This window comes from Choloepus didactylus, chromosome 4 (assembly GCF_015220235.1).
Source record: "Choloepus didactylus isolate mChoDid1 chromosome 4, mChoDid1.pri, whole genome shotgun sequence".
In the NCBI taxonomy this organism is placed as follows: domain Eukaryota; kingdom Metazoa; phylum Chordata; class Mammalia; order Pilosa; family Megalonychidae; genus Choloepus; species Choloepus didactylus.
Genome location: NC_051310.1, coordinates 115,362,530 through 115,909,987, shown reverse-complemented (window position 1 = coordinate 115,909,987; position 547,458 = coordinate 115,362,530). Strand labels below are relative to the sequence as shown.

Sequence of the window (547,458 nt, the reverse complement as noted above, 5' to 3'; positions counted from 1 at the left end):
TTCTCCTCAAATGTGCACCTCTAAGTGTTTTCCAGGGATCTCCAGAGATGGGGAGGCTTAAAAAAAAGAGCAGGGAGGGGTTGGATTTAATAGAACAGTAAGACTAGATTGTGAACTGTGGTTGATGAAGAGAAAGGAGAGGGTTGAGGTGTTTACTGCAGGTCTAGATTGGACAGTTGGTTAATCAGTAAAGAATGGATAGCAATTAAAGGGAATTGAGGGTATAAACTGAGACCCAATTGGCATAAGTGCTTTGAGTAGATTTGTTTTTTTTTAATCTTAGGGGATCAGATTTTAAAAAAACAAACAGAAATGAATGGAATGACCAAACTTCAGAAGAATAGTATACAAGCTGAATGTCAAGCAATCCCCCAGCACAAACCCTACCAGCTTAAGTTCCCAGCTCCAGGGATCTTTCCCTGCCAGATGCTTCCTGAGGCTTGTGTGGTTAACCGGTAAGGACTTGCTTTACCATCATCCTATGGGGCTGTTCTCAGCCATTATGTAACCCATTACTCTGAGTTAGGGTGGAAGGTGGAGCTTCCCCTCTCAAAATGTGGCAGCTGCCGCTGAATGGCACACCCAGGCCAAAAGCTCCAGGGAGCTGTGCCCTCTAAAATGTCACATCCAAATACACATGAGGACAAAGTTGATGAGTCAAGGGGCAGAGGAGTTGAGGGAAGGAGCACACGATTTGCTATCAGGAAGTCCAGATTGATATGCCTGCCCCACCACTTATAGAATGACCTTGACAGTGACTCAACCATCCTGAACTTCAGTTCCCTCATCTGTAAAGCAGAGGTGGTAATCCCAGCCCCTGGAATATTAACGGAATTGACCCATGGCTGCAATGAGTGGAAACATTTTCCTTCATTTGTTCATTTACCCAATAAATAGTCACTGGGCACCCTCTATGTTTCAGCTACATGCTCGCCTAGTGCTGGCCTTTAAAAAGTGCGTAAACCTAAAACAATCTCAGAAATAGCTACACATAATTATATATAATTATAAAATTATAATTGCAATAAGTACAATGGAAGGTTGATGTGCATCAGCGAGGGAAAACATCTTCAGCCCTAGGAATGCACTGCATAAGGATTACATTCTGTGACTTTATGAAACCTTTGAAATGCATAGCTAATTCCAAGTTCTTCTTTCCCAAAGCTGGAGTCATTTGGCCATATTTGCCTCTTAACCTAGTCTAATCAAAGGCCTTGCAGGCGTAAGGCTTAGGGTGTAGAGAATTCTATTTCTTAAGGTAAGAACTAACTCTTAATGGTATCACTCAATTGGGAATGTACTTTTGTATGAAGCTAAAGAAAGGGCTGCTGGGAGGAGAATGAGCACTTATTGAGCACCTACTATTTGCCTGGCGCTGTGCTTGGCCCTTTACCCTTACAATAACCTTGTGGTGACTGTGTCAGGATTGCTGTTTTACACGAGGAATCTGGGGCTTGGAAACATTAAATCCCTTTCTTGCCGGGATTCATGAGGCTGTCAAGTGGTGGGGACTGAATTCTCAGCCTAGATGATTCTTTGTGTCCAAGGCCCAGGCAGGCTCTTTCCACAGCTGCCCTAACAAATGCCTCCAAATGTGGACATTTTATTTCTGGATTCCTCTGAGGTGTGGCTTCTCCTATTTTTTAGAGGCTGTGCTTGTTCATTTGTTGATCGAAGTACAGTGTGCCAATTCTGGCAGTCAAATAATTCTCAGCATGGGACTTGGCTGTGTCCTTCTCTCCAAGGCACATGGGGTTACCAAGGGACCCTGCTCTCCAGTCAATTCATACAGCACCGGCCAAAATATGATACAAGGAATTTGACACTGCAGAGTTTTGATTCCACACAGTTCTCCAGCAAAGGAGAAGAACATGAACCCAACTAGATCTTTGTTATATTAATGAGCTCTGTTTTGACCAAGGAAAGGGGAGTGGGGAGGGAAGCAGAGAGAGAGACAGAGAGACAGACACAGGGAGGGAAGGAGACAGGGAGGGAGGGAAGGAAGGAAGAGAGGGAGGGAGAGAGAGAGGGGGTGGGGGGGGAGCGGGGGAAAGGCCATGGGGTATCCTCTGACTGGGCAGTAACTGAGGGAACCTCTAGGCCGAAACCCACATGGACCCATTCATTCTGGTGCGGTTGTCCAGGACTTTGAGAATATAGGCAGTTTTCTAGCGTTATTCGTATCTGCTTCTTTACCTTCTGCAGCTGTGGCTTGGAGTCATAAACTCTGCGTGAACCCCAGCTACCCTGCTCAGTTTCAGGCAGGATCAGTTGGAGGGCAGCATGACTCCAGAGAAAGAATGCTGGACTCGTGGCTCTGCCAGTAGCTGGCTCCAGGTCCTTACGCAAATCCTTTGGCCAGTGGATGCCTCGGACATTCCGGGCAAATGAAAGTCGGAATGAGAACGTCTAACCCCACAGGGCTCTTGGTGTGGAGTGAGGTCATTTATGTGCAAGTACTTTGAGAAAAAAAAAAAAAAGCATTCAATATACATAAGATACTATGTCTAAGAGTGGGTTGAAGCAAAAGAAAGGAAGTTGGTTTGTCCTCAGCCTTGGTTTTCTGCTCTGGGAAAATGAAAACTGGATTCCTAAAAGGGACCCTAAATTCGAACCCAGCCCCTGCCAGTGTGACTCTGGTCTCCTGAATCGTTCCTTGGCTTCTGTCCAGTGGGGAATATTGGCTCTTCACCAGGACCTTTATAAAGTATTCTGTGCATGATCATGATTAATTATTCAATGATCATACTTCTCTGCAAGGGGAAAGTTGGTATTTTAAGTGAAAGTGAACCTTGTGCAATATGTTGTTTTACTTCTTTCCAGGTAAACTATTCTGTAACTATAGTTAGCTGACACCAAGACAGCTTAGGAGATACTATTAAACTTTGTAAAATAGCTTAAGGTTTCTTGCATCCATCTCTCCTTATGTACCCACTGGTAGGATCTACTCTCTTCTCAGGGATTTGCTGCAGATCTTGTTCTTGTTCTCGGTCTAAAGCATTGTCCTTCTTGACCTCTGCCTTTTAAATCAAAGTGCAGTCAGAGACTACATTTCAGCAAGGTGCCAACCTCAAGTGAACAGTCCTAATAGCAGCTCTGACAACTTCCACCTAGGCTATAAAGGAAAGAGCTTTGGCATTGCATGAATCTGGGTTTTGAAACTCAGCCCCACCGCTCTACTTGCATGATCTCAGACGAATCACTTAACCTCTCTAAGCCTCAGTTTCCCCCTGATTAAAGAGATGAGGGCCGCAAAGTCTACCTCAATGGGCAGTAGGGGGAATAAATGTAAGAAGCTGGAACGTGAAGAGCTTAGCACAGTAGCGCATAATAAGAACGGCGTAAATGGTAGCTCTCTGCTGTAGAAGGGTCCTGACTGGCTGAAGGTGACCTGTTTTGTTCCACATTTCCAACAGTGGTTGGGGCAACCCTACCAACTTCCATGAACTTTAGGAGAGAATGAGTGAACATACGTAGATGCCACTTTTCCCCATAAACTACATATCAGCCTCTCAGAGAATGGAGTTTTGGTCATATCAAACCTATCTCCCTACCGAAGTAATGATGCTTTCTAAACCAGTAGACTCAGGACCACTTTATCCCAGGAAATGCCTTTCTGGTGAGAAAAGTTTTGAAGCTGAACTCAGAGATGCCACAAACGTTTGGAATAGGTTGGTAATTTCCTCTTGCTTGCACACCTGGCTCTCTATAATTGCAAGAATTTATGTGCTGCCCCTCATTTCAGGTGCCTTCAAAGAAAACTGGCAAGCAACCACCAGTCACTTGCATTTCAGTATGCACTAGTCTCCACTAGATATAGGGTATTTGGAACATGCAGTAGGATTCTTCTGCTTCTCTGGCAGCTGGAGTTTGTACCCTGACCTGGGCCACCTTGTTTAGGCTCCAGTTCCTGATAAAGAGTTTGATAAGCTGGAGGCTTGGTGCAGTTGACATTGCTATCTTCCTGGCATAGACAGGTAAAAGCTAACAAGGTTCCCAACAGACCCATCAAGTTGCCTCTCTGGCCAAAGGCCAGTCCTGGCAGCCATCCTGAAAAAGGGACAGGTGTGTCCATTGGCCTGCAGAGCAGGTAGGCAGCCCAGGCCAGGTCATCCTCCTACGCAGGGCAACACAGCCTGAGAACTAGAGCCATCTCCCTGAAGAGAGTCTGCACAGTGTGCCCACTGAGATGGGCAAAAAGAATTCTTAACTACAGAGCTAACTTCTGTGTGCCCACCCCATGCCCATGCCCCATCTTTGAAATAAGAGTTTGGGGCTCACGTTGCACTGGAATAAGTTGTAACTGGATTGTTTAAGTCCACGTCTCAACTGTTTAACAGTGATATACAAAGCTTGTGTTTGATATTACTTGCCTCTGTTTTCTTTACTATACAGAATTTTGTGGGTGGTAGAAATGACGGCAAGATACAGTTGAGTCCTTAAAGAATGTTCGAAGTATCCGAAAATTAGAAGCCCAGAAACATGAATTCTATTTTCTTTGGAGGGAATTGGGAAGGAGAAACACCTCAATTACTCCATTTTTATGAGAGGAACTGTGCCACTGAATTGCAGTGAGAATTTGTAAAATTCTTTTGAGGTATTTAGGAAGGACACCATACCCCATAATTACAAAGTTTATTAATCCCTGTAACTATAGAGTTGTTTGTTTTTAATGGAGGCACCAGACTTGCCTGTGATAAGGAGCCCTGGGCTCATTTTACCTCTGACCAAACCAAACCAAACAGAAAACAAACAAAACAAAACAAAACAAAACAAAAAAATACAAAAAACCCCGCAAGTTAACACAGGTCTGGTTCATAGGAAAGAAATCAGTTTGGAGACAGGGAATGGGCGAAATCCCATTGTAATAGGCCTTACATAACTAGCCGTCAGCAGATCGAAATGGTAAGAAATGGGGAAGAGGGCAAAGAAAAGTTACTGCAAGATCAGTGCTAATTTGTAGCCATTGTCCAGACAAAAGGGGAGGTGAGGGAGAGGAAAAGATAACTCTGCAGTTTTCCACCTGAGGGATGAGTAGCACCATCCTTTTGTGAAGAGTCAACACAGAGAATATGATGCTGGACAAAGTATGCCTGCCCGAGACCGGAAACAGAACTTGGAGCTCTAAACCGGAACAGGGAAACATGGCTGCTTTTAAAGAAAAAAAAAGTGCACAATAATCCATCCCACCTGACACAGTAACTCTTTATCCTTGCATGTTCCTTTCTTGTTGTTGTCTGTGTCAACAAGGATATTTACATAGTCACCTTCAGAGTAAATATGCCACATATTTTGTATACCACTTTTCTTTTTTTTTTTTTTAAACCAACAGTGGATCATAGGCATTCTCCCACATTTCTACATCATCTTATCATTTTAACATTGACAAAATCTTAAGATAAGTTTAAAGATGACACGATGCCTGGGAAAATTAGCAATTTTAAAAAGGGAGTCGTTTCTTGAGTGACTTCCTCAAGAAGGTCAGGAACCCTCTTAAAAGGGTAGCGAAGATAAGTATACCAATGGGTGGGTTGTCCATAAGTCAGTGGCTTGATCGCTTTGGGGACAATGAGAAGTATGTGCATGTGTGGTGATGACCACATGGGGATGCCAACCTCATAGGATGGTTAAAAGTCCACAGTCAAGGAGCAGAGGTGGCCACGGTGCATGTCAAACAAGTCTTCATTCTAAACTCACATGCTAAACAGGGTTTCATCAGTAGGTCCGGCAAACAAGCTTCTGAGCCTCACATCTCCAAAAATAGCTCCAGAGCCATGACTGAGAACCAAGGACCCTCCACTGAAAGGAAAGACTGGAGGAGTCAGTGGAGCTGGAATCCATAATTCCTTGTCCCACTCCCAGGAAGTGGCCAACAGTCTTCTTTCCACTCGCTGTCTCATTCTTCTTTCTCTCTTTTCTATTTAATTTGCTCTTCTCCATCCTCCAGCTGAAGAATCAATGGGCTGTGGTCTTCCAGTTCCATCCAGTAAGTGCTGTTCTTGGGAACCTAAGGCAGAGAGAGGTCAGAGAAGGAATTAACTCAGACCTCAAAGAGACATTAGCTAGAGCAATAGGTGGTAAATGATAAAGACAGAGCCTCAGGAAACAAGGTGACCATTTTACTTGTTATACTTCTGTATTGTTTGGGTTTTGTTTTTCTTTTAGTGCCGTTTTCATTTAATAAGCCAGTAGTTTAGCAACCTGAAGACCTTGGCTGTGATCCCACTAGGTTGTATCTACGGAATTGCTGCAGGAAAGCACGACTGGCTGCTGGCATCCTCTGGGTCACTGTACTAAACAGGCTGCTCCAGCACCAATTTCTTGGAGAGAATTAAGGTTAGGGAGTGTAGTGGAAGTATCACTCATGACATGAGAGCTCTTTGGTGAAGACTCCATTAGGGGAAAGTTTTTTGCCTTCTTCAGGGATGATTGGAAAGACCATCACACTCTTTGTCCTTCCAGTCAACCAGGGTTGGAACCTTCTTTTCTGCTGTCAGCTGGAGAGAGAGAGAACTGCTCTGAGAATCTCATCTAAGTTCCTTCCAGTGGTAGCTGGATAGAGACAGCTTCCATTTCTTATCAAGACCAAAAATAAACACACGAGCCGTCACAGGCATTCCCTGTTCGAACTTCTCGACTGGGTCCAGCAAGTTCAACAGGATGGCAAGGTCCGGATTCTTATCATCGATAATGCGAAAAGGTAACATTTCTGTGGGGGCATCACTGTTGTCTGCACTGATATCTTGCTCCAGGCAAGGCGGTCCTCAACCCTGTCTATTGAAAGGGCAATCATCTTAATTTTCCTCTTGGCAAATTCAGGTGCCAGCTTTGCAGCTTTGCCAGGCTCCTTGGTGCACACTGGGGTAAGGTCCTAAGGATGGGAGAAGAGAATGCTCCATGCGCCTCCCAGATAGTCATGGAAACTAAGGTAGCCGATGGTGGTATTGGGCTCAAAGCCAGGGGCCTCGTCCCGGAGAAGCAGACCACTGGGCATGGTGGCAGCGGTAACGCAGGAGGGTGAGGAGCTGGGTAGCTCTGGCAAAGAAGGTCTTGTCTGGGTTTTGAAACAATAAATACATTACAAATTAAAACTGTCACACAAACTAAATTTTTAAAAATTGAAAGCAACAAGTTTTTTGTTTTGTTTTGTTTTGTTTTAAAGAAAGAAGAGACAAACCCCCTAAGGAAGTGAGGGCCAATGATGCCACAAAAAGCAACAGAAAGATCACAAATTGTGCATGCAGAGAAAAAGGCATCCTTAGAAGCTGCAGAGAAATCTGTTTCTGCAGACTTCAGTGAACAGAAACTAGAGTAAGCCGTGGAAAAGAATGTGGAGAGGAGAGAAATGGTTGTTGAATTATAAGAGATGAGTCCTTTAAAAACCCCTAGCTGAGGACAAGGAGAGAGGGCAAAAGCAGAAGGAACCCCTAAGGTTTGGAAAACTGCAGGCACATAAGGAGAATAAGGGGAACCGCTGTTTCTGAAGCCAGGAGGAAATGTTCCAAACAATGAGAACTGGAAAATAAGGGGAACAAGAAGAGAGAGCAGAGAGTGGGTAGGGGGCACTGTAGAGAAAACGGTTTGAATTTTTAAACATACATTTTATTATGGAAAACTTCCAAACACATATTAAAATAGAGGGTATAGTATAATAAACCTCTATGTAGCCACCACCCAGCTTCAAAACTTATCAACTTACAGCCGATCTCATTTCACATATACCCCCACCAACCCATCATCCCTTCCCCAGATTATTTCAATGCAAATTCAAGACATCACATTATTATAGTGGTTCTCAAACTTTAGCAGGCATCAGAATCATCTGGAGGGCTTGTTAAAACACAGGTTACTGAGCTCCTCTGGCAGTTTCTGATTCGTTAGGTCTGAAATGGGTCCAAGAATTTGTATTTCCAAGAAGTTTCCAGATGATGCTTGTCCAGGGACCACACCTTTGGGAACCACTGTATTCTTTCATCCATACATATTTCAGTATGTGTCTCTAAAGAAAAGGTCTCCTCTATTTAAACATAATCATAACATTACCACCATATACAAAAAGCAATAATTCCTTATGGTCATGTTTTCCCAGTTTACCTCTAAGTGATGTATTAACCATTTGCTTGAAGTGGGACCCAAACAAGTTCTATATATTGCAATTGGTTAATATTTCTTTGTAGAATCTTTTAATCTCTAGACAAAGTTTGAATTAGTAGCATGAGAAATAATTCAACCAATAGTACAGGGAGACGTGCGGTTGTCTGTGGTGAGAAAATCACAGACTTGGGTGTTCAAATCCCAGCTCTTCCATTTACCCTCTCCCATTTACCAGCCAAGAGATGTTATCTAAGTACTCTGAGCTTCAGTTTCCTCATTTGTAAAATGAAGAAAATGAGGATAATAAGGCTTTATCATGAAATATTTATGGCAAATTGTATGAAAAATAGGCCCATGGAATGGTATCTGGTAGGACTACAGAATTGGAATATGTGGGGTTTTATATCCAGCTCTACCACTTAGAAGTTGTGTGACCTTGGGAAAGAACTAACTTTTCCAAGCGTCAATTATTTTATCACTATTTTATTTTAGCAATAAAATAGTGATAAAATAGGGTTGTAAATGAGCTAATGGGTGTAAAGATCTTAAGCACAGTATCTAACAAGTAATAAATTTTTCATTGTGAAAATAACCATTATTATCAGGAACATGATAAGTTGCCCCTTCTCTTCCCCCGAGTAGGCAATGGGCTGGAAGATGCTGGGCCATGAAGGTGCGTCTATGTGTTTGTTTCCTATCTTATTTTCAATTAATGGCACCATCACCCTTCCAGTTGTCCAAATTAGACACTTTGTTAACCTGGATTGTGCCCTTTCCCTTCACTCACCCCCACCATTCACTGTGCCACTGGGATCCATTTCCGGTCAGAGTGAAAGACCCCAGTGGTGCCTGGCACTTGTTAGGTCAACACTGAGCCGTGATCAACACTGAGTGTTTGTATTTCCATTGCCTCTGCTCTAGTCCTGACGACCATCAGCTCCCACCTGCACTGCCCCAGTCACCTCTTAACTGGCCTCTCCCATCCTAGCCTCCCCTTCTTCATCCACCCTGTTGCAGGGATGCATGTTCTCTCTGTTTCCCACCCCCTCCCTCTCCATCGCCCTTTCGATCGCCCTCTCTTCCTCTCATCCACTTACTCAGCATTAGTCTTATAAGGTGCTGCTCTTATTTTATTTCATTTTTCCCTCTCCATCCCTGATCCTCACTTCCATTCCCCTCCTGTTCTGGTTTGCTGGGCTGCTGAAAGTAGATACCGTAAAATATAGATAAGAAGAATAAATTAAATAAATTTGCAGCAACAGACCCTCAATTTGTTCACACCTCCCTGTGTCCATGACTTCCCACTTGGCCATGTATGTTGCTTTGGCCAATATGACCAGAAACTTGAAAAACATGTTCATGTTGGAGCTTTTCCCCTCTTGCTGCTCTTTGGTACCTTGAAACCACCTTGGCGAGTCCATCATATGAAGCCCAGGATACCATGCTGGAGGAAGACAGACCACGTGGAACAGAGACAAGCCATCCCAGCTGAGTCCGCCTAGACCCACCAGCCTGTCAATCTCCAGGAATATGAGTGAGGCCAACCAACCCCAGCTGAGCCATCTGCAGGCATCAGAGATCCACCACACCAGCCTAGATCAGCCCAAATGACTCACAGAATAATGAGGAATAATAAGTATTTGTTGTTTGGGGCCAGTAGGTTTTGGGGTGGTTTGTTACACAGCCAAACTTAACTGATACATTCCCCCAAGAAAGTCAAGCTAGAATCCAGGGTGCCCAGGCTCATGTTTAATTGCTGCTACTCCTCTTCTAGTCAGAGTTCAGGTTTAGATATGCAAAACTTAAGGATATTATTTTGGATCTTAGGGGTGATCAAGCCTCTTCTTGAATTCCTTAAGGCCAAGGGCCATGACTTGATTTTTTCCAACAGGTTAAGTATACTACTTTATTCATAGGATAAGCTCAGTGAGGGGTATTACTTTTCTGAAAATAAAAACCCCTGAACTTTAGTTCTTATGAGGATGGAAGGGATAGCTAATTTGGTATGTATAACTCTCAAAATTTATACAGCATACAGATATTTATAGTTACAAAGAAGGTTTTGGAACTAACAGTCTTTCCTCAGAGGGAGTACGAAGAGGAAAGAAAAAGTAGGCAACGAGTCTTGCTTGCGATTTCTGTCCCCATGGCCCAGACTGGGATCTTGCAGAGCCCCTGAGCTGCACAACTCCAGAGCACCTTTCATCTTATGCCGCTTAGCATGGGGTCCCTGCTTGGCACATAGATGCTTAATGAATGAACGTTCACACACACAAATTTTTATTTGTGGTATTTAGCAGTCTTAACTGCAAAGAAAAAGAAACTAAATTTGAATGAGTGTCCCTGCTGGGAGGGCTCCCATAATACACACCACTTTACTTTTGGTGTGAAAAAGTAAGTAAATAGCAAAATAAATTGTGTATCTCAGATATGGACTCAAAAGAAACTTTTGCCGAAGTTTGCAGTTTAAAAAATAAAAGCTCGTTTTGGTTAATGGTGACACCTAGTGGTGTATCAAGACCGGGTTTTCCTTGGGGTACATGTTAGTTATTTTACACGTTAGGGTGGCAGAGTCCTAGGGATTGTGGAGTCTCGCCCCCTTTGTAGATAAGGTAGGTGAGGTTTGCAGACCTCCCAAGGTCAGCGGGTGGGATATTGCTCCAGAAGGGAGCCCTTTTCCTCAGGTCACTCCCCGCACGGCTGCTGCAGACGCCCTCTGACATGCCAGCTGGTGGTCTAGGTAGTGATCGCTGCCAATGATATCAGGGTCACTCATTGCCACTTAAAAAACAGTTCTTAGCTTTTCACCTTGCATCTTATTCTCTTCCCATCTCCTCTTGTTTCTTCTATTGGTGCATTTCTTTTATTATCTTCCTTTTCCTGTGGCAAAGCCCAATGGCTTCTCTTTCTTCTTAACTCTTTTCCTCTCACCTTCCCTTCCTTCTTTCCTTTTCTGCTTTTACTTTCCCCTCATCTATTCCCTCCCCTTTTCTGTTCTCCTCGCTCGTTGCTTATTGATGCCTCCCACAGACACTGCAAATCCTGGGACCTGCACTGTCCAGGATGGTAGCCACAGACCCCACGTGGCTATTTGAATTAAAATGAGATAAATTAAAAAATTCACTCTCTCAGTCACACTAGCCACATTCCAAGTGCTCCGTAGCCACATGGGGCCAGTGTGGCTGGACAGCACAGAACATGATCATTTCTGTCATTGCCAAAAATCCTATTGGATTTTGCCTCCCCACCTCTCCAGACTTTCCTTGCCCTCCCTTCTCAGCACCTCTTTTCTCAGTGGCAGTTCCAGAGTCTGCTTTCTGCTCCTCCCTCCATTCCTGCTCACTCCAGTTTACTGCGTGGCTTTCTGTTTTCTGTATATTATTATGCAAACTTGTTAAGGTGACCTTGCCACAGTGAACACAAAAAAATACATAATCATATTGGACAATTTATTCAGGACAGTCGGTGATTTATGGCATCTTGTTTTCCATGTGTTGGAACACGTCAAAATATTTTTAAACTCAATGCATCAACACATCATTTAAAACAATTATACCCCAGTCCTCTTTTTTTTCTTTTTTTGGCTTTTAGTCCATGAGTTTCTACCTTTTCACCTTGTCTTGAGTTAAAGTCGATTTAAAATTAAACAGTACATCTTTTGTTTTTCAATGCCTGAAAATATGTGTTTTATGCATAGAATAGCTCTGAAACGACACAGAAAACTGGCTACAAATTGGCATTTGGCTGGGCTGGGCTGGATACTTGCTTTTTATTGGATACTTTTATAATATTTGGATGTTTACTATATATATATAAAACTTTAAAAATTAAATTTAAATTACTTTTTTAATTAAAAATAATATCAGAAAATAAATGTTACAACTCTGAGAGGATCAAACCAGAGTCCTTCCCCAGAAAATGAGCTCTCAGGAGAAGGTATTTCTGTGATGAGCCTGCATGGTTTGGGTGGCAATGTCTCTTTAAAGAGATAAAGCAGGTAGATGTAGCACAGCATTAACTTTAGATTATGCCTTGACAAATGGCCCCTCCTGACTGCTGATACTTACATTGGAAAGAGAGCCTTCCTTTTGCTCCTCACCCATAATTAAAGAACAGAGACAACTTAGAGCCTGTCCCTTCGGTGCCCACCTCAAAAGGAACCCTGGAAAATGCTAAAAACTGAGCAGATCCTCCCTTGCAGGGGTACACTGGGTCACCTCTCTTTTTAACAAGGGATTGATGAATAAAGCAAGATACCTTTCCCTTCCTTTTCCTTGGCTTCTCAGGCGAGTCATAACCACTTTTCCTCTGTGGAACCACTAGCTCTTCAAGGAAGAAGAAGATGGAGCCTGAGATCTCACCTGACATTAAAGCTGATTTCAACTCAAAGGCTCTTCCAACCTGGGATTTATGTAGCATTTACAGGAAAGGCTCGTGATTCTTTAAAAAGGGATTTGGGGCCAGAATCCAACCATCATATTTACAAGATAAGCAATATTTATATTGCCAATTTGAGAAAAAGGGAAATTGAGTCAGGGCGCAGTAAATATGCTGTGAGCTGGGATTTGTAGTCAGAGCTCTTGACTTTCCATAAGGCTACATGGCATCAAAACCGTATAATCATATGCCCAGACTGAACTGTAGCATCTCTGTGTGGATTCGTCTAAATAAAACGCTGCCTGGACTGTGCCACGCAGGGAAGTTGGTTTGTGATTCATTCCACCGGACTTTTCTGGTGCCAGCCTGGCCTTGGGCAGTAATCATGGTCCTCCTAAAAGAACCAAAGGTTTGCATTTAGGCTCCTTGGGACACACAAGAGGCAGTTTCTAATGAAAGGCTCTCTGGTGCTCTGTGTTGGAAAGACAAACAGCCACACAGCCCCTCGGCAGAGGACTGGCCCCTGTTCTTAACTCCAAGGCAGGCCAAACACAGAAGACAGAGGGGGCAGGATCACCGAGGTCACAAGAGCCTTTAAAATGCTTCTGGTCCACCCTTGCATTTTATATAGAGAGAGACTGAGCTCCAAGGAGGTGAGGAGGCTAAGTGACCTTGCAGAGGGGATGACAGTGTTGGCGCTGCTTCCAGCAGCCCGGAAGTCCCCTGTGCAAAGAGTCTTTTTTCTACTCTCATGGAAAGATACAAACCCCTTCACACTGCTCATTTATTAAAAGACTGAAAATCCAAGGATTGCTCAGTGTGTGTTTTCAGGTCAGATTTTAAAGAGAACATCCATGGTGTCTAATATAGTAGCTGCTAGCCACATGTGGCTATTGAGTTCTTGAAATGTGACTAGTCCAAATCAGCGTGTGCTAAAAAATGTAAAATACACATTGGATTTTGAAGACTAGGTATGAAAAAAAATGTAAACTGTCTCAATAGTCTTTATATCAACTACATGTTGAAATGATAAATTTTAGATCTACCGGGTTGAATAAAAAATATTATTAAAATTAATTTATCTTCATCTTTTTGCTTTTTAAAATGTGATTACATTCTAGAAAATTTAAAGTTACATAGGTGGCTCACATTACATTTCCACTGGACAGTGATGAGGCCTTCTGCCTTGTGATCTAAGACATGGATATGGTGGAATCACCTGTGTACACACGTTTAACGTACTTGCACTGGAGTGAGAGAGCTAGAGAACAATGCAAGCAGGGCGGGTGATTTTGTGTCTGCCTTGGCATGAGTGTGAAATGGGGGTGAGTCCACCATCCCCTTAGATCCTGATTCCTGGACTCGCACAGGATAAGCAGCTCACTTTTCCAAGAGTACAGTCCAGTGTTTTTCTACCTGTACCAACATGGATAAGCCTCAAATACCTGGTAGTGAACAAAGAAAGCAAGTTGCAGAAAGGTGCAAACAGATGATTCACTTTACACAAAACTACAAAACCAGAAAGTTATATATTAAATTTAGACGTGCATGGGAATGATAAACACCAATTAGGGACAGTGGTTTCCTCTTGGAAAGGAGAGAGGAGACTGTGATTGGGGAGGGGCTTTAATTGTATCTATAATCTTTCTTTAGCTAAGTGGTAGCTTGCAGTTGTTTGATATATTATTTTCTATCCTTTGTGTATGCTTGAAATATTTCATAATAAAAATGTTTAAGATGCATACTTTTCACACACTGGTGCCCACAAACCCATGCTGGCAACTTCATCTGGAACTCAACTCAGACACACTGCTGTGTTTTGAGGCTGAATAATCTGCCGTGTTGGAGGTTTTGAGAGATGAGATATCCATCTTCAACAAAATACCTCCGTGAGAAATTTTCTAGGGTAATTTTGACTCTGTTCCAGTTTTCTCTTTATGCTGACTAGCCCCCGAATCAAATGTGGCTTCACTGAATTATGACCACCATCATCACTGTCATCACAATCTTCTTCTTCTTCATCATCATCATCATCACCACACTCACTGCCAAATGTCAAACATTTATGTGACACTGCTTGAGTTATTTATTCAAATAGCGTTAAAAGAAATTATCAGTAAATGTCTCCAGGGTTCTCCAGGTGCCAGCCCTCCCTCCCTCCCTGTTCCTTATCCTTTACAATCTCAACCACCATCTTTACTCGAGGACACTTCACTTGGAAACAACTTTCTTCCATCTCTAAGCCTCTGCATATGCCAATCCCCCTACCTGTTCCCTTCAAAAATGCTCTTTCTCTTTCAACTGTTCACTGACCCTTCCATATTTCTTTGCAAATTGATCCAATCCAACTCATTACAATACTCATCCCAGCAGTCTCCTAGCCCTACACATAAACTCAACTTCAATGATCACTCAGCCATGCAACAAAATATGATATACTTATTTTGTGACAGGCGCTGGTTAGGTACCAAGAAAGGCAGTAATATCATGTGTGCATATTTTTGATGTGTGTGTGCATGTTTTAATTACCTAATTTTGCTATTGCAAATTCATAGACTGTCCATTATGTATTTCCTTTAAAAGTCCATTGTAAATCTGCACCCTGAACGTGGGGGACATCCGAAAAAAGCTATTGCCTTCTTTAAGCAATAAGCAACCACTTTTTCTTTAAAAATGTACGTATATGGACACACACACACACACACACACACACACACACACACACACAGTGACTTAGAGGTGCCACATTGTTTCACTTTCCATGTCTTGTATCTCACCATATTGTGGGCTGGCTGGGTGTTGTTCTGCTGGGCTCCTGCATGCAGCTTTATTCAGCTGGAGCTCAGGTGAGCTGGAAGGTCCAAGGTGGTCTCACTCACATGTCTGACAGTTGGTGCAGGCTGGCAGCGGGGGTGCCTCAGTTTTCCTCCATGTGGTCGCTCATCCTCCAGTAGGCTGGACCACCTTCCTTACATGGCTGTCTCGGGACAGGGTTCCAAATAACCAAAGGCAGAAGCTGCCAGGTCTCTTGAGATCTACACCCAGGAACTTGGCAGCATGTCAGTTCCGCCACATTTTATTGGTCACATGAAGGATAGGAAAATAGGAGCTGCAAAGAATGAGTGGCCACATTTAATCTACCACACACATATGTTAAAATATAAATTTAATCTTTTGAAATGTATTTAATATACAGCAAACTTAGAAATCATAGTCACAATTTCCAAAATCAATTTCCCCGATTGGTTTAAAAAAAAAAACATATCACTAAAATATCCATCCTCAAATGCAGAAGTTTTAATTCTCTTTAAACCTAGATAATGTTCTTGTTTTAAAATGTAAGAATAGAAGAATAAAAAATTCTGCCTTTTAGAGGGAATGATGAAAGGTAGGCCTAGAAATTGAGTCCCCCGCAGGAAGCATCTGCGACCATTTAATGTTTAACTGTGTAAGCCCCGCACAATGAGCATAGGCAAAATTTTGTAGATTGGGTCTTATTAACCGCTACCCATTTTCTAAACTAGTGTTTAGTTAATGTGGAATTTTGTGGTTTAGGAGAACAATTTGATGAGTACAAAATAGAACCAAACAATATTGGTGAGCAAAAGGGGCGGTAGCTTTGGCAAAACAGCAGATGGAGAGATATTCTGCCTCTGTGTGATTATAGGCTGCGTATTAATTAAATGTTATTATTACTTGCATTAAGAGAAACCAAAAAAAAAAAAAGTCAGTTTTGCATGACAGACAAAACGCATGGAAGAAAAGGAGGGGAGACAGATGTAGGAGAATATTAAATTTAAAAGTGCAGTTTGTGAAAAAGCTTTACTTACAAAAAAAAGGAAAATTAGTATAATAAACTGTTCTGCAATAGCTGCTGTTTTAATCCCCAAACCCTATCCTCAATATGTGACACTGTATTCAGTGGAAAAAAAAAAAAAAAGATAGCCTAAAAATGATATATATTTGCAGGCAGCAGGAAAGATCCCTGATAAAAGGGAGTATGTGATTTTCTTGAGGCAAAAATGGCCGATGACCACAGCAGATTCAAAGATCATGGAGGAGAATCAGGGCTCGGTGACCCGGGCTGCTAAGAAGAGGGAAATGTAAGACAGGGACAAACAATCTGAGTTGCAAGCCTCAGGAAAGGAAGTTAGCGATACATGCAAGAATCTCCCACTATGATCTTGGAAAAACGTTGACTGACCTTCTAACAATGAGAAAGGAAAAGGAAAAAACTAAAGGAAGACTCTGAAACTTCATCCTCCCAGACAAATGACCAAAATGGAGCTGTTTACAGTGAGTTAAAGGCACATTGGGTCCCTGTGGCAACTTCAGGGACCACTCACTAGTTATTTGTCCTCGAAGGAGTCACAAATCTCCCTGAACTTGAGGTTTTTAGCTGTAAAATGGGAGTAGGACATGTGTTGATGAGGACAGAGTGCCTGGTGTGCAATAAGTACTCAAAAATAGTTCCGCATTATTGCATTCCCTATATTCGCTTTGGGAGGGATAAGCTCGTTCCGTTTTATTACATTTCCTGTCTCTTCACCAGCCCTAGGGTTTAAGCTCATAAAAGATAGGCCCTAACAGCAGTTTCGGAGCTCCCAGATCAAAGGTGAATAGTTTCCCTACGGCAGGGGTCCGTTGGCCTCGAGTGGCAAACCTCAGCATGGCTTCAACTTTTAAACATCTTGTTGCCTTAAGAGGCAAAGTTAAGTAAATCCCAAGAGCCTCCGTAGATTTCCAAGCTGTTGCCTGCATTGCTGCATCTATTGTCCCTCCAGATGTAAAACCTTAAACTCGTTTGGAATGTGTGATTTCCTTTCCAGGAAGCCTTTAAAAATAATATAGATAGCTATTCATCTGAGTGCTTTTTGCCAGGAGGCAAGAAAATAGAGACAGTGATCTGCTGAGTTGGATTTTTTAAAGCATAATATAATCTTTAACTTATTATTGAACATTTACTACGTGCCAGGCAAATATAAGTGCTGCAGGTGAGACAAAGAAAAGTAAACTGCAGTCCTTGCCCTTGAAGAGTTTATGGTCCAAAGGGAGCTAAAACTAGTATACACATAATTCCGCTCAAGGAATAACATAATAAAAACCACAAACCAGGTGGGAACAAAGCAATCAGGGGTTCTGAAGAAAGGGTAGCATTTTCCCTAGGAGATATTTATTCCAGCAACAACATTCTAATAAAAATAAGACCCTAATAGTCATTTTCCTTTCTCTGTGTACTCTTATATATCCTTATCCATATATTTATGTGAATTTTACGGTTCTGGCCACAGTACAGATACAACTTTGTGCTCTACTAAGCATTATAAGCATTATAAACATTTCCTTTTTTTTTAATTTTAATTTTATTTTATTTTAAATTCAGCTTTATTGAGATATATTCACATACCATACAGTCATCCATGGTGTACAATCAGCTGTTCACAGTACCACCACACAGTTGTGCATTCATCATCCCAATCTATTTTTGAACATTTTCCTTATACCAGAAAGAATCAGAATAAGAATAAAAAATAAAAATAAAGAAGAACACCCAAATTATCCCCCCAGTCCCACCCTATTTTTCGTTTAGTTTTTGTCCCCATTTATCTACTCATCCATCCAAACACTGGATAAAGGGAGTGTGATCCCAAGGTTTTCACAATCACACTGTCACACCGTGTAAGCTACATTGTTATATAATCATCTGCAAGAATCAAGGCTACTGAGTTGGAGTTTGATAGTTTCAGGTATTTATTTCTAGCTATTCCAGTACAATAAAACCTAAAAAGTGTTATCTATATAGTGTGTAAGAATGTCCACCAGAGTGACCTCTCGACTCCATTTGAAATCTCTCAGCCACTGAAGCTTTACTTTGTTTCATTTCTCATCCCCCTTTTGGTCAAGAGGATGTTCTCAATCCCGCGATGCCAGGTCCAGATTCATCCCTGGGAGTCATATCCTGTGTTATAAGCATTTCCTTTTGCTCTGAGTTTTTATCATCCTAACTTCCTATTGTTGGTGAGTGTAATTCCCTTAACAGTCCCATGTTGTGGGATATTTGAACCATTTCCAGTTTTTCGCTGTTAAAAATTACGATGTAAAGGGTGCCTTTATGCACCTAGCTTTTTCCTTTTTTATTATCATTTTATTTGGATCAACTTTCCAGAGTAGGATTGGGCTTTCCATAGTAGGAGCATGAATATCTCTATCTCTCTTGAAACATGTTGCTCCACTGTTTCCCCAAAAGAGTGGACCCATTCACAGGGTCCCAGCAATAAATGAACCTGTTTCACTAAAACAATGTCCACATTGGGTTTTTTTTTTTTTTTTGATTTGCTGATTTCATAGGTATGAAATGATATGGTGTTGTTACTTAATTTTCATTTCTTTGATAACTGTTTTTCCATTTCCTTCCTCATTGTACTTCTTACAGGACTTGTTTGTTCAGGTTGGATGACCAGGATTTCCACAGGCAGAAAGCCAGTGAATGGGCACTTCAGGGAGAGGAAATGGCTTAATCAGGCATGGAGGTAGGATAAAGTGCAGTATGTTAAGGAAAACACAGACCTTTATGGTGGAAATGTAAGGCACACAAAAAAGAGAACCGTTGGAGTTGAGGCTGGAAAGGAAGATGGAGGCCGGAGTGGACAAAGTTTGTGTTTAATCCTATAGGCTTTTTTTCCCAGTTTAATTTGTACAATATGCCTTATAGGAGTGAGCAGTTGGGATGGCCTGTCGCTCTCTTTTAACTGCAATGAATATGCAGGACCAGCAAATGGAAACAGCCCATTCCACGTGCCCCTGTCACCTCCAGCCAAAGTCTGGTACCCCTTGTTCATCTCTACCTGGAGCCTGCTGAGTCTATGGCTCCTGCCTGCCTGCCTTCCCTCCACCTGCAGTTTTAAACTGTTTCCCTGAGGGTAGCATGGGATGGGCTGTAATCCTGGGCTCCTCTTCTCCTCGAAGGTAGTGGGCTGAATAGAGCCCTCTCCTCCCCCTCAAATTCACATCTGCCTGGAACCTCAGAATGTGACCTTATTTGGAATTAGGGTCTTTGCAGGTATAATTAAGGATCTTGAGGTGAAATCATCCTAGATTTAGGGTGGCTCTAGGTCAAATGACTGGTATCTTTACAGGGGAAAGGGAAGGGAGAGTTGGACAAAGAGGCACAAGGAGAAACAACGAGAAGAAGGAGGCAGAGATTGGAGTGATGCAGCTACAAACCAGCTACAAAGCAAGGAATGCCAAGGTTGCCAGCAAACAGCGGAAGCTAGGAAGAGGCAACAGAGGATTCTTCCCTAGGGCAATTGGAGGCGCATGGCCCTGCCAACATCTTGATTTCAGACTTCTGGGCTCCGAAACGGTGAGAGAATATCTTCCGGTTGTTTCAGACCACTGTTTGTGGTTTGGTAGGGCATCCCTGACACAGATGCTAGCCCACACTTGCTCTTGGGATGCATGGCCCAGGCCCAGCCTTGATCCCAAACACTGGGCCTCAGGTTCTGCACCCCTCCTGGGCCCATGCTGGCCCTCTCGGATGTGTTCCCTCATCTTCCAGGAGGGTTAAAAACCTCCAGGGCCGGGAAGGAGGCAGAGGAGAGGGGTGTACTATCCTTTGAGAAAACACCTAGACCTTGGTTCCTGAGACCTGCTGAGCCCTGAGTTTTTCCTGCCTCAAAATGCTGACAGAAAAGTCTTCAGGAGAATCTTTTTCCTTCATGTCCCCAGCCAAGCGCCATGTGCAGCTATAAGAGGCAAAAGCTGACAGATAGCATGGGGCGCTTTCCCAGGCTCGGTCTTGTTAACCACGACGGGCCTCCGGAAGGCATGGAGAAGGCCCTGGAACAGGAGACCCAGCTGTGGGAGTGAGCTCATGCCAGGCTGGCGCAGAGCCCATGGGGGCCTGGAGGCAAGGAGTGACTGGTGTTACAAGGGTGAGTTTTGCAGAATCTTATGTGATGGTGTCTACAAGTAGGGAAATCCCAGATGGGAAATGAGACTCCCTAGATGATGCCCTGGGAGCACCCTCTGACCCCAGGGTTGTACTTCTGACTTTCTAAAAAGCCCTTGGTTCTACCACTTCCAGCTGCATGCCTTTGGGTAAAGCTCGTCACCACTCTAAGCCTCAGTTTTCTCATCTGTGAAATGGGAATAATAAAAGCCAATGCAAGGGGTTGTGAGGATTAAATGAGATGATGTATATAGAGTACTTAGGACTGGCGTGGAGACATTCTGCAAATGGTAGTTGTGATAACGTGGGTTCATTTGGCTGGCTGCCTGCCTCTTCTAAGTGCACCAGCCAGAACACCCACGATGAGGTTGTTGAGCCCGCGGCTGCAAGCTCTCAGAGGTACCCATGTGCCCAGGGCCCTCCAACCAGATCTGCAGATCAGAGCTCCCTTTCAGACACCTGTGGCCCCAAACGCAGGTTCCCTGATGCCCACCCATGTGAGAAGCAGCTCTTTCTCCAGGACAGGCAGGGGAGAGATAAAACCCCTTATCCTTGGAGCACAAGCATGACAGCCTCCCTGTTGTCTGGGCCTTGATGGGAGAGGCAGCACGCAGGTGTCCTATGTCACGGCTGGGGTGGAGGGTTGGCCGGACTTTTTTGACCCAAAGTCATCCGTGGCTTCCACTCTTGTTAGGGGTCCTCAGAGGGCGGCTCTGCTGAATCCTGCAGCCACTGATGTGCTACTTACTGGGAGCACAGTGCCCTACTAAACCCACAAAGCCAGTGTCATTCTCCCCAAGTGCTCTTAAAATGGGAGCTTGGGGGATGCTTGGTTCCGTGTCTGGGCGTGCTGCGTGGACAAGCACTGCTCTGTCTCCGTGAGAAGATGATGTAAAGTCATGTCTGTGCCATCCCTTTGGAAACAACAAAATGCTACACATGTGTAAGGGATGATAACTATGATTTCTAGCGCAAGCCATATCCCCTGTGGCATTTGAAGACTCTGCTAGTAATGTGTTTTGATATTTAGGTGGATTGCATGGCTTAGTGTGGTTTTTCAGCCCTTCCTTTCTTTTCAGACAAGACTGAGATTAAATCACATTCTCATTAAACTGGATAGCTGAGGTCTGGCCTGGGCTGTGACAATGATGTCATTAGGATTCTACGCTTGTCCTTGCACTTACCTAGTGTACACCCCTTAGGGAATTCTGGAAGCTCCAAAAAATGGCTTTTGTTCTTGTACTACAGTTTGCTCTGATATCGTGGGAGAGAAATTATTAACTTGTCTTAACTTGTACTTAAAAACATCTTGGTATTTGTTTTTTATTAACTATGTCCCACCTGACAGTGCAAGACAAGTGAAGGAAAAAGTGAAACTTTGAACATTATCTGAGGGACCAGCTGCAGGAAATAGAGAACAATCATAATATGTTTTAAGTGTTTCCCTCCACCAGGTACTGCACACATTCTCATTTTATCCTTATAATTACGTAAGGACTGTTATTATCACTATTTTAAAAACAAGTGAATCTGTTATTGGCATAATCATATTTTATCTAATTTTTTTAAATGAAAAAAATAAACTAAGTTTTGTGTCCAGGTTTATCAATGCAATGGCTTTGGGGACACTTCCCTCCCCACCTAAACAGAAAGCTCTGGTAAATGTGTTGGTTTCATGATTCTTGTTTTTTCTCTGGATGGTTCCCATCTATTCTTCCTTGAGCAGGCCCACCCTTAACATTTGCAGGGCCAGGGTTTAAATGGGGCTCCTGGCCCACAGCTGATGCCACTTCTCTTTGCACCCCCTATTCTGATCATCCAGAGGTTCTTGCATACATGTGTGCAAACAACCCCATCCAAGCTTCATCATGCACTCCCACAGGTGACCTTGGCCAGGTAGACACATCAGTTCTGCTGCCCATCCTTGGAAGGATGGACTTGGGAAAGAGTTCCTCAAGGGTCCTGCAAGAAAGCTTGGGGTCATTCCAGCAGAGAATTCTGGGGCCTGATCTTGAAGCAGCTGGGGAAGGGACAAATGACCTTGTGGCTAGATGTCCCTATTCTCTACCCCTTCCCCAGCCCACGAGGCCTCACTCCCTAGGTAAGGCAAAACAATAACTGCTGTGTGCAAATGCATGGCAGACTCTGGGTCTTGAATATCTAAGTTCTGAATGGACAAATCAGAGTCTTGGATTTATAAGGGCCAGACTTTCCTAGAGAAAATAAGCCATTACATTATCAGGAGAACCAATGTGCAGACATGGCAGGAAGCTAGAGTTTGTAAATCAATCACCTTATCTACACACCCTCAAAGCAGTGAGCCAAGTCTGTCCATGGGGAGAAATGAGGATGGGGTTTTAAAGAGAGGTTGAGAACTCAAACTGGCCATAGGCAATCATATATGACGTTGACTATGAGGTGTTCAAGAAGGCTGTGCATTCATGCTAATCAAGAGAAAAGTACTTAAATCAGGGCTTCTTGATGTTTTCTATTGAAGTGCCCCTAATGAAAGAACCCAGAGGACTTGTACCCAGGAGACTGGAGCCACTGTCCAAAGCTACCCAGAGCAAATGTAAAATTTCTTTGAAATATACAAATTGTGCATTTCACTTCCATTAAAATCCTCATTTATTTAGTGAAAGGCTCTAAAGTGTCTAGTAGAAGGTTGGGAAGTCCTTTGGGTCATCAGTGTGAAGCTTCTACTTCTCGATGAAGATCTGAAGCAAGTAAGTCTTTCAAATTCAAGTATCTCTAACCAGAGGCTATGACAAGGCAGCCGATGCACATGGAGACAGTGATGGCTGATGTCTGGTGTTAAGGTTTCTATTTTGAGTTGTAATTCTCTTTTGTTTGCCTCTAGCCTCAGCCAGGTCTAGTACACCTGTTGGCCTTGCCTGAATAGAAAGTTGGGGTCAAGAGAGAAGCCTGAGTCTGCCTTTGTGGGAATACTTGCAGGCCATCCTGGGAAAGGGCTCTTAAAGGCCAAATTATGCTCTTTGGGTTGGGGTAGGAGGGACAGGAAAAGAGAAGAGGAAGAGGAGAAATAGAGGGAAAGAAGTGAATTGCACCCCTACCCATCTCTGTTCCCCTCCTTGGCAAAGGGCCTCTTGTCCCTCTCCCTTCAACACAATCTGATCTGGGTGTTTCTTCCACTCAACCCTAATTCCTGGCAACCCAGTGTTTTAGGAACCTGATATGAGAAGGCCCAGGTTGACAGATTGTATAACTCCCCTCGGATTAGGTCATGGTTTCATACAACAGGATGTCTGTTATTACCAGAGAGCCAAGGGTCCCCAAGGGACAGGGGTGGTTTGAGTGTGTCTTGGTGGCATTTTCTTCTGAAAGGAAATGAGGCCTCAGTTACTCCTGAAAAGGACAAAGGATCACGGAGCCACAGGTGAAGCTGCCCCTCAGGGTGTTAATGACTATTTACTGTATGAATGAGTGGATAGATGGCTGATGGATGAAGGATGAATAATGGTGGAATGAATAAATAGAGGGATGACAAATGGTGAATGGATGGATGGATGATGGGTGGACGATGGGTAGATTGTCTCTTTAGTAGCTCTACCCAGTCTCCATCATCCTCCAAGTATGGTGGCTTACATCATTTCCTTACATTTCAGGCTTCTAGGCTTCGACACTACTCAAAGATACATCTGGTACTGGCCTGGAAAGCAAATCTCCCTGTCATGCACTGTTCTCTCCATTTGACTTCATAAAATTCAAAGGATTCTGCTCCAGACTGGTTATTGTTGCTCCATATTGAGCGACAGCATTCCTGTGGCAAAGTTTTGTAGATTATTTATACAAAAATAAAACATATGACTGAGTCTAGGGAAATTGGAAATCTTTTGACCTAATTATGGTTGGTATTAGGATATCTTCATGTTTGCTAAACATTTCCTTTCCCTTGGCCCCCAGAGTTACTGAGTTCATCTTCCCTGTTTTGATGTTTTGGTTTATTATCTGGCCCCAGGACAGTTAACTGGCTTCTCCTCACTCCTATAATGCACCTTCCATTCCAGTTGAACTGAACCACTTGCTCTCCTCCATGTGTACATAAGAATTCCTACTTCTGTGCCTCTGCTCTTTCCTGTTTCTCTCCCTGGACTACCCTGCCCTGCTCTAACCCTCCACCAATTTCCTGGCCCTTCCAAGCTTCCAAAGCCCAATTCATATGTTATCTACTTTCATATGGAGCCTTTCCTGATCCCCCTAACTGGAAATCCTTTGTCCCTTTGAATTCTTTCTGTGCTTCCCTTTAATCAAATACATAGTTCTACTCAGCATTATAGATTCTGTGTACATTCACCAATCCTTGCTGCACACTAAATCCCCTTGACAGGCGCTGGATCTAACTCATCTCTGTGTCCCCCAGCACCCAGCAGAGGTGCAGTGAGTGAGCAGAGAAATGAGTGAATGAAGGCCTGATGAATAAATTAATTAATACTGAATATTACATGGAAAAGTTGGGGCTCCACGTTTATTAAGGAAAGCACACAATGAAACTTGAGGAGAAAGAAAGAGCTTGTAGGATGGGGTTCCTAGGCTCCCAATGTTTACAGGCATCACAAGAGCCAGGTTCCTTTACCTCTTCACCACTGATGGAATCAGATATGCCGGATCCCCAGATGGTACTTGGCAGAATTTTAATAAGATAAAACTTCACTCCTGCAAAACCACTCTGGTCTGTATCTTTCCTCAGGAAAAAGTGAGGAGTAACCTAGAATTAACTCTACTCCAAAAACTCACCAGTGATTTTTCTACCTAGTAGTATAATCTCCATGTCCTCTAATACCGTAATGCTTTAGCCCACAGGCCCTTCCCCTCTGTTAGGCCATCTCTTTTCAATCTATTCTGATAACAATGGGCTAAGAGATTCATGGCTCCTTTGCTTGGATCCTCTGATATCCCCCTAATCAGCCTCTGTCTCTAGAGCCTACTACTCAAAGTGGACCACATGGATGAGCAGCAAGCAACATCTGAGAACTTAGAAATGCACATAACTCCAGGTGCTATCCCAGACCTACTGAATCAGAACCTACAATTGAGCAAGATTTCCAGGATGTTTGTGTGTATGTTAAAGTCTGAGAAGCTCTGATACAGAGAGAAATTCTGAGGGTTTGGCTGCAATGAAGTCCACCTGGACAGATCTTTTAAATATGAGGCTGTCTCCCTAATATATCCATTCTCTCAATATTGACCTCAGCTACAGGGACTGGTCCAACTCCCAGCTTTAGAAAACCAACCTGTGGCATTAATGGGCAGTCAGGGCAGACCAAGCAGAACCCAGAATACTAAAGCCGGCTATTAATAACCAGATTATTAATTTAGCAGGACCAGCTCTTGCCAAGTGTGGAGGGATGTACTGAGCAATAAGAAACCCAGAATGTCTTGGCCAGGCTCCTCCAGAAATCCTCTGAGGGCATCTTAAGTCACCTTCCCACAGGACTGCTTTCTTGAGGCTGATGATACAAGTTGGGATGGTGAGGCAGGAACCAATGTTTGTCGTAAAGAGCCAGACACTGCAGCCAGAGCTTCTCTATGCTTTATGTCACTTGGTGTTGTGGCTACTTGTCATGCAAAGTTAGCCAACCATGAGATCTCCCTGCCAAGAGACAGCATCATCATGAATGACTGGTGGATAACCCAGGAGTTTCAGAGTACATGGTTTTCCATCAAGAGATCAGGGAGTGGCTTATGTTGGTATCCAGTATGAATATTTATTCATCCCCCAAATAGTCATTCAGCAAAAATGTATTAAGTGCATCCTTGAGGCCCAGCACTGTACAAGGACTGGGGCCTCAGAATGAAAGACCCAGTCACTGTCCTCCAGGAACTCACAGGGCAGTGAAGGCGACAGACAATTACAGTATGCACCAAACTATTAACGGAAGTTACTTCTAGGTAGAGCAGTTGTGTTAGAGAGGAAAGAGTGGCTTTTTCTTTTTGCATTATTTATTTCTGCATTTCTTCTGTTTTCAAAAGGTAGACTGTGTTCTGTGTTAGCAGTACAGTATAAAAGAAATATTAAAAGATCCCTCTGGGAGACTTACAGAGGACAGATTGAAGGTGGTGACAATAATTCAGGCAAGAAACTAAGATAGGGGAAATTGTTCTGTTTATGGTACAGATTATGGGGAAAGAGAAGGAGAAGGTGAAACTGAAAGGAGACATATAATGGGTTCTATATGCAAAGTTAAAGAACTTCTACTTTATGCTAAATTCTATGAAGGGTCTTTGAAAAAAATTAGGAGATTAATTAACATGAGCAGGCTTGTGTTTTAGAATTGTAATTTAGGTGTCAGCTGGGACCACTCTGCCTCTTAATATCTGATACAAGTTTCTCTGATCTCCCCTTCCCTACTTGAGGGAGAACCATTGCCTGTCTCAAGAATTCTGTGAGTTTTTGGGGTGCTTCTGTTCTCATGGTCACCCCCAAAGCTCTGTGTTCCTTCTTCTAGATGTGGATTCAGCCCCTTTCCTTGGTTTCCACCAAAGGAGGAAACCACTCACACAGACCGTTGGCTGTAGAGCTGACTTGACTAGGTTTAAGGGAACAGATGGGTTCATCACAGCAAACCCCTTCCGTTTTAGTTGTAGACTTCCTGGTTCTTAAAATATCTGTCTGTCTTTTCTTCAAGCTTGGGCTCCAGTCAAGTGGCAAGGCTCTCCTTTCCTCTTTTCCTCCCTCTTCCTTTCTTCTCTGCTATTTCCACTGGCCCAAATTTCCAGTATTTCTGCTGCAGAGTAGTTTAGCTGTCTGAAGTATTCCCTGGCCCCCTGCCACCCATCCACAATTAGTTTATCAAAACATTTAGCTAAGTGAAAATATAAAACTTAGTTTCATCCCTAAGAGGAATTCTGTTGTCAGAAATATCATCCTGGTGACCAGGGCAGTGGTATTGAGCTACCCCAGGAGGGCACCATTCACAAGAAAACCTTGTAAATAAGGCCACCGAGAGCAAAATATTGCATTCCTGGTGAATGTTGCTCCCTGGAATTAAGCATTGTGTTGGCCCTGCTGGTTAACAATATAAAAAATAAATGGCAGGGAATGGTGATCAGCCTAGAAGTAAGAGGCTGGGGTATTCCTGATCTGAGGATAACAGCAGTGGTTTTAGTGATCGTTTTGTGCTTAGCATCCTTTTTAGTTTCCTATCGCTGCTGTAACAAATTATCACAAATTTACTGGCTCAAAACCACACAAATTTATTATTTTATACATTGGAGGTCAGAAGTCCTAAAATCAAAGTGTCTTGGGGCCACGTTCCTTCTGGAGGCTCTAGGAGAGTTTCTGTTCCCTTGCTTTTTACAGCTTCTAGAGTCTGCCTGTGCAGCTGGGTTTATGGCCCCTTCCCCTACCTTCAAGGCCAGCAGCAGGTAGCGGCTTCACCTGTCTCTGACCACTACTTGTCTATTGTCCTACTGCCATCTCTCTCTGCTTCTGACATCACATCACCTTCCCCAACTCTGACCCTCCTGCCTCCCTCTTCTAAGGGCCCTTGTGGTTACACTGGACCTACCTGGATAATCCAGGATAATCTCCCCATCACGGGATCAGTAGCTGATTCACATTTGCAAGGTTCCTCTCACACTATAAGGTACCACAGTCACAGGTTCCTGGGAGTAGGATATGGACATCTTCAGGGGACCATTATTCTGTCTACAAGTCCATTCCCTATGACTCTTGAGGGATAACGAATTGGCACCCCGAGGCCCTATTACCCTAGGTAGCCAACATCATGATATGACCTGTCAGTGGTTAAAAAAAAAAAAAGTGGTTGTGTCCACTGTCTTGGCTAACCCAGTCTCAGAAGTCTGTGACAGTTTAAAGTCCCTGAGAGCAAACTCATGTTGTCAAGCCAGTCCCCTGGGATGCCTTCATCCAGCAAACAACAGAGATACCTAGTGGTAGAAACCGTGAGGGAGAAATAGTAATTTTTTAAGGCCACCAAAGTTCTGAGTGTTCCTACATTTCAAGTTATTTAAGACAAGTACTTTGGAGAGCAATTTGGCAATCGCTAGTAGAGCAGGAGACAGGCATATCCTGTGACCCAGGAACTCTGCTCTGTCTCTAGGTATTCATCTGAAAACTCCAACACATGTGCACAAGGAGAGTTGTACAAGAATGCTCATTGCAGCATAGTTTGCAAATAAATTCCAAAAAATTGGAAACAGTCTGGATGCCCATTAATAGGAGAATGGATAAATAAATAAATTGCGGTATAGTCATTGTCTTAGTTTGAGTTCCCCCAAAGGCAGATCCTGAGACAAAAACACAGTGCAAGTAGTTTATTTGGAAGGCTATCCCAAATGTGTGACAGGGAAGTGTGATGTGGGAAGGAAGGGATCTGAAAGAGGCAAATGATGGTGGTAGATACGGAGTGTGCCACCCAGGCCCCCCTCCAAGGAGGGACTCGCTGCCCAGCTGCAGAGGATGCCATCAGCAGGAGGCCTCCAGCCCTCAGCTCCCTCAGGGTCTGCCCCAGCTGTGGAGAGCTGCCTCACCTGAGGTCACGACCTCCCGTGGCCCTCTGGTCAGTAAGTGATGGGGGTGTTTAAAGGCCTAGTTATTTCAGCCTAACACAGGACAACTCTGACAGGAAGTACTTGACCCAGAGCCTCTGCCAGGTTGGGGAAACTTTGCTGGGCCAGCATCACAGTTCTACTCCTCCCTCTGTGTAAACCTGCTTTCTCCCCCTTCCTTTCACAGTGTTGATCCTTCATAAACATCTCATACCCCTAAGGCCTGCTCAGCATCTGCTTCCAGGGAACCCAGCCTGAGACAATTATTAAATAAGTTACCACTGTGAGCAATTAACTGGCGCTTAATCCGGGGAGACTAGGAAATAGGTGTAGAGCGTTTTCCTCAGAGCTATCCCACCTGAGGAGAAAGAGAGCCAGGGTGTTTATCCACCAACTCCCATCGGTCACTGGTGAGGGCAGCCCCTGGGGCTAAGTCCCAGCCCTTTGGGTCGGTCCGAATGGCCACAGAGCAGGCTCCTGTCACCAGAATCACGATGGCAGTGCTGGGAGTGTGAAGCCAGGCCTGTCTGCACAGAAACGTAAGTGCTGAGAGGATGTGGGTGAGACACAAACGGGGCTGCCAGATTCATACAAAAGAATATTAAGGCACTATTTATATCAACATGGATACATCTCATAAAAATAATATTTGGTGAAATGAGCAAGTTGCAGAAGGATACATACAGTATAAGTATAATTTATGGAGATTTTAAAAACATTCAAAACAATAGTAAATATTTTTGAGAGTCATGTATGTAAAGTAAAAACAGACAAATATGCTAAACAACAAATTCAGGAGAGGCCCACCGAAAGGGAAGGCAGATGGAAACGGCTTAGAAGTGTACATAGGAGGCCTCAGCTGTAATTTAAATGTTTCATTTTTTATGCTGGGTACATATATGACATTGTCTGAAAAACTTACATATATGACATTGTCTGAAAAACTTACCTAATAAAAAATACTAATAACCAAAGTAAAATCTTACTAAAAGAACCCAAGTGGTCTGAAAGAAATGGACATTAACCATTGTGAAGAAACTGGCTTGTTTTGTTTTTAACTAAAAATAGCATTAAAGATCTTTTTCAATTAAAACTCACTCCTGAAAAGGGAACAAGGAAATGCATCAGGAGCTACCCTTGGAGAGTTGAAATACTTTCACACCTTCTTAATTGTTTGGATGTCTTTAACATGATCAGGTACTGCTCTTTTGAAAAATAAAAGTGTCTCGTAATTCCACCAAGCTAACACTACTGTTTCATTTTCATTAATTCCTTTCCAACCCTGCTCACATATGTACCTACTTTGTTTGGTTGTATTCATATTGCACATGTATTTCATACTCGGCTTTTCTCACTTAGTCTTGTATGAAATGTCCATAAATGTTGCTCTGTTTCTATGTAGTCTAAATAATCATTTTAATGGCTGCATAAAGTTCCATCATGTTGATGCATAGCAGTTCACCAACCGTTTCCTTATTTTGGATATTTATATTGCTTCTAAATTTTAGCTATTGCAGTAACTATGATAAATATACTTGTGGAGGTTTTTATGTTAAATATAGCCTGAGCAGAAATCCCATGGGTACAATTACTAAGTCAGAGGGTGTGGCTGTCTGCCCGGCCTTTACTATGGAGCATGGAGAGCCTTCCCTTTGACAATAGCTGTTTACTTCAAGCCCTGGGACCTCCCAAACAACCAGGAATCTTCATTTTAACAAATAATCTGTTGTTTCTTTGCTTTTTGTTTTCCTGGGCTGGAGGGAGGACAAAGAGGACAGCTAGAAGTACATGGGCAAACCCTTGCTTGCCCAAAGAAATGTCTATCTTCTAAGGGGCAGGAAGAATTTACAAACAAGGCAGAGCTAACATCTAATCCTGACTTGGCTACTGTTGATTTGTGTGACATGAAGAAAGTGCCTGGCCCTTTCTGTGACTCAGTTTCTTCCTTTCTGAAAAGGAAATATCAACTGTATCTACTTCATGGGTTCCGTAGTGCTCTGAGCATAAAATGCTCCCCAGACAGAAGCTAATCGTAAGATCAAATGCTCCACCCACAGACAGACATGGGCCGCAAGAGCTCAGCCTGGCTGAGGAAAAGGATGTGGAAGCTGACCCCATGCTGCTTCCTGGTGACAAAGTAGATTCCTGGATGGGGAGCTTGAGGTGTTGCCTTCCAGCCAATATTTTCAATGACTCTAATGTTCATGAGAAGGAAACAATTGAAAAGAAGGGGAGGGAGAGAAGGAATGGAAAGAATGGTCTTTTGAATGGGCAGCTTGTATTATCTGTTTTAGTGCACACAAAAATGAGAGGGAATTAATGTTAATTGAACAATTATTATATCCAAGGAGCACAGTCTGGCCTGCATGCATTTTCTCCCTCGGGCCTCCCTGCAGTGCTGGGGGGAGGCTGCCGAGGAAGAGGAAAGAGACCTTGGAGTCAGCTAAGTAACCTGTTTGAATTTTAGCCCTGCCACCTACTAGCGGCAGAACTGCCCTGGGTCTGTTTTCCATCTGTAGAATGAGTATGATTATTGGGTTGGAAAGAAATCATTTCTATGAAGTGGCTGGCAGATGGTAAGCACTGGGGGGAGGAGGGCTAAGCTATATTTAGTAACTTGCCCAAGGTCACCTGGGAGCTCTGAGGTTGGGGCCAAGTCTCCTGCCTCTGAAGCCCGCGTTCTTTCTACATCACAACACTTACTTCTATGCAAACACCCATGGCCCACGTGATAAGAAAAATACTCAAGAAATCGTTTTATAGTGATCCAACTAAAGGATTCTTCTTGGCTTTTTGGCTGTTTGTATCATGTTCAGATGGTTCTGTAAGCATGCAATTTATCTCTTTAGACTCTTCTGAAAGTTCCTTTATCAGAAGCTTAGAAAAGATGATGGAGGGGCTACACAAAATCCTGCATATGAATGTTTATAACAGTTTTACTTATAATTGCCAAAAATTGGAGGCAACCAAGATGCCCTTCAATAGGATGAATGAATAAACAAACTGTGGTATATCCATTTAATGGAATATTATTCAGCAATAAAAAGAAATGAGCTGTTAAGCCATAAAAAGACATAGAGGAAACTGAAATGCAATTGCTTTTAAAGGCATATTGCTAAGTGAAAGAAGCCAGTTTGAAAAGGCTACATACTGTATGATTCCAACTATATGACATTCTGGCAAAGGTGAAATTATAGAGACAACAAAAAGATTAGTGGTTGCCAGGAGTTCTGGAGATGAATAGGTGAAGCACAGGGCTTTTTTCGACAGTATGGATACATGACATCACACATTTGTGCAACACAAAGCGTGAACTCTAATGAAACTATGCACTTTAGTTAGCAGTAAAATATCAATTTTGGCTCATGAATTGTAATAAATGTATTACACTAATGCAAGATGTCAATAATAGGAGAAACTGGAGGTGGTATGGTAAGTGGGAACTCACTCTACTTTCTGTGCAATTTTTTTTGTAAACCCAAAACTGCTCTTAAAAAATAAATATTTTTTGTAAAAGGATGGAGGCTCAAAAATATAGAAGGGTTGTGATCACTTCTGCAGCACATACACTAATTGGAACGATACAGAGAAGATTAGCATGGCCCCTGTGTAAGGATGACATGCAAATTCGTGAAACAGTCCGTTCTTTTTTTCAGATAGTTTATTCGAAATTCTGCATGTAGGAGAAATTATATATATATATATGTGTGTGTGTGTATATATATATATATATGAATGTTTATACATGCTTTAATAACGTTTCATTGTACAACTTGCATTCTGTGTAACAGTACAATAAAACCAACAAAAGAAAATGATTCAGTCAGCACTTAAATAATTTATTGTATAAAAAGTAAACTATGAGTAAACTATGATGTCCTACAAGATATATCTCTATAATTCTTCCACGACTTTGAACTATTGTGCATCAGTCATCTATTTCAATAGGTGTCTAAACACCAAGATGTCTACACCTCTGTTATTCATGATGGGAAAACCATTATGACCTCAGGATAAAATGTGTTCTTTTTGGTTAAATTTGTTGGGCAAGGTAGGCAACTCTGTAACTTTTATCTCTTTCCCCCTCTATTACTTCCATAGTTTCAAATAAAAATATTAATTTAAAATATATATATATATATATATGTATATATAGAAGGGTTTATTCCGGATCAAAGCAGTGAGGCAGGGACAGAAGTCCTGATGCCCTCACCCAGAACTCTCCCCCTTCTGCTTGACGTAACAACCATCCCCAGAATTACCGGGCAGTCACACAAGAGGCAAATTCAGAGTAAAGCAAAGCCTCATTTTAGAGCCTCAAGGATATTCGCCGCACCTTGTATCACCTGTTTTTTGGTTAACAGATGAGGAAACTGAGGCCCAGTCAGTCCTGTTGGTCATGATCGCTCCTCACCTTCACGTCTGAAACACAATTACTTACCATCCTCCTTTTTCTGGTAAACAGCTTTTGTGGTTTAGCATCAATATGAGTGAGGTATATGGGGATGTCTCTGGCTATGCAGTTAAATTACCACCTTTCTAAGGTAATCTCGGCCTGAAATATGTTGTGGCTGGAGCAGTGACTGCACATGAAATGACCGTGGGCTCCACGGGCACACAGAGGTCTGTGAGAGGAGATTTTCCACTTGTCGGGAGGGAAGGATGATCCATGTATTTCATCTTTCTGGAACCAGACTGTCCTCATTTCCTAGGACTGCTGTTCCAAATTACCACAAAGTGGGTGGCTTAAAACAGCAAAAACTTATTGTCCCCCAGTCTTGGAGGCTACAAGTCTGAAATCGAGGTGTCGGCAGGGCCATGCGGTTGGTAGGGAAGAATCTGTTCCGCGCCTCTCTCCTGGTTTCTGGTGGTGGCTTGCTGGGAATCCACGGCCTTCTCTGCCTCCAGTGTCACACGGCGTCCTCCCCTCTGTGTCTTCTCCCCCCTGCTTATAAGGGCACCAGTCACGTTGGAGGAGGGACTACCCTACTCCGGTATGACCTCATTTTAACTTGCCTGATTCCATCCGTAACAACCCTATTTCCAAATAAGGTACTGGAGATTAGGATTTCAATTTATCTTTTTTGGGGCATGGTTCAACCCATAACACAGACTTCACACAGGGCCTGCTGCTGGCAAGTAATTCTTCTTTTCAGTGCTCCTTATATGAGGGTCTTGATCTACCACACTAGGTTATTTTCAACGTGGTGAAGCAGAGAAGTGCTGGATTTAGTAGTAGAAAACCAGGCTTAAAGGACTGACTCTGCCTATGGTAGGCAACGTGTTGCATTGTTCTGAGCCTGTTTCCTTATCTAGAAAATGGATGCAGTAAATATTCCTGCATCCAGTCCTATGGCTTTAAATACAGTCTGTACGACTGTATAACAATGTAGCTTACAGGGTGTGTGTGTGTGTGTGAGTGTCTGTGACAGTGTGATTGTGAAAACCTTGTGGATCACACTCCGTTTACCCAGTGTATGGATGGATGAGTAAAAAAATGGGGACAAAACCTAGATGGAAGGTAGGGTGGGATGGGGGGTGATTTAGATGTTCTTTTTTTATTTTTATTTTTATTTTTCATTCTTATTCTGATTCTTTCTGGTGTAAGGAAAATGTTCAAAAATAGATTGGGGTGACGAATGCACAGCTATAAGATGGTACTGTGAACAATTGATTGTACACCACGGATGATTTATGGTATGTGAATATATCTCAATAAAACTGAATTTTAAAAAAAGTACAGTCTATAGACTTATGCTTCCCATTTTCCAATCTCCATCCCCAGTCCCTCTCCTGAGCTCTAGATTTGTGTGTATTATGGCCAACTGGACATCTGCTCTTGGATGTCCAATAATCAGCATGCCCCAGATGGAACTTTTCATTTCCTGCCCCAGCCCCCCAGCCTGCTCCTACCGTCGTCTGCCTCTGCTCCATAACAGTCTTAGTTTTCATTTCCCTGCTTGGGCCAAAAACTCCTTCTCTTCCACTCCACACTTAATTCATCAGCCAGTTCTGCCAGCTTTACCTGCAAAATACACCCAGAACCTGACCATCTCTCACCACATAAACTATTTCCACTTAGCCCCAGCACCTTTTCTTGCCAGGAACCTATAGACCTATGAACATTATCAGAATAATATTTAAAAATACATATAATAAAATACCTAAGACTACCAAGGAAACCAATGATAATGAAATATAGTGACTAAGACATTTTTAAGACTAAATTTGTGTTACATTAATGTATGTGCTTCTTTATTACCACATTAAATAAAAAGATCTGGTGGCAAGTCTAATAACTATTACAATTTCAAAATAGTGATAAGTATAAACCAATCCCTGCAAGAACTGAATGTAATCTGATATAAAAACGTCTGTGATTTCTAGTAGTGACAAAGTCATAGCTACTGCTCATTTTTCTGTGGACTATTGCCTACATTTATCATTGAAAGGAATGCTAAAATTTAGTTAGGGGTTAATAAAACTAATAGATAACGTGTATACATATAAAATACGTATATATTTTCCATCTAGGTGCATGAACATCCTGAATTCTAGTTGATAACACCGGCCTGTCCACACGGCCAGCATCTCTGGCCTGTAGCCTCCTGACACATCCCCTGGCTCCTGAGCTGGCCTCGCGCAGTCCAGTCTCTATGGTGGAGTCCCGGGGATCCCTTCCATACACACTTCATATTATCTCACAGCCCTGCTTCACACCCCCAACAACGTTCCATCGTCATCCATAAAACCTGAAGTCCTTGCCGTGGCCCATGAGGCCTGGTGTGATCCAGGCCCACCTGCCTGCCATCCTCATTTCCGCCTCCCTCCTCTTGCTCGGTCCAGTGAGTCTGCGTTTGCCCAGCCATGCTCCTCTCCCCGATGGCCACAAGGTTCATCCACTTTCTTTGTTGCTTCCTCAGAGAGGCCTTCCCTAGTCCTCTGTCTGAAAAAGCTGCTCCCTTCAGTCACCTGCTGTCCCCAGGCCTTGCTTTATGTTCTTTACATCACTTGTCCCTCCCTGAAATGTGTTACAGATGCATCTGTTTGTTTCTTTCTTGTCTGTCTAGCCCATGAGACTAGAGGGCCTTTGTGGTGGTTGGAAGCTGTGTGTGCCCCAGAGAAACATGTCCTTAAATTTAGGTAGGACCTTTAGATGAGGCTACTTCAGTTAAGCTGTGGCCTACCTTAGTCAGGATGGCTCTTAATCCTATTACTGGGGTCCTTAATAGGCAGAATGAAATTCAGACAGGGAGAGAGAAAGCCACGGGAGGCTGGAAGCTGAAACAGGAACCTAGAGGAGAAGGGCAAGGCCAGGAGATGCCGCTATGTGCCTTGCCACATGACAAGCAAAGGACCAAGGATCTCTGGCAGCCAGCCCTAGAATGCCACAGCCTTCAGGAAGAAAGCATCACCTTGATGATGCCTTGATTTGGACTTTTTCCCAGACTCCAACTGTGAGTGAATTAATTTCCATTGTTTAACCCGACCCATCTCATGGTATTTGCTTGAGCAGCCCAGGAAACTGAAACAGCCTATTCACCAAAAACAGTGCCTGCCACATTGAAGGGCTTGGTACGCTTCTGTAGACTGAATGAACGGGGAAAGACGAGGTCCAGACTCATCAGCCAGGAGAGTTCTGGGGAGAGAGAGGACAGTCGGGGAAGATTTTGGAGGAGCTGGAACTTGAGCAGTACCTCTGCCAGTGGAAGTTTGTCCTCTGCTCTGCCACCTCACACCGTATACTCTAGTCCCCACGTCACTGATGTTGCCCTCAGACTCCCTGTCTCAGAACTTGCAGACAGCCCAAAAGACAACCGAGCACAAAGCAGAAGAAAGTCCTACAATACTTGCGCCCAGCGCCTCAGAAGGCATTGCATGGACTCTGCCACCACCCGACGTGGTTCTTGGGGTCTCCTGTTCCCAACCCAGACTGAGGTCCCCTTCCGGTGCCCCACAGTGTTCCCAAGAGAGGACTGTTCCACCCAGCGCCTGGCAGGCCCTCCTGGACTCTGGTATGGGTTTTGCAGGCCTCATTTTGAGTCTTGCCCTGGACCTCGCTCCCCTCCCTCCAGAGCCAGCCCATCTGATCTCTCAGTGTCAGGTTCTGGCAGAGCCCCAACAACCCTCAACCACCTCCAACCACGGTGATGTCCGTGGCCCAGGCCTCCCGTGGGGCTGCCCCAAGAGCCATCCTGCCTGCCACAGAAGAAACCAGCAGTCCCCTTTAATGGTCTCTCAACATTTTGAAACGAAGAAACAAACAAAGGCAATGGCCTAGCTTAAGTTCCAGGCTGCCTTTGGCTCCCTCTGGGCCAAGGGTAATCACAGCAGCACTGCAGTCTGCCCTTGGCAGGAAGAGCTTGAGGAAGAGGCCACACTGCCCTGGAAGCAGGCTTGGGATGCTTGGGCAGGGAATTTGGGGATTCAAATGGTCTACAAGAGAGGTATGGGCTCTTGGGGGGCACAGCCACTTGGCCCCATGAACTCTTGGGGAAGAGTGGGGCCGAGGACAGCCAGAGCAGAGCCCCAGAGCCCCGTAAAGCACAGGCATAGGGCAAGTGTCCCGCATGCACGAGTCTCAGGACAGGTTTTGGGGGGTGGAGCCTAGGGAGCCAAAGCACTGGGAAATGGAGGTAAACCCTTCTCAGAAGATGCTAAGGACAGAGCCTTTCAGCTGCGGAGGCAGATCCAACACGTTTTTGATATTTCTAAAAGTCTTTCCTCAAAGGAAGATTTTTCTTTCATTGAGGAGGTGAAAAAGAATCCTCTGCAAGCAGTTCCAAAAAACATTCTGTTATAAAAATTCTAACATGTTGGTTAAAAAATGAGCTTTGTTGTTGGATGGTTTCACCATTCATAAAATTCTATCCATCTGATTTAAAAATAAGAACAGGGTATTTAAAACTCTTCCAATGAACATACGTAACTGACAGCTAGATAAGCCTCAAGGAACTCGCATGCAGTAGCCTTACCTGTCAGAGCTTAATAGAAACATGCTGGATGAAAAAATGAATACTAGATGGATGGACAGATGGCAGGATGGAAGGACAGAGGAATAGAATGAATGGAACTAAGGAATCAGTGCTCTGTCATCAGTGTTTCCACAGATGGAGGGTTCTGGTTACATTTGTTTCTCTGAATTCCCGTTTTTCTGTTTTGAATAGTGGACTCTGCCTTTAACCAAACTTTTTTTATTACTTTTAATCGAAGTGGGCATTTAATAAGAACAGCCAAACTCTAGTGAAGAAACTCCCTCAATACAGCTGCTTGGAAGAAGTTGCCTGACTTCTCATCTCCTCCCCCTCACCCGCCTACACCACCAACCCATAGAGCCCAGCCCACTTCCCAAGAGTGCCTTTATGGTCATCTCTGCAGAATCCTTGTCACCTGGAAGGTCACGCCTGACTTTGAAGTTCTGCAAGCATTGGGATGGGGAACCCACCACCCCAAACCCACATCTAAACCTTTGCTTGATTTGATCCAGCTCTTGAAAAAAATTTACAAAAATATTGACCTGTGACTTGATTGTGCTGGGCTTTTGTTGTTTCATTCTAAGAGTTCTCTTGTCCATGAGGCAGAGAATAGTCAGAAAACCAAGGTTCTACTCTTAGGTGAGAAATTTAAACCCTTTGAATCTGAGCTTCTTGTTAGTGATTCTCTGCCTTTTGCAGTATTGTTTTAGGAATCAAATGCAAATTAGATGACGCATCTGACAGTTCTTACAAATGTAAAACTGCTAGTAATATTTGAATGCCTGCTTGAAGCTTGTCATCAGTCAACTAATTTAATCTATATAACAACACTGTGAGGTGGGTACTGTTATCCTTACCTCTAGATGAGGAAATCAAGGTGTCAGCCCAAGACCACTTGACCAGAACAATACTCACATACGAATCCAGGTAGTCTGGCCACAGAGCCTGCACAGTAATCACCACTCATGCTTCTGATTGTCACCACCATCATTATGGTCTTAATTGTAACTTATCAAACCCATCAATGTCAGCATGGCTGGCTGGGTGGTATTGTCACTGACATAGCTATCAAAGGCTGATTTCAAAATTTATACAAGGCCCTCCATTATTGCTTGTATCTGTCTGAAGCCCTTGATAGAAATTTTTCTATAGATCGGTGGTCCCTGGGATTGTCAAGGAACTGGAAACTGAGGCTCAAAGGGGTGAAGAGCCTTTGATAAAGGTTCCCCAGCCAAGAAGCAGCATGGGTGGGATTTGAACCCAAGTCCTCAGAGCCCACACATCTGCCCCAGCCCCAGGCCACCTCTCCTTCCACTTAGATCCTGAGTCCCAGCAGGACACTGGGCCAAAGCGGGGAATATATTTTCTTTTGCTACTGGGGGTTCTACATGAATAAAAAGCAATAGTTCAAAGAGATGAGTATGGCAAGGTGAAGAGATCATTTTGGAACATAAGGTGCTGTCTGGGAAAGGAGGGCATGGACAAGACATGGTGGTGGGGTCCTGGAGGGTCAGGGGGATGGGGAGTGCAGTGTTCAGACAGCAGAACAGGATGCCAAAACACACCGGGGACATATTTAATTTGTCCTGTTCCACAATCTTCTCTCACCCCAGATTGGTGGTGAGAAGGGTTTGAAACAAACTTCTTAACCTCACTGTATCAGTTTCCTCTGGCTGCCATAATGAACTACCAAAAACTGGTGGTTTAAAACAAGAGAAATTTAATCTCCTGCAGTTCTGGGGAAATCCAAAATTAAGGTGTCAGCTGGATCAGTTCCTTCTGGAGTCTCTGAGGAAGAATCCATTCCATGCCTCTCTCCTAGCTTCTGGTGGCTGTGGCAATGCTTGACGTTCCTTGGCTTGTAGACACAGCACTCCAACCTCTGCCTCTATCTTCACATGTCCTTCTCACCTCTGTCTGTCTCTGCCTTCTTCCTTTCAGTCTCTTAAAGGACACGTCATTGAATTTAGGGCCCACCATAATCCAGTATGATCTAATCTCAATCTATACCTGTGATGGTTGGGTTCATGTGTCAACTTGGCCCAGTTGTCTGGTCAAGCAAGCACTGGCCTAACCATTACAGTATGGACATTTCATGGCTGGTTAATAAACCAGAAGGCTGGTTTATTAAATCATCAGTCAATTGATTGCCTCTGTAGCTGATTACATCTACAATCAACTCAGGGAGTGTCTTCCACAATGAGAGAATACAATCAGTTGGATTTAATCCGATCAGTTGAAGACTTTTAAGGGAGAAGAGAGAACTTTCACTCCTATTTCAGCCAGCCAACCTCTCCTGGGGAGTTCATTGAAGACCTTCATCAGAGTTGCTAGCTCACAGCCTGCTCTACAGAATTTGGACTCACACGTGACACACTTTTATAAATCTCATATTTACAGATATCTCCTGTTGGTTCTGTTTCCCTAGAAAACCCTAATACAATACCTTAATTACAAACCTTTCAGATAAGGTCCTATTCTGAGGTTCTGGGTGGACATGAATTTGGGGGACACTATTCAACCCACCACACCCACTCATGGCTCCTTTCCCCAAGGGAGTGTGTCCCTGGCGTACAAAGCACATGTGGTTCCCCAGGTGGGATCTGGTCTCTGAACTCACTATGGTATGTCCGCAAGTTCTGTACCATCTGCTTTGGAGGGGTAAAAACACACTTTTCTTTGACCTGGCAAACCTGCCCCCACCCATACTGTTTAAAAATAAGAGTGGGCAAATACAGTGAGCTGGACTCCCAAAGACCAGTGTTTTTATACTGGCCCAAAACACCAGGGGGTGATTTATTTCCAGAAGCCCTTTTAGTATGTAAACATGGTGTGTCCATTTCACACTACCTAAAGATGTGGTTCAGAATAGCTCCAGACAGGAGCCCAGTGCAATTTGGGCAACTTGGGAACTCAACTGAGTCACAGCTTAGACTTTATTTAGGTCAAGACTATTCATCTAAATAAGGCACAAGAGAAGATGGTGTTTTAAGCCATAGTGACAGGATGAAAATAGCTCTGCAGCCTCTCTCCTCCCCAAACACCTGACTTACAGAAGCCACTGGGTCTGTGGTCCAGAATCCCTAATCCAAACTGTGCTTAAAGAAACACCCATCAAAGAAACTCCTCTTTGGACAAGTGAGGCCTGGCATCTGGTTGCTGGGCTCTGGCTTGGCGCTTCAAACCCCCCAAACCTCTGAGATATGAAAGGCTGCGTGTGTAGGGTCTGACCACCAGCCCCATGAGGGCACCAGCTGGGAAAACCTAATGAGGTATCAGAGCCTTGGGCTTGGGGGACCCTGGATCAGGCTGAGAAGCAAAAGCAGCTGCCCTATTCTGGTGTGTGTCCCCAATAGGATTTTACACATGGGTGAGATGCAGCATCAAGGTCAAGTTGGAGAGAGCAACCACACTTAGCAGAAGAACAAAGTGGAGATGGAGAGCGACTGCCCGGTCAGGCACTACCACGCTGTGGGCTCCGTGAGAGAGGGAACCACATCTGTCTCAGTCGCTGCTCTTCCTACACCTAAATCAGTGCCAGGCTCATAGTAGGCTTTCGGTCAGTCTTTCGTGACTGCGTGGATCTGGTCTCTCATCTTGAGGCAACAGGAATCAGTGTGCTTTCTTGGAAATATCAGATGATTCAGCCCCAGTTCTGCTGACTAACTTGAGCCTACGGTTTCTTTATCTGTAAAATGGGTATAAGGACCCCCTGCCTTTCTCTCTAACACACTGCAATGGATATGGGAAATGATTTGAAAACTGAAGCATCATATAAACTTAAGGGATTATGACTGTTATTGATGGGAGTCTCTTCCAGCCCTCTGGTGCCTGACTTTGAAAGCTGTCAGAAACTGAACATGTATGGAAGATGAGAATTGTTCCTATTGATCATGAAAGATGGTGTCTCGAAATTGAAGGGATTTTCACACCTTCTGCTTGCTGTTTATGGTGCTGAAATGCGGCCACCCATATGAGGCTAGTGCTGGATCAACATCCACTGGAGGGACGTTAGCTGTCAGACAGACCTGGCTTCACTGTGATCTCAATATTCACATCTGGGCAGTGAACAGTGAAGGGGAAATTCTTCACCTTTCCTATGCACATTAAAGTAGAACCGACCGCTGCAGTATCCTCCTTAAAAATAAATATCTTTGAGTCTTTTGTATCATAATGAAGGGCCTGGCATATTGGTGAATACCAACATCAGCTACCATTCAGTGGGTGCCCAACCCCTCCATGGACAGGCACTGGGCCAGGCATTTGACCGACATAGGTTCATTTGCTCTTTTCTACAATGCTACGAGGTTAGCATTAATTTCTGTTTTACAGATGAGGAAACCAAAGCTTGGAGACATTCAGTAATTGACCCAAGAGCACCAGCAAACACTTGGATTTCTCCAGTAGGAAAAATGAAGAGGCAAAGAGAGGCACACTTGGGACCAACCAGTAGAATGACAGGAAGACTGTTTTTGTTACAAGCTCACTCATTCCTCCTCTCTACCTCAAGGCATGCAACAGGCTGGAGATGTGTAGGAAGCAAACTTCCAGAACTGTTGAACCATGGTGCAAAGTCTGGCTGCTCCTTAATCATATCAGATCCAAGAAATGCCCTTCTGTTGGGGGAAAGGGGGAACTATAATGGCAATAAGGTGGTGAAATGGATAGTGTTGAGCAACCACACTGGAACTTACCTTCCAAATCGGTGCTGTCCTTTTGAAATCACCCTGGGAGCCTCTGCTTATTCCATGACATTGCCGTCCCTTCTACCAACAGTTTTTGGCCTTGGCACATTGGACTTGGGGAGCTTTAAAGTATTGATGATGCCTGGTCCAGCCCGCAGGGATTCTGACTGGGCAGGATGGGGCCTGATCATGGGGACTTTTGAAATCTCACCATATGATTCTAATGGGCAGAGGGTTGAGAACCACTTCTCTAAGGCTTTTGAGAACTCTTATAGAAATGTCTTTAAAGTTTGCAGCGCTTTCCTTTGAACTTTTGCAGGGATAACAAATCTTCCTTTAAAGATACATTTGATTTTTGAAAATCAGATAAAAGTAATTCAGAACTGAATCTGCTGATTAAGAGTGAGATAATGTTCTTTGTCCTCAGAAATGAACCTGAGTTCCTTGTGAGGCTCCCAAGCTGGTTTTCAATTCGACTGAACTCAGCAGTTAATTTGCTGGGCCCTACTGGGCCAGGGGCTATGCTGAGGTCGGGACCTCTCAAGGAGCTCACAGCTGGTTAGTTGAGGAGTGGGGACCAGGATTCATGTCTCCTTGAGTTCCCTTCCTCTGGGGCTTCCTTAGAGCAGCATCTATCCAAGGGACTTTGCCAAATGCCCCGTCCCTCTACCTCCACGAGGAGTTTTGGCCTCAAAATATTCCTGGTTTCTGAGACAAAGATGCCCTGTACCCAGCATCTTACCAGGCTGCATTTGGTCCCAAGCTGCAGACTGGTGTTGAGGGTATCAGTCAGGATTCTCCAGAGAAACAGAATCAGTAGGACAAACATACGTCTTCATATAAAAGCCTCTTTATTTCAAGGAATTGGCTTACACAGTTGTGGGATCTGGCAAGTCCAAAATCTGTACGGCAGGCTGAAAATTCTTGGGCAGGAGCTGATGCAGCAGCCTGCAGGTGGAATTTCTTCTTCCTCAGGGAAACCTCGGTCTTGCTCTCAAGGCCTTTCAACTGATTGAGTGAGGCCCACCTGGCTTATTATGATCATCTCCTTTGCTGTGTCAACTAATTGTAGATGTTCATCACATCTACAATATACCTCCACAGCATCTCCTAGATTAGTGTTTGATTAAAAACTGGGTAGAAAAGCCTAGCCAAGTTGACAAACAAAACTAACCATCTTGTACCCTCCTCTATGCCCACCCACAGATGCCACAGTTCTCATCTCTTGACAGAGGGTTCCCAGAAGTAGGTGCTAGAAAAAGAATGAAGGAATGAAGCTCTGGGACAGAAAAAGGGCAAGGGAGCCCATGATTTAGCCCTTCCTAGGAACACTGTGCTCTGACCACTTACTCACAGTGTAACTTTATCAAGTGTCTGAACAGCTCTAGGTCTCAGTTTCCCCAGGTGTAAATAAAACAAATTCAAATGGGTGCTCTTTAAGGACCTTTCCAATTTCAAAATGTTGAAATTTTAAGATTCAGTGGACCTTAATTTTAAAAATCAAAACTAGATTTTCTCATAAATTCATTGCAACTACTATTTTGCTGCCCAGAGGGAACAACCCTGGATGGGCACAGGCATGGAGCAGCCACTGAGCATGAAAGCCAGAGACAAGTTCGAGTCTGGATGGCCTGTGGTGTTTTCCAAATGTGTCCCATTGGTGATCTTTCCGGAGAAGGCCAGGAATATTCCCATGATGCCAAGAGTGAGAGAAATGCCTTTTCCTTGCTGCCTGGTAAATGCTTACTGTTATGTCTGAGTTGCAATGGGGATTGTGGACATAGGGGAAATCACTCCATGGAAGGATAGCAGGACTTTTGCAAGTACTACCTCTCAGCTTGATTGTTTCGTGAGAGCAAGACTAGCTCATGAATCCTCACATTTATGTAAGCCAGCAGAGGGGTGAAGCTGATAACTTGGGCCTCGTGAAGCAGTGTAGGTTAGTATTGAGAGTGGAATCAGCTAGCTAACTCTGTGTTCAAATCCCAGTCTTGCATTTTACTAGCTGTGTAACTTTGGGCAACTTATTTCACCTCTCTGAGCCTTGGTTTTATCATTAGAGAAGAAATGGGGATAATAGCCACCTTACATGGCATAGGGCAGATTTGATACAACAATGCACATAAAGCACCTGGCACATAGTATGTGATCAATAAATAGTAGCTGACCAAGCACCACAACCTCCTGGTGTTCTGCCAGCCAGACAAATTGAGTACCACCTGCACTACCTCATGATCTACCACACCCCTGGTGGAGCCATGCTTTTACCTGGGAAAGGGAATGATTGCCAAAAAGCAGTCATCTGCTCAAGGGAGGGGAAAGAGATCCTAGGAGCCAAGACTCCTAGATCTTGCTCCTGCTCTTCCTGTCATCCCTTGACAAAGCAAGGAGGACACCCGCTCCCCTTCTCAGGAGGCAGAGGCACCAAATTATAGCCTCTCCAAAAAGCGTGCTGGTGAGAACATAATACAGACACAAGGTTTCATTGTAATTCCCAAGTGCAGATGATTCAACTTTGGGTTCAGGAACAGCCCAGCGTGGACGGGCCTAGCTGAGGATGCCACATGGTCTCCTGGATGCCCCTCCCTGACAGCACAGCATGTGGTCAGGATGACAAGCCTCTGTCTAGCCCCAGGTTAAATGCATAATGTGCTTATTATACATTTAAGTACATTGTTGATGTTTTGAACAGGCAACTTCAACATTTTGGTATATAACTGTCTTGGGAGTTTTTAAAAAATAAGATCCTTTATACTTAGGGCAGAGGGGTGGGGATAGAGAGAAAGGCATCAACGTGATGCTATAATCTGACTATTTTTGCTTTCAAATAATGTCACCTAATGACTTCCACCTAAATACACTCAGGAAACAAATTCACAGCTGCTTACATTTGAGGAATCTGGAAGTCTGGTGTGTCTTGAAATGCCTCCCTCACCACCGTGCCCCAGGCCTACGGTGGCCACCATCAGTTACTCTTGGGGTCATGGTCCCAAAGGGAGAGAAGAGTAAGAAGGGACAGCAGAAGTTAGGTTCAAGTCCCTTAACCTTGGAAACATCTGGGGAGTTTTGTTTTTTTTTTTAAATACTAATGCCTGGGTCCCACCCCTGGAGATTCTCATATAATTGGCCTGGATTGCAGCTTGGATATAGAGATTTTTAAAACGCTTCCCCTGGTGATTCGAATATGCAGCTCAGGTTGGGAAACACTGCCCCCATGCCCTCGGGCCCCCAGGCTCAATACTTACCTCCCTACCTCCTTGCACTCAAGCCCTGGTCAGTGCAGAAAACCCTGTGGCTCAACAGACACGCAACAACAAAATTGTAAGGGAGATATTGTGATCCCCATTTTACAGGTGAAGAAACTGAGACCTGCAGAAGTTAAGTCACACACATAATTAGTTGCAGAAGGGGTCTTGCTGGCTCCAAAATGGTTCCCAGTTCACCAGACTGTCTTGGGGTATTGACTCATTAAGCTATTAATACATCAAAGGAATTAGTTTATAGCTATAATGGCCAATTAGGTTTTTTTGGAGGTGTTACGGTTCACAAAGCACTTTCATGAACATTAACTTATTTATGATACTAAGTATTATTCATCCATTTTAAAGACAAAGACACTGAGGCCCCCAAACATTAACTTACTTGTGATCACACAAGTAGAAGGACCAGAGTTTGAGTCCAAATCTTCACTCTCCTTATTTTAGCTTCCTGGCTGCTAAATCAAATACCATGCAATGAGTTGGCTTAGACAAAGGCAATTTATTGGCTCATGGTTTTGAAGTTAGGAGAAGTCCAAAATCAAGGCATCACCAAGGCAATGCTTTCTCCCAGAAGACTGTGGTGTTCTGGGGCTGGCTGCCAGAGATCGTTTGTCCTTGGCTTCTCTGCACATGGCAGCCTCTCTTGGCTTCTCCCTTCTTTTCCAGATTCCACTGACATTTCGCTTCTGGCCGCTACCTCTGGCTTTCTCTCTGTGGCTTTCTCTACAAGGCCTTTGGTAATAGGATTAAGACCCATCCTGATTCAGTTGGACCACAACTTGACTGATGTAACCTCATCAAAAGATCCTCTTTACAATGGGTTTACACCCACAGGAATGGATTGAGTTTAAGAACATGTTTTTCTGGTGTGCATAGCTCCAAGCTACCACACTCCTAATTCTAAAAAAGGGAGCATATTGAAAGATTGGGTCAGGAGAGAGATTCATTTTTTGGATGTGGAGGAAGTTGGAAAGTTCAGAGCAGGGCAGGCCTGAAGGTTCAGCAAAGGAGGGAACCCAAGGGGCTTCCACACCCAGAAGTTACTAAAGAAAGCAGAAGGCCAAAAAGAGTTCTCCAAAATTTCTGCCGAGCTCAAGGAAGAAAGTGTTGGTGGGTAAAAGTCCACTGATGCCCCTCAGTGTCCTCTCCAGTAAGGAAAAAGAAGGAAGGGAAGGAGGCTTTTTGTCTGGCTCTCTGTCCAACTGCCCCTACATGACCAGTTGAGTTTTATTTTATTTTTCTAAAATACATTCTGTAGCACAAGCAGCACCCAGATCTTGGTTTCTAAATACCACTGTCCACTAAAAGAAACCAAAGCTCCTTGGAAGAATGGCTGATTCCCTGGGGCAGGAAACACAAGGTGAATCTGAAACATCTGTGAGGCCAGAAAGTGAGGAAGTGCTCAAAAATTCATGGAAAATACCTCAATTAATTAAAAAACTAATGAGGACATGTCAAAAAAAAAAAAAAAGCAAACAAAAAACCCCACAGACACCACTGAAAAAATCAGAGACATTTGGGCTTCAAAATAAATAATGGCAGTAATAGATTATAACATATTGACTATAAAAAATCTATTAATCCATACTGATACTTAAAAATACAAACATGCATACATATAGATAAATGACAAGAGAAGGGAAAGCTCTTCTTCATGTCAAATAATAATTGTAGACAAAATAATGGATAATAAAATCATCATTTTGTAATTCTACTAATACATGATTTGGCAAAAAATCACCAATGGGTGAAAATGTATTGGGAAGTAGGATATTTACACAGTCTTAAATCATTCTCCACAAATATATATTAATTACAAAAAGAAAAGCATTCATTTGCAATTAAGAGCTTGGGAGGACACAAACTTAGCCATTATTAAAATTCATATCACCAATAATGAGACAAATGATATCACATTCCTCCTGATGTGATGCACTGAGAAGGACCCATTATTCTGTAGTGTTGCTGCCCAAAATTTGTAAACTGAATTGAGCCATGAGAAAATAGACAAATCCAAATTGATGGACATACTATAACACAACTGACATGTACTCTTCAAAAATGTCAATAACATGAAAATGAAGGCCAAGGAACACTTTGAGATTAAAGAGATATGACAAGAAAATGAAATGTGCGATTCTGAATTAGATACTGGATTGGGAAAACTTGCTTTAAAGGATATTATTGGAAAAAGTGGTGAAGTTTGATTAAAGAACGTGTATTACTATATTGTATTAAGATTAGATTTCCTGAATTTGATCATTGTAAAGTGTTATATAATAGAATATCCTTGTTCTTTCAATTTACATGCTGAGGTATTTAGGGGTGAAGAGTAATGATATCTGCAACTATTCTCAAATGTTTCAGCAGAAAAGAAAATTATGTGTGTGTGTATATGTATGTATGTATATATATATAGAGAGAAGGTGGTAAAATGTTAATAGCTGGTGAATCTTGTTGAAGGTGTACACGTGTTTGTATACTTTTCTGTGCAAGGGAGACTGGAGATGAGCTGAAGGCTGGCAACCTTCAGCTTTCCTGCTTTCCCGTAAACAGATAGGGCAGAAAGGTAGCAAGATGGGTGTTTTGATCCCAAACATGCTTGTTTTAGTGGAGGCAAGACTGTGGCATTTCCAAACCTGAACAGTGGGGTGGGGCCCCAGGGAGGAAGAGTGTTACTTAATGACTCGCTGTATCATCTTCCACCTCCGTGAACACCCTTTGCTAGGGGTTCTCTCTCTGGCCTCCTTATCGCCAAAGCTGCCTTGTTTATATACCCGACACCAGAGGGAAGCTCTGAAGTGTCATAGACTCCTGTGTCCTGATAGTGGAGAAGGTACAGGAGCCAGGTGGAGGGAAAAGTGGCCTTCCATGTCCCTGGGCTCAGCCAGGGCCAATGTGAGTGGCCTTCATAGATCACTTACCTGCCTGAGCCTCAATTTTGTCATTGCCCAAATGAGATCTTTGTAAGTATTTTGGTTACAAAATCCATGTTAATTTCTGTTACCACTCTCTGCCTTAAATAGGTATTAAAAATTTGCGACTCAGTGAAGCTTTTATAAATCATAGACTCACTTAACAGTTACTGTGACTTAGTTAGTACCTTGTTAGGTGTATTTAAAGCCCAGCAACATCAGCATCATCTGGGAGATTTTTAGAAATGCAGGTTGAGAAGTCTTGTCCCTGTCAGTAAACCTACAGAATTTGAGAAGCTAATGTACATCACAAATTGAGAAATACTTACTTAGAAAAGCTTTTGGACCATTGTGTCAAGAGGTTTTCTTGCACTTACTAAGGGGTGCAAGTACCCCAATATTGCATGAGTGACTCTTGAGATCAAGGAAGAAAAGAGAAGGGAAAACTGAAAGCAACTAAATGTTGAGTATCAGGCACTGTACATGCCATCACCTGTGAGACAAACATTATCATCTCTGTTTTACAGATGAAGAAACTGAGGTCGATTAAGGATAAATAACTTGACCAAGGTCATTCATCTGGTTAGTGGAGGAGTGGAGATTCTCAGTAGCATCTGAGGAGCTACTTTCTAAGTCAGGACCTGTTCTACTTTTCTACTCTGCTTTTCAGAGTAGAAGACTTGTTTATAAATGCTCTTTTAAGCTCAAGAATCTAACATAGTCCTTCATAGTATAGCACTTTTCACATTGTGGCTTTCCTCCAATTTTACTTTTCTTAGGTTTTAATCAGAAACCATCTTTTTCTTTTAGACCCAATTCACCTACCATAAAATTTATCCTTTTATAGTGTACAATTTAATGGTTTTTAGTATAATTCACAGAGTTATTTGACCATTATCACTATTTTAAATTCTAGAACATCTCCAACCCAAAAAGAAGCTCCGTGTGCATCAGCTTTTTTTTTTAAATAGTTATTATGAAAAATCCAAAGAAATGGTTGACTGAGAGTTGGGAGAGTCTTCCAATAGCATCAATTAGAAAACATTTCCAGAAGAACAATAATTTTTGCATTTCTATGTGAAAACCCTGCCGTAATGCTGGGAGGTTCTGCAGAAATGGACATCATTTCCCGTTCCTCTCACAACCCAGCTCCTGACAAACGCTAGTCTACTTTCTGTCTCTATGGATTTGCCTATTCTGGACATTTTATATAAATTGACTCATACAATATATAGCTCTTTGTGACTGCCTTCTTTCAGTTACCATAATGTTTTCCAGTCCTTTGTTTTTTGTTATGGCTAAATAATATTCCATTGTATGGATATACCACATTTGTTTATCCATTCACTCACTTGATGGATTTGGGTTGTTTCCACATCCTATTATTGTGAATAATGCTGCTATAAACATCAGTTTGCAAGTATATATTTGAGACCCTGTTTTCACTCTCTTTGGGTATAGACCTAGGAGTGGAATTGCTAAGTCACTTGGTAACTCGAACTCTTTGAGGAACTGCCAAATTGTTATCAGAGACTATTTTGACTGATGTTTTGATACCATATTGAATTTGAAAAGAACAAAATTTAGACAGAGAGACCAAGAGAACCATGAATTTGAGAAGAACAAGAAATAGAACTAATTCAGTGATCTTTAAGCCAAACTACATTTGTGTAGACTCTAAAGAGTAGACAAAACCAAATTTGAACAGAACCCAGGAAAGCAGGGGTCTAAGGGCCTGTGAGTGCTGATGACAGGGCACAAGACCCTGGAGACCTGGGTTCAAGTCCCTACTTGCCACTAACTCACTGTGTGACCTTGGGCCTCTTTCTGGGCCTTAGTTTTCTTATCTGTAAAATGAGAAGTTACCTTGGGATGTGTTCTCACTGCCTATGGTTCTCTGGCCAACCTCTGGCATTCTCAAACCTCTGTGGCTCGCATTTCTACAACAGTGGCGGTCACGTGCTTCTCTGGTGTGGGTGGTCACTCCGGGGCACCAGAAGGCTCAGGGAATTGCCGGAATTACAAAGGCTCCCCAGGACCTTTCAGGAATGATGACAAGTGAGGAGGGTTTCTCCGGTGCTCAGCGGCAGGTGGAGTCTGATACCTCAGGGACGGATAGTGCTCAGCCAGTCTGGACTGACTCTCATGGGCACCCAGTCTGGGATATCCCAAAAATGAGAATGGAGTTCACCTGCATAGAAAAGAGAAAACAGCAGCAACAGCAACCACCGAACTCTGCATGTTTAAGCTTTGCTTTTGGAAAATAGCATTCATTATATTGTATTGATTTTAAAACTATGTGCTCATTGTAGGAAAATTCAAAACACAGAAAAACTTGATGAAAAGAAAAGTGGATTACAATACTACCATCCCAAAATAATCACTATTTACAGTTTGTTGTTTTTCCTTTTAGTCTTAATTTCTTCATGTATTTTTTCTTCACTAAATGGCTATTATACTCTATATAGTTTTCTATTTTTTTCACTTATTCCATGTCATTAAAGAGTCTTCAGAAACTTGATTTTAATGATTATAGAATAGTCTATCATATGGGTACACTATTATTTATTTAACCATTCTCTATGGGGGTGGAGGGGATGGTCCCTAAGCTTTGCTTTGTTTCTGAAAATAAGTTTTCATCTCTATTTTGGAAAACCCAAACACTCTGGCATTCAAAGCCCTCCAGAATTTAACTCCAGCCTGTCTTTCAACCCACAGGAGCCAATTCAGGACAGATGTTTAGCCTACAGCACTGGTAGAGCCATTCTGGTTGTTAAAATATGAAAATATTTTAGTGGTGTGGTGAATAAATAGCTAGGAAGTCACTCCTGACTGCTGTCCTGAGTACCCCACCATACCCCACTGACCCAGCGCCCTGCCTCTACCCAGGCCCTGCCCAGGAACCTCCTCCTAACTCCCAACCCAACAACTGAGGGGTTCTCCGCTGGTTGCTGCCTGTACCTTACATTGCTAACTATTTGAACATTCTACAGTGTGACCTCTTTGCTTATACCACTCCCTCCACCAGGAAAAGAGTCTTCATTGCTCTCCCTCTAACTAAATCTTGCCAATCTCTCAAGGCCTCATTCAAGCCCCACATTCTCTACGAAGCTTCATCCATCTACTCTAGTCTTCCCTGATCTCTTGGTCCTTTGAGCTCTTATAATCTTTAGTTATATTTTGATTATTGTTATTTTCAGAGTAGTGTTGACATAGCACTTACAATTGTGCTTTCTTATTCAACTTTTCATATGTGCTCATCCTTCCCCCAAGTTAGATCAGAAGGTCCTGTGAGGCAGGGGCAACTCTTAAACTTCTTTGTTACTCTGTGATAGCGACGATGCTATACGTTTACCACGCTATTTATCCTTCCTAGTCACTCAGGGAAGTTCCTTTTCCTAGTCTCCCTTGCTATTAGGTTAGGGGTATTTGAGTTCTAACCAATAAAATGTAGCAGAAGTAAAGTAGCCCTTAAAAACATCTGAAGCAAGACTTAAATACTGTCTTCTTTCACAGCAACCGTGATGGCTTAGACGGCGGCTTGGCAAGATGGCGGCAGCCCGAGTCCCTGAGTTACCGCGTAGGGGTGAGCTGCTCAGGTGAGCCACCAACCTGCACTGGACGGTGATGTGAGCATGAATGAATCTTTACTGTGTCAATCCACTTAGAGTGGGATTTTGTTACTGTAGCATAGACTAACCTGTAGGGCCCCCAGCCTATTTTTCATACAGCCTGCAAGCGAAGAATGGTTTTTTCTTTCCAGAGAAATCCTGTGTGTCTCTATAACCAGCTGAAATTTCTTGTGACGCTATGGCCAGCTCAGCGATGGGCCACATAGCATTTGCTGTCTCTTTAGCCCTGCATCACTTCCCTTTGTCTGCTCATCTTGCTTCCCTGAGAATTTGCAGTCCTTAAAGCATTAGTGCATAAACTAATAGACTCTATCTTCTGGGGAATCCAAGCTAAAACAAAGGGAAACTATTATCTGTGGATTCCTATTATGTGCCCAGCATTGTAAACCTTACATGTGTTATCTCACTTAATCCATACAAAACTATAAAGCAGTGATTATTAACTCAGCCTCATGGATAAGAAAACTGAGGTAAGAGGAAATCATTAACCCTGCTATTAACTGGTGGAGCTGAAAAGGTAGGACAAAATCCGACATCAAAAGGCACCTGCCACAGCCTAACCTTTCATTCTTCTTGTGGCTCCCCAAGTGTTTTGATCTTTTGAGGAAGGAGCCTGTAGCTCTAAGCTGCGGTAGTTTGGAGTAGGCTTGAGCCATAGTAGCATCTGGTCCAATAAAAGATTGTTGTGGAGGAGCACCCCCAGAAGGCAATAAACAATCAGGAGGATTCAAAGAAAGAAAACAGGGCAAGAGGTGGGAGGACAGATTTGAAAGCAGAGCTGAATAGGAAGCTTTCATGTGGTTCCTTCAAGAACAGGCAGGGAGTCCCTGTCCCCTGCAGCTCCGACCCAGGGAGGGCGTCGGCGAGGGCAGAGGTGCTGGCCCTGTGGCCTGCAGGAGGCAAGGGTGGCCTGGGCAGGAGCTGAGCACGGAGTTGCCAGGATGGGCTCCACCTCTGAGCCCTGGCGGCCCATGCAGGGAGCCCCACGTCTGGTTTGAATGTGCCCCCTTGGGGTGTGAGACTTCAGAAGAGCCCAGGACCCAGGGCCCAGCCTCCCACCCACCCTCTCCAGGAAGGGGGGTCTTTCTCATCACACCTGTCAGAATTCAAAGCCCTCTGTGCTGAGAGGAGGTGGCTGGACTAGAATTAACCTCAGGCTTCCACAACCATTTGTAGAAAGATTCAGGAACTCAGGACAGAAGAATCCTAAGGAAGACATTTGGAATAATGAGAGATTATCTTTATGACCTCAGGTAAAAAAACAATTTCTTAAGATACAAAAAGTGAAAAACATGAAGGAAAAGATTAAGGTCAACTGCAGTAAAATTAAGAACTTCTATTCATCAAAAATATCAGAGAGTGAGAAGGCAAGCCAGAGACCAGGAGAAGATAATTGTAACACATATAACTGGCAAAGAATTTAATGTCCAGAATTTTTAAAAAGCTACTACAAATCAATAAGACAAGAATGGACAACTTAATTTTTTTAAATGGGCAGAAGAAATGAATAGCCATTTCAAAAACAACGAAACACAAATGGGCCGTAAGCATATGAAAAGATGCTCAAACTCCTTTGTAATAAGGGAAATGCAAACTAAAACTGAAATGAGATTCTATTCCATGGCCACCAGATTAGCAAAAATTTAAAAATTCTCATATATTGTTGGTGAGAGTGCTAACTAGTACAGCCATTTGAAACAGTTTAGCCTTTTCTGATAAGATTAAAGACACACATAGCATACAACACAGCAATTCTACTTCTAGATTATATTTTGGAGAAAGGCATGTGCAAAGGAGTCATATACAGTCATTATTTATAATTATCCCAAACTGAAACAGCCCAGATGTCCATTCACAGTAGAAGGGGTAAGTAAATTATAGTACATTCCTACTATGGAATACTACACAGCAGTAAAGATGAATAAACCACAGCTGTACCCATCAACACAGATAGATCACAGATGCAAAAAGCAAGTTATAGAAGAATAATTACAATATGATTCCCTTTATAAAATTTCACTGACAGGCAAAAGCTAAATATTATATTGCTTAGGGATAATACATGTTTGGTAAAGGTGTTTTTAGAAAGCAAGAGAGATGTTTTAGTTACTCCTCCAGGAAAGTAGGTAGAAAGCCAGGAACTGCATGGACTGGACACCACAGAGCAATCTGACTTTGGGCATACTTCATACAACACTCATGAAAACGTGGAACTGCTGAGATCAGCGAAATCTGTAAGTTTTTGCGGCCAGGGGACCCGCGCCCCTCCCTGCCAGGCTCAGTCCCGTGGGAGGAGGGGCTGTCAGCTCCGGGAAGGAGAAGGGAGAACTGCAGTGGCAGCCCTTATCGGAAACTCATTCTACTGATCCAAACTCCAACCATAGATAGACTGAGACCAGACACCAGAGAATCTGAGAGCAGCCAGCCCAGCAGAGAGGAGACAGGCATAGAAAAAAAACAACACGAAAAACTCCAAAATAAAAGCGGAGGATTTTTGGAGTTCTGGTGAACATAGAAAGGGGAAGGGCAGAGCTCAGGCCCTGAGGCTCATATGCAAATCCCGAAGAAAAGCTGATCTCTCTGCCCTGTGGACCTTTCCTTAATGGCCCTGGTTGCTTTGTCTCTTAGCATTTCAATAATCCATTAGATCTCTGAGGAGGGCCCCCTTTTTTTTTTAATCCTTTTTTCTTTTTCTAAAACAATTACTCTAAGAAGCCCAATACAGAAAGCTTCAAAGACTTGCAGTTTGGGCAGGTCAAGTCAAGAGCAGAACTAAGAGAGCTCTGAGACAAAAGGCAATAATCCAGTGGCTGAGAAAATTCACTAAACACCACAACTTCCCAAGAAAAGGGGGGTGTCCGCTCACAGCCATCATCCTGGTGGACAGGAAACACTCCTGCCCATCGCCAGCCCCATAGCCCAGAGCTGCCCCAGACAACCCAGTGTGACGGAAGCGCTTCAAATAACAGGCACACACCACAAAACTGGGCGTGGACATTAGCCTTCCCTGCAACCTCAGCTGATTGTTCCAGAGTTGGGAAGGTGGAGCAGTGTGAATTAACAAAGCCCCATTCAGCCATCATTTCAGCAGACTGGGAGCCTCCCTACACAGCCCAGCAGCCCAGAACCGCCCTGAGGGGACGGCACTCACCTGTGACATAGCACAGTAATCCCTCAACAGAGGACCCAGGGTGCACAGCCTGGAAGAGGGGCCCACTTGCAAGTCTCAGGAGCCATACGCCAATACCAAGGACTTGTGGGTCAGTGGCAGAGACAAACTGTGGCAGGACTGAACTGAAGGATTAGACTATTGCAGCAGCTTTAAAACTCTAGGATTACCAGGGAGATTTGATTGTTAGGGCCACACCCCCTCCCTGACTGCCCAGAAACACGCCCCATATACAGGGCACGCAACACCAACTACACATGCAAGCTTGGTACACCAATTGGACCCCACAAGACTCACTCCACCACTCACCAAAAAGGCTAAGCAGGGGAGAACTGGCTTGTGGAGAAAGGTGGCTCGTGGACGCCACCTGCTGGTTAGTTAGAGAAAGTGTACTCCACGAAGCTGTAGATCTGAAAAATTAGAGATAAGGACTTCAATTGGTCTACAAATCCTAAAAGAACCCTATCAAGTTAAGCAAATGCCACGAGGCCAAAAACAACAGAAAATTATAAAGCATATGAAAAAAACCAGACGATATGGATAACCCAAGCCCAAGCACCCAAATCAAAAGATCAGAAGAGACACAGCACCTAGAGCAGCTACTCAAACAACTAAAGATGAACAATGAGACCATAGTACGGGATACAAAGGAAATCAAGAAGACCCTAGAAGAGCATAAAGAAGACATTGCAAGACTAAATAAAAAAATGGATGCTCTTATGGAAATTAAAGAAATTGTTGACCAAATTAAAAAGATTCTGGACACTCATAGTACAAGACTAGAGGAAGTTGAACAACGAATCAGTGACCTGGAAGATGACAGAATGGAAAATGAAAGCATAAAAGAAAGAATGGGGAAAAAAATTGAAAAAATCGAAATGGACCTCAGGGATATGATAGATAATATGAAACGTCTGAATATAAGACTCATTGGTGTCCCAGAAGGGGAAGAAAAGGGTAAAGGTCTAGGAAGAGTATTCAAAGAAATTGTTGGGGAAAACTTCCCAAATCTTCTAAACAACATAAATACACAAATCATAAATGCTCAGCGAACCCCAAATAGAATAAATCCAAATAAACCCACTCCGAGACATATACTGATCACACTGTCAAACACAGAAGAGAAGGAGCAAGTTCTGAAAGCAGCAAGAGAAAAGCAATTCACCACATACAAAGGAAACAGCATAAGACTAAGTAGTGACTACTCAGCAGCCACCATGGAGGCAAGAAGGCAGTGGCACGATATATTTAAAATTCTGAGTGAGAAAAATTTCCAGCCAAGAATACTTTATCCAGCAAAGCTCTCCTTCAAATTTGAGGGAGAGCTTAAATTTTTCACAGACAAACAAATGCTGAGAGAATTTGCTAACAAGAGAACTGCCCTACTGGAGATACTAAAGGGAGCCCTACAGACAGGGAAACAAAGACAGGACAGAGAGACTTGGAGAAAGGTTCAGTACTAAAGAGATTCGGTATGGGTACAATAAAGGATATTAATAGAGAGAGGGGAAAAATATGGCAAACATAAACCAAAGGATAAGATGGCTGATTCAAGAAATGCCTTCATGGTTATAACGTTGAATGTAAATGGATTAAACTCCCCAATTAAAAGATATAGATTCTCAGAATGGATCAAAAAAAATGAACCATCAATATGTTGCATACAAGAGACTCATCTTAGACACAGGGACACAAAGAAACTGAAAGTGAAAGGATGGAAAAAAATATTTCATGCAAGCCACAGCCAAAAGAAAGCAGGTGTAGCAATATTAATCTCAGATAAAATAGACTTCAAATGCAGGGATGTTTTGAGAGACAAAGAAGGCCACTACATACTAATAAAAGGGGCAATTCAGCAAGAAGAAATAACAATCGTAAATGTCTATGCACCCAATCAAGGTGCCACAAAATACATGAGAGAAACACTGGCAAAACTAAAGGAAGCAATTGATGTTTCCACAATAATTGTGGGAGACTTCAACACATCACTGTCTCCTATAGATAGATCAACCAGACAGAAGACCAATAAGGAAATTGAAAACCTAAACAATCTGATAAATGAATTAGATTTAACAGACATATACAGGACATTACATCCCAAATCACCAGGATACACATACTTTTCTAGTGCTCACGGAACTTTCTCCAGAATAGATCATATGCTGGGACATAAAACAAGCCTCAATAAATTTAAAAAGATTGAAATTATTCAAAGCACATTCTCTGACCACAATGGAATACAATTAGAAGTCAATAACCATCAGAGACTTAGAAAATTCACAAATACCTGGAGGTTAAACAACACACTCCTAAACAATCAGTGGGTTAAAGAAGAAATAGCAAGAGAAATTGCTAAATATATAGAGACGAATGAAAATGAGAACACAACATACCAAAACCTATGGGATGCAGCAAAAGCAGTGCTAAGGGGGAAATTTATAGCACTAAACGCATATATTAAAAAGGAAGAAAGAGCCAAAATCAAAGAACTAATGGATCAACTGAAGAAGCTAGAAAATGAACAAGAAACCAATCCTAAACCAAGTACAAGAAAAGAGATAACAAGGATTAAAGCAGAAATAAATGACATAGAGAACAAAAAAACAATAGAGAGGATAAATATCACCAAAAGTTGGTTCTTTGAGAAGATCAACAAGATTGACAAGCTCCTAGCTAGACTGACAAAATCAAAAAGAGAGAAGACCCATATAAACAAAATAATGAATGAAAAAGGTGACATAACTGCAGATCCTGAAAAAATTAAAAAAATTATAAGAGGATATTATGAACAACTGTATGGCAACAAACTGGATAATGTAGAAGAAATGGACAATTTCCTGGAAACATATGAACAACCTAGACTGACCAGAGAAGAAATAGAAGACCTCAACCAACACATCACAAGCAAAGAGATCCAATCAGTCATCAAAAATCTTCCCACAAATAAATGCCCAGGGCCAGATGGCTTCACAGGGGAATTCTACCAAACTTTCCAGAAAGAACTGACACCAATCTTACTCAAACTCTTCCAAAACATTGAAGAAAATGGAACACTACCTAACTCATTTTATGAAGCTGACATCAATCTAATACCAAAACCAGGCAAAGATGCTACAAAAAAGGAATACTACCGGCCAATCTCCCTAATGAATATAGATGCAAAAATCCTCAACAAAATACTTGCAAATTGAATTCAAAGACACGTTAAAAAAATCATACACCATGACCAAGTGGGGTTCATTCCAGGCATGCAAGGATGGTTCAACATAAGAAAATCAATCAATATATTACAACACATTAACAAGTCAAAAGGGAAAAATCAATTGATCATCTCAATAGATGCTGAAAAAGCATTTGACATAATCCAACATCCCTTTTTGATAAAAACACTTGAAAAGGTAGGAATTGAAGGAAACTTCCTCAACATGATAAAGAGCATATATGAAAAACCCACAGCCAGAATAGTACTCAATGGTGAGAGACTGAAAGCCTTCCCTCTAAGATCAGGAACAAGACAAGGATGCCCGCTGTCACCACTGTTATTCAACATTGTGCTGGAAGTGCTAGCCAGGGCAATCTGGCAAGACAAAGAAATAAAAGGCATCCAAATTGGAAAAGAAGAAGTAAAACTGTCATTGTTTGCAGATGATATGATTTTATATCTAGAAAACCCTGACAAATCGACGATACAGCTACTAGAGCTAATAAACAAATTTAGCAAAGTAGCGGGATACAAGATTAATGCACATAAGTCAGTAATGTTTCTATATGCTAGAAATGAACAAAGTGAAGAGACACTCAAGAAAAAGATACCATTTTCAATAGCAACTAAAAAAATCAAGTACCTAGGAATAAACTTAACGAAAGATGTAAAAGGCCTATACAAAGAAAACTACATAACTCCACTAAAAGAAATAGAAGGGGACCTTAAAAGATGGAAAAATATTCCATGTTCATGGATAGGAAGGCTAAATGTCATTAAGATGTCAATTCTACCCAAACTCATCTACAGATTCAATGCAATCCCAATCAAAATTCCAACAACCTACTTTGCAGACTTGGAAAAGCTAGTTATCAAATTTATTTGGAAAGGGAAGATGCCTCGAATTGCTAAAGACACTCTAAAAAAGAAAAACGAAGTGGGAGGACTTACACTCCCTGACTTTGAAGCTTATTATAAAGCCACAGTTGCCAAAACAGCATGGTACTGGCACAAAGATAGACATATAGATCAATGGAATCGAATTGAGAATTCAGAGATAGACCCTCAGATCTATGGCCGACTGATCTTTGATAAGGCCCCCAAAGTCACTGAACTGAGCCATAATGGTCTTTTCAACAAATGGGGCTGGGAGAGTTGGATATCCATATCCAAAAGAATGAAAGAGGACCCCTACCTCACCCCGTACACAAAAATTAACTCAAAATGGACCAAAGATCTCAATATAAAAGAAAGTACCATAAAACTCCTAGAAGATAATGTAGGAAAACATCTTCAAGACCTTGTATTAGGCGGCCACTTCCTAGACTTTACACCAAAAGCACAAGCAACAAAAGAGAAAATAGATAAATGGGAACTCCTCAAGCTTAGAAGTTTCTGCACCTCAAAGGAATTTCTCAAAAAGGTAAAGAGGCAGCCAACTCAATGGGAAAAAATTTTTGGAAACCATGTATCTGACAAAAGACTGATATCTTGCATATACAAAGAAATCCTACAACTCAATGACAATAGTACAGACAGCCCAATTATAAAATGGGCAAAAGATATGAAAAGACAGTTCTCTGAAGAGGAAATACAAATGGCCAAGAAACACATGAAAAAATGTTCAGCTTCACTAGCTATTAGAGAGATGCAAATTAAAACCACAATGTGATACCATCTAACACCGGTTAGAATGGCTGCCATTAAACAAACAGGAAACTACAAATGCTGGAGGGGATGTGGAGAAATTGGAACTCTTATTCATTGTTGGTGGGACTGTATAATGGTTCAGCCACTCTGGAAGTCAGTCTGGCAGTTCCTTAGAAAACTAGATATAGAGTTACCGTTCGATCCAGCGATTGCACTTCTCGGTATATACCCGGAAGATCGGAAAGCAGTGACACGAACAGATATCTGCACGCCAATGTTCATAGCAGCATTATTCACAATTGCCAAGAGATGGAAACAACCCAAATGTCTTTCAACAGATGAGTGGATAAATAAAATGTGGTATATACACACGATGGAATACTACGCGGCAGTAAGAAGGAACGATCTCGTGAAACATATGACAACATGGATGAACCTTGAAGACATAATGCTGAGCGAAATAAGCCAGGCACAAAAAGAGAAATATTATATGCTACCACTAATGTGAACTTTGAAAAATGTAAAACAAATGGTTTATAATGTAGAATGTAGGGGAACTAGCAATAGAGAGCAATTATGGAAGGGGGAACAATAATCCAAGAAGAACAGATAAGCTATTTAACGTTCTGGGGATGCCCAGGAATGACTATGGTCTGTTAATTTCTGATGGATATAGTAGGAACAAGTTGACAGAAATATTGCTATATTATGTAACTTTCTTGGGGTAAAGTAGGAACATGTTGGAAGTTAAGCAGTTATCTTAGGTTAGTTGTCTTTTTCTTACTCCCTTGTTATGGTCTCTTTGAAATGTTCTTTTATTGTATGTTTGTTTTCTTTTTAACTTTTTTTTCATACAGTTGATTTAAAAAAGAAGGGAAAGTTAAAAAAAAAAAAAATAGAAAAACAAGGAAAAAAAAAGATGTAGTGCCCCCTTGAGGAGCTTGTGGAGAATGCAGGGGTATTGGCCTACCCCACCTCCAGGGTTGCTAACATGACTGCAGACATAGGGGACTGGTGGTTTGATGGGTTGAGCCCTCTACCATAGGTTTTACCCTTGGGAAGACGGTTGCTGCAAAGGAGAGGCTAGGCCTCCCTATGATTGTGCCTAAGAGTCTCCTCCCGAATGCCTCTTTGTTGCTCAGATGTGGCCCTCTCTCTCTGGCTAAGCTAACTTGAACGGTGAAATCACTGCCCTCCCCCCTACGTGGGATCAGACACCCAGAGGAGTGAATCTCCCTGGCAACGTGGAATATGATTCCCGGGGAGGAATGTAGACCTGGCATCGTGGGACGGAGAACATCTTCTTGACCAAAAGGGGGATGTGAAAGGAAATGAAATAAGCTTCAGTGGCAGAGAGATTCCAAAACGAGCCGAGAGATCACTCTGGTGGGCACTCTTACGCACACTTTAGACAACCTTTTTTAGGTTCTAAAGAATTGGGGTAGCTGGTGATGGATACCTGAAACTATTAAACTACAACCCAGAACCCATGAATCTCGAAGACAGTTGTATAAAAATGTAGCTTATGAGGGGTGACAGTGGGATTGGGAATGCCATAAGGACCAAACTCCACTTTGTCTAGTTTATGGATCGATGTGTAGAAAAGTAGGGGAAGCAAACAAACAGACAAAGGTACCTAGTGTTCTTTTTTACTTCAATTGCTCTTTTTCACTCTAATTATTATTCTTGTTATTTTTGTGTGTGTGCTAATGAAGGTGTCAGGGATTGATTTAGGTGATGAATGTACAACTATGTAATGGTACTGTAAACAATCGAAAGTACAATTTGTTTTGTATGACTGCGTGGTATGTGAATATATCTCAATAAAATGATGATTAAAAAAAAAAAAAAAAAAAAAAGAAAGGAAATGAAATAAGCTTCAGTGGCAGAGAGATTCCAAAAGGAGCCGAGAGGTCACTCTGGTGGGCACTCTTACGCACACTTTAGACAACCCTTTTTAGGTTCTAAAGAATTGGGGTAGCTGGTGGTGGATACCTGAAACTATCAAACTACAACCCAGAACCCATGAATCTCGAAGACAGTTGTATAAAAATGTAGCTTATGAGGGGTGACAATGGGATTGGGAAAGCCATAAGGACCACACTCCACTTTGTCTAGTTTATGGATGGATGAGTAGAAAAATAGGGGAAGGAAACAAACAGACAAAGGTACCCAGTGTTCTTTCTTACTTCAATTGCTCTTTTTCACTCTAAGTATTATTCTTGTTATTTTTGTGTGTGTGCTAATGAAGGTGTCAGGGATTGATTTAGGTGATGAATGTACAACTATGTAATGGTACTGTAAACAATCGAAAGTACGATTTGTTTTGTATGACTGCGTGGTATGTGAATATATCTCAATAAAATGAAGATAAAAAAAAGCAAGAGAAAGATTAATTCATAATTGAGAATTGTAGTGTGAAGGGAAAGCAGCAGGAAGGGACAAGTAGGGGCTCTGCAGATACTGGTAATAATTTTTTCTTAAGCTGAATATGTGGGTCTGTTTTATTATTCTTTAAATTGTACTTAAACATTATATATACACTTGTATAAGTAAACTTTTCACCAAAAGCTTTTTTTTAAAAAAAATGGAAGCTAGATTTTTAAAGGGGCAGTCAGACCACTATCAGAGGGTGTTTTCTGTATAACGGAAATCCATAGTAGTTGGGCTGAGGTTATAAGAACATCGGGCAAAGGAAGTGGGGGTGGGGAGACACTAACACAGGGGCTTACTGTGCCATGTTTTTATGTGCAAAATCTTAATAGGCATCAAAGCTGCGTTGTCAATAAAATACAGCCAAGAACTAACTGAGCAGTTAAATTCTGAATAATAACAAATTACAACTTGTTGTATCTAGTCGTCCCTCTGTAACATTTGGGTAATGTTTCACTATTTATAAAACACTTTCATAAGACACTGTTAGTTCCCATAATCTCCCTAAGTGGTAGCCAGAGAAGATTAAATGTATGCTTATTTTAAAGTGAAAGAAACCAGGTCACAGAGAGGGGATGTGACGTATCTGACACAGAGCCAGGACTCCCAGTCCAGTGCTCCTCCCACCACTGGTGCTGCCTCTCTTTTCTGAATGTGGTGGACAGAGGTTCTGCCACAGGGCTCCCCCTCCTAAATCCTACAAAGCACCCCCTCCCCCCATATACTGCGTCCTTCCTGGGGCCAGTTCACCCCCATCATCCTCCCACTCACCTGTCTCTTCCTTTCTTACATCTCTTCTTTGGTCTTCAGTTATGTGCCTCTGTGTCTCAATCCTTAGGATTCCTGTATTGCTTCTTCCCTAAGAATTGTTCAGCTGCTCCGTTTCCTTGGCTTTGCATTAATTTCTGTCTCTTACTATAACTCACCAGTGTGTTGGCATTTGCCAGGTTAGGACATCCGTGGGGTGGCATCCTGGTACACAAACCTAAAGATAGGATGGCAAAGTGCAGATGTTCTCAATGGGAAGCATGCATGAATATTTTGAAAAAGCTCCTGGGTGACTGATGGGCCATTCCAGGTCTCCTTGCCCTGTTCAAGAACCAATGGGATAGTAGGTTCTTAGCTACAGCATCTTGATCAAGTTACTTAACCTCTCTGAGTTTCTATTTCCAAATCTGCTACTTCTCAGGAGTTTTTTGAAAAATTAAACGAGATAATGCCTAGCATATTGTATGTGTTAACCAAATGTTAGTTCCCTTCTTCATCTAATCATCCCAGTGAGATATTAAACCAAAAAAGCTTTCCTGACAGAAGCAAGCTCTCTCACCTTCACACAGGCCCAGTGTCTAATATTTGCAGTCTTCTTTTAGGAGAAAAGGACTTGTGCTCTGGCAAAATATTTTAGCTACTGCATGGGACCCTAGGTGGTACAGTACTGTGAGCCACCAGAGAGGAAAGACCCAGAGTTTGTTTTGGAGGGTATGTAGGAAAAGGAAACCATCTCCCAACACAGAAAGTTTTCCCAGAGTTGTGCTCTATCTAGCAGTCATCCAGTCTGGGAAGAGGCTGGCCATCTCTGCCCAGTGGAGAGGAGTGAGGGGGTGACCCAAGAAGGAGAGAATCACAGGCGCATTCATATTCAGGACAGATGAAAGATGAGTGGGAATCAGGAGCCGGGGGTTCTAGTTAGTTCCTCTAGAGTGCTGTGTGAACCTGGGCAAGACACTTCATTTCCGTGAGCTAACAGTTTGGGTCACATCAGAAGGACCCTTTCAACTCTAATACCCAAGGACACTCTGTATTCTTTAGAGTCACAGGAAACAAATTAACTTTCCAATCACAAAATCTCCATTTGCATTATTGTTACATAGGCTGGGGTCCAACTGGTTTTCATGAACACTGGAAAATAATGTCATTTCCACCAAGCACGGCCAAGGGTGTTACAGAATTGCTTCTCTCATATAGCAGTTCTGGGCAGCAGAAGAGGCTTGCACTCTAGATACTGGGGACAGCTGAGCTTTCTTTGGAAGATTCCAGAAATAGTTATTAACTCAATAAATAACACATATGTACCATTCTAACCCCCAGAGCTGCAATACTGCAATCTGCTGTTGCTTTTCTCTCTTCTAAAGAAAGACATCAAACAAGGAACTCATTCAAATATTTAACCACATTATGAACAGACATTCTCACAAAAGCAATTATAAGTAGTACATCTAAAAAAGTACCTGCCCATTAGTATCCAAATTTGGGAATGCATGTAAAAATATTAATTCTCAAAATAATGCTGAAGTAAAAATATTCAGTGTATCTATGGTTTCAATAAAATTGGTTCGCTTATAATGTTGGTGGCGTTATAAATTAGTCAGTTATTTCGGGAAACAACAACAATCATATTCATGATTATTGAGAAGTCACACAATAAAAAATCTGCATAAAGAAGTTAACATTAATAATATCAAATATAGCAAAAAAAATCTGTATGTTTGAGCTTAAAGGAATTGCTACATAGATTTTGATACAGCCACACATTTTTCTCTGTATAGCTATAAAGATAATTATGAAGACTAAATAGCAACATAAAAATGTGTATTATGAGTGAAATATAACAAACTTCAAATGATACATACACTATGACTGCAGCTTTGTAAAAATGTGCATGCAAATGTTAAGGATTGGAAGGTATTGAAATAAAAATAGCTGTCATGTTTGGGAGGTGGAACATGGTGTTTTAAATTAATTTTAATTCTCTGTTTAGATGTCATGTTGTCTTTTCAATTAAATAAATAAAAGAAAGTATGTGAATTTAGAAAGAATTAATCTTATCAGCAAACCTCCCTGCTAGACACTGAGAGCAGGACTCCTGACATGCCACTCAACTTTGTTTGCAAAGCAAGTGCCTGCATATGGCAGGTGCTCCTTAAGTATCTGTGGATTGATTGGCTGGCTCGGCACTGCTGCCAGCCTTTCTGGTCAGGGTTTAATAAATCACCGATGAAGTTCTTCTGCATTTGCAAAGATGCTTTTCGTCAGCATCTTCACAGTCTCCAAAACCAAAAACCACCTTCATTTACAATCAGGTTTTCAAAATCCAGCATCATCCTCTCTCCCAGAGTTTCACTGGTAGGAGGACAGCACCTTAAAGCTTCCACTGACACCGGGGCCAGTCTAGGCTGGGAAAATTTGCCCTTCCTCCCCTAGCTCCACCCTTGGGACAGATCCTCACGGTGACACAAGGGGGAGCAGCTTGATCCCAAAAGTCATCTGGACACTCACTCTTCACATCAGAAGGTGGCAGTCTAGACACTTCTTGCAATGCAGAGCCAGCTTCTTCCATGACACTTTGATGGTTAATCCTTCAAGTCCTGCTAGCCAGCCCACCCTCCACAAAGGTGGACCAAGCTTAGGGTGTGACTAGGGTCTCCAGGGCCTCAGGCCAAGTCAGGAACAGATGACGTTAGTGGATGCCTACAGCTCCTGGTGCTGTGAAAGATGGTCTCACCCTCATTCTGCAGCTGGGGGAAACCAAGCTTCCAAGAGGGTAAGAGACTGCTAAGTCCCCAACCACTAGGCAAATAGAATTGTCCAGACCTGTACCCAGCTCTTCTTATGCCAATGCCCACCCTCTTTCCACTACATTATGCTGCCTTCCAGCTCCCAGCAACAGTTGTTTATAAAAAAAAATGGACAAGGATGTTTCTGAACCCCTGGTTAAATGCTTTTTAAATTGCCATGTCAAATAAAATTGATCATACCCTTGGAACACCACTTTGAGAGATGTGTTCCAAGGAAACAAATTAATTAAAATATGAAATATTTAAAAATACATAGGCATATATAAATATATATACTTACAGAATATTCTTTAAAAACAGAAAAGCAAAGGCACATACAAGAGATGGTTAGAACTGAGCTTAATGTTGCAGTTATAACTAGAGGCATCATACTTTGAAAGTTATCACCTTTTTATATCAGTATTTCACAATAAAGAAATAACTGAAATTGTGGAACTACGGCCCATAACAGTTTTTGAAATTTGCTCTCTAATTACTTGTTAAATTGTACTTTGTAAGTTATCACTGTTCTGTATATATGTTATATTTCACAGTAAAAAATGTAAATTAAAAAAAAGGAAAACTGGAGGCAGCCCAAATATCCGACCATAGGGCAGAGCCTGGGAAGACTGTGCTGTGGTTATTATACTGACACTGAGAATGGTTGTTGTGAACGCCTGGAGCTTACGTCCAGCCTGTCACATGGGTAGTGTTATGCTGGTTGTTAAATGTGGAAATAAATACTTCCATACCAGCTGGTAAATGAGTGTTCCCCTAGCCTCTCTGGCCCCTCTACCAGGATTCTCCTGGACCTCCCCAATCCAGCAACTAAATGGTTAATGCCTGGCCCAGCAGGACCCTCCAGGACCTGCCTTGTGTGCTGGTACCAGTCATTAAATATTTTTTAAACCACCCCTGGCTAAGATTCCTTACATTTATGGAAAGGAGACCTTATTTTGGAAGGAGACAAGAGATAGAGAGATAGAGAAAGAGATATTATGTGACTTAGCAGAAAGTAGAACTTGTAATGAATATAAGGAATAGCAATGAGGGAAATTCATATTTGCATAAACAAGAGTTTCTAGGAAGACACAGAGCCTGTAAATACCTGGTCAATTATTGGATGGGTGATTTGATAGATATCATCAGTTGCCTACTCAACGCCTTTTCCCTCCTTCTTTCTTAAAAGAAAATTGTGATTTTTTTTCACCCTCCTGCTAGTCTCCTGAGTCCCAGGTGCTTCAGTGGGGGCTGAGCTTGGTGGTGATCTGGGTGGTGAGGGCGTGGGTCTGGGTTGCCTGAACCAGGCATTTATGGATCAAGGCAGGAGCCAGTGGCCGTGGTTCTGGCCAATGAGGAGGAAGGAAAGCCCCCTGGGAGGACTCCAGCCAGACTTTCTTAGCTGATATAAAGGGACCTTGACAGGAAGGTCCCCTTTGTTTCCCTTAAGGATGTCTTGCCTAAAACCAAGGCAGCCGTCTTGCAGTCCCAAAGGGAAAGCTAAGAGAAGCTCAGAGAACCACTCTCTGAGCCCCTAAATTAATCAATCCCGGAGCTGCCCGACCTCTAGCCTTCTCACTGTTGTTTAAGCCACTTTAGTTGGACTTTCTGGTATTTGCAATACTAGAATGTAAGCTGTTTGTTTACTACTATTACCTGTAACAGTGCCTAGTACATAGTAGGGCCACAATAAATATTTGCTGAAGGTTTAAATGAATAAAAGATATCCTCACTAATGCAAGTGGGTGTTAAGTTTTTTGGGTGGTTTTGTGGATAGATTTTTCTGCTAATTTTTTTTAACATCCATTCAAAGCAATGAATATTGTTGAGTGTTTATTGGCTCCAGGACAGTAGAGTTATGGGAAATGGCAGACAGATCTGGATTTGAATCTGAATCTGCTACTTACCAGTCAAGTCCTTAGGCAAATTACTCAAGCCACTGAGCAACACCTGTAAAATGAGCCTAGCAATTTCTAAATTACAGGGTGGCTATGAGGTTTAACTGAGAAGCAGCCATGGGAGGGGTTCAGTTAGTGTTTGTTCCACCCCTCCCTGAATCCCCGCCTCCTCTGGTACTGGGGACACCAGGATGAATCAGACTGAGTCCCTTCGTGACCTTGAGAAGGGCCTCGTGGGCCAGGGGAGGAGTTGGACATATTAACAAATCAGCCAAGTGGTCAAAGTTAACATTGCCAAAAATGGGACAAACTGACATCATGTGTCTCCTGATATGACACACTGAGAAGAACGCAGCATCACCTCTGAGATATTTCTGCCAAATTTGTGCAATATGAACTCAGCACGAGGAAACTGGCCTACATGCTTCAAAAATGTCAATTGCATTGAAAGACAAAAAAGACTAAGGAATTGTTCTAGATCAAAGGATACTAAAGAGACATGACAACTAAATGAAATGCATGATCTGGGACTTTTGCCATAAAGGACTTTACTGAGACAACTTGAAAAATATGAAGATCTGTAGATTAGATAATAGTTGATATCAACATTAATATCCTGATTTTGATAATTGTTCTATAATTACATAAGAGAATGTCCTTGTTTTTAGGAGAAAAACCACATACACTAAAGGGACGGAAGGGTACAATGTCTTCAACTAACTCATAAACAGTTCAGAAAAAAATAAAATTATACACCCACCAAGATAGAGACAGAGAGAAGGTTAAGGCAAATGTGGCAAAACATTAATCTTTAGGGAACCTAAGTGCAAGATACATAAGAATTCTTTGTACTATTCTTGCAACTTTCCTGTAAGTCTGAGATTGTGTCAAAATACTTTAAAAGAATTTTTAAAAGGTGATGGCCAAGGCAAGTCCTGAAGGGGACAAGAAATTTGTGGGTTGGAAAAGGAGGAAAAAGGAAAAGGGAATTCCACCACAATAAAGACAGAAGAAAGCATTCAGGAAGCTGCAAGGGGCTGGTGGTCCATTTCACAGAGAACCACATTTGAGCAGGTTCTGGGAGGAGGTGCAGGGATTCTCCAGGCAGAAAACAGGAGCGAGGGCCTTCTGGGCCGTGGGCAGGAAACATGAAAGAGAGGCGCCAGCAGGCAGGAGTTAGGCGGGGCCCAGGCACTGCTGTGGGCAGGAAGCTGGAAATGTAGGTTAGGGCCAGACTGCAAAGGGCTTTGAAAGCCCTGCAGAGGCATGAGGACTTTATCCTGTAAGCAGCAGGTGGGCAGTGACCGGATGAGATGTACGCTATAGAAAGAGTCCTCAAAGTGGGCAGGAGAGTGGAGAAGAGCAGGGCGGGAGTCCGGGAGACCCACAAGGTGATTCCTCAGGCATCCAAGGGTGAAAAAAAGTGCTGAAGGCTGGAATGAGGGCCTTGTTGCCCCAACTAGAAAGGCAATATTGACTCTATCTCCACAGGAGACCAACCGGCTGGCTGCTTTGGGTGCTCTGATTGCAGTCTGCTCTGTGTGGCAGAGGCCACTGGACAACTGACTCACCAGAGGGGCAAACCTCCTTGAGGTTTGGAGGGTGGAGGAGACGGGGATGGGTGTACAGCTGAGATGGAGACACCACTGGCCATCGTACTGTGAAGGGCCTTGGCTGTATTCAGAAAACAGCCTACGTTACCTGTCTACACCTACTTGGTCTGTTACAGCCCTCTGGTGCTGGATTTCCCAAGGCTTCAGCGTGTTACCCATATGGTTTGGTGACTGGGCCTGCCACGTTTCTGCCCCAGGAAGCTAGATGCCTGGTCATGCATTTAGACCTTTTTATTGCATGATAGCCAGGCATTTGACAGCCAAATGGAGCCAATCCATTCATCCAATACTCAACAGATATTTGTCCAGTGCTACTGTGTACCTAAGGAACTTATCTAAAAGGGAAATGGAAAGGGGGCTGGGTGGGAAAATGTCTAGGTTATATTGTAATGAGGCTGGATTTTCTTGTTGGGATTTCATGTGCTATAGCTACAATAGATAGGGACTTGTTTCCTATCAAATCTGAAAAGTAAATTTTATCTTTAAGTCATTCCTAGCTTAATGAGGATGTAATCAGGTGAAAAGTGGCATAAAGTCACCTTTTAAGCAGCATATGAAACACTCCTGAAGCAAGTATATGTGATCCGATGCAGCCTGATGTTTTTCCCTACGTGCATCCACAGTTCCCACCCACCCAGGGGCTTCCTCACTCTCACTGATGATGGTGATGATGATGATGACCATGATGATGATGATGATGATGATGATGACGACGACCACTTACTATGTGCCAAGCGCTCCGTACATTCTCTAATCCTCACTGCAACCCCTCAAGGTAGATATCTTACAGTTGAGGAAATAGGGGTTTGGAGAGATGAAGGGATTTGCCCAAGGCTACCCAGCCAGGACTTCCTGTCTCTAAAACCTGTCATTGCACTGGGCTGCACCAACTCCCACCATTTCTAAATGGGAAGGACATTTAAGGTAAATGAACAAAAGCATCTGCCAGATCAGTGGCTCTCATACTTGAATGTACATAAAAATAACCCAGAGGACTTATTAGAATGTAGATTGCAGGGTCCCACTTGCGGAGTTTGATTCCATCCTTCTGGGGTGCGGCCTGCTAATCTGCATTTCTGACAAATCCGCAGGTGGTGCTAATGCTGCTTGTCTGGGGCCCTCACTCTGAAAGCCACTGCCCTCCTCTGGCTCCCCCTGCTCGCTGTGTTCAGTTTGGCATCTTCTAAGTCTACCCTGAGGAAGGCAGCCAGGGTAAATGATGCCCCCTCTGTTCTCCCCGAGTCTGTGTTAGACACTGCAGCCTCCATCCTGACCCAGTTCAGAGGTCTTTACAGACTTGTCTCCCCTAAGGACTCTGCTCTCCCTCTGCGCCCTGGGCCTAGAACTCCAGACCCACGGGTCATTCCCAGCCTTCCCTGGGTTTTCCTCACTCCCTGCTTCTCTGTGTTGAGCATGCTTTGATCTGCTTTGTCAAGTGTGGTTTGGGAAATCAGATCAACTACCACACCCTCTTCCTTATCTGCCGGACTTTGGACTGGGAATGTTATTCTGATCAGGGTAACATGGGACCCAGAGATGGTCTCTGTCGCCTGGGATCCTCGTTCCTCTTAGGAAGATAAACTTTCCAGCAGTGCAGTGACCTTCCCAAGTTATAGTTTAACAAGGGAACATGTATTTCAAAGACTCAGAAATGTTCAGACTTGGAAGAGATCTCTGCTGAAAAGGGAAAAGGAAGGAAATGAACACTTATTGAGAACCTGCCATGTATCAGACACAAAGTCAGAAGACTAATATGTGTCTTAGTATTTACCCTTCACAGTAACCCTATGAGGTAGGGATTTTTCATCCTCATGCATGGATGAGAAAACAGATTCTAGGCAAGTGAGCAGCTGGTCACGGTGACACAGCTAATGAGTGGCTGGGGTAGGACTTGAACACGGGTCTGCCTGTGCTCTTTCCACTACTGCTAGCCCAACAGTTTACAGCATTGATGATCTCCTTAAATCATACCTTTCTTGAGCTTTGGGCCACACATTTGACCCAAACCTGGGTCAGCCATGCAATGATCAGTGCTGGGGAAGCAATGGCAGGTCCAGTTTGAAAAGCTGGCAGGGAGGTGCTAGAGGAGAAGGAGGGTGCTGAGGAAAGAGGCCGTAGGCACATGCTGGGGGAGCAGATGGGAGGTGCCGAGAGTTGGGTGGAGTTGGGAGCAAGAGCCACAGGTCAAGGCAGGCAGGATCGCAGGAGTCTCAAAGGGAAGATGTTGCAGCCACCTGCGAGCTTGACTCAGGCAAAGCTGGGTGGCTCTATAGGGTCTGGTGCCTTTTTCCTGTGGGCTGGCATAAAGGCAGCATTCCCTGTGCCTCCTTTTGTGCCCAGCATTGTGCTAGGTGTAAGGCTACAAAAAAAAAAAAAAAAAAAAAAAAAAACCTTAAAAAGAAATAATAATAATAAAGCATCCCTGGCTTCAAAGAGCTCACAGTTGAGGTACAATCAACTAATTTAACAAAGCTCTAAGCTTTGTAGCTTAGAGCACCTGTTCACATGTGCACATGCGCGGTGACCTACACAGGGACATTACTGAGAGGAGGGAGGGAGGGCACAGTGCTGGCTTTTGCCTTCCACATTTGACAGCTTATGGGCCTCGGCACAACCCCATGGGAGCACAGAGGAGAGTGTCCTAACTTCTCCTGGGGGGTGGGTGGTGAGGGTGGGCAAGGCTTCCCGGAGGCGTGGCAGCTGAGCTGGGCTTGAAAGAATGGGTAGGAGTTCTTCCAGTAGCAAAGGGGAAGGGGAGGTTATTGCAGGTGGAGAGAATTCTGCCATTTCTTACATCATGATTTCAGTATATAGGCACTTCTAGCTTTAGCTGGGGGGCCTTGAGGCCAGCCCCCTAGCCTCCCCCATTCCAGACTGAAAAGGCCTAACTTTTTACATCTGTCTTCATGTAGTAGCTCCACCAAGAAGAGCCAGAATGCCTAAAGTGCAGCCAAGGGGGCCTGACGGCGTGCTTTCAGCTGACAAGGGCTGGCTTGGGGACAAAAGTTAAGATTTCTTTTTCCTCTTCTTCTGCCATTCTTTTTCCCTCAGTGACAATGTACTAGAGTCCATCATGCGGTCACCGTGACAGGCCAGGGACAAATGGGCAGGAGCCATAAACCACATGGGTCATGTGACCTCGTTGAGTCAGTGAAAGAAAATGTCAACCTGGAATCAATGAAAACCTGAGCATGAAGCCACAGGGGCAGGGCACTTAAATGTGTCTCTTAAGTAGTGGTGAGTGAGAGAGCATAATCTGGATTGGAATTCAGCAGACTGGCTTCACCCTACATGGCTGGGGGAGCAGGAGCAGGGAAGATTTGGGAGAGGACCCTCAACAGGAAGCAGAGGCGTTAGCTGGGGAGGCGGGAAGAGGGCAACGAGATCCTTCAGGCTGCCTGGGTGGTCACTCAGCTGAGCATCCAGGCCCATCAGACACGGATGTGGCTGCCCCTCTGGGGTCCCGAGGAAACCTTGTACAGCACCCACATTGAGATTGCCTCTTCAGAGGGCCCCTGCCTGAAGCAGGCGGAGAACCTGCCGTCCCTCTCCCCAGCAGCACCTGGATAAGGCTGTGTCTAGGAGCCAGACTGGTGAGACTATCAGCCGGAGAGGCCCCAGGAGGGTTACCCTGAACCAGCTTTGCAGTCTTCCACTGCCATCAACAGGTCATCCCTACCTCCTCCCAACCCCACCCCCAAGGACCCCGAGCAGCAGGGCACAGGCCCACCCTGTGGAGAAGCAGAGGGACCAGGAGGAGAAAGGGTTCTAAGAGTATAAACCTCAAGTGACTGAGATTTTAATAACCAGGTTGAACTACGTAATCGTTGGATGGACAAGACTGGAAACCCTTAAACAGACCCAAATAAGCTGCTTGCTTTAAGCCTATGGAGGGATCTAGGTCAAGAAGGGGTTAATGCAATTATGAGAATAAAGCTAGTTTCACACACAATGAGGGGTGACTATTTAAATGAATCTGCCAGACTCATTTAATCCTCACAACCATCCTTGGTTTGTTTTGGTTTTTTTTTTAATTCATTTTCATTGAGATATATTCACATACCATGCAGTCATACAAAACGTACATTCAATTGTTCACAGTACCATTATATAGTTGTGCATCATCACCAAAATTAATTTTTGAACATTTTCATTACCACACATACAAAAATAATAAGAATAAAAATTAAAGTGAAAAAGAACAATTAAAGTCAAAGAGAACACTGGGTGCCTTTTTTTTTTCTTTTTTGCCCCCATTTTTATACTCGTTCATCCATACACTGGACAAAGGGGAGTGTGGTCCTTATGGCTTTCCCAATCACATTGTCACCCCTCATAAGCTGCATTTTTATACAATCATCTTCAAGATTCATGGGTTCTGGGTTGTAGTTTCACCCTTGGTTTTTGTTTTTTATTGGCAAATTTCATATAACATAAAATTAACCTTTTTAATGTGTACGATTTGGTGACATTTAGTACCTTCTCAATGTTGTGCAACCACCACCTCTGTCAAGTTCCAAAACATTTTCATCCCGGCTTGGGGTTGTATTTATGTCCATGTTATCAATGAGATATTGAGCCTCGGGAAAGTGAAGTGACTGTTTCAAGTTCAATCAGCGGTAGAGGCAGGACTTGAACCCAGATTCTCTAACTCCCGTGGAAAGAGAGAACATTTGTCTTGAGCTCCCCAGTGACCAGACTGTTAATAGCCTCTGAACTGACTTCCTGACCTCTTGTCTCCCCACCTCCTGTTGTCTTACACACAACTGGATCTATCTTCCTATAGCTCTGACAGCATCAGTCCCTGCCTCAAGCTCCCAGTGGGTTCTCATGATAGAGGAAATAAAGTCCGAACTCCTTTACCTGCTGTTTCCTATGTTGACATGATCACAAAGCAACTTGTTTCTCTTGAGAGTGTGGCCCGCAGGCAACACTCCCCATCCTTTGCCCTGACAAAGTTGGGAGTGGAGGCTAATCCCAACACAGCCCTCTCTCCTTTAACTTGTCCATCAGCTGCCGGCCAGCCTAGACTTGCCCTTCAGCTTTCTTAGGTGGGATCCAATACCAACCTTGGCCCTGCCAATTGCAAGAAACACATATCAAGTTCTCTGAGTGTTGCCATTGGAGCCTCCTTTCACTTGACTTGAGAGGAGGGGAAGGGACGCCCATCTCTCCGCCTGGGTTGGCTAAATTTTGTAGGTTCAACTAATAGATGCAATGCAGATATTAAATATGTTGATGTCAATATGTATCTATTAGCTTAACAGAAGCTCATGGTGTATTGTTAGACACCAAAAAATAAAATCCCTAATAGCATATAATTCTGTTCCAGAAAAAAAAAAAATATAAATGTACCTAGAGAGAGCACATTTATGTTTTGAATCCATGCATATATTTGCATAAGAGAAGCCTGAAAATATATACTCTGAAATGTTCATGGTGGGTCTCTCTGAGTGGTGTGATTTAGAGTAATTTAAATGCTTCCTTTTGCTTATTTTCATATTTAAGTTTTTTTCTATAAAAATGTAACATATATAAGAAAAAGAAAAATAAGAAAGAAAAAAGGTCCTGTAGTGCTTTGTTTATACACCTCGACATGGCCTTATACCCCAACTAATTGTGTAAATGACTTCTCTGCTTTCTCCTCACCCGCGGGACGTGGATCTTAACTTACTCATTTTTGCCTTCTCCATGACATCCTCATGGAATGCTCAAGGATTAATCAGCTAACAAACGCGTGGCCCCCAGGTTCTTCTCTGCTGACCCCTCCTGAGTGATAGGGCTGTGCCAAGGGGGGCTCTCCAGGAGGTGAAGCTCCTGGCGCTTCCCTGGGTTCCTGAGGTTTCCTTCCAGGCAGTGGTGCCAACAGTAAAGCAGGCACAAGCAACAGCCTAATTTGTTTCCTACACTGACGTGGCCAAAGTCGGAGAGAGAGGCAAGTCTGTAACCCCAGCAGCTGTCTTGTGCTTGTGAGTTTCTTCTCGACATGATTTCATTTCTGTAAGGCAGATGTTTCATTCCCAGGGCAACCAGGAGTGGGATAGGAACCCAGCAGCCTCCGCTTTGACTTTAATTCTATTTTGTTAAACTCCCACTGGGTCCTGAGCTCACTTCACATTTGCGGTTGCAAGAATGTAAACGTTCTTCAATTCTGCTGGGTTTTTTGTTTTGTTTTGTTTTGTGACGCCGCCCCCACCCCCTTCGTTTTGTTTTGTCTCTCTTTATAAGGTCTGGCTGACATGTATAGTTTCTCTGCAATTTGCTAGTTTAACGAGTTTTATTTGTACCGGCTGATCTTGACACCTTCTGCCCCTCCTGTACTCTTTTGTAATCAGTATTGCTCACTCACAATAGGCAAATTTGTATTTTCGGTGTGTTAAAAACTAACCTGAATTCCAGAATTGGGAATTTCCAGTTGAGAGAATATGGGGTGGGGGGGGTACTTTAACTATGTTTGTTTTATCTCTCTTGATTTGCTTTTTTCCCTTGGTTTTCCTGTTCCGGCTCCATAGCCACACCCAAGTACACATGGTTTTATACCATCCTGAGGGACAGCTCTCTGTGGGCAGGCCTGTTTGCTATGAGATGCTGCATTCTCCCTCTCCCTGGTGTGGCTCAGGAGTCTCCACATGGTGGGCAGAAAACTGGATTCCTCAGCAATGACAAAACTCACATAGGCTCCAGGTCCCTCTCAGTTAAAATAATTGTATATAGGGAATTATGTCACTAACAGGGAGCCTTTTGCTTTGCCCAGCACTTGGTGCTTAATTGTCAAAAGAAATACAATCTAAATGAATAGAATCAAATCAAATCAAACTGAGCTGGCAGGCTGTATACCAGCCTTGCAAATAAGGGCTATCAGCTCTTAAATACAGCCCCACTGCACTCACAGTTCCCTGTGTCTGAGAGGAGGGGAGGCACAGAGTCAGGGCTCTGTTCTGGTAATTCTTATTAGCTCTTTGCTCTGTGGGTCCATTCTGATTTCTAACAGTCGCTGTCAGCAGTAAATGGCTGGCTTTTGAACCAAATCAAGAGTGTGAGTCTTTGACTAGAATCTGAGCATGAGCTCAGCCTCAGGGTGAATAAGCATCAACGGGGTAGTGGATGGGCTCTCCCAGGTTCTCAGGGAGAAAAAAAGAAGTAACTATCAAGAACATGACAGAATTAATGTTTTGTAGTGAGCTGTGTAACTTGCGACACATAAGTCATGGTCTTTCCTTCTCTGGGTAGATCTGAAAGTAGCTGGAAACAGCCAAATCCAGAGAGGTGCAGCCTGATCTTGCACTGGGACCTGGAGGAAAGGGAAGGACAAAATCAACCGCCATGCTAGGTTATGCAATTAGTTCTCATGATACATCAGTGATGTAGTTACTATTCCCAGGAAAATAAGGGCAAAATGAGGCCCAGGGGGTTAAGCAGTATAATGGAACAGACATCACCTTTGGAGACAGGCAGAACTGGGTTCTAATATCACAGGTGCAATCCCCTATCGCCAAGTAACTTGGGTACTTTCCCTCCCTGACCCTCAAATTCCTTATCTGTAAATTAGAGATTGTTGTTGAGTCTGAAGGCCATGAAAATGTCCAAATTAAGGCATCAATACGTGTATTCCTTCACCAAAGGAAGGCCAATGGTGTCCGGAAAACCTCTGTTAGCTGGGAAGGCACGTGGCTGGCGTCGGCTGATTCCTGGTTGTGTTCCAGCTCCTCTCTCAGCTCCTGTGTGTTCTTCAAAATGTTGCTCTTAGAGCATTTGTAGCTTCTTTGGAGCAAACTCTGGGCTCCAAAATGTCTCTCTGACCTCCTGCGCATTCTTGATTCTTTCTCCCAGGACGTTTCTCACTAAGTGCCTGGGGGTCCTGTTTTAGCATATCCCGGGGCATGCTCTCTTAGCTTAACATCTCCAAACATCCTTCTCTCTGCATCTCCAAGTGTCTCCAAGTGTCAGCGTCAGCTCTTAGCTTCTCTCCAAAATGTCCCTCTCAGCTGCTCTGTGCTCCTTCTGTTTGTGAGCTCTTTTATAGGACTCCAGTGATGAAATTAAGACCCACCCTGAATGGGCAGGGCCCATATCTCCATGGATAATTTAATCAAACATTTCACCCATAGTTGATTGAGTCACATCTCCATGGAAACACTCAATCAAAAGATTCCAACCTAATCAACACTAATATGTCTGCCCCCACAAGACTGCGTTAAAGAATATGGCTTTTTCTAGAGGACATAAAATATCCAAACTGGCACACCTTCCATGTGCTTGCCTTCCTGGTGACACTCCCTTAGGGTCCAGAGAAGGGCTTTTCTTCTGGTGCTCACAGAAGCTCCAACTCAGACCTCAGCCCCCTGACCATCTTACTACTTCATCCTCTGTGTTGATACTCACTGTTTCCCACTGCTAGCCCAGATCCCACCCATCTTTCACTCAGAGCTGAAATGTTTGTGGCCTCCTCCAGGAAGCCTTCCATCACACTGTTAGGTATACTACTTACTTGCTCTTGGCCCTCTTATAACATTTGCTGCTTCCTGCTTTGTATCCCAATGGTTTGGTGTGCTTCACTGAGGGTATGGAAGCCAGAGGTTTATTTCCCTCTCTCCTGTTTCCTCAGAGGGAAGGGGTCTTTTCCATTCCACTCCCCCAGAAGGAAGATTTCCTCTCTCCTTCTCCTTTCGGTGGCTTCTTTCCTGGTCTGTCCTGCTTGCAGGGAGCACACCAGGTGGGCCCTGCTATCTGGGGAGAGGTCATCAGGGGACCTGCTGTTTTGCATCTGACTGGCTGAATCAGGTGGGAAGGGAGGAGAAAACCATTTGGCCTCCACATTCTCGAATCCAATTTTGTGAACATTAAAGCCAGTAAGTTCAGCCCTCTCTACTGAGTCAATTTCTCAATTGGTTGGAACTCAGAAGTGAGAGAATGTGATTACCACTTAGACCTCAGCAGCAGACTAGGCACCTCTAGAGAGCGGAAATGCTTTCTTTTTTATTTTTTAGTATATTAGAAATATATATATATATAAATATTTAATACATATAAAAGAAAAATGCAGCATATATGTAAGTTATAAAGCACAATAATAAACACTCAATCTAAGAACTACTCTAACTTATCCCTTCCCCATCCTATGGTAAATTTCATATTCAGTGGTTGTGAAATTTACCATGTAAAGATGAACATGACTCAGCAATTCCACTCCTAGGTATTTGCTCTATTTCAGTGGTTCCCAACCTTTTTGGTTTCAGAACTCTTTTATGCTCTAGAAGATTATTGAAGAGCCCAAAGAGCTTTTGTTTATGTGGGTTGTGTCTATCAATATTTACTATACTGTAAATTAAAATATGTGTTAACATTTCACTTTAAAATATTTTTCCAATAGAAAAAAAAAAAAACTGGAAAAAACCCAAATGCCCATCATCATGAGAATGAATAAATGAATTGTAGTTCATTCATGCTGCAGAATATTTTACAGCAGTGAATTTTTTTTTTTTTTTTTTTTTTTTTTTTTTTTTTTTTTTTTGTTACTCTCAAATTTCCTTGGGGTATAAGGCCATGTCGAATTGTATAAACAAAGCACTACAGGAACTTTTTTCTTTCTCATTTTTCTTTTTCTTGTATATATCATATTTTTATAGAACTCAATATCATCTGCTCAGGAGTAGGTGGGTGCTGAAGGATTGCTGGTACACAGTGGAATAGACAAATAGCCCAAGCTTTTTCTTTCATTTTTATTTTAAAATCAGGCATTTACAAACAAGGAAGCATACATTAATTACATAAAAATAGTTTTCGGATAGTAGAGTAAGTCTGTCATCTTCAATGGCAGCAGCCTCTTTTCCCCATCTTTGTTTATGGAAAGTCAAATGAAATAGCAGAGCCCTTGCAGTTTGGCTGAGTAGCTCATTTGATTGGTATAGACTAGGGTGTTAAATGAGACCAACACAAAGTAGATATTTAAGAGATGGACAAATGAATGGACTTTCCAAAAGCTGAGAGTGGAGAGGCAAAGCCAGGGTCACCTGACTTCCTGCTGTGACTTTTTGTCACGTTAACTTCTCCTCAGCTGAAGCCTTTGCATTTTCTGAGGCACTTGACTTCAGATTTAATGATTAAAAGCTAACTTCCTGTTTCAAAATGTTTATGTCACCACAAAACACTTTGGAAGCAGCGGAACTTAATAAACACAAACTTACACAGAATTCAGTAAATTTACAAAAGCTCTCTTCCTTTTAATATTTGGGAGCACAGAGCAATAACAAGTACATTTTGTGTTTAAAACTGAGCCTTCTTGCTGGAATAAAAACATTTCAAGACAAAACCTTCCCCCACCTCAGACCCCCAGTTAGAAGGGAGGAGGAAAGTTTGGGAGCTTTACAGAGACCAAATGGGTTGCTAGAATCATCCCCATTAACACATCATCCTCTAGGTGGTAGGGAAGTGGGCAATGACCCATGATTCCTATGAATGGAATCTGACAACAACCCCAACACACACACACACACACACACACACACACACACACACACACGGGTGCACACGTGTACATGTATGCAAGTTCTGTACCACATATTCTTTCAGAATATAGGTGCGAGTGGTAGCTTTACAGTGGCCAAAGATGGCTGTTCTGAGAAAGGTGCGTTAAAGGATATGTTCTACATCTGCCGAATACTCATATTAGTAGTTATTAATACAGTGATATTGCATGTATTCATAGGCCTTTCACCAGCAAACTTCCTGTTCTTGAACATAGATTTTCCACCTAATCGTACTTTAATGCTATTTGATCTCAAATATCAAAACTTTTTCCAGAAGAATGTCCCATTTTATAGTGTCCTTGTGTCGTCAGTGCCCCCTTCCTTCCACCTTCTTCCCTTGCTTAACCACCAGGGTGTAGACAGCCAGATACGTACCCACTAGGCAGGAGATACTTGCCCGAGAGAAAAGACTTGAAAGAGTGACAACTGAAGGTCACCTAACTAAACAGTAGGATTTCTTCTTAATCATCCTACTTTGAAGATTTCTCTCTTCTCTCTCCGCCTCTCTTGCTATCACTGTCACTTTCTCCACACACACACACACACACACACACACACACACACACGCACATGCACACACACACACACGCACAGTTTCCAATCAGCTTTTTGAGGTTTCTCTCTTAAATAAGGACAAATAACCAAGAATCACATAGCTGAGGAAAGTCTCTAATTTAAAAGATAACAACTCAAACAAAACAATGAACTCAGAGGAAATAGAGATGTACAGGGAAGAGGAGAAAAAAGAAATAGTCTTTAGTTAAAATCCTCAAGAAGAGAAGAGAAAATATTGTATCTGTGAAACTAGAACAGGATGCTATAAAAATGAGAATTCGGAAAACACTAAAGAGCTCTTAAAATTTAAAAATATGATATGAAAACAGAATGACAGCTCAACAGAAAGATTGGAGGATAAAATTGAGGAAATCTCCCAGAAAGTAGCAAAGCCAAAAAAGATAATTATTAACTCTGGTGACTAAAAATATACAAGAAGGAAAAATAATAATTGCATACCATGTGGTTTAAAAATGACTAGGATATACAAAGGCATAATAATGTACACATTAAACTTTATTGTTCTAACCAAACTGTAAGGATGCGAGGAAAGGGAAGTACGGATTGAAGGAGATACAGTGAGGAGTGAAAAGAGCTAAATTCTTGGGCAGTAGATAATGCCTAAACCTGAGAAATCAAGACAAAGAAATAAAGGCCTGTTATTTGTCAGTATAGAAGTATGTACCAAAATAAGCTGTTAATAAGGCTGAAATGTGCCTTTAAAGAGTGGAAATGGGGAAGCTTTTGTTTTTCATAACAAGCTTTTTAGAAGTCTAAATTGTGGGCATATATAACTTTGATTAATAAATAAAAACAAAATTTAAAAATAATTATAAAACCAAAGTAACATTTTCTGCACACAAAAATGGCCCTCAAAGCCTTAAAAAAAAACCACTTTGCAAACATTATTCATGAAGTTATAATAATGTAAACACTAAAAATTGATTTCACTAAAAAGTCGTGATCTAGCTATACTTGAAAGACAGTATACTTGACAAGTGTGAGTGTACGTTGGCGTGACCACCCATGCCAGCAGGCTCTGATCTGAGGAGTTTCCCAGGATGTGGACTTTCAGTGTTAAAACTGGGACAGTCTTGGTTGGTCATCTTGGCTGTATGGTGAATGTATGTGTGTGATGGGGGTGGGGTGGGGGCAATGTAACAAAGCTAAACTTTTATCTTTTGTAGTCAATAATTAAAGTCTAAAATTGATTAATCAAGAAACAGCAATATAAAGCATATTGTTCAATAATATGGGGATAAATACCATAAGAAACAGCTAAATAATTGGTTGTTAGGGTAAAGGATTTGAAGGTAGGAAAGGATAGGACAGGAGACTTTCAAAACTATGTTTATGTATTAATTTGATTAAACAGTGTTTTTAAAAGAAAACACCGAAGACTGAGGCCATTTGGGGTGAGACAAATAATTCAACTTCTCAATAGCTTCTAAGTACATCAGTGAAGTACATCCTGTATTAGACATAAAAGGATAGACTGCCGGAAATAAACAAACCTTGAGATCTCAGTAGCATCACACAATCAAGGTTTCTCATTCACACAAAGTCCAGTGCTAATTTGGAAGGGGGCTTCTTCCATTTTATAGCCATGCCATCTGGAATAAGTGTTTCTAAGGTTACCACAAATGGGGAGAGAACAGGGAATCATGAAGGGGTGGCTTTAAGGTGAGAAGTGGAAGTGACATGGATTCTTTCTGCCCACTGTCCCCTGGCTCTATCATATGGGCCCAACCTAACTGTAAGGCAGGCTGGCAAGTGGAGTCTACTTGTGTGTCCAGGAAGAGAAAATGCTGTGTGAACACATAACATTATCTGTGCCACAGATGGTATGATAATTAATTTTCATCGTGATGACCTTGAGTGGCTAGAAAAACTTAAGTTATGCACCATATACAACTCAGTTTAAGATGGCATGAAAGTTCATTCAAAATGGAATGAATATCTGTGTGTGTGTGTTAGTGCTTGAAGGAACAAACTTTATTCCATAAAGCAATCACTTACATGGTGCCCCTCATTTCCTAATGATTATAGCAACCAAATGAAACACACTTGCAGTAGGTTGAGATTTCAGAAAATGAGAGCAAATAAGGTCAATTCCAGAGAGGAAAAAGAGGTAGGAGCACTGAACCAAAGAGATAGGAGAACTGACTTCTGGTCCCATCTCTGTCTCTTTGTGTATGTTCCTTTCACTATCTATGGAAGGCTGATGGCATTTCCTTAAAAAACATGAGCAGACACCGTAGCGACGCGTGAGTGGGCCGGGCGGGCGGCCGAGTTTTTCAAGAAATAACTTCACCAAGATGTCCAGTGATAGGCAAAGGTCTGATGATGAGAGTCCCAGCACCAGCAGTGCTAGTTCAGATGCGGAGCAGCGAGATCCAGCCGCTCCAGATCCTGAAGAACAGGAAGAAAGAAAACCTTCTGCCACCCAGCAGAAGAAAAACACCAAACTCTCTAGCAAAACCACTGCTAAGTTATCCACTAGTGCTAAAAGAATACAGAAGGAGTTAGCCGAAATAACCCTTGATACTCCTCCTAACTGCAGTGCTGGGCCTAAAGGAGATAACATTTATGAATGGAGATCAACTATACTTTATCCACCAGGTTCTGTATATGAAGGTGGTGTTTTTTTTTCTGGATATCACATTTTCATCAGATTATCCATTTAAGCTACCAAAGGTTACTTTTCGCACCAGAATCTATCACTGCAACATCAACAGTCAGGGAGTCATCTGTCTGGACATTCTTAAAGACAACTGGAGTCCCGCTTTGACTATCTCAAAGGTTTTGCTGTCTATTTGTTCCCTCTTGACAGATTGTGACCCTGCGGATCCTCTGGTTGGAAGTATAGCCACTCAGTATTTGACCAACAGAGCAGAACATGACAGGATGGCCAGAGTGGACCAAGAAATACACAACATAATTCACATAATTTCTACACAGTGTGGAGGAGCAGAAGGCATCTTCTCACTGTGCTGCAAATCTTTATGGCCTTTACAATACAGACTTCTGTGTATATGTTATACTGACTCTACTCTCTGCTTTTATCCTTTGGAGACTGGGAGACTCCCCAGAAAGGTAAATGCTATCAAGAGTAGAACTTTGTAGCTGTAGATTAGTTATGTTTAAAATGCCTACTTGCAAGTCTTGCTTCTTTGGGATATCAAAATGTATTTTGAGATGTACTAAGGATACAGGTCCTGAAGTCTACCAAATATTATAGTGCATTTTAGCATAATTCATTATCTGTATGAAGTTTTAAAGTAGCTGTAGGTGACTAGGAATTATGTCATTTGTATTAAACCCAGATCTACTTCTGAGTATGTGGTACATGCTGTTGTGAAAAATGTTTTACCTTTGCCTTTGTCAGTTTGTAATGAGAGGATTTCCTTTTACCCTTTGTAGCTCAGAGAGCACCTGATGTATCATCTCAAACACAATAAACATGCCCCTGAAGGCAAAAAAAAACAAAAAAAAACAAACCAAAAAACCATGAGCAAAGTATATTGAAGTTCCTACTGAGGTAATCACTGATAGGTCTATAACCCTTGGCCACTAATATTCAAGTTAGCTGCTAAAATGGAGAGAATTACTCAGTGTTTTGAGTTCCTGGTTTCAGTATTTTCATAAATATACAATCTGTGAGAAATGCAAGGAAACAAATATCTAAGTTGAACACAAAAAATAGGTTCAGACTTTGATGTTTTCATTTAGGCAAAAGACAACAGAAGATAACTTGGTTGAAATCAGACATTTAAGATTCATTTGTTTTGTTGACCAAAAATTATTCAGGTGGCCTTGGTTTAGGAAATCAATTTTACAATATTTTCTCCTGAATAAAAATCTGGCTTCTCAGACATGAAGGGACTCCACCCACCCTTTCCTGTGTTTTGACTTCCAAGAACACTTACTTCAACTTTTAGAGGGATTGATTATGGATAAGCCTATAAGTTGAGTGCTGACTTCTGCTTAACATAGTACAGCTGGCTGAGAAATAAATAGATCAAGAGAAGAGAATAAATAACTCAGAAACACACCAAGTATATAAGAGAATGTAATACTTAATAATGTTGGTATTTCAAATCAAAGGAGGAAAGAAGGGCTATTCAATAATTGTCTCAATTGAAACAGTTGGCTAAACACGATTTTCCATTTTGGATAACCATTTAAATTATATTGCTACCTCACTCTTTACTCCAAAATAAAATTCCAGATAAATAAAAACTAAATGTAAAACATGAAACCATAAAAGTACAGGAAGAAAATATAGGTGAATATGTTTATAATCTTGGAATGAAGAAGCATGCTATGAACTGGAGAAACTGTAAAAGCAAACATCGATAAATTTAGTAAAAAAAAAAACTTTTTAAATTTCTGAACAAGAATAAACATCTAAACAAAGGCAAAAGCAAACTAATAAAAATAATTGCAACATATATTACAGAAAATTGGCTAATTTCCTTAATATACAAAGAGTTCTTACAAATCAATAAGAAAAAACTCCACCTAATTGTGTCGGTCAATGTCAGTCAGGAGAACAGAAACCATGCTAGGTAATTCAAATGGGAATTTAATGAAGGGAAATTGTTATATAGATGTTGGAAGGCTGAGAGGGCAAAACAGTAACACTGAAGTAACACAGATAAGTAGCTACCACTCTTAGTGCTGGTGAGGCAAAATGTTAGAGGTATGGTTACAAGAACCCAGGAGTGCAGAGGAGGTCCCCCAGGATACTGATGCTTGGCTCTCAGTCTCTGGGGAGTTGTGTTAAAGAGTTGGTGTCAGGAGTGCCTAAAGAAGCTGGAGGCTGAAGCATATGCTCTCCTCTGTTGTTGGAAGAACACTGAAAGGAACAGGAAACAGGAATGAAATCTCTTCTTCCCCCCTCCCTCCCACTTTCTATTCCCCACCAGTGCCTCCCATTCACAGAACCTAACATGAAACCAGCCCTTAAGGAGCCCTAGTATCACAGAGCAAAATATAAAAGGCTGGGCTTGACACTGAAAGACAATAAGAAAATAGCCAACAAACCAATAAAAGAGTCAAAAACCATTAGCAAGCATCTGTATCCAACCCCTTCTTTTATAGATAAACAAGCTGAGTTCCAGAGAGAATGTCACTTGTCCAAGACTCACATCTAGTTGTGGATGTAGCTAAGTGGAGAAGTCAGTTCTTTTCCACAATTTACTAAATTCTATTATATCCCAAAACATCCCTCCATGCTAGTTGCTGATATACTCTAAAGTAGTCATAGCAATTCTATGTTTGTGACTGTAGAAGAATCAGGCACCATTAAGCAAATTGCAAATGTCATTTCCTCTGGCATGAAATGACATAAAAATGAAAACAATTCCAAAGGCCAAAATGATGGCACTGGGTAAATTGGTGGTGGTGCCAGCATTTTCCCATGCCTTGTCTAAAGGCCCTTTGTTATCTCTCTTAGGAGGGAGGACAAATTGGCCTCAAAATCTCCCTCTGCTCACATGGCTTGATATTGGCAATGGAAGAATGTGGAAAGCGTTGAAAAACTCAAAGTTTTCCTTTTACTCACCTTAAGTACATGGTTCCAGGCATCTGCTGGGACAGGCTTTGGCGCATTCTGTAGGTTTATTAGCTTTCTATTGCTACTGTAACAAATTATCATAAACTTAATAACTTAAAATAATGCCAATTTATTATCTTAGAGTTCTATAAGTCAAAAGATTGACACCGTTCTCACCGGGTTAAGATCAAGGTGTTGACAGAGCTGCTTTTCCCTTCTGGAAGTTCTAGAGGAGAATCCATTTCCTTGTCTTTTCCAGATTCTAGAGTGTACCTGCATTCCTTGGTTTGTGACCCCCTTCCTCCATCTTCAAGGACAGCGATGTTGCATCTCTCTGACCATTATTCCATAGTCACATCTCCCGACTATCTTTTGCCTCCTCCCTCTTCCACTTTTAAGGACACATGTGATTCTATTGGGCTTACATGGATAATCAAGGATAATCTCCTTATCTTGAGACCAACTGATTAGCAAATTTAATTCCATCTGCAATTTAATTCCTCTTTGCGATATGCACAGGTTCCAGGATTAGTACATGGACATCTTTGGAGGCCATTATTCTGCCTACCACAACAGGTAACAAAGTCAAACCAAGAAGACATTGTTTACCCAAGTCTTGCACACATTCTCCAAGGACCTCTTGACCTTTCTGCAGGCTGAAAAGGCAGTTTTCTGCAGTCCATCACAAGAATTTTCAATTAACTAATGCTGATGCTTGGCCCTCCACTCAAATGTCAATATCTGATCCAAAAAAGCATAAGAACAAGTACTTCACAGGAAAAGAAATATAATAGCCAGTAAATACAAGAAAAAAATTTTAATACTCAAACTCACTAGAAGTCAACAACAATGACGTACAGTTTTTCACTTAGAAATTGGCAAAGATTTAAAATGAAATCACCCTCAATGCTGGCAAGGAGGCACTGAGGTGTATACTCTCATATACTGCTGGAGGAAGCATCATCGGGGATGACTTTTCTGGAAAATAATTAATGTGTATTAAGAGCCTTAAGAGAGTTCATACTCTTCCTCCAAGAAATTCTAATTTCTAGGAAATTAACCGAAGAAAATAATCAGAAATCCCTAACCAGTTTATAATTAAAGACATTCAGAACTATGTCATTTATTGAAGTAAAAGATTGGGAACAAGTGTCCAATAGTAAATAATCAAATAAATTAGGGTGTATATTACAATAAAATCTTAAGCAATCATTAAAAACCATATTTTTCAAGAATACTTAATGACATGGAGAAACACAATAAAACATTAAAGAAAAGAAAGCAGTTACAAAACTGCTTTTACAACTCAATCCCATTTTATTTTATGTAATACATCTATGTGTTTATATTTAAAACATGGTGCTGGATGGATGCTTGCCAGTTGTCTCAGAATTTTAACTGAAACCAGTAGGTTTCAGATCCCATGTCCTAAGGAGAGATGCTAGACATATCAGGAGGGACTTACTACAAGATAGTGAGAAAGTCCTTTGACCTTCAGCTTCCCCACCCCATCAACACTTTAAAGTAGAAAATAGGAAGTCAGAGTAAGTAACTGAGATAGAAAGTGTGGTCATAAAGAAGAGTGTTCTGCCTCTCCTTCTCTGTAGGGGAAGGGAGAGGGTGTGCCCACGTACGTGCAGACCCAGCGAGGGATGCTCCATGAGAACCCCTTGTGGATTCCTGGAGTTCCTGCAAGGAGGGAGAACTGGCATCTCTCCATCCAGCCAGAGGCCTGCTGTGCTGCAGAGTGTATTTTAGCAGAAAACCAGGAGTTTTTAGGTGAGCTTTACACATGACCCTGGAGGTTGGGGGCATGTGTGAACCTGGCAACTGGGTCCTGATGAATTTGGAGAGCAGAAGTCTGCTGGAGCAGCCCTGGTGGCAAGGAGAGGAGAGAGGGCAGCAGTGGGAGAAGACTGCTGTTCACCAAAGAACTCCCATCTGTGCCCCCTAGAGAAAAGCCCGCCACAATGGGGACACTGAACACCACAGGAGAACCATAAGCAGCACAAGTAAGTAACAAGACTTGAGTCACTTTCCTCACATTCCTCCTCCTTCCTCCCCAAGCCTGCAGGAGCCAGAAGTTGCAGAGGGAATAGGGAAAAGTAGTAGAAGAATATACCTTTCCCACCTTCCTCTTTTCTGCTGTCCCTGGTTCTTTTTCCTGGCCATAGGACAGGACCAAGATGGAGAGATGGGAGAAACTTTGAACTGGATGTGAGAATGAAGTTTTAATTTCAACTAGTTTTAGATTCTAAAATCTACAAAGAAATGTATCACCTAAATCCCTATAAAAATGCCACAGCATCTATTTTTGGAACTAGACCAGCAGATTCTATAAGTTAAATGGAAAAATAAATCAGCAAGAATATCCAGGAAAATTCTGAAAAAGAAAAGTAATATTGGTGTGTGTGTGTTGGGGAGGGGGGGAAGGTGGATTAACATCACCAAATATCAAAATGTGTCATAAAACTACATTACTAAAATAGTATGGTACTGTCATGGGAAAAGACAAAGAGATCAAGAGAACAGAAATAAAACTCCAGAAATAATCCCAAGAGCATATAATTTATTATATAATAGTGATCACATTTCCATATGGTAGAGAAAAATAGATAATTCAACAAATAGGAAAAAAATATTTTTTCACATATATGCCAGAATAAATTCTGAATGAACCAAATAATTGTCAAAATTGAAAACATAAAAGTGAAAGAAGAAAACATGGAATTTTTATTATCTTGCAGAAGGGAATTATGTTTAAATATCCTTAGGATCCAGAAACTATAGAACAAAAGATTAATAAATTCAACTACATAAAAATAATGAATATATGCATAGAAAAAAAATACTACAAAGTCAAGACAGTTGGGGAAAATATTTGCAATTCATATTATAGACTGAGAGGTAATAATGGTAATTTATAAAGAGCACCTACAAACAAAAGAAAATACAAAGTACTCTTAAACACATGAAAAGATGCTTAATGTCATTCATAAGAAGATAAAATTAAAACTATAATGAGATACTATTTTTCACTTATGATTTTGGAAGTATCAAAGAATTGAAAGCCTCCTATGTTCAGAGTGTTCAGAAGCAAGCTCTCCTCTTCATCACTAATGGGAGTGAAAATTGGTACAACTCTTCAAAAGGCAATTTAGCAATTTCTATTAATATGTAAAATGCACATACTCTTTGATTTAGCAATTCCACTTCTGGGAATTTATCCTCCTAACACTTTTTGCCCATGTGTCAAATGATGTGTGTCCTAGGGTACTATTGAAGACTATGTAGCCATTTAAAAGAATGTGTACTGATCTGGAACCATCCAAAATATTTTGTGAAGTGGAAAAAGCAAGTTGCAGAACAGTGTGACCATTTTGTGTACAAAAAAAGGGAGAAAAGAAATATATAGTATATTTACACAATATATAACATACGCACAATAAGGTAAACACTACACACACACACACACACACACACACACACACACACAGTAAAAGTCTCTGCAAGGATAGAGAGGAATGCTAATAGTTGTTTCCTTCAAGGTGAGGAGCTGGGTGACTGGGGACAGGAGGGAGGCTTAATTATTATTAATAACCCTTTAGTGGCTTTTGAATGTTGTATCATGTGTATATATTATCTGCCCAAAATGGATTATTTTAATGAATATAACTAAGTGAATGCAAATATATTATTTTATAATCACATCAAAGTTTGGTAGCCCTGCAAAATCAGAACTGGTTTCAAAAGGACTAACAGAAACTGAGGTGTAAAAAGTAAAAATATAATCCAATTTTAAAATATGACTCATAGATCCAGTAGTTCATCAGGCTATAAATGCTCTGGTCATTAAATGTTCCAGTAGCATTGCCCTGGTTAGCGTGGGAAGGGCTATGAAAACGTTTTGCAGATGCATTTAAAAAAAAAAAGTAAAGCCAGGGATGTGAGAGTTGCATGGACACTTCCGGGAGCCCTGGCTCCTGCAGAACCACCAGTGTCCTCTAGGGGGCAAGCCCAGGGGAGGCCTGAGAACCCAGTGGAGAGCTGCCCACGGGTGGCAAATGAGAATTCGTCCAACTGAGGCTTTACAAAGGAAATACTGAGGGAAAGCTGGAAGGAAACTTGAGAAACATCCTTCAACAAACACTTTATTTTTTATGAATGAGGAGACCAAGACCCAGAGTGGCTAGTGATGGTCACACAGGCTTTAAGCACCAAGTCTGGAAACCTCTGCCATGTTGCATTGTACATGGTGGGGAGAACTGACTTTGTGAGACTGTTAGATCTGGGTTTGGAGCCCTTCATCCCTCCCCTCCCTGCTCCATGCTCTGGCCACTTACGCTTACATAGATGTGTGACCCTGGGCCAGTCACTTAACCCTTCTGAGCCTGTTTCGTTATCTATATAATAGAAACAAAACGTCCACTTAAGGCTGATGCGAAGAAGAAATGAAATCATGTATGTATAGGACTGTGCTTATGCTTGGTGCATAGTAGATTCTCAATAAATATTTGTGTGAATATGCCCCTCCTCTAGCCCTCCCAAATGCATCTTTGTTGGTAACGTTTTAGGCTGTATCTTTGTCGGCTTCCTTACATCTAGAAGGCTGACCCTGATAGGGGAAGGAGAGTTTGGGGGTGTTAGTGCCACTCCTGTTGGGGTGAAAAGCCAGTTTGTGCTCCTTTTCCTATCCTCCCAACTTGTTTGTGAAGCCTGGGCAGCCCCGGTTACTGCCTGCTCTGCCCAGGTTGTGACATTCTCTGCCAGCAGGGGGAGTGAGGGCGGGTGGTCCCTGGGTTATGGATTCAGATGACTCTCCAGGCCAACAGAGCCACCTTCCCCTTCTCCCCTCCCTCAGCGCTCCAACAAAGGCCCAGGTTGGCTGTTCCAAGCAATAAAGTATACTTAATCACAGTGTTTTATGAGAACTGTTGTTTACGCCTGGCTACACAGTGATCATGCATGCCATCAAACACATCTGAGTAACATGGTAGTAAATTTTATTTTGTTGCATTACAAAATTCAGTTCATGTTTTCTCAGTCTTCATAATTTATACTTTACATGGCACAAGACTTTAAAAAATTAGGTTGTAAGTTATAATTCTTACAATTTTTCTTTTGGAGGGAGCCAAGATGAGGATGTAGCTAAAATATGTATTTTTTCATTACAAAATAAATATACAGTATACAAAATAGGAAAAATAGAGAAAAGAAAGAAAAATCTTCTATAATGTCATTCTACCACTGTTGAATACTCAGTCCTGGGCAGGTTGATCAAGTCAACACCCTCACAGATTGGACTTACCCCAACTCTCCTCCAAGATTCTAACAGAGTGTGAATTCTAGACGTCATTTGTGCAAGTCCTCCCCCTTTGTCTCCAGGAATGAGAAGCTACAAATCAGACAGGGCATGAGTTTGGGCTCCAACCTGAGATTAGAGGAAGTAGGAGTCACAATTGCTAGTCAAATCCAGATTCATCCTTTTCAACCATGTGGTGCTGCCTGCATGATACCACACCAAGATGTCTTTATGGGGCTGTCATAGAGAAACAAGGATTAAAAACTCTGGATTGGGGATGAGGAGACCTGACTTAGCCTCTTAGTTCTCAGTTTCCTCATCTGTACTGTAAAAGAGTGGATTGGACTAGATGATCTCCAAAATTCATTCAAGTGCCAAGGTCCTACCCCAGGATCATATTTCCAAAGGAAATGCTGCCACATGGCATTCAAAATCTTCCTACAGAGACTACCCTGCCCCTAGTATCAATCCCTCCCTCCTGTCCCACAGCACTTCTCCATCACAGGACCTAGATTTTGGACAGGCTGATGTGGATGTGGGTGGAGGGAAGTAGATCAGTTTATTCAAGGAAGCTCAGCCTTGAGAAAAGTTGGTGGCCCTGCCCAATCTCTCAAGAGACCAAAATGTCTCAAAGCAACCATTTAATAACTTGCACTGAGAACCACAGCTGCCTAACAGAGGATCTTGCTCTGCCTCCACCCCTTCTCAACCCTACAACTCTGCCCACCTCCCCTGCCCCTTTCCAGGTTGGCTGCTCCCAGAAAACCAAGGTAAGATGAGAAGACTGGCAAGAGTGTCCTGATGATGGGAGGCACCCCCAGTGCCAGAGACATGCTGGCCAGGTTCCTTTTGAAAATTCCCTTTCTTTATGCTCCAAGCTGCCTTTTTGTTCTTGGATTACTCAGGCTCACCTTAAAATAGGGAGACAGCTTTGGGAGGGTCTCTAGTTGGTGCTAATCTCTAACTTGGAAACTGGAGGAGCTAATCTCCCAGGCAGCATCTGGGGAAGGTGTTGCCCCACTTCCTGCAGGTCCTGGGGCTGCTAACTTTGTGTTTCCCTCTTTCCTCCAGAATTCCTTCGGTCTTTGCCACCCCTTCTGTAACCAGGCCCAGGTTTGCATGGACATCATCTGTGGCTTCTAATATGAATATTTTAGTACTTTCTCTCCAGATACCCACTCCAGGAGGTGCAGGGTAAAGTAAAAGCTCCCAAGTATCAGTAGGATGAAGTTGGGAGGGTGGAGAAGGTGACTCATGTTTATCAGGCACCTACTTTATGAATGGTAGGAGCTGAGAGTTTACATGTTATCTTATTTAATCCGCACCACCCCATGGGGAAGGCACTATTATAACCCCTATTTTTATAGGTTTTAGACAAAGGAGGTTCAGAGAGGGTAGGTCACTTGTCCAAGGTCACATACTTATTAAGAGGCAAAGGTGCACTCAAAGTCAGTTCTGTGCATTGCCAAAGCCAAGGCTCTGTCCATCAAGTCACTGCATTCAAGTGCCAGATATTTATTGAGAACCTACTACGTGCAAAGGCTTAGGGCCTGTATTATGATAAATATGCAGATGAACGAGGAATGGGTAGCTCTTGCATTTCAAGGGTTCAGTTTCTAACCTGGGATGTAGTGTGAACATGAAGAACTCTACTCCAAAGTAGCCCAGATGAGTGCAGAATCCCATAGGAACATGGATGAAGCAGAGAGATTAACCCACACTCTGGGTAAGAGTGTTTATAGAAAAAAATGCACGTGTAAAAGTTTGTTTATGCTTGGTGTTCATATTTGCATGTGTGTGAGAGAGAAAGGAGGAAGGGGAGAAAGAATATGAATGTGATTGGTTCTAGGAAGACTTTTTCAAGAAGAAGGGCTTTGTTCTGGGCCTTGATGGACTGGAGGACTTCCACAGGTTGCAATGACACAGGCAGGGGAAACTGAGAGAGGAGCCAGGGAGAGAGCATTTGGGATCTGCTCAGCAACCAGGGCTCTGTGCAGAGAAGAAAGGCTAGCAGGTCTGTCAGGATCAAATGTGGAGAGTCTCAAGGCCAGGGAAGGGTCTGGGCTTGTTTCTGGGAGCAGTGGGTTGCTGCTGAAAGCTCGTGATAGAGCACTGGCAGGAAGAGATGATGCGAGTTTTCACTGATTATTGGCAGTGGGAGGTGTGGATTAGGTCTTTGCATGGTTTCTCCTTTCCTTGGGCACTGCCAGCTGCCAGGCTAGACACTCAGGCAAGACATAAAGGGGAGAGTTGGTTCGAAGTGCTCCCTACCTGAGCAGAAGCTGAGCATAAAGGCCACATCAAGGCCTGTGGGAGGGGCTCAGAGGAGGGAGTGGCCTGCTGTTTCCTGGGAGCCTGCAGAGAACAGCCAGGGTCCTGAGGTAGGAGGGCAGCAACAGGGGAAAGGGAAAGGAGACACATTTGTGACATGGTGAAGAAGAGTCTTTTCAGCTCGGCCAAAGAAAAATAATCGTACTCACCCCTTACAAATTCATCTCCATTTTGACTTCGAAAATCTCTTTTTTTTAGGAAGTGCAGATGAAATTTTTTTCCCAAGTGCAGTAAAAACTCAATGAAATTGAGAAATTGGTTACCCAGGACATTCAATTCACTGGAAATGTTATCTGAATCAATTGTAAGAAAAAGAGGTAAATGATCAGAGACAAGTTAATGTCAGGATGTCAACCATAAAAATACCTCCTATGGAAAGCCACAGACAGATCCGTGATGCAAGCAGAAGGCTACTCAGCCCAGAGCCCATTTGAGGGGTGGGGAGAAGAAACTCTGCCTAAAACTTTGCTCCACCCTGTAAATGTTTTTACAGGCCCTAAATTCCGAAGAACTCATGGTATCCTCCTTCAATATATGATTCAAATTTTTAAAAATAATAAATTGTAAAACAGAAAGCTTACTTGTATGCTACAATTCAACTACTTTCTCTCTTTATGCAAAATTCTCAACTTCATTAGAACTAAACTTCTCCCTTGTTTTTTACCTGCTCTGCTGATTCTCCAACCAGCACAGCCCTAATTAGCCTATCACTGTATCCAACAGACTTTTAGAGAGATATTTTTTGGATCTTATAAATGTTTGCATTTTTAAGAATTCCTTATTGAAAAGGGAACAATGCTAACTTCGTGAGGCAGCAGAGTGGAGGTAGGAAGAGCTGGACTTGGGAAGTAGCCTGCCTGGCTGTGAGACCCTAAGTGAGTTCCTTAGCTTCTCTAGGTCTTGATTTCCTCACCTGTAAAATGGGGAGGATAAGAATAGAATCCCTCTGGAATGGTTGTCCTGAGGATGAAATGAGTCAATACACAGAGAGCATTCAGAAGAATGCCCGGCATATAGTGAGCCGCTGTAAATGTTGATATGTTATCACATTTCACCTTCATCACAACCCAATGGAGGATCATTATCTCCAGTGGTTAGGCTCAGAGAAGCTAGGTTTTGGGACACACAGCTAGGAAGTAGCTGGACTGCCGGGAGTCCTAAACCCACATATAAACTTTTAAAAAATCTTATTTATTTAAAAAATAATATAATTAATGGTACAAAATGCACAAGGAATAAAAGGGTATACAATGAAAAGTAAACATCCCTCCCTTCTTTCCCTTCTCCCACCCTGTCTCCCTCCCAGGTCCAATAACTGGTACCAGATTTCATGCCTGTCCTTCCAGAGATTTTCAAAGCCCCTCTTTGCAGTAAGCTTTCCACTGCTTAATGTGCTTTTATTTACTAGATAAATGTAGTTCCCTGAGCACTTAATATAGGCCAGGCACATTACTGTGAGGCTACCACTACCTTCAAGGGCTCACTGGCTTGAGCCTGGAGGTTATTTATGAGGGGACCTGCTCTCTGATTGCTGCATTCATTGCTTTTCCCTCTGCAGCTATCTCTTTCCCCAGTAGAGCCAGTTTGTGTAACCTGCACACAGGGAAAGGTGCAGGGAAACCTCTCCTCCCATTTGGCTTTGCACAGAAGCAGGCAAGTGAAGACCACTACGGTGTCAGGGCAGACCAGAGGACCTGTGCTGCTGGACCAGTTTCCTCCTGCGTGAAACTCCTAACCCTTCAAGCTCTCGTCGTTCTGCTGTAAGTGCTCGTGTAAGGGCAATCTTGTCTGCAATAAAACACGAGCTGTAGGACAGGTAACTGAGAGAGGCCAAAAGGGCTCTAAGGCCCTGTCCTTACTTTTCCACCATTGTTCTTTTATGGTAATAATTTAAATACCATTTCTTCCCTTTGCTTTTGCAAATGTATACCCAGGTCAGCCTCCATGGAAATTTCCTGATGATTTAATTATAAAATATGTTTCTAATCTTTTGGTGTGACTCCATAAATACATAAATTATGTAGGTTGGCAACCTTAAAAAATGGTTCTGATTGGAAAATGTGAATCTTATTCTTTCTTTCCAAACATTAAGTACGGTTAAGGAAAACAGGGGAAGTGAGCATTTTGGAAGCAACTATTATTATCCCCAGTTCATAAACGGAGGCTCAGGAGAGGTTAGGGTGCAGGCCTAAGGTTACACAGCAGGTAGGAGGTAGAGGAGAGACCCCAGCTTGATTGGTTCCAAAAACTTTGTTCTTTTCAATGCATTGGGGGTTTCATGAAAGGGTCTGGGATTGTGAAAATCTGGATTTTCATAAAATTTGTTTTCTGGTTAACTGAATATTTTGTGTGGCTGAACTGTCAGGTCAGATTAAGATTAGGAGAGAAGGGGGGAGGGCAGAGATGAAGGTTTCTTCCTCTATCACAGTTGTGCTTCTTAAAGTATATGAGTCTTTCCCTCTCAGTGGGCTGTAAATTCCTCAAGGGCAGAGACTTGGGGATCAGGTCATGATTAGGGTAGGGGAAGTCATGTCTGCATTCAAATCCCTGCCTATTTGTTTCTAGCTACGTATGCACTGTGGTTTTAATTTGCATTTCCCAGATGACTAATGAAGTTGAACATCTTACAAATGTTTAATAATTGTTAGTTACTTTCTTTACCCAGTGTTATCTGTCCTTTCTTTCTGCATCTTTGCACTCTTACCCACTCTCCCAGGCCCTGGCAAATTGCAATGCTGAAAGATGCCAGAGTCCTGGGGCCCCAGATTTCTGTGTTGGCAGCTCTCTGTTACAGACTTTTAGCAGCTCTTTAACATCTCTCTTCTGCCTCCCTTGCCAGCCTCATCTCTCATGACTTTCTAGCCAGATTGGCAGTCCCAGAACTTCCTGGGCCTCTGAGCCTTTGCAGATACTGTTCCCTCTGCCTGGAAACCCATGCCCACCTCACCCACTTTACCTGACTAACTTCTATGTATCAATCAAGTCTTAGGTTATTTGTCACTTCTTCCAGGAAGCTTTGCCTGATTATTACCCCACCCCCAGCCCACTCACTAGCCTGGTTTTGCTACCCCTTGTTTGTGGCTAAGCAATATCCTGTACTTCCCCTTCTAGCATTTATCACACTGTGTTGCAATTGCCTGTTTGCTGGTCTGTTTCTCTTGCTCCTTCCCTCATCTCTTTGAGGATGATACTGTGTGTTATTCACTTTTGTATCCCAATCATCAGTGATATCTGTTGAATGAATGATCTGGCCCAGATCCCCTTAAAAGGACAAAAACAAACAAAGAAAACCCACAAAAAACTAACCTTCTATTCCAGCTATATTAGAATCAGTGATTTCAGGCTGTCACTCCCCAATGTCCACAGCCCACATCAGCCTTCCTATCTGTCAGTGTCTCAACAACACAGACATTTATTGATAGCCTACTGTACACCAAACACCAGGCTTGGCCCTTTAAATATATAATGTCATTTTCACAATTAAAAGGCTTAAAGCCCCTGGCCTAGACAACACTTTGACTCAGAGGCCCTGATGTCCATTCAGGCAACCAGTGAACAAGGGAAAATTAGTGAAATCACAAAGCTTTCTGTCTTGACAGTGCAGGAGAGATGTCAACAGAGGAAGACCCCATTAGTACTAAGCTGTAAGTCCCCATATCTTCAGTATCTGGCACATGGGAGGAACTCAACAAGATTTGTTGAATGAGCTAATGAATGGTTGAAGAGGGAAAACCAAAAGGGCAGACTAGAACCCTAGAAGACCCACATTTCTTTCTGGACCTGACCTAATATATTTCCCCCATTTCTTCCATGTGTTGATAAACAGAACTGAACATTGAAATATTTTTGTCATGAGCAGCTGTCCACAGTGCCAGCCAAAGCTGATCCTTATGATTTCATCTCAGATGCCACTAACTAAAACATGACCATGCCTAACTACAAGGGAAGTGGAGAAGTTTCTATAGTTGTGAACCCAAGAAAAAAGGAAACAGATTTGAAGTGAACAGTTAGCAGTCTCTGCCACAGGATACAAGAATGGTCTTGTCTCTGGTCATGTCACTGGGTGGCCATGAGCTAATCACAGGATCACTGGATGGTCACTCTGGAAAGGCCTTTGGTGACCAGTTAGTCTAACTTCTGAATTTTCCTGATAGGGAGACTGAGGCCCAGAGACAGAAGTGACTTGTTTACTGTCAAAGAGTTGTTTGGTGTCAAAACAGAACCACGCTGCTATGCTTAATCTGCCAGTGCTTTATCTGCAATGTGGGTCTTTAAAAGAGAAAAACTTCTTCTCTGCTTCATAACAGTACTGTGAAATTCATATTTCAATAATAAAGATGAAAGTGCTAAAATCATTAATACAGATAAAGATGATGATATAATAATTATTAAAATGGCATTGAACATAAGTAATTCTTTCTTTAGTTACTCAGAAAACTTTTCCATGTCCTGTGGTGCCAGTGTCTTCATTATTAGGAACTTTGGCTACCCCCATTTTATACTGCAAAATCATTCAAGTGACCATGTACATGAGGGATGAAACTCTACCTCCTTTGATAAGAAAGCAATCACTAAATGTGTAACTTATGCAATTATTTAACCTTCTCTCAGCTTTAGTTCTCTTATCAGTAAAATGGAGATGATAATACCTACCTCCCAGGTTTGTTGGGAGGATTAAAGAAGAAATGAAAACCACTTGACATCGTATCTGGCACCTAATCAGGATCCAATAAACGTAAGTTTCCATTCTTAAGTATTTAAAGTCCTTGCTCTGAAAACCCAGCAGAACATTACATGTAATCATTGACATAATCAGTCTCAAAAGGGGCACTTCCCAACAACATTCAACCAACAAATATATTTTTTTGATTATCTGCTATTGCTGAACTAAGTGCTGAAGATCCATGGATGCAAAGAACAGTACCTGCACCCAAGGGAGACTGACATGTAAATAGATGAAAACTACACCATGTGACAAGCCACAGGGACCAAATGTGTGTGGGGGTTGGGGGCAGGGGAGGCTTAGAAGTGAGTGGGTGGGTGTTGATGGGGAAGGAGCAGAGCTGGCCAGGTGGAGCAGAAACAGATGGGGGAGGACACAGGCGTGAAGAGGCACAGTTTCCATAATGAGGGAACTACTTTAGGTGCTGCTGGAACAGTAAAAAAAGACAAGAAAAGCTTTAGTAACAGGGAGAGGACAGGTGAGTGTGATGGCTTTCATGTGCTGGGCAATGGCTTCCCGTTTTATCCTGCCAGGGATGGGGAACCCCTGAAGAATTTTGGACTGGGAGATTATGTGAAGGGGTAAATGAAAAAAAGTGGGGAGAATGACTCAGCCAGCATTCTGCTTGGGGAAAGGAGGGCTGGTGGGATGAAGCTTACCTTCACCCCCTCTTCATTTATTTACCAATTTAACAAATAGTTTCTGAGGGCCTGCCATGTACGAAGCTATATTCCAGGAGCTGGAAATTACACAATGAAAAGGCTGGCACGGTCGCTGTGACTACAATAAACAAGTAAACAGGCAAGGAAATATCTGATTAAGTGCTCTTGGGAAAATTAAACCATGTGATAGAAGAGTCCCCGAGCCGCTGCTGCCCACCCCCCTCTTCTGAATACTCACCAAACCTCCTTTTGATCTGACTTTGGTTTCCCAAAAACTTTGGTTTCCCAAGGAGGCTTTGCTTAGAAAAACGTCTATGGTAAATGATTAAACTAGCTTTCTGGGTGTTTCCAGTGAATCTTGCCTGCGTGGGGGTACCCAGAGCTAGTTTTCTCCAGAGTCTTGTCAGTCTTGCTTAAGGACCACCGATTCTGCCAGAAGCCTCAGGTCTAAGGCCACAGGAAGGTGGCAACAACCTTGAGACCTTCCCTGATCATGGTTCCCATGGCAACGTTTGGCTTCCCACACTCCTCCCCCACCCCCAATATACAAATAAATAGATATAAATATATTAATATATATGTCGTTTAGAAGAGAACCATTTGATAGCATTGTTGAAATTGTGCATTTCTCCTCTCTGAAAAGTGCAAAATTTAAAACACCGCCGCCTCTTCTGGCAGATTTTACACCCGCCCGTCTCTGGCTTCCGCGCCCTGGACGCGCTGCCGGCCTCGTCCCCAGAGGGCTGAGTCGGGGAATCCCGGCCGCCGTGCGTGCCTCGGCTCGGGAGCTGGCGGTCGCTCCGAACCACCAGGGTTCACTGGTATGTCGGAGCTCCTCAGTACCAAGGGGATGCGGGCCAAGAGCAAAAAAGTGAACGTTGTATTAAATGCAGCTGAAGAAGCGAGGGACTGAAAGAGCAGATTTCCCAGCGTGCCCTGTGGTCTTCCCCGCTTGGCACATTTACCCGATACGTTTTTTTTTTTTTTTCCTCGCCATTTTTTTTTTCTATGAAAACTTTCTAAGACACAGGAAAGTTCGTTGTGTTTTGGGGAATCTAGCGTAAGCCCGTGGAGGGCTGCTTTGATTTTGCTCAACTTCTCTGGACTGCCTGCTAGTCATAGTTTGCGCTCTCAGGGACTATCACAGTCAGAGATGACTAAATCGGGGCACCTGCTCTGAGGTGAGGGGTTTTTATTCTAATTGGGAAGAGAAGGCACTAATAAACACTTTTTTTTTTTTTAAAAGCAGTTGACACCTTACAAGTTGCTTTCACATTCTTGATCCCGTTAAAACCATCATCTCCTAGCTGAAAGAAAATTTAGAGATTTGCCGGGGTGGGAGAGGGGGTTGGGGATGTGGTGGTGGTGGTGGTGGTGGTGGTGGTGCAAACACCTGGCATATACTGAGCCACTTCCTAAGTTCCTGCCCTTGGTAGACATTGCTAATTGATACTCACTCACTCCTTAATTTATTGAACAGTTATTTATTGGACACACCTCATGTTCTACATGTTATGTTAGGAATACAGAAGGAAACCAGACATGCTTGTTTGTTACCCAAATGGACCTCCAAGGGGAGAACAGACATTAAACAAATAATTAAAAGTATGATGAGTGTTTTTAAAAAGGCAGGATGTGGGGCAGACAAGGGCATCACAGATCTGGAGGGGGTGGAGCAGGGTCAGAAAAGGCCTCTCTGAAGAAGTGATGTTTTGAGGTCTAAAGGATAGGAAAACTGAGTCTCAGAGAGGGTGAAAAAAGAAACATTACATATCATTATGAAAGGCAGCATGAGTAAGGGCATGCTTCAGAGCCAAATGAGGGCTTATGGATACTAAGTGGGGTAGGTGTCAGAGGAAAAGTGGAAGACGTCAGGCTGGAGCCAGGACTTGAAAGAAGAATGGGTTGATAGGAGAGGGGTGGAAGAGCTTGAGCAAAGGTAAAAATTTATTCTGTTTAAACTTCCCTTCCTAGGGAATTATTCCATATTAATTTTATTTTAAAAAATAAATATAAAAATAAAAAAATTTATTGGCCACCTACTAACTGGGGAACCATTGCCATGAGTTCTCACATCTTCCTAGGGAGGCAAACATTATTTTTCCTGTTTTGCAGGTGAAGAAAAAGTCTTGGGAGGACTAAAGACATTTGCTAAGGTTAGCCATCTATTAGGCAGCTGAGGTAGGATTTGAACCCATGTTTGCCCGGCTTCCAAGGCAGGTGCTCTTTCGATAACTCCTCACTGCCATAAAATTCTAGGACTGAGGCTTGCTGTTAAGGCAATCAAATAAAACTTGGAAAGCGACAGAGGCACTTTGAGGAATCGGAAAACCAAAAGAGGAAAGGATTGGCAGTGTAGCCCCAGATGGGTGGATACCATTAGGCTGAGAAGAGCGCAGAAGAAACCAAGTCATGGCAAGGGGGGGTGGGGGATGTGAGTGTAGGGACTGAGAAGGGACCAAAGGGCCGTCCCTAGCTCCAGTGTGCTCCAGGGAGGTGCCCTGCTCTAACCACTATCCGGCCCTGCCCGGTTAATCATTTCCTGACCTTCTTTCCTCTCCTCGCCCTGCCCGCAGGATTGCCACAATAGTCTCCCCCTCCCTGCTAGCCTCCCGAACCGGCTGCTCCTTCGCCGGGTTTTACAAGGAGCCCCAACTTGAAGGCAATATTTGTAATAGCCCCGGACGCTTTTATTGCCATGCTCCAGAGTTCTCTGGCTTGCTCGGGTTTAACGCCGGCCCAAGCAGCCCCTTGAGGCTTGCCCTTTTCCCCCTAACTCCTTTTCACAGAGAGGACAGGAGCTAGGGATCCGACCTTGGCAGTGATTACACAAGTTAGAGACTCGGTATAAGAGTGAGGATAGTAGCTGGGAAGGCTTGGCGAAGCTTAAATGGGATATTGTAAGTAAAATGCGTGGCTGGTAGATAGTAGTAGGTGTTTAACAAGGGTTAGATCCCTTCAGTTTTTGTCACTTCTAACGGGAACCTAACGCTCAACGAACTCCGGTTGGGTTTCTCTCTCTTAAACTTCCAACAGTGAGAGGGATGAAATTCCAACCACGTCCTAGAGTTAACGCAGATGGTGAGTCACAGAGACAAGGTTTGAACCCAGGTTCTCGGGCATTGTTGCGGGCACAGCCACTCAGGCTCTACGTGACTGGCCAAGGCCATGTGTTCAGAACCTAGAACCGGGTCAGTATCGCACCTGCCGTAGAAAGCAGAACATTCGATCAGGATTGCGCTGGGACCTACGCAGCCCACTGGACCACCCGAGGGCAGGCCTTAACCTCTCTGATCCTGTTTCTTCGTGTATAAAATGGGGGTTAAAGTGCTTGTCTGCCCGAGTGGTTTTTATTTTCTTCTTCGCACTTTCCTATGCAACCAGAGTTACTACAGCGAAGCTACGGTGCCGTCAGACCACCTCACACTATCCAAGATCAGTCCTTTCTGCCTGGGAGCGCTCTCCCGGTAGCGGTAATCGCAGCCGACCGGCTCTGCGTGCCCTGGCTCGGCGCCCCGCCCTTCCCGTGGCTAGGGGTAGCAAAAGCCGCCTAGGGCAGCGGAGTTGAAAAAGTCACTTCCGAGCGCGGCCCAACTCAGCGGTCCGCAGACGCGCGCCGAGTCTACGCTCCGCAAGAGCGGGAGTGGGCGGGGCCTGCCCTGGGGGCGGGGCTTGCCCGAGGCGGGGCCTGCCTGCGAAGGAGGAAGCCGATAGCCTAGAGGTGGCCGTAGAACCCGGATCTCGGAGTTTCACATTTTCCGGAGCTGGGCTCCAGGAGGCGGCGGGTGGGAAAACCCGGCGCCCGGAAGACCTTGCTTTTTTTGACGCAAGGGCTCGGGACGCAGCCGCCGTCGGCCGAGAGCCGGACGGGGAGCTAACGCAGAGTGAGTCTCCGGAGTCCCTCCGCCCCCACTTCGCCGGGTCCCAGAGCCTCGGCCCTCCCCGCCGCACTCCTCGTGGTCATGGAGTGTCCGCACCTCAGCTTCAGCGTCTGCATCTCTCCGGACTCAGCCAAGTTTCCCAACGGCTCCCCGTCGTCCTGGTGCTGCAGCGGTGAGTGCGGCTCCGGGCCGGCCCGGCCGTGCACCCGAGGCCCCGGCTCCACTGGGCCTGCCGTCTAGGGACCGCGGGCGGCTAGCGCGCGGACTCGGGGAGGGGTGAGGGCGAGCCGGGCCCGGTCATCTGGGGAGGGGGAACACGGTGAGGTGAGTGGGAGCTACGGAGGCCGCGGCTCCTTTGTTTCCTGCGGCTCGACGGCCCGGCCGGCGAAGCAGAGGACCGCGAGGGACCGCCAGGGGTGGGAGCCCGCCGGGGCCTCGAGCGCGTGGGGCAGCCACGGACAGGGGACCCTGGCCCGTGGCGCGCGCCCCCTGCCCCTCCCTGCCGGGGCTGTCTTCTCCAGGTTTCAGGATCGGGGGCTGTGTGTGTGTGGGGGGGTCGGGTGTCCGGTCCTCGCACGGCGGCCGCACGTGTGGCGGGGGCCGGAGCTGCGTCCCCTCCTCCGACGCGGCAGGAAAAGAGCCTCTCTTCTGGCGCAGCTTTGTTTGGGCTGTGGGGCTCTCCAGGCCGTTCGCTGCCGCCTGCCTCGGCCCCGCTTCCTTTCCCTTCCCCGTAGGCTGGAGCAATTCAGTCCACTCCGGGAGGAGGCTCCGAGCCTCGAGAGGCTCTAGGAGGCTTGGGCGGACGAAGTCGGAGTCTTTCATCAGCCAGGGCGGGTGAAGTTTGAAAACAGGCTGCTGGCTAAAAAACACCGAGGACAGACAACAGCTGTTTTGGAGGGGTGGCTCGAGTTTGCCTTTGAGATCTTTTGGGTTGTCTGAAATTGCTTTGGGATTCCCAAGTTCACGGGCTGTAGAGCAGTTATTAGATTTATGTAATGCTTGTGCGTAGCTTAGGCATTTTAACTCCTTTTGCCCGTCCCCTTGGAAGCCCCAGTGCACTCTCATTGTCTGCTCTAGTGACTTCTTAGGATCGCACCACCGGCAACACTGCTTTGATTACTTCCTGGTAGGGCCCTGATGCTGCCGCTAGTCTTTATTAGCTTTGAGATGATCAGTGGTAGCTTGAGTTGTAATGTCAAATTTGAATTGTGCATTTCACAAATCTTAAGTTCATTTGAAGAAATCGGGAAGAGCAGCAGTGAAACGGTTTAGCTTTGTGACATTTCTCATTGTGGACTGGAGCTGGGAAGATAGTTTAGAGACTACCTAAACACTTTTAACAGGTTACTTCTTACATGATGATTATGTACTCGGAGAAAAACATAACAGCACAAAGAAAAAGGTACTCTAGGATAAGGAATAGAAATAATTGCAATTTCCTGGAGCCCTAAAGTTTGGTGCTTTTGCTTGCTTTTGTAAAATCATATCTTTTTCTGCCAAAGCCAAACAAACAAGAAAACCATAAAACCTTTAAAGGTTAACCCGATTAATTGGTTTTGCCATGCAGTATTGCGATTCTTTTGTGAGGGCACAGAAACTTGTATAAATTAGCTCTTATCCATAAATGTAGCTTCAAGAGTGAGTGGTTGAGTATGGAACAACAAATAAGGTGTAACAAATTGTTTTACAGATTGGCTGGTGGTGCATTAGCTATATATAACTACCTACAGCTGTGGTGGTATACTTTTACCCCCCCCCCATAAAAAGAGATTTTTTTTTTCTTTTTTTAAAGACTAAAGTAAACACTAGGAAAACCACACCTTAGAGGAATGCTAATCTGCAGTAAACTGCAGGAATACAAAGTGGACAGTTACCACACTGCTGGCTTTTTTTTCTCCCCTAGGTAAAATCACATCACACTTAAAAATGGCTTCACTGGGCACATGCATCTAAAAAGAGCAATGAATGATGCAAGCCAGGGAGTCCACTTGACTGTGGAAAAGATCTGTGTAGAAAACTGAGCATCTCTTGAGGAACTTATGTAAACCAAAATGGAGGATAACTTAGAGACTTGTGTTGAAAACAAGAGACTAGTATGTTTATCCCTAAGGGAGGGATGATTTCTGTCCAAGGGGTAGAATGGAATTTTTGCATCTTGCAACAAGGTTTGCCTCTGACATTGCTTTGCAAAGGTGGTTCTAGTCATTTGCTTGGATCTGTAGAACCAATAAAGCTAGTTTCGCAACACTATGTGGGTTTTTTTCTTGTCCACCCTCTGTGAAATGGAGCTGTTTCATGCGGGCCTTCCATTTTAACCTGTTGGCATCCATTCATTGATATAATCTATGTTATTATATTGAGCTTGATCTTGTTCTTGCCTGCTTGTTTTTTCAGTGATCAAATGATTAGTAAATCTGTGAGTCCTTAACTAACTCATCATTTTGGAGTGTTAGGTATTCTGTAATTTATTCTCCAACATTCTTGAATTTCATTGGTATTATTATTTTGGTAGGGGACCAAAAGGGTAGCCAGTGTTTTTGCATAATGCTGTGATTGGGTATTGAGTCTGATTATGTTCTTATTAAGGAGGGGAAAATCCCTATTTTGGCACTGGGACAATAAAAGTAATGCCCTCCCCTTGTTTTCTTTGGGAGCTTTCAATTACACCACAGTGACACAGGCTTAAGAGAGCTAAGTAAATTGCAAAAGACTGACATCCTAGGCTCTACTAGCTAACAATAAATCCTTGGACAAGTTCTGATTTGAAACAATCTTCAGTTTCATTATGTTATCTGTTAAAACAGGCTAAATAACATTTACTTCATAGGTTGCTGTTAGGATGGACTGAACATTTTTATAAAGAGGACTCTGCTCTTAAATGGGGCCTAGGAAGATTCACTTTACGCTGAATTATGCTTTATAGGGAGATATATTACTCAACAAAATTAGCGGGTGTAAGAAGTAATTACACTTCAGAATTAACTTGATCTTCTTATCTATGGAAGGCACTATATATTAGGTTATATAAATGTGTACTATAGCAGTTTTCAACCTTTTGGTTCTCAGTACTCCTTTACATCCTTAAAAAATTCTTGGGAACCTAGAGAGCTTTAGTTTGTGTGGTTTATATCTATTGATATTTGCTGTATTCGAAATTAAAACTTTTTAAAACATTTATTATTTACAAATAACAACAATGGATCTTTTACCTGTTAACATAAATAAGTTTATATAAGGTAACTATATTTTCCAAAACAAGAAGAGTTGGTGAGAAGAGTGATATTATTTTACATTTTTGCAACTAATTTTTTTTGTCTATCTTTATAGAAGACAGCTAGATTTACATATCTGGTTCTGCATTCAGTCTGTTGAGATATCTCTCATGTAGCCTTTGGAAAAATCTTGCATGCATGTGAAGAATGAGAGTAAACAATAATAGTAACATCTTAGTGTTAATTCTGAAAATATTTTTGACTTCATAGACCCCCTGAAAGTTCTTGGAAGCTATCAGAGGTCCAGGACCATTGTTTGAGAATGTACCGGTATAAAAATATAGTAACAGTTAAGGATACCTGTTCTTATCAGAATAGCTTTTAAAAATTAGAGAAATCCTCAAGGGTTTAAGGCTAGCAATATTTATGTCTTTGTGGAGACTTGCAAAAACTTTTTTGAAATGTACTAGCTGGAAAGTAGATAGTCCAATAATCTCTTGCTCTCAAAAAAGTTACAATGTAATCTAGTTGGGGGGAGACAGGAAGCTAAGTGGTTAGGAGATAAATCCATGTTATGGTTTAAGGTAAATGTTGAAAATAGCAATCTCCTAATAAGGTACAAGCTGATATATATTTAATCTTTGGCAAAGGCATTCTTGTTTTAAATAAAAACTAGGACATTCTCTCATTTTCTCTTATGTGCACGTACAGGCTTGGGCATACCTTATTTTTGTGTGTAAGAGAGTTGAACCAGTGGCAAAATACAGGGGGAAAAACACAGATTACTTAAGAAGAGGGTCTGAACACAGCCGTTTTAATAATAAAAGAAAGACCTGATGTTTTCATGCCAAGCATTTGGATTTCAGGGGTTTGGGTTATGTGGCCAGTTAAATTGGAGATATTTTAATAGCATAGGAATGAGAATTTTTCCCTGATTAATTTTTCAGAGTTGAGAGAGGTTCTTTAATTTTCCAATACACATCTGTCTTCCCATTACTCTAACTATGAAAAGTAAATGTAGATCAAGTAAACGTTCTGCAAGTTTTTGTGGATGTTGGATGCTCTTTTTAAAGATCCGTTCAGTAGAATGAGAAGCTGATTATTGGTTCTTTGTCAGTGGTAACAAATTTGTGATGGTCTGTGATAAAGTTGAGAAATCACCGTGATGGAATGATGGGTTCTTTCCTGTCATTTTTCACTCCCAGCCTATACCCAGAGAAGACTTGTTTGCCCAGAAGGCTAAATTTTCTAGATAGGACCAGTCATTTGTTCATCGTTAGGTCAGATGAATTTACTGCTTTTTACTAACACTATGAAGTATTTATTAAGTGTCTTGCACTTAATAGGGCACTCTGTAAATATTTGCTTAATGCTATTTAGATCCTGCCCGGAATGGTTATTAACTTTATGTTATGAAATAAATGCTGAATAAGTGTGCTTCCCTTCCAAATGCTTTCACCAGTTTTCACTTCCAGTATTTTTGTTGTAAAGTAAACTTTGGCTGGACTGTTAGCAAATGACCATCTGCAGTGTTACCACAATGAGTTGGTATTCTTTTGACATTCATTGTTTATAAATGGGCAGGTGGACATTTTAAAATGTACTAAACTTGGATGGGGCAATTAAAAATGGTGAGCAGTTGATAATTTTTTCATATTCTGAAGATTAATATTTGAATTTTATATACCTTTCTGAATAATTTAAGCTTTTTTGTAAAATTTGTAAGCTGAAGTAAAATGTAATCATCTTTCTAGTCTTTCAGGTAGTATTTCCTTTCTCCTTCCCCCAGAACCTTAAAGCGGCTTCAGACTGTTTCTTTTCAAAGTCTCTAAATAATTGTTAGTGGGTTTGTAAGACCTGGAATTTAGTATGTGCTCCAAGTGTTGTTTGAAGAGGCTGCTGTCCAGGGATTCAACCTAGCATTTTGCTGTTGTGAAGAAGTTGTGACACATTGATCAGAAGTTATTTTCCAAATAGTACATTTCGTAGTATACAAAGAACATCCTTCATGGCCTAAGCAGAAGAACGGGTGGACATTGGAGGGAGAATATGGACTCTTGATTCTATTTCCCATTCTTCACTTATCCTCGGAATAATTCCTCTCTTCATTCTTTGCTTTTACAGCATTAGCCTTAGGCTCTTGTAACATCCTGCATTTTCTGCATTGAAATTTATGCAATTTCATTCTCTACTGGAATATGATAGATTAATTTTGCAGCCTTCAAAGTAGATTCAGAAATCCCTGTTTTTATAGTGTTTATAGCTCAGTAAGCAGACTAGTGAGAAATTTAGTTGGTAGCTCAGTGAGTAATTTAAATTCCTGTTTTAAAATTTGAGTCCCTCTTCCATCAGGGAATAATTTGCATGTACATTTCCCCTTAACCTGCTTTTTTTTTTTTTTTTTCCCCTTTTTGAGCTTTTTTTCTCCTTCTTGAGCTTATTTTCTATATTTTTCCTTTTTTTTAAAAAAAACAAAACATTATCTTCTTTGATTAAACTGTAGTTTATGACCTACCTACACATAGGTCTTATGTTTAAATAGATTTCAAATAGTTCAAATAGCATGTGTTTGAAATAGATGTTTGAAGTGGAAAATATAACATATTTTGGTGTTTTATGTTTATTCATACCCTCTTTAGACATGAGAGTAACTGCATTCTAGGTGTTTTAATAGAAGCCTTCCTGGACAGATGGCTTAGAGGAAGTACTTTGATAGGTTCTCAGCAGGGGCTAGTACTTTTTGGAGGGTGTATTTGTGATGATGCTTACCCTGATTGACAGTTTAGAATGCTGAGAATAGCATTAATAATACTGACAGCTCGTTCACCTTACCTAGAATTGTCGGTGTGCCAAGATCCCTCAAGATGCCCTGAGATTTGTGTGTAATAGTCTGTTTTGAGAACGTAGGTAAGAATAGGTTTCTTTCAGACTGGAAGGAAATTTACCTAAAAGTTGTTCATTGCAATTGTGTCTTGAAATCTTCTGGGGCTGTTGAATGAACTTTGGCTTACAAACTTGTAAATACAGATCATCTTTTGACTGCAGTATATCTGCAGATGTTAGTATTTATAGTAATTCCAGATGTTTTCTCATCCATTAGTTTACTGAGTAGGAGAATTGAGAACAACATAATGTAACTTCAAAGCAGTTTGCTAACATTTAATCCTAATTTAATTACAACCCATCCTTGTAGTTTTTCCTGTTTTACAGATTGTGAAACTGAGAAAGAGAGAGTTGCTTAAGTTGCTGCGGTTGATAGAAATAGCCCAAAGTTTAAACTCCAGTGCCATTTAATTTGAATACCATTCAAATCATACTTTTATTATACCTTTTTAAAAAGCAGTGTCATTATTTTGTCATCTAGTAATTTACTGCTTGATAATTTAAAGGATTAAATTGATTGGAAACATACTTGAAATAAGTAATTTTGAAGACCTTTGACATGAAAATAAGTTTTAAGTTTCACATTTTGAAAATTTTCTATTTTTAAATTCTGTATTTGATTACCTACTCCTCCCCGTGTCCTCAATTTCCACCCCCCCACTGTATTTTTTTTTTTTTTTTTTTTGGCTTTTATAAAGGGGATTTATTTGGTTACAAAGTTATAGTCTTAAGACCATGAAAGTGTCCAAGCTAAGGCATCAGCAGTAGGGTGCCTTCACTGGAGAAAGACCATTGGCATCCAGAAAACCTGCCCCCACTGTATTTTTGGAGGAGATTCTTCTTGGAGATGGTTGGTTGTGGGGTGGGGGAGGGATAGAATTCTTAAGGTAAAAATATTGTTTTGCCTCTTGGTGTCTCAGAGTTTATATGAATCTTTGCTTTAAAGCAACATACTTTTTGATTCCGTTTAGTTGTATTTTAAGATTTTCCGGTTGTATTTCCCATAAAAGTTAATTGTAGTCTTGGGACTGCAGAGCTTAAAACAAGTTTCCCCCTTAAGAAGTGTATCTTAAGTGTATCTTAAGAAGATACACTCAAAAGAGTACATATATATGTGCTATTTATATATGTCTAAAATCCTGAGGCATATAGGAAAGCTATTTCAGGTTTTGAAAACTATTGTTGAAATTAAACGTGGACATTGAAGAATGCTGTTTTCAGTTGTCTTAAGTGTTTGTGTTAGCCAAATGCTTCACAATTAATAAATGTTAGCTAATTAAATTTCACAGAGCCACTTTGAGTAGAGAATTGAATGTTTATTTTTTAAGATGAACTAGCTTGTATCTTTTAAAAGACATTATAACCAGTTGGATTTTATCTGGAGACTTTGGCTCTGCTTTAGGATTGCATAGCTCTATCAGTGGGCTGTTTTCCTTCTTGAGTAGACATTCTGTCCTGATATTTTTTCTTTGTCTGTTCTGGGTTTGACAGCCTTGTAGAAATCTGCTTGTCTGTTTATCCTTGACCTGCCCTGAAGAATCTTTTTATGAACTGTAATTGTACTATTTCATTATCAGGAAAAACAAGGTAGCAGTTTACTGTCATATCCCTGCAGGTTTATTTATTTTAAATGATTATAAGATCGTACACTTGTTGTTTTAGCTTCTTTAAATTTTTTTCCTTCCTGCCCTTATTTCTTTTTTGAATAATAGATTAACCTCTCCACCTTTACTTTGAGCATTTGTTGCACAATATTGGGATGATAATATTTTGATCAAAATTTTCGAAGATCATATTGAATTTCTAGGAAACAAGTTTCTGTGATGGAAGGTTTCCCTGGAATGATCGATAGATGATATGTTAGAGAGATGTTGTAATATTAAACATCCTAAAGTAAGAACTTCTATATAATTCAGAGAATGGGCTGACGGTTATGTTATTGATTGACTGTAATTTTTTATTTTAGTTTAACGCAGTTATTGTCCTTTGACATAAGATTAACTGCTTTTTTTCCTTCTGAATTATTTTGAATGTCAATAGTGAGATACTCTAGCATTGGAGAAGTTGCTTCGCAACAGTTAAAGGGCTCAAGCTTTACCTTTATGTTGAGCTGCCACAGCTCAACATTCATGTTATGAGAATTTTTATTCTAAGATCTTAACTACATTGGTTTCATTTTAGTCATTTTGAGGTTTTGTTTGTGTATAGTCTTTTTAAATCTTCATTTAAAAATATATTTTCAGACTTGTGTTGCATATTTGTTTTGCTTTGTTTTGCTTTGAATAATTTGCAGAGATTTTTGAAAAAATGCGGGTCAGATTTGAAAATTGTGCCTGTTGGTTGTAAAAACATTATAACTCTTGATTTCCGTTAAAAAATAAGAAACAAGCTATTTAAAAAAAATAGTTAACATATTTGGAGTTTGCAGGTGCCTATTTTCTGGAATGTTGAGTGTCTAACTCTTTAAGCAGAGTGTAAGTATATGTCCAGTTTATATTGTTGCCTTTACATTTCTTCATAAACAGTGCCATTGATTATAAAATAATAGAGTTTTCTACTACACCAGTAAATACCACAAGTGTGGTAATTTTTTCCACTTTTGCTTTATTTATTGTGATTGTGATTTATTACATAATCACAAAAACTAGGAAGAGAATTATACGACGTACATATTAAACCTATTATTCTATGTCTTTTATGGGTTCCTAAGCTTCATAATTATTTTATTTATTCAGGGGAGGGAGGACTTCCTTTATATATATATAAAATCTTTTCTTATATTGCCTACATTTGCTATTGTATAGTAATTGTACAATAATAATTGTATGGTATTTATATTTATGACTTCATATCTTTTGAAGATGCTGCTACTGTTTAACATGGATTTACTTGTTTACGTTGTTGGCAAAAACCTGAAATTGCATCAGATTTTGTTAAGTTAAATAAATGGAAATATTAGATAGAATTTTTCTTAAGCGATTCATGGTTTTTGTGTTCCTTCTCCATTCTATCAAATATCTTCAGATATATTTTGATATGAGATAATCAGCTTCATAGGGAAAGTTATTTTTGAAACAGTATAAACTCCTGGTAATTTTTATGTAGCTTTTATGCCTGGTCTTCCAAAGGCAAAAATGGCCCATTTTGTCTCTGATTTGGTAATATACTTTGGTTTTTGATCCTTCACCTACTCTTTCCCCTCATTTGGGAGATAGGGGCGTGGTTCCAGTATTTAGGTGAAAACTGGTAAACTATAATTGTTTCACTAGGTGTTTTTCACTAAAGTAGATCTGAACAAGTCTGAGTTTGTGATAGAAGGAATAATAGCAAATTTCTTTAGTGCATTAATGTTTTTGAGACTGTTTTCCACATATGTTGTTTCAACATGTTGTTTCCATTTATATGGAAAAACTGTTTTCAGAAATCCATTTCAAAATAGAGTGAAATGCTTAAGCTGGGGGGGACCAGCCTTATGGATTAGAATTTGCCTCCATGTGGGAAATCAGCAGGGCCAGATGCCCTCTCCTTTCTGGCTCTGTAGGTATCTGGATCTGTTAACATATAGATGACAAATTTTGGCCAGCTTTTAAATTACGTTTAGCAGAGGACACGTACCATTAGCTCTGCAAATTAGTCTCACAGTATATAGAGAATTTGGTAGGTGCCTGGATCCAAATGATAAACTGCGATTGTAATTTTTATGCCGTGTAACAGATTTTAGATATACTTTTTTTAAAAAAAAAAGAGTAAAAAATGGTTTGAGCAGTTTCATGAATTGATATGTCTGTTATATCAATTTACCTTTGAAAGATTAATTCATGTTTTCAGAAAAGTAATACATACATAGTTGAGTCACATAGTACAAAATGGCTTAAGGTAAAACAGCAGTCTCCCTCCACCCTCAACCCTGCTGTTCAGAGAAAACCACTTTAAGTTTATTTGGCTTTCTCTCCCATATTTACCTGCACACTTCTATTTCTTAATTTACCAATTTTAGACATTATCCATTGATACTTTGCTATGGCATATAATAACTTAGTGCTTGCACCACCCCTCCTCTCTGCTCCTCTATTCATTGCCAGTATTATTAGATCACAAATTTTGTTTAATATGGTGATTACTTTTTCTTTCTTGCCACCATTTGGTTTTTCCTTGAGTTAATAATTACCTCTTTTTAAAATCACTTAGTTTATCATCTATGCATTTTCTCTGAAATGTGCCGATAAATGGTTTTGTCAAACATCTGTGAATATTATTTTCTAAGCACCTACACAAACTAAATGTTCTCTTAATATCAGTTTTTTTCTGAACACCTCCTTCCCAGAGCCCTCTGTTCTCTTCTATTTGAAATAATTGTTCTCTAGGCATACTAGACAGTTGTTATCCTGTGATTCACTTTGCTGTTTTCTTGAATTAGATCTCCCGTTTCCTGGATGCTATGTTTTTCTCTTTATTGGTTTATTCCATTGTTAAGCTGGAGTACATCATCTAGCTCACTTTCATGTGATGTAAATTTTTTAAAAAATATTCTTTTTTGGAGTGGTTGTAGGTTTACGGAAACATCACACAGGAAGTACAGAGTTCCCATTTATCCATCACTCATGCAAAAAAGTTTTCTCTGTTATTAACATTTTGCAGCATTAGTGTGGAACCTTTGTTCCAATTCATGAAACAATATTATTATAATTATGCTATTAACTTTAGTTTGTTGTTTACATTGCACTTCACTCTTTGTGCAGTACAGTTCTTTGGGTTTTTGTGTGTGGTGTGTGGTAAGTTTTATACAACCTGAAATTTCCCTTTTTCCTCCTTTTTGAGTATATAGTTCATTGGTGTTAATTACGTACATAAAGTCTGGCCTCCATCCCTATAATCTATTGCCAAAACTTTTCCCTCTCTCTAAACAGAAACTCCATACCAATTAAATGTTAACTCCTTATTACTTCCCCCACACAACCTCAGGTAACCCATATTCTAGTTTCTGACTTTATGAATGTGCATATTCTGCTTATTTCATGTAAGTGAGATCATACGGTATTTGTCCTTTTGTGTCTGGCTTATTTCATTCAACGTGATGTCTTCAAGATTCATTCATGTTGTGGCATGCATAAGAACTTCATTCCTTTTTATGGCCAAATACTATTCCATAGTGTGTGTGTGTGTGTGTGTGTGTGTGTATCATGTTTTATTTATCCATTTATCTGTTGATGGACACTTGGGTTGCTTTCACCTTTTGGCAATTGTGAATAATGCTGCTATGAACATCGGCTTGCAAATATCTTTTGAGTCTCTGCTTTCGATTCTTTTGGTTTTATATCTAGAAGTGAGATTGCCAGAGCATATGGTAATTTTATCTCCTCTTTTCTGAGGAATCTCCAAACTGTTAACCAAGTGGCTGCACCATTTTACATTCCCAACAATGCCCAAGTGTTCCTGTTTCTTGACATTCTTGCTAATGCTTGTTTTTCCGTTTTTTAAATAGTAATCACTCTAGTGAGTGTGAAATGATATCTCTTTGTGGTTTTGATTTGCATTTTCCTGATGATTAATGACTTTGAACAACTTTTCACATGCTTATTGGTCATTTGTATATCTTCTTTGAAGAAATGTCTATTCAAATCTTTTCCTGTTTTTTTATTTGTGTCTTTTTGTTGTTGAGTTGTAGAAGTTCTTTACGTCTCCTAGATATTAAACCCTTATTGGATATATTGTTTCCAAATATTTTCTCCCATTCTGTAGGTTGTCTTTTTACTTTCATGTCCTTTGGACAAAAGTTTTTAATTTTGACAAGGTCTCGTGCATCTTTTTTCTTTTACTGTTTGTGCTTCTGGAGTAAGGTCAAGAAACCACCACGTAATACCAGGTCCTGAAGATGTTCCCTTGTGTTTTCTTCTAGGAATTTTATAGTTTTAGTTCTTATATTTAGATCTTTGATTCATTTTGAGTTAACTTTTGTATTTGGTGTGAGGTAGGAATCCACCTTCATTCTTTTGTGTGTGAATATCTAGTTTTCTCAACATCATTTTTGAAGAGACTGCTGTTTCCCCACTGAATGGAGTCAGAACCTTTGTCAAAGATCAGTTGGCCAAAGGTGTGAGGGTTTATTTTTAAACTCTCAATTCTATTCCAGTGGTCTATATCTTTCATTTTGCCAGTACCCACACTGTTTTGACTACTGTAGTTTTTTAATAAGTTTTAAAATCAAGAAGTATGAGTCCTCCCACTTTGTTCTTTTCATGTGGTTCCTCCCTTATAAATTTGATGGTTGGTTTTTCCATTTCTGTGAAAAAGTCTGTTGGAATTTTGATTGAAATTGCTTTGAGTCCGTTGTTTTGGGTAGTATTGTCTTGTTAATATTTAGTCTCCCAATCCATGACTGTGGAATCACATGAGATAAATTTTTGACTCCTTGGAAATCTCATGCTTTTATTCTACTTTTATATTTGATTGGTTAAATATAGAATACTAAGTAGAAAATAATTTTCCCTTAGAATTATGAAGGCATTGCTCCTTTGTTTTCTGGCTCCCAGAGTTGCTGTTGAGAAATCTGATGCCTTTCTGATTTCTGTTCCTTCATATATGTCCTTTTATTTTTTTTCCTGGAAGCTTCTAGGATATTTCTTTCGTGCTTTGAAATGTCAAAATGATACATCTTGGCATGGGTATTCTTTATTTTATTGTGATGGTTAGTCAGGGAATCTTGCAAGCTAGAGGCTTATGTCCTCAAGTTAACATCCTTAACAATCCTTATGTTAAAAATTTTTGCATTATAAATTTGATAGTACCCTCTTCCCCCATACTTATCCCTTAATTGGTTCTGCTTTCTTTCTGAAAGTACTTTTCTTTGAATGTTGGACATTGTGGGTAAAACTTCCAGTTTTTCTTATCTTTTTATTTCATTGCTTTTGGATCTACTTTCTGGGATATTTTATTTTTCTCTTCCACACATTTTGTTGATTTTTTTTTCCTCATGTTTTTAATTTCCAAGAGCTCTTTCTCATTTTATGACCATTTCTTTTTCATACATGCTATTTTTCCCTTCCAACCTACCCACTCTGGATCCAATCCAGGATCATGTGTTGCGTTTAGTTATCGTATATTTTGAGTTCCCTTTAATCTGGAATACTTTCTCAGCCTTTACCTTTCATGATCTTGACATTTTTGAAGAATCCAGTTATTTTATAGAATGTCCCTCAGTTTGAGGTTTTCTGGTGTTTCCTCATGATTAGATTCAGGATATGTATTTTATTTTTTGGTAGGACTACCACAGAATTAGTGTGTGTCCTTCTCAGGGCATCATAACAAGAGGTATATGATGTTGGTTTTTCCATTTTTGGTAATGTTAACTTTGATTGCTTTATTAAGCTAATATTTGCTAGAGTAATCCACTGTAAAGTTACTATTTTCCTTTTGTTATTAATAAGTAATTTGTGGGAGATACTTTGATATTATGTATATTTCCTGTTCCTCACCAATCTTTTGCAGAATAGTTTAACATCCGTTCATAATTCTTAACTGAATCAGTTATTACCCTGATACCCTGATGTTTGCAAAGTGGTGATTTTTAAATTCTTATTCCTTTGGCATATATTAGTTGGTATTCTCCTGTAGGAAAGAACCTTACTTTCTCCCCCATTTGTTTACTTATTCATTTATTTACTTAAATTAGTAAAACTTACAGATTTTTGTTTTATTTTGATATTCTGTTTTTATAGTTTATTTTGATGCTCAAATTTTCTCAGATTTGGCCAGTGGGAGCCCCTGTAAGTTGTGATTTTGACACGTCCCCCTCATGTTTTGAACCTTTTCTTAACTTCTTGGTGCAACAGGATGTTCCAGGCTCCTTTAGTACTTGCAGGCTCCTCTAGTACTCAGCTTACTCCAGCCTTGGCATCAACTGTCTCCAAGTAGCTGTTGTTTCTTTTGGTTGGGAATAATATTTGTAAACTAGGATCTCTCAGCAGATAAGAGCCAAGAAATATAAACATACATAGACAGATACATATATATTTGTGTCTTCTTTGTTTATTTATGTATATGTGTCCCATAAATTCATATTGATACTTCCAGTTCCAATTTAACACCACAGCTCTAGTCTTCCCCATTTCCATATTTTTAACCCCCTTCTCTAACAGGGAGAATCTGGTTCCTATTATCTTTAACATTTTTACTTTTTTGCTCAATTCTATAATCAGAGAAAGTTCTGGAATTGCTAACTGATACCACTGCAAAAAACAAACAAAAACCAAAAACCAACAGTTATAATTAGAGTTCAGTATTTGTGTACATTCTTTTTTGTCTTTTTGTCTATATACTAACAGTATATAAAGAATTATGTTCCAGAGTTATTTGGGTTAGTCCCGTCCCCCTATTACTGTACTTATTTATTTAACATATAGTTAGGTTCATTTGTTTGTGTTTGATATCCATTTTATTTTTTCACCTCATCCTTGTTGATTTCACTTTAATTTTTGAGAATATAAAAATATGGTTCCCAAGGTTCAAAGTATATGAAAAGTGTCACCACCCCATCCCTTCTGTTCATTCCCACCCACCCTCTGTAGATAACCAAACCCATCAATTTCGAATTTATCCTTCCTTGTTTCTTTTTGTAAAAATAAGCAGACGCATTAGTATTTTTTTCTATTTTTCCCTTCTTTCATTCACAAAAGATAGCAATCTATGTATACTCTCCTTTAACACCTTATCCTGGATATCACTCCATATGTTTGTGGAGATTTTCCTCCTCCTTCTTTTTCTTTTCTTTTCTTTTTTTTTTATTAACAGCTTTGTAGTATTCCATTTGTGGATGTGCCACTGTGAAATCAATCAATCTCCTATGTGTGGGCATTTAGGAGGTTTCCAGTATTTTGCAATTATAAACAATGCTGCACTGAATAGCTTTTTACAAATACAGTTTTGTATTATTGGAATCTTCAGGGAAGAAAAGAGTTTTAACTTCTTTTTACTGTGTGTTCTAGTTTGCTAATGCTGCCAGAATGCAAAACACCAGAAATGGGTTGGCTTTTATAAAAGGGGGTTTATTTGGTTACATAGTTACAGTCTTAAGGCCATCAAGTGTCCAAGGTAATGGATCAGCAATCGGGTACCTTCACTGGAGGATGGCCAATGGTGTCCGGAAAACCTCTGTTAACTGGGAAGGCACGTGGCTGGCGTCTGCTCCAAAGTTCTGGTTTCAAAATGGCTTTCTCCCAGAGCATTCCTCTCTAGGCCACAGCTCCTCTTCAAAATGTCACTCTCAGTTGCTCTTGGGGTATTTGTCCTCTCTTAGCTTCTCTGGAGCAAGAGTCTGCTTTCGACGGCTGTCTTTAAAATGTCTCTCATCTGCAGCTCCTGTGCTTTCTTCAAGTGTCTCTTGTGGCTGTAGCTCTTCTTCAAACATTACTCACAGCTGCACTGAGTTCCCTCTGCCCATCAGCTCATTTATATGGCTCCACTGATCAAGGCCCACCCAGTGAGTGGGCCAACACTCCATGGAAATTATCCAGTTAGAGTCATCACCCACAGCTGGGTGGGGCACATTCTAAAGAAACAGTCAAAGAATTACAATCTAATCAACACTGATAACGTCTGCCCACATAAGATTACATCAAAGATAATGGCATTTGGGGGACACAATATATTCAAACTGGCACACTGTGTGAACAGTAATGTGTAAGTGTTGCCTTCTTGCTCCTATCTTCCTGTCTATTCTGGTATTACAAATGTGTTTCAAGGCTGTTGAACTTAAATACTTTTTGTAATTGTTTTTCTGCCTGGAAAACCTTGAAATCAGAGAGCTGGAAGTGGCCTTAGTAACATTTTTAGTCAAGTAGTAGGTAATCGTATGTTCTGGGTCAGGGTTTATTTTAAGAAGTTGACTCTTGCTTTTATATCCTCCTCAGTACTGCTTTACCACCTGAGTGCTAGGACCCAGCTGCTTCTGGTACTGCTTTCTTACTTTTAATTTAATTCACATTAGGTTCTTTCATGTAGTACTGTTGACTAACTGGTCCCTGGGGTTATAGCAGTAGGACAAGATAATTATACACAGGAAAGAAATAGAGATTTGGGCATCCATTTTTTCTGATAGATCCCAGAGCATTTATAAACCATAGATCCTTAGAGGAATGGCATCTTGGATTCCAGATAATGCTTCTGACCACTTGGTGATTGATGACTATTAGTCTCTTGCTCTTAGCAGTGGAGTGGAAGGAAACCTCCTGCATTGCTAGATAACTATATAAAAGATTGGCTAACATGTCTTTCCATCTGAGGTGTCATAAATGGATTATATAGTTTTGAGATAAAGAGCTCTTCTACCTAGGTGGTTCTGCAGCCCCAAGCAGATAATCTCCAGTCCTGAGCAGCCCCTTCATTTTATGTGCATGTGCCGCATAAATGTTATCATTTTCTGTGTATGCCCTTATGTGGAAAAGGTAGGCTAGGACATACCCTCGAAATTAGCCTGTAAGAGCCAAGACATTGACCTTTAAAGAGAATCAGGTGATAAGATAGCTGAAGAAGGACTGAATTATTTAAGGTAGGAAGTATCTTGAATCTGGTGTGATTTGAAGTCATTCTTGTTTACTTCTTTGGTAAAACAGAAGTTAAAAATTAAAATGTTTAAAAATGACTTTACCTGTAACCCCATTGTATTGAATATTGGAAAATGGAACAGTTCATGTGAAGAATTTATCAACTTACTTTCTTAATTTGAATTTTGACATTTTACTTCATTGTTATAAGGATAATGTACTGGCAGTGCACCGAATTTTGATTGATTAGATTGGTGAACCAAGATTTCATCTCTCTTCTGAATACCTTCAAGTTTGATAGATTTTAATGCTATTTGATACCAGATCTTTTTATTTAAATGTTTCATCTGAGTAACATAAGTTGTCTGCACCTCCTTGCATATCTCTCAAAATGTGCTTCTAAAGTGCATTTTGCTTCTTGAAGTATTTGTTTTACATTAGATAAATAAAATGTAATGATTCTGCTATTAAAATAGTTATAGTAGTTATCTCAGTTATGAGATATATATTAAAATTGAGTATTTTATCTCATTCATTTGATGTTTTGAATATAATTAAATTTTAGGTTAGGTATAGGAGGAGTTTTCGAGGGATTTTTGCTGAGTTTAATGTGACATGTATTTGGAATTTTTTTGTGAAAAGAAATTGTAGGCTGCAGGTCCTTTTTTTTTTTTTTTTTTTTTTTTTTTATCTGTCTTATTACTTTTTTTTTTTTTTTTAATCATCATTTTATTGAGATATATTCACATACCACGCAGTCATACAAAACAAATTGTACTTTCGATTGTTTACAGTACCATTACATAGTTGTACATTCATCACCTAAATCAATCCCTGACACCTTCATTAGCACACACACAAAAATAACAAGAATAATAATTAGAGTGAAAAAGAGCAATTGAAGTAAAAAAGAACACTAGGTACCTTTGTCTGTTTGTTTGCTTCCCCTACTTTTCTACACATCGATCCATAAACTAGACAAAGTGGAGTTTGGTCCTTATGGCATTCCCAATCCCACTGTCACCCCTCATAAGCTACATTTTTATACAACTGTCTTCGAGATTCATGGGTTCTGGGTTGTAGTTTAATAGTTTCAGGTATCCACCACCAGCTACCCCAATTCTTTAGAACCTAAAAAAGGTTGTCTAAAGTGTGCGTAAGAGTGCCCACCAGAGTGATCTCTCGGCTCGTTTTGGAATCTCTCTGCCACTGAAGCTTATTTCATTTCCTTTCACATCCCCCTTTTGGTCAAGAAGATGTTCTCCATCCCACGATGCCGGGTCTACATTCCTCCCCGGGAGTCATATTCCACGTTGCCAGGGAGATTCACTTCCCTGGGTGTCTGATCCCACGTAGGGGGGAGGGCAGTGATTTCACCTTTCAAGTTGGCTTAGCCAGAGAGAGAGGGCCACATCTGAGCAACAAAGAGGCATTCGGGAGGAGACTCTTAGGCACAAATACAGGGAGGCCTAGCCTCTCCTTTGCAGCAACCGTCTTCCCAAGGGTAAAACTTATGGTAGAGGGCTCAACCCATCAAACCACCAGTCCCCTATGTCTGTGGTCATGTTAGCAACCATGGTGGTGGGGTAGGCGAATACCCCTGCATTCTCCACAGGCTCCTCAAGGGGGCACTACATCTTTTTTTTTTTTTTTTTTTTTTTTTTTTCCCTTGTTTGTCTTTTTTCTTTTTTTTTTTTTTTACTTTCCCTTCTTTTTTCAAATCAACTGTATGAAAAAAAAAAGTTAAAAAGAAAACAAAAAAAAACAAACATACAATAAAAGAACATTTCAAAGAGACCATAGCAAGGGAGTAAGAAAAAGACAACTAACCTAAGATAACTGCTTAACTTCCAACATGTTCCTACTTTACCCCAAGAAAGTTACATACTATAGCAACATTTCAGTGAACTTGTTCCTACTACATCCATCAGAAATTAACAGACCATAGTCATTTCTGGGCATCCCCAGAACGTTAAATAGCTTATCTGTTCTTCTTGGATTATTGTTCCCCCTTCCTTAATTGCTCTCTACTGCTAGTTCCCCTACATTCTACATTATAAACCATTTGTTTTACATTTTTCAAAGTTCACATTAGTGGTAGCATATAATATTTCTCTTTTTGTGCCTGGCTTATTTCGCTCAGCATTATGTCTTCAAGGTTCATCCATGTTGTCATATGTTTCACCAGATCATTCCTTCTTACTGCCGCGTAGTATTCCATCGTGTGTATATACCACATTTTATTTATCCACTCATCTGTTGATGGACATTTGGGTTGTTTCCATCTCTTGGCAATTGTGAATAATGCTGCTATGAACATTGGCGTGCAGATATCTGTTCGTGTCACTGCTTTCCGATCTTCCGGGTATATCCCGAGAAGTGCAATCGCTGGATCGAATGGTAGCTCTATCTCTAGTTTTCTAAGGAACTGCCAGACTGACTTCCAGAGTGGCTGAACCATTATACAGTCCCACCAACAATGAATAAGAGTTCCAATTTCTCCACATCCCCTCCAGCATTTGTAGTTTCCTGTTTGTTTAATGGCAGCCATTCTAACCGGTGTTAGATGGTATCTCATTGTGGTCTTAATTTGCATCTCTCTAATAGCTAGTGAAGCTGAACATTTTTTCATGTGTTTCTTGGCCATTTGTATTTCCTCTTCAGAGAACTGTCTTTTCATATCTTTTGCCCATTTTATAATTGGGCCGACTGTACTATTGTCATTGAGTTGTAGGATTTCTTTGTATATGCAAGATATCAGTCTTTTGTCAGATACATGGTTTCCAAAAATTTTTTCCCATTGAGTTGGCTGCCTCTTTACCTTTTTGAGAAATTCCTTTGAGGTGCAGAAACTTCTAAGCTTGAGGAGTTCCCATTTATCTATTTTCTCTTTTGTTGCTTGTGCTTTGGGTGTAAAGTCTAGGAAGTGGCCTCCTAATACAAGGTCTTGAAGATGTTTTCCTACATTATCTTCTAGGAGTTTTATGGTACTTTCTTTTATATTGAGATCTTTGGTCCATTTTGAGTTAATTTTTGTGTAGGGGGTGAGGTAGGGGTCCTCTTTCATTCTTTTGGATATGGATATCCAACTCTCCCAGCCCCATTTGTTGAAAAGACCATTATGGCTCAGTTCGGTGACTTTGGGGGCCTTATCAAAGATCAGTCGGCCATAGATCTGAGGGTCTATCTCTGAATTCTCAATTCGATTCCATTGATCTATATGTCTATCTTTGTGCCAGTACCATGCTGTTTTGGCAACTGTGGCTTTATAATAAGCTTCAAAGTCAGGGAGTGTAAGTCCTCCCACTTCGTTTTTCTTTTTTAAAGTGTCTTTAGCAATTCGAGGCATCTTCCCTTTCCAAATAAATTTGATAACTAGCTTTTCCAAGTCTGCAAAGTAGGTTGTTGGAATTTTGATTGGGATTGCATTGAATCTGTAGATGAGTTTGGGTAGAATTGACATCTTAATGACATTTAGCCTTCCTATCCATGAACATGGGATATTTTTCCATCTTTTAAGGTCCCCTTCTATTTCTTTTAGTAGAGTTATGTAGTTTTCTTTGTATAGGTCTTTTACATCTTTGGTTAAGTTTATTCCTAGGTACTTGATTTTTTTAGTTGCTATTGAAAATGGTATCTTTTTCTTGAGTGTCTCTTCAGTTTGTTCATTTCTAGCATATAGAAACATTACTGACTTATGTGCATTAATCTTGTATCCCGCTACTTTGCTAAATTTGTTTATTAGCTCTAGTAGCTGTATCGTCGATTTCTCAGGGTTTTCTAGATATAAGATCATGTCATCTGCAAACAATGACAGTTTTACTTCTTCTTTTCCAATTTGGATGCCTTTTATTTCTTTGTCTTGCCGGATTGCCCTGGCTAGCACTTCCAGCACAATGTTGAATAACAGTGGTGACAGCGGGCATCCTTGTCTTGTTCCTGATCTTAGAGGGAAGGCTTTCAGTCTCTCACCATTGAGTACTATGCTGGCTGTGGGTTTTTCATATATGCTCTTTATCATGTTGAGGAAGTTTCCTTCAATTCCTACCTTTTGAAGTGTTTTTATCAAAAAGGGATGTTGGATTTTGTCAAATGCTTTTTCAGCATCTATTGAGATGATCAATTGATTTTTCCCTTTCGAGTTTTTAATGTGTTGTAATACATTGATTGTTTTTCTTATGTTGAACCATCCTTGCATGCCTGGAATGAACCCCACTTGGTCATGGTGTATGATTTTTTTAATGTGTCTTTGGATTCGATTTGCAAGTATTTTGTTGAGGATTTTTGCATCTATATTCATTAGGGAGATTGGCCGGTAGTTTTCCTTTTTTGTAGCATCTTTGCCTGGTTTTGGTATTAGATTGATGTTAGCTTCATAAAATGAATTAGGTAGTGTTCCATTTTTTTCAATGTTTTGAAAGAGTTTGAGTAAGATTGGTGTCAGTTCTTTCTGGAAAGTTTGGTAGAATTCCCCTGTGAAGCCATCTGGCCCTGGGCATTTATTTGTGGGAAGATTTTTGATGACTGATTGGATCTCTTTGCTTGTGATGGGTTGGTTGAGGTCTTCTATTTCTTCTCTGGTCAGTCTAGGTTGTTCATATGTTTCCAGGAAATTGTCCATTTCTTCTACATTATCTAGTTTGTTGCCATACAGTTGTTCATAATATCCTCTTATAATTTTTTTAATTTCTTCAGGATCTGCAGTTATGTCACCTTTTTCATTCATTATTTTGTTTATATGGGTCTTCTCTCTTTTTGATTTTGTCAGTCTAGCTAGGGGCTTGTCAATCTTGTTGATCTTCTCAAAGAACCAACTTTTGGTGATATTTATCCTTTCTATTGTTTTTTTGTTCTCTATGTCATTTATTTCTGCTTTAATCCTTGTTATTTCTTTTCTTGTACTTGGTTTAGGATTGGTTTGCTGTTCATTTTCTAGCTTCTTCAGTTGATCCATTAGTTCTTTGATTTTGGCTCTTTCTTCCTTTTTAATATATGCGTTTAGTGCTATAAATTTCCTCCTTAGCACTGCTTTTGCTGCATCCCATAGGTTTTGGTATGTTGTGTTCTCATTTTCATTTGTCTCTATATATTTAGCAATTTCTCTTGCTATTTCTTCTTTAACCCACTGATTGTTTAGGAGTGTGTTGTTTAACCTCCAGGTATTTGTGAATTTTCTAAGTCTCTGATGGTTATTGACTTCTAATTGTATTCCATTGTGGTCAGAGAATGTGCTTTGAATAATTTCAATCTTTTTAAATTTATTGAGGCTTGTTTTATGTCCCAGCATATGATCTATTCTGGAGAAAGTTCCGTGAGCACTAGAAAAGTATGTGTATCCTGTTGATTTGGGATGTAATGTCCTGTATATGTCTGTTAAATCTAATTCATTTATCAGATTGTTTAGGTTTTCAATTTCCTTATTGGTCTTCTGTCTGGTTGATCTATCTATAGGAGAGAGTGTTGTGTTGAAGTCTCCCACAATTATTGTGGAAACATCAATTGCTTCCTTTAGTTTTGCCAATGTTTCTCTCATGTATTTTGTGGCACCTTGATTGGGTGCATAGACATTTACGATTGTTATTTCTTCTTGCTGAATTGCCCCTTTTATTAGTATGTGGTGGCCTTCTTTGTCTCTCAAAACATCCCTGCATTTGAAGTCTATTTTATCTGAGATTAATATTGCTACACCTGCTTTCTTTTGGCTGTAGCTTGCATGAAATATTTTTTTCCATCCTTTCACTTTCAGTTTCTTTGTGTCCCTGTGTCTAAGATGAGTCTCTTGTATGCAACATATTGATGGTTCATTTTTTTTGATCCATTCTGCGAATCTATATCTTTTAATTGGGGAGTTTAATCCATTTACATTCAACGTTAAAACCGTGAAGGCATTTCTTGAATCGGCCATCTTATCCTTTGGATTATGTTTGCCATATTTTTCCCTCTCTCTATTAATATCCTTTATTGTACCCATACCGAATCTCTTTAGTACTGAACCTTTCTCCAAGTCTCTCTGTCCTGTCTTTGTTTCTCTGTCTGTAGGGCTCCCTTTAGTATCTCCAGTAGGGCAGGTCTCTTGTTAGCAAATCCTCTCAGCATTTGTTTGTCTGTGAAAAATTTAAGCTCTCCCTGAAATTTGAAGGAGAGCTTTGCTGGATAAAGTATTCTTGGCTGGAAATTCCTCTCACTCAGAATTTTAAATATATCGTGCCACTGCCTTCTCGCCTCCATGGTGGCTGCTGAGTAGTCACTACTTAGTCTTATGCTGTTTCCTTTGTATGTGGTGAATTGCTTTTCTCTTGCTGCTTTCAGAACTTGCTCCTTCTCTTCTATGTTTGACAGTGTGATCAGTATATGTCTCGGAGTGGGTTTTTTTGGATTTATTCTATTTGGAGTTCGCTGAGCATTTATGATTTGTGTATTTATGTTGTTTAGAAGATTTGGGAAGTTTTCCCCAACAATTTCTTTGAATACTCTTCCTAGACCTTTACCCTTTTCTTCCCCTTCTGGGACACCAATGAGTCTTATATTCGGACGTTTCATATTATCTATCATATCCCTGAGGTCCATTTCGAGTTTTTCAATTTTTTTCCCCATTCTTTCTTTTATGTTTTCATTTTCCATTCTGTCATCTTCCAGGTCACTGATTCGTTGTTCAACTTCCTCTAGTCTTGTACTATGAGTGTCCAGAATCTTTTTAATTTGGTCAACAGTTTCTTTAATTTCCATAAGATCATCCATTTTTTTATTTAGTCTTGCAATGTCTTCTTTATGCTCTTCTAGGGTCTTCTTGATTTCCTTCATATCCCGTACTAGGGTCTCATTGTTCATCTTTAGTTCTTTGAGTAGCTGCTCTAGGTGTGTCTCTTCTGGTCTTTTGATTTGGGTGCTTGGGCTTGGGTTATCCATATCGTCTGGTTTTTTCATATGCTTTATAATTTTCTGTTGTTTTTGGCCTCGTGGCATTTGCTGACCTTGATAGGGTTCTTTTAGGGTTTGTAGACCAGTTGAAGTCCTTATCTCTAATTTATCAGATCTACAGCTTCGTGGAGTACACTTTCTCTAACTAACCAGCAGGTGGCGTCCACGAGCCACCTGTTCTCCACAAGCCAGATCTCCCCTGCTTAGCCTTTTTGGTGAGTGGGGGAGTGAGTCTTGTGGGGCCCAATTGGTGTCCTAAGCTTGCGTGTGTAGTTGGTGTTGCCTGCCCTGTATGTGGGACGTGTTTCTGGGCAGTCGGGGAGGGGGGGTGGCCCTAACAATCAAATCTCCCTGATGATCCTAGAGTTTTAAAGCTACTGCAATAGTCTAATCCTTCAGTTCAGTCCTGCCACAGTTTGTCTCTGCCACTGACCCACAAGTCTTTGGTATTGGCGTATGGCTCCTGAGACTTGCAAGTGGGCCCCTCTTCCAGGCTGTGCACCCCGGGTCCTCTGTTGAGGGATGACTGTGCTATGTCGCAGGTGAGTGCCGTCCCCCCAGGGCAGTTCTGGGCTGCTGGGCTGTGTTGGGAGGCTCCCAGTCTGCTCAAATGATGGCTGAATGGGGCTCTGTTAATTCACACTGCTCCCCCTTCCCAGCTCTGGGACATTCAGCTGAGGTTGCAGGGAAGGCTAATGTCCACGCCCAGTTTTGTGGTGTGTGCCTGTTATTTGAAGCACTTCCGTCACACTGGGTTGTCTGGGGCAGCTCTGGGCTATGGGGCTGGCGATGGGCAGGAGTGTTTCCTGTCCACCAGGATGGTGGCTGTGAGCGGACACCCCCCTTTTCTTGGGAAGTTGTGTTGTTTAGTGAATTTTCTCAGCCACTGGATTATTGCCTTTTGTCTCAGAGCTCTCTTAGTTCTGCTCTTGACTTGACGTGCCCAAATTTCAATTCTTTGAAGCTTTCTGTATTGAGCTTCTTAGAGTAATTGTTTTAGAAAAAGCAAAAAGGATTTAAAAAAAAAAAAAAAAAAAAAAAAAAAAACGGCCCTCCTCAGAGATCTAATGGGTTATTGAAATGCTAATAGACAAAGCAACCAGGGCCATTAAGGAAAAGTGCCCAGGGCAGAGAGATCAGCCTTGCTTCGGGATTTGCATATGCGCCTCAAGGCCTGATCTCCGCCCTTCCCCTTTCTGTGTTCACCAGAACTCCAAAAATCCTCTGCTTTTATTTTGGAGTTTTTCGTGTTGTTTTTTTTCTATGCCTGTCTCCTCTCTGCTGGGCTGGCTGCTCTCAGAGTCTCTGGTGTCTGGCCTCAGTCTATCTATGGTTGGAGTTTGAATCAGTAGAATGAGTTTCCGGTAAGAGCAGCCACTGCAATTCTCCCTTCTCCTTCCTGGAGCTGACAGCCCCTCCTCCCCCGGGACTGAGCCTGGCAGGGAGGGGCGCGGGTCCCCTGGCCGCAAAAACTTACAGATTTCGCTGATCTCAGCAGTTCCACGTTTTCATGAGTGTTGTATGAAGTATGCCCAAAGACAGATTGCTCTGTGGTGTCCAGTCCACGCAGTTCCTGGCTTTTTACCTACTTTCCTGGAGGAGTAACTAAAACATACAGCTCACCAGTCTACCATCTTGCCCCGCCTCCGGCTGCAGGTCCTTTTAAAGAGTATAAACTAAAAACAACCAAAATTCTGAAAATTAGTAGTCATGGTATTTGTAGATATATGTTAACTGAAATGTATGTCATAGCTGCCACCAGAATTAACTTCTGGTAACTATTTTACTCTTTTCAATATATTTTTTTAAGGGAAAGAAACTGACATTCACTGGATTCATGCTATTAGGCCTTGTGCCGTGCACCTTATATAGTTTGTCTCATTAAATCCTAAAATAATTACGTAAGGTAGAGGCGATATGTGTCCCAATTTACAGATGAGGAAGCTGGCTCTAGAACCAACCATTAGCTTAAGGTCATAGAGTAAAAGAATGCTGGAGCTAGAATGTAAACTTGAGAATGTTGGTTCTGGAGCCCCTGCTCAGTTCATTCTATTGCATGACCTCTAATATGTTTGAGTCTACAATAGTATGAGTTAAATTCCAGGCAGTCCAGGTTGTTTGGTACATTTTTGTATAAAAGAAGGAAGTTACAGAAATAAAAGCAAGAGTATGGAAGGATATATGTAGATGACTTTTTTTGCAGCATTTTTCTTTTTAAATTTCTTTTCTTTAAATTTAATTTTATTGAGATTGTTCACATACCATACAATTATCCAAAGATCCAAAGTGCACAGTCAGTTGTCCACAGTACCATCATACAACTGTACATCCATCACCACAATCAATTGTTTTTTCAATTTTTAGAACATTTTCATTACTCCGTGTACTGGTGTGTATATATTATGTCCCCCAGAAAAAGCCATGTTCTTTGATGCAGTCTTGTAGGGGCAGACATATTAGGTGGGGATTAAGTTCAAATGTTTGGATTAGGGTGTTTCCTTGGAGATACACCCCACCCAACTGTGGGTAATAACTCTGATTGGATAATTTCCATGGAGGTGTTACCCCACCCATTCAGGGTGGGTCTAAATTAAATCACTGGAGCCATATAAATGAGCTGACAAACAGAAGGAACTCAGTGCAGTGCAGCTGAGAGTGACATTTTGAAGAGGAGCTACAGCCAAGAGGGACACTTTGAAGAAAGCACAGGAGCTGCAGATGAGAGACAGTTTGAAGATGGCCATTGAAAGCAGACTCTTGCTCCGGAGAAACTAAGAGAGGACAAATACCCCAAGTGCAACTAAAAGTGACGTTTTTGAGGAACTGCAGCCTCGAGAGGAACATCCTGGGAGAAAGCTATTTTGAAACCAGAACTTTGGAGCAGACACCAGCCACATTCTTTCCCAGCTAACAGAGGTTTTCCGGACACCACTGGCCATCCTCCAGTGAAGGTACCCGATTGCTGATGTGTTACCTTGGACACTTAATGGCCTTAAGACTGTAACTGTGTAACCAAATATACCCCCTTTTATAAAAGCCAATCCATTTCTGGTGTTTTGCATTCCGGCAGCATTAGCAAACCAGTACACTCCAGAAAAGAAATAAAGACAAAAAAAAGAAAAGTCAAATCCTCTCATACCCCTAACTACCTCCCCTCCATTATTGATTCATAGTATTGGTATAGTACATTTGTTACTGTTGATGAAAGAATGTTAAAATAGTACTAACTGTAGTACATGGTTTGCATTAGGTATATTTTTCCCCTATGTACCCCTCTATTATTAACTTCTGGTTATAGTATCATACATTTGTTCTTGTTCATGAAAGAGATTTCTAATATTTGTACAGTTAGTCACTGACATTGCCCACCACAAGATTCACTGTTTTATACATTCCCATCTTTTAATCTCCAACTTTCTTTCTGGTTACATAGGTGAGTCTAAGCTTCCCCTTTCCACCACATTCACACACCATTCAGCACTGTTAGTTATTCTCACGATAATGTGCTACAGTCACTTCTGTCCATTTCCAAATACTTAAGTTCAACCTAGTTGAACATTCTGCTCATAGTAAGCAACTGATCCCCATTCTTTAGCCTTGTTCCATATCGTGATGACTTATATTTCATGTCTGTAAGTTTATATAAGTAGTTTATATCAGTGAGACCCTGCAATATTTGTCCTTATGTGTCTGACTTATTTCACTCAACATACTGTCCTCAGGTTCATTCAACTAGTTGTATATCTCGCAGCTTCATTCCTTCTTGTAGCCACTTAATATTCCATTGTACGTATATACCATAGTTCGCCATTCCTGTCATCATTTGATGTACCTTAGGCGACCTCCATCCATTGCAAATCATGAGTATTGCCACCACAAAACCCTCTGTGCAAATATCCATTCGTTTCCTTGCTCTTAGTTTTTTGAAGTATATACTCAGTAACAGGGTTGCAGGACCATATGGCAACCCCATACTTAGCTTCCTGTGGAACCACCACACTGCCCTCCAGATGGGCTGCACCACTCTGCTTTCCCACCAACAGTGATTAGGTACATCCCTCTCTCCACATTTTCTCCAGCACTTGTATCCCTCTGTTTATTTTTTAAACAGTTTTATTTACACACCATGCATTCCTTCCTAAAGGTTCCCCGTGTAATCAGTTACGCATTCGCCACTACAATCTATATGAGGACATTTCCATTTCTTCCACAAAGAAAGAGGAAGATGAGAAAAAAGAAAAGAAGAAGAAAAAAAGATGACTTAAAAGAAAAAATAAAAATGTAAAATACAATAAAAAAGTCAGACAACAGCAGCAATGCCAAGAATCCCATACTTGTCCCTTATATCCCCCTCTTATAGACATTTAGCTTTGGTATATTGCCTTTGTTACAATTAACAGAAGCATATTACAGTGTTACTGTTAACTGTAGACTCTAGTTTGCATTGGTTGTATTTTTTCCCCACTGTCATCCCATTTTCAGCACCTTGCAAAGGTGATATTCATTTATTCTCCCTCATGTAAAAACATTCTTATATTTGTAAATTTAATTAAAATCATTGCCCGCTCTAGGTTTCAGTAGGTTGTACAGTCCCAGTCTTTATCTTCTGTCTTTCTTTCTGGTGTCATACATACCCCTAATCTTCTTTCAGTTGTACTCATAGTCAGATCCTTGTTCATTGTACTTAAAATATTGTGCTACCTTCACTCAGTGTCATACTATCCATTTCTGGATCTATATAGTCAATCCTCTTGAACATTCTATAGTCCTTTAGCATCAAATGCCCGACTTCTGTCCTCTTTCTGTCTCCTGATATCTTCATTTTTACATTCTTCTCCAAACCTCTGTTGCCTGTCTTTTCCTCTCTGTAGCATTCCCTTTAGTGTTTCCTGTAGAGGAGGTCTCCTGTTCATGAACTCTCTCAGTGTCTGTTTATCCATAAATATTCTAAACTCTCCCTCATTTTTGAAGGACAGTTTAGCCAGATATAGGATTCTTGGTTGGCAGTTTTTCTCTTTCAGTATCTTAAATATATTATACCACTGCCTTCTCGCCTCCATGGTTTCTGCTGAGAAATCTGCACTTCGTTTTATCAAGTTTTCCTTGTATGTGATGTATTGATTTTCTCTTGCTGCTTTCAGAATTCTCTCTTTGTCTTCAACATTTGAAAATCTGATTAGTAAGTGTCTTGGAGTAGGTCTGTTTGGAGTGTGATGTGCTTCTTGGACCTGTAATTTTATGTCTTTAGTAAGAGTTGGGAAATCTTCATTGATTATTTTCTCTTATTCTTTCTGTCCCTTTACCCTTCTCCTTCTGGGACACCTATAACACATATATTCATGTACTTCAGGTTGTTGTTCATTTCCCTGAGACCTTGCTCATATTTTTCCTTTCTTTTCTGTATCTGTTCTTTTGCATATAGGATTTCAGGTGTCCTGTCTCCTAGTTCACTGAACCTTTCTTTTCCTCTCCCCGTCTGCTGTTCTATGTCTCCATGTGTTTTTCATCTCTTCTGTTGTGCCTTTCATTCCCGTAAGTTCTGCCATTTGTTTTTTTCAAGCTTACAAATTCTTCCTTATAATCATCCAGAGTCTTCTTTATATCCTTCACCTCTTTTGCCACATTTTCCTTCAGCTCAGTGATTTGATTTAAAAGATTTGTTTGAACATTTTTAATTAGTTGTTTCAACTCCTGAATCTCAGTTGAGGTGTTAGTTTGTTCCTTTGATTGGGTCATATCTTTGTGTTTCCTGGTGTCGCTTGTGTTTTTTTTCTGCCTAGGCATCTGATTTTCTTGATTAGTTTATTCTGGCGGTCGTTTTCTCTCTTTTGCCTAGGGTTTTCTTGTCTCTACGTTTTCTCAGTCTCTTTGTCCCTCACTGACCTGGGCCTTGCAATATGCTCCCCTGTCCCCCAGGTCTTCAAATGGTGGGGCTATGTCTCACTGCTGTGAGAGATTTTATATTCTGTATCCATGGTGGGAGGAGTCCTGTCTGTTGATCCTGTGCCTTTCCCACACTGAGACCAAGTGAGGGGGAGGGGAGAGGACTGGCTGGTCCTGGATGGAAGATTCCTACCTGATATTTTCTCTCTTTCTTCAATTTGGCCTTTGCAGGGTCCTTCTCCAGTCTATATCTTCCTCCAGAGTTTCAAACAGTTCAGAATTGTCCTTTTATTTGTTGAATCTCTGGAGAGAAGTTTTCAGTAGCTATTTACATCACCATGTTGATGATGTTGCCCCCACCCCCCTACTCTTAACACTTTGCGTTAGTGTGGTACTTTTGTTACAATTGATGAAAGAATATTATAATTGTACTATTAACTATAGGCCATGTTTACATTGGGTGTTTTTTTCCCCACATAACACCCTATTATTAACACCATGCATTGGTGTGGTACATTTATTATAATGCATGAATGAACATTTAAATAATTATACTGTTAACTGTAGTCCATCCTGTACAGTGGAGTTCACTGTGTTGTACAGTCTTATGTTTTGTCTTTTAATTTTTATGCTGGTAACATATATATGACCCAAAATTTCCCCTTTTAGCCACATTCACATATATAATTTAGTGCTATTAATTGCACTTATAATGCACTACCATCACTATCATCCATTTTCAAAACTTTACAGTCAACCTAAATAGAAATTCTGTAAAAATTAAGCATTAACTTCCCATTCCCTACCTCTAACCCAGACCCTGGTAACCTGTATTCTAGATTCTAACTCTGTGAGTTTGCGTATTCTGATTATTTCATATCAGTGAGATCATACAGTAATTGTCCTTTTTTTTAAATTTTGAAATAAATTCAAAATTATAGGAACAGTTGCAAAGACAATACTAACCCCATACACAGAATTCCATCATACCCTGACCCCCCTCCCCCGATAGCCCAGTCCACCAACTTTAACATGTTGTCACATTGCTATTTCTTTCCCTCCCTCCCTCCCTCCCTATCATTCATCATCTATTGCTCTGTCTTCTGAACATATGAGAGCTAGCTGCTCATATCCTTGAACAAACACTATAATTCACATATACACTTCCCATGAACGAGAACATTCTTTTATGGAATCCCATTAAGCGCAGCTAAGAAGTACAAGAGATTCAACAATGATACAATGCTTACATTCTATATTTCTTTTTCCTTATGTCTCAACTGTGACCCTTTGAGCTGCCTGTCCTCCATCCTCCAATCCCATCCAGGTTCATCCTTGGCATTCAATTGTCATCTATTTAGACTGTTTTTTTTTTTTTTTTTTTCAGTTATGGAAACATATATGCAGCCTAAATCTTCCCATTCCATCCTCTCCCTAGCCTTCCATTAGTGGGATTAATCACATTTAGAGTGTTGTAATGCTATCACCTTCCCACCATCCATTACTGGAAATTTCCCTTCACCTTAAACAGCAACCCTACACTCATTTCTTAACTCCCCATTGTCCCTTCCTCCATTTCTCTTAACTCATACTCTACTTTTCATCTCTATGGTTATATTCTCTAATAATTTCTTTGTGTTTACTGTGGGGCTTAAAATTAACCTCTTAAATCCATAACAATCTTGTTTTTCTTTGATACCACCTTCACTTCAATAGGACACATAAACTATGTTCCTATACTCCTCCATTCCCCCACCTTTATATAGTTGCCTAAAATTACATATTTTATGTTGAATTCAAAACCACTGATTTGTCATTAAAGTTTATGTATTTTATATCATGTAGGAAGTAAATAGTGGAGTTACAGTTCAAAAATTATTGACTTCTATTTGTATTCCATTGTGGTTGGAGAATGTGCTTTGAGTATATTCAGTTTTTTTTTTTTTTTTCAATTTATTGAGGCTTGTTTTATGTCCCAGCTTATGGTCCCTTCAGGAGAAAGATACGTGATCACTAGAGAAAAATGAGTGTCCTGGTGATTTGGGATGTAAGGTACTATATATGTCTGTTAAAATTCTCTGTATCTCTTTCTCCTTTCTTTGTTTCTCTGTTGGTAAGGCTTCCTTTAGAATCTGAAGTAGGGCAGTTCTTTTATTGGTAAACTCTCTCAGCATTTGTTTGTGAAAAATTTAAGCTCTCCCTCAGATTTGAAGGAGAGTTTTGCTGGATAAAGTATTCTTGGTTGGAAATTTTTCTCTCTCAGAATTTTAAATTTGTCATGCCACTGCCTTTTTGCCTCCATGGTGGCAACTGAGTAGTCACAACTTAGTCTTATGTTGTTTCCTTTGTATGTGGTGAATTGCTTTTCTCTTGCTGCTTTCAGAACTTGCTCCTTCTCTTCAGTATTTGAGAGTCTGATCAGAGTATGTCTCAGAGTGGGTTTATTTGGATTTATTCTATTTGGAGTTTGCTGGGCATTTATGCTTTGTGTATTTATATTGTGTATAAGGTTTGGGAAGTTTTCCCCAGCGATTTCTTTGAATACTCTTTCTAGACCTTTACCCTTCTCTTCCCCTTCTGGGACACCAATGAGTCTTAAGTTTGGACGTTTTATTTTATCTGTCGTATCCCTGAGATCCATTTCGATTTTTTCCATTTTTTTTCTCCATTCTTTCTTTTGTTCTTTCATTTTCTGTTCTGTGGACTTCTAGGACACTGAGACGTTGTTCAGCTTCCTCTAATCTTGTATTGTGAATATCCAGAGTCTTTTTAATTTGGCCAACAGTTTCTTTTATTTTCATAAGATCTTCTATTTTTTTATTTACTCTTGCAATGCTTCTTTATGCTCTTCTAGGGTCTTCTTTATGTTGCTTATATCCTGGGCCGTGGTCTTCTTGATGTCCTTTAAATCCCTTGCCATGTTTTCATTCCTCCATTGTAGTTCTTTGATTAATAGTAATTGTCCTTTTTTGTCTGGCTTATTTCACTCAAAATTTTTCTTCAGGGCCCGTCCATCTTTTTGTATGAACCAGAACTTCATTCCTTTTTTGGGGGGAAGGGCAGTATAATAAATCATTTTTAATAAGTTATTTAGCATGTGGTTTTACTTATGTTAAATTTTACTTAGAGGCTTGGAAGCTTTAGAAGTTTATGCCTATTTCCCTTCAAGCATATTTAAGTTTCTTTTTCTATTTTAGTGAGTTATATTCATATACCATCGCGACCATCCAAAGTATATAATCAGTGGCTCACAGTATGATTATAGAGTTGTGCATGCATCACACTGATCAATTTTAGAACATTTTCATTATTCCAGAAAAGAAATAAAAATAAAAAAGAAAACCAAAACCCAATTCCTCCCATATTCCTTATCCACCCCTATTGTTGACCCATAGTATTGGTGTAGTATATTTGTTACTGTTGATGAAATAATACTAAAGTATTACTGTTAACTCTAGTCCATAGTTTGCAATAGGTATATTTTTATTCCCATAAACCCTCTATTATTAACTCCTTGTAGTAAAGAATTGTACGTTTGTCCTAGTTCATGAAAGAACTGTTTTATATTGTACAGTTAATCATAATCATAGTCCACCACAAGATTCACTGTGTTATGGATTCCCATGTTTTCACCTCCAGCTTTCCTTCTGGTGACATACATGACTATAAACTTCCTTTTCCCCCACATTTACACACTTTTCAGTACTATTAATTATTCTCATAGTAATGTGCTACTTTCGCCTCTGTCCATTTCCAAACATCTAAGTTCAACTTAGTTAAAACTTTCTACACATATTAAGCAACCGCTCCGCATTCTTTAGCCTCATTCTATATCCTGGTAACCTATATTCTATATTTTATGTCTGTGAGTTTACATATTATAATTAATTCATATTAGTGAGATCATATAATATTTGTTTTTTTGTGTCTGGCTTATTTCACTTAACATAATGTCCTCAAGGTTCATCTATGTTGTTGAATGCTTCAGGACTTCATTCCTTCTTACTACTGAATAGTATTCCATCATATGTATATTCCACATTTTGCTTATCCATTCATCTGTTGATGGACACTTTGGGTTGTTTTCATCTTTTGGCAGTGGTGAATAATGCCACTGTGAACATCGGTGTGCATATATTTGTTTGAGTCCCTACTTTTAATTCTTTTGGGTATGTACGTAGTAGTGGGATTGCCAGGTCTATACTTACCTTTCTGAGAAACTGAGTAGCTTTGACATTTTGAAGGTTTTAAACCTACTATTTGTTACTGAGTTACTGTTTTTACAATCTCGGGCAATATTATATTGATTTTTGTGTTAAAGAAAGAATTAGTTTGCCTTATGGTAGTGATAGCACTTTTGGGTTTGAAGTGATAAACTATTGACAGGGTACAGAAAGAGCCCATCCACAGGATAGTGGCAGTTTCATTGAAGATGGATTGTCATGTCTTTATTTTCTCACTACCTCTGGTATAGCGGGGATAGTCTTTGGATAGTTTTGATTCCTAATGGCATAGAACCTTTTGAAGTTTCCCATCTTCACTTCTGTGAAACAATGGTGACAGTCATTCCAGTGAGTTGTTTGGCAGGGGTGGGTGATGCTAGTGTCACCAGTGCCTCTCCTTCTACTATTTATCACTGTGTAATAAGCTATTTTATGTCTTTAGTAGCTTAAAACAACCCTTTTATTTGGCTCATGATTTTGTGGGTCAGGAATTCAAGAAGAACTTGGCTGAGGTTTACATCAGCTGTAGGAACTGGGACTGGAGTGTTCTCTTCCAAGATGGCTTTTTAACTCATATGTCTGGTGCCTTTAGGCTCTTGGTGTATCTTTCTCTTCATATGATGTGATGTTCTCCAGGGTCTCTCTGTGTGATTTGAACTTCTCTGAGTATGTTCGTTTCAGAGTGGTCTGATTTCTTACATGGTGGCTGGTTTTCCCCAGAGCAAGCATTCTCAAGTGATAGCAAGGGGAAACTGTCATTTTCTTAAGGCCCCCTCCCAAAATGAACTGCATTTTAGCTGGTGGTAGTGATGGGGAGAGTGGGGAGGACGGACACATCAGACAGTGATTTTGGCTGCACTCAAACTGCTTTGGCATCTTTGGCAGTTGTTTAGGATGGTGTGCCAGTTTGAATGTATTGTGTCCCCCAAACGCCATTATCTTTGATGTAATCTTGTGTGGGCAGACGTTATCAGTGTTGATTAGATTGTAATTCTTTGAGTGTTTCTTTGGAATGTGCCCCACCCAGCTGTGGGTTATGACTCTGGATAATTTCCATGGAGGTGTTGCTCCGCCCATTCAGGGTGGGTCTAAATTGATCAGTGGAGCCATATAAATGAGCTGACATAACAGAAGGAACTCAGTGCAGCTGTGGGTGATGTTTTGAAGAGGAGCTACAGCTAAGAGGGACACTTTGAAGAAAGCACAGGAGCTACAGGTGAGAGACAGTTTGAAGATGGCTGTTGAAAGCAGACTCTTGCTCCGGAGAAGCTGAGAGAGGACAAATATCCCAAGTGCAACTAAGAGAGAGGAACGTCCTGGGAGAAAGCCATTTTGAAACCAGAACTTTGGAGCAGACGCCAGCCACGTGCCTTCCCAGCTAACAGAGGTTTTCCGGATGCCACTGGCCATCATCCAGTGAAGGTATCTGATTGCTGATGTGTTACCTTGGACATTTTATGGGCTTAAGACTGTAACTCTGTAACCAAATAAACCCCCTTTATAAAAGCCAATCCAATTCTGGTGTTTTGCATTCCAGCAGCATTACCAAACTAGAACAGATGGCTTGATTTCTTCTTTTCTAAACTACATTTAGGCCCAGTTCCTGCTCTCTTTTTGTGACTACGACTTCCTTCCACTATCAGTTTCAGGACTCCAGTTGAAGATAGGAAAAACTTCCAAGTCTTTAGCATAGAATAGGCTTGAGAGTATGCAGTTCAAAGACCATTTATGGAATAAAGAAAATATATACCTTGCTCTTAGATTTCTAAGCATATATCATTTGGAGGATAAATTGAGTTACTCCTGGAATATATTTCTACTTATATATACTGGAATATTTATAAAAATTTTATGATGATACTGCCCTGTCTTCCAATCACTATTGATACTTTTATGGAGTGCTGTTTTGAATGACAGCTGCAAAAAAATTTAAGTTTTCATTTACCACCCCCCACCCCTCCCGCTTGTTGCAGTGAGTTGCTGTTAACTGAGGGGCAGTATTGTGGGAATGTGTTTGTCTCTCAGGGGTAATGGGAGGTAGAAAAAAAATGCTGAAAACCATTGGTTTAGAAAATTGTACAGTATTAGCTATGAATTTTTTGAAATAATTTCAAACTTACAGTGAAGTTGTAAAAATATATAAAACTCATACAGAGAACTCCAATATGCCACCTTACGTATATACCCAGATCCTGAAACTTAACATTTTGCCACATTTGCTGTATCATTCTAACCGTTTATTTATTTTCTAAACATTTGAGAGTAGGCTGTATATATCATGCTCCTTGATCGCTTAATACTTCCATGTGTATTTCCTAACAACGAATCGATTTATATTTCCTAAGGACAAGGATAATCACTTATGTAACCACCTTAAGGATAGTTATCGAGTTCCAGAAATTTAACATTGATATAAAGCTTACATTCTATATTCCAGTTTTTTCATATGTCTCATTAATGTCCTTTTGGGCATTTTCTCCTCTAGCAGTGAATCATTTTGTTAAACTTTTAAAACAAATTAGATGGAGAGTGGAGTTGAAAGAATTTTATCTATAGAGGAGGATGGCATGATTGTTTCATCTAATTTTTGCGTGTCCTTATGATCCTCACCTTTCTGGATTCTTGAGAAGATAAAGTGCTTTCTCTTCTAGTTGAAGGAACTGTTCAATAATGGGTACACTATGAATGGCTTACTTGTCAATGCTGTGTGCTTGAACTATTTTGTTTGAAGAAGAGAGCAACTAAATTGTATCATAAACAGTAGTGTATGATGTTTTGAAAAAAACAAAAAAAAGGAAAAGAATTCCAAATCTTAAATGCCAAATGTACTCCTTATTATTAGGATCTATGCAGTGAATACTAAGACGATAATGAAGATCAATGGTAGTATTTATGTATGTAGACAGAACATTATACTCAGTGTGATTGTCCTTTGTCATGTGAACTACTTGTCTTATGAACACAATCTGAAAATATTTTTGTGTAACAGGCTTCTTTAAGCACAGAACTCCCTAGTTTTCTGGGTCCCCCCTCCCCCCCAATCTCTCTCAGTAAAGGGAGCAGACTACTGGAATAGTGGGAAGTAAAATCCACTTTGGTCTGTAGATCACTTAGATGCCTGCCTTCTGCCTCTATGTCTTTTCAGTTGTCACCTCTTGGTTTCCAGGAGAGTAAAAGCTTTTAGGGGACTTAGGAAGAAGACATAAGCCTCTAGATAAAGGAGCTCTCCTGCCAACAGGAAGGGCTTGAGACTGAGGTGAGAGCTGGGATGAAGGGAGGGTCTGAGATCATCATTGAAGGAGGTGGGGAGTGAAGGGAGCCTACTTAGTACCAGCCTCTGGTGTGAGACTTCATGGGGCTGATAGGAGAGACACTGGGGCTGGAGCTGGAAGAAGCCGAGCAAACAGGAGAGATTTGCTAGAGGAGAGAGGATGTTGGTTTGAGGAAATTTTATAATACGAATGAAAGGAAATGAGGCTTATTCCGTTATAAGATTGCAAATGACCCTGCTATGGCATGCTTTCTTTTTCCTCAATACCACCTTGAAGTATAATTAGGTGTAATAAGGAACTCTTAATTTCCCAGACTTATCTTTTTGAACTTCAGTACATTTCCACCCTTATCAACCTTCTTTTTCTCAAGTACCAGCATTTATGATTTAAAAAATAAAATAAAGTTTACTATTTTTGTGTTTTGCTGAATAGCAATATATTCACAGTTTTAAAAGTTTTACTTACTATGTATGGCCTTGCTGTATATAATATATACAATATTTTTCAGCTGTATTATTGTTCATGTGGAGTTTTATAGAATAGATTGGAATCTCTAATGCTATTTCTGTGGGAAGTGTGTTCATCCTAAAGATAAACTTTTGCAACTCAGCTGTCTATAAATTGAGGCTACCTTTTATAATAACGTATTTTCCCCTTAGCATAAGTAAAATAATTGATTTTAAGATTATCTGTAGGATTCTTTTATTCATCCTATGACCTCTTCTATTCTTAATGATAATTGAGAGTTCGTTTAATGATGCCAGTGTTTTAAATTCTATTTTATAATTGTATTAAGTACATTAAAGTTTCTTAATTTGGGTAAGGTTTGTGTAAACAGAGTGAATATTCCCCAAAGCAGTGCAATAAATGGCTTCAAAGTTCCCTGTTATACTTCATTCTTTATAGCTTCCTAGCCTTCACATGTTTTCCGGTGTGAATGTATAAGCTCTCTGAGAGTACTGTCATTTAAATAGCCAAGATCCACTGTCAGATCACACATTATGAGTTAACTTTCTTTAAAAAAAAAACAACAACAACAGTTTTATTGGCATATAATTAAGATACAATACAATCCACTCATTTAAATTGTACATTTCAGTGGTCCCTCAGGCAATATGTCACTTTACTCCTGGGTCTGCCACTTGCATACTGGAGAGGCTTAGCTTCTTTGCTTCACTTTTCTGTGTGAACAGGGGTGATGACAGTAGTACCTTTAGGCTTTTGTGAAGATTAAATGAGATAGTATCAAGTATTTGGAAAAGTACCTGGCACCTAGTAAAGGCCCTGTTAGCTATTTTATCTGCTACTCTGGGCCACAGGTTTTCAACTCCTGCTATAGACACTGCTCAGCATTTTTTTCTCTTCCTTTCCCCTCCCCTCCCCTCTCTTCCCATCATATATGTGATCATTCTTCGAGACCATATATATAGACTTAGCCCATTTTTAAAAATTGAGGTATAACATACATACCGAAGAGTGCAAATCTTGAGGAGCATAATAGTCTTTCATGTTAGAAACCAGTCTCTTATTTTTATTAGTTCATTTTCTTCAGCAGATGTTTGAGTATGTGCTTGTCACTGGTCTAAGTACTGACATACAAGAATGAATAAGTTGTGATTAGACAGATTCACTGTCCAATTCACAAACATTTGTTGAATGTCTTTTAGTATTGTTACTGGGTTTGGTGGTATAAACATGTTGATGCCATTTGCTTTCAGGGAGATGTTTCAGGGAACAAATTCATCTTCACTTCCTCTAACTTCTAAGATTTTGAATCTACTATGTTTATTTCTTAGGTGGTTTGGACTTTTCTTTTTTTCCTGGCAAAGATGATTATGATATGGGAATAAGCAAAACAAAGCAAACTGTGTGAAAAATTTATAGGTCTTTTTATTTTTTTCCCCTCCCCGTCTGTCTTTTAAGTTTTTCTCCATAAATTTAGCTTCAAGTTTTGCAACCTGTCTTTGATGAGAGCTCGGGAAGGGACCAAAACTCTGAAACAGTGTCTGAGAATGAGAGGGAAGGAAATTGCCCAAGATTTCAGAAAAATATGAATATTAAGACTAAAGCTCCAGAAGATTTCAGAAGATACGAATTTTGCACCAATGGTCTGGGCACAAAACTTTTCTTTCCTTTCTCTAGGAAAGCTGTTTTGAAGTTGTCATTGAGAATTAAATTGTACCTATCTGTGTAAAGAACCTATGTAGGGGATTTCTAACTTGCCTTTTTAACGTTTGCTAAACTGATTTACTTAAATCTCTTCTAGAAAGAATTAACCTCCACTCTCTTCTAGAAAGGATTTAAAGTGGTTTCCTCAGAACATTTCACAGAACTATTTTAATAGTTTAAATAGAAGCCCGTCTTGACATTCTACCATATAAATTCACCTCTATTTAAAGAGACTGTTCTTTAACAGCTTTGTGCTAATGCTGCTGAAGGGAGAGAAAGAAATTTTGTTGTTGAGTTATGTGTAACGGATCTAGTTCCAGAGTCTAGACAATGTCTGGACAATGTTTAATATGTTTTGTAAAAATTGATGTTTTTCATTAGAATTGTTTTTTTTTTGTACAAATTGTGTGGGATTTTGTTAAAAAAAAAAAAGGGTCCCCCTCCATTCTTTTCTTTTTCTTTTCCTTCCTTCCTTCTCTTTTTTTTCCTCTCCTCCTCCCTTATCCCCAGCTTCCCCTTCAGCCCCCCTCCCCTTCTTCTGTTTCACTCTATTCCACTCTCTTTATCACTCTGTCCAGAAATGGTGGGGACTTGTAAGGTGATGGGGACATTAAAGTGAAAATGACTTCACGGTAATTCACAATTTGGTGTTTTGGAAGTCTTACCCTATAAGACTTCCAAGAATCATACCGTTCAGTATTGGAAGGGACCTGAGAAGGTGTCCAGGAGAGAATTACGGTCATTATAGCACCTAGTATTTATTGTACATTTATGATGGTACTGAGTGAGCATTTATGTAAATTATTTAATCCAGGCTTGACAGTAACCTTATGAATCAGGTACAGAAGGATGAAGTAACTTCCCCAATATTATACAACCAAGGTAGAATCAGAATTTAAACCTAGGCAGTCTGAGTCCAGCCATTCAGTAGTTATATTCTTGAAACCAACTCAGGTTTACTTTTAGTTAAAGAAATATTTAAGTTATATGCATCTCTAATCCCAAAGAATCACCAGACCAGCTTAAGAAATATAAGGGAGTATGGGCGTGGAAGTTGTTTTTTATCAAATAGCTCCTACTGTTGTTGAGTGAGTTTCCTACTTCCATGTGAGAGCACCTTCTCTTCTGCTTCCCATCCAAGAAGAGATTTAGGACTGGAGAACAAATTTAACTATGGTGTGTGTTAAAAGGGTAAGCCTGGGAATCTAGGCTGCTTAAACATTTTGTTAGTTTAGGTTGGTGACTTAGTTTTCCAGCTGTGGTCACAAATATGACAAAATGGGTTGGCTTAAACCACAGTAATTTATAGGCTCACAGTTTTAAGGCCAGAAGTCCAAAATGGAGGTGTCAGCAAGGTAGTGCTTTCTCCCTGAAGACTGTGGCGTTCTGGGGCCGCCTGCCAGCGATCCTTGGGTCCTTGACTTTTCTGTTACTTGGCAATGCACGTGGTGGCATCTTCTTTCTCTTTCTGGTCCCCCTCTTCCTGGTTCTTGCCTGCCTCACCCCTTTAGTAATACAGAAACTAAAATAATTAATGTTTCAGTTACATTCACAATAATTATGTGCAATTGTCATATTTAGAATGATACTTTATGCAACTGAGACATTAATTTGGGATTGGGAAAATTGGAGTTTGTCTTCCTGATTGTATCCTTAGGTTATTGTCTCTTACTAAATAAACTTGGTGAGTTTTCATTTATAGTGGTATATAGATATGGCAAAAGACATGTGATTAAAAAACTAGACTAAAAGTTCTTAATGGGAAAATACACTACTGACTTGTTGAAGACTGTGGTAAAGGGAATAAGTAATAAAGGAGAAAAGTGTCTGTGTTTAACTTGTGGTTAAGCTATTTGAGCTGAGTCAACAATTAAAATGCGCAGCCATTGTGGACAATGCATTTAAATTCTTTCCACTATAACTTTAGTTAGGCAGCCATTTTGTGTAACTGCACTCACAAAGCAGGGATTTGTGATTTCAGGACACTTAAACAGTCACGATTAATCACAGGACGTGTATTACAGATTAGAGGAGAAATTGGGAAATAACATGATACAACTGGTATATTGTATATTTTTCTTTTTATTAGTGTGCCGGTCCAACAAAAGCCCCTGGGTCTGTTTGACTTGTTCAAGTGTTCACTGTGGAAGGTAGGTGACGGACTTATATAACTTCACTATCCTACTTGCTTTTTAAATATTTGCTTTTAAGCTTTATGTCAGTTTTATTGATTTGTACTTATTTAGTACCATGCTAATCATAGTGCAGAATTCTTTGTGGGGCTACCCTTTCCCTTTGTTCAGTGGGAAAAACTAGGAAAAACTTTCCATGTTGATACTCAAAAGAATTAGTTTAATGGTCAAGATAATCTGAAGATGAAATAAAGGAACTTTGAAATCTGAAATAAAAGTTTATGCTATGATAGTTTTTTAAACCTTTTATTGGGGAAAATTTTAAGTATACACAAAAGTGGAGAAAGAGTATAATTGAACCCCTTGTTTTCATCACCCAGCTTCAACAGTTATCAACACATGGCCAGTCTTGGTTCATCTGTTACCTCTCACCCCCAAACCCTATCCTTTTTGGCTTATTTTGAAGCACATCCCAGGTATGTCATTCTTCTGAAAAACAAAACAAAACAGAAAACTGAATTATGTACAGAAAAAGGAATTCCCTTTGAAAATGATTTCACTGTGGAATTTATTATTAATTTCTGTTTAAGATGTACCAAATATTTTGTTGTTTCATTAAAACATTTTGCTTCCAATTGACTTAAACTCCTCCTCCCCTCAATTTAAGCCTGAGCAGTTCCTCCCAGTTTTTGGCTTCAAAATGATGTTAAATACGTCAGTAGCCCTTTTCTTCTAACACAAACTGAATATCAACCTTTGTATTCTTTTAGCCTGGAAGTAGCACATTCATTTCTACCACTCCTTTAAGTTAGGAAATCCACTTTAGAAGTTAACAGCTTAGCAGCAAGGAAATGGGAAGTCTACTAAGTCACATGGACTGAAATCTATATAAGTATTTATCTAGACTATTTCCCGGTTGTTATTTTTAAACCCTCATTGCATGAAGAAAGCATCTTTTTCAGTTAACTTTTTATTTTTCACATTTTTAGTCCTGGAATTGAGTATTTTTTCCATGTACACTTAAAGAGTACCTTTGGAAAATGTTTAACTGCGTATCTTAATTGTGGCTGTTGTGGTTTTGAAATCTCTAGGATTTGGGAAACCTGAAAACACTTTGTACAGATAACATTTTTTTTTTAAAGAAGAAAAGTAGAAGCACTTAAATTCTGCACTTGAAGAGACAGATTCCTCTCCTAGATTTTGAGAGGTGAGAATTAAAATACAATACAGTTTATATAGTTCTGTTCTCTACTTGTCTCATAGTGCTCTACAGCCTAAATCTTGAAGGTCATAAACCAACAAAAAGACTTGACAAATTCTCAAAAACTGAAGAGATTTATGTTCTTAATAGCAACAACCAACAATTTTTAAAGTAGATTTTGGAAAAATAAATTCAAGTTTTTTCTAGACTCTATGTAAGTGGGTTGTTTCTAATTACAAGCAATCTTAAATTTAGAAATTCTACATAGTTTCAAAGAAATATGGGTAAATAGATTAAACAGACAAGAGTAGCCTGAACTTGGATCTCCAGTTTACATACCTGAGTGGTTAATTTTCTTCTATCACGTAAACCCGTGTCAATTGTTAAGCATTCTACTTTTTTGGTAATTTTAGATCACTTGTCTGCAGAGAGCTCTTAACTTGAATATTGTTTCAGTAAAGAAACCTAGTTTATCAATGATATGTTTAAGTCACATATTCTCTTGCTCTTCATGACACCATCCCCTTTAAGTTATTTTTTGAATTTTTGAGATTGTTGTTAGAAATCTGTGACTTACTATAATGCAGTTTTTCCCCTTGTGCTGTATATCAAAGCGTCTAGTTAAAATCTAAAACTGGATGAGGGAAATATTTATTCTTATGTTTGCTAGCTTATACCAAACTGTTAACTTGTTACTGATTTATTGGTATTAGCCAAATCATTGCTAATTTTAATGTCAATAGTACTCACACTTCTTACTTTATCACTGATATTTTATAGTGACCATTTAAACATCCAGTACATATGGAGACTTCAGTGTTGTGGTTAAATGAACTGTAAATTATACACAGATCACCAGCTTTCAAAGATTAGCAAGTGGTAATGCCCTTTATTATTATTATTATTGTTCAGTATTGCATTTTCTTTGATTCTGATGGTATTCCTTATAAATATTACTATCATTTTTCATAGTACAATACTATAAATATATGTAAGCATAGGAAATTGAGCTAATTAGATATTGAGCCTGTATGATGCCTTGGAGTTCACTTTTTAAATTAAATATCGGGTGTTTCCTGATTTATGCAATAATGTGGTATCACTCGAAATAAATGCTTAATAGGACCACTTCCTAAGCAGTTCTGTTGTTTGGATTCTGAGTAAACAGTAATTAAGCACATAAAGGAAAAAACTAACAAAATAGTTGCTGTCATTCATTTGTTTATTATGTGCCATGGATTATTAATTTAATCACCTAATAATACATGAGATATAGGTACTGTTATCTCCATTTTACAGATGAGGAAACAGAGCATAGAAAGGTTAAGTAACTCACCCAAGTTCACATGGCCAACATGTGACAAAGCTACTTTCGAACCTAGGCAGTCTAGTTTTTGAGCTTATACTCTTAATCATCATTTTATTTTAAAATTCATTTTGGTCTACTTTTGTGGTCTGAGGGCCAGTGTACAACCAAACACTGGTTGTATTTACTACAATGAATATGATGGAAAAAAGAGTATGATCAAATTCTGAGTTGAGGTTAGTAGAGCCTTTAATGCTTTAAGCTTTCCTGGTATGTAGAGGTTGGATTTGAAATAGATTATCCCTACTTGCCACAAGTATTCTACTTTCCCCAAGGTAAGTGTTGCCCCTGGTGCAGTTAAGATGCCTCATGCTGAAAATGACATCTGAAGTCCCCGAGCCTGTTATTTTGGTACCATTTAACCAGCACTTGTTTTAACTGTTGAGTTTTCAAGTACATCTTGCCTTCTACAAATTGGCTTATTTCTGGGAACTGGGAAACTTTTATCTTTTAACATTCTTCACAGTAGTGGTCAGTTGCAACATTGTGCAGCATTTAGGTGAAGGTGAATTTGAGTGCACACCAAGTACATATGAACACTTATTTTTATTTCATTTTGCTTGCTGTAATACAATGATTTATTAAGTCTGAATCGGAAAGTGTTACAAAATTTCTATGAGTATAGTCAACTCTGGATTATCTTTGCCCATGTAGAGACATGTGGAGAAATGGTTTATATTAGCTAAAAATGATTTGTATTTTGTTTGCATTGTTTCTTTACAAACCTGTTTCAGTATGAGTAAAGTTGATTATTCTGGCATTCAAATAAAAGATCTGCAGCCATACTGATGAGAAAGAAATGGAAGATTATCCTATTTTCATATCCAGCTCTCACATTTTATATTAAGCAGCAACTTGAACTGCTTGCTGATGGGAAGTGGTTGAGTATTTTAGTTTAAAAAGCTTGTCTTTGCTAACGGCCTGAGTTGGGGGTTAGTGGTTTGAGAAAAACTTAACGAAAGAAAAAGGCTAGAATAAAAGTATCAGCAAGGGAATTTATAAATGATAACAACAATGGTATTAAAACTGATTTGCATAGATAATGCCTTTCCTTGCCTGGCCTTAGTCTTGTGTATGATTAAGAGTTGACTGTAATAGCTGATTGCAAAAAAAAGGAGCATGTTTTAAGTATTCAGCTTAATAAGTCATTAAAAGATTGAATGCTTTTATAGGACTATTCTTTCTCACTCTGATTTATTAACATCTATTTTATATCCTACTACTTTAACTTCCAAAACAATGTTTAGATTAAAATAAATTTTCATTTGGATTTTGTAAGGTATGTGAATGGCCATGCAAAAAAACATTATGAAGATGCACAAATACCCTTAATCAACCATAAGAAACCAGAAAAGCAAGATAAAGCTCAGCACACAGTCTGTATGGATTGCAGCAGCTACAGTACATACTGGTAAGTTAATATTTTCTGGAAATATTCCTTACTGTACATGTACAAGCATTCTCTTGTCTTCCTCATTGCTCCTCTCTAATTTCTAAGCCATGAGGCCCCCTTTTCAGTTCCGTTAGGAGCCACAGGGAACTGGGGCCATCAGGAATGCCTGTTCTTATTCATTCAGATTTTATTGGCATTTACTTTCAACTTTTAAGCATCCTCTTCTCTCCCACTCCCTGCTCTTTGTCCATCTCAGTAAGCTCCAGAGAAATGATCAAAGTCTGTCTTTGATATTCATTATAATTCTTTTTTTCTTTCTTTTTTTTAAATTGAAGGATATGATAAAACCCATGTTTCTACTGTCCAGCTAACATATTGTTATATAAGCTTTAAAATTTTAACTTTTATTTTAAAAATTATTTTGACAGTTTCCCTTCTCTCAGCACAATTCAACTTCTCTTCTTCTCCTTCTACTAACCTAGGGGTAAATGTCGAGAATTGTGTGCGTAGTGTTTCAGTCTGTTTTTAAAAAACTATCTTTAAAAGAAGGCTGGAGGCTCTGTTTTCTTTCTCTGACTCATAGACGTGACAATAAAGTATCTATTCTTGTGATTACTTAGAACTGGGTTATTTAGGATACAAGTGAGTTTAACACTCCATTTCCATTTGGTATGTTCAAAAAGTCAGTTTATTTTGCATTTTTAACTTTAGTGTGAAGCAGATTTCTTTTTTTTTTTTTTTGAGTAGTAAATTATGATGACTAATTCTTGTTTTAATCAATTTACCCTCAATTCAAAAAGGTATTGACATTGAAGAAAAAATAAAACAAGGTAACAATTTAAAGGGTCTCTTTGGGGATTTTTTTTTTTCTTGCTTTACAGCCCTTAAAAGCCACATGAAGGCAGTGCTGGACAGGGATGGGGATTTAAAGTCCAGATATCATTAAAAAAAAAAAAAATACACGGTTTTATTCACACACTGTAGAATCTATCCAAAGTCTACGAAGTGTCACTATAATTGCAGAGTTGTTGCGTTCATCACCATATTCAATTTGAGAACATTCTCATTGCTTGGAAAAGAAAACTCCGATACTCCTTAAACCCGCCTGTTATTGACACTTATCACTGGTATATAGTACCTTTTTTACAATTTATGAAAGGATATTATAATGTTGTTAACTATAGTCCATAGTTTGTATTAATTACATTTTTCCCCATATGATACCCTAATATTATCACCTTATAATAGTGACATATTTTTGTCATTCTTACAGTTGTACAGTTAACCACAGTCATAGTACACAACAGGGTTCACTGTTATATAGTTCTATGTTTTATCCTCTAGCTTTCCTTCTAGTGACATATAGGACCCTAAACTTCCCCTTTCAACCATAATCACACTCATAATTCAGTGCTATTAATTACACTCACAATAATGTGTTACCATCACCTCTATCCATTTCCAAACATTTACAATCAACTTTATTAAAAATTCTGTACAAATTAAGCATAAGCTCCCTATTCTCTACCCTCATTTTATCTCCTGGTAATCTACTCTATATTTTAACTCCAATAATTTGCTCATTAAATTAGTTCATATTATTGAGACCATAAAATATTTGTCCTTTTGTGTCTGGCTTATTTCACTCAACATAATGTCCTCAAGATTCATCCATGTTGTCATGTGTTTCAGGAATTCATTCCTCCTTTTTTTTTTTTTTTTAATTTTTTTTATTTTGAAATAAATTCAAAGTTATAGGAACAGTTGCAAAAACAATACTAACACCATACACAGAATTCCATCATACTCTGACCCCTCTCCCCCAATAGCCCAATCCACGAACTTTAACATGCTGTCACATCGCTGTTTCCTTCCCTCCCTATCATCCATCATCTATTGCTCTGTCTTCTGAACACATGAGAGCTAGCTGCACACATCCTTGAACAAACACTATAATTCACGTATACACTTCCCATGAACAAGAACATTCTTTTATGCAATCCCATTAAGCGCAGCTAAGAAGTACAAGAGATTCAACAATGATACAAAGCTTACATTCTATATTTCCTTTTCCTTATGTCTCAGCTGTGTCCCTTTGAGCCTCCTGTCCTCCATCCTCCAATCCCATCCAGGTTCGTTTTTGGCATTCAGTTGTCATCTAATTATACGGTCTTTTTTTTTTTTTTTTTTTTTTTTCAATTGTGGAAACATATATACAGCCTAAATCTTCCCATTCCAGCCCCTCCCTAGCCTTCCATTAGTGGGATTAATCACATTTAGAATGTTGTAATGCTGTCACCTTCCCACCATCCATTACTGGAAATTTTCCTTCACTTCAAACAGCAACCCTATACTCATTTCTTAACTCCCCATTGCCCCTTCCCCCATTTCTCTTAACCCATACTCTACTTTTCATCTCTGTGGTCATATTCTCTGATAATTACTTTGTGTTTACTGTGGGGCTTAAAATTAACCTCTTAAATCCATAACAATCTTGTTTTTCTTTGATACCACCTTCATTTCAATAGGACACATAAACTATGTTTCCATACTCCTCCATTCCCCCACCTTTATATAGTTGCCTAAAATTACATATTTTACGTTGAGTTCAAAACCACTGATTTGTCATTAGAGTTTGTGTATTTTATATCATGTAGGAAGTAAATAGTGGAGTTACAATTCAAGAATTATTGATTTCTATTTGTATTCCGTTGTGGTTGAAGAATGTGCTTTGAGTATATTCAATTTTTTTTTTTTTTTTTTAATTTCTTGAGGCTTGTTTTATGTCCTAGCTTATGGTCCCTTCTGGAGAAAGATCTGTGATCACTAGAGAAAAATGAGTGTCCTGGTGATTTGGGATGTAAGGCACTATATATGTCTGTTAAAATTCTCTATATCTCTTTCTCCTTTCTTTGTTTCTCTGTTGGTAGGGCTTCCTTTAGAATCTGAAGTAGGGCAGTTCTTTTATTGGCAAACTCTCTCAGCATTTGTTTGTGAAAAATTTAAGCTCTCCCTCAAATTTGAAGGAGAGTTTTGCTGGATAAAGTATTCTTGGTTGGAAATTTTTCTCTCTCAGAATTTTAAATTTGTCATGCCACTGCCTTTTTGCCTCCATGGTGGCAACTGAGTAGTCACAACTTAGTCTTATGTTGTTTCCTTTGTATGTGGTGAATTGCTTTTCTCTTGCTGCTTTCAGAACTTGCTCCTTCTCTTCAGTATTTGAGAGTCTGATCAGAATATGTCTCAGAGTGGGTTTATTTGGGTTTATTCTATTTGCAGTTCACTGGGCTTTTATGTGTATATTTATATTGTGTATAAGGTTTGGGAAGTTTTCCCCAGCGATTTCTTTGAATACTCTTTCTAGACCTTTACCCTTCTCTTCCCCTTCCGGGACACCAATGAGTCTTAAGTTTGGACATTTTATTTTATCTATCGTATCCCTGAGATCCATTTCGATTTTTTCAATTTTTTTCTCCCTTCTTTCTTTTGTTGTTTCATTTTCTGTTCTGTGGACTTCTAGGACACTGAGACATTGTTCAGCTTCCTCTAGTCTTGTTTTGTGGATATCCAGAGTCTTTTTAATTTGACCAACAGTTTCTTTTATTTTCATAAGATCTTCTATTTTTTTTATTTACTCTTGCAATGTCTTCATTATGCTCTTCTAGGGTCTTCTTTATGTTGCTTATATTCTGGGCCATGGTCTTCTTGATGTCCTTTAAATCCTTTGCCATGTTTTCAGTCCTCGATTGTAGTTCTTTGATTAATTGTGCCAAGTACTGTGTCTCTTCTGATATTTTGATTTGGGTGTTTGCAATTGGATTCTCCATATCGTCTGGTTTTATCATATGCATTAAGATTTTCTGTTGTTTTTGGCCTCTTGGCATTTGCTTTGCTTGATAGGGTTCTTTCAAGTTGTAAAAAAAAAAGATACCAATCTAATTTTTCAGAAACACAGTTTGGTGGCATACACTTTCTCTAACTAACCAGCAGATGGCGTCTGTGAGTACCTATACCCCTCAAGTCTGTTCTCCACCTTGTCCCCATGGTGTGTTGGGAAATGATTCTTGTGGGGTTCAGCTGGAGAACTCAGTTTGGGTGTGTTGCTGGAGTCGTCCGCCCTGAATGTGGGGCATGTGTACAGGTGGCCAGGGAGGAAGGGCAGCTTTAATATTCAAATCCCCGAGGTTCCCAGAGATTCAAGGCCGCCGCAAGAGTCTAAGCCTTCATTTCATTTCAGCCCCAGACCCTCTCTCTCGCGGTCCCACAAACCACCGGACTTGGTGTAGCGTCCCTGGGTTCTCCGAGTGGGCCCCCCCTCCCAGCCGCGATCCTCCAGGACCTCTGCCGAGGGAATGCCATGCTACGTCACCAGTGCACGCCGTCCCTCAAGGGAAGCCCCAGGCTGCTGGGCCGTGCATGGGCGCTCAGCCTGATGCAAAAATGGCCGAATGGGGCATCTCAACCCTCCCCTCCTTGCACAGTTCCTCCTTCCCAGCTCCGGGACAGCTGGCGGGGCTCTGGGCTGTGGGCAAGGCCCCGGGCAGGAGTTTATCCAGCCCTCCGGGGAGCCAGCTGCTAGCTGTGGGGTTTCTTTCTGCTTATGGCTCTCCCCTGTGCTCCCTCGGCCCCAGGGGCATCTGCAGCGGGCTGTCCTCCAGGCCAGACACCGAGAGGCTGGCACAGCCCCCCTCTTGCTGTGTTTTACTGCGTGGTTCCCACTGTCACAACTGCAGCTGCTCCTGCGTTTTTCCTTTTTTTTTGTTTTTGTTTTTGTTTTTGTTTTAAAAGAACCAGTCGGTCTCCAAACGCCAACGCCTGGCTTCCCCACACCGCTGCACGGCTGCGGGTCTTCCAGCCAGCGTACTCACTCGTTTTAGAATGCAGACTCCCGGTTTCACCAAGTATACGGCCCTTATGGTACTGGCAGACCTTGTCCAGCTCGTGCATAGCTGTAACCGGTGTTCTGGGTCACTTTCTGGTTTTTATCTAGTGTTTTTCACAGAGGTGTTTTTTTGCCCTGTCTTGCCTAGCCTCCATCTTAGTTTCTCATTCCTTCTTACTACTGAATAATATCCCATTGTGTATATATATACATTTTGTTTATCCATTCATCTGTTGATAGACACTTGGGTTGCTTCCACATTTTGCAATTGTGAATAAAGCTGCTATGAACATTCTTGTGCAAATGTCTGTTCATGTCCCTGCTTTCAGTTCTTCTGAGTAATATACCTAGTAGCGGGATTGCTGGATCATATGGCAATTCTATACTTAGCTTCCTGAGGAGCTGCCAAACTGTCTCACCAGTGGCTGTACCATTTTACATTTCCACCAGCAGCGAGTGTTCCTATTTCTCCACATCCTCTCCAAACCTTGTAGTTTTCTAGTTGGTATTTTTTGTTTTATGATAGTGGCGATTCTGGTAGGTATGAAACAGTATCTCATTGTGGTTTTGATTTGCATTTTCCTAATAGCTAGTATGTTGAGCATCTTTTCCTGTTCTTTTTAGCCATTCAAAAATTGTCTTTTCAAGACATTTGCCCATTTTGTAATTGGGTTGTCTTTTTATTGTTGAGTTGTACACATAACATTTTTTATTTACTTTTTGATGAAGGGTGCTAACCCTTTCTGCATTGTCTTAAGTTGTTAATAGTATTGCAAAAAGGTGCTCATCAAAAGGAAGGGAAAAAAGGCCAGTGGTTTCCAGGTCTTTTAAATATTTTACATGTGTAACATTATCAGATTTTGGCCATTGAATAAAACATCTTAGGGTTTAGTTATTCTGATTACTACTATTTCAGTGATCTATTGTGTAGAAGAAGGTGTCTAGGCCTATAAGAGAGACAAGCTATGGGTAAATGAAGATTTCAATAAAAACAAAAATCTTCCCAAAATCTTCATTCAGGGACTTGTGTTCGGTTTATGTTATTTGATGTTGTGAAACATTCCTTCCTACAGAAGCCAATTACTAGCCAGAAAGTTTAAAGTATTTTCATTAGTTTTCATCCCTTCCCTCAGGAAGCTTATATACTGAAATGACATAGTTACCTAATTTACAGAACCATGTGTTTCTGTGTACTCATGAGTATTTCCGCTTTAAACAACAGAAATTAAGGTTGTTCTTGAAGTATCTCACAATCGTTGTAGATCATGTCAGATGTTGAGAATACTCATTATCTTGATTTTCAGTTAGCAGTGTGCATGAATTGCTTAATGAGGAAGTTTGGAAATAAAATGAAATCTGTGTGCTATTAAAAGTTTGCAGTGAGTTTTCTTACTGTTGGCAAGATTATGAGGAAATAGTAACTGAGGAAATCTTAAGCATTGTCATAGTGGAGTGGAATTATATTCATAGGGCTGTTTAAATATGTAGATTATATACTCTAATATCTATATACTGCATTTTGAGGTAATACTTTAGTAAAAAGAATTTGGAATTTAATTTGTTTCATATTGATATAGTGTGCTAAAGTAGATGTTATTTCATGGCTGAACTGGAATTAAATAGCAGCTCTTGAACCTTGGGATATGTTGACAATCACAGCTAAGGCTTCTTGGCCTATTGCCAGTTTTTTTCTTTTCCTTTTCCTTTTTTTTTTGTGGCGTTATACAGAGCTGCAAGTGTGCAAACACCCAGAGTTTCTGAAGTGCAGGAAAGGAGCTGCAGCTGGGCACGTGACCGTCTTGTTTTTGGGTTTCAGAACAAACTACCAGGGAATCACCCTTGTAACATTACACTGACAGCCTAAAAGGAATCTGTGATAGTTGCAGACTGATGAAGCTGTAGTTTAAATGAATATTTTTCCATGCCTCACTGTAATTGAAAAATAGACAAAAAGAGATTTCCTCTTTCTGTATGATGTGTATGTTTGTTATTTTACAGGGCACTTTAGTAATTTTGTTTCAGTTCTAAATTTTCCTTGTACATGAACTTATTGTCGTTAGACTGAATGATTTGTTCCAGAGACAAAATACTGGTTATTGGGTTTAACCTATTTAATTATTAATTATTATGCTTGTAGTCATAATGCTTGTAGTCAGTCAAGAGTCCCTGTCCTGTCCTGTCTCTGCATGTTTTTTATGAAGTTACCACTGATCATCACCATGCCCAGCTCCAATTGTAATTTCTCCTGACCTCGTAGTTCTTGGGATACTAGTTATTTCCTGCTGCATGTCAGTTATTTGTAAATGTTCTTGGGGGCTGCAAGAAATCATATTTCAGTCTTTGTATCTTTCATAGTACTCTGTCTTGTGCAGAGTAGGCAATATATGTTTGAAAGACTGAATTTTGTTAACTGTCTTCTGAGAATTGGGAAGGTTACACCAAATCAATAATATTGTGTCCACTGATCATTTTGAAGGACTGAAAAATCAGGGAACATTTTTCCTAGAGAAGACCTAAATCATGGCATAGTTGAACTATTTTATTTCCCTCCCAAGAGGGCACCCTTGCAGAGAAGCTTCCCTCAGTTTACAAATAAGCAGGGCATCCAAAAGAAGCATGTATTAACCAGATAGAATAACATAAAATGGGCTACTTTTCAAAAAGAAAGCAATATCAAAATAATTGTTTTTAAAATGCAATTTTATTGAGATATATTTACATACCAAATAATCCATTCACAGTATACAATCAGTGGCTCACAATATCATCATATGGTTGTGCATTCATCACCACAGTCAATTTTAGAGCATTTTCGTTACTCTAAGAAAAAAATGGAAATAAAGAACACCCAAAACACCCCATACTCCTTATCCCCCCATTATTTATTTATTTATTGTCTTTCGTATATAACTCATCTGCCCATACACTGATTAAAGGGATGTTAATCCCAAGGTTTTCACAATTACACGGTCATATGATAAAAGCTATGGAGTTCTACAATCATTATCAAGAATCCAGTGTACTGTATTACAGTTCAGCAGTTTCATGTATTTCCTTCTAGCTGTTCCAATACACTAGAAACTAAAAAGGAATATCTATATAATGCTTAAGAATAACTTCCAGAATGACCTACTGACTGTATTTGAAGTGTCTTAGCCACTGAAACTTTATTTTGTTTCATTTTTCCCCCTTTTAGTCAGGAAGGCACTCTCAATCCCATGATGCCAGGGCAGGCTCATCCCTGGGAGTCATTTCCCATGTAGGGGGGAAGGTAGTGAGCAGAATGGGCTGAGAGAGAGGCCACATCTGAGCAACAAAAGAGGTTCTCTGGGGGGTGACTCTTAGGCATAGTTTTAAATAGGCTTAGCTTTTCCTTTGCAAGAGTAAGTTTCATAAGGGCAAGCCCCAAGATCAAGGGCTTGACTTATTAAAGTGGGAGTCCCTAATGCTTGCAAAGAGTATCAGGAATTCCCGAGATGGGGAAGTTTAATATTTCCACATTTTTCCCTAGGCCCTTAGAGGACTTTGCAAATAGTTTGTGATTCTGTGCCCAAAATACCCTGGGATGTATGGGGCTATTAACCTGTACATTAATCTGTACAGAATAAGATCTCATTCCCTATTCTAGGTTCCATGTAATTATGTTGTTTAAATAAACTGACCATACAGGTTACATTAGATAATGTACTACAGAAAATATAAATTTTGTACTAAATAAACATCTCTTCCTTTGGAAAAGAAATAATTTTTATTTGATATGAACCATTTCTTTAGGAGATAAATAAGATTGCCATGAAACTGAGCTAGAGGTAAATGAAGGTTTCAATAAAAATGAAAATCTCCCCAAGGTTTTTGCCTGAGGGCTTGTGTTTGGTTTATTGTTTAAGTAGTATTTCCTTCCCTCACCCCCACCCCGCCAACTTCACTCCCCTAACCAACATAAATGGAATTTTATATGATATGTGTTACTGTGGCTGAAGAGAAACAAAGATTAAAATTAGGGAATTTTATTTGATTTCTTATGTAGACAGACATTTAGCACTAATAGATTTAAAATACTGAACAAATAAATTTCTGACTTCTGACATAATCTGGGCAACGTTGGTCCTATCTACGATAGCTGAATTTCTGAGAATGCAAAAGTATATAAGGAATATTGAAACTAAATTACTAGAAGTATTCTTTCCTGGCAGGTAATGTTTTAAAGCATCCCTTCAAACAAAGAAATATCAAACATGAACCAATTCATTTGTCTAGAAAAAAGACTTGTATTTCAGATTTTGAACACTTGTAATAATTAGCAGTTTTAATTAAAATTAATAAAAACAAAGCTCTTATTTGTAGGTTTAATTGATACTGGATCATTTTCAAAGTCAGTTGTGATTAAAAATAAAAGAGAAAAGTCTTTTGTTCCTATCCTTATAAACGATTTGGATACAAATTTTAGGTGTTATTAAAAAATCAGAGAACAGGGAAACTTCTTATTTATTTAAAAATTGTATTTTGAAGTTTAAAAATAAACTTTCTAAGAGAGGTGGTATGAAACCATAAAAGGCTCTTCCTTCATAAACTGGTTTTTGTCTGCTTTTAACAAAAGATTGGGTTTTCTCTGAAGGTGTTCTTCTGATTTTCCATAATTGGCTTATTTAATGACAATACATCAGAATTCAATAAAGAGTAGTTTGGTTTGGGAATATTTTCTTAGTTCTTGAAAAATGTGATGTGGAACCTTATTACTTGGGTAGCTTTAATGAATGACATTGACAACAGGAATGAAAAAAAAACTTAGAATTTAAAAGCTGAGAAATAGGTAGATTTTTTTTCTGTCTTGGATGTGATATACTCAGTGAGGTGGAAACATTTGGGGTGAGAAATAAAAATGGGAGAAATGGGAGCTTTTGGTTTTAGAGACTGTTTATACAAAGTGATCTTAGAATACTCTTAAGAGAAGTTAGTTGATAACTAACATAGTCAAACCATATCATGCTAAAGAAAAGGAAAATAGTAGTCTGGTTATATATTATGAAAATGTATACCTTCATGTGTATACCTCTTTCAATTTTCTATTCTTTAGATGGAAGAAAAATAGTGGTAGAGATAACATAAAAATCTTACTTATTTGACTTTTAGGGGTATTTTTGCATGTATATTTATAATTAGATATGCCTAAAATAAAGCTGTAAACGAAGACCAAAGCTGTGTGATATAAAATAAATACCATTGTCTAAATACTTCATCCTGACTTGGTCTCATTTTATTCTAACTATCCATTTCTGCTTAAATGAAGTGACCTTTCTAAGAGTGAAAGACTACCTTGAACAGAACTGTCATTTCTTTTGAGCTTATTTTCTATCCATTTTTCCCTCTCTAGGGCTTAATGTAGGCATATGCCTTGATTTAAAATACCCTCCTTTTGGTTTCAGTTTTTTATTGGTTATTAATGGAGTTTAAAGCTAAGAATTTTCCTCTTGAGTTCAACTTTAAGTCTTTCCCAAAGCTATTGATACATATTGTTATTGTTATTTCATAGACATTCTGAAGTTTCTTTTTTATTTTTTCTGATTCAAAAGTTGGGAGAGGCTCCATTTCAAAGTGGTTAAGTTTGTTGTATTTTCTACTTTAGTTATTAATTTCCAATTTTATTGTATATGGCCTATACTATTTCTCCTTTGGGGATTTTATGGAGGCTTTCTTTCTAAGGTCTGCTAAATAATCAGTTATTTTAAAGGCTCCACTGGGTACTTGAAAAGAAGATAAACTAAACATTCAGCTCAACAAGTTAGAAAAGAACAGTAAAAGAATCAGAGAAAGCAGAACCAAAGGAACTAATAAAGCCAAAACAGATGTTTAATAAAAAGAAAACAAATTTTAGCATTGATAGATAACCCAAAGAATGGTTTCAATAAAATAAATCACTGTCTAGCCTAACCATAAAAAAAAGGGAGAAAAAATATAAATATGTAAAATTTTAAAATAAGGAGAAGTAACTATAGATATGAAAGAAATTAAAACTAATACTTGGCATAATTTTTCATTATAAATATATGGAAATCTGTATAAAATAAATAACTTTCTTAGAAATATAAATTGTCACAATTTATTCAGCCAGAAAACTTACAGACCAGATGACCTTGGAAGAAATAGAGAGAATTGTCAAGAGTTAATTCTTGCTTCTCATGCTTCAGTCTCAGATTAATCGGTTCACATCTCAGAGAACAGATAGTTCCAACAATTTAAAGTTTCCCACAGCACAGGGAAATTTTTACAAAGCGTTACAGTTACCAGAACTTGAAATAGATAACACAAAACTCATTTCTTATTAAGCTGGTCTGATAATGAGATAGGATTTAAGATATTCTTTTTTATTGCCTTCTGGATTGTAGGCTTTTAAAGTAAGAGCAAAAATTAAGGTATATGTGTAAATTAAGCACAGAAGAGTAATAGTGTTAAAAGCAAGCTCCCAAAAGTTTAGGAGATAAGTAGAGGGAGATGCCAGAGATTTAGAACTTAACTCGTCTTTAGGGAGAGTGAGTGGTGTCTTGGGAAGAGTTTTGGCCCTGAAGTGTAGGACACCTATGTTCTCGTTTTGACACTCCATGAAATATAGGCAGGGGCCAGATCACTAAGGACTGAGTGTTCCTTGTAAGAAGTTTTGGGATTATTCTATAGGCCAGCCATTCACAGACATAAAACACTGAACTAAGGGTTTAGCAAGAGTCTTGGCTCACTCCCCACCAGCCAACTCATCCTCTCAAGACAGCATGTTGCAATGAAAGTGAGACTGATATTATAAGGATGATATTGAACCTGTTTTAATTTGTGCAAGCTGAATGCTCATTCATTTCAGTCAGAATAAAAATATTTTGGATATACTTTAAAATATATGATTTTGTTTCTGTGGTTGGAAACCACAACTATTGATGGTGGATCGTCACTGTCAGCTTTTTTTTTAAATGCAATTTTATTGAGATAATATTCACATAGCATACAATCATCCGAAGTGTACAATCAGTTGTTCACAGTATCGTCATATAGTTATGCATTCATCACCACAATTTTTGAATTTTTAAAAAATAAAAATAAAAAAGAATATCCAAAACATCCCATTCCCTTCCTCCACCCATTGTTCATTTACTTTTTTAAAATACAGTTTTATTGAGATATATTCACACACCCTGCAATGTGAATTCACAGCACCATCATACAGTTGTGTGTTCATCACCAGAATCAATTTTTGAACCTTTTCCTTACCCCAAAGTAAAATTGAAAGAACAAAAGAACACCCAGAACTTCCTGTCCCTTCTGTCCCACCCTATTCTTCATCTAATTTTTGTCCCCATTGTTCCACTCATCTGTCCATACATATTGGATAAAGGGAGTGTGAGCCACGAGGTTTTCACAATCACAGAGTCACACTGTGCAAGCTACATCATCTTCAAGAATCAAGGTCACTAGGTTGCAGTTCAACAGCTTCAGATATTTCCCTCTAGCCATTCCAACACACTAAAAACTAAAAAGTGATACCTATATAGTGCATAAGAATACCCTCTAGAGTGACCTCTCGCCTCCATTTGAAATCTCTCAGCCACTGGAACCTTATTTTGTTTCATCCCTCTTTCCCCTTTTGGTCAAGAAGATTTTCTTAATCCCACGGTGCTGGGTCCAGGCTCATACCCAGGAGTCATTTCCCATGCATTGCCAGGGGGATTCACAGCCCTAGGAGTCGTGTCCCACTTAGGGGGGAGGGTAGTGAGTTCACTTCCCAGTGGGCTTAGAGAGAGAGGAGGGTCGCATCTGAGCAACAAAGAGGCTCTCTAGGGGAGGCTCTTAGGCACAATTAAGTAGGCTCAGCCTCTCCTTTGCAGCAACAAGCTTCACACCCCAAGATCGAGGGCTCATCCTCCCAAACTGTCGGTCCTCAATGTTTGCGAGAATACCAGTAACAACCCAGTTGAGGAAGACCAACATTTCCGTATTTTTCCCCAGTTACCCAGAGGGGCCCTGCAAATATACCCTCATTCTCTGCCCAGATTACTTTGGGATGTATTGGAATTTCTTTCTAATCTGTACACACCTACGAGATCTCACTTCTGAGCTCTCCATCTGGGGGCTTTCCCTAGTGAGGCTTGTTGCTGCAAAGGAGAGGCTAAGCCTACTGACAGCTTCTTAAAGGATGGTCAGATTATTATTTTAGAAAGTTCTTTCTAGTGATTATTAAACATTTATTTTTAAATTGAAATAACTGTACATATACACAGTAAAAAAAAAAGTACGAGACTGTGTAATGAATAGTAATTCTGTCTCTCCAAACTGTTTCTTTTCTTCAGAGATAATTGTTACCAACTGAAATCAAGGAGACTTAACGATTGGGTGAAAATTTGAGGGGAGGATGGGAACCCAAGGATGATTATTCTTCTTGGGCTTTTGAGTGAATATGGTACCATTAGTTTACTGGAGACTTACGGAGGGAAATTATGGTTTTTCAGATAGAAAATGGGAACTTTCTAAGCATGAGGTGCTTAGAAATCAGGAGACAGACACAAAGACCTTACTACTGGGTTCCTAAATAAGAAGTATCAAGAGTAGGCAACAGGAGTATTTTGTTTTAATGTGACTTTTGGCATAAATTGCTCACAGAAAGTGAACAAGAAAAATTTCCTGCATGACTTAATGCAACTTTTCCCAAACCATTCTTTGTGTTTCCTTTTTTAGTATTCAATATCCAAACATCATACTTATGAGGAACAGATTTGTTTAGCCTATTTGTTTCAAAGTAGCAGTTTTAGCAGTGTTGTCCAGTAGAACTATCTGTGATAATGGGCATGTTCTATATTTGTGCTATCCAATACTGTAGCAATGAGAAACTGAATGTTTTGTTTTATTACAATTAATATTAATAGCCACTTATAGCTAATGGCTACTATGTTGTATTGGACAGTGCCTCAAACTATTACAATTTAGCATTAAGTACATTAATGTTATGAAATTTTCAAAACCTGAAGTAAAAAAATCTGATAGAAACTCACAAAAGAAAACCAATTTCACTAATTAAAATAGTTGCAAAAAATTATAACTTAAAGCAAATCTAATATAGTAAGATGTATCAAAAAGAAAAGTATATAATTATCAAGTAGGGTTAATTTCATCTGAATTATGTTAACATATCCATTATTAAATGAAACCCCCAATTGTACCATTAGAAACAAAAAATATATTTGTGAATAAAGAGCCATATCTGATTATTAAAAAAACTAATAATATTGGTATAAAAGGAAATTATTAAAATATGATAGTTTACAAAATGGCAGCAAACATTATATACTAAATGATGAAATGCTAAAGAGTTTCCATTAAAAAAAAAACGACAGAAATACCTCTTATTTACACAGTTGTTACTATTATCAAACATTGTTTTGGCAGTTCTCACCATTGCAATAGGACAGCGTGAAATAATTGGTATAATTATTGAAAAAGAAGAAAAATTGTTTTCAAATTATATTATAGGATGTCTAGAAAACCCAGTGAACTTTAGCAGAAAACAACTAGAATTATAATACAATTTGGAATGGTGATAAATAAACAAAATCTAATAGCTTCTCTTTATTAGCAGTCATCAGTTGAAAATGGAAATGGCACAAAAAAATCCACCATTATGACAAAACTGTAAATGATACCAGGGAATAAATGTATTAAGAAAGATAGAATCAAAGGTATAGATCCTTTACCAATATAAGGTGCTAATAATAGGGTGGTACATGGGAATCCTGTATTTGATGCATGATTGTCCTATATACCCACCACTTCTCTAATTAAAAAAAAAAAAAAAAACTAAGCAGTCCTTCCCCCCCAATTTTTATTTTATCTTCAAAACTTTTACTTGGGATAGTCTAATTTACATGGTAGTCCTGAAATATAATATAAACAACATCCAAAAAAAGTCTGAATAAGGGATCTGTTGCTTTTATTCCATAAATAAATATTCACTGAGAACCTGCTGTGTGCTAGGGTCTTAGTTTATTTTTTTAGTGCAGCAGACTACAAAATAATGCACTGGGGGTGTGGGAAGAAAATGTTATAATTTTATTAAAACTTTACTTTTGAAAAAATTAAACTTCTGTAAATATTTAACGTGCGTGCTGCCAGTGGTGTAGATCAGATGGCCATGTGAACTGCACCCACAGTATCCTGAATTAAAGTTCCGCGTGTATGTCTTCACACTGTGTTCACTTTTAGCATTTTGCCATATATTGCAGTTTTTGTCTGCCTAGTTATATTGATTTACTTAGTTTTAACCAGATCAGCCCTCACTACATAGACATATGTTTTAAAAGATTTTTGTGAAAAAGCTGCAAAATAATACATACATACATACATAACTGAACAAGAGTGAGCCAAGGTAATATACTTTCTTACTCTGAGTTCATCAGGCACATTAAAAGGTAAAAATATTGGTCCAATCAGATCTGATAAGTTAGACAAAAAGTTCAAAAATGATCAGGAAGACTATATGAAGTACAAATTTATATCCTCTGTCATTATGTTGACCCTAATCCAATGTGTATATTGTACTTTGAGAATTAGTTTAATAATAGTTTGAAATACCATGAATAACAAGACATTTTAAAGTAATTTATTTCATTTGTAGTTCATTCTTTAAAACTTTCTCTTTTTTATAATGTACACATAATTTAGAAGTACTTGAATATATAATTTATCAATACAAATACTTGTGCATATTATATATATTGAAGGTATGGGTGCTCAGTTTTATAGTTTATTTTTTGAGTTGATTAGAAGCCTGATAAAAATAGTTTGAAGACCTCTTCTTAATAGTCTGATGTTTTATCTTTTTGAATTAGAGCAGATAGTTGGTATACGGCAAAAAATAGAAGGAAACAAGCATTTCCAAAGTTAGAATTTTTTAAAGGAAGTAAACCCACATTAGATTTCAGGACCACAAAATGGTTGAACATGCTACATGTTTCATTTTTGGAAAATGGGCAAGAAAGTAAGTATGGGGGTGACCAAATGAGGATTTTTTTTTTTTTTGTCATTAAACAATTAAATGATGAGAAATGGAAAATATTGAGGAGGGGTATGAGTTGTTGGTATAAGGAATGAAAGCTTAAATCTGCTAGTAAAGTAGATAACATTAACATAAAAGGGAAGATTAGGGGGAGGACAGGAGAGAAGAAAATTTAGGCAAGGCTAACATTTTGGAGGCTGTCAAATAATATAGCTTAATTTGACTATAAATGCCACAAGGAATAAATGTAATGAAAATATTGGAAGTTTCATTTTTGCTGTTTGAGTAAGCAGAGTGGAAATAAGCTGCAATTTTATTTATTTATTTTTTACCTTCCCAATTATACAATAATATAAATAACTTTTTTTCTTATGAAAATCTACCTTTTACTTGACGTACATTCTTTTAGTTCAAGGTAGTATAAAGAAATATTTTTTCTGTTCCTATCAGCAGGATAAATATAATACTGTAGTGTATAGTTAATTAGGAGTGTATTAAATATATTGGCGTAAAGAAATTTAAAACTACTTTAAGATCATATTTGGCTCAAGGAATTTGGTTTTGAGACCCATCTTTTACTTAACCAAGATGATAATGTAGCTTGGGTCAGGTATTAGAAGAAAGGAAAGATTCCAGTCCACCTCCTACCTTATCTTTTTTTTTTTTTTTTTTTAATAATTTTTTATTAGAGAAGTTGTAAGTTTGCAGGAAAATCAAGCAGAAAATAGAGAGTTCCCATGTACACCCCCTATCATTAACACTTCACATTAGTATGGTACCTTTCTAACAAAAGATGAAAGAATATTGTTAGATTGTGTGATTATCTATAGTCCATAGTTTATGTTTGGCTTACTGTTTGTGTTGTACAGTCGTGTGTGTGTGTGTGTGTGTGTGTGTGTCTGTGTGTGTGTTAAGATTCTAATACCATATATATAACCTAAAATTCCCCCTTATAACCACTTTCAAATGTACAATTCACTGGGTGCCAATCACATTTCACAGTGTTGTGCTCCCATCTCCACCATCCATTATTGACACCTTTCCATCACTGCAAACAGAAATTCTTCACCAATTAAGCATTAACTCTTCGTTCCCCACCCCCATCCCAGCCCCTGCTAACCTATATTCTGGATTTTGGCTTTATGAGTTTGCTTTTCCTAATTATTTCATATCAATGCGGTCATTAAATATTTGTCCTTTTGTATCTGGCTTATTTCACTCAACTTTATGTCTTCAAGTTGTCACGTGTATCAGAATGTCACTCCTTTTTTTGACTGAATAATATTCCATTTCATGCATATGGCATATTGGTTTATCCATTCAACTGTTTATGGACACTTGGGTTGTTTCCATCTTTTGGCAGTTATGAATAATACTGCTCTGAACATCAGTGTGTAAGTATTGGTTCAAGTCCTTGCTTTCAGTTTTTTGAGTTTAAAACTAGATGTGGGATTGCCGGGTCATATGATAGTTTTATATTTTACTTTCCACGGAACCACCGAACTGTTTTCCACAGCAGTTGCTCTATTTTACATTCCCACCAAAAATGAACCAGTGTTCCTGTTTTTCTGCATTCCTCCCCAACACTCGTTATTTTCCTTTTTTTTTTTTTTTTTTTTAAATAGTAACCATTCTAGTGGTCATGAAATGCTGTCTCATTGTTAGATACTATCTCATTCTAGATCCTCCAGTTGTGAGGTTAGGGCTCCGCTTTGAGAGCTTTCTTCTTTTTTAATGTAAGCATTTGCATGTGTAAATTTCCCTCTGAGTACTTCCTTTTCTGCATCCCATAAGTTTGTATATGCTTTGTTTTCATTTTCAATCATCTCAAGATATTTCCTAATTTCCCTTGCGATTTCTTTTTTGACCCATTGGTTGTTTAAGAGTGTGTCATTTAATTTCTACATTTTTGTGAATTTTCCAGTTCTCCCTCTGTTACTGATTTCTAACTTTATTCCATTGTTGTTGGAGAATATATATTGTATTATTTCAGTATTTTAAAATCTGTTAAGATTTGTTTTGTGACTTAACCTGTGGTCTATTCTGGAGAATGACCCATGTGTACCAGAGAAGAATGTATATTCTGCGCCTGTTGGCAGAGTTCTATGTGTGGTGTTAGGTCTAGTTGGGGTATAGAATTGTTCAAGTCTTCTATTTCCTTATTAATCTTTTGTCTAGATATTCAATCCGTTATTGAAAGTGATGCATTGAAGTCGCCAACTAATAACCATCTTTTTCTCGCTACAAATATGACAGTATTTGCTTCATATATTTAGGGCTCTGTCATTAGGTGCATATATATTTATAATTGTCATATGTCAAAAAGACATATACAAGTCTATTTTATTTGGTATTAGTATAGCTACCCCAGCTCTCTTTTGTCTATTCCTTGCATGGTATATTTTTTTCCCATCCTTTCACTTTAAACCTACTTGTGTTTTTAATTTAAGGTGAGTCTCTTGTAAACAACGTGTAGTAGGGTCAAGCTATTTAATTCATTCCGCCTATCTCTGCATTTTGGCTAAAGAGTTTAATACATGTTCATTTAAAGTCATTACTGATAAGCAGGACTTTCTTCTGCCATTTTGCTATTTGATCTTTGTAAATCTTATGCCTTTTTGTCTTTCAGTTCTTCTCTTAATGCCTACTTCCATATTTGATTTTTTGTATTGTACCTTTTTGAGTACCTTCTCATTTCTTTCCGTATATATTTTACATATATTTTCTTTGTGGTTGCCATGGGGCTAAAATTTAACCTCCTTAATCTATAACAATCATATTTGATTTGATACCAACTTAACTTAAATAGTATACACATACATTGTTCCCATACCCCTTAGACTCACCACCTTTTTGTTGTACTTGTTACAAATTATTTCTTTATATACTGTATATCTAAAACCATAGAGTTGTTATTAATTTTTATTGCATTTGCATTTTAGAGCCTGTAAGAAGTTAAAAAGTATTGTTGCAAACAAAAATACCAGTACAGTAGTACTGGCATTTATAATTACCCATAAGACTACTGTTTTCATTAGGCTGCTCCAAGCAAATACCATAAAAAAGGTTGGCTTAAACAATGGGAATTTATTAGCTTACAGTATTGAGGCCATGAAAATGTCCAAATCAAGGCATGATCAAGGCGGTTTTCTTTCCCAGACTGGCTGCCAGCCATCCTTGGCTCCTCTGCCACATGACCAGGCACATGGCACCTTCTCCTCGTTTCTTCCTTCTGTTTTGGGTTCTGTTTCAGCTTTTTGCTTCCTGTGGCTTTTTTTTTTTTTTTTCCTTGCTTTTGTTGATAAAGGACTCCAGTAATAGAATTAAGACCCGTCCTGAATGAGGTGGGTCACACCTAACTGAAGTAGCCTTATGAATAGGTCCCTCTTTTTCTTGTTGTTGTTTAAATGCAATTTTATTGAGATATATTCGCATAATATACTATCCTTCAAATTGTACAATCAGTTGTTCATAGTTGTGCATTCATCACCACAATCAATCCTTGAACATTTTCATTACTCCAAAAAATAAAATAAAAATTAGAATAAAAAAGAACATCCAAAACATTCCATTCCCCTCCTCCTCCATTGTTCATTAACTTTTTTTCATACTCGTTTGTTTTTTTAACTTTATCAAAAAATTAAAAAACAATAAAAAAACCTTTCAAACAAAACCAAAACAAAGGAATAAGAAAAAGCAAATAACCTAAAATAACTACATTGCTTCCAACATGTTCCTACCCTACCCCAAGAAAATAGACTATAACCAAAGTATTGGATAAGAAAAAGAAATAACCTAAAATAACTACATTTCTGTCAACTTGTTCCTACCATAACCCCAGAAATTAACAAACCATAGTCATTCCTGAGCATTCCCAGAACATTGTTTACCCTCCATAACTTATCTGTTCTTATTAGATTATCGTTCCACCTTCACTATTTCCTGTCTATCGCTAGGTCCCCTGCGTTCTACAATATAAATCATTTATTTCACATTTTTCACAGTGTTCACACTAGAGGTAACATATAATATTTCTCTTTTTGTGCCTGGCTTATTTTGCTCAGCATTATGTCTTCAAGATTCATCCATGTTGTCATGTTTCATGACATCGTTACTTCTTACTGCAGCATAATAGTCCATTATGTGTATATATCACCATTTTGTTTATCCATTCATCTGTTGAAGGACATTTGGGTTGTTTCCATCTCTTGGCAGTTGTGAATATTGCTGCTATGAACATTGGCATGCAGATATCTATTTGTGCCACTGCTTTCAGATCTTCTGGGTATGTTCCAAGAAGTGCAATTGCTGGATTGAAGGGTAACTCTGTGTCTAGTTTTCTAAGGAACTGCCAGACTGTCTTCCAGAGTGGCTGAACCATTATACAAACCCACCAACGAGTAAGAATTCTAATTTCTCCACATGCTCTCCAGCATTTGTAGTTTCCTGTTTGTTTAATGGCAGCCAATCTAATTGGTGTGAGATGATATCTCTTTGTGGTCTTGATTTGCATCTCCCTAATACCTAGTGAAGATGAACATTTTTTCATGTGTTTTTTAGGCACTTATGTTTCCTCTTTGGAGAAATGTCTTTTCATATCTTTTGCCCATTGTATAATTGGGCTGTCTGTACTATGTTGAGTTGTAGGATTTCTTTATATATGCAAGATATCAGTCTTTTATCAGATACATGCTTTCCAAATATTTTTTCCCATTGAGTTGGCTGCCTCTTCACCTTTTTGACAAATTCCTTTGAGGTAAGAAGCTTTTAAGTTTGGGGAGTGTACCGGCTTGTATATATATTATGTTCCCCAGAAAAAGCCATGTTCTTTAATGCATTCTTGGAGGGGCAGACATATTAGTGTTGATTAAGTTGGAATCTTTGGATTAGGTTGTGTCTATGGAGATGTGACCCACCCAACTGTAGGTGATACAATATTTCATAATTCAGCATTATTCATAATGCCCAAGAGATGGAAACAACCCAAATGTCCTTCAACAGATGAGTGGATAAATAAAATGTGGTTATATACACACAATGGAATACTATGCAGCAGTAAGAAGGAACAATGTTGTGAAACATATGGCAACTTGGATGAACCTTGAAGACATAATGCTGAGCGAAATAAGCCAGGCACAAAAAGAGAAATATTATATGCTACCACTAATGTGAACATTGCTGGAGGAGAATGCAGGGGTATTGGACTTCCCCACCTTGATGGTTGCTGATGTGCTCACAGACACTGGGGACTGGTGGTTTGATGGGCTGAGCCCTCAATCACAGGACTTGCCCTTGGGGAGACTGTTACTGCAAAGGAAAGGCTAGGGCTGCTTATAATTGTGCCTAAGTGTCTCCTCCTGAATGCCTCTTTGTTGCTCAGATGCGACCCTCTCTCTCTAGCTAAGCCAACTTGGCAGATGAAATAACTGCCCTCCCTGCTACGTGGGATCTGACACCCAGGGGTGTAAATACACGTGGCAACGTGGAATATGACTCCTGGGGAGGAATCTGGACCTGACATTGTGGGATGGAAAACATCTTCTTGACCAAAAGGGGGATGTGAAATAAAATGAAACATGTTGCAGTGGCAAGAGATTCCAAAAGGAGTCAAGAGGTCACTCTGGTGGGCACTCTTAGGCGCAATATTTTAGGTTCTAATGAATTGGAATAGCTAGCAGTAAATACCTGAAACTATCAAACTACAACCCAGAACCCTTGAATCTTGAGGACAATTGTATAAAAATGTAGCTTATGAGGGGTGACAGTTTGATTGGGAAAGCCATGTGGATCACACTTCCCTTTGTCCAGTGTATGAATGGATGAGTAGAAAAACGGGGGCAAAAAAAAAAAAAAAAAAACACCTAGTGTTCTTTTTCACTTTAATTTTTATTCTTATTACTTTTGTGTTTTTGGTAATGAAAATGTTCAAAAATTAATTTTGGGGACGCACAACTATATGGTGGTACTGTGAACAGTTGGTTGTATGCTTTGTATGACTGCATGGTATGTGAATATATCTCAATAAAATTGAATTATTAAAAACAGAAACCTCTGATTAGATAATTTCCATGGAGGCGTGGCCCTGCCCATTCAGCCTGGTCCTTGATTAGTTTCCTGGAGCACTATATAAGCTCAGACAGAAGGCGCGAGCTTGCTACAGCCAAGAGTGACACTTTGAAGAATGCACAAGAGCTGAGGAGCTGCAGATGAGAGAGAGTTTGAAGACAGCCATTGAAAGCAGACTTGTTTTCCGGAGAAGCTAAGAGAGGACAAATGCCCCAAGAGAACTGAGAGTGACATTTGAAGAGCAGCTGCAGCTAAGAGAGGACAAAATGCTCCAAGGGCAACACTTCGGAGAAAGCCATTTTGAAACGCAACCTGGGAGCAAGCAGACGGCAGCCACGTGCCTTCCCAGATAACAGAGGTTTTCTGGAGGCCAATGGCCTTTTTCCAGTTGATGCCTTACCTTGGACACTTTATGGCCTTAAGAGTATAACTTTGGAACCAAATAATTCCCCTTTATAAAAGCCAGTCCATTTCTGGTATTTTGCAAAAGAGCAGCCATTAGCAAACTGGAACAGGGAGTTCCCATTTATGTATTTTTCTTTTGTTGCTTGTGCTTTGGGTGTAAGGTCTAGGAAGTGACCTCCTAATACAAGATCTTAAAGATGTTTCGCTACATTATCTTCTAGGCGTTTTATGGTACTGTCTCTTATATTGAGGTCTTTAATCCATTTTGAGTTAAATTTTGTATAGGGTATGAGGTAGGGGTCCTCTTTCATTCTTCTGTATGTGGATATCCAATTCTCCCAGCCCCATTTGCTGAATAGACTGTTATGTCCCAGTTCAGTGGTTTTGGGGATCTATCTCCGAATTCTCAGTTCAATTCCATTGATCAATATGTCTGTCTTTGTGCCAGTACCATGCTGTTTTGACTACAGTGGCTTTATAATAAGCTTCAAAGTCAGGGAGTATAAGTCCTCCTGCTTCATTTTTCTTTTCTAGAATGCTTTTAGCAATTCAAGGCATCTTCCCCTTCCAAATAAATTTGATAACTAGTTTTTCCAAGTCTGCAAAGTAGGTTATTGGAATTTTTATAGGAATTAAATTGAATCTGTAGATGAGTTTGGATAGAATTGACATCTTAATCACATTTAGCTTACCTTATCCATAACAAGGAATATTTTTCCATCTTTTTAGGTCCCCTTCTATTTCTTTTAGTAAAGTTAAGTAGTTTTCTATGTATAGGTCTTTTACATCCTTGGTTAAGTTTATTCCTAGGTACTTGATTTTTTTAGTTGGTATTGAGAATGGAATCTTTTTCATGAGTATCTCTTCCGTTAAATCATTTCTGGTATAAAGGAACATTACTGACTTATGTGCATTAATCTTGTATCCTGCTACTTTGCTAAATTTGCTTATTAGCTCAAGTAATTGTGTCGTCGATTCAGGGTTTTTCCAGATGTAAGATCATATCATCTGCAAATAATGACAGTTTTACTTTCTTCCTTCAATTTGGATGCCTTTTATTTCTTTGTCTTGCCGGATTGCTCTGGATAGTGCTTCTAGGATGATGTTGAATGACAGTGGTGACAGCGGACATCCTTATCTTGTTCCTTATCTTAGAGGGAAGGCTTTCGGTCTCTCGCCATTGAGTACTGTGTTGGCTGTGGGTTTTTCATATATGTCCTTTGTCATATTGGGGAAGTTTCCTTCAATTCCTACCCTCTGAAATGTTTTATCAAAAAGGATGCTGGATTTGTTGAATGCTTTTTCAGCATCTATTGAGATGATCATTTGATTTTCCCCTTTTGATCTGTTAATGTGTCGTATTACATTGATTGATTTTGTTATGTTGAACCATCCTTGCATGCCTGGAATGAACCCTACTTGGTCATGGTGTATGATTTTTCTAATGTGTCCTTGGATTCGATTTGCAGGTATTTTGTTGAAATTTTTTCTGTCTATATTCATTAGGGAGATTGGCCTGTAGGTTTTTCCTTTTTTGTAGCATCTTTGCCTGGTTTTGGTATTAGAGTGATGTTAGCTTCATAAAATGAGTTGGGTAGTATTCCATTTTCCTCAATGTTTTGAAAGAGTTTAAGTAGGATTGGTGTCCGTTCTTTTTGGAAGTTTGGTAGCATTCCCCTGTGAAGCCATCTGGCCCTGGGCATTTATTTGTGGGAAGTTTTTTGATGACTGATTGGATCTCTTTGCTTGTGATTGGTTGGTTGAGGTCTTCTATTTCTTTCTGGTCAGTCTAGGTGTTATGTGTTTCCAGGAAATTGTCCATTTTCTCTGTGCTGTCCAGTTTATTGGCATACAGTTGTCATAGTATCCTCTTACAATTTTAAAAATTTCTTCAGGATCCATGGTAAAATCGCCCTCTCTCATTATTGTTTTGTTTATCTTCGTCTTCTCTCTTTCTGATTTTGTCAGTCTAGCTAGGGTCTTGTCAATCTTGTTGATCTTCTCAGAGAACCAACTTTTGGTGTTGTTAATTCTCCATTGTTTTTTTGTTCTCTATGTCATTTATTTCTGCTTTAATCCTTGTTATCTTTTTTCTTCTACTTGGTTTAGGATTAGTTTGCTGTTCATGTTCTAGCTTCTTCAGTTCCATTAGTTCTTTGATATTAGTCCTTTCTTCCTTTTTAATGTATGCATTTAGAGCTATAGATCTCCCCCTCAATACCTCTTTTGCTGCATCCTATAAGTTTTGATATGTTGTGTTCTCATTTTCATTCATCTGTATATATTTAGCAATTTCTCTTGCTATTTCTTCTTTAACCCACTGATTGGTTTAGGAGTGTGGTGTTTAACCTCCAGATATTGTGAATTTTCTAATTCTCTGATGGTTATTAACTTCTAATTGTATTCCATTTTGGTCAGAGAATGTGCTTTCAATAATTTCAGTCTTTTTAATTTATTGAGGCTTGTTTTATGGCCCAGCATATGATCTGGAGAAAGTTCCATGAGCACTAGAGAAGAATGTGTATCCTGGTGATTTGGGATGCAATGTTCTATATGTATCTGTTAATTCAAACTCATTTATCAGATTTTTTAGGTTTTCAATTTCCTTATTGGTCCTCTGTCTGGTTAATCTATCTATAGGACAGAGTGATGTATTGAAGTCTCCCACAATTATGTGAAAACATCTGTTGCTTCCTTCAGTTTTGCCAATGTTTGTCACATTTATTTTGGGGCACCTTGATTGGGTGCGTAGACATTTACGATTGTTATTTCTTCTTGTTGAATTGTCCCTTTTATTAGTATATAGTGACCTTCTTTGTCTCTTATAACATCCTTGCTTTTAAAGTCTATTTTATCTGAGATTAATATTGCTACTCCTGCTTTCTTTTGGCTATAGCTTGCATGGAATATTTTTTTCCATCCTTTCACTTTCAATTTCTTTGTGTCTCTTTGTCGAAGATGAGTCTCTTGTAAGCAACATATTGATGATTCATATTTTTTAATCCATTCTGCCAATCTATATCTTTTAATTGGGGAGTTTAATCTATTCACATTCAGTGTCATTACTGTGAAGGCATTTCTTGAAGGAGCCATCCTATCTTTGGTTTTTGTTTGTCAGATATATTTTTTTCTCTCCTTTCCATCTCTCTCTTATTTCCTTTAGCATACCCTTACTAAATCTCTTTAGTTCTGAACCCTTCTCCATTCCTCTCTCTCCTTTCTTTGTTTTCTCTGCAGTAGGGCTCCCTTTAGTATCTCTTGTAGGGCAGGTCTCTTGTTAGCAGATTCTCTCAGCTTTTTGTTTATCTGTGAAGATTTTTAAGCTCTCCCTCAATTTGAAGGAGAGCTTTGCAGAATAAAGAATTCTTGGTTGGCAGTTTTTCTCTTTCAGAATTTTAAATATGTGATTCCATTGCCTTCTTGCCTCCATGGTGACCACTGATTAGTCACTGCTTAGTCTTACGTATTTTCCCTTGTATGTGGTGAATTGCTTCTCTCTTTCTACTTTCAGAATCTCCTCCTTCTCTTCAGCATTTGACAAACTGATCAGAATATGTCTCAGAGTGGGTTTATTTGGATTTATTCTGTTTGGAGTTTGTTGGGTGCCTATGATTTGTGTATTTATGTTGTTTGGAAGGGCTGGGAAGTTTTCCCCAACTATTTCTTTGAATACTCTTCCTAGACCTTTACCCTTCTCTTCCCCTTCTGGAACACCAGTGATTCTTATATTTATGTGCTTTATGTTGTCCATAATATCCCTGAGGTTGATTTAGAATTTTTCGATTTTTTCTCCATTTTGTCTTTTGTACTTTAACTTTCAGGCCTGTACTCTTCCAGTTCGCTTATTCTTTCCTCAGCTTCCTCTAATCTAGTACTGTGTATATCCAGAATCTTTTTAATTTGATCAGCATTTTCTTTTATTTCCATAAGATCGTCTATTTTTAAAATTTATTCTTGAAAATTCTTTTTTATGCTCTTCTAGGGTCTTCTTCTTATCCTTTATATCATGTGTCATGATCTTGTTGTTTGTGATTACTCTTTGATTAATTGCTCCAAGTGCTGTGTCTCCTCTGATGTTTTGATTTGGGTGTTTGGGTTTGGGTTTGGGTTATCCTTATCTTCTGGTTTCTTCATATGCTTTAAATATTTCTGTTGTTTTTGGCCTCTTGCAATTTGCTTATCTTGATAGGGTTCTTTTAGGATATGCAGGCTTACTTGAACAATTATCTATAATTTGTCAGAGCTACAGCTTGATGGAGTGCACTTTCCCTGACTTAACAGCAGATGGCGCCCAATGAGCAGCTATTAACCTCAAGCTAGTTCTCCCCAACTTCGGTCTTTGTGGCAAGTGGAGGTTCGAATCTTGTGGGGGTCCAGTCAGTGCACCAAATTTCCGTGTGCAGTTGGTGCAGGCAGCCCTGAAGGTGGGGGGTGTGCCCTGTGCAGTTAGGGAGAGAAGGCATGTTTAAGACTCAGATCTCCCAACTGTTCCTGGAGACTTACAGCTGTTGCACAAGGTCCAACCCTTTGGCTCAGACTCCCCACAGTCTCTCTCTGCCATGGGTCCCACAAGTCCCTGGGATTGGTTGTAGGGCCTTTGGGACTTCCATGTGGGACCCCACTTCACAGCCATGCACTGTGTGGGCTTCTGCAGAGAAAGACTGCACTATGTCACAGGTGAGGGGAATCCCCAAGGAAGCTCTCAGCTATAGTGCCACACAGGTGCGTTCCCAGCCCACTGAAAAGATGGCTGTGCAGGGCATGGTAATTTCCCACTTCTGTGGACCTCTGCCTTCCTAGCTCCGGGGGCAATTAGCTGTGGGTGTGCAAAAGGCTATCATCCATGCCAGATACTGATGCAGGTGCCCGGGGCGTGGAAAGCACTCCCCACCGTGTTTGACTGCGCAGCTCTTGCTGCCAGATCCACAGCTGCTTTTAGGGTTTTTAAAACTAATCCATCTCCAAAGGCCGACCCTAGGTTTCTCTCCACTGTGGCATGGCTGCTGTTTCCCACAGCAGCCTCACGGCACTCGTTTCCAAACGCAGACTCTTGGTTTCATCAAGTGCACAATCACTGGATGTAGAGGATCTTGTCCAGCTGGTACAACCCTGGAACTGGTATTCTGAAACTCTTTCTGTCTTTTATCTAGTTTTTTTCACAGAAAAGTATTTTGCTCTGTCTCTCCTAGTCCACCATCTTGGATCCTGTCCCAATAGGTTCCTTCTTAAAATGGGTCCACACCTATAGGAATGGATTAAATTTAGGGACATATTTTTATGGGGTACATGCAGCTTCATACCACCATAGTTACTTTACTGAAAGTCTTTATTTCTTTAGGCTTCTTAGAACTACTGTCTAGTGTCCTTTCCTTTCAGTCTGAAGAACCCTATTTAACATTGCTTGTAGAGCAAGTCTAGTGACTTGTTTATCTGGGAATGTCTCACTCTCATCCTCATTTTTAAAGACAGTTTCATTGGATATAAAATTCTTGTTTGGCAATTGTTTTCTTTCAGCACTTTAGATATTTTGTCCCACTGTCTTCTTGTGTCCATGGTATCTGATGAGAAATTGGAACTTAATCATATTGGAACTTCCTTGTACATAAAATGTTGCTTATCTTTGAAGTTTACAGAAGTCTCCTCTTGTCCTTGGCGTTTTGACAGTTAGACTGTCGTATATGTTTCTGTTTGTGTTTATCCTGTATGGTGTTTGTTGGGTTCTTAAATGTGTATATTCATGTCTTTCATTAAATTTGGGAAGTGTTCTGCTATTATTTCTTTGATATTCTCTCTGCCCCTTTCTCTCTTCTTCTAGGACTTCAATAATGCATATAGTGGTATGCTTCATGGTGTCCTACAGGTCTTTTACACTGTTTGCTTTTTTTTCAGTTTTTTTTCTTTCTGCTCCTCATCCTGAATGCTTTCAATTGTTTTGTCTTTGAGTTCACTGATTCTTTCTACTTCCAGCTCCTTTTTGTTCTTGAAACCCCTCTAGGGAATTTTTTTCTTTTCGGTTGTTATAGTCTTCAACTCCAGTAGTTCTGTTTGATTCCTTTTTAAAATTTGTTTATTGAGGGATTCTTATATTATTCATTTATTGTTTACTTGAAATCGTTTAGTTCTTTCTCTGTGTTTTCCTTTATCTCCTTGAGCATATTCAGGATCATTTATATATATATATATATATATATATATATATATATATATACACACACACACACACACACACACACACATATAGTCTTTGTCCTGCATATTCAAAGTCTGGTCTTCTTTGTTTATCTTTTTTGGATTTTAATCTTGTCCCTTTTAATGGGCCGTCATTTCCAGTTTCTTTGTTCATCTTGTAATCTTTTGTTGTACACTGTACATTTTAATATTTTAAATTGCTGACTCTGGGATTTTGTTTCCAGAGTTGTCTACTTCTTAAGTTTGTATCCAGCTAGTGATATGACAAAGATTTCTTTGAGTGCTAGGAGCTAAGAAAAACAAATTAACCAAAACAAAAACATCTCTTACAGTCTTTGCAAAGTGGATCTGCATTGGCTAATGCTCTCCTTCTGAGTTTAGCCCTTCTGTGAGGAAGAGCATCCTGAGGCCAATATAAAGTGTAGGATCCTCTCTGTCTTTTCTGAGCCTAGGTTCTTGTCCTGGTCTTGTACTTGTCCCTGGCCTTAGGAATTCCCCTATTTATAGAAATTTGAGTGTTCCCATTGCTCCCTGTGAAATAGACTTCCTCCCCATCCAGGTATTCTATTGTATAACTTAAAGTAGGCCCTAGGCCACTTGGACTTAATTATTTCTTACACTGCTTTAGCTCTCTGCAAACTGCTTCTGCCTGAAGGACAAGTCATGGGAGGAGAGGAGTTTTCTAGTTCAGTCTTTCATGCTGCTGCCCAACATGTTGGCACGGCCATACATGCATGCCAGAATGTGCATAGCAGTTACTCTGCTGTCTCTGGAACAGGACCAAGGACCCATAATAAGAGCACAGGGAGGCTGTATACTGCAGAGGGAAGAGTTTGTGGAAGGGCTAGCAGGGGGTGCTACAAGCTTCTCCTAATGCTTTTAAAGCTGCATTTTCTTTATTCTTCCCTCACCCAGTTATGCAGCCTTTTTAACTGTTTTCTGAATTTTTGAGGAAGATCATTCTGCCAGTTTTTGCTAGGTGTTCAAAGATTCTATGGGGTATAGCACGCTAGAGCATCTTATGGTATATCATCTTTGTCTACTAGAAGCCCTAACCTTATCTTTTATACACTATTTCCTCCTCTAACAAACATTCTGTAATATGTTGCATAATGATTTCTTAATCTTATTTTTTTCTCTTTAATACTCAGTTAATGTAAACTCTCTTAAATAGTACTTTTTTCCTATTAAATTCAGAAATGAACCTTCTTCCTATTAGAATTAGAAGTAGTAGAGCTCATCTTTACTTGAAGAATTGCCTAAAATCATGAAATGAAAGCTTCTTCAGTATGAATTTCATAGTCTAAAAGTTGGTGAAATCATGTATGCAGTTCCTGATTTTTGTTTGTTTGTTGCATGAAGTCCTGTGTATATGAAGAGATGCTGAACTCTGTATTTCCTTTTCTGGTGAAGCATTAATCAAGTTATCTGTACTCTGCCTAGGATTCTCCTGTCACAGTTTCTCAGTACCAGGAGCATATAAAGAAGAAAAGGTGGAATTAAGTTTTTATAATACTATTTCCACTACCATTTTGGGAAACAAGCATATTTCACCTAGGGCATTTAACCATATTTTATAACATTATTTCAAAATGGGAAAACCAATCCAGGTTTACAGAGGACCAATCTACAACCTTTTGAAACACAATCTATAAGCTATGTACTTTATTGTATTTCATATTCTGGTTATGTTTTCTTAAGGGAAAGTTAAGAGGAGTGGACTGATTTTATTTAGAAGTGTTAGAAGCAACATTATTAAAGCGATAAACAATTCTGACCAAATAGCTTCAATACAGTTGCTGTAAACCGGGAAGAGAGTTTTATAACTTAAGTCTTTCTGCTTTCCTTGGGACACTTGTATAGTAGGTTAAATTTAGACAATACAAATTATATACTGAAAAAATTATATCTAAAAAATAACTATGCCTCTTAGAGCTTGTCAGAGAGCCTAGCATTGGAAACCATGGTTCAAAGGTTTGTCCATTTCATATTTTGATAGATACTACCAAATTGCCTTGCAAAGAGCTTATACCACTTTACAATTCAAAATTAGTGATGAGATTTTCTTTCTTTGCCAATAAGAACAACTTTTGTTATATTCTTAGTCTTAATTATATACACTATTTGTTAAATGGCTTTTAAATTTTTTTTTAAAAAATTCAAATGATAGAGAAGTCTAGAGTGAAAGCTTCTTCATTTAGTCTCTCAAAATCCCACTCTTAAAAAAGTCCTTTTAACTTTTTTGCATGAAAAACCAGTCAGTCAGTCAGACAGGCAGGCATACCAATAAAGGATATATTATCATGTCAACATGTAATGAACATAAAATTACTGTAGTTAGTTTGTATTCTCTTGTTCATACGAAGTCTTCAAACTCCAAATTCACTTACAGCACATCACAATTCAGGTGCTATATTTCATCAGGAATATTTGATCTTATTTAGGTTTGTAAAATTACATTAAAAGTAGATTCACACTATTTCAAACATTATTAAAAGCTTTCCAATAAAAATCTAGTACCAAAAAAACCCCACCCTTTTTCTTTAATATTTGCCTGTATATGATAAAACTTGACTCATTTTTTTTTATAACAGTTGATTTGACTTTGAAGCAAAAGCATCTGATTTTCGTACTGTATTTTGTCCAAGTTAATTAAATTCACTAACTCTTATAACAGCTCAGTATTAACAGTGAATTCTCCTACCATTGCTGGTACTTTGTTCTAGAGGAAGCAGGATGTACAAGGTTGCTTTTGCTATTTGTGGAAATGTTAGGGATTAATCCTGAAAACACAGAGAATATGTTAGAGAAATGTCGTTTGACAGCATAGATAATCAATTAATGGGAGGGAGTGTTAAGTAACATTTTAGTTAAAGTTTTGAAAGCATTCACTTAAAATTTTAATCTCCTCAATAAAAGACACAAGCCACTCTTTCATGTATAATCTTAAAAAAAAAATCACTCCCCCCCCACATTATCATTTTTAAAGGCTGAATTTAGAAATGTAAGAAATGATTTGGATTCTGCTAGATATGACTTAATTTACTAATTGCTTTCCTTTTAAAGTTTTGTTTGCCCAGAACAGCAATGTTATTATCAGTATTCTGCAGTAGTTTATAAGTGGTTTTATACAAAGCCGCATTTTCAAAAGAATATCTTGGTGCCAGCTCCTAAGTGTTTTTGTGAAAATTGGCCTTATCCCAGGAAAAATTGAGTGCCAGTGCACAAGTTAAAGTTTATTACATGTGATTCCTTATACTGTTTTCCTATAGGCTTGATAAAACACACACACACAGTATCAAATTTTTAAAAGCCTTAAACATCTTTCTTCAAAGCAGTTGTCAGTTTCCTAAATGATGTAGCTATGGTTTTATACGTTTGTTTTCTAGCACCTCAGAATGAAAAGATTCATCTGAATTAGATTTAATTAAATCATGCTTAAATGTATAGCTTTATTTTTAGTTTTTTTATTCAGGTATCCCTACAGGTTAATTACCTTGTCCCTATTATTCACTTAAATTTCTCTCCTCCAAAATTTCCCATTAATTTTGGTTGGGAAGTAGCACCTTAAGCGTTAGATTCAATACTTTGTGAATAGAATTGGTGCTTTTATTTCATTTTCCATGTATTATACACCACTTGAAAAGAATGTAACACACATTATCAGCTTATTTCATTTTCGAAGGAGGAATTGAAGAGATTTTGAATAAAAATCTGGAGAGAAGCTAGTGTTCATTGCCTATATTACTTTTTAAGAAGACTCTTAAAAAAAAATCCCATTGTGGATCCAAGTCTTCTTTAAACTTTTACCGACAGTAACTGCCCACAAAGCCCTGTGATCATCTTGGCAGCTGCCGGGGTCTTTTAGTGATTCATTACTGTGGTTCCTTAAGCTCTTTACACGCATTGATTAATATTTTCCTTGCAGTTATCGATGTGATGATTTTGTGGTTAATGACACCAAGCTGGGGCTGGTACAGAAAGTCAGAGAACACTTACAGAACTTGGAAAAGTAAGTAATAGACCTTGAGAAAGAGAAGGAATGGGATAGGGTGGAGGGGTCTTTTAAAAATTTTGCATGGGATTTTTGTTTATGAGCTCCATACCTGTATCACGCTTTTAATATGATTGAAATGCTGATAAAATGAACTTTAGGTTTGGATGTCTGAAACTGTATCCGTAGTTACTAGTTATACTGCTGCATTTTTTCATTTAGTATTCATCATTAACCATATCCAAGGACCCAAGAGCTTATTTTTTTAGTTATTACCCACCAAATTACCAGCTACTGGCTTCATTTGCAGGGGTATTTTTTTGGGGGTGGGGGTGGGGTGAGATGGTACAAGGAAAGGGCAGAAAATGATTTTAAGTCATTTTAGAGTTACTTTTGATATTAGAAAATCCTTTTCGAATGTATCAGGAGGTCTGCTTAGGAACACTAAGATTTATGTCTTATTTTTAAGAGAAATTAGGTTTGATTATCATATTATTGTCCACTTTGTATGATACTGCAGGATCCTAGTTTCTTCTCGTCAGTATATTCCTTGAAGTTACAAGGAGCTATGAAATACTTGGTCATCATTGAGAAATTATTTATGTGAATAGTGGAATCTATGTACTCCAAATCATCAGATGCCATCTAATTTATTTTGGCAGTTGATGTATAAGAAAAGTATTGTGAGAACATGCCGAAGTCATGGGTTCCTTCACAAACTTAAATGTAAAGCCAATAGAATATTTTTAAGTTGTATATGGAGAGGAAAAACATAAAGCCAACTTGTTCAAGTGAAACAGTGTATAGTTTTGGTTAACCAAAGTCTTCATTATGCATGTCTCATTAACTAAATAGCTGATGGGGGAAGAAGAATTGATTTCTTTAAAATCTCAATAATTAAACTGCTTTGTGTTGAAGTACCTTTTGGCTTATTTTTTTATTTTTTTTATTTTTTGGCTGCTTCTTCAAAGTGCTTCTTCCTTTTAATTTGAATTGAGCACCATGAGCTCAATCTAGGATTTGAGACACAGGTACAATACGCAGATCCAAATAGTCTGAAATTGTTCACAATTTACTGTGAAGTAGGAGATTCCTGCAGTAATTTATATAATGTCACTCTTTGGTGTGGTGATGCCATTGTAACCATCCTACTGACTTGTTTCTTTGTTATAGATATTCGTAGCTACCATCAGAATATTTTTGCTGCCACTTAGTTTTCTATGAGAAAAGATTACCATCTCAATTCCAAATAAATTAATCAGAACTAAGACAAAAGGCAAATAATTTAAAAACCCACACATGGTTTTTGCCAATTATCAAATCTTTTGTATTTATTGATCACTTCATCAGGTAAAAGATGTCACAGACTGCCTTGTCTACACTCCTACATGGCCCCATTGAAAAATAAGCTTGCAATCCTTCCTTTGTCGAGAAACATTACGTATGTTTATTTTTATGGTTTTTTTTTTTAAATGTAGGTTTTAGTCCACAGTGAAAGCAGCAGTTTAAAAACTATAATTATGTTTATGTTTTACATAATTTTAGATTATTTTACATGTCACCTAGAGCAGCACTGTCCAGTAGAACTTTCTGCAGTGATGGAAATATTCTAAATCTTTGGTAGCCACTAGACACATGTTGGTTTCAAACACTTGAAAAGTGACTAGTGGACCGATAAACTGAATTTTTTATATTATTTAAGTTTAATTAATTAAAATTTAAGGAGCCACATGTAGCGAGTGGTTCCCATATTAGACTGTGTGGCTCCAGAGGATCCTGCCATTTTGAGAAACACCGAAGGTAAAATTTAATAACTTCTATTTTTAAAAGCTAAATGCTTTGTTTAAGTAGCTTGAACATGAAAGTTAACTATTAGGCATTGTCACCACGTAGTATTATACTGGGCATATTAATTCAACTTCTTCATTTGCAGAATATGTGAATATTTGAATAAATACTGTAGTACGTGGAACTGGTCTTTCCTTACCAAGGAGTCACCAGTACTCAGAAAAACAGATGTTTTCTATGAATATTTTTAGATGTGAAGCAACTGACCATCACTGGATCTGAAGCTCCAAGATGTTATATGTCTCATCTGGAAATTCTGGCAAGAAAAATAATTATATATTTACTTTGGATTAGCCTGGCACTTTTTTTTTGCAGAAGGGAAAGAATTGGCAGACTTTAAAGTCTGTGTTGTTTAACCATAATTTTTATTTCCTTAAGATTACTTCACCTGATATGTAATAATTTTAAAGTGACTTTTTGAGGATACAGATTACTTTCTGATAAAATTTAAACAAAGTGTCTCTTTGATCAAGAAAAATGTTGAATGGTTTTAATTCAGAATTTCTGTGGTAATTAAGATTACTATAGAATACTCATTGCAGCATAGCTGAATCAAATAAATTCATATAATTAGATACCATATACCTATATTTATCAATCCTCAAATCCAGATTATATCATAATCTGTAAGGTAAATGAGCAAAACATTGTAACTATCAACATAAGAAAGACGTAGCGTATTCTTGGAGACTTAATGTAATCTTGAAATAATTGTGTCAGACAAGGATTCCCCTTTTGTTGTGAGGAATGGGTCTTCTCATTTTTGAGACTTCGCAGTTGATTAGGCAGATTGTGTGGCGGTGGAGAGGAGTCTCACATGCTACATCTGTTGGGCCAGATTTGCTGGGAAGCACCTGGTGGTGGCAGCTTCCAGCCGTACTCCCACGACAACTGGCAGAGTAGTGGACTGTACATAAAGCAATGGGGATTTCTAAGGGAAAGTGGAATTCCTCAGTTACTACAAATGCTTGTGGGTCACAGGGGAATCATTTCCATGGCCCTAACGAAGAAGCCAGGGAAGGCTGCATGCCCTGGATGCTTAGGACAGCTCAAATTTATTCTTTAATGTGCTGTTGTACCATGTATTATGTTAAAGTCTTTTGACCATCTATTTGTTTGTTTGTGTTTTAATAGCTCAGCTTTCACAGCTGACAGGCATAAGAAAAGGAAACTTTTGGAAAATTCATCACTAAACAGCAAGTTAGTAAAAGTAAATGTAAGTAATTAAAAGTTATTCAAATATAAAAGTTAAGTGAGATTTAAACACTGTGTTATTTCAACTCTAACAGTTAATGTTGCCGCTTATAAACTTTTCTAAATGGGTGCCTTGGATTTGGAGTAGTTTACAAAATGTTTATTATCTGTGCTTATTCTTGATGTCACTACTTCAGTGGGTGAATGCATCTGTCAATGCTTCCTTCCATCACAATCATGACTGTGCTCCTCTATCTTAGAAAGCAGTTCCTTCTTAACACCTACTCACATACCTATTTACTCCATTTTTGTAGGATTCCATAGATCCTTACTTCCTTCTTTAAAGGTCCCAAAGGCAAATTATATGGGTCTGAAATTTATTTCTTAGGATTTCATTAATACAGTTTCACCATAAAAGAATATGCTTCCTAATCCTGGTAACATCTGTTATAATGGTGTATGAGCCGTCAATGGATTAACAAAATTTAAAGATTATTAAATATTTTCACATAGACCAGTACTTTTGCCCTGCATTTATCCCTTTGCTGTCATACTATGTTTGGACATGCATTTAATTAAAAGTACTATGATTTTGTGGAAGAAAGTACTAAAGTGTTCTCATAGCCATCTGAATTGTGGGTAGAGATGCTTTGGATTGGATTGGTAGATTCATCTCTTAAATGTAGTTGTCATGGTGCATTGTAGAGCTAATCAGAAAACCAAGCCTTAGTCTTTAAAACAAGTTCATGTAGTTTTTCAAGATTCATATCCCATCACTAGGAAAACGTGGCTTGATCATTTAAACATGGCTTAGAGTTAAAAGTTTGGGGATGGAAAACTTGGAGCATATAAATTTATATTTTTATCCATGCCTAATAGTTTTAATAGAGTTTTATAAAGGCATTAAGTCTTTAATTTTATTTCCTATAAAGATTTTCCTGTTTTTTTGCATTGTATACCCCTTGGAACTTATTAATGCCGATTGCCTCACAAGCCCCCGTAAGGTTACTCCCATTTAGAAGAATCCCAGGATCAAAAACAGCCTTCTAAAAATATTCAGACACTTAAACAGAGATGAGAAAAAAGGGTTTGTATGAAATATTCATTAGGCAATAAAGACCAATTCCAAATTGTCTTAGTGCTCACCTTTCAAATATAGGCTGTTGCTTTGCTGTGATTTTTGAAACAACTGGTCTTCTCTTGGCATTCCTAATAGCCTCTTCTGTATCATTTTACAGGGAAGCACCGCTGCCATTTGCGCCACAGGCCTCCGGAATTTGGGGAATACGTGTTTCATGAATGCCATCCTTCAGTCGCTCAGGTAACATTACAGCCAGAGCTTAAGTATCTGAGATTAGTTTCTAATGGAATGGTTAAGAGAAAGGCTCTGATCTTGTTTCTGCCACTTACTCCAGTCATATGGCCTGGAGCAAGTTACCTCACCTCCCAGTGCCTTAGTTTCCTCATCAGTCAAGATGGGGATAATAGTTCTACCTCATAGAGTAGTTGGGAGGATTAAATAATATAGTTTATATAAAGTGCTTAGACATTGCTTAGCAGTAAATATTAGCAGTTATCATTATTATTTCTTTTTTTATTTTTTATCATAATTTTTATTGTAGAATATAACATATATAAAATGTGATAACTTTCTAAGTGTAATTTAACACATAGTTAGAGAGCAAATTTCAAAGAATATTTTAGGTGACAATTCCACAGTTTTCAGCATTATTTCTTATTGTTACTTGAATAGGCTAGAACAGGGATCAACAAACTTTGTAGTAGTAAAAGGCCAGATAGGGAATATTTGAGTCTTTGTGGGCCTTTCTCTGTTACTTTTTTTTAACAACTTTTTTAAAAGGTAAAAACCATTCTTAGCTCACTGGCCAAACAAAATAGCAGGCTGTACAAAAAACAGGCCAAAGGCTAGATTTGGGCCATAGTTCCCAATCCCTGGATTACAGGGAACTCTGTACAGAGAGCTTTGTTCAGTCATTAGTTGAGTCTTAAGTATGGTCGTAAGATCTGCTGTTTAGAAGATCTTCATAATGTAAGAAAAATAGCAAAAATAAAATAGCCAATAAGGTCTACCTAAGTTATGTAAAAAAATTATTTCGAAAGTTAAATATTTCTAGATTTAAATGAGGCATCAAAAGCCAGAATAAATTGTCTTTGCAAGGTCACATTGCTAATTAGGAGCACAAGCTGTGTTTGATCTCTCCTTGATGGTACTGCCTCTCAGCTTTTGCATTCTTGCTCAAAGAATAATTCTTGTTATTACTGAATTCTCATTGTTACTTAGTATACTACCTCAGAATAATATGGCTGGTCTCATAGTTTGATTTACTTGAGGAAATTATTGAATACCTGGAAACAAGTACCTGGAAAGAGAGAAACAGTGACAACCTATGAATTGGAGAAGAAATTAAGGAATTTTTTTGAAAAGAGATTCTAAGTTCTGTGTTCATTTCCACAAAGTACATTTTGTTTTGTCTCGGAGTTGATGAAAGAAACTCAGTGTCAGTGATGCATTGAGTACAATTTAAATGAGACAATTGAAAGGTCACTTTTTTCAAAACCCATAAGTAGATTCCATAGAACTTTCTTTACAGACCTATTAAATTCCTTTTTATATAATTTTCTTCCTTTCCTTTTAAAATAGTAACATTGAACAGTTTGCTGTTATTTCAAAGAACTCGCCTGCTGTGGAGTTAAGAAGAAATGGGAAAACAGCGGGAAGGCGAACTTACCATACCAGGAGCCAAGGGGATAACAATGTGTGAGTTATAAGAATATGTCCTTTCTTGCTTTGAGGTTAGAAAACAAATGTCTCTTACTGGCGATTTTCATTGTGTTATATGAGTTACTAGGCCACAAGTAAATGTGAAAAAACTCTTCTAAAAAATTGTGCTTAAGTATTTAGCTGGTAATCTTAATACTTGTTGGAATTTTTTTTTTTTTTTTTTTTTTTTTTACCACCATAACAGGTAGGATAAATCTAGCACTTTTCTTACTGAGTCTTTGCAGATTTGGTCATTCTAAAATTGAGACATCTATATATGAAATATAGTTCTAGGTATACCAGCATGAATATCATTGGTTCACGTGAATTGATACTTTTTAGGGAATCCTGTCTTGGATGGTAAAATTAATTTGTAGTCAGAAAAATAATTGTGGGACAATGCAGTCAATTTTTAGTTGATGTGGAAAGGAACAAGAAATGGACAAGTGAATATTAAAGACCAACCCTGTATTCATATTCAGTGTGTAGCCAGGCCCTATAACCCGATTCAGCAAGATCTGCCATATTATCGTGATTTTAAGGGACACATATTTCATATCTTAACATTACTGAGTATGACTTACAATCTGTATATATTTAATGTAATGGTTTCCTTGACTGTCCATCCCTGCTCCCACACACTCCCATTCCTACATGTTCTGAAAAGCTGTCTTATAATCTGACACTTTCCTGCCTAGGTGGCTGAGGAATAGGATAGACCATGTTGGAATGGCAGACAATTGGGATAGAGCCACAATACACAGGGTAACTCTAAAGCCAGGCCTTGGAGGAGGGATGGAATGACCCCATCGGAAATGGTATTTTTTTTAAATGCAATTTTATTGAGATATATTCACAGACCAAATAATCCATCCAAAGTATACCTCAGTGGCTCGAAGTATCATCACATAGTTGTGCAGTCATCACCACAATCAATTTTAGAACATTTTCATTACTCCAACAATAATAATAATATAAAATAAAAATATAAAAGAAAACCTAAAATATCCCATACCCCTTAACTCCTCCCCGTTTTAGACCCCTAGTATTGATGTGGTACATTTGTTACTGTTGATGAGAGGATATTAAGATATTACTGTTAATTATAGTCCTTAGTTTGTAATACATACATATGTTCCCAAATACCCCTCTATTATGAACTCTTTGTAATAGTGTTGTACATTTGTTCTAGTTCATAAGAGAACTTTTTAGTATTTGTACTGTGAATCACAGTCATACTCCTCCACAAGATTCACTGTGTTATACATTCCCATGTTTTCACCTCTAGCTTTCCTTCTAGTGACATACATGACTCTAAACTACCCCTTTCAACCACATTCACTCAAAATTCAGCACTTTTATACTTCTAATAATGTGCTACCATCACCTCTATCTGTTTCCAAATGTTTTAAGTTCAACCTAGCTAAACATTCTGAACATATTAAGCAACCACTCCCCATACTCTACCCTCATTCTATCCCCTAGTAACCTATATTTTACATTTTATGTCTGTGAGTTTATGTATTACAATTAGTTCATATTAGTGAGATCATGTAATATTTGTCCTTTTGTGTCTGACTTATTTCACTCAGCATAATGTCTTCAAAGTTCATCCATGTTGTTGGGTGTTTCAGAACTTCATTTCTTCTTACTGTTGAATAATATTCTGTTGTATGTATATACCACATTTTGTGATGGGTGGTATATAACCCATTCATCGGGTGATGGACACTTGGGTTGTTTCCATCTTTTAGCAATTGTGAATATGCCACTTTGAACACTGGTATGCAAATGTCTGTTCGTGTTCCTGCTTTCAGTTCTCCTGGGTATATACCGAGTAGCAGAATTGCCGAATCATAAGGCAACTTGATACTTAGCTTTCTGAGGAACAGCCAGGCTGTCTTCCATAGTGACTATACCATTTTACCTTCTGACCAGCAGTGAATAAGTGTTCCTGTTTCTTCACGTCCTCTCCAACACTTGTAGTTTCGTTTAATAGTGGCCATTCTAGTAGGTGTGAAATGATATCTCATTGTGATTTTTTTTAATTAAATTCAGTTTTATTGAAATACATTCACACACCATACAATCATCCATGATATACAATCCACTGTCCACAGTATGACAACATAGTTACGTGTCCATCACCACAATCCATCTCTGAACATTTTCCTTACATCAGAAAGAACCAGAACAAGAATAAAAAATAAAAGTGAAAAAAAAACACCCAAATCATCCCCCCATTCTCATTGTGATTTTGATTTGCATTTCCCTAATAGCTAGTGAAGCTGAGCATCTTTTCATGTGCTTTTTAGCTGTTTGTATTTCCTCTTTGGAGAAATGTCTGTTCATGTCTTTTGCCTGTTTTTAAATTGGGCTGTTTATCTTTTTATTGTTGAGTTGTAGGATTTCTTTATATATTCTGGATAGCAAATCCTTATCAGATATATGGTTTCCAAATATTTTCTCTTATTGAGTTGGCTGCCATTTCACCCTTTTGACAAAGTCGTTTGAAATACAAAAATATTCAATTTTGAGGAGGTTTCATTTATCTATTTTTTCTTTCATTGCTTTTGCTCTGGGTGTAAGGTCTGGGAAATTACTTCCTTTCACTAGATCTTGAAAATGTTTCCCTATATTTTCTTCTAGTTTTATGGTACTGGCTCTTATATTTAGGTCTTTGGACAATTTTGAATTAATTTTTGTATAGAGTGTAGGATAGGGGTCATCTTTAATTCTTTGGATATTGATATCCAGTTCTCCCAACACCATTTGTTGAAAAACTCTTCTGTCCCAGTTGAGTGGATTTGGGAGCGTTGTCAAAAATCAATTGACCATAGATCTGAGGGTCTATTTCTGAACTGTGAATTCGATTCCATTGATCGTATGTCTGTCTTTATGCGAGTACCATGCTGCTTTGACCCCTGTGGCTTTTTTTTTTTTTTTTTTTTAATTCAGTTTTATTGAAATATATTCACAAACCATACAGTCATCCATGGTATACAATCAACTGTTCACAGTATGATCATATAGTTATGCGTTCATCACCACAATCTATTTCTGAACATTTTCCTTACATCAGAAAGAATCAGAATAAGAATAAAAAATAAAAGTGAAGAGAGAATACCCAAACCATCCCCCCATCCCACCCTATTTGTCATTTAGTTTTTACTCCCATTTTTCTACTGATTTTTTTTCAATTTTTTAACTTTGTTTATCAAAAAATTAAAAACAAACAGGCAAACAACAACCAAAAAAACCCCACAACATTTCAAACAAAGCAATGGATTAAGGAAAACAAATAACCTAAAATAACTACTTTGCTTCCAACATGTTCCTACCATACCCCAAGAGAATTGACAACCCCTAAGAAAACAAAGGAATAAGAGAAAAAAAAAACCTAAAATAACTCTATTGCTTCCAACATGATCTTACTATATCCAAGAAAGTTTACAAACCATAATCATTCCTGAGCATTCCCATAACATTGAGATTACCCTCCATAGTTTATCTGTTCTTATTAGATTATCATTCCCCCTCCACTAATTGGTATCTCTAGGTCCCCTACATTCTACAGTATAAAACATTGTACATTTTTCACAGAATTCACATTAGTGGTAACATACAATATCTCTCTTTTTGTGCCTGGCTTATTTTGCTCAGCATTATGTCTTTTTTTTTTTTTTTTTTTTTTTTTAATCTTCATTTTATTGAGATATATTCATATACCACGCAGTCATACAAAACAAATCGTACTTTCGATTGTTCACAGTACCATTACATAGTTGTACATTCATCACCCAAATCAATCCCTGACACCTTCATTAGCACACACACAAGAATAACAAGAATAATAATTAGAGTGAAAAAGAGCAATTGAAGTAAAAAAGAACACTGGGTACCTTTGTCTGTTTGTTTCCTTCCCCTATTTTTCTACTCATCCATCCATAAACTAGACAAAGTGGAGTGTGGTCCTTATGGCTTTCCCAATCCCCTTGTCACCCCTCATAAGCTACATTTTTATACAACTGTCTTCGAGATTCATGGGTTCTGGGTTGTAGTTTGATAGTTTCAGGTATCCACCACCAGCTACCCCAATTCTTTAGAACCTAAAAAGGGTTGTCTAAAGTGCGTAAGAGTGCCCACCAGAGTGACCTCTCGGCTCCTTTTGGATTCTCTCTGCCACTGAAGCTTATTTCATTTCCTTTCACCTCCCCCTTTTGGTCAAGAAGATGTTCTCCGTCCCACGATGCCAGGTCTACATTCCTCCCCGGGAGTCATATTCCACGTTGCCAGGGAGATTCACTCCCCTGGGTGTCTGGTCCCACGTAGTGGGGAGGGCAGTGATTTCACCTTTCAAGTTGGCTTAGCCAGAGAGAGAGGGCCACATCTGAGCAACAAAGAGGCATTCGGGAGGAGACTCTTAGGCACAACCATAGGGAGGCCTAGCCTCTCCTTTGCAGCAACCGTCTTCCCAAGGGTAAAACCTGTGGTAGAGGGCTCAACCCATCAAACCACCAGTCCCCTATGTCTGTGGTCATGTTAGCAACCATGGAGGTGGGGTAGGCGAATACCCCTGCATTCTCCACAGGCTCCTCAAGGGGGCACTGCATCTTTTTTTTTTTTTTCCTTGTTTGTTTTTTTTTTTTAACTTTCCCTTCTTTTTTAAATCAACTGTATGAAAAAAAAGTTAAAAAGAAAACAAACATACAATAAAAGAACATTTCAAAGAGACCATAACAAGGGAGTAAGAAAAAGACAACTAACCTAAGATAACTGCTTAACTTCCAACATGTTCCTACTTTACCCCAAGAAAGTTACCTAATATAGTAACATTTCTGTGAACTTGCTCCTACTATATCCATCAGAAATTAACAGACCATAGTCATTCCTGGGCATCCCCAGAACGTTAAATAGCTTATCTGTTCTTCTTGATTATTGTTCCCCCTTCCTTAATTGCTCTCTATTGCTAGTTCCCCTACATTCTACATTATAAGCCATTTGTTTTACATTTTTCAAAGTTCACATTAGTGGTAGCATATAATATTTCTCTTTTTGTGCCTGGCTTATTTCACTTAGCATTATGTCTTCAAGGTTCATCCATATTGTCATATGTTTCACGAGATCGTTTCTTCTTACTGCCGCGTAGTATTCCATCGTGTGTATATACCACATTTTATTTATCCACTCATCTGTTGAAGGACATTTGGGTTGTTTCCATCTTTTGGCAATTGTGAATAATGCTGCTATGAACATTGGCGTGCAGATATCTGTTCGTGTCACTGCTTTCCGATCTTCCGGGTATATACCGAGAAGTGCAATCGCTGGATCGAATGGTAACTCTATATCTAGTTTTCTAAGGAACTGCCAGACTGACTTCCAGAGTGGCTGAACCATTATACAGTCCCACCAACAGTGAATAAGAGTTCCAATTTCTCCACATCCCCTCCAGCATTTGTAGTTTCCTGTTTGTTTAATGGCAGCCATTCTAACCGGTGTTAGATGGTATCTCATTGTGGTCTTAATTTGCATCTCTCTAATAGCTAGTGAAGCTGAACATTTTTTCATGTGTTTCTTGGCCATTTGTATTTCCTCTTCAGAGAACTGTCTTTTCATATCTTTTGCCCATTTTATAATTGGGCCGACTGTACTATTGTCATTGAGTTGTAGGATTTCTTTATATATGCAAGATATCAGTCTTTTGTCAGATACATGGTTTCCAAAAATTTTTTCCCATTGAGTTGGCTGCCTCTTTACCTTTTTGAGAAATTCCTTTGAGGTGCAGAAACTTCTAAGCTTGAGGAGTTCCCATTTGTCTATTTTCTCTTTTGTTGCTTGTGCTTTGGGTGTAAAGTCTAGGAAGTGGCCACCTAATACAAGGTCTTGAAGATGTTTTCCTACATTATCTTCTAGGAGTTTTATGGTACTTTCTTTTATACTGAGATCTTTGGTCTATTTTGAGTTAATTTTTGTGTAGGGGGTGAGGTAGGGGTCCTTTTTCATTCTTTTGGATATGGATATCCAACTCTCCCAGCCCCATTTGTTGAAAAGACCATTATGACTCAGTTCAGTGACTTTGGGGGCCTTATCAAAGATCAGTCGGCCATAGATCTGAGGGTCTATCTCCGAATTCTCAATTCGATTCCATTGATCTATATGTCTATCTTTGTGCCAGTACCATGCTGTTTTGGCAACTGTGGCTTTATAATAAGCTTCAAAGTCAGGGAGTGTAAGTCCTCCCACTTCGTTTTTCTTTTTTAGAGTGTCTTTAGCAATTCGAGGCATCTTCCCTTTCCAAATAAATTTGATAACTAGCTTTTCCAAGTCTGCAAAGTAGGTTGTTGGAATTTTGATTGGGATTGCATTGAATCTGTAGATGAGTTTGGGTAGAATTGACATCTTAATGACATTTAGTCTTCCTATCCATGAACATGGAATATTTTTCCATCTTTTAAGGTCCCCTTCTATTTCTTTCAGTAGAGTTATGTAGTTTTCTTTGTATAGGTCTTTTACATCTTTGGTTAAGTTTATTCCTAGGTACTTGATTTTTTTAGTTGCTATTGAAAATGGTATCTTTTTCTTGAGTGTTTCTTCGGTTTGTTCATTTCTAGCATATAGAAACATTACTGACTTATGTGCATTAACCTTGTATCCCGCTACTTTGCTAAATTTGTTTATTAGCTCTAGTAGCTGTATCGTCGATTTCTCAGGGTTTTCTAGATATAAGATCATATCATCTGCAAACAATGACAGTTTTACTTCTTCTTTTCCAATTTGGATGCCTTTTATTTCTTTGTCTTGCCGGATTGCCCTGGCTAGCACTTCCAGCACAATGTTGAATAACAGTGGTGACAGCGGGCATCCTTGTCTTGTTCCTGATCTTAGAGGGAAGGCTTTCAGTCTCTCACCATTGAGTACTGTGCTGGCTGTGGGTTTTTCATATATGCTCTTTATCATGTTGAGGAAGTTTCCTTCAATTCCTACCTTTTGAAGTGTTTTTATCAAAAAGGGATGTTGGATTTTGTCAAATGCTTTTTCAGCATCTATTGAGATGATCAATTGATTTTTCCCTTTCGAGTTTTTAATGTGTTGTAATACATTGATTGTTTTTCTTATGTTGAACCATCCTTGCATGCCTGGAATGAACCCCACTTGGTCATGGTGTATGATTTTTTTAATGTGTCTTTGGATTCGATTTGCAAGTATTTTGTTGAGGATTTTTGCATCTATATTCATTAGGGAGATTGGCCGGTAGTTTTCCTTTTTTGTAGCATCTTTGCCTGGTTTTGGTATTAGATTGATGTTAGCTTCATAAAATGAGTTAGGTAGTGTTCCATTTTCTTCAATGTTTTGAAAGAGTTTGAGTAAGATTGGGGTCAGTTCTTTCTGGAAAGTTTGGTAGAATTCCCCTGTGAAGCCATCTGGCCCTGGGCATTTATTTGTGGGAAGATTTTTGATGACTGATTGGATCTCTTTGCTTGTGATGGGTTGGTTGAGGTCTTCTATTTCTTCTCTGGTCAGTCTAGGTTGTTCATATGTTTCCAGGAAATTGTCCATTTCTTCTACATTCTCCAGTTTGTTGCCATACAGGTGTTCATAGTATCCTCTTATAATTTTTTTAATTTCTTCAGGATCTCCAGTTATGTCACCTTTTTCATTCATTATTTTGTTTATATGGGTCTTCTCTCTTTTTGATTTTGTCAGTCTAGCTAGGGGTTTGTCAATCTTGTTGATCTTCTCAAAGAACCAACTTTTGGTGATATTTATCCTCTCTATTGTTTTTTTGTTCTCTATGTCATTTATTTCTGCTTTAATCCTTGTTATTTCTTTTCTTGTACTTGGTTTAGGATTGGTTTGCTGTTCATTTTCTAGCTTCTTCAGTTGATCCATTAGTTCTTTGATTTTGGCTCTTGCTTCCTTTTTAATATATGCGTTTAGTGCTATAAATTTCCCCCTTAGCACTGCTTTTGCTGCATCCCATAGGTTTTGGTATGTTGTGTTCTCATTTTCATTCATCTCTATATATTTAGCAATTTCTCTTGCTATTTCTTCTTTAACCCACTGATTGTTTAGGAGTGTGTTGTTTAACCTCCAGGTATTTGTGAATTTTCTAAGTCTCTGATGGTTATTGACTTCTAATTGTATTCCATTGTGGTCAGAGAATGTGCTTTGAATAATTTCAATCTTTTTAAATTTATTGAGGCTTGTTTTATGTCCCAGCATATGATCTATTCTGGATAAAGTTCTGTGAGCACTAGAAAAGTATGTGTATCCTGGTGATTTGGGATGTAATGTCCTGTATATGTCTGTTAAATCTAATTCCTTTATCAGATTGTTTAGGTTTTCAATTTCCTTATTGGTCTTCTGTCTGGTTGATCTATCTATAGGAGAGAGTGATGTGTTGAAGTCTCCCACAATTATTGTGGAAACATCAATTGCTTCCTTTAGTTTTGCCAGTGTTTCTCTCATGTATTTTGTGGCACCTTGGTTGGGTGCATAGACATTTACGATTGTTATTTCTTCTTGCTGAATTGCCCCTTTTATTAGTATGTAGTGGCCTTCTTTGTCTCTCATAACATCCCTGCATTTGAAGTCTATTTTATCTGAGATTAATATTGCTACACCTGCTTTCTTTTGGCTGTAGCTTGCATGAAATATTTTTTCCATCCTTTCACTTTCAGTTTCTTTGTGTCCCTGTGTCTAAGATGAGTCTCTTGTATGCAACATATTGATGGTTCATTTTTTTTTATCCATTCTGCGAATCTATATCTTTTAATTGGGGAGTTTAATCCATTTACATTCAACGTTATAACCGTGAAGGCATTTCTTGAATCAGCCATCTTATCCTTTGGTTTATGTTTGTCATATTTTTCCCCTCTGTGTATTAATATCCTTTATTGTACCCATACCGAATCTCTTTAGTACTGAACCTTTCTCCAGGTCTCTCTGTCCTGTCTTTGTTTCTCTGTCTGTAGGGCTCCCTTTAGTATCTCCAGTAGGGCAGGTCTCTTGTTAGCAAATTCTCTCAGCATTTGTTTGTCTGTGAAATTTAAGCTCTCCCTCAAATTTGAAGGAGAGTTTTTCTGGATAAGTATTCTTGGCTGGAAATTTTTCTCTCTCAGAATTTTAAACATGTCCTGCCACTGCCTTCTTGCCTCCATGGTGGCTGCTGAGTAGTCACTACTTAGTCTTATGCTGTTTCCTTTGTATGTGGTGAATTGCTTTTCTCTTGCTGCTTTCAGAACTTGCTCCTTCTCTTCAGTATTTGAGAGTCTGATCAGAATATGTCTCAGAGTGGGTTTATTTGGATTTATTCTATTTGGAGTTCGCTGGGCATTTATGCTTTGTGTATTTATATTGTGTAAAAGGTTGGGGAAGTTTTCCCCAGCAATTTCTTTGACTACTCTTTCTAGACCTTACCCTTCTCTTCCCCTTCTGGGACACCAATGAGTCTTAAGTTTGGGCGTTTTATTTTATCTGTCGTATCCCTGAGATCCAATTCGATTTTTTTGATTTTTTTCTCCATTCTTTCTTTTGTTCGTTCATTTTCTGTTCTGTGGACTTCTAGGACACTGAGACGTTGTTCAGCTTCCTCTAGTTTTGTATTGTGAATGTCCAGAGTCTTTTTAATTTGGCCAACAGTTTCTTTCATTTCCATAAGATCTTCTATTTTTTTATTTACTCTTCCAATGTCTTTTTTTTTTTTTCATTTTTATTGTGATTGTTCAGATAGCATACAATTATCCAAAGATCCAAAGTGTACAGTCACTTGCCCCTGGGTACCCTCATACAGCTGTGCATCCATCACCTTAATTTTTGTTCAATTTTTAGAAACTTTTCATTACTCTAGACAAGAAATAAAGTGAAAGATGAAAAAAGAAAAAAAAGAAAAGGAAACTCTAATCCTCCCCTATCCCTAACCAACCCCCCTCAATTGTTGACTCATAGTATTGATATAGTACATTTGTTACTGTTTATGAAAAAATGTTGAAATACTACTAACTGTAGTATATAGTTTGTAATAGGTATATAGTTCTTCCCTATATGCCCCTCTATTATTAACTTCTAATTGTATTGTCATACATTTGTTCTGGTTTATGGAAGTGATTTCTAGTATTTGTACAGTTGATCATGGACATTGCCCACCATAGGATTCAGTTTTCTACATTCCCATCTTTTGACCTCCAACTTTCCTTCTGGTGACATATATGACTCTGAGCTTCCCCTTTCCATCTCATTCACACACCATTCGGCGCTGTTAGTTATTCTCACATCTTGCTACCAACACCCCTGTTCATTTCCAAACATTTAAGTTCGTCCTAATTGAACATTCTGCCCATACTAAGCAACCACTCCCCATTCTTAAGCCTTGTCCTATATCTTGGTACCTTATGTTTCATGTCTATGAGTTTACATATTATAATTAGTTCCTATCAGTGAGACCCTGCAATAATTGTCCTTATGTGTCTGGCTTATTTCACTCAGTATACTGCCCTCGAGGTTTTGTCATCAACCCATTTTTTTTTAATATGGTTTTGTTCACTCACCATACATTCCATCCCAAGTAAATAATGGATGGTTTTCTGCATGGTCATACATTTATGAGTTCACCACCTTCACCACTATCTATATAAGAGCATCTACATTTCTTCCACAAGGCAGGATGGAGAGTCAAAGAAGGTGGAGAGGCAAAAGAAAGAGGAAAAAAAAAAAATGACAGCTAGGAAGCAGCAAAAGGAAAAATAACCTTAAATCAAAGTAGAATAAAGAATCAGACAATACCACCAATGTCAAGTGTCTAACATGCCTCCCCTATCCCCCTCTCTTATCTGCATTCACCTTGGTATATCACCTTTGTTACATTAAAGAAAGCATAATACAATGATTCTATTAGTTACAGTCTCTAGTTTATGCTGATTACATCCCTCCCCCAATGCCTCCCCATTTTTAACACCTTGCAAGGTTGACATTTGCTTGTTCTCCCTCGTAAAAGAACATATTTGTACATTTTATCACAATTGTTGAATACTCTAGATTTCAGCAAGTTACACAGTCCCAGTCTTTATCTTTCTTCCTTTCTTGTGGTGTCTCACATGCTCCCCACCTTCCTCTCTCAACCATATTCATAGTTACCTTTATTCAGTGTACTTACATTCTTGTGCTACCATCTCCCAAAATTGTGTTCCAAACCACACACTCCTGTCTTCTATGACCGTGTAGTGCTCCCTTTAGTATTTCCTGTAGGACAGGTGTCTTGTTCACAAAGTCTCTCATTGTCTGTTTGTCAGAAACTATTTTGAGCTCTCCCTCATATTTGAAGGACAGCTTTGCTGGATACAGGATTCTTGGTTGGCGGTTTTTCTCTTTCAGTATCTTAAATATATCACACCTCTTCCTTCTTGCCTCCATGGTTTCTGCTGAGAGATCCGCACATAGTCTTATTAAGCTTCCTTTGTATGTAATGGATTGCTTTTCTCTTGCTGCTTTCAGGATTCTCTCTTTGTCTTTGACATTTGATAATCTGATTATTAAGTGTCTTGGCGTAGGCCTATTCATATCTCTTCTGTTTGGAGTACGCTGCGCTTCTTGGATCTGTAATTTTATGTCTTTCATAAAGATGGGAAATTTTCATTAATTATTTCCTCTATTATTGCTTCTGCCCCCTTTCCCTTCTCTTTTCCTCCTGGGACACCAATGATATGTACATTATTGTACTTTGTTTCATCCTTGAGTTCCCGGAGACATTGCTCATATTTTTTCATTCTTTTCTCCATCTGCTCCTTTGCGTGTAGGCTTTCAGGTGTTTTGTTCTCCAGTTCCTGAGTGTTTTCTTCTGCCTCTTGAGATCTGCTGTTGTATGTTTCCATTGTGTCTTTCATCTCTTTTGTTGTGCCTTTCATTTCCATAGATTCTACTAGTTGTTTTTTTGAACTTTTGATTCCTGCCGTATACATGTCCAGTGCTTCCTTTACAGCCTCTATCTCTTTTGCAATATCTTCTCTAAACTTTTTGAATTGATTTAGCATTAGTTGTTTAAAATTCCTGTATCTCAGTTGAAGTGTACGTTTGTTCCTTTGACTGGGCCATAACTTTGTTTTTCTTAGTGTCGATTGTAATTTTCTGTTGTCTAGGCATGGTTTCCTTGGTTATCCAAAGCAGGTTTTCCCAGACCAGAACAGGCTCAGGTCCCAGAGGGAAGAAATATTCAGTATCTGGTTTCCCTGTGGGTGTGTCTTAGAAAATTGGTACACCCTGTGATGCCTCAGGTCACTGTGCTTTTCTGCCCAGCAGGTGACGCCTGTTAGCCCATAATTCTTGACTGGTGTGAGGAGGTATGGCCGTGTTTCCCCACGCTCTGGGGTCTGGTTCTGAATGGAAAGGGCCCCACCCCTTTCCTCCTAGAGAAGACAGAGCCCCCAGGTGGAGGTCATTAGCATTTCAGTGGTCTCGCTCTCTGCTTGTGCTGTCTCCACCCTTCCCAGAGTCACAGCCCTGGAAACTGAAAATGACTGGGGCTTTCTCCTCTGAGCCGAAAAAGAAACAGATAGTCCCCTTCAGACCCAGTCCAAGGCGACCCTCCGGCTCTCCCAGGTCAGTCGTCACCCAAAGCCTCTGTCTGTTTTTTGGGGATGCGTACCTGTAGTGAGCAGTTCACACTCGCTACTTAAAACCCCAGTTGGAGCTCAGCTGAGCTGTATTCGCTTGCTGGGAGAGAGCTTCTCTCTGGCACCACGAGGCTTTGCAGCTTGGGCTATTGGGGAGGGGGTCTCGCGAGTTGGATCCGCAGGTTTTACTTACAGATTTTATGCTGTGTTCTCGGGCATTCCTCCCAATTTAGGTTGGTGTGTGATGAGTGGATGGTCTCCTTTGTCCCCCTGCAGTTACTCTGGATTATTTACTAGTTGTTTCTGGTTTTTTGTAGTTGTTCCAGGGGGACTACTTAGCTTCCACTCCTCTCTATGCCGCCATCTTGCCCGAGCTCCTCCCCAATGTCTTCTTTATGTCCTTTTAGCATCTTCTTTATGTCACTTATATCCTGGGCCATGGTCTTCTTGATGTCCTTTAAATCCTTTGCCATGTTTTTGTTCCTCGATTGTAGTTCTTTGATTAATTTTGCGACGTACTGTGTATCTTCCGATACCTTGATTTGTGTGTTTGGAATTGGATTCTCCATATCGTCTGGTTTTATCATATGCATTAAGATTTTCAGTTGTTTTTGGCCTCTTGGCATTTGTTTTGCTTGATAGGGTTCTTTCAAGTTGTAAAAAAAAAAAAGGATGTCGATCTAATTTTTCAGAAACACAGTTTGGTGATGTACACTTTCTCTACCTAACCAGCAGTTGGCGTCTGTGAGTCACCTATATCCCTCAAGTCAGTTCTCAACCTTGTTCCCACGGTGTGTGGGGAAATGATTCTTGTGGGGTTCAGTTGGAGAACTCAGTTTGGGTGTGTTGCTGGAGCCGTCCGCCCTGAATGTGGGGCATGTGTATGGGTGGCCAGGGAGGAATGGCAGTTTTAATGTTCAAATCCCCCAGGTTCCCAGAGATTCAAGGTTGCCACAAGAGTCTAAGCCTTCATTTCAGTTCAGCCCCGGACCCTCTCTCTCGCTTATCCACAAACCACCGGACTTGGCGTAGCGCCCCTGGGTTCTCCGAGCAGGTCCTCCCTCCCAGCCGTGATCCTCCAGGAGCTCAGCCAAGGGAATGCCGTGCTACGTCACCAGTGTGCACCGTCCCTCAAGGGAAGTCCCGGGCTGCCGGGCTGTGCATGGGCGCTCTCAGCCTGATGCAAAAATGGCCTAACGGGGTGTCTCAGCTCCCTCCTCCTCACACAGTTCCTCCTTCCCAGCTCCCGGGCAACTGGCGGGGCTCTGGGCTGTGGGCACGGCCCTGGGCAGGAGTTTATCCAGCCCTCTGGGGAGCCAGCTGCTAGCTGTGGGGTTTCTTTCTGCTTCCAGCTCTCCCCTCCGTTCCCCCAGCCCCGAGGGTATCTGCAGCGGACTATCCTCCAGGCCAGACACCGAGAGGCTGGCCCAGCCCCCTCTTGCTGTGTTTTGCTGCATGGTTCCCATGATCGCAGCTGCAGCCGCTCCTGGGTTTTTGCCTTTTTTATTTTATTTATTTATTTTTTATTTTAAAAGAGCCAGCCGGTCTCCAAATGCCAAGCCCTGATTTCCTCAGACTGCCGCGCGGCTGCGGGTCTTCCAGCCAGCTTACTCACTTGTTTCAGAATGCAGACTCCTGCTTTCACCAAGTATACGGCCCCTCTGGAGCTAGGAGACCTCATCCAGCTGGCGCATCGCTGTAACCAGTATTCTGGGTCACTTTCTGGTTTTTAGCTAGTGTTTTTCACGGAGGTATTTTTTCGCCCTGTCTTAGCTAGCCACCATCTTAGTTTTTCCTCCTTGTTATTTCTTTTCTGCTTGCTTTAGGGTTAGTTTGCTGATCATTCTCTAGCCTCTTCAGTTCAGTTAGATCTTTGGTTTTAGCTCTTTGTTCCTTTTTGATGTATGCATTTAGGGGTATAAATTTCCCTCTCACCTCTGCCTTTGCTGTATCCTGTAGGTTTTGATATGTTATGTTCTCATTTTCATTCGTCTCTAGATATTTACCAATTTCTCTTGCAGTTTCTTCTTTGATCCACTGATTGTTTATGAGTGTGCTGTTTAACCTCCATGTATTTGTGAAAGGTCTGTTTCTTTGGTGGGTATTGCTTTCTAGTTGCATTCCATTATGGTCAGAGAATGTGCTTTGAATAATTTCAATTTTTTTAAATTTATTGAGACTTGTTTTTTGCCCCAGCATATGATATATCCTGGAGAACATTCTATGAGTGTTAGAGAAGAATGTATGTCCTGGTAATTTGGGATGTAACAATCTATATATGTTTGTTAAGTGTAATTCATCTATCACATTGTTTAGGTTCTCAGTTTCTATATTGGTTCTCTGTCAGGTTGTTCTAGCTATAGAAGAGAGTGGTGTATTGAATTCTTCCACTATTATTGTAAAAATATCTATTGCTCCCTTCAGTTTAGGCAATGTTTGTCTCATGTACTTTGGAGCTCCTTGATTCGGTGCATAAACATTTATGATTGCTATTTCTTCTTGTTAAATTGTCCCTTTTATTAATATATAGTGTCCTTCTTTGTTTCTTATGACATTTAAAGTCTATTTTGCATTTAAAGTCTATTTTGTCCAGTATTAGTATAGCTACCCCTGCTTTCTTTTGGTTGCAGTTTGCGTGGAATATTTTTTTTCTATCCTTTTACTTTCAATCTCTTTGTGTCGCTGAGTGTAAGATGAGTCTCTTGTATACAGTATATTGATGGATCATACTCTTTAATCCATTCTGCCAGTCTGTATCTTTTAATTGGAGAGTTTAATCCATTCACATTTGAAGTTATTACTGTGAACACAGTTCTTGAACCAGCCATCTTATCCTTTGGTTTTTAGTTGTCAGATCTGTTTTTTCCTCCCTTTCTTTTTTTCCATTTAAGTTATTGTTACTAATACTATTCAGTTCTGTGCCCTTCTCCAGATCTCTGTCTCTCCTTTCTTTTCTTTCTTTCTTTCTTTCTTTCTTTTTTCTTTTTTCTTTTTTCTTTTTTTTTTTTTTTGTCAGCTGGTAAAACTCCGTTTAGTATTTTATTTCTTGCTGGGCAGGGCTCTTGTTAACAAATTCTCTCAACATTTTTTTTGTCTGTGAAAATTTTAAAGTCTCCCTCAATTTTGAAGGAGAGTTTTGCTGGATAAAGAATTCTTGGCTGGGAATTTTTCTCTTTCAGAATCTTAACTATATTATACCACTGCCTTCTCTCCTCCATGGTGCCCACAGAGTAGTCACTGCTTAGTCTTACATGGTTTTCCTTGTATGTGGTGAATTGCTTCTCTCTTGCTGCTTTCAGAACTTTCCCTCTTCAGCATTTGACAGATTGATTAGTATATGTCTCAGAGTGGGTCTCTTTGGAATTATTGTATTTGTTGTTCATTGGGCTTCCTTGGTTTGCATTTTTATGTCTTTTATAAGGATTGGGAAGTTTTCCCCAGCTGTGTCCTCAAATACTCTTCCTAGCTCTTTACTCTTCTTTTCTCCTTCTGGGGCACCAGTGATTCTTATACTTTTGTGCTTCATGGTGTCCTTCATTTCCATGAGATCCATTTCAGATTTTTCTATTTTTTCACCATTTGTTCTTTTGTGCGTTCTCATTCAATTGCCATGTCCTCTAATTCAGTTATTCTTCTGCCTCTTCAAATCTGGTGTTGTAGGTCTGTAGTATATTTTTAATTTGATCTACAGTACCTTTTATTTCCATAAGATCTGCCGGGTTTTTTTGTTTGTTGGTTTGTTTACTCTTCCAAATTCTTTATGCTCTTCTGAAGCCTGCTTGATGTCTTCTGTGTCTTTAGCCAACCCATTCAGGTTTTTGCAGATTTGTATATACTTCTTTCATTAATTGCTCTGGATTATGTGTCTCCTCTCCTTTTTTAATTTGGTTGTTTGGCTTGTCTATGTCTACTGGGGGTCTTCATGTGCTTTATGATTTTCTTTTGGCTTTTGACCATTTGTTGTGCTCTCGTTTTCATTCAACTTGAGATATTTGTTGATTTCTCTCGAAATTTCTTCTATGACCCATTGATTAAGAGCATGTTGTTTAGCCTCCATATTTGTGTAATTTCCAGTTCTCTGGTTATCATTGATTTCAAACTTCATTCCATTATGATTGATCAGAGTACTTTGTAAAATTTCAGTTCTTTTAAGTTTATTAAGACCTGTCTTGTACCCCAGCATGTGGTCTCTCCTAGAGAATGTTCCGTGACCACTTTATATCCTGCTGTTTTCGGTTGCAGTGTTCTATATATGTTTGTTAGATCTAGTTCATTTATTATATTATTTAGGCTCTCAGTTCCTTTATTATTCCTCTGTTTAGACATTGTGTTTGTTGGAGACAGTGGTGTGTTCAAGTCTCCCACTACTATTGTAGAGATCTTTATTACTCCCTTCAGTTTTGTCATTATTTGTCTCATGAAATTTGGGACACCTCGATTAGGTGCATAAAATATTTATGATTTTACTTCTTCTTGGTGAATTGTCCCTTTTATTAACACAGTGTCTTTTCTTGTCACTTATAACATTTTTGCATTTAAAGTTGATGTTGTCTGATATTAGTTTAGCTACCCCAGCTTTTTTTATTGTTGTTGTTGCTGCATGCATGGAATATCTTTTTCCATCCTTTCACTTTCAACTTATTTGTATCTTTGGGTCTAAAATGAGTCTTGTAAACAGCATATGGTTGTATCATAGTTTTTTTTTTTTTTAATCCATTCTACCAATCTCTGTCTTTTGATTGGTGAGTTTAATCCATTAACATTCAATGTTATTACTGTAAAAGCTGTCCTTTCTTTCACTATTTTATCCTTTGGCTTTTATTTGTCAGATACATTATTTGTCTCTTTTTATCCTTTCATTTACTCTTACTGATAGATATCACTTCTATACTCTTAGTGCAGGCCTCTCTTTCTTTTTATTTTTTTTTTTTGGCTAGTAGAATTCCCTCTAGTATTTCTTGTAGGTCAGATCTCTTGTTAATATCCTCTTTCAGCTTTTGTTTATCTGTGAATATTGTAAGTTCTCCCCCACTGTTGAAGGACAGCTTTGCTGGAGAAAGTATTCTTGACTCAGAGTAATTTATCTCTTCCAGTATTTTAAATAAATCATACCACTGCCTTCTCACCTCCATGGTGCCCGATGAATAGTTAGCACTCAGCCTTATATGGCATCACTTTTATGTGGTGGATTGCCTTTCTCTTGCTCCTTTCAGGATTCTTTCCTATTCAGCATTGGACATTCTGATTAGTATGTGTTTTGGGGTTGGTCTATTCAGATTTATTCTGTTTGGAGTATGCTGGACTCCTTGGGTTTGCATATTTATGTCTTATGTAAGAGTTGGGAAAATTTCAGCCATTATGTCCTCACATATTCTTCCTGGTCCTTTACTCTTCTCTTTTTCTTCTGGGACACCTGTAATATGTATATTTGTGTGCTTCATTTTGTCAGTCATTTCACTGAGACCCAACTCAAATTTTTCCATTTTTTTCTCCATTTTTTCTTTTACATGTTTATGTACAGTTGATCTCTCCTCTAGCTCTTCAGATCTGTTGTGTGTTTCTAGTATATTTTTAAATATCATCTACATTATCTTTCTGTAAGATCTGCTTTTTTTTTTTTGGTAATCTTTCAAGCTCTTCTTTATGCTCTCCTAGTGTCTCTTTAATATCCTTTATCTCTTCAACCATCTCATTGGAATTATTTAGATTTGTTTGACCATCTTTGTTAGTCGTTCCAAATTCTTTATTTCCTTGGACTTTTAAATGTGATCTTCAGGTTTGGTCATATCTTCTTGTTTCTTAATGTGCCTTGTAAATTTTTTGCTGATTTCTGGGCATCTGGTTATCTTGATATTATTATTTTGAAAGTTGGTTTCCCTCACCTCTAAGATTTTGTTATTGATTAGGTTTGTGTTGAAAGTTACCTTTGGCATATGGTTTGTCAGTATTTCACATCAAAACCAGGGCTGCCATCCCATGCATGGAGGGCAGAACCATACCAAAGGGCCCACAATTTCTCAGTCCTATTTTCTCCATTTTTTCTTCCTGCTCTTCCTTGTATGCTACAGTGGCCCTTCCCAGGTCTCCCAAGCCCCAGAACCACTTCTTTGGATAATTCCTGCCTGTTCTCTAGGTGCTTTTGGTGGAGGAGTGCCTTCTGCTTGTCATTATTCCACCATCTTCCTGGAATTCCTCTCTAGAATTTTACCCCTGAAGCGGTATTCTAAGAGAATTTCCTTTAGTAGGAGCATATGGAAGGAGCTAGAAAGGGCCTGCATTCAAGGAAGCTTCATCCTTTCCAGTCATCAGGCTGAAGGTGATAACAGTAAAATGAGGAAAAAATACATGTGCATAAAAGTTAAGGGAAGAATTTGTGGTACTTGATGTGTTAGTGTCATTTAGGGTTTAGTTACAAACTGTAGAAACTGCCACTGGCCTATTTAGGCAGAAAAGTAATATACTGAAGGTAATCATTGTTGGGTGGGTGGAACATCAGGTCTGGAGTCTAGGCAATCAGTACCACAGTTAGTCTTCCTATGGAACTGTCCTGTAAGGACACTGCTGTCATTGCTGAGCTGTACAATGCCAGTGTTCACATTACCAGGACTACTGGAGATAGGTGTTGGGTGAATGCTGTTACTGCTGCCCTTGGACCCTAGATGAAGCTTTTGCCACCACTACCACTGCCACCAAAGAGTGTTCAGTGCTGTCCCTGCTTCTTTGTGTCACTAACTCCTGTTTCAGATGGGCAGGACCCAGGTCACATACTTGTTTTCTGACCGCAAGAGAGGCTGAGAAAGCAAGTATCTGGCCTTTTCAGCTTCTTTAGTGGGAAGTGAGCTCTCACTCCCACCAAGACTCTTAGGTGAGAAAGTCTCCAAATGTAGGAAGAGAGCATAGGTACTGAGTGGTGAAAAATACGATTTATATTCCAGAGACCTAATGTATAACGGGATGAGAAAGAAGATATTGAGATTCTCTGACAACAGTCAAGTATCCAAGAGTATGGTGGTTATATTGACAGAGTAATTAAAGTTGAGGAGGTATATCAGTTTAGCTACATGCATAGAAAACCAAAATTAGCAATAACTTAAAACATCCGTGGTTTCTTATCTCATGTAAAATTTGGAGGTTATCTATCAAGGATTGTTTCAAAATGTCATGAGGTTCCTTTTAGCTTTCTGGTCCATCAACCCTAGTGTGGGGATATCATCCACATAGTCAACTATGGTGCTGGAGCTCCACCATTACATCCTCTTTCCAGCTAGCAGGAAGAAGGAAGGGATTAATAAGTAGTGTTTCCTTTTAAGGAATTTTCCTGAAGTTGGACACACATTTATTCTGGGAAGACGTGCTCAGCTTTAAAAAAAAAGTTCTATTACTATGGAAAATGAGGAAAATGGATAATGGGAGACAGTATGGAGGATGTGGGGGAGTACAGTGTAGGTACCTGAGCAGCTGAGAATATATTGAGTGCAAAGTGATAAGAGTACATCCAGTAGAGAAGTCCTATTGGAACCTGGAGAAACCCGAATAAAAGTGGTCATGAAAAAATCTAGCCTGGAGGTTTGGGTTTGAGAGTCACTGATGTGGAGTTGCACATTTTTGAAGCATTCTGGCTTGAAGTGTTGATGAGCAGGTGGTCACAGAGTGAGGTGTGGGAAGTGTTCCGAGGGAGGGATAAGAAAGAAAACTGCAGAAGATGGGAAGGGAGATCTTGTTACTTGTTTTAATTTTTTTTAAAAAAACTTGTATTTTGAAATAGTTTCAAACTTATAGGACATTTACAAAAATAATACAGGCCCAAAACACAGAACTGCAGCATACCCCTAACCCCCAGATACCCAGATCCACCAATTTTAACTTTTTGCCATAATTACCTTATCATGCTGTCTGTGCATCCACCTGTCACTGCATCTATTTATATGTCCATCTATCTGTCTGACTATTTATAAGTCAATTTTCTGAACGCTTGAAAGTAAGTCATGTACAGCATGTTCCTGAACACTTAATACTGGTATGTACATTTCCTATGAATAAGGATATTCAGTTTTGTACCCACCCTAAGTGCAGTTATAAAACTCAAGAAATTTAGCATTAATATAAACCTTATATCTATATTCTATAATTTTTCATATGTCCCAATAATATCCCTTTGAGCCTTTTTTCTCCTCCCTTGTTAAATCCCATCCAGGACCACGTATTGAATTTAATTGTCATTGTCTCTTTAGTTGCTCTTTCGCGCATGCGCTCTCTCTCTCTCTCTCTCTCCTTTTTTTTTTTTTTTTGTGGAAACATATGTATAACATAAACTTTCCCATCTCAACTATTCCCAAGCATACTATTCAGTCACATTCACAATGTGATGATACTCTCACCACCTTCCATTACTAAAACTTTCCCATCTCCCCAAACAGAAGAAACCCTACACCCATTATTCATTAACTCCCCATTCTCCCTACCCTCTGCCTCTGGCAATCTGTATTCTAACTTCTGCCTTTATGAGCTTGCATATTTTCTGATATTTTCTTTGTAGTTACCACAGGGATTAAATTTAACATCCTAAATCTGTAAGAGTCTCATTTGCTTTGGTACCAACATAACTTCAGTGGTATCCAGAAACTATGTTACCATAGCCCTTTGACACCCCCCCCACCTTTGTGTAGTTCTCACAAATTGCATGTTTATATATTGTATAGAGTCCCGAACTACTGACATTACAATTTATGCATTTGCCTTTTAGATCCTGTAGGAAGTAAAAAGTGGAGTTACAAACCAAAAATACAATGGTACTGCATTTATATTTACCCATGTTGTTACCCGTACCAAAGATCCTTATTTCTTCATGACTTCATTCTGTTGTTTCATGTTCTTTCCTTTCAACCTAAAGAACTCTCTTTAGCATCTCTTATAGGGCCAGTTTAGTAGAAATGACCTCCCTCAGCTATTGTTTATCTGAGAATGTCTTAATCTCTCCCTCATTTTCCAAAGACACATATAGAATTCTTGGTTGGCAGTTTTTTGCTTTCAGCACTTTAAATATGCCATTCCACTGCTGTCTTGGCTCCACAGTTTCTGATGAGAAATTGATATTTAATTTTATTGAGGCTCCCTTTTACGTGGCACATTGCTTCTTTCTTGCAGCTTTCAGAATTCTCTCTATATCTTTGGCAGTTGACAGTTTGATTATAATTTGTCATCACATCAGTCTAAGTTTATCCTATTTGGAGTTTGTTGAATGTCTTAGATGTATATATATTCATGTCTTTCATTAAATTTAGGAAGTTTTCAGCCTTTATTTCTTTGAATATTCTTTCTTCTCCTTTGTCTCACTCTCCTCCTTATGGGACTCCCACAGTGTGTATATTGGTATGTTTGACGGTGCCCCACAGGTTCCTCAGGCTCTTAACTTTTCTTCATTCTTTCCTCTTTCTCCTCCTCAGACTGAATGATTTAAATGCTCTTATCTTCAAATTCATTGATTCTTTTGCCATCTCCAGTTAGCTCTTGAACTCTTCAGGGAATTCTGACTTTCTTTTACTGTGGTCTGCAACTCTGTTTGGTTCCTTTTCATAATTTCCATCACTATTAATAGTCAATGTTCTTTTGTTTTGTTGATTTCTTTTATTTCATTGTCTATGTTTTCCTTCAACTCTTTGAGTATATTTAGGACCATTTTTTTAAAACCTTTGGTATGTCCCAGGTGTGGACCGCCTCTGTTCCAGTCTGCTAATACTGCCGTTCTGCAAAATACCAGAAATGGATTGGCTTTTGTAAGGGGGGGTTACTTGGCTACAAATTTACAGTTCTACAGCCATAAAAGTGTGCAAACTAAGGCATCAACAAGAGAATACTTTCACTGAAGAAAGGCTAATGGCATCCAGAACACCTCTGTCAGCTGGGAAGGCACGTGGCTGGTACCTGGTGGTCTCGGGTTGTGTTTCAGCTCCTCTGTCAGCTCCTGTGCGTCCTTAGCTTAGCATCTCCAAACATCCTTCTGTCTGCAACTCCAAGCATCTCTGTAAGCTCCCAAGTGTCTCTCCGAAAGTTTCTCTCAGCTGCCCTGAACTCCTGTCTGTGAGCTCTCCTGTAGGACTCCAGTGATTTAATTAAGACCCACCCTGAATGAGCGGGGTCCATATCCTCATGGAAATAATTTAATAAAAGGTCTTACCCACAGATGATTGAGTCACATCTCTAAAGAAACACTCAATCAAAAGATCAATTGTCTGCCCTCACAAGATTGCGTTAAAGAACATGACTTTTGGGGGACATAATATATCCAAATTGGCACATCCTCACTGATGGTTTCTAATGCTTTTAATGCTTTAAACTTCTCCTTTGCTTGGGCCATCATTTTCTGTTTCTTTGTATGTTTTATAATATTCTGTTGAAACCTGGACATTTTGATATTTTAATATGTTATCACTGGAATTTAGACTCTGAGGGGTCTGTTCCTTTAGCTTGTATCCAGTTAGTATTATGACAGAGCTTTCCTTGAATGCCAGGAGCTAACAACAACCAAAAAAAAAGAAAGGAAAAAAAAGAGGAGGAAAAAAGAAAACACCTTTCCCAGTCTTTGCAGATTGACCTGTGGAGTGCTCTCCTTCAGACAGGTTATCCATGTAATGAGTTTGGAGAATAGGTCCAAGCCTAAGCAAATGAGTCTTTTTTAAACAGCATATTGACGGTTTATACTTTTTAATCCACTCTGCCAATCTATAGCTTTTAACTGGGGAGTTTAATCCATTCATATTCATGTTATTACTTTGAGGGCAGTTCTTGAATCAACGATCTTATCCATTGGTTTTTATTTGTCAGATCTGTGACAGATAAACTTGGGCACACTCAAAGTTCACCATAGGGTTAAAAAGCTAGTTTTGACAGCAATTACTGCTATTTATATGGGTTTTTGAGATGATTTTTCTTAACTGTTAAGGATTATTTAACAAATAGACCAACCCCTTGTTATATTTACATTTTTTATTTATCACTTATTCTTTTTTGACAACTGGACATTCTAGGTTGAAATTGTAGCCTCTCAGTAACGCTCAGGTATCTATTCCCTTCCTCTTTTCCAGGTCTTTGGTGGAAGAATTTAGAAAGACACTCTGTGCTTTATGGCAAGGCAGCCAGACTGCATTTAGCCCGGAATCCTTATTTTATGTTGTTTGGAAGATTATGCCGAATTTTAGGTATGTATTATTTAATGAGGGATATTTAAAAACGTTACTATTAATCTTTTCACTTTTCCTGAAACAATTTCCAATGAAATGATATTAATGATAATAAAGAGCTTTTTTTTTTTTTAAAGAAGAGCAGAAGTTGAATGTATCCAATTAAACAAATGTGCTTGTTTAAATAATAGATATTAGAAATGTCTATAACAAATGATAGGGTATTTTGTTGTTATAGAAACAGAGCACTTATAATTAACTTATGTGCTCTAGCAAAACATAGTAGACCTGACTCTTTCAAAATCTTGTAACGAATAATTACCATCATATACTGTCTTGTTAATCCAACTAAAGAGAATCTAAATGTAATCAGTAGAAATCCTATACTCTGTTCGCCACCTGGGTTTCTGAATCTCTTCAAGTACTGTAGTCAGGTCCCTAGGATTCACTTTATAGAAGGTAGCTAAGCCATATCCTAAAGTGGCTATCGATCATGCTCTCTTTCCAGATTCACTTGAGTAGGGAAAGGCCCTTGTGCTGTCAGGGGAGTCCTGCCTCTTCTAGTTTAGTGTCCCAGTGAGGATTTGGGCAATAGTAGATTTGGTACACTGCAGATGTTTGCCTTGCTACCTTCTGATTTTATCTTGATTTTAACCATGAAGTGAGTCATGGTTCTTACCAGTCATGATTTTTAGTGCATAAAGTACATCCTTTTCTTTTAAAACCAGCATGCTGTAGTAAAACTTAACAATATATCTTGCTCTATTGCCTAATAGTGGTTTAGATACGGTCTTAGTGTATAGGACCACTTAAAAAGAAACAACTTCATAGAACTGTAATTTGTTGGGTTGCTAAAGTGTCTAGTTCTGCAGGGTCTGACATAAATGACTATTGTACTCTTGGTCTTTGTTTTGAAGGAAATTTCTGTTTTTGTATCATATCATTTAAATTTCCTGTCAGGAGAAACTAATTTTGTATGGGTCTTAGAGTTTCTTGACTCTTAAGTAGAAAGGTGGAAATGATAAGTTAATTGCTAATCAGTTTTGGCCTTAATATAAAATTTCTAATATAGTCACCTAATTAGACTCTTGATAGGGATTTAATCTTTATGTGTTATTATAATAATAGTTTTCATTTATTGAATGCCTACTGTGTACCAAGCACTCTAGGTATTTTATATCTTAAGAAAACAGAATTCCTGCCAAGAAAGGAAGTTTTACCACATCTTAAAGAAGCCATAACTGAGACGTAGAGAGGAGAAGCAGCTCATTCAGTCTAACACATCTGGGTCTTATGACATCAGAATTAGAAGCCAGGTCTTTGTGGAGCTGGTTTATAATAGACATGCCAACAGTGATTTGTCGACATGCCCTGAGTGAGGCCTACTACCTCACTTTTTATTGTTCTTGTTCCCTGCTGCCATCGAGGTCTCATTCTTGATTGAGTTTAGAAACACTATAGTTTTACTCAGTAGCATGCTACTTTCAATCTAAATATGCCCACATTTCTGCCCTTTCTATGTTTTATAGTCCAACTGTGTGAGGATGTTTGGATATTAACCTATTCATTTTACACATTATAATATTCCTACTGATAAAGAGAAAGCACTTTTAGAAATGGTGACCAGGTTGAGGAAATTGCTGTGGAATCCCTGGGGTGTTTCTGCTCCATGTGAACTCTTAGAATCTGTTAATCACCAATGAGAATAGGATGCTTTTGTACTCTTATCTGGACTTTCTCTTAGTTCTGCAACTAATTGAGATTGTTCCCCATTTTCGTGTAATCAGATAATTTTTCTCTTGGTTTAATCTAGATCTTGAGATTATTTCATGGATGAAGCTTTAGTTCAGGGTCACTGCAAAATGCTGAGGTGCAGGGTGGTGGGGCTTTTTTCTTAAAGCTGTTATTGCTGTTAGGTATGCAGGGTAAGTTTCTTTTAACATGCCCATCTGCAAATAACAGTTTGTCTTGGATTATGTTTCTACTATATTTATTACGCCAAGATGAATTCTTTTTTTTTTTTTAATAAGAAAACCTATTTTTCTTGATTAACATATAAAATGTCTAGGGAACTTTATTCCTTGGAATGAAATATAAGAACTCTGAAATATAAACATGCATGGAGAACGAGAAACAACTTTCATTTATTAAATAAATGCAGAAAAATTATATTCTAAATGTAATCAATTGCTTTAGCTATAGAAATTGTTGAGGTTATTCTTTCACTTCTTCCACTCAAACCAAAAACCAGTTACTTAGCAAGGAAAAAGTTCCTTAAGTTTTGACCTTTCACCTCCAACACATGTAACTACTTATCACACTTCTTATGACTTCTTAGTATGGCCAGCTTTTCCTTCCTTTGCTTTTTTATAAAAACAATTTAAAGTTTATTTTTTTAATGGACAAAATACGTACCTATGGGTAAATATTAAAAAGGTTAAAAAGGGTTATACAATGAAAATTTTTTCTTCTACCCTAATGCCCAGCCATTCATTCTGATTTTTGGAGGCAACCATAGTTAACCAGGTTTTTGTTTAACCTTCCAGTGATGTTCTGTATATGTATATGCAAACAAATATATACGTACAGGTGTGTGTATGTATATAATTTTTAACATAAATGGTAATGAATCTTTTTTTCTACTTTGAGATGATTTCATATTGGTATATAAATAGCCTCCTCAATCCATTTTAGCATAATATTCCATTTTATGGTTGTATCTTAATTATGTGATAGTCCCCACCAATGGTTATATAGATTATTTTTAAAGCAGTTTTATTGAGATAATTCACAATACCATACAATCCATCCAAAGTGTACAGAGACTTGCAGTATAGAGTTGTGCATTCATCACTGAAATCAATTTCAGAATATTTTCATTACTCCAAAAAGAAAAGCCCTGTGCCCCTTTTCCCCTATTATTTTTATTTTTGTAATGGCTCTGTTTATTAATACGTATATCACAAATGTTCACAGTATCAATGCATTCTTGTTGGCATGCTAGACAGAAGCATAATTTTTAAAGTTCTTTTTAAGGTATTTTGACTTTTATTCTCCCCTTATACTTATTTTTGTATTGACCTTATGAGGTTCTGAATGTCTGTAGTGTCAATGCAAAAAAATATATTGGAAAGAAGAACTGAAGCAACAGGATAGCAGATAACTGGGGAAAGATAAAAGTAATATTACCTTCATGGGAAGCAACAACACAATTTGATAACAGGATTATACTGCTGGACTAAACTGTCTATACATACCCATGCATGTAATAGTAATGAGCAAGGAAGCCACCTAAAGCTCAACAACAACTGCCTTCATGCTTTTGTCTCCTCATGGACAATACTGATGTATTTCTTTACATGTTCTGGGCAGTCTGAACAAGGTAGGAAAGAGCCTTAATAAAGGGAAACCAAACCAAATGAGATTAAGGCAAAAGAACAGATGTCTGTAGTCTGCTTATCTACTACATAAAGGTGGCATTTATTGATCAAGGTAAAGGGCAAACTGGGGCCTCCCACACTACATGCAGGGCCCAGTGGGGCCAGTGATGGTATAATGACCAGTCTATGTTGAGCTGACTATGTGGGAGTGTTGGCTGCACGCCGGAGGTGGGTTGGGGTAAAGGCGCAGGTGTATTATATACTGTGCTCTAACATTCTTTGGAAGACTTGCAAAGATTGCCGAAATTCCTTTTTTAAATGGGTGTCTTATTGCATCGTTCTTGAAAGTCTTCTTCTTACACTATCTCATGCTGGTTGGCCATGATGAACCATCCCCTCATTGTTCTAGTTTGCTAATGCTGCGGGAATGCAAAACACCAGAAATGGATTGGCTTTTATAAAGGGGGTTTATTTGGTTACAGAGTTAACAGTCTTAAGGCCATAAAGTATCCAAGGTAACACATCAACAATCAGGTACCTTCACTGGAGGATGGCCAATGGTGTCTGGAAGACCTGTTAGCTGGGAATGCACGTGGCTGGCGTCTGCTCCAAGTTCTGTTCAAAATGCCTTTCTCCCAGGACATTCCTCTCTAGGCCACAAGGTCCTCTTCAGCATGTCACTCTCAGTTGCTCTCGGAGTGTTTGTCCTCTCTTAGTGTCTCCGGAGCTGAAGTCTACTTTCAAAGGCCATCTCCAAAATGTCTCTGTAAGCTGAGGCTCCTCTCTCAGCTCTGTGCATTCTTCAAAGTGTCCCTCTTGGCTGTAGCAAGCTGTTCCTTCTGTCTGAACTTATATAGTGTTCCAGTAAATTAATCAAGGCCCATGCTGAATGGGTGGGGCCACACCTCCATGGAGATGATCTAATCAGAGTTATCACCTACAGTTGGGTGGGGTGCATCTCAATGGAAACAACCTAATCCCTAATCCCGTGGAAACAACTTAATCCCAACTTCCAGTTTAACACTAACACTAATACTTCCGCCCCCACAAGATTGTATCAAAGAACATGGCATTTTCTGGGGGACGTAATATATACAAACCAGCACACCCCTATTATTGACACTCAGCATTGGTGTGGTACCTTTGTTACAGTTGAAAGAATATTAAAATATTACTGTTAACTGTAGTCCATAGTTTGCAGTAGGTGCATTTCCCCCATATAGCACTCTGTTAACTCCTTGTAATAGTAATGTACAGTTGTTCTAGTTCATGAAAGAATATTTTTCTTCAGTTATCTTTTACTTTTAAATCTTTTTTCTGCTAAAATTTTTTATATTTTCAAGTGTGTCATATACATTAATGGTTGAGAAATACAGATTTAAAAATGTAATGTTAGCATATTCATTATAACACATTTCATATATACAAAATAGCATCATACATAAATGGGAGAGAGCAAAGGAAATAACATTTTAAGAGAATGTCTTTTGGGCTGGGAACTCTATGTTATGTCATTCATTGAAATTTTTTTAAATTTTTTAATTTTTTATTGAGATTGTTCAGTACCATACAACTATCCAAAGATCCAAAGTGTACAATTAGTTGCCCATGGTACCATCATAAACTGTGCATCCATTACCACAATTAAGTTTTTTTTCAATTTTTAGAACATTTTCATTACTCCAGAAAAGAAATAAAGACAAAAAAAAAGGAAACTCCAATCCTGCCATACCCCTAACCACCCCTCCTCCATTATTGATTCATAGGTTTGCTATAGTACATTTGTTACTGTTGATGAAAGAATGTTAATATACTACTAACTCTAGTATATAGTTTGCAATAGGTATATTTTTTTCCCTATATTCCTGTTGTTTTAGTTTGCTAATGCTGCCGGAATGCAAAACACCAGAGACGGATTGGCTTTTATAAAAAGGGGGTTTATTTGGCTACATAGTTACAGTCTTAAGGCCATAAAGTGTCCAAGGTAATAAATCAGTAATCGGGTACCTTCACTGGAGGATGGCCAATGGTGTCCGGAAAACCTCTGTTAGCTGGGAAGGCACGTGGCTGGCGTCTGCTCCAAAGTTCTGGTTTCAAAATGGCTTTCTCCCAGGACATTCCTCTCTAGCAAGCTTGCTTCTCTTCAAAACGTCACTCACAGCTGCACCGAGTTCCTTCTCTTTGAGCCAGCTCATTTATATGGCTCCACTGATCAAGGCCCACCCTGAATGGGTGGGGCTAGGCCTCCATGGAAATATCCCATCACTTATCCTCTACAGTTGGGTGGGGCACATCTCCATGCAAACAACCTAATCCAAATGTTCCAACTTAATCCCACTATTATGCATGCCCCACAAGACTGCATGAAAGAATATGGCTTTTTCTGGGGGACATAACATTCAAACCAGCACATTCCACCCCCTGGACCCCAGAAAAACATTCTTTCCAAATACAAAATACATTCATCCCACAATACCACAGAAACTTAAATCATTTCAGTAACAATAGTTAAGTACAAGATCCCATCAAAATCAAATATAGGCATGGTCAGTCCTAAGGCATACTTTTTCTTTAGCTTTGGATCTGTGGACTTAGAACAAGTTATATGCTTCCAATATACAAAGGAGGGACATTCATAGGATAAACATTCCCATTGCCATAAGGAGAAAGAGTAAGGAAAACAGGGTTAACAGGGCCAAAACAGTTCCTAAAACCCGCAGGACAAACTCCATTAGATTTCAAAGTCTGAGAGTCATTTACAGAACAACGTTGCATCCTTGGGGCTTGAGAGAGCGGTAGTCTAACCCTTCCTAAGGGCCTTTATGGCAGCCCTTTCCTCTCCAAACGCTTCGGTGAGTGTTCCAACATATCCACACATTGGGGAGACCACCTTCTCGGCCCCACCCTCCTCAAACATTGGGGCAGCTCCCGGATTCCCTTCCATCTCCGGGGCACATGCTAAACCCCTTCAGAACAGTGTGGTGGCAGCCAGGCTCTCCCCAATTCCCTGGAAATGTGTTCCACCCTCTTTGGGACCTCAGGTGGCAAAACTCTTTCAGAGCATTGAGGTGGAATGCCCACCCTCGACCTCTGGGACAAACTCAACCTTTGCATGCGTGTGGGCTGCTCCACTCTCCCAGCCCAAGGCCTCTTGACTCCAGACCTCAACCTCCATGGCTCTGTCTTTGAAGTAATTTTTCCTTCAGTTTGTTCCTTGTCTTTCTTCTCCAGTCCCGACTGGCAGCGGCTCTGTCTGTAAAGATCTCACAAAATTTCTGTTGGCTTCGCATGAAGCACACGGGTCAAAGCCATCAGACAATAGGACTTTCCACAAATCATTTCTGCTTAACTCCTTTTTCAATCTTGGCTTGTACTGAAATGGCGGCTGGGTTCCATGTTTGGTTACATCCTCACGTTGGGCTGTAGCTTCTGGGATTCCACCCCCTGGAAGCTCATAATTTTCCAAGCCATCAGCTTCTGGTTTCTTTGAAACCAAGAGTTCAGTTCTAAGTTTATCTCTCTCCACTTGCATTTTACTATAAGCTGCAAGGAGAAGCCAGGATACATCCTCCACATGTAGTCTGGAGATCTCCTCAGCTAAGTATTCCAGATTGTCACTTTCAAATTCTTCCTTCCAAATTCTCTGCCACTTTAAAACAAGGATCGCCTTTCTTCCAGTTTGCAACAACACATTCATCATTTCTGCTCAAGTTCTCATCAGAAGTTATCTTTAGACTCCATATTTCCATAAACAGTCTCTAAAGCAGTTTTGGCCTTTTCTATCAAGCTCCTCACAGTTCTTCCAGAATCTTCCCCTTATTCATTTAAAAAGCCATTCCAACATGTTTGGTATTTGCAAACTCAGCAGCAAAAGCACCCCACTTCCCTGGTACCAAAATCTGTTCTAGTTTGCTATTGCTGCCGGAATGCAAAACACCAGAGACGGATTCACTTTTATAAAAAGGGGGTTTATTTGGCTACACAGTTACAGTCTTAAGGCCATAAAGTGTCCAAGGTAATACATCAGTAATCGGGTACCTTCACTGGAGGATGGCCAATGGCGTCCGGAAAACCTCTGTTAGCTGGGAAGGCACGTGGCTGGCGTCTGCTCCAAAGTTCTGGTTTCAAAATGGCTTTCTCCCAGGACACTTCTGTCTAGCAAGCTTGCTTCTCTTCAAAACGTCACTCACAGCTGCACTGAGTTCCTTCTCTTTGAACCAGCTCATTTATATGGCTCCACTGATCAAGGCCCACCCTGAATGGGTGGGGCCACGCCTCCATGGAAATATCCCATCTGTTATCCTCTACAGTTGGGTGGGGCGCATTTCCATGCAAACAACTTAATCCAAACGTTCCAACTTAATCCCCACTATTATGCATGCCCCACAAGATTGCATGAAAGAATACGGCTTTTTCTGGGGGACATAATACATTCAAACCGGCACACCTGTTGTGCCAGTTCGATGTATTATGTCCCCCAAAATGCCATTATCTTTGATGCAGTCTTGTGTGGGCAGACATTAGTGTTGATTAGATTTTGGAATCCTTTGGGTGTTTCCATGGAGATGTGATTCAGTCAACTGTGGAAAGGACCTTTGGTTGGATAATTTCCATGGAGGTGTTGCCTCCCCACTCAGGGTGGGTCTGAATTGGATTACTGGAACACTATATAAGTTCAGACAGAAGGAGTGGGCTTGCTCCAGCCAAGAGGGACACTTTGAATTATGCACAGGAGCTGAGAGAGGAACTGCAGTTTACAGAGACATTTTGGAGATGGCCTTTGAAAGCAGAGTTTTGCTCTGGTGAAGCTAAGAGAGGACAAACGCCCCAAGAGCAACTGAGAGTGACATTTTGGAGAGAAGCTGAAGCCTAGAGAGGAATGTCCTGGGAGAAAGGCATTTTGAAACCAGAACTTTGGAGCAGACGCCAGCCACATGCCTTCCCAGCTAACAGAGGTTTTCCAGACACCATTGGCCATCCTTCAGTGAAGGTACCTGATTGTGGATGTGTTACCTTGGACACTTTATGGCCTTAAGACTGTTAACTCTGTAACCAAATAAACCCCCTTTATAAAAGCTGATCCATTTCTGGTGTTTTGCATTCCAGCAGCATTAGCAAACTAGAACACCCCTCTATTATTGCCTTCTAGTTATAGTGTCATACATTTGTTCTAGTTCATGAGAGGGATTTCTAGTATTTGTACAGTTAATCACAGACATGGTCCACCACATGATTCACTGTTTTTATACATTCCCATCTTTTAATCTCCAGCTTTCCTTCTGGTGACATACATGACTCTGAGCTTATTACCCTTATCATCACCTCTGTCCATTTCCAAATGTTTAAGTTCACCCTAGTTGAACATTCTGCTCATAATAAGCAACCGCTCCCCATTCTTTAGCCTTTCTCTATGTCCTGGTAACTTATATTTCATGTCAGTGAGTTTATATATTATAATTAGTTCATATTAGTGAGACCCTGCCGTATTTGTCCTTATGTGTCTGTCTTATTTCACTCAATATAGTGCCCTCAAGGTTTCTTTATCAACCCATTTTTTTTAGATAGTTTTGTTCACACACCATACATTCCATCCTAAGTAAACAATCGTTGGTTCCCTGTATAGTCATGTATTTATGTATTCAGCACCATCGCCACTGTCTATATAAGGACATCTGCATCTCCTCCACCAAGAAGGAGGAAGAGTCAAACAAGGTAGAGAAACAAAAGAAAAAGAAATGAGAGAGAAAAAAAAAACATGACAGCTAGAAAGCAACAAAAGGAAAGATAGCATTAAACTAAAGTAGAATAAAGAGTCAGACAACATCACCAATGCCAGTAGTCCCATACCCTTCCCCTATTCCCCCCCCCCCCCATATACATTTAGCTTTGGTATATTGCCTTTGTTATATTACAGGAAGTATAATACAATATTTCTGTTAATTTATGGTCTCTAGTTTGCATTGATTGTGTTTCCCCCCCCATCCCACCCTATTTTTAACACCTTGCAATGTTGACATTCATTTGTTCTACCTCATGTAAAAACATATTTGTACCTTTTATTATAATTGTTGAGCACCCTAGGTTTCACTGAGTTATACAGTCCCATTCTTTATCTTTCCTCTTTCCTTCTGGTTTCCCAGATGGTCCCAGCCTTCCTCTTTCAACCATACACACAGTCATCTTTGTTCAGTGTACTTACATTGCTGTGCTACTATCTCCCAAAACTGTGTTCCAAACCTCTCACTTCTGTCTTTTCCTATCTGTCTGCAGTGCTCACTTTAGTATTCCATGTAGCGCAGGTATCTTGTTCACAAACTCTGTCATTGTTTGTCAGAGAATATTTTGAACTCTACCTCATATTTGAAGGACAGTTTTGCTGGATATAGGATTCTTGGTTGGCGGTTTTTCTCTTTCAGTATCTTAAATAAATCACCCCACTTCTTTCTTGCCTCCATGGTTTCTGCTGAGAAATCTGCACATAGTCTTATTAAGCTTCCTTTGTATGTGATGGATTGCTTTTCTCCAGCTGCTTTCAGGATTCTTTCTTTTTCTTTGACACTTGAAGTGTTTTGGCGTAGGCCTATTCAGATCTATTCTGTTTGGGGTACGCTGCGCTTCTTCGATCCGTAATTTTATGTCTTTCATAAGAGATGGGAAATTTTCTTTATTTCCTCTATTATTGCTTCTGCTCCTTTTCCCTTCTTGCTTTTTGTTTTGACATGTACATTCTTGGTTTTTGTTTTGTCCTTAAGTTCCCGGAGACATTGCTCGTATTTTTCCATTCTTTATCTGTTCTTTCCTGTATAGGCTTTCAGGTGCCTTGTTCTCCAGTTCCTAAGTGTTTTCTTCTGCCTCTTGAGATCTGCTGTTGTATGTTTCCATTGTGTCTTTCATCTCTTGTGTTGTGCTTTTCATTTCCATAGATTCTGCCAGTTGGTTTTTCGAACTTTCAATTTCTACCTTATGTACGCCCAGTGTTTTCTTTATATGCTTCATCTCTTTTGCCATATCTTCCCTAAACTTTTTGAATTGATTTAGTATTAGTTCTTTAAATTCCTGTATCTCAGTTAAAGGGTAAGTTTGTTCCTTTTCTTGGGCCATAGCTTTGTTTTTCTTAGTGTAGGTTGTAGTTTTCTGTTGTCTAGGCATCTGATTTCCTTGGTTACCCCAATCAGGTTTTCCCAGACTAGAATGGGCTCAGGTTTCTGAAGGAGGCAATAGTATCATGTCTCCCTGAGGGTGTGTCTTATAAGATTGGTACACCCTGTGAGGCCTCAAGTCACTGTGCTTTTCTGCCCAGCAGCTGGCGCCTGTCAGCCTGTAGCTCCAGACTGGTGTTAGGATGTGTGGCACGTGGCTGTTTTCTCCCAGGCTCTGGGGTCTGGTTCTGGATGGAAGGCAGGTAGTAGAGTTTGGCACCACCTTCTTCCTCTTAGGGAAAATACACCTCCTAGGGAGAGGTTACATTTGAATAGTCTCTTTGCCTGTGCTGCCTCTACCCTTGTCTGGGTCAGAGTACTGGGAACTGAAAATGACTGAGCGAAAAAGGAACAGAAAGCTCCCTTCAGGGCCAATCTGTGGTCACCCTCTGGCTCTCCAAGGTTAGTCATCACTGAAAGCCTCTGTCTGCTTGTTGGGGATTTGTAGCTTGTGTTGAGCAGTCCACGCTTGTTAATTAAAACCCCAGTTGACAAGCTCAGCTGAGCTATATTCGCTTGCTCAGAGAGTGGTGCTCTCTAGCACCATGAGGCTTTGCAGTTCAGGCTATGGGGGGAGAGGGCTCCAGGCTTGGATCCACAGTTTTTACTTACAGATTTTATGCTGCGATCTTGGGCATTCCTCCCGATTCAGGTTGTGTATGATGAATGGACAGTCACGTTTGTCCCCCCGCAGTTATTCCAGGTTATTTACTAGTTGTTCCTGGTTGTTTATTAGTTGTTTCAGGGGGATATTCCACTCCTCTCTATGCTGCCATCTTCTGTCTCCCTCGAAAGAACATGTTTATATACGTACTGTTAACTGGGCATCTTACACCACAGGGTTCACTGTGGTATACATTCCCATGTATTTTCCTCTAGCTTTCCTTCTAGTGACATACACGACTCTAAACTTCCCTTGTCAACTGTAATCACACACATAATTCAGTGCTGTTAATTACATTCACCATATTGTGTTACTGTCATCTCTATCCATTTCCAAACATTTAAATTCAACCTTGTTAAAAATTCTGTACACATTAAGCATCCACTCCCCATTCTCTACCCTCATTACATCTCTTGGTAACCTATATCCTAGATTTTAACTTTATGAGTTTATTATAATTACTTCATTTTAGTGAGACCATACAATATTTGTCCTTTTGTGTCTGACTTATTTCACTCAACATAATGTCCTCACGGTCCATCCACGTTGTTACATGCTTCAGGACTTCATTTCCTTCTTACTGCTGAATAATATTCCATTGTATATGCTACATTTTGTTTATCTATTCATCAGCTGGCTTGTCTTCATCCTTTGGCAAGTGTGAATTATTCCAGGATGAACATAGGCATACAGATGTCTGTTCGCGTCCCTGCTCTCAGTTCTTCTGGGTATATGCCAAGTAGCAGAGTTGTCAGATTGTAAGGGAACTTGATTCTTAGCTTTCTGAGGAACAGCCAGGCTGTCTTCCATTGTGGCTGTACCATTTTACCTTCTGACCAGCAGTGAATAAGTGTTCTTATTTCTCCACATCCTCTCCAACACTTGTAATTTCCTGTTTGTTTAATAGTGGCCATTCTAGTAGGTGTGAAATGATGTATCATTGTAGTTTTGATTTGCATTTCCATAAGAGCTAGTGAAGTTGAACATCTTTTCATGAGTTTTTTAGCTGTTTGTATTTCCTCTTTGGAAAAATGTCTATTCATGTCTTTTGTCCATTTTGTAATTGAGTTGTCTTTTTATTGTTGAGCTGTAAGATTTCTTTATGTATTCTAGATATCAAACCCTTATCAGAAATGTAGCTTCCAAGTATTTTCTCCTGTTAATTTATGACTTGTATTTCTTTCTGGTGAATTGCCCTTTGTATTAATTAGTAGTGTCCTTCTTTTTCTCTTATAACATTTTTTGCATTTAAAGTCTGTTTTTTCTGGTGTTAGTATAGCTACCCTAGCTTTTTTATGGTTACTGCTTGTGTGGAATATCTTTTTCCAGCCTTTCATTTTCAACCTATTTGTATCTTTGGATTTAAAATGAGTTTCCTGTAAACAGCATATAGAAGGATCATTTTTTAAAATCCATTCTGCCAATTTGCACCTTTTGTTTGCGGAGTTTAATCCATTAAGTTTCAGTGTTGTTACTATAATGCAGTACTTACTTCAACCATTTTATCCATTGGCTTTTATTTGTCATATCTATTTTTTATCTCTTTTTATCTTTTTAGTTACCCTTACTGATAATATTCATTTCTATACTCTCCTCTAAGCCTCTCTTCTGTGTTTGCTTTTCAGCCAGCAGAAATTCCCTTTTAGTATTTCTTATAGGGCAGTTTTCTTGTTAATGAACTCGCTCAGTGTTTGTTATTATGTGAATATTTTAAATTGTCCCTCATTTTTGAAGGACAGCTTTGCCAGATAAAGAATTATTTGTCGGAAGACCTCCTCCTTCAGTATTTTAAATACATCATACCACTGCCTTTTCACCTCTATGGTTTCTATTTGGTTTCCTGTGTATGTGGTGAATTGCTTTTCTCTGCTGCTTTCAGAATTTTTTCTCTTTGGTGTTTGACAATCTGATTATTATGTTTCTCAGAATGAGTCTTTTTGGAATTATTCTGTTTGGAGTATATTGAGCTTCTTTTATAAGAGTTGAGAAATTTTTGACCATTATTTTCTCAAATATTCTTTCTGGACCTTTTCCCTTCCCTTTTCCTTCTTGGACACCCATGATGTGAATGTTTGTGCACTCTGTGTTGTCAGCTATTTCCCTGAGACCATGCTCAAAGTTTTCCATTCCTTTCTCTCTTTTTTTGTCTGTTTGAATTTGGATGCTCTGTCTTCTGGCTTGCTGATCCTTTCTTCTTCCTCTTCAAATCTGCTGTTATGTGCCTCTAGGGTATTTTTAATTTCATCTGTTGTACCTTTCATTCCCAAAAGATCTATTCTTTTTCTTTGTATGCTTTCAAGTTCTCCTTTCTGCTCACCCAGTACATCTTAATATCCTTTATCTCCATAGCCATCTCCTTGAATAATAGATTTGTCTGAACATCTTTGATTAGTGTTTCTGAATTGTGTATCTCCTCTTTTTAATTTGTTCCTTTGAGTGCACCATATCTTTCTGAATTTTATTATGGCTGGTGATTTTTTGCTGACATCAGGTCATTTGGTCATCTTGTTAGGTTTATTTTGAAGGTAGGTTTCTCTCTTGTCTAGGATTTTGTTTTTGATTGGGTTTGTGCTAAGACTCTTCTTTGACAGTTGGTTCATCAGTATTTCCTAGTCAAGAGAGGGCAAGGTACATGTTCAGGGGGTGCAGACCAGATCCAAAGGACCCTGGGGAGAGGGTCGGGAAAAACTTCAAAAAGCAGCCCCCTCCCTGCTTCCACGTCACCAGGCTGCACTTTTCAGCCTATCCAGCAGATGGCCTCTTCTCCTCAGCCCTACCAAGGCAGGCTGTTATTCCCCTTTGCCAGTCCCATCTCTGGCATGGCCAAAACAATGGTGCTGGCTGCATTTGACCACGATATGCTGGGCGAGCAGGAACCCGTGTTCTAATTTTGCGGTCCAATTTCTGGCTCAGTGCTGGGCTGTGACCCCCCCCTCCCTCGTATTTGGGGGCAGACTACCATGGCTGGCCCAGTCCACTGCAGTCCCCCCCTGCCCCAGGCAAGGATTGGGCCGCTTGCCATAGCTTCCTTCGGGTGGGGGAATGGGCACCAGGGGCCACAGATGGAATTACTCAGTCTCTGACCCGTTCTCTTCATCCTGTACTTCCCTGGTGTACTGACCTCCCCTGATCTCCAGCCTCCAAACAGTTGATTTAGACAGTGTCTGTCTGCCTGGCTACTCACTGCTTTTGAGAGAAATAGGTTCTGCAGCTCCCTCCCTATTTCTCCATATTCCTGGAAGTCTACAGATTATTTTTAACCTTCTGCTGTTCCAAACAGTGCTGTAATTAATAGTCTTATACACAGATATGCAGGTATCTAAAAAAGGAATTGCTGCATCAAAGGGTATGTGCTATTGTAATTTTGATAGTCTTCTGCTAGCCTTTGTTGTTATTCTTGACTTCCTTAACATAAGAGTCTTATGCTTCATCATCTTTATGTCACCTGCTTCCTGCCCATGGTTTTTGCTCTTTGGGCCCTCTCTCCTTCTTAATGCTCTGCAGCTTCATGCTAACATTCCCCAGGGAAGTCTCTTAATAATTCAACTTAGGTCCTGGTGTTTATTCCCTTGCTTTTCATATCACTTATGTGCTATTTCTATTTTCATGTAAAATCTGATTTAATTTGCTGTACCCCGAAAATAATTTCCTTCTTTCCTTCCTTCTTGCCTTCCTCCCTCCCTTCCTTATAGGTGAATAAATTACTGAAATATAATTCTTATATTTGATATGTGATCTTTGCATATGATATTTTAACCCAATACTAATCTTTTGGGAGTACTCACAAGTAGGAAAAGCCTTTAAAAATGCTATGCTATTGATATTTTATAAATATTTAGTCAATATTAGTTCTGTTAACTAGGAATTTTGCTAATTGTATATTTTTGGTTTTGGTGTTTCGTAAAATTTCATTTTTGTCGCTTTCATTTCCTGGCCTTTTTGTCTTGAAGAAATACAGCCATGATTGGGTGCCAGATACTTGATAGAAATAGCTAAATTTAGCCTATTTTGGTTTTGTAGATATTTTGGACCAAATAATAACTTGGCATTCTTTCATAAATGTTAATTTTAAATCTGAACAAAATCTAAAATTCTAGTGTGTCCTAAGTATTTTCAAGGAAGTTGTTCTAGAATGATAAAATTTGATCCTTTGGAGGAGTATCATGTTCCTTATTGGTCTGTGCCATCTTACAGATTATGTACAGGCACAGCCAAAACACCGAGAATACTCAGTAGAGCACAGGTACATGGCTCATGTTGCAGCATCACACAAGTACTTGTATCTGTCTATGTGCTGTGGTGTCTGTTCATTATTTGCAAAGCCTGTTTTTCACAAAATAACATTTTCTTTGATCATTCTTTTTTGGAATATTTTTCTTTGTCTTTGAGTAAATATGGTTTGTCCTCATTGTGCCAAAAATTGTTGTGAAGAGACAGTTGTCACCATGTTCGTATACATTGTGCTTCAGCAATGTTCCTTTCTTGGTCCCTTCTTTCAGAAGGGATGCTTCTTGATCTTTTAGGCTTTTTAAATTTACAGTTTACTTTCCACTGATTACTTTACAACATATCCTTTTGACATAATTTTCTGTTGCTTTTTCTGTAGACATGAAAAGGAAGGCAGTAATATTTATCTGAGGTCACAAACAAGTGAATGTAAGGAATAGTGTTAAAATTGGAGCTACTGTTATTTCCCTGTCTTTGTTTCCCTCTTAACTCTGGTTTGTCACAATAATACTAGTTGGTACCTCATAAATGCATTTCCTTACTAGTTCAGAAACAACTGCTTGGGTGCCATCACTGAAGTAATTTGGATAGAAAACACAAAGTCTGCACCTGAATGTGAGGAGTGTTTCCTTTAACATGATTACAAAACAAGAGAAACCTACAATCCAGATTGTATGATTGGGAAATAATAGAAAAGATAAGTAAAGTTTGTAGACTTAAAATATTAAGGCTTTCATATAGCAAACTAAATGTTATATTTAAAATGTTTTAAAATGGAATAAGAAAAATTCTTAGAAGTAGAGACTATTTTTTTTGGTAAATAACACAAGCTAAACAGAAACTCAAACCTACCTCTGTAGAATAGCTAAGCGTTCCATGATCTCGTGTAGGTCAAGAAATGTGTTTCTAATTGTAGAAGGAACATTAGAAAACAGTGTTTTTTTAAAATGCAGTTTTATTGAGATATATTCACACACCATACAAACCACCTGAAGTACACAATCAGTGGCTCACAGTATCATCGCATGGTTGTGCATACAGCCACATGATCAATTTTAGAACATTTTCATTACTCCAGAAAAGAAACAAAAAAAAAAAACTCAAATCCTCCCATACTGCTTAATCTCCCTATTACTGACCCATAGTATTGGTGTAGTGAATCTGTTACTATTGATGGAAGAGTATTAAAATATTACAAAGACAGTGTATTTTTGATAAAAGCAGTTCATACCATAGTTGGAAACATTCATTAATGTACATGAGGTACATTGTTTTTAAAATGTGGTGGTTTAGACTTAGTTTTCTAGTGAGGGTAAGATATGAAATGTTAACCTTTGACCATCTTCTAGAGAGGCCATGTGGGAGAGAGGCTATTCACAGTCCATCCAAGGGACTTGGGATATAGTCCCATCTCTGTTACTCCTTTGTTGTTGGACCCTGCGCAACTTTCCTAATCTTTAAAGTAACTCTAAAATTCAACCAATTAGTTCTCGTATTATGGAGTTTTCAGACTTATTTTTAAGTGGTAGAATTCTTTCTTGAAAATACATTTTATAGGTAAACATGGAGCTAGTGGGGTCGAAGGGTCAGAAGCCTAACGCTGTGCTCCTGTATACAAGGCTACATACAGCCTTTTCCATGCCTTGCTGCCTTGTGTGTTGGACTGGGCAGTGACTGGTGTTCTGTTTGCTTTAAGGGGCTACCAACAGCAGGATGCCCATGAATTCATGCGCTACCTTTTGGACCACCTACACCTGGAACTCCAGGGCGGTTTCAATGGTGTTTCTCGCTCAGCAATTCTGCAGGAGAATTCTACTCTGTCTGCAAGTAACAAATGTTGCATGTAAGATTTACTTTCCTTTTAGTGGTCTTTAGGAGAATTTCAGACATTCTGTTGGTGTTAGTATGTATGAAATTTGTAAGGGAGGGTGAAGGGATTTCCTAGACATGTGCTGAAACTTTTATGCACTTGAACTTTGTGATCAAGTGGACTAAGACCTGTCTCTTGCTTCTGTAGTTTTTATTTTTATTTGGTATAGATTAGTGTTAAACGTGAAAGAAAAGTAGAAGATACTTGTACAATTTAGCATTCAAAAGGTTTTCCTTCAAATGTATTGAATAATTAGTGGAAGACTTAATTTTCATGTTCTAAAATAATTACATTTGCTCCATAAAAACAAAGGCTTAAAACATTTTTAATGTTGATTTTCTTAAAGCCCCATTTTGGACTTGAATTTTCCTAAAGCATAGCTGTTCTTTAATGAAATTGAGGCATTTGCAAGTTCTCAGAATTTTTTCTTGCTTCTCAGTAGGAATAAAAGAAATCCTTTGAATTGCTTTCCCATGTATTCATAGCCTAAAATCTATGTTGAGATCAGAACATTTATTTTGCTTGAAGCAGGGATGGTTTACTGTGATTCTGAGTGGGATTTTAGTCAGTTGTAGCCTCTTTTTGTTCTAATTTTTGAAAAGTTTTGTCAGTACTGATCTGTGCAGTAAAGAGATTTGCAAGACATTCTTCAAAGAAAGAAAAGGGCAAGTAATATAAAGGGGTTGCTGCAATATTGCCTAGCAGTTCATAAATCTGATTTAGTTTAGGGTCTTTTAATGACAAAGCAAGGCACCTGCAGCCTTATAGCTAATCTGGTAATATCAGAGAAGGGCAACCAATATGAATCGCCATAACTTTTGAAATGTTCAGCCCTCCAGGTCTGAGTAGCTTGGATTCCAATCAGAATCCAATTTAGAAAGGGAAGGACTATTGACCTGGTAGAATTACTCTTCCAAGTTATAAACAGGTACTAAGTGAAAATTTCTTTTGTATTTTTTGATGACATATTCATATACAAATGATATTGATCTTAGCAGCTGTATGCAAGAATAGTTTGTGTTAAGCGAGTGAGTGTGTGTCATTATTTTATATGAGGCCTTGTGGACTCACATTTTGTAATACGCATAGCATGCTATTTTGGTACCCAGTGAGTTTTTGGTATCAATCCATACTGTTTCAGAATATTTTAAAGAATAGTAATTGCAAGTTCCTTTAATGAGTTAGAAAGGAAATATTTATCATCAAATATACAAATTAAAGGTTTTTTATTTATTTCCTTGCATTCATCAAAGGACACATTTCAGGATCTAAGGACCATATTCACTAAAACTTGGAAATGAACAAACACCCAATCCTACTGAAGGTGCTGGGAGAGGGGGAATATGGTAGTATTCCTTTTAGTACACAGAAAATCATTAGTGCTGATATAAAGGACTGTAGCAGTGTAAGAGCCTAAGTAGTCGATAAACACTCTTGGTATGCAGTTATAATAAATGGAACAGCAATTCTGAAATTTACAAACCTTGTTTTAAGTCATAGTTCACTTAACTTTAACACCACACAGATCAGATATAAATTATAGCAAAATTTGGTCACTGTCCTTGTCCCAGGGGAAGAGATTATAAAGGAAAAACTCTATTGAGTTTAAATGTACTGCCTCTTAATAACAGTATCTGTTTTAGTCAAAGGCAGCATGATAGGTGAGCAGCAGCATGAGAGCAAGTCGTAGTCCCTTCATTTTCACTTGGTGTTATCTTGGTATGGCCTTTATATATATATTCCATTTTTATTTACTATGTCCCATATGTATTATGATCAACACTTTAATAAGTTGCAATTTATTTCTTTTGCCTAAAGGAAGCCCTTGCCTAGAAAAGGAAGGAGACTTTTAAAATAAATAGAATTACTTGAGTAGATTTAGGCTGCCTCATCATTGCAGTAGGTTTAATTGGGAGCAGCTCAGGCAGTACAATTCAGTGTATTAGTATAATTGACTGCAAGTAACAGAAACCATTTCAAACTGCTATTAGCAAAAAGGGGCATTACTAAGTGCACAAGGGTTAAAATACAAGTATTCACTGTAGCACTGTTAATGATAGCAAACAGTTGAAATAACCACAATATCCATTAATACTATACTGGTTAAATTTAGAAGAGTAGAGTGTTAAGAGCACAGATGCTTAGGCCCAGCCAGCTGTGTGATCCTGGGTCAAATTACTTAAGCCTCAGCTTCCTTGTCTGTAAAATGGGGAAAATAGTATGTACCTCTTTGAGTCGTTTTGAGGTGTAAATGCTTTAATAAATGGAAAGTAATTAGAAGGGAACCTGGCACACAGTAAGTGCTGTATAAGCACTCATGCCGTGACTGATGCACATTCTCAGTTTTTCTTGTGCCCAATGTATGTCCATAGTATATCATGCCATGCAGCTGTCAGAAAGGAGGTGGTACATGGTCAAGATGTTTTCTTATGGAAAAAAAAGCAAGAAGCAGGTGTGATCCATCTTTATTTGAATGAAACAGTGACAAAACAAGTGCTTTCTGTTTGCCAAGCACTCTTTTAAAAGCCGTTTACATGTATAATTCATCTCACACCAGATCGCCAATGTAAAGACTCCTCCTGTTCTTCCTATTTTACAGGTGATGAAGCTCAGGCACAGAGATGTTAAGTAACTTTAGGGCAGCTAGATTTTTTATTGTTCTTGGTGTATTCTTGATCTCCTGAAGGAAGTATGATTTTTTTTTTTTTTTTTTTTTTTTTTTAAGGTTAGCTTTTTAAAAAGGCTTGTTGAAGTAACATCTAGCACTTTAAACTGTGAGGTCGTAGCTCCAGAAATAATAGCTAAATATTAGTATTAAATTTCTTTACCTCCTTTTCCCCACATCTGACAGACGACCGTTATTAAAAAATCCAAAGCTATCTCTGATTATGATTGTCATTCAAAGTAAAATAATTGCAGGCACTTTCTGTAATAAGAGAGGGTTCACAGAGATTGCGATACAAGGCAGTTCCTCATTTTTCTGAAGGAGCTATTCAGGGTGGGGGTGGGGTGTTATCTTGATTTGTTTATAGCAAAAGGTCTGAAAGGGTGGTGCCGCGTCACCAGGGGTCGTTCCTTCTGGAGAAAGTAGTGGGATTGGAAATGGAGCTTGGGGGAGGCCCATGGCTTTCAATTTTAATTTTGCATACTTTAATGTAGGTTTGAAGTTTTTGTATTATTTTGTAAATATAAATTTATATTTATATATGTATATAAATTAATTTATATATACACACACACACACACCCCAAAGAGCATAAACTATAGGGGCATTAACAGATACTTATTTTAAATGTCTAAGAGACCTTTTTTTACTGAGATGTTTTCCTGTGTGGTGATTTTCTTTAGAAATGGAGCATCTACTGTTGTCACGACTATATTTGGAGGAATTCTCCAAAATGAGGTTAACTGCCTCATATGTGGGACGGAATCTAGAAAGTTTGATCCATTCCTAGGTAAGAGATATTTGGCATGTGGCTATTATTAAATAATAATTTTAATGTTGCCTTTGAAAAATAATGGTGATAATACATCAGTTTTTGAAATTTTTATTACGTAGTTACATGCTTTTTAACAGCTGTTTTCCTATCTTCTTCTAAGACCTTTCATTAGATATTCCAAGTCAGTTCAGAAATAAGCGCTCTAAGAACCAAGAAAATGGACCAGTTTGTTCACTACAAGGTAAAGACACCTTAATGTTCTAGAGTTCTTTTTTCTGCCCTTAATTAGATAAATAGCATAATAGGCTCCATCTAACATGTGCTATGACATGGTTTATATTTTCAGTAAATCAGCATTGTAATTTAACAAAAGTCAAACCTGTCTTTTCTTATCCAAAAAACTCTGTTTAGTAAGAATGGCACAGATGTTACTAGTTCAAACATAAAAAGTATTAAAGTATTTCTGACCTTTTTTAAAATTCATTTTATTGAGAGATAGTCACATACCATGTAGTCATACAAAACAAAGCATACATTCAATTGTTCACAGTACCATTACATAGTTGTGCATTCATCACCAAAATCAATCCCTGACACCTTCATAACAAGAAGAATAATTAAAGTGAAAAAGAGCCATTAAAGTAAAAAAGAACACTGGGTGCCTTTGTTTTTTTCCTTCCCCCATTTTTCTACTCATCCATCCATAAACTAGACAAAGGGGAGTGTGGGCCATATGGCTTTCCCAATCACATTGTCACCCCTCATGAGCTACATTTTTATACAGTCGTCTTCAAGATTCATCGGTTCTGGATTGTAGTTTGATAGTTTCAGGTATTTACTACCAGCTACTCCAATTCACTAGAACCTAAAAAGGGTTGTCTATATTGTGCGTAAGAGTGCCCCCGAGAGTGACCTCTCAGCTCCTTTTGGAATCTATCTGCCACTGTAGCTTATTTCATTTCGTTTCACATCCCTGTTTTGGTCAAGAGGATGTTCTCCATCCCACGATGCTGGGTCTACATTCCTCCCTGGGAGTCATATTCTACGTTGCCAGGGAGATTCACTCCCCTGAGTGTCTGATCCCACATAGTGGGGAGGGCAGTGATTTCACCTTCCAAGTTGGCTTAGCTAGAGAGAGAGGGCCACATCCGAGCAACAAAGAGGTATTCGGTAGGAGGCTCTTAGGCACAATTATAGGGAGGCCTAGTTTCTCCTTTGCAGCAATAGTCTTCCCAAGGGCAAGTCCTGTGGTACAGGGCTCAACCCATCAAACCACCAGTCCCCTATGTCTGTGAGCACATTAGCAACCATCGAGGTGGGGAAGCCCAATACCCCTGCATTCTCCACCAGCTCCTCAAGGGGGCTCTGCATATTTTTTTCATTTTTTTTTTTAAATCAACTATATAAAAAATAAAAAAAAATTACATAAAAACACATTTCAAACTGACCATAACAAGGGAGTAAGAAAAAGACAACTAATCTAAGATAACTACTTTACTTCCAACATGTTTCTACTCTACCCAAGAAAGTAACCTAATACAGCAACATTTCTGTGAACTTGTTCCTACTATACCTATCAGAAATTAACACACCATAGTCATTCCTGGGCATTCCCAGAATGTTAAATTTACCCATGATAGCTTATTTCTCACCTTTTAACTCTGGCTTTAAAATAGAAGGTCTATAACAAAACTTTTCAAATACCAAATGAAGCAAAATTTATTCTCGGGATACCCTCTACTATCCATTGAAGGAAGTAAAGTTTATAAATTATGGTGCTATGTATTCTTCTGTATGAATAATAGTTTCAGAAATCTATTAATGATAACACAGGAAACTGTTGGTTAAGCCTGAGACCCTGCTTTTAACTGCAATACTATTAAAATTCACATTCATTTTGGGATATTTTAAACAATTTTTTTCCTTGATGAGTATTAATGACTTTAATCAAGACAGAAGAACTTATTTAAAATTTTATCCCTGACCATATATTACTGACAGATCACAATGAAAATTACTAATTGTTCCTTGTAGTCATAAAAAGTCTGTGCTCTATCATTAAGTAACTCTACACTGAGAGTAAATGACAATTTCTACCCTGCACTGTATGCTTACTAAAAATACTTTTATCTGCTTCCACTTTTTTTTTAGGAGTATTGTCATAATGAATAAAATGATAGCTGAAATTTGCGTTTTGTGGAATTGGAAAAAAGTTTCTCCTCCCCCCCACAAAAGGTTCTAATGTCCAGATCTGCATTGTCCAGTATGATAACCATTAGTCATATGTGACTATTAAAACTTAATTAAAATTTAAAAATCAGTCAGTCAGTCACACTAGACACCTTTCATTTAACTCAGTAACCATACACAGCTACCATACTGGAAAATGCAGATTCAGAATAATTCCATTACTATAGAAAGTTCTGTTGTACAGGACTGCTCTGGAATCAGATTATCTTAGTAGAAATGAAACTTCTTTTGGGGGAGGGACAGGCCTCTCTGTCACATATGTTAAATGCACTATGAGGCTTGAGCTTGTTTCAAAAGCAGCAGCAGAGGTCTTCTTGTGGCCCTGTGGCTCAGGTTCAGGGATGCCTGTCAGGTACTAGACTACTCTAAGAAATGAGAGCAAAGCAACTCTGTGTGGAAGCCTTTAGTTTGTTCTCTACCTACACAAATCAGTGTTGACTATCTTCTTTGAACTGTAGTACATTAGAAATTTATCTGCTTTACTCCCCACCCCAAAATATACATATATCTTTTTTGGCCAATATGATAGTAACAAAATATCACAATATGCTTGATATCAAATTTTGTCTCATTTTATATCTAAAGCATGATGAATTGTGATAATTTAATAACAAAACAAACAATTTGATCTCCTGGAGAGGAAATCAGTGAGAACTAAATTATTAAGGGAATTAAGAGAGCCTCAAACTAGAAGAATGGTAATATTGACATTAGTGAAAAACTACTGTTCCTTGATAAAAATATATGGGTATACATTGGAACAATATTTCCTAATATTTGACAGACCCAGTAAATCCAGACACAGAGACACTGGTTTGTTTGTGCTTCTTTCTTCCTGTGCTCCTGCACTATGTTCCCCATCCTGACCGATTATACATGCAAGTCTCATGTCTTCCATAGAATTGCAGTTGCTACCTATCCCAGACTGTTTTAACAACAAGCAGACTTTCCTTTCCTTGGAGCCATACAGGAGGAGAGTGTATGACACAGCTCATAAGATTGGTACTCAAATAAGGAGACTGAAAATAGGCCCATGACATATGCCTTACCTCTGGTGTAGTATTTTTCTTGACACAGACTCATTGAAATCTGGTGTGACTGGTATTGGCTTCAGGGGGCCAGACCATCCTTAGTCATTTAAGGTTTGCCTGCAATCCTATTTCCTATCTTCTCATCTGGCTTTCTTTTGAATTCTCAGGCTTTTTATTTTGTGAAAAAGCTTAACTTAGGCTAAAAAAAGTAGATGAAAGGGTCCAGTAACTTCTCATTCTCATTTATCAATTAAGGGTACTTCTTTCCTTGGACATCCACAGTGAATTGAATTTTAATTGAATTATGCCCATTTCTTTATTAATTGGAGACAGAGATGTAAGATTATTTGCATGCTTTTTGGTTCTGTAATTGTTAAGCTTAATATATTTCATTTAAAAAGAAAAGGTGGTGCTGAAAGGACCCGTGGGATTTTAAGTTCTTTAATGAAAAGTATGCATATTATGAGCAACTAAAATAATCTTAGTTCTAAAACCTGACAAAGATAGCATCAATAAAGAAAATATAGCTCTATTCCACTACTACTATAAATTCAAAAATCCTAAATAAAATACTAGCAAATAGAATCCAATAGTGTACTGAAGAATAATACACAAAGATCAAGTAGGACTTACTCCAATATTAATGATTTAATATTTAAAAAAAGACAATTTATTGGGTTAAAGGGAAAGATAAGGTGCCCACATAGGTTTTGATAAAATTCCAAATCCCTTACTGATTAAAAGAAGAAAAAAATACTCTCAATAAACTAGGAATAGAAATGTTAACTTCATAAGGATTATCCATCAAGAGCTGTAAGTGATCATCATAATTAATGGTGAAGCACTAATAATTTTCCATTAAAGTCAGGTCAGCTACTGATAGTATCACTCAGCTGTCTTCTGGAAGTCCAAGGAAATGGACAAGAAAATGAAATAAGAATAAATAATGGAAGTGGAAAGGCCAAATTATCATTTTGATTACTTACCTAGAACTTTTCAAGAGAAGTAAGTGGAAAATTATGGGAGAATGTTTAAAAACAGCAGCCTCTGGAGAGCAGGACTAGGCAGGAGACCTGCTCTTCTAGAAGCCCTCAGTTTGTTGTTTTTTGAATCAAACAGAGGTAAGACTTTAATAAATATGTTTTAAGTGCAAATCTAAAAAGTTTAGCAAGGTGGCAAAAGAGAAAATAAATAGGCAAAGAATCAATTGCTTTCCTCTCCATAGCAAAAAATCCTATTCACAATAGCAATAAAAGCTCAAAAGTACTTAGATAAATAAGCAAGACCTAGAGGAAGAAAATTAAAATAGCCCGATTAAACAGAGTCATATATTCTTGGATGGGGAGACCCAATACAATAGAGATAGTCTACCCCAAATTATTCACTAAATTTATTCTCATTAGTTCGTAAGTTCCTCTGGAAGGAGAAATTCTCAAGAGAAGCTAACAAAGATTTAAAATGATGGTAAGTGGCAGGGTAGAGATGGAGTAGTGAATGTACTAGAAGTACTAAAATAGCACATGATGGTACAAAAATGAGTATATGGAAATTTATTATATGGTAAAGATAAAATTTCCAATCAGTGGGGAAAATAAAAAATTAGCCAATAAATGGTGTGTGAGTAAGCATTAATTATATCACTACCTCATATCTTTTCCAAAATAAATTCAAGAAGTTTCAAGATTTAAGTATGAAAAATAAAACTACAAGGACATTATAGGAAAATATTTTGTATCATCTTCATGTAGGGGAAATCTTTCTAAGTATGTCATTAATGCCAGAACCCATAAAGTTTTGGAAAAAATTAATAAATTTAACTGCATAATTGTGAAAGATACCATAAATGAAGTGGAAAAGGAAATAAACTTGAAACAAATATTTACAACATATATGCAAAAGAGTTCTTAGGCAAAGAATACGAATAATAAAAAGAAATGCAAATTGTCAATTTAACACCTGAAAAAATATTAAGCCTTATTTAATATTCAAGAAAATATAAGTAAAACAAGACTGGTAAAAATGATAGAGATAATGTCTATAAGTGAATGTTCTGAAAGTGGGCACTCTCAAGTTGGTTGGTACAGGTTTTTGGAGGGTAGTGATCATTTTTAATGTGCATCTGCATAGACACCATAACTTCACTTGCTGATGTGGACAATAAAATATGTCCCAAGATGTTCACTGAAGTACCTTGTTATTGCAGAAATTCAGAAAATTTAAATGCCCACCTCTAGGGCATTGGTTTAATAAATTGTCTTATGTAGCAATTAAGAAAGACAGTTGATCAATAGTTATAGCCATAGAAAGAAGCTACAACATATAAAAACTGTCCTTGGAGGTGTATATATACAATGATTCCATTTATGTGGGACAAAAATCATTCACATGTGCATTAAAATTCTTAAACAGCATGCACTGTGCTATTAACAGTGATTATGTTGGGAGAGTGGGATTCAAGTGGAAATGGAACTTATTTTTCATACTTTTCATATCTTTTTGTATTTTGAAATACTTCAAAATTAGAGGCTAGTTGGAAAATACAGAGGACTCCAATATCCCCCTATCCACCCATTTTGCCAAATTTGTTGTATCACTCTATTCATAAATCTATTTTCTAAACACTTGAGTGTGGCTTTTTATCCATCATGCTCCTTCAACACTTAATACTGCCATGTACATTTCCTAAGAACAAAGATATTCACTTATGCAATCTCCTTAAGTTCAAGAAATTAATACTGACATTAAAAGCTTACAGTCTGTATTCCAGTTTTTTCATATGTACCAATATTGTCCTTTGGAGCCTTTTCTCTTCCCTTGCTAGATCCTTTACAGGATAATGTATTGCTTTAATTGTCATTGTTTCTTTAGTTTTTTTTTTTTTTTTCTTTTTAAATTGTGGGAACATAATACAACATACGCTTTCCCATCTCAACCAATCCCGTGCATACCATTCAATGGGATTAGTAATTTCCACTATTAAAATTTTGCAATCTTCCCAACCAGAAAAAACCCTACATCCATTATGCATTAACTCCCCATTCTCCTGCCAATCTATATTCTAATTTCTGACTCTGTGACCTTGTATATTCTCCAGCAGTCTTTTTAGTTACCATGGGGCTTAAATATAACAACACAAATCTGTTAACCTCATTTGCTTTGGTACCAACTTAACTTCAATGGTATACAAAACCAGATTCTTTTATCCTTCTGTCCCCCCATAATGAGTCAAAAACCACTGACTTATTACATTTTATGCTTTCGCATTAAGAATCCTGTAAGAAGTAATAAGTGGAGTTACAAACTAAAAAGAAGACAATAGTTCTGGCATTGGTATTTACCCATGTTGTTTCTCGCACTGAAGACCTTTATTTCTTCATGCAGTTTCTATCTATTGTCTAGTGTCCTTTCCTTTCAACCTGCAGAGCTCTCTTTAGCATTTGTTGTAGGGCTGGTCTAATGGTGATCTCCCTCAGCTTTTGATTATCTGAGAAGGTTTTAATCTCGCCTAAGTTTTGAAAAGACAATTTTGCCAGATATAGAATTCTTGGTTGACAATTTTTTGCTTTCAGTGCTTTAAATTTGTCATCCAAAGAGACCTTTTTGTCTCAGTGGTTTCTGTTGAGAAGTTTGCACTTAATTGTTTTGAGGCTCCCTTGTTTGTATGTGACATGTTGCTCCTGTCTTGTGGCTTTCAGAATTATCTATCTCTGGCATTTTGACAGTTTGATTAAAATATGCCATGGTGTGGATCTATTTGGATTTACACTGTTTAGGGTTCATTGAGAATCTTGGGTGAGTTTCCTGCACTTTTAATGTTTGAATTTTTTTTAACCTATTGTGTCACCTTTATAATCATGTAATATTTGTTTTGGGAGAGTAAAACAAAATGTGTATTAACTCATGCATACTTCCCAACTGTTGCTTTGGTAATTTATATAGTGCATAAAGGTGATCTAATAACTTCAACAAATTAGTTTTATTCCCTGCTCTCCATAGGGATGCTATTTTAACAGTTTTTATAATATGGAAGATTGACACTTGTGAAATACATGCCCTGAAACTTCTGAGAATCTTAAAGAGTTTTAAAAACCACCATGGCATATTTTTTTTCCTCATGAAATGCAATAAAGTATAAATGAAAAATGTAAGCACTTCCTCAGCTCAATGAGAGAGATGAAGGTAAGTAGAGAATAAAGTTTTGCTGAGATGTGAATGCTGGGTAACTAGTACTATTCAGTGGCCATGTGAATTACTTTCACATTTGAATTTTAAGGTGAAATTCATATCCATGCTGATGCAAAAGTACATTTCAGGGTCATTCAGTCTTTTCAAACAGTTAAAAGAAATATCTTGACATTTCATGGATTTAATAATTACTATTTTAAGGGAAAGACTGCCTAGGTACAACATAAGTGTTTGTGTGTGTGTATGGGTCAATGGTTTTCCTTATTACAAAGAAAATGCAGAGAAGGACAAAGAGGAAAATAAACATCCCCATAAGTCTACCATCCAGAAATAACCAAGGTTAAGGCTTTTTGCTTGCTTGTTTGTGAATCACCTAATGAGCCTGATCATGTCTACTCCATTTGGCTTATCACGTGGCCTCACATGAAAAGGAATAACTCGATATTATCATATGCACACAGTGACTTTGGGACCACTGGGTGGTACCCTGGATATGCAGACACCTACAAAGGAAGAAACTGTTGGAAGACAAGAAGATGGTGGGAGAAAGCCTAAAGGAGCAGGGTGATGGCAAGGCACAATGCTGTGGCATTCTTCCACACATGGGAAAGGCCCCTCAGAAAGGAGTTCAGTGCAGGTTGAAACAGGAAAGAATGCTTCTTGGGTAGACATGGGGAACAATATTTCTTGGTGCATCTTAAACCCACCTGGTTAATGGGAGGGAGAGGCTGAGTGACAGAGCAGCTGAGTCATCATTCTTGCCTATTCTTTTACTTGTCTGGGAAATTCTAAAGCCGACAATGACTTTGTATATGGAAAACTCTGTTTTTCTTTTCTCTTACTTAATTCTGCACCACCAAGGCTACAGCTTTTTACACGATGCAACAAATACTTGCTGATAAAGGCTCTTGTGATTTCAGCTTCAGAACTTACAAGCAACATAGTGATCAGTCTAAAGGGATTCATTGTACAAGCCAGTCTGTGATGTGTAGTCAGTGCTCTCTGTAGTTATAGACAGATGTGGAACTTAGGAGCATCACAGTAAGTTCTTAAGTTTACATCTGTAACCTGCTTCCCTGACATAAAACAGCAAATTGGTAATGTGGTATTCATTGGCTCTATTAGGACAAAGTCAGAGGGAGAAGGGACATTATTAACTGGAATGGTTGGGAAAGGCTCCAAGAAAGAAGTGAAAAGTAAGTTGAGCTGAGGGAAAATGGGGAGGCAGGGGTGGGATACACATGTCAAGTATTAGGATCAGTGAGCAAAGGTGCATTCAAGACAGCATGGGCCTGCAGAGAGATGTCACCAAGATGGCAGAGTAAGACACTCCAGAGATCTGACCCCTACAGAATCTTGAAACAATTAAAAACAAAAAACAAAAACTGGCAAAACTCAGTTCTCATGAAGAGTACTAGGGTTGCTAAGCAACATGCCTCAAATCCATTGGCTCCTTCTGGGCCACTGAAAAAAAGAGGCAGGCCAATATGCAGCCAGGGGCTCTTAAAGACCCAAGCAGCCAAAACCATCCAGGAAATCCTGGGGGTTTTGGCACAGACTTTTACTGGCAGAGTCAAAAGCTCACCATTGGAGGGTGATGTAAACAGCTACCGAAAATTTCTCTCCAGAGATTCAATGAAATAAAGGACAGTTCTGAATTTTTGAAACTCTGGAGTAGCATATAGACTGGAGTAAGACCCTGCAAATGCCAAGTTGAAGAAAGAGCAGAAATATCAGATAGGAATTTTCCATCCCAGACCAGCTGGTCCTCTCCCTTCCCCCTCACTCAGTCTCCATGCAGGAAAGGCATAGAATCAGCAGACAGGACCACTCCCACTGGGGACACAGATTTAAAAAATCTCACAGCAGAGAAAAATATCCTCACTGTTGAAGACCCAGTGGACAGAGGAGGAAATTCTATGACCCTGATCAGTGAGGGACAAGACAAAGAGACTGAAAAAATGTGGCCAGAGCCACATTTCCAGCCTTGGGTCTGAAAGCCTTTCCCCCACAATGAGGAAAGTGGCAGCTGGTGGCTGTGCTCTGAGGCAGACCAGCCTCTGAGGAAGATTTAAGTTACTGAACAGCACAGTCTACTGGAAAGTGCAAGGACCCTTTCTTAGGAACACAGGAGTTGGTCTATATGCCCTGTATAGATACCCGGCCCAGCTTGGGCTGAGAAATAGGGAAGAGCTAACTGTTAAAGCAGGGACTTAAAATAAACCCACGTCCTGCTAGCTGGTGGAAAACAGAGCACCACTGGGAGCCAGCAGATTTGTATTACCACACACAGTCAACTTGCTGGGGTGCCCAGTGCCTACCTCCCATCCCTGTGGCAGGCCACAGTGGGCACCTGATTTGGAGAAGAAAAGGGGGGCAGAGCCAATCTGACAACTGGCCAGGGAGACAAAAGATAGAGATCAACAAGAAAACCTTATGCAAAAGAGAGAGAGCCCCCAGAACAAACCAATCAAGAAAACCACATGCCATGACAGCAGAAAATCATGAGCCACATCAGGAAATAGGAAGATATCGCCCAAAGGAAGAAATGTAATATTTCAACTGAGATTGAGGAGGTGAAATAACTAATTATAGATGTTCAGACAAATCTTTTAAACAGAAACAATGAGGTGAGAGAGAATGTGACAAAAGAGATAAAGAATATAAAGAAGATACTGGGTGATCCTAAGGAAGAATTTGTACGCTTGGAAAAACAAATGGCAGAACTTATGGGAATGAAAGGCACAATAGAAGAGATGAAAAACACAACGGTGACATACAACAGCAGACTTGGAGAGGCAGAAGAAGGATAAGTGAGATGGAGGGCATGACACATGAAATCCTGCACATAAAAGAACAGATAGGGAAAAGAATGGAAAAATATGAGCAGGGTGTCAGGGAACTGAAGGACAATATGAAGCACATGAATATATGTGTTACAGGTGTCCCAGAAGGAAGGAGAAGGGAACAGCGGCAGAAGGAATAATAGAGGAAATAATCAATGAAAATTTCCCAACTCTTATGATAGACATAAAATTACAGGTCAAAGAAGCATAGTGTACCCCAAATGAATTGATCTAAATAGACCTACTCCAAGACACTTACTAATCAGATTTTCAAATATCAAAAGACAGAGAATTCTGAAAGTAGCAAGTAGCAGTACATCACGTACAAGGGACGCTCAATAAGACTAAATGTGGATCTCAGCAGAAACCATGGAAGCAAGAAGGCAGTGGTATGCCACATTCAAGATACTGAAAGAGAAAAACTGCCAACCGAGAATCCTATTTCCAGCAAAATTGTCCTTCAAAAATGAGGGAGCATTTAAAATATTCTCTGACAAACAGACAATGAGAGAGTTTGTGAACAAGATACCTGCTCTACAGGAAATACTAAAGGGAGTACTACAGACAGATAGGAAAAGACAGGAAAGAAGTTTGGAAAAGAGTGTAGAAATGAAGATATCAGGAGATAGAGGGTAGAGATTGGACATTTGCTGTTGAAGGAGTATAGAATGTTCTAGAGGACTGACTGTATAGATCTAGAAATGGATAACACAATACTGTGTGATGGTAGCACAATATTGTAAGTACGCTGAAAAAAGATGACCATGAATATGGTTGAAAGAGGAAGGTTAGTAGTTTGTATGACACCAGGAGGAAAGAGAAGATGACTGGTACTGAATAACTTAGCAAAACACAGAGTGTTCAATGTTGTGATAAATGTGCAAATATAATAATGTTTTTGCATGAGGGAGCAGCAAGAAAGAATGAAGTTATGAGGTATGCAACGAGGTGAATGGACTGTGAGGACAATAGGTTGAGTGAAATAAATCAGAAATGAAAAGACACACATTATAATGCCTCACTAATACAGACTAATAACAATGTGTAAACTCTGAGAATTGAATCTAGGAGCATGGGCTTTAAGGGAAAGGCTTATATAAAGGTTCCTATATTGTAAGCTTCCTACAGCAGCAACATTAAAAAAACAAAAAACAAAACTCAGTTAAAAGGTTGCAGACAGTGTGGAAAAAACCAATTCAAGAAAATCTAACTTAAAATCAGTGGGAAAACCTTGTAAAAATATTGCTGGCCCTTCCCCCATCCCCTCCCTGGCTTGGTTCAGATCCAGCCCGCACTTTCAGCATGGGTCCCTGCTCCCAGTTCTGGAAGAACGAGAGTAACACCTATGTGCATACTGGGGCAGATGTACCAATCTATCTAGTGCCAGCCTGAAGGACTGAACAAAAGGGACACTTATCTTGGAACTTGGCCAGCACAAAGGAGCAGCTTGTGGGCAGCTAAATCTGTGTAAGAAACAATGAAATTGCAGCAGTCTGGGGCCAAAGATCACCAGCTTTAAGACTCACAATACAGTGCCTGGGACCAGAAGTAAAGACTTTCATAGGGAGAAGAGGCAACATTCAGATTTGTGTAAAATGGGGAAATCAAGGCCATGAGGACATAACCAGGACAAGACACATGCTTTCAGAAGACCAGAGGACCGCCTGTGCCTCAGGCTGTTCTTCAGGTTCATTGTTAGATGGGCTAAGCTGTGAAAGAGAGCCCCAGCCATCGCAAAGCTGGTCTGCAAAGATAGTGGAAGATGTTTCCTTGTTTTCTTATTTTTGTTTGCTCCTGGCATTCAAGGAAATCTTGTGATACCACTAGCTGGGTATAAACTTAAGGAACAGGCACTTCAGGGACTAAAATTCCACAGTTAACACACTAATATATAGTGTGCAAAAAAAAAAAGTACAAGTCATACAACAGAAAAGGAAATGATAGCCCATTCAAAGGAGCAAGATAAAACACATCAGAAACCATCAATAAAGAATTTGAAACTTTGGACATACCAGCCAAAGACTTTTTTAAAAATGGTCTTAAAAATGCCAAAGAGCTAAAAGAAAGCACAGACAAAGAAGTCAGGAAAATGATTTATTATAAAAATGAGAATTTCAATAAGAGTCAGAAATTATGAAAAAGATCCAAACAAAACTGTTGGAGCTACAGACCACAATAACTGAAATAAAAAAGAGGGTTTCTACAGCAGATCAGAGCTGGCAGAACAATCTGTGAACTTAAAAATAAGACAAATGATATTATTCAGTTTGAGGAGCAGAGAGAAAAAAAAAAACATGAAAAATTAACCAAGCCTAAGAGACCTGTAGGACACCATCAAGTGTAGCAATATACACATTATGGGAGTCCCAGAAGGAAGAAAGGGGCAGAAAAAAGATTTGAAGAAATAATGGCTAAAAACGTCTGAAATATGACAAAAGACATGGATGTACACATCCAAGAAGTTCAGTGAACTCCAAACAGGATACACTATGATCAAAATAATGAATGCCAAGACAAATAGAGAACACTGAGAGCTGAAAGAAAAAAGAAACACATCATTTACAGTGGAGCCTCAAGAAGATAAAGTACTGATTTCTCATTAGAAACCATGGAGAGTCAATAAGGTAGTGAGACAACATATTCAAACAATTGTCAACCAAGAATTCTATATCTGGCAAAACTCTTCCAGAGATGAGAGATTAAGACATTCTCAGATAAACGAAATCCCCAGATAAACAAAATCTGAGGGAGTCTGTCAACACTAGACCTACCCTACAAGTGACACTAAAGGGAGTTCGTCATATTGAAATGGAAATACAGTAGACAGTGGATTGAAGCTATATAAAAACATTAAAAGATCTCTGGTAATGGTAAATAGGAATGCATCAGTACTGCAATTTTGGTTAATAACTCCACTTTTTACTTTGTACAGGATCTAAAATACACATGCATAAAAAGTAATAATAAATCCATGGTTGTAGATACAGTGTATAAAGCTGTAATTTATGACAAGAACAACATAAAGGTTGGGAGACTTAAGGGGTTAACACATAGTTTGTGTATGCTACTGAAGTTCAGTTGGTGTCTAATCAAACAAGATTGCTGTGGATTTTGGTAATTAAATGTAAGCCAGGTGGTAACCACAAAGAAAATAAGGGACTCTAAATGGTTCACTATAAAAGATAAACTAAATACAAAAGTAGACAGTAATGAAGGAATTGAGAGACAAATAGGTATATAATGAGACTTACAAAGAAAAACGAAATAACAAAATGGCCAAAGAAAGTCATGCATTATCAGTAGTTACTTTAAATGTAAATGGATGAAATTCTCCAGTCAAAATGGCAGAGACTGGAGAGACTGGCAGAATGTCTAAAAAAGCATGACCCGACTATGTGCTTCCTGCAAGAGACACCTTAATTTAAAGTAAGAGGAAGAAAAAAATATACTATGAAAACAGTAACCAAAAGAGAGCTGGGGAGGCTATCATAATACCAGATAGATTTTTAAAAACTGTTACAAGGAACACAGATGGACAATACATATTGATAGAAGGGTCAGTACCTCAAGAAGATAGGTGCATACCTAGTAACAGAGCCCCAAAATGTATGTAGCAAATAGTGACAGAATTGATGGGAGAAATAGAAGGTTCTACATTAAAAGTAGGAGATTTCAGTACACCATTTTCAATAATAGAACATCTAGACTGAAGATCAACAATAAAATGAAAGACTTGAACAATACTATAAACCAACGAGACCTTACAGACATATACCTAGCACTTCACCCAACAACAGCAGACTTGACATTCTCCTCAACTGCACACAGATCATTCTCTAGGACAGTACATACATAATGTCACAAAACAAGTCTCAATAAACTTAAGATTTAAATCATACAAAATATGTTCTCTGACCACAAGGGAATGAAGCTGGAAATCTAGGAGGCAAGCTTCACCCTAATACCAAAGCCAGGTAAAGATATCAAAAGAAAAGAAAACTATAGACCAATATCCTTTATGAATGTAAATGCAAAATTTCTCAGCAAAATACTAGCAAACCAAATCTGTTAGCATATTTGAAGAATTATACTCTCTGATCAAGTAGATTTATCCCATGAATTTTCTGGTTCAAGATCAGAAAATTAATGTCATGTACTACATTAATAGAATGAAGGGAAAAAATAAATCACCATGATCATCTCAGTTGACAGAGAATTGAGCCAAACTCAATTTGACCAAACCCAGCACACCCCTTTCTAATAAAAACATGCAGAAAAATAGGTATTGATGGAACTTTGCTCAACATTATAAAAGGCATATATGGAAAACCTACAGCTAACATCATACTCAACTGTGAAAGACTAAAAGCTTTCTCCCTAAGTTCAGGATCTCTTAAGACAAGGATGCCCACTTTTGCCACTGCTGTTCAACCTTGTACTGGACTTTCTTGCCAGAGCAATTAGGCAAGAATAAGGAATAAAAGACAACCAAATAGGGAAGGAAGAAGTAAAACTTTCCCTATTTGCAGATGACATGATATACTACATGCAAAAATTCCTGAAAACACCACTTCAAGGCTACGAGAGCTAATAAAAGAATTCAGGAATCTGGCAAAGTACAACTGAAACATAATCAACAGTGTTTCTATATACTAATAATGAACAATCTGAAAAGCTAACAATTAGAAAACAATTCTATTTACAATAGTAACTAAAATAATTTATACTAGGAATAAATTTAACCAAGAATGTAAAGAACTTGTACACGGAAAGCTACAGAACACTGTTTAAAGAAATTATAGAAGACCTAAATAAATGTAAAGATATCCCATCCATCCATGTTCATAGATTTGGAATGCTAAGTATCGTTTAAAGATGTCACTACCCAAAGCAATTTACAGATGCTATGCAATCCTGATCAAATTTCCAACAGCCGCCTTCTCAGAAATGGAAAAACCAATCATTAAAGGGAAAGGGACCCCAAGTATACAGATCCATTTGGAAAAATAAGAACAAACTGAATAATTCTCACTTCTCCATTTTGAAACTCATTACAAAGTTAGGGTAATCAAAAACAGTGTGGTACTGGCCCAAGGACAAGACGTACAGATCAATGGAATGGAATTGAGAGTTCAGAAATAAACCCTTACACATTTATAGCTAGTTGATTATTGACTAGGGTTCTAAATCCACTCCTGGAAATCCACATGCAAAGGAATGAAAGTAGATTCCTATCTTTCATGTAATACATATAAAAATTAACTCAAAATGGATCAATGATCTAAGTGAAAAAAAATGAAACGATAAAACTCCTAGAAGAAAATATCTTCAGGTAATGAATGGCTTCTTCAACTTTACATCAAAAGCAGAAGCAACAAAAGAAAACAAGATAAAAAGACCTTATCAAAATTTAAAACATTTTTGCATTAAAGAACATAAAGTAAAAAGATAACCGAAAGGAGACAATTTTTTTGAAACCATATATTTGATAAGGGTTTATTTATTTATTTTTTTTTTGCAACATTTCTGTGAACTTGTTCCTACTATATCCATCGGAAATTAACAGACCATAGTCATTTCTGGGCATCCCCAGAACATTAAATAGCTTATCTGTTCTTCTTGGATTATTGTTCCCCCTTCCTTAATTGCTCTCTACTGCTAGTTCCCCTACATTCTACATTATAAACCATTTGTTTGACATTTTTCAAAGTTCACATTAGTGGTAGCATATAATATTTCTCTTTTTGTGCCTGGCTTATTTCGCTCAGCATTATGTCTTCAAGGTTCATCCATGTTGTCATATGTTTCACAAGATCGTTCCTTCTTACTGCCGTGTAGTATTCCATCGTGTGTATATACCACATTTTATTTATCCACTCATCTGTTGAAGGACATTTGGGTTGTTTCCATCTCTTGGCAATTGTGAATAATGCTGCTGTGAACATTGGCGTGCAGATATCTGTTCGTGTCACTGCTTTCCGATCTTCCGGGTATATACCGAGAAGTGCAATCCCTGGATCGAATGGTAGCTCTATATCTAGTTTTCTAAGGAACTGCCAGACTGACTTCCAGAGTGGCTGAACCATTATACAGTCCCACCAACAGTGAATAAGAGTTCCAATTTCTCCACATCCCCTCCAGCATTTGTAGTTTCCTGTTTGTTTCATGGCAGCCATTCTAACCAGTGTTAGATGGTATCTCATTGTGGTCTTAATTTGCATCTCTCTAATAGCTAGTGAAGCTGAACATTTTTTCATGTGTTTCTTGGCCATTTGTATTTCCTCTTCAGAGAACTGTCTTTTCATATCTTTTGCCCATTTTATAAATGGGCTGTCTGTACTATTGTCATTGAGTTGTAGGATTTCTTTGTATATGCAAGATATCAGTCTTTTGTCAGATACATGGTTTCCAAAAAATTTTTCCCATTGAGTTGGCTGCCTCTTTACCTTTTTAAGAAATTCCTTTGAGGTGCAGAAACTTCTAAGCTTGAGGAGTTCCCATTTATCTATTTTCTCTTTTGTTGCTTGTGCTTTGGGTGTAAAGTCTAGGAAGTGGCCGCATAATACAAGGTCTTGAAGATGTTTTCCTACATTATCTTCTAGGAGTTTTATGGTACTTTCTTTTAGATTGAGATCTTTGGTCCATTTTGAGTTAATTTTTGTGTAGTGGGTGAGGTAGGGGTCCTCTTTCATTCTTTTGGATATGGATATCCAACTCTCCCAGCCCCATTTGTTGAAAAGACCATTATGGCTCAGTTCAGTGACTTTGGGGGCCTTATCAAAGATCAGTCGGCCATAGATCTGAGGGTCTATCTCTGAATTCTCAATTCGATTCCATTGATCTATATGTCTATCTTTGTGCCAGTACCATGCTGTTTTGGCAACTGTGGCTTTATAATAAGCTTCAAAGTCAGGGAGTGTAAGTCCTCCCACTTCGTTTTTCTTTTTTAGAGTGTCTTTAGCAATTCGAGGCATCTTCCCTTTCCAAATAAATTTGATAACTAGCTTTTCCAAGTCTGCAAAGTAGGTTGTTGGAATTTTGATTGGGATTGCATTGAATCTGTAGATGAGTTTGGGTAGAATTGACATCTTAATGACATTTAGCCTTCCTATCCATGAACATGGAATATTTTTCCATCTTTTAAGGTCCCCTTCTATTTCTTTTAGTAGAGTTATGTAGTTTTCTTTGTATAGGTCTTTTATATCTTTGGTTAAGTTTATTCCTAGGTACTTGACTTTTTTAGTTGCTATTGAAAATGGTATCTTTTTCTTGAGTGTCTCTTCAGTTTGTTCATTTCTAGCATATAGAAACATTACTGACTTATGTGCATTAATCTTGTATCCCACTACTTTGCTAAATTTGTTTATTAGCTCTAGTAGCTGTATCGTCGATTTCTCAGGGTTTTCGAGATATAAGATCATATCATCTGCAAACAATGACAGTTTTACTTCTTCTTTTCCAATTTGGATGCCTTTTATTTCTTTGTCTTGCCAGATTGCCCTGGCTAGCACTTCCAGCACAATGTTGAATAACAGTGGTGACAGCGGGCATCCTTGTCTTGTTCCTGATCTTAGAGGGAAGGCTTTCAGTCTCTCACCATTGAGTACTATGCTGGCTGTGGGTTTTTCGTATATGCTCTTTATCATGTTGAGGAAGTTTCCTTCAATTCCTACCTTTTGAAGTGTTTTTATCAAAAAGGGATGTTGGATTTTGTCAAATGCTTTTTCAGCATCTATTGAGATGATCAATTGATTTTTCCCTTTCGAGTTTTTAATGTGTTGTAATACATTGATTGTTTTTCTTATGTTGAACCATCCTTGCATGCCTGGAATGAACCCCACTTGGTCATGGTGTATGATTTTTTTAATGTGTCTTTGGATTCGATTTGCAAGTATTTTGTTGAGGATTTTTGCATCTATATTCATTAGGGAGATTGGCCGGTAGTTTTCCTTTTTTGTAGCATCTTTGCCTGGTTTTGGTATTAGATTGATGTTAGCTTCATAAAATGAGTTAGGTAGTGTTCCATTTTCTTCAATGTTTTGAAAGAGTTTGAGTAAGATTGGTGTCAGTACTTTCTGGAAAGTTTGGTAGAATTCCCCTGTGAAGCCATCTGGCCCTGGGCATTTATTTGTGGGAAGATTTTTGATGACTGATTGGATCTCTTTGCTTGTGATGGGTTGGTTGAGGTCTTCTATTTCTTCTCTGGTCAGTCTAGGTTGTTCATATGTTTCCAGGAAATTGTCCATTTCTTCTACATTGTCCAGTTTGTTGCCATACAGTTGTTCATAATATCCTCTTATAATTTTTTTAATTTCTTCAGGATCTGCAGTTATGTCACCTTTTTCATTCATTATTTTGTTTATATGGGTCTTCTCTCTTTTTGATTTTGTCAGTCTAGCTAGGGGCTTGTCAATCTTGTTGATCTTCTCAAAGAACCAACTTTTGGTGATATTTATCCTCTCTATTGTTTTTTTGTTCTCTATGTCATTTATTTCTGCTTTAATCCTTGTTATTTCTTTTCTTGTACTTGGTTTAGGATTGGTTTGCTGTTCATTTTCTAGCTTCTTCAGTTGATCCATTAGTTCTTTGATTTTGGCTCTTGCTTCCTTTTTAATATATGCGTTTAGTGCTATAAATTTCCCCCTTAGCACTGCTTTTGCTGCATCCCATAGGTTTTGGTATGTTGTGTTCTCATTTTCATTCGTCTCTATATATTTAGCAATTTCTCTTGCTATTTCTTCTTTAACCCACTGATTGTTTAGGAGTGTGTTGTTTAACCTCCAGGTATTTGTGGATTTTCTAAGTCTCTGATGGTTATTGACTTCTAATTGTATTCCATTGTGGTCAGAGAATGTGCTTTGAATAATTTCAATCTTTTTAAATTTATTGAGGCTTGTTTTATGTCCCAGCATATGATCTATTCTGGAGAAAGTTCCGTGAGCACTAGAAAAGTATGTGTATCCTGGTGATTTGGGATGTAATGTCCTGTAGATGTCTGTTAAATCTAATTCATTTATCAGATTGTTTAGGTTTTCAGTTTCCTTATTGGTCTTCTGTCTGGTTGATCTGTCTATAGGAGAGAGTGATGTGTTGAAGTCTCCCACAATTATTGTGGAAACATCAATTGCTTCCTTTAGTTTTGCCAGTGTTTCTCTCATGTATTTTGTGGCACCTTGATTGGGTGCATAGACATTTACGATTGTTATTTCTTCTTGCTGAATTGCCCCTTTTATTAGTATGTAGTGGCCTTCTTTGTCTCTCAAAACATCCCTGCATTTGAAGTCTATTTTATCTGAGATTAATATTGCTACACCTGCTTTCTTTTGGCTGTAGCTTGCATGAAATATTTTTTTCCATCCTTTCACTTTCCGTTTCTTTGTGTCCCTGTGTCTAAGATGAGTCTCTTGTATGCAACATATTGATGGTTCATTTTTTTTTATCCATTCTGCGAATCTATATCTTTTAATTGGGGAGTTTAATCCATTTACATTCAACGTTATAACCGTGAAGGCATTTCTTGAATCGGCCATCTTATCCTTTGGTTTGTGTTTGCCATATTTTTCCCTCTCTCTATTAATATCCTTTGTTGTACCCATACCGAATCTCTTTAGTACTGAACCTTTCTCCAAGTCTCTCTGTCCTGTCTTTGTTTCTCTGTCTGTAGGGCTCCCTTTAGTATCTCCAGTAGGGCAGGTCTCTTGTTAGCAAATTCTCTCAGCATTTGTTTGTCTGTGAAAAATTTAAGCTCTCCCTCAAATATGAAGGAGAGCTTTGCTGGATAAAGTATTCTTGGCTGGAAATTTTTCTCACTCAGAATTTTAAATATATCGTGCCACTGCCTTCTCGCCTCCATGGTGGCTGCTGAGTAGTCACTACTTAGTCTTATGCTGTTTCCTTTGTATGTGGTGAATTGCTTTTCTCTTGCTGCTTTCAGAACTTGCTCCTTCTCTTCTGTGTTTGACAGTGTGATCAGTATATGTCTCGGAGTGGGTTTATTTGGATTTATTGTATTTGGAGTTCGCTGAGCATTTATGATTTGTGTATTTATGTTGTTTAGAAGATTTGGGAAGTTTTCCCCAACCATTTCTTTGAATACTCTTCCTAGACCTTTACCCTTTTCTTCCCCTTCTGGGACACCAATGAGTCTTATATTTGGACGTTTCATATTATCTGTCATATCCCTGAGGTCCATTTCGAGTTTTTCAATTTTTTTCCCCATTCTTTCTTTTATGCTTTCATTTTCCATTCTGTCATCTTCCAGGTCACTGATTCGTTGTTCAACTTCCTGTAGTCTTGTACTATGGGTGTCCAGAATCTTTTTAATTTGGTCAACAGTTTCTTTAATTTCCATAAGATCATCCATTTTTTTATTTAGTCTTGCAATGTCTTCTTTATGCTCTTCTAGAGTCTTCTTGATTTCCTTTATCTCCCGTACTATGGTCTCATTGTTCATCTTTAGTTCTTTGAGTAGCTGCTCTAGGTGCTGTGTCTCTTCTGGTCTTTTGATTTGGGTGCTTGGGCTTGGGTTATCCATATCGTCTGTTTTTTTCATATGCTTTATAATTTTCTGTTGTTTTTGGCCTCGTGGCATTTGCTGAACTTGATAGGGTTCTTTTAGGGTTTGCAGACCTATTGAAGTCTTTATCTCTAATTTATCAGATCTACAGCTTCGTGGAGTACACTTTCTCTAACTAACCAGCAGGTGGCGTCCACGAGCCACCTGTCGTCCACAAGCCAGTTCTCCCCTGCTTAGCCTTTTTGGTGAGTGGGGGAGTGAGTCTTGTGGGGCCCAATTGGTGTACCAAGTTTGCGTGTGTAGTTGGTGTTGCCTGCCCTGTATGTGGGGCGTGTTTCTGGGCAGTCAGGGAGGGGGGGTGGCCCTAACAATCAAATCTCCCTGGTGATCCTAGAGTTTTAAAGCTGCTGCAATAGTCTAATCCTTCAGTTCAGTCCTGCCACAGTTTGTCTCTGCCACTGACCCACAAGTCCTTGGTATTGGCGTATGGCTCCTGAGACTTGCAAGTGGGCCCCTCTTCCAGGCCGTGCACACCGGGTCCTCTGTTGAGGGATGACTGTGCTATGTCACAGGTGAGTGCTGTCCCCCCAGGGCAGTTCTGGGCTGCTGGGCTGTGTAGGGAGGCTCCCAGTCTGCTGAAATGATGGCTGAATGGGGCTTTGTTAATTCACACTGCTCCACCTTCCCAACTCTGGGACAATCAGCTGAGGTTGCAGGGAAGGCTAATGTCCACGCCCAGTTTTGTGGTGTGTGCCTGTTATTTGAAGCACTTCCGTCACACTGGGTTGTCTGGGGCAGCTCTGGGCTATGGGACTGGTGATGGGCAGGAGTGTTTCCTGTCCACCAGGATGATGGCTGTGAGCGGACACCCCCCTTTTCTTGGGAAGTTGTGGTGTTTAGTGAATTTTCTCAGCCACTGGATTATTGCCTTTTGTCTTAGAGCTCTCTTAGTTCTGCTCTTGACTTGAGGTGCCCAAATTGAAAGTCTTTGAAGCTTTCTGTATTGGGCTTCTTAGAGTAATTGTTTTAGAAAAAGAAAAAAGGATTAAAAAAAAAAAAAAAAAAAAGGGCCCTCCTCAGAGATCTAATGGGTTATTGAAATGCTAATAGACAAAGCAACCAGGGCCATTAAGGAAAGGTCCACAGGGCAGAGAGATCAGCTTTTCTTCGGGATTTGCATATGCGCCTCAAGGCCTGAGCTCCGCCCTTCCCCTTTCTGTGTTCACCAGAACTCCAAAAATCCTCTGCTTTTATTTTGGAGTTTTTCGTGTTGTTTTTTTTTTTCTATGCCTGTCTCCTCTCTGCTGGGCTGGCTGCTCTCAGATTCTCTGGTGTCTGGTCTCAGTCTATCTATGGTTGGAGTTTGGATCAGTAGAATGAGTTTCCGATAAGGGCTGCCACTGCAGTTCTCCCTTCTCCTTCCCGGAGCTGACAGCCCCTCTTCCCACGGGACTGAGCCTGGCAGGGAGGGGCGCGGGTCCCCTGGCCGCAAAAACTTACAGATTTCGCTGATCTCAGCAGTTCGACATTTTCATGAGTGTTGTATGAAGTATGCCCAAAGACAGATTGCTCTGTGGTGTCCAATCCACACAGTTCCTGGCTTTCTACCTACTTTCCTGGAGGAGTAACTGGTTTCAGGACCGGGATCCTAACCCCAGTGTCCTGGGGGAACCGGAATCACTGCAGAAGCAGCATCGCAATCGCCAGCCCCGGCTCTGCGCACGCGCCGTGCTCCTGATGCAGCTTCCCTCTCCCGGCAGACTCATTCTTTCTAACTGCGCATGTGAGAAGCTGAGGCCTCTTTTCCCGCCTTACTCCAGAAGGTTCCCAGAGAGCCAATCAGAGGAAAGGAATTCTTGATAAGGGTTTAATATCTCCAATATGTAAAGAACTCCTACAACTCAACAACAAAAAGATAACAACCCATTTAAAGATGGGTCAAGGACTAGAATTGACATTTCTCCGAAGAAGACATACAAATGTTCAACATCATTAGCCAGTAGGGAAATGCAAATCAAAACTGCAATGAGATACCACTTACCACTGAGAATGGCTATTATTAAAAGAAATGAAAATAACAAACATTGGCAAGGATGTGGAGAAATAGGAATGCTTGTGCATTGTTGGTGGGAATGTAAAATGGTGCAGCTGCTGTGGACAACAGTTCAGTGATTCCTCACAAAGTTAAACAGAATTACCATATGACCTGGCAATACCATTTCTAGGTATATACCCCAAAGAATGGAAAGCAGGGACAGATAACTGTATACCAGTGCTGTATATCAGTGTTCATAACAGCGTTAGTCACAGTAGTCAAAAAGATGGAAATGTGGTGCGTACATACAATGGCAGCATAACAAGGAATGAAGTTCTGATACATGCTACAAGATGGATGTACCTTGAAGACAAGTGAGTGCAGTAAGTCAGACACAAAAAGACAAATATTGTATGTTCTCACTGATATGAAATAACTAGAATATGACCCCATCCTGGACTGTCCAGTACCTGGCTCACACCTCAGCCCTGTAGACCCTGCCTCCACTGACTTACCTGGTTGAGGCTCTTCCTTACACTCTCACAGGAGCTGAGGCTGAATATGACCTGGAAACTCTCAGCACAAAGACAATATTGCCTTTCCTTAGACAGCTAGGTTTGTGCTTGCTACTCAGTTTTTCAAACGAAACAATATATTGTTTAAAGATAGACACACACACACACTATAAAGAAAAGCAAAGGAGCAATTAATACAAGGGATCAACACGAAAGTAAGGATAATGGCTACTTTTATGGAAAGGGTTTATGATGGGGAGAGGCATACAGGAAGTTCCTAACAGGGCTCCTGCACATGGCCATCCAAGGTGCAACTCTAGGGGGTGCCATTCACATTGACCCTGGCTCCTCAAGTGCTGGACAGAATCTATTTCTTAACCTGGTGGTAGGTACATGGTGGTAGGTACATGGGTGTTCGCATTTTTCTCTAAACAGAATAATACATTATTCTCTGAACAATTTATAGTGACTTTTGACTAAATGATTAACTGCACCAGACGTTCTGGTACATAGGTACAGACTACTCAACTCTGCAACTGTAGCATAAAAGGCACCCATAGACTCGATGTAAATGAATGGGCATGGCTGTGTGCCCGGCCTGCTGGATCTGGCTTGAGCCTGTAGTTTACCACCCATGTAGATTACACCAATCTTTAAAAGAAAAATGCAGATGTGGTTTTATTTAGAGGATTGAGAATTAAGTCTGGGACAAAGGATTCACTGAAGGATTAGTAGGGGATCAGGTGGATAAGGTAGCCTTCTATGTTTATTTTTTTAAAGGTTACGACAGTGAAAATGTTTTACTTAAATTTGACTTTCTTTGTGAACTGGGGCTTTGTCCTCCATACTGTATGATTATTGAGAGAAAATTGCTGTTGGGACTTTCATTTTGTTAGGAAACCATTTTTATAGGAACTGTCCAGACTAATATAAAACAACAATTGTAATACCATCGGTCAGGAATTGATCCCCACCACAGCAGGCACAGTACTCAGCACTGGACACACATTATTTCCCTTCCTCACACCTGTACTTTCAAGTGGGTGTTATTCTTTGTCTCCATTTTTCAATTGAGAAAGGTTGACTTTTCTGAGGTCAGGTAGCTAATAAAGCTGAGATTTGAACCTGATCATTCAGCTTCAAAGTTCACAGTCTTTTCTATAGAACACTGTCTCTATAAAAGGCATCCTGTTTTAATGCCGCCCTGATCAATTTGGTTTTAGACTGTCTTCGCAGTTTTACAGACTTAGAAGAACTTGATGAGACAGAGTTATATATGTGCCACAAATGCAAAAAGAAACAGAAGTCCACTAAAAAGTTTTGGATTCAAAAACTACCCAAGGTAAGTGTTGAGTTTCAAGTTATGATGCAATTTCATGGGGAAAATGCTTATGACCGGTGAGAGGATAAGTGATTTTTATAACTTCAGACTTTGTGAAGTTCTAGGGGTTTTCAGGAAAAGCTAAACCCTTTGAGAACACTTAAGGTTTGTGTGGAAGAAAGCAGTATCAAGGATCAAGAGGCCTAAGATATTATTTGAGAGCCTTTTTCCCCAAGTAGTTAATTTTGATGGAAAGGTGAATTAGGTGTTTGTTCACTTTGTCCTTATCTTTGTCATCCAGGTGCTATGCTTACATTTGAAAAGATTTCACTGGACAGCATATTTAAGAAACAAAGTTGACACATACATAGAATTTCCTTTGAGAGGCCTAGACATGAAATGCTACTTATTAGAGGTAAGCTGACTACCTTGGTTAGCATGGTGAAGGTGGTTCTTCAGTAAAATTAAGCTTTTACACAGAGAGGGTAGAGGTCATTGAGGTAGGAGATACTGACTGTGTTGACTACTGCTCCTAACCCAGTCCTGGGGACGCCTTCTCCCTTGTTGGTTCTGCAGCCTGAGAACAGTGGCCCAGAGAACTGCCTCTACGACCTGGCTGCTGTGGTAGTACACCATGGTTCTGGGTGAGTGTCCCAGCAGGCTCCCTGGGGTTGGGAATACCTGGTGTCCTGACAGTGAAGACCTGCCGTTCTGCACCACTCTTAATAATTCTCCCTGAACTCCCTACAAAAATGGTTTCAGATACAGTAAAGTGGGCCATGTAGGACTTTCCTTCAGTCTTAGTATGGAAGAATATTCCTGAGAAGATCTTGTGAGTCATGAAGAGAAGGCACATGAAAGCAAAATGGGAAAGTTCATTTGTGCCCAGCATTCCAAACCAGATCTCTATCTGTTTGCCCTCAAAATCCTAAGTAGTCCCTACTCCAAAGCTGTATCTTTCTTTTGCTAATTGAAATTTAAATGGAGTAAAACTGGGAAATTATTTGGAATAGCTCAGTTATGTCATCTACTCTAAAGATTCATTTTTATTTTTGTTGAATAACATTCTTGATTGTTTTTCTTGAAAGTTTGTATGAGGGGTATGTACCTTCTGATATCTGGCCTGAGAGTAGCTATTGTACCTTCAAATTTGGACAACTACACTTGGGCAAACCACTGTCCATGTCAAAAACCCTTTTCCCTCAGAACTTTGTAGACACTGCTCCATTGACTGCCACCATTCACATAATGTTATAAATTAGAAGTCCAGCACTAGTCTGATTGTCATTCCTGTACAGGAAATGTTTTTTTCTCTTTGGGAGGTTGTAGGATCCTTTCTCTTTGGACTTAAATTTCATCAGATAACAGATATTCCTGCTCAGTACGTGGTAGCTCAGCTCATAGAATTTTCATTTCTTCCCCTCCTTTCTTTGTTCTTTCTTTCAGAACCCCTAGTAAATTTATAGTGAATTTCCTAGATCTATCTTTAAAGATTTCTGTCATTGTTTAAGACCACTATGGCTTATTTTTCCAAATCAGCAGTTGAGGATTCAGCTGTGTCCAAACTGAAGATTAGCTCCTCCATGAAATTTTTATGTTGTGGCAATCATGTTTTTTCTAAGAACAGCCTATTACCTTATGGTTGTATTATCTTCTTGAAACCATTGGTAATGATTAGAATTTTTAAAGTTCTCCTTGGTTTCCTGCATTAAATTGTTTCCTCAGTGATTAATTACTTAACTTGTTCTTCCTGGTATTTCTCTTTCAAACTATTGTTTGCTGCTGAAGAGTTTGATGATTCTTGGTTATTTATTCAGAATCATAATAATTGAAGGATGAAGCTGATCATTATTGGTAAATGGTTAAGGGTTTCCTAGCATTTATGAAAGTCTCTGTTCCGTCTGTTGGCCTTTTTTCCTGCCTGGGCAGGCTGACCCTAGGGCTTTGTGTGTAAGGGAGAGGGTCATTTGAAACAGAAACACCCTTGATGGCCAAACTGGGGTAGGGGTGGGGGAAGGAGATGTTTTCCTAGAAGATTTCTTTCTTAAGCTTGAGCTTTTTCCAGTACTCTGATGGGAAATCTGGTACTCATTTTTCTGTTCCCATAGGCCTTATGGCCTGTGCTTATTAGGTTATGAGTTCCTCAGCTCTCTTACTCCATTAATCTGGTGCCAACAGTTTTATGTCTTCTAGGAACTTCTCAATTTCTGGTCCATTGATGGCACTCATCCCTGTTTTCCAGTGTCAGTATATTCCTTCTCATTTCAGGGGATTTGGGGAAGGGAAACACATGAGCTTAAGCAACCATCTTAAACAGAAAGTCCCTAGGATTTATTCCTTAATTATAGTACTTATTAAAATTTCTTGAATTTCTAACAGATTATATGGTTATATAGACTTTTTTGTGATTTCTGCAACCTTTTTTTTTCCTTTTTCTTTGATCTTTTGTCTTTTCTTTACAGGGTCGGTTCTGGACATTACACGGCATATGCAACTCACGAAGGTCGCTGGTTCCACTTCAATGACAGTACTGTAACACTGACTGATGAAGACACCGTTGTGAAGGCAAAGGCCTACATCCTTTTCTACGTGGAACGCCAGGCCAAAGCTGGATCTGATAAACTCTAATACCTCCTCTAAATCATTACTCATCAACTGTACCGGACAAACATTTCCAATTTTCCATAAATACTTGATCCAAGATTTAATTTCATTATGCACTTTTCAGTTTCCTATTTTGAGTTGTTTTATTTTTGTCAGTGGTAGGGACTTTTTGAACATGGGCACCAACTAGTTTTTGTTTGTTTTTTTAGTTCTACCTAAAAACCTCAGCAGACATTTTCTTTGCTGCTTTAGTTGTAATAATTCAATTTTTATATGTAGTTTCCAGAACTTAGTTCTATTTGATTTTTTATATTAATGTTTTCATTTCCCACTTGGAGGCACATTTACATCAATGCTTTTGTTACTTTCACACGCCAAAAGCAAGATACGTTCCTGATTATGAAGAGCAACATATGTAACTGCCTGTTGCCTTTTCACAGCTGTAATGGAGACTTGTGTGCACATGATCTGTGGCCCTACGAGATGGCGCAGTGACTGCTCAGTAATCATTCTTTTTGCCTGTAAAAGATAACTAAGAGGGCATCATTAAGTAGAACTGGTAATTGTTGCTCCTGGTATCTCCTAAGGCTGCTGGCTGCTTTCAGCACTAACTAAATAAATTTATTGGTTCATTTGCCTGGGGGTATTGTTTGTTTGTATTTTCATGAGGCAGATAGGATGAAAGCACAGACAAGTCCAAGTAAGACCAAATTCCTTAGCGTTTAAAAATTCTGACTCAGCTACGTGGCAGAAGTGTTATCTAGTGAAATAAATCATGATGTATGCCTGCCTTTTTCAATGAGCACTTAATTCGCCTAATTAATTGTAGCACTCGGAATAACTGCCTGCCCACTTTTTACAGTTACCTCATGCTTGGCCTTCTGAGGTTGAGATGCTAAACCTCCAGAGTCGACATCAACCATCACACATACGCTTCAGGTCGTCACTGTGGGGTCTGCTTCCATGGAAGGGAAGGAGTCTTCGCTACTCTGGGTTACAACTCTCACTGGCCTATCCTGAGGGCACAGCAAGTTGAAAATATTCTCACTTTGAATAAGTAAATTTCTATTCTTGAATTTATAGTTTTTGTTTTAAAATTTGTTTTCAGGAAAAATAGATACAAGTTCCTATTTAGATTTAACTCAAGTCGAAATTTGGAACCAGGATCCCATTTAAAGCTACTTATGGTTTCCGCAAGTGATCTAAGCCACTGCCCTGATTGTGGGGTGGTGGTGGCATACTGGCAAATTATTTAGAAGTAACAGGCTGATAGGCACAGGACCTCCAAAACAGGCCTGGAGGCCTAGGACCACTATTGTTTCCACGTTCATCTCTTGTCCCAGTTGTCAATTTCGTTACAAGCTGTTACAAGGCACAGACTGTATTTCACCTTAAGCCAGATAACCAAACTTTTCGGTAATCTTGTTTTTTCTATTAAAAGAAAAACAGTAAAGACTTTTTAAGTATATGAATGTAAAAGAAAGTCAGTGCCACTGAAGGCCGTCCTCCTGCGTTGGGTAGTTGAAGTTGCAGAAGATGTGGCTTCCATTTCCATTTCAGTATTGATTGGGAAAATCCCACATTTTCTCAGAACAGAACATACTGGCTAGATAAACACTTTAAGATGACAAGGAGCAAACTGCATTTAACTCTAAACTTGAACTGTCCCATACAGTAGCTGCTAGCCACATGTACCTATTCAAATGTAAATTTTAATTAAAATTCAATTTAAAAACTTCGCTCCATGGTCACACTAGCCATATTTCAAGTGCTCAACAGCCACATGTGGCAGGGATGGTGCAGGCCTAGAATATTTCTATCACAGTATAGAGTTCTCTTGGCCAGAGCTAGCTTAAATTGTCATTCCTGAGAAGAATGCTTTGCCATCTGTGTTTAGGTCTTAGAACATGAGAACAAAGAATCCTAGAAGATAGTTAAGAGGGAAACATATTTAAAATAGTTGTACAGTGCTAAATTATATTAGGTTGAACCATATGAAACTGGTATTTGGCAATTTCACAATTTGATCTAATGTATCAACAGCACATTTAACTGAACCTGGAAATATGAATCTCCCTTGATCTTACTAAGTATCTCCTGTGAATCTAGGCTGTTTTGCTTAGGAGGTGGACAACCCTAACTTTTAACATTTGCACTTAGACCTTTAGTCTCTCTGAATGTGCTGAGTTCATGTTGGTGAAGGAAAGCTGCTTTTTATGCAGACTACTTTCTTGGGAAAGTAGTCTTCAGACAGGTTGGCTTGAGATGTACACAACTCTTGGAATTTTTGTAGTGTGTTTATTGCTTGATTTTACTTAAGCAGAAATGTTTGGATGATATCATGAAGGCTCTTTGTTAAAAAGTGACTGGATCCATTTGAATTGTGCACGTGAACACCAGTGATGTAAATGTGCCTATTAGTATTTTAGAAATATAACTTTGTAGCATTATCACACCTATTTGTGCTCTTCAGAGCTTTCTCCCTGCGCCATGTTCTCTTGCATGTATGTGGCTTCTTGCCCAAAGAGCTTATGCTGAGGCAGGGCCTTATACAGTGTCACATGGCTCCTTGGAACAAGAAAACTTTCTTAGAAGTCCTCCCACACAGGTGAGTGATAGAAACAGCTTGAGGCAACACAAATCTCTCTCCATGGTGGAGAAAACTTTGCTTATCCACTGTATTCTACTCAGTGTGTAGTGATGGCAAATATAATAGATTTAAACCAGTAAAGTATACCGGCTCTGGCTAAGGGTTAAATGTGTACTTCACCTGTAGAACCTGTTCAGCAGCTTGGTTTCTGGAGTTGGGGGCCTATGTATTTCTTAAAGCCAAGCCTTTCCTCTATCAGTTTAGTGTACTTAAGCACACTATTTAGATAAAATTATCCCACTTTAGTCTCTGTCATACCTGAAGTTCTCTCATGAACCCTCTGTTGCTCAAGTGGTCTCTTCTCTCAGGCCTGCAAGGGCTCATGGGTGAAGTATGTTCCTGAGCCAGGGCAAGGGTCCACGGACGAGGTGTAGCCATGGGCATGTGGTGGTGTCATGCTGTCATCCAAGGTCTTTGCATCTCATCTCTAGGTGTAGCACCTTTCCCCTCAGGTCTGAGCATGATAAGAGTCCAGACTGCCCTCCAGGAGCGTCAGTGATGCTGTAACGTAATTGTTTTCCACTAATCCTGGTTTGTATGATGCTGAGAGGATTGTTTAATTGTCAAAGTGACTGATTTCATCTTAAGTTGTAATCACATCCCTTTTCTGCTTCACCAACTTGAACTGTTTCATGCAAAGTATCATTAAAGGTCTGGTCTCTTTCCTTTTGACTAGTATTTCTGAATCCCTTTTGGTGGAGCAAAATAAATTATGCTGTATTTGCTCAAGCTGTCAATCAACAGGTACCAAGCTCTTTCAGAATCCCCCCGACCTGGGGCTGCTGATGTACCCAGGCCAGGATGACATTATCATAAGGGCTAGGTGATGCGGGAGGAGATCCTTTAGTACCTGGGTCAGGTGCCTGGGGTGCTGCTCTCTTGCCAAATAAAATCATCCTCAATCTAAACTTGCAATGACTGATATTATAAAAACAAGGTTCTCCTGCCTCCTTCGGAGCTGGACTCTACCTCGAAGGACCAGTTTTTGGGCCCTGAGCAAAGGATAGTGGTCATTTTTAAAAGCAAAACAGGCTATTGTTAAAAAAATAAACAGGCTGCTTTAAGGTAAGTGCCAAGACACTATCTCTGTCCCCTTGTTCCCTTGCAAACAGCAAAAACAAGAACAGCCTGTTTCCATACCCACTGTATATGTGTTTTACTTGTTTGTTCCCATCAGTCTCCTAAAATTGAAGACAGAGGTGCTCCCAGCTCAAACTGTTTTACCTCCAGGTCTCCTGAGGCAGCTGTGCTGGTCAGAGGGCACGTGGCTGCTGGTGCTGCCTGCCAAATTGCATGGCTCCAGATAGGTAGAAAGGAAAGGAGCTTAGGGAGAGCCCTTTAATCAACTCTCCTGGGTGTGAGTCAGAATCCCTCCTGCCTGCATGCACACCACATGGGCCCACTATCATACTCCCACCTGGAGGAGAAACAAAGGCACAAGACTTTAAACACTGGCCCTGCTTGTCCTGAGGCAGGCCTTTTGCAGTCACAGCAGGGCTGCTGTGGTACAGCTCGGGGACCACGATTAATCAAAATGACTTCCCAGCAGCAGGCATGATTACACTGCTCTGCCTTTTAAGAAGCTGAATAGAACTGCTTAGTTCCAGGGATCAGTCCTCCATGAGAAGTACTGGTTTGGAAAGGGAAGGAAAGAGGAGATACTAAGGCTTTTCATTATACCGGCCTGTGAATTTGCAGCTTCTCTTTTGAGTGGAGAAATAAAACTGGACAGCGCTCAAATAGGAGGTTCAGCTGTAATTTTGAACAATTACATTGATTAGCTTAAAATATTCGCAGTAGCTGGTTACTGCTTCCTTTAGAAATGCTTCTTTCTTTTAGCTGTTTCTTGGTTTATGTTGTCTTTAAGAAAGGTCACCACTTCTATGTCATATTGGCAGTGATGGGTTAATGGAGGCCCAGGACTGGCTTCTTGGAGGAAGGGAGTGGTTTAGAATGAATCATTTTTCCTTCAGGTAGCTGCATTCTGCTTGTAAAGGCAAGGCTGCACCATGCCTGACCAAGCTTTAGTTTTAGAAACGGGTCCAGCATAATCGTGTCATCTATGTTACTCCACACAACTGTTAATCAAAGTATTCCCAGGCCTTCTAATTCCAACTAAATGGGGAGGATGAACAGAGGTGACCACTGAAGTGGTCTTCTTTGGTTTAGTAGAGGAAAAACTGTTCTCTTATCACCCTAATGCACAGGTACAATGTAATCTTTCCTACCAACCCCCACCCCACCCCCAACAAATAACAATAAACAATGTTAGGAATTCATAGCAGGAGAACTCTGGGTAGGGTCATAGGACTGGAAGTGAAACCGTATTAGAAAATGGATGCATCATATTGTGAAGCCTCAGGTACCTTAGAAAGGGAGAACTTAATGCATTGTATTTTCAGGCAACTTTCTTAGAAGTCCAAGCGGGAGAGGGAGTATGACCCATTGGTTGCTTTCATTTCCCCCACTGGAGAAATCACAAAGACGGGATGATGTGTGGCTGGCTGGCATAAAGGGCAAGCATAAACTCAATTTAATTTAAAATTGTTTAAAGTAATTTGTATTAAGAAAGAGCTACTTCATCCATCCCTGACACTTTGGGAAATACAGATTAGATACAGTAGAAGGATATGTAATTGGAAACTGTAAAGCCAAGTAAGCTTAAGTTTAAAATACACACCTATATATACAAAAGAACCTTGGAAAGATAAGCTACTTCAGTTAAATCTTTTATGAAAAAAACTCAGGGTAAAAACAGAGCAGGGTGGGAGGCCAAGAAAATCCCTTTGCCTAGTGAAGGGCAGCAGGACTTGAAAGCAGATCAGTCCATCTTAGAAACCACCATTCAAAAATATCACAGAGACCCACAACTCAACAAGCAAAACAACCCAATTAAAAAATGCACCAAGGACCCAAACAGACATTTCTCCAAAGATATACAAATGGCCAAAAAGCACATGAAAAGATGCTGCACATCCTTAGCCATTAGGGAAATGTAGGTCAAAATCACAATGAAATACCATTTTACACCCACTTCTATATGACTATTAAAAAAACGGAAAATAAGTACTGGCCAGGGTGCGAAAAAATAGGAACCCTCATACATTGCTGGTGGCAATGTAAAATGGTACAGTTTGGCTATTCCTCAGACAGTTAAACAGAATTACCATATGACCCAGCAAAAGAACTGAAAGCAGGGACGCAGCTATCTGTACACAAATGTTCACAGCAGCAGTATTCACAATGGCAGAAAGGTGGAAGCAACCCAAGTGTCCATCAAAATACGAATGGAGAAACAAAATGTGGTATATACATACAACGGAATATCAGCTGTGAAAAGGAACGAAGTTCTGACATATGCCACTACAAAGATAAACCTTGAAGATATTATGTTGAGAAGGGTGGGGCAAGATGGCAGAGTGGTAAGGTGTGCATTTTAGTTAATCCTCTGGGGCAGATGGTAGATGGCCAGAAACTGTGTGGAACTGCCACTTCAGGGAAATCTGTGATCAATCATGCATCCTACAACAGTCTGGAATGGGTGGAGCGGTTGAGATTACAGCGAAACCTGTAAGTTTCCCCAGCCAGGGGGCTGGCACCCCTCCCCACCATGCACTGCAGACTGTCTTGTAGCTGGTTTCCCGAGGGAAGAGGAAGCAGTTTGTGCTGAGAGCAGGGAGCCCCAACTGCAGAATAACAAACTCAGACTGCTGAATAAAAGCTCCAACCAAAGATAAACTGAGACTACACACAAGAGAATCTGGGAGCAATCAGCACGATGAAGAGAAGATGGGGCTAGCAAAACAAAACAAAAAACAAAAACCACAGACTTGGAGTTGGGGGTGTTCAGAATATGGGAGAAGGGCTGGACTCCAACAGAAAGGGGCATATATGCAAATCCCAGAAGCTGGGGCCCTGCTCTGAAAAGCCGTTTTTTCTGGTTTCTTGTTTCCTCTTCTCTTGCTCTCCAACTCCTTATCCTTTTGTATTTCAATAGCCCATCAGAGCTCCTGTCTCAACAGGGCCCCCCCCTGCAAGGGCAGAATTAAAGTTGCCCTAGAGTAACTATTCAGTAGAAAGAGATAATAGCCTAAAGGGCTTATCTTTAAATAGTCTACACTGGGACTGACATAACTTGGGGGCTGGGGGAAAGTCTTTCTTTTTTGAAATAACTAATTTCAAAGAATGGCTCAAAGAATGGCAATTGGCCACTGGACCAAGGCAGAAGCGGAGCTAGCAAAGCTCTGAGAGACAAAGCATTGAGTATAGTGGGGGAGTCAATTCCCTAGAGGGCATAACTTTCCCAAGAAAAGGGGAGGGTGGGGCCCAGCTCAAGTGGTTGGCCCTCCTTCAGAGAACTCAGTGCCCAGGGGCTGGAAAACAGAAACCAGCTTGAGTCAGCCACACCCCTGGAAGGGACAAGGTCTGAGGAGAATTAAAGGCACCCGTGACACCACTTTATACTGGTGGGGAGCTAGCACCACCAGCTGGACAGGATAGGAAAAGCATAGAGCCTAGAGGCATTACAGGAGGGCCTGACAACCTACAGATTCTTATTCTCAGGGAAACGCCATACCCTCCTCCTGAGACTTGGGCCTTTCTTGGCTGGGAAAACCTGACTGGAAGTGATCATATCTGAAGAGACTCTCTCACAAAAAGGTTACATAGAGGTAGAGCAAGAACCAGAAAAACAAGAGGTGAGAAACTCTGGTCAACTAATCAGGAGTTATGGTAGAGGTCTAGAATAAGTTGAACTGAATGCCAAAGAACAGATAGAGAACAAAACCAACCAAAAAGAAAACCCTAGGTAAAAAAGTGAAAACGAGCTCTAGAATAAATTTATCCAAGAAAATCAGATGCCTAGACAGGCCACACTACGAAACATGAAAATATTGACCAGCCAAAGGAAAAAACTAACACTTCAACTGAGATACAGGAATTGAAACAATTAATTAATAACCAAACAGATCTCCTAAATCAATTCAAAAATCAAATCAATGAGCTGAGGTAAGATAAGGCAAAAGAGGTGAAAGATATAAAGAAGACATTGGGCAAACATAAGGAGGAACTTGAAAGTATGAAAAGACAAATGGCAGAGCTTATGGGAATGAAAGGCACAACAGAAGAGATGAAAAATACAATGGAGACTTACAACACCAAATTTGAAGAGGCAGAAGAAAAGATAAGTGAACTAGAAGACAAAACATCTAAAAGCCTACACATAAAGGAACAGGTAGGGAAAAGAATGGAAAAATATGAGCAGGGTCTTAGGGAACTGAATGACAACATGAAGTGTATGAATATACATGTAATGGGTGTCCCAGAAGGAGAAGGGAAAAGGGGCAGAAAGAATAATGGAAGAAATAATCACTGAAAATTTCCCAACTCTTATGAAAGACATAAAATCACAGATTCAAGATGTGCAGCATAACCCAAACAGAATACATCCCAATAGACCTACTCCAAGACACTTACGGATCAGACTGTCCAATGTCAAAGACAGAGAATTCTGAAAGCAGCAAGGGAAAAGCGATCCATCACATACAAGGGAAGCTTGATAAGACTATGTACAGATTTCTCCACAGAAACCCTGGAGGCGAGAAGGCAGTGGTATGATATATTTAAGATACTGAAAGAGAAAAACTGCCAACCAAGAATTCTATACCCAGCAAACCTGTCTTTCAAAAATGAGGGAGAGATCAAAAGATTTCAGACAGATAGACACTGAGAGTGTTTGTGAGTAGGAGACCTGCCCTTCAAGAAATATAAAGGGAGTGCTAAAGGCTGACGGGAAAAGACAGGAGAGAGAGGTTTGGAGAAGAGTGTAGAAATTAAGTTATCAGAAAGGGTAAAAGGAGAGAGGGAGGGAGGGAGGGAGGGGAGAGAGAGAGAGAGAAAAAGAGAGAGAAAGAAACGACATATAAAATCCAAAAAACAAAATGGTAGAAGTACCGCACTTACAGTAATAACATTAAATGTCAATTGATTAAATTCCCCAATAAAAAGACATATACTGGCAGAACGGATTAAAGAACAAGACCCATCTATATGCTATCTACAGGAAACTCACTTTAGACACAAGAACAAAAACAGGATGAAAGTTAAAGGTTGGAAAAAGATATATCATGCACAACAACCAGAAAAAAGCAGGACTAGCTATATTAAAATCAGACTAATTAGACTTCAAATGTAAAACAATTAAGAGAGACAAAGAAGGACACTATATTTTAATAAAAGGGAGAATTCATCAAGAAAACAAAACAATCATAAATATTTATGCACCGAGTCAGAGTGCCCCGAAATACATGCAGCAAAAACTGTTAACATTGAAGGAAGAAGTAGATACTTCTACAATAATAGTTGGAGACTTCAATACACCACTCTCACCAATAGAAAGAACATCTAGACAGAGGATCAATAAAGAAACAGAGATGTTGAATTGTATGATAAATGATCTAGACTTGACAGACATTTATAGAACACTACACCCCACAACAGCAGGATACACATTTTTCTCAAGTGCTCATGGATCATTCTCTAGGATAGACCACAGGTTGGGTCACAAAGCAAGTCTCAACAAATTTAAAAATATTGATATTATACAAAAGACGTTCTCAGACCATAATGGAATGAAGTTGGAAATCAGTAACAGGCAGAAGGCTGGAAAATTCACAAATATATGGAGGCCAAATAACACCCTCTTAGACAACCAATGGGTAAAGGAAGAAATTACAAGAGAAATCACTAAATACCTCGAGGCAAATGAAAATGAAAACACAACCTATCAAAACTTATGGGATGCAGCAAAGGTGGTGCTGAGAGGAAAATTTATTGCCCTAAATGCTTATATTAAAAGAGAAGAAAGAGAAAAAATTGAGGAATTAATTGCTCACCTGGAGGAACTAAAGAAAGAACAGCAAACTAACCCCAAAGCAAAGAGAAGGAAAGAAAGAACAAAGATTAGAGCAGAAGTTAATGAAATTGAGAACAGGGAAACAATACAGAGAATCAACAAAACCAGAAGTTGGTTCTTTGAGAAAATAAATAAAATTGATGGACCCTTAGCTAGGCTAACAAAAAGAGAGAGAAAGAGACAGGGGCGAGGGAGGATGCAACAAATAAACACAATCAGAAATGGAAAAGGGGACCTAACTACTGACCCCGCAGAAATAAAGGATAATGAGAGATACTTACAGCAAATATATGCTAATAAATTAGACAACCTAGATGAAATGGACAACTTCCTAGAAAAGCATGAACAACAAACACTGACTCAAGAAGAAATAGATGACCTCAACAAACCAATCACAAGTAAAGAGATTGAGTCAGTCATCAAAAAGCTCCCAAAGACGAAAAGCCCAGGACCAGATGACTTCACATGTGAATTCTACCAAACATTCAAGAAGGAATTAGTACCAATCCCACTCAAACTCTTCAAAAAACTTGAAGAGGAGGGAAAGCTAATTAACTCATTCTGTGAAGCCAAGATCACCATAATACCAAAGTCAGACAAAGATACCACAAAAAAAGAGAATTATAGACTAATCTCTTAAATGAATATGGATGCAAAAATCCTCAACAAAATATTCACAAATTGAATCCAGCAGCACATTAAAAGAATTATACACCACAATCAAGTGAGATTTATTCCAGGTATGCAAAGCTGTTTCAACATAAGAAAATCAATTACTATAATACACTGCATCAATAAATCAAAACGTTAAGAATGATGATCATCTTTATTGATGCAGAAAAGGCATTTGACAACATTCAACACCCTTTCTTGATGAAAACACTTCAAGGATAGGAACAGAAGGAAACTTTCTCAATATGATAAAAGCAATATATGAAAAACCCACAGTTACATCATACTCAATGGGGAATGACTGAAAGCTTTCCAAGATCAGGAAGAAGATAGGGATGCCCACTGTTATCACTGTTATTCAACATTGTGCTGGAAGTTCTAGCTAGAGCAATTAGGCAAGAAAAAGAAATAAAAGGTATCCAAATTGGAGTAGTAGTAGTAAAACTCACTGTTTGCAGAAAACATGATCCTCTATGTAGAAAATCCAGAAAAATCTACAGCAAAAGCTACTAGAGTTAATCAATGAATACAGAAAAGTGGCAGACTACAAGATCAGCATGCAAAAATCAGTAGTCTTCCTATACACAAGTAATGAGCAACACGAAGAGGAAATCAAGAAAAAAGATTCCATTTACATTAGCAACCAAAAGAATCAAGTATTCAGGAATAAACCTAACCAAGGCCACAAAAGACCTATACAGAGAAAACTGTAAGGAACTGCTAAAAGAAATTGAACGGGACCTAAAAAAATGGAAGAACATGCCATGTTCATGTTCTAAATATAGTGAAGCTATCAAATGTACCTAAACTGATTTATAGATTCAACGCAATACCAATTAAAATTGCATCAACTTACTTTGCAGAAATAGAAAAATCAAAACCAAATTTATTAAGGGCAAGGTGCCCCAAATAGCGAAAAATATCTTGAGAAAGAGGAAGGGAGAGGCAGGTCTCTCACTACCTGACTTTAAAGCATACTACAAAGCAACAATGGTCAAAACAGCATGGAACTGACATAAAGATAGATATACTGACAAATGGAATCGAATTGAGTGTTCAGAAATAGATCCTCTCATCTATGGACATTTGATCTTTGATAAGGCAGTCAAGCCAAATCAACTGGGACAGAGCAGCCTCTTCAATAAATGGTGTTTGGAGAACTGGATATCCATATCCAAAAGAATGAAACAGGACTCCTCTCTTGACACCTTATACAAAAATTAACTGAAAATGGATTAAGGATCTAAACATTAGCGTTAAAGTCATAAGACTTTTAGAAGAAAATGTAGGGAAATATCTTAAGATGGATCTAGTGATAAGAGGTGGCTTCCTAGACCTTACACCCAAAGCACAAGCAATCAAAGAAGAAATAGATAAATGGGATGTCCTCAAAATTAAACACTTTTGTACATCTAAGGACTTTGTCAGAAAAGTAAAAAGGCAACCTATGCAATGGAAAACCATGTAACAGATAAGGGTTTAATATCCAGAATATATAAAGAGATCCTACAACTCAACAAGAGAAAGACAAACAACTCAAATAAAAAATGGGCAACTCTCTCTCTAGCTAAGCCAACTTGGAAGGTGAAATCATAGCTCTCCCCTCTACGTGGGATCAGACACCCAGGGGAGTGAATCTCCTGGAAACATGGAATACGACTTGTGGGGAGGAAGGTAGACCTGGCATTGTGGGATGGAGAACATCTACTTGACCAAAAGGGGGAAGTGAAAGGAAATGAAATAAGCTTCAGTGGCAGAGAGATTCCAAAAGGAGCCGAGAGGTCACTCTGGTGGGCACTCTTATGCACAATATAGACAGCCCTTTTTAGGTTCTAGTAAATTGGAGTAGCTGGCAGTAAATACCTGAAACTATCAAACTACAACCCAGAACCCATGAATCTTGAAGACAATTGTATAAAAATGTAGCTTATGAGGGGTGACAATGTGATTGGGAAAGCCATATGGACCACACTTCCGTGTCTAGTTTATGGATGGATGAGTAGAAAAATGGGGGAAGGAAAAAAACAAACAAACAAAGGCACCCAGTGTTTTTTTTTACTTTAATGGCTCTTTTTCACTTTAATTATTATTCTTATTTGTGTGTGGGTGGTAATGAAGGTGTCGGATTGATTTTGGTGATGAATGCACAATTATGTAATGGTACTGTGAACAATCGAATGTGCGATTTGTTTTGTATGACTGCATGGTATGTGAATGTATCTCAATAAAATGAATTTTAAAAAATGGGCAAAAGACACGGATAGACACTTTTCTGAAGAAGAAATACAAATGGCTCAAAAAACATATGAAAAGATGTGCAATTTCCCTGGCTATCAGGGGAATGCAAATCAAAACCACAATGAGATCATCTCACACCTACCAGAATGGCCATTACCCAAAAAACAAAAAATTGCAAGTACTGGAGAGGATGTGGAGAAAGAGGCACACTTGTCCACTGTTGGTGGGAATGTATAATGGTGCAGCCACTCTGGAAGGCAGTGTGGTGGTTCCTCAGGAAGCTAAGTATAGAATTGCCATAGGATCCAGCAATTCCATTATGAGGTTTATACCCAGAGGATGAAAGCTAAGATACAACGGACATCTGTAAATCAACGTTTATAGCAGCATTATGCATGACTGCCAAGAGATGGAAACAGCCAGATGTCCCAACAGATGAATGGCTAAATAAACTGTGGTATATAAATGCAATGGAATATTACACAGCTGTAAGACAGAACAAAGTCATGGAACATACAAAAATGTGGATGAACCTTGAGGACATTATGTTGAGTGAAGTTAGAAACAAAAGGACAAATACTGTATGTCTCATTAATATGAACTAACATTAATGACCAAACTTTGAGAGTTAAAACTGAGAACATAGGTTATCAGGAGATAGAAAGTTGGTACAGATCAGACACTTCATGCTGAAGGATTACAGAATGTTCAACAGGATTGACTGTGTAGATCCAGAAATGGAGAGTGCAGCACTGTGTAATGACAGCACAGTACTTTAGCTGTACTGAAAGGATGTCTGTGAGTAGGGTTGAGGGAGGAGGGCTGGGGGCATGTGTGGTATCAGAGGGAAGGATGGACAATAGAGACTGGGACTGTGTACCTTAGTGAAACCTAGAGTGGTCAGTGGTGGTGACTAAATACACAAATAAAAAAATGTTTTTACATGGGAGAGAACAGATGAATTGGGTAACCTTGTGGGATGCTGGAAAAGGGATGGTATTGGGGGAGAGAATATAAGAATGCAACTGGAGTCTGGGGTTAATAATATTGTAGTATGCTCCCATTAAATGTGACTGGGGCAATATACCAAAGTGGAATGTCTGGGAGGGAGGGTTGTAGGGGAGGGGTACGGGATTCTTGGTAGTGGTGTTGTTGACTGATCTTATTGCTGTATTTTATTTTTACTTTTCCTTTCATCTTTTTAATTATTCTTTTGTTTCAGTTCTTTTTTTGAAAAATGAACACATCTAAGTGCTAATTATTGTGATGAAGGCACATCCATATGACGATATTGCAAATAATTGTACACTGTGGATTGTACACTGTGGATGACTGTATGATATTTGAATACATCCCTATAAAATTGCAGGGAAAAAAATAAACAGAGGGACACAAGTGCTGGAGAGAAATTGGAGACAGTTGTATGTATTCACTGTTGGTGGGGAAGTACAATGGTATAGCCTATCTGGAGGGCAGTACGGTGGTCCCACAAGAAGCTAGGTATATGCTGGTTTCAAGATCCTGCAACATCAGTATGGGGTATATACTTGGAAGATTGGAGAGCAGGGATGCAAATGGACATTTACGCACCAGTATATATGGTGGCAGTTTTCACTATTTGCAATGGACAGAGGTGGTCTAAGAGTACATTGACTGATGAACAGAATAGTGAACTGTGGTACATGCATACAATAGAATCTGGAGCAGCTACAAGAAGGAATGAAGCTGTGAGACATGCAACTAGGTGAATGGATCTTGGGAACACCATTTTGAGTGAAGGACACCAGAAACAAGAGGACAAACATTATAATGCCTTTCTAATATGGACTACCTATAATGTGTAAACTCTAAAAACTGAATCTTAGGGCACAGCTTATCAGGGGAACACTTATTGTAATGGTCCCTAGACTGTAAGCTCTTACAGCCATCACATCTGTTCCTGAGTTGTAATGGTTATCTCTAAATCCTGAGATGCTGAGCTCCTTGTGTATAATCTGGTCAGTCTCTGGAACTTTGGGTATCTGTGTGACACATGAAAATCAGAGCTAGAACTTGGCAGATATGAATGTCAGTATTACCCCATATGGCAACTGTTGAAAGAGCTGAAAAAGAATTCAGACTTTAATTAGAGATATGAATGAAGAGGATCTGGTTAGGATTAAGGCAAATCAGGATGAAGGGTAAAGGATAATATGGACTGGGTTTTAAAAACTAGAACTTTTGTGCGAGACCAAGGGAGGAGATGTTTATCTGGTACAGGATCTATATTTTCTGTAGCATACTAGATAATTTAACTTGTACGATCAGTTTGTTTGAACACCATAGGTGCAGGGAGTGGTGAACGGGAGGTGGGATTTGGTGAGTTTAGGACTGGGGTGAATGTAACAATGCAATTGGAGTCTGGGGTTAACAGTAATATTGTATTATGCTCCCATTAAATGTGACCGGGACCTGTTGTACAGGCTGGGGTACAATCCCAGAATGATATGGGGAGAGTGCATAAGTATATTTAAGGGGCCCCCTGAGGAACTGGGGAGAAATGTGGAAATGATGGACTTCCCCACCTGGGCTATTGCTGATTTTCCCACAAACGTTGAGGACTGCCAATTTAGTGGGCTGAGCCCTAGATCTGGGGGCTTTGTCTTGTGAAGCCAGTTGCTGCAACGGAGAGGCTAAGCCCACTTATAATTGTGCTTAGGAGTACCCCCAGAGAGCCTTTTTGTTGCTCAAATGTGGCCTCCTCTCTCTCTTAGCCCACTTAGCAGGTGAACTCACTACCCTCCCCACTACGTGGGACATGACACCTGGGGGTATAAATCGCCCTGGCAATGCAGGAAATGACCCCTGGAGATGAGCCTGGACCCAGCACTGTGGGATTGAGGGGATCTTCTTGACCAAAAGGGGGAAGAGAGATGAAACAAAATAAGGTTCCAGTGGCTGAGAGATTTCAAATGGAGTTGAGAGGTCACTCTAGAGAGTATTCTTACGCACTACATAGATACCACTTTTTAGTTTTTGGTGTGTTGGAATAGCTGAAGGGAAATACCTGAAGCTGTAGAACTGCAACCCAGTGACCTTGATTCCTGAAGACGATTGTATACCTATTAAGACTGCATAGTGTGACTGTGTGACTGTGAAAACCTTGTGGCTCGCACTCCCTTTATCCAGTGTGTGGACAGATGGGTGGAAAAATGGGGACAAAAATTAGATGAAGAATAGGGTGGGATCAGGGGGATGGAAAGATTTAGGTTTTTATTTTATTTTATTTTTATTTTGGAGAAAGGAAAAGGTTCAAAAATTGATTCTGGTGATGAATGTACAACTGTATGATGGTGCTGTGAATAACTGTACACTGGATGACTGTAGGGTGTGTGGATATATCTCAATTAAACCGTGTTTAAAAAAAAAGTAAATGAACGGTGGGGGGAAGAGGGGAATGGATGTTTTGGATGTTCTTTTTTATTTTAATTTTAATTTTAGTCTTTGGAGTAATGAAAATGTTCGAAGTTTGACTGTGGTGATGAAGGCACAACTATATGATGTTACTGTGAAGAACTGATTGTACACTTTGAATGATTGTATGTTATGTAATTATATCTCAATAAAATTGCATAAAAATAGATACTGTGTTGAGTGTCTGACTTATATGAAATAGTTATAATATGCAAACACAGAGAGACAGAAAGTAGAGTACAGGTTACTAGGGGCAGGGGTAATGGCAAGTTAATGCATGATGGGTACGGGGTTTCTGTTTGGGGTGATGGGAAAATTCTGGTAATGGATGGGGGTGAGGGTAGCACAACACTGTGAATGTGACTAACCCGACTGCATGGTATGCTTGAGAGTGGTTGAGATGGGAAAGTTTATGCTGTATACATGTTTCCACAATTAAAAAAAAAAAAAAAGAACTAAAGGGACTAGGACAATTAAATGCCATACATGATCTTGGACAGGATCTAATAATAGAGGAGAAAGGGCTTTTTTATTGGTACGGATGAAAAAACTGGAATATAGACTTAAATTTCTTGAACTTGATAACTAAAGGTGGTTACATAAGTGAATACCCTTATTCTTAAGAAATGTATGTGGAAATATTATGTAACCCAGGAGCATGATGCATATAACCTATTCTCAAATGTGCAGAAAAAAGATGAATAGGTAAATAGAACCATACAGCAAATGTGGCTAAGTGTTACAATTGGTAGATCTGAGGATCTGGGGTGGGATGATGGGGTTATGTCGGAGTTCTCTGTATGGGTCTTGTATTATTTTTGCAACTGTCCTGTAATTTTGCAATTATTTCAAAATAAAAAGTTTAAAGAAAAAAAAAAAACAGGGAAGAGGTATTACCCATGCACTCTGCTTACAGCTCTGAACACAGAATCCTGCCATTCTTAGGCTTTTGCCGATAACAGGCTTCTTTTTAGTAAAGATGGAAAAAAAAGTTCATACTGATATACTATAAAATAAAAGGTTAATATCTACAATTAAAGTCCCTCACAGTGAGTAGAGACTGTAAGCCCAAACAGAGCTGGTCAGGCCAGCCACCTTCAATGAAATGCCTTGGGAAAAGCCAAAAGAGTTCTCTGCCAAACACCACTGTCAGCTAAAAGGAAAAGAAATCCCTTTTAAGGAAACTATTTATCTTCAATAGGCTGCTTTTGTGCCAGGATTTTCAATACCTCTGACCGTAGGCCGAACCACAGACTGTTGCATGTATATCTGAATTCTGGCTTTTCTTTTCCCCCTTCCTCGGAGCTTCAGCACCAGTTGTTAGCCAAAAATAAACACCATTCCTCAACCATATATGTCCAACCAGCCCAGAGCTGGAGAGGAGGAGCAGGAGGTAGGTCAGGTCCCTTATCCCCAGCCCAGCACTCAGGCGTGGCCGTTGCTTACCATGCACATAACCCAGCTCAACCGGGAGTGCCTGCTGCACCTCTTTTCCTTCCTGGACAAGGACAGCAGGAAGAGCCTTGCCAGGACCTGCTCCCAGCTCCAGGATGTGTTTGAAGACCCAGCACTCTGGCCCCTGCTGCATTTTCATTCCCTCACAGAACTCAAGAAGGATAACTTCCTCCTGAGCCCAGCGCTCAGGAGCCTCTCCATCTGCTGGCACTCAAGCCGGGTGCAGGTGTGCAGCATTGAGGACTGGCTCAAGAGCACCTTCCAGAGGAGTATCTGCAGCCAGCACGAGAGCCTGGTCAATGACTTCCTCCTCCAGGTGTGCGACAGGTAGGCCTGTCTCTAGAGCCGTGCTAGCGTAGCGGGCTCTTTGGCCTCCAGAGCTCTGTGAAGCTCCAGGGGGCTCCATCTTGGAGCACCTCAGACTAGGCCCAAATCAGACACCCCAGACCCCATCCACAGTATGGTACATATGAGATGGACAAAACTGTAGGGAAACCATTGTAACCCTCATCCCTGCTTTGCAAGTCCTGGAGCTGCTTCTGCAAAAAGAAAGAACTAGGACCTCAGCTGTCACTATCCCTTAGGCAGCTGTCCTCTTTGGCAGCCATCAAGGGCAGGGTGGGCCCAGCTGGGACTGGATTTTCAAGGTCAGGCTCTGGGAAGGGGTTCCAGACACAACAATCAGCTCACCCCTCCATTCTCTCCCTAACAAGCAGACCCCAAGGCCTGTGAAGTGCTGCTCATGAAGGGGAGGTAGGGTGCTTTGGGTTAACTGAGTCCAACCAGCCTGGGGGGTCAAGGTGGCAATAAATAATAATGGTTCCCTCAGGAACTTACTGATAGCCTTAGGGAGGATGTTTTAGCCTAATTTTTCAAATGAGCAAACTAAGAGCTTGTGTGATTTGCCCACAGTCCAACCAGATTTAGCAAATAAAAATAGGATCCCCAGTTAATTACGAATTTCAGATAGACAGTGAATAATTTTTTAATACAGGTATGTTCCAAATACATTCTGTATTTTATGTGGCAATGCCACAATGGGCACAGAGGCTGAGCTACCTCATCAGGCTTCCTCCATGGTCACAGCCTCCTGGCTAGAGCAGCCCATTAACAACAGAGAACTTCTAACCATGCTTTCACCAGACTTGTCCTACCTTTGAGGAAATACACCCCTTACTCACTAACAAGCTGGGCCTGGCTGTTACTAGAAAACTAGGCTCAGCCAGTTTGCTGCCACCCAGGTTTAAGAGCCGCTGTTTGCTGGCAGCACGACAGGAATGGAAGGAAATCTGTGTAGAGGCTCCACCTTTCTTTTTTTTCTGCTGGTGCAAAGAAAACAGAAGATGGACTTGGAGCTGGTCCTTGAATGGATCAGGCCATTTTCATCAGTTTAAACAAGGCCCAGAAATCAGACTGGAAGGTGATATGTATGAAAAAAATGTGTGTGTGTGTGTGTGTATGTGTAGGGGGGCGGGAACGATGGCTTGCCCTGAAGTTGCTTCATTCTTGGCCTAAGATAACCAGGGTTAATCACCCAAGCCTGCAAGATGTGGAGGAGGCCTCCCAGGCTGGCTGTCTGGGTCAAGCAAAGGGCCTAGTTTCACAAAAAGAAAAGGCTTTGATGACAGGGCTCTGATTCCGTCACCCAGCTGTTCCACTGTCAGGCCACAATCTCATTTTTTCACTTGTAAAATGGGAGAAATCCCTTTATCTCAGAGGGTAAGAGGATTAAATAACATAGCAACACCTGGCACACAGTAAGGTAAAGATAAGTATCTGGCGGAATCTGGTTCTTTTGGCAACCAACTTTTGGGAGGAGCTGAGCAGGGAGGGAGATACCTCTTTTTCCAGTTTCCTCCTGCAACTGACTTAAAAGATTCTTGGGGAAACCGGTCACTCAACGCCCTTAGGGCTTGGACATCTAATCTTCATGACCACCAGGAACGTAAAAATTGCTCTCACTTTAGATGAGGAAATGGTTCAGCAAGGTTCAAACCTATGTCCTGTGTTCAGACAGCAAGTAAGTCACCATGGCCCCACACCATGGTCCTCTGGGAGGGGGGGCAACCTGAGATAAGGGGGCAGGAGAGTAGAGTGAGAGCAGCACAGACAAGTCACTTGAGTTCTCTGGGTCAGTTTCTTCATTCATAAAACTGGCGGCACAGAGGTTGATATGAAAACGAAGGAGAAGGTGCATAACTTGGGAAGATGAGCTCAGGGTGAGAGACACGGCCATGACCGGTGTATTTCAGTTCCTTAACCTCCTTCTCCAACCACAAGGAAGCCCAATTGTCTCCAGCCAGGTGCCGGCAATCGAGGAGCTGAGAAGTATGCTGGTGGGGAAAAGCACTCACCCACGCGTCCCCGCCGCCCTCCATCGCTCTCTGGCTTCAGGGAACCAAGGCCCCCAAGTCTATTTCCAGGAAAAGCCAGTCACAACCGCTTGCAGAAGGCCCTATGCACACCCCAAATCTCACTTAATCCTCACAATAACCCTGCTGGTAGACATTCTCTCTCTCACGCACACACCCCTTACACAGAGGAAAACAAAGGTTCAGAAGCTGAGTGACTTGGCCATGGTCACGCTGCAAATAAGCCAAATTTAACTTTGCTCAAGATCTTTTCTCTCCAGCAGGTGCAGGAAGGTGCTGGTGTGGAGTGGGGAGTGGGGGTGGGGAAAACGACGACTTCTTAAACTTGCTCAGCCCGTTTCCTCATTTGTAAAATGGAGAGAATCGGGCCTGTCCCCTCCAAGGCTTTCACAGTGAATTTAATGAGCCAGTAAGTCCGGAGAAGGGGCCTAAAACCGACGAGTCTCCACGGGGGGAAAGGGCCGGGCAGGCGCTACCCGCGCCCTCCTCGGCCTTGGGGCCTCCCTCCCCCCGGTCACCGCGCTCTCCCCGCAGGTGCCCCAACCTGGTGTCCGTCACGTTAGCGGGCTGCGGCCACGTCACCGACGACTGTCTGGCGCGCCTGCTGTGCTGCTGTCCGCGCCTGCGCGCGCTGCGCCTGGAGAACTGCGCGCGCGTCACCAACCGCACGCTGACGGCCGTGGCGGCGCACGGGCGCGCGCTGCAGACTCTGCACGTGGACTTCTGCCGCAACGTGAGCGCCACCGGCCTGCGCAGCCTGCGCGCCGCGTGCCCACGCCTGGAGCTGCGCGCCGAACATAGCGCAGCCATGATGCCGGATCAGCTCCCAGGTAGCACGTTAGCTGCCCGGATGGCCGTCCGCAAGTTGCTGCCGCACTAGACCTGCCGGGCCGCGGGGACGATGCCCCGCTAAGGACCTCTGTGTTGGAGGGATTGGGGACCGGGCAGTCAGATAATTTGGCTTGGAACCCTAGCTTCTCCAGTTCCCAGACTAATCACTGCTGCTTCTGAGCCTCAGTTTCCCCGCCTGCAAAATGGGGATACTGCCTACCTCACTTTGCAACTTTATACTTTTGATGAATGCGAGATTAAATTAATCAACGGATGCATGGTGAGCATTCGGGTTCTCACTAAATGATGGCTCCTTCCTCCGTCTCCTTTCCGCGCCGGGTTCTCTGCCCGTGCACCCTCGCAGCAGAAAGAGACGCCTGCACTCTGTTCGGAAATCTGGGAGCCGAACGGGTCTAAAAAATAACTACTGGGCGGGCTTAACCTTTACCCAGACGTCCACTGCACTCGGGAGAGCGGGGGCGGGGGCGAGGGCGGGGATCGCCGGGCCTGCGGCGCGCAGGGCGACCTGGAGAGGGGGTGGGGCGGTCCCGGCTCGGTAGAGCGAGGCTGAGAGGGCGGTGGAGCCCGAGGCCTCGCCAGTTCCTCCAATTCCCTGGCCGCTCTCTCCCGCGAAGGCACGCAGGCCCCGCCAGCATGTCCAGGGCTCCGTGGGAAATAACCTTTGTACTGCACCCACTGGACGAGAGGAGGGGAGGAACCCCTAGGCGCAAGGTCCTGGGGGAACAGCCAAGTCTGTGATGAAGACTCCTTCCAGGGAGGGCCAGGAATAAAGGCCCTGCCGCCTCTGGGCCTCCCACCCGGGGCTTTGTTGGCCCAGATCAGCCTGGGGCAGATGCGTTCCTAGGGGTGTCTGCACACGCAATTTTAGAAAATTCCCTCTCTCTGTTATTTTAACATAAACTGCATAGCTAACCTTATTTTTTACTGCTCTTATTAAGGGGAAAATTATTAAAAACAAAAGACCAGAAAGATGGGAACATAAGAGGCAACCCTGCTTAAGTCTTGGTAATGGGATAACAAGCTCATGCAAAGCTAGATTTGCTGAATATCAGCACGTCTCGACTTCAGTTTCAATTAAAGGGCTTTAGCCACCATAGTAAAGATTCCCGGCCACCTGGCAGCTTCCTGGTCCGTGCTGGGGCCATCCATTTTGGCGGGTCCTGGTTACCTGGGAAAAACCTTGGGTAAGGTGGGGAGGCAGTGAGTGCTTTGCAGTGATAGGTGATGCTCACACTCCCAGCTCCACCCATTGCCAGCTGTGACCTCGGCAAGTCCCTTCACCCATCTAAGGCCAATAGTAGAGGATCTTGACCTATACTCATGGCTTCCTTCATTTGTTGGACAGCTATTTGGAAAAAGGGGCAAATTCTGTTCCCATGGAGTTTACGTTCTAATGGGGGGGATAACTAATTGGTATAGGAGAAGGGATAAGTACTAAGTGTGTGTGAGGGGGTGCGCAGAAGTTCAGACTAAGGGGGATTGGGAGTGTTGGTAAAGGGTGGGGAGGAAGCAAATTAAGAGGGCTTGACTGATGTAAGGCTCATTGAAAAGATGACATTGGAGCAAAGACATGTAGGAAGAGAGGAGAGTCAAACGGCCATCTGGGAGGCTAGTATTCCAGGCTGAGGGAACAGTCAATGCAAAAGCCGCAGACTAGGAACATGGCTGCTATGTTTAGGAGAATAGCAGGGAGTTCAATATGGCTGGCAGAGCCAGCAGGGGAGACAAGTAGGAGAGATTAGAGAAGGGATGGGGGTGGATGCTGAAAGGACTGGTTATTGTGAGGATGAAATGTGACCTGGGAGTCCCCCTCCCCCATCTGCCCCCAGCAGGAGCCAGGGCTCCAAGCAGAGATGATATCCAGGTGAAATCCCAGAGGTGGTGGAATTTCTCAAGGCAGAAGATGTAGGCAGGCAAGTAGCACCTTCTCTTAACCCTTTTGAGACTGCTGAAGGGTTAATTTGCTGCCTCTGGGCCTCTGTCAGGCCAGCACTCACCTCAGAAGCAGGGTAACCACGCTGAGCCCCAGCCCCAGCCCCTTCACCCCACCAGCTACAGTGGAGTGGGACGGCTCCACTTCTAGTTTGTGAGACCATTGCTCTGGACTCTGGAGAGAGGCCTTGCAGGGACTTGATTGTTTTCCCACTGCTGCGAACAATGTTGAGAGAAAGCTCAGTCTTCCAGGTTAAATATTTGTCTAAAACAGAACCACTTTAAACTCCAGGGCTTTGCTTTCATCATCTTCAACAAGCCCCAACTCCCAGCAGGCCCTGCTTGCCAGAAGTTGGTGTGAACAACGGGATCCTGGGCTTCAGGCTTTAATGGATCTGGGTTTCTATTCTGTGTCCCTCATTTTCTAACCCTATGACCTGGGACAGGTCAGCCTCCTCTAAACCTCAGTTGCTTGCAGAGTTCTTGTAAGGGTTATGAGATTGTGTTTGTAAAGCAGCATTCACTGTGGGTTCAGCTTAAATGGGATAACCTGAATTCCCCTGAGGCCCCCCTTTTCCATGGAAGCTATTTTATAAACGAGGGTTAAGTTCCCAGGCTAATCCTCAGATACCTACATAGCAAGACTGTAGCAATCACGGAACTAAAGCTGTGCTGATGACTGCGCCCAACATTGTTTCTAAGGCAAAATACATTGAATTCCTGTCTATCATAGGAATGCGTTCCTGAGCCAAGGGAGCCATGGGAGGTGTTCCCAGAAGGCCATCACTGACAGACCCATGGCTTTCAACTCTGAGGTCCCTGTTTACCACCATCACAAAGAACTGAGCTAAACACTTGACAAAAGTGTCTTATTTAATCTTAAAAACAACTTTCTAATTCTTCTCTCATGTTTGCATAAAACAAGGGGTGCGGTCGCAGTTGATTCGTCTGGGGGGGGGGGGTGGCGGCCGGTTGCTAAATCCTAGGCTCCCAGGATTGCTCGGAGGGTACCGGCGGCGGGGGCTCTTTCCCGGAGGCGAGGGTGAGGCGGGGGACTTGGCCAGGTCCCCGGCGGGGTGGCGTGCAAAGTATGGAGGGCGGCGAGAAAGGAACAGGCGGGACACGGTTCTTTTAGGGTGAAGAAGCCAAGAGAGAGAGAGTTTATTAGGGGAGAGTACAAGCTTATATCGGGCGTTTAGAGGGCGGGGTAGCTGTAGAGGTTAAAGGCTTGGATTGGTTCTGAGAGGGCGCGGAGGTTGATTGAAAAGGGGCGAGAGTTGCTCCGGTAACGGTGTCTGGCAACAATGTATGCGCACTGGTGGTAATGGGAGTTGCACTGGCAACGGGGAGTGTCCGGGCAAGATAAGGGGGTGGGGAAAAGGCGGTTCCCTCCGGCAAGCCTCCCCTAACAGTGGTATTTTGGGTGAGGAAATGGGGCCTGCCTCCGGCCTCACTTTCCCAGGCCCGGGGGGCTGCGGAGGGCGCTGTCGCCCGTGCCCACCACCCTCCCCAGGGGCTGATCAGGTCCCCCAGCCCAGGCCCGCCAAGTTGAAGCACGTAATCAGTGTCCCGCAAAGGGGCACTGCATGCTTAATGAATCCACCAATTCATTCCTATCACAAGCATTTACTGGGTATTTATTGGCCATGGGCTGGGCAAGGCCCTACATCAGGAGGTCTAGTGGAAAGAAGACATGCAGCTGGGGATTAAGGGGCATCCTTGAGTAATCCCCCAGCTCTGCTGTCCTTAGTGTTTGAGAAGTTATGACCTCTCTGAGCCTTAGTTTCTTAATCTGTAAAATGGGACTAATATCCTTCCTATAACATTGTTGTGAGATTATGTGTAGTCCCTGGAAGGTAGGGAATGGGGAAGGCATCCTCTAATCCATGGAGGGTTAAAGAAGCTGAGTGCCTGGCAGAACCCACAAGGCCCAGATACTGGGATGTGCATGGTAATCTAGAATTGCTTCTTGGAGGACAGAGCGTTTGGGTTGAGTCTGGAAGACTGAACCCAGCTCCCATAGGTTCCAACTGTGAGGAGGGCATTCTTATCAGCAGGCACTGATCAAGGAAAGGTAGGAGTCAGGGAAGGCCAAGGCACGTCCAAGGAAGGGTGAGTCAGGGGAGAGGAAAGCCTGACTCTGTTCCAGAGGCATGCTAAATTGGCTTCAGATTAGCTATGTTATCACAGCCTCTACTAGAATAGATTACAGACTTTTTGCAGCTCTCAGAATGTTCTTTTTCAATCTCAGTTTTGGCCAGGGCAGCCAAAGGTCGCAGGGAAAACTAAGGGGGGGGGAGGTACAAAGACTCAGTACTGGGGCTAGGCAGTGGCCCCTGGCTGGAGGCTGACCCCATTCACTACAGCATGCTAGCTGGTCTGCATGGGAACCTCAATGCAGCAGGGAAATCAGGGCCACATGCTCTTAGGTCAGGGGGCTCCGGATTTGTCCTTGGAAGACAGCAGCCTGCTGGGGGGAGGTGGTGCTCTGAGACTCATCTTGCAGGGACACACTGGTCCATTTTTGCACAGACTGAATGTTTGGAGGGAACTGACTGAGTCCCCTCACCTCACCAGGGCATGCTGACAGGAAGCCAAAGCTCCCAGTTCCAGCCTGGACTCCCCTGTGATCCAGTGCTTTCCCTTTCCCAACCTAGGGTTCCTGCCTTGTAAATGGGAAGATCATCTGACCCCAAGAGACCTTCCCTCCAGCTCAGGATTCTATGTCCAAGACTTGTTTTTATTAAAAACTAAGCCCACTAGACAATGGCTTCATCTACCCAGCAGGCAGTACTGAGCAAGGGCCACCAAGTATAGAGGCCAGAACAAATTTGCACCTTAAAGGGCTTCTGGAGAAATATTAAATTTTAAAGACTGGCAAAGTTCTTTCTAGGCTGCATAAGGGTCAAAAAAATGCAAGTATTTGTTAACTGAGTGAGCGCAGCAAACAAACACATAAAACACACACCCAAGCCCCTATAGGGGCTGAAAGTGGACCCAGGAAAACAAACACCTGCACCAGGCCCATTTCAGTTCCTCACATCAGGGACTCACGCTTCCCCTTCTCTCCCAGAGGTTCCACAAGTCAAGAAAATGAAGAAATGACAGGGTTCCAACAAAGACGCAGCATCTGTTATAAAGCTGAGGCATCTGTGCAGATTCTTCTCACAGGCTCAGGCCTCCTGAGAACCCATCATTAGGCCCAAATGACAGGTCTTGGAACCATGAGGGTCAGCCTGCTGGGGGTGCTCCTGCCCCCTCAGTCCAGAGCAATCTGTGGCAGTAAAGGTTGAGGCATTATTTTGAATTAAAATAAGCTCTGAGACTGAAGGCATATCCTTTGGTCTAGCAAAAGGGAAGAATCACTTTTCACTAAGAACTAGCCCAGAAGACCCTAAGAGACCTCTCCCCCAGCCTCCTCCAGGATCTGAGCAGACAGGTGGCCTCTGTTCTCTAAGAGAAGTTACCTCCTGGCCTTCCCACCCCCAGAATGAGTGCTTCAAGCCAGAGGCTTCAAAGCCTTCAATGCTGCTACTGACTGAGCAATCGGATCAAGGACCCCTGGGGTTCCCCAGAAGCCATGCCCTCCCTCTGAGGCCCAACTCCAATTGAAGCCTCTTTTCAATAAAATGCAGATGTTAGCGTTATAAATATTAGGTATATCTCATGGGGAAAGATTCATTTGCCACGTTATCTTAGCAGACAAAACCCATTATTTTTCTTTGAAAACATACACCTATCTTCCTTATAGAAAACAGCTGCCTTCAAGGCTCTGCATCTGGCATCCCATTTGAGCAGGCTATCAGCAAAGACCATGTCTAAGAAGTACACTGGAAGTGGCTTGTGGCATGACCTTGCTATAGGTAAAGGAGACAAACTACCCAAAGGCTTTGCCTTCTTCCTGCTCATACTCCCAGCAGTTAGAGCCTTCACAGCTGCTCTCAAGATGGCACCTTTCCCCAGAAACACATGCTTATTCTGATACTCCTGAACAAATGAGCACAGCATGGAGGGCTGCAGGGATTGGATTCAAGCACCAAGAAATCTGTAACCCCTCCCTCAGTCCCCTGCACAACTCCCCACCACCCATCCTTCAAAAATATGAAAGCCACTCATTAATTCTATTAGTTCACACACTCATTCATATCCTTGCTCAAGCACCTCATCCCACTTGGATGCACGCACTATAGAGATAAGATATTATAAATTGTCCTGTTCTCTAATCCCAGCACTTGCATATTTTGTCTTCTCAAGTTCTTCACAGGCAGGGCCAGAACCATGTACTTTGTTATATCCTGGGTTATAGAGTAGGCATGTCGTGGCTGTTCAAGAAAGGGTCTTATAATGTATAACATTTTAAGCCAACTGCAGCAAAGGGGGTTTACGTCATCTCCCACATAGCCCAAGGCCATCTCACAGCAGACAGATAACTGCCTCATGGTCAGGTGGAAAGAGCACAGTAACTGGAATCAGACAGGCCTGCATGGATTCCAGTCTCAGCTTTTCTACTTACTAAATGAACCTCAATTTCCTCATCTGTAAAAGGGGATAATACCAAATTAGCTTTGGTTAATTTTCTTCACTAATCCTGAGATCTGCCATGATTAGATTCTTCCTAAATGCAATAAAAATCAAACTTTCATTTAAGTATGTCTTCAAATTAATAAGAGGAAACCTCCAAAGGTAGATACTTCTTGCACGCTCTGTCCACAGGCCTGTGGGAGGGAAGAGAAGGGGACCCATCCACTGGAGGAATGTATGTGCCACAGAAGACTTCCACCACATGATGCGTGGCCCCACAAAACCAGTTCTGCCCCCAGCATCCTGTACCTGATACTGCCTCTGAGAAGGGGAGGGCTGAGAGGATGGATGGAGTGGCTGAAGCAAGGACCCTGAGATGAAGGAATAAAGTCAGAAGAGACCCAGGATAACAGAAGAACAAATGAAAAGAAAGCTTCCTGCCTCCAGAGGTTCCTATACCCACAAGGTCCTCTGCTATGTCATTTCTGAGCAAAGCCCACCCTCAATATGAAGGGATGTTTCCGAATGGGTCAAAAAACTCAAAGTTGAGAATAGCCTGAAAGTTCTTTTCATCTCATCTGGACTAATATCTACCTTGATGGCAACTCTCAGTCAGTTGCTTCACTGGATATAACAAAAGCAGACCATGCTCTGATTCCTGAATCTGCTTTATTTCTCTGCATATGGAACCCTGCACAGGCAATTCAAATTAAAACAAAATAAATATATGAATATTCATGTAAAACTGTCCTTTCTAATGAACAATTTATACACAACTAACAATTTCATGTTCACTGGGTGGGTTTACAAAAATGTACCATTCCCAACTAAAAATGCACCAAAATGGTTCCATGCAAACTTATCAAAAGTGACCAAAAATATGGAGGAAGAAACCTGACTGAAAACACTTTGTCTTTTTTTTTTGTACAATCACAGAAAAATAAAAACATCTAATTTCTCTGTTACATTTAGAGTAACTAAATGTGGCCACTGTTTATAATGTTGATTTGTGTTCCTAAAACATCTATGTAGTTACCATAAAAGTGTATCAATGTTAAACTGGAAGTGAGCATTATTGAGGAAAAAAGAGGGGGCAGTGGCACCCGCAGCGGTCAATAGTCAGTGTCGGAGCCCTCGGCATTGTCCACGTTTCGTGAGAGCATGTAGTTGTCCATGTCGATCGAGCGGCAGTTGTTGATGGCATAGCGCAGGCGCTCGGCCATGACTGGCTGGCTAGAGTAGGGTGGCAGCCTCAACTGGAAGAAGCAGGTCTGTGAGGTAGGCAGACTGTCGTAAGGCTGTGGAGAGAGACCCAGAGAAATGACTGTGGGCAGCTGGGATGTCACAGGGGTGGGTAGGATGGGGTTGCCCATTTACTATGGCCCCAAAGCTAGGAAATCACCTCTCCCTGCCTTTAGAGAAGGGCTCCATGGACATGGCTGCATGGCCAGCTGGAGCCAGAAGCAGAGACCAGGCCATAGCAGCAAGAGCACGGGCTCCATGTCATGTGGCCATCACGGCTTTTGGTGAAGATGCTTCCTCTTCTCACCTTGCCTCCTTCAAAGCCCTTATGCATAAAGTGAGAACAAGCCCTGACTTGCAGGATTACTTGAGAGAATGCACTTAGTACAGTGCCTGGCACAGAGAGTGTAACAAGAGTTCAATCTCTTCCACCAAGAGGACTCAAATCTTGAAGCCAGGAGCAGGGAGCCCACCACAGAACAGGTACAATGTAAGGAATAATTGGGAGGTACAGCTAGCTGTGGAAGCTGCCATTGCTACCTCCTTCCTCACTGTCTTCTTACTCTGCCTTCTGCATCCTTTACCCACCATGGCAACTAGCACACAGCCAGAGGAGGAAAGGAACATGTAATTAAATCCTAGTCCATCCATTTAACTGATGCAGTCATTCAAAATGATAATTTTGACAATTTGCAGCAAAACTGAAAAGTGCTTGGGATAAAAATTTAGAATACAAAATTCTAAATACATTATGCAAAAATATGTATCCTTGATGCAAAGACTGGGAGGAAATGCACAAAGGTGAAAATGGCTACTACTAGAGAAAGGATTATATATGTTCCCTGGCCCTCTGCAAACACAACGATTTTCTGAACTATTTGTAATGAATTACAATTAAATTATAGACAAAAACACTGTTTTTGTAAATTTTTAAAAATTATTTTTAAAAAAAGAATTTGCCCTACTTTTTTGGTCAGCTTCCTCTTGAAACCAGAGCCCCACACCTATGTGAGCTGCATTTCAAAGAAGTGGGAGCATTGGAGGGGCCCAGCCCATAAATGTGCCAGAGCCAATGATTATACAGAAAATTCTAATGCAGAAAAAGCTGAAAACAGCAAAGACATTATCCAATTGACCCCCAAGGGGAAATGACAACAGGAGGCTGTAATCACTTAAATTTCGATACTAGAGAAATGGTCTAAAAGCCACAAAGGAGAGACCCAGGGTGGTCACTTTTCTGAGGTTGAAAACCTCCAGGCAGGGGATTAGTGGTCGATTAACTTCTGGAATGGGGGTGGGTGGGTAGAGGGGTGGCCCAGGGCAGATATAAGGCAACGGTTATTTCCAGAGCTTTCATTCATTCATTTCCTCCTCCCTACCTCTCTCTGAAGCAACAAAACAGATTTACAACTTATAGTTTCGGTCAAGTCATGTAGAAAATTTATGGAAAGGCCTCTTTTCATAGCCCTTCCTACGCATGGCCTCTCCTAGCCCAGCAGTGGAGCACAGGCCTGCAGACTAAGGGGAGGAACGACTCTGGTTACAGCAGCCTCTAGGAATAGTTGCTGGAAAAAAACCACCAGAAAGGCAGATATTGAAACTTGCCAAAATGGCAGGAAGAGCCCTTGTATGAAGAGACCCACTTTCCTTATTATTTCCTGAATAACTACCATGGGCTCTGCCCAGAGGACTGCTCAACTCATTGGGGTCAGAGATAGGGTGAGGGAGCGGTGGAGACAGAAAACAAATAGACACTTAAGACTTAATGCAATAAGTTCCGGGTTCCAGGGGTGCACCAAGTGTTCACGAGGTCGTCAGGTCTAGGTAAGTCTGTCTTCAGGAATGGGATAGGGAAGGAGGGTGCACAGGAAAGCATCCAGAAGGATTTCTCAAGGATATGACATTGGCATTGGACTTAAAAGGATGAATAAGTGCTTGCCAGGCACAGACGGAAAGGGGTGTGAAGGAGTACTTACTAAAGCAGAGGATATAGCCTATACAAAGACACAGAAGTTTTTTTTTTAAAAAAGCATGGTCTGTTGGAGACAAAGGCAAGCAATCCATTATGGCCAGAACATAATAAGTGTCAAGAGATGGTATCAGAAAGTGGGGCAGAGGACAGACTATGGAGGTTGGAGGCCAGACTAAGGGGTTGGCATTTATCCTGGAGTCAATGTATGGGGGCCCTGAAGGGTCTGAAAGAACAGTGACATGGTTAGACTGGTGTTTGAGAAAGATGATTCTGGCAGCAGTGTGCATTTAAGACTCTAAACCCTTTTATTCCTAAGCCATCTGTCAAAACGGCAGCTGGGCTGTAGCCCTGCAGCTGGGGCTTTTCATGAGGCTGCAAAGAAGCAGTGCTGCCTGCTCCACGAAGCACACCACACAAATAGCTGCAGAGCACGTTATCACTGCTCTCCAAGTCTTCTGGTTCTTTCTGGAACACATGCACCAGTTTTGGTTAGTATCTCTGTGAAAACAAACAAGACATGCCCCAGTACACAAGGTACACTATGAACAGCATAGGAAATAGGAAGCAGAGTCAACATGATGATCCTTCTGCCAAATTCAGTTTTAACTCAAGAAGATACTGGAAGATTTAGGGAAGGTTGTTGGTAGTAGTATGCTTTCTACATCCATTTAGGACTTTTATAACTGAAATTAAGCAATGTTTCTGAACAAGTTTACTGCTTTATATTTTAAAAATCTGGAAATTCCCAGCATAAAGTTTGAATTGGCAGGCCTATTTGAAAGCCACAGTTGGTTTTCCCAACATGCAAACAAGGATGAACATTACCAAGGAGGGAAAAATAGCTTACTTACCCTATCAACCTTCATGATTTGAAATCTCTGAGAAATGTCAGCAGTGTTGGCTGGTAGTCGAGATCTTCCAGACACAAATCTCATAAAAAGCACCCGCTCCTCGTTGGAGAACTCTTCCAGCGTGTGCCAGAACCACTGCACTAGCTGATGCTGCTCATCCACCTCCCGATAACGTACCACTTTCTTCAACACTTCTACAGAGATCTCGGGCATCCCACACACCATCTGCTCCAGCTGCTTTGCTGTGAGGAGGGACAATAGCGGTACGGGTACGATCCAGGACATCCCTTCTCGGACTGCAGCCACCTGCTCCCAGGAGAGGGTGTTAATTCAACATGTGTGCATACACTGGGCACCCACTGTGGGCCAGACTGGGTTGGACACTTCTGGCCTCTACTTGTCCCTCAGAACTCCAGGCATGAGTGGCGCTGTACAGGGCCCACCCTCCCTGCTTGGAGGACTCTTTCAGTCCTTCTGGTCCCAGTCCAAGTCCAATTTAGGAGCTTGCCTTCTCTCACCCACAAAGTCCCAGCTCACTGTGGCCCTCTCCAATGCCCACGCCACTCACTTATATTCCTAACCATACCTGGCCACGTGCTGTTCAACTGTGCTATGTGGGGGTGCTCTGCCTGCTCATCAAGGTAAGAAGCTCTCTGAGGACCTGTCTAGCTTCCACTGTTTTTATAATTTATATTTTTGTTTTGAAAATAGTTATATCTTTTTGTAAACATTACTTATTCTCACTGTTAAAAAGCTAAAATAATTAGACAAGTACAAAAAAGCAGTAAAAATCGGAAGTTCTTTTTTAGGAAGGTCAAAGAATTTATAGTCAAGAGACTTGGATTCTGAATCCCAGCTTGACCACTTACTAGCTCTTTACTAGCTGAGTGATGTTTCTAGGCTTTGAATTTCTCTGAAAAATGAGGCAAATAATTGCTGCTTACAGGATTCTGATGAGAAATTTAAATAAGTAACTACATGAAAGTATGTGTGACTTGTTAATTATACTTCTGTTCTCTTAGCACAGAGCCGAGAACAAGTCAGTTGGGGAATGCTGAGTGAGGGAACTACCAGGGGCTGCCCAGGACAGTCTTAGAAAAATTCCTACAAGATTATACAGTAGGTAGGGCACCCCCATCCCCACCCCCACTGCCAACTTAACACTATTCAAGATTTCTTTTATAAATACTTCTTCATTCCTGGTCAACCCAAAACAATCTACAATTAAAAAAAATCTGAGACCCCAAACAGGAGCCACACCTTGGGGAAGACACTGAGGTTATGATTGGTACAAGGGTTGTTATGTCCAGGACTAAGGATCAGGGACTGGCAGTGAAGGCAGTCTCTACTCATGCTAAAGGGTGAACATCCTAGCTGTAGTCTGCTAAAAAAAAAAAACCAAAAAAAAAAACACAAAAAATAAACAAGCTGTCATGTCTGGTAGAATACAAACAAAAGCTGCCTTAAAAAAAATGAGGCTGAGGTATGAGCCTGGTTGCCTGGGGAGGGATATAACTGGAGACAACTATGAGAAGAACAAAGGATTCTAAGACACAAGGAGGAAGTAAAAGAGGAAGAAGGCCTTGTGACTGAGAAAGGAACAAAGATAGAGCAGAGAAGTCAATGGAGAGGGGAAGTTAATCCAACACTCAAGAATGGCCAGCAGAAGAGACTAGATGTAGCGGTTAAGCATGGTTTGGGATCCTGGCTCTGCCATGGGCACATCACTTCATTTCTCTGGGCTTAGTGCTTTCATCTATGAAATGGTGCTCGTTATCTGCACCTCACAGAGTAACTAAGGGAAAAAAATGCATGTGAGAGTGCCTGGCACAATGCTGGGCCTGCAGGAGGTGATCAATTCATTTTTGGTCAGATATTTATTCTCTGAAGATTAAAAATATTCAAGAACTGGAGACAAATCATAAGCACTGGCTGTATCACTGGAAGGACCCTCCCTCACTGACCTGGGAGCTAAGAGAGGTAGTTTCATGGCTGGACTTGGTTCAAAGCATGAGTCAAAGGAAGTGGGACTAAAAGGACTGGAATGCAGACATTTGAAATTACTAAACTCTCACAGCCTCAGAATCTGGGTCCAGCTATTGAGAAGATCCCAATTTATTCTGTAAGTGAAATATTACTGAAATGGCTATTAATGTTTGTATAGAAAAAGAATCATTTTTAGACACTATTAATTTCTATGGTCATTTATTCACATCCGATCATTTATTAAATGCTTACTACATGTCAACACAGAAGGATAACTCAAAAGAAATAGAAAACACATTCTTCATCCAATGCTTTACAATTTCATTGAAGAAACAAGCCCCCAAATCTGGGACCTAATTCTCAGACGACAACATAGAAGTACATGATATCTTCAGGAATTTCAAAGTTAAGGAGAAAGATCTCTATAGGTTAGGGAATCCAGAGGAAAGATGGTTTGTGAAAGAGATGGACTCTCAGCTGAGGCCTGAAGGACTGCAGCAGGAGAGGGAAAGAGGCACTCATTTGGATAGAAAGACCAGTGTTTGGGGGTTCATTCACAGAGGCCCTGACTCACCCAGTTTGAGTGGGGATGCTGGGTTAAGGAGCACAGCATAAGACATGAGGATGGACAGGACAGAGGAATGAGAAAGCAGAGCCTGAATATGTAGGTAAGAGCTTGTCTTTGAGAAAGGAGATGGGAGTCCCAGAAATATGACCTGGAAAGTCTGTGTAGGAGCTGAAACAGAGATAAAATGAACCAACCCAGTAAATATGTACACCAATATTCAGTAGTAACCAGTTGGCTCTCATCCAGAGCCAACTCCAAGCATCTACATGCACCACCACCACCCCCCACCCCTGCCCCAGAGATGTTTCATCTCACCTGTCGGTCCATCTCATGAAGTCGATATTCAATGGCTCTTTCCACATATTCCTTTCTATTGGAAAATGTGAGTGGGATACTATTTCCACCAGGGATTATGGGAACCATTTTGCCATCAGCGCTCTGGCCAACAAAAGAATCAAGAGGAATCATCTAAGAATAGAAGAAAAAAAAAAGAATCTTTATTACACAGTAGAAATTAAAACCAAAGGGATATCACACACAAATGTAACATAACAGTAACAAAGTCAAGATTTTAAGTATTAAAAACAAGCAAATGAAATAGGTAGGACTGATCAGACTGCTTGCAGGGAATGTTCTGACAAACGCTGAAGGAAAAACTGAAAATGAATCTCTCTGCCCCCAAACCAGGTTTGATGACCCTGCGCTCTCTTTCCACCTTGGTTCTCTACTCTAACAGGTAAAGAATGGATTAAAGCGGAAGGAGCAGACACTGGGGGCTGGAGTCAACTCTATCCATCAGCAACTACTTAATATGCTCTGGATTTGAGCGGCTAAAGGCAGAAATGGGATGTTCCACACAGCAAATGGAAAACCATATCTGAATTTTACACAGAAAAATTATAGTCAGTACATATAGGAAGTCAACACCAGCAGATACACAGACCAGTCAGGGCTGACCTCATGGAAACTCTCCTCGGTAATTCCACTGTCTTCAATGTGAAGAATGCTGTTGAGGGTCTGCACATACAGCAGATCCACCTCCTCCAGGTCCTCCAGGGTGAGTGGGACACAGCACAGCTGCTTCCATACCAGAGGGGCCAAGTGGAGGTCCAGAGGTTTCTTTGTGCGGATGGCAACTCCCATTAAAATTCCCAAGAACTTAAACTGCATTAAGTGTTCATCTAGGCAGGCAGAGGGGTTAAAAAGGAACCTGTAGAATTAAAGGAAATATTTCAAACAAAATTTCCTCATTTCTGTTAGAAACACATTACCCAAAAGCTTCAGCATTAGTCTAGACCTGCACTGTCCAATATGGTAGTCATTAGCCACATGGGTCCATTTAATAAAAGGTAGGTAAATGGTCTATTAATCCTTAAACTACCTGCTCCAGAATGCCCTATATCCTAAAATCATTTAATTTATCATTTTTATGTCCAGAAAAGATTCAAAACTCAAAATTTTGCAAATATAAAGGATAATATATGGTTGCAAATACTGTGACTTGATAGCATAATAAAGGTTTTCAGTGAATTTTCATGCAGAAAATTCTGTGAAATGAGGCCACGTGGACCTTCAGAAACACAAAAGAAGTCAGGTTTTATGATCAAATTGGAGTTTCTTGTACCCCTCTATAATACTATTGAGTTGGTCCTATAATAAATAAGTCATGATGGAAGTGCCTCAGTTTCCTCATCTATAAAGAGGTGATGATAACAGTATATACTCCACAGGGTTATAACGATGATTCAATGGGAGAATACCAACATAAAGCACTTAGAACAATGCCTGGTACATAGTAAGCACTCAGTAAATGTAAGCTATTATTATTATTGTTGTAGACATCCAATAAACACTTGCCAACTGCCTTACCTGTCCCTATTGTAACCCACTTCTGCAGTAGCATTGGGAGAAGGTATAAGTAGGTCAACTATACCAGTTTCAAGCTCCTGTAGAAGAGAGAAAACCTTTTTTTTTTTTTGAGAAATGACAATCAAATGCATCACAAAAACAAACCAATTACATTAAAGGTCATACTGAAAAGAAAATATTTTGAGGAATTTATAATGTTATATGACAACCAGCCATCTCTACACTTTAATTATTTTTGTGGTTTCAATTTAAAATGAAATTAGGAAACCCCCCATGTGGAAAATATTCTGAAAGACTTGCTCAGTGAAATAAGCAAGACACATAAGGACAATATTACATGATATCATTTATAAGAGATGAATAGAAATAGTAAATTCAAAGAGATAGAAAGTAGATTAGAGGTTCATGAGGGATAGGAGGAGGGAGAAAGGGGAATGCTTGCTTGTAAAAATAAAATTTTTAAAAAGAGAAATGAGAAAATATTTTTAACTGAATAAAAATGAGCACATGAAGTATCAAATTTGTGGGATGTGGCTAAAGCAGTGCTTATGAATAAGCGAGGTTTATCTTTGGAATGTAAAGTTGAATCAAAATCTGAAAATCAATCAATGTAATTCAATATATGAAGTTTAAAGAAAAACTGTATGATCATCTCAATTGATGCCAAAAAAAAGCATTTGACAAAATTGAACATCCATTCATTATAAAACCTCTCAGAAGGTAGATATAAAGGGGAACTTCCTCAATCTAATAAAAGGTCTCTTTGAAAAATCTGCTGACGTCACACCTACTGTTAAAAGACTAACAATATTTCCCTGAGATCGGGAACAAGGCTTCACTGTTGCCGTTTCTATTCAGCCTTGTATGGGAGGTTCTAGCTAGGGCAATAAGGCAAGAATAAAAAGCACAGAGACTGGAGAGGAATAAACAAATCTATTCTTAGCCACAGAAGAGATCTATATAGAAAATCCCAAAGACTTTCAAAACAAGCTACTAGAAATAATAAGCAAGTTAAACAAGGTAGAATACGAGATCAACACAAAAATCAGGTTTATTTCTATATACTAGTAATGATCAATTGAAAATTTGAAATTACAAAATAAAACCTTTTAAAATAGCATAAAAACACGAAAAATAGAAAAACCTAACAACACATGTGCAAGATTTATAGACAGACAAGTTCAAAACATTGTTGAGAATAAAAGACCTGAAAAATGGGGGGGGGGGACGAGAGGGAGGGAGGGAGGGAGGGAAGAAGGAAGGAAAGGAAGGAAGTCAGAGAGACACAGACAGAAAGACAGAAAATATCCTGTAGTATGAAGATACAAGATGAGAAAGTCAAGCCAATGCAAGACTTGGGGTATCTATAAGCAGGGCCTAATGATATTTCAAACAGACTCAATAAATTATAGCAATATAATAGAAGCATTATTTTAGTTACAGGATTTATAAAAAGAAAAATCCTAATACTAGGCAAAGCTGGAAAGGTGAGAGCTGATCTGGAAGCAAAGCTGCCACTGTGGATCTTAAAATTAGAACTGGTCCCAACTGTTAAGACTTGTTTTTTAACACCCCTGGAGACTAGCAGTTCTACTTTGTTCCAAAAGCACCAGGATATCTGAGCACAAGGGTGGTCCTGGATACGTCCCTTACATAAATGTGAATAAGTGCCATTGTTTTCCTCTGCCAGTATTAAAGCACAACAGAGTGCTACACACTGACATTTATTCAGTAAATTACCTTCACAAAGTATTTCATAAATACGTTATAATTCACCTATCCAGGCACTAACTTTTTATGTGAGGCTCACAAATGCATTCTTGGTCCATTTATAAAAAGTCCTACAGAGTGATCACTAGAGAAACAGCAAAACAGCCACCACCTGAGGGGATGACGCATCAGGGAACACTGCATTAATATACCTGGCACATCTCTGTGATCGTATCATCAAATACTCCACCAGCGTCATCAGCCCCTTCTCCAACAAGCTTGACCTTCCACGCTCGGGAAGGCAGTCGGAGGTCTGATGCATTCAGCTTAACAACTTGTCTTGCTATTTGGACAAAGATGGGTTTACACTTCCGTCCCCTTTAAAAGAAAGGGAGAAGAGAATGAAGTAAAACTCTCCCTAACTTCCCCAAATCACTACAAAGATCAATTGACATACTGATCCCCATCAATGAATGAACAGGTCAGCTTAATGAGTCAAACACTCTACTAGGTGCATTGTCACTACACTGGGTACTAATGTAAGTACTGTTATTATCCCACTTTACAAATGAGGAAGCTAAGGCTCTCAGGGATTAGTTAGTAATAAAGTTCAACAAAAAATTCCAGGTAGTTACCAAAACATACACATAATATGCTAACCTGGTTGATATCCTCTTGACAGTAATTTGAGGCCCATAGTTTTTGCCCTGAACCATGGTTTTTCCAATGGAGCGTACCATTGGGAGGGTGTAGACTCTTGGGGCTAACAAAGGCCGAAGTTGTCCCTGCACAATGCCCCACGTTCCAGCATTATAATGAGATGTACTGTTCTGTAACAGATAGTAACATTAACATAAATGGAAAAATCTAAGGCTTAAAAGAAATACTTCTCATTTTTGAACATAAATTATTTTTTGAAACACAATTTATAAGCATAAACCTAGAAAGTAGTATTAATAACTTTTAAAAAAATAGTTTTTCCTGATAACAATGTATGACTATCAGAAAAACTTGGAAAATACAGAAAAGGACATGCACACAGATAAAATCATCTGTAATCCTACCATATAGAAACGGCCTTATTAACATTTTATTGCCTTTCAGTTTTCTTCCATGGGTGTACACAAACGTTTTTTACATTGTTGAGATCATATTTGTCATACAATTTTCAGCTGCTTTTCTCACTTAAATTTAAACCATAAACATTTCTCCAACTACTTATAGTTTGTTAATACTCTGTTTAGGGCTGCATGGTTTTCTGTTGCCTGGCTAATTAATCATGTTTTTCTAACAGTGATTTGTCAAATCTCTCACAGGCCCCATGACTGTGATTTTCGATTAACAGTTTTACAAACTGATACATATCCTGACAGGAATCCCTACATATTAAACAAAGAAACAAACAAAAATTGCCAGCTTGCTTTCTTCCTACATGATTAGAGTGTTCTATAAAGTGAGTGAATTCAGCCAAATTTACTTTATTTTCCCCTCCATAGGACCCAGGATGTTCACTTGTCAGGATGGCAAGAAGTCTCCTAAATGTCTCCGATTCATTTATAAAACAGCCTCAGACTGTGGTGCTTACAACTTAGTGTGTTGAAGTTTTAAAATCCTGGATTAGACTTTAGAGAAAATATATGCTTAGTTATTCTTATTTTCTTGAGCTTTGGACAAACCGATATCTGGACTATCCCTAAACAAGCACTAAAATGGAAACAATTAGTTTCTACTTCTCTTGGGTGCTGAGAGTAAAGGAAATATTGGCCTTGGAAGAATTTTCTAGAGGCTGAGAGAAAGGCCCTGTGAGCTGGTGAGCACTTCACTGGCACTGCTTACCAAGCCAGCATGTTACCTGGTTGTTGGGGCTGAGATTCAGTAGCCTCCAGGACGAGTACATGAGGTCAGAGAAGTGGTAAAGCAGCCGGAGCCGGGCCCTCACTGTGTGAACGCTCACCTCCCTCAGAGCTCCATACTGTGGGGGAACTGCATCAGGCAGGCCCAGCTGTAAAGGCACTGACACACCTGGCCCAGAAAACAAATAGGCATTTGTAAAAGAAAGTACATTGCTTACATTTTTAGTATTTTGAAAAATTTCAAACACATAGAGAAACTGAAACAAATATACCCAAACCCACCATCTAGATTCAATTTAGGACTTAAACAGTTCCTCTACCTTCCCCCCACCCCAACTAAATTCTTCCTTTCATTTTTCATAATTGCTATCTTAACAATAACATAAGGTGTTGCCCAGGACCAGGCAGGCAGTTCTGGAAAATGGAAATGGGAAACTTAGCAAAGTCACCTCCCCACTCACCAGGTATACGACAGAAAGTGGCCATGACAGAACAAAAGATATGGATACATGATTCATGAAGGCTTTTAATGCAAGAATAAGAATTCCACAGAAGCAAAGACTACAAGGATTGCATACACCATACATAGTATCCTCTTAAAAAATATACTAAGGAATAAAAATATGACACTTGAGATGTAAGATATTTGAGTTTTCTGTATATAAAGATTTGTACAGCTCAATTCCTAGACATAATATTACCATTATTAACAAAAGCTAAAATTTATTGAGCATTTTCTATGTGTCTGATGCTATCCTAACAGTTTTATAAGAATTGGTTCATTTGCTCCTACAATACTTTGCAAAAGGTGCTATTATTACTTTAATTTTACAGACAAGGAAATTGAGTCTCAAGGTCACATAGCTCGTAAGTGGAGGAGCTAGGATTCAGCCTGGCATGTAGCTGTAAGAGCTTGCACCTTTGGCCACCACAATGTATGATATGTACAGTCTCTGTCCTGCAGTAGAAGTGAATTCCTCTGGAAGCTGAAGAGGGCCTCTGAGTCCCTGAAATTGTCAGTGCATAGGCAGCACTGCTCATTCTGGATTCTGTTAACTAGAAATCATCTCCTGCTTGTTTGGAATCTACTTAGCAGTCCCACCTCAACTCTCCTAGGGTATCTAAAAGGAAAAAAAAGCTTTATGGGGAGTCTAAGAAGTGGAGAGATTAGCAAAAACGGAAGAGGATGCTAAGCTCTTAAGCATGAGGTGGTTTCATGGAAAATTCCAGTGCCTTCCAACACAGAGGGTGGTAAAAAGGCTTAAAGGCCTAGGTAAGAAATAGACCAAATATGAAGAACTGCATAAAAATGATAAATGCCACACTTAGGGTAATGGTTACATTTGTGGAGAATGGAAGAGGGATCCAATCAGGGAGGGTACACAGTTGGGTGTTAAGTACACAAATACTTATTACATGTTTTCTTATATCTTTTTGTAGATCCAAAAGGATTTCATAATAAATTAAAAACAAAACAAAGAACAAAAGGATTAGAAATGGCCCACCAGTCCTGCTACATGCTGGAGCAAAACAGCGGCAATTTTATTTGCTGTGTCTGGGAACTGGGGTGAGTATCAGAGCTTTTAATCTTTATTCCTAAGAGTGGGCCTTAGAAAACTGTGATTTGTCACTTCTTATATACATACACACATATATATATGTATTTTAAAAAGCTTGGGTGGTGCTTTGAAATTATAAACATTTGCTTGCTAAAGTGAAATGTTTCTTCTTTGGTGGAGTGGGGGTGGGGGAGCAAGCAAAGAAGGCTGCTTCATAATGAAGCCAGTAAAACTGCCTGCTGTGAAAGTGTTTACAGTGCTGGTTGCACAAAGAATGTTTTGGTTTTATGAGGGAAGATGTGATGGCTTCAGAAAACCTGAATGTTGTTTGAAACTGACAAGCAGACAGCACAGCTGGATACTGCTGAAAAAGGCTGCAGGAACATGGATAGTTCATCCCTCACCTGGTGCTCTTGGAGGGACAGGTGGTGCTGTCCATGCGGCACTGTGGCAGCGGCCAGCTGAGATCTGCCGAACATTTTTCCCTTGTAGAACTGTTACCAGAGTCGGTTCTCGAACGTGGTTGGTGTGGCCAAGGCCAAGCTGGGAATCAATTAAAAATAAACAGAGGTTCAGTTAGAAAGAGGAAGAAAAGAAGCCAAGATAATGAAATCTGTCTTATTTGGTAGCAGATATAAATGTAAATGAACCTGTACCAAGCATCATCATCAAAATAATGAAATAAATTCTAATTTTCTCTATCATAACAGCCGTCACAGCTCAGGCTGTCTGCCTCTTAAAAACTAAGTTGCAACAAGACAATTCCAAATCTACCAGATGAGTCTTCATGACTGAACACATCCTTGAATTCCACTTCTGGAGAGGGAATGAATTCTTAGAAATTTAAAAAATAACAATTATTTGTAGAGCTTTTACCTAAAAACATACTGATACCTTGATTTTTAACATGGATTACCTGTATAACCATAAATTCATACATTAAAAAAAGATACACAGAAACAGATTCTTATCTCTTGATTTCTCTTCTTAGGATCAGACTGGGATACCCAGTGTTTCAGCAGTAAGCACGTTAACATCATCAGGAAGGATCATATAAAGGCCCTGTTGGGGACTCCCAAAGGTGTTGTCAACATCAACTCTCCTCTCATTAAGACAATGTGCAATCAAAATGATGATCAGCTTTCCTATCTGTTGACAGAGGTATGAGGAGACCACAGGAGCCAAACTGAGGCTAGTATGAAGAATACTGCACTTGAGGGGCCTGGCCCTAGGGTTAACTAGACCCAGAGAGAATTTATGGAGGAAGGCGAGCTGGCTCTGAACATAGGGTTGAAAGCCAATGCTTTAGCAGTCATCTCAGACATCAACCACCAAGGCCTCTCCCCACTCCACAATAGAAGTCAGAACACATAAACCTCTTGAGTCTTTCCTAACCTCTCAGAGGCTCAGTTTACTCCTCTGCATAGTGGGAGTGACAAGACTTCCTACATAAACACAAATATATTTTGTACACCATCAAATTATAAAATATATTGTTTCATTCTTTCCATTTCCTAGAAGTGATGCTCCCTGAACCTAATCTCATACGTGGCTCTTCCAAGAGTGACTTATTTCAGGTTCTACATACCTCATCTTGGGGGAAGCAAATCTCCAACATACTTCTGTTAATACAGATTTGGTCTGCTGGCCTTCCTTGTTTTGGATTTCATGAAAACAAACACCTATAAATTCTCATAATTTCACATTTTTGAGTTGAAGAAATACTATCATCATTGTCATTATCAATGGCATCACCACATCTCCTGATTGCAAATCTGATGGTCACTTCCTTGACCTCATCTTGAATGACCTCTCTGAAGCACTGACACAAAGTGTCATTTCTTACTTCTTAAAACATTTGCTTTTCTTGGAGTCCACCTTCCTCCCTGGCCTCTGCTGACCAACCTTCAGATGTTTGTATGCTCCAGGCCTCAGGTCTGGATCCCATTTTCTATCTATGCTCTCTCTAGGTGATCTCATCTGGATCTCAGCTTTCAGTCAACATATCTGCTGAGGACTCCCACATGCATCATGAGTCTTCAGCACCAACCCTACTCCTGGCCTTGAGATGCATAAATGCAACTGTCCTCTTGGCATCACTACCTGGTATCTAAAAGGCACCTCAAATATAATTTGTTTAAATCAAAACACTTGATTTTAAAACCAATCTCCCTACTCCCCAAGAAAAACATCCATTATTCTCCCAGTCTTTTCCATCTCAGTAAATTGCACTATCAAACACCTAGTTGCTCACGCCAGAAACCTAATAATCATGCTCCCTAGAATAGAAAAATAATAACTGTAGTCATAATGAAGATGATGATATATAGTGTTGCTTACTATGTGTCAGGCACATATTGATGTGTGTAACATTTATTTGGCCACAACCAAGAAAGAGATATGCATAACTGGACTCTTCAAAATAATCAGTCCCATGGCAAAGTCATATGCTTGGGACATTATGATAGATACTATGGTTTCCTAACTTATCCCTTTCCCAAATGAGGAATGTTGCCAGATTTCTAGACTATGAGAGCTCAGCAAGCAAGCTCAATATTTACCTGCCCTTCTGAATTGCTCCCCCAGGCATAGACATCTCCAGTAGATGCCAAAGCGAGTGTGTGCTCTGCTCCAACTGCCACATCTTCAATGACCACTCCAGCCAGGACAGGAACTTGCTGTGGTCGGTTGTGATTGCGAGCACGCCCCTCAGGCAAACCTATCAAGCGATCTGAGAAAACAGCAGGGGGAAATGTTATGGATGGTATACTACAGTCCTTTTATGTTTACTAATGAGCCATTTAACTTTTTATGGTGGAATGGCAATGACAGACATAACTCACTGGGGTAAAAGCTACTATAATTCTGGCAATTCATTCCTTTTGGGTAAATAAAAAGTCTGAAACTATTTCTTTGCAAAACATCATGGTCTCTTTTATTTATAAAAACAAATAAAATTAAACTGAAAATCAGCAGCTTATTGCAAACCAAGCAGCTCTTCTAATACACTTATATTTGAAAGGATTGGCACATAGTTCACAAAGGCCCTCAAGTTTCTTGCATCCCCAAAAAGATGCCATTCAACCTGCCTGGCCCTCAAACTATCATCCAACCTTTTCCCTTGCCTTGCTGACAGACTTCTAAGTGCAGACCAGCTACTGCTGCTCCACATCTCTAGGCCCATATGGCTCGGCCATGCTGTGCAGCCTGACCTCCACTCTCCGCACTGCACTGAACCTGTGCTCTCAAAAGCCATGTGTTAGCTCCTATGGCCTACTGCAGTGGCCTCTTCTCAGGCTCCAGCCCACAGGAAATCCACATAGCCTTCTGATAACATGGCCTCAACCCCTCCTGAACCATCAGAGACTCTGCACTATCCTGGCTCACCAGCCACCTCTCTCAGTACTTCTTTCAAAGCCCTTTCACCCAGGCCTCTTCCTGTGCTCACCTGCCTTTTACTCACATTCCTGAGAATTTTATCCTCTTCTTTTTTCATTCTACACTCTCTCCCTAGGTTTTTTAGATCCTGTTAATATGGCTTTAACCATTATGCAGTTAGCATTCCAAACCTACATCTCTATAACCAATCTCTCTGGAGTTTCAGATCCAAATTCCCAGTTGCCTGCTGGACATCTCCAAATTTCTATCTAGAGCAGGTACTCCCAATTCAATACGACTAAAACTAAGCTCCTTATCTCTTCCCCCAAACCAGCTCCCTGTCCTCAGTTAGTGGCATTGATCAAAACTAGAAACTTCAGTCACGGTTTACTTTTTCTGCTTCCTCGCACCTGCCTCACACACCGTTAATCACTACCATTTGCCAAGAAGTTCCACTTAAAAGGAAGACGATGTTGCCAAGGAGACCCATTGTGGATGCTTCGATCATGAACATATTTAAGATCTGAGACCCTGAATGCCTATGATTTCCTCCAATTCCTAAGACCTGAACCCAAACCACCAGAAGGGCTGGTGAGTGAGGCGGGATGCCAAAGAGTTCAGTGGTCAAGGCAGAATTTGTGGCCGTGTGGCAAAGGCAGCAGGAAGCGGGGCAGGAAGGACCTTGGCAGGAACTCTTCTGGCAAGAGTGAAGGCTCTGGCATGAGAGACTATCACTGGGGATGGGATCTGCCTACAGAGTCCATGAAAAAGAAGAAGTAGCTGGTGAATGAGGGTCATAGTGGCCACTCACCACCCACCCAGCACAGAAAATGACACAATTCATAACACTTTCTATAGAACTGGAAGGCAAATGTTTCTACCATCCATGTGTATATAAGATAAGCAATGTAAGTTAGAAAAATTCCTTACCTTGACCAAAGGTATATACATGACCATCCTTGGTCAAAGCAACAGAAAACTGAGTTCCACAGGCAACCTTTTTTATTCCAACTCCACAAAGGACATCAACTTTCTGCAAAATAAAAGTGTAAGGCACATACTTTAAAAAAGGGAAAAAAACAAAAAACAAAAAACACCCTTGAATTTGCCTACCTAAGCCAAACTTACATGTATAAACTCAAGGTCTATCTTCCAATAAAAACACTAATAGTCACCGACCTATTTCTATCCAAATCCACATTCCTAAATGTTCTTTTCTCCTATTGCTTCGCAAACTACCTGAATTTGGGGGAGGGGATGATTAAATTGTCCTGGACCCCCTGTGACCTGGAAGCATTTTTCTAGGCAACAGAGACCAAAGAGAATCCCATGGCTTTTTAAAGAAGATCAGGTAAAGCTTGCTCCCTGTAAGTTCAACTTTTTCAGCTTTTAGGGCTGACCATAACTGCTTTATACATTCCCCAGAGAGAGCTCTCCTGGCTCTCTGTCTTTCTAACTGAATATTTACCAGTCTAGCTATCAAGATGTCACAGATTATATATGATGGTAAATCTGAAGTTGAATATAAATTGAATTATTTGTAAATCACACTGCTTGTTAAATGTGTTAGGAAAATCCACATAAAAGAATTGCACAGGAAATCTTCTGCAGAGCCAAGAAATCTTCTATAATGTGAGTAATAGCTTCCTAATTTGTTTCATGCACTTAGATTTCCTTTATATTGTTTTTGTAAAAGGAGAAACATTATATAATTCAGTGAATAATAAGCTGAAATGGCAAGTGCAAGCAGAGACTTACAAAGGGTTGTTTATGGTTCCCTTCATAAGATAGCCTGGAGACATGTTTCTAACTACTACTTCTCTATATGGGAGGTGGTCTCAGTGTTCAGCCTTCCATGGAGAAAGATGCTTATCCTTGCAGAGTGTTTATACCAGTTTCGCTATTAAAGGCTTATTTAAAATCAAGATCTAGAATGCTGGACATTCAAGAATAAATAACAGAAGCATCTAAACTTCATTACAAATTATCAAAAATGTTAAAGGTAAATTATTTCCAAGTGAAAAGAGGTACTGACATAGATGAAAACTATTTATGTTGTCCAAAACCTAGATTAAAGAGAATACTGACCTGAGGTGAAGATTTTGCAGTGGAATTTCCTAAGCCTAGTTTTCCATAGTCCCCATCTCCAAAAGCCCACACCATGGAGCCATCTGCCGACACTGCCAAAGTATGGTTTAAGCCACAGGCCACCTGGGGAAATAAGAGAGTTTTCAGTAAGGCAAATCACAAGACCTAAAACACCTTGTTTTCTGAGATCTCTTTTCTCTACTTCAGTGAAAAACCTGGCTTATGTTTCCAAAGATTTTTACTGGCTTCAGGGCTATCTTCAAATTTTTAACCAAATTTGTCAAAAAGAAATAATTTCTAATGTCTATAAATGAAAAAACAAAACACAACTTTTTTTCTTTAAAAGAGATCCTTCAAATACCTGTGGCTAACTCAGAATCAGAGGGCACAAAAGATAAGAAGAAAATAAATATCAACTCAAATACCCATTCACATTAGCAGGCAGTCAGAAGAATGATATAGCAAAAGACAAAATATCTTATCTTCTTTTAAGAGATACTTTCAGTATGTACAGGACAGGGACAATTATGGCTTAAGAAGAGTAATTACCAATGATGCTTCAATTCAGCCATCCAACTCAAGGCTACCAGACAGAAGCCCCCCCCCCCCAAAAAAAAAAAAAAAAAAAAAGCACTGCTTAAAGGTTTTAAATCAAGATGTAGGAGTACTTTATGGAGGGAATTTAAAAATACTTACATCCTAATTTAAGGGGTTTTGTTTATGACAGTTGACTTAAAATGTGAATTTTCATTTGGGAAACAAGGAAAAAAATATCAATTAGGCCAACCAAAATGTGTATGAAGTCAACCACAACTGGTGACCCTGGTCTTTCTGAAAGGAGAGTGGCTAAGTACACACAGAAGAAACTATAAACTATGATCAGATAGAGCAATACTATTAACTCATTCCATGCCTGTCCAATCTGATATCCCTCCAATGCAGTCACCCTCTCTGGAAGTTTTTTGTTAGAGGTGTTTCCAAGACCAAGACGACCGTAGTCACCATTTCCAAAGGTAAACAGTTTGCCATCTGAAGTTACTACTGCTGAGTGCTTGAAGCCACAAGACATCTACAGATAGAACCACAGAAAAAAAAGTTTTTAAGAGGGATTACTAAGAAAGAATGAAATCTATCATTGTTGGTTGTCAATACAGAAATACATTTTAAACAAACTCCACTGAAAATGACTCAGGATCTTTAAGACCAGTATGTTCCATCTGTTCAAGTGTCCTTCCTGCTCCCCCAAGTCTGATCTACCCCACCATCCTCAGGAAGACCAAGCTAAGCTGGTCTTGAAAGAACTGTTGCTAGCCTTCAGCTGTGTAGAGATGATCTAGACTAAATGAGACAAGGGATGGGGAAATTCTTTGTAATCTAAGGTGCGATGCAAATTTTTTTTTTGGTGCTATATGATTTTACAATGCTATTTTAAATTGTGAATTGATTTTCCAGAAAATGCAAATAAACTCAGCCTTTGTAAACAATAATGTGAGACTGAAAGCAAAACTTTCCATTTATTCATCTATCAAGAATTGTTGGCAGGAGCCAAACCCCACAGTATTTCTTCCAGCTGCCTAGAGCACTCTAGCCCAGGTCAACCAGCTGGCTCAAAAAAAGATCATTCTAACACCAAACTTCATTCCAATTTGCAGACAAGTTTAAAAATGAATCTTAAAAAATGATCTCATAATGATTGTGTAATACATTGTTACTATTATCTCCCATTTCCTAAATTTAAGACCTCTATTCAACATCCAGTGTGTTTATATTCAAAGACAAATTTATCCATATCCTGCCTGACCTGCACCACTTCTTCTCCTTGTAAGGCCTCGATCTGCCTGGGCCGCCGCTGCCTGTCACTGTTCCCATGACCAAGTTTGCCGTAGTCACCATCTCCCCAGCTGAAGACCTCCCCGCTTTCAGTTAGGGCCATCGAGTGTCCATCAGAACCACAGGAAGTCACCAGCTGTGTCACCACAAAGCCTGGAACGGAACAGAAACCCAAGAGGAGTCAATGGATATGAAAACTCCTTTCTTCACGTGCAGCTGCTACAGAATACCCTTAGAAGCAAAAAATACCAAAATGGCACTAGAGAAATTTAAAATTTTTCTTCAATTTTAAATCAAATTTGTAATCATAACCGAACAAATTGGGAACAGTCGCATAAAATGATCATGACAAGGAAAAGGAGGAGGAGGAGGATAGCATCAGTAGCAGTCATCAAGGACTATGTTTTAGACACTCCTATAAATGCTTTATATGGATTATCTCATTTAATATTTTTACAGAGAACCCATGAGTCATCCCCACTTTTAAAATTGGGGAAACTGAGTCACAAAGGGGTCTGGTAGCTTTGCAAGTCCAGAGCCAGAATGTAGTAAAACTGGATGGGAACCCAGTCCTTGCTTCCATTTCCACTATAGATCACAAGAGAATTTAGAGCTTCTCAGGAATTTGTTCTGAATTCATTGTTACTTGTGTCCTTTTACTTAAAAAAAAATCCCTCTTTGCTGTCTCTGTAGGTTTCCAGAGTAAATAAGAACTCACTTAAGAAGCAGGCTAGGGGCTCTTACAATGGTTTCTCCAGAGAAGTAATCTTTCTCCAAGTCACAGAGAAGTCTCACAGAGATGCCCTCCAATGTCTTTAGTACATTTGCCTATTTCCATATAAACTGATTTTTAATTTTAATGAAACACAAACATGATTGCTACTGCTACTAATAGTTGACTAATTACCATTTTGCAATTTTAAAGAATTTGTCTATAATCTTCAATGGATCTCTAAAACAGTTATTTATATTGCTGAATTCTAGCCTTGCTATAAATACATAACTTGCAAAATCATATAGCTTAAAATGTGGAAAATAAGGCTGTACAAATGCTTAAACTCTACCATACCGAAGAGAGAATTCAAATGTAAATGAAAACCATATATGACTTTATCTTGCAAAGGACTGAGCTGAGTTCCAACATAAGCAAACATTCCTACAGGTAGGCTATAATTTCTGGTCAGCTTTTAATTAAGGAGAATTTTACCTTGTAAGGCTGAAATAACTGTCAGCACATGAAGGTCATCTGAATTTCCTTGTCCTAATCTGCCATAACTTCCTTCCCCACAAGCCAATACTGTGCCATTGGCCTGGATGACAAAGGTACAATTCTGACCACATATGACCTAATATAAAAACATACAATTAAATATGAAATATTTTTTATTATATAGCTTTAACACCCTAAATTTGAAATGATTCAATGTATACTTAGGATACCTTTATCAATTATCTTATTCATTCACTAAAGAGGAAGGGTCCATGTACATATGGGGTTCCTACAAGCTCTTGATTCTTATAAAAGTGCTTACCTAACCAAGAGATGTGTGACTCACTGACTATTTAAGATAATTTAGAACTGCACTATCTACAGAGATTTCAGCCAATTGTGCAGAGTTTAAATAATAACATTAACAACAAAATAGATAAAAGGAGAGCGAGGAAAGGGTGATGGGGAAAGAATAAAGACTGATATAGAAGTCAGCAAGAAGCAGAAACTGGAGGGGATATACACAGGAAAGAGAAGTCTGGGACTTACAGAAACAGAGAAGAAAGAAAAAGAAACCCCTAAAGAGGGGTTTGGAACTACAGTACCACAATTAATAGGAATTTGGGGGAAGGGTATGTTTCAATTAAACATGTCCCTAGTCAGTTTATGGGCCCAAAGAAAGAATCACTAATTAGGAGTATCTAAATGTCTATAAATATGTACTGGGCAGGCCTAATACATCATATTATTAATTCATTGCACTTCAAAGAAAGGTAAATTTAGAAAATTGTTGAGGGAACTAACTTAAGTCCAAAAAAACCCTTATAAAACTTTTATCCGGAAGCTGTATATCATGACTTTCTTTAGTGATTCCTCACAATAGACTATGAAACGGACAAGTTTCATCCCACTGTAAGTTACTGACAGTAAGGGAACTGGAATTCTCAGTTCCCACGTTTCTCCTTCGTTTTTTTACCTAATTACCTGCTGAGCCTGTGAGAATGAGGGTGCAGCTGCAGGTACCATTACATTTCTTCCAGCTTCTGCCAGCTGTCCATGCCTGCCAGCACCCCACAGGTAGACATCACATTTACCTCCCAGGTGCCAGTCCTAGAAAGCCACAATCATTTAAATTAGATTCATCCATTCATTCAAACAAGTCTCTACTGAGTACCAAGTGTGTTCCAGCCTCTATGGGAGATATGGGGTACACAAAGACATTTAGAATCAAAAGATTTACTGGGAAACACAATAAAATTATCTACCATTTTTACTGACCTCAGGTCTAGAGGTTGCCCAAGACATAATCTGTTCATCCATGCCATTAATCCATTTACTATTATCCTGCAAGATAAGACACATATCAAGATCAATCCTGTAGTCAAGATTTGTCAGTTCTTAATTAACAACCATGTTTCCTCCCACCCCCAACATGCTAACCTTATGAGAAATTAAGAGCAGTTTTACAATCAAGACAAACTTGATCTTATGCACTGTTACTATTTCCCTTTACACTTTCACTACACTATCACTATACCATTTGTGATTCAAATCAAACCATTTTATGTTTTCTGAGCACCCATAGGTACAAAATTATGTGAAGGGAGCCACTGCCCCCATAAACTCGCTGTGTAGCTGGGGCAAGTCACTGCATCACTCTGGCTTCAGTTTCCACATCTCCAAAACAAGATTGGGTCAAAAGGGATTGGAAGGACACTTCCTGATTAAAATATTTTATATTTAGATAATATTCCTTAACTAATTTTTGTCTTTTTATTTTACATTTGTATTTACAAATTTACAAGTTTGTATATACAAATATTAGCTAAGTGAAGGGGCTGTAAGATCAAGTGCTGGCCTGCAGAAGCATTTTATCTACATCAGTTTCTAAAGCCAGACACACTCACATATAACCAGAAAGACATGACAACTGAAATGCTCTTCCATATTCTTGTTTGATGCTGATTAAAGACAGGATGAAGTGCCAAATAATTTAGAATTTATATGTGGCATAAATCTCACAAGATGACAAGGAAAAGATGATAAAGTATATACAAATAAAGCACTAACAAGGCAACTAAGGACAAAAGAATATGGAAAAATATGGGACTATGTCATTGAGAGCCAGCAGGTTTACAAGAGCTCCATAGTTCTCATATCATCAATTCCTATCACAGGAATTATCGAAAGCAAAATATTTTCTAGTTTAAAAGTATGCTTCCAGCTATTTAAGCTAGCAAATACTTATTGAGGGTTTGCTACATGCCAAACACCCCCAATACAATCTCAGCAGCCAATAATAGCCACTCATATTACATTTACCATAAGGAAGACAAGTTCATCCTCTGGTACAGGCTCTAGATCAGGAACAGTAAAAGATTCTGGAAACTGTGCTCCATTGGTCAGCGCTTCAGCAGCTTTTATGGTGGTTGAGAAACATTCTAACCAGGCCCACTCATTTGGATTCCAGGATGCAGGGTCAGGGAGGCAGTTCTGGTGGTGTGGTGGTACTGGAGGGTTACACAACAACTGATCCAGATGAAGCCCCACAGCAAGGGAAGCCAGACACTGCATATAGGGGCTGTGAACAAGCTGGTCGCCACAAACTACATGAGGCTAAGAGAAAATGCAAGGACATAATGTTGAAGAGCCTGTGCCAAATATTCTAAGTAACTCTACTGGATTCTGAAAGACTGTAACAGTATTTTTAAAGTTTACTTTTATTAAACTTTTTATTTTGAAATAATTTTAGATTTACAGGGAGAAGCAGAGAGAGCACAGAGAATTCCTGTATACCCTTCATCAGCTTCCTCTAATGTTAATATGTAACTATGGTACATTTATCAAAACTAAGGCATTAACATTTGTACAATGGGATTAACTAAACTACAGATTTTATTTGGATTTCCCCAGTTTTCCTGCAAATACCCTCTCTGTTTCAGGACCCACTTGAGAATATCATGCTGCATTTAGTGTATAGTTTTTCTCCATACAACAAAACAAAATAAAACAAAACAGACAACCAAACCATGGAGACCTACTCTCTTTACATATTTCCTCCTTTGCCAAGAGAACCTTAATAGCCATCAAAGGAAAATCTTTCCTTCTTACATGGCACTCCCTTGTGGTAGTGGAGCAACTCTGTGAGAGACTGAGTGATCCAGTAAAGAAAAACTAGGTAAATGCCTCAGGGAAATTAACTGGGTGCCATAACAGCTGATTATATTTACATACCTAGGCAAAACAGCAACAAACAAAAAACCAAAAACAGTCAAAAAGCTCCACCTAGGGGGAGCACCCCATGACTACTGAGGGCTGAAAGACAGGACACTTTAGGATCACTGCCTGTGACTTGTACTCAATTGAGGTCCAAATTCCATAATTCCTTGTTCCATTGGTAAGTAGAGAGGATGCTCACTCTGCCTCCATGTCCATCCCCATCCCCCAACTTTGGGATGAGAAAGTCACACAAAAATAGATACATGGCTCAGAAAAGCACAGATAACACTTCAAGGCATAGGTATGTTAAGTTTTGGAGTGAATAAATAATCTGAAAAAGAACTATAGAAATGCTATACAAATTTGGGTTTTTTTTTTTTTTATTTTACTCTCACTAAAATAAAGTGAGAATAGGCTTAGAATTAGTGAACAACTATTTTAGGCATGACATCTTCATTTGATTTTGCCTAAATAGCCTCACTTATTTTCTTATTTTCCTCAGACTTCATGCTCCTGAGGGATAAATTCAAAGTTGTAATTCAAATTCCAAACTAGTAGGCATCTGTGAATCTCTAGGCATGAGAGTAATGTTACCTTTTCATAGGCATATTGTTCCTGAAGCATCATGGGCAACCGTTCCAGAAATGCTCTCATGCAGGGAGCCATGTTTAATCCCAGAACACCCTGTTGTTTCAGTGCTGTCCTACAGGTTGCTAAGACATGATTGGCAGCAGTCCATTCTGCTGTACAATTCACGACCAAAACATCCTGGGTGAAAATAAATCATGCCACATGATATATTTGTTTAAATAAAAGATATAACCCTTATCACCACTCATACCTGACAAATTCTTTCTAGTAATTGCATTAAGCACTTCTGCTTTTTTGATTTTTGACTTTAGTACTTCTAATACTTATGATCTTCAAAATGTCCTAAATCTTATCTAAGTAAAAACAAGTGAATGAGAAGTAATCATAAAATTTATGAACTACCCAGGACTAACTGATCCTTCTTAAAGGATCAATTATTTGTCAATTATTTGCTATTTCACAGGGCTTGTGGATCAAGGTATCTAGTATATTGCCAAAAAAAGAAAAAAAAAAATCTGACATAGCCACAGATGTACTAGAGGAAGTATTACTGTTTGTCTTCCAAGGGACACATCCACAAACAAAGGAGCACTTCTCTAACTCTGGCTCTTTGGTTTATTCTGGACAGGCCCCTATCACATAAGGTCTGATTTACATTTTACCTCCAGTAGGACTATTCACGCAGGTTTATAGCTCTATTTTAAAATCATTTAACCACATAAAATGCAAACCAAAGCAGAACACTGGCTCTGCTCTTCAAGCGTACGAAAAACAATACTGCAGGGGATAATGTCAAATAGAATTACTTCACAGAAGGACTAGTATTTTTTTTACTGGAATATTAAATTTGAAAGCCAACATAGATAGATATGTTTTGCATACTTGAGTGAAATGTCTTTGGGATGGTCCTTTTTTCCAGGGGAAATACTTCTGAGACAGTTTAGTGCTATCTCATAATCATGCAGAAAGTCAAAATCCACTTTTTAACTTCTAGTGGAAATGAAATCACTCATTAATTCAGCATTTTCACAAAAGTCTATAGCAGAAAAGAGCCACAGTAGAAAGAGTACTAGAATATAAATCAGGGGACTTGGGTTCTGCCACCATCTAGCTGCATTATCTTGGGCAAGTAATAATCCTTCTAGCTATCAGTTTTCTCCTCTCTAAAGTGAGATGCTTGGATTATGATTTCTAAGGTTCTTTATAATAAGGCTTAAACCCTATGATTTGATTCAACTCCAACATTACCTTTGATCTGTTTGAACAAGCAGCTACCCCAATTTCTGGAATCCATACTGTGGTCTGAATAGCTCCGGAGCCTATCACAACAGTTTGTAAAACAGAGCCATCCTAAAATGAGATGTATTTATCAATACTCATTACTTAACCTTAGTCATCATTTACATTTTAAATTTATACTTCAAAAATCTGATTCTAAAATCTATACTTTAGCAAAGTTCAGCAACACTCAACTGCATGCCTACTACCCAATTTCCTAGAGCCAAGGTGACTTAAAAAATACTTATCATCAATAGGAAAAATTAAAGGGCAGAGGATTCTGAAAAGAGCTTCTTCAGTACCCAAGATATTGTTAAGCAAAATATTCCTGGGATTGGTTGGGTTAATTTTATATATTTAAGTTGATGTAAAAAATTCCTTAACATAAAAGTATAATTTATGTTCTTACCCTCAAAGACCAAATGTTCATGAGCCCACCTAGTCCACCAGATACCAGGGCCAACCCATCAGAACTAAAGGCAACAGTCCGGACAGGAGTGATGTGTCCTCGCAGCTGATAAACACACTTGGCTCCTGCTGATTTCCTATATCCATCCTGCAATTCATTTTCATTTTTAACATGTATTGAAATTCAAACATAATTTACAAACCAGATTTACAACAATTTATAAACAAGATTTAAGATTCATTCTTGGAAATTCTGTATTTCAGTAAAAAAAATGGGGGATGGGGAGTGGAGTGGACAACATTGCTTATAAGAGTTAGCCTGACTGAACAAATAACAAAACAACTCCTTTGCTGAAGCTGGATTTTATCTTTTTTTGATACCCTTCTAAGCTAGTTTCCTACCCTGCAAACTGACAGGAATAACTACATTTCCAAGTTCCAATTATTCCTCAGAGACACGAAAAGTTTAACTTCTACTTTTTAACCTGGGTGTTAATTTTTAAATTTTAGTTTTATGTAATTTTCATTTTAGGCACTAGCATTTGTGAATTGAACGTGCTGAGTCTATATGAACAGGCTGCTCTTTTCTTTGACTGATGCTTCAGTCTGTCACATGTGTCTAATTTCCATGGTTGCTCTGCAGGTTATAGAAGTGAGATAGGTAAGGCCTTTTTAGAGGGCTGCTCCCAAGCACAAGTAAAGAAGCAAACCAGATTTATCTTTAGTGCTCCCACCTCCACCTCTGTGATATCTCCTCCCTATTAGTGAGCTATCTTCCCCTCCCTCCTCTCTCTGCCTTTAAGTACCCTCCTTGTTATAGTTATGACAAAGCATAATAACAGACACTGGATTTATGGCTTCTATCAAAAAAAAAAAAAATCAGTCAATCTGGTTACAATTGGCTTTCATTTCTGGAGGGTGACAGCTCTGCAGCAACTGTGCCCTTTATATGAAACATGCTCTTCTAGTTTTTATTTGTTTGTTTTTAATCTCTCCAGTTCAGCTTCCACTCCTGGCTTCATGTATTTATGTTACTTGCCCAGATGGTCCTGTAAACATCTAAATTTGAAAACTCCATTTAAAGGAATCTTTTTTTTTTTTTAAAGGATCTTTTCTGAAACTTCACTTTCTTCTTTTTAATGCAGTTTTACTGAGATATATTCACCCATCCAAAGTATACAATCACTGGCTCACAGTATCAAAACATAATTGTGCATACATCCCCATGATCAAATTTAGAACCTTACAATTTCTAAAGAAATCATTGTTAACAGGTGCAATTTCTGGTATAAGTAAGAAAGAGCTCCTTTGGAAAGGGGCTGCTCCCATGGTATTCCCATTTCACTGAACCAAAGATTAAACTTAGGACTGGTCTATCTGAAGTGTCAATTATATCCACTACCATCATAATAATCATCAAACTATATTTATTGATATTCTCCCTTAACAAGAAATTACAGTGTCTCTGACTTATAAAAAGTTAGACTAATTCAGAGAGCTCACAAAGTGTGAAATAGTCACATTTCCCTAATGGATCTTGCCTTTTGGGATCCAGTAGCGAGTATCTTAGCAACCAAGGGAAGGTTACTTTGATGACATATACTATATATGGTTTCAGATAAGGTCTTCAAAAACCACAGAACATTTACCTGGCAATTTGTTTCCTGTTCCCACCATCCTTCTGAACTAGACACAGTGGTCGGTGTGGTATCTTGTGGGATACACCAAACACATACTAAGCCATTCTGACAACCTCTTAAAAAAAAAATCAAATAAAACCAAAACATGTCAAGATACAAAAGCAAGCAAAAATATTTTCAAGAGCAAACAATTAATACCTGATAGAACTACCACAAAACTATTTTAAAATTTTATTTGTAGTAGATACAATATACTCTTTTATAGAAAGAAATACAACTGGGACAAAAGTTCTAATAATATCACACTCAGATAAGGAAATTACATACAAATTTCACACCAAAAGTTGCTCTTTTTTTCCTGAGGTGATCTTATGGTATTACACAAGAATAGTAAATGACAATACATTGTTTAAGATTACTGAGAAGCCACATTTAATACAAATAACAGTATACTGATATTAAAATTAATGTGCGCACACACACAAATTTACAACATACGTGGCCATCAGTAACTGCAACTTGGATCCTTTCCCTGGGAGGCTGCACCAAGCGATGCCGTTTACAATAGATGGATGGCAGAGTGAATGTAGACAGCACCAACATCCAGAAATAGGCCCCCAGAGTTTCACATTTTCTTCTTTGGCACATGTCATAAGAATATGACCTGTTGGGTCCCACTTCATACTAACAAGAGTATCCTTAAAATGGAAAGGGAAGAAAAAAATCAGAGTAATTCTTCTTTCTCAGTGCCTTTAACAAAAAAAAAAAATACTTTAAACTCAATAATTTATGACTTATACTTCTATTACTCAATTATTTTGAAAACATTTTATGCAAATCAGATATTGTCATATCACTCACCATCACTAGACCCATTCACCATTTAATATAGTCTGCATTATACACATATTTGCTGTAGTCAAAGCTCAATAAATGTTAGCTGAATGAATGACATGAAATTCTAATTCAGAAGGGAAAAGTTTGTCTTTCACTGGCATTTGTATATTTTATTGAGTTATTTTTACTGACTGGTAATCATTACAATATTAAAAAGAAGAAACTTTAAAAAAAATATGAAAGCCCCCCTTAAAACGGAATAGTATTTACAAATGAGAATCTGGGATATGTTTTATGTTTCCATGGTTGTCATCTGTGTTCTCTTCTAGGTTTTTTATTTTTTGTTTTCTGTTTTGTTTTTTTAGCCTCCTCCACATCTTCCAACTCCTGACTTCATGCATATATGTTATTAGCCCAGAGGGCCCTATAAGCAACTGAGAAATTTCACCAGGGAGATAGTTTCAATAGGGAGCATTCTCAGAGTGCTCCTGTTTCACTGTTATGGGTTTTACTTCTTTACTGGAGATTATATATATATTTTAACATCGACTTTTCCATGTATCTACATCATCCAAAGACTTCATATTTTAATAACAGTATAATAGTAAATCATGCATGATTGATGTAAAAACATTAAGAAACTAGTATCAAACAATACTAGAGTAAAAATTAGAAAAAGTAATCATCTGGTAAAGATACTTTACCTTATGTGCATCAATAAGAACAATGCCTCCTTTCTCAAGTGGTTCTTTTGTTCCCAGTAACAACTTTCCATCAAAATATCCCACTGCAAATCGTCTGTCTTCACTGAACCAAGCAATGCAAGTTACAGAAACTAATATAATTAAAGCAAAACAACGGAAAAAAAGAAAAAGAAAAGAGAGACTTGTCATTGTTGGGCTGAACAAAGACTTTGAAACAAATATATACTATTGTAACAAATGAAACCAAGTTTCCAAACATCTCTTTAATGTATTTACACAAAATTGAGGCTTAAGGCAGGGATTCCATGTAACTCCCTTTTAAAATATTATTTAAAAGTTATAAGGACTACCTCATTTTTTTTTCTCTTTCATGATTTTTCAGGTAGTTATTTGAAGAGAGAGAAAAAAATTGAATTCCCTTGCTGATTTTAGTTGTTTTACCAAGTCTTTTCCTTCTGGACCAGAACCTTCCATGAAACAGCAGTGAAATGACATGGTCACAGAAAACAAACTATCTGTTCCTTCTGCTTGTTTAGTCTTTCCTATTCAATGTGCTTCCATATTCTATCAAAGTGTTCTATTCTAACAATCCATATTCATATTTGCTTCTTTAGATTAAATACTGGAAGGCTACACAAGAAATAAAAAACAATATTTATCTGTGGGGGTAAAGTGGAGGTGGGAACTGAGTAGATGGGAGAAAGACTTCTGATGGTATATCTTTCAAAACTTAAAAATTTTTTGAACCATAAGAAGGCATTATCTATTTTTAAAAAACCACCTAAATTGAGAAAACCCTGCTCATAGAGCAAAGGACTTATAATGAGAGACCATGACCTTCAAATTACCCCACTCCCCCAAAATAAATAACAAAAACTATCCTAGTAAGCTGCCTACACATCCAAGGGGGATACAGTGAATGAAGTAGACTTCTTTCTTTTCTTGCCATACTGGGATCGCCACTCCCCCCAACACCAACCTGTTTGCTCAATTTACACATTTATTAACAATTTCATCTCTACCAACAATGATTATCTTTCCTCTCTTAGACATTTCTAATTTCTAAGAGAGACTTGGAGATTATGGGCATGATGATGGAGTGGTGAGCTGTGGAATTTAGTACTCCTCTAGGACAGCTGGTAAATACCCAGGAATTGTCTGGAACAGCTGTTTTAGGGACTTTTGCGACCAGACACACATCGTATACCAGTCTGGAATGGGCAGAATGGCTGAGATTGCAGCAAAGAACTGCAAGTTTCCCCAGCAAGGGGGCTGGCACCCCTCCCACACAGGGACAGCAGACTCTTGGAGCTGGTTAGCCGAGGGAAAAAGGAACAATCTCTGCTGGGAGCAAGGACAGGGGCTCAACCAGGCTCCAATTGCAAAATTAATTAACAAATTCAGACTGCTGAATAAAAGCTCCAAGCACAGATAAATCAAAAGCAAACATAAAAAGAAATGGGAAGTTTTGGCCTGGCAGAGAGGAGGCAGAGCTAACAACACCACCATCAACAACAAAACAGAGACTTTTGGAGTTGGAGGAGCTCAGAACATTGGAAAAGGGCTGGGCCCTAAGAAAAAGGGGTACATAGAAATGGGTACCAACTCTGGCTCTTGATTTGCAAACACTGGGAGCTGAAAAAGGTTTGTCTTTTTTTTTCTTTCTGCCTGACTTTTTACTTTTTGTACTTTTCAACAGCCCATTAGAGCTACCAGAACTCTCAGGCTTCAGCACTGAGGGCAAGGGTGGAATTAAAGTTGTCTGAGAATAACTAGTCAAGTGAAGGAGACAGCTTACTAAAAGATGTATCTTTATACATCCCCTACAGGGAGCAAGGGAAAATAGCTAGGCAAAGCTAAAACTGTGGCTTTAATCCCAGCAGAGAGGAGGCAGAGCTGAAAGAAAAAAGTAAAATGAAATGAAACAAAAAAGAATAAAGATGGAGCCTTTTGGAGTCAGCTGAGCTCAAGAGTGCTGGAAAAGGGCTGCGTCCCTAGAAGGGAGTTACACAGAGCCAGGTACAAGCTCTGGCTCTTGAATGGCAAAGCTTGGGGGCTGGGAAAAGGCTCTGAAAAGGAATTCCTTTTTTTTTTTTTTTCAATTATTCGAAGTAGCTAAGTAGAGAAAGACTCAGATATTTTCAACTGGCAGCTGGATCCACGCAAGGGTGGAGCTATGATAAGTCCGAGAGACAAAGCAATGAGTCTAATGGAGGAGATAATTCCCTGAAGGACATAACTTCTCCAAGAAAAGGGGTGCAGGGCCCAGCTCGATTGGCAGCTCTTCTTCAGAGAACTCTGACAACAGGGGCTAGAAAACAGAAACAGCTTCAGTAAGCCATGCCCCTGGCAGGGACAGGGGCTGCTGATAATTAGAGGCAATGTATCTCTTTACACTGGTAGGCAGCTGTAAGCTGACAAGTGCCACCTGCTGGGCAAGATAGGAAAAGCACAGTCTAGAGAGGCTTCACAGGAGGGTCTGACTACATGTGGAGTCTCATTCTCAGGGAAACCTGATATAGATTTGTGCCGGTTTGGATGTGTTATGTCCCCCAAAACACCATTATCCTTGATGTAATCTTGTGTGGGCATACCTATCAGTGTTGTTTAGATTGTAATTCTTTGAGTGTTTCTGTGGAGCTGCGCCCCACCCAACTGTGGGTGATGACTCTGATTGGATAATTTCCATGGAGGTGTTACCTCACCCATTCAGGATGGGTCTAAATTAAATCACTGGAGCCATATAAATGAGCTGACAAACAGAAGGAACTCAGTGCAGCTGAGAGTGACATTTTGAATAGGAGCTACAGCCATAAGGGACACTTTGAAGAATGCACAGGAGCTGAAAGAAGATCTGCAGATGAGAGACAGTTTGAAGATGGCCGTTGAAAGCAGACTCTTGCTCCAGAGAAGCTAAGAGAGGACAAACGCCCCAAGAGGAACTGAGACTGACATTTTGAAGAGAAGCTGAGGACTAGAGGGGAACGTCCTATCCTGGGAGAAAGCCATTTTGAAACCAGAATGTGGAGCAGATGCCAGCCACGTGCCTTCCCAGCAAACAGGTTTTCCGGACACCATTGACCATCCTTTAGTGAAGGTACCCGATTGTTGATGACTTACCTTGGATACATTACGGCCCTAAGACTGTAACTGTGTAACCAAATAAGCACCTTTTATAAAAGCAGATCCATTTCTGGTGTTTTGCATCCCAGCAGCATTAGCAAACTAGAACAAGATTACATCCTCCTCCCAAGACTTGGGCCTGTCTGGACTGGGAAAATCTGATTGAAAGATATAAAGAAAACATTGGGCGAACATAAGGAGGAACTTAAAAGTATGAAAAGACAAATGGCAGAACTTATGGGAATGAAAGGCACAACAGAAGAGATGAAAAATATAATGGAAACTTATAACACCAAATTTGAAGAGGCAGAAGAAAGGATAAGTGAACTAGAAGACAAACATCTGAAAGCCTACACATAAAGGAAGAGATAGGGAAAAGAATGGAAAAATATGAGCAGGGTCTTAGGGAACTGAATGACAATATGAAGAAATAATCACTGAAAATTTTCCAACTCTTATGAAAGACATAAAATTAGATTCAAGATGTGCAGCACACCCCAAACAGAATACATCCCAACAGACCTACTCCAAGACACTTACTGATCAGATTGTCCAATGTCAAAGACAAAGAGAGAATTCTGAAAGCAGCAAGAGAAAAGCAATCCATCACATACAAGTAAAGCTGAATAAGACTACGGATTTCTCCACAGAAACAATGGAGGTGAGATACCAAAAGAGAAAAACTGCTAACTAAGAAAACTGGTAACTATATCCAGTAAAACTGTGCTTCAAAAATGAGGGAGAGATTAAAATATTTTCAGGCAACAGACATTGAGAAATTTTGTGACTAAGAGACCTGCTCTACAAGAAATACCACAGGGAGTGTTAACAGGCTAACAGGAAAAGACAGGAGAGAGAGGTTTGGAGAAGAGTGTAGAAATGAAGACTATCAGGAAAGGAAAAAGGAGTGAGAGAGAAAAAAAAAGATATGACATATAAAGCCCAAAAGAGAAAATGGTAGAAGAAATTTCTGCCCTTACAGTAATACTACTAAATGTTAATGGATTAAACTCCCTAATCAAAAGACACAGACTGGCAGAATGGATTAAAAAACAGGACCCATCCATATGCTGTCTACAAGAGATTCACTTTAGACACAAGGACAAAATAGGCTGAAAGTGAAAGGCTGGAAAAAGATATTTCATAGAAACAACAACCAGAAAAGAGTGGGGTTACCTATATTAATACAAGACAAATTAGACTTCAAATGTGTAACACCCAAAATAGATAAAGAAGAACATTATATCGTATTAAAGGGAAAATTCATCAAGAAGATATAACAACCATAAATATTTAGGCATCAAGCCAGAGTGCCACAAAATACATGAGGTACACACTGGCAACACTAAAGCAAGAAGTAGATACCGCTACAATAATAGTTGGAGACTTCAATACACCACTCTTGTTAATGGACAGAACATCTAGATGAAGGATCAGTAAGGAAACATGTTCAATTGTACGACAAATGAACTAGACTTGACAGACATTTATAGAACACTACACCCCACAACAGCAGGATACACATTTTTCTCAAGTGCTCATGGATCATTCTCTAGGATAGACCACACGTTGGGTCACAAAGCACGTCTCAACAAATTTAAAAATATTGATAGTACACAAAACACTTTCTTGGATAACAATGGAATGAAGTTGGAAATCTATAACAGGCAGAAGGTTGGAAAATTCACAAATACACGGGGGCTAAACAACACACTCTTAAACCTGTAGGTAAAGGAAGAAATTATAAGAGAAATTAATAAATACATTAAGGAAAATGGAAATGAAAACACAAGATACCAAAACTTATGGGATGCAGCAAATGCAATGCTGAGAGAGAAATTTATTGCCCTAAACACCTATATTAAGAGAAGAGTGAGCAAAAATTAAGGAATTAACTATTCACCTGGAGGAACTAGAGAAAGAACTGCAAACTAACCCCAAAGCAAACAGAAAGAAAGAAAGAAAGATTAGAGCAGAAATAAATGAAATTGAGAACATGAAAACAATAGAGAGACTCAACAAAACCAGAAGTTGGTTCTTTGGGAAAATCAATAAAATCAATGGACCCTTAGCTAGGCTAACAAAAAAGAGAGAGAGAGAGAGAGAGAGAGAGAGAGAGAGAGAGAGAGAGAGAGAAAGAAAAAGGAAAGAAAGGAAAGGAAAGGAGAAAGGGAGGAACAGAGGAAGGGAGGAAGGAAGGAAGGGAGGAAGGAAGGAAAGAAGTGAGAGAGAGAGAGAGCATGGATGCAAAGGAGACATAACTACTGACCCGAGAGAAATAAAGGAGATAATGAGAGCAACTATATGCTAATAAACTAGACAACATAGATGGAGTGGACAACTTCCTAGAAAAGCATGAACAACCAACAATGACTCAAGAAGAAATAGACGACCTCAACAAACCAATCACAAGTAAAGAAACTGAGTCAGTCACCAAAAAGCTTCCAAAAAGGAAAAGTCCAGGACCAGATGGCTTCAGATGTGAATTCTACCAAGCATTCAAGAAAGAATTAGACAGGCAGGGCGAGATGGTGGCATAAAGAGGTGTAGAATTTAGTTAGTCCTCTGGAACAACTAGCATATAGCCAGGAACAACTAGTAAATAGTCTGGAACAACTGTTGGGTAATATTTGTGACAGAACACACACCGAAAACCAGTCTGGAATGGGTGGAAGAGATGAGATCACAGCATAAGAAATATAAGTAAAGCCCCCCAAACTGCAGAGCTGATGCCCCTCGCCCACCAGCAAGGCAGGCTGAGTTGAAACACTTCCCTGTGGGAGAAAGAAGCAATCTACTAGGAGAAAGGGAAGGTAGCTCAACCAAGCTCCAACTGCAGTTTTACTTAAGGAATTTGGACCACTGAATATAAGCTATGAGCATAGATAAACCCAGAGCAAGCAGGAAAGGAACCTGGAGGCAGAGAGGAGGCAGAACTGACAGAAAAAAAAAAATACATGAATAAATAAAAACAGAAGCTTTTGGAGTCAGCTGAGCTCAGAATACTGAAAAAGGGCTGTGTGCCAAGAAAAGGGGCACAAAGAAATGGGCACCAACTGTGGTTCTTGACTGGTAACTGGGGGGCTGGGGACTCACTGTGAAAAAGGGATTTCTTCTTTTTTCCTTTTTTTTTTCCTCTCATTCTAAGTAGCTCATTAGAGAAAGCCTCAGGCATTTCCAATTGTCATCCTTGAAGCAGGCAAGGGTGGAGTTAAGATAGAGAGACAAAAGAAGAAGTCAAATGTAGGTGATAAATCCCTAAAGGGCTTATCTTCCCTAAGAAAAGGGGGAAGTGGGGCTCAGCTCAAGTGGCTGCCCTCCCTCAGAGAACTCCGACCCTAAGGCCTGGGGAAAAAAACAAAAGAAAACAGCTTAAGCTTGGCTATTGACACTCTCAGCCCCTGGCAAAAAGGGGTCCACTGAAAATTAAAGGCACTGCACCTCTTTATTCCAGTGGGGAGCTGTGGGCGGACAAGCACCACCTGCCAGGTAGGATAGGAAAAGTACCAAGTCTAGAGGCCTCAAAGCAAGTCTGACAACCTGCATGGTTTCCTCAGGGAAACCTGATATTGGTTAAGCCCTCTTCCTGAGACTTGGGCCCATCTGGTCTGGGAAAATCTGGGGTAATCCAGGAGACCAGATGCTTAAGACAACAAAAAATTATGACTCATACTTGAAAAAAAAAGATAGAGCTCAGTCAAAGGAACAAACTTACACTTCAAATGAGATACAGGAGTTTAAACAACTAATTAAAGATCTTCAAACAAATATGCTAAATCAATTAAAATATCAAATCAATGAGTTGAGGGAACATATGGTACAAGAGATGAAGAATATAAAGAAGACATTGGGTGAACACAAGGAAGAACTTGAAAGTTTGAAAAAACAATTGGCAGAACTTAAGGGAATGAAAGGCACAAAAGAAGAAATGAAAAACACAATGGAGACATACAACAGCAGATTTGAAGAGGCAGAAGAAAGGATTTAGGAACAAGAGGACAGAACATCTGAAATCCTACACAAAAAAGAACTGACAGGGAAAAGAATGGAAAAATATGAGCAGGGTCTCAGGGAATTCAATGACAATGTGACGTGCATGAATATATGTGTCATGGGTGTCCTAGAAGGAAAAGAGAAGGGAAAAGGGGCAGACAATAATGGAGGAAATAATAACTGAAGATTTCCCATCTCTTAGGAAAGACATAAAATTGCAGATCCAAGAAGCTCAGAATACCCCAAACAGAATAGATATGAATAGACCTACTCCAAGACACTTAATAATCAGATTATCAAATATCAAAGACAGAGAGAATTCTGAAAGCAGCATGAGAAAAGCTACTCATCACATACAAAGGAAGCTTGATAAGACTATGTGCAGATTTCTCAGCAGAAGCCATGGAGGTGAGAAGGCAGTGGCATGATATATTTAAGATACCAACACAGACAAACTGCTAACCAAGAATTCTATATCCAGCAAAACTGTCCTTCAAAAATGAGGGAGAGTTTAAAATATTTACAGACAAATAGACACTGAGAGACTTTGGACAAAGACACCTGCTCTACAAGAAACACTAAAGTGAGTGTTACAGGCTGAAAGGAAAAGACAGGAGAGACAGGTTTGGAGAAGAGTGTAGAAATGAGGGGAAAAAGGAAAGAGGGAGAAAAAATAAGATATGACATATAAATTCCAAAAGTCAAAATGATAGTAGACATTACACTGAGTGAAATTAGCCAGAAACAAAATGACGGGTACTCTATGGACTCACTAATATGAACTAACATTGATAAGCAAAATTTGAGAGTTAAAGTTCAGACAACAAGTTACCAGGAGTTAGAAAGAGCTTAGAAATTGGGCATTTGATGCTGAAGGAATACATAAGGGTAAAAAGAATTGATTATATAGATCCAGAAATGGATAGCATAGTACTGTGTGATGGTAGCTCAATATTGTAAGTACTCTGAACAAAGATGTGTGTGAATATGGTTGAAAGAGGAAGGCTAGGGGCATGTATGACAATAGAAGGAAAGACAGACGATCAAGACTGGGACAGTATAACTTAGTGAAACCATGAGTGGTCAATGATGGTGATTAAATATGCAAATATAAGAATGTTTTTAAAATAGGGAGAACAAATGAGTGTAATCATTGCAAGGTGTTGAAAACTGGATGATACAGGTAAAAAAATATAATCATGGTAAACTAGAGTCTATAATTAATGGTAACATTGGAGGATGCTTCCATTAATTGTAACAAAGGCAATAAACCAAAGCTAAACGTCTATAAGAAGGGGTTATAAGGGAGTGATATGGGATTCTTGGTGGTGGTAGTGTTGTCTGACCTTTTCATTGTATTTTACTTTATTTTTATTTTTCTTCTATCTTTTATATTTTTATTCTACATTTTTTTCTCCTTTTCCTCTTTGCAGAAAAAATGGAAATGTCCTCTGTACCAGTTTGAATGTACTATGTCCCCCAAACGCCATTATCTTTGATGTAATCTTGTGTGGGCAGACCTATCAGTGTTGATTAGATTGTTAATTCTTTGAGTGTTACTGTGGAGATGTGCCCCACCCAGCTGTGGGTGATGACTCTGATTGGATAATTTCCATGGAGGTGTTGCCCCACCCATTCAGGGTGGGTCTAAATTAAATCACTGGAGCCATATAAATGAGCTGACAAACAGAAGCAACTCAGTGCAGCTGTGAGTAACATTTTGAAGAGGAGCTACAGCCAAGAGGGACACTTGGAAGAAAGCACAGGAGCTACAGATGAGAGACAGTTTGAAAACAGCCGTTGAAAGCAGACTCTTGTTCTGGAGAAGCTAAGAGAGGACAAATGCCCCAAGAACAACTGAGAGTGACATTTTTGAGGAACTGCAGCCTAGAGAGGAATGTCCTGGAGGAAAGCCATTTTGAAACCAGAACTTTGGAGCAGACACAAGCCACGTGCCTTCCCAGCTAACAGAGGTTTTCCAGACACTATTGGCCATCCTCCAGTGAAGGTACCTGATTGCTGAGGTATTACCTTGGACACTTCATAGCCTTAAGACTGTAACTGTGTAACCAAATAAACCCCCTTTTATAAAAGCCAATCCATCTCTGGTGTTTCACATTCCAGCAGTATTAGCAAACTAAAACATCCTCATACAGGAAGTGGAGGTGAAGGCATAACTATGTGACTATATCGGTAATCACTGATTGCTTACGTAGAATGGATTGTATCGTGTGTGAATAAAATTGTTTAAAAAATAAACAAAGGGATACAACTGCTGGAGAAAATGTGGAGAGAGGGATGTACCTATTCACTGTTGGTAAGGAAGCAGAATGGTGCAGCTCATCTGGAGGGCAGAGTGGTGGTTCCACAGGAAGCTAACTATGGGGTTGCCATATGGTCCTGCAACCCCAATTTTGGGTACATACTTGGAAGAACTGAGAGCAGGGACATGAATGGATATTGCACACTTGTGTTTCGGAGGCAGTATTCATGATTTGCAATAGATGGAGGTGACCTAAGGGTACATTGACTGATAAAACAGAAGGGTGAACTGTGGTGTATACATTCAATGGAATATTGAGCAATGACAAGAAGAAATGAACTTGTGAGGTATGCAACTAGGTGAATGGACCTTGAGGACAGTATGTTGAGTGAAATAAGCCAAACTCAAAAAGATAAGCATTATAACACCTCACTAAAATGGACTAACTATAACGTGCAAACCCTGAGAATTGAATCTGAGAGCATAGGTTATCAGGGGAAGGCTTATGGTAAAGGTTCCTAGACTGTAAGCTCTTACAGCGGTCAAATCTATTTCTGAGTTGTAATGGTTATTTCTAAATTCTGAGATGAGCTGTTGTGTGTATAACATGGTCAGTCCCTGGAACTTCGGGTATCTGCGTGACACCTGAGACTCAGAGCCAGAATTCAGCAGCTCTGAATTTCAGCATTACCCCACACAGCAAATTTTAAAGAAGCTGAAAAAGAGATCAGATTTTAATCAGAGATATGAACAAAATGGACTTGGTTAGGACTAAGGTAAACCAGACTAAAGGGAAAAAGATGATATTGATTGTGTTTTAAAACTTCAACTTCTATGTGAGACCAAAGGAAGAGATGTTTATTTGGTGCAAAATCTGTATTTTCTGTAGCACACTATATTAATTTAACTTGCATGGTCAGTTTATTCAAACACCCTAATTACATGGAACTTTGAAAGGGGGTTAGATATGTTTGGTTTGTACAGGTTAGCATGAAATCCTGATATGTCCCAGAGTAACTTGGGGACAGAATAAAAATGTATTTGCAAAGCCCCCTTGAGGGACTGGGAAAAACTGGAAATATTAAACTTTCCCACCTAGAGAATTCCTGATATTCTCACAAGCATTGGAGATTACCATTGTAGTAGGCCACACCCTCAATCCTGGGGCTTGCCCTTATGAAGCTTGTTACTGCAAAGAAGAGGCTAAGCCTACTTATAATTGTGCCTAACCGTCACCCCCAGAGAATCTTTTTCTTGCTCAGATGTAGCCTCTCTTTCTAAGCCAACTCTGCAGGTAAACGCACTGCCCTCCCCACTATGTAGGACATGACTCCCAGGGGTGTAAATCTCCCTGGCAATGTGGGACATGTCTCCCGGAGATGAGCTTGGACCCGGCATCATGGAATTGAGAAAGCCGCCTTGTCCAAAAGGGGGAAGAGAAATGAAACAAAATGAAAGTTTCAGTGGCTGATAGACTTTAAATGGGGTCAAGAGGTCACTCTGGAAGTTACTCTTATGCATTTCACAGATATCCCTTTATAGTTATTACTGCATTAGAAGAGCTAGAAGGAAATACCTGTAACTGCTGAACTGCAATGCAGTAGTATCCTTGATTCTTGAAGATGATTGTGTTAAGTATCTAGCTTATATGGTGCAACTGGGTGATAGTAAAAACATTGTGGCTCACACTCCCTTTATCCAGTGTATGGACAGATGAGTAGAAAAAAGGTAGATATAAAGTAAACGAATAATGGGGGACAGAGGGAGAGGAGTAGGAGATGGTTTGGATGTTCTTTCATATTTTTATTTTTATTCTTATTTTCATTTTTATTTCTTGGAGTAATGAAAACGTCCAAAAAATTGATTGTGATGATGAATGCACAACTATATGATGATACTGTGAACAACTGATTGTACACTTTGGATGACTGTATGGCATGTGAACATATCTAAAAAAATTGCATTTAAAAAAAAAAGAAAGAATTAGTACCAATCCTGGTCAAACTCTTCAAAATTGAAGAGGAGAGAAAGCTATTTAACTCATTCTATGAAACCAACATCACCCAAATACTAAAGTCAGACAAAGATACTACAAAAAAGAAAATTATAGGGCAATTTCTTTAATGACTATAGATGCAAAAATCCTCAACAAAATACCTGCAAATTGAATACAGCAGCACATTAAAAGAATTATACCAAGTGGGATTTATTCCAGGTAAGTAAGGCTGATTCAACACACAAAAAATCAATTAACGTAATACACCACATCAATAAATCAAAGTGGTAAAACCACAAGATCATCTCAATGGATGCAAAAAGGCATTTGACAAAATTCAACATCCTTTCTTGATGAAAACACTAAAAAGGATAGGAACAGAAGGGACCTTTCTCAATATGATAAGGGCAATATATGAAAAAACCCACAGCTAACATCATACTCAATGGTGAAAGACCGAAAGCTTTCTCTCTAAGATCAGGAACAAGACAAGGATGATCACTGTCGCCACTGTTATTCAACAATGTGCTGGAAGTTCTAGCTAGAGCAATTAGGCAAGAAAAAGAAATATAAGGCATCCAAATTGGAGAGGAAAGCATAAAACTTTCACTGTTTGCAGATGACATGATCCTATATGTAGATGATCTGGAAAACTCTACAGCAAAGCTATAAGAGCTAATAAATGAGTATAGCAAAGTGGCAGGGTACAAGATCAGCATGCAAAAATCAGTAGTGTTTCCACAACTAATATGCCACACAGTAGTGTTCCCACCACTAATGAGCAACAGGAGGAGGAAATTAAGAAAAAATTCCATTAATAATAGCTACCAAAAGAATCAAGTATTTAGGAATAAACAACGGCTACAAAAGACCTATACACAGAAAACTATGAGGAACTGCAAAAATAAATCAAACAGGACCTAAAAAAATGGAAGAACATACTGCATTCACGGACTGGAATTCAAAATATAGTTAACATATCAATTCTACCTAAATGCATTTATAAATTTCAATGCAATACCAATTAAAATCCCAACAACCTACTTTGCAGAAACAGAAAAACCAATAACCAAATTTATTTGCAAGGGTAAGGTGCCCCAAATAGCCAGAAGTATCTTGAGAAAGAGGAATGCAGTGAGGTGTCTCACACTACCTGACGTTAAAGCATATTACAAAGCTACAGTGGTCAAAACAGAATGGTACTGGCATAAAGACAGATATACTGACCAATGGAATTGAATTGAGTGTTCAGAAATAGACCCTCTCATCTATGGACAATTGATCTTTGATAAGGTGGTCAAGCCAACATAACCGGGGCAGAGCAGCCTCTTCCAGAACTGGTATTTGGAGAACTGGATATCCATATCCAAAAGAATGAAAGAGGACTCCTATCTTATACCTTATACAGAAATGAACTTGAAATAGATCAAAGACCTAAACATTAGAGCTATGACCAAAAACTTTTAGGAGAAAATGTAAGGAAGAATGTTAAAGATCTTGTGATAGGAGGTGGTTTCCTAGACCTTACAACCAAAGCACAAGCAATGAAAAAAGAAACAGATAAATGGAATCCCCTAAAAATTAAATACTTTTGTACATGAAAGTACTTTGTCAGAAAAGTAAAAAGGCAGCCTACACAATGGGGGACAATATTTGGAAACCACATATCAGATAAGGGTTTAATATCTAGAATATATAAAGAGTTCCTGCAACTCAACAACAAAAAGACAAACAACTCTATTAAAAAATGTGCAAAGACATAGACAGACACTTTTCTGAAGAGGAAATACAAATAGCTCACAAATACATGAAAAGAGGCTCAACTTCACTGGCTATTAGGGAAATGCAAATAAAAACCACAATGAGATATCATCTCACACCTGCTAGAATGGCCATTAGAAAAAAAAACAACCAGAAAATTACAAGTGCTGGAGAGGATGTAGAGAAAGAGGCACACATTCACGGTTGGTGGGAATGTATAGCAGTGTAGCCACTCTGTAAAGGCAGTGTGGCAGTTCCTCAGGAAGCTAAGTATAGCACTGCCATTTGATCCAGCAATTCCATTACTAGATATATACTCAGAGGAACTGAAAGCTAAGACACAAATGGACATTTGTAAATCAATGTTTATAGTGGCATTATTCACAACTGCCAAGAGATGCAAACAGCCCAAATGTCCATCAATGGACGAGTGGATAAACAAACTGTGGAATATACATATGATGCAATATTACACAGCTGTAAGATCAAATAAAGTCATGGAGCATATAACAACGTGGATGAACCCTGGGGACATTACGTTGAGTGAAATTAGCCAGAAACAGAAGGAAAAATACTGTATGGTCTCATTAATATGAACTAACATTAATAAGCAAACTTTGAGAGTTAAAGCAGAGATCACAGGTTATCAAGAGACAGAAAGAGGGTAAAGAACGGGCATTTGATGCTGAAAGAGTACAGAATGTTCAACAGGATTGACTGTATAGATCCAGAAATGGAGAGCACAATACTGTGTGATGGCAGCACAATATTGTAAGTACACTGAACAAAGATGACTGTGAATAAAGTTGAAAGAGGAAGGCTAGGGACATATATGACACCAGAAGGAAAGTTAGAAGAGAAAGCCTGGGACTGTATAACTCAATGAAACCTAGAGTGGTAAATGATAGTGATTAAATGTACAAATATAAAAATGTTTGTACATGTGGGAGAACAAATGAATGTCACCTTTGCAAGGTTTTTAAAATGGGATGGTATTGGGGAAAAAATATAATCAATTGAAACTAGTGTCTATAGTTAACAGTAACATTGTAATATGCTTCCATTAATTGTAACAAAGGCAACATACCAATGCTAAATGTCTACATGAGGGGGATGTAAGGGAGGGATATAGGATTCTTGATGGTGGTGTTGTTGCCTGACTTTTTTTACTGTATTTTATTTTATTCTACTTTAATTTTTTATTTTATCCTTTTTATTATTCTTATTTTAATTTTTTTGGAGTAATGAATGTGTTCAAGGGCTGATTATGACAATGAATGCTCAACTATATGATGATACTGTGAACAATTGATTACACAATACAGATAATTGTATGGTATGTAAATATATTTCTATAAAATTGCAGGGGTAAAAAATAAACAGAAGGATACAAGTGTGGAGAAAATGTGGTGAGAGGGATGCACCTATTCACTGTTGGTGGTGAAGAAGAATGATGTAACTCATCTGGAAGGCAGTGTGGTGGTTCCACAAGAAGCTAAGTATGGGGTTGCCATAAGATCCTGCAACCTCATTACTGGGTATATACTTGGAAGAACTGAGAGCAGGGATACAAATGGACATTTGCACACTGGTGTTTATGGCGGCAGTATTCACAATTTGCAGTAGATGGAGGTGGCCTAAGGGTATGTCGACTGATGAACAGAATGGTGAACAGTGGTGTATGTATACAATAGAATACTGAGTGGCTGCAAAAAAGGAAGAAGCCAGGCATGCAACTAGGTGAATGGATTTTGAGGACAGCATTTTGAGTGAAATAAGCCAGAAATGAAAAGACAAATATAATGCCTCACTAATATGGACTAACTATAATGTGCAAACTCTGAGAAATGAATCTTAGAGCACAGGTTATCAGGAAAAGGGTTATGGTAAAGGTTACTAGAATGCAAGCTCTTGTAGCAGTCACATCTATTCCTGAGTTGTAATGGTTATCTCTAAATGCTGAGGTGCTGAGCTCTTTGTGTATAACCTGGTTGGTCCCTGGAACTTCAAGTATGTGTGTGACATCCAAGACTCAGAGCTAGAGTTTGGCAGCCATGAATGTTAGTACTACCTCATACTGCAACTGTTAAAAAAAAGCTGAAGAAGAGTTCAGAGTTCAATTAGAGATATGAATGAAGCAGATCAGTTTAGGACTAAGGTAAATCAGACTAAACGGTAAAGGATGATATTGACCTTTTTAAAACTTCAACTTCTATGTGAGACCAAAGGAAGAGATGTTTATTTGGTGCAAAATTTATATTTTCTGTAACACACTACATTTAACTTGTACAGTCAGTTTATTCAAACACCATAATTACACAGAACTTTAAAAGGGGGTGAGATCTGTTGGTTTACACAGATTAGCGTGAAACCCCAATACATCCCAAAGTAAATTGGGCACAGAATAAAAATGCATTTGCAAAGCCCTTGAGGGACTGGGGAAAAATATGGAAATATTAAAGTTCCCCACCTGGGGAATTATTGATATTCTCACAAGCATTGGAACTACCAGTTTGGAGTGCTAAGCCCTCGATCTTGGGGCTTGCCCTTGTGAGGCTTGTTTCTACAAAGGAGAGGCTAAGCCTACTTATAATTGTGCCTAACCATCACCCCCAGAGAACCTCTTTGTTGCTCAGATGCGTCCTCTCTCTCTCTAAGCCCACTCAGCAGGTAAACTCTCTGCTGTCCCCACTACATGGGACATGACTCCCAGGGGTGTAAATCTCCCTGGCAATGTGGGATATGAATCCCAGGGATGAGCCTAGACCTGGCATCGTGGGATTTAGAAAGTCTTCTTTACCAAAAGGGGAAAAGAAATGAAACAAAATAGTTTCAGTGTTTGAGGGATTTCAAATGGAGACGAGAGGTCATTCTGGAGGTATTCTTACATGTTATATCAATATCCCTTTTTAGTTTTTAGTGTATTGGAATAGGTAGAAGGAAATGGCCTGAAACTGCTGAACTGCAACCCAGAAGCCTTGATTTTTGAAGACAATTGTATAACTATGTAGTTTATATGGTGTAACTGTGAAAGGCTTGTGGCTCACGCTCCCTTTACACAGTGTATGGATAGATGGATAGAAAGATGGGAACAAAAATTAAATGAATAATAGGGGGGATGGGATGCTGTGGGTGTTCTTCTATCTTCTATACTTTTCTTCTTATTCTTATTTTTTATTTTTTGGAATAATGAAAATGGTCAAACATTGATTTTGGTGATGACTGCACAACTATATGATGGTACCATGAACAACTGATTGTACACACTGTGGACAATTGTAGGGTATGTGTATCTCAATAAAACTGAATAGAAAAAAAAAAGAGAGACTTGGAGCTTGATATAAATGTTACATCACTTACACAAAGGATGAATGCCAATATCTTAAAATACTATTAGATCTCATTTTGGCAGGGATGGGTGGTGAGCATTAGGAGAGAAATATGTTTCAACTTAGCAACTAATTAAAATAAAGCACCAATTGGAAAATTTGAAATTTAGAAAGCAAAGCCCAAAGCAAGATTGACTCAGTATTTTTAAAAGCAAGTACTAAAAAGTTAAGTCTATTTGACTGGAGGACAGGGAAACGTTCTCAACTAGACATAAATCCAGTCACTTACCATCCTTTCGATAGCAATGTTCCAATTCTCGGCGTTGCATGGTGGACACATCAACAACTTCAATAAGTCCTAGAGATCCATCCATCCGTCCCACCAACAATAATTCTGGAGATTCTCCTGACCAGGCTACAGCTGGACCCTCTTCTGGCCAAGCCAGGGCAGATACCCAATGAGGCTGAATATCTACTAATCCTTTTCCTCCTAAAAAGTGGAAAAAATGTTAACCAGTTGTTACTTAATTCTTATATACAGTAATAAGAACAAAAATAAATACTACCTAATTCTAATATTTATTCAAAGAAGTTCCCAATTTCATAACAGCCTCTGATAACATTAAGAAGGCAGGCTCCTTCATTAATTTATTATATATAATTATCAAATTAATAAGCTTTTCCATAACTATTGATAGGAACAAAATGGTACCCTTATAGAGGAGAGAGTAAAGGAAAATTCCCAAGGTATAAATGTCAATCACTTAAAGTAATTTCCTAAAAATTATGAAAACAAAACTAACATAAGAAATTTACCTACAGTTAAGGCTTGCTATTCCGCAAATATGTGGGATAAAACAGCTATTCCTCAAATATGTAAAAATGAACAAAAGTACTAATAAGCCCAAGATTACGATTATTTTACTTTCCAGAGAGGTACAATAAAAATTGACAAGGTTTTATATCTGTGAAACAAACAAAATTAAAAGAAATATATAAAGCGATTCAAAAAAATACATAGCTTAAAATTCAGTGATCACTACTTTTTCTCAAACCCTACACTGAACACTTACTGGTATATGAAAAGAACTTTTAGCTTACAACTTCCAGGTTGGTTGAAACTCCTGGAAAGAAAAGCCCAGAACTGGGCTCCTCCTCTCTAACAAAAGCATAATACACATGGATTTTTGGTTGTTGACTAGCTTGCTGAGCTTCAATGTAAAGAGAAGCCATTATTTGGACTCAGAAGGCTAAGAGAAAGGCTGGGTAAACAGCTACTTAAAAAGTATCTTTCAGTAGTTGATTTACATGACTCTTACCATTAACTTGCCAGATATTCACCATCTTTTCCAAAGCCCCAGCTAGATATTTGCCACTAACACTCCAGGAAACAGGTGAGAAACTTGGATCACTGGGTGATCCCAGGCTGTCCTCAGCATCCCCTTCCCTAGAATATAACAGATATGTATGGAATTTTAATTCCCATCATCCAAAAGTAAACTAAACCCCAAACCTTAAAAGAAGGATTTCATATACACCCAAGTACATAACAGCATAGTCTTACGTTTCAACAGCTGGACTATCAGTATTTGCTAGTGTGTGGCATAAGGTGAAAAATGTAAAATTGTAAAAGAGTGATTCTTAGACTACTTGTAGTGCATAATTAGTCAACAAAGACATTCTGATTTTCTATGGGTTGTATATATGGCTAGTATTCAGAGCACACTGATTCTTGTTTACTTAAACTCTCTAGAGAAATCTTCAGAGAAGAGATAACTACAGCTGGTTATAAAATCATAAAAAGATGCCACATTATTACACAAAACAACTTAATTACTCTAATTCCTAAATAGTCCTTGAAGCCTGATGGAAAATTAGCCTGCTGTGTTATATAACTAAACATTTATTTGTTAATAGTTTAGACATTGATTTAATTCTGAAAAAGTCCAGATTTATCCAGATAGTTTAAAAATATATATTCTGAATCACTATTCTGGAAATTTAAAAATACCCACTGGAAATATAGTAAGACTCTTCTAAATTATAAATTAAAAAAAAAAAAACAATTTTAGTGACAATTGATTACATGAACACAACCAAGATGAGGCATATTTAGGATTCCCCAATTTAAAATGTTAAACAATAGACATAATTTTAGCACTTACAATCTGTTGAACACACATGTCTGCTGCAGTGAATATTGCTTCTTGGTGACATTCCAAACCCGGATGGTGCCATCATTGCCACTGGTGGCCAAGAGACCTTTTTTATTACACCAAACACATGTCATTACCTAGAAAAGTTGAAAAAGATTGAACAATATCTGAATAAGTTTTAATTTAGGTGATTAAATCAGACCCCCAAAATTCTATCATATAGAAAAAAATCTGTAAAAGAAAAGTATCCATGTTATAATACAATACGCATGGTCTCGTTCTTTTTTAAATGGCTTGTAAATATATACCTATTGGAAGTGTAGCTTTAAAGTATGATGCCCAAATTCTTTTGAATTACCTGAGACCTATCAGAATCTTGATTAAATATGTCAAAATACTTTACATATTCATATGTTCTACAAAGTAAATGACAAAGAATAAGCACTGATTTTTAAATTGTTTAAGTAACAGAGGTCCGTCTCTATTTCCTAAACTGCCCTCATCACTGTTCTGGGGCCAGTGGGTAAGATTAAAACAATAAAGCCAAATTTCTTTTCCTGTGGCACATACAAGCCCTCATTTTTTGTGAGACTATTCCTCTGATTTCTTCTCACCCCTCCAACTGACTTTCCAATTTGCATACCACTACATCAACCCAGTATACAAAGAAAGAAAGGAGAGTTGGTAATTATTAGACAAATCTTGGCAATTTCGTCCGAGAGCCAGAGCCAGAGCCCTAAACCATGAGCTCATGAGCTCTCTGAGAAGGGCAGAGACTAGTTTACCTTACATAAGATGATTAACACAGAATCAGAATACATACTCTGTTCTGATGGGCCTCCAACTTGATAAAGGAGCATTTTCTGAGATCTCCTCCCATATCAGCAAGTGTTTGCGGGGTAGTTTGGTTGTCGCGGTCGTGTGCAGCAAGAGTGCGCACTAGCTGTTGAGCAGCCCATTGCCTATGCTGTGAGGACAGCCTGGAGGACAGGCAGCAGGCTGCCAGGGCATTAGCCAGCTCCAGAGGGCCTACAGCAGAAGGATCATAGGAAGGATGGGCATACAATTGGGCAATTAAACCTGCTTAAACAAAACAATGAAATAATGCCCAGTAAGAGCTGGTGGTGGTGAACAAACAAAAATGGGTTAATCCATATCTCTTAAGAATTAATACTTTTGCAAGCAATCACTTCACTAAGGTATGCATACAAGGTACAAAGCATTTGTCTCACATAAAATTCTATAGTAACTCGGCTTCAATGCAAATGTACATTTTCTATATATCTTTGCTCCAGGGACAGAGCAGACTGGAAACACAGCAGACACAATTTTAAGGTCAGGGCAGAGGCAGCATGCCCTTTTGAATAGGAGTTTGACTTCTGCTGCTCATAAGTGATCTTGGCAGTCAGTCAGTCAAGGAACTGGGCTGATAAATCCAAAAGCCCATCTCTAGATCTTGGCCAAATGGTCCTGATGAAGAGGAGGGTAGGCGGTATGATTAAGTAGCCCCTTCAAAGCATTATCTTAAGACAGAGAAAAATAACACTTCTTTTATCTAAATTTTATTAAGGAAACCTATCAAGATTATTATCAATGGTGACTCAGACCATAATCTATAAGATTAATTTGGTACGTTTTTAATATTTGCTTCCATGACAGTGATAAAGCATTCATGCACTTATTTTATGATCTTAAGAAGCTTACATGTTACATAATTCATCATTAACCAAAATGCAAAAGCATATTTTCAAAAACATGAATCAAGTTGATGAGAAGACTGTTTATTTAAATAGTATGAAACCTACCTTTCTTTTCAACTTCTGATTTATCATAGTTAGGTCTCAGTTTGGCCCCTTTGTCTGCTAGTAATGCTACAAGGGCCTGGGTTACAACAAAGTTTGGGGATGTTACAAGCTTATTCTCTTCAGCAATTCCTCGGAGAAAGCCGGGTAGAAACTTTCGCTGAATTGGATCATCAACTGTGGTTAGATTTACGCCTGTTGCAGCAGAAATCAAGTTCTGAAGAGGCAATTGGAACAAACAGGTTTAATCTTTTCATACAATTTTGGAACAAAGAGAAGAATATTCCACTTACAAATTCAGTCAGAAATAAGCAATGCAACAGGGAAAGCACTGAAACTAGCTTACCTGTGTACACAACTGTACCAGAAGTTTTGCGGCACTAGGGGTATTTGATGCCAGACATCCCACTGCCGTGCTCAGATAGGCCAGGCAAGAGATGGGCTTGTTGGCCTTGTTGTGCCCACCTCGTGAGCGTTCTGAGGTGCTTGCCATGGCAGAAGGGCTGGTGGAGAGGCCAGCTCTCCCTGCTGCAGCCAAGCACATTAATCGAACTAGTGTCCGGATATCTGTTAGCCCCAGAGACTCAAGACCAGCAGCCAGGCTACAACTGGAACCACTGCCAGGAAAGGAAAATGCTTCAGATGGATAAAGAAAACAGATTTTTGTAAGGGACCATTTGGAGCCCCATATATCATCCATAGCACCAAGAACCAGAATAGAAAACAAGCATACTGTCACTAATTACATAGATCCTATAAGAAACGCCAAAAATATATGCAAGCTGGAAGCTATTATCTATACTTTTTTTTTTTCATTTTAATAAATACTGACATTTACTTGAAGTAAAAGTGAATTACCAAGTATAACATACAGGAATGTTCACAAGTCATGAATTATGTCAAACTGAACAAACCCATGTAACTACATCCCAGATCAAGAAATAGAACATTGCCAGCACCCTAGAAGCCCACCTCAGTGACTAGCTTCCCAAAGTAACCATTATTCTAAATTCTATAGCCATAAATTAATTGTGCCTGTTTTCAAACTTTATGTAAATGGAATAATAAAGTGTATGACTTCTTTTACTCAACATTATAGTTTTAAGAGTCAACCATGTTGTTGCATTACAGCAGTTTATTCACTTTCATTAATGTCTAAATGAAATCTACCACAATTTATTTATCCATACAGATGACAATTAGGTGGTTTTGAACTTGGGATGATAATGAATAGTACTTCCATGAACGTTCATGTATATGTCTTTCAGTGCACATGTTAGCATTTCTGTTGGATATATAGCCAGAATTGGATTGCTGAGTGTCAGGGTATGTTCATGTTCAACTTTAGCTGGTACTACTGAACAGCCTTCCATAGTAGTTGTACCAGTTTATTTTTTTCCACCAGCAGTGTATGAGAACTCTAGTTGTTCCACATCCTCTAGTTCATCCCTTTTGGTCCCCCTCTTTTTAATTTTAGCCATTATGGTGGGTATGGCAGCAGTATCTGACTGTGGTTTTAATTTTCATTTCTCTGAAGACTAATGAAGTTGAATACCTTTTCATGTTTATTGGTCACTGAGGATCCTCGTTTGTGAAGCACTTCTTAATGTATTTTGCCCATTTTCCTTTTGGGGTTTCTGTCTTTTTCTATTGCTCTATGGGAATTCTTTCTATATTCTGTTGGTTATATGCATTGTTAATATATTTCTCCAACTCTATGGCTTGCCTTTTTACTTTCTTAATGCTGAATAAAAATTTTTTATTTTCTTGTGAATGGTTACATGACCGCTATAATTCTATAATTTTCAATAACTCACTGCTTAGAGAACTCTAAAGATGAATAGCACAAACTACAACTAAAACTAAAGTATATGAACCTAACTACATGTTTAAGATTTTGTGAACAGTGCTAGAGGAACCCAAATTCTTAATAAGAACTATAACTAATATACTGCTCTCAGATCTAGGACAGATCTCAAATGGCCTTCATAAGTCCTTCATCCTGTAGATTAATATGGGACCCCCAGTCTTTTCTTCTGGTCTTTTGAAAGCTACTCACCTAGGATACCATGGAGTCTGAAAACCAAGTGACACAAACAATAGAATGTTTAGCCTTAGAAAGAGAAGGGTAAAGACATAAAAGATATCTTTAAACATTTGAAGATTGTCATCATGTGGAAGGAATAACTTGTTCTTTGTTATTTCAAGGATAGAACCAGGTGAAGATATAATTTTTTAACTCACATTTTTCACAATCAGAGTTGCCAAATAATAGAACAGGTCACTTGTGGTGGTTTGAAGCTGTATATACTCCAGAAAAAAATATTCTTAAGTTTAGTCCATTCCTGTGGGTGTGAACCCATTGTAAGCAGGACCTTTTGATGAGGTTGCTTCAGTTAAGGTGTGGCCCGCCTCAGTAAGGCTGAGTCTTAATCCTATTACTGGAATCCTTTATAAGTGGAATGAAATTCAGACACACATAGAGAGAGAGAAAGCCATAGGAAACAAGAGGCTGGACATCAACTGAATCTAGAAGAGAAGGGAGAAACCAGGAGGAGCCACTATGTGCCTTGCCATATGACAGAGGAGCCCAAGGATTGTCGGCAACCAGTCCCAGAAAACCACAGTCTTCAGGGAGAAAGCATTGCCCTGATGATGCTTTGATTTGGACTTTCTTTTAGCCTCAAAACCATAAGCTAATACTTTTCATTGTTTAAGCCGAAAAAAAAAAAAAAGTTCATTATTTTAATGTGGACCAATTTATCAATCTTTTCCTTTAGGCTATATACCTTTTGCAACTTTCTTTAGGCTATATACCTTTAGACTATATACCTTTTGTGACTTTCTTTAGGCTATATACCTTTAGACTATATACCTTTTTGTGACTTATATACCCCAAACCAAGAATACATTCTTTTGTTACCTTCTACAAGCTTTACTGATTTACTTTTCAAATTTACATCTAACATCTACTTGAAATTATTTGTTTTATACAGTGTGAGGTTGGGCCAAAATTCTTTTTCTTTCTTTCTTTTTCCCTATATGGATAGCCATTTGATCTAGTCTCAGCTACTGAAAAGACCATCCTTCTCCCATTTCTCTGCAGTGTAAACCAAGGTCATAAATCAAATGTCTCTCTCTAAATATATATACATATGGGGATCAGTTTTTTTACTCTTCTTCACTTGCCTATTTGTCTATCTTTAAGTCAATACCACACAGACTTATCTAACATTTATTCTGAATTTTTCTTTTAGGGTCTTTTTGCCTTTACTGATTTGCTGTTAAATACCCCTGCTTCACCCCATTTCTTAAACAGGTATCTTTTGGGCAGTCTTGGCTTCCCTCCTTTTTTATATATCACACTCCACAATGTGAACAAGGCCAAGTCCCTGTGATGGAATGTGCAGGCTGACTCAGCTAAACAGTTGGTCAATTCTGCAGAAAAACTCATTTGGCCTTTTATTTGTAATCCCTAACAAAAGGATAAATGACCTTAGTTTTCCATTTCAGATCACAAAATAAAATGTATACAGTTAACTCAGTTACTTCAATGGCATTATTTTCTACCTAAAAAGAGCCAAATATAACTGAATAACTGATTGAATGAATAAAATTTATAACTATGTCTAAAATCAATAGTATATACTCAAGTTTCTAAAAATTCTATTTCACTCCTCCAGACAATACCAGACTCCTGTGTAATATATACTAGAAGCTAGCCTAGTATCATTTGACGCAGAAATGTGCTTACCTGACTGAGAGGAGAGACAGTGCTCTCATGACCATGGTTCTGGCCAGAAGAACCTGAGCAGCCGCAGTCACTCTCCTTAGAGCTACCACCCGGTCATGAGGGTTTGCTAGGGCAGCTGCTTGTTCACCTAATGTTATTCTCCCAGAGGAACTCTTTTCTACAGAACCATGGCAACCTGCAAAACATAAGATTTTGTTCAATTCTCAAAAAGCTAAGGAAAAAAAATATCCAGATGTGCCGGTTTGGGTGTATTATGTACCCCAAAATGCCATGTTCTCTGAGGCAATCTTGTGGGGGCAGATGTATTAGTATTGATTAGTTTGGAACCTATTGATTGATTGTTTCCATGGAGATGTGACTTAATTAACTGTGGGCAAGACCTTTGATTGGATAATTTCCATGGAGGTGTTACCTCACCCATTCAAGGTGGGTCTGAATTAAATCACTGGAGCCATATAAAAGAGCTGACAAACAGAAGGAACAAAGAGTTGCAGCAGAGAGACATTTTGAAGATGGCTGTTGAAAGCTGACACTGACATTTCGGAGGACACGCCATTTTGCCTTCCCAGCTAACAGAGGATTTCTGGACCCTAACAGCTTTCTCCAGTGAAGGTACACTATTGTTGATGCCTTACCTTGGATACTTTTATGGCCTTAGGACTATAACTTTGTAACCAAATAAAATCCCCTTTATAAAAGTCAATTCATTTCTGGTGTTTTATAAAACAGCAGCATTAGCAAACCAGAACACCAGACTACCAAAAAATTTTCCCATTCTACCTAGGTTCCATGATGCATGGAAATACAGCAAATTAATGTGTTTTACTTATCTGGAACTCTTTCACACAGATAATTTAAGTCAACAATCATCGGAGGAATTTTCTTCTAAATAATTTTTTGTTTGGTTCATTTTGTTCCTGTACCACTTCTACTGGATATAGGAAAGATGTAGTTTTAATATGCTTTTGAACACACCAAAGGACCAAGCCACCAATAATGCCCCAATTTTTTATTAATTTTTTTTAATTAGAGAAGTTGTAGATTTACAGAAAAATCATGCATAAAATAGAGAGTTTTCATATACCACCCTATATTAACATCTTGCATTACTGTGGTACATTTGTTACAAGTAATGAAAGAACATTTTTATAATTGCACTCTTAACTATAGTTCATTGTTTACAATAAGGTTCATTGTTTGTGTTGTATAGTCCTATGTTGTTTTTTAAATTTTTATACTAGTAACATACAAACAACCTAGCATTTCTCCTTTTAACCACATTCATATATATACATATATAATTCAGGGCTGTTAATTATGTTAACAATTTTGTGCTACCATCACCACCATTCATTACCAAAACTTTACCATCAACCCAAATAGGAACTATGTTTAATTTAAGCATTAACTACTCACTTCCTACTCCCACCCTGTCTCCCAACACCCTTGTCAAAAATCAGGTGGGCATACAGTTTGGTGTGCTGAGCTTCCTATCACAGGACTTATCCTTATGAAGCTTGTTTCTGCAAAGGAGAGGCTAAACCTGCTTATAATTGTGCCTAAGAGTCTCCCCCTGAGTACCTCTTTGTTGCTCAGATGTGGCCCTCTCTCTAGCTAAGCCAAATCAGCAGGTGAACTCACAGCGCTCCCCACTATGTGGGATCTGACTCCCAGGGGTGTAAATCTCCCTGGCAACACAGGATATGACTCCCAGTGATGAATCTGGACCTGACATCATGGGATTGAGAACATCTGCTTGACCAAAAGGGGGATGCAAAATGAAACAAAATAAAGTTTCAGTGGCTGAGAAATTCCAAATGGAGTCGAGAGGTCACTCTGGTAGGCATTCGTATGTACTATATAGATAACCCTTTTTAGGTTTTAATGCATTGGAATAGCTAGAAGTAAATACCTGAAACTATCAAACTGCAACCTAGTAGCCTTGACTCTTAAAGACGATTGTATAGCAATGTAGCTTACAAGGGGTGACAGTGTGATTGTGAAAGCCTTGTGGATCACACTTCCTTATTCCAGTGTATGGATGGATGAGTAGAAAAATGGGGACAAAAAACTAAATGAAAAATAGGGTGGGGGGGATGATTTGGGTGTTCTTTTTAACTTTTATTTCTTTTTCTTATTTTCACTTTTTCTGGTAAAAGGAAAATGTCCAAAAAATAGATTGGGATGATGAATGCACAACTATATGATAGTACTGTGAACAATTAATTGTACACTTTGAATGACTGTATGGTATGTGAATATATCTCAATAAAACTGAATTAAAAAAAAATCAGTTGGCCATAAATGTAAGGGTCGACTTCTGAACTCTCAATTTGATTCCACTGGTCTATATATCTGTTCTTGTGCCCCTACCATGTGGTTTTGACTATAGTATGATGGTTTGAAGCTGTGTGTACCCCATAAAAGATCATGTCCTTTTAATCTATTCCTGTAGGTGTAAGCTCATTGTAGGTGGGACCCCTTGATTAGGTTATTTCAGTTGAGCTGTGTCCCGAGGTGTCTGAATCCTCTTACTGCAGCCCTTTCTAAGAGCATGAAATATAGAGAAAAAGACACAGAAAAAAACCCCAGAGAGGCTGAGAGAGGAAGCCACTGAAGCCAGAAGCTGGAAGTAACAAAATGGAGGAGAGAAGGGAGAGACCAGCAGACGTTGCCATGTGCCTGGCCATGTGACAGAGGAGTTAAAGATTGCCAGAAGGTTATCGCCTGTTGATGCCTTAATTTGGATATTTTTCACAGCCTCCGAATTGTAAACTTGTAAGTTAATAAATGCCCATTGGAAAAGTTAACCCATTTCTTTAGAAAACTAAAATATATGACTTTGTAACACTGCCCCAATTCTTTATAACAAATTAGCATACTCTATCACCCAAATAAAAAAGATTACAGAATAGTTTTTAGTCAGTTCCCAAATTCTTTTATCACAAAGTTAAAAAAATTACTTATATTTTATATATTTTCTTTTTATCTCAACTATTTATAAAAACAAAAAAATCAAACCTAGTATATTATACCTTCAAAATGTTAAAACAAGTGGCTAAAGATACTTAATGAGGTGGATCAATATTGAACCCTTATTATGTGTTTAGCTAAAAACTGAATTAATACAGACTCTATAAAATCGATGTCAATCAGCATTTCAATTTACCTATTTGCATAAGAGTCTCTTCCATACTATTGGTGGCTGTAACCATGGCCACTGATGCCCCCAGTGGGTCACTATCAGGGAATTGAACTGGTTCTGGTACAATGCGCCGGTCATTTAAACCAAGTGGCCCAGCAAGCAATTCAAATTCTTCCTCACCCGTTAGCTTTTCATCTTCATCAACATCCAACATGTCCCAGTCTTCTGAAATTTAAGTAAATATCTGTTATGTGACTATAAACTTGACATAACTCTGCAGGCAATAGTTACTATGAGATATACCTAAGATGCAGATGGATTCAAAGTCCAGGACCCACAAAATGAAATACAGTGCCATCTCCTGGTGACCCAACCAAATTGCATAGTGAACCTTAAGGGAAAAGGGAGTCACTGTAGTCAAATCCATTTAAAAGCAGCAATAGCAAATGTTACAGCTGGTAATGGAGGTTTCAACTAGTAAAAAATATTGGCATGAGGTCACCAAGGAGTTTCTACCCTGTCCACCATCATTAGAAAATGAGTTATTTCAAATAAATGAATGGCTCTGGATAAATTGATGCTCACATCAACTTTTCATTTTTTACCTTCTTCAGTTAGGATGGTAATTTGAAATGTACTACATTTTTCCCTACTTGGAAAAAACAATGCCAAACAGAAATTAACACTCTTTAGTAAAGCTAGTGTTTGAACCCAGTTCTCTTCCTTTGATTTTGAAACTAGGCCTATTGCTATCAAACTACTTTGAGCATTTTTGGGAAAGTTTAAGTTAACATGTACATAAATACAAACACACACACACAAAGGTAAATTTTAGTAACAGATGTTAAACAGAGGGTATATATAAAAATACAAGTAAAATAAAGAAGCTCTCAAAACAAACAACTACCTTCATACACACTGTCCTGCTTGCCAATTAGATCTGGAGCTTGTCCTTTGTACCTGCACCAAACATGAAGAACATTGTGTTTTTATATAAAACAGTTAGTACCCAAAAATGCAAATTAAGTCATTAGAACATTTTAAAAGGTCATTAATAAAGCAACACAAAATTTAAAAAGTGTGTTTCTTATTATGGGATAAAGTAATAAAAATTGCTGGTATGCAGGCACACAAACATGCTTACAAAACCAATGACTACTTTACCAAAATAATAGGGAGATTTTTGGGTCACCTACAACAACTCTTTTAATTAAAATTTATCCAGGAAAGCTTTAAACATTTTAACAGTTGACAACAGAACAAAACAACCTACTCACTAGAGACAAACTGCTGTTTAAAGATGTGTAAAGAGATGATATTTTCATGGAACTCATTTAATCATAATCAGTCTCAATCAAAATTAAGAAAAAGAGCTTAATGAAGATGCTAGAAATCTGATGAAAAATATCCATGAAAAGATTGAACATACGCCTCCTAAAGGTTAAGGCAAGGGTCCTGACTACAACTTGCCAACAAGCCAAAGTTCAACACAGTCAAACCTCAGTGAAGGACCTGCTGCATGCTCCCCGGACTCAGAGATTCTATTCTGACAGGTTCTCAGCTCTGGCAGGAACACAAATTTCCCAATACCCTGCCCCATCCTTTCTGCACCCAATTCAGCAAATCATAGGCTTTTTGGGAAAGTCATAAGTAAATCCTCACATGAAGAAAGCTATAATTCCCATGCCTTCTGGTATAAGAGATACTTCATACTCTTCATTCAGCAGGTCTGGAAAGCTACATAATTTCAAGGTACCTTTCAGAACTTGTTGTCTTGGATTTGGTCTTCAGGGATAAGTACTTCTCTCTGCAGCTGCCACATAACAGGTAGTATGGATTTCCACTCCCACATTCACCACCAAACCAACCATCCACATAGGAACCATTGCTGCGATAGCCTTGGCGGTTTGCACTGCGCCCACAGCCTGGATGGTTTCTCTTCATGTGTTGATTGAAGCTGACGACACTGCACTCACATAGTTCACACACCACCACTTCTTCCCTGTCTTCAGATTCACAAACATGCTGCACAAAACAATTTCATACCAAGTTATTAGTCAATTTAATATAAAATTAAGATAAGGTAAATAGATTATTTATGATGGCAAATTAACTACTTTGTTTACATATACTGGAATATTTGCAAAATGCTTTTTAATGCTACATAACTTTCAAATCAGAATGTAGATCACACAATCTGAAAGTGTTCTTTGTCCTCCTTCATTCCAATAAATCACTAAGAAAAGAGCTAAATAACAAAGACAACCTGCCCCATCTCACCAAGATTTTTTTAAACCCTCTAGTGAAAATAACTACTTTATATCTGGTCATAACATAAATACCTATTTTCTGAATTTCTTAGAAGTCATTTTCATTTATCTCATTAATGTAGTATAGCAAATTCTCTTTCCTGTAGGACTTACACCTGTGAGATTTTCAGTCTCCATGCTATAGAAGTGTAATGCTAAACAACGTATATATGCAGACCTACTATGTACTCTGTCCTTGGGTAGACTTGGGTTTTACAAGATCTAGATGGGTATTAGCTCCAAGAATAAAATGAGGTATTACTGTGATTAAATGGAACCTATGAAGGAGAAGAGCAGGTATTCAGATAGCAATGTGAGCACAACAGCCATGCTATATACCCAGCAGAGTCTATTGGGACCTGATGCCTGTTTTGTAATCTATTTTTGACATCAGAATCAGGTATTACCATAATAAGGCATAATCAGCTAGTCTGAGGAGAGAAGCAATAAAATCACATAGAAAAGGCAACAAGAGACTTTTTCTTTTTAGTTTTTAGGTATCAAAGTAACTATTAAATCCCCAAACTTCAGGATGAGATGTCTTATAGAGTGTTGCCACTTTAGGGAATGCTGTTAGTAAGCTGCATGAACAGGAGGGCAGGAAAATAAGTCATAGCAGCCCCCGCTGCAGTCACACACACCCAGGTAGGCCAATCCAGTACCTCTGGGATCCACATTCCCAGAATATCATTGTCACTGGTCAGGTCTTGTCCAAACATAGCTTCCATTGCTTCATCATCAAGATCAATTTCCAATTCCTCATCTAAATTAAAGTCATATAACGCTCCTGGGTCTTGCTGCAAAGATATTCCTTCTCTCCGACTTTGATTCCTGTGGGCCTGCACAGAGCGGTATAACCCCGCTCAGAAAAAAACAAAAAAGGCCTTTTATTTGCACGCATAAAATAGTTCTGAATAATTTCACCAGTTCCTGTCATACATGTAGGTGAGAGCCTAACTCAGCTGACTTACTGGATCCCACACACTAAACATCAAACTGTACATTTCACATGTGTTTCTTCACCTGTTAAAAGGAGTTAGTAATAACATTCATAACTCACCATGAAGTTTTAAGTTTAAATAAGAAAATCCATGTAAAACACTTCATGTTTGGTATATAGGAAAACATTCAATAAATGTTAGTTGTTATAGGATTATTTCAGGTGTATTTTTAAAAAATCAACCTCCTTTCCTTATATGGTGAGTTTACATACTATATTTTCCAGGAATTTCAATTTCTCTCTCACTGTTCCCATAAATTACTGAATCTTTACTCATATTCTAATATTTCAATATTCAACCTCTGTTTTTATAAATCACTTATCCCAGGTTTTTGGTTTGGAAACTATGTTCTCTATAACTTACACTTTACATACCCAGAACATAATCCTAGAAGTCTTCACTAATATAATGAGGGCAATTATTTTTGCCCCTCTAGGGCCTTAATAGCGAAGCCCTAAGACCCAAAAAGCACATTGGGAAAGCCAGTGCCTACTTATTGACACAGAGCCCTTTCCAACCCCTTCTCACCACTGATGTTAAATATTAAACATGCATCATCAATTCTTAAATTTTAAGTTGGCTGAGGGCAGAAAAAGCATTTACAAAATTTCTCAATACCTAACAAGTGACCAATATAGCCTTCTGTACCCAGAGGGAACTTAAAAATAAATTTATGAATGTATGCTGTGATTTCAATTAGGTAAAATTATGTAAATGCACAGAAAATAATATGCAAATACCTGTTCTATTAATGTGGTGGGGCTGAGTACTTAATATCATTAACTTACATCTTCTTTAATGCTGCATTTACATTGACTTTAAAATTAAAAAAAAAAATATGTGATATTCTCACCAAGAGAAGAATATGAAACATATAATTACCTGCTCTTGCTAGCAATGTGCGAGCAGCTAAATCAAACTTGTGTCTTCTTGTTACGGCTGAGCGACCCCTAGCTGGTGGTCCACTTCCAGAAGCTGCATTCTCTGCATGATCCAGATTATCAGGGCTACAAATGCAAGTTCAAAAGCAACACAAATTTTAAAAACCATTATGAAAAGAAACCATCAGCAAGCTTGCTTATGGTATTAATTTTTTTCCAAATATTTCTGAGAAAAAATATGTTTGAGATAAATATTGAAACATATATTTCTGTCCCTTGTAAAGATTCCTCAGTTATAAATATGTCAAAACCCGGTACCTGAGCAATAATTTTTCTCATTTTGAACTATGTTAGCAATAAAATGGTGATCAATGAACATTTGAACTTAAATGAGATCAGATATGGCCTTAACTGAATACTAAATGATTAAATATTTATAACTTGAAATGATTGGGAATCCTTGCCTAGAGAAACAAATATTTCAAAATAAGTTAGGAAAATACATACTGAGCTGTTAGAAAAATCTGCATGTTAAATAACACACAAAACTTGATAACATGGTTAAAATGAAAAATAAAGATTTAAAGTCATAAGAAGTGCTGAAGGGGAAAATATTTTAGAGGAAATTGCAGAATATCTTATTATATTTCATTTTAGGCTAGGCATTATCACACAATTGTCTTTACCTCTTTAAAAAAGGGGCTTATACTGTATATTAAAAACTATAGAAGAGATGAAAATACAAATTTAATTACAGAAGAGGCAGGAAAGATGTAAAAGTCCATTTCTATTTAAGGCATTAATTAAACGAATTCCTAATATTAGAGTGAATATTCTATTTTATATGACTCACATGAGATAAAATTGCTTTACCAGCATGTTTATTTTATTTTACAGTCTTAATTTTCAGTTTCTTTTTCAGCTCAATTTTACATAAAAATTATGAATTTCCATCTTTCCATGGAATCATCCAGTCAAGTCAAAACTTGTCATGTCATTTTTACTCTCATGGACACATGAACTTATAACTGAAATGCCCACCATTTCAGATACCTATAATTATCAACTTTACATATCATTAGAAACATTTATGAGGGACAATAAATGGGACTTTTGGGGTCACCGTTTTTAACACATGAAACAGAAATAGAGAAATTGGAATTTTACCTTTCACTAAAGCCTTCTTCCATTTCAGCAGCATCAGCTGATGGTATGTCTCCTGGTGACTGCAAATAACAAGGATCATTCGACTTCCCACCACTGCCTAGAACTGCTGCTCCGTGCCTCGAGTCTGCTGTACTGCCTGACTGGGGCTCTTCCTCCTCCTCATGCCCAGGGTGCTCTATCATCCACATGGCAAGGACAGTGATGTTCTGCGCATCAGCCTCTCCTCGAGCACCTGGACGGGGGGGAGAAAAAGTCTAATACTGACTTTTGGCAAAGTAATTAGTTATTCATGCTGTCAGTTTAAGACAGTTTACCATAATGTCCTTACAACCAAATCTGGCATTTAAAAAGTTACCAAGTGTTATGGTCTCTTAAAAAATATGTTGCCTTTAATAAGATATAACTTCTCATATCTGCATATACTGATATATAAAAACTTATCTTACCTGTGGCTTCCATAGCTTTAGCAATCTGCCGGAGAGAGAATCCCATTTCCAGCAAGGGCACTGCAATTGCTGGAGGAGGAGGAGAAGTGGAAAGTCTACTGCTTGGGTCTGACAAGGCTGAGAGAAAGAAAGAAGTAAAAGCCTAAATATTACCATATACCATGAGTAAAAATGCATTTATGGTACAACCGTAAGTTTCCAATTACTTTGTACTATCCAAATCTAATGAAATTTTACTCTACTAAAAATACACTAAACATATAATTAAACATAATTAAATTGGGTATAGCTTTACAAGGTTTTTCATAAGATAAATCTGCTAATAATACAAAACAAACCTGCTAATAAAAAATTCTTTATAAAAACTTCTCTTCTTAGTGAGGATGTTTTAACCAGTTTATGTCTGTGATATCTTTGCTCATAAATAAATATCCAAAGGCATAACCACACCCCTATACCCAAAGTTTTATTATTCTGAAATAATTTCCCACTTACAAAAAATTTCAAACTTAGAAAAATATGCAAAAACAGTACAAAGAACTTTTTCCCAATGAACATTTGAGAGTAAGTAGTAGACATGAAGTGCTCCATCTTCCCTGAATATGTTAGTATGTAAATACTACAAATAAGGACATTCTCTTGCATCCACTATACAACCACCAGAGTTAGGAAATTAGCAATGTTATAATCTAATCCAGATCCCATTATTTACCAAATATCCTAATAATGTTCTTTATAGCAAAGGATCCAATCCAGGATCATATTTGCATTTAGCTGTCATGTGTCTTCAGTCTCCTTCAATCACTTTGATACTCTGAAGATTACAGGTCAATTATTTAGCAGAATGTCCCTCAATTTGGGTTTGTCTGATATTTCCTCATGATTGGATTCAGGTTATGCTTTTCGGAACCACAAAAGTGTGTTCCCTTCACTGCATTCTGTCAGATGGTATACAATTTCGATTTGTCCCATTACCGGTGATGCTAATTACCTTTAATCATTTGAGTGAGGCTGTATATGCCAGGTTTCTCCACTGTAAAGGACTCTTTCTTTCCTTTGCAGTCAATAAGTATTTGTGGGGAGATACTTTGAGAATATGTAAACATCCATTTTTCATCAACATTTCACTCACTAGGTGTAGCATCCAATTACATTCATGGCTGATACATTACTGCGATGATGGTTATCAAATGATGGTTTCTAATTCCATCATTCCTTTTAGATTCATCATTTAGTATTCCACTTTAAGGCAAAACTTTGCCTTTCCCCATCAGTATGAACTTGCAGATTCTTACTGTATTCATAGGTTATTATCCATTACTATGGTTATTTATTTTGATGCATTCAAACCTCTCAGATTTAGCCAGTGGAAATCCCTTCAATCTGGCCTTTCGGCATGTGCCCATCAATCTCTGAGCACCTTATTACTTCCTTGTAGAAGATAGCACAGGTTCATCTCTTACTCAGCCCTGGAACCAGCCATTTCTCCAAGAAGACGCTGGTTCCTTTTAGTAGAGAATGGTATTTAGAAGACAATATCTGGGCACTAGGTATATTTACTGCTACTGAAATGTCATTATTTCCAGGCCCTCTCAGTGGGCAGTGCTAGTGAATCTTCATCCCGCTCAGCTCTGACAGCTGGTGATGGGTCATGTGGACATTTTCTCACCCCACTCAGACTTTAACACCCATGTCAAGGTCACTGACCCAGGAGCCTTTCTTACCTCGATCTGGCTCTGACACCCTGCTCTGGGTCACCATGCTACCTGCTCTCCAACCCCTACTAGTAAGAATGTCTACACAGCTTGACCCCACCTAATGGCTTTTGTATTGAATTATGAAGGAAGGGAGAAAGGGAGGGAGGGAGAGAGGAGGAATGGAAGGCAGGCAGGCAAGCTATGAGTCTCATTTTTGTTTAGAAAATGTCACCACTGCTACACTGATACTTATCCCAATATGACAGATGGACTTCTGCTTCTGGCCATAATGAAGTAATAGGAACTGGGTTAATCCTCCCACCTTAAAAAAACTAAAAAAAAAAAGACAAGACAAAAAAAACACCAAACAATGGTCTTTAGACATTGGACAATAGGCAGTGTAGAACAGCAATCCCTAAGAGAAGGGGAACAAATGAGTAAGATATACAACTGCCTCAGTTTAATGCCTGGATAGAATTTCAGGTTGTAGTGCCGAAGGGATGAACCCAAATTAAATCTGATGGTCTCTTTGAGTTAAGGAGCCAGAGCTGAGAAGTCAAGGAGGCCAAGGTGGTTAGAATACTGGAGAGGAAAGAGCTATATGGAAAGGGGACAATTGCACAGAGCTGTATGGAAAGGAGAATTCCAGAAATGTGCAGAGATTTCCCTTAAGTCTTCAGCTGATCCAAATTTAATGAAACTACCCAAGATTGAGGAAAGAACCACAAGAAAGAGCAGGCAGAATAATACCTGGTGTTCAATGGGTCTGGAAATAGTTTGTGCAACCACAAGCTAGAGTAAAACAAACAAACAAAAAACCTGTAATACATAAAGCATTGGGTAGAACACCAAGAAAGGCACTGGCTTGGTAGTGGGTAAAATTAGCCCTAGACTAAAGGTTTTGCTGGTCCCATCCAATAAAGCTTAAAAGCAAGTCTTGAGAGAATCAAATTGTTTCTGAGTAAGTTAACTATGTCCCAGAATAAAGTCAAAGAATATTTAAGGAAATGCAAACTATCCAACACTCATCAAGGTAAAACTTACAATGTCTGGTATGCAATCAAAAATTACCAGGCAAGCAAAGAAATAGGAATATATAATACACAATGGAGAAAAATTCAATCAGTAGAAACAGACCCAGAAATGACACAGATGATCAAATAACAAGAAAAGAGCATTTGAATAGGCATCATAAATATATTCCATGTTTCAGTAAGGTAGAGGAAGTATTGAGCATGTTAAAAATACCCAAATTGAACTTCTAGAGATGAAAACTGCAGTGTCTAATTGTAAAAATACACTGGTTGGGATTAACAGCAGATTAGACAATGCAGAAGAAAAGATTAATGAAACAGAAGACGTAGCAATAGAAACGATCCAAAATGAAACTCAGAAAAAAAGAATTTAAAAAAAAAAAAAAAAAGCAAAGCATCATTCATCTGTAGGACAACTTCAAGTGGCCTAATATATATGTTACTGGAGTTCCCAAATAGGAGGAGAGGTGGGACAGAAAAAAATATTTGAACAAGTAATGGGAGAAAATTTTCCAAACTGAATGACAACTATAAACCCACAGATCCAAGAATCTCAACAAACCCCAAATACAAGAAACATGAAGAAAACTATACCAAGGCAGATCAGAGTCAAACTGCTCAAAACCAGCAGTAAAGAGAAAAATCTTACATTATATACAGAGAATACAAGAAGACTTCTCATTGGAAACAATTCAAGCCAGAAGGCAAAGTTGTTTAAAAATTTAAAAAGTTTAAAAATTAAAAGATGTTGCCAGAGCAACAACTTTAAACTACTGAAAGAAAAAAAAAAAAAAGCCGTCAACTTGGAATTCTGTACTCAGTGAAAATATTTTTCAAAAATGAAGAGGAAATAAAAACTTTTTCAGAAATACAAAAACCAAAAGAATTCATCACCAGCAGACTGCAGTATAAGAAATGTATATTTCTTCAAGCAGAAGGAAATGGTATCAGTTGGAAATCTGGATCGAAATGAAGGAAAGAAGAATCCTGGAAATGATAACTACATGGATAAATATAAAGCAGAAGGAAATGGTATCAGTTGGAAATCTGGATCGAAATGAAGGAAAGAAGAATCCTGGAAATGATAACTACATGGATAAATATAAAACACATGGTTTTAAAAATCTCTTTAAGAAAAATAATTGACAGTTTATAGCAAAAATAATAATGTATTATGAGGCCTATAACATGTAGAAGTTAAATGTATGATAAAAGTACAACGGCTGAGGAAGATAAAATAAAGATACTGTTCTAAGATTCTTTAACTATTGTGAAGTGGTATATTACTTGAAAGTAGACTGTGATAATTAAAGATGTACATTATAAACATGGAAGCAATCTCTAAAAATACAAAACAAAGAAATATAGCTAATAAGCCAACAAAGGAAGTAAGGAATAATAAAACATACTTATTTAATCCAAAGAAGGCAGAAAAGGAGGAAAAAGGAAACAAGGAACAGATGAGATGACTAGAAAACAGATATATGGTAGATTTAAACCCACACATACCAACAATTACATTAAAAGTAAATGGTCTAACTCAAAAAAGAAAGAGTGGGGAAGATAGCGGCATAGCAAGGAGTGGAAGCTAGTTAGTCCCCCTGGAACAACTAATAAACAACAAAGCACAACTAGTAAAATAGTCTGGAATAACTGCAGGGGGACGAACGTGACTGTCCACTTATACACCAACCTGAATTGGGAGGAATGCCCAAGATCGCAGCATAAAATCTGTAAGTAAAACCTGTGGATCCAAGCTGAGAGCCTCCTCCCCCCACTGGCAGCCCAAACTGCAAAGCCTCGCTGTGATAGAGAGCAGCACTCTCTGAGCAAGCGAATATAGCTCAGCCCAGCTCCAATTGAGGTTTTAATTAACAAACATGGACTGCTCAATACAAGCTATGAATCCCCAATAAGCAGACAGAGGCTTTTGATGATGACTGACCTTGGGGAGCCAGAGGACCGCTCTGGGAAGGAGGGGTGCCCAGAGAACCAGGTGCTATCTCTGGCTGATGGGCGAAACTCAGGGTGGTCGCGGACTGGCCCTGAAGGGGGCTTTCTGTCCCTTTTTCAGCTCAGTGGAGAAAGCCTCAGCTATTTTCAGTTCCCAACGCTCTGAGCCAAACAAGGGTGGAGATTGCAGTCAGAGGGACTATTCTAATGCAAATGATATCTCCCCAGGGGGTGTATCTTCCCTAAGAGGAAAGAAGTGGGGCCCAGCTCTACTATCCATCTTCCATTCAGAACCAGAACCCAGAGCCTGGGGTAAAACAGCCATGGGACACACGTCCTTACACCAGTTTGGAGCTACAGGCTGGCAGGTGCCACCTGCTGGGCAGAAAAGCACAGTCACAGTGACTTGACGCCTCATAGGGTGTATCAATATTCTAAGACACCCTCAGGGAAACCGGATACTATTGCCTCCTTCCAAGACCTGAGCCCGTTCTGGTCTGGGAACACCTGATTGGGGTAACCAAGGAAACCATGCCTAGATAAGAAAAAACTATAACCTACACTAAGTAAAACAAAGTTATTGTCCAGTCAAAGGAACAAACTTACACTTCAACTGAGATACAGGAATTGAAACAACTAATGCTAAATCAATTCAAAAAGTTTAGGGAAGATATGGCAAAAGAGATGAAGCATATAATGAAAACACTAGGCGTACATAAGGTAGAAACCAAAACTTCGAAAAAACTGGCAGAATCTATGGACATGAAAGGCACAACACAAGAGATGAAAGAAGATACAATGGAGACATACAACAGCAGATCTCAAGAGGCAGAAGAAAACACTCAGGAACTGGAGAACAAGGCACCTGAAAGCCTACACACAAAAGAACAGATGGAGAAAAGAATGGAAAAATATGAGCAATGTCTCCGGGAATTGGATGACAATACAAAATGCATGAATGTATGTGTCATTGGTGTCCCAGAAGGAGAAGAGAAGGGAAAAGGGGCAGAAGCAATAATAGAGGAAATAATCAATGAAAATTTCCCACCTCTTATGAAAGACATAAAATTACAGATCCAAGAAGCACAGCGTACCCCAAACAGAATAGATCTGAATAGGCCTACTCCAAGACACCTAATAATCAGATTTTCAAATGTCAAAGACAAAGAGAGAATACTGAAAGCAGCAAGAGAAAAGTGTTCCATCACATACAAAGGAAGCTTGATAAGACTATGTGAAGATTTCTCAATAGAAACCATGGAGGCAAGAAGGAAGGCGGGGATGACATATTTAAGATACTGAAAGAGAAAAACCACCAACCAAGAACTCTATATCCGGCAAAAGTGTTCTTCAAGTATGGAAAAAGAGCTTAAAATATTGTCTGACAAACAGACAATGACAGAGTTTGTGAACAAGATACCTGCGCTACAGGAAACACTAAAGGGAGCACTGCAGAAAGAAAGGAAAAGATAGGAGCGAGCGGTTTGGAACACAGTTTTGGGAGATAGTAGCACAGCAATGTAAGTATACTGAAGAAAGATGACTGTGAGAATGGTTGAAAGAGGAAGGTTAGGAGAACGTGGGTCACGAGAAGGAAAGAGAAAAGATAAAGACTGGGACTGTACAACTCAGTGAAACCTAGAGTGCTGAACAATTGTGATAAAAGGTACAAATGTTTTTACGTGAGGTAGAACAAATGAATGTCAATGTTGCAAGGTGTTAAAAATAGGGTGGGATTGGGGGGAAAATACAATCAATACAAACTAGAGACTATTAAAAAAAAGTAAATGGTCTCAACACACCAATTCAAAGGAAGAGATTATTCTACTGAACTTAGAAAGCAAGATCCAACTATAGGCTGCCTATGAGAAACCCACTCTAAACATACAATTCTAACACTGATCAAAAGAAAGCAGGAATATCTATATTCATATCAGACAAAGCAGACTTCAGAGCAAAGAATATTTAAGGAATAAAGAGGGTCATTTTTTAATGATAAAGCAGTCAATTCATTAAGAAGACATAAGAATCCTAAACATTTATTGACCTAAAAACAGAGCTTTAAAAGATATGAAACAAAAACTAAGACATGAAAGGAGAATAGACAAATCCACAATTACAGTCAGCGATCTCAACACCACTCTCTGAATAACTGACAATAACAAGTAGACAGAAAACCAGTAAGGATAAAAAAGACTTGACCAGCACTATCAATGAATGACCTGACTGACATATACAGAATACTCCACTCAAAAAACAGCAGAATACGCATTTTTTTTTTCAAGTACACATGGAACATTTCTCAAACAAACCAAATTCTAGGCCATAAAAGAAGTCTCAATAAATTTAAAAGGATTCAAATTATACAAGATACATTCTCAGATAACAATGAAATTAAATTAGAAATAGATATAAAAAGATAATGGAAAATCCCTAATATCTGGAAACTAAAGAACACACTTCTAAGTAACCTATGGGTCATAGAAGTCATCAAAGATAAATTAGGAAGGACTTTAAACTGAATGAAAATTAAAACACAGCATTTAAAAATCTGTGGGACAACAAAAGCAGCACTCAAAGGGAATTTATAGCACTAAGAAGTCAGCAATAAAAAAGAAAGGTCTGATAATGACTGATATACAATAGGTTATTTTGCATCCAAATAGCCATAATTCAATTTTGTAGCTTCTGAATGGAGAGGACAGTTCAGTTTGATGTGGACAGTTCACCCTTTGTTAAAATCACTGTTTTACCTTCAGTGAAGACAAAGCACAATGCACACATGAAGTCCCATACATGTAGAACTCTGAGAAGTTTGGATTTCACAATACATGACAGCACACACACCTGTGCGGTTAGCTGGCCTTGTTGACTGGGAATCAGGAGAAGTTAAGCTTTGCCTCCTTCCTACTTCATCAGAAGGAGAGGTTGGTAACGATGATATTGGAGGAGTCTGAGCACGACGTGTGGGAAGTACAGTGGTTGTTGGGTAACTAGAGAACATTTGCCTTTAAGAAAACAACAGTCAGCATAAAAATCTGGTCAGGAAATGGTATACACATCACAGTCTTCTTATAGAGAACATGCAGCCTAAATAATTACACAGGTTACTCGAGTTTAGTGGTGGGGAGGGGACTCCTCAGTTTTAGAAATAATTATCTCACAGGGTGCTTACCTATACAGGTAATAAAACTTTATCATGGGTTCAACAAATGGCAGTAACACAGCAGCAGTGAACAAAACAGATGAAAATCCCTGTCTTAATGAAGCTCTCCTTCTTCTATACTACCAAGATGGCAGGGGTATTTTGGTAGGCATACAGTAGTAGAGAATAAAGATTTTTAAAGTTAGATAACTTGCAGTTACTTTAAATGAAAATTCACTAGCTAGCCATGAAATTTTTCACATAGATTCACAGTAACAGTTTACAGGCAAGTTATGGGAAAAAAAGATAATTGCCCAATCATACAGCACAACTGAAAAACATTTTATGGATAATGATATGTCAGCTGTATAAAGGCAAGAAAGTACAGGGGAAGCAGCTCCTTTCAAGTGAGAAGGTAGATATATTTAGAGAATAAAGTCAAGGAAGATCCTCACTGGCTGCTCTTTAGACTTATTCAACAGAACTAAGAACTTTTTAAGCATCAAAAAAGCACTGTCCACCCACTTAGTCAAATAACTGTGATATGTAACAAGTCATATTGGTAAGATTAAAAAATTAGAAAAAAAATTACGTATTTTACCACATACTATGTTAAAGTTCAGATATGCCTGTGATTTTAAAGAGGAAAATAAACGAAAATCTATATAAAATACCTAATTTCCTTTCTGGATATACACAGCTTTGCAAAGCTTAGGTTACCAAAATACCTTGATGTTATTTTAAGCAAGCTTTGAATTAAAATATGTTGAAATATAATAAATAAATAAATAAATAAATAAATAAATAAATAAACTGTGATATGATGATATTCACAGAGGGCAGTAGTTCATTGACTTTTCTCCTGTTACATGACTTTCAGCCAGGCAGAGACACTTCAACTCCAACATAATCCCCAGCCAACAGGAAGGAAATGAAATCAGAAAAGAGGAGTCAAAAGGCTGGTGATTGCATCTGGGAGCAAGGGATCATTATTTTATCTTTGAATTCCAAAACTACACTAGCCCGAGCTTGAAAGGGAATATGGAGTCACAGTGCTACTAATCCTCTGTGGATGCCTTGAACTCTCTAATTGCTGGAAGGATTAAAATCCATATTAGAATATCCTATCATTCCTCTCTTTTGCCTTTCTTGAGCAACAGCACTTCCTGGACCTGTGTTATTCAAATGAGAGCTAAGAGGTAGATGTAGGGGGACTGGGCAATGTAGCTACTATGATTGGTGTTACTTCTGCCCAAGTCCAGAGCAGTAATACAATGATTTTTAGAGTGTGGACTGAAGACCACTACATCAAAAATCACTGGAAAACTTAATTTAAAATGGAAACCATGGGCTCCACACCAGATCTACTGAATCAGACTTGATGAAGGATAAAGCCCTGGGGCTTTAAAAAGCTCCTCAAATGGCTTTTGTGCACACCAAAAATAGAAAACCACTACAATGTAAGCTACTCTCCTCTTCTACTCTGCAATGCACAATGCAAATAATAATGATCTGTCAACTAAGGGAAAGGGGGAAAGAAATAAGGAAAAGGGAGGCTGACTATTCCCTTTATTTCACTTAAGCCCTGGTTAAAAGAGCTCATAAAACAGTCCCTCCCTAAAGGTCCTACTTCAAAGATTTTTGTTTTGTGCATATATTAGGCATACTGAAGCAAAAAGAAATTTAAATAAGTAACCATCATTTGGATTTTTCAAACCAGGTTGGGTGAAGAAACATCATATGACACACTCTTTCATTTGAAAAGTAGTCTTGTTTGACCTTATAACAAAAATAAAGATATCAATAAGGAATTATGCTTAAAAGGGAAATAGAGAAGAGAAAATTCAATGGAGGTGAATTTTTTTCTGAGATTCTAATACTCAAAATACAAGTATTTACTTTTTGACGAAAAACAATACTCAAAAGTCCAGCCACAAAAAATGAACATAAGGAGATACAGTATTGGTAGACCTGGCGCTACCACTAACTAGCTGTGAGACTTAAGCAAGTTACTAAACTTCTCTGAGAGACATTTCCAACTTCAAAAAAATGGGTTTGACTATATGATTTCTTAGGTTCTCTCTAGCTCTGGAATGTTAGAATTCAGTCAGATACACTATTCATAAGAGAACAATCATTGCATTTCAGAATCATAGGCATCAGTATGGCAGGCATTAAAGGTCAACTTCTTTACCTGAGAAGACTGAGTGGCATCACTCCTGGGGACTCAGACGCAGGTACCGTTTCTGTGTCAGTGACTGGAGTGGTGGCAGTTGTGGTGTCCTCCAGGGAGCTACTCATAAAGGAAGTCGTGCTTGAGGCTGATGGGCTGGTGGTAACCGGCGTCTGTGCCTGCTGGGCTTGGTCACTTTCTTCGGCTTGTTGATCAATCTCTATAAAACAAGATAAAGGTTAAGGAAGTAGAAAGGATTTTTTTTTCTCAAAGTGACAACAAGAATGGAAAACTTTTAACTTTTAATTTGAAAAGTTTATAAATCTTTTAAAAGTATCTTCTATGACAGATTTACAGAAAAATATTCTTCATATATATATCCTCATATCCACTATTGTACTCATTATTCACGACTCTACTACAGACAATAATATGAGAAACCCTTGTCGTTACTTATTTTTTTTAAAGAATATGGTTCTGTTAAAACAAACCAAATAATGGTCTCACTTTTGGTTGTAAGATTTGATAACAGTTTCTCTAAAGATATCTGATCATTAAAACTGTGTTTCCTTGGCAATTTGATTTTGATGCCTAGCTTTAGTTTATAAATAGGCAAAGATGAAGACATATAAACACAGGAAGAATAAAAACCAAGACAGAAACTCCATGCTCTAAAAATAACAATACCTCAAAAAATAAACTACTTCTAGGAGTAAATTAAAAAAGAAAGAAAGAAAGAAAAAAGTAGTTAAAATATTTAAAAGTTTATGAAGTATTTATACATTTTTTCTTATTTGGTAAGGGAGCCTATAAATAACAATCAAAACAGGAGTTGTTACAAATGCAGTTAATTCTATTAGGTTTGCTAAATGGCCATGTCCCTTCATAATCATCATGATTTAAAACTCCTACTTATATGCACCATGCACCTCTCTCAGCCTATTTACTGTCTAAGCTAAGTGAGGAAGGAGGGGAGGGAGGGAAAAGTAAAGGAAGGAGAAAAAGGAAGAGTAGGAAAGAAGAAAAAAAAGAATGTAGGCAAGGGACTTTTTGTTCACTGCTGACTCCCCAGAACCTAGAAGAGTGCCTGGCATATAGCAGACACTCAATAAACATTTACTGAATGAATCTCAATTTTATTTCTGAATTCATATTATCCCCAAAAGTAAGAATAAAAGATAAAACAAGTGTTTTTACATGCACGCACATATATATATATATAGCATATGAAATAGTGGACTTTAAACTGTCCTCTAAAACGTCTCTGAGAAATTAACAGAATAACATATTTTTTGAATCAAATCAATAAATACTTGAGTGCCTTTTGTGGCATGAGTTATATTTCAGTTTTACAAAATTATTAATAATTATCAAGTTCTAATGCTTGTGTAGGTTTAAAATAGAAAATTATAGGGAGACAGTTGCTTATTAATATTAAAAAAACAAAACTTGTTGCCTTCTGAAAGAAAAACAATGTGAAAACTGCCTTGGTCAAAAAAATTTTACAAAAGAGTTACAGACTATATCACTTCTGACAATTATAAATACAAACAATTTCAACAGCACAAAAGCAAAAAAATATATATACACATATATAGGATAACATACCTTGCTTAATTTTGCCCCCAAACTGGTCTTCCAAAAGCCCATGGACCACTAATTTATAGATCATGGCTTGAGCTCGTTCCAGATCAGCTAATCCCAAAGCTCTCTTTATGGGTGACCGCATGACTGCTCGCTTCACCATGTGTCGCATCAAGAACTGCAGGGCTGCACGCATCTCCACGTCTTCATGAACAACTGGAGAGCTTGCACAGTCTGAGTTGTGGCCATTTTCAGCCAGAACTTTCGGAATCAGCAACAGCTCAGCATATTTACTACAGCCAAGAAGAGCACTAAGTGATTTCATAGCACCAAGGTAGAGATAGGACAGCTGGACTGCTCTGATTTCTGACTGAGCTATGTCATGGTTTTTAGATATGTGTTCATGATTTTTTCTTTTTCCTTCTGTTATTTGATGTTGGGATTCCCCACCTGGCAGTGTTGGATCTAAAGAAAAAGAAGCTATTTCGTTTTCTGATTTGGAGCTTGGGGTACCCTGACTTTTGACATCGTCAGATGTTAAGCCTGTTCGCATCTCTAAAGCAGATTCACTCTCAGTTTTCTGCTCAACATCCCCTTTCTCCTCAGACTCGTGTCGGTGTTTCTTTTCATGTCGCTTGGTGCTCTGTTTTCCCATGTCTTCATGAATGCCAGTCAGATACGTTAGGTCCAGCAGCACAGAAGCTGTCAGGCCACGAAATCGCGCCACATCAAACAGCAGTGGTTCACAGGGTTCCAGATTATACAATGGAGTATCACTAGGCGACCAAAAAGTTGGGAAGCTTTAATAAAGATCAGAATGACACAGGAAGAAGCAAGTGAGGGATAGACAGGAGGAAGATACAGAAAATAATGTAGACTAAATAAGATGTATCATGTACATGGCACAGAGAATAATATATACAAACTAGAGAAGTCATTACAAACAGAGAGAAGAATGAGTCTATTATGAGAAAATGGGGAGATGGGATGCTAAATGCAAAAGCAATGAGGATGTGCATGTGCTTTCAAATGAGAATATTCACTCACATATAACATGAGCCAGGAGTTGGCAAACTTTCTGTAAATGGCTAGATAGTAAACATTTTAGAACTTGTAGGCCCTGTAGATTTCTCCTGCCTTCATAGTACAAAAGCAGTCACTGATATATCTAAACAAATGGGTGTGGCTGCAATTTTATTTACATTAACAGGCAGTGGGCAGGATTTGGCCTGTGGGCTATAAAATCTGCCAATCCCTAATAAATTATTTGGAAAGTCTGTATGTTTATTAATTTAGTTTATTATGTTGGTAATGGCCATTTATAACCTATTTCAGAAGAGACTTTGCTTCATTAAAAATTTTGCTTTGCAGACTTCAATTAATGCTTCTAATTTATAGTTTAAAGAAAAATATGATCACATATTTCCTGATATGTGGCAAAAATTACCTGAAGCTTAAAAATGTTATAATCACACAAACGTAAGAGAAAACTTCAACAAGTATACAAAGTTTTGTAGCATATGTTTGTTAAACTAACTTTAATCCTGGTTCCATCTTACCTCTCTAACCTTATTTTCCCTTTGCTTAATTTTTCTTGTTTTAATTTAAATTTAAAATTAATTAATGACATATGCATCCTGACAAAGCATCATAAATCCTTTACGAAACAAGGTAAAGAATAAAAGAAGAGGTAGGTACTTTCACATAACTTTGTAAGATTTTCATTGGTTCTCAGCTTGGATGGGTAGGGAAATAGAGAGTATATTACATTAATCCCTGAAATTGTATGCAGATTTTATGGATGTGTATTTTTCAGCTGAGAGGGTCCTCTGTTTCACTGATTCTGAAACGGTACTATCTCCAAAAAAACACTAAAAACCACTGTTTTAGATATTGTTCCCCATCATATTAACACTATGAAGGAATCACATTAGGCAGAATAATGAACATCATTAATAAATTATCCTATCATTAATTAATCACTGTTTTCAAATGATACAATTATGTAGTCATTAGATACGTGAGTCCCCTTATCAATGGAAATACTTAACATATTTCCTGTTAAACATATTGTTTCTATTTTGCACAAATCCTATCTGAATGCAAACACATCTAAATGCTTTTAAGTATAGTTTGTGTCAAGTAAATGTAATTTTCATATCTACCCAAAATGTTGTGCATTGAGGGAATAGACATATATACTTTATTAAAAAAAAAAAGCTAAATAAGAATACTTGGAATCACAGTCATTCAAAACCTAATTTTAGTCACTCAAATGTTCTCATTCTGCAAAGCCTCTTATACAAAATATAATTTACAGATCTGCATTTTCAGGCTGGCTTCCTTCTATCCCAGTGTGCAATGGGAATGATTAAAAAGTAGGAAGCCAAATGAAAAACATAGAAAGAAGGATCCCAGTTAAACCTCTAAATGAGTGAGCTTACCATTTCTTTACAAAACAAAACAAAAACTATCATTATTTTACAAACCATTAGTATTCCAGGGAACACAAGTTCGGGAACAACTCCTTTATGAAATCACAGTACCAACATCTAGTTCTATGAAAAAAAATTATTAAAAAAAAATTAACTGGCAGCTCATCTAAAATATACAATTACTCACTGTCCCTAGGAAATAGCTCATTTCACCACTAAATACTCGTTTGCTGAAAGTGTAACTCAACAGATCATACCTGATGGTAATTTCTGCTTCATCCCATTGGACCTTAGCAGACGTGCTGCCTTCTTTGACTACTCCCAGCAGCGTGGCGTGGCGCCCAGTTTGCTTGTGAACACATCGACCTCCAACTCTAAGACCAGCATCAACTCCTCCTATCACTGCCAGCACTGGCCACACCTCTATGCAAAGGGTCCTCAGCTGCAGCTCTGAGAGGTCGGCAAGGCCATGCCTACTATGTTTACCTTTCTCTTCCTCTTTGCTTTCCTTCTCCTCTCTCATTTCATTTTCCTCTCGGCTCTGAACCGAACGGCTTTTCTTTAGCTTCTGACCTGCCTCCTTAATACATGTCTTAATTTTGTGCAGCCTTTCCATCATTTTTTTGTTAATGCAGTAAGTCCAACGGTCTGTTCGGTGAAGGATACGGATAAGCTGAATAGTGGCCTCAGCCAGTACTACAGCTACTGGACTACAAATGGGGTCTCCTGGAAGTAAGTCTCGTGGTGTGCCACGCATCTGCATATCACAAATTTTCACCTATGTAAGATAAAAGAGGGTGGCAAATGTACAATATTAATAGTTCTTCTAAAATATCAGTCACTATAAATTGGAGCATATGGAAACCCATGTTGAACTAGTGCTTGGTCTCCTAATACATGTGAATTATACCAATTGGGCCCCTAAAAGGAGTGCGCAAATGTGACAGACCTATCAGAAGTTAGTAGCAGCATGGTTCTCTGGAATAAGCCACCATGCAATATAAATTCTTCGAGTCCAAGAATTCCAGAGCTATTGAGCCACTTGAAAGATGGATATAGATCAAGGTATATACGACTGACCTAACTCAGTCCAAAAAAGCTTTGGGGATCTACTCACTCTCATTCTCAAGATCCAGAATAATAATGAGTCCTTACATTGTTCAAGGGGCACAGGGACACAAGGGTAAAATCATAAATCTGGACAACTGGGATATTCCCAATCTGGACAAATATTGCAAATAAGACACAGAGGTTAAGAGAGCAGCAAGACTTTGGTTCAAATCTTAACTCTGAGTAATCTTGGAAAATTATTTAATCTCTTTTATTCTCAGTTTCTCCATCTGAAAAAGTGACACTAATAATAGTATCTGCCTCCAATGGTTATTTTAAAGATTACATGAAACCATGCACATAAAGTGCTTATTAGTACAGTACCAGACACACCATAAAAGCTCAAAAAATGCTGACTATTATTAGAACTATTTTTCTCAGAGATTTTGAAACTTATAAGAAAAGCTTTACAGGCAGAATAAATAGACTAATAGACTAACACAGTTTAAGAAGAATAGATTCCTTCAGGATTTATAGATGTTGGAGAGCACTGAACCATTATGAACCAGAACATGCCAGAACCCACTGTGTGCTACAAGAATATCAAAGAAAGGGATGATAGCAGGCTCTGGGTTGCCTCTTTACTCCATCTACAGTTCAGTTCTGTTGACTAGCTGTTTAAGAAGCAGTTCTTGCCTGCTAGTCTTTACCTCCTTAAATATTTTAAAAAATGTATTTAAAGGCATAGAATAAAAGGTGCAGCGCTTCCTTTATAGAAATATTATATATGAGATAACCTAAAAACCTTCCTCTAAAAAATAACTATAAATTCTGAAGACTAGACCTAGACTACACTTACATCCTCAACTGAAAGGTGGGGTAGAAAAATACCACCTACCAGCCCAGGGAGACCACAGAGAAGTTTGCTTCTGTCTAGGTTTTAGATGAAGAGAAAAGAGTTTTCAGTGAAAGGATATCTCTTTAATGCCGCCCTCATGAGGGTTTCGGGTTCAAATTTATACCACCTACAAGGTCTAAGAACTCCCCAGCTGAATGAATAAAAGAGAGCTTCCCCTTCACAACTGGAACATCCATTATTCAGCTAATTGCATCTTTTTTACAATTTAAGATTATTTCTAGATTTCTCTTTTGTGGATAATTGCCAGTGAACGAGATTATCTCTAAATTACTTCCTATAATTCCTATAACTGCACATATATTTGAAAATTGACTCACTATTTCAAAATCCCAGGAATATCAAATAGTGTCTTAAGAAAGAAAGGCAATTACTAAAAATATCTAAACCTTCTAGAAGAGTAAATTATCTGAACCAGATACTTTAAATGCTAGAAATAGTTTGTTTATAAATTCTACCAGATGCTAACAAATATAATAAAAAACAAATATTGTTTATGAATAAATACAAAGATTTGAGATTTCATTACCTTTTCCCCTGGGTTGCTACTATAGAACATTACACAAGGGTACAACTCCGCTGCATCCACATCTTCAAAAGCTAATTTGGGCTCCTAAAGTATAGCAGACATGATAGGGAAAAAAGGAAACAAAAATAATTTTAAAAATTGATACTGTCCAACCACCATAAAATTCCAAGCTCTTAAGAAATGGAGTAAAAGTTACTATAGCCAAATCTCAATTAACTTTGTTAACCAACAAAACCCCACAGATAAATGATCCTAATTTGTTCATCCGATTCAACAATCTTACTGGGATTTTTCTTTACCTTTCTTTTCTTTTGTTTGTTTGGTGCTGATAAATACTACAAGAACCAAAAGGTATTAGAGAAAAACCAGAGGAGAGTGGATAACCTATAAACTTAATAATCAATACCTAAATAACTGAGTTGACTATAAATGTAGACAAGAAAACATGCAACGCTTATGAACAGGTTTCAGTACCTCTCCATTTTTCCCAAAGGAAATGGTCCTGGCTTCCATGTCTAATACACAGGTAATGAAATCTCCCTGAGTAAAGCTAGACAACGTCAGAGTCTGTTCTCCGTTGTGATAGAGATTACCACTGTAGGCCCTATACAGCCACATATCCGAGGTAGTGCGGTGATTAAAGTCATGTACTGGCCAGCGAGAAACTCCAACACACGTGCCTTCATTACCTCTGTTTTCCTTCACGATGTAAAACTAAAATAAAATTGGTAATGTTCATTAATACTCAAAATCTCTGATTATATACTATTAATTGCATTAACCAATATTAGGGAATATGTTTATAAAAAATATTTATGCATTTATGGAAATTTAAGTTTATTCTCAGCCTAAGTGAAAATTACAAAAAAAAAAAAAAAAAAAAAAGGAATTCATTTTATCAACTTGTAAAGCTTTACAAACAAATTTATTCCTTACCTTGCAGAACATTTAGAATAGCCTCTGAGCACCTATAACATTTTAAAATATGCAATTTTAGCTTATAACTTAATTATGAAGCTGAAGACATGTGTCTAGTCCAGAAAATTATTAATGGAAATTCCTTACATAGAGATTTTCTAATTACACTCTTGTGTATACATCTGTGCAGAAAAGAGTTAACATGGCACATCTGAGACTGCTATTCTTAGAATGGTTTGCTTATGACATTGTCCCTGACTGGTGTCTGGGAACCTGATTGGTAAACAGTTCCCTACTCTGATATAAACTTTTCTCTAATTGATCAGGGTGGATCACTACTGTTTGAACAAACAAAGCTGTGTTTGCTGAATATCTGCTTTCCTTCTGGGAGTCTAGAATTTTGGGATGTGCTAGTCACAGGGTGCCTACATGATCAGCCCCCAGTAAAAACCTTGGATGCTGAGTCTGTAATGGCTTTCCTAGGGAGAAACATCTCACATATATTGCCACATTTTCATCGCTAGAAGAAGAATGTGCTCTGTGTGAGCCCTCATGGGAGGGGTATATGATGATTATTTAACCACTAATTTTTCTTAACTGAGATAATTTTAGACTTACAGAAGAGTTACAAAAATAGTACAGTTCCTGTATACCCTTTACTAAGTTGCCATTTATGTTACTATCTTACATAATGATAGATCATTTACACATAATGATTTTTAAAGTCTTTCCTATACTTTTTTTAGAAGAACCTGGGGACAAAAGATGCTAAAAAAGTTCGAGTTCTACGCACCTTCCACTGATAACACCCAGAAGTTACCCCGGTTGATGCCAATCCATATCCTTTTCCTCCACTGCCATGAGTTAAAATCTGTCCATTCTCCACTAGGCAACACTGAGCTTTCTCTGGGTCAAAGGATACTTCTTGTATAGGAAGATTCTCATCTTCTTCCTCCAACTCTCCCTGCTTCTACCAGAAAGGAAATTGGGTCAGTATTTTGGAGTTTCCAAGCTCTTAGGTAATACACATATTCCTTGACTCCTTGGTTTTACTCCACAAATATTTATTAAGTACCTACTACGTACCAGTTACTGTTCAAAGTAATGGGAACACAATGATAAACAGAGCATGGTCCCTGCCCATAAAGAGCGTACAGTACCTCAGGCAAGAGAGGGACAAGGAAATAAATCATCATAGTATTATAGCAAAGGAATAAAAGAAATTACATGATAGTTACAGCAGAAACATAAAAGTCTAAGTGTCTAACAATGGTTGGGAAGGACAAAGTAAGCATTCAAGGGAGGGTGACTTCTGAGCTAAGTCCTGAATAAAGAAAGGGAATTAAGCAGCTTGGTCAAGGTACCGAAAGGCAGTTAGGGTAGTATATTTAACATATGTCAGGCATAGAGGTGCAAATGAGTTCAGTGAGTTAAAGTAATTGCAAACCATGTGGAATGTCTGCAACATAAGACTGGGAGAAAATGAAGCTGGAAAGAGAAGAAGGAGCAAAATACAAGCAAAAGGCCTTGTATGCCATATTAAAAAGTTTGAACTTTTACTCTATAGTCAATAAGGAGTGCCTACTCAGAATGATTTATGTATGGAATATGTGATCAGAGATGTGCTTTATAAACATTTTTTCAGGGCTGTATAGGTTGAAGGCAGAGAGACCAATCAGGAGACTACTGTAAGAGTTCAGGTAAGAAATGGTGAGAGTCTGAATTCAGTCACTCATTCAATGACATTTATTATTTACTATGTGCCAGACACTCTACCAGGTCCTATATATTCAGCAGTACATAAGATAAAGTCTAATCTCTCAGAGAACTTACATTTTGGAAGAGGGAGACTGAAAATATCTGATAATAAGTGCCATGCTTAAATTAAAACAAGTGACTTAACATAGAGAGTGTCGCAGCTACTCTAGACTTCAGTGATAAAGAAAAGAGACTTGACCGATAAGAAGTAGTTAACTTCTGAGAAACATATCTGAGAGAAGTATTCCAGGTAGAGAGAATAGCCAATACAAAACTTTAAGGAAGGAAGAAGCTTATTGTGTTTAAAAAAAGAAAAAAAAAACAAACCAAAAACCGGAAGGTGGCAAGTTGTTCAGAGTATAGTAACCAAAGGGTAGAGGACAAAAGATTCTAGATTTTATCCCAAGAATGATGAAAAACCACTGGAGGGTTTTAAGTAGAGGGCCAACATCCTCTGATTTAAAATTTTAAAAGATCACTCTAGGTTCTGTGTAAAGAATGGACTATCCAGGGATAGAATGGAAGCAGAGAGACCAGTTAGGGAGGTTGTTGCACATCCAGGCAAGAGATGCAAGACTAGGGTGCTGGGACTTTCAGGAAAGATGGCACAGTAGGGAGCTCCAGAAAACAGTCCTTCCTCCAAAACAACTATTAAACAGGCAGGAACTGTCTGAAAGCACTATTTTGAAACTCCAGAGGCCAGAAGAGCAGGAGGAAGAGGTTGATAAATTATGGTAAAGAATAGTAAATTGTTCTCTTCGTGCACTCCCCAACTACTGCAGCAGACTGCTGTGGGGTCCACTCCCTGGCTAGCTGCTGGTGAAAGAAAGGGACATAAAAATCCTCTTCCCTAAGAACAGGGTGGATGTGGCCAATCACTGATCACAGCTTTTGATTAGCATTTCAGATCACTGGGTCGCAGCTCTGAAGGCAACTACTGCCTCAACCCGCCTTGACAAAGGCAGCGGTAGCCATTGTTTCAACCCTACCCGGAAAGGGGTGGAAGGAGTGGAGATTTAAGACACAGCATTTTCTCAGGGCTGCAGGGGACAGTTAGCCAAAGGAATATGTTTGCTGGGCAGGCCAGGAAAGCTCAGTGTTGAGGAGCTGTCAGAGAAGCTTTTGGTACTCTTTCTGACCCCCTCCACAGGGCAGTTTAGAGTCAGTCTATACTCCTTCTGAGGTTCCCTTGCTCTGTTGTGGCTGGGAAAGACCAACTTGGGAAAGTCCTCCTCAGGTTGTCCCTCCTCCCAAAATCTGACCTCCAGGCAAATGCAGAGGAAAACAATAAAAAGAGTGTAAAAACCTATAGAGTCTGGGACAAAGGCCTCCTGGCTTCAAATACTTGGGAGAGGGAGGTTTGTCCCCTGGAAAATGGAGAACAGCCAAACTCCTGCAAACAGGGCAACTCCAAAACAACTAACAAGCAAAAGCCCAGGGCAGAACAGAAGCCCAGAAAGACAGGGAAAACTGCACTTTGCATTTGCCTTGGACCGACCTTCCTGATAGGAGGGCTGAAGCTCAAGAAACTCTGTCTTATTACCAGCTAGGTACAAAACAAAGAAACAGACATCCCAGGGAGTAAATCCCAGAGTTAAAATTTTAAAATATTAAAATGTACAGTGTGCAACAAAAGAGTGCAAGACAAAGAAACAGGAAATGCTGGCCTACCCAAAGGAACAGGATAAAAACACAGAAAACTCCAATGAGGAAGACAAGAATGTAGACATACTGAACAAGGTCTTTAAAAAATGATCTTAAAAATGCTCAAGGAGGTGAAGGAAAGTACAGAGTAAGAACCAAAGGATAGCAGGAGAACAATGAATGAACAACATGAGAGTCTAAGTAAAGAGAGAGAAATTTTAAAAACAAAAAATGCCCAGGAGGATTTCAAGTGAAGACTGGAGCTGGCAGAAGAAAGAATCAATGAGCTTGAAGACAAGACATTAAAACAAGTCACACTGAGGAGCAGAAAGAAAACAGAAATATCAAAAGACAGCTATGGTACATCATCAAGTGTACCAATTCATGCATTATGGGAGTCCCAGAAGGAGAAGAGAGAAAGGAGCAGAAGGAATATTCAAAGAAATTATGGTAGAAAACTTCCCAAACTTAGCAAAAGATGTGAATATGCACATCCAAGAAGCTCAGAGACCACCAAACAGGATAAACATGAAGAAAAATATACCCCATCATATACCGATTTCACTATCAAATGCAAAGGACAAAGAGAAAGTACTGAAAGCTATAAGAGAAAAACAATGTATTACATACAAAGGAGTCCCAATTAGATTGACTATTTCTCATCAAAAATCATGGAGGCAAGAAGTGGGTTGAAAAATTAAAGTACAGAAGGAAATAAAAAATGAGGGCGAGATTAAGACATTCTCAGATAAACAAAAGCTGAGGGAGTGCACTACCACTAGACCTGCCCTACAAGCAGGCTAAAAGGGAGCTCTTCAGACTGAAATGAAAGGACATCAGACAGTGATTTAAAGCAGTATAAAGGAATCAAGACCTGCAGTACAGGTAGCCATTTGGGTAATGATAAATGTCAGTATTACTGTATTATATCATTTGGTATGTAACTACACTTCTTACTTCCTACAGATGCTAAAATGCAAATCCACAAAAAGTAATGATAAATCTAGGTTTTGGACATCAAACGTACAAAGATATAAGTGGTAACAAGTACAAAAAAATGGTGGGGGGAAGAGGAGTACAGGAAAAGTATATGTGCGTGCTATTGAAGTTAAGTTCGTATCAAGCCAAATATAATTGTTATATATTTAGGATATTAAATTTTAACCTCATGGTAACCACAAAGAAAACAGTTGAAAAATATATTCCGATACAAATGAGAAGGCACTTAATATGGCTCAACACAAGAAAACAAATAAATATAAAAGTAGGCTTTAATAGAAGTGAGGGGACAGCAAAAGGTGTAGACTTACAAAGACTAAATAGCAAAACGGCAGAAGAAAGTCTGGTATTATCTGTAGTGACTTCAGATATAAATGGATTAAACTCTCCAAACAAAAGGCAGAGATCAGCAGAGTGTATTAAAAAATCATGACCCAAGTATATGCTGTCTGCAAGAGACTAACCTTAAAGTCAAAGATACAAATAGGTTGAGGGTAAAAGGATGGAAAAATATATACCATGCAAGTAGGAGCCAAAAGAAAGCTGGGGTAGCTATACCAATACCAAATAAAATAGACTTTAAATCAAAAATAATTACAAGGGACAAAGATGGTCATTACATACTGATAAAGGCAACGATGTAATAACGATGTAACAATTATAAATATGTATGGGCCAAACAGCAGAGCCCCCAAAATATAGGAAGCAAATACTGACAGATCTGAAGGGAGAAATTCAGTTCTACATTAATAGTGAAGCTCTACTCCACTATTCTACTTTCAATACAGATAGAACATCTAGTCAGAAGATCAATAAGGAAGTATAAAGTACAGGACTTGAATGATACACTAAACCAACTACACTCAGCAGACAAATGCAGAACACTGCACCCAACAAAAACAAAATACGCATTCTTCTTGAGTGCACATAGATCATTCTCCAGGACAGACTACACACTGGGTTATGACACAAGTCTCAACAAATTCAAAGATATTGAAATCATACAATGTATATTCTCTGACCACGTAAGAATGAAGCTAGGAATTAGTAACAGAGAGAAAGGAAAATTCACAGATTATGTGGAAATCAAACAATATATTCTTTAACAACCAACAGGTTAAAGAGGAAATCAGAAATGAAATTACAAAATATCTTGAGGCAAATGAAAATGAAAATACAACATACAAAAACTTACGGGACGCATCAAAGGAAGTGCTGAGAGGGAAATTTATAGCTATTAATGCTTACATTAAAAAGGAAGAAAGATGTCCAATCAGAGACCTAACCTCAAAACTGGAAGAACTAGAAGAAGAGTAAACTGAACCCAAAACAAGCGGAAGGAAGGAAACAACAAAGATCAGAGTGGAGATACATGAAATTAAAAATAAAATAAAAATAGAGAAAATCAACAAAACAAAAGTTGTTTCTTTGAGAAGATTAATAAAATCTACAAACCTTTAGCTAGACTGACAAAGAAAACAAGAGAGAGGATACAAATAACAAAAACCAGAAATGTAAAAGGGGGCATTACTACTGACTCCCTGAAATAAAAAGGACTATAAGTGGATTCTATGAACAACTGTATGCAAATAAATTAGATAATCTAGATGAAATAGACAAATTCTTAGAAACACACAAACTACCTACATTGACTCAAGAAAAAACAGAAGATCTCAACAAACCAGAAACATCCCAATAAACAAAAGTGCAAGACCAGATGACTTCACAAGGAAATTTCTACCAAACACACCAAGAATACTAAACTCCAATTCTGTTCAAACTCTTCCAAAAATTAAAATGAAGGAAACACTCCCTAACTAATTTCATGAGGCCAATATCACCCTCAAACCAAATCTGGATAAAGATACCACAAGAAAAGAAAACTACAGACTACTAGCTTCATGAATATAGCTACGAAAATCCTTAATAAAATACTAGCAAACTGAATCCAATAGCATATTACAAAAATTATACAACATGAGCAAGTGGGATTTATCCCTAGTATACAAGGGTTGGTTCAACATAAAATCAATTAATGTAATATACCACATTAACAGAATGAAGGAAAAAACCCACATGATCATCTCTATCAATGCAGAAAAGGCATTTGACAAGATACAGCACCCTTTTTTTTTTTAATCTTATTTATCGTGGAATATAACATACATACATTGAAGTGATAACTTTCCAAGTGAAATTTAGCAAGTAGCTAGCAAATTTCAAAGAATGTTATAGGTCACAGTTCCACAATTCCAGTTATTTTCCTATTGTGAAATTTAACATATATGCAAAAGGGTAATAACTTTCAAAGTACAATTTAAGAAGTGGTTATACAGGAAATTTCCAAAATGTTATTAGTTACAGTATCATAGTTTCAATTATTTCCTTATTATGAAATATATACACAAGAAGTTGGTAACTTTCAAATTACAATCTAACAAGTAGCTATAGCGCAAATTTCAAAGAATGCTGTGGGTTACAGTTTCACCACTTCAGTTCTTTCCTTCTCGCTATTCTAAAACCCTAGCAACTAACAAAAAGAAAATTGTATAGCAATTCAGTATTCATAATCCTTTGTTAAACTCCATGTTGCCTGTTGCTACCCCTTCCTCTAGTTTAATCACTTTCCTGATCTTCAGAGATGTCTAGGCAATGACCACCCCAACTTGTTCATCTTTTGAAAGGGATGTTGACATTATGAGAAAAGGGGATACATCTGGTTGATGTTCTTGAAGAGGCTATCGCCTCTGGGTTTGGAGACTTCGCTGGCAAAGGGGCTCCCTGGAGGATTAAAGTTTCCGAAGAATAAACTGAGTGAGTGCAACTTTTTTAGAGTCTCAGATAGGGATCCAGGTATTCTTTAGGGTTTTTGGAACTACTATTGACTTGGGCATATCAAACTGTGGCGATACGGGATATCTAGCCGAAGCTCGCATAGGAGTAACCTCCAAGACAGCCTCTCAACCCTATTTGAAATCTCTTAGCCACTGAAACCTTACTTTGTTGCCTTTCTTTTCCCCCTTTTGGTCAAAAAGGAATTCTCAACCCCTCGATGTCAGGATCAGGCACATTCCTGGAATCTGTGTTCTCCGTCGCCAGGGAGCTTTATTCACCTGGGAGGTCCTGTTCCACATCGTGGAGAGGGTGATGAATTTATTTGCAGAGTTAGGCTTAGAGAGAGAAAGTCCATATTTGGCAACAAAAGAGGTTCTCTGGAGGTGCCTCCTAGGCATAATTATAGGTGGGCTTAGCCTCCCCTTTACAACCATTAAGTTTCACAAGAGCAAGCCTAAAGATTGAGGGCTTGACATATAAAGTAGGGGGTTCCCAATTTCACATACCATACGTTGTGTCCATGATAATCCATCTGTATCTCACATTATCATCACTTACTTGTATAATCCTCATCACTCTCCATTTTAAAAAATTCTCATGACATAAAATACCCCATACTTCTTTTTAGCCCTTAATTATCTGTCCCTAGTATCTGTGTGGTACTAGTAAGGTATTCCTATTAATTATAGTCCCTAGTATGCAAAAGGTAGATTTTTCCCATATACCATTCTATTATCAACTCTCTGTACCAGTGTCATATCTTAGAAGTATATCATGCAAGCAACTATCTATATTTGTAGTGCTGATCTGTGGAATATATGCCTTTAAACAATCCCTTTCAATCCTATTCGCCATCAATGCAGCTCTGATACCTATAATCCCATTAACAAACAATCATTACCCTTATCCATTCCCATATCTTTGAATCCACTCTCATTAACATATCTGAACATATTGGATTATCATTTCCCCTTCACTAGCTTCTGTCTTTCACTAAGTCCCCAAGAGTCTATATTATGAGACACTGATTTTACATTGTTCAGGGAGTTCAAAGTAGTGGTAACATAAAATATTTCTCCTATTGTGTCTGACTTATTTCACTCAGCATTATATCTTCAAGGTTCACCCATGCTGCCGTATGTTTCAGGACCTTGTTCCTTCTAACTGCTGCATAGTATTCCATCATATGTATATACCACACTGTTTATCCACTTGTCTGCTGAAGGACACTTGGATTGTTTCCATCTCTTGGCAATTGTGAACAATGCTGTACGAACATCAGTGTACAAATATCTGTTCGTGTCACTGCTTTCAGATCTTCTGAGTATATACCAAGAAGTGGACTTGCTGGATCATAGGGTAATTTGGTATCTAGTTTTCTGAGAAACAGCCAAACTGTCTTTCACAGCAGCTGTACCATTATACATCCCCACCAGCAATGAGTAAGAATTTCAATTTCTCCACATCCTCTCCAGCATTTGTTTCCTGTTTAACGGCAGCCATTCTTATTGGTGTGAGACAGCATCTCATTGTGGTTTTGATTTGCATTTCCCTAATAGCTAGTGAAGATGAACATTTTTTCATGTGTTTTTTAGCCATTTGTATTTCCTCTTCAGAAAAATACCTTTTCATATATTTTGTCCATTTTATAATTGGGCTGTTTGTAATACTTTTGTTGAATTGAGGATTTCTTTACATATGCAGGATATCAGACTCTTATCAGATATATGGTTTCCAAATATTTTCTCCCATTGAGTTGGTTACCTCTTCATCTTTTTCACAAAGTCTCTTGAGGAACAGGAGATTTTGATTTTGAGGAGTTCCCATTTATCTATTTTTTTCTTTTGTTGCTTGTGCTTTGGGAGTCAGGTCTAAGAAGCTACCTCCTATTACTAGGTCTTGAAGATGTTTCTCTATATTATCTTTCAAGAGATTGATTGTGCAGTGTCTTACATTGAAGTCTTTGATCCACTTTGAGTTAATTTTTGTATAGGGTGTAAGGTAGTGGTCCTTTTTCATTCTTTTGTTTATAGATATCCAGTTCTTCCAGCCCCAGTTTTTGAAGAGACTGTTCTGTCCCATTTCAGTGAATTTGGGGGCCTTATCAAAAAATCAGTCAAGCATACATCTGGGGATCTATTTCCAAATTCTTAATTCGATTCCATTGATCAATATGTCTATCTTTGTGCCAATACCATGCTGTTTTGATCACTGTGGCTTTATAGTAGGCTTCAAAGTCTGGAAGTATAAGTCCTCCAACTTCGTTCTTTTTTAGGAAGTTTTTGGCAATTCGAGGCCCCTTTCCCTTCCAAATAAATTTGATGACTAGCTTTTCCAAGTCTGCAAAGCAGGTTGTTGGAATTTTGATTGGAATTGTGTTGGATCTGTAGATCAGTTTGGGTAGAATTGACATCTTAGTGACATTTAGCCTTCCTATCCATGAGCACAGAGTATCTTTCCACCTATTTAGGTCCTTTTTTATTTCTTTTAATAACATTTTGTAATTTTCTGTGTAGAATTCTTTCACGTCCTCAATTAAGTTTATTCCTAGGAACTTGATTTTTTTAGTTGCTATTGTGAATGGATTTTTTTAATTGCCTCTTCAGTTAGGTCATTATTAGTGTTTAGGAATATTACTGACTTACATGCGTTAACCTTGTATCCCGCCACTCTGCTGAATTTATTAGCTCAAGTAGCCTTGTTGTCAATTTCTCAGGATTTTCAAAATAAAAGACCATATCATGTGAAAATAATGACAGCTTTACTTCTTCCTTTCCAATTTGGATACCTTTTATTTCTTTGTCTTGGCAAACTGCTCTGGCTAGAACTTCTAGCACAATGTTGAATAACAGAGGTCACAGCAGGCATCCTTGTCTCATTTCCAATCCCAGGGGAAAAGCTTTTAGCTTCCCACCATTGAGTACTATGCTGGCTATTGGTATTTCATAGATGGCCTTTATCATATTGAGTATGTTTCCTTTAATTCCTACCTTTGACCTTTTGAAGTGTTTTTATCAAAAAGGGGTGCTAAATTTGGTCTAATGTTTTTTCAGTGCCTATCAAGATGATAATTTGATTTTCCCTTTTGTTTTGTTAGTGTATTATATTACATTGATTGATTTTCTTAAGTAAAACTGCCCTTGCATGCCAGGAATGAACCCCACTTGGTCGTGGTGTATAAATCTTTTAATGTGCCTTTGGATTCGATTAGCAAGTATTTTGTTGAGAATTTTTACATCTATGTTCATTAGGGAAACTGGCCTATAGTTTTCCTTTTTTTAGTATCTTTATCTGGTTTTGGAATCAGAGTGATATTAGTTTCATACAATGAGTTAGGTAGTGTTCTGTTTTCTTCAATTTTCTGAAAGAGTTTGAGCAGGAATGGTGTCAATTTTATTTGGAAAGTTTGGTAAAATTCCCCTGTGAAGCCATCTGACCCTGGGCTTTTATTTGTAGGTAGATTTTTGAAGACTGATTAGATCTCTTAACTTGTGATTGGTTTGTTGTGTCTCCTATTTCTTCTTGTGTCAGTCTAGGTTATTCATGTGTTTCCAGGAAATTGTCCATTTCCTCTAAATTGTCTAGCTTGTTGGTATACAGTTGTTCATAACATCCTCTTAAAATTTTTTTTTATTTCTTCCAGATTCATAGTAATTATCCCACTCTCACTTCTGATTCTGTTTATTTGGGTCTCCTCTCTTTTTACTTTGTCAGTCTAGCTAAGGGTCTGTGTAAATCTTGATCTTCTCAAAGAAGCAACTTTGGGTTTTATTTATCCTATTTCTTTGTTGTTGTTGTTCTCCAGTGCATTTATTTCTGCTTTAATTTTTGTTATTTCTTTTCTTCTGCTTGCTTTAGGATTAGTTTGCTGATCATTCTCTAGCCTCTTCAGTTGTTCAGTTAGGTCTTTGGTTTTAGCTCTTTATTGCTTTTTGATGTATGCATTTAGAGCTATAAATTTCCCTCTCAGTACCTACCACCTTTGCTGCATACTATAGGTTTTGATATGTTGTGTTCTTATTTTCCTTCATCTCTAGATATTTACCTATTTCTCTTGCAATTTCTTCTTTGACCCACTGGTTGTTTAGGAGTGCGTTGTTTAACCACCATATATTTGTGAAAGATCTGGTTCTTTGGTGGCTATTAATTTCTAGTTGCATTCCATTATGATCAGAGAATATGCTTTGAATAATTTCAATCTTTCCAAATTTATTAAACCTTTTTTTTTTTTTTTTTTTGTACCCCAGCATATGATCTATCCTGGAGAATGTTTCATGAACCCTAGAGAAGAATATATATCCTGGTACTTTGAGATTTAATGATCGATATATGTCTGTTGAGTCTAATTCATTTATCATATTGTTTAGGTCCTCAATTTCCTTATTGGTCCTCTGTCTGGTTGTTCTGCCTATATTAGGGAGTGGTGTATTGAAGTCTCCCACTATTACTGTAGACATGTCTGTTGCTCCCTTCAGTTTAGCCAATGTTTGTCTCATGTACTTTACAGCTCTTTGATTGGGTGCATAATCATTTATCACTGTTAGTTCTTCTTGGTGAATTGTCCCTTTTATTAATATATAGTGTCCTTCTTTGTCTCTTATGACATCTTTACACTTAAAGTCTATTTTGTCCGATATTAGTATAGCTACCACTGCTTTCTTTTGGTTGCAGCTTGCATAGAATACTTTTTCCATCCTTTCACTTTCAGTCTCGGTGTCGCAGGGTCTAATATGAGTCTCTTGTAAACAGCATACCAATGGGTCATACTTTTTAATCCATTCTACCAGTCTGTATCTCTTAATTAGAGAGTTTAATCCATTCACATTCAAATTATTACTGTGAAGGGAGTTCTTGAACCAGCCATCTTATCCTTTGGTTTTTAGTTGTCAGATCCATTTTTTCCCCTCTCTCTTTTTTCCTTTAATACTCTTCAGTTCTGTGCCCTTCTCCAGACCTCTCTCTCCACTTTCTTTCTTTCTCAGCTGGTATTTTTTAAAAATGGAAAATAACAAGTGTTGGATAGGATGCGGAGAAACAGGAACACTCACTCATTGTTGGTGGGAATGTAAAATGCTGCAGCCTCTGTGGAAGACAGTTTGGCAGTTCCTCAGAAAGCTAGGTATAGAACTACCATCTGACCTAGCGATCTCACTACTAGGCACATACCCCAAAAAACTGAAAGCAGAGACTTGAACAGATATTTGCACACTGACTTCAGAGCAACACTATTTACAATTGCCAAAAGACGGAAACAACCCCACTACCCATCAGCCAATTTATGGATAAATAAAATATGGTCTATACATACAATGGAATATTATTCAGCCGTAAAAAGGAATGAAGTTCTCAAACACACGACAACATGGATGAACCCTGAAGACATAGTGTTGAGTGAAACAAGCCAGACACAAAAGGACAAACAATGTATTATCTCACTGATTTGAAACAATTAGAATAAGCAAACTCATAGAGTCAGAATCTAGAATATAGGTTATCTGGGGACAGGGTGGGGATAGGGAATGGAAGGGTAAGCCATAATATGTACAGGGTTCCTGTCTGGAATGACAGAAATGTTTTGGTAATGGATGGTTGTGATAATAGCACAACATTGTGAATGCAATTAACAGCACTGAAATATATATCTCAACATGATTAAAAAGGGAAATGTTAGATTGTATATACGTTAACAGAATAAATTTTTTTTTTAAATCTATGGATATGGTAGGGACATGTTGGAAGCAATACAGTAATTTTAGGTTATTTGTTTTTCTTATTTCTTTATTTTGAATTGTTTTTTTTTTTAAGTTTTTGATAAAGTAAAAAAAAGCTATTGCATTAAAAAATTAGCTTCAATGTAGTTATTTTAGGTTATTTGGTTTTTCTTATTCCTTTGTTTGGTTACGGTTTACTAATTTTCTTGGGGTATGATAGGAACATGTTGGAAGCAAAGTAGTTATTTTAGGATATTTGCTTTTCTTAATCCTTTGCTTTCTTTGAAATGTTTTTTTTGTTGTTGTTGTTTCTTTTAATTTTTTGATAAAGTTAGTTAAAAAATGAAAAAAAAAATTTAGCGCACACACACACACACACACACACACATATCCATGGGACTACACTACACAAACAGGGAACCCTAAGTTAAATCATGGTCTTTAATTAATAGCACAATTATTAAAATGTGCTATCATCAATTGTAACAAATGTTCCACACCAACGCAAGGTATTGATGGTGGGGTGGTATATGGCAATCTTGTATTGTATGCATGATCGTTCTGTAAAACCACAAGTTCTCTAATAAAAAATTAAAAAAAGAAAAAGAACAGAACAGGGTTCTGGCAGAGGAGATGAAGTGATAGGCAAATTCTATGTATGTTTTAACAGAGACAACAGGATTTGGAGATGATGGTTTGAAGCTGTGTGTACCCCAGAAAAAATCATATTCTTAAAGCTAATCCATTCCTGTGGGTGTAGACCTATTGTGAGCAGAGCCTCTGATTAGGTTATTTCAATTGAGGTATGCCCCAGATGGGTCTTAATCCTCTTACTGGAGCCCTTTATAAGGGCATGAAATAAAGAGAAAAAGACACAGAAGCTAAAAGAGAAACTTAGAGAGAAAAGCCAGAGAAGCTGAGAGAGGAGGACACACAGAAACAGAGAGAAACCACAGAAGCAGAGAGAAAGCCACTGCACGCAGGAGCTGGAAGCAATGAAATCTGGGAGAGAACAGAGACACAAGCAGACATCGCCATGTGCCTTGATGGCCTCCAGTAGTCGGTCTTGAGGGAGAAAGCATCGCCTGTGGATGCCTTGATTTGGACATTTTCACAGCCTCAACACTAAACTTGTGAGTTAATAAATTCCCATGGTAAAAGCCAACCCATTTATGGTATACTGCATTTTGTCAGCTTTAGTAAACTAAAACTGTATGGGTAGAGAAAAATGGGGATGGGGGAATACAAATAAAGGAATCAAGGATAACTCAAGTTTTTTGATTTAATAACTAGAAGGATGAGAAAGTCTGGGGAAGCAACAAGATACGATGGAACTAAGGATGTTATTTTTGACATACTAAGTTTGAGATGTCCATTAGACTAATTAGACTATCACATTCAAGTGGTAAGACAAGTAATTGGAAAAAGTGAGAACTGGAATTACAAATTGGGGAGTTAATGGCATATGTCTCTGAATAAGGTTTCCTTAGATGCAGGAGAGAGAATAAGAGTGAAAGTTGAGAAAAATAAGGAGTCTTGGGACCAAGCAGTGGGATACTACAACACTTAAGAGATCAAATAGAAGAGAAAAAACCAATAAAGAAGAAGAAGTACCAAGGTAGAAGGAAAACCAGAAAAAGCGTGGAATCATGAAAACCAAGAGAAGAATTAAGATAGACAGATACATGAAAAGCTATGAGCTATTTAGGAGGTAAAATTGATAGGGCCTAGTGGCCACATGTATGGGTAAGCTAGAATTCCCAGAAATTCAGGTTTGGAAAGCTAGGTGAATGGCAATGCCACCAATCAAGAATGGGGGAGGAAGAAAAGGGGAAAGACTTGAGGGGAGAGAGCTGGCTAGCTTTCAACTTTGGATGGCACCACATGTAGGTGAAAATGGTCATGTGTGTGGGTGAGACTGCTGGAAAATATAAGGCTATAACTCTGCAGAACACCAACATTTTGGGATGCAGACATGGGAAAAGAGGCAGCAAAGAAGAGTTGCCTCCAGAAGAACTCAAAGACTGGCAGAGGGTATAGAGAGATCTAGGAGAAGGCAGTGTTTTAAAACAATAGTAGCAATGAGCACATACCTTAGTCACTTATTTTTAGTACCTTGCTGGAAGATAAACTATTGGGTTGAAGAGAAAATGAGAAGGATGTGACTGAAATACATGAAGATTACTCTTTGGAGAAACTTAGTAGTGAAGGACAAGAGAGAAGTTAGAGAAGGCTTCATGGATGAAAAAGGAATTCGAGAGGAGGAATGAAAAATAAGCATGTTTAAAAGGTAAGGGGAAGGATCAGTGCAGACCAAGACAGTGCCGAGAGGAGAAGGGATCCACGGTCAGGTGACATGATAATCACTGGTGCTGTTGAAAAATATCTTTTTGGAAGAATCAATTACCTGTAATTTTAATTCTTGTTCTTTTTCTTTTATCTGCATAGCATGTTTGGCCTGAGCAATAGGTGTCTCCCACATACAATCCGACAGAAGGGAAAATAAGCGTTCAACAACCTGTTTTTTTGAAGGAAAAAGAATGATGAAATTTAAAAAACAATCTGAAGTATTTTTACAAAAAATAAATAATGTAACTGTAATATTAAGTCTCATGCCATGTTGGATTCTACCAATGCACAGCTTTTGGTGGTTATACATTAAACATCTTCAGAAAGAGTATTAACCCATTAGAAAGCAAGTTCCACTGTCCTCACATTTCCTTACTATATGGACATTTGATTAGTCCATACAACCTCACACATTATTCTCTAGAGGCCCAAGCCTACTAAGAAATTTTCTTTCCTTCTTAACTTGCAAATATTCCCTATTCTGGCACTCTTTGTACTCCATAACTTAATTTCTCTTTACTCTCATTTGAGGGTAGGATAATGAAAGCAATCTAGAAGTGAAAGTTATGCTGCTGAATAAATGACATGAGTCTATAAGTTTAGATTTTGTGTGCCTCATGTTGCAGATGTGAAAAATATCTTATAATAACTTCAAAAATAGAAACCTGGGCCATTTGATCATCTTCTACACCAGATTCACAAGCTGGAAGCACAGCTTCAAGGACATGAAGTGCAAGGAGCCTGGTTCGTAAGTTACCAACTAGAGGAATACCTGGGGGGAAAAAGACATTTTTTAATTATCAGTGTGCCTTAAATTCAAAGTTAAAAAGAACCTCTTGAAATACAATAACTGAGACTGCTGAGCATTTGTGTGAAATAGACTTCATTTCTACCTATTATCACAAGAATTCGGAACCATCCTGTGCCCATTAATGAAACGGGATATTCATATTTATGCTTCAGTTTTTATGTATATATAATGGGAAAAGCACTATAATAATTACCTACGCCAGGTACTATGCTATGTATTTTATATACATCAGCTCTTTTAATTCTAAAAAAACCTACATTATATCACCATTTTACTGATGAGGAGTCTGAGCCTCAGAGAAGTAACCTGAACAAAGCCACCCAGCTCAGTAGAGGTAGAGGTAGCTGTTAAACCTGTTTATTTCTAAACTCATGTCTATTACACCTTCTCTCAATGCCTCTTCCTCGTCCATGCCCTGACTGTCTCACAGAGATTTTTAGGATTAATGGGGAGTAAGCACTTTGCACCTTGCTAAGGTAACTAAGGGTAGAAACAGATACTGACGCATAAATATGTACCCTTTTTTGTACAGTTAATATTAATAAAACCAGTTGAAAATAAATGGATATCTAAGTTTCCTGCCCTAATAGTAATGTTATATAAGCCTCATTTTACAAAGGAAAAAGAAGAGTGCTGCAAATTATGCTAGTTAAGAAAAACTACTAACATATATTGAGAATGTATACATATAAAACACGTTCCATGGAAGATTATATAATGTTTTAACAAATTTAAAACAGACTAGGAAAGGACGGACAGCAATCTATGCAAGCAGACCACATTTTCAGGCTAAGAACCAGGAATTACACTCCTTATGTAAAACTCTCATAGATATCACAGAATCAGAAGTCACAATCAAGGCATCATGATAAAAGAGAATGGACAAATTCAGATCTGCATTCTGATATTCAAAGAAGAGAGGCTGGAACCTGTGGCAAATTATAATACTAAATAGAGGTATACTCTGCTTATTTTTAGTATTGTAATCCGAACATTTATGACCAAATAGAATAGATTAAATCCAAGATCTTCTCCAGCATCACTTTCTATTATTAACTACTGTGCTGGTTTGAATCTATTATGTCCCCCTTTATAAAAGCCATGTTCTTCTAATCCAATCTTGTGATTACAGACTTATTATGGGTGGGATCTTTTGATTAGATTGTTTCCATGGAGATATAATCTACCCAACAGTGAGTGAGACCTTTTGATTAGACTATTTCCATGGATGTGTGACCCCACCTATTCAAGGTGGGTCTTGATTAATTTACTGGAGTACTTAAGGGAGCTCAGGAGCCAACACAGACCAAGATGTTTGGAGATGCAGATGGAAAGATGTGGGGGGATGTTAAGCTAAGAGATGAAGCCCAGAGTTTGCCCAGGACAAGCTAAGAGACGCACCACAGACGCTTAGGGAGAAATGCCCCGGGAAAACAAGCAAGGATGCACAGGAGCTGAGAAAGAGAAGCTGAGAGAGACAGAAGCTTAGACACATTTTGGAGAAAGCCATTTTGAAACTAGAACCTGGGAGCAAAGGACCAGCAGATGCCAGCCACATGCCTTCCCAGCTGAAAGAGGTGTTCCAGATGCCATCGGCCTTTCTTCAGTGAAGGTATTCTCTTGTTGATGCCTTAGTTTAGACAACTTTTATGGCCTTAGAGCTGTAAATTTGTAACCCAATATATCCCCTTTATAAAAGCCAATCCATTTCTGGTATTTTGCATAACGGCAACTTTAGCAAACTGGAACAATTACTATTCATTTTTTACTCCTGAAATCAGTTTTCTTTTGATTAAAAAAAGAAAAGCCTGGAATTCAAGATCAAGTGTCCACTGTTATTAAAATCCGGAATTATTTGAATAAAACACATTCGATGAATAAAAATACTCTAAAACAGAGGTAAAGGAGGTATACCTGAAGAACACTTCTGAGATGCTATATTTAGAAGCACCTCTGTCCATTTGGGGGAAGCCATTTTTGATTGAATTGCTTTTGAAGACACAACTCTGCGAAGAAAAACTAAAAAATCCCCCAGATGCAGTTCTGCTGCGTGTTGTTTCCTAAGAGCAGCTGAAGAGTGAAGACACAAGTTAACTACAACAAAAAGTCAACAGGAAACAGTTTTATATCAGATTACTTATATTTAGATTACAGTAAGCACAAATCTAGTTAGAAATCTATGTTGTCAGTAAGCTACTGAGTTTTGAAAACTTAAAGAACAGAAAGGTCAGAAAATAAAGCCAAACTTAAAACATTTTTTACATTTGTGTGTGATAATAATGAGCATGCTAGAATAAAATATGTATACTGGATTTTGCGTTTTTTGTTGTTGTTGTTGCTGTTTGTTTGTTTACTCCTATTCTAAAAAGCAAGGGTTATCTATCCAAGTTCAGGGGTTTACTGGATAGAATTTAATAAGGATGTTCTGTGAAACCCCCAAACTTGTATGAAAAATTGTGTTGTATGTGTACATCTGACATTCTCAAAAAGTCCATGACTCTACCACTCTCCCTCATCCCCTTGCCCAACCAAATTAAGAACCACATCTCTAAAAAGAATTTGTTTTCAGATTCTACACAGAAACAAATTTCCAGGGCTGGGCATGGTTTGCCTGAACTCAAGGCTATGATAAATCTAAACAGTTAGGGCCAATTAGAGGAAAAAAGCTAAGAATTCCTTCTCTACCTTTCCTCCACACAGTACTCCTTCTTAGATGCTAAGCATATTTTTAAAATAATATTAGCTTGAAGAATATCAAATTATTAGCCTGCCCTGGGTACCCATATATCTCACCCCAACCTTGTTCTCTGACACATTCCTTCAAGACATAGTTTAAAAGCTACCTCTCTATAAAGCCTTCTATTTTGGTAGAGGTGCCTGGCAAAATCCTTTCATGAGGCCTGCATCCTTTCCCCTTCCCAGCATGTATTTCTGAAACAAGAAACTAAATTAATTAAAGCCTGAAGGCTTTAAATATAACACTGGTTTATACAACTTGATGGCTCAGTTTGCGTTTTGGTATCAATACTACGTTTGAAACAAAGGGTACAACTTACTATTAGTTGTATTTTAGAAGGATTCAGGAGGTTATTAATACCTGCGCAGCCCAACTCTGAATGTCTTGCCACTGTTGATTATTGTCAATATTATTCCCAGCTATCCCCATAAATAGAAAGGCTCCAATGGACTTGAGGGGAATGGACATGAACTTAGTCTGCCATCACACCTGCTGAGATTCACTCCCAGAAGAACTGTTCCTCTCTTTATTGCACATAGAAGGATCCAGTTTCCTGCCTCCTCCATGCAGTCCATATGCACAGTACTCAGCACAGAGTGGTAAGAAACTGTTACCTTTATTCTCCACTGTATTTCAGGAAAGCAGGAGGTAGCATTAAAAACTGGTTTTTATTTTATCATACCTTATGAGTCTGCCCACGTACCTTGTATAAAGGCCATACCCTGCATATAAAGAGTTCCAGAAAAGGAACTTGCTACTGGTTCAGCCACTGACTGAAAAGCTAGTCCTTAATCAGATTTATACATTCTCCTACATTCTGGCTTAAAGAATGTAGGTATTTCTTTTGAACTTCTAATATTACATTGTAATTATTTGTTTTCGTGTCTGCCTCCTTTATTATACAAGAAGGTCCCCAAAGGCAGGGACGATGAATTTTTATCATCTTTGTATCCCCAAGGTATTTCCTCTACCTATTTATCTGCCCAAACATTCACTGAGCTCTCACAATGTGCAACATTGCTCTAAGTGCTTTATATGAATTAAGTCATTTAACCCTCACAACAACCTTTGGAGGTTGGTCCTATTATTACCCTTATTTTATAGATGAGGGAATGAGGGCACAGAGGTTAAGTCACTTGCTCTCTCCCTCTGACTATCTAATCCAGAAAAGACTTAAGGGCTCCCAATGTTTTTTGGTTTATTTCTTTTGGTTTTTATTGTGGTAAAATATATACAACATAACATCTCCCAATGTAACCACCTTCAAGGATACAATTCAGTGAGATTAATTACATTCATGATGTTGTGCTACCATCGCCACCATTCAATATCAGACAGTATTTTTCCATTGCCCCAAAGAGAAACTCTGTAATCATTAAGCACTGACACCCCACTCCCCCTGCCCTGGTAACCTGTATTCTACTTTCTGTCTCCATGACTTTGCATATTCTAGTTGTTTCATATAAGTGAAATCACACAGTATCTGTCTTTTTGTGTCTGGCTTATTTCACTCAAAATAACATCTTCAAGGATCATTTCTATTGTAGGCTGTATCAGAACTTCATTCCTTTTTAAGGCTGAATAATAATTCATCGTACATATATACCACTATTTGTTTATCCATTCATCTGCTGATGGACACATTTGTGATGCTTCCACATTTTAGCTATTTTGAGCTATTCTGCTTTGAACGTTAGTATAAAAATATCTGTTCAAGTTCTTGCTTTCAGTTTTTTTGGATATATACCTAGAAATTTGATTGCTAAGTTGTGTAGTAAGTTTAACTTTTTGAGGAATCACCAGCCTTTTCACAGTGGCTACACTAACAAAGCACAAGGGTTCCTATTTCTCTCCTTTCTCGGCAGCACTTATTCTCTGTTTCTTTAATATGAGCCATTCTAGTGAGTGACCGTAGTATTTCATTGTGGTTTTGTTTTGCATTTCCCTAGTGGCTAATGATTTTGAGCACTTTTTCATGTTCTTATTGGCCATTCGTATGTCTTCTTTGGAGAAATGTCTATTCAAGACCTTGGCACATTTCTTTTTTTCAATTCTATTGAGATATGTTCACATACCACATAAACCATCTAAAGAATACAATCACTGGCTCACAGTATTATCACATAGTTGTGCATATATCCCCATGATCAATTTCAGAACATTTTCATTACTCCAGAACAGAAATAAGAATAAAACATAAAACCCAAATCCTCCCATACCCTTTATTCCTGCCTATTGTTGACCCACAGTATTAGTGTAGTAAATTTGTTAAACTGTTGATGAAAGAATATTAAACATTACTGTTAACTCCGGTCCATAGTTTACAATAGCTATGTTTTTTCCATATACACATTTTTTTTAATTTGTAGTAATTCATGCAAGAACTTGTTTATATTTGTAGTGTAATCTCTGACATACATGACTTTAAACAACCACTTTCAATCAAATTCAACATTATTTATAATCCCAATACCAAGCTACCATCACCTCTATCCATTCCCAAACAATTTAGTTCAATCTCGTTAACAATACTGTACATATTAGGTAACCGCTCTCCCTTCTCTAGCTTCTATCTCTAGGTACCCTATGTTCATATTTTAAGACTCTGAGTTTACATGTCCTAGTTAATTCATATTAGTGACATCATACATTATCTGTCCTTTTGTGTCTGGCTTATTTCACTCAGCATTATGTCCTCAAGGTTTATCCATGTTGTCACATTCTTCAGGACCTCATTCCTTCTTACTGTTGCATAATATTCTATCGTATGTATATACCACATTTTGTTTATCCACTCATCTGTTGATGGACTCTTGGATTGTTTCCATCTTTTGGCAATTGTGAATAATGCCGCTATGAACGTAGGTGTGCAAATGTCTGTTTGTGTCCCTACTTTCAGATCTTCTTGGTATATACCAAGCAGCAGAATTGCTGGGTCGTAGGGTAACAACTCAATACTTAGTTTTCTGAGGAACCACCAAACTGTCTTCCACAGAAGCTGTACCATTTTACATTCCCACCAGCAGTGGATAAGTGTTCCTATTTCTCCACATCCTGTCTAGTATTTGTAGTTTCCTGTTTGTTTAATAGCAGTCATTCTTATAGGTGTAAGATTATATCTCATTGTGGTTTTGATTTGCATTTCCCTAATAGCTAATAAAGACGAAAATCTTTTCATGTGCTTTTTAGACATTTGTTTTTCTTCTTTGGAAGAAATTCATATATTTTGCCCATTTTATAACTGTGTTGTTTGTCCTTTTATGAGTTTGTAGGATTTCTTTACATATACTGGATATCAAACCCTTATCAGATATATCGTTACCAAATTTCTCTCCCATTGAGTTGGCTGCCTCTTCACCTTGTTGACAAAGTCCTTTGAAGCACAGAAGTGTTCAATCTTGAGAAGCCCCCATTTATCTGTTTTTTCTTTTGTTGCTTGTGCTTTGGATGTAAGGTCTAAGAAGCTACCCTCCTGTCACTAGTCTTGAAGATGTTTCTCTATGTTTCTTCTAGGAGTTTGGCTCTTTAGTTTAGGTCTTTTATCAATTTGGAGTTAATTTTTGTATAGGGTGTGAGGTGGGGGTCCTATTTCATTCCTTTGGATATGGATGTCCAGTTCTCCCAGCCCCATTTATTAAAAAGACTATTCTGTCCCAGTTCAGTGGATTTAGGGGCCTTGTCAAAAATCAATTGACCATAAATCTAAGGGTCTATTTCTGAACTCTCAATTTGATTCCATTGATCAATATGTCTATCTTTGTGTCAATACCATGCTGTTTTGATCACTGTGGCTTTATAATTAAGCTTTAAAGTCAGGAAGTGTAAGTCCTCCCACTTCGTTCTTCTTTTTTAGGATGTGTTTGGCTATCTGAGCCTTGGCCCATTTTTAAATTGGGTTGTCTTTTTGTTGTTGGGTTGTAGGAGTTCTTTATATATTCTGGATTAAACACTTACCAGATATATGGTTTCCAAATACTTTCTCCCATTCTATTGGTTTCCTCTTCACTTACTTGATAACGTCCTTGATGTACACAAGTTTTAAATTTTGATTATGTCCAATTTATCTATTTTTCTTTTGTTGCTTGTGCCCCAGAGTTTAGTAGAATGGGACGTAGTAGACTTACAATATTTTTTTTTAATAAATGACTAATTTTAGACCTTTATTTTCTTAATTATGTAAGAGACATATGGAGTAGTTCTGTTGTTCAGTGTGTAAGTTCTACTGAAATACAATGTTCACTGTAATTTTTTTAAGCTGTGAGTAGATGACCATAGTATAGTAACTAAAAATTATGACAGCTAAGTATAATGAAGAACTTAGTGACTAAGATAGAGAGCAGTCTAATGAAGAACTCTGGCTCTTCTAATTAAAATCCAGTCCCCCAAAATTAAAAATCCCAGTCCTGGGGAATACTCCGGCCACTTTGGCTAGCACTATGGTTAGAGATGGCTTGTTAGGATCAAATCCTAAAAAATATCCGTCTCCTCTGAGGCAATACATAACCTAGGGGAATCAGTAACCTAGACTCTAAGTCCTAGAGCCAGGATGGACAGCCAAGGAGAAGCTGAACCTAGAGAATAAACAGTGTGGTCACAGCATCAGAGTTAATATTAAAAGACTCTTTCTAAGTAGAGGATGTAGAATCAGAAGCTCAGCTAAATCATACATATTTGGAGAGAAAAAGGGTTTGTACATGAACAGGCAAATAACAATCATCTTATATCTCATAACAGAAAGAAGTCTACATTCTAATGATATGAACATAATGGAGATTTCATAAATGCTTGTAAATAATGACAGAGAAAAAGGTTTATGATACCTCTGAAGTCTCTTTTCTCAGTTTCTCCACTAGAGTCAACTCTTTTTTCTTCTTCTTCCCCCTCTTCTCCTTCCCCTTCTCCGAAAGAGGCCATAAGTAATACACCAGCTTGGGACAACAAATTCTTCAACTGACTACACAGTAGATCCAACAAGGATTGAACTACTTTGGGGCTCAGTTTATCTGCATAGGTTCTGTATGAAATGAAAGGGAAAAAATAAGTGGTAAAGACATAGAAGGGCAAGCATTGTTTTAAATGCATGAGGTTAAGCATAAGTGGGACAAAAGAGATTACTAAAATTTGGTAAGAAAGGTCCTCACACAATTCTACCAAGACATCTACAAATGCTCACCCTGTAGTGATGGCTAGAATCTGGAGCAATCTTGTACTAGCTACCTTCAAAGCTGTGCTAAGCTGGGAAACACCCGTCTTTGGCAACAACTGCAGAGGCTGTCCTAGCATGGTGTCTGTGCCACATAACTGTGACAAAACATTTAGTAGACCAGTGGAAACTGCCAAAGAAACATCCACTGGTTGATAATGCACACTCAGGGCAAACACTGTAACCAAAAGGAGACGCTGCTGGGCTTCTAAAAAAGAGAGAAAGAGAGAGTTAAGGATCTTTGAAGTAAACAAAAAGAATCATTTTCCATATTATAAATAGAAATATGGAATGCTATTATATTTTCAAATATTTATGTTTTACCTGTAAACAGATCTAACGTTAAACAAAAGGTAGAGAATGCAACTACATAGCACAATCTCAGGTCAAAATGTAACCTGCATTTTGTATTTGCAGGAGCCGTTACTCACCTATGTGATGTTTGTTGGCTTGCAGGGCTCTCTCCAGGGTAGCAGATAATTGCTGATAAATCTTATGTACAGCCACCTGGATTTCAATCTGAATATTTCTCTTAGCTGCCCTGATCCCATCCTGAATTACACATAAAGATTTCCTATTAGGAACAATAACATCTTGACAAGAGAAAGTAATAGCATTTTATCCTTAGCCTATGCTATAGCCATATCCTGGTTTTTAATTTTTAGCATATTTCAGTATATGAAAGTTTTATAAGTTTATTTTCAAATGTTTGATAATTCTCGATTCTTTATAACTTTTCTCATTCCTACAAAGCAATTTTTCCCTTTTAAATATGGAAGGTATAGATGCTTTTTTTTTTTAAATATCAAAGGAATCAGAAAACTTGGTAGAATGATCAAATCTAAAAGGTAAACCTCTTGAAGTTCATCCTCCCAAACATCAACCTCTAGCCCAACTTAGATCTATGTATATTCAATTTAGCTAAGAGTTAATGAAATGGAGCCAACAAAGAATCTAAAAGTACATAGTACCATGGTTCAACTAATCCCAATCCCAATTCAGGAAATTAAATCAATGAAATATCTTACAAAGTAATTTAAATGTCTTTATATTTTTAAAACCTCAATCTTAAATGCAAAAAAGCTTGGCATTATTAGACTGGTTTTATAAAAAGTCAGTTAAAATCTGAATACACTGAAAGGTGTCATCCTCACAAGACAGGTCCCTACCTGATAGTGATGCAACCGGCCACTCTCTCCTTTGGCTCCTGCATGTCCAACAGTGCCTAAACCAAAACATCCTGCTAGAAACTGTAGCCTCACAGACGTGAGGAGTGCAGATGACTGGAAGCCTGAGCTCAACCTGCTTCCTGTCAGTGAAATGCTACCTTTTTCTTCCATCCCAGACAGTAGAACAAGGATCTGGTGAAGTGCCTCTAAACGAAGCTTGAGAGAAAGTAAAATAAACATACTTTAGAGTTCTTCACTGAACTCAGACACAAAGGAATTTTGTATGTTACAGACAATATATTATTTATCTCAGAGGAAATTATGACATTTTCTAAGGAATCTAACCTGTTAAGATAAATATTCATTTTAGTATTGTGACTGTTTTTGATCAAAATATCTCTAAAAGCTCTATAAGCATAATACTTCAGTATAAAAGAGGCTACCCAGTGCAATGGGAAAAGTAGTAGATTTGGATGTAGTAGATCTGATCTCAAGTCCAGACTCTCACCTACTGTGTAGCCTTGTAAAAGTCATTTAACTACCTGAGTCTCAGTTTCTTCATGTGTAAAATAGGTCTAACCAAATACAAAATGCTCATGAGATATATGTGAAGGTCTCAAAACTGTAAGGTAGTGTTGCTATTGTTTCCTTTATTTACAATAAAGATATATAGAAAAATACCCTTAAATTCAAGCATTAGAGGAAATACTTCTGAAAGGTTTCTCTGCGGTTCTCTAAAACTTCTGACTCCATCTTTCTTAGGAGAACACTACCTACCACTGCAGTCAATCAGCCTATCCCTCTTTTTTTTTTTTAACTTTTTATTTTGAAATAATTTAAGATTTACAGAAAAGTTGTAAAATGGTACAAGAGTTCCCATATATCTTTCCCCTGGCTTCCCCTAAAGGTAACATCATACATAACACTATTACATTTAAAATCAAGAAATTATTTGATTTAATTGAAATTATTTGAATTAACTGATGAAATGTAAGTAATTTATTTACATTTCATCAATTTCCCCATAATGTCCCTTTTCTGTTCCAGGATCCAATCCAGGAGACTATAATGCATTTAGTTGTCATGTCTCCTTTAGACTGTAACAGTTTCTCAGTCTTTCCTTGTTTTTCATGACCTTGACACTTTTGAATAACAGTTAATGTATTTTATAGAATATTCCTCAGTTTGGGTTTGTCTGATGTCTTCTCAAGACTGGACTGGAATTAGGGATTTGGGGGAATACCTCAGAGGTAAAATACCATTCACATCATATTATATCAAGGGTGTATATTATATATCAACATGACTTATCACTGGTGATATTAATCTTGATCACATGGTTAAGATGCTGTCTATCAGGTTTCTGCAATGTAAAGTTACTATTTTTCCCTTTCCATACTGTGTTTGCTAGAAGCAAGTCACTAAGTCCAGCCTACCCTTAATGGAGGGGCAATTAAGCTCCATTTCCTGCAGAGAGGTGTATCAGAGAATTTGTGGACATGTTAAAACTACAATTACTAATAAATATCTGGGGGGAGATATTTTGAGGCTATGTAAATATTCTGCTTCTCCTAAAAGTTTTGCCCACTAATTTTCACATTTATTAGTGGATCTTGCCTGTAGCAATTATTACTGTAGTGTTCCAACCTACCCCTTTTTAAAATGAGACAAACGGGCAAAAAATGGAGACTCTGAGAAGCAGATCCCTAGTCACCAGTCTCATCCTAGTTTCTAGGAGACAAGTAAAGACTTATGATTAGAATATCTTGTTCTAAGAGATGGTAATAAAAAAAAAAGTGTACATTTGTCCAGTTCAAACAAAATACTATGCTGTTTTAGTTAACAAAGTGACATCAAAAAGCTCAAATGGAGAAAAAGGGCAGGAAAGAAGAGTTTTTCCTAGAATTGGATATTCAGTGACTTGGTTTAAGTTTCCAGAGACTCTCACAAGGTATAAATATGAAAGACTTACTTCTGCTCTTAACTGCTGTTGTTCCATTGCAATGATGGAGGCTTGGGGGCTTGTAGACATACTTTCCTCTGGTTCTTTAAAACCTGGGGCATTTCCCACATCTCCACTTACAAAGCTTACAACATTTTCAATTAAAGTATGAACTCCCAAAGACTTGGTAAGATCAAAATCAGATTCAAAGGAGTAAGAGTTGCACAACCAGTCTCTGCTATGTTTTAGGCGAGCCCACGAGTCGCTCAGGGATTCCAGCTGACTGTGGATAGGACCTATATACAAACAGAACAAAAAGGCATCAATAGCAACCAAGTAGAGCATACATTCAGAAGCTAGATGAGGACTGAGTGCTGCTAGCAACTGGTGAGAAATGGATATTCATGTTTGAATACATGCATGCATTAAGTGAATCTGAACAAAATGCTTTGGTAAAAAATAACAAACAAACAAAAACTAAAGCAATGTAAGAAATTAAAGGGAAAGCCCTGTTTGATGTACCAGTGTCTGTAAGCGCTTTAGCAACACACTGCCACAAGAAAAAGAAAGGCAGAAGCTGTCCTCAAAATGCTTAGCTTAAAATGCTCTGCAATATTAAACCAGACCATCATTTATGAACAAAAAGGAACTAGGCACTTAGGACACTGCTGGTAAGACCTACTTGTAATAGGAGGATTTCATCTAATTTAACATTATCATTGCAGAGGGTAAATTAAGACTGCACAGTGTCTACACATCTGCAATAAAACATTACCAAAAAATGAATACAGAAGGGCAAGTAAACTTATATAAAAGAGGCATACATATCACCCTTTGGATTTCATTAATGTAAGAAATAACCACTCTCACTGACTGTGTCATGTGTTATTTATTGCAGGTTGTGAAACTCCTATAAGGAGGAAGCATAGTTTCACAGACAAGAATATGTAATATTTAGTGTAAAATGATACCTATTCCTATAAAATTACCAAGTGGTGTCACAATAGCTGCTAAATATACCATCGGTTTTGTCAGTGGGCATTTTCTAGGCTAAAATCTTTACATTAGACATCAAAATTGTAAATAAGTTTGAACACAAGAACAACTGTCCAAGTTATTTGCCAATGTTAGCTTTAATAAATATAAATAGGCCCAATTCTTGCACAACTTCGTCTTTTTTAGATTAATTGATCTCAGGTACATAAATTAGATTAATCAAAATCCTTGGTTCATGATATACTCCCATCATTGATCCATGCATGGCCCACTTTTGTATTTACATATTTGTTTAAAACACTTATGAACAAAAGAATTGGAAAACTGATAGTAACTTGTATCTATCAGCTCCTCCTCTGAACAGTGCCTCCTTGTCTCCTCCTACCAAAGATTATCATTATCCTGAATCCTGTTTATCATTCCCTTGTTTTTATTCTTGTTAAATATAATTTTTATCTTATACATATTTCTAAGGTGAATAATGTCTAGTTTCAGTTGTTTTTAACTTTCTAAAAAAGAGCATCATCTTTACGTAATCTTTCTGGACATTCTCTTTTACTCAATGTGACATTGCTAACATTCATCCATATTATTGTCATAGTCAGGGTTTGTTTGCTTTGATTGCTGTATAATATTCCATCATGAAAATATGCCAAATTTATTTATTGGGAAGGCATCTAAACATAACCAACAAAGTATGCATGACAGAAATTGTACTATTATCTAACTAGATGGAAAAGATTAGGAAAGATAACTACTTCAGCACTAATTAATGCCCACAGAGAAAACACACTAACACAATACTAGATGTACAATCTTATCTTCCAATTACATGGGTGTCAGTGAAGCCCTAGGACCTCAAAGTCAGTGGTAGAAATCCATAATAGGCACCTAATATTATAAGGTAACCATGAAATAATTTATGCACATTCTAGTAAAATAATTTAGGATGACAAAGCAAATATAGTTTATTTGCCTCCTATTTTTAGAAAAAGAATTCCTTAGATTACAAAACATTGAGTTTTCAGTTTTACTGAACATGAAAAATAATCAATATGAAAATTTCCCCAAATTGCATAGCTGAATATTTTTTCATGTAAAATAGAAACAAAAGAGTAAAAATCCAAAGAATAATGTCACAGATATATAATGCATTAAATTAAAAATGAATTTTAAAGAATAAAGCAGCTACTATTGTTAAAAAAAAAAAAAAGAAAGAAAAGAAATACTCTTTATCCATTTCCCTAAGCACTCCAAATTCAAAATCTAGTTTATCCTTAACTTACAAATAATAGTTTTTGGTTCCTTGTATTGAGCTTGTTTTATCAATAATAAAATTTTAGAATAAGTTCTTTTTTCTAATACTTCATCTCAAAATGAAAATAAAATATGCAACTAAGCTGGTATTAGAACCACAGAAGTAAAAGACACCTTAAAAACCATCAGTACAATTTCCTCAACTGAAGAAATGAAGGCTCAAAGAAATTGACATGCCAATAAATAACAGTACTATCTTAATTTGATGGGGGAAATCTTACACATTCCTGTTATTAATCAACTCTCAAATCACTGATCCATGGAAATCTCTATTGCCTGCCTACACAAAGGTTCAATCAAGAAGAATCTACAAATAGTGAATTGCCTTCATATACTCCAAAACATCGACTGGAATGACCAATCAAGTCCAAAGCTAAATCCTCCCTGCAATTCAAAGTAGCAATAGGCAAACTTTCCTGTAAAGGGCTAGATTATAAATATTCTAGACTTTGCTGGCCATACGGTATCTGTGTTGAAGTGAGAAAACAGCCATGGACAATATATAAACAAATGAACATGGCTGTGTGGCAATAAAACCTTATTTGCAAAAACAGGTGGCAGGCTGGATTTGGCCCACTGGTTGCTGTTTGCCTACCCCCGATTTAAAGGATGCAATTTGTTAGGTACATGACCCAAATAAAACTTCATATGAATAAAACATAAAAATAAGAAAAACACTATCTGAAAGCATTAGAATAAAATAAATTAAACCAAAGAATTTAGGATGACATAAAAAATACTCTGAAACACAAAAACTTATAGTATGGAAATGGAAGATGAAAGCTCTCAAATTTTAAAAAAATTGTAACAATTCAATAACTTTGGTTTGTTCTGTATTGTTTTATCTGAATATAGAAAATGCTGTCTGAAAAGCATATTAAAAACTTCTACAGAGTAATTGAGAGTAAACTCAATTCTTACTTAATACTTAATTCATAGTCACCTACTATATGAAGAAAGTACAACACAAATTTTTGAGATTGTTTACTTATCCTGACAACTTTAATTCTTAAATGGAATTTTCAAAATGAACATGGCAGAGCTGCAATACATACTTTATAAACCATAAAATATGTAGGCAAGCTAAAAGGGGAAAAAAATTAAACATGCCATCATGTACTTGCTTGAAGCTCTTCTTTTTTCTGGGGCTCAACTGGCCAAAAAGGAGTAAATACACTACCACACAAGAATCAGAAGACAAAAGGAGAAATTTGATACAAGAGACATTTACATTTGCTCTTCTTTCTTTATACAATCCAATTTGAAATGCATAGATAACAGCATTTCACCATACATGTTATACCACAAAACATACATGTTGATAAATGTTTCCAGCATTATTTTAGCAATAAAACCCTAACACTATATTTAAAGACCCAGGGAAAAATTCGACCCATATAATTTTTTAACCAATAAGATTCCTGATGTTGCTTCTTAAATTGTTGCTTTGATATCCCTACCATTTTTCACTGTATCAGCTTCAGCTTAAACATGTAAACTGAAAGCAAGTATCTGCAAAAAAGTATATGGTCTTTCCATGAAGGACTAGGCTCAGTTCTGCTCAACTACAGCAAATCTTTTAAGTATTGACCAAAGTACCAAAATACCAACATATTTTGACAGGTTTTGCCACAAATTTTGACAGGCTATCATAAGAATTAAATGAGTTAATATTTGTGAAGTGCTTAGAACAATGGTTGGCATATAGCAAGCAGTTTACAAGTGTTCGATAAAAGCAAATTTCGTATTACCTCTAAGGTGATTTATTTTTGATGATGTATTTCTGGCTTCAGAATTTATCTTTAATGAATTTATCTTTTCAGAATTAATCTGAATTGAGCAAGGTGAATGATCTAAATGTATTTGTTCACATTGTTCTGCCCCTTCCTACCATATTCGCTTTCTTGGACCAAGAGCTTGACTACTGTGAAACATTAACAGGAATGAGGGAAGAAGATGGAGCAATCATGGTTCAACAACACGAATCCTAGTATCTCCAATACCAAACAAATACTTCGATTATAGCAATAGGTCCGCTCAAGGAGTCGTCTTTGGAGGCATAAAAGCAGCTGAAAATGTGTATACAACCATTAATTGTCATTTATAAACCCATTTTATTTCAGTAATCAGGATACAATAAAACATTATTACCAGGCTTTTAGAAACTCAGGACCAGGCTTTTAGAAACCCAGGGCCACTGAGACTGATAAATGCAGTTGGTATTGGAAAAGCTATGTAAAGGGAAAAAAATCTCATTTCTTCTTCAAAACACTGAAAGGGGGTAAACAAGCACATAGAATTCTCACTTGTCTGGACCTTTGTTCATCCTTCATGGCTCAAGTCAAAATCAGAACACCTGATGGCTCACATGGCTAAATAGTACTCAAACTTGGCAGGTTCATCTGCCCAATTAAAGACAGGCATATTATGGATTACGACATATCGTCCATACTGACAATAAATAAGAAAAAAAAAGACTAGTTTATTTTACTATCTTTTAAAAGCAAAAAAAAAAAAAAGCAAAAAACCCACTATGGCTAGAGAGAAGTCACTAAATATACACGGTTTTAAAAATTTCTTTCAAAGTATGATCTCCTAAATGTATTTTCAATGTTAACTTCTTTTGAAGAAGGAAATCTACTATTATAAAATAGAGAAAGGCCATTAAGTGAACATTTTCATTGTTTAATCCATAAACTCTAGGATTTGTGAGATTAAAAAGTATTCATTTTTGCTGCCCTTCATAAAATAACAACTCTTCTACTTTCTAGTCACACATCCCTTGGGGAAAAAAACATGAGGAAAAAAAAATATTTTCCTGGGAATGTTAAAATGGAATGATTACTAAATAACTTGGTACCACATTAAATGATACCATGAAAATTCATATAACTAGTCTGCCCCCCTCTTGTAACCTCCTAACTGGGTAGTTAAAAAAAAAACAAAAACAAACTTTTTCCATGTGGTCCTCTATTTTGCTTTTCTGTTTTCAACACAATAAAGCTAAAGTTTTACAAGTTAATAGGTTTTGGTTCTACCTTGAACTTTTTGGAGAAAATGGTTTATCCATAAACAAAATTAATGGCTGAATTCACTTTTATCTATTTAGATCTAATACTATAGGAAATCCATGTCTACTTATAGGATAGTTAGAAAGTCCTTTTCATGTATATTTGAACAGGACAGTAATTTTAACAGTTTTATATTCATTCATCTTAAGTTCATACTCTAATTCTAAATTATTTTTTATTTTTTTAAGGCTATTCTTAATTCAAAGTTAAAGATGCCATTTTCTGTTTATTCCAAAGATATTATTTTCCATGTGCTAACATGGTTAACACAGGTTGAATCTCAAATTTATATTTCCATAATCATGATAAAGAGATTAGAGAAAAGAATAATCTTATCCAGTGGACTAAAACTTACAAATATAATTAGTACATTGGAAGCCTTAAACAACAAGTTGGAATCCTTCAGAGCCATCTTCACTCTAGCACCAAATGGCATGACTTTATTAATTTATCATGGAAATTTTAACAATATTCACCTGAGATAAACAAAATTAGGAAGGTAAATCTGACCCCCAAATTAATTTAATTCTTAAGTCAAGAAGTTAAGGAAAAGGATACTCTAGTTAATTATGACACATAAATTACAAATTTTTGAATATTAAAACCTCATAAAATACCTACTGCACATGATATTTAGCATCATTTAATTTCTTTGATACCATAAATGCCTTCTAATTTTTTTTAGAAACCCGTCAGCTTTGATATGGTATACCCTTCAAAAGACTTTTAAATAAAAGCACCAGCTCTGGTCTTTATCATTCCTAATATTTCAGAAAAAGCATTTTTTTGTGCTGTAAGTAAAGGATAAAATATTGTCAAATTTTATTCTACAGAAGAACCAACATTTCTTCTTAAAAGTTACAAATGCAAAAAAGAAAAAAAGCAGGTGTATATTCCTCTCATTCCTCAGTTTTCCCTCATTTCTCAAGTTTTTTTTTCCCCCTGCAGTGAAGAAAACCCAACTTTCCGCCAAGGAAACTAAGAGAAGGGTTTCGTTTTGAAGTACAAAAGACTTAGTATCATGGAATTTTTTTTCGCACAGGCTTTTAAAAAAACTGCCACTAGTGGCAATTTTTAAAAATTCACATTTTCACAACCACAACATAAATGGGGTTAGTAAAAGTGCTAGTTAATAGAGAATAGAGTTTTAGCTATCCTTGGATTTACATTATCTAAAACTGTTCTTACCCTCTATTTGTGCATATAACCAAGAATTAACTACATTATTCACTAAGATAGAGCTTGTAACAAAAGACCTTAACTCTTGATGGCACTCTAAAACTGTTCCTAACAGAAACATATACAAAAAAATGATCAGTTCATCTCTCACATGCTTTATCCTAAGAAGCCAAGAGGGGAAAAAAAACTAGAAGCTTCTAGTTTGAAAGTGTGTTTATGTGTTTATGGGGAGTTAGTGGGGGAGAAAGAGTTCTCCCTGAAATACCATTTAAACTACAGCAACTATTTCAGTGCACTAAAACTTACGGCAAATTACATACACAAACCCTCATATGGAATGCACTGTTTTTGGAGTTCTGTGGGACTTTTAAGAAGTGAAAAGAATACGACAAATGAGAAGCAGAACTGATTATTAACTCCAAGATGTTGCCAAATTTTTAAAAGGTGTATATTTTAAAGAAAATGTTCTTCCTCTTTACTTTTCAGATAAAATATTTCTGAATTAACTTTTTTTGCAATAACATTGCAATGGCAGTTGGCTCTATATACATCAGATATAAAAGCAGCTACTTAATATAATCAAGTATTTAATATGTTCTAACACTTACCTCTCTTCTTATGAGATGATGCCAAATCCAAATCAACATTTCGCCTTCCACTCTATGAAAAGTGAAAAAAAAAAAAAAAACTAAAAATTAGTTGTGAAAGGCATTTTAACATTAAGATATAATAATTAGAATATCAGAATAAAAATAATCTATATAATTACAGCAATGTCCTACTTATCCAGCAGTCAGGCTAACAACAAAAAGTCTCTAAAAGCCCACTGAAAAGAGCTTTAAGAAAGCCCAAGCACATAACCGTGAGATACAAACTCAAACACAAATCAAGGTCCACATTCCTTAACACTGCAAAATAGAGGAAATTTTTCTTTGTTGTCACCTTCTTTTGTTCTGTGGAATCTTTGCCTCGTCTTTCAGGCACCGTATGACCTTATTAATACCTTCTAGATGCCTAAAGCCCCTGCAGCAAAGTCCATTTTCCAAAATGACTTCTTCTTGCTCTATCATCACTTTTTGTTATTTTCAAAACTCCCACTAGCCTTAGCTAGAGATTTAGAGGAAGAGAATCTGAGGAATCTATACTAATAGAAAAATAACATATTTCTAAGCCTTCTGGTAGTATTCTAAAAGATTTTCAAATGTTTTAAAAGACCTGATTTAAAATAGAGAAATCTCAAATTGGTGAAATTGTAGGCAGCTTAATAAAACACAGTGAAGTCTTTCAGGCAAAATGGAACATATTTCTGTGTCTGGAGTGGGGAAGAGGTGGGTACTTCCTGGAGACACCACACAGGCAACCTGACTACTCTTCCTATATATAAGGCCAACTGTGTACAACCCACACATGACTTAAGTTTACACACAGACTTGATATTATGGTGTCTTAGCAATCTCAGCTGTACTCTATCACACAGTCAGAAAAAGTAGTGGTAAAAAAGAAAGGCTGCACAAGTGGCAAAATAGATCCATTAGGGAAATATCAGTGTAGTAAATCTTTACCTGGTCACACAAATAGACACATACACCCACACTGCAGATAAACACATCTGGTTTTACACATACCCAAACATACATAATAGATACATACACACACACACACACATACATCAACAAAAATAAGTATATTCTCAGGCCATCTGATGCTGGATAAAACAGCTCTGGTCATCACAACAGCTCCTAAAGGCATCACTGTGTCATAGAAAAAAGATTTTCATCACACAGTACCTTTGCCACGAGAACTCACGGAAGAAATTTATCTCAGAATCAGAACTATCTCAGAACTACTACTCCTCAGAATCAGAAATCATCTGTACTTGAACAACTAGTTTTAATATTTTAGTCACTGTGAATCATGTAACTAATTATGCTTTTCCTGTTTGCTTTGGCTTTTAAGAAACTTAGCACCAAATACATGGCCCACCTCTAGCAATTTTAGAGGCCACTATGAGATATACACTGATGTATACAAATCTTAGTCACTGCTTTATTCTCCTCTTTCAGCTTTGTTCTGCCCTAATTAGTTCACCTAATTTGTCCTTTTTAAAATATTTATTTTCATAAGCTAAATCAAATCCTTTGTGAAATGAAGGGATTAGGTAATACATTAGCAGAGTATATAAGAATGTTGATAGTTGACAACTGTCAGGCAAACATTTAAACAGGTTTGATATTCTTCATTTACTAAGACAGAGAAGTAGATAATATATCACATAATACTCTTTATGAAAGAAGGCTAAAACAAAGATTTAGCATTGAAGTGGTTAATTTCAGTCATTTTTAAAAAGCATTTAATTCCCTAACAATTCAGGATCAATGAGGCACTACTAGATATTAAGGATATGAACAGTAATCTTAACCTCATACAGGGTAACATTTCAGCTGGAAAAACCCAAACTGCTCCTACTTCTTACTATACTTTGCCTACCCAAGCATTCTGAAGCTCAAGGTGCAGCCCAGATCTCTTTTCATCTGCCTGAATCCACTCTCTCTCTAGTTCTTGTCTTTACCACCTAATCATGATACTATCCTTCTACATGTTCCATAAGGAAAGATGATCAAGAGTCAGTCATTTTACAAATGTGTTCAGATATAAAGCAAATGGTGAGGTTTGTCTGACTTCTTCAGTAACATTTTAGGATTTTCTTTTATTTTCTCTCTCCTTTTGTATTTCTTCCAAACATAGCAAATTTTACAACCAGAGTGGTACTCTGTTTTTCCTAAGATTTGAGACACAAAAATTGTTAATAAATCACATCGATGGTGAAAAAAAAGTGTTCATTAATTTTTTTTTTAATTCTGTGAAGACTAAATGAACAATCTTGGCAATTACTAGAGTAAACCCTACTTCATTGGTCTATTTTCCCTACTTATACTTTTCAAAATGTTTTAAATCATATTACTAAACTTAAGCTTCACAACAACCCAGTTGAGGCAAGTATAACAAGTAGTATTATTCTCATTTCAAAGATAAAGAAACTTGGGCTGAAAGGTTAAGTGTCTTTCCCAAGGTCAAAATCCATAGTCTTAAGCCTATTCTGCTTGTAAGTTAAATTTCATTGTCTGTTTCCAAAAAGTATGCCACTTTAACTACATCCATCCTTGACTTTTCATTTCACTTCAAATAAACTGTAATTCTCAATTACAATATGCATTACACTCTGTAAGTGACATAGGGACATTTAAAACAAAGACTAGATCTTCTAGGAAGTCTACAGGGCAGATATACTAATAACATATAAGTCCAGTATGAGACAAGCTGTTAGTGGTTTATAAGAAGTACTAACAAACTGCATGGGAATAACAGGGAGACTCACTGTGAATAAAGTAATGTGAGAAAGCTTCCTGGAAGAGGTGACACTTTAGCTAGTCCTTGAAGGAGAAACAGATATTCAGCAAGGAAACCTGGGAGGACATTTAAGGCAAACAGTGCTTGAGCGGACACTCAAGAGGTGTATGTGGGGTCTGGCAGATGGATTACTATGGCAAAAATACAGATTCCTGCAGGGGAAAACTGGCTCCAAAAGCAGGCAGGCAATATTCTCCAGAAGCTTTGATTTCTGGGTAGGCAATGAAGAGTCACTGAGTAGGAAAGTAGCAGGGCAAGTAAGAGTTTTGTTGCTGCTGCTGCTGCTGTTATCGTATGTATGTTTTTAGGAGCGCTGATGTTGGGAGCAGTGTCTAAGGAGTGAGACTGGAAAAAGTAGGGAGATCTGTTTGAAAACTACCAATCCAGGGAAAGGTGATGACATCCAAAACTAAAGAGTGGAAAGGAAGAAATGGGAACCAAAATAGATTTGACATTCATTCATTCATTCTTAAAATATTTATTGACTGCATACTACGTGTGTGCCAGGTACTATTACATGTGCTTGTGATAAAGCAGTGATTAAAACAGTAAAAATTCCTGCCCTTGAAGAGCTCATAATCTAGTGTACAGTAACAGAAACTTTAGGCCTTATTGAAAAAGTAACATAAGAATGAAGATTTCAAGAAGGTGAGGGAATTAGCCATGTTGATCAGAGTATTCCAGGTAGAAGAAATAGCTTTATGGGCCCCAAGGAGAACTTGCCTGGTATGTTCATAGAACAGTCAAGAGGTCAGTGTGGTAGGAGAGTCATCAGGGAGAGTAGTAGAGAAGGAGATCAGAGAGATAGTAGGGTCAGATAATGTTGGCCTTGTAGGGCCTGTACATCCATCCCTCTGTAAGGACTTAGGCTTGTATTCTAAGAAAATGTGAAGTCATTGGAGGATATCGAGCAGAGAACTGACATGATTTATGTTTTAAAATTATCACAGGTTTAGGCAACTAGATGATGAGACTGATTAGACTGGAAAAATAAATGGACAGAAAGAAATCTCAGTAAACTGCAAGATTGGGAGAGGACTGGGAGTACAGAAACACTAATGGAGACGAAGGATAAAAGGAAGACAGACAAACAAAAACATCATGAAACAATGAAATTCACCCAAAGATTGTTCACCTTCCCTTAGGTGAGGAATCTTTTATGCTTGCAAGTTTCTTTTAAACAATACCTTTTTGTTTATGCAGTACTCTATATTTCCAAAATATTTTTATATCCATTATCTCAATTCACACAACAGGAATTTCAGAGCCAAAAATGAAGCTTATAAATCACTCAATCCACAAAAACAGAGTTTCTGTCTGAGTGGTCACATGACATGACCAAGGTCTCACAACTCTTCAGCAGTAGAATCAGGGCCAGAAGCCAAATCTGACACATGTATATAACAGATAATATTATTCCCATACCATCTAATGGGATACCAAGTCTCAGAGATGTCAAATGGCACATACAGAATCATACATAAGGCAAAGGAACAACCTAATGAAAATCCAGATTATCAGTATACATTGGAAGGATTGTATGGTATGTGAATAAGTCTGCTTTTTAAAAAAATCCAGCTATCAACTCCAAGCCCAAAGTTCCTTGAAGAGAAGCAATCTTTTAGTCAGTTTTCACTTTACAATGTCCTGTCACACCATAGCACACTTTACTTCCTACTTCTTGGATAAAATAGCACCTCATCTGTTTGATTTTTACTCTAAATGACTACAGTCCAGGTTCTGAGGCTTGTTTGGTAGATAGCTGAGAGCTACTGAAAGATTTTAAGTAGAGGAGCTATAACAGATTTGTATTTTAGATATATTATTCTAGTGAAATGTGGAAGATGGGTACAAGACAGGACATGGAGCAACCAGTTTGGAGGGTTCTGTTAGTCCAGGCAAAAGAGAAAGTTGAAATAGATCAGTGACTGAAGAGATAGAGAGGCGAAGACATATTAGAAAACATATTCAGAGTAAAATTTTCAAGACTTGATAACTAATTGGATTGTTGCGGTGGGGGTGGGGGTGAAGATACAGGTACCAGGAGGTAAGAGAGAAAGAAGAGAGAAGCAGCTTAGGGAGAAAGATAAGTTCATCTTTGGATAGATTAAGATTGGGGTAACCTGACATTCAGGTGGAATATCCATCAAGGAATCAAATATATGAATCTGAGTTTAGGAAGAAGTCAAGGCTAAAGACAGAAATCTGAGAGTCATTAACATATAGGTGGTAAATACCGATGAAATATAATTATCTCATTTCTCTTAAAGTTCTTTATAAAAAAAACTTCATGTCCAAACAAATGTAGATTAACTTACTCTAACAAAATCCTTATGTCTCTATATTTTGAAAATAAAAATCCTTCTTCATGAATCTAGGTATACCTACCAGTACGTAACCCTCTTCATCTGATTCAGGCTGAGACAAATCAGATTCACTCCTCGACTTGATCAGTCTATAATTTGGACTTGCGTGGACTAGCCGGCTCTCTGCAGTAAGACTTTCACTCCTGTCTCACATGCACAAAGAAAAATTTTTTGATTTGGGACTGTTAGTGAACTTAAAATTGAATGGAACTAGCAGCATAGAGATAATAGACACACACAATGAGAAGTAATTATGTCTGTGATGGGAAATCCTGACTCTGATCTAAGCATAAGGCCCTCCTCAATTACATCAAAATAACTTGCATGCCACTAAATTACAGAGACACAAAATACTTCATATGCTTCTCAACTGCTGTTGCCTAAATGTATGAAAAAACTGTGCATTCTCATTTAACCAGAAATGCATATTCTAGGCTGAATCAGTATCCCTGCTACATTACTTTAAATTCAGCCTAGTCGGATGTAAAAGGAAATGAAATAAGCTTCAGTGGCAGAGAGATTCCAAAAGGAGCCGAGAGGTCACTCTGGTGGGCACTCTTACGCACAATTTAGACAACCCTTTTTAGGTTCTAAAGAATTGGGGTAGCTGGTGGTAGACACCTGAAACTATCAAACTACAACCCAGAACCCATGAATCTCAAAGACAATTGTATAAAAATGTAGCTTATGAGGGGTGACAATGGGATTGGGAAAGCCAGAAGGACCACACTCCTTTGTCTAGTTTATGGATGGATGAGTAGAAAAACAGGGGAAGGAAACAAACAAACAAACAGACAAAGGCACTCAGTGTTCTTTTTTACTTTAATTGCTCTTTTTCACTTTATTATTCTTGTTATTTTTGTTTGTGTGCTAATGAAGGTGTCAGGGATTGATTTAGGTGATGAATGTACAACTATGTAATGGTACTGTGAACAATCGAATGTATGATTTGTTTTGTATGACTGTGTGGTATGTGAATATATCCCAATAAAACGAAGATTTAAAAAAAAAAATTCAGCCTAGTCAATTTGTACTTCCTCCTCCATGTCTGTGTTAATTTTTGAGGAATGCTATAACTTTGAAAACCATTTCAATACATAAAGTAACAAAGGGAGATGGGTATTCTTTTAAGTTTCTACTTATTCCCACCTGGTCATAAGTCCACTCCCTTCAGAGGTACTTGTTGAAGGTTGCTGCAACTGTCCTTCTTCTCTTCGCTTCTGAAGCTCATCGATCACAGGACTTACTCCTAATATTAACAGGGCACACCGATGGATCACGGAGTTGCAGGCAGCAGTGTACACATCCTGACCTTCTGGAAGGTCTGTGCTGACTCTTCGTTCTTGCTGAGACTGAGGAGGTGGATCATCAGCTCGAGTCCCAGACCCTGCCCCACTGTTCATTCTATCTCGATCTCGGCTACGAGCTACTTCACGGGCTGAGAGGAAACACTGAAAGATTTCTGTAACATACAGCACAAAAACAAGGTTTTAACACATGGGGAGAGAAGAGCAAAGAAAATAATAATAATAAAAAAAAGTTAAAAAGTTTGGACTGAAAATTTATTGAAAGAGGGAAAATTATTTTTTAGATATCAGTGTAGTAACAAAATTTAAATCATCAAAAATGCACATACAACCTTACACTTTTCATAAAAATTACTATAGAAAACACTCATATGCCTTTACAGAACTTAGAATTTGGCTTAGTCTACTTCTACCTTAATAATGAGCTAAATCAGTGGTTTTCAAAGTTTGTCCTAAACCAGCAGTATCAGCAGGGTCTGGAAATGCAAATTTTGGGCCCATCCAAACCTACTAAATCAAAAGTCCTAGGAGTGGGGCACAGCAATCTGTTTTAATAAGCCCTCTAGATGGTTTTGAAGTCTAGCTAAAGTTTGAGAAGCACTGAGTTAGATAAAAATAACTGCCTATTTCTGAAATATTCAAGACTTTGGTATGAAAATGTCAGATTTAAATAGGCAAAATGCAAAGTTACATTAGTTATAGTGAAAAGCCTCCTTTCCCCTTCCAAAGTCCACATAACTCCTTCCAAAGTCCACATAATACCAAAGTGCCTACACTTTGCTGAATCTTGAACACATTAAAAGAACACAACCACCAAAGGTCTTTGTTGAAACAGAATCTGGTTATAATATATGGCCAATATTGCCTCCAGAGCCAGGTAGCAGTAGCATCACCAAGAACAGCCATTTGATGCCAGTCCTTCCCCAGTACACAAGTGTAAAAAGTCAATGGAGTCAAATCCAGGAGCATATAAATGGATTAGACACCACAACCAACTGGGTTTTATCCCAGGAATGCAAGGTAGGTTCAACATTTGAAAATCAGCCAATATAGTACACCACATTAATAGAGTAAAGGGAGAGAAAACAGATGATCATCTCAGTAGATGGCGAAAAATATTTGACAAAATCCAACACCATTTCATGATAAAATCACTCAAGAAATAGGAATAGAAGGGAGTTTCCTCAACCCGATCAAGGGCATCAATAAAAATCCCATAAAACAGGGCGATTTAAAATATGTCCATAAATTCTTTGACAGTCCTTTAAAATGTGGAGCCTAATTCCCTTACCTTGATCATGGAATGGACTCAGTGATTCGCATTTAGTATAATATAATAGGGCAAGAGTGATGGTGTGTGACTTAAGACACTAGTTCATTAAAGGCTCTGTGGCCTTAAAAAAAAAAAAAGTCAATGGAGTCAACAAGGTTTTCTGTTTTTGTTTTTGTTTTGAGGAAGTCCAACATCTCCGCATCCTTCCCCAGCTCCTCAGGGGTCCCTGAATATATATTTTTATTCTCTGCCCAAATTACTTTGGGATGTGTTGTTATTTCACTCTAACCTATACAGACCTGCCATATCTCACTTCCTATTCAAAGTTCCATGTAATTGTGTTGTTTGAACAAATGGACTGTAGAAGTTAGAGTGTTTAGAAAATATAGATCCTACACCAAATAAACATCTCTTCCTTTGGTCTCACATGGAAGTTGAAGTTTGAACACAGTTAGTTTCAACCTTTACCCTTTGGCCCGGTTTGCCCTTGTCTTAACCAGATCTGCTTCATTCATATCTCTAATTGAAGTCTGGGCTCTTTTTCACCTTTTTTTTTTTTTTAAACAGTTGCTGTATGCGTTAATACTGACATTCATATCTGCAGAGCTCTAGCTCTGAATTTCAGGTGTCACACAGATACCCAATGTTCCAGAGACCAATCAGGTTATACACCAAGGGATCAACATCTCAGAGTTTGGAGACAGCCATTACAATTCAGGAATAGATTTGACTGCTGTAAAAGCTTACACTCTAGGGACCATTACAATAATGATTTCCCTGTTAGGCTGTGCTCTAAGATTCAATTCTGAGTTTACACATTGTAGTTCGTCCAGATCGGTGAGGCATTATAGTGGTTTTTTTTCTGGTGTACTTCACTCAAAATGCTGTCTACAGGATTCATTCACCTACTTGTGTGTCTCACAACTTCACTCCTTCTTGTAATTGCTCACATCATATACTTTTTTTTTTTTAATTTTTATTGGAATTGTTCAGATACCATACAATTATCCAAAGATCCAAAGTGTACAATCAGTTGCCCCTGGAACCCTCATACAGCTGCACAACCATCACCACACTTAATTTTTGTTTAATTTTTAGAACTTTTTCATTACTCCAGACAAGAAATAAAGTGAAAGATGAAAAAAAAAAAAAAAGGAAACTCAAATCCTCCCATATCCCTAACCAACCCCCATCAATTGTTGACTCATAGTGCTGGTATAGTACATTTGTTACTGTTGATGAAAGAATGTTAAAATACTACTAACTGTAGTATATAGTTTGCAATAGGTATTTTTTCCCCCTATATTCCCCATTTGTTCTGGTTCATGGAAGAGTTTTCTAATATTTGTACAGTTAATCACGGACATTGCCCACCACAGGATTCAGTTTTATACATTCCCATCTTTTGACCTCCAACTTTCCTTCTGGTGACATACATGACTCTGAGTTTCCCCTTTCCATCTCATTCACGCACCATTTGGCACTGTTAGTTTTTCTCACATCTTGCTACTGACACCTCTGTTCATTTCCAAACATTTAAGTTCATCCTAGTTGAACATTCTGCTCATACTAAGCAACCGCTCCCATTCTTAAGCCTCATCCTATTATCTGGTACCTTATATTTCATGTCTATGAGTTTACATATTATAATTAGTTCTCATCAGTGAGACCCTGCAATATTTGTCCTTATGTGTCTGGCTTATTTCACTCAGTATATTGCCCTCGAGGTTTTGTCATCAACCCATTTTTTTTTTTTTTTAAGATGGTTTTGTTCACACACCATACATTCCATCCTAAGTAAACAGTCGATGGTTTTCTGTATGGTCACACATTTATGTATTCACCACCTTCACCACTATCTATATAAGGGCATCTACATTTCTTCCACAAGGCAGGAGGGAGAGTCAAAGAAGGTACAGAGGCAAAAGAAAGAGGAAAAAAAATGACAGCTAGGAAGTAGCAAAAGGAAAAGTAACCTTAAATCAGAGTAAAGAGTCAGACAATACCACCAATGTCAAGTGTCTACCTTGCCTCCCCTATTCCCCCTCTTATCTGCATTTACCTTAGTATATCATCTTTGTTACATTAAAGGAACCATAATACAATGATTCTGTTAGTTACAGTCTCTAGTTTATGTTGATTGCATCCCTCCCCCAATGCCTCCCCATTTTTAACACCTTGCAAGGTTGACATTTGCTTGTTCTCTCTCGTAAAAGAACATATTTGTACATTTTATCACAATTGTTGAACACTCCAGATTTCACCAAGTTACACAGTCCCAGTCTTTATCTTTCCTCCTTTCTTCTGGTGTCTCACATGCTCCCAACCTTCCTCTCTCAACCATATTCATAGTTATCTTTGTTCAGTGTACTTACATTGCTGTGCTACCATCTCCCAAAATTGTGTTCCAAACTATGCATTCCTGTCTTCTATCACTCTGTAGTGCTCCCTTTAGTATTTCCTGTAGCGCGGATGTCTTGTTCATGAAGTCTCTCATTGTCTGTCGGAAAATATTTTGAGCTGTCCCTCATATCTGAAGGACAGCTTTGCTGGATATAGGATTCTTGGTTGGTGGTTTTTCTCTTTCAGTATCTTAACTATATCACATCACTTCCTTCTTGCCTCTATGGTTTCTGCTGAGAGATCCACACAGAGTCTTATTAAGCTTCCTTTGTATGTGATGGATTGCTTTTCTCTTGCTGCTTTCAGAATTCTCTCTTTGTCTTTAACATTTGATAATCTGATTATTAAGTGTCTTGGCGTAGGCCTATTCAGATCTATTCTGTTTGGAGTACGCTGCGCTTCTTGGAACTGTAATTTTATGTCGTTCATAAGAGACGGAAAATTTTTATTGATTATTTCCTCTATTACTGCCTCTGCCCCTTTTCCCTTCTCTTTTCCTTCTGGGACACCAATGATACGTACATTCTTGTACTTTGTTTCGTCCTTAAGTTCCCAGAGATGTTGATCATATTTTTTCATTCTTTTCTCCATCTGCTCCTTTGCGTGCAGGCTTTCAGGTGTTTTGTTCTCCAGTTCTTGAGTGCTTTCTTCTGCCTCTTGAGATCTGCTGTTGTATGTTTCCATTGTGTCTCTCATCTCTTGTGTTGTGCCTTTCATTTCCATAGATTCTACTAGTTGTTTCTTTGAACTTTCGATTTCTGCCTTACGTATGCCCAGCGTTTTCTTTACAGCCTCTATCTCTTTTGCGAAATATTCTCTAAACTTTTTGAATTGATTTAGCATTAGTTGTTTAAATTCCTGTATCTCAGTTGAAGTGTACGTTTGTTCCTTTGACTGGGCCATAGCTTCGTTTTTCTTAGTGTAGGTTGTAGTCTTCTGTTGTCTAGGCATCTGACCTCCTAGGCCAGCCCAATCAGGTTTTCCCAGACGAGAACAGGTTCAGGTCACAGAAGGAGGAAATATTCAGTATCTGGTTTCCCTGATGGTTCTTCTTAGAGGATTGATACACCTGTGCTTTTCTGCCTGGCAAGTGCACCTGTCAGCCTGTGACCAGCTGGTGTAAGAGGGTGTGGCCTGTGGCTCTCCTCCCCCAGGCTTTGGAGTCTGGTTCTGAAAAGGCAGGCAGTAGAGCTGGGCCCCTCCCTTTCCTCTTGGGAAGCTATGCCCCCTCCAGAGAGGTCAACTGCAAATCAATAAGTTCTTTGTTTCTCTGACTCTGCTGATCAAAGTGTTTTAATTTTAAAATGACTGAGGATGTCTTTACCGCAAAGCACTGTGGGCTGAAAATGGCTGAGGTTTTCTCCATAGAGGGAGAAAAGGGCAGAAAAGCTCCCAGGTTCACCCATCAGCCAGAGATAGCACCCGATTCTCTGGGCTCCCCGTCCTGAGACAGTTATGTCCCCCAACTCTCCCAAGGTCAGTTGTCACCAAAAGCCTCTGTCTGCTTGTTGAGGATTTGCTGTCTGTATTGAGCAGTTAACATTAAAACCCCAGTTGGAGCTGGGCTGAGAGAGTGCTGCTCTCTAGCACCCCGAGGCTTCCATGAGAGAGGGGCTCTCGGCTCTCAGCTCTCAGCGCGGGTCCGCAGTTTTACTTACAGATTTTATGCTACGATCTCGGGCATTCCTCCCAATTCAGGTTGGTGGATGATGAATGGACGTTTGTCTCCCTGCAGTTATTCCAGGTTATTTTCTAGTTTTTTGGTCATTTATGAATTGTTCCAGGGGGGGACTAACAGTCTTCCACTCCTCTCTATGCCGCCATCTTCTCAACATGGTTTTGATGCTGTGATATTTCACAATAGGAAAATAATTTTCTGTTCAAATTTAGAGTGAAGATGGTGTTCTTGATAGGGAACCCAGGCAAAAATGTTAGTAAAATACCAGATTCATTTGCTAATATGAAGTACAAACTTTAAAAATGGTTCTCTGTACTTTATAAAATTATTATGAGGATACTTTCATTACGCTATTTAAAGTCCCTCATTTCTAAAAAATCAAAGCAACATACTCTCTAACAGTCCAGAGCTAGAAATCAATTTAAGTATTTAAGAGCATGGCCACTGGAGTTTGCAGCAGACCTGGTATCTATGAGATCTAATTCCAGATGTCACTAATATATTAATTGTGACCCCTAGGCACATAATTTTGTTGTCTTACACCTCAATTTACCAATCTTTAAAATGGGATAATACTAGAATTCATCTCATAAAGCTTTTGTGATGATTAAATGAGTTAATCTATATAAAGTACTTGACCCATTGCCCAGCATACAATAGGTGCTCAAAAATGGTAGCTAGTTTAAAGATTACTCTGATCATAACTATTATGCTTCCTTTTACTGTAATTAAGGGTTATATTTTGTTACTGTGCTTTCCCCTTTGGCTTTTGCTTCCAGGAATTTCTAAACTAAGTTTTAAATTCAAATGCAAAAGTTCTTCCAGCATGGATTTTTAAAATATAATTATTCTTCCTTCCCATCTCTAATCTCCTTTCCTCCAAATGGGCTTGATCTTTTTTCCCCTTGTTTTAATTGTTTTTTGGGTTTGTTGTGAGCCACCTCAAAATCATTTTTACAAGTATGCAGACCACAAATATATCAATAATAACAATTCCAACACCAGTAATGTTTTAGGCTACAAGTTGAATACTTTAACTTAGAAAAGCCAAATCACTCAAAAGATACTAGGAAATTTTTTTAAAAAGCTTTGACACTTCTCTTTAAGCATCTAAATAATTACCTTAAAAACTATCTGTAGCCTTGTAATATAAAAGTATGAAAAAATTTTATTAACCCAGCCAGCACTTTTCTCATGCATACTCTTGCTCCCTAACGAAAATAGCAGTATAGTAAGCGGGTGAAATTTATACTTTTAAAAGTTCTACATATGGAAAATAATTGGACTCTCCTAAAATTAGGCAATAAAAGGGCTTTCTTCCTCATCACAAAGAGATCTGCCAGGAAGATGGACAGCTAGTACTCCCAGAGTGCATACTTTGAAAAACTTGTATCAGCAGCTCACAGATATCATCCCATGCCTGAGGCTCAGTGGCACAGATACTGACATGCTTGCTTTTCGGCCCTGCACATGCAATACAACGGCTTCAGAGTGGGCCTAGCATACAACTTCAGGTGGACCTTGTAAAACCTCCTGAAACATTAAGGCTAGGACAAGACTACCAAATTACAAATATTAAACCAAAGAAAGATGATAAATAAATTCAAATTCATTCAAAATCATAATTAAACTAATTCTCATGTTTCACTTAAAAATCTTTGTTTGAGTACTTTATATGTTTATATATTCAAAACAACCTACCAGCTAGCTAATGTAAATTCAGATCAGCAGAATATCAGATCCTTTTAGAAAAACTGTGGAGAAACATTTGCCTTTCTCTCCAAAGTCAGCTCCCCTACCAAAAAGAATACTATGATATGTATCTGCATCTGTATGATAAGAAGGGAGTACTCACTGCCAGCTGTCATCACTTCATGCTCTCGCTCTTCCTCCTCGTCCTCTGGCTCCGGATGCCCCTCTTCTCGGTCTCTCTCAGCCTGTTCTTCCATTTCGGCTTCTTCATCAATAGTCCGGGTAAATGAATGCTCTTGAGGATCAACATCTGCCGGGTCTTGGTTTTCTGAGATCTTAAAGAAATTATCAGAACCTACACTGAATATATTTTTCAAAAGCTTTGAAAAACTTCATTAAAAACCTTAACATTTTTTTTTTACCATGGAAAATACTGCTCATATCAGTAACACATGAATTCTACCAAAAACCCAAAAGATATGCTGGCTAAATCTGAAAGAATAGAAAAAATATATGCATATATACACATTATATGTACACATACACATGTGCTCTCTCTCTTCTTTCGTATTTTGATGAAATATCATCCTATAAATTACTATGTATTTATACTGCTGTTCAACTGTAAACCCCTACAAACCTGCAACTTAAAATAAGTTATGCTAAGGATTTCACCAAGCATAAAAGGTAATTAAAGAACACAATTTTGATTCTATTCAGTCTCCCTCAAGTTGTATATGTTCTTATTACTCTGTATAAATGTTTAATAATTCTAAATTAAAAACCATATTGGTTTTGTGGGGTTTTTTTTCCTCCTTTAATTTATTTGTCCCCGAAGAAACCAAAAATTAGAAATCTGATAAAGCTAATGTTAACTTTATTTCCCACAGTTGTTATGCTACTTAGCAGTCAACCAAAGGATAGAGTCCTTACAACAACCAAGAGAGTCACAAATACCATAACAGTATATAATGTCACCCAGAAAATTCAACATAAAGTAAAAACGAAAATTTCAAATGACCTCCTTAATCCACAATAAAAGTTATTTTGTGATCCATTACCAATAAATAACTTAAGAATTCCACAGAGAAGGGGACACAAAGCTGTCAGATGCACACAGTATACAGTCATTTATCCCTATAATATGTGAGTTTCAAATTTGAGCCTCAACAAAATGGCAAATTAATATATTTCATGGACTTTGAAGGTCAATAACAAACAGCTATATACACAAATATCAAACTAGTACATACCAAAAGTCTACTGTAACACAAATAAGGACATAGAGATGGGTTTTTTAAATCTAAGAACTGAATAATGGAGTACAAAACACTAATATGTGAAGTTTAAAAGTAAGCATTTCTGAAGGTGATGTATTTTACAGGCTAGTATTTACAATTAAAAGATTATGTTATTAGAACTACTGAGCACTTTAGAAGTCATCTCATTTTTGCTGCAAGAATTACTTCTGAACCTTACTTAAGAAATGGTTTTAATCTTCACCTCCAATGGTGGACAGCTTAAATTATTAAAATTTTTCTTACAATCAACTAATGATGATTCCCAAATAATTGTTACCCTTAGGTCCTAGCTGTACCCTCCGGAATGACAAGGAACATACTTATTTCTTCTTCTACATGAAAGCTCTTTAAATATTTTTAAGGCAGCTATTACGTGACCTTCTTTGTTTTCACTTCTCTAGGTTGAACATTTTTGAGACTTTCTAGTTGTTATAGAAGATGACTTTGGGAATTCTCACCAATCTGAACTATTTTATGACTACAGTTTAGTTTGTTAATGTCCCTCAAAAATTACAGTACTCCAAATTAAACAGGAGAATTAAAATACATTCTGATCCACATAAAAAAGAGGAGTAATATTTCCTGTGATTTGGATAATTCAATTTGTTACTATTATATTATGTATGCAGCCTAAGACTATATAAGCTTTCTTAAGAGCCATCACACTTGATACATGTAAGGTTAAATAAACCCCAAATATTTCATTTTGTTTGTATGTTTGTTTTTTCACTAACAAAAGAACTACTCAACATTTATTGAACATCTGCGATAAAGACTTTTTTTTCCTCACATGAAACAATATGGAGTCATCTCTCACAGTATGCAGAAAAACATAAAAACTAATTTCTTTCCAACCTTACCCATCTGTCTCGTGATGATGATCTGGTCTGAATAAGTTCAAGGTTCTTGCAAGCAAGTAAACGACTTCGAACTTTGTATACACAACGGTACACTTCTGATAAGCTTTTACTAGGCTGATACCTAAATAAAGAACCAAAATTTAAAAGTTACCTAATTTCTAACATCATGAGAGCAAATATTTATCTGAGGATAGTTTTAAGTTACTTGCCGGCTTTCTCCACATGCTTGATTAAGTAAATTTGTGTGTTTCAGAAGAGCTGCAAGAACAAATCTAGACACAGTGTCCAAGAGTGACTCATTACTTAAAGTTGCACTGTCCCAATCTGAAAATAAAAATGATGCATTGACATTCAAAAGGGCTCAGAAAACAGTTCAGAGGTAATTTTAATAGCATTAGTAATCAATACCTGAATTTTATCACCTTTCTGAATAGTTATTTAACAAATGTACCTACTAGATTCCAACAACTGTTCTAAGTGCTGGTTATACAGCAATGAACAAAAAACTACATTCCCTCTCTCACAGAGCTTATATTCTAGCTGGGGGCTGGAGGTTGGGGGTCAGAAGTGAGGAGGAGACAATTAATAAATAAATATACTAATATGAAAGATTAAGTGATATGGGAAAAAAACTAAAGCAGGGTAAGGAGAACAGGGAGTACTGAACTGTATGGAATTACTATTTTATGCAAGGTGGTCTGGGAAGACCTCCCTGATAAAAACCTACATTTGAGCAGAGATCTAAACGAAGTAGGGGAAAAAGCCATGTGAAAACGGGGCCCCACCCTCCCACACCAGGAAAAACTACTGCAAGGGGGCCTTGTGGGTTCAAGGAGGATGTGCGGTTGAAGGAAAGTATGCATGCACAAGAGTGGTGGGAGATGACATTAGAGAAATGGTTAAGGACCAGATCACATAGGGCTTTGCATACCATTGCAAGTTCTCTGGGTTTACTTTGAGGAAAATGGTAAGCAGCCTGGAAGGCTTTGAACAGAGATAAGGCTCACGCTAACTGCTGAGTGGAGGACTACAGGGATAACAGCAGCGGAAGTAATTAAGCAGCAATTCAGGTGAGAGAGGATGGTGGCCCAGCTCAGGGTAGTTGCTGGGGAAGTAGTGAGAAGTGGTCAGATTCCATATGTATTCTGAAGGTAGAGTAGATAGAATTTGCTGATTGATCAAATACGTGATGTGAGAATCTGAGAAGAAAAAAGGTCAACTAAAAGTGTATTTACAATGCGTTTGGCATTTACTGAGAAAAGAAGACCACAGGAAATACAGTTTTGTGGATAGGGAACTAGAATCAGGAGTCTGGTTTTAAATACAATCTATTGGACATCCTAGTGGAGATATAGAGTGAACTAGTCAAGTGCGTATATATTTGGTATATGAAGCCATGAAAGTAGATAAATATTGTGACTGCATACACACTTGAGAGAGTGAGAAACAAAACATTTGAAATGAGATGAGTATATAGAATTGAAAACACAAACAAAAGCATTAGGTGATAAAGACTAGTAATCTTCACTAGGGTGATTTTTCTTCCCATTTTTTAATTCCACATTAGTACATCAATATTGTACTTTAAAAATGAAGTACACTCAAAGGAATTTCTCAAAAAGGTAAAGAGGCAGCCAACTCAATGGGAAAAAAATTTTGGAAACCATGTATCTGACAAAAGACTGATATCTTGCATATATAAAGAAATCCTACAACTCAATGACAATAGTACAGACAGCCCAATTATAAAATGGGCAAAAGATATGAAAAGACACTTCTCTGAAGAGGAAATACAAATGGCCAAGAAACATATGAATAAATGTTCAGCTTCACTAGCTATTAGAGAGATGCAAATTAAGACCACAATGAGATACCATCTCACACCAATTAGAATGGCTGCCATTAAACAAACAGGAAACTACAAATGCTGGAGGGGATGTGGAGAAATTGGAACACTTATTCATTGTTGGTGGGACTGTATAATGGTTCAGCCACTCTGGAAGTCAGTCTGGCAGTTCCTTAGAAAACTAGATATAGAGTTACCGTTCGATCCAGCGATTGCACTTCTCGGTATATACCCGGAAGATTGGAAAGCAGTGACACGAATAGATATCTGCACGCCAATGTTCATAGCAGCATTATTCACAATTGCCAAGAGATGGAAACAACCCAAATGTCCTTCAACAGATGAGTGGATAAAGAAAATGTGGTATATACACACGATGGAATACTACACGGCAGTAAGAAGGAACAATGTCGTGAAACATATGACAACATGGATGAACCTTGAAGACATAATGCTGAGCGAAATAAGCCAGGCACAAAAAGAGATATACTATATGCTACCACTAATGTGAACTTTGAAAAATGTAAAACAAATGGTTTATAATGTAGAATGTAGGGAAACTAGTGATAGAGAGCAATTAAGGAAGGGGGAACAATAATCCAAGAAGAACAGATTAGCTATCGTGGGTAAATTTAATGTTCTGGGAATGCCCAGGAATGACTATGGTCTGTTAGTTTCTGATGGTTATAATAGGAACAAGTTCACAGAAATGTTGCTATATTAGGTTACTTTCTTGGGGTAGGGTAGGAACATGTTGGAAGTAAAGTAGTTATCTTAGGTTAGTTGTCTTTTTCTTACTCCCTTGTTATGGTCTCTTTGAAACGTTCTTTTATTGTATTTTTTTTTTTTTTTAGTTTTTTTTTAATTTTTTTATTTTTCATACAGTTGACTTAGGAAAAAAAAATGTTTAAAAAAAAATAAAAAATAGACAAGGAAAAAAATATGCAGAGCCCCCTTGAGGAGCTGGTGGAGAATGCAGGGGTATTGGCCTGCCCTACCTCAATGGTTGCTAACATGCCCACAGACATAGGGGACTGGTGGTTTGATGGATTGAGCCCTCTACCACGGGATATGCCCTTGGGAAGACTGTTGCTGCAAAGGAGAGGCTAGGCCTCCCTATAATTGTGCCTAAGAGCCTCCTCCCGAATGCCTCTTTGTTGCTCAGATGTGGCCCTCTCTCTCTAGCTAAGTCAAACTTGAAAGGTGAAATCACTGCTCTCCCTACTACGTGGGATCAGACACCCAGGGGAGTGAATCTCCCTGGCAACATGGAATATGACTCCCGGGGAGGAATGCAGACCCGGCATCATGGGATGGAGAACATCTTCTTCACCAAAAGGGGGATGTGAAAGGAAATGAAATAAGCTTCAGTGGCAGAGAGATTCCAAAAGGAGCCGAGAGGTCACTCTGGTGGGCACTCTTCCGCACAATTTACACAACCCTTTTTCGGTTCTAATGAATTGGGGTAGCTGGTGGTAGATACCTGAAACTATCAAACTACAACCCAGAACCCATGAATCTCGAAGACAATTGTATAAAAATGTGGTTTATGAGGGGGGACAGTGGGATTGGGGGGGCCATGGGGATCACACTCCCCTTTGTCTAGTTTGTGGATGGATGAGTGGAAAGGTGGGGGAAGGAAACAAACAAACAAACAGACAAGGGTGCCCAGTGTTCTTTTCTACTTTAGTTGCTCTTTTTCACTTTAATTATTATTCTGGTTATTTTTGTGTGTGTGGTAATGAGGGTGTTGGGGATTGATTTTGGTGATGAATGTACAACTATGTAATGGTACTGTGAACAATCGAATGTACGATTTGTTTTGTATGACTGCGTGGTATGTGAATATATCTCAATAAAATGAATATAAAAAAAAAAATGAAGTATAGACAGAAGATGATGGTGGCATAGAGAAGTGGAAGTTAGTTAGTACCCCCAGAGCACCTAATGAACAATCAGGAACTAGTAAGTGATCTGGAATAACTGCTGGGGGACAACCGTGACTGTCCACACATTGTACAACCACCTGGATTGGGAGGAATGCCTGAGATCGCAGCATGGAATTCGTGAGTAGAAACCGCAGACGTGAGCTGGGAGCCCCCTCCCCGCACAATAATACAAACTGTAAAGCCTCACTGAGATAGAGCAGCCCTCTCTAAACAAGCGAATATACCTCAGGCCAATTCCAACTGGGGTTTTAACTGGCAAACATGGACTACTCAATGCAAGCTACAAATCCCCAACAAGCAGACAGAGGATTTTAGTGACAACTGACCTTGAAGAGCCAGGGGACTTCTCTGTCTCAGGAGGGGGAGCCCAGAGGACCAGGTGCTATCTCTGGCTGACAGGTGAAACTGGGAGCCACGGCCTGACCCTGAAAGGGGGCTTTCTGCCCCTTTTTCTCTCTCTCAACCTGAGCAGCTCAGTGGAGAAAGCCTCAGCCATTTTCAGTTTGCAGTGCTCTGACCCAGACAAGGGTGGGGATAGCAGAGTCTGAGAGACAAAGAGCCTATTTAAATGCAAATGAAAATTCCCTAGGCAGTGTATCTTCCCTAAGATTAAAGAGGTGGTGCCCAGCTCTACTACCTGCCTTCCATTCAGAACAAGACCCCAGGGCCTGGGAGAAAACAATCCATCCAGAAACAACTTAAGCTGAGAATTAAAGGGGCCACACCTCCTTATACCGGTTGAGAGTGACGGGCTGACAGGCGCCGCCTGCTGGGCAGGTTAGGAAAAGCACAGTGCCTTGAGGCCTCACAGGGTGTGTCAATCTTCTAAAACACATCCTCAAGGAAACCTGGTGCTGAGTATTTCCTCCTTCTGGGACCTAAAACAGTTCTGGTGTGGGAAAACCTGATTGGGGTAACCAAGGAAACCAGACGCCTAGACAACAGAAAACTACAACCTACACTAAGAAAAATGAAGATATGGCCCAGTCAAAAGAACAAAGTTACACTTCAACTGAGATACAGGAATTGAAACAACTAATGCTAAATCAATTCAAAAAGTTTACGGAAGATATGGCAAAAGAGATGAAGTGTATAATGAAAACACTGGGCGTACATAAGGTAGAAATCGAAAGTTCAAAAAAACAACTGGCAGAATCTATGGAATTGAAAGGCACAACACAAGAGATGAAAGACACAATGGAGACATACAACAGCAGATCTTAAGAGGCAGAAGAAAACACTCAGGAACTGGAGAACAAGAAACCTAAAATCCTACACATGGAAGAACAGATGGAGAAAAGAATGGAAAAATACGAGCAACATCTCAGGGACTTGAATGACAACATGAAACACTTGAACATACATGTCATGGGTGTCCCAGAGGGGGAAGAGAAGGAAAAAGGGGCAGAAGCAATAATAGAGGAAATAATCAATGAAAATTCCCATCTCTTACAAAAGACATAAAATTACAGATCCAAGAAGCACAGCATACCCCAAACAGAACATATCTGAATAGGCCTACACCAAGACACTTAATAATCAGATTTTCAAACGCCAAAGAGAAAAGAGAGAATCCTGAAAGCAGCAGGAGAAAAGCAATCCACTACATACAAAGAAAGCTTGATAAGACTATGTGCAGATTTCTCAGCAGAAACCATAGAGGCAAGAAGGAAGTGGTGTGATATATTTAAGACACTAAAAGAGAAAAACCACCAACCAAGAATCCTATATCTGGTAAAACTGTCCTTCAAATATGAGGGAAAGTTTAAAATATTCTCTGACAAACACACAATGAAAGAGTCTGTGAACAAGATACCTGTTCTACAGGAAATACTAAAGGGAGCACTACAGACGGACAGGGAAAAGACAGGAGTGAGAGGTTTGAAGCACAATATTAGGTTATGGTAGCACAGCAATGTAAGTACACTGAACAAAGATAACTATGAATATGGTTGAAAGAGGAAGGTTAGGAGCATGTGGGACACCAGAAGGAAAGAGAAGAGATAAAGAGTGGGACTGTATACTCAGTGAAACCTAGAGTGCTCAACAACTGTGATAAAATGTACAAATATGTTTTTTTCAGGAGGGAGAACAAATGAATGTCAACCTTGCAAGGTGTTAAAAATAGGGAGGTATTGGGGGAAAAATATAATCAATGCAAATTAGAGACTATAATTAACAGAAACAGTGTATTATGCTTCCTTTAATGTAACAGAGGCAATATACCAAAGCTAAATGCATGTAAGAGGGGGACATAAGGGAGGGGTATGGGACTCTTGGCACGGGTAATGGTATCTGACTCTTTATTCTACTTCAGTTTAATGCTATCTTTCCTTTTGTTGCTTCCCAGCTGTCATGTTTTTTGTTTGTTTGTTTGTTTGTTTTTCTTTTTTCTTTTTCTTTTGTCTCTTTACCTTCTTTGATTCTTCCTCCCGCTTCGTGGAAGAAATAGAGATGTCCTTAGATAGATACTGGTGATGGCGGTGAACATATAAATACATGACTATACAGGGAACCATCAATTGTTTACTCAGGATGGAATATATGGTGTGTGAACAAAATTGTCTTTAAAAAAATGGGTTGATGAAGAAATCTTGAAGGCACTATATTGAGTGAAATAACTCAGACACGTAAGAACAAATATTGCAGGGTCTCACTGATATGAACTAATTATAATACGTAAACCCAGAGACGCAAAATATAAGTAACCAGGATATAGAACGAGGCTAAAGAATGAGGAGAGGTTGCTTATGAGCAGAGTGTTCAACTAGGTTGAACATAAACGTTTGGAAATGGACAGAGATGACGGTAGCACATTATGAGCATAACTAACAGTGCTGAATGGTGTGTGAATGTGGTAGAAAGGGGAAGCTCAGAGTCACCAATGTCACCAGAAGGAAAGTTGGAGGCTAAAAGATGGGAATGTATAAAACAGTGAATCTTGTGGTGGGCAATGTCCATGATTAACTGTACAAATATCAGAAATCTCTTTCATGAACCAGAACAAATGGGGAATACAGGGGAAAAAAATACCTATTGCAAACTATATACTACAGTTAGTAGTATTTTAACATTCTTTCATCAACAGTAACAAATGTACTATACCAATACTATGAGTCAACAATGGGGGGAGGTGGTTTAGGGGTATGGGAAGATTTGAGTTTCCTTTTTTTGTCTTTATTTCTTTCCTGGAGTAATGAAAATGTTCTAAAAATTTAAAAAAAAATTAATTGTGGTGATGGATGCACAGCTGTATGATGGTACTGGGGGCAACTGATTGCACACTTTGGATCTTTGGATAACTGTATGGAATGTGAACAATCCCCCCCCCCCCCCAAATGAAGCACATTTAGTAGATTCCAAGTGGGGGGGGGGGGGTTATTGTCCACCTTGTCCCCCAGATTGACTGCTAGATTCTGTTCATTTCATAGATTTACTAAATGCCTGTGCTACTTAAAAACAAACAGAAAACAACCCTTGGAAAATACTGAGCCCCAAGTTAATTTTATTTGTTTTTAATCCCTCTTAAAATTCCTATTTCAAGGCCTAAAATGTTGCATCTTGGTTTTCCAGTCATTTCTGTATGCCTGGGTCAAAATTTAAGTTACTACCCACTTTATGGGTTAAAAAATTGAAATATGAACATGTAAGAAAATCTTACAGCCTACAGAGAATTTCAGAATGACAGTCTGTATTACATACAAAATTTTTTGACATAAGGTTCTTGTGAAATCATCTGGTTGCTATTCTGAGAACTGCTATAACTTAAAATCAAAAAGGACCCCATTTCAAGGGGGCTAATATTAAATTAAAAAGCAAATAAAAGTAACAGCCTTTCTTGTGTTTCAAATTTAGCAGGGATTATCCTTCTACGCAATTTTTAAAGCAATGTGTTCTGTTAAAAAACTTTCATTAAAGTTATGTTCACTTCACCCTAAGCACTACAGAATGTTTTCACTATTCAGGTATAAAGTCTGTGCTATTCAGTGTACAAACAAGTCAGCAAATGGAGACATGAAAAGTTTTATTGACTTTATGTCTAAATATTAAAAGTTCTCATTGCAATGTAACGAGTAATACTGTGATATAAAGCAAAACCTAACTGTACTTCCAAGGCAAATTATACAAATATGAGAATATCATGTGTCAATTTGCCAGGTAATGGTGCCCAGGTGTCTGGTCAAGCAAGCACTGGTCTGTTACTGCAAAGATATTTGTGGTTGATTAATAAACCAGAAGGCTGGTTTCTTAAATCATTAGTCAGTTTGACTGCATCTGTGGCTGATTACATCAATGAAGGCATGTCTTCAGCATTAAGAGAATTCAATCAACTGGATTTAATCCAATTAAGTTGAAGACTTTCAAGGGAGAGAGAACTTTCACTTCTTCTTCAGCCAGCCAGCCTCTCCAGGGGAGTTCATCAAAAACCTTCATCAAAGTTGCCAGCTCGCTGCCTCTCTACAGAATTTGGACTCGTGCATCCTGCCCTATGGAATTTGGACTCATGTATCTCCACAGTTGCGTGAGACACTTTTATAAAATCTCATATTTATAGATATCTCCCGTTGGTTGTTTCCCTAGAGAACCCTGACTAATACAACATTTTAGAAAGTAAAATTTTTTTCTCTTCCATCATCTTTTCACCTCTGGTGGGAGTCAAGAAAATAGAATTAATGAATAAATGATAAACAAACAAAGTGGATGAAATGAAACTTCCAAACGTATCATCTTGCTGGTATTTAAAAGATCTGAAAAATATGTATTTCATTTCACAGTTATATAAAATAAAACACCACAAAAGCAAAAATGTATTTACTTTCACCTTTTTTTATCACAGAAGGGAGAAAATCCAAAGAATTGGGGGAAAACTAAAGGTAAGTTAAGGTAGAAAAACCTGGAGAAAGACAACTGGGGATATGTGACTTTGAACAATCCAGGTCATTGTTGAAAAAGAAAACATGGCACTAGAAAGAAATCAAGTACGTGTTTTGAAAAACTGGTATGTAAAATTAATCTTACTCAATACCACTAAATACTTGCATAGTACTTTACTACTGTATTTAACAGTATACTTCATCTCAAATGTTATCTTTACCAGCAGATGAATAAACTTGGAGTCCAGACCCCTAAATATGCATCCTTTCAGTTCTTATACCAGGCCTTGCACAGGGAAGAAATTCATTAAACAGACTCTTACACCAGATCCATTTACATAACATGGAATCCTTTAGTAAAATGATCACTTATGAAAGTATATTTTATATAAATTTCAATTGTCATAGTGTGTTTGCTTAAATTGGAATACATGTACATAATAAAATACCACAAAGGGGTAAAACAAATTTTTAAAAAATGTTTTTGTATAATACCTTGTTCTATAAAAAAGTAATAGGACGATACCTGTGATTTTCTATTTACATATATTATTACAAATATATTAGCATTATGAGCTAATTGCATATTTACCCCCTTTATCCTTCATCTTACCTTTACTAATAGCATAATCCTGCATGCTGATCCACAGGCTTCGTGCAGGCTCTTTGGAACAACCCAATGCCAAATCTACATAGACAGCAATTTCAGGTCGTAATTTGTAGTCAAAAGGTTTCTGTTCTTCATTACCCGAAAGAGCCACTTCTAATAGGCAACTCATACATTTATCTAAAAAAAAATAAACAAAAAAAAATTTACTCAAGTTATCAATTTTAAGCCTCATAAATTTTGATGCTACAATTAAAATCATACCACATTTATTTAATGCATATGAATGATATACTTCAAACCATTTGAAGTAAATGCTATAAAGTCCTTTAATGTTTCTCAATTGGAGATAGTACCAATCCTCCCATTCTTTCCAGAAGGCATTTAGAAATGTGGCCAGGGAATTTGGTGTGTAGGGGTCAGGGATCCTAATCTCCCAAACATCAACACAGTCTTGCATAAAAAAGAATTGCCTTGTTAGAAATGGAATGGCAGCCTCATTGAGAAACATGGGACCAATAGAAAAGACACTGGACTTCTAGACTTAAGGGAAAATAATCAGGTAAATATGATCTAAGAAAGATCAAAGATTCCTCGAACAATTTCCCAATCGATATTTACATTTGTATAAGTGGTTCATAACTTTTCAATGGGACCTCTGGCATTCAGAATTCATTTTCCATTTAAAACAACAAACAAACAAAACAATGCTCTAAATGATGGTCACGTTCCTGAGCTAATACCAAAAGTCAATTTAACCCCCATAATGTAATTGAATTATCATACATTTATAATTTTACAAGGACAATACCTTTTTCCTAAAATATACAAGTATTTAAACATAAAACACAATATTTTAATAGTTTCATGATTCATAATTTAAAAACCAAAATTAACTGTATTCATATTATAGACTAGCTAATTGAATAAAGTAAACACAACAACATAAATATGGGGAAGATAGAGATATCAATACTTTTGTTCTCAGGACATTGGGACTGTCACAGGGTTAAAGACTAAAAGCACTGGAACCACTTTATGATGTCAAATACTCCTTTAAAAATCATGATTTTATTCTTCTTTGATACAAATGTATCATAAGCACAATCTAGCATTCATCAGCCATAGCTAGAATCACTTCTGGTTCATAAATGAAATGATGAACGTACACTCCTATTTGAAAAAAGAAGAAAATCTTCAACTGTTCTTCCACCCTCCCTCTCCAACTCCCCAACCCTCAAAACAGAATCTTTCTCTAACTCAGTTTCTTTTTTTCTCTCTTTTATTGTCTCTTAGACTTTCCTACTTGGGTACTCTATGAGTCTCTTTCTCTTATCAGAGAAATAATGAATTTTAGATCTAACAAGACCTATCTAATCCAACCCACTATTTTATAGAATCAAAATTAGAGGCCCAGAGAGATTAAAGGATTAATCCTAAGTGACAATTAGATCATTTGTTAGGGTATTTGAGAAGCCTTCATGTTCTGTCTAAGAACTAGCCAGTCAGTGAGTAGATATGGGAGTTGAGGCAGGAAAGGGAAACCATAAATGAGGAGGAAGAAAATGAGGAATCACACAATGTAACAAGAGCATGAAAGCAGGACAGCCCGGGAGAAAGGCTGCCACTCACATCTGAGGGGTGTTTGAAAAGATCCTAGGTTTAAGTCATGGTAAGCACCCTTGCAGTGCTTTCCATTCTGTGAGGCAGTTTAACAACCACTGAATCTCAGAACATAAGTAATTAAGAATTTTCCCACCTTTATAATTTAGATGACTTGCCCAAAATTAGTGATAAATAATGAAAGAGTGGGAACCAGAACCTACATTTTCTTAGTTCAGCCGTTCTTTTCCCTACACCATGTGGAAGGATTTAACTTCTCCTAAGGGCTACAAGTTACAGTTTTACATCTCCTCCGCTGCTGCTGATGCATTTGTTTTCTATCAGTTCTCTATCCAGCAAACCCAGAATATATCTCTGACAGAGGTATAAACATAAGCATACATTTTAAATGTTGCAAAGAAGCACACGTTACCTAACTGAGGGGTGTCCATTTCTACACCGTCACTGAAAAGTGGTGTTTTCATCCAATATGCAGTGTCCTGTTCTTCTGGAGACACAGGGGAGCCCTGAAGCATGCCACCAAGGCACCGACCAATAAGAAGAGCAATTGTTCTTTCCAGATCTACCAGCCACACCCAGGACTGGGCTGGCTGAGATAATGGTATGCCAGCAGGATCAATCAATTCTGGCCCTCCTAAAGATAAAATCATTAGTAATCCTGTCTTTACCTGGTACTTGCAAGATTCAAAAGCCTTCTCATGGTCTCCTATTCTTTTCAATTTCAGTATGAAATTGAAGTAAATAATTTTATAATGTAAACAAAATTATAATACTTTCTATATATATTCTTTTTACCAGGATAATTAAAAATATATTCAGAGAAATCATGCTTTCAAATAAAAATTTCCTTTGTAAAGTTATTAATTTTAGGATATACACTAAAACAGTATAGGACAAATTTATCCCAAAGGACTCCATTCTTACTTTTCATTATCCAGATCATCCAGATCAAATTTTGCCCTCTTTAGTGAGTACTTGAGGCAGCTCACTCCTCCAAAATCAACACAAGAGTTAATCCATTGAAATGATACTTAACCATAAAGGTAAGAACTAATATCAGTGAAATCATTTTTAAAAAGAGAAGATCAATAAATCCAAAAACTGGTCATCTGAAAAAACTAATAAGATAGACAAACCTCTAATAAAATTAATCAATAAAAAGATGGCATAATTTTAAAATTAGGAATAAAAAAAGGATGTAACCACTGATACACTAGAGATTAAAAAAACCATGAGTGAATATTATGAACAATTTTATGCCAATAAATTTGAGAACCAACAAAATGATATTTTCTAGAAAAATATCAATTTCCAAAGTAGATTTGAGAAGAAACAGAAAAGCTAAAAAAGAACAACAGCTATTAAAGAGAGAGAATTAATAGCCAAAGTCTACCTACAATAAAACACCAGGGTCAGATAGTTTTATAGGTAAATTCTTCTTAACCTCCTAGAAGAGATAATCCCTATTTTACTTAAATTATTTCAAGAAAAGATCCCAAATGCATGATATGAGATTAGTATAATTTTGGTATTAAAACTGCCAAGGAGAGCATGAAAAAAGAAAATTACAGAAAAACATCAGTGATGAGAACAGATGCAGAAATCAAAAATAAAATGACGCTGAACTCACCTGATACAAAGTGGAGTGAATCTTAGAAAATTCCAAGACTCCTTAGAAAAGCAAGAATAATACCTGGAACAGCTCTGTATAAATCTAATCAGAATCTAAACAGGGCTGTAAATTCATCTAAATTCAGTGGTCACAGAATCATTCAATGTTAAAGCTTTCCAGGAGAAGAAACCAAGGCTCTAAGAAGTTACAAGTGACTTGCCCAAGATTATACACCAAGTTGCTGGCACAGTCAAGACTAAAAATTTAGATCTCTTTATGCTTCAGCTCAGGATTCTTTCCAATAAAACAAGTGGCCTCACTTAAACTGGAAGGGTTTTTAAGTTTTCAGGGATGAAACTCCTTTGATAGCCTTATAATGACTCCAGTGAAAAAAACACATTTATGTTATTCTTCCAGACATAGTTTTTAAGCTATATTCAACTATCTAGAATCACCAACATTCTATAAATAAAGAATAAATCCAGGTACCATGCTTAAAATCAGAATCAATGTCCTATAAAGTATCTAAAAAGAAAACATTAAATGATGTTTCAATTCCCATCTTTCATGAGCAATCGGTATATATATCCAATCAAAATTCCAAATATTTTAATGCCGGAGATTTAAAACTAAAAATCTTTGTATTTAAGTAATAAAACAATTTCATTGAATCAAAGAATCCACTGATTGCCAGATGCATCATTATTGTAAGTATTTCTAAGGAAAAAAAAATGCTGCCAATTAAACCATGACACAATGCTTTCCTATCATCCATTGTAAATGCATCCTAATTTCAACATGTCAAAATTTGAAAACAAATGTCATAGAATCAATGAAATACAGTATTAAAATCTAATGACCATAAAGACCATTTGCACATGACACTGTCATATACATATGAGCAATTTAAGTGGTCTCATCTCAGCTGCCCACTTAAGACTGTAAACTCCTGGAAGATAACTTTTTTGATCACACACAACACCCACATGCAGATATAATTTACTTAATGTATACAAGAGGAACAACTTTTATCGGAAGCATTATTTGTTCTTTTACTATCTTTGCTTACCATGAAGAGGCCACTGTAACTCTTGGTCTTCTAAAAGAGCAGCAGCAGGCAGGAGTCTATTAAGGCAATCAAGAGGTGGCAACAGGTCTAAGAGGTAACTCAGTAAAGGCCGAGCCACTGACACTGGGAGTAACAGCAGGGAGTTAACAATCTGGCAGAGCATACTGCCTGCAGCTGAGACGTATATCACATCTATGAAGGGTAAGAAATGCAACATGGATCAAATGTTTAAAACTTTAAAAAAAAAACCTAAGAGACACCATTTGAAGCTAGAGTACACTTTTATTTTTATTATTAGAGAAGTTGCAGTTTACAGAAAAAATCATGCATAAAATACGGAGTTCCTATATACCACCCTATTATTAACACCTTGCATTAGTGTGGTACATTTGTTACAATTCATGAAAGAACATTTTTATAATCTAGAGTATACTAATTTAATAACTCTCTATTGAACACCTACCTGGTAGCTTGTATGGTACTAGCATTTATTCACTTTCTGACAGTGCCACCAAGAAATACTTTGTTGGAAAGCGTACATATCCTCCATGCCAATAAATTCAAAGGATTATAGCTTCCCTTAAAAATGCATTATGAATCTCTCATTCACAAATTTATCCTCATTTAAAAATTTATTCAAGAAATATTTGAGTATCTACAACATACCAGACATGATGCTAGGTGAAAGAGAGACATCCATGAGCAAAGCAAACAAAAATACCTGCCCCTCACGGTGGTTAACATTCTAGTGAGGGAAGCCTTTGCTATTTCAAAAATCAAAATTACTTTATTAAGATAACACCAAAATATCTATCTTTTCATTATCTGTATTGGTTTCAAATCAATTTTGCTTCAATATTTCATTCTGGTAATTCAGGAAAAAAAGAGTAAGTTACTTAAAATTACCTTGTTAAGATAACAAAGGATATTAGTTTCAAACCATTCATATTTTTATCAAACATTACTGAACACCTACTATGAGCCACATACTGTGTCAGCACTGGAGACACAGGTGAGGGGACAAGACCTGGTTAATGCCCCTGAGATGTGGGGAAAGGAATACAATTATAATGAAGCAATTTAATACCATTCCAGATAGGAGGAAAAACAGGGTGACCTGAGGATATGAAGCTTGCAACCCAGTCTTTGAGATCAAGATATCCCTCTTTGGTATGATAATAAAATAATGTCTAAGCTGAGACATAAAGAATACATAGGAATCAGCTGTGTGTGTAAGGATGTGCATTCCAGGTAGATGAACAGCACTGCAAAAGATTCAGAGAGAAGAGCAAGCTTAAATGAGTTCTTTGAGAACCTGCAAGTAGTTGAGTACAGCTGGACCTTACAGTGCAGGTTTGGAGGGAGAGGAAGGAATGGTGGGGTAAGATGAGAAATAAGAACAGGTAGGATAGATGAGACTGAAAAGGAAATCTGGGGCCAGATCATAAAAGTCCATTTATGCCATTCTAAAGAACTGGGTCTTAATCCTATTGGCAATGGGGAAATCACTGAAAGGTTTTTTTTAAGACCAGAGTTAAATGATCAGATTCGTATGTTAGAAAACATGCCCACAACCACCACCATCACCCAACGGTCACAGCATAAAAATTAACCAGAAAATTTGGCATGCCTGGAGGCAAGGAGACCAGTTAGGAGACTGGTAGAGCAGTCCAGCTAAGATGATACAGACCTAAACAAAAGTGACAGTAGAGGGCATAGAGAAAAGTAGGATACCATTAGTACTATGAAAATGGGGCCAATGGTCAGGTTTCTTTTAGAAACTGCAGAAGGAGGTTTGAGTTTGCTGCCTTAGTTTACATTTTGGGGCAGGGAGGATGATTCAGAGATGAGCTTAGTTTGAACATATCGAATTTTAGCTGACTGTGGAACAGCCAAATGTAGATACCAAGCAAGCTATGATTTCAGTTTTTTAGTTTATTTATTTTATTTTTTCAATAAGGGAACTTCAGAGATGAGTTCCATTTTGGACATACTTAATTTTAATTGACTCTGGGACAACCTTGAAAAGGCATCCAGTAGGCAACTCAAGGAAAAGGCTTTAGTACTCAGGAAAAGAAGCCTCAAATAGATACAGATTTGGTAGCCATCAACATGCACATGGTAGTTAAAGGCAGTGGGACTAGATAAGATCATCCAAGGGAGAAAAAGTTGAAGGCAAAATTCAGAGGATCCTCAACATTAAAAGATATGTCCAAGGAAGAGGGGCCTGGAGGAGCCCATTAAAAAAGAGCAGATATGAGAAAAAAACAGGATTATGAATACACAGAAGCCCAGAGAAGAAAGCATTCCAAGAAGGAAGGAGGGACACAGTGGCAAATTCTGAAGAAAGGTAAAGAAACAGTAGACAAAAATCTCATGTCATGCCATATAAAATTAATCTTTTTGAGTTTATATTCTCCAATGCCTTTAAATTAGGTTTGTCATGCCAATTAGAATCTTTAAATCAGTCAGATCAATCACTGTTATCATCACCTCCAAACCAAAATCAAAAGGACCTTCAACAGAAAGGAAATTCAAGATCACTCCTTTTCCACTCAGAGGCTTCATATTCTCTCAGAACTTTAGAAAGGATAAGGACCCCTGCTTTCCAACCAGTAAATAAATTTGAAATCCAATACCACACACACCTCTTAATTTTTCTCCAACGCTGCCATTCCAAGGGCTTTCTTTGAGCAAATTTGCAGAACGTGAATAAATATCTGTGGCATGAGGCAACAAGAGCTGAAGATGTTTATGAAGCAATGCCACACTGCTTGAGTTCTGAGGGAAAAAAAGTTTCCTGAATTACTACTTTGAAATATTCAAGGTACCAAAAAATCATGGAATTCTCAAATATCTGAGTTTTCAAGGACCCCAACAGAGCACCATAAAGGCCAAGAATCACATACCTCACTAATGTTATTGATATGGCAAAATGCCAGCAGCTGTTTTTGTAGTGAACAGAGCAGTTCATGAAGATGAGCAGGCTGACTATTCTCCGATGATGATGTTCCAAGTAGAAATTTATCACTATTCTTTTCCAGCTCTCCAAATGCTTGATCCTAAAATGATATGTAAAGATTCTATCTGAAGAATTTGAAAATGAAAGTCATGTCCTCCCATATATCATTCTGACTTACGAAATCTTTACCTCCTCTCTCCAATTATCAATTTTTAAATCCTTGCTATAATCCTATTAATTGGTAAGATTTGTCAAGCAATTTCAATTTGTTTTTCCATTTAAAGTAATGCATGTTTACTCTATAGAAACTTTGGAAATACAAGAAATCAAGAAAAAGGAAAATAGTACTATTACCCAAAGATTGCATGTTTCAACATTTTGATCCTATTGCTTTCTAGACCTTTTGTGTAAAAGTTTACTTTTCATTAAGAACACAATTCTTAGAAATTAACTTTCTTCTGGTTATAAAAGAAATAAATGGACTAAAGAGAACTGACAACTAAATACAATGTGTGATTCCAGACTGGATCCTGGATTGGGGGAGGGAGGTTGCTACAAAAGACAATATTGGGACAAATGTAGAAATTTAAGAATGTAGTATATATTAGATAATAATACTATGTCAGTGTGAAATTTCCTGGCTCTAGTAATTGTTCTCCTGTTATGTAAGAGAATGAATTTGCTCTTAGGAAATGCATACTTAACACATGCTTAAGTATTTAAGGGTAGCAGGCATGATATCTGCAACTTTCAAATGATTCAGAATAAAAAAATTGATAGAGAAAATGTAGGTGAAGGTACAGGGGAGTTCTTTGAAAGATTTCTATAACTTCTCTGTTTTAAATTATTTCCAAGATAAGAAGCGTAAAAGAAAAAAAAAGCACAGTGTAAAAAATTTAGAGAACACCAAAATTGTAAAAAAAAAAAAAAAAAAGTTAAAATCACCATTTAGCCAACTACCCAAAGAAAAATATTATTAATATTTTTGGTGCATTTCTTTTCTGATTTTTGGTGGGGTTTTTTTTCATAATATTACATTTTCTATTTTTAGTCTGCTTTCAAAAGATTCATAAATATTTGCTATATTTTCATAAACCATGTATGCCAGTTTATATATATATGTCCTCCAGGAAAAGCCATATTCTTTAACGCAATTCCTGAGGGGGCAGACATATTAGTGTGGGTTGGGTTGAAACCTATTGGCTCAGTGTCTATGGAGATGTGACCCACCCAACTGTAGGTGATAACTCTGATTGGATAATTTCCATGGAGGTGTGGCCCCGCCCATTCAGCGTGGGCCTTGTTTAGTTTACTGGAGCACTATATCAGCTCAGACAGAAGGAGCTCACAGCTAGCTGGAGTTGAGACAGACATTCTGAAGACAGCCATTGGAAGCTGATGCAGACATTTTGGAGAACGCCATTTTGAAACGCAAACTGAAAGAAAGCAGACGCCAGCCACGTCCCTTCCCAGCTAACAGAGGTTTCCCAGATGTCAACGGCCTTTCTCCAGTGAAGGTACCCTTTGTTGCTGGACACTTTACAGCCTTAAGACTGTAACCTTGTAACAAAATAAACCCCCTTTTATAAAAGCCAATCCAGTTCTGATGTTTTCATTCTGGCAGCATTAGCAAACTAGAACACCATGTGTATATAAAATTTAAGTCATATAATATACCACTGAGCACAAATATCATAATTTACTTAACAGTTGTTTCCAATTTTTATTTCCTATGACTAATCATATTATGAATGTCTTTGTGCATAAAGTTTAGTCTATGTTTACAATTTCATTCTAAGATGGAGTCTCAGATCCTTTTTAAGGCCCTCGCTATATAACCACAATTAAAACCTGGCAGATAAACACCACTATTTTAAAATCTTAGAACATAACTAATTTGATTTAAATCATATCAAAGAAACAATAATTTATGATTATATCCCAAAGCAGTAAATATTCTAATTATTTCCATTTCCATATAATGTGCATGTCTACCTCAGCCCTGACATAAGAAAGTCACTAATTTAATGTAGCATAAATGTTCCTTAAAACGTTGGAAAAATTTTTCAGCCATTAACAACAAATGGATACACCACTGTTGCCATTCCATATGCAGCCATTACCTCCTGTAGCTATCAAACATCAGATCAAATTTATATTCTTAAATCAGAAAGAAAACAACTCTACAAAAACAATTTTCACTTTGACTTAGTCAATAAGCTTTTAATGTGGGCAGAGCAGAGCACTAAGACTACTACAGAAGAAAAGGAATATACAGACGCACACTTGAAGAGGCTTAGGGGATAATACAAAACGATACACAAACAATTCAAAGCGAAATCACAGTACATTTTGACCCTAGAAGTGCTGAGAGGTATAAGGGTGTACAGCTAATATCACATGATTAGATGGGGTTAGTTGGGAAAGACTTCTTAGAAATCACAAATTGGTAGGAAAGAACAGTGAGAAGGAGATAGGTGTGCCAGGTACAATGCTGGGGAAGCATGAGCTCACACAAAAATGGTGTGTGAAGGAGTTTTAATTTAATATAATAAGGTTATTTAATTCAACAATGTTATTCCAGCAGCTGTAAGATGCTGAGAAAAGACCAGCAATAGTGACATCAGCTACAACACTACTATTACATTAAGTCATAAGTACCTAGGATAGAACCATAGAAATGGAAAGAAAAAAGGGATGGATCTAAGAAACACCAAGGAGTAAAAATTAATGGTCTTCTCTACATGGAAAGCTATAGGGTTCTTTATATTCTCTCCTAGTGACAGTGCTCTGCTCTGCCCACATTAAAAGCTTATTGACTAAGTCAAAGTGAAAACTGTTTTTGTAGAGTTGTTTTCTTTCTGATTTAAGAATATAACTTTGATCTGATGTTTGATTTGTTGTTAATGACTGAAAAATTTTTCCAACGTTTTAAGGAACATTTATGCTACATTAAATTAGTGACTTTCTTATGTCAGGGCTGAGGCAGACATGGACATTATATGGAAATGGAAATAATTAGAATATTTACTGCTTTGGGATATAATCATAAATTATTGTTTCTTTGACATGATTTAAATCAAATTAGTTATGTTCTAAGATTTTAAAACAGTGGTATTTATCTGCCAGGTTTTAATTGTGGTTATATAGCAAGGGCCTTAAAAAGGATCTGAGACTCCATCTTTCTTGGTCAGTACCAAATATGCTGTTTAATTATTGCAATATTATATCTGGTATAGTTAATCCTCATTATTCTTCTTTTTAAAAATGTTGACTATTTTTACCTACTTATTGTTCCACATTAACATCAGAAATATCTGATAAAATTCTAAAATAAATCTCTTTGGAATTCTCAATTATATGTCCTCTGGCCCATATATTCTGATGATCTGACATGTTCTCTCCTCCTTGGGGGCTGGGGGATGGGGAAAGAGCTTTATTTATATATTGACCTGAGGAGATCCCCAACCCCTCCAAAAGAATGGCTTTACTCTTTTTACTACAAAGAAAAAGAGCAACTTACTGTATAAAATCCTAAATTTCTTAAGAGGGTCTTCATCAAAATTTCAGCCAGATGCGTGTCTGGATGGCAGCTCTGAATGCCATAGGGTTGATCCAACAAGCTTCCATAGCCCGTACACACTGAAGAGAGGTCAGCAGCATCAGAGGGGGAGCTATAGCCAAGTAAGGAGGCTACATGGGTATGATCTTGCAAACTTGTCAGAATGATATCCAATTGCATTCTCTAAAGAAAAATATTTCCACTGATGAAGGAGGATCAAGTTAATCATTAGCTTAAAATTCACTAGAAAAATTTTTTTAAAAGGGGGTCCCAGAAAAAAAAAGAAACTATACTAATGATGATAACTAATCCACTTAATATCCTGCTAAACAATCATCTTTTAGGACATGTATAATTATAAGAGAAGCTTTCTAATTTATATCATTCAGGAAAATACAACTTACTCTCAATCCTAACAATTCAATGAAGTTTTTAATTTCATTCTTCATTATAATACCTAAAACTCTATGCTAAATGGCATATTGTATATAATCGTTTTAGCACTGTAAGTAGGAAGGAGTATGAAATGTCAACAAATTATAATATACACTCTTCTAAAGAATTATCAAGGGCAACTATTCATTCTAATATTTAAAATAAATCACTTGAAATCTAAAAAATACTCATTGGAAGGCATGTGTGGATATTACATTGCCAGTAAGTACCACTTTTTCCTCAAATCTATAACTCTACAACTGATTTTTCTGCTGGATTGAACAAAATGTGCTTATTTTAACATTTATAAGACACTAAAAACTGGAGAGAATAAGCATACTCATACTATCATACACTTTTTCATAATAGTTACCTGTTTTTATGTTTTGTATAAGCAATTTTAGACAAAATTCTGGGCACAGAACCAACTAACATATACCCCTTGTTTTAAACTCAGCACATTACACATAAACTAAAGAGTCTCATTTCACACTATATGAGATGCTAATAAAAATCAGTCATAATTTAATAAATTTAATAAATCAATTAATAAATTATCACTTGCTTTACCTGGGGTCATTAGAAATCTAGGAACTTTCCAGCATATAACATTAAATAACAAGGATTTAACAGACTCATCAAGTCAAATATTACTCCATGAATACATGGGAGCTTATTTTTAGCCTAACTTACTGAGTGATAATAGAATCAACCTACAAATTAAAAAACTGAAGTACCTCACCCAAAAGTAATCAAGAACATTAATTTTAAACTTGAGTATATTTATCAAATTTATCAAGTCTGCCCTTAATATTCTAAGCTGTCTCCCTCCACCTCCAGCTCTAATAATTAAAAACAATGCAACAATTAAATTAGCATATATTAGTAATATTAGATATTACATTATCTTTGATTTTCCCGGCATTGTATAAATAATAGTAGTCTCAAAAGAAAGTAAAAAGAGTAGCTCTTAACAGTTTAAGAAAAGACCACCAATTTTACAGGTGTCAGCATTATTTGAAGATTAAAAAAAAAACTAAAAGTTAATTCTTCCAAAGTTGTAATACAAATGAATGCATAATTTTATTTGGATGAAATCTGTGTGTCAAACATTTTATTGGGCACATCACACAGGCCTAAAAGGGAAAAAAATCACACTTGCTTCACAATACCATTTCTACCATTATTTACATAATTCCTTGTATCTAAGAAACTGAAAATATTGTATTTGAACCAAGAGATAATTTCTTAACTCACCAGAGTGACTTCCTTTTGCCCTAGAAACTAATTTTTGGTTCTTATTACTCACAAAAATGGCTGGGACACTACCTCTGCATATCTTAGAAAGTCCCTGTTAATTCTTTATATTCTCTCCTAATTTTTTAAAGCTCTCCCCCATGCTCTATGGCAATCTTACAGCATCTCTTCAGTTCTACAAGGTTTGTTTGTTTTCTGCTTTATATTCCTAAAGTTTTCCACAGTTTATAATGAACTTTGACATAAATTACTCCTTTGACCTTGATAATAAGTTTGGTAGGAGAGCAGAATAGATATTATTTCTGCTTTACAAATGAGGCAGGTGGTAGGGGAAAGGCTTGAAGAAATTTCTGAATTGTCTAGGATGACACAACTCTTATATGATGGAACCAACAGTCAAGTCCAATTCTTCTGACTGTATTAACACCTTCCAAATAAATTCATTCTTCAACCAATTTTTCCCTCTTCCATCATAAAGCTCTATCTGTAGCAGCAATTTATTTTGAACCCAGTAATTGCTGAAATAATTTGGGGCTCTCAGTTTATGGCCAACGTATCTTCCCCTGCAGAATCTTATTAAACTAAAACAGCATCTACTCATAATTATTCTCTGAAAAGATGTAGTTTATGCTCCACCAGGACAGAAGAAAATCTAGGTATATTACATTATCTTCAATCACCAAAGACACAATGGTAGTGGAAAGATAAATGCAACAGCTCTACATCTTTTTTATGCTAACTCCGAGGGAGATAGAAACCGTGACTGGGGGAAAAAAAACTTTGTGCTCTCAATACTGTTAATATGTATTGAACTTTTAAATGAGCCAAATGATCAGTACATTATATACTTTGTCACTGATCAAGCAACAGAGAATATATTTTATTTGTATCTAAGGCCTAGATCTTCTCCACAAGCCTGCAAGTTCTGTGGGGCAAGATTCAGGTAGGATTCATCTTTGCATTGCCACAATAATTTCTTTAAAGAAGGAAAATAAAATAATCATAGAATGAAAAAGTAACAAGTGAATGTTCTCAGCCGTTGCTACTCAAAGTGTGCCCTGAGGTCTGAGGACCAGTATCATCACCCTGAGAGCTTGTCGGAAATGTAGAATCTTAGGGGAGAAGGTGGGAAGGGTGGGGGAGGAAGAAGCTTGACTGACTGAATCAGAATCTGCAATTTAACAAGACCTCCAGGTGATTCACATGCACATTGAAGTTGAAACACAACATTCCTCTAAGACTGTGTTTCATATTAAAACCAGCTTATTTCAAAAGAAGGAAGCATGAACATAGTATCAGTTTTTAGATCATGGCTTGGGAAAGAAGAAATTGATAATGAAACTTAATAAGCATTAACAAAAATAACTAAAAGAATAAAAAATAAGTGTATAGGATATTTTAAAGATCTTATGTAATTTAGTGGTTGCCCCAGAAAAAGAATCAATGAGCTTTACTTCCCTCTCTGTCCATTTGTATGTGTGTGTGTGACATTACTGGTTTACTAAGATTCCATTCAAAGGCTTACCTGTCCTTTAGATAAACTTTCCCATCTGTCAGGTCCTTGGGGTAAGAGAGAATGAAGTAATTCCATCCGTTCTCGTAATGGAGGTAACAGCATGGTTGCTCCCACTGAAAGAGTTTCAATTACTACCTAATATCAAAAAAGAAAAGTGGAGTTTTTGGCCTGGTTCTCTTTTTAATAAAAACAATTGCCAAATGAATACTCCTCCAAAGGTCTAGAGAAGTTGGCATGTGAAAAAGAAGAAAGCAAGCATACAAATCTTTTTTTGGATGTGTTTAAGAAGACAAGGATATGGTGGCAACACAACATTGTTAACGTAATTAATACCACTGAATTACATACTTGAAAGTGATTAAAATGGGAAATTTTAGGTAGTATATGTTACCATAATAAAAATTAAGGAAAAAAAAAACCCTATAGAATTGTACAACACAGAGTGAACCCTAATGTAAAACTATGGACATTAGTGAATAATTAGTATAATACTCATTTATCAATTATAACAAACGTACCACACTAAAGCAAAATGTTAATAATAGAGAAAACTGGCAGAGCGGGCTTCCATGGGAACTCTGTACTTTCTGCATGATTCTCCTGTAAACTTACAACTGCTCTAAAAAATAAATTAAAGAAAAACAAAAAAGACTATAGATATTTTGGATTTGCCACTAGACAGCTAATCACCACCCAACAAATATTTAGTGTTGAGTCTACAGTTTGAGCCCAGGCTCTGTGCAAAGTGCTGTGGATACAGCAATGAAGGAAACAGACAAAAGCCCTGCTTTCATGAAGCATATAGTCTAGTGAAAAAGACCCTGAACAAGTAATTTTAAGTGTGAAGAGAAATATATAAAATAAAGTAAAAGGAACACAAATGTGCCTGACGAACACACAAAGATTATTTCTTTTTTAAGCTCCCAAAATTTAATTCTATAATACAAAATAAGCTTTTTCAAACTACATCCTCCTTATTTTAAATCACTGTTCTAGCCTAGGACTCATTCCTACCTAAAGCCAACCTTTCTCTCCTAGCTTTGGATGGGTTTCTAGGAGAGGACTAGCCCACTCATTCAGTTACTACGTTGATCAAGCCATGCACTAGGTGCTAAAGATACAAAATTAAATAAAACTGGATCCTTACCCTCAGGATTTCATCTTCTGGTAGAAAAGACAGACAAGTTTGTATATAGGCAACTACAATACAATGTGATGCTATGAGAACATACAGAAACCCAAACTGGTAGAAGGGCAGAGAAGGAAAGGTTTCTCAGAAACGGCATCTGACCTTTGTCTTAAAGGATGAATTAACCAAAAAAAAAACCTATTTCCACCAAGATATAGGAGTAAGAGAAAGAACATCCAACTGAAGTTGCCCAATGTACAACTGAATATATGAGCTACAACCTCAGAGAAAGATATGGCTTGAGATACAGATCCACAAGTGCTATGCTCTTACCTCCTGGATTTCATCTGGGACAGTTGAGTCCATCAATCTAAAGAGCAAATTTCGAAGTGGACCTGCCTGCCTACCAAGAATGCTGGTAGCTACCCCCCCAGCAAGCGCAAGAGCAAGGTGATTTGAAAGCAGCTTCAGGCACAGCTTGAGAAAATTGTGATGCTCCCTGAAACAAACAAACAAAAAAACTGCTGTGAATTTTCGGAACAAAAAAAAAAGAATATATGCTATCCATTTGGGTTACTTTTTTCCTCTTTAAAAAGTTTGCATATCATGACCAATAATAATGTTTAAAGCTTGATTTATGAAATTATAGGTAACTTTTCCTAGAGGTTATTATCAATAAGTACCTAAGTTTAGTTCTTTATCTAGATTCTAAAAAGTTTCATATAACTGGGGGGTGGGGAGGAGCAAGCAAACAAGAAAAGACTAGTAGTAGTAAGTCAAAACTAAAAACAAGTAATTAATACACACGCACACACACATTTTTATATATATATAAAACATACCGTGATGAAGGGAAAGGGAGCGGGGGAATCTCACTGTTTATTTTATCACAGTATCTCTCAAGAAAAGAACGCAGGTGTGAAAAGGTACTCTCTTCAAGATCTACACAATAAGGTCGGTGCCATGCAACAACTTGTCTAGAAGGAAACATAAGAAAATAATGAAACAGGCTTAAAATGAAGTTTTCATACACGTTCAAAAACAAAAATCAAGATATTATTAAAGATAAAAGATTTTAACAGTACACACAAAAAAACCTTCTTGACTATAAAGATGATAAAACCCTTCATTCTAGCTATTGAGGGAAACCAAGAATTCACTATCCCTAGAACTCTTCTAGCAGAAAACATATAACCACCTTTTCTGAAAGGTTTGGAGAGTCCTCTACGTGAGGGCAAAGGGCTATTAAAAGCCCTTTCTGTTCTAAGAGTCTAAGAATGTATATTTCATATCAGGAAAAATATTCTGACTTTACAGAGTAATATACTGAAATCTATTAAAGGAAAAATTCCTAAAATCTGTTGTGAAGGTTTTTAAGATCTTAGAAACCATCTAGCTACATATAAATTAGGAAGTTGCAAATTTAATACTAACAGCCAACTATTTATATTTAACCTATATTTTTGGTTTGTTTTGGAGGAATAATTATCTATAAATATTTTTAATTGGTTAGAATGTTACAATAAACCCTCTCTAAATCAAAGATCTAAAATGCAGATATAATACAGCTTTAAATTATTAATTAGCCTACAAGTTTCTGAAAATATCTGGAACAACCCAAACATTCCTTAAAATTAAACCTCCTAATATTGACTAAAACCACCTAATTATCTTAAAAAGATATGGTTATCATTTTATTAAAAAGTTAAATTTTAGCAAAAAGTAACTTCCTTAATTTAAAAGTATGGCCACAGTTAGTTTGTTTTTAGAAAAATAAGACATAAAAATGGCATTGGAACTAATTAACTGTTATAAATAAATAAAGACTGGTTCTGATTTTGATTATTTCAATTTAATCTCCTCTTTGATATGCAGATATTTAACTTTTTAAATAGTATTTGGAGACAGAAAGAGAATTCAAAATCTTTAGAAGATATGTATATTTTAATAATGTCTTAAATATAGGGTATAACTTCCTGCTTATGAAATGTATCTAACCTCAACATTCAAATTAAAAGAAATCTAGATGCCATTTCTATGATAGCAAAAAATCAATACTATAGATGCGCAGAAGGGCATTTATGAACAAAGTACAGTTGTTTCTGTTTTTATTGGTATTTGCTGTTATTAAAACACAAGAATTTTTTAATGTGGACACTCTTACCTGTCCCTAGGAAGAGCAGTCCATGCTAGACTATGTGATGTTCCAGCTGAGATCTGTTGAATTGCTATGCCATCTAAGCCACTTACTTTCTTTGGTTTGGTAATAGGACCCGTGGAATTTCCTTGGCCACACTGCCCCATTGAGTTATTGCCCCAGGCATAAACTTCATTATCTAAAAACAAAACACAAAGTACAAAATAAACCCAAATTTAAATGTGATATATTTATGGAAGGTAACAGTTAATACTATTTCTTTAAAAACAAAAGACTTTACCATGAGAAAGAGCCAAACAGTGACTGTCTCCAATAGAAATATCAACTACTCTTGTGGCAGCCAGTTCTTCAATAAGCTTGGGTCTCAAGGCAGTAGCTTCTGAAGAACCACAACCTAGACAGGCTCCACAACCCCAAGCATAGACCTGAAACCCAAACAGAAATATACCATACATAATTTCCTGACACTATTAGGTTGACAACTTAAGTTGTTTAGAAATACGTATCATCTATCAGACGAGTATGGTTTGATTCTAAATAACTTTCTGACATGAAAATAATATTTGCCATTTGATCATTTTAAAGATTGCCAGTGTAATTATTTCGCTGTTTTTAAACAGTCCCTAATATAGTTCATTCCACAGGTTTGGATAAGAAGCTGAGCTAAAAATAAAAGAACTGGTCATAGAAGAAATGGGAAGGAACATCTGAGAGATTTTGCCAGAGCTAATAATTGGCTTGTATTTTGTTATATTTGCCCAATGTTAGCAGTTTTGGAAACAGTGTCGCTATCTTTAAAACTTGTTTATGTATTTCTTACTCGGCAGTCACTCAAAAAAAATATTTCTTGGTTGATTAGACTGAAATGTGATCTTATAATGGATTATAAAAATCACAAAATCAATGTTTATGATTTAGTTAAAAACCACAACACCTCATTGTTATAACAGTTCTAATGATCATTTATTTAGAGGGCCATGTAAAGCAGTAGTAAAGACAGTTCCCCTTGAACATCATAATTTTTTACTAATATCAAAACAACCAATGATTGATTTAAGATGCTGGGGGAAGGATGAAATAAAGAAAAGAGGAAGATAAAAGGACAGATGACTTCTTTTAAGTCTTTATTGTGTTGGAATGGCTATAGGGAAATACCTGAAGTTGTCAAACTGCAACCCAGTGACCTTGATTCTTGAAGAGGATTGTGTAACTATATAGATTGTATAGTGTGACTGTGTGACTGTGAAAACCATGTGGCTCGCATTCCCTTTATCGAGTATATGGACAGATGAGTGGAAAAATGGGGACAAAAATTAGATGAAGAATGCAGTGGGATGGAGGGGATGGAAAGATTTAGGTGTTCTTTTTTGCTTTTATTTTTAATTTGGAATAAGGAAAATGTTCAAAAATTGATTCTGGTGATGAATGCACAAATGTATGATGGTGTTGTGAATAACTGATTGTACACTGTGGATGACTGTAGGGTGTGTGAATATATCTCAATTAAACTGTATTAAAAAATTAAATGCCCACCTTGATGGTTGCTGATGTGCTCACAGATATAGGGGACTGGTGGTTTGATGGGCTGAGCCCTCTACACCACAGGACTTGCCCTTGGGAAGACTGTTGCTGCAAAGGAGAAACTAGGCCTCCCTATAATTGTGCCTAAGAGCCTCTTCCCGAATGCCTCTTTGTTGCTTAGATATGGCCCTCTCTCTCTAGCTAAGCCAACTTGGCAGGTGAAATCACTGCCCTCCCCACTACCTGGGATCTAACACCCAGGGGAGTGAATCTCCCTGGCAACACAGAATATGACTCCCGGGGTGGAATCTAGACCCGGCATCGTGGGATGGAGAACAACTTCTTGACCAAAAGGGGGATGTGAAAGGAAATGAAATAAGCTTCAGTGGCAGAGAAATTCCAAAAGGAGCTGAGAGGTCACTCTAGTGGGCACTCTTACGCACAATATAGACAACCCTTTTTAGGTTCTAATGAATTGGAATAGCCAGCAGTAATACCTGGAACTATCAAACTACAACCCAGAACCCATGAATCTTGAAGATGATTGCATAAAAATGTAGCTTATGAGGGGTGACAATGTGCTTGGGAAAGCCATATGGACCATACTCCCCTTTGTCTAGCTTATGGATGGAAGAGTAGAAAAATGGGGGAAGGAAAAAAAAAAAGGCACCCAGTGTTCTTTTTTACTTTAATCATTCTTTTTCACTTTAATTTTTATTATTATTTTTGTGTGTGTGGTAATGAAAATGTCAAAAATTAATTTGGGTGATGACTGCACAACTATATAATGGCACTGTAAACAACCGAATGTACGCTTTGTTTTGTATGACTGCATGGTATGTGAATATATCTCAATAAAATGAATTAAAAAAAAAAAGGGAAGTGCCGCCATCACAGCTTGTGACTGGATCTCAGTGGCTTGTAAGCACATCCCAGCAACAATAGTGGAACACTTTAACAAACGCCCTTGATAACACAGAGGATGACATTGTGTGGAAACAGGATTTTAAGGACTCCGAGTTATCAATGCAACAATTGATTTAGGTAGGTTGAATTCTGAAAGTAAATTTGTAAGAATCTCTTTACCAATTTCTTTTATTTTCCCTGTTTAAGAGCAATACATAGTAAGAAAAAATGTCTAAAATTTAATGAGTTGCTTCAATAAGTATAAAATAAATCTAAATGATAAATTATTATAAAAAAATTAAATGAACAATGGGGGAGGAGGGCAATGGGATGTTTTGGATATTCTTTTTATTTTAATTTTCATTTAATTTTTTTGAGAAATGAAAATGTTCAAAGTTTGACTGTAGTGATAAATGCACAACTATGTGACGATACTGTGAACAACTGATTGTACACTTTGAATGATTTTATGTTATGTGATTATATCTCAAAAAAATTGCATTGAAAAACAAAAACAAAAGACAGATGACTGCCTATTTGGCAACCCAAAATCAAAACAATCAGCAAACAATGACATTTTTCCTTTAATGAGTTTTGGTTGCATTATGTAGACTCTTATCTTTATGCCACCAAATGTTGGCGCTTTTTTTTGCCAGGCAAATATTTCAGGAAACAACCTTAAGAAGTCAAAACTCTTCAACAAGACTTGTAACAGCCTGCTAGAGAACTTACCTAAAACAAGTTCAGAATACAACAAAATTCCTGTACAATACAGACATATGTTAGGAGAGGTTAGAAACTAAAAATAAGTCAGGTAAAAAATATACATTGAAAATCTCCTAAATCACTCATAGAGTATAATTATAATACTGTCACTCAGTAAGGCCCACATAGCCAGAATTTTCTCTTTCATTGTTCTTTCAATTGAGCCACATATTAAGAAATACTTAGCCTGCATTAACGGACCATGATGTCTAAAAAAAATTCATACTGTATCTTTAAACATGAGAATCACACTTAGCTTGGTGGGAAGTTAACTCTAAAGAGGCCCTAAGGTAAAAACAGATGTTCATCTTCATCTCACGCTCAGCAAGTATAATGTACCCTTACTAGTGAGGGTATTTCTCTCTCACTTTATTTTTTTGTAAACATATATATATTATTTCAAATAACTCAGTGTGCTCATGATACAACTATTCTCCATAGTAAATAATTTACAAATTCACTTGGAATTCAATGTAATGAATTCAATTTATTATTATTAACAACTAATAGCTGAAAAGTACCTGGTAATTTATAGAAAACTGCAATTCAAATAATTATCTTACATAATCATTGGTAGGGAATACAGAAATTATTACCCCTCTCATACAGAAGAGGCATATGAGGCTCAAGGGAGGTCTGTGATTTGCCTGAGGCCACACAGCTAATAAATAAGCATCTTCTGACTTCAATTCATGGGTCCTTTTCACAAAACCAACAGTGAGAAATGTGTATAGAAGTTTTAATTTTTAAGGCATCAATGAGAGTTGTAACAAGTGACTAATGTAGCAAAATACAAGGTAATAAATAGCTTGAGTTAGATTTTTTTTTAGGACTCAAGGCATTCCAGCCTTACAAAGAATAATTATACATTAATTTTAGCTTTGCTGCTCATCTCCCTTTTCAGTTAGTCAAAAAACATTTTTATACCCATTTCTAGCCCTGTGCCTGGCACCATAATAGGCTTCCATAAGCAGTGAAAGAATGAGTGGTCAGCTCACTTTTTCACTGTCATCACTGATGAGTGGAAGGGGGAAATTAGGGAAATCATTGTCTTACCTGGTCTTTTCCACGACCAGCCTGTTGCTAATCTCTTTCCCTATGTCCCTTAAAGTTTTCTAACCATTTTTATAACTACAAGGGAACAAATGGCACAAAAAAAGGTAAAAATATGCATGTAAAAGTTCAAAGGCTTATAAAGGGATTGCAAAATTCTGACTATCCTAAGCCTGACTGACCCCCTTTCTCAAAAACAGTTAACCCTCTCAGATTATTTTCCATATGGAAGTGTTCTCTTTTTCTTTTTTGCTCACTTTCCTGCCTTCTTAGTTCATATCACTGGTTCCAACAGGATCTATTCTTGCTTTTCCCCTCTAGACATGATTTTTAGGAACAGATGTAAAGGTGTCGCATGCTAAAAAGTTTTATAAAGCCATCTTAATACAAAGAACAGGGACCTGAGGAAAGGTTTATCAGGGTCACACAGGCCATGTCAAAACAGCCTGGCTCTATATGTTCTATATACTCTAGTTCTTCAAACAGTATGTTGCCTAAAAAAATTCTTTAACTCTTAAATCTAAACACCATTACTACTTTTTAGTCACCTAGTCACCTGAAATACTCTTTGTCAGTTTCTATGCTCATCTCTTAAGTCCTACCTGTCCTGTTGATGTCAAAGCAAGTGAAGACTGGCTGCCAGCACAAACTTTACGAATAAACATTCCTTGTAAAGCTTCAATAACTTTAGGTTTATATACTCTGTTGGTATCACCATGGCCAAGTTTGCCTATAAAAACAAACACATTCAATGAATCAATTTACTTGTTTTAAAGAAACACTATTGTTTTTTAAGTATTGAAGATGATCAATGGCTCTCATCTTTCTATCACTAACCTAACAGATGTGGAAAGCTGTAGGCTTCTGAGAATAGAGGATATTAACAAAGTTTTTATTACACGAAAGTAACCAACAACAACTAATAGCTTTATGTACCTGACTTTTCAAGCAATCAAACCACTCTAAAAGACATAAAAAATTATTTTTCTATGTCTTTCTCCCCATTAACAGTCATATTTTTAACTTCAAATTTACTGACATAATATACAGGTCCTAAACAAGAATGCTTATGTAAATAATTTTTTTAATTTAAAAAAGATTCAGTAATTCATGAATTAAAAAATATGGCAAATCACTAAAGAAGAAAAACAAATGGCCAACATATAAATTTAACCTCACTAGGAATCAAGGAAATACAAATTAAATGATACTGTTTTCACTTTTTAAATTATTTTTTAAAAATCTTAATTTTAATACCCAATATTATCAAAGGATTTGGAGAAGTGGGCACTCTCACATTGCTGGTAGAGTAATTAATTAACATGGACAAAGATTTAGCCATAAGATTATTCATTGTGCTTTTGTTTTTAATATTGAAAACAATTAGAAACCATCTAGAAACTCAACAGTGAGAAACTAGTTTTATGAATTGTGTTATAACCACATGAAAGAATACTTTTGCAGCCATTTAAAGAATGATGTAGAACCATGTTTGTTAACATAGATGGGGACTCATAAAGTACTGTTAGATTATAAAACCAGCAGGTTATAAAATAATATCTATGGTATTCACAGGCCCATTTTGGTTTTTAAAAAGATATCTATGTAGAAGTATTTGTATATACTTGCATAAAGGCATGTGTATTTAGAATTCTATCTATCAAAGTGTAACAACGGTTATAAAAATGTTTGTAGAAACAGCTTTTATTTTTTCCTTTCTGTTAATCTGTATTTGAATTTTTCTACAATAGGGAAGTATAACAACAACAACAAAAAAAAAACTCAAGAAATACCGCCAAATCTACCAATAAATAATTTTTTACATACCATTGTCTCCTCCTCCAAAAGACCATACAGTTCTCCCATCTTTAGATAAAGCAATAGTATGTGAACTGCCACAAGAAACCTCTCCTACATTGCTGATGTCTTTTACTAATGTTGGAATGTTACGGCTATTACTGTCACCATGACCTTGGATGAAACACAACAACAAAAAAAAAACAATGTTAAATTAACTCTTTCTGTCTAAACCATTACTTAACAAGTGGAATAAACATTATAAGTTAATAATAGAATTGAGTTTGGGGTTTTTCAAAATTGCAATTAAATATGAAAAACATAGTCATTTCTAATATCTTCTCAACCAATCTTTCAGGCTACTCCCAAATCCAGTTCTATCGATGAACCATTAAAACTTCCTATTTATGCTCTTCTTACAGCACTTACCTTATGCTATCTTGTATCACGCTCAGGTTGACCTGTTTTCACTACCCACTAGATGATAAACTTCAGGATCATGACATCTTTCTTATTCCTGAACCCTATAGTGCCTGCTCATAGCAGGCGCTCAGTAAACAGTTGTTAGATTTAATTACTTCTTTTTTTTTAATTTAATAAATTTGATTTTGAAATAAATTCAATCTTACAGGAAAAGTTGCAAAAACAGTACAAACCCCATACATAGACCTCCACCATACCCCAAACCCCCTCCGCTGATGCCCCAATCCACCACCTTTAACATCCTGCCACACCACCATTTCTTTCTTTCCCACCCCTCTCCCTCCCTCCCTCCCTATCTATCATCATCTATTGCTCTGTCCTCTGAACATACAAGAGCAAGCTGCACATATCTTTGAACAAACAACATAATTCACGTATACCTTTCCCATGGACAAGAACATTCTTTTACGCAATCTCATTAAGCTCAGCTAAGAAGTTCAAGAAATTCAACATTCATATAAAGCTTACATTCCGTATTTCCTTTTTTTTTTTTTTCCTTGTGTCCCATCTTTGTCCCTTTGAGCTTCCTCTCCTCCATCCTCAGATCCCATCCAGGATCATCCTTGGCATTTAATTGTCATCTATTTAGACTTTTTTTTTTTTTTCAATTGTGGAAACACATATATAGCCTAAAACGTCTCATTCCACCCCCTCCCTAGCATTCCATTAGTGGGATTAATCACATTTAGAATGTTGCAAGGCTATCACCTTCCCACCATCCATTTCTAGAAGTTTCCCTTCACCCCAAACAGAAACCCTACTCTCATTTCTCAACTCCCCATTGCCCCTTCCCCCACTTCTCGGAATCCTTACTCTACTTTTCATCTCTATGGTCATATTCTCTGATACTTTCTTTGTGTTAACTGTGGGGCTTAAATTTAACATCTTAAATCTATAACAATCTTGTTTTTCTTTGATACCAGCTTAACTTCAATAGGACACATAAACTATGTTCCTATACGCCATCATTCCCCCACCTTTATGTAGTTCTTGTCAAAAATTACACACTTTACACTGAGTCCAAAACCACTGATTTATCATTACAGTTTATGTATTTAGATCCTGTAGGAAGTAAATAGTGGAGTTATAAATCAATAACGTAGTATTGGTATTTATATTTACCATGTGATCTTTACTGGAAATCTTTATTTCTTCACGTAGTTTCAGTCAATTGTTTAGTGTCCCTTCCTTTCAGCCTGCTCAACTCCCTTTAGCATTTCTTATAGGACTGATCACTGGTGATGAAGTCCCTCAGCTTTTGATTATCCGGGAATGTTTTCATCACCCACTCATTTTTATCCTCCAGGTGTTTGTGAATTCTCCAAGTCTCTGATGGTTATTGACTTCTATTCGTATTCCATTGTGGTCAGAGAATGTGCTTTGAACAAATTCTTTTTTTTTTCTTTTAATTTTATTGAGGCTTGTTTTTATGTCCCAGCATACGGTCCATTCTGGAGAAAGATCCGTGATCACTAGAGAATAATGTGTGTCCCGGTGACCTGAGATGTAATATTCTATATGTGTCTGTTAAAATTCTCTATATCTCTCTCTCCTTTCTTTGTTTCTCTGTCGGTAGGGCTCCCTTTAGTATCTGAAGTAGGGCAGGTCTTTTATTAGCAAAATCTCTCAGCATTTGTTTGTCTGTGAAAAATTTAAGCTCTCCCTCAAATCTGAAGGAGAGTTTTGCTGGATAAAGTATTCTTGGTTGGAAATTTTTCTCTCTCAGAATTTTAAATATGTCATGCCACTGCCTTCTCGCCTCCATGGTGGCCGCTGAGCAGTCACTACTTAATCTTATGTTGTTTCCTTTGTATGTGGTGAATTGCTTTTCTCTTGCTGCTTTCAGAACTTGCTCCTTCTCTTCAGTATTTGACAGTTTGATCAGAATATGTCTTGGAGTGGGTTTATTTGGATTTATTCTATTTGGAGTTCGCTGGGCATTTATGCTTTGTGTATTTATACTGTGTAGGTTTGGGAAGTTTTCCCCAACAATTCTTTGAATACTCTTTCTAGACCTTTACCCTTCTCTTCCCCTTCTGGGACACCAATGAGTCTTAAATTTGGACGTTTTATTTTATCTATCATATCCCCGAGATCCATTTCGAATTTTTCGATTTTTTTCCCCATTTTTTCTTTTGTTCTTTCATTTTCTGTTCTGTGGTCCTCAAGGAGGCTGAGTTGTTGTTCAACTTCCTCTAATCTTGTATTACGGGTATCAAGAATCTTTTTAATTTGGCCTACAGTTTCTTTAATTTCCATAAGATCTTCTATTTTTTTATTTACTCTTGCAATACCTTCTTTATGGTCTTCTAGGGTCTTCTTTATGTCTTTTATATATCCTGTGCCATGCTCTTCTTCATGTCCTTTATATCCTGTGCCATGCTCTCATTGACTGTCTGTAGTTCTTTAATTAATTGCACCAAGTACTGTCTGTCTTCTGATCTTTTGATTTGGGTGTTTAGGTTTGGGTTCTCCATATCGTCTGGTTTTATCATAAGCTTTAAGATTTTCTGTTGTTTTTGGCCTCTTGTCAATTGCTTTACTTCATCTTTAATTTGTCAGAATTGCAGCTTGGTGGCGTATACTCTCTCCAACCAACCAGCAGATGTCGTCCATGAGTCACCAATTCCCCTCAAGTCAGCTCTCCCCAACCCTGTCTTTGTGGTGTGTGGGGATCTGACCCCTGTGGGGTCCACTCAGTGCACTAAATTTGGGTGTGCTGTCGGTGCCATCTGCCCTGAATGAGGGGTGTGCGTCTGAGCGGTTAGGGAGGAAGGGTAGCTTTAATAATCAAAACTCCCGGGTGTTCCCGGAGATTTAAGGCTGTTCTCTGTCACTGACCCAAAAGTCCTTGGTATTGGCGTAGGTTCCCTGGGATTTCTGAGTGGTTCCCCCTTCCCTGCTGTGCTCTCCCAGGGCCTCTGCTGAGGGAGGGAGTGCCGTGCCATGTCACAAGTGCGCACCGGCCTCCAGGGAAGCCCTGGGACGCCGGGCCGTGCAGGGGCGTTCCCAGCCCGCTTCAAAGATGGTTGAATGGGACATGTTAACTTCCCCCTTCTGCACAGCTCCACCCTCCCATCTCCGGGACAATCAGCTGGGACTGTGGCATGTGAGCGGTGCTGCAGGAAAAACTCCCTGTCACACTGGGTTTCTTGGCATGGCTCTGTGCTGTGGGTTCGGCCCCAGGCAGGAGTGCCCTGCCCGCTGGGGAGATGGCTACAAGTCTTGCGTTTTTTTCTCCTTTTTAGCCTATAATTCTTGACTGGTGTGAGGAGGTATGGCTGTGTTCCCCCAGGCTCTGGGGTCTGGTTCTGAATGGAAAGGGCCCTACTCCTTTCCTCTTGGAGAAGACAGACCCCCTAGGGGGATGTCATTAGCATTTCAATGGTCTCTCTCTCTGCTTGTGCTATCTCTACCCTTCTCTGAGTCACAGCACTGGGAACTGAAAATGGCTGGGGCTTTCTCCACTGAGCCGAAAAAGAAACAGATAGTCCCCTTCAAACCTAGTCCAAGGAAACCCTCCGGCTCTCCAAGGACAGTCATCACCCAAAGCCTCTGTCTATTTTTTGGGGATTCGTACCTGTAGTGAGCAGTTCACACTCGCTACTTAAAACCCCAGTTGGAGCTCAGCTGAGCTGTATTTGCTGGCTGGGAGAGAGCTTCTCTCTGGCACCACAAGGCTTTGCAGCTCAGTCTATGGGGGAGGGGGTCTCACGACTTGGATCTGCAGGTTTTACTACAGATTTTATGCTGTGATCTTGGGCAGTCCTCCCCATTCAGGTTGGTGTATGATGAGTGGATGGTCTCATTTGCCCCCCCAGCAGTTATTATGGATCATTCACTAGTTGTTTCTGGCTTTTTTTTCAGTTGTTCCAGGGGGACTACTTAGCTTCCATTCCTCTCTATGCCACCATCTTCCCTCTCGCTCCTCTAATTACTTCTTAAATAACAGCAACAGAATCTAGGCATTATCTACATAAAATTATCTTCCTCTAAGCACAAAACTAAATATAATAAAAGATAAGTCTTTCCCCAATTAAATCTATCATTGCTTTTCAGTAACTGTAATCATTTCTATTTTTCTGCAAGAGTAACTTCAATTTTAAAAAATCTTACCTAATCTTCCAAAGTCTCCTTCACCCCAAGTGTATAATTCACCATCCTCTGTGACAGCAGCACTATGTCTATATCCAGCTGACACACAAACAACTACCTGCATTGCACACAAAGTGAATTTGATGAGCACAAGGATCTAAAACGTAGTCTATATTTGATCCTATATACAGACACTTCAGAGATACTGATATTCACAACTCATCCAGGAATTGTTATGTTCAGCTGTAGAGGTTGTGCCCAGGACAAGAATGCCTGGCAAAGGGGGTAAGTGAAGGCTAAGATACAGCCTATGATCTGCTTGCCAAGCCGTGAACCCTGGTGTAGGACTGCAGTAAAGGATGACTTTAATTCACAAAAAGGAACTATACGGGCTAGCAGAGGCCCTAAATACATTAATTTAATCACTTGCAGGAATAGTACATCATCAATCAAGTCTTTACTAAAAGAATTGTTGGGAGCTAAACACACATGGAACAACGACAATTTTCTAAATATAATATTAACATGAAACCTCCATTCCTGGCAGATCAAGAAAAATTCACTACCTAATAGGGATAACTCTCAAAAGAACATTGACTATTACCAATACAGAAAGATCTATGCAGTATATAAGTTTATATTAATTAAACTACTGACAGTATCTCTTTACCCTTAAATAGCTATTTAGTTGATGAGTAGAGTCAAGGGATTTAGGGTATACAGCAACATAATTTGTGGGTCAGTCACACCTTTTAACACTGATCAAAATCACTGACCTACGAGAAAAGATACAAAGAAAAAATGTCTACACTAACAGCTCCATGTCTTTTTAATCTCCAAAATTTAGAATTCACTTTAGAAAATTCAAAATTTAGATTCAATTAAAAATACTGAGCACCTAATACATATTAGATACTATGCTGAGAATTTCAGAAATTTGTATCTAAATTATTAGTTTAAAATTTTGACATTTTTAATGATGCTTACACTATGTTATTTTTAATTGCCAATACTTCCATTATAAAATGCAACATAAAAAAGAATATATTAAAGGAAATTACAAAGAATTACAGTTAAAGAAAAAAGAAGGTACAAAAGACCAGAAAATACAACTTCAAACAGTATTTACTGAATTTTCTTAGAGTCAGTTTCAAATTCAATGCCTTATCAAGTATCCCCTGATGTTTTAAAAGTGGAATGTTCCAAGGCCCATTGCTTTGGGGTTGATGTCTAAGTTAAAATACTGAAAGTTAGAAAAGAGTAAAATGAATTTGATAGCCAATCCTGTCAGATAATCTCTCATTAAGGAAAACTGTCTCAATTAATTCTGGTTTAAAATTAAAATTTAAACTTTACAAAGATTTTTTTATAAAAAACTTTTATGGAAAAATGCAATCTTAAAATGGAGGACCTCATATAATTGGTTTACAAGTTTAGGAAAATACTTTCATGTCTTAAAGGAAAGGTAAAATAGAAATAAAAAGAGATCTAGTTGGTACAGGATCTATATTTTCTGTAGCACATAGATAATTTAACTTGTACGATCAGTTTGTTTAAACATTATAGGTGTCTGGAGCAGTGAATGGGAAGTGGGATTCAGTGAGTTTGTACAGGCTGGGGTGGAATCCCGATACATCCCAGAGTGACATGGGCAGACAGTAAAAGTGTTTTTACCCCCCATCCCACCCCACCCCCCCGGAACTGGGGAGAAATGTGGAAATGTTGGCCTTCCCCACCTGGGCTATTACTGATTTTCCTGCAAACATTGAGGATGGCCAGTTTAGTGGACCGAGCCCTTGATCTGGGGGCTTTCCTTGTGAGGCTAGTTGTTCAAGGGAGAGGCTAAGCCTACTTATAATTGTGCCTAGGAATGTGGCCCTCTCTCTCTAGCTAAGCCAACTTGGCAGGTGAAATCACTGCCCTCCCCACTACTTGGGATCACACACCCAGGGGAGTGAATCTCCCTGGCAATGTGGAATATGACTCCTGAGTAGGAATCTAGACCCGGCACCGTGGGATGGCGAACATCTTCTTGACCAAAAGCGGGATGTGAAAGGAAATGAAATAAGCTTCAGTGGCAGAGAGATTCCAAAAGGAGCCCAGAGGTCACTCTGGAGGGCACTCTTACGCACAATATAGACAACAATTTTTAGCTTCTTAAAAATTGGAACAGCTAGCAGTAAATACCTGAAACTATCAAACTATAACCCAGAACCCATGAATCTTGAAGACAACTGTATAAAAATGTAGCTTATGAGGGGTGACTGGGAAAGCCATATGGACCATTCTCCCCTTTGCCTAGTTTATGGATGGATGAGTAGAAAAATGGGGGAAGGAAAAAAACAAACAAACAAACAAACAACAACCACCACAAAAAAAAAAAGCACCCAGTGTTCTTTTATACTTTTATTGCTCTTTTTCACTTTAATTTTTATTGTTGTTATTTTTATGTGTGTGCTAAAAAGGTGTCAGGGATTGATTTTGGTGATGAATGCACACCTATCTGGTGGTACTGTGAGCAACTGAATCTACACTTTGTTTTGTATGACTGCATGGTATATGAATATATCTCAATAAAATGAATAAAAAAAAAATTTGTGCCTAGGAGTCCCCTGCAGAGAGCCTCTTTGTTGCTCAGATGTGGCCCCCTCTCTCTCTAAGCCCACTCAGCAGGTAAACTCACTACCCCCCCCCCCCCACTACATGGGAGATGACACCCGGGGGTGTGAATCCCCCTGGCAATGCAGGAAATGACTCTGGAGATGAGCCCAGACCCAGCACTGTGGAATTGAGAGGATCTTCTTGACCACAAAGGGGAAAAAAGATGAAACAAAATAAGGTTCCAGTGGCTGAGAGATTTCAAATGGAGTCGAGATTTCAAATGGAGTCGAGGGTATTCTTATGAGCTACACAGACATCACTTTTTAGTTTTTAGTGTGTTGGAATGGCTAGAGGGAAATACTTGAAGCTGTCTAACTGCAACCCAGTGACCCTGATTCTTGAAGACGATTGTATAACTATATAGCTTGCACAGTGTGACTGTGTGACTGTGAAAATCTTGTGGCTCACAATCTCTTTATCCAGTGTATGGACAGATGAGTGGAAAAATGGGGACAAAAATTAGATGAAGAATGCAGTGGGATGAGGGGATGGAAAGATTTAGGTGTTCTTTTTTGCTTTTATTTTTATTTTGGAGTAAGGAAAGGGTTCAAAAATTGATTCTGGTGATGAATGCACAAATGTATGATGGTGCTGTGAATAACTGTACACTGTGGATGACTGTAGGGTATGCGAATATATCTCAATTAAACTATTTTAAAAAAGTAAATGAACAATGGGGTGGGGAGGGGAATGGGATGTTTTGGATGTTTTTTTATTTTAATCTTTATTTTATTTTTTGGATAATGAAAACGTTCAAAGTTTGTGGTGATGAATGCACAACTATATGATGGTACTGTGAACAAGTGATTATACACTTTGAATGATGTATGTTATGTGATTATATCTCAATAAAATTGCATTAAAAAAAGAAATTAAACCTTTAAAAAAAAAACAGAGAGAGAGAGATCTAGGTTCAGTTCCTAATCATGCCAGTTGTTAGTGTGTGACCTCGGGCAAGTTACTTAATCATTCTGTCCCATCATTCAGAATGCCACCTCCTCAGAAAGAACCCTCTGACTTCATTCTTTAATATCACACCCTGCCGAAGTTAGTATCTATCAGATTTTTTTTCCTTACTACAACCTAATATTATCTTATTTATTATCTCTAACCCACTAGATTAAAGCTCCATAAGCACAGAGACCTTCTCTGCCTTGTTCACTGCTATATGTCTAATACCTAAAACTGGCACTTAAAAAGTATTAAATAAATATTTATGGAATGAATTATTCTCAATTTCCTTATCTGTGAAATGTGAATAATAACTACTTTACCAGGTTACTACAAAGATAAAAATAAATAATGTATATGAAAATATATTATAAATTATAAAGCAGATATATAAAAATAAGCTAAAAGGATAGGGGGGATCAAAATTTGAAAGATATCATCAATTATAGCACCATTGCATCTAATTACTTTTAGATCCAAAGGAAAGTACATACCTTTCCCTGCAGAGGACCCTGAATAAGCTTGGGATATTTCTGTGTTGAACTATTTCCATGTCCTAGTTTCCCATAATCACCATCTCCCCAACTGAAGACTTCTCCTTCTGTTGTAAAAGCTAGAGTGTGACCATCAGATCCTTTAGAAGATGAAACCTTTTTAATGGACCTGTGAGGCTCAAATGTTAACTTTTTTAAAGTAGACTGATTATTGGAATCTCCAAGGCCCAGTCTCCCATAGCTGCCTTTACCACAAGCTCTGACAGAGCCATCCGTAGAAATTACAAAAGTGCAATATTGTCCAGCTTCAATCTATAAGCAAACAAACAAAACTGTAAATATTAAATGTATCTGTGAGAATTAAAGTATAATATTGAAGGCTAGTTTTATCAAAGAGTCTCAAAGGAAGCCTTTTAAAGCAAACTATAGCATGACTCTACAAAGAGAATTATGAGTAAATAGAAAATTAAGGCAACTATTTATGGATTTTCATGTTGCCTTCATTGCTGAGTTCCAATTCTTTTATATATGCTCAGGTTTATCTACCAGATAACGGTTGAATGAAACAACAAAGTAAAATATTTTAACCTCCTCTTATAATTGGGTAAGGGCAAGAAATAAATTCCTTAGGGTTCATTATGGCAAGAACTACATAACATATACCCCAAACCCATTTGAAAAAAAAAACACAATATTTTAATCAAAAAAATAATAAAAGAGGCAAAAGTCCTATCCTGGCTAACAGGTAGCTACAAATGTAAAAATATAACCATAATAAGAAAATGAAATGCCATAATACTAGACAATTCTAGTATTTATTTAATCTTAGTTACCATTTGTGTTAGTCTGTCACTATTCATAAAGCTTCTTAAAATTCCAGAGCCCAATTTAATTTTTTTGAAACTTAGAAAAGTTTTCAGGAGCATGAGGAATTGAAAATAGATTTTTTCTATTAAAATGAAAAAACTGATGTAGAATGATATATAGTGCAGAGAAGAAACAATCAACCAAGAATTTTCACTCATTTAAAAAACATTTAACATGATTTAAAGCAAATAAGCATGAATATATACCCTATCATTTACCAGTTCATAAGATATACAGAGAACTCACGGTCTGAGCATCAGAGAAACTAGGAGCCAGTTTAGGTTGTAAGATTTTCTCCTGCGTGCCTTCCACTAACTGATGGCTGCTATTGCTCCCCCAAACATAAACTTCACAGGTTTCCGAGACAATGGGAGCATCTCCAGTCTGAATGCTATCTGGGCTAGCACATGTTCTTGAGTAATCAGAAGCCATTCTGCAAACCTATTAAAATTAAAGACATGCAATAGTCAATATCCTCACTAGGCATTTTAATAAATATTCTCTGAAATTACCATTGACTTTCCTTCTCATCCCTTAATACTCTCAATTGCTAAAATAGTCTAAGTACAATACATCCCATCTTGAACACAGACAGCTAAAGTATATACTTTGCAGAATAAACCAGCAAAAGAAACTAGTAACAGTGGCAAAAATGGGGAAGGGGCTCTTTAAAATCTAAAAAGCTTATTATTGCATAAAACAGGATTATAGAAAAAGCTTGAAAAACAAAGTAGGAAAAAATCACCATTGATAATCCCGCCATCTTAATACAATAAAGGCTATCTTGCAGAAGCTTTCATATACATGATCTTCAACAGCTATCATAGTGGATACACAAATGTGAATATGACACAAAAGATTATCATGCAAAATTCTCCTTGTGTCTACCTAATCTTCATGATTTAACATACAATATCCCATCTAATGTAAAATCACAATTTACTTAACTATTTTACCTTAAGATTCTTTCCACTGATTTGCCATGAGCCACTTTTAAGAATACAGTTATCGTACTTTTTTATTACTTTATTAGTAGAGAGCCTAAGAAATAAGACTGCTATATCCAAAGAAATGACAACAACTTTATGATTCTTGAAAGATACTATACTGAACTGCTTTCCAGAAAGGAGCTACAATTTTATCACATCACCAGCAATGTATAAAGGAAGGCTGTTCTAAAAAGGGTTTAAAGGCCCAGAGCAATTCAGTGCTCACACATACATGAATATATATAAAATAAAAGTCATAAGGTGCAAGGCCTCATGGCTTCCTTCACAAAGGCAAAGGACCCAGCATGGCCATCCCAGTTGCCTTACCCAAGGAATACGTCTGTGTGAGAGTGCCAGTCTCACTGCATCCATACCAAGAGTGGTTAGCATGTTTTTTAATTTTTTTCACAAACTTGACTGGGGAAAAAGAGGGGATCACATTATTTTAATTACACACTTTCTTATTATCAGCAGAGCTAAAGTTATTCCATCTATTTGTTCACCATGTTTTGTGAAGTAAACTAACATCTACCAATTTATATATTAGGGCTTAAGGAGTTTTTTATCAATTTGTATGGACTCAATACAATAAAGATTCCAACTCTGACAACAGCTGTTGTCAGTTTGTTGTCTGCCTTTTAGTTTTTTGTTTTTGTTTTGTTTTTTCTTGCTGAGTCATTAATCAAGCAAAAAAATAAAAGAAGAATCTTCAAAAGTCAATATATTGGTTTGCCGGTCCATTAATTGGGAGGAGATACATTAATTTCAGTCAGAATCTTTAAATATTATCCAAAACAACAGAATATGTATGTTAGACAAATATTTTCCAATGAACTTAAGGACAGTTTTGAGGACATACAAAATAAGCTTAAGTGAAGGTTGCCAGTCCCTAATAAAAGATTTGAAATTTTGTTGAAGACAAGAAGTGAATGGTGGAGCCAAGAGGTTTAGAATTTTTTTATCTAAAGATCCATAAATATAATAGGACTTGTAAGAGAAACCATAGCAAGACAAGAAAAGAAAAGAAAAGAAAAAAAGAGGAGAGACACAGGAAAAAAATCTATTCACGGGTCTTAGAAGTATATTTAAAGAAAAAAAATAGGGGTAGGATTAGTTTAGGATTCTGGGAAGCTGACAGTAGCAGCAGCAACACAGTTTTCTAATTGATCCACTTCACCACCCAGAGCAACTAGAAAGCCTAACTCCAAACCCATGCTTAACACTAACGACAAAACAAGTGACAAGATAGCCCGAACAACTCCAAAATATATCAAGTAAGGACAAATCACCACTAAACACAAAACCTACATGGTATCAGCATCTGTGCAGAAAGAAGCAACTGAATATCTGACAGACCTCAGAACAGAAGAAGCCCAGAAGAGCCAACCAGGTACGCACTGGAAAGTTCAGCGAGCCAATCTGAGAACAGCAGCTACAATTGGGAAGGGCTTTAGCCCCTCGGATGGCAGGTAAGCACAAGCAGTTCACGATCAGAAGCTCTAAAGCAGCTAGATCAGCGAGTTCTTCTGAATTCTTAAAACTGACCAGCCAGGCTCCCTTTTAGGACAGACCTCCCACCTGAGAAGAAACTACTGCGAATAGAATCAAAATTGAAAAGGACAGAAATAACAGAGGAAAAGATAGAGAAGGTCAAGATAAAAGTTGGGGAGACAAATGAGCCTGGAAACCACCATATTTTTAACATTATAGAAAAACAACAGAGGAAGAGAATCTTGGAGTTCAAAAAGCTATCTTGAATCCCACTCATTCGAAAAGTTCAAGAAAGCTAATTCCGTAAAAAACAAGCAACATAAAAGTATCAAGGCCAAATTCCAAACAAGTTATTATAAGGAAGAAAAAAAAATGTAGAGCAGAATAACCTTCCTACAGACAATAAAAGCATGCCCATAAAATAGATCAAACTGTAACCTATTTTAAACAAGCTAAAACTGACTAAGGAAATGAAAGAGGACATGAAAGAAAAACATAAATCTGAATTAGAAACACTCAAAAATAAGGTGACAGAACTGAAGAAAGAATTAGAAATAAGAGGAAAAAATCATTTCAGAAATGACTAAATCAAAAGGAATCCCCGATTTTACATTTAAAGTCACTACTGGTAATATAGGCCTTTGTTCTGCCATTTTGCTATTTACCCTTATACCTTTTTTGTCCTTCATTTTCATGAAAGCCAACTTTTATACTTTTTTGTTTTCTTGCATTGTACCATATTGAGTGCCTTCTCATTTCTATCTGGATATATTTTTCATCTGTTTTCCTTGTGGTTATCATAGGCTTAAAATTAATATCTGAGAGGTGGGACAAGATGGCGGACTGGTGAGCTGTATGTTTTAGTTACTCCTCCAGGAAAGTAGATAGAAAGCCAGGAACTGCGTGGACTGGACACCACAGAGCAATCTGACTTTGGCCATACTTTATACAATACTCATGAAAACGTGGAACTGCTGAGATCAGCGAAATCTGTAAGTTTTTGCGGCCAGGGGACCCGCGATCCTCCCTGCCAGGCTCAGTCCCATGGGAGGAGGGGCTGTCAGCTCCGGGAAGGAGAAGGGAGAACTGCAGTGGCAGCCCTTATCGGAAACTCATTCTACTGATCCAGACTCCAACCACAGATAGACTGAGATCAGACACCAGAGAATCTGAGAGCAGCCAGCACAGCAGAGAGGAGACAGACATAGAAAAAAACAGCACGAAAAACTCCAAAATAAAAGCGGAGGATTTTTGGAGTTCTGGTGAACATAGAAAGGGGAAGGGCAGAGCTCAGGCCCTGAGGCTCATATGCAAATCCCGAAGAAAAGCTGATCTCTCTGCCCTGTGGAACTTTCCTTAATGGCCCTAATTGCATTGTCTCTTAGCATTTCAATAACCCATTAGATCTCTGAGGAGGGCCCTTTTATTTTTTTTTTTAATCCTTTTTTCCTTTTCTAAAACAATTACTCTAAGAAGCCCAATATAGAAAGCTTCAAAGACTTGCAATTTGGGCAGGTCAAGACAAGAGCAGAACTAAGAGAGCTCTGAGACAAAAGGCAATAATCCAGTGGCTGAGAAATTTCACTAAACACCACAACTTCCCAAGAAAAGGGGGGTGTCCACTCACAGCCATCATCCTGGTGGACAGGAAACACTCCTGCCCATCGCCAGCCCCATAGCCCAGAGCTGCCCCAGACAACCCAGTGTGATGGAAGTGCTTCAGATAACAGGCACACACCACAAAACAGGTCGTGGACATTAGCCTTCCCTGCAACCTCAGCTGATTGTCCCAGAGTTGGGAAGGTGAAGCAGTGTGAATTAACAAAGCCCCATTCAGCCATCATTTCAGCAGAGAGCCTCCCTACACAGCCCAGCAGCCCAGAACCGCCCTGGGGGGACGGCACTCACCTGTGACATAGCACAGTCATCCCTCAACAGAGGACCAGGGGGTGCATGTCCTGGAAGAGGGACCCACTCAGAAGTCTCAGGAGCCATACGCCAATACCAAGGACTTGTGGGTCAGTGGCAGAGACAAACTGTGGCAGGACTGAACTGAAGGATTAGACTATTGCAGCAACTTTAAAACTCAAGGATCACCAGGGAGATTTGATTGTTAGAGCCACCCCCCACTCCCTGACTGCCCAGAAACACGCCCCATATACAGGGAGGGCAACACCAACTACACACACAACCTTGGTACACCAATTGCACCCCACAAGACTCACTCCCCCACTGACCACAAAGGCAAACCAGGGGAGAACTGGCTTGTGGAGAACAGGTGGCTCGTGGATGCCACCTGCTGGTTAGTTAGAGAAAGTGTATTCCACGAAGCTGCAGATCTGATAAATTAGAGATAAGGACTTCAATTGGTCTACACATCCTAAAAGAACCCTATCAAGTTCAGCAAATGCCAAGAGGCCAAAAAGAACAGAAAATTATAAAGCATATGAAAAAAACCAGACGATATGGATAACCCAAGCCCAAGCACCCAAATCAAAAGATCAGAAGAGACACAGCACCTAGAGCAGCTACTCAAAGAACTAAAGATGAACAATGAGACCATAGTACAGAATACAAAGGATATCAAGAAGACCCTAGAAGAGCATAAAGAAGACATTGCAAGAATAAAAAAAAAAATAGATGATCTTATGGAAATTAAAGAAACTGTTGACCAAATTAAAAAGATTCTGGACACTCATAGTACAAGACTAGAGGAAGTTGAACAACGAATCAGTGACCTGGAAGATGACAGAATGGAAAATGAAAGCATAAAAGAAAGAATGGGGAAAAAAATTGAAAAAATCGAAATGGACCTCAGGGATATGATAGATAATATGAAACGTCCGAATATAAGACTCATTGGTGTTCCAGAAAGGGAAGAAAAGGGTAAAGGTCTAGGAAGAGTATTCAAAGAAATTGTTGGGGAAAACTTCCCAAATCTTCTAAACAACATAAATACACAAATCATAAATGCTCAGCGAACTCCAAATAGAATAAATCCAAAAAAACCCACTCCGAGACATATTCTGATCACACTGTCAAACACGGAAGAGAAGGAGCAAGTTCTGAAAGCAGCAAGAGAAAAGCAATTCACCACATACAAAGGAAACAGCATAAGACTAAGTAGTGACTACTCAGCAGCCACCATGGAGGCAAGAAGGCAGTGGCACGATATATTTAAAATTCTGAGTGAGAAAAATTTCCAACCAAGAATACTTTATCCAGCAAAGCTCTCCTTCAAATTTGAGGGAGAGCTTAAATTTTTCACAGACAAACAAATGCTGAGAGAATTTGCCAACAAGAGACCTGCCCTACTGGAGATACTAAAGGGAGCCCTACAGACAGAGAAACAAAGAAAGGACAGAGAGACTTGGAGAAAGGTTCAGTACTAAAGAGATTCGGTATGGGTACAATAAAGGATATTAATAGAGAGAGGGGAAAAATATATATGACAAACATAAACCAAAGGATAAGATGGCTGATTCAAGAAATGCCTTCATGGTTATAACGTTGAATGCAACTGGATGAAACTCCCCAATTAAAAGATACAGATTCGCAGAATGGATCAAAAAAAATGAACCATCAATATGTTGTATACAAGAGACTCATCTTAGACACAGGGACACAAAGAAATTGAAAGTGAAAGGATGGAAAAAAATATTTCATGCAAGCTACAGCCAAAAGAAAGCAGGTGTAGCAATATTAATCTCAGATAAAACAGACTTTAAATGCAGGGATGTTTTGAGAGACAAAGAAGGCCACTACATACTAATAAAAGGGGCAATTCAACAAGAAGAAATAACAATCGTAAATGTCTATGCACCCAATCAAGGTGCCACAAAATACATGAGAGAAACACTGGCAAAACTAAAGGAAGCAATTGATGTTTCCACAATAATTGTGGGAGACTTCAACACATCACTCTCTCCTACAGATAGATCAACCAGACAGAGGACCAATAAGGAAATTGAAAACCTAAACAATCTGATAAATGAATTAGATTTAACAGACATATACAGAACATTACATCCCAAATCACCAGGATACACATACTTTTCCAGTGCTCACGGAACTTTCTCCAGAATAGATCATATGCTGGGACATAAAACAAGCCTCAGCAAATTTAAAAAGATTGAAATTATTCAAAGCACATTCTCTGACCACAATGGAATACAATTAGAAGTCAATAACCATCAGAGACATAGAAAACTCACAAATACTTGGAGGTTAAACAACACACTCCTAAACAATCAGTGGGTTAAAGAAGAAATAGCAAGAGAAATTGCTAAATATATAGAGACGAATGAAAATGAGAACACAACATACCAAAACCTATGGGATGCAGCAAAAGCAGTACTAAGGGGGAAATTTATAGCACTAAATGCATATATTAAACAGGAAGAAAGAGCCAAAATCAAAGAACTAATGGATCAACTGAAGAAGCTAGAAAATGAACAGCAAACCAATCCTAAACCAAGTACAAGAAAAGAAATAACAAGGATTAAAGCAGAAATAAATGACATAGAGAGCAAAAAAACAATAGAGAGGATAAATATCACCAAAAGTTGGTTCTTTGAGAAGATCAACAAGATTGACAAGCCCCTAGCTACACTGACAAAATCAAAAAGAGAGAAGACCCATATACACAAAATAATGAATGAAAAAGGTGACATAACTGCAGATCCCAAAGAAATTTAAAAAACTTTAAGAGGATACTATGAACAACTGTATGGCAACAAACTGGATAATAGTAGAGGAAATGGACAATTTCCTGGAAACATATGAACAACCTAGACTGACCAGAGAAGAAACAGAAGACCTCAATCAACCTATCACAAGCAAAGAGATCCAATCAGTCATCAAAAATCTTCCCACAAATAAATGCCCAGGGCCAAATGGCTTCACAGGGGAATTCTACCAAACTTTCCAGAAAGAACTGACACCAATCTTACTCAAACTCTTTCAAAACATTGAAGAAAATGGAACACTACCTAACTCATTTTATGAAGCTAACATCAATCTAATACCAAAACCAGGCAAAGATGTTACAAAAAAGGAAAACTACCGGCCAATCTCCCTAATGAATATAGATGCAAAAATCCTCAACAAAATACTTGCAAATCGAATCCAAAGACACATTAAAAAAATCATACACCATGACCAAGTGGGGTTCATTCCAGGCATGCAAGGATGGTTCAACATAAGAAAATCAATCAATGTATTACAACACATTAACAAGTCAAAAGGGAAAAATCAATTGATCATCTCAATAGATGCTGAAAAAGCATTTGACAAAATCCAACATCCCTTTTTGATAAAAACACTTCAAAAGGTAGGAATTGAAGGAAACTTCCTCAACATGATAAAGAGCATATATGAAAAACCCACAGCCAGCATAGTACTCAATGGTGAGAGACTGAAAGCCTTCCCTCTAAGATCAGGAACAAGACAAGGATGCCCGCTGTCACCACTGTTATTCAACATTGTGCTGGAAGTGCTAGCCAGGGCAATCTGGCAAGACAAAGAAATAAAAGGCATCCAAATTGGAAAAGAAGAAGTAAAACTGTCATTGTTTGCAGACGATATGATCTTATATCTGGAAAACCCTGAGAAATCGACGATACAGCTACTAGAGCTAATACACAAATTTAGCAAAGTAGCGGGATACAAGATTAATGCACATAAGTCAGTAATGTTTCTACATGCTAGAAATGAACAAACTGAAGAGACACTCAAGAAAAAGATACCATTTTCAATAGCAACTAAAAAAATCAAGTACCTAGGAATAAACTTAACCAAAGATGTAAAAGACCTATACAAAGAAAACTACATAACTCTACTAAAAGAAATAGAAGGAGACCTTAAAAGATGGAAAAATATTCCATGTTCATGGATAGAAGGCTAAATGTCATTAAGATGTCAATTCTACCCAAACTCATCTACAGATTCAATGCAATCCCAATCAAAATTCCAACAACCTACTTTGCAGACTTGGATAAGCTAGTTATCAAATTTATTTGGAAAGGGAAGATGCCTCGAATTGATAAAGACACTCTAAAAAAGAAAAATGAAGTGGGAGGACTTACACTCCCTGACTTTGAAGCTTATTATAAAGCCACAGTTGTCAAAACAGCATGGTAGTGGCACAAAGATAGACATATAGATCAATGGAATCGAATTGAGAATTCGGAGATAGACCCTCAGATCTATGGCCGACTGATCTTTGATAAGGCCCCCAAAGTCACTGAACTGAGTCATAATGGTGCATTCAACAAATGGGGCTGGGAGAGTTGGATATCCATATCCAAACGAATGAAAGAGGACCCCTACCTCACACCCTACACAAAAATTAACTCAAAATGGACCAAAGATCTCAATATAAAAGAAAGTACCATAAAACTCCTAGAAGATAATGTAGGAAAACGTCTTCAAAACCTTGTATTAGGCGGCCACTTCCTAGACTTTACACCCACAGCACACGCAACAAAAGAAAAAATAGATAAATGGGAACTCCTCAAGCTTAGAAGTTTCTGCACCTCAAAGGAATTTCTCAAAAAGGTAAAGAGGCAGCCAACTCAATGGGAATAAATTTTTGGAAACAATGTATCTGACAAAAGACTGATATCTTGCATATATAAAGAAATCCTACAACTCAATGACAATAGTACAGACAGCCCAATTATAAAATGGGCAAAAGATCTGAAAAGACCGTTCTCTGAAGAGGAAATACAAATGGCCAAGAAACATGAAAAAATGTTCAGCTTCACTAGGTATTAGAGAGATGCAAATTAAGACCACAAAGAGATACCATCTAACACCGATTAGAGTGGCTGCCATTAAACAAACAGGAAACTACAAATGCTGGAGGGGATGTGGAGAAATTGGAACTCATTCATTGTTGGTGGGACTGTATAATGGTTTAGCCACTCTGGAAGTCAGTCTGGCAGTTCCTTAGAGAACTAGAAATAGAGTTACCATTCGATCCAGCAATTGCACTTCTCGGTATATACCCGGAAGATCGGAAAGCAGTGACACGAACAGATATCTGCACGCCAATGTTCATAGCAGCATTATTCACAATTGCCAAGAGATGGAAACAACCCAAATGTCCTTCAACAGATGACTGGATAAAGAAAATGTGGTATATACACACGATGGAATACTACACAGCAGTAAGAAGGAACGACCTCATGAAACATATGACAACATGGATGAACCTTGAAGACATAATGCTGAGCAAAATAAGCCAGGCACAGAAAGAGAAATATTATATGCTACCACTAATGTGAACCTTGAAAAATGTAAAACGAATGGTTTATAATGTAGAATGTAGGGGAACTAGCAACAGAGAGCAATTAAGGAAGGGGGAACAGTAATCCAAGAAGAACAGATAAGCCATTTAACGTTCTGGGGATGCCCAGGAATGACTATGGTCTGTTAATTTCTGATGCATATAGTAGGAGCAAGTTCACAGAAATGTTGCTATATTATGTAACTTTCTTGGGGTAAAGTAGGAACAGGTTGGAAGTAAAGCTGTTATCTTAGGTTACTTGTCTTTCTCTTACTCCCTTGTTATGGTCTCTTTGAAATGTTCTTTTATTGTATGTTTTTCTTTTTTTTCCTTTTTTTTTTTTAAATTTTTTTTCCATACAATTGATTTAAAAAGGAAAAAAAGGTTAAGGAAAAAAAAAAAAAAAAAAAAAAAGGAAAAAAATATGTAGTGCCCCCTTGGGGAGCCTGTGGAGAGTGCAGGGGTGTTGGCCTACCCCACCTCAATGGTTGCTAACATGACCACAGACATAGGGAACTGGTGGTTTGATGGGTTGAGCCCTCTACCGTAGGTTTTACCCTTGGGAGGACGGTTGCTGCAAAGGAGAGGCTAGGCCTCCCTATAATTGTGCCTAAGAGCCTCCTCCCGAATGCCTGTTTATTGCTCAGATGTGGCCCTCTCTCTCTACCTAAGCAAACTTGAAACGTGAAATCACTGCCCTCCCCCCTACGTGGGATCAGACACCCAGGGGAGTGAATCTCCTTGGCAACGTGGAATATGACTCCCGGGGAGGAATGCAGACATGGCATCGTGGGACGGAGAACATCTTCTTGACCAAAAGGGGGATGTGAAAGGAAATGAAATAAGCTTCAGTGGCAGAGAGATTCCAAAAGGACCCGAGAGGTCACTCTGGTGGGCACTCTTACACACAATTTAGACAACCCTTCTTAGGTTCTAAAGAATTGGGGTAGCTGGTGGTGGATACCTGAAACTATCAAACTACAACCCAGAACCCATGAATCCCGAAGACAATTGTATAAAAATGTAGCTCATGAGGGGTGACAATGAGATTGGGAAAACCATAAGGACCACACTCCACTTTGTCTAGTTTATGGATGGATGAGTAGAAAAACAGGGGAAGGAAACAAACAAACAAACAGATAAAGGTACCCAGTGTTCTTTTTTTACTTCAATAGCTCTTTTTCACTTTAATTATTATTCTTATTATTTTTGTGTGTGTGCTAATGAAGGTGTCAGGGATTGCTTTAGGTGATGAATGTACAACTATGTAATGGTACTGTGAACAATTGAATGTACGATTTGTTTTGTATGACTGCATGGTATGTGAATATATCTCAATAAAATGAAGATTAAAAAAAAAAAAAAAAAAAGGAATCCCCAAGAGTAAACAAATATAGTAGATAATGCCTTAAGAGGAACAAAATGAAAAAGAAGAAATTTTTAGACATAAAAAATGAGAAAAGTTATAAAAAGTATTCAAGAAAAAGTGACAAATACTGAGGCAAAGATCCAACATACAAATAACAGGAGTCCGTAAAGAAAAGAACCAAATTAAAGGAATAAAAAAAATGACTAAGAACCATAATTTTGGAAAAATTTCCTAAAATAAGAAAAGATCTGAAACTACATATTCAAAGAGGATACTATGTACCTGAGAATATTGACCCAGAACAAATAAAATCAAGATGTATTCTAAGTTTTTGAAAGTCACTACCCTCCTGAATGATCATGTAAGTCACTAGAAGTAAAGCTAGAGGATAAAACATGAGACTGTGTAGCACAGTGAACCCTGGTGTGGACGGTGACTGTGGGTAGTTGTGCAAATATAAGAATGTTCTTGCATGGACTACAGCGGATATATGTCACTATTACAGGGCATTGATAATGGGGTGGTATATAGGGGAAGTACAACTAATGCAGATTACGGGCCATAGTTGACAGTAATGTTGCAGTGTTCTTGCATTGAATGTGGCAAGGGTATGGTGCTGGTGCTAACTGTCAATAATAGTGTCAGTAAACTAGGAATTTTTCTCTTTTTTTGGAGCAATGAGAATGTTCTCAGGTTGACTATGGTGGTGAAGGCACAACTCTGTGATTGTGCAGAGAGTCATTGGTTGTACACTTTGGATGGACTGAATGGTGTGTGAATAAAACCGTTCTTTCCACCCCACCCCCCCAAAAATAAAGATGTATTCTAGGAAAATAAGGAAAAAAAATCCTTTTGGCTTCACAGCATAAAGAGCACATGATTCACATAGGAAAGAAAATCAGATTTTCTTCAAGAACAAAATTTTATGCTAGAGGAAATTGGAATAACACATTTAAAATAGTCAAGAAAAGAAAAAGCAAGCCAATGATTTTATATTCTTAAAACTGACTTTCAAGGATAAAGGGCACAGCAATTATCAATATGCAAGAACTCAAGGAATCTTGTTCCTATAAGCCTTTCTTAAGGAATTTACTAGAAAATGAGCTTCAGACAACCCAAAAGACTAGAGAAACATTGATAAAGATTGGTGATGAGAATTAAATACATAATTACTTAAGACTAAATGAGGGTTAAAAGGCAGAGTGTGTAATGACATGTTCTTACTATATAGATAACATACAATTATTAAAAAAAATGGGAGAGCATATGTAAAAAAAATTAATGTGTTCAGTAATCATACAGTGGTAGTATTTGTCTTGTTATTTTAAGACTATGTATGTTTAACATATGATTAAAGCAAATGAGCAATTATGGGATAGTCTAATTCTATCATCTCTGTATACTTAAGAACCAGTGTTCTCAGTTTAGGAAAAAAAAAGAGATAAAATGCAATGTAGAGAATATTAAGTAAAAATTCTATAGTCAGAATTTGAATTGAAAGTATGAGTGCGAACTCATGAGGTATTTTAGCTTTAAACACACTCACACACATTTCCTAGCTATGACCACTATAAAAGCCTAGAAACAACGTCAAACTCAGTAGTGATAAGCATCTCTGGCATCCTGACTGTGCTCCTGAAATATCATTTCCCACAAAAAGAAGCCAGGCTTTTTGAAGAAATAGCTAAGTGATTCCAGGTCTGAGACAAGAAATGTATAAGATGAGCCTGGAACAATTTGAAATATCAAACAGCAAGGAAGCTATCAAAGATTATTAGGCTATGTCAAAAGAACTTAGGAACCACCCTGAACCAACTCCCACTGAACAAAGACAGAACAAAAAGAGCTTCACTACATATAAAAATTCAATGGATTGAAACTCAAATATGCTTAAATCTATGAGTTCATAATAATATTTTTAAAATGAAATTAACTTGTCAAGTTTGGAAGATAATAGGGAACCAATTCATTAAACTGAAAACTAGTAAATAAAAAAATAGGGGCAGGGAGAAGGGAGTGGGAATCAAACTTTTATCTTGCCTTTCCTTCATGAATTGTACCAGATTAATTAACCAAATAGTTAATGAGGGAAGCATCTCTCTACAAAAACATCATAATAAATGAAAAAAAGAAATGAAATAATATTTCCATTTGCAACCACCAATGAAGTGATCTAGGCATTAAGTATCAAGGGCAATACCACAAGAGAGAGAACAAGAAATTATGTTTGTCCTGATGGAAGAACATAACACTATGTACAGTCTTGTCAAAGGGATCAAGCCTGTCACTTATCAAGTTTCTGGATCCAGCCACCAATTTGCAGGAAATAGAAAGGACAGAGAAAATATACTGAACTGCATCATAAGTAATCAATCAGCAAAATCCAAACTGTGGGAAATCCTACAGGCTAAAAAACCTAAGTTCCTAAACATATACACTGAAAGAAAAGAAAAGAATGGAGGGGTAACCTATGGATTAAGACATTTAAAAGACATCAATTTTTTTAATGGAATAGACAGATCTACACTGCCTAGGGATGCACACCTAAGTGACAAAATGATAAAGAAATGCAAGGAAATGTTTATTCTCCAAATCAGGATAGTGTTTACTTTTGGGAAGAAGAAAAGGGTTATGATCAGGACATGAAAGGGCTTCTGGAGTGGTTGGCAAATTTCTATTTCTTGACCTAGATAGAGGTTAGAAAAGCATTTATTTTATAATAATTCATTAAACCATACCTTTGTTTACGTGGCTTTCTACATCTGTCTTATCTAACAATACATTTTTTAAATGAAGGTTATCTACACGATACAAAATTCAAACGGAATAAAAGGGCATACATTGAAAGTATGCCTTCTTCCCACCCCTAACCCCAAACACTACAGCTTTACTCTCTAGAGTGAACCACTGAAGTCACTTTCTTCTGTATCCTTCCATAGATTAGATGGATTATTTTTAAGGGATAAATACATACCATAGCAGTAACTTTTAACGCAAAAACTATGATTATTACGTACCTCTTCAAACAGACATAAAGCTGCTTCATAAAGCGAGCACAAGCCATCAGATGTTCTGGTTGGTTCCCTCCACTGACTCCGATCAGCAGATGAACCCTACAGTTACAATATTGTGGGATACAATGTGGAAAGGAGAGAGACATATGTATTAAAATCACTTAAAATTTCACAAAAACAGCATTTATTTGAGAAATGTTTATGTGATTCTGTACACTGAGACCAACTCTTAGCATTAGGTCATGAAACCAACTTTTACACAGAAGTGTTAAAAGACACGGGGCTATAGAGGAAATGGTATATTAAGCACTAATCCTTTATCACCTTATTAATTAGCAATCTTTTCCCAGGATCACAGCATTCTGGAAACAGTCAAGAAGGTAAAATTTTTCCCAGTTACACATTCTTTGGATGACCAATATCCAGTAAATGTGGTCCTTGACAACTTCTACTCCCCTGTGGCTGCCTTGACCATATGCTCCCAAGGATACAATAAAGGCAACAGAACATAACCAGCCTAAGTCATGACCCTGACTAGATGATCAGAAAGTCTGTCCCTGCCTTCATAGCTTCAGCATAACCAAGAACCCAGGAAGTCAATTCATGTAGCTACCTGACAATACTACCAACAAAGCATCTTTCTCCTAGCACAGCTGAGAAACACACCTCTCAGGAAATAAATGCCTACTCTCCACAATAGAGTTCATTGTCTCACTGAAATATGATAAATCAGAAAGTGAACTTAGTCTCCATTGCCCCTTCCAAATTCCATATCCTTAAATACTTAGATCACAAGTTCTCCAATTTATTAATCCTGTAATTGTAGAATTATTATTGATGCCCTTAATTCAAAGAATACTGTATTGTAAAAATACTTATATTCTAGATGATCACCTGGCAAATTACCATAGAAAAGGCACCTACTGTAGAGGAGAGGTTGGTCTAGATCCTCTAAGATCCCATCCAACTCTAAGATTGTATGATTTTAACAATTCAAACTATTTGAACGAACATGATTCCTAAGTAATAAAAGAAAAGCATATTTTGGATCAAATGTAACATCTGAATCAAACTTAAAAATACAATGCCCACAGTATTTAAATGTAGCTTTTATATCACCAAAGTTTAGTTCGAATTTTGTCAAGTTTCCTAATACATTGCAGTTTTGTAGGGTTTTTTTAAGTTGGTCTATATATCCATCTGCCCTCTTTCTATTCAATCAAGTAAAGAAGATATGGTAAAATTTTCATCATCTGGTATCTACTGGTGTGCCAGTTTGAATGTATTATGCCCCCCCCAAACGCCATTATCTTTGATGTAATCTTGTGTGGGCGGACCTATCAGTAGTAATTAGACTGTAACTCTTTGAGTGGAACCGAGAGAGGAGCTTCAGCTTACAGAGACATTTTGGAGATGGCCTTGGAAAGCAGACTTTTGCTCCGGAGAGGCTAGGAGAGGACAAATGCCCCAAGAGCAACTGAGAGTGACATTTTTGAGAAGCTGAAGCCTAGAGAGGAACGTCCTGGGAGCAAGTCATTTGAAACCAGAACCTGGAGCAGACACCGGCCACGTGCCTTCCCAGCTAACAGATTTTCCGAACACCATTGGTCATTCTCCAGTGAAGGTACCCAATTGCTGATGTGTTACCTTGGACACTTTATGACCTTAAGACTGTAACTGTGTAACCAAATAAACCCCCATTTATATAAGTCAATCCATCTCTGGTGTTTTGCATTCCAGCAGCATTAGCAAACTAGAACAACTGGGAAGGCAGACAATTAGTAATAGCTTTCAAATAAAAACAGTAAAACTTCAGCAACAGTCAAATCACATAATCATGAATTGTTTTGGAAAGCAAGTTGAGTATTATATGGTAGAACTTTTGTCATCTGACAATTTCCCCTCTGCCTTCAAGATCTCCTGTAATGAAGTTCAAGTAGATGCTTGCCTATTATTCCACTCTCCTCACTCAGCAAAGTTGCAGAAAATTTCAATCTTTGGTCTCTTTTCCAATGATGGTTCTTTTTTCCAGTGATCTCTAAAGTCTTATCAATTTAAAATGTAAAGCTTTCTGTTGTCATGGTCTCTGTTACCCCCACCCCATTACTAATTGCTAACCTTAATTATTCTCTTGTTTGCCGTCAGGATCCCTAGCTTCTCAAGAGATCTTTCTATAAACATAGCTAACCAGAGTCTTCCAATCACAATACATTGCTCATCATCTTTAGATCTTTGACTCTTCTTGACTTTTTCTTTCCTTTTAATTGTTGAGGGCAGTGATTCCCAAATTTTAATTACCTGAGAATCTTGTTAAAATACAGATTCTAATTCAGTAAGTATAGATGGGGCCTTAGATTCTGCATTTCTAACAAGCTGCTAGGTGAGTAGTAAGGTTTCAGGAAGTTGCTCTCAAGTCTAGAGTCACACCAGAAGCCGAGTGTTCAAAGGCACTGGTCCCTAGAATACCAAATGTTGCTATACAAGATTAGGCACAATCTCTCCAAATTCCGTAATTAGCCGGGTAGTACTTCTGGGAAAAACTCTATTGTAATTTGTGGCTCCATTATTTCAAGGCCACCCCTAGAGGTCACCAAGCCAAAAGCACATGAAGAGCAGTCTGCTGCCCCTCCCTAGGAAATGGCACCACAGCTATTATGATCCTCCTTTTATGCCTTTCTGAGGAATAGAGGAAAATGTTGAAAGAAGCATAAAGTTTTCAGTGACAAACAGACCTGCATTTAAATCCAGGTTACATCAGTTATTGACTGTGTGACTGAAGGTAAGTTTCCTCTCTTTAGACAGCCCATTTAGGGCTCTTGGGAAGATTAACTGAAATTATACATTAAACACACTTGCCCAACACACAGTAAATACTCAAAACTTAAAACAGTGATTGTTATTATTTTGTACCATGTACACTGAGAAACAGGAGAAAATGCAGAGAGCCTTTAACAAATTCTTGCTAAATTTAAAATACCAAAAGTACCAAAACCAATAAAACCTTGAAAATACCGTCTGCAGTGACTGCCATTGATTTCTTTTCTTCCCCAAAAATCAGTTGTTAAGGGAAAGACTACTCTAGCTCCAGTCAGTCAGGATTAAAAACTCTAATGTAAACTACGGTCTATAGTTAATAGCACAACTATAATAATATTCCTTCATTGATTATAACAAAAGTACCACACTAACGCAAGGTGTTAATATGATTCTTTCTGGGGAAAGGAGGGTGTATATGGAAATTTTTTTTCTGCATGATTTTTCTGTAAATATACAACTTCTCTAATTAAAAAATACATATAAGTTAAAAGAGAGAGAGGGAGACAGAGCACACAGGATGTGCGTGTAACCTAAACTAGGAAGCTGAGGGGTAGCAGAAGGAAGGCTATATATTTAGGAGGTCATTAGAATAGAACAGACAACACAACCAGAAAATTCAGACAAATGTATTATACTTTGTGGCTTATCCAATTCAAATAAAAGAATGTAATTTGAAGGGGAAAAAAACCCTCTACACAGAATTTTTACTGTGCTTTGTAAACATATTGTATAACAAAAAGTAGGGTTTATATAAAACTAGGCATTTTTAAAAAAATAAATTTTGCAAAATATAACTCATTAAACATAAAACTTCATATGTTGTTAACATGTCACAGGCAGTTCAATGGTCCAGGGATAAAATGGAAATTAAAATAATATAAATTTGGGGTTTCACAGGCCTTTCTCTTGAATATCTACCATCCAAAATAATGTGATACCTTTGAGTTTTTTCACGTTTGTCCATTTCAGATATTCAGGCTGGATAGAGCATATATTACATTCTTACTGTCTGGTTTTACTCTACTTAAAATTTCTTCAATGACTCCTCATTTTCTATGGGATTAAGTCCCAAAACTCCACAGAATGGGATACAAGGTCCTGGCTAGCTTGATTGTGGCAGAGGTTAAGGAATCACAAAAGTAAACATAATTTATAGTCAGACTGTTTATAGTTACATATACAACTTATAGATAGTTACAGATACAACTTATAATTAGTTAACTTATAGATAGTTATAGGTAGGTAGTTAACTTTTTGTTAGGCCTTGCACCAGGTACTTAATCAATGGTTATGTATGTCTCCCTTTAACTCTAGCTTGAAGATAAATTCTGTCCCAGTTGTTTATAGATAGAAAAACTTAAGACAGGGCGGATTAGGTCAGGTTGGGGAACAGAGTCCCAGGAGAGGCTCTAGATGTTTTCCAAGTTCTCAGATATTATGGCAAAGTATAAGAAACATGGGTTCTGGAGACCAAGAGCATCAGACTTTATCACTTACTGTAAAGGAGAAATAACAAACACAAAATTCAATGAATAGCCATTCCTTTCCCCCAGACCAATTTGAGATTTAAATTCAATATACTGTAGGCCTGGGATGACTGTGAGAGTGCCAAACTAAAACACACAAGATTCTTTCCCACAGTATATCCAAAATTCTGAGGAAAAGAATCTAATTTCCTGGAGCACCCTCATCCCAGTAAGAACTGTATTATAGGGTGTGGCCTCAGAGGGTAAGAGAAGCACCTCTGATTAGGTATATTTATCATTTTGTCTGGGAATGAAAGAGGCCAAGAATAGAGAAATCTGGAAATCCAGCAATAAAATAAATTTATTATATTTTATGTCCACTTTAAAGTAGGCCTTTACGGGAGACAAAACTGATTTACCAGAAACGGGTTTTGCATATAGTGGTCAGAAAAAATATGGGCTTTGCAGACAGACTCAAAATAGTAAGAATTACATAGAGGATGGCCTATAAGCATTTAATCAGTAGATAATATTAAAATTCTGGCTTTTCTGCTTAATAAGGGAATAAATCTAGGCTAAATGCCACAGTTTCTTCATCTTTAAGATGAGGATAAATAATATCTACACCTCACAGACTGACATGATAATTGAATGAGATTAGGGTATGTAAGGCACCTGGCATGTAACAAGCTTCAATAAAGGTTACCTCTCTTCCTCCCATTCTCCAGGTATTAGAGGAGCTGTAAATAAAAGAAACCAAAAAAGAAATGGGATGGTATGTAATAAGTATATTTAGTGAAGAATAAAAACACATTCTATAGGGAGGTAAATATTTTCACTGTAAAGATTTCATAAGCTTGTAGAGCAGATTTAAACTAACAGCCAATTAGTAAGTATGCCCACAACACTATTTCAAACATGCTAAAAGACAATACAGCTAAAAGACACTAAGGAAAGCAATCTAATTTCCTGGGGCACCCCCTTCCCACTAAGCAGCAATACTGTAGGATATGGCCTTGGAGGGAAGGAAGGGAAAAGGTCTCCAACTTGGGGCATTTAACATTTTGTTTAGAAAGGAAATACACCATGGGCAAGCATGTAATAATATAATTAGATTGTATGGTACCTAACACCTTTTCTTTGTAACAAAGGCAATGCAAAATAAACAGCCAGTGAAATGAGGAACTAAGTGACTTCTCACAGAAATATTAACACATATCCATGAACAGGTACATCATTTTAGGTCATTAAATGGCACAACATTTGAAAGCGGTGTAAATTAAGAGAATGTTACCACAATGTATTAGGAATCAGAAAATAAAATTAGTAGAACAGATGTGCAAGTGATAGGATTTGAAATATTGAATAAGAAAAAAACACACAACAGGGCCTAATTGTCTCTCTCAGTTGTTCCCTTAAGCCTTTCCTACTTACGTCACTGCATTTCCAGGCATAGGTTTCCACCTCAAATGAAGATCCTAGTGCCCATGTCGACATTCCATATGTCAAACAAAGCACTGCACACTTTTCTTATCATTTTTATTTAACATTAAGAAATTCAAATTTTCATAGATCTTATTAACTAAAAGATCCAAGTACTTACCTATGATAAAACTGTTTGTCAAAAATCACCAGATATTTACCATTCAAGTAACAAACATAAGAGTGGTGAAAATGTAAATGCCACTAATTTGAAACTAAATTCAACATACTTGTTTTTTACGAAACTTTCCTGTTAATCCAAGAGATTTACACTTGCATAGAGGGAAGGAGGGAGGGAGGGGACCTGAAATATACATGCATAACCTACAAGTGGCAATTTTACAGTTTTTTAACTAAATAAATTTGTTAAGTGATACTTTGTTAATAAAATATGCCAAAAAGACTAATCAATGTAACCTAAACAGTCTTACTAATTCTTGAAATTTATCATACTGTATTTCATTGCTGATAATTTAATTTGATATCCAAGATTAGTTTCTTTATGATATTCAAACAATTAATTTCCTCTGACCAGAACACACACTTTCCACACTTAGTTCATCACTTCCCTTCATCCTGGTCTCGGAACAAACTTCACAACTCAGGGATTCCTTCTCTGATCACACTAATAAAAGTAGTACCCTTCTCCGTCCTTGCCCTGAGCCTATCACTATTCCCTTTCCTTCCTTTATTTTTCTTCTTAGAACTTATCACTACCAGAAATTATATATTTATTGTCTTTCTCTCCTGCTCGGCTCTAAGCTCCCTGGGCCTAGAAACTGTCTTTTCCTCTACCATATCCCCAGTGTCTAGAATAATACTTGGCATATATAGTAAATGCTTAATAAAAATTGGAAAGGATGAAATTAGAGATTTTTTTTCAAAAGAACTCCACACTCACATTCACAACCTAGGCCCCCTCATTTTATGAGTTTACTAAAACACAAAAGAGTTAGATGAGTTTCCCAAGTTCACATAGAAGTCATAAAATTAAAAACACAATCCTGACTTTTGATCCAGTGGTCTCAACACTATACCAATTAGCCTCTCCTGAAATTGCATATTCATAACAACAGGCATAAAAATTTCTTTACTCAAAGTATATAAAAGATTAACTAACCTAACAATCACCAGAAGAACTCTCAAATCATTCAATTACTGCCACCAATTCATTAGAAGTTGGGTTGATTTTCCCAAAATTTTTAGATAAGAATTTTAAAGTTGACATTTATAGTACGTACCAAAGAACGCCTCATCTGCATTAATATAGTCATAAAGCAGTCAAAGCTGATCATTCCTTCCTGGCTTGATAGTAGTTTGCTTTTCTCCATGGTATTTACAACTGCCGAAGCCCCCAAAGCCATTTCTATCCATTCAAGAAGATATCGCAAAGAACCTCGCTGAGCTGCTAAACCAAGCAGCAATTCAGAAGCTAATCTACGACCTAAAATGTCTGCCCCAGAATTGGGAATAGTTACTCCTTTAAGAAATGTTGTTACTTGTGATAAGCAGTCCAAGCCCATAGGAGGAATCTTGCTTTCATTTGCTAAAGATAATGGTGGCAAAGAGCTCACAACTTCAATTGCAGTATGAATAACATCGTTGCAAAGACTAAGACCAGGTCCTGACACAGGCATCATCCAACTTTGTCGCAGGAGTGCAAATAACAAGCTTAAACCAGTTCGAACACCCATTTCTATAAGTGCATCAGTGCTTGATCGTGGACGTTCACTAACAGAATGGACATCTGCTGAACCACAGCTGCTCTCCAGAGAATGCTGCTGCTGTTTCACTTTGCCTTTGTCATGGTATTTATTAGAAAGTGCATAAAAGACACGCTGAAGTACAAGCAGTCGCTTTCGAAGTGCCCCTGCAAATGGGGAATCTGAACATACCATCTTTGCCAGTGCTAGCTGGCTGCTAAGAAGTGCATCCAAATAGTGGTCCTGCTCATCACTTGAAAGAGACTCACGTTCAAAGTCTGGCAACTGTGGTCCTTTGAGGCACAAAACTTGCTGGGGCAAAGGTACTACTTCCTTATTGCTGACTAGTTTAGAATACAGAACAGCAACTCCCTCTCTTGTAGCAATAGATTCACTATCTTCTGTAATCCAGGAGCTGTTCAGGTGTTCAAGCCATTTCAGTTTCACTGGTGGAACCATAGTTGCCATGTTGATTTACTCTTCAGCCATTAGTTCTGTAAGAGAATAGACAAAAATTTACATAGATCATTCATAAAATGTTTCTAAACTTCCATCTTACATTAAAATTACTGATTTCAAACTAGAGAAATCCAAATAAAGTCTGGAGGTTAGTTAACAGTAATATACCAATGTTAGTATTTTAGTTTTGATTAATGTACCACGGTTATATCAAGGGAAACTGAATGAAGGATATATGGGAACTCTCTGCTATCTTTGCAATTTTTAGGTAAATCTAAAGTAATTCAAAGTAAAAAGTTTATTTTTAAAAAATAGTGATTTCTTTCGGAGTACCTTTTCCCTTTAGGTTCTGAGCCCACTATAATAGTACCCACTGTAATAGTGTTAGTATAATAGCGTGTTCTATATGCTTAGGACTGAAATTTATATCTCCAATCCAGACCTCTCCCTATGGATATCTAACAAGGAATCTCAAACTTAATGTAACCAAAACTGAAATCATAATCTCACCCAACCCCCCTGCCCAAACCTGCTTATCCCATAGACTTCATCTCTAATAAACAGCAGTTCTTTCCTTCTAGTTCCTTAGGACAAAAATCTTGGGAGTCATCATTGATTCCTCCCTCTTACATCCCAAGTTCTATTAATCAGCTCTACTTTCAAAATAATCCAGAGTCCAACCAGTTATCACCCCTTCTACTGCTACCACCCCAGTCTATACTCTCTCTTGGATCATTGAGGGTGCCTCCTTACTGGTCTCTCTGCTTCCAACCTTGCCCTACTGAAGTCTATTCCAACAAAACAAAATGACGGCACTTTTAAAAATTAAAGTCAGGTATTTCTTTTGCGTGTAATGCAGTAGCTTGGGACAGATGTAGAAAGTATAGATAATTTTCTTAAAATCTGTTTAAAGGCCACTGAAGCAACTGGACAAGAGCAGTTAAGATTCCAAAGATTCCTAAGAGGAGGAAGGTGCAGAAAAGTACTTTTCCCCTGAAGATATCTGCCAGTTCTAAGCATAGGGAAGGAGGCTAAGAATCAGAGTTTCCCTATGCAGAAGGTTACTACTTGAGGAGAGAAACCAGCAGGGCTTTTGGCTGTATTGAGGCACCAGAGAAACATAATTCGAGACTTGAGGATGCAAAATCTGAATGAGAAGGGAAGTAGAGAACTGTCCCCATGAGTTTTACTGAATTCCAAAGCTGCATACGACAGAAGGCTAAGAAACTAAGCAGAAAGCCTCTGAAAAGCAGAGCAGCATTTTCAGCAGTCTACCATGTTAAGGAGATATTGATTCAAGTTCAGGATGTAGTAGAGAAGGGTCACCAGTGAACATACCAGATTCTCGGTTGAAGCCCTATAGGGCTATAACCTAGAACCCACTCCCCAGGTAAACCAAAGAGAGTCTGAACCTTACCAAAACTACAAGCCAACACTGATGCAACATAACCCTCCCTCTAACTGCCAAGCAGAGGAAAAAGAGCTGCTATACTCTTTAATGAAATGCCCAGCATTTAAACAAAAATTACTAGGCACACCTAGAGATTAATACCATACCATAAACCAAGAAAACAAACAAAAAAGCAGTCCAAAGGTGATCCAGATATTGAAGTTAACAACAACTTTAAAATAACTATAAATAACATGTCCCAAAACAGAGACAATAGAAAAAGCAGATGAAAAGATGGAAAACTTCACAAAAGAATTGAAAAATATAAAAAAAAGCCAAACGGAAATTTGAGATTCGAAAAATACAATAACAGAAGTTAATATGTACATCAGATCATTTCTTTTCCTCTGCTTAAAAACCATCAAAACCTTCTTCTCTCAGATTAAGAGGTTCAACCCTTAGAATGGCCAATATGCCTATACACAATCTGGCCTGTCTCCTACCTCTCTGACTTCAACTCCTGCTTCTCTGCTGTTTACTTAGCTCCTGACACACTGGTCTTCCTATTATTCCTTCAAAATGTAGACTACTTAATATTCTCTCAGGCTAGAAATCTCCTTCACCAGATAATCATTACTGCTTGCTCACTCACCTCCTTCAGGTCTGTGTTCAAATGGCACCTCCTCAACTAAAACCTTTCCTGTCCCCCTGTTAAAAATTACAAACCCCATATCACCCAGGTACTCCCTTTATCCCTTACCTGCCTTAGTTTTCTCTTTAGCACATATAACCATTTGACACTAAAAGGGCAGAAATTCTTCCGTATATTTTGTTTACTACTGTATTCCTAGCACATAACAAATATTCAATATTTGTTGAAAAATTACTTAAAACTAAGTCTTCTGGGAGAAAATATTCTCAAAACTTACATCCCACAAACACTGGCATCTAAAATATATAAAGAACTACAACTGAGTCATAAAATGACAATCAAATTTTTAAACTGAGAAAAAAATGTGAACAAAACTTCAAGGAAAATGAAAATTGAACACAAAATGATACCATTACACATCCTGAAGAATAGCTCAAATTAATAAGACTGACAACACCAAATGTTAACAAGAGACGGAATAACTAGGAATCTCAAACATTGTTTGTGAGAGTCTAAAATGGAACAACCACTTTGGAAAGAAGTTCCTCTCTTAGGAATTTACCCAAAAGAAACCGTATGTTCATAAAAAGACTTATAGAAGAAAGTTCATAGAAATTTCACTCATAAAAACCAAAAACTGTAAACAGCCCAGGTATCTATCAATAAGAGACTGGATAAATAATCTGTGGCATATTCAGACAATGACTACCACTCAGCAATGAAAAAAAACAAGCTATTGATTCACACAATAACATGGATGAATTTCAAAAACATTATGGTGAGTGAAAGAAGCCTATCACAAAAAAGAGTGCATATTGTATGATTCCATGTATATGAAGTTCTAAAACAGGTAAAATTAAACTATGGTAGAAAATAGTAGTTGCCTCTATAGGGCAGCAGACATGAATTGACGACTGGAAAAGCAAGTAGGAATGCTCTGGGGTGATGGTTATGCCCTAAACCTTTACAGTGGTTTGGATTACAGAGGAGTATGCATTTGTTAAGACTCAGTGAATGTACACTTAAGATTTGTACAAAGCATGTAAACTTTACCTCAACAACAAATAATGAACTCTAGTTAGTGATATTCATGTTGAAATATTTAGGGGGAAGTGTACTGATGTCTATAATTTACTCTGAAATGCATCACAAATTACATATATATATGTATCAAGTATAAAACAAGTACAGTAAAATATTAATGGCAGAATCTAGGTGGTGGGTATATGGCTGTTCATTTTTTTTTATTGTGGAATATAACACACTTACATAGAAATAATAACTTCCAAGTGCAATTTGACAAATAGCTAGAGAGAAAATTTCAAAGAATGTTGTGGATTACAGTCCCACAGTTTCAGTTATTTCCTTTTGTAAAATAAAACATATAGGCAAAAAGGTGATAACTTTCAAATTCCAATCTAACAAGTAGGTATAGGGCAAATTTCAAAGAATGTTATGGGGGTTACAGTTCCACTATTTCAGTTTTTTCCTTCTAGCTATTCTAATACACGAGCAACTAAAAAAAGAAAATTATACAGAGATTCAGTATTCATAATCCTTTGTTACATTATATCTTGTCTGGTGCTACCCTATCTTCAGGGATGTCTAGGCCGTGACCATCCTAACTTGTTCAAGTTGAAAAGGGGTGTGTCAACATTATGGGAAAAGGGGACACGACTGGCTGATCTTCTTGAAGAGGCTATTGCCTCTGGGTTTTGGGACTTAGCTGGCATAGCAGCTCTCTGGAGGATTTAAATTTCTAAAAAGTTAACATAGTGAGTGAAATTTTATAGTCTCAGATACGGACCCGTTTAAGGTTTTTGGGACTACTGTTGACTTGGGCTTATCATACTGTGGCCATTTGGCATATCTAACTGAAGCTTGCATAGGAGTAACCTCCAGGACAGCCTCTCAACTCAATTTGAAATCTCTTAGCCACTGAAAAGCATTTTGTTGCATTTCTTTTCCCGTTTTTGGTCAAAAAGGTATTCTTAACCCCTCAATGCCAGGGTCAGGCTCATTCCTGCAATCCGTGTCCCAGGTTGGGCTTAGAGAGAGAAAGTCCACATTGAGAAACAAAAGAGGTTCTCTGGAGGTGATTCCTAAGGCATAATTATAGATGGGCTTAGCCTCCCCTTTAAAACCATAAGTTCCAAAAGAGCAAGCCTAAAGATCGAGGGCTTGACTTATAAAATAGGAGGCTCCTAATTTCACATAGCATATGTTCTGCCCACGATAATCAATCGGTATCTCACCACTTAATTGTAAAATCCTCACCACTTTCCATTTTAAACAATTCTCATGACACAAAACACCCTATAGCTCTTTTCAGCCCTTATTTATCCCTAATACCTGTGTAGTACTAGTAAGGCATTCCTATTAAATGTACTCCCTAGTATGCAATAGGTAGTTTTTCCATATAGCATTCTGTTGTTAACTCTTTGTACCAGTGTCATACCTTAGAGGTATATCATGCAGGCACTTATTTATATTTGCAGTGCTAATCTGTCGGATACATGCTTTTAAACAATCACTTTCGATCATGTTCATCTTCAATGTGGCACTAATACTTATAACCCCATTAACGAACAATTATCATCCCCTGTCCATTCCCATACTGTTAAGTTCACCCTCATTAACATGTCTGTAAGTATTAGGTTATCATTCCCCCTTCACTAGCTTCTGTCTATCTGTAGGTCCCCTATATTCTACATTATAAGACACTGATTTTACATTGTTCAGGGAGTTCACATTAGTGGTTAACATACAATTATCTCTCCTTTTGTGTCTCACTTCTTTCACTCAGCATTATGTCTTCAAGGTCCATACACATTGTCACATGTTTCACACTCATTCCTTCTTACTGCTGCAGAGTATTCATCATATTTATATACCACATTTTGTTTCTGTTGAAGGACACTTGGATTGTTTCCATCTCTTGGCAATTGTGAACAATGTCACTACGAACATCAGTGTGCAAATGTCTGTTCATGTCACTGCTTTCAGATCTTCTGGGTATATACCAAGAAGTGGAACTGTCAGATCATAGGGTAATTTGAAACTGCCAAACTGTCTTTCACAGCAGCTGTATCATTATACATTCCCATCAGCAATGAGTAAGAATTCCAATTTCTCCACATCCTCTCCAGCATTTAATGCTTCGTTTGTTTAATAGCAGGCATTCTTATTGGTGTGAGATGGCATCTCATTGTGGTTTTGATCAATGAAGATGAACATTTTTTCATGTGTTTTTTAGACATTTGTATTTCCTCTTTGGAAAAATACATTTTTGTATCTTTTGCCCACTTTATAATTGGGCTGTTTGTACTATGTTGTTGAGTTGTAGGATTTCTTTACATATTCAGGATATCAGTCTCTTATCAGATACATGCTTTCAAAATTTTTTCTCCCATTTAGTCGGTTGCCTCTTCACCTTTTTGACAAAATCTTTTGAGGCAAAGAAGCTTTTGATTTTGAGGAGTTCTCATTTCTCATTTACCTTTTTTTTTCTGTTGTTCCTTGTACTTTGGGTGCAAGGTCTAAGAAGCTACCTCCTATTACTAGGTCTTGAAAATGTTTCTTTATATTATCTTCTAAGGGTTTTATTGTGATGTCTCTTATATTGAGGTCTCTGACTCACTTTGAGTTAATTTTTGTATAGGTTGTGGAAGTAGGGGTCCTCTTTCATTCTTTTGGATATGGATATCCAGTCCTTCCAGCCCCATTTGTTGAAGAGACCGTTCTGTCCCAGTTCAGTGGATCTGGGGACTTCATCAAAAATCAGTCGACTACTAATGTGGGGTGTATTTCCGAACTCATTCAATTCGATTCCATTGATCAATATGTCTATCTTTGTGCCAATACTATGCTATTTTGACCACTGTGGTTTTACAGCAGGCTTCAAAGTCTGGAAGTGTAAGTCCTCCCAATTTGTTCTTCTTGTTTTGAATGTTTTTGGCAATTTGAGGCCCCTTTCCCTTCCAAATAAATTTGATAACTAGCTTTTCCAAGTCTGCAAATTCCAAGCCTGTTGAAATTTTGATTGGAATTGTGTTGAATCTGTAGATCAGTTTGGGTAGAATCGACATCTTAACAATTTTTAGTTTTCCAATCCTTGAACACGGAATATTTTCCACCTCTTTAGGTCCCCTTTGATTTCTTTCAGAAACAATTTGTAATTTTCTGTGTGGAGGTCTTCCACATCCTTGGTTAAACTTATTCCTAGGAACTTGTTTTTTTTTAGTTGCTATTGTGAATGGAATTTTTTTTAATTGCCTCTTCAGTTAGGTCATTACTAGTGTATAGGAACGTTACTAACTTACGTGCATTAATCTTGTATTCCACCACTCTGATCAATTTGTTTATTAGCTCAGGTAACTTTGTTGTTGACTTCTCAGGATCTTCCAGATACAAGGTTATATCATCAGCAAACAATGACAGTTTTACTCCTTCCTTTCCAATTTGGATACCTTTTCTTTCTTTATCTTGGCGAATTGGTCTGGCTAACACTTCTAGCACAATGTTGAATAATAGTTTTGACAGTGGGCATCCTTGTTTAGTTCCCGATCTCAGGGGGAAGGCCTTCAGTCTCTCACCATTGAGTACTACGCTAGCTGTGGTTTTTCATATATGCCCTTTACCATATTGAGCAAGATTCCTTCAATTCCTACCTTTTGAAGTGTTTTTATTAAAAAGGGATGCTGAATTTTGTCAAATGCTTTTTCAGTGTCTATCAAAATGATCAACAATTTTTGCCTTTTGATTTGTTAATTTTTTACATTACATTGATTGAGTTTCTTGTGCTGAACTATCCTTGCATGCCAAGAATGAACCCTACTTGGTCATGGTGTGTAAATCTTTTAATATGCCTTTGGATTCGATCATCAAGTATTTTGTTGAGACTTTTTGCATCTAGATCCATTAGGGAGATTGGCCTGTATTTTCCCTTTTTGTAGTATCTTTCCCTGGTTTTTGGTATTAGAGTGATATTAGCTTCCTAAAATGATTTTTTTTTTTTCATTTTCTTTCAATTTTTTGAAAGAGTTTGAGCAGGAATGGTGTCAGTTCTTTTTGGAAAGTTTGGTAAATCCTCCCTGCAAAGCTATCTGGCCCTGGGCTTTTATTTGTAGGTAGATTTTTGATGCCTGATTGGATCTCTAAGCTTGTGATTAGTTTATTAAGATCTCTTATTTCTTCTTGGGTAAGTCTAGGTTGTTCATATGTTTCCTCTAAACTGTCTAGCTTGCAGCATACAGTTGTTGATAGTATCCTCTTATGATTTTTAATTCTTCAGGATCCATAGTAATTACCTGGTTCTCATTTCTGATTCTGTTTATTTGGGTCTTCTCTCTTTTTGAATTTGTCATTCTAGCTAAAAGTCAGTCAATCTTGCTGATCTTCTCAAAGAACCACCTTTTGGTTTTATTTATTCCCTCTATTGTTTTTTGTTGTTGTTGTTGTTGTTACTGTTTTTCCCTAGCTCATTTGTTTCTGCTTTAATTTTTGTTATTTCTTTTCTTCTACTTGCTTTAGGATTAGTTTACTGATCATTCTCTAGCCTCTTCAGTTGTTCAGTTAGGTCTTTGGTTTTAGCTCTTCCTTGCTTTTTTGATGTTTTCATTTAGAGCTATAAATTTCCCTCTCATCATCGCCTTCACTGCATCCCATAAGTTTTGGTATGTTGTGTTTTCGCTTTTCACTCGCCTCTGGATATTTACCTATTTCTCTTGCAATTTCTTCTTTGACCCACTGGTTGTTTAGGAGTGTGTTGTTTAACCTCCATTTATTCATGAGAGATCTGGTTTTGGGTGGCTGTTGATTTTTAATTGCATTCCATTACGGTCAGAGAATGTGCTTTGAATAATTTCAATCTTTTTAAATTTATTAAGACTTGTTTTTTGCCCCAGCATATGATATATCCTGGATAATGTTCCATGAGCACTAGAGAAGAATGTATATCTTATCAATTTGAGATGTAACAATCTATGTATGTCTGTTAAGTGTAATTCATTTATCACATTGCTTAGGTTCTTAGTTCTCTTACTGGTTCTCTATCAGGTTGTTCTAGCTATAGAAGAGAGTGGTGTATTGAAGTCTCCACTATTATTGTAGACTTGTCTATTGCTCCCTTCATTTTAGCCAATGTTTGTCTCATGTATGTTGGAACTCTTTGACTGGATGCATAAACATTTATGATTGTTATTTCTTCTTGGTGAATTGACCCTTAATTATTAATATATAGTGTCTTTCTGTGTCTCTTATGGCATCTTTGCATTTAAAGTCTATTTTGTCCAGTATTAGTATAGCTAGCCCTGCTTTCTTTTGGTTGCAGCTTGCATAAAACATTTCTTTCGATCCTTTCTCTTTCAGTCTATTTGTGTTGCAGGGTCTAAGATGAGGATCTTGTAAACAAAATAGTGATGGTCATTATTTTTTAATCCATTCTGCCAATCTCTATCTTTTAATTGGTTGTTAAATCTATTCACATTCAAAGTTATTACTGTGAAGGGAGTTCTTGAACCAGCCATCTTATCCTTTGGTTTTTAGTTATCAGATCTATTTTTCTCCCACTGTTTTCCTTTTTTCCATTAAGTTACCCTTACTAATACTCTTCAGTGCTATGCCCTTCTCCAGACCTCTCAGTTTCTTTTTCTCTCAGCCAGTATATCACTCTAATATTTCTTTCAGGACAGATCTCTTGTTAATTCTCTCAGCATTTGTTTGTCTGTGAAAATTTTAAACTCTCCCTCAATTTTGAATGAGAGCTTTGCTGGAAAAAGAATTCTTGGCTGGCAATTTTTCTATTTCAAATTCTTAAATATAGCATACCACTGCCTTCTCGCCTGCATGGTGCCCACTGAGTAGTTAGTATTTAGTTTTATGCTGTTTCCTTTGTATGTGATGAATCACTTCTCTCTTGCTGCTTTAAAAACCTTCTCCTTCTCATCAGCATTTGACAATCTGATCAGTGTATGTCTCGGAGTGGGTTTATCTGGATTTAATCTATTTGGAGTTCACTGGGCATCTTTGATTTGCATATTTATGTCATTTAGAAGGGTTGGAAAGTTTTCCCCAACTATGTCTTGAAAAACTCTTCCTAGCCCTTTACACTTCTCCTTCCAGGACACCAATGATTCTTTTATTTGTGCACTTCATGTTATCCATCATTTCCCTGAGATCCATTTCAAATTTTTCAATGTTTTCACCATTTGTTCTCTTGTGTGTCTGCATTCAATTGTCTGTCTACTAGTTCACTTATCCTTTCATCTGCCTCTTCAAATCTGCTGTTGTGTCTCTAGCATAATTTTAATTTGATCAACAGTATTTATTTCCATAAGATCTGCTTTGATTTTCAAATTCTTGTCTATGCTCTTCTAGAGTCTTCTTCATGTCCTTTATGTTTTTAGCCATCTCACTGAAACTGTTTTAGAGATTTGTGTGTACTTCTTTAATTAATTCCTCCAAATTTTCTGTCTCTTCTGGCTTTCTAATTTGTTCATTTGGCTTGTCCATATCTTCTAGCTTCTTCAAGTGCTTTATGATTTTCTGTTGGCTTTGGGGCATTTGTTTACCTTGGTAAGATTATTTCTGGAAATGCAGAAGTATTTGAGCATTTAGCTATAATTTGGCAGAGCCACACCTTGCTGGAGTGCACTTTCCCTGCCCTACCAGCAGGTGGCGTTCGTGAGCTGCCTCTTACTCTTAAGCCAGCCTTATATGAATTTCTCATGTGCCCTGGGTGAGAGCCAAACCAAGTGGGGATGTAATCAGTGTACCAGTTCTACGTGTGTAACGGGGGCTGCCTGCCTTGGGGGTGCTATATCAGACCTGTGCAGTTTAGCAGGAAATCCGCTCAAGGGCACCCTCCAACTCCTATATGCCCCACTCCCTGCCTGCTATGCCCCTTTGAGCCTCTTGGGTTTGGGAGGGACTCCTGGTGCTTCCGTGTGGCGCCTTCTCCTATCACCACTTTTTGCCTGTGCACCTTCTGGACTCCCATGGGGGAGAGTAAATGCAGTTAATACCTAGCTGCCTCCCTCACAGGAACTCTCAGCTGTGTGGCTGTAGATGATTATCTCCCCTGTTAATTGTTAAGGTGGGTGCACGTGAGTGGGGAGCCACTGCTCACTCCATTGCCCAGTGGCCTTCTTGCCACTGCTGGCCCCAGGAGGCAGTCCCAGCCAAATAAATTCACCCCGTCCCTCAAGGCGCAGTCTCTCCACCTTTCCATCCATGTCCCCAGCAGGTACTATAGGAGTCCCTCTATGGCCACTCATACCCCAAAACTATGGTCTCCTGTGTCCTCCGGCCCCTCTCTAGGTTCCTTCATTGAGGAGAAGCCCACTCCACCTCACCTACTCTGCCATCTTTCTCAGTTGCTCATTTTTTAATCTTTCATAAGCAAATATTGTGGGGACTGCCTCCTGCCTCTCATGCAAATCCCCAGTATGGCAGTCATAACAGTTGGTGATAGAGGAAGATCCTCAAACACTGAAGAGAATTTTCCTTTCATGATATAGGCAGATCTGCAAAGAAGAACCCCAGTGATAGAGATCTGATCAGTTAAAAGTAGTTTCCTAGTTCTTATATGCCCTGTTAAAGGCAGTTGAGAGAGGGAGAGAAAAATAAAAATCAAACATGGTCCCCCACACTTCATTCAGTAAACATTTATTAAATACCAGCATTGTGTATATGATCCATCCCTGCAAGTCATACGTATTTTTGCTTTTTTTAATTTTGCCAGTTTAACAATAAAGGGATATGTTGCGTCTCTAATTTGCATTTCCCTGACCACTAGAAAATTTAATACCTTATGTTTTGGTCCATTTGAATATGTTCTTCTGGGAAATGCTTATTCGTGTCCTCCTATTCATGCATTTTTCTACTGGGTTATCTTGCCATATTTTAAGGGCTTTTTCTTATTTTATCCTAATCTGTCCTCAACATTGCAAATATTTCTTTTAAATCTAACTTTTGCACCCACATATACCTTTTCTTCTACTTTCCAATCTTGGTTAAAAGAGTTCTCCAATCCCCATGTCTGGATTGTTCATGAATTCCAAATTATACAGGTAATTTGCTGTGTTTTCTTGAGGAATTTTTGTTTTATAGTGAGTCTTTGATTTGGAATTTAAATAAATTCTGTATTCATCAGGAATTTAAATAAACTCCAAATGGCATAAAATTGGAGTCCAATTTATTTGTTTCCAGGTCTGTGGCAAAGTAAGACTAAGAAATACTGCAAAAAGATTAAATCCATACTAAATCTAAAGATACAGGAAAAGAGTCAACGCAGATTCAACACAGACTACAGGAAGAGATTTCAAAGTACATTTAATTTAAAGGGGTAGGCACGATTTAAAGGAACAGGTGTGATTTAAAAGACAGGTGTGAAATAAAGGGACACTCATGGAAATAAAGAACTTCTGAAGAGATTCTGGGAGAGAAAAAAGGCAAAAAGGAAGGGAGAAGCACTCTTTGGCAACTGGGTGAGGAAGGGTAAAAGAAAAAGGGGAAATGCATAAGGTGCTGCAAGACAAAAGAGAACCATAAAACTGGAGAAATAAGGCACCCCTCAATCAAAACACACCAACCAAAACAACCCCACCCCACCCCCGCTTAAGTACTTGTACTGAAAGAAGGTGCCATTAAATTGGGAATACTATAAAACACTTCAATATCATAAAAATGAACAAGAGAAAAGTCAAATTCATACAGAATTACTGTATAAAATCAGGAAACAAAACTTTATACTTATCAAATGAAGGAAATTCCCTGAATAACTATAAAGCAGAAGAAAATGTAACTTAATCCTAACAAAATTAAATACACTCAAACATTTGAGGATATGAAAAACCACCTTGAATCAGAAATTCAAAAACTGAAAGCAGAAATAGACCAAAAATTGTTTTCAATTACAATATAATCAAAAGTTATAATCCCTTTTCTATTATTGCTTTAATTTAGGATATATAAAAATCCAAAAATACACTTTTACTGGGCTCTTTTTTAAATACCACTTTAACAATAAATAAATACAATTATAAAATTTATTTTTTTAAATAATTCAATTTTACTGAGATATATTCACATACCATGCAGTCATACAAACCGTACAATCAATTGTTCCCAGTACCACCACACAGTTGTGCATCCATCACCAAAGTTAATTTTTGAACATTTTCATTACCACACACACAAAAATAATAAGAATAAAAATTAAAGTGAAAAAGAACAATTAAAGTTAAAAAGAACACTGGGTGCTTTTTTTTTTTTTTTTTTTTGGCCCCGTTTTTCTACTCATCCATCCATACACTGGACAAAGGGGAGTGTGATCCACATGGCTTTCCCAATCACATTCTCACCCCTCATAAGTTACATTTTTATACAATCGTCTTCAAGATTCAAGGGTTCTGGGTTGTAGTTTGACAGTTTCAGGTATTTACTGCTAGCTATTCCAATTCATTAGAACCTAAAACGGGTTATCTATATTGTGCCTAAGAGTGCACCCAGAGCGACCTCTCAGCTCCTTTTGGAATCTCTCAGCCACTGAAACTTATTTCATTTCATTTCACATCCCCCTTATGGTCAACAAGATGTTCTCCTTCCCACAATGTTGGGTCCAGATTCCTCCCTGGGAGTCATATTCCACGTTGCCAGGAGTATTTACATCCCTGGGTGTCAGATCCCACACAGGGGGGAGGGCAGTGACTTCATCTGCCAAGTTGGCTTAGCTAGAGAGAGAGGGCCACATCTGAGCAACAAAGAGGCATTCAGGAGGAGACACTTAGGTGCAATTATAAGCAGGCCTAGCCTCTCCTTTGCAGTAACAGTCTTCCCAACGGCAAGTCCCATGACTGCGGGCTCAGCCCATCAAACCACCTGTCCCCAATGTCTGTAAGCACATCAGCAACCATCGAGGTGGGGAAGCCCAACACCCCTTCATTCTCCCCCAGCAATGTTCACATTAGTGGTAGAATATAATATTTCTCTTTTTGTGCCTGGCTTATTTTGCTCAGCATTATGTCTTCAAGGTTCATCCAAGTTGTCATATGTTTCACGACATTGTTCCTTCTTACTGCTGTGTAGAATTTCATTGTGTGTATATACCACATTTTATTTATCCACTCATCTGCTTAAGGACATATGAGTTGTTTCCATCTCTTGGCAATTGGGAATAATGCTGCTATGAACATTGGTGTGCAGATATCTATTCATGTCACTGCTTTCAGATCTACCGGATATATACTGAGAAGTGCAATTGCTGGATAGAAGAATAACTCTATATCTAGTTTTCTAAGGAACTGTCAGACTGTCTTCCAGAGTGGTTGAACCATTATACAGTCCCACCAACAATGAATAAGAGTTCAAATTTCTCCACATCCTCTCCAATGGCTGCTTGTTTAATGGCAGCCATTCTAATTGGTGTGAGATGGTATCTCATTGTAGTCTTAATTTGCATCTCTCTAACAGCTAGGGAAGCTGAACATTTTTTCATGTGTTTCTTGGCCATTTGTATTTCCCCTTCAGAGAACTGTCTCTTCATATCTTCTGCCCATTTTATAATTGAGCTGTCTGTAGTACTATCACCGAGTTGTAGGATTTCTTTATATATGCAAGATATCAGTCTTTCGTCAGATACATGGTTTTCAAAAATTTTTTCCCATTGAGTTGGCTGCCTCTTCACCTTTTTGACAAATTCCTCTGAGGTACAGAAACTTCTAAGCTTGAAGAGTTACCATTTATCTATTTTTTCCTTTGTTGCTTGTGCTTTGGGTGTAAGGTCTAGGAAGTGACCTACTAATACAAGGGTCTTGGAGATATCTCCCTACATTATCTTCTAGGAGTTTTATGGTATTTTTATATTGAGGCCTTTGACCCACTTTGAGTTAATTTTTGTGTATGGTGTGACGTAGGGGGTCCTCTTTCATTCTTTTGGATATGGATATCCAACTCTCCCAGCCCCATTTGTTGAAGAATGTTATGTCCCAGTTCAGTGGCTTTGAGGGCCTTATCAAAGATCAGTCAGCCATAGATGGGGGGGGGGGGGTCTATCTCTGCATTCTCAATTTGATTCCATTGATCAATATACCTATCTTTGTGCCAGTACCATGCTGTTTTGACAACTGTGGCTTTATAGTAAACTTCAAACTCAGGGAGTGTAAGTCCTCCCACTTTGTTTTTCTTTTTTCGAGGCATCTTCCCTTTCCAAATAAATTTGATAACTAGCTTTTCCAAGTCTGCAAAGTAGGTTGTTGGAATTCTGACTGGTATTGCATTGAATCTGTTAGATGAGTTTGGGTAGAATTGACATCTTAATGATATTTAGCCTTCCTATCCATGAACATGGAATATTTTTCCATCTTTTAAGGTCCCTTTCTATTTCTTTTAGTAGAGTTATGTAGTTTTCTTTGTACAGGTCTTTTACATCTTTGGTTAAGTTTATTCCTAGGTACTTGATTTTTTTAGTTGCTATTGAAAGTGGTATCTTTTTCTTGAGTGTCTCTTCACTTCTTTCATTTCTAACATATAGAAACTTATGTGCATTAATCTTGTATCTCGCTACTTTCCTAAATTTGTTTATTAGCTCCAGTAGCTGTATCGTTGATTTCTCAGGGTTTTCCAGATATAAGATCATATCATCTGCAAATAATGACAGTTTTACTTCTTCCTTTCCAGTTTGGATGCCTTTTATTTCTTTGTCTTGCCAGATGGCCCTGGCTAGCACTCCTCACACAATGCTGAATAACAGTGGTGACAGTGGGCATCCTTGTCTTGTTCCTGATCTTAGAGGGAAGGCTTTCAGTCTCTCACCATTGAGCACTATGATGGCTGTGGGTTTTTCACATATGCTCTTTATCATATTGAGGATGTTTCCTACCTTTTGAAGTGTTTTTATCAAAAAGGGATGTTGGATTTTATCAAATGATTTTTCAGCATCTATTGAGATGATCATTTGATTTTTCTCTTTTGATTTGTTAATGTGTTGTATTACATTGATTGATTTTTTTATGTTGAACCATCCTTGCATGCCTGGAATGAAACCCACTTGGTCATGGTGTATGATTTTTTCCATTCGATTTGCAAGTACTTCATTGAGAATTTTTGTGTCTATATTCATTAGGGAGATTGGCCTGTAGTTTTCCTTTTTTGTGGCATCTTTGCCTGGTTTTGGTACTAGACTGATGATAGTTTCATAAAATGTGTTAGGTAGTGTTCCGTTGTCTTCAATGTTTTGAAAGAGTTTAAGGATGATTGGTGTCAGTTCTTTTTGGAAAGTTTGGTAGAATTCCCCTGTGAAGCCATATGGCCCTGGGCATTCATTTGTGGGCAGTTTTTTGATGACTGATTGGATCTCTTTGCTTGTGATTGGTTGATTGAGGTCTTCTATTTCTTCTCTGGTCAGTCTAGATTGTTCATATGTTTCCAGGAAATTGTCCATTTCCTCTACATTATCCAGTTTGTTGACATACAGTTGTTCATAGTATCCTCCAATAATTTTTTAAATTTCTTCAGGATCCACAGTAGTGTCACCTTTCTCATTCATTATTTTGTTTATGTGGGTATTCCTTCTTTTTGATTTTGTCAGTCTAGCTAGGGGCCTGTCAATCTTGTTGATCTTCTCAAAGAACCAATTCTTGGTGTTATTTATTCTATTGTGGTTTTTTTCTGTTCTCTATGTCATTTATTTCTGCTTTAATCCTTGTTATTTCTTTTATTCTACTTGGTTTACGATTAGTTTGCTGTTCATTTTCTAGCTTCTTCAGTTGCTCCATTAGTTCTGTGATTTTAGCTCTTTCTTCCTTTTGGACGTATGCATTTAGTGATATAAAGCTCCCCCTCAATACCGCTTTTGCCGCATCCCATAGGTTTTGATATGTTGTGTCCTCATTTTCATTCGTTTCTATATATTTAGCAATTTCTCTTGCTATTTCTTCTTTAACCCACTGATTGTTCATGAGTGTGTTGTTTAACCTCCAGGTATTTGGGAATTTTCTAAGTCTCTGAAGGTTATTGACTTCTAACTGTATCCATTGTGGTCAGAGAATGTGCTTTGAATAATATCAATTTTTTTAAATTTATTGAGGCTTGTTTTATGTCCCAGCATATGGTCTATTCTGAAGAAAGTTCCATGAGCACTAGAGAAGAATGTGTATCCTGGTGATCTGGGATGTAATATTCTATATATGTCTGTTAAATCCAATTCATTTATCAGATTGTTTAGGTTTTCAATTTCCTTATTGGTCTTCTGTCTGGCTGATCTATCTATAGGAGAGAGTGATGTGTTGAAGTCTCCCACAATTATTGTGGAAATATCAATTGCTTCCTTTAGTTTTGCCAGCGTTTGTCTCATGCATTTTGTGGCACCATGATAGGGTGCATAAACATCTATGATTGTTATTTCTTCTTGTTGAATTGCCCCTTTTATTACTATGTAGTGGCCTTCTTTGTCTCTCATAATATCCTTGCATTAAAATTTATTTTTGTAAGGACTGATTTTATCTTGCTTCTAACTGTAACAGAAGATTTAGAAAACAAAAATTAAATAACATTGGCTTAATAGTGTTTGTCATTTCCTCAGGCACACAGAAATCCACAAAGTCAGGGGACAAATACCCTAGAGATGACATATCTATCAGCCTTCTCTCTCAGACATTGAGATAGTTTTATCCACAACTTGTCATTTTGCATATGTATGATACACATATATTAAAACACCACCTCTGGGAATATTCTGATGATGCATTCTACAAAATAGAAAGATGAGTCATCAATGCAGCAAGAATTTCCAAATTAAGGAGATAATTATTTCAGAATAATTATGTCAGCAAAGAAAGGTTCAAAGACCAAAATAAATTAATAACTTTTCCATTAAAACTCTGAGTTACTGGATAAGTACTGCTTAGTCATCTCTTTAACACATTATGTCACAGGCAAAAATGAATAGAAAAATAATTTATCAAGGTCTTCAAGTTACAATTCCTGGTTACTACTGTGCTAAAACACATAATAAACTAAAACCAACAAGAATGTTTTATCTTTTCAAGCTGGACGCACCACTACATTAGCTACAACTAGAAGTCCTTCTCTAAATATGAAAAATAAGAACAAACTAATTTTCTCTCTAAGATACAAAATAAAGTTGTTAATATTTCTTTAAATATTTTATAAAAGCTATTTTTCAGACCATCCATTTCAGAGCTTTGTTTCTATAGTATCTCCAGTGTTGATGTCCCATAATTGTTTGAAACCAAAGCAAATCACTGATTTAATCAATTACTTTCCTCTGTGGTTCTTGTTATGAACAATCATCAGGTTAGGGCAAGATGCAATAACTGATTTACTTTTTTCATTTTTCCTAAAATTCCCAAAAGGTATACAGTAGGTTCATGAAATTCATAGTTTTATATTCCATCAACCAACAGTTTCAAATTTTAAAGTCTTAAACCAGATTATCAACCTCCTTCCTCAGCTATAAAGGAGATCAATATGATTCAATAAATACGAGATTGGAATAAGGAAATTAAGGTTACAATACCCAAGAAATGACTTTCGGGCAAAATCACTTACCATACCCAGGCCTCATCTAAAAAACAAGAGATCAGGATGACATAATCTCCAAAATCCCTTCTAGTTCTAAAGTATTGTGCCTTTAAATCTTCAAAATAAAACCCAAATGTTCAATAACATTCAACATTGGGTCTCACTATATTCTACCCACTTCCGGGAAGAATACCAAAAGGACATAAATAAGTTCACTACATGCAAAAGATATTGCTGATTTCTTCAACCCTTCTGGGATATAGCCCTATGACCAGAGTAGAATGAATGTGTACTTCCAGGAGTTTGGAGTATTGAAAACTAAATGGCCTATTTTAAACAAGAAATTACTTTAAATCCCTACAATTTTGACATTCTTCTTTATAGTATATGATGTGATGTGGTTTACTATAAAATAATGTTTCAAATTACCTACCATCTAGTAAAACTGCGACTCTAGCAGAAGATGCTTCATTTTTATCCTGAAACAACTAAGAGTCCCTCCATTCCAAAACACAGAACACAGGAGTTTGAGGGGAAAAAAAAGATAAAATAATAATAATCCTTTTTCCTGCCTGAAAATGTAAATGACACCTTCACAAAGTATAACACTTTAAAATGTGGTAAGACAAGTTTTAAAGCATAAGTTTCTGTTTTACAGGTCTTAAAACTCTGAGAAAGGAAAAACTGGGCCATTTATCTTAGTCACTAAAGACTGCCTTTTACAATGGCTTTGCTATACGTAAACAGTAAAGGGAATTTTAAAACAAAATATCCAAAATAAACAGCAGATTACAGAAATGACCATGAGAGATGGTGGTAGCACTGTAGATCTAGGAAAATGGAGATAAAACTGAAAGGAAAAAAATCCATTCAATATAAGAAAATTAACATGTAACATTTAATTGGAATTTATGAGTAGGTTATTTAAACTTATTTTCTATTGTATTGAAATGGTTAACTTCAAAAGAACTAAAACAAAAAACCAATTTTCGTTTTACTAAGTACTAGATGTTGATATGCAAAAGGTCCCTCCAAATTAATCAAAAATATTTCATGTTTGCCCATTTGAACTACCAGTAAACTTAGAAGGAATTAATTATTTTTTTAACCTAAATTCTGTCCACTAAGAAACGGTAGCATCAGTTAAGAACATTAATCAACTAATACATTTTCCAACAGTCACATCTTCAGCAATTTTTAATGAATTTGTTTCATATATGTGGTCAAAGGTACTAAAAATGTGACTAAATTTAGTAGTGTCCACTGCAAAATTTGTTTTAATTTTCAAAATTAAATAAAAAATTAAAATTGAAATTCACAAACCTTTACTGGGCATCTGCAAGATTTCATCATTTTAACCTAATCATCATAACAATCAATAAGACACTTATTAACAACATGAAATAAAATAAAAAAGACAAAATAATTTGACAAAACACACAAAAGGTAAAGGGCAGAGTCTGAATCTGAACACAAGTCTCCAGACACTGAAGCCCAGTGCTGTTTCCTCTGCCCCATAACATCACTCCCTGGAAAAATTAACTAAATGCAGGTTGGATGTGAATAAGAATCAAGTGTGAGAGCTTGTCAAAATACACATGCCCAGCTCTCCATCCCAACCTTCCCAAAGCAGTTTTGAAGAAGTGTGACACCACCCCCTCCCCTACTCCCACCCCCAAAATCAGAGCCTTATGATGAACTTTAATTGAAAATTACCTCTTTGCTGTCCCACTACAATAGCTTCCTTTCTCAACTCCCTGAAACCAAGTTCTCCCCACTCCAGTTTATCCTCCATCTGTCTACAAACCAAAATCTTTAAGTCCCTTATTTAAAGCTTCAAACGGCTACTCGGGGCCTACCAGGTAAAAGACAATCTCTTTACAACAGCAACTAAGACTCTGGACTCCCTCCCACATACCTCTTACATAATAGCCACCCAACAAATTCTTCCAAGTTCTTAAAACACCAAATCCTTTCAGGTCTTCAGGCCACTGCTTCTATCATCTTTCCCCTCACCAAGTGAACTCCTTTCTATTGATCCTTTAAGATTTACTTCAGAACATCTTACAAGGCCTTTCAGAACTTGAAAAGAGAAAAACAGTGCTTTCTAATTCTGTAATGGAATACCTTTTATTTTGAACTATAATTATTTAGGATTTTTTTTCCTCCCCTAATAGACCATATACTCCTCACAGAGATCCCATCTTATTCAATTTTAATTCCTTTTCTAAAATTGACATATTTTGTAAGTATTAGCTCTGAGTTTGCTTTTCAAAACAAATTTCAGAAATGCAAGATAAGCTCTGTTCAGAACCAGGTCACGATTGCACTTTAATTTTCAGACTGATTTTCAAATCAGTCAGTCAATCACAGGGATTTGTACAACTAAATTATAAACTCTGTTTTTATAGCAGAGACAACCTCCTCTACCTACCTCTTCCTTCTGCTCAGTTCTGATACATAGTAAATCCTCAAAAAATGGTAGCTATTATTATTATAATTCCTCACCACAGATATAGATCTCATTCATATAACATCTACACCCACCTCCCAACCCTGCCCCACCCCACCCCACCCAAAAAACTCTGCAAATTAAATAGTCTAAGAATCCCCAGATGCAGAGGTCAGAAACTCAAGTATATCTGAATTACATGTGTAATACAGTTCCATGCTATACACATCCAAAGGAGGCAGTGATCCAGAAAATCCATATAAGAAAGTAATGATGGAAGTCAAAATTATGTGACAAAGCAAGGGCTCTGAAAGAGAAGGAAAATACAGGATTTGAGAGAAGAGAGAAAATGAGGGTTGATGGAACAATAATATACTAGGAAAGAATCGTAAGCATCTAAATTAACAAGAATAGCTGCAAGCAAGACATAAAATGTAGAGAAACAGAGAACCTAAGATGGCAGCTAGGTGAGATAGGGCAAAAAAACACCTCTGTGAAAAATACTAGATAAAAACCAGAAAGTGACCCAGAACACCAATTCCAGCGATGCACCAGCTGGACAAGGTCTGCTAAAACCACAGGGACCGTGCACTTGGTGAAACCAGGAGTCTGCATTGTGAAACAAGTGAGTAAGCTGGCTGAAAGTCCCGCAGCCATGCTGCGGTGTGGGGAAACTGCGGGTTGGCGTTTGGAGATGGACTAGTTCTTTAAAATAAAAAAATAAAAAAACAAATAAAAAACCTGGGAGCAGCTGCACATATGGCAGTGACAACCGCACAGTGAAGCACTGCAGGAGCGGGCTGTAGCCAACGTCTCAGTGTCTGGCGTGGAGGATAGCACCCCCCACACCCGCTGCTCATTGTTCCAGGGACAGAGGGACAGAGGGGAGAGCCAAAAGGAGAAAGAAACTGCACCCCTTGCAGCCGGCTTCCCAGCGTGCTGGCAACACTCCTGTCCGGGGCCAGACCCACACCCCAGAGCCGCGCCAGGAAACACAGTCTGATGGGGAGTGTATCCCACGGTGCCACACACATGCCACAATATTGGCCGTGGACAGTGGCCTTGGGTACACCCACAGCTAGTTGTCCCAGAGCTGGGAAAGTGGAGCTGTGCGAAAAGGGGGGGTTGAGACACCCCATTCAGCCATTTTTGCATCAGGCTGGGAGTGCCTCTGAACGGCCCAGGGCTTCCCTTGAGGGAAGGCGCGCACTTGTGACGTAGCACAGCCTTCCCTCAGCAGAGGTCCTGGAAGATCACAGCTATCAAGCAAAGCAAATGTCAGGAGGCCAAAAACAACAGAAAATCTTAAAGCTTATGATAAAACCAGACGATATGGAAAACCCAATCCCAAACACCCAAATCAAACGATCAGAAGAGACACAGTACTTGGAGCAATTAATCAAAGGACTACAGTCAAAGAATGAGAGCATGGCACAGGATATAAAGGACATAAAGAAGACCCTAGAAGAGCATAAAGAAGAAATTGTAAGAGTAAATAAAAAAATAGATGATCTTATGGAAATAAAAGAAACTGTTGGTCAAATTAAAAAGACTCTGGATACTCATAATACAAGATTAGAGGAAGCTGAACAATGACTACAGAACAGAAAATGAAAGAACAAAAGAAAGAATGGAGAAAAATATCGAAAAAATCAAAATGGATCTCAGGGATATGATAGATAAAATAAAAAGTCCAAATTTAAGACTCATTGGTGTCTTAGAAGGGGAAGAGAAGGGTAAAGGTCTAGAAAGAGTATTCAAAGAAATTGTTGGGGAAAACTTCCCCAACCTTCTAAACAATATGAATACACAAAGCATAAATGTCCAGCAAACTCCAAGTAGAATAAATCCAAATAAACCCACTCCAAGACATATTCTGATCAGACTGTCAAATACTGAAGAGAAGGAGCAAGTTCTGAAAGCAAGAGAAAAGCAATTCACCACATACACAGGAAACAACATAAGACTAAGTAGTGATTACTCAGCGGCCACCATGGAGGCAAGAAGGCAGTGGCACGACATATTTAAAATTCTGAGAGAGAAAAATTCCAACCAAGAATACTTTATCCAGCAAAACTCTCCTTCAGATTTGAGGGAGAGCTTAAATTTTTCACAGACAAACAAATGCTGAGAGATTTTGCCAATAAAATACCTGCCCTACTTCAGATACTAAAGGGAGCCCTACCGACAGAGAAACAAAGAAAGGAGAGAGAGATATAGAGAATTTTAACAGACATATATAGAACCTTACATACCAAATCACCAGGACACACATTTTTCTCTAGTGATCACGGATCTTTCTCCAGAATAGACTATATGCTGGGACATAAAACAAGCCTTAATAAATTTAAAAAAAAAAAAAAAAAAAAAAAAACTGAATATATTCAAAGCACATTCTCTGACCACAATGCAATACAAATAGAAGTCAACAATTTTTGATTTGTAACTCCACTATTTACTTCTACAGGATATAAACTCTAATGACAAATCAGTGGTTTTAGACTCAATATAAAGTATGTAATTTTTGACAAGAACTATATAAAGGCAGGGGAATGGAGGAGATTAGGAACATAGTTTACGGGTCCTATTGAAGTTAAGTTGGTATCAAAGAAAACCAAGATTGTTATGGATTTAAGAGGTTAAATTTAAGCTCCACAGTAAACACAAAGAAATTATCAGAAAATATGACAGTAGAGATGAAAAGTAGAGTATGGGTTATGAGAAGTGGGGGAAGGAGCAATGGGGAGTTAAGAAATGAGTGTAGGGCTGCTGTTTGAGGTGAAGGGAAATTTCTAGTAATGGATGGTGGGAAGGTGATAGCATTACAACATTCTAAATGTGATTAATCCCATTAATGGAACACTAGGGAGGGGGTGGAATGGGAAGATTTAGGCTGTATATATGTTTCCACAATTGACAAACAAACAAAAAAAAAGACATTCTAAATAGATGACAATTGAATGCCAAGGATGACCCTGGATGGCATCTGAGGATGGAGAAGAGGAAGCTCAAAGGGACACAGCTGGGACATAAGAAAAAAAAAAAGGAAATACAGAACATAAGCTTTGTATGAATGTTGAATTTGTTCAACTTCTTAGCTGCGCTTAATGGGATTGCATAAAAGAATGTTCTTGTTCATGGGAATTGTATATGTGAATTATAGTACTTGTTCAAGAATGTGTGCAGCTTGCTCTCATATGTTCATAAGACAGAGCAATAGATGATGGATGATAGATAGGGAGGTAGGGAGGGAGGTAGGGAGGGAAAGAAAGAAATGGCAGTGTGACAGCATGTTAAAGTTGATGGATCAGGGTATCGGAGGAGGGGGTTCAGGGTATGCTGTATATGGGGTTTGTATTGTTTTTGCAACTGTTCCTGTAACTTTGAATTTATTTCAAAATAAAATTAAAAAAAAAAAAAAAACTGTAGAGAAACAAGAAGAGGTCAGACATTGGAGCCATTCCCAACTCAGGCTCAAGAGCCTATAAAATCAAGGCACAGATCTATGGCCCAATAAGGAAAAGGTTTGCTTCACAATAATTAAGAGAACAGGCAATTGCTCAGCATACAGAAATGCCAGCAATAAATAAATAAATAAATAAATAAATAAATAAATAAATAAATAAAAATTTGTGGTTTGAGCAAAACATCAAAGAAAAACATTAAGAATGTTAAATTTTTTCTATAATAATTTTTTTTTTTAAATCTTCAAAACCTTTCTTATAGTTTTTCTTTAAAGAAAAAAAATCCCTCCTCTGGCCAAAAAGGCCAAGAACTGACCTCTCCCTCTTGCTTTCCTGTTTATATCTGAATCTGAGATCTTTCAATTCCTGGAAGATACCATGCTCCTTTGTATCTCAGGGCCTCTGCACATGCAGCTCCTACCATCTCCATCCCATCACCCTCTTTCCCTAGTTAATGCCTCACTACAAGATCTCAATTTAAATATCCCATACCCAACATATTAGGTGCTCAATAATTACTAGCTGAATTAAATGTCACTTCCTCGGGGAAGCTATCCTTGACTGCACCCATATAATATGGTCCCTCTATCAAAATGATCACATAGCACCCAGAACTTTACCTTCATATCACCTTGCATAGTTTGCAATTAAGTACTATTTGTGTGATTATTTAATGCCTAACTCTTATACTAGACTGTAATGTCCATGAGGTCAAGGACAGTGTTGAGTTGGCTTACCACCATATCCCTAGGGCTTAACAAAGGTAAGGCACATAGAAGGACTTCAATAAATATTTGCTGAGTTGAGCTGAGCCAGCTGGGTCTATGTAGTTCATCATTTATATTGAATATAATTTAAATCCAGATAATTATCTTAGTCTGAACTAACATAAGGGAGCACTTTAAAAGCAGTGATGCCAAGTGTAGTGGTACTACAGTGGACAGACCTTGTGGATGCTGTCTTCAGTCCATTTCTGTCTTCTCTCAATGTACACATTTAAGGCTTTCCATTACTTCTCATATGCTAATGACTCCAGTTCTAATTTCTTTCTCCTAAGCTCCAGAGCTGAACATCCACTGCTAACATGATATACCTACTCAGGTGCCCCGAGGAAACTCAAATTCAAGATGTATAAAATTGAACTCGTCAAGAGCCCCCCCACCCCACCACCACCACCAACACACACACACACACACACACACACACAGTGCTTAGACATTCATAAAAAGGAGTCAATAAGAAGCTTTATCAGGGTATTTTCAAAAGTGCAGGAGGGAAAGCCTGTTTGCAAAGTTCTGCAAATGAAACTTAGGCGCATTCAGTGGTCCAGCTCTTCCCACCCCTGCCCCAAGAGGGCTTTATTAGGCTGAATGATTATGACATTCTCACTCATTAAGCCAAACAAACTATCAATGTTTATTTGCACAAAATGAAACATCTTCAAACGTGTTTTGAACATAAAAAAGAAAAAGCTTTTTTTGTATTATCACTATCTAGAAAGTAAGCACCATTAGAAAAGACTTGCTGAGTTTGCTAGCAAATTGTTTTGCTACATCAATAATGAGAACTAATCAGATAAACCAGGAAGCAGACATGCTTATTCAGCAAGTAAAGAACTGTAGACAAAATCAAATCAAACTAATGGGTTTTCACTTGTATTCAAGAAGAATCACCAATTTATAATCTTCAACCAGCTAAACATTAGCAAGGGGAAAAAATGCTATTGGTTTTGTTTTTGTTTTTAATTTACAGTAATGATTTATTCTACTAAAGGTTAATTGTTCATTTAACTCTCCTACTCCAATAAGCCAACTCAAATTTAATTACATAAATTGCCAAATTCACCACTGAAAAGTAGGGTTGGAAAAACTATGAAGGGACTGGAAAATAAACCAATTAGCACCACCATATCTTTCTAAAACAGAAATGAGGAAGGCTGAAAGATATGAGGACAGGGGCAGATTTAATCATTCCTACAAGTTAGCTTATCAAATTCAGAAGCTTTCAAGCACTCTCTAGGTGAACAGAGCAACAATAGAAGCTAAAATTCATTGAGAACTTTCTATGTGGCAGGCACTCTTCCAAGCTCTTTCTTTACATTTATCACCTTACTTAATCTTCAGAACAACTCTATGAAAAAGAAACTTTTATTATCCTCATTTGCCAGGTAAGGAAACTGAGGCACAGAGAGGCTAAATAGTTTGCCCAAGGTTGCAATGCCAGTAATTAATACAGTTCAAAACAGAGCAGTCTGACATCAAAGCTCTTAACCACTAAATCACGCTGCTTCTTACCATGGTTTAAAAGTTTTCAATGAAGCAATTGCCAATTCAGTTCATTCTTATAGCCCTTGTTGCTATGATAAAACATATTCCTCCTAACCACACTCCCAAGATCATTAAATGATCTCAATCAGGTTAACAAAAACAAAACTACAACAAACAAAACTGAACACTTTGATAGTCCTTATCAAAAACATGCAAGTCAGAAATGCAAAGGACTGAGAATAGCACAAATATTTTGAAAAAGAACAAAGCTGGGAGAACTTACATTATCTGACTTTAAGGTATTATTATAAAACTACAGTAATCAAGACGTGGTCTTGGCATCAAGACAGATCAACAGAACTGCGAGTCCAGATACAGAGCCATAAAGATATGGTCAACTGACCTATTTTTTAAAGCTGTTTTACTGAGATATATTCATATACCATAGAATCCATCCAAAGTGCTTAATCAATGGATTTTAGTATACTAACAAAGTTATGCATTCATCACCACAATCAATTTTAGAAGATTTTCATTACTCCAAAAAGAAAAACCCCATACCCCTTAGTAGTCACCTATCAGCCCTTGGGCCCAACTGATTTTTGACCAAGGTACCAAAGCAGATTAATGGAAAAAGGATAATCTTTTCAACAACTGGTGCTGGAACAACTGGATATTCCTAACAAAAGAAATGAATCTCTAATCTTGTTTCATAACATATACAAAAATTAGCTCAGAATGGTTCATAGACCTAAATGTAAGACTATAATTAAAACTATAAAATCTCCATAAGAAAACATAGATTAGAAACCATGGATTAGGCAAAGATTTCTGAAAAAGGACCCACGTACTGACACACTGGACTTCATCAAAATTAAAAGCTTTTGTTCTTCAAAAAACACTGTTAAGAAATGTGAAAAGGCAAGCCCCAAACTGAAAGAAACTATTTGCAAAACGTATATCCAACAAAGTGCTTGAATCAAGATGATGTATATTAAAAAAACTCTTACCAATAAGAAAACACAATTTTAAAGAATATGCAAAATAGCTGAACAGACACTTCACCAAAGATATATAAGTGGCCAATAAGAAAATGAAAGATTTTCAACATCATTAGGCATTAGGGAAATGCAAATTAAAACCACAAGACACTATTACATACTCTCTAAAATGACTAAAATTAAAGAACCAGACAATATCAAATATAGTTTTGGCAATTAGAACTATAACAGACTGCTGGTGGGAATATAAAATGGAAAACTGTTTAGTAGTTTATTACAAAGCTAAACATATACTTACCATATACCCAGCAATTCCATTCAATAGGTATTTACCCAGAAAAATGAAAACATGTCTACATAAAGATTTGCTGACAAATGTTCACAGCAGCTTTATTCATAATAGCCAAAAACTGGAAACAACTCAAAAGTCCATCAACTGACAAATGGACAGACAAGTTGTAGTAGATCCATACAATGGCATACTACTCAGCAATAAAAAGAAATGAACTACTGAAACAAGCAACAATATGGTTGAATCTCAAAAATATTATCCTAAGCAAAAGAAGCCAGACACAAAGACTGCCCCATGTATACTTCCACAAAGATACAAAATTCTAGAAAAGGCAAATGTATAGTGATAGAAAGCAAATCAATGTTTGCTAGGGAGTAGAGGGATAAGATTAATTGCAAAGGGGTCTGGGAGAACATTTTGGGGATTATGAAAAGGTACTATACGATGATTGTGATGATGGTTACATGACTGTACACATTTGTCAAAATTTGCCAAATTGTTCACTTAAAATGGTGAATTTATGTTAGTTATACTTCAACAAAGCTGACCCAAAACAAATTAAAAAAACATAACAATTTGCAGGCCCCTTGCCTCCTCTTGTCCTTTTAATACTGATGCTCCCAAAGGTTCTGGGGCCTTTTCTTTTTCCTCTCAATAATTTCTCCTTCTCTCCTTTTTTTTACAGCAACCATTTCTGTTCACTGCTAAAGTTTAACCCATCATCACTATGCAGATACCTCCCAAATTGATACCTCTCTTTGGCCAGCATCTCTGCAGAACACCAGTCTTACGTTTCCAAATGCCTGATGGACATCACCACCTAAATGCTTCCAACCTCAATTCAACCATGTCCAAAATTAACCTTCCATCTCCTCTGGCTTCTCTACCTTCTAATACTCCCCCATCCATTCTCCTATATCCTTACAAAATCAGATCCTTCAAATCACTCTTAGGTACAAGCTCAAAATTGTGCAGTCTTCTTGACTTAGGACTTTCCTTTACACCTCAGCCTCTGTTTCACATTCCCAGTGGCCCTACCCTGCTTCAGATCCCCAAAACCTGCCCTTGGAAATTGCAATGGTCTCTCAAGGAGCTTCCACCATTCCAATGCATTCTATCTACTTCTGCTAGACTAATCTTAAAGTTCAGGTCTCACTAATTACATCATTCTGGTTATTTAAAAAATAAATAAATAAATAAATGGCTCACCATTGCCTATCAAACTGAATGCAAACTATTTTCATGGATTTAAGTTCATCCAGAGGAGGCCAAGTTTGCCTTTCCAGCTTCATCTTCCACAACTCCCCTAAATACGTTCTAAGCTTTTACAAACCAAGCACTCCCACCTCTGTGCTTCTGTTCATACTATTCTCTATAACTGACAGTACTTGCCTATCTAATCTTTACCTGTCAAAATCCACACCTTTCCTTTAAGGTGTATCTCAAAGGTCACTTCCTCCACATAGCCTTTCCTGTTGTAATTACCCTACACTCACAATACAGATTTGATCACTTCCTTCTCTAAACTCTCATGACACTTTTGCTTACACATATTGTGACATTTATCATACTCTGCTTGATTTGTTATTATTCGTATACTCGTTTTCATCACTACTGTCTCACTCATCCCACAACCAGACTAAAGCTTTCCAAGGCTGGCCCCTGTCCTGCTACTCTTTTATCCCTTTCAGTCTCTGGCACCCTACCTTTCTTGCTTCAGGGGCTCAGGAACTCTCTGCTGAAGATGAATTAGTTCTGGTCTAACAGGCCTACAGAGATACAATAAAATTAGTCCAGGTGGGGACTATAAGTATAAATCAAATAATATTGTACTCTGCTTTTTTTGTTGTAAGATGGAAATCTGCCTGAAGAATATTTTTAAAACACTCAAAATTCACTAAACCAAATCTTCCTACAAGAATATTTTCATTATAATTCCCCCCTGCTTACAAAGTCCCAATAATTTAAAACAGGTCCTGCGCTAAACACTATTTGCCGCCAAACTCCCCAAAGCAAATATATTCTCTACCCTTCCCAACTCTGCTTTGCGCTCTTTGAGGCTGACCTCAAGGAATACACTGCCAAGATTCCTTGCTTCTGGTTTCCACATGGGTTAGGCCAATGGGAGGCACTGGAGGAAGATCAGAGGATGGGAAGAAAAAGAAATTGGGGTCCTTATTTCCCTGGCTTCCTCCTCACCTCACAGTGTCCTTTCCTCTATGGTCTCAGGTCCTACCCACTGCCTATGCTTCCATTGCTCTGGTTCTCTACAGGCTCCAGTGTTTCCATTCTTGCCCATTCAGGGTTTAAAGGTGTTAATGACTTTCTAATACTTTTAGGCCTTGGAAAATTTGCAACCCCTTGTTGGTTACCTTAACCCTATCCAAACTTCTATTACCAGTACATTTATTTCCTGCCAGGACGCTGACTGACCCAACTCCCTAGGCTTAAAACTCTCCCTTCTTCTACCCAAGGCTCACAATCAACTGTGCCTTCTAACCTACAAAATCTTACCATTCCATGCTCCTCAACAGCACTGCTCTAGACAGGCAGGCATCCCTACCAATCCCCATCATCACTCAGTTGGGATGTGTTCACTCCTATCTCTGTACCCTTACTCATGCTGCTGCTCCCTGGAATGCCTACCTCTTCCTCTTCACTTAACAAACTCTATACTTCCTTCAGATACTAATTCAAATCCCTTTTTTTTTTTTTTTAAATCAAACATGCTCTAAAAACCTTAATCCACAATTATCTTTCTCATTTTGGAACTTCTATGTCTCTAACTTTGAAAACTGCAAAAATTCGATGTTAGTTAGGTATGGTCTCTAATTGTTCACCATATATCCCCCAAAGGGCTACTTCAAGTTTTTTTTTTTGTATTCCTTCATGGAAGTTAGTGTAACATTAGAAATACCGTAACTCCTGTTGATTAAAAGTAAATGAAAATAAAAATGCATCTGATAACCAGCTATAAACAAATTTACTGTTTTTAATAATTCTATTTTTAATTTAATTATTCTAATCAATGACTGTCCTCAACCTTGGAGTTTTTAGAACATCAATGCACTTTTTAACAAAAGAATCCTTGGGAACAAAGGAGTAAAAAAAGTTATCAACTTCTCAAGTTCAACAATCTGCTATGCTAATAGATACAATCAGTCCAGAGACTCAAACAGAAATGTCAACACATGCAGTAAACTTTAATTTGCAGCTCACCAGTGGCCATGAACCAGACAAAAGACTTTTTAAAAAGTAAACTTTCTAGAGGAGTGAAGAGACCAGTAGTTCTCATCATATTAACTCCCAATGATATATCCAATTTACACTAGAGCTCATACTTATGAGGCTCCTGAAAATAAAGAATGGAAAAATATCATAAGTGTCATCCCCCAGAAAGGAAGTAGGTTCTATGGCTAGCTCCTCAAGCATACAACTAGATGTGTGAATATGATTTGGTGGAGAAAAATATAAAATAAAATTGAAAAAATTTTCAAAAGATCTAATGATATCAAAAGAAAGAGTAGGGGAGAAAGATACAATGATATCAACCATCCCTAACTGACTTCAATGGTACCTTTTGACCTCTACCTAGGAAAAAAAAAAAAAGAAAAAGAAAGAAATCACTAATTCACTAGCACATTCACTAATTAAGGAAGGTCAGTCCTGTTTGCACATTAAAAAAAAAAACTTCTAAAATTAAATGTTAGTTTTAAAATTTATCCATAGCAGGCAGGCCTATTACATACAAAGCACAATATTCCTAAAGGACTCAGAATCCAGAAAAGGTAAGAATATGTGAGCAATTACAATACACTATGATAATGTCCCATAACAAAGTTACCCAGCAGGAGCTATGGATATCACTAAAGGAATGAAGGGAAGGATACAATAGGCAAAGCACAAGAGGCCAATCGCTGGCCACTGCAAAAGAGTTGAGAGATGAGAGTCTAAAAAAAATCAACAATATGGCTTGAAAAGAGATGAATTCTAAGGATATTTAGAAGGTACAGTCAATGAGACTAGACTAGATCAACATTTTCACACTGCAGTTTTAATAAAGGAACAAGGTATGGCAAAGAGAAACCCTATTCATTTTAACCTTGTCTAGAATAGGAAAAAAAAAAAAAAAAGAAAGAAAGAAAAGGGAAAACAATCTAAAGTAACTGGTTAAATAAATTATACACATGCACTGGATTGAAAGGCAATATTTAAAATGAATGAGAAAGATATATATTAATCTGGACTGCACTGAATTGACATTGATAACCATGATATATTAAGTTAAAAATACATAAGATACAGAACAATCTGCTATATGCCACCATTGAATAAAGAGGAAAAAAAAGAGGGAAAATACAAGAATGCATGACAGGAGAGGTTTAGAATCTCTGAAAGAATATATAAGAAACAGGTTAACAGTTAACTTTGGGAAAAACTAGGAAAATGAGGATAAGAAACAAAAGGGAAACATACATTTTGCATATTATTTGGGTTTCTTACCATCTGCATTTATTCCTTTAAAAAATGGTATTAAAAAAAGAAAATGAACCAGGCAAGGATTATCTTCCCATGGATGCTAAAATCATTGGAAAAGGTTGGATTTTCACACCATCTCAAATAACCACCACCACCCCCTCCACCCCCGAAACCTTGTAATTACAAAGGGAAAACTCCCAATGATGTATCCAATTTACATTTCTGGTGATGGTCACCACAGCTTAAACAAGTGATCAAATTTAGCATTATTATATATACTGGTAGAATATGACATTATTCATATTCATATCACTTCCTGAAGTGATGCAGGAAGTACACATTACCTATATGGTGTTCATGAAATAAATTTAACCTGAATATATAATCATAAAGAAACAATCAGGAAATTCAGATTGTAGAACATTCTACAAGACAATTAGCCTCAAGTCTTCAGTAAAGTAAACTTATGTCATTAAAAAAAAAAGTCAGGGCGATTGTTTTATATTAAAAGAGACACAAAATCCAAAAGCAATATGTGAATGTGACTGGATCCTGGATCAGGGTTTAAAAAAACAGCTATTAAAGATATGTGGGGGACAACTAGAAAAATTTAAATATGAACAATGTATATTAGATGATAATGAATTAATGTTATTTTCCTTAGGTGTGATAAAGGTATTACAGTTATGGTGGACAATGTCATTTTTAAAAGATGCATGCTAAAGTGTTGGGAGGAAAGTGGAATATTAAGGTAACTAGACTTACTCTCACTTAAAGCAAAATGTGTGTATGTTCAGAGGGGAGAAAGAAGTAATTACAGCAAAATATTACAAATTGTGAACATAACAGAAAAGCATATGAGTATTCATGGTACTAGTCTTCAACTCTTCTACGGATTTGAGAAATTTTCAAAACAAAAGGTTGGGAAGGAGAAGAGAAACAGGTGAATTAGGCACAGCTGGCCTCGATGATATAAATAGGAAGGAAAAAAAAAGATAATCTTTTACAGTCAACATATACATAGGAGTTAAGTGGTATGATTTTTCCATTAATCATGTCCTTCCCGATGGAGCATATGTAATAAAGTCATTTATTCACTGTAGTACATGTATTAAGCAAGTCTCACTTTTAATTTCCTTGTGACACAATCATTTTCCTTTAAGTAATTACAGTGATACTATCTCTATAAACTCAGAGTAAGATTCAAAACTCTCACTCAAAAAAGGAGCTGGAGGAGAGGTGGGGCAAGATGGCAGCATAGGGAGGTGTGAAATTTAGTTAGTCCCCTAGAGCAACTAGTAACTAGCCTGGAACAACTAGAAAATAGTCTGGAGCAACTGATGAGGGGATATCCGTGACGGGACATCATACACCAGTCAGGAATGGGTGGAATAGCTGAGACCGCAGCACAGAACTCTAAGTAAAGCTCCCCAAACTGCAGAGCTGGCACCCCACTGGCATGGCAGGCTGAGTTGTGAAACTTTGCAGTCCCTACCGGGAGCAAAGGAATGGAGTTCAACCAAGTTCCAATTGTAGTTGTAATTAACAAATTTGGACTACTGAATACAGGCTACCAGCACAGATAAACCTGGAGCAAGCACGAAAGGAACCCAGATGTTTATCCTGGCAGAGAAGAGGCAAGGCTAATGGAAAAAAAAAAAAAATACATAAGTAAAAAACAGAGGCTTTTGGAGTCTGCTGAGATCAGAATACTGGAAAAAGGCTGTGCCCAACAAAAGGGGCACAAAGAACTGAGTACCAATTCCACTTCTTGCCTGGTGAACTGGAGGGCTGGGGACTGGCTCTGAAAAGGGGATTTCTTGCTTTTTTTCCCTTTTTTTTTTCCTCATTCTAAGTAGCTCATTAGAGAAAGCCTCAGGCATTTTCAATTGTCAGCATTCACCCAGGCAAGGGTGGAGTTAAGACAGTCAGAGAGGCAAAGGAAAAACTCAAGCATAGGAGACAATTCCCTAAAGGGCTTATCTTCCCTAAGAAAAGAGTGGGGTGGGGCCCAGCTCATGTGGCAGCCCTCCCTCAGAGAACTCAGACCCCAGGGCCTGGGGTGGAAAAAACAGAAACCGCTTAAGCATGGCTTCTGACACCCTCGTCCCTGGCCAGGACAGAGTCCACTGAGAATTAAATACACCGTACTTGTTTATTCGTGTAGGGAGCTGTGGGCTGACAAGCACCACCTGCTGGGCAGGACAGAAAAAGCACAGATTCTAGCAGTCTCACAAGAAAGTCTGACAATCTGCTGGGTCTCACCCTCAGGGAAACCTGATACAGCCTCCTCCTGAGACCTGGGCACATCTAGTCTGGGAAAATCTGACTGGGGTAATCAAGGAAACAAGATGCCTAGACAACAAAAAACAACAAATCATAATTGGAAAAACAAAGATATAGCCCAGTCAAAGGAATAAACTTACACTTCAACTGAGATACAGGAATTGAAACAACTAATTATTAATCAAACAAATATCCTAAATTAATTAAAAAATCAAATCAATAAGTTGAGGGAAGATACGGCAAAAGAGATGAAGGATATAAAGAAGTCATTGGGCAAACATAAGGAAGAACTTGAAAGTTTAAAAAAACAATCCGCAGAACTTATGGGAATGAAAGGCACAATAGAAGAGAAGGACTTGTGTTTGTATTTTTAAGCCTCTCAGCTTTGAATATATTGGCTAGAAATTTAGTTACTAACCAGTTTGTATTTTGGGGGGGGAGAAATGTAACTAGGCAGTTTGTAGTTTTTCAATTGAAAAAGACACTTAACCCATGTGGTAAGTCATCGTTTTATAATCATTATTCCCATGTGGGGAAAACTATTCACACTACATGCATTTAAAAAACAATTTAACCTTTAACATTAAAATGTGTGGCAAAACCCAGAAAGCATTCATCACAAATGGAAGATATTTTAAATAAAAAGTGACATAAATAATAATAATAAAACAAAAATAAAATTATAGATCTAAGAAGCACAGCATACCCCAAACAGAATAGATCTGAGTAGACCAACTCCAAGACACTTAATAATCAGATTATCAAACGTCGAAGGCAAAGAGAGAATTCTGAAAGCAGCAAGAGAAGGTATCCATCACATACAAAGTAAGCTCAATAAGACCATATGCAGATTTCTCAGTAGAAACCATGGAGGCGAGAAGGCAGTGGTATGCTATACTTAAGATACTGAAAAACTGCCAACCAGGAATTCTATATCTGGCAAAACTGTCCTTCAAAAATGAGGGAGAGCTTAAAATATTTTCAGACAAACAGAAACAGAGAGTTTGTGAACAAGATACCTGCTCTACAAGAAATACTAAAGGGAGCACTACAGGCAGATAGGAAAAGAGAGGCAAGAGAGGTCTGGAGAAGGTAGGGTAGAAATGAAGACTATCAGTAAGGGTAAAAAGAGAGAGGGAAAAAATTAAAATAAAGTAAGATACGACATAAAATCCAAAAGACAAACAGAAACTGAGAGAGTTTGTGAACAAGATACCTGCTCTACAAGAAATACTAAAGGGAGCACTACAGGCAGATAGGAAAAGAGAGGCAAGAGAGGTCTGGAGAAGGTAGGGTAGAAATGAAGACTATCAGTAAGGGTAAAAAGAGAGAGGGAAAAAATTAAAATAAAGTAAGATACGACATAAAATCCAAAAGACAAAATGGTAGACAGTACACATTACGTTAGGTCAAACTAGGCAGAAACAAAGGGACACATACTGTATGGTCTCACAAAAATGGACTAACAATGAAAAGTGAAATCTGAGAGTTGAGAACAAAGGTTATCAGGAGATAGAAAGAGGTTAAAAATCAGGCATTTAATGCCAAAGGAGTACAGAACGTCCAACAAGAGTGATTGCATAGATCCAGAAATGGATGGCACCATACTCTATGATGGTAGCACAATACTGTAAGTACTCTGGACAAAGATGAGTGTGAGTACAGTTGAGAGAGGAAGGCTAGGGGCATGTATGACAATAGAAGGAAAGATAGACGATCAAGACTGGGACTGTATAACTTAGTGAAACTTTAAGTGGTCAATGATGGTGATTAAATGTGCAAATATAAGAATGTTTTTAAAATACGGAGAACAAATGAGTGTCATCATTGCAAGGTGTTGAAAACTGGATGATACAGGTCAAAAAATATAATCAGGGTAAACTAGAGTCTATAATTAATGGCAACATTGTAGGATGCTTCCATTAATTGTAATAAAGGCAATAAACCAAAGCTAAACATCTATAAGAAAGGGCTATAAGGGAGTGATATGGGATTCTTAGTGGTGGTAGTGTTGTCTGACCTTTTCATTGTATTTTACTTTATTTTTATTTTTCTTCTATCTTTTATATTTCTATTCTACACTTTTTTCTCCTTTTCCTCTTTGCATAAAAAATGGAAATGTCCTCTGTGCCAGACTGAATGTATTATGTCCCCCAAATGCCATTATCTTTGATGTAATCTTGTGTGGGCATGTATGACACCAGAAAGAGAGATAAAAGATAAAGACTGGGATTATAAAACTTAAGTGAAACCTAGATGATTAAATGTACAAATATAAGAATGCTTTTAAAATGAGGGAGAACAAATGAATGTCAACATTGTAAAGTGTTGAAAATTGGATGGACTAGGGGAAAAAATACAATCAATGCAAACTAGAGTCTATAGTTAACAATAACATCGAAAGATGCTTCCATTAATAGTAACAAAGGCGATTTACTAAAGCTAAATGTCTATAAAAGGGGGATATAAGAGAGTGATACAGATTCTTGGTGGTGGTAATGCTGTCTGACCTTTTCATTGCATTTTATTTTCATTTTTCTTCTATCTTTTGCATTTTTATTCATTTTTTTTTCCTCCTTTTCCTCTTTCTTTGGGGAAGAGATGGAAATGTCCTCATATTCACCTCATTGTGGTGGTGAATGCATAATTATGTGATTATACTGGGTATCGACTGTTTACTTAGGTGGATTCTATAGTGTGTGAATAAAACTGTTTAAAAAATAAACAGAGGGATATAAGTGCTGGAGAAAATGTAGAGAGAGGGCACATTCCCTGCTGGTAGGAAAGCAGAATGATGCAACCCAGCTGGAAGGCAGTATGTTGGTTCCACAGGAAACTTTGGGTTGCCATATGGTCCCACAACCCCATTACTGGGTATATACTTGGAAGAACTGAGAGCAGGGACATGAGTGGACATTGCACACTGGTGTTTATGGCAATCATATTCACAAAGGATGGAGGTGGCCTAAGGGTACATCAACTGATAAATGGAATGGTGAACTGTGGTGTATACATACAACAGAATACTAAGCAGCGGCAAGAAGAAATGAAGTTATGAGGTATGCAACTAGATGAATGGACCTTGAGGACAGTATGTTGAGGGAAATAAGCCAGAATTGAAAAGACAGACATCATAACGCCTCACTAATACGGACTAACTATAATGTGCAAACTCTGAGAATTGAATCTGAGAGCATAGGTTATCAGGGGAAGGCTTATGGTCAAAGTTCCTAGATTGTAAGCTCTTACAGCAGTCACATTGATTCATGAGTTGTAATGGCTATTGCTAAATTCTGAGATGCTGAGTTGTTTGTGCATAACCTGGCTGGTCCTTGTAACTTCAGGTATCTGTGTGACACCTGAGATGCAGAGCCAGAGTTCAGCAGCTATGAATGTCAGCATTATCCCACACAGCAAATGTTAAAAAAAGGTGAAAAAGAGACAAGACTTTCTTCCGGTTTGCTAATGCTGCCAGAATGCAAAATACCAGAAATGGATTGGCTTTTATAAAGGGGGCTTATTTGGTTACAAAGTTACAGTCTTAAGGCCATAACAGTGTCCAAGCTAAGGCATCAACAATAGGGTACCTTCACTAAAGGATGGCCAATGGCATCCAGAAAACCTCTGTTAGCTCTAAAGGCACATGGCTGGCATCTGCTTGCTCCCAGGTTGCGTCTCAAGAATCACCTCTCAACGGCCGTCTTCAAAGTGTCTCCATAAGCTGCAGCAGCAAACTCCTTCTGTCTGAGCTCTTATATAGGGCTCTAGTAAACTAATCAAGGCCCACAATGAATGGACAGGGCCACACCTCCATGGAAATTATCTAATCAGAGTTATCATCTACAGTTGGGTGGGTCACATCTCCATGGAAACACTCAATCAGAAGGTTCCAACCTAATCAACAGTAATACACCTGCCTCCACAAGGCTGCATCAAAGATAATGGCATTTGGGGGCCATAATACAGTCAAACCGGCACAGACTTCAATTAGAGATATGAATGAAATGGACTTGATTAGAACTAAGGTAAACCAGACTAAAGGGAAAAGGATGAAACTGACTGTGTTTTTTTTTTTAATTTATTTTGAAATAAATTCAAAGTTACATGAATAGTTGCAAAAACAATACTAGCCCCATACACAGAATTCCATCATACCCTGACCCCCCTCCCCCGATAGCTCAATCCACCAACTTTAACATGCTGTCACATCGCTATTTCTTTCCCTCCATCCCTCCCTCCCTATCATCCATCACCTATTGCTCTGTCCTCTGAACATATGAGTTAGCTGCACACATCCTTGAACATACACTATAATTCACATATATACTTCCCATGAACAAGAACATTCTTTTATGTAATTCCATTAAGCGCAGCTAAGAAATATAAGAGATTCAACAATGATACAAAGCTTACATTCTATATTTCCTGTTCCTTATGTCTCAACTGTGTCCGTTTGTGGAACCTGTCCTCTATTCTCCAATCCCATCCAAGTTCATCCTTAGCATTCAATTGTTGTCTAGTTAGACTGTCTTTTTTTTTTTTCTTTTTTCAGTTGTGGAAACATATATACAACCTAAATCTTCCCATTCCACCCCCTTCCTAGCCTTCCATTAGTGGGATGAATCACATTTAGAATGTTGTAATGCTCTTTCCCATCATTCATTACTAGAAATTTCCCTTCACCTCAAACAGCAACCCTAGACTCATTTCTTAACTCCCCATTGCCCCTTCCCCCATTTCTCTTAACCCAAACTCTACCTTTCATCTCTATGGTTATATTCTCCGATAATTTCTTTGTGTTTACTGTGGGGCTTAAAATTAACCTCTTAAATCCCTATCAATCTTGCTTTTCTTTGATACCACCTTCACTTCAATAGGGCACATAAACTATGTTCCTATACTCCTCCATTCCCCCACCTTTATATAGTTGTCTAAAATTTACATTGAGTTCAAAACCACTGATTTCTCCTTAGAGTTTGTGTATTTTTTTTATCATGTAGGAAGTAAATAGTGGAGTTACAGTTCAAAAATTATTGGCTTCTATTTGTATTCCACTGTAGTTGGAGAATGTGCTTTGAGTATATTCAATTTTTTTTTTTTTTTTAATTTCTTAAGGCTTGTTTTAGGTCCCAGCTTATGGTCCCTTCTGGAGAAAGATCTGTGATCACTAGAGAAAAATGAGTGTCCTGGTGATTTGGGATGTAAGGTACTATATATGTCTGTTAAAATTCTCTATATCTCTTTTTACTTTCTTTGTCTCTCTGTTGGTAGGGCTCCCTTTAGAATCTAAAGTAGGGCACGTTTTTTATTGGCAAATTCTCTCAGCATTTGTCTGTGAAAAATTTAAGCTCTCCCTCAAATTGGAAGGAGAGTTTTGCTGGATAAAGTATTCTTGGTTGGAAATTTTTCTCTCTCAGAATTTTAAATATGTCATGCCACTGCCTCTCGCCTCCATGGTGGCCGCTGAGTAGTCACTACTTAGTCTTATGTTGTTTCCTTTGTATGTGGTGAATTGCTTTCCTCTTGCTGCTTTCAGAACTTGCTCCTTCTCTTCAGTATTTGACAGTCTGATCAGAATATGTCTTGGGGTGGGTTTATTTGTATTTATTCTATTTGGAGTTCGCTGGGCATTTATGCTTTGTGTGTTTATATTGTGTAGAAGGTTGGGGAAGTTTTCCCCAACAATTTCTTTGAATACTCTTTCTAGACCTTTACCCTTCTCTTCCCCTTCTGGGACACCAATGAGTCTTAAATTTGGACTTTTTATTTTATCTATCGTATCCCTGAGATCCATTTCGATTTTTTTTATTTTTTTCTCCATTCTTTCTTTTGTTCTTTCATTTTCTGTTCTGTGGTCTTCCAGGACACTGAGATGTTGTTCAGCTTCTTCTAGTCTTGTATTGTGAATATCCAGAGTCTTTTTAATTTGGCCAACAGTTTCTTTTATTTCCATAAGATCTTCTATTCTTTTATTTACTCTTGCAATGTCTTCTTTATGCTCTTCTAGGGTCTTCTTTATGGCACTTATATCCTGGGCCATGGTCTTCTTGATGTCCTTCAAATCCTCTGCCATGTTTTTGTTCCTCGATTGTAGTTCTTTGATTAATTGTGCAAGGTAGAGCGTTTCTTCCGAAATCTTGATTTGTGTGTTTGGAGTTGGATTCTCCATATCGTCTGGTTTTATCATATGCATTAAGATTTTCTGTTGTTTTTGGCCTCTTGGCATTTGTTTTGCTTGATAGGGTTCAAGTTGTAACAAAAAAAAAGGATATCGATCTAATTTTTCAGAGACATAGTTTGGTGATGTACACTTTCTCTAACCAGCAAATGGCGTCTGTGAGTCACCTATATCCCTCAAGTCAGTTCACAACCTTGTTCCCATGGTGTGTGGGGAAATGATTCTTGTGGGTTCAGTTGGAGAACTCAGTTTGGGTTTGTTGCTGGAGCCGTCCACTCTGAATGTGGGGCGTGTGTTCAGGTGGCCAGGGAGGAAGGGCAGTTCTAATGTTCAAATCCCCCTGGTTCCAGGAGATTCCAGGCCGCCGCAAGAGTCTAAGCCTTCATTTCAGTTCAGCCCCAGACCCTCTCTCTCACTGCTCCACAAATCACTGAACTTGGCGTAGCGCCCCTGGGTTCTCCGAGCAGGTCCCCCCTCCCAGCCACAATCTTCCAGGAGCTCAGCCAAGGGAATGCCGTGCTACGTCACCAGTGCGCGTCGTCCCTCAAGGGAAGCCCTGGGTCGCCGTGCCGTGCCACGGTGCGCTCTCAGCTCGTTTCTGAATGCAGAATGTCTGAGGCTGTCTTTACTGCAACGCCTTGCGGGCTGAGAACAGCTGAGGTTTTCTCCAAGAGAGAGGGGGACAGAAAAACTCCCAGGTTCACCCGTCAGCCAGAGATAGCACCCGATCCTCTGGGCTCCCTATCCTGAGACAGATATGTCCCCCGATTCTCCCAAGGTCAGTTATCACCAAAAGCCTCTGTCTGCTTGTTGAGGATTAGCTGTCTGTACTGAGCAGTTAATATTAAAACCTCACTTGGAGCTGGGCTGAGAGAGTGCACGGCGCGGCTTCTGTGAGGGAGGGGCTCTCGGCTCTAGGCTCTCTGCTCTCAGCACGAGTCCACAGTTTTACTTACAGACTTTATGCTGTGATCTCGGGCATTCCTCCCAATTCAGGTTGGTGGATGATGAGTGGGCAGTCACATTTGTCTCCCTGCTGTTATTCCAGGTTATTTACTGGTTTTTTGTTCATTTATGAATTGTTCTGGGGGAGACTAAGTCTTCCACTTCTCTCTATGCCGCCATCTTCCCAGAATCCTCCTGACTGTGTTTTAAAACCTCAACTTCTTATGTGAGACCAAAGAAAGAGATGTTTATTTGGTGCAAAATCTATATTTTCTGTAGCATGCAAATAATTTAACTTGTACGGTCAGTTTATTCAAACACCATAATCACGTGGAACCTTCAATAGGGGGCAAGAGCTGGTTGGTTTGTACAGGGTAGCGTGAAACCCCGATGCATCTCAGAGTAATCCAGGCAGAGAATAAAAAGTATTTGCAAAGCCCCCTTGAGGGTCTGGGGGGGAACGTGGAAACATTAAACTTCCCTACCTTGGGAATTCTTGGTATTTTCACAAGCATTGGGAATACCATTGTAGTAGGCCAAGTCCTCTATCCTGGGGCTTGCCCTTATGAAGCCTGTTACTGCAAAGGAGAGGCTAAGCCTACTTATAATGGTGGCTAAGAGTCACCCCCAGAGAAACTCTTTTATTGCTCAGACGTGGCCTGTCTCTCTAAGCCCACTCGGCATGCAAACTCACTGCCCTCCCCCCTATGTGGCACATGACTCCCGGGGATGAGCCTGGAGCTGGCACCGTGGGATTGAGAAAGCCTTCCTGACCAAAAGGGGGAAGACAAATTAAACAAAATAAAGTTTCAGCGGCTGTGAAATCTCAAATGGAGTCTAGAGGTCATTCTGGAGGTTACTCTTATGCATTATATAGATACCCCTTTTTGGTTTTTAGTGTACTAGAATAGCTAGAAGGAAATACCAGAAACTCTTGAACTACAACCCAGTATCCTTGATTCTTGAAGACAATCGTATAACTCTATAGCTTATACAGTGTGACTGTGTGATTGTCAAAACCTGTGGCTCACTCTCCCTTTATCCAGTGTATGGACAAATGAGTAGAAAAAAGGGGGACAAAAAGTAAATGAATAACAGCGGGGAAAAAGGAGTATGAGATATTTGGGTGTTCTTTTTTACTTTTTATTTTTATTCTTATTTTTTGTAGTAATCAAAATGTTCAAAAAATTGATTGTGGTGATGAATGCATAACTATATGATGATGCTGTGAAGAACTGATGGTACACTTTGGATGATTGTATGGTATGTGGATGTATCTCAATAAAATTGCATTAAGTCTTCAGTGGTTAAAATATGTACATGAGGAGAGGTAAAACCAGAGGAAATGTTATTAGGCAGGTAAATTAGAATAGCCTGTGAAATTTGAAGTACTACTACTTGATTCATTATGGCCTATCTTAGGATTCAGTTTAAAGGAAAGGTCAAATTTACTTCAGCTATGAGTTCTAAAATCACTAGATATATATAAACTAATTTAAACATGAAAATTAAATTTCTATTTGTCAATAAAAGTAAAAAATAAATTGGTGAGTTTTTGCATTCTTTTAAAAAAAAGGAGCAGGAAGAAAAATATTTCCCCCATAAACACAGACATCAAATTGCCTACTCTTCCTCAAAGGAAGAAAAAAGCCAGACAACAGCAAGATAAACAAGTTTACTTAAGCCTGTGCTTATACAAAGTACATAGAAATAAGCTAAAGGACAGGGAATGGCTAGATTCAACAACAACAAAAAAATGATGAGAAGGCAAAACTTCTCATCTCAAATCTTCAACTCACATCTTCGTTGTTTTAAAATATCATAAGTTCCTCTCCGTATTGGTTTCCACAGTGGCTACCCCATTTTACATTCCTACCAGCGATGTACGTGGGTTCCTATTTCCCTGCATCCTTGCCAACCCTTGTAATTTTGAGTGTTTTTGGATAATGGCTACTCTGGTAGATGTACAGTGGTAACTCATTGTTTTGGTTTTCATTTATTTAATGGATAATGATTTTGAGAAACTTTTCATATACATATTGTCTATATGAATTTCTTTTTTGAATAAATGTCTTTTCAATTTTTGGCACATTTAAAAATATATATATATATCATGAGTTCCTGCATCAGAAAACATCAAGGCAAATCTCTATTATAACAAGACTAGAGGTAACTTACAGCAGGGAAACTCTAAATGGCAAAACTAATTTGGAAATGTGTATGCATTTAACTTTCTTTGTATATGTCTACTGTCTTGAGAACTCACTTTTCTTTAAATGCAATTTTATTGAGATACATTCACACAATATACAATCCATCCAAAGTATACAGAGAACTCACTTTTAAACAAAATAATGCAACTACACTATGAAGACCTGTCTCAGGAGGAAATGGGAAGATTCTCTGGTTCCTCATCTTGAACTCTACCTAATTCTCTCTGAAAATCTCTCAGGTTGACAGAATACAGCAGAATTTAAAAATAATCCCATCCCTGTGGAACTTATCAAGCCATACACTTACTATATGTACACTTCTATGAATGTATACTTTGATAAAAAGCTTCTAAAAACATTTTTAATGAAATATCTACGTACAAATCTAACAAAACAAGTAAGGATCCATATGCTGAAAATTACAAAAAATAAATGATGAAAGAAATCAAAGTTTACCTAAATAAATGGAAAGGCATGCCATGTTCCTAGCTTAGAAGACTCAATATTATAAAAATGTCAGTTCTCCCCAAATTAATCTTCAGGTTTTAATGCAATACCTATCATAATCCCAAAACAAGCTTATTTTTAAATTTATATGGAAAGGCAAAGAAACTAGATTAGAGAAATTATAAGCCTTACCATCAAATAAAAAATGACAAGGAAATAAGGAGAGATGTAAATAAAATATAATCCATTCCTCAAAAAAAAAGAAAAAAAAAGAATTTAAAGACCATCCCCAAAATCTGTTTGTGCAGAGCACAATTAACAAAGCAAATTACTAGATGCTGTCAACAAACCAGGAGGCAAGATAGTTGTTACCTCTCAAGGCAAGGTAGTTCCTTGAGAACTGACATGAAGTACAAAAATCCATTCCAAAGCCAGAGTATCTGATGTATTTTTATGGTTAACACAACAGGTTCCTTTCCCTTCCCACCACCCCAATTATGGGGATAATCAGAGATGGCTATTTATATACACATCTTAAAAGAGCCCACACATAGAGTACCCCCAGAAGAACCATACTTTATTCTATTTACTGTTTGCTTAAAGGGTCTAAGTCACTTTTCTTTTAATCGAGGACAGTGTAAAAAGAAGTTTTATTTTCTATCAAATTACAACACAACAATCTCAAATGCTACAGAAAAATAATAAAATGAAGCTTTATACTATTCATTCCCTCCCTAAATTAACCTAGCCCCAAACACATTTTTTTACCCAATCACTTAGCCTTTACTAACAGTTCAGATATTAATAGGGGGAAGGGGGAAGGAAAGAACTAACTATACATCCCATTTTGCCCAGGACAGTATCATTTTATGCCTGTTGTCCCCACATGTGCCTTTTTACTGTGTTGGACAAGAGACCAGAAACCTAGAATATCCTCTTCTACAAGTACAGTATTTCAGGTTATAAAACAATATGTATAGATTTTTGAAAAAATTCTCCACATAGATAAATATAGGAAAAAAATCTGAAGAACTACACATTAGAATTTAATAGTGGTTATTCCGGCTGGTGGTAGTACATACGCTTTTTACCTTTTTCTTTATTATATCTCCCCAGAGTCTAAAAAATTATTTTTGCAACAACCATACATTACTTTTCATACCTGGAAAAAGAGTTATTTCCATTTGTTAAATGCAGCTTTTTGTTCTGACCCAGATCCTTATTTCATTTCAAAAGCATGCACTACTCGTCTTTAATATATGTTATTCTTTAAGAATTGAGCCAATGTGGTGCAGTGTAGAAAACATTAGCTTTTAAGATACAAAAAACCTAAATGCCAGCTCTGCTATGGAAAATAGAGAACCTAACAGGCTACCTTTCAGGGTAAAGAAGCTCAAATGAGAATCCATAAAAAAGTACTTTAATGCAATGTACAAATGTGAGCTATGACTATTATTCCAAGTCCAAGAACAAACTGTGTAACCTCAGAGCTCATGAATAAAATGAGGGGATCTTGTTAGGTGTTCTCCAACTGACTTCTAAATCTGAAATTCTGATATTAATAGTGCCCTTTAAACTCAGTCTTCTACCCACGTCTAATCTACCTCTTCTTGAGGTATATCTTTCTCACGGATAATAGTTCCCCACTCACCATGTTTTCTGTCTTCACTAGGACACAGCTTGACCTCCACATTCTTCTCTTATGACCCTGATTGCCTGAAAGTTAAAGAAAATGTCTGTTCCCTCTTAACAGATCTTTAAACCCTTTGTATCTGATTTATGCTCTCAACCTGCCATATCATGTAGTGTAGAATAGTGGCTATGCACATGGACTCTGGAGCCAGGCTGCCTAGTTTCAGATCCTGGCTTTGCTAGGTCACCAGCTCTGCAATGTAACCTTGGACAATTAATCTCTCTGTGTCTTAGTTTCCTCATCTGTGAAATAAAGATAACAACAGCATGCCCACTGTATATGGTTGCTGTGAAGATTAAATGTTACAGCTTATAAAGTACTAAAAAACTGTGCCTGGCATGTAGTAAATGCTGTATAGTGACTGAAATCCTCTTCCCACACTGCTTCTTTAAAAGTATAATTCTTACCATAACAGGTTAAGATAAAACAACCAATCGAATTTGCCTGTTGTTTTTTTCTCATAAAAAATATCTTTTATTTACCTATCAAAAGTTTCTTCACATGCTGTAGTGAATAGTCACATACACTTTTCATCATTTGACATCTTTCCTTATCCTTTGTTCAAATCCTCTAATCCAACACTTCCCAAAATTTTTTCTCAGACCACTAGGTCTTCGAGATGGTATGGGGGGAAGGGTAGAGGGAGTTTCAGTGGTCAATCAAATCAGGAAAATGTTGGTTAATATTAAACATATTTCTTTACTATAGGTCTTTTACATGTTATTATGTACTATGACATTCCAAGAGAATAAAGTACACATTGTTTCCCAAGTTTTTTTAACCCAGAAACCCTTTTGTTAAGGAGCACACTGGGAAATACTGGTGTTCCAGTCCTTTGCCAACCTTTAATACAAAATATACAGTTATGTAAACTCAATATTTTGTTAATCTGATTCACATACAGAAGGTCTGTTCTCAAGTTCATGCTGAGAAATCTGGCTCAAGAAACCAGTAACTGCTGTCCTGCACAAATTATTTTTGAAATAGCCGCATGTGTACACTGACCTCTTAAAAGAACAAACACCAATGACCAGTTACATACTCTAGGTCACAAGTTGTTTATTTCATAATGGGTATGTTAACCTATTTATTGGCCACACGTCCTTTGAACCAAGTCTACTTATTCAATATTCCCAAGTTTTCTCTGAATTTTCAATAATAAGGACTTGTACTTTTCCCTTAAAGTAATTTCACCACAGAACTTTGTCAAATTATCTCAGTCCCAGTGCTGGCATAAATACAGTACCCTTAACATGCAATTTTCAATACTAATGACTAATCCAAAAGAACTCCATCCAATAAATGAAGAAGGAACAATAGAATTTCACTTTTCTGCAATCTCTGATGAATTAATCAATGATCATCAATCGCTGCTAACCATCACAAAGAGCGATAGATAACAAGACCTATATAATTCTTTATGGAAATACAAATCACTCCTATGAAGTAACCTTAACAAAAAAATCAAAACTGAATCTGACTAACGTATCAATTTACAAGAAATTCAGGACACAAAGAACATGACAAAGGACTTACAGAGATGCAATCAGCAAAATCAGACTACAGGAAACTTTTCAGGGCAAACAACCTGGTTTCTTTTAACAAAAAAACTACAAGGAAAAAAAGAGCAAGTCTATAGATTAAAAGTGATTTAATACACATGCCAAACAATGGCAAATTATGAACCTTAACTCGATCCCACTTCAAGCAAACTATAATATATATATATATTCTATATATATATATATAAAACAGTCAGAGAAATATGAAGTCTAACTAAATATTTGATATTAAAACTTGCTATAATATTTTTAGGTGTGATAATGGTAAAACAGTTATGTTATATAAAAGAGGGAGTGCCTATCTTTTAGAGATACACACTGAAATATATTAAATTTACAAACTAAATATGTCTGGGAGTTGATTCCAAACAATCCAGGTGTTGGGGGCAGGGTGCTGATGGTAGATGGAAATATAGATGAAGCAAGACTATGAATTGATAGTTCTTGAGGCTCAGGTGATGGGTACATGAGAATTCTTTATACTATTCTCTCTACTTTTATCTTTTATCTTTTATATTATGATATGTTTGAAATATTCCATAATAAAAAGATAAGGAAAAAACCACTGTCTAGGACTGCAAATATTCTCTACATATTTTGGTAACAGATAATCCACAGGCTTGCATAAGTGTATGTAAATTTACCAAAATCAAATTTGTTTATAGAACATGATAAGAAATCATTTGACATGAATTTCACTAATAATCAACTGGTAAGTTCTCTTATTTAGCTATTCTTCTTTACAAGCCTGTTAATATCTAACCAATTCACGGCTTTTCATGAAGAAAAATTGTGTTTAAGTGTGATTTATTTTTAAATTTGTATTAAAGTAACAGTCACAGAAAAAAACTTGCAGACAATTCTGCAGAGTCATCGCTATCTTTCTAGTCCAATGTGCTACTTCTGGAATTTATCATTAGCAGACTTACTGCACAAGCACTCCAGCTCACTGAGCTCCAAACAGGACTAGTTTTATCTTGTGTACAAAACCCTTTCCTGACTTCCTACCCTGAAATAAGGAGCCAAACCAACAGACAGCAGACCAAGAAGTGATGATAAAGGAGGCAGTACAAGAAAGCACCATGGGAAAAAAAAAAAAACAAAACACTGAACACTGAAAGGTATCTTAAAGGAATAAAAAAATATTCAGCAATTACTTAGATTTTCTACAAAACAAAGTCACATTTTATCAATTTACTTTAAAGAGAAATGATTCTGTGAATTTGCAAGTTACCTTTAAGAGTTCTGAAAAGTCCCTCTTTACATCTCACAATTAAAAGTAACCAAAGACAATTTAAACCATTTTCAAAATAAACAAGGGAAACACAGAGAATACTAAATTTTTATCAGCATTCACTATTGCTATATATTATATCTGCCTCTCTGGTAACTACCAAACTTTCTTTTTTGACTTCTAAGGAGTAAAGCGAGAAAAATGGGGTCAAAAATTAAATGAAAAATAGGATGGGATAGGGATGGACGGAATGTTTCAAGTGTTTGGTTTTTTTTATTTTTTTTTTATTTTTGGAGTAAGGAAAACAAAATGGATTCTGGTGATGAATGCACAACTATATGATGGTACTGTGAATAACTATACACTGTGGATGACTGTAGGGTATGTGAATATATCTCAATAAAACTGTATTAAAAAAAACAGTACAGCACTTCACCACTATTCTAATCTACACTGCAATCAAAACAATATCAATATTACTGCAGCCTAACTGGCAGAAGGTTTTAATAAAAATATTCATTTTAAAAACAGTACAACAGTATTGATATGAGAAGTACAGTTTTAATGTAAATTACATTTCTTAAAATGTATGCCTACACTTTGGGGATAACAAAGATACTAAAAACACACCAATTACAACAGGCCATCTTGGTCCATTCATCATGCCAACTATCTACTGCTTCCAAATTAAGCAACTTTTCAATCACTTATCAGTACCACCATGCAATGCAGACATCCACCAGTCATGCTCCATCAGTTTTGCAAAGGAATAGCAACTTCTAGGCTCTGGTTGCAGAACTCCATAAAACATGGGGTCTGTCAACTAGAAGTTATTCAGGAACTCACTCTTCAGGCAGCCCCCTCTCCTCCTCTACAGAAGCTTGTCAATTAGGAGAGTAGTATCTGCCCTGCCTATTTCATAGAGCTGTCATGAAGATCAATTAAGATAATGTCTACATAAGTACTTTGTAAACTAAAAAGCTCTTTTTCTAGTTTGCTAATGCTGCAGAATGCAAAACACCAGAGATGGATTGGCTTTTATAAAAAGGGGGTTTATTTGGCTACACAGTTACAGTCTTAAGGCCATAAAGTGTCCAAGGTAACACATCAGTAATAGGGTACCTTCACTGGAGGATGGCCAATGGCGTCCAGAAAACCTCTGTTAGCTGGGAAGGCACGTGGCTGGCGTCTGCTCCAAAGTTCTGGCTTCAGAATGGCTTTCCCCCAAGACGTTCCTCTCTAACAAGCTTGCTCCTCTTCAAAATGTCACTCACAGCTGCACTGAGTTCCTTGTCTTTGAGTCAGCACGTTTATATGGCTCCACTGATCAAGGCCCATCCTGAATGGGTGGGGCCAGGCCTCCATGGAAATATCCCATCAGTTATCATCTACAGTTGCGTGGGGCGCATCTCCATGCAAACAACCTAATCCAAATGTTCCAACTTAATCCCCACTATTATGCATGCCCCACAAGATTGCATCAAAGAATATGGCTTTTTCTGGGGGACATAATACATTCAAACCGGCACATTCCACCCCCTGGACCCCAGAAAAACATATTCTTTCCAAATACAAAATGCATTCATCCCACAATACCACAGAAACTTAAATCATTTCAGTAACAATAGTAAAGTACAAGATCCCATCAAAGTCAAATATAGGCGTACAAAGGAGGGACATTCTTAGGATAAACATTCCCATTGCCATAAGGAGAAAGAGTAAGGAAAACAGGGTTAACAGGATCAAAACAGTTCCTAAAACCTGCAGGACAAACTCCATTAGATTTCAAAGTCTGAGAGTCATTAACAGAACGACGTTGCCTCCTTGGGGCTTGAGAGAATGGGAGTCTAACCCTTCCTAAGGGCCTTTGTGGCAGCCCTTTCCTCTCTAAACACTTGGGTGAGTGCTCCAACATATCCACACATTGGGGAGACCACCTTCTTGGCCCCACCCTCCTTAAACATCAGGGCAGCTCCCGGATTCCCTTCCATCTCCGGGGCACACGCTCAACTCCTTCAGAACAGTGTGGTGGCAGCCAGGCTCTCCCCAATTCCCTGGGAATGTGCTCCACCCTCTTTGGGGTTTGGGGTGGCAAGACATTTCCTGAGCATCGAGGCGGAAGGCCCGTCCTCAACCTCCAGGGCAAACTCACCCTTTCCATGCATGTGGGCCACTCCACTCTCCCAGCCCAAGACCTCTTGACTCCAGACCTCAAACTCCATGGCTCTGTCCTTGAAGAAATTTTTCCTTCAGTTTGTTCCTTGTCTGTCTCCTCCAGTCCAGACTGGCAATGGCTCCGTCTATAAAGATCTAGCAAAAATTCTGTTGGCTTTGCATGAAGCACGCAGGGGTCAAAGCCATCAGACAATAGGACTTTCCACAAATCCTTTCTGCTTAAATCCTTTTCCAATCTTGGCTTGTACTGAAATGGCAGCTGGGTTCCATGTTTCGTTACATCCTCACGTTGGGCTGTAGCTTCTGGGATTCCACCCACTGGAAGCCTGGAATTTTCCAAGCCATTAGGTTCTGGTTTCTTTGAACCCAAGAGTTCAGTTCTAAGTTTATCTCTCTCCACTTGCATTTTACTATAAGCTGCAAGAAGAAGCCAGGGTATATCCTCCACACGTAGTCTGGAGATCTCCTCAGCTAAGTATTCCAGGTTGTTGCTTTCAAATTCTTCCTTCCATCCAACACCAGGACTCAATTTTGCCAAATTCTCTGCCACTTTAAAACAAGGATCACTTTTCTACCAGTTTGCAACAACACATTCATCATTTCTGCTCAAGTCCTCATCAGAAGTATCTTCAGAGTCCATATTTCCGTAAACAGTCTCTTCAAAGCAGTTTAGGCCTTTTCTACCAAGCTCCTCACAGTTCTTCCAGAATCTTCCCCTTACCCATTTAAAAAGCCATTCCAACATCTTTGGTATCTGCAAACACAGCAGCAAAAGCACCCCACTTCTCTGGTACCAAAATCTGTTCTAGTTTGCTAATGCTGCGGAATGCAAAACACCAGAGAAGGATTGGCTTTTATAAAAAGGGGGCTTATTTGGCTACACAGTTACATTCTTAAGGCCATAAAGTGTCCAAGGTAACACATCAGTAATCAGGTACCTTCACTGGAGGATGGCCAATGGCATCCAGAAAACCTCTGTTAGATGGGAAGGCACGTGGCTGGCGTCTGCTCCAAAGTTCTGGCTTCAAAATGGCTTTCCCCCAGGACGTTCCTCTCTAGCAAGCTTGCTCCTCTTCAAAATGTCACTCACAGCTGCACTGAGTTCCTTCTCTTTGAACCAGCTCATTTATATGGCTCCACTGATCAAGGCCCACCCTGAATGGGTGGGGCCACGCCTCCATGGAAATATCCCATCAGTTATCATCTACAGTTGGGTGGGGTGCATCTCCATGCAAACAACCTAATCCAAACGTTCCAACTTAATCCCCACTATTATGTCTGCCCCACAAGATTGCATCAAAGAATATGGCTTTTTCTGGGGGACATAATACATTCAAACCAGCACAGCTCTATACAAATATAAGTAATAATAATAATAATATACCATTAGGTTTCAAGGTCTACCAAGAAAAACTTCAGATTTCAGGGCATAAAGACTCACTAATATTCACTTTTCTATAGCAAAGTCCAATTCTTATACCAATTATTATTGGTTATGAATTACTAATAAGTAATAGTTATTACCAATTACTATTGGTTTTCTTGGCAGAACAGAACTAGAAACATGCTTTAAGAAATCAAAGCAATATGCAGCTCCCAAAATTCTGTCTCATTGTCACTATGAGTTCCTGAACACTCATACAGAAGGGTCCTGTCCATACAACACTACTTGATTGGAATTTTAGATCACACCATCACACTGAGGCTGGCCATCTCCATGCTCTGCCCACCTTGGTCTCTGCCAATATCACCTTAATTTCTTAATTCTAATCCAGGCTCCGAAATTTACTAGCTGTGTGATCTTGTGCATGTTATTTAACCTCTTTGTGCTTCAATCTCCTTATCTGCAAAATAGTTTTACCTCCTAGGTTCAAAGGTGGTTTAAATAACAAATGAAAGTAGTCAGAACAGTACCTTGTGCATGTAAGTGCTCAGTAAGTGTTAGTGAGTATTATTCCTTTATAGATGAATCTGTCTATTCCCCTACCACCACCACCAATAGATTATGTAAATCTCTCCATCATTCTCTCTTTCCAAAAGAATGAATGATGTTGATAAAGCAGAAATTATGACCATATTACTGACAAAATTTCATTATATATGACTGGATACTTGTATAGGAAAGTTCAATGATATCTTACATAAAGGAAACTCAATTGCCCCCATATACCTTTAAATTATATTAACACAGATAATACAATCTTCCTAATACTAGATTAGGTTACCCATTTGTTTTCAGTACCATCAATTAGCTTACTTGAATTGCATCACATAAAATTGCCCATGACCAGAGAGTTTCGTGGTACAGTGAATGACTGGAAAGGTCTTAAAATATGGCAAAAATAAAAATTTTAAGACTTCTATAAATGCTACTGTACTTAGTTAAAAAAAAAAAAGTTCAAACAACATGTCCAAAAAAATCAAAGTAAATCAAGAGTTTAGGGGGAGTAAAAACAGCTTGCCGAAAGAAAAAGGAAATGTTATTAGTGCTACATTGACACCGCTTCCATTACAATTGGGGGACAACTAAAGAATCCGTTATCCACTGCAAACAAAAACTGAAAACCCAAGCATATTTTTTACATATTACTTAGCACACTCTATGTACAATTATATGCTCTTGACACTGCTATGAATTCCAAATTCTAACATTTCACATGTGAGTAAACAATGCAAAAATTCACAGCATTGTTTAACCGACTTAATAGTTCTCCTTTGGCTTAAAATCTAAAAATTGTGGAGACAATTTTAATACACAGACTACTTCCTAGAGCTGTACCATGGCTTACAATGTGCCAGGGACTTGTCTAAGCACTGGAATGAACAAGACATACATAAGGTTCCTGCCCTCAAGAAGTTTACTTTCTAGTGAGGAAGACAAGTAATAAGCAGATAATTAAGTAATTTAATTTCAGGAAGCATAAGCGCTATAAAAAAATTAGCAAGAGAAACAGGAGAGGGGAGGGATCATTGTTTCCCATAATGTGACTGTCACTGAAGATCTCTCTAAGGAGACAGACAACTGAGGACCTCTCTTTAAGCAGACACCTCAAAGACGTGAGGGAGCAAGCAGTAGAGACCTGGGGAAAGAGCACTCCAGGCAGACGCAAGATCAAGTATTAAGTCCAGGTAAAGCCCTGGATGCTAAAGGAATGAACATGCTCGGGAAGTCCAGTGTAGCAGAAGTGGAGTGAACAGCGAGAGGCAGGGACTAGATCATGTTATCTTATAGATCATGGCTAGGAATTGAGTTGGCTGTTGTTTTAACTGTAAAAGGAAATCACTGCGAAGTTTTGAACACAGGAGTATCCAAATCTGACTGAGATTTTTAAGATCACTGTGATGTAGAGAATAACTGTATGAGGTCAAGCAAAAAGAGCAGAAAAACAAGTTAAGAGTTTATTGCAATTTATCTAAGCAGGAGGTGATGGTGGTTTAGATCAGGGTAATAAAGTGGAGATGATGAAATGTGATCAGATGAGAAAGTCAGAAGACAGAGCCAAGAGGATTTGTTGATGAACTGGTTATGGGGTATAAAGAAAAGAGAAGAATCACAAATGACACCTAGGGTTTTGGCTGAGCAACTAGTAGGATGGTTCTGCCATTTACTAAGAGCTGATTTGGAGGAAAGGAATCATACCATCCATGTTGAACAAGTTTAACTTGGGTATTTAAAGTCATAGAACTGAATGTTTATGGGAAAGACTTTTTCACTTAATCCTTGCAACAAACCTATGAGGTAGCAACTATTATCCTCATTTTATAGACTTACCTTTCATCACTCCACTAGTAAGTAGGAGAGTTAGAAAGAAAAAAAAAACAGACCTATCTGTCTACAGTGCCCATGACCTTTCTAAACTGGAGTTTATTATTTGAAGCAAAGAACACAGAAAATAGTCTGAGCAAATATTTTCTCAATTTTCTCAAGGATGGTACATAAGTAGTACCATTCTAGATGCACTGGAGTGATGTTAATCCTTTACACACAATTAAATGTCTTAAAGCATTAGCGTTTAATTCTCTTATGGAACCCCAGTTGAGAAAAACTGTATTACAAAGATTACTATTCTATCATTATTATTACTACTACTACTCCTATTAATAGGAATTGTTTTTAAATCAGAGAGAAAGAGATTGGTGAACAACAAAAATTACCATCCTGTGACCTTTCATGGGCTTCTCTTTGTAATCAGTACAATCAAGTGTTATTTGGGGTTTTTACAGCACTGAAGGTGATTTTACGTAAGACTACACCAGCTTTCTACTGGTTCCATTCACAATCATCACTCGCATCTGTTTTCCAGGGAACAGTAGTTCATCATAAAACCACTGGAATATAAGCTCCTTGAGTACAAGAATCTTGTATTTTTATTTATATGTCCAAAGTACCTGGAACAGTGCCAGGCACACAGCATGTGTTCAGGAAGAGTACATCTCAGAATTACACAGACAGAAAGACAAACAGAAACACACACACCTTCTACTGCCGTTACCTTTGATTAAGCCTGCAATTTTCAGAATCCACTCTGTACCCAGCTACCAGAATCATCTTTCCAAAATAGCATTTTCTCAAAACAGTCTTTTCAGGGAGCCCTGGGTTCTGGTCCTGATCCTTCCCTTTGGCCATCAATAAGTCTCTTCACTTCTTTGCACCTCTCTGGTCAGAATGATTTCTATAATACCATCTTTGAAGTGTCTGGTTCCTTGGTACAAGTCAGATAATCAAGAGATTATTTGATCTTGTTGTTTATCATAATGCCAGTAAGGAAATATTATTTACATGGTATAGAATTAATTCAAAATCATTTAATAAGGAATATCTTCTGTATGTAATGCCCTATGCTTCCCTTTGAAACTGACGCCTGAGGCCACTGTGTTCAAATGACTTGCCTGAGGAAGTGCAGCTAGGTAGGTCCAGGTTTCTATAGGACTTCTTGCTCTTTCTGAGAAGGCACTTAAATCTTCAGCCTCGCTATGCAGAACTCCTGTTACCCTGTAAGATGGCGATGTTTATCATATTGTCTTCATTTCTTGGCACTACTAAAATCTGACAAGATTGTCCTAATTCAGAACTTTAAGCTCTTGGTTTCATCATCATCAAGATTGGCCTCTTAAAGAAATATGACAGGTTCGTTACCCTTAAAAATAACTACCATACCATGAATGTCAATATATACTTTGTGTTCAATTCAAAATAACTAGCATACAATGTAAATCTATAGCTATTGTACCATACATATTACAGAGGAAAGAAGATTTTCCTTACAATTTCAGTCATCCTTTACTAAACTCCACAAGTATTTCAGAGCTCAGGTATTATGAACCATGCAGCATCTCCATTAAATGCAAAAGGTTTCAAATGAGCAATGCTGGCTAGGCCAGATATTGCACTCCAATTGATTTTACCTGCACATAATAAACTACACATGCTTCAGTGCAGTATTAGTGGCTAATGCATTCCACTTTCTTACAGACGTACAAGAGCACACAATTGGTGCCCTTTCCACAAGGGGTTCAGGTCCCTGAAATATCTACAGAGCATTTTTTAAAGTTAGTCATCTCTTGCAAAATACTAAAAAGCATGACAATACATTCTCTTGGTGAGGCTGTGGGGTGAAAAGGTACTTTCACTACTGGTGGGAATGCAAATTGGTACAATACTTCTAGAGGAAAATTTGGCAATACATAACAAAACTACATATGCACTTAACTTTTCACCCAGCAATCCTACTTAGAGGGCTATCCTAAAGATATACCTCCAGCAATTGAAAACTACTTATCTACAAGGTCATTAATTGCAACATTGTTTTTAATTGTAAACCCCTACATAGAAGAGTGGTTGAATAAATTAAGATACATCCACACAGTGGAATACTATGCAGCTCTAAAAAAGAATGATGCCTATCTCTCTGAACTGGTTTGGAGTGATTTCCAGGATATACTATTATATAAAAAAAGTAAAGTGAAAAAGAGTATTTATAGTATGCCACACTTCATGTAAGAAAGGGAACAAGAAAACAATTTGGCAGTGGCCTCCAAAAGTTAAACATAGAGTTACTATATGGCCCAGCAATTCCACTCCTAGGTATATACCCAAGAGAAGTGAAAACATATGTATACATAGAAACTTGTACACGAATGTTTACAGCAACATTATTCATAATAAACAAAAGGTAGAAACAACCCAAATGTCTATCAACTGATGAATGGACAAACAGAATGTGATATCAATACAAGGGAATATCATAAAAAGTATTAAAGTATTGATATGTGCTACAACATGATGTATCCAACACTTATACCAAGTGAAAGAAGACAGACACAGAAGGCCACATACTGTATGATACCATTTATATGAAGTGTCCAGAATAGGCAATTCCACAGAGACAAAGTAGACTAGTGGTTTCCAGGGGCTGGGGAGGGAATAATGGGAAGTGACTGCTAATAAGTACAGGGTTTATTTTGGAGGTGATAACAATGTTCTAGAATTAAGACAGTGGTGATGATTGTAGAACCTTGTGAATACACTAAAAATCACTGGATTCTATACTTTAAAAGGGGAGTTTTGTAGTATGGGAATTATATCTCAATTTAAAAAAATTCTATGAGGAAAAAAGAAAAAAAGTGCATATAAGAAGACACACACATATTTGCTCATTTATGTAAAAAAAATAAATAAAGGATAAATAAACTACAAACTAAAACTAAGGAGACTAGTTACCTACAGGAAGGAGGAGAGAGTGACACTTCTCTGAGTATACCTTTCTATGGAGTAATGTTTAGTAATAGGAATGCTTCACATAACCAAAAATAAAAAAATTACAATCTCCCAGGATTGGGGGGAAACCAAAATGGAAAACAAACAGTAACAAATGAACCTAACTGTAATACAGGGTAACATAACCATCTAAAGAAGGTAGAGAAGAACTAACCTAAGTAACCTAGGAAAAAATATTTTGACTAGATACTGTAAGGCTAAAAAGAAAAGAACTATACACAAATACTGCACTCCAGTAAATATGTCTCAGAGGGATATGGGTTAGCAATTCTGTAACAACTTTACATGCATTTTAGGAGGGTACAAATAAGTGAGTGTGCCAGTTTGAATGTATTATGTCCCCCCAAATGCCATTATCTTTGATGCAATCTTGTGTGGGCAGACCTATTGTGTTAATTAGATTGTAATTCTTTGAGCATTTCCATGGACATGTGCCCCACCCAACTGTGAGTGATGACTCTGATTGGATAATTTCCATGGAGGTGTTGGCCCGCCCATTCAGGGTGGATCTGAATTAAATTACCGGAGCACTACATAAGATCAGACAGACGGAGCAAGCTGCTACAGCCAAGAGGGACACTTTGAAGAAAGCACAGGAGCTGCAGATGAGAGACAGTTTGAAGATGGCTGTTGAAAGCAGACTTCTGCTCCGGAGAAGCTAAGAGAGGACAAACACCCAAGAGCAACTAGGAGTGACATTTTTGAGGAACTGAAGCCTAGAGAGGAACATCCTGGGAGAAAGTCATTTTGAAACCAGAACTTGGAGCAGACGCCAGCCATGTGCCTTCCCAGCTAACAGAGGTTTTCTGGACACCATTGGCCATCTTCCAGTGAAGGTACCCGATTGCTGATGCATTACCTTGGACACTTTATGGCCTTAAGACTGTAACTGTGTAACCAAATAAACCCCATTTTATAAAAGCCAATCCATTTCTGGTGTTTTGCATTCCAGCAGCATTAGCAAACTAGAACAGTGAGTATACAATAGATGAGAGCCAAGTTTCTCACTGTAAGAAAAAGAATTACAAATCAGGAAAGGGCAATGGTTAGAATGAACCTTTTGGTATTGGATTGGAAAGAAGGTATCAACAGGAACTCATGATTTTTAATATATATATACAGATAGATAAATAAATAAATATAAATGTGTATGTGTGTGGGGGTTAGTATATATACATATATTTCCTATCTCCGTCCCCTGAGGGTCTAGAAGCAATGACAATCCAATAAGCACACTTAGCATCCAGATCCTGGTTTTAAATACTATTCTCCAATAAAAAGAACCAGAGTTCCTTGGAGAAGTGGCTGCTCCTGGGGCTGCAGCAGAGAAAATATACAAGATGAACCTAGAATATCTCGGGATGAATGAAAATAAGGAAGTGCTCAAACAAGAATGGAGGCCAAACTGAAGGCACTCCCAATGGCCAAAATTGGAACAATATGAGCAACAAAATAAAATAGTATTGGATTATAATCCACAGAACAAATATTTATGAGACCATATTAATATAAATAAATAACTGAATAAATAAGGAAGAAGGGACATCCCTTCCTTACAGAAGAATTCCAATTAAAAAACAAAGAAGGAATGAGGGAAATACAAAATCACCATTAAGCAATCACCACGGTAATAAATGTTGAAGGCAAGATCCACCAACAGATGCTAAAACCAGTGTGAGAAAGTTTAACAGTATATCTGCATAGTCTCAAAGTATCTCCCCCAGGATATGTATCAATTACAAAAGGAATAGTAACTTTATTGTAGAGAATCCAATAGAGCTACCTTAAAGCGATGCAGGTTAACACCACTGGTAATAAGACCACAAACCCTTAATATGATGAACTGAGATGGACACATCACTTCTGTGATTTTCCTGCCAAAACATGCATAGCCTCAATCTAATCACAAGAAAAACACCAGACAAACCCAAATTAAGTGACGTTCTACAAAATAACTAGCCAGTATTCATCAAAAGTGTCAAGGTTACAAAAGATAAGGAAATACTGAGGACCTGTCATGGATTGGAGGAGACTTAGGACACACAACAACTAAATGCAATGTGCAATCCTGAAACAAAAAGGGCAAGTTTATTTAATAATAATATACCAATGCTAATTTCCCTGGTTTGATGATTGTAAGATGGTTATGTAAATTGTTGACATTAGAGAAAGCAAGTTAAACTCTCTAGACTATCTACATTATCTATATAGTATGCTATCTAGTATAGTATCTTTCTATCCTCTCTATTATCTTTGTGACATTATTTCAAAACAAACAGTTAAAAATAAATAAAATTGGTCATCTGATGCAACTGTAATTTTCGTGCCCAAGGATCTCATCTGGAATTTAATATTCCCATTAATTTAGAGGGCCCAGTGATTGACAGCAGGACAAACTAAAATATAAAATCAGATCTGGCATACAAAAAAGAAAATTACGAGCCCTGCCCTGATCAAGATGGAGGAGTGAGATGCTTCAGGGCCCCATGCCCCAAAAGAAGCTTTGACCAACCAGCAAGAACTGACAGAAACATTTTTCCCAAAACTCTAGAAAACAATTAAAGGACAAGAGTAACAGGGCAAGTGTCAAATCAAGAAAGAGGCTACTTAAAAGCAGTAGGATCTTCTGGTGCCCTGGCTAGCCCTTCCCCCATCCCTTCACCAGCTCACTGTGGAGCTGGCCCATGATTCCAATGCAGATCCCTGCTCCTGGTTCTAGAGACAGCAGAGTAACCCTCGTGCACATACTGGGAGCATGTATGTTTGGCACGATCTGCCTAGTGGTGGCTTGAGGGACTCACTGTCCCACAATTTGCCCTGCGTGGAGAAGGCAGCTCATGGAACTCTCCAACAAAGCAGTCAAGTTGTGCTGTTTAGATCAAAAGACTGCTGGTTGAAGGACAAACAGTGCAGAACCCAGGATGAGGAAACTGTTCCCTAGGGAAGAGGGCACATTTGGAACCATACGAACAGGGAAATCCTCAGCGACACAGATGCATGCCCAAGACAACATTCCTGGGCAGAAAGGATCAGGGAGGTCCCTAAACTTTGGCCTCGAGCTATTCTCTGAAATCATTGTATGGATAAGCCTCAAAAAAAAAAAAAAATACTTGCACAGGTCAATCTGCAAAGACTGGGAAAGGTGTTTCTTTTCCAAGGAAAGCTCTGTCATAGCACTAGCTGGATGCAAGCTTAAAGAAAGAGTCTAAACTCCAGCAATAATAATTAAAATATCAAAATGTCCAGGTTTCAACAAAATTTATAAAGAAACAGAAAGTGATGGCCCAGGCAAAGGAGCAGATTAAAGTATGTGAAGCCATTAATAAAGAGAACCAGACCTGGGACATATCACACAAAGACTTCAAAAAAATATCCTAAGTATGCTCAAAGAGCTTAAGGAAAACATGGACAAAGCACTAAAGGAAATCAGGAAAATGATATGTGAACACAAAGAGAACATCAATAGAGAGATGGAATTTATGAAACGGAACCAAATAGAGATGAAGAACACAGTAGAGATGAAGAATAGCAGCTTGGAGCTGGCAGAATAAAGAATTAGTGAACTTGAAGATAAGAAAATTGAAATCATTCAGTCTGAGAAACAGAAAAAATAAAGAAGAAATACACATTGTGGGACTCTCAGAAGAAGGAGAGAGACAGAGAAAGGGGAATAGTGAATATTCAAAGAAATAATGGCTGTAAACTTCCCAAATTTAATGAAAGATATGAACATACACATCCAAGATGCTCAACAAATTCCAAACAGGAAAAACCTAAACAGAACCACAATGCAACACATTATAATCAAATTTTCAAATGCCAAAGACAAAGAGAGAATTCTGAAAGCCACAAGAGAGAATTCATGTACAAGGGAGCCACAATAAGATTAAGTGCCAATTTTTCATTGGAAACCATGGAAGCAAGAAGGCAGTAAGAGAACTAAACATTTAAAGTGCTGAAAGGAAAACTATGTGGACCAAGGATTCTGTATCTGCCCAAACTATCTTTCAAATATTAGAGAGAGATTAAGATTTTCCCAGATAAACAAAAGCTGAGGGAGTTCATCACCACTAGGCAGGCCCTACAAGATATGATAAAGAGACTTCTACAGGTTGACTGGAAAAGACAATAAAAAAATAGATCAAAGCCACATGAGGAAATAAAGATCTCTGGTGAAGGTAATGACATGGTTAAGTGTAAATGGCTGTACCATGGTACTTTTGGTTTGTAACTTCACTTTTTACTTCCTACAGGATCCAAAAGGCAAATACATAAAATATAATGATAAATCAGTGGTTTTCAATTCATAACGTATAAACATGTAATTCGTGACAAGAACTACATAAACAGAGGGGGACTGAAGGATATAGGAACATAGCTTGTGTATACTACTGAAGTTACATTGGTATCAAAACAAATGAGATTATTATAGATGTAGAATGCTAAATTTAAGCCCCATGGTAACTACAAAGAAAATATCAGAGAATATGTAAGCTCATAGAGACAGAAATTTGAGTGCAGATTGCCAGGGTGGGGGAGGGCCAGGGGAATGGAGAGTTAATGCATAATGGGTGTAGGGTTTCTGTTTGGAAAATGGGAGAGTTTTAATAATGAAAGGTGGTGAGAGTACCTCAATATTGTAAATGTGATTAATCACACTGAATGGTATGCTTGAGAGTGGTTGAGATGGGAGAAGTTTATGCTGAATATATGAGGAAGGAGGGAAAAGGAGGGAGGGAGAGAGGGAGGGAGAAAGGGAGGGAGGGAGAGAGAGAGGGGAGGGTAGGCTAAAGAGACAATGACAATTAAATGGAATATATGATCCTGGACAGGATCTAGCAAGGGAGGAAGAAAGGCTCAACGGAACATTATTGGGACATATGAAAAAAAAGGAATACAGACTATAAGCTTTATAGCAATGTGAAATTCCTGGAACTTGACAACTCCACTTAAGCAGCTATATAAATGAATATTCTTACTCTTAGAAAATGTAAATGGCAGTGTTAAGTGTCCAAGAAGCATGATATATATAACCTACACTCAAGAAAATAGACAGATAAATAGAACGAACAAACGAATGAAAGAACAGAAGAAAGAAAGTGCAAATGTGGCAGAAGATTAAAATTGGTGCATGTGGGGATGGGGTGGGGGCAAAAGTATGTTGGAGTTCTCTGTATGGGGTTTGTATTATTTTTGTAAACTGTCCTGTAAGTTTAAAAGTTCAAAATAAAAAGTTTTTAAAAAGTAAATTGCCTATTTTATGCTCCCTTTTACTTTTTTTATTAGAAAAGAAAATAGACAAAAAAACTGCTAACTGATGTGACTTGACTGGCTTTGCAAATTTTCTTAATGACTTGACCAAGTTTTAACGTTTTCAACGTCATAATAATCTGCAGTGAAGTAATAACACATTTCATTTGTCTGTTAAGCCAAAGTTTTATTTACACTTTTAAAAATCTCTTCAATAGATTATAATAAAGCTTGTTACCTGTTGATATGTAGTTATCTAGTTACAAAATTCAAGTTTTGTTTCACGAGTCAACAGCCATCTGTAGTTGTGTTTTTATCTAACTTCTCTCCATACCCCAAATCATGTCATCATTATTGTCATTTTAAGTTCTGAAAACCTGAATTTTATAAGATCAGTTGATTACAATATTCAGTCTTTTTTTTTTTTTTTTCCTATTTCCAATATTAATAAGGAGCAATTCAGTCTTACTTTTTGGGGGAAATAATGTATGGGACATTATAGTTGTAGTACTATTTATTATTGGCATCTTCTACTAACCAAACCAGCCCAATCAACACCTTCTCCAAAATTCCCTTCAAGGAATTTCCAGGATTCCTTAAAGGGATTTTCAGGAGATGTTTATATTAATAAGTAGATTAAGTGACGCATTTATATTTGCTTTCTCCTCCATGCATCACCAGGATGCCGGCACTGGGAGTGGAATACATGACCAGAAAATGAATGGAAGTGTCACATGCAAACGCACGACTGGAAATTTAAGACGCAAAGTTGATAAGAACCTTAGGGAAAGCAAAATTCATAAAAGTTTAGAATTACAAGAGGCCTTAATAGGCCTATGACAAGAACCCCAACAGCAGACAATCTATCCTATTTTTTAAAGTCTCTAGATTTCCAGTCTCCTTAGATGTCTCATCATCTGCCATACAATCCTGTCTTGTGATTTGGGGGAAATATACAAGAGTATTCTTTGCCCTGCCTAAGTCTGTCTTTTCTCAAATAATATAATACCATATTTTAACTCCAAGGTATACAAATGTGTACAGGTACATAATATATACATATGTATGTGCACATATATATATATATATATATATATATATATATATGCATATAGGCACCTAGGTCACTTCATTTTGCTTGTATAAACATACACTATGGAAACATACACATAATCAAAGGCACATATCCATCCCACCCAATCACAAAAAATACTAAAACAAACAATGCTACATAACAACTCTGGTCTAAAAACAACCAACTGAAATCAATTTTGTAAAACCTTGAGGTAAACAGGTTTCTTCCCACCAAGAATAATCTTTGCTTTCTACAAATACTGTTCCTTTTCAGTACCCAACACAGGCAAAATTGTAAGAACACATACACACTATGTACTAAATCCAAATCATTTTTTTTAATGTTTGATTTTTAAAACCATTTAGCTAACAATCATTCTGGAAGAAGGCCCGATGAAAGAGACAGTGATGACAGAGTGCAACAAGTAATAATGAACAAGTAACCAGGTTTAATCAAACAGGACAGACAACTGACTCAAAACAATTCATTTTTGGAACATATATAGAATGGGGAAGTTCCATGCTAGGAGGAACCAAGTGCCATTTGAAATAATTAAGTGTCTGTTAGGACAAAATGTTAACAATGAAATGCTATCTCTGGAGGTGGTGTTACAAGGATGGGCTAGTTCAGATTTGTTATTCCTTTAATTCTGATCATCCAAATTTTCTACAGTAAGTATTACTTCCAGACCTTATTTTAAAATTAAGGCAAATTTTGTCCCTGTGTTTCACGGATCTCTAGGATGGATAGCATGTCTTTTACGTAACCTCCTGGGAGAGGTGGTACCAGCGCCTGCCCTCCCTGCGTCTCCCATGAACCTGCCGCCCATCTCAGAAAAGCCTTCACCATATTCCCTGGGACAGCTCCTGTCATCATTATCACCCTCATCTCACCCTGGAGATTTAAAAATATATCTCATCTCTCCTCCCGGTAGCAGAGGGTTTATAAATTATTTTATCGGGATGGGAGATTCGGAGAAAGATACCAGATATTTGAGTTACCCCAACCTAAAGGCAAAGGAGAGAAGAGAGACGCGTCGTCCCAACCTCCATCCCTCAAGAGAAGGCTGGCAACAGGGAGCTCCGGGGTCGCGGTTCTCCCCGGTTCCCGAGATAGTCGGTCCCCCGCCGTGGCCCAAGCCCCGGTCGGGGGGTGGGGAGAGGGGAGGGGCGCTCGTTAGCGGATAAAGGGGTGGGGAAGAGGTCAGAGACGCGACCCCCAAGAACCAAGGGTCAGGTACAGCGAGTCGACCAAGGGGCCGGTCCTTCCGCCCCGTTGGGCGGTCGGCTCCGCTTCTAACTCGGCTCCAGATGCGACTGGGCAGCGGCCGGCCCCCGAGGCCGGACCGACGCACCGCGAGGTACCGGTTCCCTCAGGCCTCCGCCCTCCGCCCACCTGGGACCCCCGTGGCCCCGCTCCGCGGCGGCCCTAGAAGGGCCCCGGCTGGCCTTACTCCGCCGACCGGGCGCACGCACAGGCCCGCAAGAGAGAAGAGGAGGCGTTACCGTGCGTGGCTCCGGAGCTGGCGGGGGTGGGGCGCGGCTCCGGCGACCCGAGTCCGGCTCGGCAGCAGCTGCGGCGACCGCGTCCTTTATTTTTGCTGCAGCAGCGGCGACTTGTCAAAGGGAAAGACGTAAGAGGCGGCGGCGGCAGCCGAGTCTCGCGGGACTTGGACAGAACTCTCGCGCAGCCTGGAGCCCTCGCCCCGCCCCCCAGGCCCAGGGCGGGTAGACGAGAGGGGCGGGGTGAGGAATGCTGGAGCGCCGGATCGAGGCTGGAGGCTGGGTGGAAAGAAGAACAGGGTTTAATAATGGAAAGCCTGAGTTCTGGGGACAACCCACCACCACGTGGTGCTCACCTTTCAGTTCTCCAGGAGCCCGGACAACCCCGTCCGCCCACGGGGACCAGGGTCCGCCGATGAGGCACAACTGGGGAAGTTTCACAAAGGGCGGCGAGGATTGGGGGGCAGCTGGCGCGCCCGTTTTCCTCGTGGTGGGCGGGGAAGACCCCACCGCCCGGCGCCCGGGTGCCGTGGGAAGAATGGACGCTTGGAAAGCTGGTGGCGAGGGCCAGGCGGCCACGCCCTTTTGTGATTCGGACCCTCGCCGCGGGCTCTGCGTTCTTTATCCCCCATCACACTGGGCCATGAACTCTGGCGGGACAAGTTCAACCACTTGAAAGCGTTTCACTTGACCTACTTCTACCTTGTCACGGCTTTATGCATAGCAGAACAGCCAGAACCCAACAGACGCCAGAACCTTTGGTTCCTCCGTTGTCTCTTCTGTGAGAAACGCTCGGCAAATTGTCCTTCGGGTGACTTACATCCTTCACCATGACTGGCTTGGTCACCGCTGTATCCCCAGAGTCTGGCACAGGGCTAGGTGCTCAATAAACCGTTGAATGAATGCCCCTGTCCCCACCTTTCCCCCTGTTCTTGGTCCCAGCCTCCCGCCTTTCTAGCTACCTTC

General features: G+C 38.5%; 3 protein-coding genes, 1 non-coding gene and 2 pseudogenes across 20 annotated transcripts; 4 read left to right on the top strand and 2 right to left on the bottom strand.

The window, feature by feature from the left end:
* Positions 1-6,493: 6,493 nt before the first annotated feature.
* Positions 6,494-6,994, bottom strand: LOC119531923 (annotated as a pseudogene).
* A 25,505-nt stretch (positions 6,995-32,499) lies between these two features.
* Positions 32,500-32,604, top strand: LOC119533534. The gene has a single exon (XR_005216663.1). It is a non-coding gene; the product is annotated as a U6 spliceosomal RNA (small nuclear RNA).
* Positions 32,605-83,339: 50,735 nt separating this feature from the next.
* On the top strand, positions 83,340-83,962 carry LOC119533332 (annotated as a pseudogene).
* Positions 83,963-103,404: 19,442 nt separating this feature from the next.
* USP3 (ubiquitin specific peptidase 3) lies at positions 103,405-259,563 on the top strand. Of its 9 annotated transcripts, none has more exons than XM_037833750.1 (16): positions 103,406-103,652; positions 144,668-144,728; positions 145,091-145,186; positions 148,557-148,688; positions 181,167-181,250; positions 184,215-184,296; positions 185,513-185,595; positions 186,937-187,053; positions 210,743-210,856; positions 228,005-228,151; positions 231,527-231,633; positions 231,779-231,859; positions 256,220-256,338; positions 256,619-256,732; positions 256,894-256,961; positions 258,780-259,563. In XM_037833750.1, exons 1-16 carry the CDS (start codon positions 103,562-103,564, stop codon positions 258,943-258,945), a joined length of 1,662 nt encoding a protein of 553 aa, XP_037689678.1. In that variant the 5' UTR covers positions 103,406-103,561; the 3' UTR covers positions 258,946-259,563. The 9 variants fall into 9 exon arrangements, with proteins under 9 accessions (XP_037689681.1, XP_037689678.1, XP_037689680.1 ...); XM_037833758.1 differs by lacking the exon at positions 145,091-145,186 and adding an exon at positions 145,802-145,917 and having other exon boundaries at positions 103,604-103,652; XM_037833751.1 differs by lacking the exon at positions 103,406-103,652 and adding an exon at positions 141,270-142,517.
* A 16,709-nt stretch (positions 259,564-276,272) lies between these two features.
* On the top strand, positions 276,273-299,592 carry FBXL22 (F-box and leucine rich repeat protein 22). Of its 2 annotated transcripts, XR_005216448.1 has the most exons (3): positions 276,273-276,629; positions 279,209-279,785; positions 299,471-299,592. XR_005216448.1 is itself a non-coding variant. In XM_037833749.1 (2 exons), the coding sequence occupies exons 1-2, from the start codon at positions 276,295-276,297 to the stop codon at positions 279,552-279,554; spliced, it is 681 nt and encodes a 226-aa protein (XP_037689677.1). In that variant the 5' UTR covers positions 276,273-276,294; the 3' UTR covers positions 279,555-279,809. The 2 variants fall into 2 exon arrangements, 1 of the variants encoding a protein (XP_037689677.1); XM_037833749.1 differs by lacking the exon at positions 299,471-299,592 and having other exon boundaries at positions 279,209-279,809.
* Positions 286,630-546,638, bottom strand: HERC1 (HECT and RLD domain containing E3 ubiquitin protein ligase family member 1). Of its 8 annotated transcripts, none has more exons than XM_037833741.1 (78): positions 546,496-546,638; positions 480,694-481,649; positions 473,691-473,786; positions 459,780-459,974; positions 458,667-458,978; positions 454,582-454,678; positions 450,013-450,156; positions 448,788-448,915; positions 444,221-444,365; positions 443,947-444,118; positions 442,625-442,759; positions 442,116-442,281; positions 440,663-440,788; positions 437,407-437,628; positions 433,831-433,983; positions 433,570-433,702; positions 430,922-431,113; positions 428,653-428,874; positions 426,624-426,797; positions 417,551-417,665; positions 417,342-417,462; positions 415,344-415,515; positions 407,977-408,289; positions 406,850-406,970; positions 401,662-401,713; positions 394,521-394,786; positions 392,549-392,764; positions 391,811-391,931; positions 391,350-391,587; positions 390,997-391,190; positions 385,354-385,533; positions 383,294-383,400; positions 382,687-382,797; positions 368,126-368,302; positions 366,889-367,128; positions 366,415-366,498; positions 364,177-364,697; positions 361,509-362,284; positions 359,922-360,120; positions 357,430-357,590; positions 349,899-350,015; positions 349,453-349,684; positions 348,287-348,411; positions 347,045-347,265; positions 345,851-346,119; positions 345,002-345,054; positions 344,119-344,319; positions 340,950-341,124; positions 337,542-337,812; positions 337,199-337,412; positions 336,217-336,422; positions 335,403-335,530; positions 334,557-334,684; positions 333,527-333,727; positions 316,773-316,903; positions 315,730-315,929; positions 315,241-315,346; positions 313,593-313,739; positions 313,154-313,255; positions 311,909-312,082; positions 310,418-310,711; positions 309,374-309,439; positions 309,080-309,205; positions 308,093-308,231; positions 306,857-307,038; positions 305,969-306,124; positions 305,056-305,178; positions 303,898-304,000; positions 302,151-302,320; positions 299,994-300,132; positions 298,030-298,199; positions 296,838-297,007; positions 296,390-296,555; positions 294,468-294,544; positions 293,556-293,808; positions 292,914-293,066; positions 290,045-290,350; positions 286,630-287,277 (listed from the first exon to the last, which is right to left on the bottom strand). In XM_037833741.1, the coding sequence occupies exons 2-78, from the start codon at positions 481,621-481,623 to the stop codon at positions 287,092-287,094; spliced, it is 14,607 nt and encodes a 4,868-aa protein (XP_037689669.1). In that variant the 5' UTR covers positions 481,624-481,649; positions 546,496-546,638; the 3' UTR covers positions 286,630-287,091. The 8 variants fall into 8 exon arrangements, with proteins under 8 accessions (XP_037689669.1, XP_037689671.1, XP_037689672.1 ...); XM_037833743.1 differs by having other exon boundaries at positions 344,119-344,316; XM_037833744.1 differs by having other exon boundaries at positions 347,066-347,265.
* Between the last annotated feature and the right edge of the window lie 820 nt (positions 546,639-547,458).

Bases quoted from the DNA above. Each gene is read 5' to 3' on its own strand.
- USP3 (XM_037833750.1), top strand. From the start codon at position 103,562: ATGGAGTGTCCGCACCTCAGCTTCAGCGTCTGCATCTCTCCGGACTCA. The intron at 103,653-144,667 runs GTGAGTGCGGCT...TCTTTTTATTAG, and splicing joins GTCGTCCTGGTGCTGCAGCG to TGTGCCGGTCCAACAAAAGC. The intron at 148,689-181,166 runs GTAAGTTAATAT...TTTTCCTTGCAG, and splicing joins AGCAGCTACAGTACATACTG to TTATCGATGTGATGATTTTG.
- FBXL22 (XM_037833749.1), top strand. From the start codon at position 276,295: ATGCACATAACCCAGCTCAACCGGGAGTGCCTGCTGCACCTCTTTTCC. The intron at 276,630-279,208 runs GTAGGCCTGTCT...CTCTCCCCGCAG, and splicing joins CTCCTCCAGGTGTGCGACAG to GTGCCCCAACCTGGTGTCCG.
- HERC1 (XM_037833741.1), bottom strand. From the start codon at position 481,623: ATGGCAACTATGGTTCCACCAGTGAAACTGAAATGGCTTGAACACCTG. The intron at 433,984-437,406 runs GTAAGTTGCTCT...ATATCATTTTAG, and splicing joins GAAATTTAGGATTTTATACA to GATCAAGCATTTGGAGAGCT. The intron at 296,556-296,837 runs GTTAGCATATTA...TTTCTTTTAAAG, and splicing joins GTCAAGAGGATATCAACCAG to GGGACGGAAGTGTAAACCCA.